This window comes from Aulonocara stuartgranti (genome assembly GCF_965226115.1).
Source record: "Aulonocara stuartgranti genome assembly, chromosome: 3".
In the NCBI taxonomy this organism is placed as follows: Eukaryota; Metazoa; Chordata; class Actinopteri; order Cichliformes; family Cichlidae; genus Aulonocara; species Aulonocara stuartgranti.
In genome coordinates, this window is record NC_138941.1 from 48,292,780 (window position 1) to 48,869,495 (window position 576,716).

The following is a 576,716-nucleotide window of genomic DNA, read 5'->3' on the forward strand; positions in this document are numbered from 1 at the left end:
TTTGGCCTCCCTTTGGGGGTCAGGAGGTTATTAAAGACAAGAGGACTTATCGTAATCCCGCTTGCTGACGTCACCGGTGCATTCTTTTAGACATAATCACAGAGGTTCTCAAAGAGGTTTTTATCAGACTCCAGAGTTATCAGGGAATTTCTCAACCTCGTGGCCTTTCAGAGTGCCCAGAGGAAGAAAGAAAAAATATTTCCTTCATCAGATGGTTGAAATGATTTAGCTCACACTTCATTGGCTCCTCCGGGTGGGTGTGTCGCAGCATATTTGAGAATCACGTGCATCAGTGTGCTGAGCAAACCCAGACAAAAACAGATACATTTATTTGGGTCTTTAGTGACGTCAAAGTCCTGTTTGTGTTTAGAAACTGAACTGTTGTGTAACGTAAGACAAACACAGATCTGCAAAGAAACACTCAACCGACGAAAAAAAATTTAAACAAAATAAAGAGAGGAAGGAAGACGGCCGAGACCAGGGCAGCTACATGAACACATTTTTATTGCAATAGCTCTATCGAAAGCAAAAAAGTTTTGATAAATATAAACACTATGCCGATGCTCAAATCGCCTCCGCGTACCCCCTCCGACCCCCCTTTTCTCTCCACAAGGAAACAAAAGAGACAAGGAGAAAAGGAAGTTAAAAAAAAATAATGGGCGAGGGGGCGGGGCACCTGCCAGGCGCCAATCATAACATGAAAAAAAAGCAACAACTCAAGTTTTCCTTATTTACACAAGGAGGATTCCCACCAGTTCTCTCTTTCTCTCTAAATTTTAAGCTCTCTTCACACACACACACACACACACACACACACACACACACACACACACACACGACGCTGAAAAATAATGCACGTACGAAGGATACACACCTCCACAGTATTGTTTTTGAACTCTTTCCTGTAAAGCTAATGAACAACAGCATTCAACTTGGAAAAAATAAAATAAGAACACAGGTAGCGGGGGTGAGAGTGGGATTTTTCCTGACCCACGCCTTTGTCTTCTTAGTTCGCCACTGACAGCATTTTCAGTTGTTATAACTGTACTACACAGCAGCAAAAAAACCCAAAAGAACTGTGATATAGTTACAAAAAAATAAACATTAGGCAGGTTGTAACCAATTTCTTTATACAAATAACTGCAAAAAATGCCTATGTACTCTTAACAAAAAACAAAAAACCCCTATCCTTGTGTCGCTTTGTATTCAGAGAAGCCTCTCCGATGAGACAAAACAACCAGGAATAAGATGAATTCTTCCCTCTGTAAACTAGAATATAAAATAAATCAAAGGATTAGAGGAAAAACAGAAGTTTGCATAATGATGCCGTACCCTAAGTCTTCTCTGTCAGGATTATATATATATAGATATATATGTATAATGTAGGCCTTATTTCTTTCTTAATTCTCCACCCTAAACATGAAAACAGGACAGTTTTGAGGTTGAATTGTTGCCAAAATAAACAGATTCTGTGTGAATGAATTCAGTTATAACAAAGAAATAAACAGAGGATCAAATCTGACGTGTACAATTTTCAAATAAATTATGTGGGGGAAAGAAAAAAACTAGCTCTACCATTTAGCATGAAAACCCCAAAAGCAACACATTGCTGTAGCAAAGTACACAAAAAAGAAAAATAAACAACCAAAAAAGGAAAAAAAAAATTTCTCATTTGTCTCAACGGGCCACTGATTTAACTCTTTGTTCACTCAAAAAGAGAAGATGGGGTGGGGAGGTCGGGGGTGCGAAAAAAAAAATCGCTTAAATTCACATAAGACACGTCACGTTTAAAAAAGAAAAACCGACCGTGCTCATTTTCAGGGGTCTGTCATCATCATTGCACGAGTCTGAAAACAGAGCCGGGGTGGTGGGAAAGCGTGGCCACGGTTTTTTAAATGTTTGTGCTAATCGAGACACGTTTGCTAATTGCAGGATGTTAGGAAGTTGAATCCTCCTGATTCTATGCTATGAAGGATCCTTGCAGACTGTGGAAGACTCGCTTCATCTTTGGCCACTTCTATCTGCGTGTAAATGGAAACGTAGCATAGCAGAAAGAGCGTGTTAAAGTGGCCCTCTGTCTCGTTTGTACTGAACACCGACAAACTTCCAAATATTGAGATCAGTGCCAGCTTCACACGGCTCGGAACGCTCCGTTGCAAACCAGCGTCTCTAGTCTTGGGTCTGTGTGATGTCACTGAGTAGAGAAACCCAATACAGCCATCTCAGACCAGAAGCCCTATCCAGTTGCTCACGATGGGCAGCCAATCACACAAAAGCTAGTTGTGTCAGACAGTGGATAAAATTAGGGGCTCCACCAAGGCTTGTTATTTTGATCTGTGAATCATGCTAAGCTACTCTAATAGACTAAAAGATATGCAGCTAGAAACTAGCAGAAACAGGCTTGAAGTAGGAGAGATGTAATGCTGCTTTACACCAGCTGTACCGACTGATCCAGGCCTATCGCCTAATAAGTTTACATTTAATGAAACACGTTTTTCTGTGTTTATCCCTGTTTGCAAAGAAATCATTTAAAATTCGTTGATATTTTCGCACACCCCTATTACCTTAAATTATTTTAAACACTGATCCATTCAGAATTTCACTGCATTTAAATAGACGAGAGGAAAAGTAAGTTTAACCACAACTCCTTCAGTGAAACAAGATCAACTAGAATGCATTAAAAAAAATGATATTAGTGACGACTACAACAAGGCTTAAGAAACAAAACCCTTCAGAACTTCAGTGAACAAAGCAAGCAGCTTTTTTATGGGACCTGCACCTGAGAAGAAGCTTCCACAGTCTGCATGGTCAAATGGCTACAAGTCAGCATCAGGTATCAGGACAATGAGAGCAAATTGGAGCAAAGATTATTCAGTTAAACTTGTCGAGGCTGCTTTCAAAACCAAAGTCAAACACGCCTTCCCTCGCTCCTGGCTCTGCTTGGATAACAGTGATGATGCATCGTTAAACAAGCAAATTCCAAAACATCAGGAAAGGTGGGATAACAAAAAACAAAAAAAAAAATCATAAGAAAAAAACAAAAAAAACAAAATCAGGATGATTGCATTAAATACTGAAAGAAATCACTGAAATTCTGTGGACCAGTCTAGCTGTCAGTCTTTGAGTTTAAGCACATCGTGGGAGAGCAGCGCGACTATAAATGCTAAATACGCGCGTATTAGTGTGTGAAGGTGCCAAAACAAAAAGAGGAGGCAATTTGTGCGCCACTATAAGTGTGTGTGGGTTGGGGTGTCACAGGGCAAGTATGTCCAGTGCGCTGCACCTGGGGCTGGAGCTCCGGTTACTGGAAACCTCTTTACGTCACGCGGAGCCGCTGACGAACACCCCGGCATTCATATGTGCGAGAAAAATCCCGCACGTCATCAAGAGCCGCTCACAAAGGGCCGAAACGGAGACGCGCAGGAGGTACCCTCGACTAAAAAGGGCTGCATGACTCCTCTGTGCCTGTATGCAATATGAGGGAATGTGTGTGGAGGGGGGCACATGACCGAGATATGCGTCTTATTGACGTACGGGTTTGCGTGTGTATGTACATGCCACTGCTCACAAAGTACAGTAAATGGTTCACTTGCATTTCGTGTGTGTGTGTGTGTGTGTGCATTATTCCTGTGTTTGCATCTCAGTGTGTCAATACTGTACTTTGTGCTTTTTACCTTTCACAGCGTTTGTCTGCGTTTGCTTTGGCGCCACTCTCCCTCGCTAATCTGAACTGTGCTACGGACCGCATGAGGTAAAACTGAATGAAACAAACAAACACGAACTACTTGGATCTACTCAACAGTTATTTGTGCAGAAAACTGAGGAAGATGAACCAAGTGAAACAGCAGGGCGGGGAAGAAAAAAAACAAACAAAAACAACAAATCCGTTTTTTTGTTGTTGCTTTGTTTTTTTTCAGCCGAGTTTTTGAACCACATAATCAGATTTTCTTGCTGAGAGTTCATTAACAACACCCAGATATCTGTGAAGGCAGCTGGTTAGCTTAGCTTAGCATAAAGACCCAAAAAGAGTAGCAGACCTATCCACATAGATAAAGCCTGTGTTTAAACCGATTATATATTCTTTAAGGAACAGTCATGACATAATGGCCTAAAGCTGCTTTTACAATTTGGTTTAATGTGTCAAAGTTGATCTGTTATGCTTTTTCTTATTTTCTGTCACATATGCACACAGTTATGAGGATGAATGCTTATTTTAAATGGAACAAGGTTTCTATCCTGTGTGTATGCAGCTCTTTGAAAGTCAAAAGCTCAGGCTTCAGACTGCTCCAAATGCCTGGTTTCAGACACTTTTTTCCTACTTTTGGCTCTCCATGATGCCATGGAAACCAGACAAAAGCCCCACTTAATTGCTTCTTAAACCTATTAGAGGGGCATCCAATCAGAAGTTACTTAAATCAAACTAAAATGGCTTTTTTCTACTTTTAGCTCTCTTTGATGTCACAGAGAGAAGACATCTCTTATACAGTCATTTCAGGCACAGGAGTCCCGTCTATCTGCTGAAGGGCATCCATCAGGAGAAAGTTGGTTTAAAGGGAGCTAAAATGGGTTGTTTCAAACAGGTGAATGTAATAAGGATTATTGCTAAGTGGCTCTAGTAGAATCCAATTAACCAAAACACTGAAACAGAAATTAGCATAACAGGCCCACTTTAACAAGATGGCATGTACTGTTGTATCTCTGTATCTTTATTTATGGCCTTGCTCATATTAACAATACTTTTATATTTTTAGGTGTATTTTTTTGCCTTTTAGTGATATACATTTTCATTTTTGTGCAAGTAAAACAAAAGAACTGCTATTTTAGTGACTTTCTGTGCTCTGTAGTGCAATATTTAAACACCTAGCCAGCATTAAATGGATATAAATTGGGTTTAAAATTTAAAGTTTGAGCAGAACACAATTTCTTTTAACTGGACTTTGTGTAAAATTACTTTTGAACACCTTTTGGCTCCTGTTCTGACTTTCTATGCTACTCCTTGCTAACCGACTGCTAGCTGTAGCTTCACTTTTAAGATTATCAGACTTCTAATGAGTGGATTGTAAATGACACCGAAAACATTGCAGTGTTCGACCAGTGGCCATAACAATTCCCCGCCCTGCTGAGTACCATCAGTCAGAAGAACAAACAAAGTGAAATGTACCGAAACATTTGTACCTGCATTAACATATAAATAATCAGCACTATATAACATGAGGAGTAATGCTTTAAGGTTGCATTGGTACTCTGACAAACCCACACTGGCGCAGTACTGCAGCTGATTTTAGCCCTTTAGAGCAGGCCCGCTCAGGCAATGGGTGCTAACGTGTCGCTGAGGCGCAAGCGCCCTGCTACATGATGATCCAAAGGGTGCCGGTACTGCGTCGTACCTGGGATCAAACGCGATACTCGTACAATGCCACTCTGAAACTGAAACGGGCCCAGCCGCGAGCTTGTACCATTAAAGGGGGTTAAGGAATTAAAAAAATAAACACTTTATCCAATATGTAATAACTATACGGCATTCAGGATGGATTACACAAGGGGTTAAAGAAATTAGAATAATAATAGTAATAGTAATAATAATAATAATAATAATAATAATAAATGATGACTATTTAAATTCAAATCAACATAAAAAAAAATCCAAGTCTGTGCCGTAATGCCTTTGAATTTCATTTTCCCTTTTTTCTTTTTTAATACTATATGGAGAAGCAGAACCATCTGATAAAAAGGCTCTGTGCAGATGCAAGGACGCCCCTCAGCCAAAGTTCACCCTCTGTTTGTTGAATAAGTACGAGCCCAACTGTCTCTGAGAGGGGGCGGGGAAGCAGCGCACGCTGGCAGCGTCGGTCAAGAGAGGGAGGATTATTTGTTAATTTAAAAAAAATAAAAAAGAAGAAGAAGAAGAAAGAAAAAAAAGGGACGATATGCATATAAAACAGAGGAAAAACAAAAAATGAAAAACACTTTTTTTAAAAACTGCAAGCGGTTTTTTGTGTTTGTTTTTGACATTTTGTCTGCGATCAGAAGGGAGCAGCTTCTCAGTCTCAGTGAAGGTCAGAGGGCAACGGCGTTGGAGGCCAAAGGTCACAGGCTGAGTCAAGTGCCGCGAGCAGAGAGATGAGGATGAAGAGGAGGGGGGGCTGCGGCGCGCGATGAACCTCCGTCGCTCAGTCTGAGACACAGAGAGAGGGGGGGGGGGGAAAAAGCATGTTAGTGAAAACATGAAGACAAACACAAAAACAACAAACTAGCGACAACATGACACTGACCACAGGCAGCCAAATACAAAAAAGAACAATCTGTTTGGGAGTTTGGGAAGAATGTATATTTTTTTTCTTTTCAAAAAATCAAGACAAAAACCAACAACTTCAAGAATTTACATGAAGCTATCATCAGCCTCCAAATGAACAAACAGGTTGAGATTACGCGTCGTTAAAGGCATAAACCTGTGAGGTGTGGAGTGTCAGTAAGACACAACAGCACAGGTTTACCAAGCATGGGCACCGGGGTAGCTAGTTAGGTCAGGAAAACATGACAGTATCAGTGCCAGATACTTGTAATTGGTATTAATTCATATATTTTTTACTTATTATTTGACTGACTTGTTCCTTCTTCTTATAGTAAAGGTTTTCTTGTGTGCGGGAGCAGCTGAACAACAAGAGGAACGACTTTCCTTTCTGTCTCTACACAACTGAAAGTAAGCTCCACCTAGAAGAGGCAAAAGGACGTTTGCTGTAATTATTAATTGTAACTTTCTCCTCTCCAAGTATCTAATATGCAAAATACTTTGTGACTTTTCAGCTGCCTCTCCATGGAGGACTGGATTGCAGGTTGGAGCCCTCAGCGAGTATGGGATAGCTCCACATAAACAAGTTCTAGACCTGCAGCTCACAGAGGATCCAGAGCAGAATGAGAAGCTGCTGTGCAGAAGAGGTACGTCCCGTGGACCGCCACAACAGCAGCCTGCCCGGCAAATCAGCCCATAAGAAAACACTAGACTTTCAAAACAAGAGCCAGGGTGGTTTTCCCTGCCATACTTTGGCAACTGTTAAATTCCCTGGCTATACTTCCTGAGTAAAAGTTTATTGTGTGAGGAAATGCTGTCATATATTGAAGTGAGTATCTCTGGATGTGGAACTTTTGTTTAACCTTGTAGTGTTGACACACGTGCTGCCGCGACCAAATCACATGACCGATTTAAGACGATGTAACCCGCAGAACGCTGGCTCGCGAATAAATTCCGTTTTTTAAATTGTGTTGACAGGCTGAGTAAAGACAAGTAAAACCAGAGTTATGATAAACAATTTTAAAATGCCAGCTGTAAGCCCTGTGATGTGTCCTGTGTGTACACTAGGTTTAGAAATTTGCATCTTGTATTTGCATTTTAAATGATAAAAGTAATTCGTTAAAAATGTTTGTGGTAAAATCAGCCAGTTGCACACTTGACTCCAGACGGTGAAGCAAAAGACAGGAAGCTAGGGCTGCTCGATTATGGCAAAAATGATAATCACGATTATTTTCACTGAAATTGAGATCACGATTATTTGACGATATTTATTTAACCCTTTAAGACCTACTATAGAACCAAGTCCACCAGAGCTTATATTATTTTTTTACATGTTGTAGTGCCATTTGTGGGAGCATTTCAAGTTGCTATACATCAATACAACTGTTATAGCCCATATTTTAATAATATGTATGCATTAAGTCCATAGTAATTACATAAATTGCAAAAAAGTGCAATAAACTACAAAAAAAAATTGAAAATCGCTTTTGTTTTGTTTACATATATTTCTACTTGGAGAAGTTTAAGAGGTTTATCCCTCAAAACTTTAAATACAATAAAGTTGCAAAAAATAGTTTCCCACCACAGGAAATTTATTTTGAGTGTCTTCATAGTTTTATTTCGGAGATACAGCAATTTTTATATACTGCAGGAAAAACGAAAAAACAATCCTATGATGCAAATTTGCAAAGAAAACAGCATGTGCATCATTTCACTGTGGGAAGTGTTACGAACAGCTGATGGATCGGCAAAGCCTGTTTCTGGAATATTATGTTTTTGTTCCTGCAAGCGCTTTTTATGCAATTTTTGCAAAGCTATATGTGGAACGAAACCGTGACCGAGGACAAGCTGATGGCATAAGATGTAAGTTTCATATGCAAAAAAAATTATTGCGCTAGCTTACACGGTTCAGGTTCTACAGGGATTTAAAAATAGTTATGCAAAACGGAGCGTGCGGCTCTGACCGGCTTTAAAGGGTTAACAATGACTTTAAAAAAATAATATAAAATAGTGTGCAACACCACTGAAGTTTTTTTTAACCTCTCTTTTCAACCAAAAGGCAGTCACTCTCTCCTCTCCAAATAACTTCTGCTTAGCTTTCCGAGCTTCCCTCGGGTCCTCTTAATCAGCGGTCTCCAACCTTTTTTGCGCCACGGACCGGTTTATGCCCGACAATATTTTCACGGACCGGCCTTTAAGGTGTCGCGGATAAATGAGGGAGGGGCTAATAATCGGCTCAGTCATTTTTAATGATCGTTGAAAGCCCAGATCGTAATCGTGATTAAAATTCAATTAATTGAGCAGCCCTACAGGAAGCACTTAAAAAAACAAAAAAAACAACTTTAAAGCGTCACAAGCATTTTCACTGCTGTTTGTACAAACAAAAAAAGCAAGCTGGAAAATGAGAACAATTATAATGAGACCAGGGGCTAATAGAAAAACTATTACACATTATCACAGCACACACACAGAAACAGGAATGTTTGTGGTTCACTGATTGGAAGGGGGGGGGGGGGGGGGGGGGCTGTCGATATGATCTTTTTGGACATTTTGAAGGCTAGCGGTGCCAATTTTGACTGGAACCAGACCCTGTCTGGCTTTGGGCTCGGCCCCCCAAACATTTCTCCAAATCCTGAAAAGGTGGGGGTTCTGGTGGCTTCTGAGGGGTCGTGCGTTGGAAGACACTGCAGGGGTTGCAAAAACACTCGACCCTCTTCTGCCAGCTCAGGAATGGTTATCACCACGCTTAGAGGTTGCCCAACAGTTTGGTAATCTTAAAAAGGGCACGATTAATGACACAAGCCGCAGGTTTACAATCACAGAAGAAGAAAGTAGAACTACAGCAGTTGCACGGTCACAGATCACCGCCTGAGAGAAGCAGCACAAATGTGAGACATCTCTGTCGGAGGAGGCTTGGCTTGAACTCCTCGTTGTATAATAAAATCTGTTTGTCTGGTAATAAGTATGTGTGGCCGGTGAACTTTGGATTCTGCTCGCTGCCAGCAAGCAAGCAAGCAAACACACACACACACACACACACACACACACACACACACACACGCTCACAAATAAAATGTTTGTTTCCTGCCCTGCTATCATTGCTGGGTCGGGCTGTCAGGTCGGTTGTTGTGGTGCGGCCCAGCAGCCCCGAATGACCCGTGGCGATGGCCGCCGTCCAGCTGGGTTATTCCGCTGAGAGCGAGCCTTTGTCTGACACAACAATGTGAGCAGCATGCCACAATACAGATGCTTTGACACTGCTGGAATGCTGCCCCTCTGTTTGCTAGCCATGGGGAGGGAGGGTGGGATGGACTGACGGAAAGGCAGGGATACACGGATAAGAGAAGAAACAACAACCTGATGCAACCAAATTACAACCAAAAAAAAACCAAAAGGTGTAGCACACCCTGGAATTCTGCTATGAACAAGGCCGTCTTTAAGCTCCCTGAAAAGCCTTCGGCTGATCTAAAACACTGCAGTGAGAGAACTGACAGGACTTTCTCTTAACTGGCGCCTGTTAGATCCAGAATCAAATTTAAAATCCTCCTCCTTACACACCAAGTCCTAAATGATCAGGCCCCTTCATATCTGATATATATTTTAGTATCAAATTACCCTAACAGAGCACTTTGCTCTCAGACTGCAGGCTTACTTACTCTCACGTTTCTAAACATACAATGTCAGGCAGAGCCAGCTTTCAACAGGAGTGGGTTGGGTTAAGAGGTAGGCAGGTTTGATACAGCATAGTATTGTGATATTTTGCTCTATCGTAGCAATACAGGGGCACTAAATTTTCATATTCTATTAAAAAAAAGTAAATATTCTGGGAATACTACGAACAAGAGGGCTTATCTCATGCACAAGTCGAGAGGACTCCACTTAACTGGCTGTATTCCTGGAGAACAGGAAGGTTTGCTGAGAACACATGTAATAGTCAAATGTGAATTTACTGCAACAACTGTGACAAATCATCAAAAATCACACTAATTCAAACAGACTGCATGCAACTGCCAGCTCGACCCTGTTGAGACTGAAGTTGTTGAAACTATCTGATGGTGGTATTTATGGCAGGTTTTAGTGATGGTGTAGGTATCCTCCACAATCTCACTCTGCGACTCTAACTTTGAAAAAAGGTGATAAATCAAAATATACAATATGTTATTACAATACTCAACATGTTGCAAAACATTCAAGGTCGCAAAAAATGGTATCGTGAGTTAAGCATTGTAATAACATCGTATGGTGAGGTGTCTGGTGATTCCTGCCTCTCTCCTATGGAACCAGCTCCTACATTAGACTGGGAGACCGTCTATTTTTAAGACTAAATTGAAAACTTGCCTTTTGATTAAGCGTATAGCTGTTCCTGTCTGAGCCTGGTTGTGCATGGGGTTGTCATGTATTTGCTCATAAGGGTGTCACCTGATTGTTGGGGTTATCGCTCTAATATCGGAGGGTTTTAAACATCTTTGCCAAATAACACCTTAGTCACAAAAGCCTAAAGAACAGCTGACAGCTGCCCGGCAGCCACTGGTTGTGTGTATATTATGCAACCAGTTGGTGTGTGGTTGCTGGAGGTTGCCAACATTAAACTCGTCACAAAGAGGTGCTGCCTGAAAACCTAGTTTATATGAAAGACTTTTGTGCAACATTTGCAAACTACTCTCCAAGCAGTGATAAACTACAGCTCAGAGTGTTAATATTTTTGCAGACAAGCTAGTGTCTGTAGTGTAAACCACAGGCGACTGTGGCAATCTGCTAGCGATCAAAGCAGTCAGAAAGAGTTTTTTTGTATAGCACCCGTCTGTGTGACTGATTTCGCCTAGTGACAGCAGCCTCCAAAAATATGTGTCACATTTTTAGTAATCATATAAGCACTGTGGGTCTGTCAAAATCCTTTGTCCGAATGAATAACACCAAGGCAACGAACAACACGTAGTGGATAGTTTAAAATAAAGATAAAACTGAATATTTAAACTAAGTTTGGTTATTTGGTGTTAGAAGTTGTACAGGTGAGATGCCGTTTCCAGTGTTTGCATAGGTACAAACCGTGTTCAAGAGTCCTACGGTAATTGATAGTATCCTGCCAGCACTCACGCTCACTTTGTTAAAGTGTTAAAAACAGCCTCACTACTCCTCCCGTGTACAGCAGAGGCAGGGCTGTTTATAGAGATCAGAGTGAGTACACTGACATAACCGCACTATTTTGTACATTTACAGAAAGAAACTGTTGCTGTAATCTATGACACCATGCTGTAAAAACAACAGCTTACTGCTGCCGAGGCCCGTTACTGGCACTTTACTGTCATTTAACAGTAAAAGCTTTCAGACTGTAGTTTTATAACTTATACACAGTAAAGTACAGAGTACACGCAGTATTATTTTCTCCATTGAATGACTAATACTCACAAATATTTCCTTTATTGAACTGCTGATTGTTTCATTCCTTCCTGAAATTCTTAACATTTTGAAACCTGTGAGTTCTGACTGCTTCTCATTTGTGTTTGTAGCAAATGTGCGTTCAAATTGTCCAGGAATTAGAGGAGTGTAATCAGACTAATATCTAAAGGGAGAAGATTTTATTTTTTTATTTTTTTTAAACAAAGAAAAAAAAATAGCATGCATGGAGAGATGAGGAAAACAAGCTTCAGCCACCATTGGTGAACAGCACAGTTATGTGGATTTGTATCTTTTCTTTTAACTTTCTGAATCATTATACTTAACACTACATACAACAAGCTTTGGCAATACTGTATTTAATTATGGTCAACGCAAGGCTGAATCTGAATGTGGGTGTGTGTGAGAGCAAGAGACAGACAGAGAGAGAAAGTCTGAGGTCTCTGGGTTTCTCTGCAGTCCAGGCGTGGACTTTGATCAAAACAACACTCTTAGGACACGAGCCCAACTGACCCAAGCTGACCTTGCTTAAACACACACATACACACACTTTCAGGGCAAAATCAGGTCATAAAAACACCTGCATTAGCTAACAGATTGTTGTGTTGTTGCAACACGCGCAGGTGCTCAGATCCGCCGCCCTCTGTCTCGTTCCCTCTGCCCTCGCTGACCCTCAGCTCGTGCCTCTCTCTGTCCCCAAACCCCATTCACCCAGCTGGGACAAGAGATGAAAGGCATCATGGGAGTGAACAGCCAGCGTAACGGGTTGACCTGACATGGGCTTGCGCGACAGCTGGACTGGCGGCCTTTCAAGTGCAGATCGAGGAACGAAAAGACGCACTTCACTTCACTTTTGTGTGTCCAGTTTGGTTCTTGTTCTGTTTTTTTCCCCCGTCTCTACCCCCACCCTTACCACAGCAGCTGCACGGAAGACAAAGAAGAGCTGTACTTGAGGCAAATATCAGCATCAACAATGCAAACGGTCAAACTGTAAGGGGTCATCCTGTTCTACAGTGTGCCCATCGATCAGACTTTACTAACCCTCGATGTCCGCAATTTGGTCCAAATGCGATAAAGGACATTTTCACATAAAAGTGCAACTGTGACACAGGGCCAACAATAGGAAGTACAAAAGGATATATCTTCTTAGTTTGAAAAGTCAAGCCAACGCAAAAGCGACTTAAAACTGTATTTTATTTTGGCCACTAGACTAAAAAGACTATAGAGGTCAACAGCTAGATTCCAGGTAGGGCTGGGCCCTATTATACCGTTCACGGTAATACCGGTATAATGTTGGGCAACTATAGGAAAATGAAATATCGCGATAGAATATGAGTAAAACGCGCATGCGCAGTGCCTTTGTTTTCATACGCACATGGCCGATTGTTGAGTGAAACAGATGAACCAGAATTGGTTTGTAAAAATGGTGCAACTTCCGTGATGTGGAACTGGTTTGGTGTTTGTCCGTCAGATACACGACAAAGCACATTTTTTTGCAGAACATGCAAGCGGCCGTCGTTATTGTCGTATTTGTCGGACTAAGATGCTCTTAAATCTGGAAGTAATCTGGGTCCTAAACTCTGTATGCTTCAGGTCAAACAACACTGCAGCATCACTGAGAGTTAAAAACTGTCTAAATTCTTTCATCTTTAATAAAACGATCAGCATTGCTGCTTTACCAGGTGTAACTATAAAGTTTAACTTCCAGGCATCCATGAAAACAAAATTTATTACATTTAACGGAGTTAGAAGTTAGCAGGAAGCTAGCGGAAGTTAGCTCGCTAGTTTCACTAGTTACCTAAGCATGATATAGCATGTTCTGACTGAGAGATTTCTGAAAAAAATCAAACGTACAGCTCTGCTATCACTTCCAACATAAATGAAGACAGGAAACTAAACAGCAGTGACGTTTGTAGGGTTACTGAAGTTGGGCTAGCTGGTATATAATGATGTGCTACGTGATCGCTAGCGACACAGCTATGTTAGCATAACATAAACAGTGAAGCTGGAGGACGAACACTAACACTTTTCCACTTATAAAAGTTAACGTGAAGGTTCTTCATGGTTAGAGACAAATGCAATCGCATGGCAGGATGCTGTAAACGGACCAAACTTCAGTCAGGAGAACAACTGAGATAATCCATCCACAATACGAGGTTAGTCATTAATATACTGCAACAACATGGGAATAGAGCCGCTGCCAGAGAATTCAACATTAATGAATCAATGGTACAGAAGTGGAGGAAGCAAGAAGAATGAGTTTAATAAAGTTTGATTTATCTGACTGCTTTGTTTCGCTTAATGTGCCTTATAATCCCGTGCACCTTATGGTCCGAAAAATACGTACTGCACACTGCAGTTTAATGTTGCAAAGCACCTCTTTTTAACTTCAGTGGATATTATACATGGTTATGCTCAGGATATGTCAGCCCATTTCTACTGGAAATGCCTTTTGGTTAAACTTTCAGCAAGGAATTTGCATTTGCACTGTTACATTTTTATAAAGCTTTTAATGTACATAAAAACCAGCTTCTTGTTTAAGTGAAAATAAATGGAAGGTTGTCTTTTTGCGCTAGTAATGTTGTGGAGTTGTATTTTGTCTCGCATCAATTATATCGTCAGTTATATCGTTATCGCAAATTTTCAAATATATATCGTGATAAATATTTTTGGCCATATCGCCCTGCTCTAATTCCAGGAGTAGAAACCACCTTCATATTTTCCATAGAGATGTGGATTATAAGCCATAATGCTGAAACCATCTAAAGCAGACTGGCTGTGAGCTACGACAGACTTTATGAACTTAACTTGTTCCTACTAGAACTACTAGTGAGACCTGCTCCGATGTTTTAGTTTGGAGAAAGGATGCAGAGCTGAAGGTGCTGAGATTTTCCTTGGGAGTCACCAGGATGGACGGGATTAGAAATGAGTACATCAGTGGGACAGCTGGAGAGGTGAGGTTGAGACAGTTTGGGCTTGTACAGAGGACGGATGGTAGACATATTGGCCAAAGGATGTTGAAGAAAGAGGAAGAGCTCAGATGAGGTAGTGAAGGAGGACGTGACACTGTGATGACCCCTAAAGGGAGCATCTGAAAGAAGAAAGACTCTACCCACAATCCCAACTTGAGAGTGTAACGCCTCTGGTTAAGGTCGCCGTTTCTGTGGAAATGTTTAAACCTGTGCTTATCAGGTCATTTCGTGAATGCAAAACTTCAGAAACCACAAGAGTGGCATCTGCAGTCAGAAAAAAAAAAAAAAGCACTGTAGCATTTCTACACTACAAAATGTATACAAATTTATTATTATACAGCGCTATCATTAACCATATAAACGCGAAGATGGCTGGAAGTTGTTAGCTGTGGTATTTGGGGTTTGCAGTACTTTGCCTGCCCGCCTCAGTGGTTCACCTCTCACTATTGAGATCTGTAAGCCTATGGGATAATAGCTCTCAATGGCCCTCACTCTGCGACCTCAGTAAATACTTCAGTGATGAGTTTATGGGCTTATTTGCTAGTTTAAGGTCATATTTAACAAAAATTGAAGCTCATTTTTTAAATTACCGTCAAAATTCAAAAAGAATCAGAAAGAAGAACAAACCGGGACATGCTCATCAGCACATGCCAATCACAAGTCATTACCGAATGAGTGTGTGGTTTTGCAGTCAGACCCGCCCCTCATTCAACACATCCAGTTTCCAAACACCAAGATGGCAATGTTGAAAACTAGAGGCTTCATAACAGGACATTACTAAACAGATGGATGATGTCACATCAGACAGACAAACCCATTCAAAGACAAACTAGAATGAAAATTGTTGTCCGTCTCACTCAATAATAAAACTTCACTAAAATTTCCTTCGCATTATCTAAAACTCTTAAAGTCGCTTTTAAGCTTTCAGTAAACTTTGAACTAAACAGAATGAATGTAAAACAAACTTTGACGCACTCGGGGTTCCTCTTAAATGCACGTTTGCGCACACATTCAGACTTTGACTAATAAAGCTATCTAACCTCACATTCCAGCCAGTCCAAGGGTATTCCAGTAAAATCATGCTTTATCACTACCGTGTGTCTGCAGGAGGCGGTGAAGTAGACGAAAACACTGCAAAGACAGAAGAGAAAACTGCAGCTTTTCTCTAAGTGCGAGAGCCTCAGGAACCCCGATGATTAAAGTCCGAGACCACCTACGAAATCTACGTGCAGGCCCAGTTAAAGACTCACGATGTTTAGGTCCATTTATTACTGACGAGACACAACATTTCCACTTGAGTAAGCACTGCAGCTCGTTGGTCTTGTGAAGCTTAATCACTGCCTGCGACTTTATTTATACTGCATGATTCACAACTTCATTAATAATCGCCACTTTATAAATAATTTTAACCCCCCCCCCCAAAAAAACCCCCCAAAAAACAAAACTGTTTCCAGCTTTGACGAGTTGCAACAGCTGCTTGCAGCATGCAAAACATAGGGACAAAACCGAAGTAGACAAGATGGAAATGACATTTGATTAGGCTTCTGTCAAGCTGTGCTGCAGCTTTCATTAAAAACCGATTTGAAAATGTTCTCAATTAACTGTTTCTCAGATGTGCAAAAATATTTTCTTGAAGCCAAATGTCGAAAAGATATTCTCCTTCATGTCACATAAGATAGAAGCATATTTCAGATGCTAATTCAAGAGCACATTTGGATTGTGTTTTGCTTAGAAAATGGCTAATAACCATTTTTCTCTGTAGGGACCAAACAAAGAGCTGCTCTAAACTGATATTTAAAGCTCCGAGAACCACATCTTTCAAATCTTCAATGTTGCGAAGTTAATTTATTAATTTCCACTCCCTATATTTATTCCTGGACTCTACTGGAGTAGCTTTTTGTGTTTACAAGTTCAAAATAATCCTTTTTTCTCTTTTATTGCAGGCTTTGGGTTTATCCACTGTTTGAAATGAGTAATTTTAGCTCACTTTCCCCTGATTGGTGTTCAGAGGTCTGACCAGCAGACAGGTGCTCTCATAATGTGTCTTTGTCTCTAGATGCCACAGTCACCTGTAGTTGCATGGAAAAAGCCAACTTATCTGCAAACACTCTGCAACTACTTGCTAAGTGGTAGGTAATCTGAGGAATGTGACACAAACCAGAAACTGAGGCCTTTTGCCTTCAAAGTAAAAGCTGCGGCTTTTGAAAGTTGTTGGCTTCAGCAGTAGCGCACAACTTTTACTGTGGAGATGAACGTCGTTCCCCGTTCTGCATGACACGTTGTCATGCTTCACTGCCGCTCGACAAGCTCGAGCTGGTAAGTGTTTGCAGACAAGTTAGCATCTTCCACAGTAACCTGCTAGTGACCAAAGTGTTCACAAGAAAATCTCAAAGTCTTTTCTTTGGGGGAAAAACCGTTCCGTCAATACTTGGAACAGAACAAACTTTCTGGGATTTTCTGACCTGGATGATTGAGGATGCATCCAGACATCTGCAGGGAGCTTTCTGGTGCAGGTCAGTTTCACCCAGCAACCATTCAGAGACCAGTCTCTTCACCTGTATTGCTCAGTCCTGAGATGACATCCTTGCTCTCACTGACATCATAAAGAGCCAAGATTTTGACTCATAGGGCTAACCTGAACTTGTACTGATAGAAAATTATAAGTAGGGCTGTGTGATTACTTGAAATTTTATTTAAATTACAACTTGGCTTTCAACAACTATTAAAACAGGCCAGCTGAGATAAGATAGTTCATAGTTTGCAAAAAATGATGACCTTGTTTTGTCTTTCATCCCCACCTCCATTAAAAGCCTAAATTCATCACACACCAGGTTCTCTAGCTCAGTTCACATATCTCTTTCTTTCTTGTTAACTTTCAGGTGATTTACTATTGAATTTCATTTTTACCTTCAGCAAATGCACTATTTTTTACCTAAACTCTCATAACATTTGCTAAAACCCCATATTTAAAGACTTTATTGATCAATGGGAGCTCTCCAAGCAGTCATTTGCCCAAAGTTTGAGGTCCACTTCCCTGTTTCTCAACAACACTGCCAGCTTTATGTTCCCAAGCCTCTTAATGCAGACCACCCATGCTCAAAGCACATCTATCATTTCAGTCCTGTGAATTACAGTGCTCATCAAACGGCACACGTTATTTTAAGGTTATTTATTTGCCGAATGTATACTAAAACAGGCATAAAGAGCAAAGAGTCCAGCCTCAGGGGGCTCTCAAAGAGCCACAAATACTTTCCTATGACAGTCACAATGGCAGCTTAAAATCAAAATTGCCTTGTGTGCACGCCTGATGCCTAATAATTCTAACATCTGTGGGAATACATGTCTGGCCATTTAGGATGCAGAGAGACCTCTGCCTGCAACACACAGTAAAAGAGAAGTTGGGGGGGTCCTGTTACGAGCAGAGCCTCATACCGGCCCATAAATTCATGTCAGTCTGGAAATAGACCTGTAAATATAGAAGGGCACAGACGTGGAGGTGGGAACGAGAGAGGAAAAGGGCATCTTACTCTCCCTTTCCGTCCGATAACTCTGCCTCGCACTCTGTCCAGCCCTTTACCACCTCATCGGCACTTGGCTGGGAGGCGAGAACAAGGAGAAGGAGAAAAGGGCAGCTTCCCACTGCTGTCACAGACATCTAAAAGTCACTTCTGACAGGTTTAAGGGCACATCTCTCTCTCGTGACCCAACTTTCACAGCATTTAAAGATTTGAATATGATGCATATCAGAAAAAAAAAAAGATATATATAAAAATTTTAAGAAATTTAAGACCGACTTAAACCCAATTTCCCTCGGGATGAATAAAGTATTATCAATCAATCAACTAAAACTTCCTCAGGGTTAGAGACAGCTTGGTTTAGTTTCTATCGTCTGTCTGAGGCTCTCGTTGCACAATAATAAATCAATGTTGGCTTTTAATGTAGGCTGGCATGTCTAAACTGCCCGAGGTGGAACTAAAGTGCAGGCAGGTGTACGTGAGTTTACACGTAAGGTTTTAGAGGGGTCGGTGGTTATGACATACCTACAGCTTAGAGTTAACACAGACGCATAAATCCCCAGTAATACTGCTGCTCAGTTTTGGCGGAAAAATCATAACCACAAAATCTTGATTATTTAACCCTCTTTTCAGTAACAAAAGCCTTGCTGTTACTGAACGCAGGTGCCTGTTTTTTTTTTTTTTACCTTTTCCCTTTGAAAACAAAGCAATGAAGCCACCAACCAGCTCATGTTTCCCACCAGAGGGAGGACCTGGGGCTGTACTACGAAGAAAACTGAACATATCCTTTTTTATACCCATACCATCTTTTTCCTGATCGGGCTAAAATAAAGCTGCATTCAAATTCAGAAAAGTGAATGCGACTTCGAGCAAGTACAGGAGAAACAACTGCTGGTGACAGGAAGTAGACAGGCGAGCCCAGGTGAGCAATTGAAGAATGAGAGTGCTGATGAGGGTGAAGAACACTGTTGACTGACATATGACTTCATAGTAAATACATTAGAGGGTTGCCAAAGCAACTGGAGCCTGGAAGAAAGCGAAACGCAGCTTTACCCCAACATCAGCAGTCAGCGTCAATAAATCAATCGAGGCTTCAATCTAGGCTAGCAGTTCGTTTACATGAAGCGGGGAGGTGCTGGTGATATATGACCGATCGGAAGCATTGAGGCAGGGCAGCTGATTTTACAAAGCAAGAAAAAAAAACTATTATGTTAGAAAAATGTGAATAGTGGCTAAAGTAAGAGGACTCTTATAGTGTATGCACTCCAATAGCTTTGGTCAGTAAAGCCCCAATCACCAAGGCCTAGAACCAGTCAGCAATCCCCAGGCAACCACCAGTTGCTAGGTACAGATGTGGACTCCCTAACACCAACACCAAGTAAATGAACATTTGAGTTTTAGATGTTCAGCAGTTGTTTGAGGGTGCAAGGGTTTGGGGCTTGAATTGATGAGGTCGTTGACCAATTAGTTGGCCTATGTGAGTGGGCTTTAGGCTGGAAGTTATAATAAAGTTTTGCCAAATTGAAGGAAGGAAGGAAAGCCAGTCAAAATGCACCTCTATCAATAAGACATAGGATGGATTACAGCTGTTATTTGATTACATTAACCTCTTAAGCCCCAACGGGGTTTCTGAGCTTCCTGCTCGAAAATGTAATGCCCAAATTTAATTGATTATTTCTCTGCAATTACAAACTCTGTCCTTACAATCTTGGTATCAAAATAAAGCTAACACTTGTGAGATTTCATCAGAGGTGTAAATATTGAAGCAGATATTACTGTGTCAAAGTTACTGAGACTGGAACACAGAAAAAGTAAGTCGATTTTATCCTTGCCTAATCTTTTTTTAATTTTTAGCATATAACCCTTTTAAAAATATGCCTTAGTTCACATTTGATTCCAGAAATTCAGTAACCAACATATAAACATCATCTGTGCAAAGATTTATGTTTCTAAAGTGAAACAGTGAAAAATTACAGCCCTGTCAATACATGAATATCCAGACGTTGTACAAAAATGTCAAATTTTGGCACACAGTTCTTCTGTGCATTTACATAACTGCTCGTTTAGTCATGGCTTGTTTTCGATGCGTTTGGTGGTTGTAGAAATGGTTTATATGACATTTTAGCCGAGATTCAGAGGTTTCTGTGGATACTACACATGTCTGGACTTATATTTCTCACCCCGTGTTATAACCGATTAAACGTGATCTCCTTTTTGCCCCCAGTACCGGGGGCGTGGGGCTTAAGTGGTTAACATTTAGATGTGCATTAGACGGTTTTAGTGAGAGCAACTAAAGATTAAATCACTACTTTTCTTTATTGATGTTCACAAAAGAAAGAGATAAACTTCCTACTGGTCTCTAAAGACCATCCCACTACCTTTTCCTATCAATGGAATAATTTTTTTTCAAAGATCTGATTGATTGGTGACTGTAGGTGATGAGCAGATTAGGTGTGCATCATTTGTTGCTATGGTGACGTGAGTATAAGGTTAACTACCTTCATTACCGAGAAGGCTCTGAGCTTCAGATCTTGCCTCACACCACAGGATTGTGACAGACAATGAAACCTATATGAAGTTGAGATGCTGCAGAGCCTCTGGTGAACCACTTTTTTTTTTTTTTTTTTTTTTTAAATCAAAAAAGCATATTTGAGTTCCAGCATCGAAAATGCGATGACTTTGGTGCTGCTAAATGTGAATTTGTGGACAAAACAATTAGAGGAAATTATCAACAGATTTCCCAACTTAAGCATTATTTCCTGCAGATTTTCCTTTACCCCAGCTGATCTAAACACGCCTAATTTGAAATATTTATAGCAACATTACACAGACGCATGCAAGACTTCCTCACCAGCTGGATGAGAACCCAGCCTGATTCTCCACCTCCTGCTCCTCCTCTGGGTCAAGGATCCAGGTGTGCCTCTAGCCGCGCAACACCACAACTGAGGGGAAGCGCATTCCTGAGTGATGATGATGCGCTTCCTCTCAGCCCTGCTGTGTGTCTTGACATGCCGCTGCTGCAATTACACCACCACATCAAAAGCTGCCTGCAATGACTCAGCGCTTACAAGCACACGCGCACCTACCTAGATGCCCGGCACAGACTGTAAACAAGCCAATACACAAGACTGTGTGTCAGGGATTAACATTTCCGATTGTTACCTTGAACTGCATGAACTAACACACACACACACTATTGATTAATGAACCTGCTGGCAGCAGCTGAAAACACAGCACACACAGACAGACGGACAAACTCAAATAGGACGGGTTTGAGTGTCAGTTGATCTCCCGTGTCGGCGAACACAGATTCAGCAGTGAATAACCACACACAACGACGATAAACAAATGAATCAGGCGGCGCTCTCATAGAGTCCTGACTCACGCTATTAGGGAAAAAAAAAAAAAAAAGAACGAAAAAAAGGAGGTGATTGTGGGAGGAAGTGGGTGCAAAAAACTGAATTAAAAGAGAAGAGGAAAGAAAAAGGGAGAAAAGGGAGATCCTCATTTACAGACATAGCCTAACTTTGTGCTCTAAGTGTCAAATGTTTTCTCACAAACTCAACCCATCATCCTGAAATCCCCTGCAATGCATTCTCATCTAAAACCTTTCTTCTGCGGATGTTCACCTACACCTACTGGAGCTGCTTCACAAAGAGCTGTAAATATGGAAAACATAAGGACTTAACGAATATGAGCTGAATCATTACTTAATATTACTGCCAATCAACTTTTAAACAGGATGTCTGAGGACTTCCTTGGTCTATGATGACCTGGATAACTGAGAACCTTCACAGACTTTTAACAGGAACCACAGCAGGAAACAAAGACATTCACAACTGATCTGATCTTGGCTGAAAAGCTGGATCAGGTATCAATGATAATGCAGTTTGATGTTCCACGTCTACTTCACCACACAGCACACCAGTCAACAGCAGCAGAGCTAAAGTAGGTAACAGCAGAGGGTCAGCAGTAATATACCCCAAGCAGCTTTTTAAAACTGTAAATCAGTGACCAAGCTTTGGCTTCTCCCTTTTCTGTTTACTACACCCTAACCCTTATTACTATTTATTATTAATATTTACAGGAGGTAATTTTTTTAAATTGACAAGAATAAAACTGTCAAATTTATGTTAAAAAATGAAATTTTATGTAATGAAACTTGCACAATTTCCAGAATGTACATAATAAGACGCAAACTGATTACAAACAGAGGCAAATATATTTACAAAAAGAATGGGAAATTAAAGACAAAAAAAAAACTTGTAACTATAAGGAAAAAGAAGCCAAATTTACTAAAAAATAAAATAAATAAATAAAATTAGAAAATACATTAAAAAAAATATCTGAATATCTGGAAAAAAAAAACTTGCAAAAGGTAAGAAAAAAAATTGAGGAAACAACTGATTGATTTGATGAGGAAAAAAACAGAACTTGAAAATGAACAAGAAAAAGACATTTCTAAAAAGAAATATGAGGAAAAAAAAGAAGATAAACTTACAGTTAAACTGACAAGAATAAAACCTTGACATTTATTACCAAAAATAGGCAAATTTTAGAGGATAACACTGGAAACCTTATACCAAAAAAGGGCAATTTTATGAGACAAAACTTTATCCAACGTTAATAAAATAATAACTAAATCAAAGCTACTACCAAAAAAAAAAACACAAAAAACCCCCAAAAAAAACCATTGTGTGATTTTGCAGACACTTTAAGTTACTTTGGAAAGAAAGTCAGTTACTCCCAGGGTCAATCACTTAAATTAGGGCTGCTCGATTATGGCAAAAATGATAATCACGATTATTTTCACTGAAATTGAGATCACGATTATTTGACGATATTTATTTAACCCTTTAAGACCTACTATGGAACCAAGTCCACCAGAGCTTATATTATTATTTTTTTTTTTTTTTTTTTTTTTTTACATGCTGTAGTGCCATTTGTGGGAGCATTTCAAGTTGCTATACATCAATACAACTGTTATAGCCCATATTTTAATAATATGTATGCATTAAGTCCATAGTAATTACATAAATTGCAAAAAAGTGCAATAAACTACAAAAAAAATTGAAAATCGCTTTTGTTTTGTTTACATATATTTCTACTTGGAGAAATTTAAGAGGTTTATCCCTCAAAACTTTAAATACAATAAAGTTGCAAAAAATAGTTTCCCACCACAGGAAATTTATTTTGAGTGTCTTCATAGTTTTATTTTGGAGATACACCAATTTTTATATACTGCAGGAAAAACAAAAAACAATCCTATGATGCAAATTTGCAAAGAAAACAGCATGTGCCTCATTTCACTGTGGGAAGTGTTACGAACAGCTGATAGGATCGGCAAAGCGTGTTTCTGGAATATTATGTTTTTGTTCCTGCAAGCGCTTTTTATGCAATTTTTGCAAAGCTATATGTGGAAGGAAACCGTGACGAGGACAAGCTGATGGCATCAGATGTAAGTACAACTCCTCCGGTTTCATATGCAAAACAAATTATTGCGCTAGCTTACACGGTTCAGGTTCTACAGGGATTTAAAAATAGTTACGCAAAACGGAGCGTGCTGCTCTGACCGGCTTTAAAGGGTTAACAATGACTTTTAAAAAATAATATAAAATAGTGTGCAACACCACTGAAGTTTTTTTTTTTTTTTTTTTTAAACTCTCTTTTCAACCAACGGCAGTCACTCTCCAAATAACTTCTGCTCAGCTTTCCGAGCTTCCCTCGGGTCCTCTTAATCAGCGGTCTCCAACCTTTTTTGCGCCACGGACGGTTTATGCCCGACAATCCGGTTGTTCAGTCTGACGTCACTAGCCGTGTCTGGGTCTAAACTCCGCTGCAGGTCCATATATCAAACGATCACTATGGCATTACTGAGAGTTGAAAAACTGTCTAAAGTCTTTCATCTTTAATAAAATGATCAGCGTTCTGCTCTACCAGGTGTAACAACTGAGTTCAACATCCAGGCATCCATGAAAACGGAATTTATGACATTTAACGGAGTTAGAAGTTAGCAGGGAGTTAGCTCGCTAGCTTCTATCTAAATACAATATAGCATGTCCTGACTGCGGGGTTTTGGAAACAAATTAAAACGTACAGCTCTGTTATCACTTCCAACATAAATGAAGACAGAAAACTAAACAGCAGTGACGTTTGTAGGGTTACTGAAGTTTGGCTAGCTGGTATATAATGATGTGCTACGTGACCGCTAGCGACACAGCTATGTTAGCATAATATAAACAAGCTAACTTTTTTTCCACTCGATAAAAGTTAACGTGAGTGTTCTCGGTGGTCAGGAACAAATGTAATCGCATGGCAGGATGCTGTAAAAGGACCAAACTTCAGCCAGGAGAACAACTGAGATAATCCATCCACAATACGAGGTTAGTCATTCATATACTGCTGCATGGGCTGGGCTGTAGTTACATCCTAAGGTTTTAAAAACTGAGCTTAAATAAATGATTAGCGGTAATAAAAGCCGAGGGAGGTCAACAGTGGTCGCTGACTGTTTTAGGAGCTTTTTGAGATCAAATAGAAGAAAATACATAACATTAAACATGTTAACAACACAAAAGCCATATTAAATGCAGACTACTTTAGACCCGGAAGTAGGATTCGTCGCGTCATCACTGAACAACCGGATATTTTCACGGACCGGCCTTTAAGGTGTCGCGGATAAATGAGGGAGGGGCTAATAATCGGCTCAGTCATTTTTAATGATCGTTGAAAGCCCAGATCGTAATCGTGATTAAAATTCGATTAATTGAGCAGCCCTAACTTAAATGAAATGCTAAAAGGTTCTTATAACAAACCCATCACTGAGGCAGACAAACTGCAAGCTGATTTTCATTTAAACAAGCTCTGACCTGAGCCAACACCACAGGTCTCTGTGCAGCTGGCTTTAAGACGACCGTGCAGGAACAGCCTATTTAAATAGAATATAAACAGAATGTTTTTACAATGTTTAACCTCAGCTATTAAATTCTACTCAATTTTTAGTGCTTTCTCACATCAAGTAATCTAGTGATTATTTTTCCTGTCATTTTAAACAATCATTTGCCAGGAACATCCCTAGTAAAAACATGTTTCACCGAGTGACTGCCAGCTTACTAGACTATAAAAAAAGGTATTAAGTGCATTGTGCTGCCACATTGAGTGTTCCTGTTGGCACTGGATTCCTTCGTGTTTAGTATAAATAAAAATAATTTTTCATAGATGTTGAAAAGCTTCTCATGTGACAGCCTTCCAGCAGACAAAAGAGTTTATACACCCACACATTAGTACACTCTGCATACATGCTGACACAAAGAAAACAGCGGCACGTGCACAGACAGGCAGAGAGAGACACACACACACACCACCACCACCAAGCTACAAAGACAGGAAGTCTGAGGCATTTTTGGGTGATTCAACCCACACTTGACCTCAGATAAACCCTCCCGTTCATTCAGCGAGCTAATCGTCTACCAGTGTGTTTGCACACAGCGTGCGCAGACCTCAAGATGAACTGCATATTGGTGCCACTTCCTGTACGAGCACTGTTATAGCCAAGGCTTCAGCTCCCTGGGCAGATGCCTTCAAAAGACGCGCGTGAACGCTGCCTTGTCAAGATCACAGAGACTTGATTCAAAATAGATTCACTGGAGGAGCTGCAAATTGATACAATGCAGCTAATAATAGCATCCAGCACTCAACGGTTATTTTGGATTTCAGTGAGAGGGGGGAAAAAAGAAGAGAAAAAAAAAATACACTTTTACTCACACATGAAAGATCTCACACACACACACACACACACACACACATAAACTTCAGGAAAGAAAGTGAGCATGTGCAGAACAGAAATTAGTATCTATAACACTAACACAAAATCATCACTTATGCTGACTCACCCTTGGTTGTTGCAGTGACGCCGTCTGATTTGGTGAAGTCTATACTGGCGTAGGCTCTGTTCTCTGGCAGAGGCACCATCCCCCCTGCAGCCGCCACCACCGATGCTGTGCTCCCACTGCTGCTACCTGCTCCCGACGTCACAGCTCCCGTATTACTCCCATCCTCCCTCAGCTCCAAGGCGATGTAGTTGAGGCCGTTTTGATAGCCAACTGACATGTTCCTGCACATTCTGCCGGCTCCGGGCTCCGTGGAAGAGGAGGAGGATGCTGCTGAAGTCCTGGAGGCCGTGCCTGTTTCTGTGGTTCTTGCCGGGGCGTGGTGAGCTGGAGAGTCACCCAGACCCTCCACAGACATCCACACACTGTCAAAAGACGCCGAGCTGGCCCATCTAGACGCCTGTCCCTCCGTTACATAAGATCCGTTGGGGGCCAAGGGGTTAGCAAGGGTGGGGTGTGTGGCCGAGGAGCCAAGACCTCCACTAGGAGGCGTTGAATTAGAGGAAGAGGTGGAGGAGAATGTCTCTGAGCTGTGTCTTCTTCTGCCCTGGGGATCAGCTCGAACCACCTTGGGCTCCATCGGCTGCGTTGGCGCCCTATCTGGGCTCGTCGGGGGCAGGGGGGGAGAAATGGATGAGGAGGTGGTGTGGGGAGGGTGGCCATAACGCCCCTCTATCACACAGAGATGCTGCAGCATGGCTGTAGGGCTCGTTTGTGTCCCGTCACCTCTGCTGAGGTTAAACGTCATGTCTGTGTAGTCGTCCCCAACTGGCCTCCAGTGACCTCCGACCTGCACTCCAGGGGAGGCCACCGCCCCGGGATTGCTAGCCAGTGGTCGGATATAGCTGGGTGGGTTCCATGGGGCAACTAGGCTCGGTCTGGGTGACTGGTTTTTGCCCAGGCAACAAGAACTATCCTGCTGGTCCGCTCCTACCTCCACACTCATGTAATCCTGAGGAGGGGAGCGACAGTGGTCACCGGATCCCAGGGAAGGCGCTTCGTCTTGGGCAGAGTGAGGGTAGGCGGGTGGCTCTTGCTGGAGAGGGTAGTGATCACCGAACTCTATATTAATATACTCTCCAGGACTGGAAGGCCCTTCAGAGGAGCTGCCAGTGGCAGGGACTGAAGTCAAGGTGCCTGCAGATGCTGTTGAAGGATCACTAATTCGCAGCGGTCCGTGGAAACTTCTTCGGCCTAAAGGGAGGCGGTTGGGCCTCACAATACGGCTGTCAGCCATTGCTGCAGTCGTATGGTGAGCGCCATAAGGCGGAGGTGGGTGAGAGGGAGTGGAGGTGCTACTACCTCCCCCACCCCTCTTTTCTGGTGTTGACACTGAAGATGTGGCGACTGATGAGTAGACTGGTTTAGCAGGAGAGCTCATAGGAACGTACTCCCCATACTCTTTATCTTTCTCTTCCCTTTCTCTGCTGGGGGCCTTATAGGAGCGAGGGAGAGAGAAATAAGGGCTGTAAGGCTTTGGGGTGTTCTCAGGTGTGCCAGTTGTATAATATCTGCTGCTCCCTTCATTTGTGACCTTGCGCCCCCCAGCACTACTGTACGACATGTCCATATATTCCCCATTCTCGGGTCTTTCTGCAATGCTGTCGCTTGCACACGCCCCAATGAGGCTGGAGCTGCTGTGAGGGCTGGGAGAGGCCTGCACTGGGGAAGGGGAGCTGCAACTCCCCCCCGGGAGCATCATCATGTAGCCGTGGGAATCGGTGGAGGATTGGGATTGGAGCTGGGGGTGATGATGGTGGGCTGAGCGTGTAGCTAAAGCTGGACTGTGAAACTGAGGAGAATGGGAGATGTGGTGGGAGTAAGAGCTGGGTTGCATAGGCATGTAGTCAGGGGGAGTGTCCCTCGGCGACACCGCCACGCCACACATCATAGGCATATAGCCGCTGTCTTCCTTGGCGGAGGAGGAGAGGGGAGGGCGTTCGGAACCGGCCTCCGTTCGGGAGAGTGTGGAGGGACGGCTCTGCTGGCTGTGTTCGGAGCAGGAGCTGTAGTCAGAGCGCAGTGAGGAAGAGGAGGACGACGGCCCCCCACGGAGCAGGCCGCTGCCAAATGGCAACACCACATCCGATCCCTCATCCAGTGAGAAGTTAGTCTGTGTCATTTTCTGATAGACTGCCACTCCGGTCGCGCCACCAGTCGGTCTGGTAAAAGAGTGCGTCCTCCTCCTCAGTGATGATGAAGAAAAGCGCTCATCCTCTGTTGTTGACGTGCTCTCATCCCGCGGCGTGTCAGCTCCACTGTTGTTTCCGGAGCCCGCATTGGTGCCAAAGACCTCCCGGTTCCAGCCCATGGCCATGTAATCATTTAAACAGTTCTCTTCTCTGATTGGTGGGGTGTTGCCAAGAGAGTCTGGTGTGTTGCTCCGCACCCGGAAGTAACGGAAGTCACCTGGGCTGGAGCCGTACTCATCTGACGAGTTGAAGCCACCGTCTGACGGGGAGCCGCATATTGAGGCGCTCGATGGGCGGGTGAGCGTGTCGGAGACGGAGCCGTGGCCGCTGCTGGAGGAGACGCTCACGGGGCTAGTGGTGGAGGGAAAATGGGAGACTGGCAACGAGGCAGAGCGGGCATGATAGGTGGATGTTGCCCCTGGGATAGCTCTGACATAGCGTCCGCTGCCGGTGCTTGTACCAGCGTTTCCTGTGGCGACGCCGCTCCCACTGCTGCCGCCACCACCGCTGCCCATATCCTGACGACCGTGATGGGCCCTCACAGTGTTTAGGTGAACCAAACTTCCAGTGGCAGAGCGGAACGGCCGGTTCATTGTGCCCTCGCCCTCACTGGATGTCCGAAAGCGATAGCCACTAGCCATGTTGCTTTTAGTCGACGGCGGCGTGCCAACCACGGACTCTGTCCTCGACCGTCGCTGCAGCCCAGTCTGACTCGGCGGAAGGTTGCCCAGGTGGCGCCGCGTCGTGATAAAAGGCATGTGATTGGAGCCCGACGACTGACTCTTACTCCTCGGCCGAAACTCCGCAAACGCTTTCAGCGCTTTCATCGTTTCCAGGATGGTCTCATGCATGTTCTGGGCCACAACAGAGTCGTCCACCTGCATCCATATCTCCCCAGGCCCGATGGAGGAGGAGCGGCCCACCTCGATGAAAAAGAAGCTTTCTGAATGTCCGCAGCGCCTGATGTTCATCAGCTGCAAGTTGACACAGGGCGTCTCAGAGTTCAACTTAACGAGGTGAATGGTTTTGGTAGAGAGGCATAGCCGGTAAACACCTGTGAGGTTTTTGGTTTGACCCAGTCCTTTGGGTTTTACATTCACCTGCCACACCTCTTTAAACACAGTACCAGGGGTGACCGTACCATATCCATCATCTAAATCATCAGAGTCTAAGTGTCCTTTTTTGCCCTCGCTCATCAGCTCACTGATAGCCACATACCAGTCCTCCTGCTCCTGCTCATTCTCAGCCACAATGGCAAAGTACTCATCCTTGGTGTAAAGGGCAATGAGGTGTTTGTTTTTGGAATCCGCCCTTTTGTTCACGGTGAAGCACTGGTAGAGGTAAATCACTCTTTTGGGAGGAGAAGGGAGGACGGCTCCACCACTGCTGGAGGCGGAGGCGGAGGAGGCTGCCGCGGCGGCAGCAGCAGAGCGCAGGCTGTTCCTGAATTTCTTCTCGCTGTCGTAGTACTCCAGGCGGCTGGGGCCGAGGTGGCTGGCAGCCCTCAGCACGAAAAACCTCTTGTGTCCATGCTTTTGCTTTCTTAAATAGCCACACTTTCGTATATCATCCACCACGTCTGGGGTGTTTACGACGTTCACAGCTGCGTATACATGGCTGTTGCCAGCGGCGGGGTCCTCGGCGGTGTGTACCTGGCTGAAAGGCGAGGAGGAGGAGGCGGCGGTGGCTTTCCTGCCCGGAGACTCTGCGATGTTTTCCCCAGAAAGATGCTGCTGCTGCTGACAGTGATGGTGCTGCTGTTGATCCTTTGGCGGCTGGTGGTGGCTAAGGTTGAAGTGGTTTGACGGAGGTAAATGGTGGAAACGAGAGCCTCCTCCTCCTCCACCTCCGGCTCCTCCGCCGACATTAATTAACGGGGAAGGGGGTTCCCCGACCAAGCCGTCTCCGTTTGCGGCTGCAGCGGTGGCGGCCGCAGGTTTCGTCCCCACGTCCCTCTGCTGTGTCTCCACCATCAACATCGCTGCCTTGCCTTCCTGATAGTTCGTGAAATTTGCCATCAGAGAACACAATCAAAGGTCACTTTACTAGCAAGCTAATCCGAGCGGACCTAGACCCCATTCTTGTTTTGGGAGACGAGCTCCTGAGTCCGGCTAGGCCAGCTAACTGACTCACAAACACACACACACACGGCTCAGATTTGCAGCACTCACAAACCGGCTTTGCTGTTCCGTCTGAAGAAAATAGTCCCTTTTGCCCTCTCAGCGGCGAGGCAGGTACTCCAGCGTGAGCTTTGCTTTTTATTTTTTTTCACGAAATAAAGCCCACCGCGTGCAACATCACCACGTTCAGCCGTGTTTCTATAATCGGGAGGATCCAGCTAGCTCGGTTAGCACTGCTTTCCCTTCTCCTCTTGTACACATCTCTACGGGCCACAGCACAAACAACACATGACCCCCTGCGTCACCGAGCGAACGGGAGGAACAAAGGGGCAGAGACGGGCTCTGATTGGTCCGTCACTTTGACTGTCAGCCGTTGACAGAAGTCGAAACCAATCGGTGCGAGATATTGGAGCTTTGCGTCAATAACTTTGGCAAATCGCGTAGCGTGGAGTTTACTGAAGTTTTCAAAATAGGCGGTGACTTTCTCGGGCTTATCTAGAACCTGCTGTTGAGCTTTCCAGCAACTGTTTAGGTGTAGGAAACTGTTCCCAGACCAGCAGACTCGGAGTCCCCCCACCCGCGCGCTGTGATCAGACGAAATCTTGGGTCAAGTTCCATTTTTTTGGCTATTTATGTTAGATCTTATTATCAAATATTATACAAACTCAAAAAACAAGCGTAAATGAGCCATTACTGAGTAATTCTTGTAATAATCTTAAATAAAGTAATCTTGAAATAAAATAAAATAAGAAACCGAGGTTTTTATCAGTGGTATTAAAGTATAATTCAAAAACACTTGTGCAAATCTGTGGTTGTGATTCACTGTATTGTAACTGGAAATACTATATTTTGCACACCACTGTATTTATTTATAGTGAATAGCATATCTGGTTCATATGTATTTGACAGAAAAAACGTCTGTTTTTAAAGAGAATACAGCATGTGGAATGATCTCCACCTTAATTGGTGGCAACACTGGCCAGCTACTTTTACAATAATGAATTCTTAATAGTGAAAATGCATTTCTAATGTCACTGTGTTCGCCTGTTTATAATCTTAGGAAATGTTATCATATAGCAAATTTCACGCAGACGTGCAAATTATTTTTGCTTTAGAGTTGTTTTAAAAAGACAGATGTTCAGAAAAGTGGAGGAGACATTTCAAAGCAATGTGAGAAACAAGAAATTAGGCATTTAGTGTGAGTAACGTGAATGCAAAGAACAAAATTCGCTGAACATACTACACCTGCTGGCACCACACTTGCATTCCCTCTGACCCGAGATTGATCCTAAGATTTTTGCCTAAAGGCAGCAACTTGTCACTAAACGCTTATTAAGAGAGCATGCATGTGTGACAGCAGAACTTTAAGCTCCTGCAACAAACTTAGATAGAGTAATCAAGGAGGACTTTCCCCCTACGTCCCAGGGGCGGTATCTGTGTTCTTACACACTGCGGAGAATGCCACGCTCGGCTTTCTTAGCCTCTACTACACTTTGCATGTGACAATTTGCTGGAACCTTTTATCCCAAACACCTTTCAGTGTCATGAGCGGGATCATGTTTAGTGCAGCTGGCCCTGGTGGGAATCATACCCTTAACTCTATGCGGGGACCACCTGTCGGCCTCTGAATGCATCCCTTTAAATGGCAAAGACCTAAAGAAAACTCATGCTGCAACTCTGCTTTTGATTTTACAATAAAAAAAAAAAACAGAAAATATTGGACCTGTGTATATCTACAACATGTTTACTGTCACACATATCTCTTTAAACATCTCAAAACGATGCAAACACATTTTGAATATTCACCTGTTGCATTTGGTCAAATCAAACCCTTACAAACGCACTGGTGTAATCTATCCCCACTGTATGCCAGGTGCCATAATATTAATTAAGTAAAGTCTGTTTTTATAGCACTTTTCGGGGCTAAGAAAAGTCTTCATAGCAGTCACAAGAAGCTCTAAAGAGCCGGCTTGAAGAGAAGATGACATGCTTCTGTCATTAAAAAAGTTTGATGTAATGAAGTAATCCTTGACAATGTAACTATTAAGCTTCTTTTTAAAAGTATTCTAAATTTTAAAATGATCACAATTACTCATAAGTTGTAATTTAAAGCTTGCAATCCTGATGAAATGCTATCAATTACTGCTCAGCTGGAGCATGTAAACAAAGAGAACTCTTCTTCTTGTTTAATGTAATTTTTATGTTTCATTTTTAATCAGGATCATCAAATTAAAATGTTTTTCTGCTATCCGGTGTGATTCCTGCATGTCTGCAATTTCATGCAAGGTAACATTACATGGTTAGCGGTCACCGAGCTGGAATTAAACCTGCCAAATCTTAATTCTCCCAAATGAAAGAAAACTTGAGTACAGCTTGGGTACCTGAGCAATAAATTATTCTTTAAGCTGTGTTGCTAAAGCACTGTGCTTTCACCCTCTTATACAATCTATATGTGGAGGCTTTGGTCTTTCATTCTTTCACCTCTTTAACTTTTGTTACAGGAAAGAAGCTGGACGGCATTATGACAGCCAAGATATCAACCTGCAGTCTCTCGCACAATGGGGGCTAGCTACCACTCGAGCCTACAGGCAACCTAACTCTTCCCTGGGGAAATATCAGCTGCTTTTCAAAGGAAGGCCGGTTCTGCTAACCTCTGTCTGGCATGAGACTAGTCAAACCTGTGAAAGCCTCTGAACCCTGTCAACCTGTTAACTCTGCAGCTGTGAGAACACATGAACTTATGTAGCTTTACACTTTTTGCCCTTTTTCTGACTCATATACAACACAGAGGGAGGAAAAATGTAGAAATTCTCCAGAATCTCAAACGTTGTTTATTTGCCTCTCAAACACACAAAGTTCTCTTTCAGTTAAGGGTAAGAACATGAACATTCATGCACTGTGGCTGAGTAATGTTCCAGATAAAAGGTGTGGTCCATGAGTTTTAAGTAAAACAAGCTGTTTTGCAATTTTTTTAAAAGTCGATTTGCATGCATCTATCTGCAGAAGGCAGATGTTGTGTGGGACAACAAAGAGACTTTTACAGGTATGCTTTTGCATGCGCACAAGTGTCAGTCAAACCAGAAGCCATTGTGTCACGTTAAAGATGCAAATATTGCCCGTGTGCTTGCATCAGGGAGTTTATTTAGTTCCTGCGCTGACGTCAGTTGTCTGGGTTTGCAAATACACGCAAAACGGAGATTAGAAACTACGGCAGGAGTTGATTATTTCACACACAAGCAACCTTCCCCTGAATAAGTTTAATAGGGATAAGAGGCACCAATCTAAGTGTTTTAATAGAAATAAATAATAGTAATAGTAATAAATATTTGGCTCAAATGTGGCTATCATCTGTTGTTTTTTATGGGCTACATAAAAATATGCGAGGTGAGTCTGGCTGTGTAGACTCAGCCACAGGTCCACCTTATGTGGACCAGATGTCAGATGTGCTGTGACTAAAGCTTTATTTATACTCCTTTGAATCGTTGCACAGCTTGTGTTTCAGATCATGACATACGTTTTAGCATTACACAGAGATAACCCAAGTATATACAAAATAGTTTTTAGATGTGGATTTCATTCATTAGTGGAAAAATGCTATTAAAACCTACCTGGCCCTGCATGGAAAAAATAGTTATCAGTCTCTGACAAAGTGAATTAGGCTAAAAGATCTTAAAAAGCATGCCGAAACTGGGGCACGAGGGCCAAAATTAGCCGCGATTTGTGGGTTTTGTTTTGTTTTTTAAAATTTAATCTCTATCTATACTAAATAGTTATACTCGAAACCGAAAGGTTATTTGCATTCAATTTTTACATGAAGAGACACAAAACCCATAGAGGGCATCAAGCATAAAAAATCTGCCAAATCTGCTGTGGTGACTCCTTGTGATTAAAGGAGGAGCAGAAAGTAGCTTTCTTTTTGTATTTAAGGGTATTTTTTTTGTTTTTGATTGTTTTTTAAATGATTGATTAGGTTTATTAAGTGTAATAACAAACGCGACAGTTGCTTCCTGTTCAAACTATCCTTTCTTGGGTCTTTTTGGGGCTGAAATGATCAATAAATGTGTCATGCACATCTAGTAGAGCAGTTTATTCATCCCTGCCAAGTACAAAGTGCTGTGTGGCAAGACGCTGAACTCCATGTGTTCCCGCTGACAGGTGAACAAACAAAGGAAAGAATAGGACGAGCACAAACAACTATTTGGCTTGTTATTAAATGTAGAAAACATCGAAGCATTCAGAATAACAGAACTGTGTTGAAAATGTCCTTCATCATAAATCTGTAGCTTAAATATTGGTGCCTGCTTTGTTTCTCCTGTTTCTACCCTCTTGATGACAGGCTGAAGTGCTTTGTCTTGATTGACAGTTACCGTGATGGAGCTCCCTCTGCTGGACAGGACTGCACCCTGCAGTAAATCCTCTGCCGCTATTGTGGTTGTAACAAAGGAGCAGAGCCAACAAAGCTGAAACACACACAGAGGAAACACAAAGGAAAGCATGCTTCCCTTTGTTATCATCTCAGGCTGTTATTTCAGAACAAGCACAGTTGCGACATTGCTGCTGCTGCTGCAATTTAAACAGACACAGAGTCGGTGTATTAACTGAACTGGGAGCAAATTGCTGATATTCAGTTCTGCTTGCTTTAATGCTGTTTTGTGATATAAACAGTTGTGTCAAAGTGGTGGCAACTTAGTGTGAAGATAATGCTGAAAGTATAACACATTGGACCTTTCATCTCTGTGGGGTCCTGTTCAATGGAGACATAAACGTTCTTGCTCTGGTGCCTTTTAAACAATCGAATAAGAAAAAAAAAGCAGCCAAGTTTGCTGATTAAATGTGCTTTTATTTTTATTGTACTGGCATTTCAACACTTTTCCTTCTTTCTTCTTTATCACTCCAACTTCCTGCACGTCGTCCTTCACCACATCCACAAACCTCCTTTGTTCCTCTTTTCCTCCTGTTTGACAGCTACACTTTCAACATCCTTTGTCCACAACCCCTCCTCTGCACATGTGCAAAACATCTCAGCCTTGTCTCCTTAATTTGGTCTCCAAACCGTACATCACAGCAAATTGTCAGTAAAGTGTCGGAAAATAAAGACAATGCGTAACAAAACTGCGGTTCCTCTACTGTCCACTAGAGGCTGGTTCCAGAAGTGCATCATGTCCACCGACTCTCATTCTAAAATGCCCAACTTTACAGCGGAAAGGAACATTACATTTACAGCCTGGTTTGTGCTCTACACTAAGTGTTTTTTTTTATATTATTTGTCCATTTGAATGCTGGAATAAGAAAAGATTCAATATCTGATTTTAAAAAAAGGACCTGGGCTAAACTAGCACGCCATTTATTTGGAGTTCGTACATCAAAAACTGCTCAAAAAACAAAAACAAAACATTTTTCAGACATTCTAAGAGATTTTTGCAGATGGGGAACTTCAGATAACAGACACTGGAAATATTACTGAGTCTGGTTGCACTTGATCTTCAGCAGCCTTTCCTGTGCTACATCACATATTATTCACAAAAGGCTCCTGCTAGTGCTAACAGACACTTTACAAACCAGTGTGTGTCTATGACTTTGACCATTCTCAACAGACAAATTGTTGCTTCTTTGGAATCACACTGTTGTCCAAACTGTTGTCTTTTTCCCCAAACATCCCTCTGTTCCACATTTCCATGCTTTTGCTCAATGTTTTGCAGGATTTTCACTGACCTGATGTCAGTTACCCTGTGAGATAAATTTCCCTGGGGGAAGTGAAGCTTCTTGGTGTTAATCAGAATCAGAATCAGAATACTTTATCGATCCCTGGGGGAAATTATTTTTTGTTACAGTGCTCCATTATAAACCAACATTAAGACAAGACAGACAATACATTAACTAAGAATAGTACAATATATACATATATATACATACATACATAAGTCACTCATAAATAAATAGCTGGAAAAGAAACGTGTAGTTGTAGCAGTAACCAGTGTGTTAAGTGGATGCGTTGTACAGGGAGATGGCCACAGGCAGGAAAGATTTCCTGTGTCGTTCAGTGGTGCTTTTCGGTAATCTCAGTCTCTCACTGAACGAGCTCCTGTGTCTGACCAGCATGTCATGGAGTGGGTGGGAGGTGTTATCCAACATTGTCTTTATCTTGGACAGCATCCGCCTCTCCGACACCACCTTGAGGGAGTCCAGCTCCATCCCCACAACATTGCTGGCCTTACGGATTAGTTTATTGAGTCTGTTGGCATCTGCGACCCTCAGCCTGCTCCCCCAGCATGCAACAGCATAGAGGATCGCACTGGCCACAACAGACTCATAGAAAATCCTCAGCATTTTCTGGCAGATGTTGAAGGACCTCAGTCGCCTCAAAAAATAGAGACGACTCTGGCCCTTCCTGTAAAGTGCTGTGGTGTTTTTAGCCCAGTCCAGTTTATTGTCAGTGTGTACTTCAAGGTATTTATAGTCCTCCACAATGTCCACACTGACCCCCTGGATTGAAACAGGGGTCAAGTGTTTCCTGGTCTTCCTGAAGTCCACGATCAGTTCCTTGGTCTTTGCCACGTTGAGCTGCAGATGATTAATGCGTGTTACTATCAAAGTGAGATCACACCGTTTCCGCAAAAGAGTTGTGGCACCTTTGAGCGCAGATAACGGATTAAGTTCAATCCTCAGTACTGTGAACACAAACAGGAGATTATGTGGATCCCTGAATTATTATTACACTAATTATTTTCTGACATATTATTTGAACTCTAGTTTTTATTTATATTTAAGGTTTCTGGGCGACTGTGGCTCAGGGGGTTGGGAATCGCATCTGTAACCGGAAGGTCGCCGGTTCGATCCCTGGGCTCTCTGTCCTGGTCGTTGTGTCCCTGGGCAAGACACTTTACCCTACTTGCCTACTGGTGTTGGCCAGAGGGGCCGATGGCGTGATATGGCAGCCTCGCCTCTGTCAGTCTGCCCCAGGGCAGCTGTGGCTACAACTGTAGCTGCCTCCACCAGTGTATGAATGTGAGAGTGAATCAATAGTGGTATTGTAAAGCGCTTTGGGTGCCTTGAAAAGCGCTATATAAATCCAATCCATTATTATTCTAAAAATATCCCTCTGGATTCAAGCATTTCATTGTATTCTATATATATATTTAAACTTAACATGACGTGGCTTCTACCAAATCATAGTTCTCAACAATCATAGCTTTCAGCAACCATCTACTGCATGATAGATGCAGTAGATGGGCCCATTACATGACTAATCCTGGTCTGGTCCTGGTAATCTGACCATCTCCCATTCCTCAGTGTCCTCTAATCTTTCCAATCCACATCTCTCCTCATTCTATATTACTATACCATAATCTATAAAAACGCCTCCGTCCCCCACAAACAAACTGAGGATTTACACAAACCGTGTAAGTCCTCTGATACGGCTGTAATCAGCAGCTCTATAGCCTGGTATATAACAGCAGCATGCCGGGTAGTCTTCGCTGTCTGATGGAGGAATCGAAAACACACATGCATACATGAACAATACAACATCAGACACCAAGAAAAACTTACATTAAACCGACTCAAACAAAAAAACTGCACTGGACACACTTAGGTTGACGAAGCTACTTTCGAATTCAGGTTACCCAGAGCTTGAGGGTGTTGCGCACTCACAACCACTTTTGACTGCAAGGTGATTGCAAAGGTCGCTTGACAGGAGGCAAGCTTTCTGCAAACAGTTGCAGTCTGACTCAGGCTGACTGCAGTCACAGATTCCAACATGATTTCATCAGCCTGAAAGAGCCTTATATTGATGAGAACAACTTGAAGCGACTCGCCTCAACTGGCTGCCAGCTGGTTTTATTCCTACAGAATGTATGAGCTATGAAGACCGCTACAGATTGGGATTTTTCAAGATTTGTCACCGTTACTGAAGTGAAATGAAGTCAGATAACGTAATCTTATTGGATAAAACAGACAAAGTTTACAGTTTAAAAAACAATGTGATAAATCACAATACATGTTATTTCAATGCTCAGCATGTTGCAAAATGTTAAGAATCACTATCTAATCACAGTGAAGTATTGTGATAATATACTGTGGGGTGTCTGGTGGTTCCCTCCTCTAATCTAAATCAATAAAATGAAGGGGTGACAGCAGCTCAGTCCAAAGGTTTTGAGCCACTGATACTCAAAAAGCCTGATGAGTACAAGAAACCAGCTGGAAGTGTAGGTCGGTAAAAGTACTCGAGATAAATTGAGATAAAATTATTACATTTTGTGCATTTGTTTTCTCATTTTGGATCCGTTGTAAGAACTGTGGTGATACACCGACTTTTCATTTACTGAAAAAATCATATTAGTACTTTTTGTGATTTTTTGTGATGTATTAGCAAAGCTAACCACTGCCTATGAAGTTTCAAAGAACTGCAGAGATTGGCTCACCAGATATCAAAAAAGTAAATGTAGGTGGAAGGGTGTGCTTGTGTGGGACAATCTGGGGCATGTTACCAACGCTGTGAAGTAATTCTGATACTGGTACTGCGCAAAAGTCTTCTGCCACACCTTATTTCTTTATATTTTTCTATCAAAATGTAAAATACATGCAGGAATATACGGAAAAATCACATGGAAAGTGTAGTATATAGGGTAAAAGCAGAGTTTACAATTGTAACCAGATTGAAAGTCAGTATTTGGTATGACCACCTTTATTTTTCAACACAGCCTGAACTCTCTTGGTGAAGATTTCTTCTATTTTTTTTAAGCAGCCTTGAGGAATAGTTCTCCAGGTTTCTTAAAGGACATTCAAAGCTCTTCTCTGGATGTTGGATGCCTTAGATCCCACACTGCTTCAATAATATTGAGGTCTGGGCTTCAATCCATGACTGATGCTGTTTCACTGTGTGTTTTTCTATCCAGGTATGCTGTCACTGCTCTGCCAGTGTATTTGGGATCATTGTCATGTCGAAAAATGAAGCCACAGCCAACTAGGCACTTTCCAGATCCATTTATAATTGAATCAAATTCAACAAGATCCTCAACACCACTGGCTGAGATGCAGCCCCAAACCATAACATACAGTCATACATCATATGACTGTATTCAAACCATGAATGTCAGGAACTCCTGCTGTAGAGTGATTATAGTGACGTGTGTGTGTGTGTGTGTGTGTGTGTGTGTGTGTGTGTGTGTGTGTGTGTGTAAAGAAGTGGGAGTGGCAAGCTGTCTAACAATTTATGGATTTTAGACCACACATGCACAGTGAGGATGAGCAAGGATAATCCTCCAAAGCCTCCAGGACACCATCTGTACTATCGCTTAAAAACCCTTTGAGTTTATGCTACAGTGGGCCACTAGAGGGCACTGTAGGCTTGTTTAAAAACACATATGTCACTGATTGACAGAGCGATTTCCTGTGTGGGCAGGATATACCAAAACTCACAGAGCAGTGTGAGTAGATGCTGAGGTGCATAGTGTGTAGAGGTTGGCAACTCACTATAGAGTTAAATGCTACAGACCTCCAAACTTCATGTGGCCTTTGGATTAGCTCAAGAACAGTGTGTAGAGAGCTTCATAGAATAGGTTTCCATGGCCAAGGAGCTTCATACAAGGCTTAGCATTACTGGAGGCCAAGGTAATGCCATCCAGAGTAAGAGTCTGGTTAGATACCATATTTCTAAGATTTTCAGGGCCGAGTACAATAACCTCAGTTTTATCTGAATTAAGAAGCAGAAAGTTAGCGGCCATCCAGGTCTTTATGGTTTCCAGGCCATTGTGCATTCAGGATAGTGACAGTTCTCCTCACAGACTTTACAGCTGACAGCTCCTGCATACCCAGCCAACAAGCACCACCACCCAACCTCGATATCGTCTCTAACTTTGTAGACCTCATCAATAAGTTGGATGCAGGGGTGTATGGCATGCATACACTGGACTCTAGAGCAGTGGAGATGTACTCATCTGACTGCATTGTGTCAAGTGCAAAGTTTGGCCGAAGGGGTATTATGGTGTGGGGTTGTTTTTCGGGAGTAGTTCCAGTAAAAGAAACTCTTAACACATAAGCACACTGAGACATTTTTCGTACTCCCAACTTTGTGGGAATAGTTTGGGGTGGGCCCTTTCTGTTCCACTGTGTTCCAGTGCTCAAAGCAAGGTCCATAAAGACATAGATGAGCGAGTTTGTGTGGAAGAACTTGACTGGCCTGCACAGAGTCCTGACCTCAACACCTTTAGGATGAATTAAAGTGGAGACTGTGAGCCAGGAAAACTTCCCATAAACACTCCAAAAACTTGTTTAAAGTCTTCCTAGAAGAGCTGAAGCTGTTACAGGTACAAAGGCTATGATCATAGTAAACCCTGTATTCAGGATGAGGTGTCCCTCGAATTCATATTCCTGTGAAGGCAGACAAATGAATACTTTTGGAAATATAGTGTATGTACCTATTTAGAAGCCATAAAAACTTTATTGGAGTCACTGGGTTATACAAATGTGATAGATAAAAGTCCAGTTAACACTGGTTTTAGATATGACCACAAATTAAACTGTAAACTGAACTTGAACAAACATATGTAACATTTATTTCAGGAAAACTCTGGTAAACAAAGGGAAACAGCTTCAAGATGGAAAATCTCAGAAGAAGAAGTAGTGCATGCCAACATAGTGAACCCTGCATAGATTAAAACTGATCGTAACAACTAAGGCAGTGCTCGACTTAACTAACGTAGACATTTACCTTTAAAAACTACATGCAGCATCATTGCAATCACCACACTCAAAACAATATTTATGCCCAAAATGTTGACTTTAAGCAATTTGAGTATATGTAATTTTTTATTAGAAATGTATAATGTAAAACATTCAATTTAAAATAATCTGGTCAAATGATGTTGGTTCAGTGGTTTACATTCAGTTTCTACCAAGCATATTGTCCATATTAGAAATTACTGTTTATGAGGGCCAATAATCTTTTCTGTGTGTGCTCTAGTAACCGAAGGTAAACCAGATGTTGGAGGTGGGCATTGGTACTGCAATAAGCATTAGTAAAGTTTTACCTCACATTATTTAAGACACCAGTAATTGGTGATTTGAAGGGTAAAATCAGCTAACATGGGCAATATCTTTTTGTAGTTAAGTAATAAAAGCTGCCTCTGAACTCTTTTGTAGGTTATTCTTTTTATAAGCTAATGGTGATAAACATTGGTTGGAGGGGCACCAACACACTACAGAATCACCATTGCTCCTTATCCAGACTTTTAATTTTAGGAGTGTTTCCTTTGTAACATAAGATTAAATTAATAATTTAAAATAATCCAAATCCAAGTGTTTCCTAGGTTTTTTTATTGTAACTTTAATATCTTTGGGTTTTATATTAGCAGTAAAACAAAAAAAGTGTTTTTAAGATTTAACCTTTAACTACCTTTATATGATTTTGGTGGAAAATTTTTTTGGAAAAAAATTGAAAAAAATCAAATAATCTGCCATTGCTGACAATGACTCACTTCCTTTCACTTTTCTAATTACAAGTAGGGACTGCAAGTACCTAAACATAAGTATTTATTCAAATACAAATGCAGGGTTCTCCTCATCTCTTCCTCCTTCAGACAGAAACCAAGGAATGGGATGTTTGGATTAGCTCTGCCCCTCAGCTGCTGACAGACAGCTTCTGCAGATCCCTGCTTTGCTGAGTCTAGACTTGCTGGCCTCTATTCATAGCTCCATATTGGACTACATCTCCTGGCTCAAGCCGCTAATGCACACAGACTTAAACACAATCTGAAATGATACTTTCACTAGCCACATCCTCCTCCTGTCAACTGCCCTCTGTGGAAAATCACCATCAAATTTTAGTGAGGACATAAAGAGTTTCATGTTTTATGTCCCTGGAGGTTCAAGATGGTAATCGTATCCATTTTCTCTATTGCTCTTCCCCACTGGAATAGCGCGGAGGCTGGAGATACTGTCCGGTGTCCAGTTGAGGCAAAGTCATGAGTTACAGGTCATTCAGTGATGCGTCATCATGACGTTGTCGTCGTCTTCTTGCATGTAGAGCTGCGTCACGACACGGACTTGCGAGATTTTTTTCACTGCCTTGTGAAACATTAGCTTCATGTCCTTCGACTGCTTCCTCGGAATGCAAATGCTGGTGCTGAGAGGAAGAGGAGAAGCAATCAAAGGGGGAAGAAAAAGGAAAGATGAACAGAACATTAACGCAAGATGGGAAAAGATTACTTCTTTTAATGTTGGAATTAGCTTCAGCTATGAGTAAATTATTACAAAAAAGATATAAAAGAAAAAATGAAACATTTTGGGGAATACGCTTCTTTAGTTTCTCGCTATGACGACGAAATCACTAACACTCGTATCCATATAAGACCTATAGTCAGGTAGTGATTAGCATAGCTTAGCTTTAGGTCTGGAACCAGAACAAAAACTGTTTTATTAATTAAAACAGCCAAATAGATGACTTTTCGAAAGTTAGGCAAAATTTTCATATCTTTTAATATCTGCATAGCCTAGCAAGTTGTTTAGCTCACTTTAGCTAACCAGATATTAGTTAGCTAAATTGCTAAAGTAGCATTAATCTGACTTTTTAACAGGATGTTGAACAATACCTTTAAAGGTACTTTATGCAATTACCATCTGCAAAATCTAATTACTGTTATGTGTTTAGATGTTTTTGGGTGTGTACTGCTGCTTTTTTTTAACTTTAACTAGCTACACCTATTTCCTTATTGAGGCTTTGTTATGCTGCCATTTTAAAAAGCAATGTGCTCCTAATGGCTTAGTTTGAATTCTAGAATTACAAACTGGTAATACGTGAAAGCATAGGCCAACCCCAGTTCAACCTGTATCTATATATCTTCAACACAGTAGAAACTTTGAGCATGAAGTTATAGTAACTGTTTCTTCACAGTCTCTTGATGGCTTTAGTTCATTTTGGAAGGTTTGAAACACAGGAATTAACAACAAGTACAATCATGCGAAACAGAAAGTTTTTACAGGACTCTCTGAAATCCTGCGACAAACTAAGTACACTGCTTCCAATGGGAAGTATCAGAGAGCGGAAGTTTCAGTAGTTTGGTGGTCTGGAGTATTCAGGTGCTTGTTAACACAATGTCATAGTCTTCCCAGGAGTCGACACCCCAGCTAATTCACCTCAAGGTCAGATCATGTTCAATGTTCAAAGAAACTGCAAAAAATCCAAGAGCTACATCTCAGACTCTACAGGGCTCGGTTAGTTCAAACTTAAAATTCACGACAGCACAATTAGCAAAAGACTCAACATGTATGGCTTGTTTGGAAGGGTTGCCAGAAGATACCTTTTCTCTAAAAAGAATAGCTTAAGTTTCCAAGTCGAGTAAACCACAAGACTTCTGGAACAATGTCCTTTGAACAGATGAGACCAAATGAGGAAATATTTGGCCATAATGTACAGTGCCATGTCTGGAGAAAACCAAACTCAGCACATCAGCATAAACAAGCTTATACCAACTGTCAAGCACGGTGGTGGAGGGGTGATGATTTGGGCTTGTTTTGCAGCCACAGGACCTGGACAGCTTGCAGTCATTGAGTTGACCATGAACTCCTCTGTATACCAAGGTATTTCAGAGGTGTCAGGAAATCTGTCTGACAAATAAAGTTTGGCCCTATATGGATAATGTAACAGGACAGTGACCACAAGCAAAACATAGATTTCACACAACTGCATAGACTCCTGTGAAAGCTTTCTTTTTCACATGACTGTACATTTAAGAAAAGAAAAAAAGGAAGTAAACATTGGAAATAACATCTATACAGACAAGGTCATAAATACAAACAATTATATAGACATTCGTGGTGTTTCCTCAGTACATAGTCAATTTAGAGGTGCACTAATGAAAATAAAACATCTGTACTGTAGACATGTATGAAGAAGCACCATGACATATCAGATTTCACATTTCAGCCCAGGTCAGTTGGTGTTGGTACATCACCACATTAAACGAAAAGCTTGCTTTGGGAATATTTCCCTCTGATGGGGTAAGAACCTTAAACAGATGAAATTTTAAAAAATTAAGTTTATGATTAGCTCAAACATTTCGAGTGACAACAGTGATGTGGTGAATGGTCCACATGTGACATTTTCATTTTAAAAACTTGTAAAGTAGAAGAACTGAGTTTTGTCAGTGATAAAAAAAGAGGACTTTCTACAGGGAGTGCAGAATTATTAGGCAAGTTGCATTTTTGAGGAATAATTTTATTATTGAACAACAACCATGTTCTCAATGAACCCAAAAAACTCATTAATATCAAAGCTGAATGTTTTTGGAAGTAGTTTTTAGTTTGTTTTTAGTTTTAGCTATTTTAGGGGGATATCTGTGTGCGCAGGTGACTATTACTGTGCATAATTATTAGGCAACTTAACAAAAAACAAATATATACCCATTTCAATTATTTATTTTTACCAGTGAAACCAATATAACATCTCCACATTCACAAATATACATTTCTGACATTCAAAAACAAAACAAAAACAAATCAGCGACCAATATAGCCACCTTTCTTTGCAAGGACACTCAAAAGCCTGCCATCCATGGATTCTGTCAGTGTTTTGATCTGTTCACCATCAACATTGCGTGCAGCAGCAACATTGCGTGCTGCTGCACGCAGCAACATTGCAGAGAGGTGTACTCTCTGCAATGTTGTACACCTCTCTGTTCAGAGAGGTGTACTGTTTTCCCTCCTTGTAAATCTCACATTTGATGATGGACCACAGGTTCTCAATGGGGTTCAGATCAGGTGAACAAGGAGGCCATGTCATTAGTTCTTCTTCTTTTATACCCTTTCTTGCCAGCCACGCTGTGGAGTACTTGGACGCGTGTGATGGAGCATTGTCCTGCATGAAAATCATGTTTTTCTTGAAGGATGCAGACTTCTTCCTGTACCACTGCTTGAAGAAGGTGTCTTCCAGAAACTGCCAGTAGGACTGGGAGTTGAGCTTGACTCCATCCTCAACCCGAAAAGGCCCCACAAGCTCATCTTTGATGATACCAGCCCAAACCAGTACTCCACCTCCACCTTGCTGGCGTCTGAGTCGGACTGGAGCTCTCTGCCCTTTACCAATCCAGCCACGGGCCCATCCATCTGGCCCATCAAGACTCACTCTCATTTCATCAGTCCATAAAACCTTAGAAAAATCAGTCTTGAGATATTTCTTGGCCCAGTCTTGACGTTTCAGCTTGTGTGTCTTGTTTAGTGGTAGTCGTCTTTCAGCCTTTCTTACCTTGGCCATGTCTCTGAGTATTGCACACCTTGTGCTTTTGGGCACTCCAGTGATGTTGCAGCTCTGAAATATGGCCAAACTGGCGGCAAGTGGCATCTTGGCAGCTGCACGCTTGACTTTTCTCAGTTCATGGGCAGTTATTTTGCGCCTTGGTTTTTCCACACGCTTCTTGCGACCCTGTTGACTATTTTGAATGAAACGCTTGATTGTTCGATGATCACGCTTCAGAAGCTTTGCAATTTTGAGACTGCTGCATCCCTCTGCAAGATATCTCACTATTTTTGACTTTCTGAGCCTGTCAAGTCAAAGGAAAGGAAGTTGCCTAATAAATATGCACACCTGATATAGGGTGTTGATGTCATTAGACCACACCCCTTCTCATTACAGAGTTGCACATCACCTAATATGCTTAATTGGTAGTAGGCTTTCGAGCCTATACAGCTTGGAGTAAGACAACATGCATGAAGAGGATGATGTGGACAAAATACTCATTTGCCTAATAATTCTGCACTCCCTGTATTTAATGGACAAAATCCCCACATCTCTCCCTTGAACTGTCTTTAGATATTGCCGTTTTTGTTTGCATTTACTTGTCTCTTGACCGACTTCAAAATCCCACAGGAAATCTTTTGTTTAGTTTAAGCTGCAAGAAACTTCACATCAGATATGAGTAACAGTGTAACGGTAAAATGAATGAACAGAAGAAATTTATTCAAACATTAGATTTCCTAACCACTTTTTCATGTCTGCAGGCTTTTTGTATGATCAATAATTCTCAAGTAATAATGATTGGCATAATAAATAGGCCCCAGTCAGGACTTGACAAATTAGAAATTGGGACCATAAGTTTCTCCTTTTGAAATATGCTGGTTTCAGTGCTAAGGCACAACTTATTTTTGAAAGTTTCATTACTGTTTGGTGGTTTGTTAAAAAGTGTTTGCAGTTACAAGTTGATGAGTTCCATGTAACTATGGGTTGCCAACCCAACTATGGGTAACCAAGGCAATCTGGTAGTGACCAAAGCAATTGCAAGGAGGTTATTGGCAGAACATCATCTTTAGGACCAGCAAGCAAGCTCCAGCAACCGCTCAACAGCTGGTTGGGAAACATATATGTTGGCTCAGGCCTTTTTTTGAAAAAGCTCAAAGAGCTATTGTACCAGATTCCCATTTATATGACAAGCTGCTTCATGCTGTGGCTAAGATTTCTTGTGTAACTTTGAAGGTGTCACATTTAAGACCCAATCAAATGCAAACAAACTGCACTGAGACAGTTCATTCCCCAACATATGTTTGCCCAATGATGAGTAACGTTGCCAACCAAGCCAGTAATGTTATACATTTTTTTTACAATGCATAACATTACCTCAGTTTTTCTTCTTTGCAAGTTGTTCTTGTTGTTGTTTCTCGGCTTTCTGTTTCTTGTACTGGGCTATCTCGGCCATCTGCAGCCCATGGGCCATTTGCCTGTTGAGATGAAGTGAACAGCGTGATGACAGCACACACATACGCACACAGTGTAGTCCTGCAATGGCTTGGCTTTCTCTCCAAAGAACAGATTAGCTGACAGGTGGATTTATAGTAATAGCCACTGCTTAGGTCCACAGCTTTATCCTGTAATGCTGTAAGGCTGAAATCTTGTGCTCAGTGTACAGTTTAAGTGAACAAGGCACACCAAGCCATTACCAACAAACTCACAGCTGTAAATGGGAATAAATGTGAATGTGTAAAAACTTCTATAAAACTACGTACTCCAAAAAGTAAGCGGTTTTTTTTTTCCAAATGTCTGAAATGACCTAAATGTGTTGTAAGTTATAAGTTGTGGTTTTGTTAGTAGCAGTAACACAGTTGCAATATTAATTCTGATGGATACCTGCAGTCAGTGTTTTCTCCTTTTAACTCAACCTTTCATCCAGTTTTTGCATCTAAACTTAACCACCATGGACAGAAAACATTAGTAATTATGTTTGACTTTTCAGATTTGATGAAATGACATTTAAGAGTATGTTTGGAGCAACTCAGTTCCCCTACCTGCTTTTTCAGCCAGAATCTAAACACTGTTCTCAGTTTTTCCTTTTTAAAGAGCTTATTTTGCTTTGTTCGGATGGTTCGGGTTCTCACATTCAAACTTTTAAGAAAGTTGAGGAAGGAATCACAAATAGAAGATGGGCCTGGAATCAAACTAGGAGCTGCTAACAATGAGCCTAAACACATTTTGACTGATCTCACATGATGATAGGACCCTTTAAAATATACGTTTTGAAGTTTTCTCCAGTGAATTATCAGAAATCCGATAAAGCATCCCAGGGTACCAGAAGTAATTTCTGTTCTTCCGCATCAGAGACATTAAATTGGTGCCGTTTTGCTGTCGAAATTATGAATTATCCCATGATGATACTCGGAAATGGTTAGAGAAAACAATCTTGGTGGAGTGGGTGCAACCTTTGTCATAATTTGTGTAAGGTTGAAGACATCTGCAAACACATGTAGGATAGGGAAGCCAACACATTTTATTCTTTGCTGTCCATTTTTAAAGAAAGCAGCTTTAAAAATAAATTTCAGCTTCATACTTTTGATAAGTCTGTGGAATTATTTATAATGTAGATGGGCAAGGTTTTTTTTGTTTGTTTGTTTTGGGTATTTTTTGTTTTTGTTTTGCTTTAGCTGTCATTAATAACTACTTGATGTCATTTATTTTGAAAATCTGATATATTTCTGTAAACTTTTCAGAACAAACTAGGAGCTGTTATTTTGAAAAATTCCCTCCAAATTAACTGGTTCCTGTTGTAGTCTTTAAATTAAAATAACAGTAGCTCAAAAGGTCAGGTAGGGTTTGACCTGCACTTCTTACTATTATGGTCATGGCGCATGTCTGTATATGTCTTTATGTAAACTATTTGCTCCCCAACAATTGGACCAATCTTAAAAAAGCTTTACACAAACGTCATCACACACACAGCAATTAATAACTGAAAGGGTTTTTTTAAAGTTTTATTATAAACCTGAATTATTTGGATTTTTCTATATGTTGTGTTTATTTCATCATCCCAAATGCAATGTTACATTCCCTATTTGTGTTTGTTTAATTTTTCACATTCAACAATAACCATCTGTACATAATTTAATGGTCACTAAAATTTCTATCTGTGAGAGAATTTGGCATGATGTGTTGCTGTTTTTACACTAAAACAAGCATGGGAATTGTTTTTAGTGGATGGACCAGTGCAGTACTCTTGAGGGTAAAAAGGAAGAGGCAGAGTAACACAGGAGAAGGAGAAAAGTCACTTATCCCTACCCAGACTTGAGGTCTGGAGGAACAGGCAGGGGTTTGGTAAACCCATCTCTCCCTACGAGCCAGTAGGTCTCCTCTATTCCTTTCCCCTGAGAAAGATATAGAAAGAAACTATAAGAGGCTGTATTTTCACTTCATCTGATCATAATGGTGAAACCCATATTTTGTGTTTAAGGGCTGTACCCGGACTTCTGTCCTTCCTCTCAACTCCAACTTGTAGCCAAGATTTAGTTCATGGAGGACCTTCACTGTACTCTGATGAACATGGATCCTGTAAGCTGTAACAGATAAATGTTTAAAAGATACCTTTCTTCACCTGGAAATGTGACTTCACAACAAGTCCACGTTCATGTCTGGCTATTTCATCCATCTACTGATTTTTCCGTTTATAGATTAGCAACTTACGCATCCCGCTGGACTCCATACGAGAGGCAGTGGTCACTGTGTCTCCAAACAGACAGTAGCGAGGCATGGTGAGACCCACAACACCTGCTACGCACGAACCTACAACACATACGTACACAGCAGGTCAACTTGACAATTTCTCCTTGTCTAAATGTGTTGAGTTGCTGCCACATGATTGGCTGATTAGATATTTAACCTAATAAACTTGCCAGTGAGTCAGTTAGTACATTTTTTGTGATGAGTTTATGACTTCAATTTGAAGTCTCACTGAAAATCATATAATTTATGGCTCAGTTTGGACTAAAATAATAATAAAGGAGGGTCCTCTTTTACATATGTCTACCTTGATGACAAGTTGGCAACAGCCAAGAGGTTCAAATTGAGGCTTCAGAGGGAAACTTGTGTGACAGCAAAGTAGCTGTATCCATATTCTAAATGGTTAAAAGTCAATGGCTTTGGGTTTCGGGTAGTTTATCGAATTTTGTGCCAATAAAAATGCTAAAAATCATTGACACATCATATATGCTTACATTTTAAATAACCATGAAGTGTACATTACTTCAAATTACTCTATACTGACAACTGTACAACTAAAAACCCTCCTTCACATATTGCACTAATGCTTTAATACCTGTGTGAAGTCCTATTCGTATCCTCACTGGAACATCAGGCATGTGTCTCATTTTAAAGGTCCCCACAGCACTCAGAATGTCAAGAGCCATGTTGGCTATTTCTGTGGCATGTCGGATGCCGTTAGGAACTGGAACACCTGACGCTACCATGTAAGCATCGCCTATTGTCTCCACCTGGAGGAGATCAGAAATGAATAAGCATCAGTGTCATGTGATGAGATTTAATACCAGAAGCCACAGTACGACTACATAAAAGATTATCACCTTGTAGACATCATGGTTTCCTATGATGGCGTCAAAGAGGGTGTAGAGGTCGTTGAGGAGATCGACCACTTCAATGGGTTCGCTGTTAGCTGAGATGGTGGTGAAGCCAACAATGTCACTGAAATACAGTGACACCTGGTCAAAATATTCTGGTTCAACTGTCCCGCCCACCTTCAAAGCCTCTGCCACAGACCTGGAAAAAAAAGTGAAAATAAGTGTGATTGTGGCCAGGTAAACAGGAGGAAAGAGCCAGGTATCAAATAACGTGTAAAGGTAACAGCATTACCCTCATCTTTATACCATTGAAAATAATTACTTACGGAGGCAGCATCTGAGTCAAAAGCTTCTCTGTCTTCTGTTTTTCTATCTCCAGCTCCTCTGTCCGCTCTCTGATTAGCTCCTCCAGGTTAGACGAGTACTGCTCCAGCATCCTCAGCATAGAGTCAATGATGTTGGTTTTCTTCCCCTTGTTGATGTTTTTGAACTGGAATGAGAACATCGACATCCTCAAAACCCACCAGAGTTCTCCAAGAAATTATTTCTAATATTATTTCAAACATATTTTCTCAAAATAAAAATGTATATTTTGTAATAGCCCTACCTGGTCAAAGATTTCATCAAAGACCGGCCGCTTGTCTGGCTGTTCATTCCAGCACTGTTTCATCAGCTGGATACATTCCATTGGAGCATAGTCCGGACTGACCACTGGACGGCACAGAGGAGGAGGCTTACACAGCTTCTCTATTATTTCTAAAACACAGAAACACCAGTTAAATGAGGATGCCAGTACTGGTAAGTAAACTGATCCAGAAGGAAACAACTTTGATCAACTTTACACCTCCCCCATTTGGCTAAGAACATATGTGCAGTGATGTATTGAAACATCTGCAAACATACATAGAAATACAGTATATAAGAAAGAAACAGAGCTTGTACAGTTCTAACCAGCCTAAAGGTCAGTATTTGGTATGAACACCTTTATTCTTCAACATAGCCTCAACTTTCTCAGGCAGCCTTCTTGTCATTTCTTTAAGTAGTTTTCAGGAATAGTTTTCCAGATCTCTTGAAGGACATATTAAGCTCTTCTTTTGGATGTTGGCTGCCTTTAGATGATCCCAAAATGCTTCAACAATGTTAAGGTCCAGGCCCTAATGACTAATGACTAAATCCATGACTAAGGGTGCTCCACTGTGCGTTTTTCTATCCAGGTATCATTTTTACTGCACTGACAGTGTGTTTGGGATCATTATCATGCCAGAAAATGAAAATGTTGCCATTTTAATGTTTTCCAGATAGTATTGCATTGTGGTCAAAATCTGAATGTACTTTTCTGCATTCATAATTCCATCAATTTTGACAAGATCTCCAAATCCACTGGCTGAAGTGCAGCAACAAAGAGCCCCTACTGTGTCTTATAGATGACTGTAAACACAATGTGCTCCTCTCTCCTGACCTCATGTCTTTTGAATTTTTTGTACATTCAACCAAAGAAATGGGAACAAACTAAGCTGCTAGTACCCAAGCACCCAAAGATACAATTTAAAACTGGTTCTTTGCTAAGTTGCATGTTATGTTCACAGGTTCACTCTAGATTTCTGCCTGCTGGAACCTTTAAATTGGAGGAATCTTTTCATAGAAGAATCTAATCTTGTCAAGAATTGAAGCTGTCTAATCTCTCTGAGTCTGGACTTGTGCGTTTCTACTAGCTTTGGGAGGTTTATTATTGTGAAGCTATTCTCTTGCCTTTATCAGACAGGTCCAGCATGCAGAATGGAGGCCCTCTCACCACCACCTCCTGCATGATGATGGCGAAGCTGTACACATCACCGGGTAGAGTCCCGTGTAGTCCTGCCTGGCCACTCCTCAGGATCTCTGGAGCAGTCCAAAGTAACTCTTGCACAAAGATGAGGGCATTATTTTAAAAACAGGTTGGTAGTGCTTTTTTCAAGTAACTGTTCCTGTTGCATAGTTTGTCTCACCATCTGCATGTGGCTCAATATAAGGGAACCTCTGAGCCTCTAGGACCTCATTGTAGCCATAATCTGTAACCTTCAGGACAAACCGTCCATCCACCACACAGTTGCGAGACTTTAGACGAGTGTGAGACACTCCACGGTGATGGAGATACTTCATACCCTTAAAAGTATAACATTTTAAAAATCTTTGATTAATCCTGACTGCAGACAAGGATATGTTCCTTGTCTAAAAAAAATACCAAAAAATACTCGTGTTCCTGCTATCTGCCTTTCACCTTAATTAGATCCAGCAACAGAGATGACTTGAACATCCAGTCGAGCTTGACGTCTTCGTTTAGGAGCAGGTCCTCGAGGCTGCCTCTGGAGCAGAACTCAGTCACAATGGCGAATACGCCACAGTCATGAAAAAAGCCAAGGAAAGGGTTGACGTTCTCATGACGCATGTCCTTCATCTGCAGACAGAAACATCTTGATTTTCACGTTTTTGGGCTTATAAGACCAAGGATTACAACAAGAAGAAGGTATAACTGAATCTGTCTCTGCAACAAAACACCATGTCATCAGCTGAGAACCTCATACTCATGTTCATGGTGGCAGTGAGTGCACTGACATTTTTTTCTGGTTCTCGGTAAAAATGTATGACATTATTTAAGTCTTTACTCCATGAAAGCCTACTAAGAGAAATCCCTGAAGCTGGAAACCCAGAAACTACTCTAATGGACGCCAAACCACGACTTTAATCATGTAAACTAAGGTTTTTTCAAAACATGTAATTAAGGATACATGGGAGGTTGTCAGATGTTGTCTTTATGAAAAAAGTAGTTAAACTAAAAAAATATCTACTTTGTCATGTAACAATATCACGTACCAGTTCAAACACATCACTTGTTTTGGGATTGATGCTGCTAAATGTCCCATAAGGAAGTCTCTTCAGCCACGCCCAGTCCCCCTAGTGGAGAAAAACACCAAACAGCGCAAATACTTAGACATCTTTTTAGGCTTTTAAGCCATGTAAATCAATTTAATTTTAGTATTTTTTGCACATCCATGCTGGACCAATGCTGCATGAGTTACATGGAGCAATCTGTAACTGTTTTATTTCTGTACAGTTTCGAAACTGTTGCACTGCAGCTCATAAATGGATGGCCTTGCCTCAAAAATTACAACGTTGGAGTTTTCGTAGGTGGCTGGCGATTGGGTGGAAATCGTTGAGGCAAGACTGCGTTCAGACATGCTCTTCATGCCGCTAGTCCTACTGTCATCCAGACTCAGCTTCTACAGAGAGGAAGAAAATTATTTGTCAGTCGGTTTCAACTTTACATCACGCAATATTATCAGTTTGGATAAATACAGGAAAATGTTAAATTAAGAATTCAGAATTCTAAGTAGACGGAGGCTGACCTTGTTGCTAAGCGATGGGTTTATGAATGTGACATCAGCCAGTGTAAGTAAAATCTTGTTGGGACCTCTGACCAGCCGGATCTGATTTATCCGTCGCCTGATGGAAATAAGGGAGGTTGATGAAAGTTAACGCTTGAGGCATGGAGATATCAGAAAAACAGCTACATGATGATAAGTTCTAAAGTTTTTACCTGGAAAGATTTTAATTTATACTAATATTCAATAACATCATGTTTTAAGACATCTTTGTACCTGATGCAGTAAATTAGTGGCACAGCAACAATAAAGGCAGCAATCACCCCAAGGAGCACACTTATGGTTGAGAACAAATCCACTCCTGGAACAGAGAAGAAGAAGTCGAAAAACAAATTTTATCTTAAAAAAATCTGTAATTAGATGCAAACATTTACTAGCTTATATTGTCAAAGCTTTAATTTTAATTGTTAGTTTAAATTCAATTTTGAAGTAGGTATGACACTTCCAACGGTACAAATACTTGTAATGAAATTTTTGAAACAAAACACAAACACTTTCTTGGAACTGCACATATATTTATATATTTGTTTGAAGTGTCATGTATCATTCTTAAATATATCAAATGTACACTGAAACATCCAGAGCACAGAGATCAACGTGACATACTGTGTATAGATGTGTGCTTGGTCCTTGCCAAGCAGCAACTTACAGTTCCTTAAATGGCCACAAAGGGCTGCCTTCATGAGTCAAGCCCCATAGACTCCTCTGTTAAAATGTCCAACCTTACCGCAGAAAAATACAGGTTTTTGCTTCTTTTAGCTAATTTCCTCAATAACTATTTTAAGGGTTAGGATTTTTTTGTGTAACTCAACCGTTTTATTGTTATTTCATTATTTTATAATGGCTTAAAATTATGCCTTTTTAGGAAAGTGTTGAGTTTTAATAGGCTAGTCATTTAAGTCATTGAAACACAGTCCAGTCTTGAATGTATTGTATTTGTGGTGTTGGCGCCTTTTCTAGCTTCACAGCAGTAACCCAATGGACGAAGTCAAAGTTGCTACATCCTCACCTCCTGAGCAGATGACTCCTGGAGTAAACCAGCATGAGGCGTCTTTCTTGGGTCCATAACCTCGAGGGAAATGGATGTCTTTACCCAGGAAGCGGACCATACCGATCTCCATGTCGACCCTGTCATTAGTCAGTTAGATCAGTTGTTAATTTTGAATGGTATCTGCACTAGTACAGCATTTCTCTTGACTTGCCTTTATTCCTTCATTTCCTAGTCAGACACAATAAAACACTAAACATGTAATCTCAGCTCTTAAATACCTGTGTGTTGGCTTCAGCTCCCAAGATATTCCATCTGTGTCCAGTATGAGGTATTCCAGCAGAGCTGCTCCAGACCCATTAGTTGTAATTGGGTGACTGAAGCCCTGCAAAAAAAAAAAGAAAAAAAAAAAAGGGGGTACGTCCGTTTATCCTTTGTATAGATCTTTCTCATCTTATCATATAGGCTATTCTATTTTATTAAATAATTTAATACAGAAATGCACTATATTACCTATTGAGAAAAGTAACTTTTTAGAGTTATATTGTACAGTAAACCAGGTTCAGAAACTGAAATAGATGGAAAGCCTACAACAGCAGCAAGGAATTAGGCATAAAAAAAGTAGACCCAGTGCTGTGTCTCATTACCTGGAAGGCCAAGTTTTGGCTCTGTCGTGCCAAATTTCCTCCAGACATCCACTCCCTGGACTCCCGAACCCGATGCACTGCATGAGCCATGAAGATGACAGAGTTGTAGATGGTACCAAACAGAGGCGATACCTACAGCACACACAGAGATGTCAACTTCATCCTTAGCTTCCTGTCTGACAGACGCCAGGTGGTCAGACTGGGCAGCATCACCTCATCCCCCATCACACTGAACACTGGTGCTCCACAGGGGTGTGTACTGAGCCCTCTCCTGTACTCACTCTACACCTACGACTGCACAGCCACTAACAGCTCCAACATCATTGTGAAGTTTGCGGACGACACTACAGTGGTGGGTCTTATCACCAACGGTGATGAGACGGCTTACAGGGAGGAGGTCAGCGCCCTGACCCACTGGTGTCAAGACAACCATCTCACCCTCAACGTCGCAAAGACAAAGGAGTTGATAGTGGACTTCCGGAGGTGCAGAGAAGTACACACCCCCATCACCATCAACGGCGCTGCTGTGGAGAGAGTGAGCAGCTTCCGGTTCCTTGGCGTACACCTGGCTGAGGATCTTACGTGGTCAGTACACACAAACAAAACAGTGAAGAAGGCGCAGCAGCGCCTCTTCTTTCTCAGGAGACTGAAAAGATTCGGCATGAGCCCCCGCATCCTCAGGACCTTCTATCGCTGTGCCATTGAGAGCATCCTCACTGGATGCATCACCACCTGGTACGGCAACAGCACCGCCTACAACTGCAAAGCTCTACAGAGAGTAGTGCGGTGCTCTGAACGGATAATTGGAGGTGAGCTTCCCTCCCTCCAAGACATCTACAGGAAGCGCTGCCTGAGGAAAGCGGGGAGGATCATCAAGGACTCCAGTCACCCCAGCCATAAACTGTTCAGACTACTTCCATCAGGAAGGAGGTTCTGCAGCATCCGGTCCCGTACCAGCAGACTGAGAGACAGCTTCTTCCACCAGGCCATCAGACTGCTGAACACTTCATAGACACCTCAGCTTCACTACTGGAACTTCAACATTATGCACTCCATACTGTACAGTAATGCCACTGTTTTGCACATGTCTCAACTCTGTATATTTTATATATTTTATTATTATTATTATTATTATTATTTTATTTTTTTACTATTTAATTTGTAAAAATGTGTATATACACACACACACACACACACACACACACACACACACACGTAGGAAAATATTTAGTATACACATCCAGAAATGCATACACTATTATATATTGTACATATATTTATTAGTTTCAGGTTGGCCATTCTTGTATTTTGCTCGTTTGTGTTGTTGTGTTTGCACATCTCTGTTGCTTGTGGGGCTCGCACACAAGAATTTCACTCGCATGTGCTGTGCCAGTGTGCCTGCACATGTGATGTGACAATAAAAAGTGATTTGATTTGATTTGTGATTTGATTTGACTTCAGCTGCTTTGCTTATGGCAATGTCTTCAATAGAAAGACAATGCTTAATGTATTAAAATCTCTTTCCGTGCATCACCTGCTGGGGTTTCAACGTACTCGCCACCTCTCCTCTTTCCATGGCCTCTCTATAAGCCTCGTAGAACGACACCCGGGGTGAGTCGATGGTGACGGTCAGCACGGCATCATAGGCCCGCAGCAGTTTGTTGTTTCTCTTCAGAGCTGGGTAGGTCACATTATGGTAGGGCAGACTGTAGAGCAGTGTGTCATAAGGAAGAAACACTAGAGAGCCATCAATCATCTGCATATCGTAGGCCGTCTCCAGTAGAAGCCTCTGGGCTGTGCCACCAATCAGAACCGAGTGCATGCAGAGGATCACAACTGGGACGAGAAATGAGACTGAACATCAAGATCTGACATGTTTCATCATTGACTGACATTGTCTTTATGTGAAAAAAAGTAAATGTTTTTCTACTGATTGACAAATTGTTAGCCAATATGCATTTCCTTCCTTTATAATCAAAATGAGCTCAATTATCAAAATTTCATATTGTACTCAGTCTGATATGACACTAGCAACTGAGTCCTTAAATAATCAGGAAAATGTTTACTAAGGTTGTAGCACAAGCAAGTTGAAAACTGTTTTCCTGCAGACCATAAAAAACTCGAAGTTTTTATGCAACCACAAGGGTTGCATAAGAAATTTAGGTTTAAGGTACTTCCTACTAACTCGATTGCGTAAACCCTCATTTAGATTTCGCTAATCCACTAGTTTGCAAATGTCTACTCAGGTGCAAGCAGAGGTGGGACCAAGTCATTGTTTTGCAAGTCTCAAGTAAGTCTTAAGTCTTTATCCTCAAGTCTCAAGTCAAGTCTCAAGTAATGTCAGGCAAGTCAGAGTCGAGTCTCAAGTCACTGGTGTAAAAGTCCGAGTCAAGTCACAAGTCTGAAACTTTGAATTTCAAGTCCTTTCGAGTCTTTAAAAAAAAACAAACGAAAAAATAATGTTGCAGTTATGCTAAATGTAAATATTAGACCATGTAATTTTAAAATCTGTGTTTTTCTCAACACATGACAAAATAGTGAACTTAGAAAATATACACAAATTGTGAAATTGCACCTCTTTAAAATGCAGCTCAATTAAACCTAGCTCCAAGAATAATTTTCACCGACAGTTCTGAGATAAGCTGCATGTTATTCTTGGATGCGGTTGTAGGACCAGCTTTAAAATCGCATGACAAAAATATCATACACATTAAAAAAAACTGTATCACCAACGTAGCCTGGACAACATTTGCTAGTTAGATGAAGTCAGCTATCTCATCTTAGCATATTTATATGCATATTTATAATCATACGGTTCTTGGAGTGAGTGCATACACTCATGAAGTTTAGTAACTTCAGGTCACTGCAACAAGCCCATGTACAGTTTACCGACGGATGGGTGCAGGACCTTGAAATGTACCGTGTAGAAAGTACAGACCATCGTACGTATCATAAGTTTACCAGTCTCACAAATCGTCGTCATAAATACACATTCGTTAACCGTTTATTAATAGGACCTTTGAGCTCAACGGTAATTAATTAGTAGTGGAAATAATTTCTGGTACGCATCACAGAAATGTAGCAGTGACAATAATACTGTATGCTGTAATCGTACTGGGCAATTAGTGATACAAAAAAACTGTTTTATCCTGTGAATAAAAGTATATGTTTTTGTCAATGTACCATAATAACAGAAGCGAAACGCAATATTGTGTCAGGACAATTCACTATTTATGCACAATAAATAAAGGAGCATAGCGCGACAATTTCTGTTCAGCGCCAGACTTGCTTGTAACCTATATCAACAATTATGTTATGAAAATGACGTATTAACTACTAAAAAACACTGACCTTCGTGTAAATGCTTGGAGCAGACTAACCTGTGAGCTGGAGTGTTCTGGGATGTTATATTTGATCTTTGAATGGCTGCAATCCAGGCCATCCGTCGCCTCTTTGTTACTTCGGAAACATGGCTCGAACAATTTCTCTTCAACGACGTAATCCGATAACAACCGATCTCTTTACCCGTCGGCTTCCCGTGGCTGTCATGCGACCGGTGTTCCAGATCAACTGGCGTTTAGATCAACTGGCGTTGGTCGAACAGATGTGTGGCAGTCTTGCGTTTCAGTAGCTGCTACCGACAAACCAGCAAAAAAAACGGCAAATGTGTCACCTGTGACACTTGTGAGGTTGTCTCAAACACACTCCGTCAGTCTTGATGCTGTTGAACAACAAAATGTTTAAAATGTGGCGAGTTTACCTGGTGATATCCTCATGCGCGACGCGATCGCGAAAACAGCAAACAATTAACACCACGCCGATGTTGTTCACAGGACAGCAAGAGTAAACGATCGGGAGACTCTTGTCGTCGTTATCGTTCCCCTCGCACGGTTTATTTCTCCGGTTTCAGCGTTTTTGCTTCACAACTAAAGCGAGCAGTTTACTTTGTGTGCACTAACATGGACTCGAGTCAACCAGCGCCACCTCTGGCCAAGTGCCACAGCCTACAGCCAGATCAACCTGTGACACACATCTGCACCACGTTTGATTTCGTTTCATGCACAACACATTTGTACCTTTCAGTTGTGTCTGTTTGTGCGTCATGCAAATGAACCTTTGAAAAGAATGAAATGACACCAATATTTCACTAGTGTTGTAACATCACATGTCGTTAGCGTAGTCTGTCTGTGTCTTTTCTCTGAGAAAAAACATTTTAGAGTTGGTTGTTATATACAGTCTGTATAAGTGTGGTTAATCTAATAAACATTTGTAAGGAGATGGCAGTTACTGTGAATGTACCGCAGGTGAATAGTAATAAACAGTCAGACAATGACTCTGACAATCTCATTCAATCTTGCAGACTGAATGCACCTTCTGTGGAAAGTGGTACCACACAGTGTGTGTGGACTTTCCCTGTGCAGAAGGCGACTACAAATGTTGTGGGTGCTAAATAAACAGTAAAAAGTGATCCCTGTTGTCTTTGCTTACTGATTGTTTTTAGTGTTGACAATCCACATTGCTGCCATTGCATCTTTCAACATGTTTGTGGGTAGATTTGAATGTACCCGGGGTAAGTGCAGCCACTCAGCCTCTACTCAATGTCATCATAGCAGCAGGTGAAGATGTGTCACAAGTTAATCTAGTAGTGGGCTATGGTATTTGGCCACAGATGGCAGCAGTGGACTGACCTCCATTTGAAACTGCTCTAGCTGCTGTGTGATAGTGGATCTGCTACAAATTGAAGATCATAGGCAAGTTTTGGACATTAACCCTTGTATTATGTTGAAGAACAAAAAAATGACATTGATTTTGTTGCGGGTCATTTAGATCCGTACTGTGTAAATCCACTCAGAATTGTTCAAAAACTGCAATGAAACAATAGCAACTTTATTTCCCATCAGATAAACATGTAGAACACAGACATACAACAGTTAGACTTTCCATAACTATTTTAGGAACAATTTGGTTTTTCGTTCTTACAAACACATTTCTTTTGAACTTGCCCAACGTTCTCAGTTTTTCAATGCTCAACATTTTCAATTTTGTCCACATGATGGACAGAATGTAACTGTGTGCTTTCTGCAGATGTACTTCTTGCATTTCTCACAATACGTGCTTGTTTTAAAACAGGAATCTTCCTAACTAAGATTTAAAACAAAGTATTTCTACGTCTCCTCCAGTCTCACAAACAGATGACAAACCAAGCGACACACCTGAGTCACTGACTTTATATATAACTACCAACTCTCCAGCCATGTTGATGGATTGCCTATATTGGCTGGAAATATTAATTTCCAGGGAAAGGACACAGGCAGATGATGCTTACAGGATGTGATGTGACGACACTAATGAAATATCGATGTGTCATATTTGTCCAAGGTGTATTTCATTGTTATGGGAAAAGAGAATATCAAAATCATGATGACCAATTGGAGTGGTGATGTCTATGACTTTGTGTATATAATTTGGAATTTTGTACAAATGTAGGCCAATAAGGAATATATGATATCATTTCATTCATTTCAAAGGTTTATTTGCATGATTCACAGACAGACACAATTGAAAGGTACAAATGTGTTGTGCAAGAAACGAAATCAAACGTGGTGCAGATGTGTGTCACAGGTTGATCTGGCTGTAGGCTGTGGCACTTGGCCAGAGGTGGCGCTGGTTGACTCGAGTCCATGTTAGTGCACAAAGTAAACTGCTCGCTTTAGTTGTGGAGCAAAAACGCTGAATTCGGTGAAATAAACCGTGCGAGTGGAACGATAACAACGACAAGGGTCTCCCGATCGTTTACTCTTGCTGTCCCGTGAACAACATCGGCGTGGTGTTAATTGTTTGCTGTTTTCGCGATCGCGTCGCGCATGAGGATATCACCAGGTAAACTCGCCACATTTTAAACATTTTGTTGTTCAACAGCATCAAGACTGACGGAGTGTGTTTGAGATAACCTCACAAGTGTCACAGGTGACACATTTGGCGTTTTTTTGCTGGTTTGTCGGTAGCAGCTACTGAAACGCAAGACTGCCACACATCTGTTCGACCAACGCCAGTTGATCTAAACGCCAGTTGATCTGGAACAGGCTATTGCAGTTAATAATACAACAGCTTCTTGACATTTTTGTGTTTCTTTTTATCGCTGTATAACTGATTTTAATTGAAAGCCTGCGTGCGCTAGTACCGCTTGCCACGAGTTCCCAGAATCCTTTGCGGTTCTACCCGTGAATGACGTCACATTTTCAATCTCTATATAATATGCATGTTAAATTTTATATTTGGGGTAAAATATCAAGTCTTTTCAAGTAAACCGGTTCAAGTCCAATTCAAGTCCCAAGTCATTGGTGTAAAAGTCCAAGTCAAGTCACAAGTCTTAGAACATTTTTTCAAGTCAAGTCTAAAGTCATAAAATTAATGACTCGAGTCTGACTCGAGTCCAAGTCATGTGACTCGAGTCCACACCTCTGGGTGCAAGTGACATAAATTTCATCATCAGATGGTCAGGGTCAATGAAGATGATAACAGAAATGACTACTTGACCATCGAATATCCAGTTGAGCGCAAGTGAGTTGAGACTTAAATGAATATAAATGAATACTGACCTCGTATTTCACTCATCTTGCGGACCTTGGTGAGAGCTCGTCTGATGCCGTGAGGTGTGTTCTCCATAAAAGTGACCAGTCTGACCGGCATGCCGTGGCTCCTCAAGGCGTCAGCCACCTGGACATGATAGAGAAACATGGCCTAGACAAAACTTCAAAGACTGATAGTCTTGGCTTTATGATCAGGTATTTGATGTTGTAACTCTTCTAGGTATCTAGGCAGCATTCAGAAACCTGTGGCTGTTTTTGGAGTCCAAATGTGAAAACAAAGGTTTTCAAACCTTGGTTGCTGTTTCCATCCAGATGTCCTCAGAGGAAGAGATGATGCCAATGTGAGCCCACCTGAAGTAGCTCATGACACTAAGTAGGACCCAGGTAGGTCTTGCCATCGAGCGAGCAAAAGTCGGATGGCTGCGAACATCATCCAACTCATAGCCAACACATCCCCAAGGAAACAGTGCCTGGAAGATTACAGTAGACAAGAAAAAGGGTTTGTAACGAGACCAAATCACAGCAAAATATGATTAGTTTTTCTTCCTGATGTGTTAAAGATGCGTAGTAGACACATTCCAGCTTACTTTATTCCAGCCTTTGCTCAGCATTGAAGCAGCATCACAGTAGCCTGGGTTGGCTGGGCCAATGTAGCCTGAAGCTTTGGTGTGGAAACCCACAAATGCCTCCAGTGCCCTGGATGTCTCACATGGCTCCTGAAAAAAATGTCCAATAATCCAAAAATTAATACTGAAACAAACCAGCCAGAAAAAAAACAAGGTAAATTAACTTGAAACAGCCATGCATCAATTTTCTTTCATGCAGTGTAGAGCAGCTAAATTATATTTGCAAGGATATAGGTTTGTTCAAGATTTCCAGTGTTAAAGCTACTCAACAGCATAGCACATGCAAAGTTAAATTATAGTGGCATACTGTTTAAATGATGAGCAATTTCTTTAATATAAGGTGTTCTTTGCCTCTGCATACTTTCTGAATGCTTGTTCCTGTTTTGGTTTTTTTTGTTTATTTGGCTTAATTTATAGATTAATGTTGCTAGCTAAATAAGCTAACTTTGGTTGTCTAACAAACAGTGTTGGGAAGGTTACTTTTAAAATATATTCCACCACAGATTACAGAGTAAATGCCCCAAAATGTATTTTGTAACATATTCCGTTACGTTACTCAATGACAGTAATGTATTCTGAATACTTTGGATTACTTAATATATTGTCATGCTTTTTTACAACTACATGAATGTACTATTGCTGTGTGATTTATTACGATTACTGAAGGTTACTCGCCATACTACATTTTTAAATATTAATATAAAATGAGCAACAGTTGGGTGGACATTAGGCTGCACTTTTTGCAGCGATCTTGTATAGAAAACTGTTCTGCGCGTATATAAAACAGGTCCGCGGCTCTGAACCGTAGTAAAGGGACCTCTGGCTAATACGTTGGTTCTGTGTCGGGCTCGTAGCCAAAACTAGCTTTACTTTGTTGTCTGGGTCAACTTTGCTAGCGAGAGACAGAGAGAGGCGTTGAAAGGCTGCTCCAACGAAAAGTATTGTTTCGGAGGAAAACACGAACACAGTGTACAGTCGAGTCTTAATAGCTTACTTACAACTGAGCTCGTCAGGCTCTCTTTTTGGCTGCAGTGGTTATTATTATATTTACATGCTTCCAGCTCCCGTTTCTTCTCAGTGACAGCTCGTACTTTTCCAATCTCCTTTTTCTCCCTCCTCGCGCTCACAGACACATAACAGGTATGGCAGTCCACTCTCCCTGCAGCACGGACTACACTGCCCATGAGGCTACATTCTTTACAGCGATACCTGTAACACTCTGCCTACTGCCTTCATATTAAACACTTCATATTCTTCACATCATTATGAGACGCAAGATTGAGACACAGGCATTAGAGCCTCTTAATGTGCGTTTTGTTTGGGTTTCCATCGGCGTGGAATTACCAAAAATAGAGAGACCATAGCCTAACATATGAAACAGGAAAAGACCGCCGTGTAATCCCTTTATTTCAAAAAAGTAACTGTATTCTGAATACCACCTTTTTAAACAGTAACTGTAACGGAATACAGTTACTCATATTTTGTATTTTAAATATGTAACAGCGGTACATGTATTCCGTTACTCCCCAACACTGCTAACAAAGCTTTCCTTGCTGAGTAGCCCATAATCTTAATGTACTTGGTTCATGTATATCAGCAAATATACTGCTAGTAGTGAATCATGTGTGGAGCTTCGGTCAGTTGTGTACCTGCAGCACTGCATACTCAAATGTTACAGCATAGGACAGTGAGGCATCCTTGTTGATGCGATTGACAGCGAGCTGTGCTGCCACACTGGGAAGGGCCTTGGCAAAGAGAGGGTCACATCCCCAGGGCCCCACCACTCCAACCCGAAACCAAGCTGCCTGGGTTGGACAGGGCAGTAAGCACAAGGAGGCCAGGAGGATGAAGAGGAACCTCAACAAGCCACAAAAGGAAAGGGGTGTGAGGGAAGGAGGAAGATTTGGAGCGCAGCAACATGGATTTAAGGAGGAAGGAGGATGAGCTGAGGGAGATGACTTAATTATAAAAGCAGAGTAGGAAAGGCAGAAATCAGGAGATGATTCTGGTGTCTTCTTCCATGTCTGAGGTAAGGAGGTGAAGGCACGGCGTTGCTGTCGCATCTCAAGGCTCACAGGAAGGTTGGTGAGGAAAGTCTGAAAGTGAAAGTGTTGCTTCCCTAAAATTTAGATGAGTGAAAGAAAGAAAAGCCTGTCATTTGAGCTCCTTTCCTCAAAAACATTCAGCAAGCACCAGGGAAATGTTATACAGTGTTTCCATCTAGATTGTCTTTTGTAGAGGTTTGAGGATATTTGACTCCAAGTCTCATCAAGTTTAGTTCTGACTTAGAGGAAATTGATGCTTTTGTGGGACAATAATGAGACTTTTTTTTTTACTCTTCTCCACTCAGCTGTAACCTAAATAATTTTGTCTTGCTTGAGAAATGGTGACATAACTTATAAATCTTTTAAATGTAAGTTAATTTAATAAATTTGAGAAAACATTAAAAATAAAGAAAAGTATTAGATTGAATTACCAAGAAAGCAACGGTTCAGTCACAAAGACAACGGTCTTTTTCTGAATATCACTTGAACCTAATGAGCTGAGGAAGTCTGAGCTTGTAGTTTTGTGTATAGTTTCACTTTAAATGATCCCATCCTCAGTGTTTTAAACTTGCGTGCCTGTTTTCCTCCCTGCAGACCACTAATTAGTTTCAATTGTTTATTGTTTCTGAGCTAGTTCTCTTCGTATTCCTGTTCAGTCCTTCTGGTTTCTTTGTGAAGCCCGTGTCCTTCTCTCTGCGCTTTGGTTTGTTTTTTCTTCTTGGATTATTCATTTCATCCATCCATCAAACCTTACATCTGCAGGTGTTTAATTCAGAACATTATATTAATTGTTTTCTTTTTCTTTCTTTTAAAGACGAATTAAATAGGGTAAGCAAACTCTTTGCATTATATCCTCAAATACTTGAGGGAAAAAAAGATGTCTAAAAACTGCTTAAAGCTAAGTTTAATTAATTTGTAATTAACAAGCCTTTGTAAAAAAAAATTGCCAGAGGGATTCCAGAGCCCGTGTTTTACAGTGTAACTACAAAAACTGAACATGCAATCAAGGATGTCCAGATGTTCACACATGTGGACATGGTTTGCAGGCGGTGGTAATGATCGTTTTGGGTACTTACAGCTACTGCATTTGTAAATTTACTGGATGCTACTTTATCCTTACAGATTTCTTCGGGGAGTTTATTCTGTACTATTTGTCCATGATATGCGATTTTATTGACTTTGTTTTCTACACACCAGTGACATCTTAAAATCTAATGCATTCTTACCGATTTTAAAGAAGAAGATACCTGCCAGCAAATTTCTCTTCAACCAGGTTAGTTAGTAAAAACTCCAGTAACAGATATTTGAGTTTTAATGTAACTATACCTGAAAGCATGTCAACAGTTTATCAGCTGGGTACAACAGGATTATCTGGTGTGACCTTGTACTGTTTCATAATCCTCGTGTAAAATTATTATCAGTGCTATGAACACAAAAAGATAAATCCAAGTGGCCTGGCTCTCAAATATCTCATATTTCATAGCGTTATAACAGGATTTTAGTACTCAGATTTTGCAGATTCTCGGTGTGTGAATTTTACACGTTTATACTTGTGCTTGAGACATTTTAAAGAAGTAGTGGATTTCTTCCGATTTTTGCAACTTTACTCTTACTCAGCTGCGGCTAATTCATTTTTCATGTCTATCTAATTTTATTTGCAGTATTTAACTATGACAAGGTGTTCCTTGTTATGCCTGTCATTGTTTTTATTTTCAGGTTACTTACCATGCTTTGGTGAGAGGGACGAGAGGCAAATCTTCTGCACCAAACTGCCACATTTACGACTTGTTCCATCTTCTCGTTTTGTTTACATCCTGGAATTTAGTCCGTAAAGTTGTCTAGTATTGCTGCATTATGAAGAGTCATACATTTAAGTCAGCTAGTGAGTCTGCAGAAGCTTGTGCATTTGTGTGTATCAGATGACCTGGAATAAGTGTGTGTGTGTGTGTGTGTGTGTGTGTGTGTGTGTGTGTGTGTGTGTGTGTGTGTGTGTGTGTGTGTGTGTGAGACCTGGCCGGCTTGTCAGATTATATCAAATCCAATCAGGACCTTTTGGAGCGGTAAGCAGCACTGACTGAGAAGGGGAAGTGAAAACCATGTCCATTATCATCGCTGGGCTTTAATCATATTTTCATATGTGTTAGTTGTAGAACAAGAACAAATTAAGCTCGTTGTATTGACAACATAATTTAATTTATCTCAGTGTAGTTTTTGTATCTTCACACACATGTGAGTTTTACTGACATCCTATACTCGATGCTGGCCCACCATTTGCAGTTTACACATTGATGTTTGAACGAGAGGGCCTCATCCGTATCTTTACAGACCCTGCTTTGCACTGGTGTGCAGCCATGTTGGAGTGTTGGAACAAGGGGTCTTCCCCGAACTGCATGAAATTGTCCAAATGTCTTGGTATGCTGAAGCGTTAAGAATTTCTTTCTCTGGAACTAAGGGGGCCGAGTCCAACTCCTGAACACAGCCCCACATCATAATCCGCCTTCCCTAAAACTTTACACTTGGCATAATAAATCAGAGAAGTACCGTCTCCTGGCAACCACCAAACTCAGTCTCATCAATCAGATTGCCAGATAGAGAAGCATGATTCGTCAGTCCAGAGAACATGTTTCCACTGCTCTAGTGGCTGGTGGAGGTGTGCTTTACTCCACTGCATCCAACATTTTGCATTGTTGCTGATGTAAGCCTGGTATACATGGAAACTAATTCCATGAAGGTTTCTACACACTGTTCTTGAGCTAATGTGAAGGCCACATGAAGTTTGGAGGTCTGTAGCAACTGACTCTGTAGAAATTTGGCGACCTCTGTGCACTATGCGCCTCAGCTCTGTTCTATTACCACTAACAGCTGACTGTGAAATGTTTAGTCATATTGCACAGGAATTCACTGGAACAGGAAGTCACTGAGCTCCTGAGAGCGACCCATTCTTCTTGTAGAAGCAGTCTGCATACCTAGGTGATGGATTTTATAGACATGTGAACATGGAAGTGATTGGAACACCTGAATTCAATGATTTGAATGAGTGAGTGAATACATTTGGCAGTATAGTGTATATATACACTCTCACTGATTAACTATGGTTAACTATTCCTTAGAAAGATACACCACAACTAGATGTTTTTAGTTTGTGGCATATTTCTGGCTAGATGTTTGACCGGTCATCTTGACAGAATTGGTAGAGGGCTGTAGAAACCACAATTTTGTAAGTAGGGGAACTCACATTTATTTGCACCCTTTCGCATACAAAACACATAATATTCTTTGAAACTGTCCCACTAACTGAGGTGAGTGTTTCCACAGATATTAAAGCCTGAATAAGTCCCTGGAGTCTTTTCAGGCATCTACACCTCTTGCTGCCACTTAAAGCTCTAAACGGAAGCAACAACAGGTTGGTAGCCTTGTTCTTTAAAACATGAGAACGTGATGTAGTAAAAATTCATAAACCCTGGTTGGACATGAGGGGAGGTCTGACACTTTTCTGCCATCATTAGAGGAGATAGCTGTGAGGAATGCAGCAGCATACAGTCAGTCATAAACTCCGAGGAATCCTTTAGTTTATACAATGTATGCACACATGATATTCAGCAGTGAGGCACTTTTACTGCTGACTACAGATGTGATACATTTAGCTCCTCTACTAATGCTTTTTGAACACCCACACTCTAAACTCTAAGCCTTCCCAATTATTTCTGAACCATAAACAACATGTTGTTAAACTTATTTTGAGTTTTTAGCTTTATATCCACAGCTTCTCTTGGAAGAAACCACAAAAAACTCTGTTTTTATTCCTTTTACTCCAGACTTTATATGCTGTACTTAGCTCCAGGGTAAGTTGCTCATATGGAAGCTAGGGGGCAGCACAGCACAGAAGCAACTGCAACATGCACTTCAACAAGTTCTGTGGTGGAGCCTTCAAGGGAACAGTGGTGCTAAGATGAAGCAGATTTTTAGCTTTCACTGAGTCCCCCTGCTTCAGGGGGTGTAACAAAATTTATTGCCCAACATGGCTGCACGCCTCTGCAGAGTAAATGTCATTGTTCAGAGGTTTTAATCTGATAATGAGCTGATTATCCCTGTTTTTCCATGATCACTCTTTCTTTGGAGCTTGCCAGATTTATATAAAATATTTTGAAAAGTTTCTCCTCAAAATGTCCAAAGCAAATTAAATCAACACAAAAAAAGACAAAGTAAAAATATGGTTGTATTTTGTTCCTGATTTGAGGCTTAAAAACACATATGTGTGCTTTAGGGTTCTGAACATTCAGCCAAAGACTATTGTAACAACTGTTTGCATAATAAAGTTACAGCACTCTGTCATAATCACTCGCTCTCTGAACCTGGAGACCAAGACAAGTCAGTCCAGATGTGAAGTTCCCATCAGCCAGATGAACCCTCTGACCCCAGCTCTCGTTTAAACAAGTGCTGCTGTAATGCCCCATAAAAACTTTTGTTATTTTTTTAAAATGCTGACAGAACAAAAACAATATCTGAGAAAACTCTTTCTGCTACTTGGCTCAGTCATCTTGGACATGGTTTAGTTGTCATTGCAAAACCCAAATATGGAAGGAATTGCTGCTGGATACGAAATGTTTCAGAGCTCCAGGGGAAATCTAGTGAAAAGGACATTGGGAGTTTTCATTTTTCTGCCATAGAGTTCTCATTTTCACGTTTAGTAACATTTAAAAACGAGAACACTACATAGGCCTGCCTACTGAGCACTAGCTCATGATAGCTCAGAATCCATCCATCCATCCATTCGCTTCCGTTTATCCTTTTCAGGGTCGCGGGGGGTGCTGGAGCCTATCCCAGCTGTCATAGGGCGAAAGGCAGGGTACACCCTGGACAGGTCGCCAGTCTGTCGCAGGGCCAACACATAGGGACAGACAACCATTCACACTCACATTCACTCGCACATTCACTCAGCTCAGAATATAAACCACAAACATGTTCAGCTTATAAGTTCCTTTTGATTTCGTGTGTTTTACCCCAAAGCAAAAATATTTACTTTCATATAATTTAACACTGAAATGTAAGTAATTCAACCTTACCTACACTCACTGGTCACTTTGTTAGGTACACCTGTTAGCACAAACGTCTATTCAATCACATGGCAAAAACTCAGTAGACATTCTGAAGATGACCTGTTGAAGTTCAAGCTGAACATCAGAATGAAGAATAAATTTGACAACTATACCATTTTGAAAGTGGCGTGGTAGTATGCGACAGATGGGCTGATCTCCTGTGAGTTTCCAATGCAACATCTCAAAAAGAGAAAATATCCAGTGAGTGTCAGTTCTCTGAGGAATATCCCTTGTTGATGCCGGAGGTCAGAGGAGAGCGCAGACTGCGCAGACATTAACACAAATAACCACTCATTACAACAAAGGTATGCAGAAGAGCATCTCTGACGAGAAGCAAATAGGCTACAGCAGCAGAAGACCACACAGGACCCCTCCTGTTAGCTAAGAACAGGAAACTGAGGCTACAATTCACATGGGCTCACTAAAATTGAACAATACTAGATATTGCCTGGCCTAATGAGTCTCGGTTTTTCTGCTGTGATGTTCAGATAGCAGAGTCAGAATTTGGTGTAAACAACTTGAAAGCATGGCTCCATCCTGCCTTATATAAACCATTCTAATAAAGTGTCCTGAGTGTAAATGTTTAGAATAATAAAAGTGCCTCATTTTAAGCCATTAACCATCTGTGATGCTCAGATGACAAGCTGTTAGTTAACAATTGTGCCAATAAACTAAATCAAAATGTGACTATTACACTTATGTAAAGAACTTGCAAAATAGCAAAAGTTTGTTTTTTCACTTTTTTTTTTCAATTTTAATTTCAAAATATCAGATCACAACCTCACTTTTGATTAACTTCCTTACAGAGCAACAATAAGTTATTTCCTTTCAAGAAGTCATTAGGTCATTGACCTAAAAATATAGAACTAGAATCTCTGTGAGATATAATACAGGCTTTCCAACTAGCTTAACTGTTTTCACTATAGGGGGCTGTGTCTCCCATAGAGTTCATTTTGCGTTTACTGATGCAAGTCTACAGCAGAGTTCAGCCACAGGTGACTCTACCTTCCAAGTAATCACCTTATGTGCAGGTGTTGACAGTCTCTCCCATAAGCAACTCTTTGAATTGATCATGAGCTCCTTTTGTGAATGGCACTTATCTTTATGAAATGACCACTTAGCATCCACTGATGGAGGGCCCCTTCATTCTCAAGACTGACCGGCACCACTGCGTGTAGGAGGCGGAGGGATTTGGTGGACAGGAGGGGGTTCAACGAGGCCTCAAGCGGGACAAAACAAGTCTTCACATTCCATCAGTGGTGACAGCAGCTGTATACAGGCCTCTCAGGTGACATAACTCTGCGTCTCAAGGCCATGTTGCATATAAGTGGCCATGATTAGACAGCTGAAGTAGATGGGATTTTAAAACAACTCTTGTGGACTCATTGTCACAGTTGGAGACTAATTGGTTAGTTTGAGGTACAAAGTCTTCCTAGCTAAGCTTAAACAAAACACACACAAAAATGTGGCATTGGCCCATTGACCCACACCAACACCCACCATATGAGTTTCTGTAATTAAACAAATGAGCAGATACTTCTTGGACACCTTGTTAGTACAATTAACTCCATCCATCTACCCACGAATCTGTCCATCCATCCTCTTAAACACTTATCATATCCCAACTATCATAAGCCAAAAGGCAGGGTGACCACATAGTAAGGCCCTAGTCACATAGGCCCAGAGATTGGTCAGTTTTTAAATCACAAATTATCTGTGATTAACCACATTTTTAAAAAGCCAAGTTTAGTTTCACTAATCACACCTGATTAATGCCACACCTGATGAATCAAGAAATCACCAAGGCAGAACCGGTCTGATAAAAATGAGACGACCTAAAAGGTCAATCACTCATTCAGGAGTGAAAAAAGAACCCAAAACACCACCTAAAGAACCGAAGTCCTCGCTTGCCTCAGTCAAGGTCAGAGTTTGTGATTTAGCAATAAGAAAGAGACTGGACAAAAATGGCATGGAGTAGGATAGATTCACAGTTTAAGTTGTCATAGAAAAGTATACAGGTAAGAAATAAACCACCTTGGGGTGGGGGTAACACCCAGGGTTATCCTCGATGTCCAACCTCAATAAGACAAAATCCACCTTCTTAGTTCAGGCCCACTGGACTCTTCCAACGCTGATGCCTAAAACATTGTGTTTCAACATCTCTGTTAACATCTAGCCAAATACAGTTGGATGTGTGTTAAATACAGTAGATATATCTTTCCAAGCAAACAGTTTTAAAGGATATTTACCCCAGGATAATAGGTCTATATTCCTTGGCAATATCACACCCTGTTAATGTTGCTGCAAGCTAGCATACTTTGTGAATACCTCCACACTGTTCCTCAACATTTCCTGCACTTGCAGGGCATAGCCTAACATGAAAAGTACTATCTGATGGCTTGAGTTAAAAACAATATCTTTTCCACCAGGCATTATTGGTATTCACCAACCAGTTGAAGAGTTGTTGCTAGAGGTTTCTGGAGGTTGCTGGCTGTTGCTAGGTTGCAAAAAAGATATACAAGGCTGCACCAAAAGCCACCTTTAGGCGTTAGCAGATTGGCACAATCACCCAAGTTTGCATGATGATTTGTTTACAAAGAGGGAGACCCTTCACCTTCAAAGTCAAAATCACACATTTGTGAAATATGTTGATTGCAGAGGGAAGTCACAGCTTTTACTCTGAAGGCAAATGGACGTTTGTCATGGATCGTCAATGACCACCCTGGAGTGCTGTACTCTCCACAATCACCAGGGCGGCGTCTGTGTTCCTGTGGTTCACCAGACCTCCACCCACACCACACCTGCGGCTCATCAGCAGCTGATGAAGCTAAACAGGATTTAAGGTCTTGTTGGAGTGCTGTTCCTCGCTGGAGTGTTATACTTACCTGTGTTAGTTACCCCCGCGCTTTCACTTGTGTATTTTCCCATGGTCCTTTGTGCTCTATTAACGCCTTTCTCCATCTCCTTGTTTACACCTCCCTGGACCTGACCTGAAAGAGTGTGAGTGAGTGTGGTCATGGTGTTGGATTGGACTGCCCCGGACCTTCCCCTGGACCCCCTTTTCCCTATCACTGTATATATGTACATAATATCACTGGTGTGTAAATAAACCTCTGTCTGAGTGCACAGTTGGAGTCCTGCTTTTGAGTCCAGCCTCAGCATCCTTGACAATGTTGTTGCTGGTTCCTGGCTCCTGAGGTGTAAGCAGAAGCTCCATGATCCTCCTGAGCAAGAAGTTTGAGAATCCAGGGCAGCAGTTCTTATGCATTCGAATAAATGTGGTTTGAATGGCTGGTACCTGCAGCAACTGGTTAAATAAGTGAACTTCAATGTGAAGCTTGAAATGTGCATACAGTCGACCACCGCCTATTCACAGCTTCACCTATTCACAGATTTTTTCAGAGCATATCTAACATTATTCACAAATTATTTGCATTTTATTTTCTCTACTAAATACACTGTTTATGATAAAAACTGATTTACTCATTTTGAAATATTAATTTAAATATAACAAAATATAAATACAATTTTTTTTTCTTGAAAATGTAAATCATCTGAAAGTCATATTTGTTTCATCTGTATTACAGGCAGTGAGTAAAACAGTCATTTTTAGCCACAGATGGACATTTGTACTGTGATTAAACTAAAAAGCAGATGTTCAAGAACAAGATTCATTACTGTTTCATTACTTTGGTTTAAAGGCACTCAGTCTTACATTAGCTTGTGTTGAAATACCATTCAGTGCTTTTCTTTTCTGCTTCTTCCTTTTTTTTTTTTGCTTGTCTGCCTTCAGTCAGTTGAAAAATGTGACTTATCTGATGCAGGCTGCAATTTGAACACACATCAAGGGAGGAATGATGACAGCAGGTCAGAAAAATCAGAGGGACTAAAGGAGGACTCTGCCACCCAGTAAAAAACGCACATCACAGCGTCACGCTCTGCGACACAGAACTTCAGAGACTCCCCTCTTTCTTGAAGGATGTGTTTGATAAGCCCATAAGCGGCATGATTCACCCTCCCACTCCTCTCTGTCTTCCACCTCAGCCTGTTTATCCTGAAGAGACAGCCAGAGGCCTAACAACTTAATTACCTTGCTGGAAGAGGTCACGTTTATTAGTGGTAAACTCCCCAAACTAGCAACCAACCACATGCTTAGGGATTAACCCAAATTTGAGTTGTTTTCCATAAAACAGGATCACTGCTTCTGTTGTAACACTCGACTTTCTCTGGCTTTTGAAGCCATATCACACCATCAGATAGTGTCCAGGAGGAGGTTAGCCCAAGTGGTCCTCGAGCTAAGACACACACAAAGTTGGAGTGGTTGCTGTTTATTTGTCATGGCAACGAGGGGATGTCCAAAAACTCTTTGTAATCTCACTCTTAGCTTGAAAACACAGACAGCGCACCAACATGAATCACCAGCTGATAGACCTTTGGGATAAGACATGTTGGAGCTTAGACTGTTCAGGCCAATATTTTACTCAATTACGTCAGGCCACATGTAAGTATTTGTTATGATCTTTGAGTTTCTAGTTATAATCTTGATCATTTTATGTTATAATGTAATATGCTGTGCTCCATAAGTTAATCCTGCGTTGTTAGCCTTTTGTGTTGTTGTAAAGTGTTGATAGATGTCGTAAAAGGGGTGTGTATTTTGCCCGCATGTGGGGGAGAGGAAAGGTTAGGCAAGTAAGCAGGATGTGGAGCAACAGTTTTTCTGACCGTGGCTGTTTAATGTTGTTTTCGTTGTAACATAAAGGGAATGTAAGTGGAGCTCCCACCAGAAGCATTTGTTTGTATTTTTCGGTTTGAATAGAGAATAAATGTTTTGCCCTTTTTATCTTCACCTCGTTTTTGCTACCGAAAGGCAGACAAGCAATTCAACAAGAGCACGAGTCAGAAATTTTACGTCCTGCACAAGCGGCAAAGAAGTACCGAAGGTTGCCGCTACAAGACTGAACCGACTTTAGCTAGAGAACTAAAGCTTTAACTGTCCCCTGCATGGTTTTGTTTTTTTATATAATAAAATTAAAGAAAAATCCAGACCAGGATGACGTAGAAGCAATATTGCATGGTCTTTGCAAATTTGATCCTAAATGAGCTCTCTCTGCATTATCGATATTTTACCATGTTTATCAAACATGTGCAACTAGGAGAAAGTAGACAACATATACTATAAAAGTGAGAAGCATTCACTTTAGCTGGACTGGAGTTCCAGAAGTGCTTTCACTATTTCTTTGTATTTACTCAGATTGTGTAAGGTAACTTTTCCTCCCAGTGTTTCATGCAGAAAACTGGTTAATACCAATTTAACAAGACTCTATAGTTTTGGGAGTTTTTATATCCAATTTTATCATATATATGTACAGTTGTTGTCAGAAATTTACATTCACTCATCCCCACTAATATTTGTTTAAATGTCCTTTAGCAAGTTGCTCCTCAACCAGTTGGTTTTTGGTAGCCATCACCAGGTGTACCAAACGCAGCTTTTTTTTTGGCCCATCATCCGTGTAATAGGTGTTATGGATCAATGAAGTTTTGAAGAACTCCATCCAGGGTGAAGATTTTGAAAGCTCAGTTTCTGCATTTACATGCGGACTAGAAAAACAGACTAGAACCCTTTTTCATCAGAGTATAGCCAGTTAGTTAGTTAAAGTTCTGGGATATTGATCTGGTAGCAGAGGGGGTTGTTAATTGGTTTCAGCTGCTTTGGTGGTTTTACAGGTGGAGGCCACTGACATATTTCTCTCTTCTCTCTCCTCTTGTTTTTTAACTACTTTTGCATTCGACTAGTGTCAGTGTCTCTACTGGTAGCATGAGGCGGGTGATACCTGGACCTTACAAAAGATCTTTCAAATCAGTAAGTGCAATTACCACAACGGTTGCTATATCTTTCAGCACCGTCTCAGGAGCATTGAGAAGACTCCAGAAGACAGGCAGGTACTCTAGCAGAGCTGGACAGGACCGTAAGAGGTCTTTAACCAATCAGAAGGACTGGCACCTGATTCTTTGTGCAAGGACGAACAAGAAAATAACATCGAGCAGGCCACTGGTGTGAATGTTTCTGAACACAATAATCAGAAACAACTTTATGAGGGTGACCTTAGGGCCTCTAGTGGGCCCTATGCTCAATGCCTGGTACTTGAAGACTGGTTGGTATTTACCACAGAACACCAGAATTGGCAGGTCCACTACTGGTGCCTTATGCTTTTCACAGATAAGAGCAGGTTCACCATGTGACAGATTTGAAAGGGTCTGGAGAAGCCGTGAAGAACTTTGTGCTGTCTGTAACATCATTCAACATGACTGGTTTGGCTTTGGGTCAGTGACGATCTGGGAGGCGTATCCATGGAGGGCCACACAGACCTGCATTTTATTAATTTCCTCTTACGTTGTATTTATTGTTTTATTGTTTTACATTGCTATTAAATGTTATATTGTTTTATATTTCCATTTCTTGTTTTGTAAAGCACTTTGTGATTTTTTTTATCTGTGAAATGCGCTATAATGTACTTTACTTTACTTTACTCTACAGGCTCGGCAACGGCACCCTGACTGCTATTAGATATCAAGATGAAATCCTTGGACCCATTGTCAGGACCCTACACTGTTGCAGTGGATCCTGGCTTCCTTGTGGTGCACAACAGTGCATGAGGTGAGAGTATGCAGGATAAAAGAATTCATACCATTTCTGATCTTGACTGCAAGCTCGCCTAAACTGAATTCAACAGAACACCTCTGAATGGTCCTGGGTGATGGTCACCTAGATCTGGACCAGGTTAATCCTCAGTAATGCCCTGGTCCAGATATAGGTGATCACCCCCCAGGACCATCCAACATTTCATTAGGAGCCTGCCCTGACATTGCCAAGCATGCATACAAACACATGGGCGCTAACCACTGAATGTCATTTTGAGTTGCCTCAGTGAAATTTCTACAAAATGGACCAATCTGCCGCATCACTTTATTCACTATGATTTTCAGGGTGTCTTTGAATTCAGCTCTCTGTAGTTTATCATTTTCACATCCACCATATGATGTAGCATCTGTTCATGCCTAACACTCCATGTCAATATAGCATGATGTAGCATGCGATCGTGGCTCAAGAGTTGGGTGTTTGCCTTGTAATCGGAAGGTTGCCGGTTCGAGCCCCGGCTTGGACAGTCTCGGTCGTTGTGTCCTTGGGCAAGACACTTCACCCGTTGCCTACTGGTGGTGGTCAGAGGGCCCGGTGGCGCCAGTGTCTGGCAGCCTTGCCTCTGTCAATGCGCCCCAGGATGGCTGTGGCTACAATGTAGCTTGCCATCACCAGTGTGTGAATGGGTGGATGACTGAATGTGTAAAGCGCTTTGGGGTCCTTAGGGACTAGTAAAGCGCTATATAAATACAGGCCATTTACCATTTTACACTGTTAAGATCTGACGTGCTTTCAAAGTGTTCCTTGAATTTTTTTGACCAGTGTATTTCTTCCTGTTTCAGTTTTCCATGTATGGACCATCTCTCTGCTCCTTGTCTGCCTTGTGTATGATCTCTATCTGGATTAAATTCTAGGTTTTAGATTGCACTTTGCCTCAGTGTGCTGTGTTTGGATCCTCTTCCACTATAACTGTTACACGGGCAGCCTAGCAGGAAACAGGGAAACAGAGATAAGAAAATCTCCCTACCACCGAGCCTGGTCTCATGCTAAAATGTGAGTCTGGAAATACATCCTTCAGAGCCCACGTTCTGAGCACATTCTAATTCTTAAACTTAACTCATCGTTTTCAGACATGAGCATTAGAAAAACTAAAAAAAAGAGCTAAAAATCTGAAGATTATACAGATACAGATATAATAATATTGTCAAGGTACCCTAATTTCCCCATTTAAATACATAGTTACCAACGTCTATTTTATGTGATTTAATTAACCAGCTTCCAACCTACACTGGATCGCTCTTGAGAGATTTTTTCTGATAAATTAGCCCTCTTAGCTTATCTTGAAAAATATGAAGGAGAGAGCTTTGGAAAACAAACTACTGATAAAGACACCATGTCACAGCTGGAATCCTTTTAAAAAGTTCAAAGGAAAGATGTGTATAGCCTCAACAAGCAGCGTTCTTCTGTTTACTAGCCTCTGTTGCTGCTGTTGGCCTTTAAATGTTCTGCTCAGTCTCCAGAAATGCTGCAGGAAGGGGGGACACGAGTGAGAAAAGTGGCAGGCTGGAAGAAGGGAAATGGGAGGCTAAATGGGTCACCCACTGGGAGCTCTGGCTAAAAATAGAGAACAGAGCTCAGATCCTGTTCGTGCATTAACTCTCTTTATTTTCCTTTAGCCAGAGAAGGAGGGAAGATGCCAAAACATTAGGGCTGGTGTGTAACACAAAAAGAGGCAGTGTATGACCTGTTTGTATATGAGTGTTCACATTTTAGTGTTGCAGAATCCAGTAGTTGCAGGATTCAATTATTTTTATGTTTCTATGATGTTAAAGTGGGTTTTCCTGCAGCCTAGTCCAGCAGGTGGTTATCAAGCATGCTGACTTCATCAGAAAAAGGATCATCGTTCTCAGGTTTCAGAGTATTATAGTTTAAACGCACTTCTTAACATTGGACTGAAAAGATTAACTATTCTCCTATCTCCTGTCTATGACTGATCCATATGTCGCAGTTTTCAAAAATCAGATTACATTTTGCTGATTTTGTTTGATATTCTCCACGTTCAGTTCGGCCTAATAGGGAGAGGCGGGAGAGGACGTGACTATGATACAATTTCATGGACTCAAGTCACAAATTATCAATAATTTTTTTTTTTAAAAACTGAAAAAAACCGAGATTTTAAGACTGGAAAAACAAGAGGTCGTACTGAGGATGGAGGCTATGTGACGACTCTGACAGAACCCTCTGAGTAAAACCCACTCGTAGATGGATCTGAGGTAGAGGTCTTCAGTCCTCATCATCACCTTCATGGTAGACTGAAGGCAAAGAGTTTGCCTCCTGAATACTATTCACTAATACGATTGACCATATACAATGAATCAATAAACATTTTTATGGAGGATTTTTATCCTCTAAAAACAGTGTAACCTTTTACAGCTAAATGACCTCAAAGGTCACTCATTCCTTCCTGTGATGTTGCTGTGCTGAATGTTTCCTATCTTGTCTTGTGATAAAAGCTGATTTATTTCATGTCTGGACAAACAAGCTGATTTTTGTGCTCTTGTCTCTTCTTTTATCTCTTGGACTTTGTCTTCTTTCAACAGCTGACGTGTTCCTCCCTGTTTTCCTGTCAGCCATTGCTGATATTTTTTTCTCTCTTCTCTAGTGCTCATTTTTATTGTGTTCCTCGTGTTTAGTTTTACTATCTACGCGCTGCTACTCTCTTTATAAATTGTCTACATTTTCTTTCTGGTTTCAGGATCTTGACTGTATCCCAGACATGACCTCAACCTCCTGCCGCCTCCTAAAGTTAACAGAAGGATGCAACATACACACACACTGATTAATGCATGGACAGCTGGTTTATGTCTTCGTAGCTCCTGTGGCTGATGGAGTGCTTTCCCACGGTGGTCAGCAGAACAAGAACCCCCAAATACATTTGGTTCTGTCGGGTGGGCGGATTAGATGTTGGTAAGCTGAGACTTTTTATCGTGGTCTGGTTGGTCTCTACATATTTGGGAAACAGTCACATTTGTGCAATTAGTCTGGATCCATTATTGTTTTTGATCATCTTATACTGAATGATTAAGGGGAGGAGGAAATATTTTAATGTGATGTAGGTAAATACACATGTGGTTGGTCTTTCACAGCTCTATGGAAAGCTGGGCAATTTTGAGTCAGCTCAGAATTTGAGTCTAATAACTTTGTCAGAAATTTCAGATATTAACCCCAAATTCAGACTTCTCAATAGCAGAACATGTTTTGTTTTCAGTGGCAGAAACAAGCTTCCATAGACATTGGATCCTCTCAAGAGGAAGTGGAAAGTGGAGGAAGTGGAGCCTGCTTTCACCACAACCTAACTGGGAGATTATGTATGGATGGAATGCATACATTATCCATCTATACATGCAACATGTGTATGTTGCATCCATCAGCTCAAAAGTTTAACTATTAGTCAAAATCGACAAATGCAGGACATGTGGAGAAGGGGGAGGACTTTATCATATACATTGACAACAGAATCACACAAGATAAGACTGGGTTCATTGACTGCAATGATTAGCATGGCTGGGATGACTCACCTTTGCCAAACTGAAATGTAGAAGCTGACATAAAGTAGTGTTCTCCCATAAACTGCATGTGCACATAGCCAGTGGCTGTTGACATCACTCATTAGCTTGTGGATGAAAGACTCAAGCGGATTGCTTTTACTCCTGCAATCTTATTTTTTGAAAACAGACATTATGAGCCAATGACAACATTCTCTCTTTCATTTTCTTGTCTCTAAATGGGACCATGAGGTGAAAAATTAACTTTATAGTGTATTTAATGAGAACTGACATTTGCGTTATCGTTCTCACGAAAGTGTTTACTGAGGTCATAGATCAAAAGAGCCAAGGGTTCAAAAACATGTGCCAGAGAAAAACAAACAAAAACGTTTAGTGGTCCACAAGTCAAAGTTTTTGGTTAAATTTGGATTTGCTAACTTGAACTCCTGAGAAAGTAACTTAAAATAAAGAACTTAAAATTTCAAGTTATTAAGTATTTTTGGATAATCTAAAATTTCTACTTAGGTCTGGCCAATCAGGAAATGCTTTTCCCTTTGGACTTCTACACAACCGGACTTCTGTTTGTAAGATCAGAAGTCAAACGATATTGGCCATTATGTAGTCTTCAGTTTACCTTTGTGGTTATTGCTATCTTGATTTTCTAACGGCAGGAGTGAGGATATGTAAACAAAAATGGCAGAAATAAACTGCAATAAACTAAAAATTCACACTCCTCAGAGTTGTTATGCGTTGTTAGCCTATAACCATGTTTTTCAGTGCTGTGAAGTCGGCCATTGTAGCATGGAAGACTGTTGATGTTGACTCACTTTCTGAGTCAGCCTCTAGTGGGCAGAAGAGGAACTGCAGTTCTTTGAGGTGGCTTTATTTGAGCAACTCCAGAAGCTTTGGAGAGTCATATTACATGTGTATCATATTGCCCCTTTATGCACAAAATATCACGAGCATTCAGCTACTTCCAAATATGCAGAGGAAATTATATATTTTATCAAAAAGCAAATATGGAATTTAAGCTCCAAGCAGCTTTTACTTGGTTCTAACCAGAGTGTTTGGTTTGCCATTGAGGTCAAATACAGAAGAATCTGTCAAGTTTGTCATCCTGAGTCACCAGACTAAACAGAGAGGTTGATGGGACATTTTGAACAAATCTTGCTTGTTTGTGTTCTTCAGGACATTTTCCTATTTAGGCCATAAAGGCTTATGCTGAACAGGCTCGAGGAGGATACTGAACATACAGTAACGGTTTTGGTTCTCATTTTTCAGCACATGCCCAGACTGATTCTACAACGTGTTCATGTGCCAGCAGCTGACAGTAAAGTGAAGGCCCTTTGAAAGAGCAATGTGGGAAACAGAAGGGGTAAAAGCAATGGGTACATATTGGAGAGGGGCAAAAAAAAAAACCATATGTGTGGTGCTCTTTTTTTGCACAAACACATGAGAACTGTAGGAGGTTCCAGGGTGCTCTATCTTACTTGGAAAGATGGATGAGTTCCATATGCTACTGTTTCACTGACTCTTTGCTTTCTATGGACTCCAGCAAAGAAGAAATATTTGTAACTTTGCCCTAAATTTCTCTTCTGGGTTTCCGTCTCGTGTTTCTTTGCCAGCAGCTCAGTCTGCCACCTCTAACCAATGCTGAACAAGACTGCACATCCACACACTTATGGTCAAACCCTGGAAATTGTGCAGTTATGGTTGCTGATGGATGGTTTGTTTTTTTTCCTTCACCCCAAGCAAAACCCAAATAACTGCTGCGATGAACATGTTTAGGCATTTTCTTGTTTGGTTAATTTGTCTGAATGTTTCTTTCTGCACGTTTTCTTGCTGCAATGAAACCAGTCAGAGGTTTATATGCGTTTATACATCGCTCAACAAAATCAGAGTAAGAAACTTCTGGTCAGTTAAGTAACAGAGGGAGTTGTTAATCATTTTCAGCTGCTTTGTTGTTAATGAAATTAACAACACTTCCACTTTTGCATTTGGTTGGGGTCATTGTCACCACTGGTAGCATGAGGTGATAGATAATGCACTCTGGTACAAAACTAGGCACACTTAAATTAATTTCTTTTTTTAAAACTCTGCTAACTATTACGAATTATGAGGTCAAATGAGCTAAATGCAGGACCAGGACAAATAAAAGGTGAGCTTGAGGTCAAAGCTCATAGTTCCAGTTAGAGTGACAAAACAAAGGAAACTCAAATCTATCAGAAATTAAAGTGCACAAAACTCATATAACATTAGCAGCAAATTTTAAGAAGTTTTATAATGTTATAGAAGAGCTCAAAAACCTTTGTGGTTTTAGTTTACATTGTTCTCACTTTTTCATTTTTTTCCAGGTTTTCCACAAACACATCTGGGTACTTAGAGATTCTAAATAGTCCATCACATAAATGGTTGTCTGCCTCCCTGAAACAGCAACCTTGAACACACCTAAACAAAAATGCTTTTTAGCAGCCACTTCAGGCTCACTCCTTACAAAATATGAAACCTTACAGAATCACAGAAATCTTTATTTTGTATTTGTTTTTTAAATAGAGTTATCAGGCCTGACCTAAGCTATTTAAACTCACTGCTTCAGGTTTGGTGAGTGAAATTCCCATATTTCATTCTTCCAGTACTTAACACAATTATTAGAAGCTATGTTGTGAGTATGTCAAGGCTTCACAATGAAGAATTCAGAAGCAGCTGGATAAATTATTATGAAAATAGGAGGATCTATTATGTTGGGACATTATTCTTTTTCATTTTACGTAATCCTTTTTCGCCGTTTTAAAGTTTTAGGTCAGAAATAAAAGTGCACCAGTGTTTTATTGGATTCTAAAGTTGAATTCAATTGTGCAATTCAGTTTCACTGATGTAGCACGAAATCAGCCGCTTTAGGGCACTTAAAGTAGTATGCAGTTTAGACTAGAAAATATGAGTTTTACTTTTTAGATCTCTGTCATGCATCAATATGAATCTCTTTTTTTATAAAAGAAAGGAAAGCAGCTTGGTCATTTCAGTGTTGTTTGGAGTAATAATGAAACTGTCTTGGAGGTTACAATGGGGGTCAACAGAGGCTAAAAAGCACATTTTTGTCCTGGGGGACTCCTCAGGAGGTTAATCCTGTTATGTCTTTGGCATCATCCTGTATGGCTGGTTGTATACTACATTTCCCACCCTCCATGATTCACTTTACCTTTTTTTTTTATCAGTGGGGATTGACTCACATGGCATGCTGTTAATATAGATTCATCTGCAGAACTCAACATTTAGTAACTGTGTGGATGTTATTAAGACTTTTTCAAAAGTCTACTTAATCTCTCTCTGTGTCCTTACCCTAAAAGGAAACGGTTAGTGTAGGTTTGTTTTCTAAATCTAGCCTCGTAAATGTCACATTAACTCTCCATCAATCAAATAAACTTACAGTTAAAGGCCATGTTAGAGCAGAATACTGGCTTTGAGAGGAAAAAGGGAGGAAAACATAGAAATAGTCCATCCAGTGTCTTTAAGACAGACAAGGTGTGTGCACATCTGTCTTTGTGAGGGCCTAGAAAGTGAGAACAGACCTGGTTTTTAGGTGGTTTTAGGGTCTAAGATAGAGTAGAGCCAGGTTTTGGTGGTTACTTATCATAATAAAGGGAAAAGGAGTCCATGGGTGTCCTCATAAAGACAGAATATATGTGTGTGTGTGTGTTCCTGTATATCTATCTTTGTGAGGACCGACATCTTCATTCTACTACACTTGTGAGAACCAGCAGTAACTTGTGAGGACACACAACCCGGTCCTCACATTTTTGAAGGCATTTAAAGGCATTTTTGAGGCTCAAAATGTGGTTTTAGTGTCAGGGTTACAATTAGGTTATGGTTAGGTTTAGGGTAAGGGGTTAGGCATTCATTTTTAATGGTTAGGGTTAGGGTAAGGGGCCAGGGAAAGCATTATGTCAATGAGGGTCCTCACTAAGATAGCTGAACGGGGTTGTGTGTGTGTGTGTGTGTGTGTGTGTGTGTGTGTGTGTGTGTGTGTGTGTGTGTGTGTGTGTGTGTGAGAGAGAGAGAGAGAGAGAGAGAGAGAGAGAGGTATGAAAGCTGACAATTCAAATGAAAACATGAGGAAATTAAACTTAAAGTATGAAATATGAGAAAGTCCCTTTGTTTTGTAAATGTTCCCATCACTTCAGAGGATGTTAATTTCCTGGATCATCCCAAACCTGAAACCTTAAAGTCTTCAAACTAAGGTTCACTGATTTATGTTATGGGAATTCTGTTTTGACCTCATAAAGGTCCTTGCAGTGTTACTGTGTAAACATGAGTCCCCACAGCATAAGGCATACAAACACACGCGAGCACACACACACATGCTTTTTGTCCCATCCATGGCTTCTCTGTAGCTTTCATAATCCATGAGCAACTCGGATTGATTCCGCTACTTTTAAAAAGGTCAAAGGGCAAAAAGTCACAAGTTGGGGTCAACAGACAATTTTTAAGCACATGAATGTGTGTGTGTAGTGCCGAAGGGCTGGGGTGGTGGTTCAGTGACCAACAAAGAAATTCCAGATGCTGAGGAATTTATCTTTACTGGGAATATGTTGTGTTTCAGCAAGGAGAGGTCATGAGAACAGCAGAAAGCACACACACACTCAAACACACACCACAAACAGCATCCCCACTTCCTTTTGGACCAATCCCTGAAAGCACAGACACTTTAAATCCATCAGTTCATTAACACTGTTGGGTTTTTAACCACAAACAGGATAATAAGATCAGGACTTGTGTTTCCCGCTGACTGTTATGCTCGGCGCAGTGTCTCTTGTTACCAAATAGCTGGGACTTGCCCAGAAATGCCTTCTCGTTGGGAAGGAAAAATCCTCTGGAGCAACATAAAACCCAAATAACACCTTAACCTTGTTGTTTAAAAGCAGCAGAGATGAAAAACTTTCCACACTTAGAGCCACTTAAGCATGAAGTCACACCTAGAGTTTGGATTGTGTGGACTGAGCTATAGTGGAAATGTTTACTCTGTCAAAATCACAGGCAAAGTACAGAGTCAGTGAGGTAGACTGAGTCATATTTCTTGTATTTTATATGGATATAAGTCATATGATATTTATGGCTTCACATATCTATATTAAATATCCATATAGATGATAATAAAGACAACCGTGATGACGATAATGGTGTTGGGAGTGATGGTGGTGCTGATAGTAATGCTTTAATTTATGAAAACGTTGAACTTTAGAGACGTTTACAGTTGCAGATATTAAAAAGTATCAAATTAAGTTTAATACATGTGATTTTAAGACAAATCTGAACTGGCAATTCATAAGGAACCCATCTCTAATTTCATTTTTTTGTGTTGTTCAAACTCTGGACGGGACGTTAAAATTCATACTTTTCAAAAGTACATAAACTTACATATGATGCAGAATTCTTTAGTCTCTCGGGTTTTATTTTTGGTATCCATATGTATTGTTGGGCCCTTTATAAATTTACCCCCTCGTGGAAAAGAGATTTATAAATCTTTATTTACTGATGATGGACAACCTCTGCTGTGCACCTGTCCTATGAAATAAGTGTATGTTTTCTGAAATATCATGTTTTAAGATCATTTTCAGTTAATGCTAAAATGAAAATGAACTAATTTACGCCATTTTTTTTTAAGTTAATAAAATGGAAAATACCCAGATTTCTTGTATATTTTAAATTTAAAAGGACAATTACAGTTTCAAGTTCAAGTAAATTAACTAAATAACAGATATTGCTTGAATACAAAACATGCTTGTGTGTTTTATTATTGACAGCATTGATCTTCCATAAATATCAGGAGTTTATTTTGTTACAAAAGGACTTCCTTCCTGTCATCAAATGCCAGCATTTGTCTCAGCTTATAGCCTTGAACGCCTGCCTCGTTGGGTCATTTCCTGTTTTAGTTCAGAACACCATGTCTCAGAGAGAAAGGAGACTCATATTTCATATATTTGGTTTCAGGAAACACTGAACTATGTCGTCATTCTCAACTGGATTGACCCCAGGATAGGAAAAAGAAACAAAACAATGTCTTTTGAGTAACATTTTATTCCCCAGTAAGTAAAAAACAAAACAAAACAATGAATATGTAACACAGTTGAGAGATGAAATAAGAGATGTTGAGTCATGTAAAACAAACCGGATAAATCTGATACGTCTTCGCTGTTTTTGGTATATTTAATTCACTTTGTTCACGATGTATTCATTGGCTTTTAACCGGAAAGAAATAAGACATAAACGTGTCAGAAAGTTCTGCTGCCTTTCATGACAAACATGCAAAGTTTCTGATACAACACAAGCTGTTTGTTTGGCCGTATCTGTCATTTCAGCTTTGGGCAGCGTCTTTGCTGTACTCGAGTCTGGAAAGAGGTCGTGTTGACCACAAGTTCCTTCCAGAAGAGCTCGCCTGCCAGAAAGGCTTTGTTTCATCCATCTGATCAGGACTCCTTGTGCTCTCGAGAAGCTTTGATCACCACACACACACACCACACATGTCTTTTCATGCCAGTAATGGCTCCATATCTCCAAACATAAAACTCTTCTTGTGATTTTTTTTTTCCCTTTGGCGTTTTAGCTTTTATTTCCGCCACGTGCCCGGCTGCAGGTTGTCATTTTTCAGCCCGTACTGCACTCAGATGGTCGTGGCTGATTTGACTTTGGAGGAGAGGACCTGCCTGAACCTCCTCTTCAGCTCCTGCATGTTGGGAGATTTGGGTCTGGCCAGGTGGAGTCCTCCTCTTCTCTTCTCCCCATTCCCTCCTCCCAGTGCCCGGATCACCTGCGGGACAGAAGACAGACAGACTTGTCAAAATGTAATCACATATGAGAACAAGTCAGTTTTGCTGCAATTTAAAACTGATGCCTGCTAAACTAATTCAAGTCAGTACTGGAAGAAAATTAAGTTTGAATGAATGTTTGAAATCAAATCTGGTTTATATTCCACTGGATTCAAACAAAGGCGTAGACTATGTTCAAATATGACAGAAGTTCAAACAGGTGTCCTGTTTTAAGATGACATTTAAGGGCTTATAATAATAAAATTGTTGTAAATATGTTTGCAGTTAACAGGAAACAAAAAAAAGGAATAAAGTTAAGTCTAAAAGTCTTTATTACTAAAGCTTATCAGGGAAACACAAAGATATTAGGCACTACAGAGAAGGTTTAGACTCTGTCGGCACACTTTCAGGAAAAGTGACACTTTTGTGGAGAACTGATTGGTCAGAAGGTTATATTTGCAGTTACCACGACGATATATTCCAGCAACAGGTGGGGTAAACCTGAAGTTACCTGGCTGAATTAATGACGTTCCTCCACAGTAAGTGTAGAGGAACAGCACGTTGGCCATATAAGCTTGATACAATGTTAGTATTGTGTTTACTGCTTATTTTCACTCCCTTCAAAGGACTATTGCTGCTCAAAACACTGAAATATTTTCATGCATTCCTCATGTGACAATTAGCAGCACCCATACAGATCTCATATCCTGCAATCTGACAACCACTCTCCCAGACTCCATCAAAATTAAGTGAGTGTGACTTATATCACCACTACCACTTCCTCCCTTGTCATGTGAAATCTCTCAAGCGTTGTCTGTATTAGGAAAAAAAAACCTCATCCAAAAAATACACCATTAAAACCAAACTTTAAACTTAATGAAAGCTGGAACTGAAAACCAAAACAATGACCTGAAAGACTCAAAAAGCTACAGAGAACCGCAGATTTACACAATGATTCAACAAGCCAGCGTTTGGGAACCTACTCTCTGCAGCGCCACAAAAGGAAGCAGAAAGTCTAAACATACCCAAAATGAAACAAACCACTTGGGCAAAAATTACTCCACTAGAAAAAACAAATATACAAACCAGTCTATTACGGGATTTTTGTGATCCTTTCTGTGATCCTTTCTGGACCAACACAGGGTTTTTCTGTGTTTTCTGTATTTATGGGCATCAAGGGGAAATGAAATCCATTTTCACAGAAAGCAGAAAGTCCCACATAGGTGGTTGGACTCGGAATACACCGATAGCTAAGTCAAATTCTAATATTTTGGACTAACAAATATCAGCAAAAACAAAGTCCCACCTCTTGACAGAGATGTAGGAAGGCAGCATGGACTCCTTCATGGTTTTCTCTGGCTGAGACCTCAAAGTAAACTCCTCCTGTGAGCAGAAGTAACATTCAGATTAGGGCCACTCTTATCTTTAGCACAGAAATGTAATTCATTAGATATCATGCAGTATATAGTTAAGATATATCACATACTGCATATACAGGATGGGCAACACTTACAGGTCTGAGAAGTTAAATCAATAAAGGGGTCAAGATTGTTATTCATGGTCATATTTTTATGACCATGAAATTATTTACATAAAACAAAACCTGTACTTAACAAGGTAAAGAACAGATTGGCTAAAAATAACTATAAAAAACTATAAACACTGAGTTTGTTTCTTAGTTTGTTAGCTTTTATTTACATTTATTCGACAGCATTTTGAGCCATTAGTTGTTATATTTCAGCTGTAGCTGCTACTTGTTTTTATAGTTTAATTAGTCCACTTTCTGTTGCCTCGTCCTGTAACCGGGTCATTGCAGCAGATTAGCAAGCAGTTTGCTAACTGTAGCATGGGAGATGGGTGGTCTCGTAGGGTGTCTTGCATTGAAATCTGCTGCAATGACCCGGTTACTGTGTTCACCAGATATCAACACAATTTCGATCCGCTCCTCACGTGTTAACCTCTTCGACATGTCAATGGCTGTGAACAAAGAGAAACTTGTAAATAACTCATGAAAGAATAAAGTTACGTTGAAACCAAGCACACCATTGTTTTTCTTGTGACATTACCAATAAGTTTGATGTGTCACATGGCCCTCTTCCTATTGAAAAAACAAAAGTTGTATCCAAGATGGCCGACTTCTAAATGGCCACCATGGTCACCACCCATCTTGAGGAGTTTGCCCCCTCACATATACTAATGTGCCACAAACAGGACTTTAATATCACCAACCATTCCCATGTTATTACGGTGTATCCATATAAATGGCCCACCCTGTAGATAGTGGAATGCAATGTTCTCGCAAAGTGATGGTGGCTGTAGCTCCAGAGGTAGAGCCGGACATTTACTAATCAGAAGGTTGGTGGTTTGATTCCGGCTGCTCCAGTCTGCATGCCAAAATATCATTGGGCAAGATATTAAACCCAGGCTGCTCTCTGATGCACTTGCGCATAGAAAAAGCATTTGTATGGATGGGTGAATAAAGCATGTTGTATGAAGTGTTCTGGTAGAGTAAAAGGAACCAGTCCATTTACCATTTAGTGGTAGGACATATTATGTGTTAAACATTTAGCCTTGTGATATATTTTATTGCTAGTAGAGGACATTTTTAAACACATTAATGCCCACAAACTGGAGTAGTCAGGCTTCTTTTTTGAAGAAATATCTCTTTTGATTAGTGGGCAAAGGTTTGGTGGTACAGAAGTAGAAGAAACTCCCACCTAATGAAGCTGCTAACGTCTCGCCTTCATCTGCAGGCACTTGTCGGGCTCGGAGCAGGTCACTTTTGTTGCCAACCTGCAGCAGATTACAGATGACACAACAGATTAGATTATAGGATTGGGGTTAGTAGGTGTCTGGTATTGTCTGGTCTGTCTTGCACTAAAGATTGAATGAACAGAAACAGAGACATTTTAAATAAAATAACTGAAAGAATATCACTAGGTTGTTGTTTTTTCCAGGTTGTTTCTAATGATCGCATAACTAACCAGTATAACCGGTATGTTTCCAGAGGGGTGTATACGTCTGACATGCTGGTACAGTGGCTGGATGGTTCTGTAGCTGTTGTGGTCTGTGATGGAGAAAACCAGCACATATCCATCTGCCCAGTAGATTGACCTGCAGGCCCAGTTATCATAGTGGAGGTTAGCATAGTGCACTGTGTTTAATTCAAATTCATATTCGTGTGTTTCCAGTCTTACCTGTTGATCTGCTCCTGACAGTACAGACCCTCGGCATCGTCCTGTAAAACACACAGTAACATTCTGTAGTTCTGCTAACAGGTACTAGAAAGGGGATCATATTCAAATCTAGAACTTAATTTGAAATTCTCCTTCACACGAAGTTCTGAATAATCAGGAACCATCGTATCTTGAAGAACTTGCAGTCCCACAACTTAGACATTCACATTACTCACTCTCTCATTACACATACATATAGGATCTTGGGGGTGGGCACGATACACGGAATCCAAGTTACCATCAGGGTGTACACCTCACCCCTGGCGTCGTTGCCCACCTCTCAATTTTAAATACACGTAGACATTGAGGGCCAGCAGGAGGGACTATGTGCTTACCTGCTGCTCTCTGGCAGGCAGCTCCATGTCCTCCTGGGTTTTAAATGCACCTTAGAACACACATGCATCAACACTACAATGAGCGGGTGGAGGGAGGTTTGGAGTCTTCTCTCACCCCCATTCTCTCCGACCTGCTGCTGCTAAGAGGAGGAGTTGGCCATCCGACTGCGGTCTGGAGTGTGGGGCCTCCCTGCTGCTGCGGAGTCGAGGCGGTCTGCCTCTCCCCACCGCAGGGAAAAGGGTAACACCACCTGGGTCTGGGTGCAGTTCCCCCCTCCAGGGACAAGGGTACCTAGACCCGGTTTGTAGAGTACGCTTGGGGAGTGTGATCATGTGTACAGCGTCTCTTCATGTTTGTCTCCACGTTGGTTGAGTGTGGAGTAAGTGCATATGAGAGCATGAGGGTGGGAATGGATGTTTGTATCTGTGTGTGCCTGTATTTCTGTGTCTATATGTCAGGTTGGGTGTCAGGCGCCACCTCTCTGGGGACATCTGAGGCCCTCCAAGGTTTGGAGGCCTATCTCCACCCACCACCACTTCCCCTGCCAGTGGCGGACTCCCTCAGACATCGGTGCGTTGGTGGTTCTTTGTGTCTGGGGATGGGCGTCCAGGTACACACCGGCTCACTCCTTGGCGGCCGCTTATCGGGGCCTGGAGCCTGGGGCTCGCTCGGGCCACTTCGGAGGTGGGGTGCCCCCGGCCTCTCGGCCTGGGGCTCGGTCACTCAGGCACAGCTGGCTGCCAGCGGAGCTCACGGGCGCGTCACTGCAACTCCCCCTGGTTCTGTTGATCTTATGTGCTGCACAATAATGTTTAACATTTAGTATTTACTGTCATATTCCCATATATCATTGTGATGTTGTTTATTCTATTACTCTTGTTCTCTTCTGCTTGTTTTCTTTTTTCTTTCTCAGCAGGTGATCCAGGTGATTGATATATGCATTTTTTTTTCTGCCCGTTCTGTTGGTTTTTGTTTTTTGCCCTTCTCCCCCGTCCCTCTTCTCAGCTGTTTCTCTTTCCCTCTTTCTTTCTCCCCTTCTTTCCCCCAGTCAAGTCTATCCCGTATTCAGTAAGTGAAAATAAAATAAACAATAAAAGGTGAATTAAATGGACCATTATGGCAAGGCTGGGATGGTCAGTTTGGTAAAGTAAATCCGTTGGGCATCTTTCTTTGCCTTTAGACAATAATTCTGATGGCAAAAGAGCCAAACGGGACAGGCAAAAAAATAAATAAATAAAGTAATGTGTTGTAACCCATGTGTATTTTTGATAGCTGAAAATGGTTGGAGTATTCCCCCATCACTAAATAAATAATTGGATAAATAAAATTGAAAAACCTAAAATCTCACAGTAAATTAAGTAGGAAAATCTCAGTTTTTTTAATTTAGATTTTTCTTTATTACATAATGGAACTACTATGAAGATGTTATAGAGCTAGTGAACAGTGACGTACGTGTGTGTGTGTGTGTGTGTGTGTGTGTGTGTGTGTGTGTGTGTGTGTGTGTGTGTGTGTGTGTAAATTAGACTAAAGTAGACTACATCAGATACAGACAGATGCATGTGACAAAAATTCCCTTATATTTTCCTTTTATGCTGGTCTGTTAAAAGAATAGAAATCTATTGACAGTACCAGTCTACCACATCTCCATCTCCTGAGAAATCCCAGGATGAGCTGAAGTAATCCCTTTCTCTGTTGGGGCTGTCCTTGGGTTGACTCCCAGTAGGATGGTCCCACAGTTCCTCTAAGGGGAGATATCTTAAAATCATCTTAATCAAAGGCTTTAATCATCCCTGCAGTTCCTTGAACACCCTTGAGTACCTCCATGTGACAACATTGGCCAGTCAGTGTCAGTAGTCAGATGTGCATGGTCACTTTGAAAAGCCTAGGCCAAAGGTTGGCAACTTTTGCTATCAAGAGACATATTTTTGAGGAATTGCTAGAAAGAAACAAATCTGTATGGAGCCACAAAACATATTTGATCCCTACAATGAAGGTGACATAGCCTATTAAGACAAAATTAGCCTATTAACATTAGTATTAGGTGTAAATTTAATTACATGTAATTTTAATATTTTACCACATGTGATTACTCTGCAAAACAGAACTACAATAATGAAAATGATGGCACAATTGCGAGTTGCAGGAAAAAGTACCTGCTTTAGCATGTTTAAGCCTGCTTTGAAATAGAGTGGCTGTAAAGCTAGGCAGGCCACTTTGAGTCATGGCTGTGATTGCGCAAGTTAATTAGATTAAAATGACCCTGCTTTGATTAAAGCAAATAAACATATAAACAGACAAAACATTTAGCTGCATAACAGCTTGAAAATGCAACAACAACAATAAAGGCTACTTTCAATGTTGTGCAGCTAAGAAAAGAAAAGAAAAGAAAGAGAAGAAAGAGAAGAAAAAAAAAAGAAAAAAAAGAAGAACTTGCAGTACCACGCAATCCTAGAGTAATAGAGAACTTCGCGCTCTAAGACTGCAGGCTTACTTCTCGTTGCTAGAGTTTCTATAAGTAGAATGGGAGGCAGTGGCTTTGTCTTTCAGTCTCCCCTACTGTGCATTTAGTTTTGCTGCTATAGATCCAGATTTCCCATCATAGACTGCTCCTTCAAGCCCCTTTTTTCCATTTGTCATTATTGCATGGCCTAAGTTTTGTATGTTTATGTTATCTCTCTTTTCTAATTTTATTCTTCAAATTCAAATTCAAATTCTATTTGTCACGTACACAGTCATACACAGTACGATATGCAGTGAAATGCTTACACAACTGCTCGTGACCTTAAAAAAAAAAACAAAATTTAAAAAAAAGAAAAAGGAAAAGGCTATGAATAAGATAGGAAATAAATATGAAAAATTAAAAAGGGTAAATTTTACTAGGAAGGAATAAAATATAAATTAAGGTTAAAAATGAAATAACTGTACAACACAAATTAGAATGAAGGGTAAATTTAACTGGGAAAGAATAAGATAAAATATATAAATTAAAGTTGAAAATAAAATAACTGTACAACAAAATACACAATATAGAACGATATAAGAATATATGAAGAAATATAAATAAATATATACACAATAACAGCAGCTGTACAAGTATTAACTGGAAATGAAGAATGTAGTGACCAGTGTTGTGCAATCCACATTATGTCTTGTGCAGTGCAAATATGCTTAAAGTGATTTAAGTAATGAAGTGAAAACAAAGTCCAGAAAGTCCAGTGTGTGTGTAAGAACCATATGTGTGGGTCAGTACTGTGTGGTGGTGTGATTGAGAGACCGTATCGCCTGCGGGAAGAAGCTCCTCCTCAGTCTCTCTGTGTTGGTCTTCAGGGAGCGGAATCGCTTTCCTGACCTCAACAGACAGAACAGTCTGTTGTTGGGATGGCTGAGGTCCTTCACCATCTTCCTGGCCTTGGTCCAGCACCGCCTGCTGTAGATTGAGTGCAGGTCAGGGAGCTCGGAGCGGATGGTGCGCTCAGCTGACCGCACAACCCTCTGTAGAGCTCGTCTGTCCTGCATGGTGCTGTTCCCGAACCAGGTTAAGATGTTTCCCGCCAGGATGCTCTCTATGGTGCACGAGTAAAAGTTCCTGAGCACCTTGGAGGGCAGTTGGAAGTCTCTCAAGCGTCTGAGGTGGTAGAGACGCTGACGGGCCTTTTTCACCACGGTGTTGATGTGACAGGACCATGACAGGTCCTGCGTGATGTGAACTCCGAGGTATTTGAAGCTGTCCACTCTCTCCACTGGGCACTCGTTGATGACGGGGGTCTGGTAGTTCCTCTCCTGCTTAGTGCTGAAGTCCACTATCAGCTCCTTTGTCTTACTGACGTTTAGAAGGAGGTTGTTCCTCTGGCACCAGTTCTCCAGATTCCTAATCTCCTTCAGGTAGGCCGTCTCGTTGTTATCAGAGATCAGGCCCACCACGACGGTGTCGTCAGCAAACTTGATGATGGTGGTGGAGCTGGTAGTGGCCACACAGTCATATGTGTACAAAGAGTACAGCAGGGGGCTCAGAACACACCCCTGGGGGGCTCCAGTGCTGAGAGTGGTGGAGGCTGAGACATGTCCGCCCATCCTTACTGCCTGTGGTCTGCCAGTTAGGAAGTTGGAGATCCACTGACACATAGATGAGCTGAGTCCCAGATGCTCCAGCTTGGTGGTGAGTGTGGAGGGAATTATGGTGTTAAATGCAGAGCTGTAGTCTATGAAGAGCATTTTAACATAATTCCCCCTTCTAGTGTCCAAGTGAGTGAGTGATGTGTGGAGGAGATGAGAGATGGCATCGTCTGTGGAACGATTTGGACGGTAAGCGAACTGTAGTGGGTCCAGTGTGTCTGGTAGTGAAGAAATGATGAAGTCTCTGACCAGGCGTTCAAAGCACTTCATCACTACTGAGGTGAGGGCTACAGGGCGATAGTCATTGAGAGAAGCAGGGTGGGGTTTCTTCGGGACAGGAACAATGATGGACTCTTTGAAGCATGTGGGGATCACCGACTGAGATAAAGAGATGTTGAATATCTCAGTGAACACAGGAGCTAGCTGGTATGCACAGTCTCTGAGGATACGACCTGGGATGCCGTCTGGTCCTGCTGCTTCTATACAGATACAGCCTCAAAAATATGCGCTCACCCCCATTAATACTTGGTTAAAGGTCTCTAGCAAGTTGTATGTCAACCAGACACTTTTTGTCATCATCAACAAATTTGTGGCATAACTCTCTGGATTTCTGACCAATCTTCTTGGTAGAATTCGTAGAGTTCAGTTAAATTGGTTGGTTTGATGGCACAGACGCGGCTTTTAAGCATAATCCACAAAAATTGGTTTAGGTTGAGCTGTTGCAAGGCTGTTCCAGAAGTTTAATGCTAGCCTGCTTCATCCATCAAAACAAATTTTGATGTCTGTTTGGAATCATTGTTCTGCTCAGAGAATGAATTATATCCAAGTTTCAACCATCCAGTTGTTGATTTGTAATGAAGTTGAAGAACTTGGCGGTAGTCCTCCTCCGTTGTTATTTAATTTACTTTGTACAATGTCTCAGTACCATTGGTATTTGGGCAGCTGCAAATTTGTCCATGGCGATGTAAAACTCACTTGACTAAGGAGAGTGATGTTTGTGTTCCAGCAGTTCATGCCAGCCTTCATGGTCCCTCGTTTTTTTTCTGAACATCTGAACTAGTTTCCTGTCATTTGAGGATGATTGTTTGGATCTTTTTCCAGACCCTGGCAAAGTGTTGACACATCCAAATAACTTGTACTTATGTACAGTTGTTTGAATTGATGATCCTGGAATCTACAGTTGTTTAGAAATGGCTCCAAGAGACCTTCCCAACCTGTGAAAATCTATAATTCTTCTTAGATCTTGCTTGAACTCTCTCGTTGTTCTGACTGTTGCTCAGTCCAATGAGTGCTGTCAAACAAATCCTTTTTATGCTGACAAAGGGAAACAACTAGTTGTAGTCAATCATCACTAACAACAAGTTAAAAGGCCTTTGTCTTGTGAAGTTAGTCACATGAATGTTTGTATATATTTGAGAATGTGTGGTTCAGAGAAAGTCTACAATAAATTCAGATTTGTACACCTAGTTCTTGTTGTTTAAAGTCATTAAAAGACCAAAGTTACAGTGACATTCTTGCGTATGCTCATGATGACTGGATTTCTGAACACAACTGTAGGTGCTGCAGAATTGCATGCAACACGTCAGACCAAAAACAAAAAAATCATGCCCAACACAAACGAATATAACTATTTCACACCTGTGATGTTATGATTGTTTAAAACCCATCCATGATGATTTTCCTGTTCAAAGTGGCCAAGCACATAGTAATTGTACTAGAACGTTCATTTCCATGACTAATGCCTCATTGTGGACATGTGCCAGCTGTTTCTGACTTTGAACTCAATACATCAGACCACCCAATTTATTTTCTTATCTGAACTTTACCTACAAATTTACCAAGCAAAGTGTGTTTCCATTATTTGCTTTTTAAACACCACATTTTAGAAAACACCCAATTAAAGGTTACGAAAAAGCCCTTAACTGCTTGACCTCGACACACACATTCAACACTCATGCTTCTCTCACACGTCAGTTATTTCTGTCTAATCTCTGAGAGGTGGTCCGACCTGCCAGGAGAGACCTCCTTGCCCTGTTATCTCCCCCCGTGTAGGAAATGAGCAGCTCTGAAGGTTGGTTTTGTAAACAGGCCGTTGAGCAGGATAAGCTGTGTGGCACGTTGCACTCATTAAACTCATCATGTGTGAGGAGATTGTATTTGAAGTACTTCCTCAAACTTCAATACTTTCCTAAAATGGCTTTGAGATAACTTTTTTTTTTTTTTTTTTTTAAATGGGAATATTTGGGGACTTTGGGGAGTACGAATTTTACTAGATTAGGCAATGATGCAAGAAAGAGATATCCCTTTGGAACTTTTTAACCCCACAAATTAAAGCTAGCACAGTATCAGATTTTCACATCCAAATTATCACAGTCAAGGAAGTTCACAACAGCATATTATTGTTATATCTACAGGATATTTAAAAAAAAAAACGAAGGAAAAGAACAAATGTCAGTCGTGTTATTGGCAAATGAATCTAGAACTATGTGCACAGAGGCGGGTAACTCTAATCGTAATGGTACAAAAGCTTAGAAATAAAACAACACACTTTTAGGATATAATTGTATGTGCATCATCATCATCAGCTTTTTTCTGATTTGTTCCCCTTTATAAAACATTTGAAGAGAAGGTAGGCGAGGCTTTTGTACCTGAGATAGCCAAACAGTGGCCTCGGTAGCACGTGGAAGAACGATACACAGCCACAGCAGCCTCCCACCTCATAATCATGATAAGTGACAATAATTACGAACTAATCAATAACAGGTCTCAGTTAAAGCCAGTGCCCTAATTTCCTGATGGTGGCTTACTTATCTCCTATATTTCTGACCCCATCAAGCTAACTCTAACTGATCTATGATCATTTATATTCTCAGTGCTTCCTTGTGGTGTGGTTAAAGGACATTTTGACACAAGATCTGAACAAAGATGTTTGCAGCAGTTTCCCAAAATATTCTTTTTTTTTTTCAATTTTAACATCTAGAAATAGTTTGAATAACTTTCTAAATCAAGTCTGAAACCTGTCATATCAGCCGTCTGTATGTTTCAGTTATATTTTGGTACTTTCATGCAGTTAGCATAATGCAAGCTAATCTCCAGGATGACGACATGGCTACAGCCCCCTGTTTACCTGGAGAGCGACACAGGGTGTATCCTGGATCTGAAGCGACACTTCCTCACCCTCCAGCGTGACCTTTCGGGAGTAGAGTGCCCCTGCAGACACAGAGATTGAGGCGGATTGATGAATGGATCAACTTTTTTTTCTATAACAGTGGACTTTTACAGAGGGAACTCAGTCAGTGAGTACAGTCAGATGTGCAGAAACTCACCTGTGTTTGCTTCATAATCACCAATGAACCTCTTGGTCAGAAACCTAACAATCAAAGCTAAAAAGAAACAAAAAGAAAAATTAGAGATGCAAAAGAAGAATAAAAAGTAACAAGAAGAATGAGCACAGAGTTTGTAGGGCAGAATCCAAACCTCTGTTACAGAAAAATCAAATGCCCTGCAGTAACCTTCTGATCTATTTAACACTTTCCCCGAGCACTGCTACATAAGTTTGATTTTCAAGACTTTAGTATCTAAACAAAAGAGTCCAAAAGTCTCAAGGGAGAAATGATTCACCAATACTCAGAATTTGAATCATCTTCTATTGGTAAATGATTGCCTCATCCACCTCTGGGTGTTTGGATTCTGAACACTGTTTTTCTAACTTTCAGTCTTTTGGGAATGGGAGTTTGGCTTAATATATCTATTTGGATACCACCCCATTCACTCCATCAAAGGAGAGGTTTATCTTTCTGTAGGCTACCAACAGATGATACCATGAATAATACATATAAAAAGGTCACTGGAGTGATTCAGTGACTGGATTTAAAACAATAAAGGACTCACAACAGATATAAGCAACATAATAATGGTCCACATGCCTCAAGAGATAACTTGTAGCTTCATATTAACAACTATTGTTCTTATTTCAGATAAAGGCATGAAATTAAAGGACCAATACTAATCAAAAGGTTCAAACTGAAAGCTTTATTAGTTTGTGTGTGCATTGATGCTTTGCTCAGAGAAACTGAAAAAAGAAAAAAAAAAGTGCAGAGGTCCATCTCAGAGTCCAACATTTATGCCAACTGAGGCATGTAAAGTATTGACAGTACAATTAGAAAAAGACTGAACGAGTACGGACGGTTTGGAAGGGTTAAAGGAAGAAAGTGTCTTCTCTCTAAAAAGAACGTGGCAGCACGGCTTTGGCTTGCAAAGTTTCTTCAGAAAACCAAAAACAAAGTCCTTTGGACAGGCGAGATCAAAGTTTAGGTGTTTGACCATAATGCACAGAACCACGTCTGGAGAAAGCCAAACACAGCATATCAGCACAAACATCCCATTACAGCTGTCAAGTGCGATGATTTGCGCTTGTTTTGCAGCCACAAGACCACTGAGTAAATCATGACTCCTCTGTATACCAAAGGGTCAAATGTGAGGACATCTGGTCCACAGCTAAAGCTTGGGCAAAATTAGGTCACGCAACAGCAAATCTACAACAGAATGGCTGAAAAAGAAAATAAAGCAAAGTCCAGACCTCAACCTGGCAGAAATGCTGTGATGAGACCTTAAGAGAGCTGTGCATGAACGAATCCTTGCAGAGAAGAGTCAGTCACAATTCTTCCAGTTGGAGAAATAAAGTCAACAAACAATAACTTTGTGTTATTGCTGCTAAATGCTACAAGCTATTAAATCATGCAGTCTACTTTTTTTTTCCACAGGCATGCAGAAACTCCTATGAAACTGTTTTTCACACGACTGCATTTGTATTAATGCATGTGTGAGTTTGTTCTTCTACACCCAGTGCTGCCATAACCATGTAAAAACTTCTTCGACTTCTAGAGCATCCATGTGCTGTCTGATAAAAGGTTAAATGAATAGGCTGCAGTATAAACTTTAACTACATTTTGATATTTTAAAAAACATTGAAAGTATTGAGCCATGAGCCATTGGAGCACCCACAAATCCTGGTTCCTATATTTCCCATAATGCAACCATTGCATCTTACATTACGCCTTTTGTGTCAGGTAAAATGTTTTTGTCTTTTAACACCACAACTGTGGTTCATGACACCGATGCATCATAAAAGTGCAAGTCATAAACTCAAGTTAAGGCTCCCTTGGTGATATCACAGCAGCATCATTAGGGTGCATCATGTGGGCCACAACTACTTTGAATGTTTACTACTAACTGATGAACTGATCATTTCTGTGGGAATCTTTTAGCTCTTCCTTTGCTTTCTGCAGCCTTCTCGCTCTCATGTTCCAATCTGAGCTTTATTATAACTGTAGCTCAGTCTCTTACCTCCAGTGAGATAAATGAGCCTCTTGTACTAAAGCTTACTCTCTGCTGCTCCCCTGGCTGATCTGTTTAGTCTGTTACTGAGAGCCAGTGCTGCACTTTCTGACTGCAGGGCATCAAATGTATTTTGAGAAGCCGCCGTATGCTTAAAGATTCCTGAAATCTAAAATAAAACAATCGAACAGAAGCTGCCATTTATAGTCTTTCCTTTCCTCTTGTTGGATACTTTTATTCTGAAGGGTCCCACTCAGGTAGTTACATTATAGCAATAAGTAGCTACATTTACTTATAAGACTATACTCAATGCCAATATTAAGCTGTTTTGATAGGTTACTTGGAGTGGATAAGATATCCAAATTACTCCCCATTTTTGACTTTTCAAAATAAGAGTTTGAACGCAGAACCAAGCACTACTTCCTAAAATATATTTTACATTTTTTTAAACTAATCTTAAAATAAATAGATAAACATGGCTTCATTAACTGATGCAAATGAATAAATACATCGATAGTGGTATATATATTTTCTATGTTTATTTTGATTACGCCCTCTGTTAATGCCATTAACATGCCAGGCAATGCAAATGAATATTAGAGTGTGTGCCTAAATCTGGCACACACATATTTCTCCATATAATGGGTTCTTATGTTAATTAGTACCTCATGCACTTTTAACATAAAAATAAAAATACATTTGCCTAGCATGCACTAAAATCTTTGCTGCTCATCAGTTGTTTTTGTCCAAAATGCTTGAGTAAAGTTATCAGTGCATGGCTTTTAATTGTCAATAAATACTTTTTGATTCGTATAGTTTCTGTGAAATTATTTAGATACTTCAACTACAACTTGATATACTCATTAAGAGCCGTTAAAGTGGACGGAAACGAGTTAAATTGATCATGTAAACAATGGGATTTGTCGCCCCCTGGCAATCATTACCGGTATGCATTTTCGGCAGGCATTTGCAAATATTTCTACCTTAATTAATCAGGATATTTTAATTAGAACGGACCATGCAGGATTGTTCATAGTCGTCATGTTAAAATCCAAGCCACAGTTTTCCCAGAGTAGTTCCCCACAACGCGTCAAATCAGCTTTAGTTCCCGTGCAAAACTTCCCGCATTCATTTGAATCCTAATTTCACAATTCAACCTGTATAACCCCCCCTCCCTCCATTCCTCCCCGTACCGGTTTTCCCGACGTTGCTCGCTCCCAGCACCACAATCTTCACCGTCTTGTTGGGCACGCAGTCCAGCAGGGGGTACTCCGGTATGGGGACCAGCAGAAAGTTGCCAGACCCGCTGCTGTTCATGGTTCCCGGTGCAGGGTCGCCAGTCAGCCGCATTTAGCTCCCCTCTGCCCTCTGCTCAGCCCTGCTCTCACTAGAAAAATAAAAAACAAATCCCTGGACCCAGAGAGGGGAAAAATTACTCCAGCGCGCACATAATATCTCTATAGAGAAGACACCGGACCTCCTGAGGTAGCCTGTGGATTATTCACGCTTCTAGCAGCTTTAAACGTGTTGTGAAATTATCATAGAAAAACTATTTTATCCGGGAAAAAAAATCCAAATTATCTTCCAAGTATCCCAGTTCAAAGTTTTCCTCCACTGAGTGAAAAGCTTCGTGGATCCTTTTCACTCACTTCACAAACAGGCATCCCTGCCCTCTTTTGACGCCTGAAACAAATAAAAAAGAGAAAAGGATTCCGATCCGCAGCGATTCCAGATGCCTCTGACTGAGAGCAGAAAGAGGCAGAGAGGGAGGGATGTAGACTTTGAACCGTCCCCTATAATATTCCCGTGAGACCGGTCTAAATCGAGCTCCACTTCCCGGTCTGGAATCAGACATCCTGAAGCTTCTGGGAGCTGATAAAACACGTGATTAGTAAGTAACGAAGCTGCAAAACAAACACGCAGAGCAAGACGAGGCCCTGTGAGCCAAATACTAATATTAATAATAAAAATGTCTCCTTAGCTCATTCACACGTTCTGTGCTTTCATTGTGTTGGAAGACCATTTCTGTATTAATCACGTGACCTTTCCAAGGAGATTTTATTTTTTAACATTTTTGATTTGCACAGATAGACAGATTCAGTTGTAGAACAAAGTTTTGATCGGCATTTTCTCCATTTTAAAAATGTTATGTATTCATTTATTCATGAGAATTTTTAAGCCCTCTACTGTTCACCTGTTTGTTCTTCCATCTTCCCAGAGACTTTATTTTTGCCATTGTTTGCCATATATTTTATCTTCATAGTTGAGTCCAAAATCAAAACCCACTTGCCACCAAGGTGTTACTAATAAACAAATAACCGAGTGAAATGTTTTCTAGGAACCCAAACAAAAAATGTAAAATGTAAAAGTTTTGTAAAAGACATTTTATCAGGTTTAAAACTCATGTAAATACAGCAAAAAGTCAAGAGTTTATCTTAAAATTATTGTAATTTCGGTTCACACCCCTGTCGTAGATTAAAAAAACCATTTTAATACATTTTTGATTGTTAAAGATAGTCGCCATCACATTGAACACTCATTCAGTTTCACACAAGACTTTCAGAAGCTTTTAAAAATGTAAAAATGTACTTTGCCCAACTTTACAATGGTTACACGTGTTTATTTTGTTTGTAATTTCAATATTTCTTTTTAAATCTTTGCGTAAATATACAATTGACGTGATTATTTAAGCTATTAAAAATGCAATAGCTAAGAAAAAGGCTTTTACGATTGTCTGTTTAAAATAGATGTAATACTTTTATTTATAGATTAAGACATAACTGTGACAAATAACTACTCAGAACCACAGAAATTTTTAATAATATTTTTGATTTTGAAAAGGGTTGAAAATAAGTGCTCGTATTAGATGCTAGCAGTGGAATGTAATGAAAGGCATTTTATTTCATTTTAAACAAAAAACAACCCACACGCTTTTTATTCCTCCAGCGGTTCTGACACAGGAAGCACCGCCCGCCAAATACAGCCTCATGCACAGAATCCAACTAACTTCAGTCCGTCTGAGTTGTGAGTAGGCGACCCTCCCTCTCAGCTTCCCCGAGTGGACGGCAGCGAAGTCAGACGGCGACACTAGAACCGGAAAACCACGGGTGTTTAACCTTCAAAATAAAATAAGAGTGTCAGTAGATTAACTCCTGACAGGATTTTAGTTTTCTTGAGTTGTGAGAAATAATTAGTGTAACTACAATATAAGTTAGTTAACTTGTCTAATTATGTGATTGCATCAAGTTTTGCAAATTTGTTATTCACACATCACTGTTTCAACAGTCGGGACCAAAATTTTAACAAAGAAACACAAACTAACTGGAAACCATAAAACAGCTCCACAACATGATTTTGTCTGCAAGCCTCTCCTTCGTCACTCTCCAAGCCCTCATCCAGATCACTCATTATAGTTCAGTATAGATTTTACAAGTCCACCCTTAAATCACTCTTTATCAAGCTCTTGGTGTAACTATAGTCTGTTTTACAACTTTCATTTTTGGTCTCATTTAAGTCTTCTCTTTCATATTCTAGTTTTTTTTTTTAATTATTATTCATTTAATAATCAGGATACCTGTGTGAGACAATGTGGGTCAGATGTTATATATTACCAAAACAAACACAAAGTATCCAGAAAATATGAAAAAGTCAAATGTGGCGTATTAGATTTTAGTGGAATTTTTTTCAACTTCTATAAAAAATATCTACTGATGTTGATGCCAGCGGTAAGAGGAGAACAGCCAGACTGCTTCGAGCTGATAATAATGCATAGTAACTCAAGTACCTGTTCATTACAGCCAAAGTATGCAGAAGAGCATCTCTGAACAGCAGCAGAAGACCACACCAGGTGTTACCTTGTCTGATAAATCTCGATGACTGTTGCCATATTTGGATGGTAGCGTCAGAATTTGGTGTAAAGAACATGAAAGCATGGATCCATCCTGCCTTGTGTTAACAGTTCAACCTGGTGATGTGGGTTTAATAGTGTAGCAGGATATTTTCTTGTCACACTTTAGCACCAACTAACAACCATTTAAACACCACAGCCTATCTGAGTGAATCCAACATAAATTTACATTTGTGCATGCAACTCTTGTTTTTAGAAGTCAGGGAAGCTGGAGTGCCCTGATATTATTATGAATGCAATTTGCACTAGTATCTAGCACAATCTCAGTCTTACTATTCTATTTGTTTTTATTATAAATACAATTTTCGCTCCCTCTCACAGCATAAAGCCCCTGCTATGTACCTGTGGCACTCTTACTTTTACTAACTATGGTGGTTATTTCTAGTAGACTGTACCATTTTTTTATCCTACTACTGTCCTCATTTTCCCTCAATAGAGTCTAGCAGCTAGCTAACTTGATAGCTAGCTAGTACTGTACAATGATAGGAAAAAGAACAGCTCTAAAATACATTATTTAAAGCTTTCAAATGGCCAGTGAAATTCATGCCCAAGAAAAAAAAACAACTTTTGACCACACCTGTAAACCTGCTTAACAGTAAAGGATACGTTAAGCCATTTTATTTTGAAAATCAACCCCCTCCCCGGAAGCTCCCTCTGTCGGTCCGTGTACTCTGACAGGTTTATCAAACAGGGGCAGAAAGCTCTTTCGGAACTCTGCAGCCGCAGCGGCTCTGATTATTTCACCATCGGGGTTCGGTCCAACATGGCGGCTTACGGATGGAAATACTGATGACAGTCCGAAAGATCGCCTCGATTTGTACGATGGTAAGAAGCCGAATCCGGTGCCTTTATCCGCGGGGCGTGAATACGCTGCGCCTCTGTCCGGTCCCCCCTCCCAGGGACGCTAGGCTAGTAGCTGCTCCGCTAGCCTGTTCGCTAACCTCACAGACAGGACAACATAATTAAAAGAAGAAAAAAACATCAGTCAGTCAGGGTTTCTCGGGAAAGTTGTGGAGCCTGCGAGGAGCATCAGTTTACCAGTACTTATCCTGCACCTCTGTGTGGAAAGAGGGAGAGGAGCTTCACGGGGAAACAAAGCGTGTTTTAACAGCCAGCCTCGGTTTGTTTACGCGGAGAAGGGCGAAAACTAGCTAGCCTAGCATGCTAGCTCTCACGGCAGCAGTCTCTGGACTCGGCTGGATAAAATTTACGGGCCTTCAAAATGACAAAGTTGTTGTTGTACCATTGCGTATGTAAGTCAAAGGTGTGATAGGCAGACAATGGGCGGATGTAAACAGCTCAGCCAGCTGACTGCTGCCTGTTCATGTGTAACTGGTGGAAAATTTCCAGCAGTTCCTGTCATGGGATACACCCTGGATGCCCCCCAACCCCCACCGTGAACCTGCTAATAGTTTGGCTTTACTTCTATAAAAAAAAATAAAGAAGCCTTCAACAAGGCAGAAGAGTCCGGACAGTTTAAAGGAAACCAAAGTTGTTGGGAGTGACTGTGCATTTTCTTTTTGCTTTTTTTATACCGCCCTCTTTATCAGATCTGGAGCCATGTTTACGTTTGCACATGTAATGCTTTGTAAGGAGTTAAATAAGATTTCCCCAGACACACTCCACTCGTTAAAGAGAAGCTGTAGGTGAAAACGTGAGACATTAACACTGCCTGGTTTCCTGTTAATGTGACCAGCTCTGCGTTTGCTTCAAGCTTAACCTCTGACTGTAACTTGTCCTGTTTGCATGTGCTGCACCTTTCAGAGGAGGACAGATGGTGATACAGATGCTTTGGAGAAGCCTGCTGCAGTCTTTGTCAGTCATTTGTTGTTCCCGTGTGTAAGCTCTTATCCAGTGTTTTGTAACAGCCCAGCATCTACGAGACAGGAAAAAAAAATAGTTTGATTCGTCTCTGCTACCTTTGCGGGCTACGAGGTGCTGGCCGGATGGTGCTTGTTTCCACAGAAAGTTGATTTGGTCGTATGGAAAGTGCGAAAGCCACAAACAAAAGCTGCACAAGCCACAGCGGGGCACGGCCGAATTCAAGCGTTCGTCTGCCTTTGACGTGTGAGGCGGAGGACCTTTGCAGGGTTCAGAGCGTTGGTGTTTCCACAACAGAGCAGTGAAGTGCATCTTTGAAACAAACTGCCTTTGCTTCCATCGAAGGTGGATTTGTATTTTTAAAAGTAGAAGCTTAAATTACTTATTATTTACACATTCACCTGACAAGCAAAAGATCCTCTGGTTTGATCCAAAGAGGGACCATAAATCCCCCTCTGTGGCTGTGCGTCCATTGGGGGGGGGAAAATCAGCCAAATTAACATGCAAGGCTACAGAGGCCTAATTGTGAATAAGGGAGCAGCTGAGAGTAGCACTATGTGGCCAGAGTATCGGGAAATTTCAAAAGAAAAATAATTATTTAATCTAACCTTAACTGAACCAGGATAATATGGTGTGAGATTTAAAAAAAAAAAAAATCCTGTCCAATCCATGGCAGTTGCGTAGACTAGTAACACGCATGAACATGCACACAGCTAAGCTCCACGCGATGAAGCCTAAAACCTCAACAAACAGGGTTAGTAATAACTGAACCAAACTGTAAAGTTTCAGTTTAGTTTACTGAGATTTCAATAAAAAAAAAAAAGTACCAGGGTTAACCCTGGGTTAGCCTACATCACTATGGTAACAGATAGTTCGAGATTAGAGATTAACAGATATGCCATGACCGCCTGCTGACTTGTCAATAGTAAGTAAATAACGTTACTCGGATTGTTGCACTGTTTGGTAGTACAGGACCCTGGTCCAACTTAAACCACCTTAAAAGTGTATTCAGGGAGAGCAGCTGCTTGAGGTCTAGTAAGTAGATATCGATATATTTGTAGTTCAGTGTGAACTTTGAGGAGAGACAGAAGAAATGAGTCTCGTTGTCACGCTTTATAAGAAAAGATGGGAGCAGATAAAACCCGTTATTACACACTCATTCCCAAAGTTACATTCCGATCAGTCATGCTTACATGCCTGGTCACCACTCAAACACTAATTTTGAGCTGGGAAGATTACAAAAAAAATCCGCAGAAATAAAGGAAAGAAGCTTCATTTTCTTTTAAAACGCAGCAGACGCGGCTCGTCTCGTGGACTCGAGTTATTTCGGAGCACGGGGGCAGGAAAGGGCAGACAGACTAATGCTTTCCTAGCATCCTCCCGACCGATCGTCATGATTAACAAACCCGATCGGTGTCTGACAAAACAGCCACTTAAGAGTTTCCACTCGCGCTGTTTTCTAACAGCCTTTCGTGCTGCCCCGACTTCACTTCAACTTTCATTTCCACCAGTGCAGGAAGTGCAGCTCGTTTCAGAATCGGCATAACCCAAAAAAAGAAAGCACGAGTTAATTAAAATGTGTGATTTCAGAGCACGCTTAGACCGTCTCACTCTGCACGCAGATGTTTGCTGTCGTCTTTGTTTGCCTTTCTGAGATCAGTGAGCTTGTTTTTGTTTACAGCCCCGTGCTGCTCGGGGGTCGTGTTTGTCTGTGACTTTAGAAAGCGTTAGCAGCATCATCATCATCATCATGCCCCTCGCCTCGCACTGTTTCTCCCCGCTGGTGTAATTTAATCCTTGGTTTCTAGCAGGACTGCAGGGTTATATGTCAGTGTTATTCAGAAGTGTTTTTATTGCACTGTCATGTAAACACAGCCCTGCTTTCACATCCACGCTGTGCTACGAATCTGTCAAAATGCACTTCACATAAATGCAGTGCTTCTTTTAAAAAACATTTATTCTACTGCAGCTCAAACACAAAACAAAATCAACAGGGCAGTGCTTTCACTTTATGTTATGTTACTTTAAGCTTCTTTGCAGGCTTGCCCTGAGTGGAAGTATAGAAGCAAAATGCACTGCAAAGAAAACAGCTCAGCTCTCAACGGGGGGGAAAAAGTCATGTTGAATATCTATAATATGATATGGACTGGGTAATGTGTGAGGAATGGAAGGATGCCACATCAGGATCGACCTACAGAAAACTGTGGGGTGGTAGAGTTGTGTAAGGACGTCAGGCTCTCAGGCCACCCTCATGAAGTCTGTTTCTGATTGTTTGGTGAGAGACATTCACATTCTGCTGGAGGTCATTTTGTAGCTCTGGAAGTGCTCATTCTCGCAATGGCCGACCTGGAGGAATAAGACTACCTGTGTGACCTCTGTAGGGTCCAGTTATGGCCTGATGACGATGGGGGTTCAAATTTGATTAATTGTGGGATTAATCAATGTGGGACTAATGTTTCAGTCACGTTAAAGCTATAAAAACAGGGCTACAGCCTCGTTGCAACAATAGAAATCGGTGGTTGCTCAGCAATTGAAAATAGTTCTAGCGACCAGAGGTGTGGAACACCCTCAGCTTGCGGGTCACCACAGTCACAGAGCAGTTGCACAGCAGGTCTCCTGGTTTTAGGCAACTTGTCTCCAAACAGTCAGATTCAGGCAGTCACTCTTGCTGTCTAATTGACAAACACAGCAGTCGGCCTGATTCAGCTGTGCCAGTGCAGTAGTGGGTTTGACTCGACCAGTTTGCAGCTGGTTTTGTTCTGGTTATGCTGCCATGAGCTTGTGTCATTTTTGTGGTCAAGTTGTCGTTGCAGAAGCTACGTCACAATTCGTGGAGGGATTTTTAAAAATGTTTTAAATTTCTGCCTTAAATCTGTGACGTTCCGATCAGACTCGTTTGCACTAGTTTGTTAACTGACGTTAAGTTTTGAGCAGCTGTGACACAATCAGTCCAAGGGTCAACTCGCCCCCGTTCAGTCACAAACTGATGGCAATAAAATAAGACTGCTATCTTGATGAATAAAAGTTGCTTTGACGACCTGGGCGGCCCAGTCTGTGTAACAAATACTTCAGAGGAAACGAGACTGCTAACTTTTTGCACACATTGGGAATAATTGTGGTCATGTGTCTGTGTCTTTGAGCCTAAAGTCCCGAGTTCTCGGTGTCAAGAAGGCATCTTCTCTTTTTACCTGGCTAGATCGCCATGGTAACTAATGCTGAACACATAAACTGGACCGCAGCAGGTTATGTTCAAGTCATGCAACACTATCCCTCTAGATTGACGGAATGTGTTGCCCTCACTTTAGTCAGCTTTCACATTTTGGGTATCAATAAAATTGCTTTTCAGCATGTTTTTAAACGGTTACATATATGTAGATGTGATTAATGGGGCTCGTCAGTGTGCAGAGGAAAATAAAATGCAGAAACCGAGGATGTGAAGTGAAAAACAAAGCTGCAGCAAGCAGATGGCTGAAAGTCCAACAGAGCAGAGAGAAAACAGAGCAGGAAAAACTGGAAACTTTGAGGAGGAAATTAGGACAAAGGAAGTTTTTAATGGATCATTTTTCATTAAAACAAAAACACTGACTGCAAGTTGTTACACATCCAAAATAATATGAAAATGTTCAGGAAAAAATAAATAAAACAGTCATTCTTTTCCTTGTTTTAATTCTTTGCTTGCAGGGCGCCAATGCCTCTGCCTTGGAAAAGGAGATTGGACCGGAACAGTTTCCCGTAAATGAACACTACTTTGGCTTGGTTAATGTAAGTATCTGGTGGTGGCCGTGCACCTGTTTACCTGCTGCAGACTGCAGAGCACAGCCAGCAGCTACTAATCATGTTCGTCTGTTTGAAGATTCACACCGGATGTTTAGTTGTCAGGCCACTTCTTTAGCACTGCTGTGGCTTATTTGGTGTAAACGAGCAGAAAATGTGCCTTCCTCTAAATCCCCTGGCCTTCTCTCTGTTCCTTTTTCTTTCTAGTTTGGAAACACCTGCTACTGTAACTCGGTGCTGCAGGCTCTGTACTTCTGTCGACCGTTCAGGGAGAAGGTGCTGGCGTACAAGGTAAGTAATGAGAGACGAACTGTTGAGATGAAACCTGGTGCCCTGACAGAATGCACACACAGCTAAATGCCATATTGATATGATAGAGAGTTACACGTTTAAGTTTTCATAAAAAGCAGATGTTTCAATTGAGCCAAATCTGGTGCTTGGTTTGTGGTGCAATGGTTCTCATAGGTTTTCATCTTGTATACCATTATAGCCATTTGATAGCCTCAACTTCCTCTTTGAATGTGTTAATTTGAGCTTATTTGAACTCATTTGTATTTGGATCTGGATTTCTTAGAAGCCTTCCTTTACAAATATTGACTTAGTTGCTGCAGGACGGCTATCAAACTGCAAAATTACACCGGGGCTCCACAGCCTTGATTTTATGTAGGACCATAACCAGAATTCAAACAGCTGAGTGAAGTCCTCTATTGCAAAAAGATGTGACGCAAGCAATGAGTGCCCTCATGAGTGCAGACTGACTAAATTGCACGTTGGCAGTTAATCCCATGAGAGTCTCATGGGCCTGTCCAGAGGTTGCAAGTGTTGTGTACTCCACATCTGGGCAACCAACTACTAAAATTCAGTGAAATCACGGAGCAAACTAGTTGCAAGGAAGTTGTCGTCCTCTTTTGACTCTGTTGTGATGGAGCCATAAGATTGCTTAGTTTGTCAACATTTAGAGAGAGTTGGGGAATGGCTGCAATCACAGTAATGTAAGATAGTGAAGGATGTACCCTCCTCGATTCAGAGATGGTCTATCTTGTAAATGGCCTCCTTGCCCCCCCCCCGCTCAAACCAGCGTTCCTCTCTGTCCAGAATGTGCACATCCTCATCATTGAAAGATTTAGGTTAACTGACGATTCATTCATTCTTTGCTATAGTTCACATAACCTGACTTCCATAGAGTAGATCAAGTATCAAGGTTCAGGCTAGTGTAGTACCATAAGATAATGTTAAACTATCTCTGAGTTGCTGAGGCTTTTACAGCGTAACGTTGACTATCTCCGTCTTCTTCTCTTCAGGTGCAGCCTCGCCGTAAAGAGTCCCTGCTCACCTGCTTGGCTGACCTGTTCAACAGCATCGCCACACAGAAGAAGAAAGTCGGCGTTATCCCGCCCAAGAAATTCATCTCACGGCTGAGAAAGGAAAATGGTGAGTGACTCTGCATGATGCTGAACTTTGTTTTTTCTTTTTTCAGAAAGAATATTCATTGAGGTCGAACGCTTCGACTCTGCAGCTCTGCCAGATTGTGCAGCTGCTGTTTGTGTACGAAATAAGAAAAAAAAGTCGAAGTAAAATCCGAGACTTTCCTCCGTCAGTCGCTTGTTTTAACCCCACTTCCTCTCACTATTGACGAGCACAGCTGAGGCTGGCGGGGGAGAAAGGGGATGAGGCAGATGGAGTGGGGAAAGGAAAAGAATGAGAGGAAGGGGAGGGTTATCGCAGCTGAAGAAATATAATTGTCAGCCAGATCCTGAAGGGGAAAGCAGATGTAGGAGAAGACGACAGGCTCCTGATTTGCTATATTTCTCATTGCCAGCATTCTGATTGCTCTTTATTCTTTGTTCTCTTTTCTTCTCACGTCTGTTATTTCCTATATTCCTCTTTCCACTTCTCTATTCTCACGCCTCTATATATCTTTATGTTTTCTGTTTATGTTTCGTTCTGCTTGCTATTTTTATTTTGTTCCTCTCAGAGCTGTTTGACAACTACATGCAGCAGGACGCCCACGAATTCCTCAACTACCTTCTCAACACCATCGCTGACCTTCTCCAGGAGGAGAAGAGCCAGGAGCGGCAGCAGAACGGAAAACTGGTTCAGAATGGAGGTGGAGGAGTGGGAGGAGGGGGAGTAGGAGGAGGCAGTAGCGAATCAGGAGGAGGAGGTGGAGAAGTGGAAGGAGGGAAGGAGACGCAGCAGACCTGGGTGCACGAGATCTTCCAAGGAACGCTGACCAACGAGACGCGCTGCCTCAACTGTGAAGCTGTGAGTGGCTCGAGTACTCGGAGTTTGAACTGCAGATCAGTATAAGAAGATGGGCGTGACTTTAAACCTGAATTCTTTTTAATGGTCAATTAAAGTAAAGTCTATGGAGGAACGGCCCTCTCATCCAAATCCTATAGTAGTTACGTTTTCCAGGAAGTCCAGACTGTTCCCTGATTGTTCCCTTGTCAAACACAGAGTGTGTATTCTGGAGTGTTTGTGAAGGCCCATGTCTTGTGTATCTGTGACTGCCTCCAGCACCAAAATCAGTCTCAGCAAATCATATTCTTAATTGTCCAAGTTCAAAGTCAGGCTTTCTTTGTGTTATCTGGTTCTCTAAAACCTGAAACCCCAGTCAGAGATGATGATGGTGTGAAGAAGTATGACGATGGGGGTTATCAAATTTCTGTGTTAAAGCAGGGCTTCCTGTGGGCTCATGTGAAAACCCTTCCCAGGTTATATGACTCTTCTTCTGCACAAAACAATCCCTCCGAGTGTCACGTCCTCCAGTCAGAGACATGATCAGATGACTATAAAATAGTGTCAAATCTCCAAAGAACACGAAACAGAAGAATGCAACAGCATTGCAAATGAGATTAGCACACAGAGGGGCAAAATAAACTTTTGAAGTTAAATATTTTATCACCAAGCTCAGTGCTGCTGTTTATTTGTGATGACTGCAAACTGTTGTGGTTCAATCAGTGGTTTCAGTAAGGTGCAGATTGACAGCTTGCCCATATTAAATAGAATCAATATGACACTTAGAATAAGCTGTAAATAAACAAATCGGTGAAAGCGTCACACTTCCAGATGATTTTAACCCAAAAGTCTGGACCTGCGTTCAGTCTATGTTAGCGCGGTGTTTTAAAAGAAGAGCCTGTTGTAACACAGGAAACTCGACCCAGCTCTCAGCAAGCCATTAATCTGGCTTCTAGACTTGACTACAGGTAAAATCTGTGTGAGACACTGAGTATTAATTTTTATCTTAATTTTCCACTTTGCTCGTTTAACCGATCAGGTCATTAATGCCGTTGTCATAACGACACACCATGTGACCTTGGGCGTTCGCCCTTTGCTTTTGTTTCAGGTGAGCAGCAAAGACGAGGACTTCCTGGATCTGTCTGTGGATGTGGAGCAGAACACGTCGATCACGCACTGTCTCAGGTACGCCGAATTTATTAGCGATCAATAAATAAATAAAAGAACGATTAAAGGATGCTGGCTGATCTCAGTGACGGCGTTTGTTTCTGCTCATCAGGGGCTTCAGTAACACAGAGACATTATGCAGTGAATACAAGTATTATTGCGAGCAGTGTCGCAGCAAACAGGAAGCCCAGAAAAGGTGAGTGACATCATCATCACGTGACTTTTCTGATTTTCTTTCATCACCTTTTGTTTTTGCTGCCTTTAAACCAGCTCTGTTACTTGACCTTCAGATAGCACACAGAGCTCTTACCAGGGAACTCTTTCACAAAGGCTTTTCCCCCTGATTGTTAAGTGCATACATTTCATGCTGTAGGATCTGCTGGTCTCAGCAGGTTTTCAGATGGTGCAGAGAAGCTAATGTAAACAATGAAATCCAGTATGAAAAGGTCTCTGACGGGCCCTAAATTAAAAACAAGTGCCAAAAATGTGTTTCTTTACTTTATTGTGAAGTAAATGAACATTGATGGCATTTCTGATGATGCAGGATGAAAATACTGAACGTTTCGTCAGCTATTGCTGCTCACAGGCAGCAGCATTTCCGAATGTAAGTAACTGCAGGGCCTTTTACATCCTTTATCAATGAGCCGCTGCCATAGACGACATGCTGCCGACGTCGAAGTCTGAACTGTTACCATCAGGTGCCAGCAGCAGCATTACAGTAAAATATTAGTGGCACAGCATTATTTCCAGTGACAAAAGCATAACTTTTAACCACCTGCTTTTCCACCTTATAACCGCGTCAGCTATTTCCAGCCACCGTTTGCGCTTCATGTCATGTGGAGCACGGCTAGCGAGCGTGTCAGCGATGCACTCAAGAGAGTGTGTGTGTGGGCTTGTGTCGTTGTCGTGCAAAAAATCCTACTTGCTTTTTTTTTTTTTTTTTTGGCAGATTATGAGTGTGACAGGCACTCTGGTCACTGCGAGCAGTCATTATGCAGTTCAGTGTGTCCTGAGTGTGTGTGCGTGTGTGTGTTAAGCATATCCAAGATTTCGCTGTAATTTTTTTTCCTTCTGTTTTTGTACACAACCTGTGGCGACTCAAGTACATAAAGCATTTTGTTGACATGGAAAACTCTCGCTGAGGTGGTCGAGTCGGACAGAAAATCATAATTGCAGCTTTTGAAACGCCACGCATTTGTTGAACTTTTAAGAAAAGCTACGTTTGTCACTCATTACTAGACTTTCCATCTTGGCTAAGCTCTGAAATAAACCCAGCACTGATGATAAAGCGGCCTCACAAGCTCACGTATCAAACATGGTGCAGTTAAAGAAGAGATAAAAGCACATCTCTAGAAACCACAAAACCAACTTGTTCAAAAGTAATTGATGTTGGGAGCCATAACTGCAGTTAAATTTACATTTTAATTAGTTATATTCTTAGTGGTGCTAGAAGCACCTTCAGGCATAATCGGAAGCTCTTGGGGGCATGCTTGAGGTTTTGTTACACGTAAAATTGAAACGTATCAGACAGTCTTTAACCCTCTCGAGGCAGGCGTTGCCAATTTGCAACAGTTAAAAACTAACAACCTGATTACCCCACATACATATTTTATGATTTTTTTTTTTTTTTTTTTTACTCAGAAGTACCACTGCAGGACTTGGTTGTGCATTAGCAACAAAAAGTTTAATTTGAGCCTGAGAGGGTTAAATAAACTGTAATTTGTTCAGTAAAAATCTAAGACAAGTCACTTTGTTTTTATTCCATCAGAGTTACATCAGTCTATCATCGCTGAAGCATGAGCTCGTGCATGTTATCAGCTGACTCTGTTCACTGCATGATGACCAAACACTGGTTTTCCATGAATACTGATGTTTGAGTTTTGATAAACCCGGCGCTGACGGTGCAGGGCTGTAGTGCTTTGCAGACTGTAGGAGCGGTTATCACAGCCTGTAACTGTCACACAGCTGTAAGTGCAGTACAACCACTTGAAAGTTTCTCTGAGTGGACAAATTTGTTCCATTAGACGGTACCCTACAAACCACATCTGATGTTGCTATAGCAACCATTGCCTTCCTGTTACATTCTGAGAAGTTCGTCATGGGCGTCAGTCTAATGCGAAGTCTATTATTAACTACTGAACAGCAGCTGGACGTCCCTCTGTCAGTGTTGCCCTTTGATATGAGTTTCTTTTTGTCTTCTTCTCTGCTCGCGATGGCGTCCGTCATACGGCGCCACGTTTTGTTTGTTTGTTTTGTTTTGTTTTTTTTAAATACGTACCATCAAATGTTTTTGAGAGCCCGCTAAGTGCACCAAGCACCATCCATTAGCTTGAAAGGCCCATGCTGACACCAGCGTCTGCAGCGTGCAGAGCAGCACAAACGAAAAAGGTTCTCCCAAATTAGGGGGAGGAACACAAAACGTGCTCCTCGTTCCTGACAGGAGGTCTGTGGACTGGCGTGGAAAGCTTTCAGCCTCTCGGTTTTTGTTGGGGAAAGATCGATCGTACTTTTTTGTGTTTCTGCTTTTTGTAATTTCGAAATGAAAAGGTTCTTTTTTCTTTTCTTTTTTTCATCCAACAATTCAGTCTTCAAAGATAAAGATTTTTCTGCTCTGAAATATATATATTTTAAATCAATATTTCTCTCATCTCTCTCACTCAGGATGAGGGTAAAGAAGCTACCCATGATCCTCGCCCTCCACCTAAAGCGCTTTAAATACATGGACCAGCTGCACCGCTACACCAAACTGTCCTATCGCGTTGTCTTCCCCCTGGAGCTCCGCCTCTTCAACACGTCCGGGGACGCAACCAACCCGGATCGTTTGTACGACCTGGTGGCTGTCGTCGTGCACTGTGGCAGGTAGAGTTTATTGTTTTATTTCACTTTAAATTTTTTGTCTTGAACTTGATGTGAATGTTTGCAGCTGCATGAGTGGAAGACGTGCAGTAGAGCACAAACTAGTCTAGTTTGTGTTGTATGTGGTTAAAAATGAGCAGATCAAGCTTGTAAACAGTCTTGTTGAAATGAGTCATTTAGTCTTCATAACAGTCCGAGGAGCAGACATTGTTCACATTATATGTGAGTAATTTGCTGAATGATTATAAAACCATTTAATACTTATCAGAGTTTTAAGTGTTTCTATATTGCATATAAATAGCACCCCTCCCCCAACCTTTTTTTTATTTTTATTTTTTTTTTAAATTTTGCTCCAACAAACTGCCGACATTTCAGTTTCCAGATCTTTCTTCTGATGTGAACTCTACTTATGAACCAGATGGAAATAAGGCTTCATTTCAGTTTTGTAACCTTTCGTAAGCCGACCTTTATCATCATCCCACTGTGTTTTTTGTGAGGGTGTGTCCAGTGAATAATGCGATTGGGCTTTTCCATGTAAAATAACAGAAAGGTTTTTTGTTTTTTTTCCCCTTGTCACTCATTAAATCCTCGCTGTTTTCTCAGTCTTTCAATGACCCAGACGTTATACTGATGGTATAAAAGAGAATGTTTAAACATTATTTTCAATTGCAGTTGAAGAAACTGCTCTCAGCCCTGACCTCTGTAAACACTCATTTTCAGGTCAGTGGATAAAATATGAAGGTTACTTTTTGATAATTTTGGCCATTTTAAATTTAAGAAAAATAGGATTATTAGTCATCATGCGTGCAATTAATCCACCCAATCGCTTCCATTTATCCTTTTCAAGGTCGCAGGGGGCGCTGGAGCCCCAGCTGTCATAGGGCGAGAGCTGGGGTACACCCTGGACAGGTTGCCAGTCTGTCACAGGGCTAACACATAGAGACAGACAACCATTCACACTCACATTCACACCTACGGGCAATTTAGATTGATCAATTAACTAACCAACTAACTGCATGTCTTTGGGAGTACCTGGGGAGAACCCACGCAAACATGGGGAGAACATGCAAAATCCACACAGAAAGACCTCAGCCTGAACTCAGGACCTTCCTGCTGTGCGGCAACGGTGTTAACCACCGTGCTGTTCATTACGCCAAATTTTAAAAGACCGAGATGTCGACCATGGAAACGGTCACCTCAAGGCTTCAAAACACGACTTCAAACACTGATGGATGTCATTATGGTAGCTGTGGTGTGGTCAATCACGTTAAATGCACTTGGTAGTATTACGGTAGTGTCAGATGTTACAATGTAAAACATTTATAATTTGTACTACCCACATCAGCTTTATCGACTGTATGTACCTGATCTAATGTGTTGAGGCTTGGGTTTTCTGTTAACAGCAAAATTTAATTAACACTTCACCTCCAGGGGGCAGCATATCAGTAGATGTTTTCACATAACGCACTGCTATTTAATTTGAGATATTCTTTCTCTCAAGAAGCTTTACTTTATGCTTTAAGCTGCCACTGTGCATAAAAATCAGCTACCTGGTTAAATAAAGGTAACTTTATTTAACCAAGTAACTCATTGCGCCATCTTGTGGTTGAAATTGGCGTTGCCCCAAAGTTCAGCCTAGTTGATCTTCAGTCGATATCTTTGCAACACAGTACACAGATATTTTTGTGTTGAGTCACAGCTGCTGTTTACTCACATTTTTATGATGGTTTTAATTGACTTTGGAGTTTTTTAACAGTTTTAAATTTTACAGAAAGTTCTTTTAAACCTGCAATTATGCACTAAATAAAAGGATATGGAAATATGTTTGGAAACATCTGGTTTTAAGTAATTTGTCTCTTGATTCTGTTTCAGAGGACAGAGGGAATATTCCTAAAGTTATTCGGGTTTTTTTAATTAGAAAATACTTTGCTCATTAACTCATTCATCAGATATTTATTGGATAAAGATATAAAGAGGAAATAAGTCCACGTGTCCCTGTAAACACTGCATTGCTGCGGTTCTCCTCGGGCCGCTCGTTGTTTGAATCGGTGTCCATTGGCTCGCTAAGTCCGGTCGGCCGATGAGTTGACGTCAGCTGATGTGTAAGCGAGCATGTGCGAGTCATTAGTCACTCGACTATGTTCCTCCTGCTGATGAGATGTAATCTAACACTGGAGCTTTCCTCAGGAGGACAGACGTCCTGGATAAACACAAAGACTGTCTCGTGCTGTGCTGCGTGTGGATGTGAACATCTTTCTAACAGCAGCGTCGGTTCATCACCAATGTTTTGGTCTCTTTTGACAACGTGAAACAACAAAAAACAGCAAAACATTTTCACAATAAATGATTTTTTTTTCCAGTTTTTAAAAAATAATCCATCTCTGACTTTGCGAAGAAGAAGAAGAATTTCTTTAAAATTTATAGTATTTATAGGATGAGGAGTTTATGTAGGAGTAGGTAATAATGTTCTTAGACTACACATTTTTCAAATCAGAGAGCTCATTCTCTTGACAATACTTAGTCAACAGGTAATACTATAGTTTTAAATAGATCTAATTTTCTGTTATTTCTTTATTATCAGTTTGATCTGAAGGTCAATCTATTGACCTTGAAGGAGAGGTCAGAGGTCAAATGTTGCATTTTGTTTTTTTTAAATGTTGACAAAAAAACAGCACACTTACAAGTTATCAGGCTTTTTGTCAGTTTGCCACCAATAAATCATTAAGAAGACCTTGAAGACTTTACTGGATGTAAGCCGAATTGTAATGGATTGTTAACATAACCCTGCTCGACACCCCCACAAAGTTTTATCAGAATTCATTCAAAACTTTTCCAGCTGTCGTGTTTAACACAGAATGACCCACAAACACTACCAAAAACAAAACCACGCTGGCAGTAAGGATGATGAGAATCATCACGACTCTGCTGTCTTATTTCTTAATGCATCTCTGTGTCTGTGCCCTGCAGCGGCCCAAACCGCGGACACTACATCACCATCGTCAAGAGCCACGGCTTCTGGCTGCTGTTTGACGACGACATCGTAGAGGTGAGAAGCGATCTTCTGCATTTTACAGGAAATCAGACGTCTATAAGTAGTTTTCTCTTTTTTTGTGCTGTTACAGTGGCAGATGCTCACATTAATCGTAGCCAATAAAACTGCAGAGCTGGAAATGATCATAATGAGTCTAACAGACCCCCTTAAAAAGACCAGATCGGTTTAAAGGTGGTAAAACAAGTGTGAACTGTTTAAATTGAGCATCAGCGTTTCAGCTCACATCAGACTGAGCACCCACTGAAAGATTAAAATTCCCATCTCCACATAAGCTTCCCATCTAATCCAATACCAGACAGGAATTCCAGGCTCACAGTCTATCCTGGCTCTCCCGAATGTTTTGTCTGGACTTCCTGCAGCGGGCCGACCTGCATACCTGAGCCTGATGAGGAGCTGAAATTGGGTTTAGCGATGGGGATAAATGATGACGGGTGGATAAAAGTGTCCATTAAGGAAAAAAGATGAGAGATGAGAACATACCTGCTTTTATTGGACATTTATCTTTCTCCTTTCTCGCTCATGGTCACGTGTACCTTCTCTTAATTGAATCATTACTCATCTCAGTCGTAGTATTATAAACTGAGATGACCTGCACTTTTTTTACATTACAAATATGAGAGACTGCTTCTCTGTGTGCTCCAGCCCTCATTCCTCCTTTAATTTTCACCGTCTCTGAGCAGGTGGTGCAGACATAGAGGCTGTTATTTTGAACTTTTACACAGCAGCTAATGATTTCACTCCCCCCCCCCCCCCCCCCCCCCCCTCCGATGAGTGTGGTTGTCATGAAATTGCCGTTCTGCTGATTACCCGTGTGCTTCTGCTGCAAAACCATCTGCTTTCCTCTCTGATGTGGCGACAGCGGAGGGAAAACATGGCTGTCTACATAGTAACAACAGTCTGACATCCTTGGAGCGTGATAGTGCTCAGCCCCCGTTAAACGGTTTCCCAGCTCCACTCAGCACGCTGTCATCTCAGTAGCTGACATGTCAGCAAGGAAAAGACGCAGCACTTTAAAAACATTAAATAACATGGTGACACTTTGATGAACCATCAATCCAAACAGGGAGATCTGCCAGCATCTATATCCCTGCCATACAGGGAGTGCAGCTCTGCTAAGTTTGCAGTGTGAGCCGATGGCCTGCTGTAGCTCTTTAGCCACTGGCGGCCCGCCACATCACGCGGCCTAAGCTTCGGCGTGCTGCTGTGTTTCAGCGAAGTAACCTTTCAGTCTGATGTTTTTCTTTCTTGATGCCAGAGGGAAAGGTATGGCACAGCAATCAAACTATCAGCAGCTCGCTGGCTGTGCAGTCGTCACGATGAGGCGTTCCAGAGCTTGCTGACGTTTAGTCTGTAGTTAGTGGTAAACGAGACACTGATCTGCAGATGTACAGTCTCAGCCAGTGTTAGCGTCCTTCATTAATTCTCAAATAACCTACGTCAGGAGTAGTTATTTTTATTAACAGTGTTATTTACAAGGAAAAGGCTTATTTTGCTGCGTCCCTAGATGGGATAGGCTTTCTGTCGTGTTCGGAGCCTGCTTATGGGGGGGAGAAAAAGAACTGTGTTTGCAGTAGAAGTTGGTGAGAATGGTCTCTGCATATGTACTGTATTTTGTTTTTGTATGTAACTGTATTCTGTTACAGTTAGCGTTTAAAGAGGTGGTATTTAGAATACAGTTACTTTGAAATAAAGGGATTACACAGCAGTCTTTTCCTGTTTCATATATTAGGCTATGCCCTTTCAGCAGAAATATTTCTGCTGAGAAATATTTTTAAAAATTATTGTTCAGAAAATGATTTAATATGAAGGCAGTAGGCAGAGTGTTATAGGCATCGCCCTAAAGAATGTAGCCTCATGGGCAGTGTAGTCCGGTTGTAAGTAAGCTATTAAGACTCGACTACACTATATTTGTGTTTTCCTCCGAATCAATAAGTTCCGTTGGAGCAGCCTTTCAACGCCTCTCTCTGTCTCTCGCTAGCAAAGTTGACCCAGACAACAAAGTAAAGCTAGTTTTTGGCTACGAGCCCGACACGAACCCGACGTATTAGCCAGAGGCCCCTTTGCTACGGTTCAGAGCTGCGGACCTGTTTTATATACGCGCAATAGTTTTCTATACGAGGTCGCTGCAAAAAGTGCAGCCTTACCTAATGTTAACCTACTGTTACTCATTAATATCTATTATCTATTAGTATTTAAAACTCTAGTTGGTATTGGTATGGCGATTAACCTTCAATCCAAAGTAATCCAAAGTATTCAGAATACGTTACTCTCATTGAGTAGCGTAACAGAATACGTTACAAAAAAGATTTTGGGGCATGTAATCTGTAGTGGAATAAGTTTTAAAAGTAACCTTCCCAACACTGTACATCAGTTCCAACTGGATGCTGAATGAATTGGTTCGCGTTAGCCGTTGCAAGACTTTTCTATACAGTTGGATAAGAATAACTGACACTATTGTACGGTGGCTCTGAGAGTTCACATGCACTGCAGCTTAACAAAACACCTACAAATGGAAAAATGCTGCAAAATTACACAAAACACAAGGAAAGTTGGATAAAACACAACAACATATATAAAAATATATATTTTATATAATATTTTTTTTAAACTGTTATGTTTGTTGGGTTGACCTACAGCGATGACTTAAAGCCACAAAACTAACTGCAGTTTGTCCTTATTTTTTTTAATTGTGTGTGTGTGTGTGTTTGTTTTTAACTTTACCATTTTACAGATTTGTGTAGTTTTCTGTAGCTTCAAGCAGCTTTTTGTGGATATACCCACATCCATGTTGTATCACAGTTAATTAGCATAATCGGAGGGAAAAAGTATAAAGTTCTAGTTGTATATAATCATCTGTTTTAAGCTGCTCAGCCTTACTGCCTTATACTAAAGGGGTGGTAGAAAAAGACAGAAAACGAGGCATGTAAAACACATCTACAGTCGGGGTGCACTTTATGAGGTGAAACAGTATACTTTAATGCAGTTCAGGACACCTGTGCCCCCAAAATATTCATTTTTATGACGCTTGTAATGTTTGGTTTTTCCTTATATAGTCACACAGGCGTTGATTTGGTTAAATTATAGCACGAGAGGTCACAGCTAGTGTTTTAGAAAATACTTTCAAGCATTTGGAGGTCATTTTAAACACACGTGCTCCTCTCTGTGCATTCGCAGTAGCAGTTCAGCCAAATCAAATATCTAACGTACACGTTATTTTCCCAGTTAGAATGGTTTATTTTGCTTTAAATCTCCTCGGCAGTAGGAGACATCACCCTGCTGTTTGCAGGAAAGAGCTCAGTCAGTCATCAGGGACTGATGGTTAAAACTGATATAAACTCCACAGTATTTTTCCACTACAGCGGGACTTCGGCCCGCTCAGACATCTGGTCTGGAAGATTCTGCTGAGTCTGCAGAGAAGAAAGATTAACTTATTTTTTATGGTTTGTGGAGATTTAATCTGCATGCCTCTCTCTGTTTTATATTTTAGCTTGAAGTCTTTTTCTGATAAGTTATTTTGATCCCTTTTTGGCTGCTTGTTTCTGCCATTTGCCTGTTTCCTCGTGGAACTCAAACTTATTTAGTTTTCTACAATTATGACGCCGATATCTTTCACTCCAAAAGTGCAGCTTTTGTTTTCTAGCTCCCATAACTTTACTTAACCCAGAAAACTGCTGGATTGAATAGGAGCCAGACAATATTCATCAATTATCAATATAAGCAAGACTAGATGTGCTTATAATAGGGTATGTTTCAACCACGGTGGAAAATGTAAAACGAATTTTCAGAGACGACATCCAATAACAAAAGATGTAAAAACCCCTAGAAAAGCTTAAGTGACATTCAGAAAACAAGATAAAATGAAGATAAATAAAACAGTACAATAAAATAAATAAATGGTAATTTATTTATTCATTTTGAGAATTGTGCACACAAAACCTTCCATATAAACATATTGTTTCTTCGTTCCTTATTTATGCACACATTTACTAAAATGGCGCAAGTAAATTGATCATTTTAAACTGCACTTTATTAATTCTCACATTTTATGACTGGATCCTCGTAGAAACTCTTCTTCCCACTTGTGCATCTTTGCAGATATTTGGATAGTTATTTTGAAGCCTCTGTCCAAATGAATGAGGAGAGGTGCCCTAAAAATCATGGTCAGAAAATGCAAGAAACTATCATTCAAATTATTATTATTATTTATTTATTTTTTTTTAAATGCCTAAAATTAGGTAACTTTGCAGAATAAGTTTCGTAAATATTTTTTTTCCTTTCTTTTTTGTAAGATATATATATTTTTAAAACTGTTATATGACATTGCATTTTCATTTTACGGGGCCGTCGGAATCATTGACGAAGACAAATTCTTGTGCTAAGTTTAATAGACTACAGCTGAGTTTGATTCAGTTTAATAAAATATAAAGTATCAAAGTTTTAACCGGTGAGAGTTACAGCGTCTCATTTGTCCATGTGTATACTCTTGTTTCATCATGGTTTCGGTCCTCTTGTATTAGTTTTTATTTAGTTATTGTCTTTTGTTTATTGGGGGTGTTGGAAACCTATTGGCCAGTGACGTTAACACTGCTTTGAAAGCAAAAACAAGGAGAACCAGATCCAGGTTATTACTGTATCCTGATACGGGTTCTAACCTCTGTTGTCGTTTTCTCTCGTAGAAAATTGACGCGCAGGCGATCGAAGAGTTCTACGGTCTGACCTCGGACATTTCCAAGAACTCTGAGTCAGGATACATCCTGTTCTACCAGTCGAGAGACTGAACCAAGGCGGTCGTAAGTCCCCAACAGACTGTCACTCAACAGAGGGGGGAGGGGCTTATGGCAGCCACCTGCTCCGCCCTCACTTAAGTATCCAGGCTTATTTCCTGTAGGCGGAGCTGCACTGGAGTGCCACTCGGGACGGGTTGAGACGTGTGCGGCAGGTCTTGTGACAGCCTTCTGGATTACCGTTCAAATCCTCTGTGTCCACACTGCTGCAGCAGAGCACCTTAAAAATATATTTAAAAAAAAACATCCACTAGAACCCCCCCACTCCCCCACCCCCTGGCAGATTCCACAACACTCGCTTTGCACTGTGGGCAGACTGACCAATCCAAGAGGCTGACATGTGGAGGACGAGCAGGAGAAGATGATGCGGCATAACCAGCTGTTTTGGGTGCAGCTGGTGTCGGGGGGTTAAGGTCCGAGTCGGCCTTTTTTGTGGCTTGTTGCACTGACACGCAACTCCCCCAAAGATTCCTTTAACGTCCCACCTGTCACAGCAAAACCACTGACACTACCTGTAGTGAGTGAACGGCTTGAATGTGAGCGCGGCGCTTGGATGATAGTTTGCGGTGTTTTGTATAGTGAAGTTTTGCCAATCGCGTCCTGCGCAGTGTTACAGGCGATGGTTGAAATGGAAACCAGCCACCAGGGAGGTGCTGATGGAGCTGAAATGTTCCCCACACTCATGAGTAAGGCTCTTTGTTTCAGGTTTAAAATTCTTAACTAAAAAAATAAAGAGAAAAAAGTGAAACCCGTTGACCAAAAGTACAATTTGCAGCTTATATAATTTTTTTAAACAACCCTGTTTAAAGAAAAGAATACTTTGCCACATGTTATATTTTTTAATCCAATCCTTTGGATCACCAACAGTCCTGTTCTAGATTCCAGAGCGTCTAGAGTGTCTAAAGCCACTCGTGGTGCCACAGTGGGGGAGGGAAAAGAGCTCAAAGGAAGTATTTCAACAGCATAAGCTAATTTTTAAAATGCCAGCTTCTCATGGTTTTGACAGCAAGCACACGCTCCTTTGCTCTCGAGGATGTGTTGTTGTAACATGTCTGACTTTTTTAAAGATGCCACAATATGCACATTTGTACTTTTTCTTTTTCTTTTTAAAGGGACGCACTATGAGACTAGTGCTTTTTTTTCCTTTAAGTCAGCTCTGATATCCACTTTACACACTACACGACACGCAGTGTCGAAGTTTGTCGAGTTTGTCTCATGTGCTTATGGATGCCTCTCTGCGCACACACGCCTTTACCCTTCTACAGCTGGTTCATCTCGCAGTTTCAGCCACGCCAATTTTGACTCTGGCTTAAGTGTTTTTCGTGCAGCTGCAGCTCTGGCAGGCAGTCAGGTTTTTACATAACACGTTTTCCACTCCAGAATCGTAAATTGCAGCCTTTGGTAACGCTGAGTGATGCTAAAGGTCTGCGGATGTGATCCGCTGATGCTCGGCTACACGGTTTATTTTATTGCAGTAAGACCGTCTCTTTCGCATGTTTGTCTCGGCCGCTTTTAAATGGCTTCCCCTCCTCAGCATCAACAGCAGCTTCAGCTTTAGGGGCGAAGCATCCTGTGAGATGAGCTGCATCGTGGTTATCTTACTGTTTCTGAAATGCTCATTAAATTGCAGCCTGGGCTAAATTGAGTTACTTGAATGTTAGCGCTACTCTGGGCAGCTGATTGAAGCTAATTAATCAGCTGAGCGTTTAGTGATTCCAGTAAGTAGTGCTTCAAGTGATCACATAACTGGATAATTTTGGGCAGGATTTCTTCTTCCTTAGTTAAAAAAAAGAAAAAAGTAAAACTTGCATATGTAGGTAGGTTAGACAAAAAATGATTAACTGCAGTCTTCCTTTAGAGGGGTAAAAGTGGGTTACATAGTAAAATTCATAAATATAACCACGATTTATGTTTACTTTCTCTCTTCTAATTTCAGATGATATTACAGATGAATGTGTTTGTGTAGATTCTCGGTGATGTTGGTCTTCTCAGCTTTAAGGAAGAAACTGCACTTATTCATGTCTAAAAACAACAACTACTTCCAAAGGGTCGACCCCCCCATTAGGGGTTAGAAACCTGAGAGACACCTTTTGCATTTAGAACTTTTTCAAGCTTTCTTTACTACAGATTCATCTTAAAACTGCTGACAGGCTCTGCTGCCGTCTTAGTGGTGCTGAATTCTGATTGGCAAGGCTTCAGTCACACAGGCCTACAGACAGGTCGGTGATTATCTGGTGACCAAAAGTTTATCCTCCAACCAGTTGGCAAGTGGTTGCTTGCTTTTGCCAGGGTACTGCATCCAAAACCTCCAACTTGTGGTCGCTTTATCGATATTTGACTTTAAAGGTCTCGGTTTTCCAGTTTGCGTCACACATTTTGCAGTTGCTGTCGAGTATTTTGAGTCCTTTAATGCAAACTACCGGTCACCATGGCAACCTGCTAGCAACCAAAGAAATCGCAAGGGGGCATTCGGTTCAGCGCCGTATACCTCTTTGGGACCAGTTCCATGCTAGCTACTGAGAGCAAACAACTTGCCAACCCATCTAGGAACATACAATTTTCCCTAGCAACCAGTGGTTGCCAAATGCCGCCAGCTGGTCTCTAGGGCTGTGTGTCCAGTACAGTCACAGAACACAGAAGTGGGGGTTTTTTTTCTTCTTCTTTTTTTTTTTTCTTTCTTGTCCTTAAAATGTCTGAAAGTCCAGCGTCACATCTTCCAGTTGCTTCCAAATAAAACTTTCGGAATATAAGATTTTAAGGGTCACAACATGTTTGACACATTTTCTTGCATACCTGACTGCGTGTTTGAACTCAGGTCTTCAAATTACTGCGTTTCTCTAGTATGATGAAGACCAAATATTTAAAGATCTTAAACTTGCCAACTTTGAGAAACAGAATTAAAACTTACAAACAGGGTTTGATTGAGTTGATCTGAGGAGAAGCAGAAGCCTTTTTAAAGCCTCGGTCTCGCTTTCCAGCTGTGGGTTAACCCTTTCCGCCTCCATTATTTTCTTAATAATTGCACAAACCAAATATAGTTACACTTTTTTTCTTTTTTTTTTTAACCCGAGTTTAGTTATTTTGTTGTATATTTTACACTCCTAAGCTGATAAGCCTCCATGCTATCACTCCTTCGTAACAGAGCTACAGCAGATGCAAAGCGGATTTGGAAAAAAAGCTCTATGCAGCCTTTAAGGTGTTTATATTATATAGCTGTTGAGTTTTGAATGTTAACATGTACAGTCAAATTTAAAAAAAAATAAAAAATAGGGCTGCTGCTTGACCTGTGACATGTGGATTTTGGGTGCATCGCAATACGGTGAAGTCGCTGTCTCCGCTTTTAAAACTGAAAAGCACTTTTAAATATTTGTCAGAAAACTTGTCATTTTGTCCTTCAATCGTGCAATTTAGTGAAAGTAACAGCATTCATGCTTGTGGCTGTACAGTGTTTTCACTTTACCACAACCTGGCACAAAGCCCTGACTCCCAGAGGTAAAAAGTAAACAAATGTAAGGGAATTCAGGTTGAGTCTTGAAGGCGTATCACATCCCCCAAAATACTGCAAAGTAATTTTCATTTCTTCAGAGAGTGATTTAAGTGCTCTGAAAAGTGACACTTTTTATCATCATTCAGGTTTTATGTCCGTAACACAGAGCAGCCAAAATATGTTACAAAATAATGTGAGCTTGTGGATTTCGCTCTCTTTGTTGCATAAGCCTTTCTCTTAGTTCTGCCAGCATGAGAAAGTTTAAAGTTGGACGTCGTGCAGCCAGAGCCCTGGCCTTAACCTGCTTTTTCCAACGCATTCTCATCCAGATGCATCCTTTACACACCAGGTGTCCTCTAGCTTTGGTGCTCTAATGCTATAATGGCCATGTTGAACACAAATACAGTGCGAAGGAGGAGACCCTGTTTTTCACCCAATATGGACCTTTGTTGCACACTGGTTAGGTTTAGGTGAGATTTAGCCTGTCTAGTTTGCATAAAGTTGCTTTCAGCAGCGCCTATATTATATTTCCTCAGTATAAAGCTGACGTGTGTCTGTTAGCTCCGGATGTTGCAGAATCCTGCAAAATATGGGTTATCCAACCGATCAAGTTATCTTGGTTTCAAGGTAATAGCAATATGACCAATCTAGATCGGGTGGGTAAAGTTAAATCACTGTCAGCCTCTTCCGAAGTCATTCTGTCCATTTATGTTACATAAAACTACAACTACAAACAGTTTAACTCAACAAATACCTCATTTGGCTCAAAGTTCTCAAATCTGTGTAAACGACTGGGAGGAGATCGAGCGACTTCCTTGACGATGCATCCGAAGCACTTCACTCAATGAGTCGAAGGTTCAAAGTCAACACTATATCTCTTTCACGTCTGTGCTGCTCTTTAACTAATCAACTTAAAGGAAGTAATCTACATTAAAGGAAAGTGTTGCGCAATTTTTATGTTTCGTTTTTTCTTGGGGGCTTAGTAGTTTTATAACTTTCGGACAGCTGAAGAAAGTCGTTTTTGGCTGCAAATGACTTGAAACACCAACAGAATCTGTGGACTCTTTAAGTTGCGTTCATACATACCAAATGATGTTTATATTGTTTTTATTCCTTTTCTTTTTTTTTTAAATAAACAAAGTGTAGGTGTACTCAAGATGTAAATAAACACAGACAAGCACAAAAGCACATTATTAGGGAGATGGAAGTCCACAGATTCAGCTGGAAGCCTTTCTTTTTATTTTAAATATGAGAACCAGAATTCATTGAAACAATGTGTTGGATGCTTATGTTGAAGCAAGGCTCTTTTTATTTAAATATTATTATTATTATTATTATGAATGTCCATGTTAACGTTTTTTCCTTTGATGTTCTGCATTGTTTTTATTTTTATGTATTTTACTAATTTTGATTGTCTGCTGAGGCAGCTCTGGAAATCTGAGGATTTATTTTGATCTAATTTGGGGAGTGTGAAGTGAGAGATGTGTACATAAATACAGATGTTATTATTGGAATATAAATAATTGCTTGCTTGGAATAATCAACAAATCTAGATCGAGAATATTAGTGTACGTTATCTCTCAAAGATACCTTTCTTATGGTTGATGTCTTCAATCTGCCTGGTGCTTTAAAAATTGCAAACCCCACCCATCTGGCACACCGGGCAGACCAAAACAAACAAACCCAAATATATGGAATGGTCACAATGGAGCTGTGAGTTTATTAACATACACTCACTTTATAGACATTCTCTTATTAGATGTTGGTGTGCAAAAAAATACATGACTGTCCAAAACCTGATATGCGATCACAGTGTTAAAGGAAAAATCCACTTTAGGTTACATAAAGGATTAAAATAAATCAGCAGCTGGTGTTGGTGTTTGTTTCATTTTGTGTTGTCCTGATTGTGTTTGAGTTCTAATGATGATCAATGTTTATAAGAAGACAGAAAAACGACTATACTGGATTGAGAGAAACTGAGGGAGATGGTATATATTAGTATTGAGCTTCAAGTAGTTCCACTGCAAAGGTTTCACTATATTTAACTTTCACATTTACATGCTTGACAGCAGAAATTTATAGATATTGCAGATGCCGTTATTATGTCTAATGCAAAAGTTCTCCACATCTTAGGTAATGTGGAGCTTTTTAGCTAAGATGTGGGAGTGGTTGCTGGAGTTTGCCGGCTGTCGATGGGTGAAATCGGTCACAAAGAGATTATTACACCAAAAACCACTTTGTTATTGCGTTGGGTTTGGCAGATTGCCGTGGTTGCACAAAATATGGCCGTCTATTTGCAATCACTAACTGGAAAAAGTGTGCAACCATTGTTCACCTTGAAAGTTAAAGCTGTGCCTTATGTCCTGAAACTGACATGTTTCCATAAGCAAATCCAGTCAACTTTGAAGATGACCATTCTCCGTTTCACTATCATTCTGCAAATAGTTGGCAAATGTTTGCAAACAAGTTGGCTTCTTCCATGCAAACCAAAACCAACCAAAGCATTTGCAAGAAGTAAAACACCTGTCAAAGTTTTGAAGAAATATCTTAAAAACTTGTATATTTATATTTAATAGGCAGAAAACAAACTGAATTCTTGTTTTTATACTCAAATTTACAGACACGTAAAAATACAGCAGCTGTGGCTTAACCCTTACATTCGGTGGTAGTCTAATAAATTTGTTAAGCACTGTAAAATAAAATGTCATCAGCAAAGAGTGGAAACCTTGGAGCTACACCTTCAATTCCAAGAGTATTAAAATATTGTCAGAAGAAAAGAAGTGGAGAGACAGAGGCCAGTTTTTGCACCCTAAAATATAAAAAGTTCCTTTTAGAGAAATATTTTCATCTGGTCATTTTTATTATTGCTTTTATTGTTTTATAGATTTTATTAATCTAAAATTAAGCATATACGTCAGCGAGTAACAGAAGGCAGCAGTCAAGCATCCCCTGTGTGCTTTTTGAACAGCATTATGGGAAATTGATGAAATGCAACAGCTTTTGTTGGTGTGGGGGAGGAGTCAGAAGCACCGACGGACAGCTACAGGTGGATTTTTCCTTTAACAGTTGTCTCTTCAGAGCGTTTGGTCGTCCACATCACTCCCCTTTTCAGTCTTGCCAAATAAATGTGTTTAACCCAGTATGTGACGGACATACAGTGACTGAATGCATCATTAACACTCCTCTAATGTATGTTTTTAGTGTGCAAAGTAGCAGCAGCCTCACCGAGACCAACACTGTTAAAATGAAGGTCAGGTAAACACAAGTAAGGGAATCTGCTTTTTAAATGGTTGCATATTTTTGTACCAGCTGAACACAGGAGGGTTTTTTGTTCATGCAGAGTCTGCGACTACAGACTGATCTGAAGGACCAGTAACCAGGTTGTCCTCTCGGTGTTTGTATTTGTGGGGCTGCTGCTGTCTGACGTTCATTCTGAATCCGTGGAGATGCAGTGAAGTTTGGGAATGACGGCTGGTTCTGATGGTGTCTAAACTGTTCGAAATAAAACACAAACTGGTTTTGATGATAACTCAACTCTGCTCTCAGTCTCTTTCATTGAGAATGTTTGACTATAGCGTCTCGTTTTTTTAAACATACATGCAGAAAATAGGAGGTAATGCAGCTGTGTGAAAAACATAATCGCATCTTTGCTGGTTGAACAGAAATTAAGAGGGTAAGTAGCAGCTAGATGCTCGTAATCTAATGAGTTGGATCTTTTCAGGATGAGTAACTAAAATTGGTTAAGATGGCTCTTTGCTAAGTTGACTGTAATGAGTAGACACAGCAGTGGTCCATTAGGAGACCTTTCATGCTTCGTAGATCAGTGTTTAAGAGATAAATAAATGTATTACTCTGAAAATGGTCAGGTACAAGGACTGGACTGGAAATGGGTAACAAAGCAGGTCCAAAGAGAACTCTTAACAGACCTTCAGAAAGCCTGCGAACTGATGCCCAAGACCACTTTAAAAAAATTACAAGACAGTCTGGCTCCTTGGAAGCAAAAAATGCAGAAATGAGAGGTTGCTCGAGTGCTCTACAAGCGCTGTCCATATTTAAAGTCGATATAAATGGAGGATTCTGATGATGTGGTTTTAAAAAAAAACTAAAAACGGATGCACAGTGAAAAACTTGAAAAATTAAAAAATAAATAAATTCCACTGAAGTATTTAAGAAAAAGATGCTTGAAAGGTTAAAGGGACTATTTATTTAAAAAAAAGAAGCTTTTGCTGTAGAAGCTCAGAAAACAACTATTTACCTGCAATCAGTTGTTTGTGCCAGTCTACCGTGACTGTCATCATTCCTGCCAAAATATTAGGCGCATTTTGATTGAACTGCAGTTTGTTTAATATTTGTACTTGTTGCTGTACAAAATTAACCTCCTGAGACTTGAGGTTGTTTGTTGCCTGCTTGAGAGGCATATTTGTCCTCTCTCTCTATTTGGACAGTTGGACCTGGTACTTGTAAAGAAAAAAAGTGTCCTAATATGAGGGGATTGGGTTTATTTTGCAGCGTAGCACAATAAAGTCAGTATTGTATAACACTGTTTTAGAAAAAGGTGCAGAAACCCTAAAACATCTGAAAACGGTGTGAATATAAATTATTTCACATTTTAAACCCTTCCCCCCCTTTTATAACTTAAAAAAACCCACAAAAACTTAAGCTTCCCTCTCTGGGTTAAAGCCCATAGCTCATCTTCACTCAGCTGCCACAACCAGCAATTTCTGCAACCTCAGTTTTCCTGAAAGTTTGCGTCAAGTTAAGGAGCCGTGAGCCAGAAAAGCAGAGAACCGCTACTTCAAGTTAACACAGCATCGGCAGACAGCTGGATGGTCCAGGATCCACAGTGACGCAGTTTACAAACCTGATATTTTGTGCTGAAAGTCAAGTTATGCAAACATATAAAACTGAGGATACTGGTTGACTGCAGGCATTTCGTAAAAAAAAAGAAGAGAGCTCTCCAGTTTTTAAATGGAAGCTGAAAAGCTTTCTGCCTGCCTATTCTGTGTGAGATCATCCACCCCTGGAGGCTTTTTTGTCTCCTGACATTATTGCACTTAAGATGCTTGTCCCGATGCCAAAAGCATGACCGCACATGCTTGTCGCTCCGAGAAGCCGCTGAAGCGGCGCACTGACTCAGTGCGTTTATCCCACTCCTCTAGCTGCACCGTGAGCAGTAAACAATGACACAGGAGGCAGTTTGACATTTAATTCTCTGCAGGTAGGTGGTACATTCTCAAACAGCAGGTTCACACAAACACTGATGGATTTTACAACAATACAGAAAAAGAAATGCCTCGTTTCTTTTACAGGGACAGAAAAAAAAAATGATACATTCACCTGCTGAGGGTGAAGGACGGAGTGCACAAGTCCAGAAATCAGAACCGGATACAAAAACGACAACAAAAATATATATCTTTGTACAACAAGTTGCTAGTTGTTTGGCACTATTCCCAAACCTATTTTGTTTGTCTGTACACTGAGTGTGCGCACAGACTGTAGGAAAAACCATGTATGTTGGCGATGTTAACGTTTGCAATGAATTGGCAAATATCGCCCTCTTGTGGTAAAAAGGGCAACAACACCTGTGAAATCTTGCTGAAGACGGATCTTTGTACTTTCCTGTTGGTTTAATGAATTTTGACACATCATAATAACCTTTAAAGCAGGCATGGATGCATTTATACACGGGTTTGATGCAAGTCAGAATGTTTGTGTCCGAAAGATGTAGCATATAAGGAAGCTTGTTTGTGACAGAAAAAAAAACCCCAACAAAAACATTTTTGTTAACCATATATCAACATTTTTAAACTTGATATCGAGTAAATGACTTGAAACACTGAAAACACTATTGTTTTAGATTATAGAGTTAGTAGGTAGGGTTTGTGATGATAACCCAAAATTGTGAGATGGACACCTGGTGCCTTAAAGGAAGAAGTTCCACAAATGAATAAAATGTAACAATTAGCAATATAGCAATTATTGGTAAGCGAGGGTTATACTTTATTGACATATGGATGGCATTTTCTTTTATAGTGGCACAAACAAGCTTCCACAGACAAGTTTGAAGGGCTGCTTCTCCTCTCTGATCGAAGAAATAAGAAAAGCAGCTTTTACTGGGCCGCTCAGTGCATCACATTATGTTGGTATTAAGAGGAGATGTTAGGACTTGGTTGGGAACACATCTCTGTACTGATATGATGTGACATATGGAGGTACAGTAATGTTAAATCTGGTTTACAAAAAATACAGTATACCAAAAGTTGGTGAATTCTGGATAGACTTCATTGCTATTTACAAGTGGGGAACTTAAAGTGACTCAATCTGTGAAAAGAACTGCTTACAACTCAAAGGCAACACAACTTGTAGTGATTACAAGTAAACTTTCATTATATAAAAGAAACTTCTGATCAGTCCACCAGCGTTGGCTCCATTTTCAATCTTTTGACTTCCATATTACCAAACTGGTGTGAGTGTGATGTGCTGCTGATAATAGCAGGAGTCCCTCTGAGCTGCTTTAAAATACAAAAAAGAAAACCTTCTTAGATTTTAGATGTCATACTGTTAAAGTAGCCAACGTTTCAGACACCAAGGCCAACGAATCAAATGTATAATTAGTATGTAAAAATAATCCCTGAAAAAACCCCAGCTAATCAGCCTTGGATCAGTATGACATCAGTGAGGGTTGATACTCACCTCAGGCACACCTGCCTTATGGTTCAGTCATACTAACAGGAATGGAAACCTCTCACTGGCTGCCAGACGATTGCATCTTTTTTTTTGCTGTCAATTGCAGGAAGTTGCAGCAACCAAATGGTCACCCAGAGGTTGGGCAATGAACATCCTCAACTTCAAATCAAACCCATTTGATTTCAAGGTCTGCACAAAAAATTGGAGGCAACCTTCCTGACTGACTGGAAGAGGTTTGCAAATAAGTGCAGTTTTATTTATAAATGCAGATGGATTACCACCTGGTTTCCAGCTGTATGTATTCTGGTTATATTCCTTTATAAAAGCCTGGTTGCTGAGCAACTATGTGATGTTGCAGTTAAATTGCCGTCCTGCAACAACTACGTCATTATTTGTGGAGGAATTTCTGCTTTAAATCTAAATCTTTGAGGTTCCGGCTGGACACTGAATGTAAGTAGTTAATGTCAATTAGAATTTCTGCTTATATAGACAGCAACAGGTTTGCAATGTTCATAGATTTATTATAATTAGTTGCCATCTTATCACAAATCTCAACCCTAAACTGACAGCAGGCTGACTCCGCCTTATTGCTGCCTAGATGAGCTAACATTGCTTTGAAGACGGCAACTGACTGTGAGTGGTTGCAGACCTGGTCTTCATCTTTAAAGCAACATTTCAAAGGAAACAGATCCCAAGTGCATTGGACACAGTCCGGATGACACAGTCATGCCACATTCTCAAGACGGGGACTGAAAATACTTGTTTCAGACAGAAGATGATCTGCACGATTTGTAAAGCTACTCAAGCAGAATCTAGAATTAAAATATGGATGTGAAGTCAGAGAATAATAGACAGAGTTTACTGTTTTAAACTAAAGAAGACAATCTTTGGCTGACTCCACTCACACTGACACATTTACCATTAAAGCTGAAGTAGGCAGAAATAAAGAACAGTCCTCTCAAAATCAGGGGCTCTTTGTTTTAAGTCCAACCCAACAGAGTTCTTCTTAGAGCATAAAACATAAACCTGTGCTGAGCTTTGGCTTCATATTGGGTTTGAACCCCACTATCCCAGGTTAAAGTCTTCGGCATAGATCTTAATTTGTAGTCTTAAGAGCTTGAACAGAAGGTGACTGGACCATCGTGAACTGGACGACTGGGAACCTACACAGGCTTCTTAATTTATACTTAGCCTTACATACCGTAAGTGAGCGACACCAATGCCACTATTTCTATTTATTTGTGCTTAGCTTGCCTGTGCTGCTTAAAACACCACTCCTAGCACGATTTGATGGCAATGATCAGGGTTTTTTTGTTGTTGTTTGGTTTTGCAAACACTCATGTTTGGCCAAAGTCCCGCACTTTACTTTCTAAAACCTGAAAACCCAGAGGGGGAACAGGCGTATGTAAGGGTTTTTTTGTCTCCATTGATGGGAGAAACAAAAGCCGCCTGCTGCAGCTTTAAGGGCTGATTTATAGGTGAAAACCTTCTCGAAATGCCTTTTTTATGTACATTTTTTAGCTATTTAACCATTTTCAGGGGCACAGATTCAATGTGAAACATCCTAATTACATATTCAGGTATAATAATCGACATTTTAACCAAATTTACTGCAGATGCAATCACACTGAGCTTTTTGCCCTGCAGTGCTCATTGGGGAAACACACTTTGCGGGTGTTTGAGATCATTACTGAATGTTAAGCAGCTACACCACATTTGCAAAAGCAGCTTAGTGCAGGTTGCAGGAAAAAACAAACAAACGGAGTATGCCTGGTATGGTTTCTGTACACTGAGTGTCAGAAGATGCAGTTGTAGAAACAGGGTTTAAAATATGAATCCATCCTGTACATGTTTTTATTAGTGGATCCACCTTCAGGTAATCTCACTGATTTATTCTTCCTTCGTTTTTTTGTGTCTGAGAAGTTTGTGTCCTTCATTTCTTCTAGTTTTCATTCATACCCATGCTGAGTTCAAGAGGGGCCAAAAAATGTGGGAAATTCCAACTTCCAGCTTGGAAAACCCACAGCAGGACGGTTATGAGGTCAAGTGGGAATGTCAGGGAGAGACCTGTATTATTTACACCAGTAAGCGTCTCTTTAAGTGAATCTGGAACTTGACCGGTTGTTTCTCTCCTCTCCCTTCATCATACCATCGTCTCTGAGCCCGAACCTTTCCCGGTGAAGAAGTCCCAGAAATTAGTGATCGGCGACGGCTTGCTCTCCTCCTGCGGCGTCTGCCTCACCCAGATGCTGTTCTCGGTCGAGCCGCTCAGACTCGAGCTCAGAGAGAAGCTCAGCGCGGAGCTCAGACCCGGGCCTCGACGGTCCTGGGCATCCGAGTCCTGAGCGTTGAGCCTGGGGGTGGAGGACAAGGACGAGGAAGAGAAGGAGGACTGGGATAGGCTGAGCAGGTTGTGGTGGGAGTGGAACTGACGCATGTGGCGGATGGATTTACCAGGAGGGACCTCACCTGCAGAGAACAGGACACGGTTTCAGAACTTGAAAGACAAAAACTATTTATTATCTTAAAGTTGTGTAACATGAGTCATAGAGTGCTGTGAAAAGTATTTGCCCCCTTCCTTCCGGATTTCTTACATGTTTCAGATTGCCAAGCAAATTTAAGATAGAACAGGTTAAAAACAACTTCTGTGTCAGCATCGCCCGCCGCCACTAGGGGGTGCTGTTGGCCCACTTATCGTTCCCACAAACGTCCACAACCTCCAGCAGCCAGAGTGTGGTCTGTGTTACATGACACTGCCTTCAGAGATGTTTTAACACATGGTGGTGAAACTGCAGAGCACTGTTTCAGGGTTTTCTAAAGACTCCTGTCTCAGGCAGGAAATTTACCTAAAAATCAACAACTGCTTGAAAAGACAAGTAAGCAGATGCTAAACTAACCAAGGATCACAGATGAAAACCTCAAAACCTTGCGTTGTGGTATCGTTCCTGCTCCTGTCATTAATCGAAATGTTTTAAATGTTGATTTTGTCTTTTGAAAGAAACAACTTTAAATGAGAAATTCCTTCAGGTCTTCAGAGCCTCACATTCACAAAAACTCAAGCAGACCATAGTACCGTATCTGGTGTCCTGCCGCTTCCTGTTCTGGTTCAGTTTGAGGACGTTCAGGAAGACCTCGCTGGTCAGGCTGCCATCACCGCCGCTCCCATCCGGGGGGAAAAGCGGTGACGGGGGCTCCAGTGGGGACAGGCTGCCGCTGGAGGCTCCCACTGAGTCCAGAGACGCCCCCGTGTCCCTGCGACCCGTGGACTCGCTGCCGCTCTCCACCGTCAGGTGACTGCCGCTGTGACAGAGCAGAAACACAAACGCGAAACTGAAGCTTTCTTAGTGCAGACGAACATAACCGACACCAGATCTGATGACGGCTGATCCACTGACTGTCACGGTTACCTGAGTTTCCTACGCAGCAGGTAGTCGATGATGTCCGGGTCGGTCTGGATCAGACTCATCAGGACCTCCTGCTGCAGCTCTGCAGAGACCTGCGGGAACACACATCAGATTCAAGCATCGCTGAAAATAATTAGCATCTCCAGGACCGATGGAACATCACAGCTGTCTGGTGAGGGGGAGTCACACTGGGGGAAACGGACAGAGTCAGTCGATCCTGGACAAACTTGGACGATAATAAGGGTGGCCAGGGTCGCCAGGGCATGAATATTTAGTCTGACACTTTGAAACCACGAGCACTAAGTATAAGCTCTCATTTCAGATTAACATAGTGTTAATGAGAGAGCCTCCTCTGCCCTGAGGGGCAGCCAATCAGAAGAAAGTGAACTTAGAGAAAGGGGAGGTCAGGTATAAGATAAATAAGGATTATTGTGAACTTTGCAAAGCTGCTCTAGTAGAGTCCAAGAATAAACACCCCAAGTTGGAAATGAGCGTAACATAATAAAAGATTTCTGAATCACTTCCACAAATGACTGAAAGAGCGCTGTGAGTTTCTAGTACCGTGAAGAGTCTCCTGTGGTTCTGTATGAGCATCAGTGTGACGCTGATGATCGCCGTGCTGTCCTCGATGCCCATCACCTGCGGGCTCACGTCTCCCCCACGCTCCTTCTGAAGCAGGTTCGGCCCGAAGATCACGGCCAGGTTAGCGGCCGTCATCTTGTTTCCGGGGATCTGGAGAGCAGAGGAAGAGGAGGCGGTGATGGAGGTCAAAGTGCAGATGGAATATGCTGTGGTAAATTAAGTTTGCGAAACGGGATCCTGTTGGATTTCTTTTTACATTACTGAGAACCAACAAGCAGCTGCAGCATAAATGTCAGGACAGCAATGAAGGAACACCAGAACATTCATGCAATGTATTTTTCTCCAGTATTTCACAAGAGCAAAACGGACAAAATGGACAGTTTTCCTGACTAAACATGCTTTTTCTGCATTTCATCTTGCTTGTCGACAGCTCCCAAAAGCATCTGGTAGAGGTGCAACTTACTGAGGGACTTACCTTAAAAACGCTGTGTTCACAAAGGCCAGTTAGTCAGAAATGTTTGCATTTGTAATGTGCTATCAGCCAAGACCCTAACCCTCAGGACGACCACTAAGACAACATTAATAACATCTGCCAACCAAAAAAGAAGCTGAGGAATTATTCTGGCAGAGTTCTGACTCTCTCTCCACTAATTTTATGTCCTGGACAGCCAACAAAATCATTAACATGATTTTTCTTTAATAATATTATGGAGAAAATGTGGTTCTGTGACAGCCAGAAACAACACAGCTAGCCTTCAAATTTAGCAATTGTTTGTGAGGAACCGTGCAACTGTGGAAGATTAGACTCTGAGACCCCGCCCACATCTAAACGATACCTTTAGGCAGTGGAAAATACTACGACTACTACTACTCATAATATTAAGGTAATACTTTATAATAATGCCACACTGGTAAGCATTAGTAAAGTATTAGCAAGTGCTTAATTCACTGTACATGATTAGACTTTAAGATGTCATTTATAAATACAGATATGTGTATCAATCTGTTACTGTTACACCATGTACAGCTATGACTGTTACTTCATCACTGCCAGTAATACACATAATCATAATCACGATAAAATATCTTAATTTATAAATAGCATATGTGGGAGGAGTAATGCTATGTAAATGATGAAGTAAGCACTTGCTAATACCTTAATAATGTTTAATAGTGTGGCAATATCATAAAGTGCTCCCAATAATAATAACAACATTTATGTGCATAATATTTATGAAACACACAAGAAATTTCAGTAGTTTAAAAATTAAAATCAGCTTTCCTCCAAAGAATAAATCACAAGCATAAAATCTGAATGTTAACATGGCGGTAAAATAAGAAGGTTAATGACACGGTCTAATATACAATGAGTTCCTCCACAACCAAGAACCCCCAACGACCACCTTCTGTCTTTGAACGTGGGAACAGTTACTGCACTGTGGTGCCAACTTTCTTTGTTTCTTTGCTCTGTTACGAGTGTTTTTTACTGGAAATGGATGGAATTCGATTAGGAAATGATATTATATTTATGTGCTTGAAGGACTGACACTGCCCTTCAGGGCGAATGCTTTCATTTTGTGTTTGTGTGGCTTCGACCTCGATGCCACTACTACGAGAGCTTCCAAAGGCTGAGGAAGACTTTATCAGTCATTGGTCCCACCTCCTCGTCGTTGGTTCTTATGCTGTCCTGTGCGAAGCTCTGCACGGTGTGTAACAAGGTGAGGAGGCGCAGCAGTGTGTCGCAGTTACAGGGAGGCAGCAGGTAGAGGAGGTGCTGGAGGTACTGCAGCTGGTCTGCTCCTCTCAGAACTGCAGGAGGCCCAGAGAGGAGGAAGAGGAGCAGGAAGTTAGTTACCCATCACATCACTAATTATACTGAGACAAAAACTGAACTCAATCATTAAAGCCGGTGTGTGTTTTTGTGTGTGTCTGTATGTGTGTATTGGGGGGTGCATGCATACAATTGGCATGCAGGAAGGCGGGGTAGAGCTCTCTGGGCAGCAGAGGATCCGGCATGTCCCTCAGAAACTCTTTGAGCAGTGCTGCCACATCGTGGACGCTGTGCTCCTCATCCAGCTGGACGTCAACGCCCACGTCAAAGTCCTCCCGTAGCTGAGGAGCGCGCACGCAAACACATATCAGTGTTTAAAAACAACAACGACAGTGCCTTCAAACTCATGTTCGGGTCACGACGGGGCCACGGTTCCCCGATGGACACATTTCTCAAAAACAGGATCTCACACATCATCAGCTTTTCGCTCAAAGATTATTTTTATATTCGTGCATCCAGCTTAGACCGACAGGAAACACACGATGGTGAATCAGGGGACATGCAGACCTACACCACTCCTCTACTGCTGGCAATAATCCACGTTTTTTTTTTTTCAGGGAAAATGTGAATGAACGAGTTTCTGTATATTTTTTCCAGCTTTTTTCCTCAGTTATCAGCACATCAGGAGGTGTTGGACCCCAAATAAACAACAACAAAATCTCAGAATATTAATGGTATATTATTAGTGGAAAATAAAAATTATTTAAATTAATTTATTATTTTAATTAAATTAATTGGAATAATTATCCTAACCTGTCTCACTCTCTTCTTGGAGCTGCCGACTCGGAAGATACCCACAGTCTGAAGACCTGGAATACAAAATGTTACCACACACCATCTTTTAAAAATTTACATATGGATGGACTCAAATAAACAACACTGAAAGGCTGAAAATTTGGGGGACTTAAAGCCTCACCATAGGTCTCGATGTGACTGCAGCACCTCTCCAGCACCCGAGGCACCTGTCTGTAGATGGGGTTGAGGCTGAGCTTGGTTTGGGTCCTCCCCTCCGACGAGCTGCCACCCGGAGACTTGATCAATTCCAGTTCAGCCGGGTGGGAAAGCTGCAGCGCTTCAAGCAGGCGAGACTGACTCTCTACAAGGTCAGAGATCGAGTCCACTGATAGACCACCCTGTGGAGCAAAAAATGTTTATATATGCCTATAATATGTTCATAATTTTAAAAAAAAGTACAATATTTATTCTCTTTTTAGCTCAGTTTTTGGTCTCCACCGGTCCCTAAAGATGATAACTTCCTTTATAGCGCTTAAATATCTCATCTATTCTCTAGCTGGTTGTGAAGTTTGACTGAGTGCTGTTTGGTGATAAGCTATGTAGCTCTTTGTGGGTTAGCTAGGGCTTTTTCCATTAAAACGACCGTGTGCTGCAATTGAAAGTGGTGTGAGTGAGTGTTGTTAGGTCACTAAAAATGAGCGAAAATGTTACGATCGGTGGTATTTCTTTGTCGATTTGTCACTATTAGCTATGACTTTCATCTCACATAGTCATTTGTACCACTGTTAACAGAACAAGGTCCAGATATGTAGGAAAATCCATAATTAATTACTAAACTCCAGTTTTACAAAGTAGCGTGTGAGGTCAAATGCTCCAGCACAGAAAACAACGAGGAAAGGCAGTGAAAAAAAGCAAGAGACGCTGAAAGCTGAGGCAAATATGTATGAGGTGATAATGGGATGGAAAAACGCTCACAACAGATGACAACGCAGGCTCGAGAGAGGAAAATGAGATGTGAGAAAGACAAAGGGACGCTGACGACAGAAAATGGAAAGTACATTCGAAGATGGATGGCAGGAGAAGAGGCCAGCAGAGGAGAAGAGTCAGCTCCTATCGCTTGTCTTGATGTTACCATGCAGTAAATGTCAGAGGAGCCGAATACCACAGAAATATAAATCACATGTCTATGGCCTGCAAATAGTTTCTGGAGGAACATCAAGAAATTCCTCACAGCTCAGTCCAGCAACATACTGCAGAAATGAGAAGATGTTTCCTCCATCTGAACATGACTCATTTGTGTTTTCTACAATAAATGTGCAGTTTGGCCTTATTTATGCAAAAATCAGTGAAAAGCCACCGTTATTTGCAAACTTACACTAGTTTATGCCATCATTTCCATGCTTTTTATTCATTATTTATGTAATCAACTGTGCAATACAATCTGATATGCACTGTTTCAACTTCCACTCCTAATTTTCTTCATTTCGGGGGTCTCAGCCAGTGTTTCCCAAATGGTGCGCTCTGGGGCAAATCCAGGTGTGCTATGGGATTTTGGGTGACCAACACATTAGCATCATAACTTCATAAAAAAGTAATGTGTTACCTTTATATTCACTATGTTCATACACATCGAATACTCTGACTGACAATTTGTGACAGGTGGAAACTGACAAGCCACAGCTGATAATGAGGGCAGACAACCACATATCCTGAGCAGGTGGGCAGGAGCCACCTGAGAAATTGGATCTGTTGTGGAGGGCCTTTATAAGTTAATTGGTGTGGCTCTCCACAACAGTCCCCCTGTCCTCCTAACTATCAGTCCTTGGAAATATTAATTGCCCAGCCCTGCTTATTGCTCCAGCCCTCAACAACAATCCCCATTATTCATGTGGCCCCTTAGAAATATTAAGTGCCCACCTTTTCACATTGATGTAGCCCTTCACAACAGTCCCAGCTTCTCATCCTTTGATAAAACAAATTATCCAGTCCTACTTATTGGTGCGGCCCTCCACAACAGGCCCACTTTTTCCTACTTTCTGCAAATCAGGATCATCCAGAAGACTTCATGCATTTAGAAACTCTTAAATATTACTTAAGCTGACCTTTGTTGATCTAATGATTTGCTTCTTTCTAATCTTAACCTTCATCAGAAACACATTTTGAATATTAGCGAAAGTCTGCAAATGACCTGCTATGCCATGTCATTCTGTTTGAAATCCAGGATAGTTATCCACTTCATGTGCAGCTCGGTGTTTTGCACAGCTGTAATACTTATGTGAGAGAGACCATCCCCGTCTATCATCCATCATAACACTGTCTAATGCTGTCATCGTTGCTCCGGTACAAAATCAAATAATATTTCAAGGTGTCCTTACAGCAGGTTCTCTTGCACTGGTGACAACACCATTGAGCTCCCGCTGCTTTATTATTCATGATAATATATTCATGATTCAAGATCTCCACATGTTTATTTCCTTAAACAAAGACCTGCAATGCTATAGACATTTCCATTCCACCAGTAATCTTATTGGAAAATCAATATCCTTAACAAAAAAAGCATTCTTAGTATTTATGGTATGGCATAAAGTGGCACATTTATGCAAGATTACAAGGCTCAGAGTTGCCTGTTACTTGTTCTTTGCCTGTAAAATGCACTTGTATGTAGGGATGTATGTAGCTGTTCTATATGCCCACAGTTGCTCCAAAAGCTGTATCAAAAGCCACTCAAAAACAGGCAATAAGAAGGAAATCAGCAGCTTGCTTCGCTGCAGAGAGATTTCCATACCAAGGCCTTTCCTGGTGACAAACACTGTGTTAGTAGATTTAGTGCCTGCTCCCACTGATCACTAATATATCTGACCTGAAGATGCAGCCTGTGATGACTGGAGGCAGATTTTCACAGAAATTATTCAAAACGTTTTATACAGAAATTGTTTTTTTTATGTTACAATACAATCCATTCCCAGATTAGCAATAAATAACCATTTATCATCATCATCATCATTGTTTATTTATATAGCACCTTAAAAAAAAACACCTGGTAGACCAAGAATATAACTATAAAGAGTAATATTAAAAGAACAATTTAACACAAAAAAATGCATGTTTCATAACGAGTAATGAAGATAATCATCAGAATCACATTAAAGTCTCATTTCTATCAAATGTTACCACTGAGGCAGCGCTGTGCCTGCTGTTTACCTCAATGACCGACTCTTATCGCCTGCACTCGATAGCTGGTTCAGGTTCAATTACAGTTATATGGCTGTAATCATACTCATTACAAGCTTTACATAACCACTGGTTCCAGATCAGCATGAAAAGAAATTACAGAGTGTAATGGCCTCTAGCAGAGACGGGTTCACACACACACACAAACACACAGAAATGTAGGTGCACACACCACTTTTACTACAAACGTACTGCTGTGGAAATATTTAAAAAAAGCTAGAAATGCACTCAGAGATTAGTGTGGAGGCCTTGAGTACAGCACATACATGTAATCCTCACGGTGAATGAGACTAAATCTGGCAGAAAGAAACACATGTCCACTGTTTTTGTGCGTGTGTTGTCACTCTAAGAAATCTTACCCTTCTCTGTCCTCGTCCGGTGTTATCCAGAAACGTGGGTGACAGCGGTTTGTTCTGAGGGTCAGAAATTGGCGCCGGTGCCACAGAGTTAGCAGACGGCGAGCCCGGACCTCCTCCTGTGATGGACGAGGAGCTGACCAGAGGTCTGCTCCCATTGAAGAACTGACGCTTCTCCGCCCTGAATCGCAGGACGCTCGCCTCCAGGTCGAGGCAGTCGCGCCTGCTCTCCTTCAGAGCATCCTGCTGCCGCTTGTAGGCCCGGTCGTTGGCGATGACCTGGGAGAGCGGGATACCAAAGGCCTTGGGAGCCGATTCTGAGGAAAGAGGAGAAAATTTTATTTTCTTGCCAGCAATGATGAACACATAAAAACAACAGAGAAAACAAGGATGAAGTAGAAAGAAGAAAACAAACATATTGCCCAGAATATCCAAATAGACGATATGGATGAAAAATAGGGAAATAATATTAGTGCTATTTATTTTATGCCTTATTTAAGTGTTAAATATTATTATATCACTCTTCCTCACTTGAACACATTCTTTTTGTACTAAATAAAGCTAAAACAAATTCTAAACTGTCTTGAAACGTGATTAAAATGTATAAGAACAGCATCTGTCTGATTTACTGTTTGTTCCCCTGTACAAACAGAACTGCAGAGAAATACATCTGAATGCGCTAACATTGTAACTCATATTTGGAGCAGAACTGGAGCCTCCAGCGAGTCGTATTTTATTTATAGTACACATTCTTGTCTGCTGATAGTATCTGAGATCCAAACAGGAAGATGATGTGACTTTTATCATTAGGGCGAACAACAGAAGCCTGGTTTCTGCAACATTTGCACCAGTGTTGTGCGATGCTGTGAAACAACAAATGAACACGAAAATGGATCTAAAATATGGGATGTTTTCAGATATTGAAACAAAAGCAAAATTCCTTGGTTAGGGGATAATAAATATCCCTAACCAATTGGCTGTTTTGGAAAGCTGAGCTGCATCTGAGGTTCTAGATTGCAAAGATAGGGTCGATATACACATTCAGGTATCTTAAAGTTTTCACAGAACTCTGTGCGCTTCTGTGAAAACCAAATATACCCTTGGTGTTACAGTGCCCCTATAAAAGCATTTACTTTGGTTAACACAACCTTCCCAGGAGTGTACGTTCCAGCAAACTCGCCCTGGGGTCGGAAGGTGCTCAAACAAACCCTCCAAAAATCCAAAAGCTACATCTCAAACTCTACAGGCCTCTGTTAGCATGTTAAATATGTAGGTTTATGGCAGTACACTTAGAAAAAGACTGAACAAGTGCAACTTGTTTGGTTTCCAGGAGAAAACTTCTCTCTAAAAATGTCTTTAAAGATTAGGTTTAAAACTTTCCTTTAGATAAAGTACATAGTTGGGACTGGATCAGGTGATCAGGCTCAGGGTGTTGGGGGCTTCCCATGATGCACTGAGTATTAGGGCTAGGGATGGGTACCGGTGTTCTGACATAAACGGTAGTAACCAGACCGAAAAGCAGCGCACATTTCGGTGCTTTATTTCGGTGCTTTTTTTTCCTGAGCTGTGATACACTTCTAGCCAATCATTTTACGTTTCCCAGGATAGTAGGCGGGGCCAGGTACGTACGTTCAGTTAGAGCAGAGCTACAGATTAAAAATGTCCAAGGCGAAGCGGTCAAAAGTCTGGTTGTACTTCACAGCAAAATATGCAAACTCAGCAGCCTGCAACAAGTGCTTTAAGCTGATACTGTGATACTGTCAAAGGAGGTAACACCTCAAATCCGATGAAACACCTGGCGACGCATAGCGGTTTTTTTTTAAAGCCGAGAAATGCGCCGTATTTGATAGCTTGCTGCGAGACCTCACACTGTGCACGTTGGGTGGGTTGCCAGTTATCGGACCCGGAGCAACATCCCCCAAAAACCCGAAGAATAGAGTCCTGGCCCCTAGCCCTGCCAGTGTAGCAGAAATGATGAGGATATTGATGCAGCAGCAGCCGTTCTTCTCTGCGTGAGTCGCTTAATGTTGTTCGAGTGTAATTTATGTTGAGTAGGCTAACCATGTTATTACATTAATGCATGTAAGGTGAGCTAGCAAACATCATCATAGCTACATGCGGCTGTCCTCTTGTTTGATGGCAGATACTCCCTTCACCCTGGCCAAAAAGGCTAAAATGACCAAAGAAAAAGTGGAAAACAGCTGAACATGAGAGGTTTTGGACAAAGTTTGTGTTTTTTTTCCATTGTTTAAGCACTGCTTCCAGCCAAGAGTGATACCATATATGCCCCATAGCTGCAGAAAAGGCTAACATTGTTATCTTTTTACAAAAAAAACAAACAAACAGCTGAACATGAGAGGTTTTTGGACAAAGTTTGTGTTCTCCATTCTTTAAGCACCGGTTCGAGCACCGTTTAAGCACCGGCACCGTTTCAAAAGTACCGATTTGGCACCGGTATCGGATAAAACCTAAACGATACCCATCCCTAATTAGGGCTGTTCGATATAACGATATATATCGGCTGACGATATAAAAACATCTATCGTTTCATTTTACGCTATCGTTTGTTTCGTGGTGTCGCAAAATAAACTGTTTACTGCAACATTTTTTCCATCGTTTTGATGGTCATTGTAGTGGCTATATTAATTTCTTAAAGTTCTCTCTTTCTCTTATATTTAATATAACCACACTATGAACGGACAAGCGTCTGTGTTTATGCGTTGTTGTTAGCAACAACAACGGTAAAACCACCGCGTATCTGCTTCTTTATTTTTCACACAAACCTTTCACAATAAAGTTCAAGATCCTGTTGAGACTTTTCAAAATAAACTGAATCACGTGAAAGATGCAGAGTATTTACGGATGAGAAGCAAAAAAGAGCCGTCAGGTGCTAAAAAATAAACCTTAGACTGAAACTTTAGAACAGGCAAACTGCAGCACGCCGTGTAATAAATACTCACAAAGAAAACGGCGGCTGTTACAACTTATGTCTAAAAATGTATTGTTTCATGGATCTGTTAAAACGCTCAACTCCAGCTACATGACGCGCAGCTGGAAACACTTCACGCAAGTTGAGCTGCCCGAGATTCACAGAATTTACAGAAAATGTTACATTTTTGTGATTTATATCGATATCGGACGATAGATGATTTAATATCGGGATATGAGATTTTGGTCATATTGCACAGCCCTACTAAGTATTTCTTCTTCACTCACTATGTGTTTACACAGCAGTCTGCCACAGGCTGCGGGCACCTTGTAATTGTTTATTCAGCCATGAACTTCTCAGCATACCAAAGTATTCTAGAGCCAAATATGAGCCCATCTGTCTGGCAGCTAAAAGTTGGCTGAAACTGAATCATACAACAGTACAATGATCCCAGGCACAACAGCCAATCTACAACAGAATGGCTGAAAAAGTAAAGAAAGACCTTAAATGCATGCATGTAAACTTCAATGAACCGAAGCAACGCTGTAAAGAAGAAAAAAAAATCCTCCACAACGACGTGAGAGACTCACAAACTGAAACGGAAATGATTCCTTCAAGTTATTGCTGTTAAAGGCGCCTCTACAAGCTGCTGAATCGCTGGGGTGTACTTTTCACAGGAGTGTATGTGTTACTTTAAAAGTTTGAGATGGGCCTGTCTAATGTATGGGAGAGCAAATATGTTTGCCGGTGCTGCAGTCATAGTAGCCAACGAATAAAAATAAAATTTGAATTTGAATTTGAATTTGAAATTTGAATCACAAGGCAAGCTGATAATATACAGCAGAGAGATGGACGTACATCCCAGGTCTGAAAAGTAAAGCCAGTTTACTTGCAGAAACACTTCTGGTTATCTAGAAGTCAGCGGGAAAATAAAAATACTGAAAGGAGGATGATCCAGCTCATTGGCTGATGAGTTGAACTAACTCACTAACTGATAAAGTGGTCAGCCAAAAACATCATCTCAGGGATATAATGGGATTTCGCAAACCTCGGTGATGTCATTGTGGCAATGTCCATCTATTATACTGTTAATGACGCTGACAAAGCTCTGATTAGCAAATAGCATGAACCAAGTTCCATGTTAGTGACTGATATTCATTCACACACAACAGGGTAAACAATCACTGTCATGATCAACTTCACTTTGATGTCAAATGAAACAACCTCACTCTCTCAGTATATTCCCATAACATGATGTGATGGGCTATCGGCACAAACAACACACGTAAATCGAAGCAACACTCATTACAATGGTCTGTGAATACACAACCAATGCAGATGTTCTTGTGTGCAGTCCTCCAAAAGACAAGACTTGTAGCCTCAGATCTAGTACTGCATTTGTGTAGGTACAATACTAGTTGATTGAAAAGTTAGACAAAAGTTGCTGCAGAAACATGAAAGAGAAGGACAGCATAGATGGCCTGAACTGAAATAATCAAACATTTTCTGTCTTCTCCAGTGCACAGGATAGGCTAAAGCCCCAACATCAGCACAAACACCAAGAAGGCCTGTTTCCCTCTTATTACACTACATAGGAGTGACATGTAGAGCAGGGGTGGGCAACTCCAGGCCTCAAGGACCGGTTTTAGTTGTGTCCTTGATCCAACACAGCTGATTTAAATGGCTAAATTAACTCACCAACATGTCTTGAAGTTCTCCAGAGGCCTGGTAATGAACTAGTCATTTGATTCAGGTGTGCTGACCCAGGGTGAGATCTAAAACCTGCAGGACACCGGCCCTCGAGGGCTGGAGTTCCCCACCCCTGATGCAGGTATTGTGTGTGCCATGCCTTTAGTGCTCGATGCAGATCTTTATTAAAATGCACAGTTGTTATTAACAAAACACTGAGGGAACTCAGGAGTGTGAGAACCTGGAGGAGCAGAGATTACAGGGATGCTTACAGCAGTGCAGAGATAATGACTGATAAATCGAATCAAGGCAACTAAAGGGTCTGTTTATAGGCGATGATGAAATGAACTTGTTAGCCTGTGAACGCCGTAATCGCACAGCTCCTCGCACAACGGATAAGAGGTTTAAGTAGACAAGCGGTGTAAGAATAGACAGAATGTTGGGAGCAGGATAATCCTGTTAGAGCAGCCACACAGCAGACATCAAACTCAGACTGATACGGGCTTACAGCAGACACGCTCACGCAGGTAAACACGGTACGAGTGAGGTCACTGTCGTCAGTTTCCTCCTCGACATATCAGCTCCAAATGTAAATGTCTCACTATGCTACCACTCCCGAGGTTAAGCATAGACTGTTTATCTGGCACCCACCTTAGTGAAGGCCCAGTTAGACATTCAGTCTGGTGACTCTTTGATCAGGATCAAAAAGTGATAAAGCCAAAATGTAGTTGTTATTTCATGATAAAAAGATGCATTGCCTAAAAAGAATCTGGATATTTTGTGCATGAGAAGAAAAAAACACCAAACGGTACAAAAAGTGCTTGTTGGCTCTCTGCCAGTAGTGCCCAGGAGTATACCAGATGTAGCCACACAAAAATGTGTAACTGCTCCAGGGTGTCCTGGATCTACCCTAGGACCTCCTCGTGATAGAACATGCAGGGAACACCTCGGCATTCTGGAGGCCTCCTAATCAGATGCCTGAACCACCTCAGCCGACTCCTTTCAGTGTGGAGGAGCAGCGGTCCACTGAGCTGACATGTGTTTCACACACATGAAACAGGAAGCAGATTATTTAGGTTCTATCTACTTAACACACTCACATTCAAGAATCGTGAACATGCACACGATTGTTTGAATGGAAACACATGGATGCACACGTGCACAGTCTCACCCGGAGAGTCCCGAGCAGGTCAGAGAGGCAAATCAGACTGGCAGGATGCCCTGTGAGGGCTTAAGGATGCAGGATGGACTCAGCCTGAAATAACTCAGGTTCTGTGGGGAGTTTATTCTGCAGAGCTGCATTGCTCAGATCAAAGGAGGAATTACTATTTACATTACTTTAATGAAACCAAAAGACAAAATTGGGAGTGAGCAAAACTTCTCCATTTAATTTATACTCACATTTTACTCAGCTCCAATGTTCCCTCTAAGCTGCGCGCATGTGCAATTGCGCACTGCTGGCACAGTCTCTGCGCACAGAAAATCTGTGCTGCGCACAAAAAAAAAATCTAACCTGAATTGAAATTAAAATTAAAACGTTAACAATTCTGTTTTGCAGTGTTAGTCAGTAAGTGACTGGCTGCTCCTGTATGTGTTTAGAACGATGCCGCCTTATCCCATAGTCCAGCCAATGATGCGATTCACATTCGTATATACGCAGCTAATCAACGTTGTTGACAGGCTATGACAGCGTCCTTATGTGGCTGATGTGGAGTGAAGCCACGTTAATGACAACATGTACAACCATTGGAGATGTGAGCAGGACAGACGGAACAATTGACGGAAAAAATGTGGATTTTACACCAGTTTTTAAATTGTGTTGATAGGCCACGTAAAACCAGAGTTATGATAAAATATATATATATATATGCAATGGGGTTTTTTTTCCAACGTTTATATTTACTGCGGGAAGAAACAGTAAAAACTGTGTTTTATAAGGAAAACGCTCAAAAGCACTCCCCGCCTGTGAGCAAAAACAAAAACCCCACCTTTTCCTATTGATGTAAAAATATACCATGTCGACCAATCAAAACATGGCATTTAGTTGTTTAGAAAGCGGGACGTTTTAGGAGTGACGGCGGTGTTTTGAGATGTGAGACATTTGCGACGTTTAGCGCAAATCTTGTGTCGTTAGTGTGTAGTGTAGTCAATAGTTTTGTTGTGTGTGTCAGAACATTGAGGCGACTGCTGAATGTTACAGGTGTTACAGCAGTGATACATCTCCTGTTGTCAGGCCTGCATCAGGCTGTTGTTCTCCTTTATCTCATAGTGGACAGAAATTGTTTTTTGGAGTGGCACAAATAATTTGTGTGGCATCAGATTTGATGCAGAACAGCTGATTGTTCTGTAAATGTTGTGTAAATTTTTCTGTTTGAAATGTTTTTTAAAAAAACGCTTTGGCTGCATTTTTAGGTAAACAGCTGCAGTCACTATACAGGGTGGGCCATTTATATGGATACACCGGAATAAAATGGGAATGGTTGGTGATATTAAGAGGATTGTCAATGCAACCCTCTTCTCCCACTCTTCACACACTGATAGCAACGCCGCAGGAGAAATGCCAGGGTAATCAATTGGGCAACATTGGTCATTATATACTGTATTTTGCAGACAGAGTTACAGGACTCTCTCCGAGACCACAGACTCATACTCATAATACGAGTCAGAGCTTTATAAAAAAAAAAAAGAAAAAAAAGAAAGAAAGAAAGTTGTGTTTTCAAAATTGGAGTTCAAGTGACTTTTACTTCCAATAGTGTTAACATACTACACAGATCATGAAGATTTGTTTAAATTTGTTTAGAGGGCTCTAAATAAAAGCTCTAAATAAAATAAAAAAAATAAATAAAACACCTGTTTTTAAGGTTTTGTAGTGAGCAGCCCTTTGATAAGTGCCTTGCTGACTAGCTGCCAGCTATTATTAGCTTGTGGCCACATGTGCAAGCTAGAGCAGAGCTACAAGGTAATTAGCGCAACAGATTGTGAAGTATTACACAGCTGTTTACACAGCAGGTCACCATTCACTTAAACTCTAACTTGTTTTTAGTTGCTAAACAGATATCAACCCATTCCAGCTAATAAACATGATAAAATTAGGCTGAAAAATCTTATCGGCTGTTTCTTGGCAACACTAGATGCTAGCTGTTTACTACGTGAAGGATTCACTCTGCAGTTTGTACAGCCTCTTCTCCTCCAGGCACTAAATAAAAAGGAGATCTTTACTCTTTAAAACTGGGTAAGTACGGTATAATTTAAAATAGTTTATTGTTGGTAAAGAACATGAAAAATCCAAATCATTCACTCATTCAAAGACTTTTCCTGGATCAGTCATACAAATATTTTTATAGTCAAACTAGTTAAGAGTCTAAAATCTCAATTAAGATTACACCAAAGTACTTATTTTTAAAGTGCTGATGGTAAACAGTTGCCCCCAAAAGAAGTAAAACATAAACCCCAACATATGGCAAGGTCTGACAGACAGTTCGACTCGGGAACTTTTTAAAATCTTCAGCGCTTTGTAAGCATGTATAATTTGATGATACAGCATGCAATGGTAACAGTAATGATCATATTTACCTCTAATTTTATGACACACTGAGTTGAAACTGATTTTCTCTGAAAACACACTACACAAAGAAACACAACATTGCGTGTCAACAGGAACGGGCTTTATCCACTGAAAAGATGTCACCTTTTGATGATGTGCCTTACGCTGTATTTGATCTGTAAGCCGGGGCTTACTCTTCGGTCCTGAGTCCTGACGTCTGCTTGGAGGTACAGTCACTCCTGACATTTGGCCATGTTTGCTGGCATCACAAGCCAACCGTGATGGGGTTAGCAGCTTGCACTGGAAGCGTTTGCTTGTTTAAAGTAAACACTTGATGATTTAATAGCTATCTGTGGCAGCAGGGAAGTGTTGCTTCTCACAGAAGGGCAGCCAGATTAGCAAGACGTTTAGAAGAGGTTCGAGCGTTTAGAAGAGGGTTGTGAAGTAGTGGGAAAAGTATCTACATGTTTTCTTTCATAAAGGCTCAAGGCTCATTAACTAGTAATGTTATATATTTGAAGTCACACAGATGTAAATAATATGAAATAAGAAATTTGAGTTTTCAAGTCTATAGTTCTCTAGCTATTTGCATTATAGTAATTCTGCTATGGTTTTCCAGACTGTTAACACTAGTGAGTAAAGATGAGTCCGATGCTGAGAGAAAGCAAGAAAAGAAGGGAGTAGACAGAAGCTCAGCAGATGTTCACTGAGTCCTTGATTTTACTGAGGAGGCAAATAAGAAACATATCAGTGATAAACCTACAAGATAGAGACTGAACTGTTGCTGAACTGGGCTGATCTTGTGCAAGAATCTTGGACTGACTACTGGCTCCACTCCATCCCTCCACAAATTTAAAAATATTAAATCTCAAGAGTCCCATCTCCTGGTTAAATAAACGTTAAGAGCTGAAAAACAAAATATGAATACAGAGGAATCTTCACCAAAAACAGAACTGTTAGAACAACTTAATTATAATTGTATTATGTCAACTAGAACACATGATTTAATTACGTTTTTTTTTTTTAATTAACTCTGTCAGATCAGCCCAGCAGATTTCAGTTACACACAATGCACAAGTGTGCTTTCACTTAAATAAAAACAGCAACAAAATTAGAGTAATTTCAAGTTATAGATAGAAACCCAGCAAATACACCACCATCACCAAAGCAGAAGACTGAATTAGAATCATTTAAAACACTGCACTAACTACAACCAAAATATCTCTTTTTATAATGTGTCTTAATATGTGCTGAATTGTTGATAAAAAAAAAATCTGCCAGGAAGGGAGATGCTTGTGTCAAAGTGTTACAGTTCAGGAATTTCTTTTCTTTTCTCCCTAAATACGTCTGGTACTCGGGTCAACATCTGTTACTTAAAAAAACAGAGTGGATATATTTAGCAGAGGAACAGCTGGGTGATAATATCCAACCTCCTGGAGCATTAGACTTTAAAAACACAGGCTGTCCTCTGTAAAGTATTTTCCTAGGAATCAACAGTTTAAACTATTGCTTGGGAAAATTACATAGAAACTACTGGTTCACTGCATTATGATCAACCATACACGAATGCCAAGCAGATCACAATTGTCACTCTGTAATCCGTTACTTGACGCAGTCCTGCCTTTAGTAGTAGAGGAGCAGAGCCAACAGGAAAGCTGCCAGGTCCCAATGTTCTGTGTTTTCATTAGCAGGGTTAACTAGAGCTAAGTCACTGTGTGTACAAGGCTGGAGGCAGGCTTTAAAGAGCTGCGTAGACAGCCAGTCAATGCATGTGCTGTGTAGTGTTGGGCATTTTGGCTCGTATCTCGCCCTGCTGCGATAATCACCTGAGAAAAGAGAACATCTTTTTCTGAGAGGTCACGCTAACATCTGATTTGTCACATGGGTTAGAGCAGGAAGATGAAAGAAGAAGTGGAGAAGGAAAAAAAACACAAGAAGAAGGGAAAAAAGGTCAGGAGCAAATCAAAGAAAGCCAAAGAGAAGATGAAATGAAAAAATCAATACAGAGAAGTACAAAAAGCCTCAAATTTGTTTTGTTCAACAAGCAAACTATCTGCTTCTCTAGTCTGATGTTATTGGTAATTTCAGGGTCTAAAAAGTTGCTTCAGTTTCCATAAACACAAACAGTGAAACACCATTAAGAGTTAAAAACAGTCCAAATTCTTTCAGCTCCAATAAAAAGATTAATGTGGCTCCCAGGTGTGACAATAAACTTTAACATCTAGTCATCCTTAAAAAAAGGATCTATGATGTTTAGAGGGGCTAGAAGTTTGGTCCCAGTAACACGGTCCAGGTCTAAGGACCAGTTGGTGAACATCTGGCAACCACTGGTCGTTAAGCAAAAAGTGTGTATTCCTCTGGGATTATGTATTCCCTGAGTGCTATTAACACAGGCCTTAATGCCAGTCACCATCCCCCCCAGCAACTGCTGGTTACCAGAGGAAATTATGTAGTGGTTGCTGGCAGTTGCTAGTGTGAAATTGATCGCAAACAGCAAAAAGCCGGCAATCACTTGCTAACTAGTTGGGGAATGCACACCTATTTATGCCACCTATTTGAGGTTATAAGATGATCGCTGATTGGTTTCTGGGTTTGTGTGACTGAGGCCTTGACAGGAAGCCAGCTAGCTAGCTAGAACTTTGCTATAAATTGCTATAAATCTGGAAGTAAATGAAGATGGAAAACCAAATATCAGTGATGTTTGGAGGGTTAGTGAAGTTGGGTTATAGTTGGTTAGTAGGAGAGCTTTGGTTAGACTAATATAAACTATTGCTAATATAAACTAACGCGGCAAACCGCCGTTAGCGAGTTATGGTGGATTGCCCCGTGCGTGGGTCGATCCGCCATAACTCGCTAACCGAGGTTTGCCAAGTTAATGCAGTTATGGCGTTAACGTCATTTTAACGAGATTAACACTGACAACACTAATATAAAAACATGAGCACTGGGTAGGATGAAGGTTAAATTGTCTTCAATAAACGTAAACGCTGAGGGTCCTTGATTGGCACATTCAAACGCCATCATATAACAGGGAGGAGACACCAAAAATGGACTTTTTCGTACATCTGAGATGAGCTCATCTGCAACATAAGGTTAGTCATTACCATGTTGATTGGTTTGGATTACTGGCTATGAAAAAGTCCTTAATGGTCTAAACCTTAGTAGGCCTCTGTGTGATTATTCCATAAGCTCTTCAATGTTTTGTTTCCAAGGCTGTAGTGTGCACTGTAATTTTTAAAATCTCAGTCGAATGATGTGCTACGCATGAATAGCGCCAATAAAAAGTAGAGGCAGAGAATGATGACCAAATACGGGGCTTGAGTCTACAAGAAAAACAACAGAGCAGCATGTTAAAAATACAAGCGTCTCATCCAACACAGCAAACGCTTTGACTTGGAGAAAGTGTTGTTATCGCATTGCTTAACAAAAAGATTGCCAGCACCATAGCCCCAGGAAATTAAAAGTATTATTTGATCTGCAGAGATGAGACTCTGTATATCTTTTACTCTTTTTAACCACAATGGCAAGGTGGCAGTTCAAAAGAAATGTGGAGGAAATCAAAGCAGAAAGTCACGGGTCCCCTCAGAAAATTCAAAGGCTTGAAGAAATATGAAACCTTCCTCCATTTCTGCTGAGAATGGAAATCACGTTTAGAACTGGATAATATCTGATCTGGCAAAAATAATCAGATTTCATACTACTTCACACCGAAGGCCAAGTGGACTCAGACTCAAAAGAGCAGGCTTTCATGGACTTAACTAAATACTCCAAAAGAGGGGTGTGAGGAAGCACACATGCCACAAATGTAGATCAAAGATCCAAAAACCAATTCATAATATCCAAAAGTTCCAGATTCAAATCCCTTTTCCACTTTGTTTGTACCCAGAAAAACACAATTATAAAAAATAATGTGTGCAAATGGGGTTCTTCATTTTGTTAGTCTAACTTTGTTAGTTTCTTTGTGTTTTTGGTTTAAATGTAATCATTTGTTGCAAAAAAAATCCCAAACATATTGTAGATGATACTTATAGCTCTACTAAAGAAGTTAAACTTGCAGTTTGTTCATTCATTATTCACTTGCGGTTATAAAAACAATGAAGCACCAGCTAAGTGAAACTTCCAGGATTTAGAGTTCATTCCTGATCCACTCGTTCTTTTTAAACAGTGTTTCAAGTATGTGTGGCTATTAGTGGTTAGTGGTGGTAAAAGCCACTGGACTCCAGTGGTGTATGTGGTTATGTAGCTTCAGCGGACAGAAGGGACATTGTGTTTGATGATAATATTTAGCGTAACAGCCTGTGGGGAAACACATTCACAGTTTATAGCCGCAGACGGGATCGTGTTTACCCAATTCTATGGTTTGGGGTTTCATGAACTCACCTCGCTCTTTTTTTTCCTTTGAAAAGGAGTCAAACTTCCTGCGCAGAGATTTTCTTCGCTTGTGAGTTTCTGTGGGAAGAAAGAAAAGGTCACAGTCAATACAGTTTGTGGTGCTCAAGTATGTGTTTGCTTTAGTTTGAACAATGAAGTCTGTGTCACAGTCGGTCTGGGATGTCTGTCTTTTGTTACTGTTGTACATCAATGAGATGTGCCCATCACCAGCTTTTATCTGTACATGAACCCAAATACTACCATCCATCCATCCATTGTGTACTCCTTACTATAGAGTGAATTAGTTTAGTTTTACTTCATTTCCACTGTAGATTAGCTTTTTGTTTCAGCAGTCTGTATTAAATAGAAAAAAGTCTTTATTTCTGAAAATTATTTAGTTTTTGTAATTTTTCTATTAGTTTTAGATTTTTTTCTCTTTTTATAATATGATGTGTGTTGATCAGGGAAAGAGTTACAAAGTTCAGAACAAGTTTCATGACCCACGGAGAGAACACTAAACCCCCAAAAAAACTGTGTATCTAAAACCCAGCATTTAAAATTTTTAACTAAATAAATTTCTAACAGTGTTACAGCATTATGTAAAATTGTCACAATTTTTAATGTACTAATTTCTGATTATGAATAATTATGAATTTTCCTTTTCTGGTGGGTTTTTTAAAACCTGATTGGTGTATTGACTGTCCTCGTCTGCTTCCCTGTATATAAAAGAAGTATTTCATTGGGACATTAAATTAGATTTAGGCTTTAAACAGCACTCGTTTGGATTTGTGTACATGAACACGAACTAATTAATTATATTTTAATGAGTCAAAGGAGCTTGCAAAGAAAAGCGTCTGGACTTCTTTAAGTTGCTTGAAGACGTTTCACCTCTCATCCGAGAAGCTTCTTCAGTTCTAAGGTCAAATGGTGGAGAGTCCCAGATATAAACCTAGTGGGAGTAACCCCCCACAGAGGGACAAAAGGACCCCTGATGATCCTCTAATCGCCTGAGCCAAGGTGTGAAACTGGGTGTGGGTCCCAATCAGCCAGAGTTTCAGGTGTGTTCATTGTGAAACCTGGCCCCACCTTATCATGCGAATTCCTGAGGTCAGATGGCCCAGGATGTGAGTGGGCGTTAAGGCATCTGGGAAGGGATCTCAAAACTGGATTATAGATGGCAGAGAGTTGGTGTCGTAAACCCCCGCCTCTGTTCAAAGATGGTCGCTCACAGTGGACATAGATGGCTTCTTTCACTCCTCTTTCAAACCATCTGTCCTCTCTGTCCAAAATGTGAACATTGGCATCCTCGAAAGAGTGTCCTTTATCCTTAAGATGCAGATGGACTGCTAAGTCTGTGTTTTGGAGTTTTGTCTTTCGGGTGAACCAGTTTTTGTCTGAGCGTGTTGCTGGGTCTGAAATGCACCGGGATGTCATGCTTGGAGAAAACTCTCCTGAGTTTCTCTGATACACCGGCTACATAGGGGATGACAATGTTGTTGCGTCTGTCCTTCTTATCCTCCCTCGCTGGTGTCTGGTCTTCTTTTCTGTGCCTCTTTGCTGACTTTAAGAACGCCCATTTAGGATAGCTGCACGTTTTGAGTGCTTCCTTTACATGTGTGTGTTCCTTCTTTTTCCTTCAGGCTTAGAGGGAACATGTTCTGCCCGGTGGTGTTGGGTCCTAATTACTCCAAGTTTGTGTTCCAAAGGGTGATGGGAGTCAAAGAGGAGGTACTGGTCCGTGTGTGTGGGCTTCCGGTAAACTTAGATGTTGAGTTTGCCATTCTCTTCAATGTGCACAGCGCAGTCCAGGAAAGGCAAACAGTTGTCCTTTGTGTCTTCCCTGGTGAACTTGATGTTTTTATCCACAGCATTAATGTACGCAGTGAAGGATTCCACTTCTTGTGTCTTGATTTTGACCCAGGTGTCGTCCACATATCTGTACCAGTGGCTGGGTACTCTTCCTTTGAAAGAGCCAAGAGCCTTCCTTTCCACTTCCTCCATGTAAAGGTTGGCTACAATAGGTGACACGGGGGAGCCCATGGCACAGCCATGTTTTTGTCTGTAAAAGCCTTCGTTGTACTTGAAATATGTAGTGGTGACGCAGAGGTCTAACAGTGTGCAGATCTGATCGGGTGTGAAGTTGGTCCTGTCCTCCAAGAAGCTGTCTTCTTGTAGTCGTTTTCTGACAGTCTCCACGGCCTCTGTGGTGGGTATGCAAGTGAAAAGAGAGACTTCACCGACAAGGTCCAGAAACTTACCCTGGATCCAGATGAAACCATGGTGTCCTTTGATGTAGTCTCTCTTTTCACTTGCATACCCACCACGGAGGCCGTGGAGACTGTCAAAAAACGACTACAAGAAGACAGCTCCTTGGAGGACAGGACCAACTTCACACCCGATCAGATCTGCACACTGTTAGACCTCTGCCTCACCACTACATATTTCAAATACAACGAAGGCTTCTACAGACAAAAACATGGCTGTGCCATGGGCTCCCCCGTGTCACCTATTGTAGCCAACCTTTACATGGAGGAAGTGGAAAGGAAGGCTCTTGGCTCTTTCAAAGGAAGAGTACCCAGCCACTGGTACAGATATGTAGACGACACCTGGGTCAAAATCAAGACACAAGAAGTGGAATCCTTCACTGCGCACATTAACGCTGTGGATAAAAACATCAAGTTCACCAGGGAAGACACAAAGGACAACTGTTTGCCTTTCCTGGACTGCGCTGTGCACTTTGAAGAGAACGGCAAACTCAACATCTAAGTTTACCGGAAGCCCACACACACGGACCAGTACCTCCTGTTCGACTCCCATCACCCTCTGGAACACAAACTTGGAGTAATTAGGACCCTACACCACCGGGCAGAACATGTTCCCTCTAAACCTGAAGGAAAAAGAAGGAACACACACATGTAAAGGAAGCACTCAAAACGTGCAGCTATCCTAAATGGGCGTTCTTAAAGTCAGCAAAGAGGTACAAAAAAGAAGATCAGACACCAGCGAGGGAGGATAAGAAGGACAGACGCAACAACATTGTCATCCCCTATGTAGCCGGTGTATCAGAGAAACTCAGGAGAGTTTTCTCCAAGCATGACATCCCGGTGCATTTCAGACCCAGCAACACGCTCAGACAGAAACTGGTTCACCCGAAAGACAAAACGCCAAAACACAAACTTAACAATGTGGCGTATGCTGTACAGTGCAGCGAGGAATGCTCAGACCTCTACATTGGAGAGACCAAACAGCCACTTCACAAGCGCATGGCACAACACAGAAGAGCCACCTCCACAGGACAAGACTCAGCAGTCCATATGCATCTTAAGGATAAAGGACACTCTTTCGAGGATGCCAATGTTCACATTTTGGACAGAGAGGACAGATGGTTTGAAAGAGGAGTGAAAGAAGCCATCTATGTCCACTGTGAGCGACCATCTTTGAACAGAGGCGGGGGTTTACGACACCAACTCTCTGCCATCTATAATCCAGTTTTGAGATCCCTTCCCAGACGCCTTAACGCCCACTCACATCCTGGGCCATCTGATCTCAGGAATTCGCATGATAAGGTGGGGCCAGGTTTCACAATGAACTCACCCGAAACTCTGGCTGATTGGGACCCACGCCCAGTTTCCCACCTTGGCTCAGGCGATTAGAGGATCATCAGGGGGTCCTTTTGTCCCTCTGTGGGGGGATACTCCCACTAGGTTTATATCTGGGACTCTCCACCATTTGACCTTAGAACTGAAGAAGCTTCTCGGATGAGAGGTGAAACGTCTTCAAGCAACTTAAAGAAGTCCAGACGCTTTTCTTTGCAAGCTCCTTTGACTACGATGACCTGGATGACTGAGAACCTTCACAGATATATTTTAATGAATATTTTATGAGACCAGGCTGGTATATCAAAGGTATGTGGTGGAGTAAGTATAAATGTATTAAATCCATACTTATAACCTTGATCATGGAAGTAATATGTCCTTTTAAACAGACACCACCAATCAGGCTCACCCTCAATACGACATTTACTTTTTCTTTTCCTCTTCATCTCACTTGTTATCTTCTGCTTTCACCTCTTCCTCAGTTCCAAGACAAGAGCAGAACCTTTTCAATAGACTGAGTCTGTTTAGTGTTTTGGAATAGCCCACTCTGTCTAATGGCCCTTGACATGCTGGATGAAGGGAGATTTGTTGTTGCATGTGTGTATCTATAAGTAAGATACAAAGAGAGGTAAATAAATCGAGGAAAAGTGTTTTGAAGATAATAAGTGATTGTAAAAAAATGCCAAAACACAAAATGAGCTCTGCCAAAAAAGATTTTAAGACTGAAATCTACTTTAGTATGAGAAAAAAGGATGGAGAAAAGATTTATGATGTTCCTTGAAAATTCAATTTAAGGCGACACAGTACGACTACGCGCCTGTTTTTTCATGCAATTTAAATTTTGACATTTTAAATATATTTTACATAAATGTATTTGTGACCAAAATACAGATATTGTTTAGTAAAGCTTCACGATCGTACCCCCCACCATGCCTCGTAATTTCATAAAAGAAATGAAATCATCGTATTATAGTCAAGATTACTGATTGTTTACCGATTTAAATTTTTACACCTAATACTTACACTGGCAAGCTAGCTTAATACATGATAGCTGATTGCTATACAGCTTTCTTTTTGGCTCCTGACAGTATTTCTTCAAAAAAACAAAAAAAACAACCTCTGTTTAAACTCTATGTCAACTAAAAGACAAAAACAACCATTTCAGTTACCTTAAGGTGCTTTATATTGTAATGCAAAGACTGTATAGACTCCTACACTTTCTATAAAGGTCTTGGCTCATATTTGGATAGATGTAAAACCTCATTTTCATAAATTTCATAAAACTGACAATGCAAACATTTGAGTGTACCTAATAATTTGGGGAAGATCTCTGATTAAATGTTTACCCTGCCTGGGTTTTTCCCCTTAACTTCAGTCAGAGCTGAAAAACAACCACTGCTGACATTTCTACTTCCTCTTCGCACTTTTTTAATAAAATACTGTGAACTACATCCCCAAAACAGAAAATCTGACGGTGTGTATGTTTTGTTACAAGTGGGATATTTTTTATTTTTAGGAACTCTACAGCCTCACACTCTGGCTTGTGTGGACGAAGCCTTTGTTTGCTTTAGCAAAGCTGCTGTTTAGAAATCACTAATTCAAAGTCAGACCTTTTCCCTATTAAGGAATCACTGCTGTTACCTTCATGGCAAGTAATGCTGCCCGGCCTGTTTGCGGCACTTTAAAGTACGGACATTCTTTTCCCTCTTTTTTCCTGCTTTAATCAAAAAAAATAAGAAAAAAAATGAAAGTAGCAGGGAGCAAATGAAGACTGCTGTGTGCTGCTGGGATAAAGAGGTCAAATTCTCATGACTGCAGGAAATTAAAGTTTATTTCCAAAGCACACAGCCCCTCCCATTGAACGCATGCCTCATCCAGCTGAGGCTGATCTGCTACTGATGAGTGTGTGCATGTACATGTGTATGATTACATAATGCACATTCACAGGGAGATAAGGTGACAGACAAGACAAAAACAAAGAGGGGATAAACAGCCCAGGCTTTGATGTTTAAAAGACTCTGCTACCTTCCTGCGCTCCGACTGAAGATGTTTGACGGAGGAAATCAAGGAAAATGATGCATTCAATGTCAATCACAGGTATCTAAAATCTCCTGCAGGCCTAATGAACAACCAGAAACATTTCATGCATGTTGCTACCTCTGCCAGATCTACTTTACAATCTATGACTGGCTGATTAAGAAGTTCAGAACCTCAACGTCACACTGTTTGTCTGAGCTGATTGTTAAACAGGCCACCTTTATTTATTACTGATGAACAGATGCATGGCTACTGTTTTGGATTTTATCTCCTAACCCCAGTTTACTATCCCATTTTGGTTGTTGTTTGTTTGTCTCTTCACCATTTTTGGCTGTGACTGATATTTGCAGCCCCTGAGATCAAGTGCACCGGATGCAGGGGGCCAAGGGACCACTGAATCCTTCCCATCTACTCCGAGACTTCTGGTAAAATAATTCTTTTAACTTCTTATTTGTGAGTAATACCACTGTGACTTTGAACTGAAACAATACTGGCAGGACAGATGCTGTTGCGTTAGCCGATTGTTAGGTTTGCTTAATTATGTTCTTAGAGCCTTAAAAATCATCAGATCATACATGCACAATGAACATGGCTGCAATAATATGCAATAATATGAGTCAATTGCCTCGAACAGCCCATACTTTAAGCAATGTTTTACTCTGTGGTATTCTTTTTTTCATGTGTTGCAGGCATAGGAACCAAATACAAAACTAACGTAAACATAAGCAGGAAACACAGAGGCAAGTAACTGACACTGGGGATGGGTTGATAGATGTTTCAAACAATGCTCCAAAGTGTGGTTAAAAACACCCATGTCACATGACCATGGCTACATGTCACCGTGGTCACCATGGTGACAGGTCTTTCTAATTACACTGACTGCCTGTATGCTCATTATATACTGCCACTTCATTAGGTATACCTATTCAACTGCTCCTTTACACAAATATCAGCTAATCAGCTCTGTGCATTTAGACATGGGTGGTGGCTGATGAGGCCAAAGGAGAATGGTCAGACTGCTTCAAGGTGATAAGAAGGTAGGCAACAGTAACTCAAATAACTACTTGTGCATACAAAGGTATGCAGAAGAGCATCTCTGAAAATGAAACAAGGTAAACTTTGAAAGGGATGTGCTGCAGCAGCAGAGACCACAAAGTGTGTAACTCCTGTCAACTAAGAAAAGAGAACTGAGGCTAGTGAGGCGATGTTTTATCAGGCAACAGAGCATCATTTAAACTCCAGCCTAAGTATTATTGCTGACCACATCCATCCCTTTATGACCACAGTGTCCCATCTTCTGATGGCTGCTTCCAGCAGGATAACAAACCATGTCACAAAACTCAAATCATCTCAGACTGCTTTCTTGAACACAACAATGAGTTCACTGTACTCAAATGGCCTCCACGGTCACTTGATCTCAAGCGAACAGAGCACTTTTGGGATGTGGTGGAACAGGAGATTCGCATCATGGATGTGCAGCCCATAAATCTGCAGCAACTGTGGGATTCTGTCATGTCAATGTTTCCATGTTTCCAGCATTTTGTTGAATTAAGACAGTTCTGAAGTCCAATGCGGACCAACCCAGTACTAACAATGAGTAACCAGTGAAGCAGCCCGTGCTCATATATTTCAGATTATCAAAGCATTGAAAGTTTTTACTCTTTTTAATGCATAACTTTTTATATCTTGCTGCTATACCTGACTAGAAAATCATCATCTCAAAGACGCTCACCTGGTTTAATAAATATTTAAGGATCGTAAGCACAAATCCAACTACAGGTAAAAAGCCAAGAGTTTTAAGACTGAAATGATCCAGGGAAGTAATAAAAGGACAAAAAAGAAAAAGAAGGAAAACGAGAGGAAGTGGAGAGAGAGTTAGTTTGCAGTCCCTGCAGAGCAGCGACTCATAAAACAGGGCATGAGAATGAACTCCAGACCACACCAAATAAGAGAAAAATCTGTCACTCAAGTACCAACACACTTCACAAAGAATTCCTTGGACCCTGCCAGCAAAACTAAAAACCACACTTGTGATGCATACAACATTCAAATACCTGCATACGGGGGCCACACACGAAAATAAATGGAGAGTGGAATATATACAAACTGTACAAGCACACTGGAGAAGGTTTATGGGAGCGATTTGTCCTTCAGTTCCAGCAGGATGAAGCACCCAGAGAATAAAGGGAGCGGGCACATAGAGAGAAAAGTGAGATGAAACGCGAGGAATGAAAACACGTACGGAGATGGGGAGGGAAAAAAAGCAACAAAAGACGGACTGGAGGGAGGGAGCGCAACGGGAGGTGATGCTGAGACTGTAATAGACTGGGTGGCCTGGAGAGATTACAGCCCAGGGGAGAAACCGAGGAGGAATATTCCCACACTTACTCAGAGAGCACTTTGTCTGTGAGACGGGCCGAGGAAACTGTCTCACAGGACACAAAAAATGACAGCCATTTTAACTTTTACTGATCCAATTTGGAGCTTAGAGAATCTTGGTGACTGAGATGTGTGAGAGCTGAAGGAGTCATTTTTAAGGCAAATAAAATGAGCTTTTCTAAGCTCGTCACAGTTTTTCATAGATGGCAGCAGCCGGTTTTCTTTTTCCAGATTAAGTGTATTAATAACTGTATTACATCACCTTTAGGCATATATACACTGTGAGCTTTTAGTTCATTTACACATGCACTTATATGGTCATTTACTACAAATAAAACAGTCTGTTAGGTTAAATAATCGATTTACGTTCTGCTTTTCTTACACAAACCTCTCCGGTTAATTAAGTTCTTCACATCTGCTGCTGCTCATTAACCAAAAAGTTGACTTCATAAAGAAACAAGGAAAGTATGAATGTGAGCTGTTTTACAAGCTGCACTCGCTCTCACTGGGTTTACGTATCTTGGAAGAAACTGTTTGGGTCAGTGAGTCTGCTGTTTACAACATCACTAAATCAAAGCCGGCTCTTTTTCAGGAACACAAGGCATTTAAAGCAGCCAAGTTTATTTCGTCCACGTGGGATATTTGTGAAGTTTATGTTGGAGCATTAAAATCACATATGCTAAGGACATCTACCATGATAGTAGTGATCACCACGGGGGGGTGGGGGGGACAAAAACAAGTAAGAAAACAGATGGTATAAAGTGAATTAGTCATCTTTCCCATTAACGTTACTGTTTAATTGAACCCTGACCTGATGGGACAAACACACATATGAACAAGAGAGAAGAACAAGATTTCCCAAAAGCACGGAGCACGGGGAGTCTCACAGGATGTGTGACACATTAGAAACATTGTCTGCTAAAAGTAGATTTTCTTGGAGCATTAATATCAAAACAAGTGTTCACTCTAAAGTGTATTTACATTGTAAGGGCATAAAACGTGACTCACAACATGGGTAACATATGCGTTACGAAGGTTCCTCTCTTGTGAGACTTTAAGTAATGCGAGAAGCCAATAAATTTGTAACAGAGCATTGGACAGACTAAACAAGATCCCACAGAGCAACAATGATACCATTAGATGAGCAAAAGTAGCGTTTTATGTCACAACATCATTAAAAGATTACTGGACAAATTTCCATTATATTAGTGCAAAACATTGACATAGAAGTTCACTTACAGATGCTTAATCTTGTGCTAAACATAGCTAAAAATGTCCTCTTTTTACAAGGGTAATCACAATATGTGTTGCCTGAAGCCAGAAGTTTCCAGGGCGTCTTCGCACTAAATTCCACCACACATACTTATTTTGGACATGTGTGAAAATCCGAAAGAGCTGCTGAAAGAAATAGACTTTGAGTTTGTTTTGGATGCCTCAGATGTTTGTCAGACATCCAGAGAGTGGACATCTAGCGAGCGACTAGACCTTCAAACAAAGCCTTGTATGTACAGATACCCAGATACTTCGGTGAACAACCAAAACACCCACACGTTCGAAACTTTTAAAGCTGATTTAAACATCTAAAGACCTCCAACAAAAGGTCCTGAACTTTGTAGATCAGTCAAATGCAGAAAGTTGAAACATCCACAGACGTCTTGAACGTTTCTGTCCAGTGCTGGGTTCCTCTCTCCTTATGTTGTCACCGCTACAAACAATGAGTGAGGAAAACAAAAAAAAAAATACAACTTAGAAGGCACACTTTGAATCTGTTGAGCTGCAGCACGGACCGGCAAATTTAATGAGAAAAGAGAACTGACACCTTGCAAACTTTAAGCATTCAATCCGATCCATTTAGAGAAAAGAAATCATACATCATATATTTGAGCATATTTATTTGTTAAGTGAATATTAAAAGATAGTGCAGCTGGTGTTACCAGTTCTCCAATGCAGTCAATAGACTTTAAAAGATTGCCACTTGATGTCTCCTGATGAATAAAGAGATCCTGACAGAAAATCTCATGCTGGGCATTTTTGAATCTGACCAACCAAGAGTTAGCCATTTGGTTATCGTTAGATGCACCTGTTTGCGTATCCTGTTTTTCCTCTATTTCATTCTAATAGTGACCACAATTTACTAAATGAACAAATATTTTATTAAATAAGACTAAATAACAACTGAGACAGTAAACTCATTGAGAAAGTTTACTGAGATGAAGGGCGAGGAGGCAGAGAGATGATTTTGTCTATATTTCTGTGCAGCTGGGTTTGTTTTGGCAACCACAGAATTTACGTTTATGGCGATTTTCAGGCAGCCACATCCATCGTTTATGTGAAGATTGAATCACAGCTAGAACATGAGGCCAGTGTAAAACCTGCAGGTAAAAAGGGCAATGCAGGTGTTTTATTTAAATATGCTCAAGTTAAAGCAGCTAATTCAGAAGGTCTCATGTAGTGGAACCTATAAAAACCTCATGGGACTTTAAACGACGCAGAAAATGGGAGAATTTTTTTCCCCATGTATTCATGTGTGGATTGTAAATAGTTAAATAGTCCTATTATGTTGTAAGAAACTGGGACTGTTGTGGAGGGCCGCTCAGATAAGTGCGGCTCTCTACAACAGTCCAAGCTTCTTATGTGGGCCATTGGAAAAATGAATTCCCCACTCGTGCTTTGGATAATTTTAGGCATGAAATTAAGGTGAATTAAATTACACTTCTTTTTTTTTCATTAACACAGGAATTTTGTTTACAAAAAATCTCCACAAGGGCCTGTAGGCCCATTTTGGTGCATGCATGCATTGTGAAAAGTTGCAGAAGTAAAGTGGTCGTATCCCAATTGTAAATTTTATACTCAAGGGGAATTGTAAAGCCCTTGATATAATTGAGCTCCACTGTTTATTTGAAAACTTAAGTATACCCAGCCTCAATCAGTGACGTAGTCAAAGTTGAGGAGGTTGAAGGGTTAATAACCCTGCAAGAGAACAGTAGTATGGAAGAGAGCTTCTGAGTCTGAGAAAAGAGGCTTACATACCAGCTGGTCTCACAGGCGAAAAGCCACCAACAGATCCTGATCATACAAAGACACCAGTTGAATATTTCCATATTTCCTCAGCATCAGCCCCAGTGATCCTCCTGACCTCACTGACCCTAGGCCTCAATAAACACAAGAGGAAACCTCCTGGTCTGCAATCTGTGAGGTGTGTGAGGAATTTGCAGTTTATTAGTGAATCTAGCCCACTTTATTAGATGGCTTGAGTCCTTCAGAGTTCAAAAGGGTACACAAGATTTGCATGTAGGTCTGATGTAAGACTAAGAAAACCAAGCACCACCAAAGCCTGAATTTGGGCAACTCAGTGTGGCAAGAATTAATTTAAACTACATGAAACACTGCTATATCACTTTGTCTCCTTCACCACCACCTTTACAATTCAGTTCAGATACAGTTTGTAAAATATCAACAGTATATGTCAGTGTACAGCAGATTGCACTGTAATTTGGTTTTCTTACTCCTCCCAATTCAAGTCCATAACCCTTGACACAGTGGGTACCTTCCTCTGTAAGTAAGTATAGCCTGTCAGTCTAATGTTTCCATTAGTCAACAATTTGTGTCCATGTCTTTTTTGTTCTGTCTGATGACAGCGATACTGACGTGAGTCGCTAACTTTTCTCTTGCTAAGAGCTGCTGTTAGCTGTTGTTTTTGTTACTGTTAGCTGCTTTTAGCCAGCACTGGTGAAACTTTCTTTGAAATAGATCAAACCTTATTGTATCCAGATACTCACTCAATAAACTGATGCAATGTGAGAATGTAACTTTTTATAAGAGGTAAAGTGTGATTTTTAAGCTACTCGAGCCTAACGTTAGCTGGCATAATTTTAGGTAATGTTAGCTAGCATTAGCTAATGTTAGCTTATAACCAGCTTTTATTGTTGGTTAGCTGGCTTCTTTTCAGCCGTCACATCTGCTGAAAAGAAGTAACTGCCACAATATTAGGAACAAATAAAAATATTTATGCGTGTTTATGTGTCAGTTCAGGAGAGGAAGTTTGAGTCAAGGAAGAGGATGAGGTATAAATGAGGGCGGGGAACGAAATCGTGAGAAAGTGAAAATGGAAATATATATGCACAAATATCAAATAGTCATGTATAGTTTGGAAGAACTAATTCATTAAATTACAAGTAACCCATAAGGTGTACTACATGTGTGCCAAGTCTCTAGCCACATACTTGGTGGAACGACAATGACCATCTCAACAACGCACAGGTTACAACCCCTGTTAATGTGCTGACATTTGAACCTATGCTTCATCAGTCACCATTTTTACATTGTTACACGAAAACTAAATAGCCATATCTGGAAAACCCACACCCCTGTAAAAGCAGTGTTTATGCAACACTACTGCATAAATCAATTGTATTAACATTCAACAATTCGTCCACAATTGTGGGAGTTCCTGCTGCAACAGGTGTCTCCCATAGCACATTTTGCCATAATGACTCACACCAGGACAGCTGCACAAGTTTAAAATCAGAAACAAAACAATACCAGCTAGACTATGACTTGGAAACAGCAGTACTGGTCGGTGGTTTAAGAAGTGAATATTACCCAGCTATCTCATATCATCACCCCTAGGGTGGGAAAAAAGACAAATCATGACCCTATCCAATGCTATTTGAGATAAAGAGTCAACTAACAGAAATCACGTTGCCTCCCTTTCCCCTTCCTTATCAATCTGACACCCTGGATTCCGCTCCAGATGATCCTTAATGTCTTCCTGCTTTATGCTCATTCCTCAGATTCACAGACAAGCTGTTATGGCTCCCCTGGCAGACTGAGTTGTTGTTTTTGCTTTAGGGCAGTTCAGTCTAAGTTTGGCTGAGTGTGGCTAACCAAACTGGCGCCATACTCACCAGGTCATCGTAGAGCTGGGCGATAGAACGATAACGATATGTATCGCGATATAACTTTTACTCGATAGAGAAATTAAGCTATCGCGATAGACCTCGCCGCTCTTGTTCTCTTAAAAAAAAAAAAAAAAAAAAAAAAAAAAAGGTCAGCCAATCCAAATTCAGTAGCGCAGAGCCGAACCAATCACAGCCGCAGCGTCACGTCGCGTGACTTGTTACGTACAGCACAAGTGCCAAGCCGCACGTGTGTTTGTTTGGGAAGCAGCCAGCGGGTAATGGAGCCAGCGCGTAATGGAGGAAATGAGTGTGCCGACTAGAAAAATCAACCGAGCGTGACCGAAGAGAAAACAGATGATGGTTCCAACGCCGGAGAGATTGTCGAACGGAAGAGCCATAGAAGTTCCGTAGTGGGAAGGTATTTCGGCTATTTCAAGTCTGACAAAAAACAGAGTAGCGTGCACTGTAAATTGTGCCGAAAGCAAGTCTGGAAATACAATAAACTGGTGCATGCGTCACACTGTGCGCCACGTTATTGTTTCGGTGAAATGAATTTCTACAATACTGTTACTGTTAATTCTACTCTCTGCAGTGTTTAAATGCTTACATACACACACAGTTACTGTCCCTCCACACATACGACTCGGTTCTGCTTCTATGCCGCAGCTTTGTTTACTTTTTCCCACCGAGGCTTCTAGACTTCTGATTGGCCAATATTTCTGCACGGTTAGGAATCTAGCGCCACCTGCTGCTTTGGCATGTTCATAGCAGCGTTTTCCTTCATTTCTGCCTTTATGTGTGGACGGGATTATTTTTTAAAACGAAAACGGAAAATCTCAGTTTTCAAAAATACCCGTGTACGTGTGGACGTAGCCTCAGTCTCTGACTGGAAGCGCTAATTCGTCATTCGGCTTTTGTCAGACTAAAGTAACTGTTAAAACTGTTTGAAAAGCTCAGCTATACAACAAGGAGAGATTGAGAATTTCCTTTTAGTTCTCAGTTTATTTGATATTGACAAAAGTTAGTCAGTTTTGTCTGTTCTTCTGTAAAACAAACTAAGATTTATTTTTAGAATTAATATTTTGTTTCTAAGTGGAATTGACAATTTAGTCTGTTTCATTTGTTCTATTTTGAAACTTAAACGCTTTAGCGGCTGCCTTTTGTGTAGTTTGCAATATTTGCCTTTATTTATCTGAAAAAGTCATGTTCCTTAAGTACATCTACCCTGTTGAACTTATTATGGGAAATAAATATTTAAAAACAAGCTGCTGATTATTTCACATTTTACTTGTGAGCAACGGCACATTTAAATCTTACAAATATAGTTATTTGGCTTATATCGTGATAGATATCGTTATCGCCTGAAATGAAAAAAACATATCGTGATATGAAAAAATCTCATATCGCCCAGCTCTAGGTCATCGTGAACTTTTATTCTCAAACCTCATGACGACCAATCCGCCTCACCACTAAGACTGACTAATGAAATTTAACTGCATTAAATTGGCAGCAATGGTGACAAAAACAAAGTTGTCCTTCATCAGTTTCACTATTCTGGGAAGCTATTGTAATGGAGTAACTATCATGCCCTGTCCCTATGAATTTAATGGTCGGACATAGCATTTTTTCATGTTTTTAAACCTTTGGTAAATGGCCTGTATTTATATAGCGCTTTACTAGTCCCTAAGGACCCCAAAGCGCTTTACATATCCAGTCATCCACCCATTCACACACACATTCACACACTGGTGATGGCAAGCTACATTGTAGCCACAGCCACCCTGGGGCGCACTGACAGAGGCGAGGCTGCCGGACACTGGCGCCACCAGGCCCTCTGACCACCACCAGTAGGCAACGGGTGAAGTGTCTTTACCTCCTTGCCTTCCCTACAGGGGATTGTGCCAAATTTAAAAACTGATTTGCAACTTAAATGCTATTTCAGAAATCAACAGAAACACAAAACATACTCTGGCAACACTTGAACTCTGGCTATCACATGTCTATGCAAGTTACACAAAGTTTAGGCCCATTTCCAAACAATTACTTTCGCATGTGACTTAACAGCATTCTCAATTATGTGTCAGAGGAAACTGATTTTCTCTCAGATTGGGGTTATTTGTTATGTTCCACAATTACTTAAGTAACTTATTTACTATTTATAGTTTAGCTTTTCTAAAGTTGCCCATTTTCAGTAAACCAATAAAACGTAAGCCGATGTAGGACTTGGCAGCCTGGAAACCCAGAAATTACAGGTTATCCTTCCATGATGGTCAATGTAACGAAGGGTGTCTTTTAACTCAAATAATGCTGCTTTTTTTTTATTAAAAAAATCAAACCAAATCCTTTGATGCCTCAAAACCAGTAAAACCTAATACTATGAAACCAAGGTAATAAGGAGGTAGATGTGACTAAGAAGGATAATCCTCAAGACTTTTATATCCTCCTGAGAACCAAGGACAAAAGAATATTCCTATTTAACTTTATTTATGATTTCCTGCCTCTTTGGAGCTAAAAGAAGCCACCCAAACACATGACATATTAATATAAAGCCCAGGATGTCCTCTGTTTAGTGCCTCAGGAGTTAGTAGGGTAGTTCAAACAAGTCAGAAGATACAGACTAAAAACAAATTCCCATTACAGAGGGCATAAATGAATAGGCCAGTACTCAGGATGATATGGCAGACAAAGGTTCAACTCCCATGACGCCCATTTTTGTTTAGTCCCAGATTCCATCAGTCCAAATTCTTTCGGGTAAAGATCAAATATGTATGCCTTAAACTAACATTTTTTTTTTTTAAATCTTGAATATTCGAGCCTCCAAATCAATAAAGGTAGTATATGAGTGCTAATAAAAAATGGAAGTACTTTGGAAAATATTGAGGAATCGAGTTAAGAAATCAGTTTACACTCAACCACCATCAGATCCTTTAGAAACACCATCTCTGTCCTTCCCCCTTACCTTTAGGGATGCTGATCTTGAAGTCCAGGTCCCTCTCCTCCAGGTGGTACAAAGCGACTTCCTGTAACCTGGCTCGCTCCAGCTCCGATAGGCTCTGGATGGGAACTGGCTGTAACCGCACGCTCTGTCCCAACATGGTGGCCCACGTGTGATCCCCCTGCAGAGAAAAGAGATGGTTAAAGGATACAGAGGACACAAAAATACCTATAGAAACACAAGCCATTAATCAACAGGTACCAGATGGTCTTCAAACTAAAAAAACAAAACAAAAATCTCCACTGACATGCAATCTCTGACCATTGCCAACCAACCATCAACTACTTAAAAGGCAAAAAAAATCTTCAAAAGCAAAAACAGAGAATTCAGCTGTGAGCTTTGCTTTTATCACTGTGTAACAAGATAAAGAAAGAGACCATGTTTCTTGTCAAAAAAGTCAGCGCGTTCATTTGTTTTCACTAGTCTTAAGCCTGTATTTATTTTTATTCTTAGCCTTTTATTACAAAAACCTATTGTGATGCCCTTTTTGTCTGTTGACCTTGAGATCTTTGCACAGTGAAAGCTCATTAAATCTCTGCAGACACAACCTGACCTTTTAAAAAAGGGGGAAATCCACAAGTTTAACACAGGAAGCCTGCATTTGTCATAACAACAAACCTAAATTACATTGCATATTTTATACTAAGTCTTCTGTGGCTCTAGATGAGCCTGTTTATAAGGTTTATTGGGGCCAATCTTGGTATAAAACTGCTTGATTAAAAAAAATAACTCAACTTTAGTAATTTCGAAGAATAACCCTTTCTAACTCATACAAAAAAGAAAAAACAAAACAGGAAATTAAAAACACTGTATCAAGGATTTCTACTGTTTTACTTAGTGAGGTTTAATCTACAAACATTTTCAGCTTTTTTCTGCTTGAAGGCAACATGATAATAATATTGGTGCATCAATAAATGGAAGTACTATAAGAAGTAACCATTACCAACTGCAACTCCAGATTAGCCTGCTTTACTGTATCTCATATTGATAAAATGTTATTAATCAAAAGGTATTCCGATTTCTTTAAATCTATCTTTGCTTAGAGCCTAGATACCCCCTTAATTCTCTAGCAGGCTGCCAAACATCTTCATAGCGAGCACTGGCTAAAGCTGGAAAATATTAAGATTATACAACAGTGTACAAACAGGACCTGATCTTGAATGGACAACAGGGAAATTAAATCTGCTTTTAAAAATGAGTTTTCACCATTCCTCATTTAAATATTTATCTTCTGAAACAATATTCAAAAACTCACCACACTATCAATGCCCTAGCAATTTCGAACTATTTCAAGGTGGGAATTTTACATTTTCAAGTAACTTGGAGGGAAACTTCTAAATCCATCCCAAAGCAAGTTTCGCAGTTTTCACATTTTTGTGATTTTTTTCCCTAAACTTAAGGGTTAGGGTTATTATTGTATTATTTAATGTAAGTAAGGCTTTTTTGTCCATTGTGGCAACAGTTTGAAGCCCAAAATATTAAAATGCTACTATCTCTGTAAGGTGGTAAGATTGTGTTTAAACTGTGCAGTTCAAAGTCATAGATGGTATACATTGTAACGTATCACTGTACACACACTATATATTCTCATGCTCCTTAGTTTACTTGAAGGCCCAAAGTGTTAAGAAGTACTTCTTTGCTGTGGTAAACATTTCAGTGGTTGAGACACAGTCACAGATCGAATAAGCTAAGAATTAGCTTAAAGTCTTTTGAAGGCATTGTAAGTGTTAGGGCTGATCCCAGTTTCTCTTTGGAAATGTGGAGAACATTCAATTTTAACCTCAACACGGTTTACCTTCTACTAGATTCTCACCGAGCAGCAAGTAGGAGGGCAAGGAGCTAAATCACAGAGCTAATAAATAAGGATGGAGATGAAGAGTAGAAGAAGAATGGTAGAATCAAGAGATTTTAAGAGATGCTAAGAAAACAGGAAAAACAATATCAGGTGAATATTGAGAGGAAGCGCGGAGGGGTAATGGGGGGAGTGTTTAATGGAGGGATGAAGCGGCCGCAGGTTAATAAGAAGCATACAATCTCATTCCAGATCTTAAGTCTGTGCTCCACAACCCGTTCACCCTGTCAGACAAGCATGTGTTTCTAATATATGCATGCTGTGCGACTTTTCAGAGAGCCCAAGCGTATAGGAACTGTGCAAATCAAGTAACCAATACGTCCAAACTGTCTTTAGCAACTCGTTGATTTACTTCTATGATCTGAGGTGACTTCAAACCACCTCTGTTTGCCACGATGCCAATGGTTGTTCTGGTTCACCACATTGGGGTTAGGTTCCCCACTCTTGTTGGAGGATTGTGCCAACTTCTGTAATCTTTTAGTTTGTAAAAATTACGTCCAGATGGGATAACTTTACATCTTTGTGCCTCAAATTCTTGTGGCGTGTGGTTAAATGAAACCGCATGGGAAGTTTGTAGGGAAACGTCTCTTTGTTAAAAACTAAAGGAGATCCGAAACATGAGAAGAAGGTCCTAAGCCAAAAAGATCTAAAGACCCCACTTTAGACTTTGACTATGCATTGTATTCAATAAACATTTAAAGTACTTTGGATGAAATAATATTCTCCACAGGTGTCAGATACAATTAGCAAGGAAAAAGTAAAATATGACAAAAAATGTAGAAGAGAAGAACTTTATACTGAAAAACTATTAACTAATAGGATCATATTTAGTGACAATATGTTTCTCTGCTGATTATTCTAAAAAAAAATTGACAAACTGTCAGTCAACTCCCAAACTAAAGCTGAACTTCATGAAACTTCGTGAAAAGCCGGAACATAGCATCAAAGTTGAGATGACCTAGTCGTCATCCACACCCTCCTCCTCCCTGACCTCCAAATTTGGATTGTTTTGTAGATAAGAATAGTTTTGTTCAGCAACACAAATCAAAAGATTAAAGGTTGTGATTACATCACCAACTGCTGTGAAATTTGTTTTGTACTAATAACTCCACAGCAGTCTAAAGAAACTGGCTGCAGTTCAGGGTGTAGCATATGGTGCTCATGAGCTAGCCCCAAATGAAATGGCTAGTAGACCCAACCCACTTTTTATTTTCCAGTCCAGAAAAAGACCACTAATATTATGTTTATGGATTTTAATTGTTCCCATAAAACACTAGCATGCTGCTGATGCATGCCAGTTGGTCTAGTAAGGTTTTACAAACAGTTATAAACAACAGCTAACATGAGAATTGTGGTTAAATCACAACAGACATTTGTACATGTGTCCAAAAAACAGCTGCTTGTGGTGGTCAAATGTTAACCGCTATCAGATATAGATAGCAGATTACAATTAAAGTGCCATAAAGTGGTTCTTTGTACCCGGAGGTCAAGTTCAAGGCTCGTATGATAGGTTGATATAAACATTTATGACAACCTTTTATACATAAAAATATTTAGTAAGTATGACTTCACACTTCTCACAGTTGTGTTATTTCTTGTGTCTTCTCGCTTTGTTCAGTCATGCTATCTTTTCATTTTTATTCTCTGAAGGTCTCGCTGTGCACTACGGGAGTGTGGAAACAGATCCACGTGTGCATGATTTTCTCATGACTAAATGCAGACTGCACAGCATGATTGGACAAAATTACTTTGCTCTTAATGCTAAACACAACCAGACAAATAGGCTGTGGTGAAAGTGAAATGATGAATGATGAAAGTTTCCCACAAAAGAGCGCTGAGGCCTCATCCACATTTTCTAAAACTGGTAACATGGACTCACTCAAAGCAGCAGGGTTCAGTGGAAAACAATACCACAGGGAATATGGTCTGCTGTATGAAATGCCAAACTTTAGACATGACATTTAAGTTAAATGTCATATCTCATGAGCAGTTTTTAAACCTATACCTTATGTGTATTTTCTCTCTTGGTGGATGTTTGAACGGTCTCACCACACATTCAGGATGGGTCAGCATATCTCAATCTCTGCTTTCATGAACAATTTCAGTTGTGCTCAGAAGTTTAAACACAAGCTGTTCTTTTCTCAGGGTGGAATGACTGTGCAGCATACATCTTTGATGATTTAAATCAATCAATCAATAAAATAAACAAGAATTGGTGAACAAGTTTGAATTTATTTTGGATTTTCTCTACACAGGTTCAAATGTATGCATGCAGGCCCAAATACATTCACATCCCGACTAATAATTGATTAAATGTCTCTTAGCAAGTTGCACCTCAGTATTGCACCTTTGGCCAAATCTTTGGTATTTTGGGCTTTTTGGTGGCCTTGGACCTTTCCATCGTCCCGAGTATTGGTCAATCCTATGAGTGTCAAACAAATTCTTTTTATGGTAGTAAAGAGAAGTTACCTGTTGTAGCAATCATGATCACTAATGAGAAGGTTATAGGCCTTGGCCTTGACAAGTTAAAAGACATTGTAGGTCCTTCAGCACCACTTATTAAAAGATTTAAGTGAGTGTGTGTATTTATTTGAGCCGGTATGTATTTTAAATCAATCTCCTATGACCTATTGTCCATAGAAAGAAAACAAATCTCATAAGAAGATGATAAAAAAGATAAAATACACCCAAATACTTTTGCACACCAATTCTTGTTTTTCTAAAGTCAGAAAGATGTATACTCTTTCCACCCTGGAAAAAGAACAGTTCAAAGAAGTCATTAAAAACCCCAAATTACCATGACATTCATGCCCGTGATGTAAACTGTAAGTACTGAGATTCGTTCACTGGGAAGAAACTCTAATGGTTGCAGAAGCAACCATTAGAGTTTCTCCTTTTTGTTTTTTTGGTTTGTTTGGTTTTTTTTTTTACTACGGTAGCACTTCCCATAGCTGTTAAGGTCAGTGGTTTGGAATACCATGCCAGTCTTTTTCTTCTCGACTGGACACTACTACCAAAAACTCTAGAAGTTCATGCAGAGTGCCTGATATTAACCCCTATTGGCAATCTCGCCTTGGAAACGTCTGACCCACTCTGTCATCCTGTGAGTCATTAAGAGTCACAGGGGAAAGCTATGAATCATTTGTGAGACATCAGAGACATCATGTGAGTTATTCAGCTCACGTGGGTCCAGGTGAAAGTTGAAAACCAAGACGAGCTGCCTTAAATTCAAGCCCTTAATGCTGCCAATATCTGGGTGATCATTGTGGCTAACATTACCAAAATATGCAAACTTTTGCAAGTTAATGTTTTGTAATCTTCGGAGGCTACATTTTGGCATCTACCCTGTTATTACCAGCTGTGATCCCAGTGTCTGCTTCCCCAGTGTTAAACAATCTCACTCTGCTTCAACCAAGTTTAAAACAATTATGTTCACCAACCACAATCCAGCGTTTCTACAATCAGTAAGTGAGCGCTGCTATTCACGATGTTCTGATTACATCAAATCGGCAATGAATGTTTCAAAAGTCCATCATTTATGGTAAAGATTGTCAGGAATGGTTTGGTAAATGTTGAGTCACTCGGCTACAGATACAATTTTATTTTCATTAATAATGTGTGGGAAATGTGTCATGTCTGGCTCTGTGCTCTTTTTCCTCTTGTGATACAAAAATTTCGCTGATGTAAAACTAACTAGAAATCACTGTATTCTAAACTCAAGACTATTTTACACAAAGTATTTGATCGTAGTAACTACTTTCCAATCTTTCCAATCCATTTCACCATGAAAACAAGGAGAAAAAAGATTTAAAAAGAGTATTGTTGACTTAGTTGACTATTAAAATAAGACCTTCCTTCACTCTGTAGGTTTTCTCTTTTTGTACAATCATGAGTTTTCAATACCAGGAACTAGGAAATGAGGCAGTGCAGCCACATGAAAGACAAACCACACAGGAAGGTAGCAGAAAGTGGAATACAATGACCTAAACCTCTCATTACTGATTTTAGACAGTAAAAGAAAAGCTTTTTCATTTTTTATAATAATAATAATAATGATAATAATAATTTCCCCAGATGTTTACCAAAATAAACTCTGACTTCTCACAGAACTTGGAAACGTGATGACAGATAAACACATAAGAGATGAGACCTTGCGGAGCTTGAAAGAAGCAAATCAGCAGATCAAACAGGACACTGATCACTGCAATGAAGGACGTGTTGTTCAAAGCAGCACCTGCTAAAACTGGGCCCGTTTTTGAGTTTGCATTTAAAAGCAGGTCATATAACCTTGTTCTGATGCTGTGCCCCCGTCTGATGACACAACACAGTAAGAAACATGGTGTGAGAGCTCTCGGATGCTTTTCACTCCCCCCCCCACGCTGCTGTTTTGTGTATAGTCATCTCTCCCTTGGGTGCTTCTCGCCGTGCACATCATTAACCTCAGCATTTTGTTCTGCCCCCTACCCACCTCCTACCTTCTTGGCCAAACTGTGCAAATGAGGCAAAGATAAATACTGCCTCTCGTTCTCATTCATTACCAGGAGGTGAGGAGGTGGTTCATTTTTCCTGAATTACAAGAACATTTTAATTGTTTCCATTAACATAATAACATTGCTTATTTATTTGCTGAGACAACTATTGATTTCCTGTTCAACCAAACATCTGGGAATACTTGAAAACTAGAGTGTATGTAACTGTAATGCAATGTGTATTAATAAAGCCACGAATAATATACTGCAATTGCCCACGATTTTAAACCCCTGCAGGGTCGAATTATCAGCCGGAAAAAGCAAGATTTATCCCTGAATCCCAAAAAACTTTTTGGCTGACATACAGCAGGGTTTTTGAAACTGTTCAGGTCCAAGGAAAAGTTACAAAGGAGAAAATGTTCAGGGTGGTCAATGATTCCTTAAAGACCCCCTTATGGAGCAACATTAATATTTTTCCTTACAGAGTACATAAAAGGAAATAATTGACACAAGATCCTATTCTATTCATGTAAAGTGCCCCAGTCTTTATGTATATGCTCTCTTTAATGATGACCCTGTGTAACACAGTTTTTCTTTTTGTGTATTTTGCATAATATCCTGATGCTTATACTGCCAAGGTTGAGAAAATATGTATTTTATCAGACAATTCATAATTTTGATTAAGCGACACAAAAGCAAAGACGCATGAGCAATCAGGTAAAAACATTTGGGTACATATGAAAAAAAGATTTTTCTCGTTCTTCTTCAACTATAGATTCTAAACAAGGGTGTACTTAAACCAGATGATCCATACTGTGCATGAGTGCTCTCACCCCAACCGGTCGCAGCAGATGGCCGCCCCTCCCTGAGCCTGGTTCTGTCGGAGGTTTCTTCCTGTTAAAAGGGAGTTTTTCCTTCCCACTGTCGCCAAAGTGCTTGCTCATAGGGGGTCATACGATTGTTGGGTTTTTCTCTGTATGTACTATTGTAGGGTCTACCTTACAATATAAAGCGCCTTGAGGCGACTGCTCTTGTGATTTGGCATTATATAAGTAAAAATTTAATTTAATTGAGTGTGCTTGACCTCCCCCTGTTGTCCTGTGTGATTGATCTATGGTATTACTGGGTACATTTCTCAGACCTGGTTCAGTTGTATTATTGTGGGGTCTTCATCTTACAAATTAAACCTGTCTGAGAAAACCTAAAGCTGTAGCTGATACCACATACTTAAGCTCAGTATGAAAAAAGGTGAACTGTAGAGGGGCTACAGGTATTCTCAGGCACAGTACAAGGCAACCAAGCTTGGTGTAAGTGCACCCTGGGAACCTCTTAGTATAATGCTATTACAGTATTTTTCTCTAAATCAGGGATATATCTTGTGGAGGGGCCCTGAGCAAGCCTGACACCATTTAGTTCATACTGTGCCTTTATGGATATACAAGTTTTAAATGACCATGGAAACTGACGAACCTCCCGGACAGGTCTAGGAGGGAGTAGAAAGGAAACTGAGCTGGACCCAGTTTTGAGAAGGTGTATTAGCACCGGAGAGATTTATGTAGGAGACATCTGGTGGTCATGCAAAGACATGCACGTAAGATCTCTGTTGTTAAATGTCCTGGCAAATGTAATCTTGCAACATTATAAAAACTATGAAGTTCCTTACATTTCGAAAGGGTAAATTTAAACCCAAGGGTGCGTTTTGCAATCCCCCAACCGAGTACATTTGATAAACCACAGCATCAAAAAGCAAAACTTTAGAGCATATCATAAAGAAAATGTTAAGTCAAAAAGATGAGGATGAAACTCATTGGTCACAGTTGAGTTTGACTGTATTTAACTGGGAAACAACACATGCTATACATCCATTCAGCGTCCTGTGGAGATATGTATGGCACTAACAACTAATAACAGCCATTCAATCCACTGCATATACATATCAAATACCATTACAAACTGACAGGTATGGATGTATGCGAATTGCGTGTGGCTGGTTGAACACACAAAGTTCTCTATAATAGCAAAAGCTATATTACTAATTTCACTCTCCTTCACGGCTGTTTGAAAATGTAGAATCTAATACAGCTTCCTTCTTCAAATTTAAAACATCCACAAGAAAAGAGTGTACAGAACATGTTCTTTGGATGCCCAGTTCTGTACTAAACACAGCATTTTATCTGTTCGTGCTGCAATAATGGCTTTGCCGCTTCACTGGTGAGGGACAATAAGAATCCCGTAGGCTCTCTGTAAAGCTTAAGTTATAAATAGGTCTAATATATAAACTGACCCTTTCCGTCCTAATACTGTTATATGGAGGTTTATGAAGTAAGTGCCACAAGGGACAAGTGGATAAAGCTGGTCCACAAAATAATGTACTGTATTTATTAATTAAAATACCAAAATCCTAGACAAAGTGACATGGTAAAGCAGATTTCCAGCTTGTTCAAAAACACTATCTCGTTTGAAAGAATGAAACAGTTCGTGATAACACAAATGACTTTTTTATTTCCTCCCTTCCTTTCAATATGTTAAACACACACACATGCAACTAATACGTGCATTACCTTCTGTGGTTCCTTGATCCTTTCTAATGAAGGAACATTATGTTCACATTATGCAGCTCCACGTCTTGTTTTTCTTAGAATAAATAAGGAACGGTGGCTGGTCTAATTAGGATGTTGTCAAAAACTACCTCACAGAGTGAGCTTAACATACATTAGTATGCAAAGATACTTGCTTGCTCACTGACAGGAAGAGACACACACACACACACACACATGTGCAAACATACACAGACACACGCATAAACAGACAGGCAGAGCTAATAGGCCCCTTGGCAGTGCTAAAGACTGACGGCCGAGCCACAAAGACGGATCCTGCGTCGTCACAGCAGTGGTATTGTGTCAGTCCTGACTGAACTGGCATGTTGCCACACACACACACACAGACACACAAAAGACTAAACTACACTCTAGTCTTCATCCTGAAATGTCTAATTTTTTACATCATAAATGTGCTTTTCATCTGCAAAGGTAAGTCAAGTCCCCAGTAAGCAGCTGTGTAAATACATTTGTCCCCACAATATGAGAAAAACAAGTACACACACACACACACACACACACACACAATTTAGAAGCGATTACACTCTAGTCTTCATCCTGTCACGTAATGTGAAATGTTGTAGATTATAAGGATGCGCTTTTCATCACCAAAAGTAGTCGAGTCCTCACTAAGTGGTCACATAAATCTGTATGTCCCCACTGTATGAGTAATGCAAGTATACAACCACGGATAATATGTTTTTATCCCTACAGAAGACATTACACTCTGTTCTTCACTCTAAAATGTTACATTTTGCATGCTTTATGTCCCCAACAATAAAGACAGGTCCCCACAGACTGAGCTTGTTATCACTTTTATGTCCCCACAACTCGAGTTATAAAAGCACAGAAAAACTCGGGGATTTTAAGGGGCTCACACAGACTCCTTGCTGTCTGAAACTCAAAGCTTAGCCAGCAGATGAATACAAATAGAAGTGGATTCATAGGATGATGCTGAAACTTTGCTTATGCATTATGCATGGACATATATGGTGTTATTTGCAGTATGAATATTTTTTTTAAAGTCACATTTTAACTGACTACATTTGAAGAAAAAAAAAAAAAGGTTGTATTTTTCCTTGTGTTTCTCAGGAGTGCCAGGTTATTTCACGGTTTTCCTTTCCCCCAAAGCGTGACCTAATTTGAGGTGATTAATTAAATAAGCTTATTTACAATTTTCAAATGACTGAATTAATGGTGTTTACAAAATAATGTTCCCACCTAATTATAGCTAATGGAGCTCCCACCACATTTGCTGTTTCTACGAACTGTTTAGGAAACATGAGAGTTTTGTTTTAGGCATAATATCAGACTTTTCCGGGGAAGCACAGGAGACGTTTTAGGTGTAACGAAACATCCTAATACTTGAGATTTTGTCTTTACATAAGCACACTGCCATGGTCTCAAAATTATGCGAATAAAATGATAAATTTAGAGAAAGTCATTAAGAAAAGACGTGCATCATCACTCAGGTCTCTGACAGGTAACAGAAGCACTGAAAATCACAACAGACAGGTAAAGCAGCAGATGGCAAAGTACACTTGCTTCAACCCTCAAACAAACACAAAGTCTGTACCTGTATTGGGGTGTCTTTCAATCAAAATGCAACAGGTGGTCCTCCAGATTTCTGAGCCTCCTTGTATACAGACTTTGATCAGAGAAACAGCCGCATATCAGCTCTGAGCTGAATGAAACTGACGACTAGGAGTTAATGCGGAAAGTGGCCGAATGGGATATACACAGTGTGAGAGAGAGGAGGGCACTGGGGAATGGGGAGGGCTGAGAATGAGTGTGATTACGAGAGCAGCAGGAGGAGTGGCGCATGCTGACTTGACTTTCAGGAACTGAAAACATAAACACAAGACAGAGGAGGAAACAAAAAAGGAGCAATATGGGTGAGGAAGAGGTGATGGAAAGAGGTAGGGAAGATGAAGAAGTGTCACGGAATAAGTAAGGAGAGGAAATGGAAAGAAAGATGGGGCATAATAGGAAACAAGTAGTTAGAAAATGAGCAAAGATAAGGGCGGGAGGAAGGTGCGGGAGGGGTAAATGGGGAAGAGGCTAAGGAGACCACAGGAGAGAATAAGTAGAAAAGCAGTATAAGGTTAGAAGAAGAATGAAGGAAACAAAATGCAGAGGACAAAAGGGAAAGTGTGAAGGGTCTAAAAAGGAGATGAAAATGAGATAGGGACACAGGAAAGAGGACAAGATATATGCGGGAAATTAGAAGTCAGACAAGTTAAACTGAGATATAAGAAAGAAAAACAGAAGTGATGAAAAACGGCGTATGAGATACAAGTGACCGGTCGTAGAAAAAGGCGAGAGAGTGTTAATTCAGGAGACAGGAAAGGAGGCAGATAAGAAGAAATAGTTACATAAAGAGAAGAAGGGAAAAAAATAAGGAGGTGGTAAGCTGATGGAAGTGGGTAAAAAGAGGCGAGGTTTTAGAGGATGACTTGAGGAAAGGAGGTAGAAAGGAGGGCCGAGGTAGAAAGAGAAGAAGCGCCTGAAGGAGGGAAGTAAGTAAATGGAGGGAGGGAGGGACTGAGTAGGAGGAGGATTAAAACGACAGGATAAAAGCTCTATAAAAAGGACAGACAGGACAGTGGAGCTCAGAAGAAAAATAGAAAAGGAGTAGTCGACCAGAGGAAGGATACTACAGCATAGTATATCTACTCAAGTGTGAGCGGATATTAAAAGCTGCCCGAGAACCAGTTCTGACCCAGTAAAGCCAAATCCAGGGAATAATAGTTACCATGTTTCAAGGATAGTGGTCTTCCTTTTTCCCTCTTGTCTAGCAGCTCCATCTTCTCTCCATTATTATTGCACCCGCTCTGTCCCTCTACCAGCCATAGTCCCTGCATCTAAAGACCTCTCTGTCACCTCCACCCTCCTGCCATTCCTTCTCTCTTACTGTACCCAGCAGTAGCTCAGTTTCTACCAGCAGCCTGTTGGCCAACAGCACAGGAGGCACCAAACATTTTGATGTTGAATAACCAGTGGCTGGCACTAATTTCTCAACTTCTAGTCATGGTTGAAAAATAGCAACAAAGCTGAACCAATGTTACAGGCGTTACCATGACGTTGGTTAGAGGGAGTTCTTACAGAGATTTCACTGTGTTTCCAAACACAACAAACCATGTGTTCAAGAAGAGTGTTCTACTAATAAAATAAAGTTTCTTAGTCGAAAGACTGAAAAGAGAGAATTCCTGACAGGCTCCGGTAATATTAGTCTGTGTACAAGTTGTAGACATTCAGTGAATATGTCACGGTCTGGCTGGGGCAGGCCGTATGTGTTGCAGAGGAGGACTCAAGCGCAGACCGAAACGTGGTGTGGATTAACAAAACAAGCCGTTTAATGAGACTAGTAATGAGGGTACAAAATAATAGGGCATCGTTGAAAACTAAACAATAACCTAAACTGGGTGAACTAATAACAAAACATGAAAAACCTTAACCATAGTGAACTGACATGGGTACCTGGAGATGAGACATGGATGAGCAGACGACCTGACAAAGAATGGCTGAGAGCACACAGACTAAATGGACACAGGAGGATAATGAGGGAAGTGGCAACACATGGGGAACCAGCTGACACACATGAACATAACGACGTGACAATGGGAGAGTAAAACTGAACACGATGAACACAGACACACCAGACCTCTTCACAATAAGACAGGAAACAGTGAGATATAAACATGACAACCTGGACTGACAACATACGCCACAGACATAAAATACATGAAAGCAGGGGAGACTTAACATAGTGGAAACACGAGGGGAAAATAACTAGTAACACCTAGGCATGATAATGATAAACTTAGGAAACTTGAAGGCTACATAAACTAAACACAAAACGCTGGGTCAGCAGACCCAGGATCATGACAGAATATCTGTTCACAGCCACGTACTAACCATATTAATTGTCTACAAAAAAACTCCAGATGCCACTCACAACCATTCAGGGAATAGTCAAACTTCCTCTTGTTACTTGTGGCTGCCATGTGGTCGCTAACTGGTCCCTAAGGTGCTAGCTGTCTGTTAGGGTTCACGACAGCTAATATTAACTCACTGAGCTTGACTTCTTAACCGGGTTTGTACTTTCTAGAGCATTTTAATACAGTTCCAGCTACGGTATATACAATTTATGAATACAGCTCGTGAACCACAATTACTAGCTTTAACTCTGTGTGCTGTGCTGTACCAATGTACCTGCACATGTGATGTGACAATAAAAGTGATTTGATTTGACCTTTTAAGACCTACCATAGAACCAAGTCCGCCAGAGCTTATAATAATAATAATAATGGATTGCATTTATAAAGCGCTTTTTGAGACCCTCAAAGCACTTTACAATTCTACTATTCCTTCACTCTCACATTCACACACTGGTGGAGGCAAGCTACAGTTGCAGCCACAGCTGCCCTGGGGCAGACTGACAGAAGCGAGGCTGCCATATCGCGCCATCGGCCCCTCTGGCCAACACCAGTAGGTGAAGTGTCTTGCCCAAGGACACAACGACCGAGACTGTCCGAGCCGGGGCTCGAACCGGCAACCTTCCGATCACAAGACGAACTGCCAACTCTTGAGCCACAATCTTTATACTTTTACATGCTGTAGTGCCATTTTTGGGAGCATTTCAAGTTGCTATACATTAATACAACCGTTATAGCCCAAATTTTAATTCCATAGTAACTACATAAATTGCAAAAAAGTGCAATTAAGTACAAAAAAATTGAAAATCGTTTTTGATTTTTTTCCATATATTTCTAGTTAGAGAAATTTAAGAGGCTTATCCCTCAAAACTGTAAATACATAAAAGTTGCACAAAATAGTCATAGGGCGAGAGGCGGGGTACACCCTGGACAGGTCGCCAGTCTGTCGCAGGGCTAACACACAGGGACAGACAACCATTCGCACTCACATTCACACCTAGTGGCAATTTGGATTATCCAGTTAACCTATCCCCACAAGCTGCATGTGTTTGGACGGTGGGAGGAAGCCGGAGTACCCGGAGGGAACCCACGCAAACACGGGGAGAACATGCAAACTCCACACAGAAAGACCCCGGCCTGATGGTGGAATTGAACTCAGGACCTTCTTGCTATGTGGCAACAGTGCTAACCACCGTGCCACCGTGCACCATTCAACAAAATAAATATTATAATGCAAATTTGCAAAAAAACAGCATATGCATCAAAATAAACCATTTCCAGCAGTGCAATATGAGTTCTAAGCATCCCAGAAACGATACAGAAAAGCATACAGTCAAACATGACTTTTAAAAATACCACTACAGGCTTTTAAGGCCCCGAAGGTAAAAATCTACATTTTCAGGGGAAATGACGTCACTTCTGGTTTCGGGCAGGTAATGGCGGACATGCGATAGTTTGCGCTGACGTCTAGTCCAATGTAGGAAGTGTTTTGAACAGCTGATTGGATCGGCAAAGCGTGTTTCTGGAATATTATGTTTTTGTTGCTGCAAGTGCTTTTTATGCAATTTTTGCAAAGCTATATGTGGAAGGAAACCATGACCTAGGGCAAACTGATGGCATAAGATGTAAGTACAACTCCTCCGGTTTCATATGCAAAAAAAATCATTGCGCTAGCTTACGTGGTTCCAGTTCTACAGGGATTTAAAAATAGTTATGCAAAACGGAGCGTGCCAACTCCGACCGGTTTCAAAGGATTTACTGATATCTTACCACTTACCACTCCCAGCCAACTATGCTAATTTCTGCCTCAAAATAGCTAACATAGCAGTGTCAAAAAAAAGCTAATGTCACCCTGTGAAGTTAAATAAGTAACAAACAAGAAATTCCCAGCATTTAATTTAAAATAAGAAAAACAAACAAAAAACTTGCCCTCCAGTGTCATACTAATTTGGCCAACAACACTAAACTCAAGGTTTCAAAATCCAAGTTCATAAACGGAGGACTTACTAGCCATGTGCTAGTTACATAGAACCTAGCTCACCAACAGCTGGAGGGACATGCTGTTCAACACGGATCTAGACCGATTAGATTTTAATGGAATTTTTTTCACTCTGCACAGGTTTTTTTCTATTATTTACAGTTATTTTAATGTGCACAGCTTTCTTCTTTGTCTTTTGCAGTAGTCACTGGAGGTACATAGATCAAAATGCATTGTAACCTATCATCCCTGATGCCACTCAGCCAATCAAGTGTCCAAAGACGTAGGTCAAAGAACAGAGGGGTTAAACCTGTTGTTATTTTTGTTGAGACTGTTTACTTGTGAAGTGTATTTTATGGACAAAAACCCCTCAAACTAGACTTCTATTTTTAATGAAGCACTTAGCATTTACTTTATAATCATTTTATTACTGAAGAGCTCTCTGGTTCATATTGAAAGTAAATAAACGCTGCTGAAATGCTACTGAATTATACTTTCTTCCATTTACTTGACTAAAGGTTACTTCTCTAACCGTACTTCCTTAACCTGATGTAGAAGCTTCTCCCTTATTTCCAGGTATAAGGCATGACTCATCCACCTGGAAATTTATACTCACCAGAAACATATTTGACGTTTAAACATTCCTAAGAATACAGTTTTGCTGTCTGGGAACACAACTTTTATATGACACGGATGATGTACCAGGCAGTGCTGGGCAAGTAGCAACTGAACCACAACATTCGAGTTGGGGCTTGTAATAAGGAGTCGACAACAAAATGCTTGGATACTTCTCAGAGATGCAGAACTTGTAGGCATTATCAGTTACCATCACTACTCCTTTAACCAAATATTTTTACTGACCTTCCACTAAACATAAGTCTTGTTTTAAGAGCAAGAGCAAAAAAGGAAGCATCTGGCTACATTATTCGCTCTATTATAGGTTAATCTGTACTCAAATTATCAGCAACTAAAGTTCAAAAGGTAGGTATTAAATGCTATGATAACCAATAAATTGACTTAATCCTGCAAGAAGATTCCATCACGCTGTCCAGATGCCTCCTAATAGCTGTGAAGAGGCCAGTGTGCGAACAGCTGTGTGAAAACACGTGTGGAAAATGACCACCGGGACTCCCATTTGTGAGGCCCAAGTAACAGCAGCTAAACCACTTGACACTTCTGACCCCTAAAGGTCAACAGTGGCAAGAGGTCAGATTTAATGAGCCTTATTACTTTGTGAGGGCGGACAAAAACATGAGATAAGGATGTCAAAGTATTACAAGCAAACTGCAGAGTCATAGCACAAGGGTGAAGACTAAACAAAAGCAAAGGAACATAGAACCGCACAAACAGTAATAAAATTAAAACATTGTGAAGTTTAACCTGATAAACCGTTCTTGAATGTTCTTGTGGCCAGTGTGTTTTGCTTTGAAGCTGCCAAAAAAAACTTCAAACCTCCCTACCAAGACGCGTAGGAGTGCCCCTGGAGTCTGTTAAGGTTGATGTAAGAAAAAAATGATCCAGACTTAGCCCTTTATCATTTTCATGGAGTGTTTTTTCATGCTGTACTTAATATTATTTTTTTCTTGAAATGTAACAACTGAATCCAGTTATTTAGAGATTGAGCATGCACCGCTCTCAACCTCCAGCCGACCAAAGTCACTTTGAAGACAACAGCTGACTGCAGACTTGGTCCTGGTCTTTGAAGCAACTATTTCAAACGCAACAAGATTGCGGTGAATGAAAATTACTTATATGGTTACATTAAAACGCTCAATCCAATATACAACACATAATTTATAACATATAATACCTAAAACATATACGACACACAAAGGATAAGTTACCTTAGTCACTGTTAAAATAAAGTGTGAAGTAGTGATGTTATACTTTTTACTGGTTTTGCTTTTGTGCTTACATTTGTCGTATGCTATCACTGTAAATAGTGCTGTCTCACTGCTATTGCACTGTTATGCTGCTGGTAGCTTATTTTAGTTGAGTCACACTTCAAATGAGTAAGTGTGTCATCAGCTGCACGTCAGTGGTCCCACATGATCAAAGCTTAACTTTTTATGGTTTAATGGTAGGGCAGCTATCATGGAAAAAAAATCAAACTATAATAAATGTTGCCAAGATCCAAACTACGCCTTTTTCTCCAGGTAACACAAAGTAGAGTCTGAATGCAGCTAAACGTTTGTTGCTGCTGAGAGGAGAAATGGCACATGGATATCATTTTTTTTCAGAGAAATTCTCTTGTTCAATTTGTATAGATTTACTGAAGGATCCGGTAGCTATTCCCTGTGGACACAGCTACTGCAGGAAAACCTTCACACCCAGACCTCTCCTGGAGAAAAACATCATGTTAACAGATCTAGTGGAGGAGCTGAAGCAGACTGGACTCCAAGAACTACCAAAAGCAGAAGCAAAAGGACATTGAGCTTAGGCGACTAAAAATCCAGGAGACAATCCAAGATCGAGAGAAAGATGTGAAGCTACTTCAACAAGAGGTGGAGGTCATCAATGGCTCTGCTGACAAAACAGTGGAGTACAGTCAAAAGATTTTGACAGAGCTCATCCGGTTCATCAAGAAAAGACGCAATGATGTGAAGCAGCAAATCAGATGCCAGCAGGAATCTGAACTGGGTCTAGTCAGAGAGACTCAGGAGAAGCTGGAGCAGGAGATCACTGAGCTGAAGAGGATGGATGAGGAGCTGGAGCAGCTCTCACACACAGAGGACCACGAGCAGTTTCTGCACAACTACCCCTCACTGTCAGCACTCAGTGAGTCTACACACTCATCCAGCATCAATATTTATCCTCAGATGTACTTTGAGGAGCTGAAAGCAGCTGTGTCAGAGACCAGAGATAAACTGCAGGACATCCTGTGCGAGACATGGACAGTGGGTGCTTTTATACCAAAGACCAGAGCAGATTTCTTAAAATATTCACGTGAAATCACACGTGGCAGATTTACTGAATATAAACAGGTGCTGAGCAAACAGAGTCTGACTGGACGTTGTTACTGGGAGGTGGAGTGGAGAGGGAGAGGAGTCGGGGTAGCAGTTGCATACAAGAGTATCAGCAGAGCAGGTGACTCAGAGCAACGTATATTTGGATTCAATGACAAATCTTGGTCACTGCGTTGTTACACAAACAGTTACATATTCTGGTACAACAAAGTCTGCACTGACGTCTGTGGCCCTCCGTCCTCCAGGATAGGAGTGTACATGAATCACAGAGCAGGTGTTCTGTCCTTCTACAGCGTCTCTGACACCATGACCCTCCTCCACACAGTCCAGACCACATTCACTGAGCCGCTCTATGCTGGGCTTTTGCTTTTTTACTCTAATGAAGACAGTGCTGAGTTCTGTAAACTGAATTAGAGAGGTGTCATTAAGGGGAAGTTGGTTAATAATATATGTTTTGTGCAGAGACTGGCCAACAATCCCACTTTATGGGTAGCAAACTCACTTATCAGTTGTTGCAGAGGGTATGATTGACTACTATAGCGGGTTTTACACTATCAGCAATCTTAAAATCAAAAGGAACACTCTTTTATTGTGTTTGGGAGAAGAATTAAAACATTTTGAGAAAATGGGTTCCAAAAAATAATCACGAAAGAAATTCCAATAAGCCAAATTGTTTGTTTGTATCCAGGAGGACACCTGAGAATAAAACATGCACAATCATTAATGATTTTAAATGCCAAAAATATAGCAAATCATCTGAACTTAGACAGGACTTTCTTTTTTCTATGCATGAAACCTTGTTTTTGAATGTGGTGGATTGGAGCACAGAGTGGCATTTGATTGATTGATTGATTGATTGATTGATTGATTGATTGATATTTTATTCATCCCGAGGGAAATTGGAAATTTAGGGCTGTGTGTAAATAAAATGTACTAATGACTGCTCACCGGTTCATGTCTTTTGATTTATGATTAATATTCTTTTCAGAATAAAATGATCCTACACAACATATTAAGAAGTCAACACAATGTTTCATATTTTACGTCTATTCCACCAACTCCGCGCTGGTGACCAATCTAGATTCCACTTGTTCCACACAAAACTTCTACTTCAGAGACAAGAGATAAACTAAACGACACTGTGCGTGTGAGAGACAAGTGGAGAAACATCTCACTGAAAGTCAGTGAAGTGGATATTTTGCTACTTCTGGAGCACCAAGTGGAAAATGTCTCAAAGGAAAGCTTCTAAAAACACTGGGAATCGTCACCTTTCTGTTGCGTAATGCATAAATATGCTTATTGCTGTAGGAATCATCTCGACCTTTACAGCTGACCCATCCTTTGTTCCAGTGAGCTCATGGATATCTTACACTGGTCAGCTTGTTTTCTGTCTCTTCTTCCGGTTTCTCCACATCATCTTTAATCCCTCTAACTTCCTGTAGCGCTGCCATACATTTCCAGGTCAAACATCATGAGTGGGATTGCATGTTTGCACATCTCACAGCCTCAAGCTTGTGTGCTGACTCCAACTGTCTGCTTCAAAACAGGATGGATGGTCAACGGTCAACTGGCAACGCACACACACACAAACACACATGCACACGACTGAAGCCAGATAGATGGTGAACTTTGTTGACAACACTGCCCCCTACGGACTATACTATGTACAACAAAATAAGAGTCTGTGCTTTGAAACAGCACATAGACGCACAGAAGGACCACAAACCCACATCGTAAATGCTTCAGTAATCATTCTTTGTTTTCCAGTCATCCTAAAATAGTTTCAGGAATGAAAAGTTCTTCTGAGCCTTTTCTCACGTATTCCTGAGCCAGAAAATAAACACTGATATGCATGTTTAACTGCCCTGAATATCAAAATACCAAATCTGAAAATAGTTTTAATCTACCTAAATCTGTATTACTCAGCGCAGCTGGTTTAAAACTCTGAGCACCGATTCTAGTCCAGACGTGTTAAAATAAAGATCAACAGATAAGAAACAGAGGAAGGTTGGCATTCACTGCTGATATGATGAGGGCTTCGCTCTTTTTACAATGAAAGAACTGGCTTTAAAATCTGCAGACATTTTTTTAATGGGCATTTATTTATTCTTCAAAAATATAATTTTTGTTTCATTGCAGTGAAAGTATAAAAAACGTAGCAGGCAGCAGTTGTGACCGACTCTCCTATGACATGATGGCTCCAGGGAACTTTATTACAGTTAGGTCCACGATTTCTTGGACAATGACACAGCTTTTGTAGTTTTGCCTCTGTACACCAACACCACAGTCGATTTCAAAGCAAAGAACTGAAATGTCAAGTGCTGAATTTGTATTTTATAGCTTTTCACTATAACTTTAAACATGAAGACCAAAGAGAAGTCAGTACAAATTCAGGAGGTCATCATCAGAGAGAGCAAAAACTTCAGGAGTGGCCAGATCAGTAATCCAGGATCTAACCAAGTCAAGAACACCCAGGAGGCATATCGTGGTCAAGGTCTAAAATGAAGAGAAGCCTTCATAAATGGATATAAAGAAGCTTTACAACAAGATGTAAACCACTAGTTACACTCAGAAACAAGAAGGTCAGATTAAACTTTCTAGAAAAAGTAAATAACAAAAGAGTCACTGGACAAATGAACCCAAAATGAACTCGTACCAGAATGATGGGAAGGAGAGGCAGAGAAATCATGACCTGAAGCATATCACATCATCTGTCAAACATGGTAGAGGCATTGTTATGGCATTGACTTTATCGTTACAGTTGCTGTATCTTATACACGGCTGCAACTTTGCAGCTTGCAGCCGAACACATCAGCAACAACAACAGACACTCAGGACCTAGTACAGACTTTAAGCCGGCATGGCATGATTGCAGATGCTACTCAGGTGCACCCAATTCCCCTGCAGCGGCACTGCAGACCACGCCCCGAGCCATCCGTCCGGACTCTGCCGCCCGCTGTCCACGGGCTGTGCAGCAGGTCCCTCTGGCGCCTCGACCTCTGTATCCAGCTGGGCAGGTGCGTGAGCTGGTGGTGGACACGGAGGTTGCTCTGCAGCCCTCCTCCGGGGAGCCAGGATGGGTGCAGGGACCTGCCAGGCATACTGCAAAAAATCCATGGCATACCGCACCACGTTTTCATGCTTTTCAGCATAAACTTTATCATTACAGTTTCTGTATCTCACACAGCAGCAGCTCGCAGCCGAACACATCATCAACAACAACAGAAACTCAGGACCCAGTACAGACTTTAAGCTGGCTAGGGGTGATTGTGGATGCCGCTCAGGTGCATCCACCTCCCCTGCAGCAGCACCGCAGACCACGCCCCACCACAAGAAAAATTAATGTAACTCCTAATGACTTTCCTACAAGATAAAGCTCAAATTAAGCTATAATTCAGCACTTGATTTAATTTTACTTTTTCCAACAAATTATAGACCCAACTGTTTGTTTTGGCTTATGATAAACACGGCACATCTTCGTTGCCTGATAGATGACAGATCCAGCAGTGACTCTCTCTCATGTTTCCTTTTGTTTTGTTACAAACTGCCTGCAGAATTGTTGAAGATACACAGATATAACTGGTGAGAGAGTGACTCAACAAAAACAATGACACGAAAGCTGTTTAAGTGCTTCATCAGTAAGGACTCAGACATTTCATCTGGCACGCCAACAAAAATATTCATCACAGCTGCATTACGTAGGAAAGACAATAAAATTTAGACTTGAGGAACTGAAGTTCAAGGTAAGGTAGCATCATTAAATGTGATGTAACTATAATAGTTACAAAGAACACAAAGGACAAAACTTCTAAAACTACCGACTTACAACCTACTGGACACAGTAATTACTTTCTCCTTTTCCACACACTCTTATATCTCATGTGCACAAGTATAAAAAAGTCATTGCGGTCACACACTTACGGACTTATAGTACAGCTGTGCATAGATGGAAACACACCTGGGGCACTAGTTAATGTTGCACTCTTCATTATAAAGTTAAGTGCATTAGTGGCTGCTACAGATCCCTTTATTCATGCTTCTACGTGACTGGACATCTGGCCAAGTCATGTAATGCATGAACAAGCAAAAAATAACACAGACTTAATGAGAACCGAAGAGCCAGTTGCAGCTCTCCGTTTACCTGCTTGTTCCATTAAAAAGTGCTGATTTTCATTACGCTGTAACGAGTAAATGCTTATTTGTCTAATAAACACATCCTGGGATATCAGACCGGCATTAAGTTTCTAATTCTGATCACTGTTTTCCTGTAATTTATCCCGCATTTTTTTCTTTTGCATACATGCATGGATACGTCACAGAGCACTTCATCATCAGTAGATACACAGTTACTAAGACTGTGAATGCATGCTTATAGAGTCAGAGGGTTTGTACAGATTTAAAAATAGTATAACTCACATATTTCTCAATTATTAAATTCTGTTTTTAATTGTTCTGATTTCATATTTATTTTCTGATATACTGACTTCATTCTTGGAAATGCCTGTTTCCTTATTTTTTGCTGGATTAAGATGCTCAGCCAACATGAGCAGGAAATGCCAACATCAACAGAAAAAAACTCAAGTGAGGTACGATAGCAACCTCTTTCTTCTCCAAACAGGACATTTGGGTCCGCACCCATCATCACAATCAACACTATCATCGCTGTCCGACAGGCCCCCGCCTCCCTCCCATATGTTCTGCTCCATTTGCTGCTCATGTTGGCGAGTATGCGGCGGGAAATCAATAACTTCCTGCTGAAGGAGGAAATTGTACTAAATTTAAGTCTGCCATGACGTAAGCTTCTGTGGTTAGACAATCCTATTTGTGTAAGGGTTTAAATCAAATAAAAATAAATAAATAAAGCTAGACTGAAAGGCATCTAATGAGCATCACACCAGTGTTTTTCAGGTATAGCAGTGTTTCATGCTAATTGCTAACCTCAAAATCTCATGCTAACGTACACGATGGTGATGTTAACATCGTCAGTGTGCTAAAGTAAACCATGGTTAATACACACTACCAGTCAAAAGCTTGGACACACCTTCTCATTTAATGTTTTTTCTTTATTTTTATGACTATTTATATTGTACATTCTCACTAAAAGCATCAAAACTATGAATGAACACATGTGGAATTTTGTAATAAACAAAAAAGTGTGAAATAAGTCAAAACATGTTTTATATTTTAGATTCTTCAATAACTGATAAGTGATAATAGTTAAAATCAAATTCAAAATCCTGCTCCTCACATACAAGGTCTTAAATAATCAGGCCCCATCTTATCTTAATGACCTTGTAGTACCATATCACCCTATTAGAGCACTTCGCTCTCTCTCTGCAGGCCTACTTGTTGTTCTTAGAGTATTTAAAAGTAGAATGGGAGGCAGAGCCTTCAGTTTTCAGGCCTCTCTTCTGTGGAACCAGCTTCCAGTTTGGATTCGGGAGACAGACACTATCTCTACTTTCAAGATTAGGCTAAAACTTTCCTTTTTGCTAAAGCATATAGTTAGGGCTGGACCAGGTGACCCTGAATCCTCCCTTAGTTATGCTGCAATAGACGTAGGCTGCCGGGGGATTCCCATGATGCATTGAGTTTTTCCTCTTCAGTCACTTTTCTCACTCACTATGTGTTAATAGACCTCTCTGCATTTATTATTAATCTCTGGCTCTTTTCCATGACTTAGCTTTTGTCCCCTCACCCCAACCAATCGTGGCAGATGGCCCCGCCCCTCCCTGAGCCTGGTTCTGCCAGAGGTTTCTTCCTGTTAAAAGGGAGTTTTTCCTTCCCACTGTTGCCAAAGTGCTTGCTCATATGATTATTATTGGATTTTTTCTCTGTATGTATTATTGCAGGGTCTACCTTACAATATAAAGTGCCTTGAGGCGGCTGTTGTTGTGATTTGGCGCTGTATAAATAAATGAAATTGAACTGAACTGAATTAAATATGTTTTAGATTATAACCCAAAGGCAACTGATTCGCCATTCTGTGGTTAAATGTCATTTATTATTAGATAATGTTCAGAAGTCTCCATGCTAATTTAAATGTCTGCGATTCCTCATTATGTATCCACTGTTTTTTTTTATTTTTATTTGAATCCATCTCTTCAAATCTGATTATTGGAAGCATGTTTGTCCAACAATTATAAGAAGATGCTGAAGAAGACTGAAAAAACAAGGACACACATCCTCTACTGTGCTTTGCATAATGTAACAGACCCTGACTGTTTTACATGTTAAGTTAGAAAAAATGGAAACAGCGATGTACAGCACCCAGGCTGAGCCATTAATCAGCAGCAGTCTTGTTTGTTCTCATCTCGTTAAACATGGTTTCACATCTTCTTTCACTCACAGCAGTGAGGCCTCCCCAGAGGGCAGAGGAAACAGGAATCTTTTTCTTTTTTTTCCCAGGAAATATGATGTAACTGCCATCTGTTTTTGGAGGCTGTATGACATACGTTTGCCGTTGTTGAAATGCACTGTAGCATGACAGCGTACAGCGAAACGTTTCATTTCTGTTCTTCATACGAGGCATTCAGTTGTAGCACCTTGATCCACTAATTTATTTACTGTGGCAGTGATACAGGAAGGAAAAGGAAGGCGAAATAAGAAGAGAACACGACAAAAAGCAATATTTTTGGACTTTTACACACTTTCGCATGTAAAGGATTCACTATATACAACCCAAAGTTACTAAAAATAGAGCAAATGATATATAGAACACAGACTTCCTGAAGGGGTTTAACACAGAGATTTGGTGTTTGTGACCACAGACTGTATATAAAGGATGGACATATCCTCTCCAAAGTTGTCCATTGGTTAGTGAAGTCCTGTTGTAGAGCTTCAGGCCGCTGAATAAACCATCATGCTTTATTCAGTAACACATGTAATTAGCATACACCCATCAGGAAAGTGTTTACTGTAGTCACGGAACAAAAGAGATAAAAGGCTTTGTTTCCACTATAGACTTCTGTACAATCACACTTAAGTCCCGCCCACACAGGAAGTGATTCAGCTGTCCAGGATCACTTTTAGTCACCGGTACACATTTCAGGCTCCTGGCAAACTAGGTAACCCTCTAAATGTATTTACCCTCTTATATGTCAGTCAACTGTATCCTGTGGTCTCAGTGATGAACGACCTGCTTTTAAAGTTGGCAAAATGTTTCCCAGCACTGATTGTCATTTAAATTTGCTGAATGTCTCTGAGTTTCTGTGGTCAGTGACTGCCACATTGCTGCAAACTGCTTCCTGTGCGAATAGTGCTTTATAGTTTTTGTCCATATTAAGGAATCATCCCCTGCTCGCTATTTGAAACTGTGTGTTTTTTTTATTGCTTTTAGTCTGATACAGCAACAAAGTCTACATTAGGAAGCAGGAGATAGGTGCGGTGGAATAATTTGTCCTTCATCCATACAAAACAGTTGATCAGTAGATGTTTTATTATACCTTTTTTTATGCATAGGTTGCATTTTCATAAAAATTTACTTTCATTTTTACCTGCTGTTTGTTTAAGTTAGGGCCCCAAAACAGCTTTCCTGGAGTACTTGTAAAGTACTGCTTTTGAATTTGCTCTTATAACTAAAGAGGAAAAAAAATAAAAGTTTTCCATGTACACCAATAAATATCCAATAAAAATCTTATTTTTCAAACTCGTTTTTTTGTTTAAAAAAAATCAGATTTTTTACTTTTAGCTGAATTAATAAACACACAACGCACCCAGACATTTATAAGAGCAGATATTGAAAAAAGAAATCTATGAAGGAAACATTAATCTGCAGATATGTCCTTGTAAAGCTCTGTTTAAAGTAGCACACAGCATAAGAAACACATGCTGGCCTCTAGACTTGAAGCAAACCACAACATTTCAGTCCTAATGAAATAATTGCAGATCGGACGATGAACACGAGATAAAATTAATTTTATTAAACCCAAGTGTGAAATCGTAGTTTGGTCCATTAATTCTCAATCTTAGTGGTGAATATAAAAAGACCTGCCAGCAGTTTTATATACTGTAATGCTACAAAACTGTAATATATTCAGAAGAAAAATGAAGGAAATCCTCCCAACCTGCTTTAAATTAAGAGCTAAGTTAAAATCATACTTAAGAAACGTGGCTGTAACATTTCTACATCTGATGGGTGGTTTAGACACTCATTACTATTCCCCTGTTGAGACACTTTATATAACAATGAGCCTATTATATAAAGCTCAGAGTTGCTTTTTCTGTATTTTTAGCCCACTGCAGATTTTTGCGGGACTGCAATCACTGCTGCTCTTGTAAGACTCAAAGGAAAGCTGACATGAGTCAGCCAGACTAAGAAAAATAATGGTAGCTGTGCTGAGTTTGGATTTAATGGGAACATTGAAAGGAAGATGAGAGTGTGCGATCTGTCTGAATTCACTGAGAGAAAAAGCCAAAAACCACCATCTGACAACCGAAACCCACAACATGAAAATAAATCTAACTAACCGTAGAGAAAGTGTGTCAGGTTATACCTGGAGCAGAGGCCACAGTTAAAACACAATTTCACGACAGTTTGCTCTTTTGCATGCAGATGAACAAAGGCTGCAACACACTCTGAGACAGTTTGTGAAACACTGACAACAGACACATTCACAGTATTTCTTCTGAGGAAGCTCAGCTTTGAAATATGGAGCAATGCAATTTTTAAAAATCCAGACTATGAGCTTCTTTTAAAACCTCACCAAAGCAGTTTTGGTACCTAAACCCAACTTGGGCGTCAAAATGAAAGAAAATACAAGGGTTCAAATAACAGCAAACTCAGCTGAATGACTGATCAATGACTTGTGCTGCCTCCTGCCTGTGGATGTGGATGCTTTATTTATGTGGATGCTTTGTTTTTCCTGTGAGGTTACTAAAGTACATTTTAAAATGAAACTGAAACAGTTTTTAAAGTGTAACCAGTTGTGCAGCCATGTATCGCCTGCTGTTTTTTGTTGTGGTATTTTATTATATTGCTGTCTGTGGCCTGTGGCGCTTTGCCTGTTTTTACTTTGTAGTGTCTGACAATGTGTTTCTAATGTGTGTTTGTATGTGTAGATTGCAGATGATGTTGATTTTCTTTGTGTGTTAAAGACCCGAGTAGAGACGGGCAATGCTAACTAGCTTAAAGCTACAAACGCCATGGTGTGCTGTGTGGTTCACGTGACATACTTGTCCTTATGTGAAAATAAACTAAACTGCTCTGTATAGTGTAAAAAGAGGAAAATCATTCTATGAATCCAACTTAAACTTTTGTAAGAATATCAAAATTTGCTGTGAAATTATTACATCCAACATGGGAGGCTCTTTTTTGTTTAAGCTAATCTAATAAACTCAGACTGCAATTCTAAAGTTAAAAAAAAATGTTTGGAAAGTTTGGCTATATTCTATTCAACACAGTGAAAATGGCCTAATATTAAAAAAACGCTGTGGATGAAAAATGGCTCCAGGACCTCCTGAGGGTTTAATATACTTTTATTTTAAATTGATAAAGTGATTGGATTCACTGTTTGGAGGTTTAGACACCAAAATTAGTTAGTGAAGACTCCCAGATTAACTTAATTTTAAAGTCATGGTGACTTTAGAGAACTGAATTCCTTTATTGTCACTATACCCAATAAAATGAGATTCAATTCCAACTTTTCCATAAATGCAAGCACAGTACACTAAAAACCCATGCTGACAGGGGCCAGTGATAGGGCCTAGGCCTCCTACTAGGTGATCCTATGGTATCAATTTCAAAATCCTACATCATTCTCAAGTTATCACATTCAGATTTTAGGGAAACTAACCTTGACGTCGAAGTCACCGAGATTCGAACTCATTTGAGATTTTTAGCAGATGCACCGATGGTATCAGTTTGAAACTCCGGTGTCACTTTGCTCTTGAGTTATCACATTCACAAACTTGGGTGTCCACACTGCCCAGCCAGCAGTTTGACAGAAATCACCCACATCAGCCTTTTACATGTGAGAGGTAAAAGGTGAAAAAGTAAATTAATAAAATCTCTCTGTAAGCAATGAAGAGATGCTAATATCCTAAAAGACAATACAAATATACAACATAGAAGAAAACAGGACGCAATATACAAATGCACACGGTGAAAGTTGCTCAAGATTTGTCTCTGATTGTGTGGTATGTCAGCAATTTGTGGGTCCAAACATTTCTACTAGGATGACTTGATGGAATAAAACTGTCTGCACCCTGAGGTTCGAGTATCAGAGACTCTTTAACATTTGCTGGATGAGAAAATTTTAAATAGAAAAGAGCACATGAAGAAAAACTAAATACAACAAAAAGTCAAATTTTATTGCTGTTTAACTTTTTTCCACAATGATCAATCCTTAGCAACGATCCCTTTCTCAGTTTTTTAGCATTATTTAGTTTCAGCTCATACAGCCGTCTACTGTTCAGCTAGAAAAATCATTATGTAGAAAAACTATTAGACACTATACTAGAACATCAAATCAACGATGGGGTAATGTATATAAAGTACCTGCAGTCAGAGCCTGGTCTTCTGTATTTACCTTCATATTAAGTAAATTAACACAGAGCATATGTAAGATCCCAACCGAGGGCATTACTACACTGCCTGAACCAAACTGCGTTGGTAAGTTCGTGATTTTAAAAAGTGATTAAGGAGCATTAAAGACTACAAATTACGTGCTTTTCACATAATTTCAATTTTTTACATTTTTCTTAAAAAAACCAAAACATATACAAGGATGTTTAGGGTTAAAACAGTGATACTGTAGTGATCTCACAAAATTATGTATCAAGTATGATTTGCCATTACAGGGTTAGTCTTTGTTGAAAAATGGTTCCAAAAGAAAGTTGTGCAGATGTTGTAGACTTCAGCACAACTGTCCATCTGCTTAAACATCACCTGGACATCTTTGTTGGATTTTCTAGTGACAGAGTTCAGGAATTTGTTTATAATAACCTTTCTCTGTTTCAAAGAAAATTTTATTAAAAAAGAAATCTTGTTTGAGAGGAATGTAAGAACACCAAGAATAAAATGCACTCTGCAATGGTGACTTGAACTTCTGACCTTCCAGTCTGTCTAATTCTTATCGTCTTGAGCTAGTTGAGTCTTAATGCTTTCTTTATTACAATAATCTGATCTTCAATGCTTCGTAAGACACAGTCTGCCTGAACTGCTGTTGTACATGGAAACAGCTTTAACATCTGTTGGTCTACAGTTCAGTTTTTTGCCATCATTCTTCAACCAGCTTTGATGGGTGAGTAACATCATCGGAGGGACAGGTTGTCGTCACTGACAAAGGTTAAAGGATGTGTCAAACTCTCTGACCCCACCAGCTCTGGACCCAGACATCTATCTTGGGATAAAAGCCATGTTGGGATGTGGGCACCATCTGGGGACGGGTGGGGAACGTCTGCAGGGAATAGACAGGAAAATGTGGAAAATACCAACTGGGGCTCTTTCATGATTTGAGCCTTGCTGTCTCTGACGTGAAACATCCTGCATCCTCTGACCTGATACTGCAGTGCCCCAACAGTCATGTGATATCAGCAGTTCTTTTCTGAACCTGGTTCACCTCCTATTAGCCCAGCACATAAAAGCAAATCCGGCACAGATTTTATCTGAATTCAATACTTCTTTATCCCCCTTCTCAGAATAAATTCCTGAAGAGTTTGACTCTCATCCCCTCCTCGTCTTTGACAAGTTGCCCGTTGCTTGTGTAACAACACTAAGTCACATTAAGAAGCGGATTTTTGAACAGATAATGCTCACTTGAAATGACTGGGGCCTGAGCAAAGCTCCTTAAAACCAAGAAAAGTGCTTGCAGCAGATTTCAATAAGCAAAGATTTAAATGCACTGGGTCATGCATTGGCTTCCAGTATTATCTATTTCAAAGGTTACCACATCCATATAAGAAATTTAAAAAAGGTGCTTTGCAAAGACTTGGTAGGGACTGAAATATTTTTCAGTGATTACAGGAACAAATGTAATGATAGTGATGACATAATGGGGATCTGGAGGAAAAAGCTCCTTGTTAGGATATTTATTGGTTTTAGCCTCATAAGGGTAACTGTTGAGACCATTCAAGGAATCAAGGAACCCACTCAAGGATATCTAACTAATGTCTTATATGTTATAGTGCAAAAAAATATACTGACAGCAAACATTACCAATACATTTATAACTTCTGAGAGAAATCTGGCAGGCAAGAGGAAATAATACATCTATGATTTAAATAATAACATAAGAGTTGTCCCAAGACCAAAGGATGAAACACTGCCCACACACGGTCTAGCTGAGCAGTGCCCAACCTTTTTTTGTGCCATGGACGTGTTTAATGTCAGACAATATTGTCACGGACGGCCTTTAAGGTGTCGCGGATGAATACAACAAAATAAAATGACACGACCAAGACAAAAACTGTATCATTTTGTAAATATAATAATAAACGCGAAATCACGGTGTAATTGTGAAACTTTATTAGCAGCGTCCTCCTGAAATGCGCCAACGACATTGAGAGTAACATCCTCCTCTCTGCCCCTTAATGCTCTCTGGTTGCTATGGTAACGCGTACATATTTCTTTCAAAATAAGACGCACAACTACAACACGGGAAAAGACCCAGGGAAACCTAGTTAACGGTAAAAACCCTGAAAAAGATCAATTTCACACCCGAGCCTCAACTCTCACAGACCGGTCTGTGGCCCGGGGGTTGGGGACCACTGTTCTTGATGTCAAAGACATTTAATGTCGTGGGCCACACACAGCCCACTTTGATCTTAAGTGGGGCGGACATTGAAACTATAAATTAAATAAGTTAAACTACAGAAGAAGTTCCGATAGTTCGTTGCTCAGACTGTCCGCTAAAATAAAGAAATATTGGATACAAACATTGGATCTATATTAAAGAAACACTGAAACATTAATTCACTGAAAACGCTTTTTAGTAGTGGAAAAACTTGCTTTTTAAATGGTTTATCTGTTACTTAGTAGTAATATTGGGTTGTTTTTATCAGTATGAAGAGCTGTAAAACATATGAAAACATAGTTTAGATCACACTTTGCCCCATGAGGTTGAATTGAGGAAGTATTTAGGGATAAATTGGATTTTTTTTTTTTAAAAATCTTTCTGGATGAGTGAATAAGGATCCATGAGAGCAAAACTATTTTTTTTTCAAATTTTCTTGATGTTCAGCTGACAACTTTCAAAAAAGTGACAAAAGGGGAACTTTCAAATCTTTCACGTCCACTTTAAAACCTTCTCATATTGAGATTACCATTATCTTTCCAGTTTTAGGTCTCTCTTCAAACTCAAACAAATAAATATTATCTAAATTTAATAAATTTAATACCATTTAAAATCCCACGCAGCAGCTCTGCTTATTCAGCGGTGTCTCTGAGTCACCGCTTCTCCTGGTTTACGAACCGAACAACCATCGAGCCTCCAGGCAGCACTTGAGCCCGCCCACTGTGTGAGCTGAGGTGCAAAGCGATCCTCCAGCCTCAGAAGTCAGTAAATCAGTGCAATGCTGGCATTCGTGGTCCACCAACAGAAAATCCATCATAAAGTTTAAACATCCAGAGAGAGCTGCCAGGGCCGACAGATGCACACGGGCGTATACGCGATGATGGATACACGTGGACAGTGCAAGGAGACTGAGGAGCCACTGAGAGATGCCAAGAGTGAAGTCATAGCTACAACTTGAAGGTGAATTCAAAACAAAGTGGACTTCTTTTTACAGACTGTATAAACAAAAAAAAGAGAGGGAGAGAAGGAGGAAAAAATATGGCGAGAGGTGTTTCCACTGATTTCTCTGCAGCTCCTCGCCTCAGATTTACACAAAGACAAAACCCTCGGAGGCTTAAGAAGTTGGGAATCCTACGGTTTTCCTGTCATAACTCAACCAAAGTCTTCCAAGGACAAGAGTAAGCTGTGGGCTTACTGAGTGCACAGGTTAAGTAACATGCACACGCAACACTGATGTTATCCATTGTTTCTTGGGAAGATGATGGCAACCTTTCTGTATGTGATTAAAAAGCCTCTGAACCAGTTCCCTAGCTCTGCGCTCTGGAAACACTTCTTATCACTCAACTCGAGTCGAGAAGAGTCACCCCCGAGGATCTGACGATACAGGCTGTGAATCCACTTGAATCAAACAGACTGAGCTGACACAAGATGACACTGATGCAGAAACTTCACAGGGTCATTTATCAGTCAGCGCATTATAAATGCTGCATTCGTGACTTTCAAAAATATATTCTTAGTATTTACAGATAAGAGTATGTTTGGAACGCCGTAAATGCAACATGCAGCTGATCCGAGCAGAGTCGCCCAGAGCGTAAATGATTAAATAATAATTACACAAAAGAAAGGTTAGGAAAATCTGGTTATGTTTCGTGTCTCTGAAAGAAAAAAATATCAGAATATCTGATTTTTAAATCACGGCCTTAAATGACCTATAATATTGGTTGGACTTTAATAGTTAATAGTTTACTTTTTAAGAGTTCTATACCCAAATCACTCTCTTTGCTCCATGTGACTGTAACATGGCAAGAAAACATCACTACTGTGAATCCTGAGGAAAACTAAATCATCTTACAACTCAATGTGGTGAGAGGCTGTGTTTGATAAACAAGCTGAAGAAGCAATACAAAAAAGGGAACAGAATATCCTTCATATGATGTAGGATTAACTTGTGAAATGCTAAAGGAAACCAGATTTTCACTATGGAGACACATCAACACATTCAATGCCTCAAATGTTTTGCAGGAAAAACAGGAATAGCTGCACACAAACACTGAATATTGGTGCCACGTTCAAAGTCATTTAAAACACATTTTCATCCCCGTTGTGATGCTCGGTGTGAACTTCAGCAGGTCATCCTGACCTAAACGCGCTGAGTTGGTATCATGTGATTGATCTGATACTTCAACTGCTTGCGCTATCAAGCAGTTGAACGGGAGTACCCAATAAAGTGACCAGTGAGTGCATGTTGACCACAAAAACAGTGTTGCAAAGAAATGCCAAATGCTGTTGATGTCATTTAGAAAACAGTCTTTTCATCACAGTTTGTCCATCAGAGAGTGCATCCATATGTTGCTTTGTTTAACCATAACGTCTCCCACAAAGCCTGCACACAACAGATACCCATTACCTCAAAATTATAGACACCATTTAAAACATTTCCTTTTGTCTCTGAAGTATCTAAGTGTTTAAACAGCACTAGAAGAATAACTATCGCAACAGCACCAAAATTATGAACAGACAGATTAATGACAACTGAACCTGCAGCTGGAAGTGGTCAGCGTCACTCCGGTTATATAACACAGACCACGGGTGATGAGAGATTGCAGACTGTTTATGAGGACAGCCTGTAGGCGCTGGCACTCACTCGTGCATCACTGCTGCAGCCATGCACATGCACACAGACGCTGGAAGCCATGCACGTGCAGGAAAACGCTGAAGGCATCACCAGAGTTGATTATGATATAAAGTTTAAAGAATACAGGCTATTTTTGTTTTTGCTCATCTGTACTGAATCATGGCAAAGTGGGTGATTGACCACGATGTTAAACATTTGAGCTTGAACTAAACTCTGTGGTCACTGTAAACTGTACGGGTGCAACACATACAAACACACGTATACCCACTAAGTAACAATTTCAAGAAAACTAAAGCACGCTCAGTGACCAGCTTCCTCCAAAACCTCTTTTTGCACAAGACTGAAAGGATGTTTTTTAATGACGCTTATATGAACTATATGAACTGACTTCCTGTTGAAGCCAGGTCCAATAGGCACCAAGAGAAATAGAGCTTTTGTTAGTTTTGCATTGCATTTTTCAGCTCCTGATGTTTCCCTATTGATTTTACCCTGAAACACAATCTTTTCCTGAACCTCACTTAGTAGTTTTCTGTGTCTAAGCCCAACTATAGAGACAGTAACAAAACAAAAGTTAAAAACAACTAAAGCAAATCTCTTTAACGTCTCCTACCTCCTGATTCAGACTTCGTCTCTAATGCTGGAGTCACATTATGAAAAACATCCTGTTGTTGTCCTCAAGTCAACTTTTGTGTATCAAGATGGTGATAAAACAACAATAAGACCGAGTGAGCCCGATATCAGTTTCTAATTGATTAAGGTCAAGCTGTCAATTACAGCTGGACAGCGTGATTAACTGTGAAAAACAGGTAAAAATTGCAAATCCACAAACACAGAAATCCCCATTCCTCATAGCAGTTGCTGCAAGCAAGTGATTTAACTGACAAATGACATAAGTACTCAACATTTACCAATTACACAGCAATTATTTGCAAAGCTTAGCCAGTCTGTCTGATTGTAGTTAGTCCCAGTTAAACCACGATTGCTTGGAGACAGGTTGCCTCCCATCAGCTGACTATGTAATTGGGTTGTGATTACAAGTGGTTGCCAAAGGGTGACAGCAAAAAAAAATTAAATACAGTCTCTTTTCTAGTCTGACTTTTTCTAGTTGCAAGGAAGTTCAATTCAATTTTATTTTGTTTGTATAGCATCAAATCACAACAACAGTCACCCTCAAGATGCTTTATACCAGATGACCCCCTATGAGCAAGTACTTGGTGACAGTGGGAAGGAAAAACTCCCCTTTAATAGGAAGAAACCTCCAGCAGAACCAGGCTCAGGGAGCCTGCCGCGAGGACAAAAGATAAACACTTGCAGTCATTTTTTACTGTAATGTGACTGAGCTGAAAAATGGGATTCTTGGCACAGTCATCGCTGACGACGTCTGCCAAAGAACAACTTGTGAATACAGGAGACGTGCAAGTAGCTTCTGACAAAATGGCATTGTTACAGCGACCCTTTGTAGTGATCAAAGACATATTTATGACCTACTTTTTGAGTCTTAATAGGCAGAAAGAGCCTTGCATCTGATAGGAAGTTAGCATTATTTATCATTAATGTGAAAATTTTAGAGGAGACTTCTCCTTTAATGTCATGGGTCCTGTTGGGAAGTCAGACAAGTGCAGACGAGACAACATTTTGCAAAAAGTTTTCCCTCCTCCAAAATTCATTTGGCAGTCTATTATAATTGTCTGGAGTATAACTTATGAGAACTTTCCAAAATTTTGTCTGAGTCTAAAGGAACAACAGAGAAACTGCTGAACTAATAAAGCAAGACCAAAAGACAGCTCTGAAATACAGCGATGAAGATGATTTAAAACTTTAGCCAAGACTTTCCAAAGCCTCTGGAGGAAATCAAAACTCCTGCTGTCATGCAGTGATTAAATTTATTGAAGTTATTTGAGGTTATTTAATAGTACTTCAGCTATTACACAAATTTTATCAGCCTTTTGCAGCTCAACAGCCAGACTGTATTTCATTATATTACAGCTTAAGGTGGTCAAATTTGTGAGTTGGCAGGTTGACTTTGGCTTTTAGATGTTGTCATACATTTTTCTGTCTGAGATAAACTCAGAAGGCCAGATTGGATAGACATGGAGATCACGGTGAAACTAACGCAGCAAAGAAACTGGTGGTTGGTGTTGAAAAGCCGTACACATCACACCCTCACATTTCTCCACAGTTATCAGAAATCACTTGCCCTCCAGTTATACTCATGCCCAGTTAAATCATTAGTGGTATCACAGTAGCATGGGGCAAGCAGAACTCACTACCCCAAGTTGGAGGAGGAGCCCTGACAAGTCTGGAATGAAAAGTTTGTTTTAGTTTGCTTTTTTTTTTTTCAAAGTAATTAGTCAGAATTAAATTGCCTGAATAAATTGGTTGGGGACTGAACTTTGATTGGAAAACACAGTAGAGACTCTCATTTATCCCTTAAAGATGAAGCAAAATTCACCCGGCATTCAGACTTGCCTATATGGTTGTTGCCAGTTTATGTTATCCAGGTGACAGCTAATGTGCACCTTATCAAAAGAGAAAAGAAACTAAGGAGATGAGGAGAGGCCAAACTGTTGGAAGCCAGATGTTAACATCTTTCTTTAAAGGTGATCAAAGGATGACCGATAGCTAAACCATTCGTAACCTCTCAGCAGTCGATAAAGACAGTGGGAAAATGTCAGATATGAGACTATATCTTACAATAATCTTCAATAATTCACAAAAATCTGTTTCTCTGCTAGTTTGTTTCTTTGTCCCCCAACTGCTCCACCACAATCAGGAACTGAACATACAAACTTGGTACACAGGTACATCTTAGGCTCCTGAAAGTTTTTAACTACATCACATATTATTACATCATCAGGTTTCCTAGAAATCCTGTGACAACCGGCTGAAATATCCTGTTTTTAACACCTATTGAAAGTATTGTAACATCCAGTTTATATCCACAAAATTTTGTTATACAAGACACCATGTTTCCTAGCAACTATCTAAAAATGACCCATTTTTTCCATTTATGCGTCTACAACACTTTATAAAAGTATTATATCATTTTTATTTTAGAACAACATTTATATCCACGAAACATCAATTATATGTGATCATTTCAGATGTCATCATGTTTTCTGACATCTACCTATAGCAACAGGCTAAAATCGCTTGTACTTTTAAATTTATATAAGCACCTTACAAACCCATCAAATTATTTTCATTTCACAACCAACAGCACTAACAGACCAAACAACACTCGCGCTTGTGTATTAAATTTACAGAGTACAGCGTAATACCATGAAACTCTTGGCTGTAAATGTCAAAAACAGCCAAAAACACACCTGGTATGCGTTGGTTAAAATGACATTTGGTAGGTGGGGGAACAGTAGGGGCAAGTTTAATGGTGCAGCATGAAAAAGTTGTCTCAACTTGTGAGTTCTAGTAGATTTGTTTTCAGTAGATTTGTGCAAAAAAGGCTTTGATCAGCTCACCTGCGCTGATGTTGGTGCTCTGAAGGTTCACTGATCTTTATGGATTTAGCCAGCTGCAGTATATAAGCAGATGTTACATGAGCTGTTATGGTTGCTTTCCATAATGTCTACCTTCAAAACACCAGCATTGCAGCTGCCAAGAGGCTAATGACCTCTGCATTACTGGGTTGCTACATCCATCTTTTCTATTGTTTGTCACTATTTGTCACTGCCCCCTTTATGCTTTCAATTTCATTTTCATGAGTTTACACTTATATCAAGTGGTGTCCATTAGTCAGCAGGAAGCGCAATGCAGTGCACACATAGGTCTGAGCAAATACAAACAACACATAAAAACTACAGCAGGATAGGAGGTAAGTTTTGGTGATATAGTGAGGATAGTGAAGACAGAGGAAAAGAGAGAGAGAAAGAAACAACAAAAAGGCCTAAAAGAGCCCAAACTGTTAAAATACTCCAGAAATCCTTAAATTCTTACTCTGTCTTTGAATCTGAATGTTTTGTTTATGTATAGATAAGATTTTTTTCCTTATTAATTCTTGTGTTCTCTTCTCTAACACTTTTTCTTATCAACTCTGTTTTTCTTTAAATCTCCGTGGGTGATGTGACTAAGGCTATTATCGTAATCGAAAAAACTAAAAGCCTTAATGTCAACAGAGTAAGTCTGACTGAAGCACACGCGCTTAATATTTAAAATTTAAAAAGCTTACTGGAGTCGTTCAGCTTGCAGGCCAAAAGTCAGACCGAGAATTGTCTTGTCAATTTTGCTTGATAAAGTCAGACAGGAAGCACGGCGAGATAGCCATCGTTTCTGAACAAGTAGGAACTAAGAAGCGATGATGGTTGCGTGTGGTTGTGGTTGAATGCTGGTGTCAGCAAGAAAAGCTAGAAACAGCCATCTGCAGCCTGAGGTTCTTGTGCAACTTGATTATGAAGGCGTGGCTGCGCGTGCACTTGATTGATTGCGGTAAATGAGGGAGGTGTTTCCTCTTGAAATTCAAAAATCATTAAACAAAAATGGGGGAGGCAGGAAAACATATGGAGGCACATCTGGGGCACATTCGCAACTGAAATAGGTGTTTGCTGTGTTTTTAATACCTATAAACTTCAACCAAGGCTCCAAGGGTCAACTTTCCAATCCATGAATGACTGAAAATTTCAACCCAATTTCAGTTTAACAAGTATTTCTCCTCTATAACTGAAAGAAGGGCCGCAAGCTTCATTTTTCCACGTTATATTTCGATAAAATGCTTCTCGGACTGAGACTGCTTCCTAAACTGGTGAGCCAAATCCCCCCTAAACTCAGATTTAAGGTGAGCTCTGAGCAGCTATCAACTCCCTGCAGATAAGCTTCAACCTCTGAATGCGTGTCACTCGCCACAGCAACGCTCAGGCGTTCAAGAGAAATATCTCAGGCCACAGACTCATGAGAGGTGTTCACATTTTCATCTTATTGCAAAAACAAACACAAAAGACCCGATTTATCATTCAAGTATGAAGACATTAAGAGCAAAAATAAGAATCTTTCATACTCCAGACCATTTTTTTCTTTTTTTGTCCAAGATAATCAATCAAAACGTGTTAAACACAAATAGTTTAGAACCTCAAAGGAAAACTCCAAATAGAATAAATGAAAGTTTTCTCTTTGCTTTTTAACCAAGTTAGCAACAGTTGCAAACCTTCACCAGCCTGATAACGAGCTTCTGCTTCTGATGAAGAAGTCAAAGCTCCAGTTGACACGTGGGGCCAAATCCCCAACGCTTTAAAGGGATTTGGCCACTTTGTGGAGCTAATAACACGCCAGAGTGGGATTCACAAATCAAGAAGACAAGCACAAAATATGATTGAGCCGTGCACGTATCCGTGACTGGTGCGGCGGTGAAGCGAGTCAGAGGCAGATGGGGTAACGACAGGCAGACAGGCTATGCTAGTAGGGAAACGAGAGATGGCAGATGGACAGATGCAGATATGCTAGTGTGAGAGGGAAGTGATGCAGCTGTCTGGTAATGTCTGAGAGGCAGGAAAAGCAGGCATGGAGAAATATATTTGGACTATTAACTTTTAAGATTTAGCTGGACCTGGTTTTTGCCTGCTGAAGCCAAGTGATGCTCCAAAGCAGATGGCAGAGGCCCTCGGTTTTCAAGTCGTAAAGAAATGATCAACGATCATTTCGCCCACGCTCTCGCAATTCACACATCTGCAGTTTCGTAATTGCCACTGAAATCAGTGCAGCTCAAACTCTCTTTTGCAGTCAGAGGCACTTTGGCAGGTTTGCGCTTCTGGTTTGCCAGTTAAATTTAAGGCAAGTCAAAACTCTGTGTAATCTGGAGTATTTCGCCAAACGCTGAAACCATCAACATTTTTTCTTGTGGGAGAAAAACAAGATATGAGTGTTTTTCCAGTCTTCGAGCTAAGAGGCATTGATGTGAAGCAACACTGATAAAAAACAAACAAACCCAAACATCTTAAACTACTGATTGTGAACCAGTGATCCAACCAGTGATCCCAATCTGAATATGATGCCAACTCCTCGGTTTGGTGTTAAAATACGTTATGGTAAATGGAGCAGGATAACAGAAATGAAAAGAGTCACCTGCACCATGTCTTCTTTCAGCTCAGCATGAGTCTGTACTGCAAAGCACTGCTACTTAACTACGTATGTTTCTCCCCCACCTGCTCCAGGTTCAGAGCCTGGGTCAATACCCTGTGCTCTTTTGGATGACCTTGAGTTATTCCCTGGCAGTTTTTGAGGGGTAAAAGTGTATGCCGCCTTGCTGGGGGAGGCTGCAAACACTGTGGAGTGACAATGCCATTCAGGATGGCTGAGCACGGTCTGCGCAATGGTTAAGGGATTGGTGCATGTTACAGTAACATCCGCATGACTGCAAAGACCTGAGGGTAACCCCAGCAAGTCGTCACATATTAATGAAATGATTGCTCGCGTCACCTGTTAAGTAGTTTTAATGTGTTATTTACAAAATACAAGCTGTGAGTCGGAGTCTCCATGGTGATGTTTGCAGATTACATTATGGTCTATAGTGAGAGAAGGTGGATGAGTTTAAATAGCTGGGGTCAACCACCCAAAGCAACAGACAGTGCACAAGAGAGAGGAAGGAGAGAGCAGGCAGGGTGGAGTGGGTGAAGACGAGTGTCGGGAGTGACTTGTAAGATAGTGGACATATTGGACAAAGGATGCAAAGTATCCAAAAGAAGAAGAAGAAGAAGAAGAAGAAGAAGAAGAAGAAGAAGAAGAAGAAGAAGGAGAAGAAGAAGAAGAAGAAGAAGAAGAAGAAAAATGACCTTCTGGGGAATATATGTAGCTCTTTATGTACTAAATACTTCACTTTGTAAAGCTGTTTGCGTACTTTTTCAAGTATCTATTTACTTCTGGTCAGGGAGCATACACATACACAGACTATTACATCATCATTATATTAAAGTTATGAGTCACAAAGACATATTAATGACCTGAAAGATACTAAAAAGTCCATAGTGCTGACCAACGGAGGATATTGATGCTGATTGTGCTTTGCTGCTATTAAGTTTCCTTAAACTAAAACACGCTGCTGTGCCATTAATTATCCTAATCTGAACCAAGTTGCACTGCATTACACAGAGTTGTAGCAGGCTGCAGGATGCCTGCAGTGACTAAAATGTTTGTGTTGCACTGTGTGAAAGAAAAATGTAACGACCGGGATGAATGAAATAAAGCACTTTGTACTTAAGCATGCGGGATTGCATAACTAATAGTAAATAATTAGGTGGACTATCAGGAAAAAGATAATCAACCACTTGATACATGCATGGAGGTCAAAGTAGACATTTAAACATTAAAGTAACGTCATAAAAATATTTTGCCTTTATTGTCTGCAGTGACATAACATGACATATTTTCCTTGTCATGCCACTGAGACTGTTTTTCTCTGCTTGTAGAACAGATAATGAAGGCTTATTTTAGTCGAAGAGCCAAGGAACAACTGATATAATTATTAATTTTTTGAAACCACAGCTATGAAACTGACAGAGGTGGAGACTTCATGCATTTCCAAAATTTTCAGGCCAAGAAAGAAACATTTCACAAATGAATAATTTTACAGGAATGATGGATTTGGGCGTTACTGCAAGGGAGAAATATTTGGGAATGCTGGAAGAACAAGTTCAGCCGAGTTTAATGATAGCGCAATAACAACACAGATGATAAAGAAGGAGCAGCAGCGGGGGGGGGCATGTGATCGATTAAAAAACAAAAACAACTAAAAGGCCTTCAACAATGCTCTCTAATCTCTGACTGCACATCTTGCTCCTTTACAGCTGCACCATGCAAAGAGGAGTTTAAAAGGTGAGTGCCTGCAGCAAACACACACACAGTTAGAGAGGTCCATGTGCGTTACCTACCACATAGTAGAAATGCATGTCTGCGCGCACAGGTCGGTCTCATAAGTGCTGGAAGCGTGCAGGTGAGCGGCGTCCATCCAGCAGCGGCATTAGCCAGCAGTGCGCGTCTGTCCCAGGTACAGATACTCCAAACTGGATGCTTCTGCTCCCCTTCCTCTTTCCCAATGTTGCTCCTGACCCCTCTCTCTTTCTCTCTTCCCTCCTGCACTTGACGTTTACTCCTCCCCCTCCTTGTTTTTCTCCTCCCCACATGACTTCAGTGCCTCCCCCTCTCTCTTTCTCTCTCTTTTTTTTTGGTTCCACTTCCTCTCTTTTCTTTTTTTCTTTCATCGCTTTTCCAGTGTAATTACTTCCCCGCCCCCAATCCACCACCTTTATTTTCTATCTTTCTTTTTTCCAGCATCATTATTTAATTTTCTTTTTCAGATCATGTGTCATTTTTTTTAACAGTTTTGTAAATGTTTTAGTCAGTAAAGCAGGGGGAGAAGTCGCTCTGTCTCTCTGGGCGTCTCTGTGCTGATTGCAGATTGGTGTCAGTTCTTCCTGTGTGTGTGTGTGTGTGTGTGTGTGTGTGTGTGTGTGTGTGTGTGTGTGTGTCATAGATAACACGGCGTGCTCTCCGCTGTCAGAAACAGGAAGAATGGAGCTCTGTAGTTTGGCCCTGATGAGAGAGCCTTCCCCTCCGTGTGTGTGCGCACTGGCGAGCCTATCCTTGTGAGGACCGCACTGAGTGTTTTTGACCATGGAGGTGAGGACAGTTTGTGGGACATCTTCAAAGGCCCACCTCCTACATCATTCCCTCTCTCACCTGAAGAACGCTGGGAGCACTGTGAGAAAGGATACTCCATGGATCTACCTCAACGACCGACCACAGTATGTGATAACTCAGGGCTGTGTGTCGGACAGGGTCGTCTGCAGTACGGTCATTCCTGTTGGAAAACAGAGAGTCCGCAGGTCTTTTCTTCCTACTGCTGTCAGACTCCACAAGAAAAAGTTTGCAGCTGAGCAAACACACACATCTACACATGTGCAATAAAACTAAGTGTATTTTTTTCTGACAGTGTAGTATTTTATTATATTGTATATAGTATGTTATTCTTTTTCCTATTCCACTGTTTTTCTTTAATTTTGCTGCTATAACTTTGCACTGTCTACTTTCTGCTGTGACAACAATTTTCCCACGTGTTTGACTAATAAAGGTTTATCTATCTATGTATCTATTTAAAAAACACATCTTTAGAAAGTAAAGAGAGTATTTCTCTGTATTTGAATTAAAAAGGGAAAATGTGCTAAAATCAAATCTAATTGAAGTAAAATTACATAAAGATTCTAGATTCTTTATGTCACGTGCATAGTCATACGAGTACAACACAAAGTGAAATGTGTCCTGAACTGCTCCTTTGACTGTGCAAAAAAAGACTAATACAATAAGTAAATTAAATTTTAAAAAATTGAAATTTTAAATTAAAAATCTGAAAATGTACATTGTGCGAGTGGAATGTTAAAGTGTCTTGTGCCATGTTAGCACAGCAATGTGTTGACAGCACCCTCTCCACTGGAGCTCTATTGATGATAAGAAGCTTGTACACTTGGTGCTTACTCCTTCTGAAGTCCACCACCAGCTCCTTGGTCTTGCAGACATTCAGCTGTTGTCCTGACACCACGATGCCAGGTTCTTCACCTCGTCCATGTAGGCCGCCTCACAACAATATGGCTCCCCTCGTGGCAGACATGTTTGCGACATGCTCCCGACACCAACTTTATTAATTTTTTATTCTAGTGTTAATGAGTGTGGCACGCAAGACCAAAGCACGGCACGAGAGGCAGGCTACATGCTTAAGTAAAGACTAGAGCCACATGACCACACCACACCACACCCTGGATCCACACCTGGAGCCAATGAAGCTGGCTGCATATAAGACCAGCACACACAGCTAACCTTCCCCAGACTGTTTGCTAACCAGTTGATTCCACAGATACTTTACTCCTCTGCTATTTAAAATATTTTGCACATAAGGATGCTGGCACCGTTTTTACTCACACCTGCCTGCCTACCCTACCTCCTCTGGATCTCTGGACCATTCTCACCTTCAAACTCACCTGGACCTCCACAGTCTTGCTTCCCCCCCTCCCGTGTGCCTCTGTCTGCAACCAATTCCACTGCCCACCAGCTTGCAAACTCCTATTTCCCCCGGTCCTCCATGCTCCTAGCTTCCAGACTCCAGAAGACCGAAGCCAGGATGTAGGACCCAAATGCAGGTCTAGGAGACTGAATGACAAACTAAAGGCAGCAGCTTTATTGCTGGAGAAAAACTTTAACATGAAATACAGGAAAGCTAAACTAGACACACAAACACCAAACTCAAACTAGAAAACTGGGAAACTAGAAACACGGAGGGAAAACGCAGCACGGTGAGGGTACAATGCGACAACAGTGATGAACCATGATGAACTCAAAGATGAATAATAATACAAAACACTGGGTGTTAGGATGCCTGGGTCGTTGACCCAGGGTATTTGAGTTTATTATATTATTTATACTTTTTAGTCTTTGGTTTCTTTGAGTTCTGTCTTATGGTTTATGTCTCTGTCTTCTTTAGTTGCTCTGTCTCCCCTATCACCTGTATCCCCTTGTCTAGTTCGCGTCTCTGTGTATCCTTAGTTCCTATATCCCCGTGTTCAGTCAGTGTTTGTGTCTGCCCTGGTCCCACGTCTCTGTTCCCTCTGTAGTGCCTGCATGTGAGTCTGTGTTATGTGTTTTACTTTGAAGGTCTCCGTCTTTTCTCAGTGTGTTCAGTTTACGCTTCCTTTTGTCTCGTCAGTTCTGATTTGCCCCAGCTGTGTTTCCCTCCTGTTACCCATTCCCTGATTGCTCCCTCTGTGTATTTAAGCCCTGTGTTTCTCTGTGTCCGTGTCGTGATCTACCATTTTCTTAGCTGTGTGTTCTGTCATTTCTCTAGTTTAAGTTTGTTTTGAGTTTTTTCAGTTTTGTTATATTTTGAGTATTAAATTAAAGCCTTTTTTGAGTTCACGTCTGTCTCCGGAGTCTGCACCTTGGGTCCTATTCCTGCCTGCACACAGCCACACCTAACAGAAGATCGCGACCGAAACAGGACCGTTACACAACTAGTTTGTTTTATTACAGCAGTTTGATTTTTAAACATGATTCATTATTTCAACAATATATTTATTGTTGTCATAAACAGACAAGAAGACAACAACAAACTGCTCCACCCAATCAACACATGTCAGTCCAAACTAAATTATCTCCATTTACACACATCAAATAGAAACTTGAATCACTTGTAATGATTAGCGATCTGATAGAATTTCAAATCGAGTTTGGGGAGTCATTCAGTGAGAAGCAGTGAAATGATTTCCCATGTGAAAAGGTGGACAGCAGAAACAGAAAGAAACAGTGAAACAAAGAGCTTTGGAACAACGAGGCAGCAGGAGGACAGCTGCAGTTTAACAGCTTCGAATCACTGACAGGAAACAACATTAGAAATCTCATCATCCTCAACTCATCTGCTCCACTGACACCTTCATCGGACCCACCTTCACTTTACCAGCCACAGTTTCAAAATATGGAAAAATCCTTTGACTGAAAGTGTGTGTGAAGGTGTGTATGTGTGTGCTAGTATCAGGATCAGAGAACGACAGCTTTCCTCTGCTCCAGTCCAGATTCACTCTGATCCTCTGGGGCTTCTTTTCTACTGAGAGAACCGTCTCTGCTGATGGAGACGATGCTGAGTATTCACCTCGATAGAACCAAATTATCCATAATCCAGAGTCTATGTCTCCCTTCCTCTCCACAGACTCTTCTGACACACCCAGTATCCACCCTGTACTCTCTCCAACCTCAACATCCCAGCTGTGAGTCCCTGAGTTAAAGCCCTCCGAGCCAAGGACAGAGCAGGAGTAATCAAACCTCTCTGGATTATCGGGAAGCTGCTGCCTCTCTCCTTCTCGTCTCACACTGGTCACATCTTCAGACAGGATGAGCTCTGGATGAGCAGTGTTTGGGTCCAGAATGATAGGAGTGTAGGAGACCACGTCCTTCATGTTGATCCAGATGTTGAAGGTCAGGTTGCCCAGGTGTTTGGCCTGGTCTATCAGAGCTCCTGAGGGTAGCTGTGGATCATCCAGCAGGGGGCAGCGCTGGACTCTTTCCACTGCAGTCTTGTAGCTGCACAGGAATGAGATGTCTTCAGCTCTCAGCTCCTCCTCTGTGGCTCTGATTGTGTCTGAAAGAGCTGCTATGTCTCTGCTCAGAGCCTCCATCTTCTCCTTCATCATCCCACTCTTCTGCTCCTCTTCCTCCCTCAGTGCATCCAGCCTGGCCTCCTCTTCCTCTGCTAGAAACAGGTGAAGCTTCTTAAACTTCTCCTTAATCTGCCTCTCTGTGTGTCGGGCCTGGACCTTAATGTGTTCTGCTGTTTGATCAAACTTCACTTGAACTTCTTCACAAACCTTTAATTTCTTCTTTAAGGGCTCCAAAGTTTCCTGAAGTTCTTTCTTGTGTTGTCGTGCAGCTTCATCAATGGGTCTGAATCTGTGGTTGGTGTGTTTTTCCGAGTCTCTGCAGACGACACACACTGGCTGCTGATGGTCCAGACAGAAGAGTTTGAGTTTCTCAGAGTGCAGAGTGCAGAGAGCCTCTGAAGCTCTCCGAACTCTCTCCTGTAAGAATGACTCACACAGGTTCTTTAAAGCTCGGTTTAAAGGAGGATCATACACTGATATTTTCTTACAAAATGGACACTCATGTATTGGTCTCTCTCTCCACCATCTCTTCAGACAGTCTTTACAGAAGCTGTGGCTGCATGACAGAAGAACAGGATCTCTGAAGACCTCCTGACAGACTGAACAGCAGAGATCCTCCTCTGATCTGGAAGCCATGAAGTCTGTGAGTGAAGCTGAAAACAGCAGACAGGAAGTACAGTCAGTCCCGGCTCCCTCCCTCCTCTGCGAACTTCACTGAAACTTCCTTTGAGTCGTGTTTTTGGTCAAACTCAAATTCAGTGTGTGGAGCGTCAGCAGTTCGAGGCAGCAGTGTTGGAGTTTTCCACTTTCCTCTCCTGTAGCTGGACTCACTCAGATCAGAGGAAGCTGCTAGTTCGGTCCATACTTAGTCCTCTGTGCGTCTCTTTTTGCTGAGGAAGAAGAACAATCGGTTTCCTAGTTTGCTTCACGCAAGTTAGATAAGGAGAAAAATGTTGCTTCACTTGTAATGCTTCATTCCAGATGTCAAATGTCATCCTGCCATTTGCTAAAAAGCTGTAAAACAGGTTTTCCTCCATTTCAGTTGGACAGGTCACAAAATGAAAACTTTTCTAAAACTTATAGCCGCTACATCACACATAAACGAGAACGTGTTTCATTCCAGAGATCAGTTGTTTACCTGCCAGCAACTGTAAAACAGGTCACAGTAGTCGCACAGGTCCCTCAGCGGTGCAGCTGTTTGACATGCTCTATTTTAGTCTTTGTTCTGGTTATTTGTTAGGTTCCCCAGCAGCGAGAGCGTAATGCATTCACACTGTCATGGGCCTGGGTCCCCAGACCAAGGGCTCATGTGTTTTTGTGGACTTGTTTATTTTTTTGAGCTGTCATGTTGATGTCCCTCTTTTCCCCTTTTACTGGTGTGTGTGTATGTGTGTGCAGAAAGTGGCCACACAAGGCAGAGCAGAGGGGGGATGCAATCAGGTTCGAGTACACTGTTATGAGTAATCACTTTACCATGCCAGCTTAACACACAGGACTTCCATTCATTTATTAGCCCAACCTTAAACCCAGTCTTCATCCTAAAAGAGATTTATGTTCTTGGTTGTTGCTGCTTGTCTCCAGATGTGATCACTTTCATGCAAAAGTTTTCATGCAAAGAACGTGAACCTAAAACGTATCATTAATGATTTCATTTAAAGAAAACAATAAATCAGTTACATAAAATGAATCTCAGTAACATTTCAACACAAAAAAATGTACAAATGTATGTTTGTAAATTGTATGTTTATGTATATACGATGTATATTTTTATGTATAAATGTACTGATATACAACTCCATTGATTTATTTTAAATACAATTAATAATAAATGTAATAATAAAATTTAATTACATTTACAAAGAAAGAATTACATTTTTGCTACTTTATTCTTTAAATCTGAGCTCGAAACACTGGGGCAGCTTAGAACTGTAGACTGCACTTATCTGGTTTAACCACTAGATGGCTCTAGACTACAACAAGTAAACAGCAGTGCTACGATGGGGAGTGTGTGCCTAAATTGGAAGGTTGCTGTGAAGTTTTCATCGGTATGAACCAGCCGTGACGGCCCATTTGAATCTGCACAGAAACTTGTACTTTTCTTAAGACAACTAATGTCAGCTACTGGTCTTAGTTTTAATCCTTTAAACGAGTCATAAAGCTCCTGGACCATAAAGGAAATGCCCATGCAATGTTTAGACTCTAATTGGTTCTTACAAAGATAGCAATATCAGCGGCAGAGGAAAGTAATTAGGCAAGATTGCCTTTGGAGTGAACACTGCCTCTCGTAGTGGAGCTAATTATGAAAACAACCTGCAGCTACAACTGCTTTCACATCCTCGATGGAAACTCAAGTTAAGACTCACCCCAGGCTACAAACCTTCGTGCTGAACCAAAAAGCATCCGAGGCGCTGATCGGGATTTACATGTCAAAGGAAGGAGTCAGTCAAAAATCCTCCAAATCAACTTCAAAGATTACAAATCTTTGATCAACATATTAAAGAGTGTTAAGGGTTTTTTCCTTTTCATCAACAGACAATTAATCACAATTAATTTGCTGTTGCTCTTTTTTCTCTAGGATCCAACAGGATTTATCAGTTTGATTTTAATCAGTTGTTATGAAACCAAAAGACGGAAAGCTCTGTCTGATGTTAACATGTAGACTTTTGTTATTGTCACTACTTTCTTACACGTGTTTTGTAAAGACTAATTAAATTCTGGCCTTCTTTTCTGGTCAGATCTACCCAAAGAGGCTGAAAATCAAAATGGCTTTACTAGATGATGAAAACTTTCATTTAATGCTTTCCTACACTTCAGTGGATTCGGTGTCTGTAACCTAAGCTAACCTAAATGTTAAAGGAAGACTTAGGCAGCAACAAGATGGCAGTTTTTTTTAATTTATTGAATACTTTAAATAGTTAGATACTTTTTCTCTATAAAATCATGATGCACTGTTAGCTGCATTCCTCCTGACAATAATCAATGTAGAAGTAACAAATCTATTGATTTCTTTTTTAGTATCACTCCAGGACAGGATGTTTTTAATTTTGTCAATATAAAAATTTTATAGAAGGCAAGCCTAGAGATGTAGTTGAGCATGACTATGAGGTTTTTCCTATTAGCACAGAGGACAAGGTAATGTCATCTGGGATAAGAAGTTGGAGTTTAGGTTTATTTTCCTTTGGTTTTATGACAGCCGGAGAGCAATTCTTTTTGGTGTCACATCAGGATGCGCAATCTGACAAACATGTGGAGCTACATGCTAGGTTGACAAAGGAGCAGTCAAATGTAGCTTTTAAAAAAGTAGCATTAATTAATTAGTATTTTGAGGCCTTTCACAGTATCATAAACCAACTGATTTTTGTCATCAGACTATGAAGTTGGAAATCATTTGCAAAGCCATAAATGTAGTATTTTTAGAATCCTGCCTCGTAACGTTTCGGCCTTAGCAAAGAACCCCGAGGAACTCCATACTTTTTTACCAGTTTACCATTTAATACTGTATTTTCATGATGTGCAGGTATATAGAGGTACTTCATGCCTTCCTTTTCCTTGGCCATCCATATTGTATTTGCCAATATATACACAATGAGCAGAATATGGGGAAAATAAAGGCACAACCAAGGCCTTAATGATAATGATTACCTATTAACATTTAGATATTTTTAAAGGTATAGAAGTCAAATCAAGTTTATGGGTTTCTAAATCAGTAAGAAGCAAAATCCAGTCTGTTTTAATATAATTAAAAGTGTCCTGTTATGTAAGAACGTTATTTTCTCCCTAAAACAGCTTCTGCTTCATAAACACACATAGTAATTAAATACCCTATATAAGTAGCTAATGATTAAACTTTGGATCAGAAGGCTCTATTTCCCGTGCGGTGCTTCTCTGTGTAGACAGAAACAACCAATTAACAGAAGAGCTGGTGCTCCAGCAGACACAGCTCAGAGATATGAGAGTGTAACCTTGAAAGCTACTACAGCAGGAGGGAAAGCATACAAACAACACAGTTTTTTTTTAAGCAAGAAAAATAATTTATTTATAATGATATAATAATAATTTCATCACATTGGCATTGCAGAGCTGCAGAAGGAAGCGTTTGTGTGAGACGCCACCTCGCAGCAACAGATTACACCATTGGATGGGGCAAGAAAACAGGGGTTATTCAATACATACATGGAATATTCCTTTAAATATGTATTTTTCAACGAGGAATAACAAAAATAGAATAATTCCAATATCTCTGTCTGTCTCTCTTTCTCTAGGTCTCTCTAATTATCATCTCTGTGTCTTTATAAGCTGCCTGTACAGCCCCCAGTACTGGGGTTTAAATTGGGTTTGAGGGGGTTGTTTATCTCACTTTGCTTGGGGAGTAAAGCGGATGGAGTTTATCAGTGATGGACTTTATGGGCTGTTTGTCCACTCCAAGTACTAAAACACAGTAAACTTCACCCATCTGTCACTCCTGAAGCAAACACAACAAAGTCTTTTGGCCCAAATCTGCAGCCACAGCATCTCTCTATTTCTTATTGTTACTCTCAATCGCTTGCTCATAAAGCCGAGACTGTTCAAAAATAGAACAAAGTCCTGATATTTTTATGTGATAATGTGATTTACTGAAGTAGCTTAATATATATCTCAAAGAGGTAGCAGCAAAGTGTTTTTATTTCTACCCACTGTAAACTATAAAGCATTTATTTATTAATTTGTTGACAATATTGGGATTGTAAACTCACACTGCTGTTGATTTTTTCTTAAAAAGATGTCTCTGTGTGTACAGCTGAGCTCTGATTGTATCTTTAAGACCTTGACCTCTCTGCTAAGCAATACTTTTGATCCATTTCCAGATGTTTACTTTGAAGGCTAGCAACCACACTGACTATTGACTAGGTATTTAAATGATGTGACTCAAACTCTTTACAAAACATGGACATTAATGTCAGAAAAATGAAGGTGATGCAGAAGTGCCTTAATCCTGCATTATATCTGAAGGCCACCAGAGGGCGATAGCTGCGATTGTTACAAAAAAAACTATTGGTCCTATAGAAATCTATGGGGAAACGGCTCAGTCTTCAGCTCTGTAAACACACTGAGTTTATGAGCTCAGTCACTCATTTTCAGTCAAGAGGTCTCACAATGACTATCCACATATTATCGGCAGTCATCTCAGTACGCCAGAGAGTTTATTAGGATATATTTTAAAATTTTAATTGTCTGGTTTATGTGGCAGATATCCGATGGTTTCCCATACAACGAATAAAAAATGGATGTAGCTGATGTAACATCACCCGTTGGATTTTGAAGGCTTTAAGCTAGCATTTGATCATTATCAGCTAAGATATCAGCTAGCTAGCCTGGTTAAGCTGTAATTGTTAACTAGAGGGCAATTTATATATTTGATAAATAGTGCAAATATAATAATATAATAATAGACAAATAAAATACTATCATTGCAGTTACGAAACGTGTTGAACTAACATCAAGCCTCAAGTGGCCGTTAGAGGAACTGCAGTTTTTATCACTTCTGCTTGGCTTCATTTTTCAGTGCTGGATTTTACTTGATAGGAGATGGGATTAAAGCATTAAACGGAGGAGGGGGAGAAACAGCAATGACAGAAATGGGTTTGGGTTTTCTTATAATTATTATACAAATTACATTTCTTAGTCCTGCAGATGAGCTGCGGTCAACTTTGTGCTGGTGGGGATTGTGTTATTTGTTTATTCTGGTCTTGCACTGGCTCTCACTGGTAGCAGCTGTACTCATAAAGTACTTAACAAATGAATGTCATCAAATTTTATTTTGTAGCTTATTTGGATAAAGTGTGATCTTTCCTTTTGCCTATGAGGAAATTATCCTTGCCTGAACTCCCGCTCTCTCAACTTAACTTCCAAATTTTCGGCGCTGCTTTTTATTTACGTTTCCTAGCAACTGGTTCCTGTTTGGCTGCTCGATATCTGCAGAGGCATGAAATGTAAAAATTACACCAAATTAATTAGCGAGCTATTGCAGCGCCTTCCTCCTTCCTTTGTTGCTTTCTCGTACCTTTTATCAACACGCAGGGAGGCAAAAAAAAAAAAACAGAGGTCGAGAGAAGAAAAAGCTTTTAGTGTGATTGCTTCTCTGAGTCACGGGACAGCTAAGAAGGAAGAGAGAGAGAGAGGAGGTGAAAGGAAAGATGATGGACTGCATTATGAATTTCAGCGTGGTAATCCCCACATTCAGCAGAGTCTAACCTCAGCTCTGCACAATCATTTTTCCTCCTTCCTATCTTCCTTATTCTCCTCCTGAAGGAGGGATAATGCTTTAGATATTCCATATATTCCTCCTGTCATCTGTCTTTCACACTTCATAAAAAATGTCATTTTCAAAACAGTATGTTGCCAATATATTTTAGAGAATGAAGCTTGTAGCGGTTTCTTCGAGGCGTAGCTGCTGTGTAGGCAGAATCACCACCATCATCTTGAACAGACAACTAATATATTGCACCCTTAGTAGCTTTTCAGAATCAATGAAAAGTTGGCTGTTCTGTCCCAGCAGGACCTTTTAGTCCCACACTTTGAAGATTAACTGAATTAACGAGATTATTTCAGCTTCTAAAGGAACTCCTGTTTCCAAGAAACATTTACAAAACCTGCAAAAAATCAGGTTCTTCTATTAAATGGCTAGATCCTCACATAAGGGATAACACTTTTTTTTAACCAGTGTGCCCATGTGTTCCTGCTTGTTTTTATCTCTCTTTCCTCCCCGATTAAAGAGAATCTGCTGTCTGCCTACATAAAAAGTCAAAAACACACTTTTTTTGATCCTCAACACACACCGTAAGTGAACACCCTGTTCGACAGCCTGGCGCTTTTTTAGATGAAAGTACGTCTCTCTTCACACCACATGTTACAGTGCTGGAACAACACATCCTTTTGCTCCTAACTCTGTACTTGTATCTTCGGTTCCCGTCCCGCTGGGTTTAGCACAGAAACAATCTTCGCAGGGGTTTTTTTGTTCGTTTTTATCCATCTATTGGCCCTCGCTTCTTCTTAACAACCCACTTCACTTATCCTATGTCTGCGACTTATCTGCTCTGAGGCAAATGAGTCTTCATGACCACACTCTGCCTGTATGTGAATGCAGATTTGGGCAATTGTTTGCCAGATTACATGGAAATGCTCCCTTTTACACATGCACTATAGTGCAATTTTGGCAAGATTTACCAAAAAAAGTTACATTGGGGTGTGTATGTACTACCAAGGCAGCTGAAATAAGAAATAAAATCAAAAGAAAATGTAAAAAAAAAAGAAGAAAAAACACAGTAGGCGCTGCAGCAACACGCCTATAATTCAGTATACAAGGCAAACAAACACAGAGTTTTATAGGTTTATCTTTTTTCATTCACTAAATATTTAAAACAAGCGTCACTTGACTAGTCATCATAAATGGTGATAATTTATGCTTTTTTTCTCAGGATGATGGAATACCTGAAGGACTGCTGTAGGGAAGAGAGATGTAGCTGAAGTTTTTTCTCTGTGGTTCCTCTTTTTCCATCCACCAGGGGGAGCTCTGACTCAATAGCACCGAGAAATAAGTTTGCCAACTGGGAGTCAGGAGATGAAAGGTTCCCCTCCTCCATTTTTCGCAGTCCATCCATGCAGCAGGTTAGTCAAGTGTCAGAGCTGAACCACCGCTGATCAGAGTCATCTAGGCTGTCCACACAGGCATGGACAGACTGATCGGCGGGTCCATGGATCAAAGACCGCAGGGCATTTTGTCCGGTCCCAAAAGTCAAGGTCCTTAATGAAAAAAAAAAACCCCAGAAAAAAAAACCACACTCAAACTTTTCCTGTTTCCGTGTCAGTACACAGATCCCAACCATTCATTCATTTGTTCATTCATCCATGGCAATTCCATATTTCATGGATACTAAAGGGAGCGAAAACAAATGATAAAAACTCGAGAGAAAGAAGGCAGAAGATAAGCGCTGATAGAAAATGCTTTTTGCACGCTCAAACTAAGAACAGCATCTATTTTCTTTAACAGTCATTCATTGACATTCATCCGGTGTCGCGTCTTCTGCTGAGCTCAGATGCATAGACTGAATGCAGAGAGAGGTGGAGAGGCGGAGGAGGGAGAGAGAGAAAAGAGATGGGAGAGGCAAAGAGGCGGGAAGGCGGCGACGGGAGAGGATGGAGAGAAGGGAAGGGAAGAAGGGCAGTGAAAGATGGAGGGAGGGCGAGAGAAAGGTGAAAGAGAGGCGCTGCTACTGCGAGTGAGAGAGGATGAACATGTAGGGGAAGAAAAAGAGAGAGTGTGTGCTATGTGCCAGAAAAAAGGTTAGAGCAGAGAAAAAGAGAGACAGATGGAGTGTGTGCTCCAGCAGTGATGAAAAAAGGAGGAGAACAGTGAGCGGTGAGGAGGAAGAGGAGGAGGAAGGTGGCGCAGACGTCACCTCCTCTCTGTGACCAAAGAGACGGCGGAGGAGGAGGTGGAGGAGGGTGAAAAAAAAAAAGGAAAGTCTTTCACGCCACGTCACTCCACATCACCACGGACGGACACACAGAGGGGAATTTGATTCTCATCCATCCTCCCGGTTCTCAGGCTAAAACCTGGGCATCCAAGAATTCCAAACTTGTACAGACGTTCTGGAATGTTTACGTTCTTATATCCATCCACTGATTTCTGAAACCCTCTTTGTTCTGGAATCTTAATGTAACAATGTTGAGGTCACTTCAATCATAATCCTTAATAAAAACGGAAGGAGGGGGACGGACGTGATAATTTGCGCACACACACACACACACACACACACACACACACACACACACACACACAAATGTGTGACATGTATTCAGAACAGACACGAAAATTGCAAATGCACACATACATGCACTCGCCCCGTCTGTCTTTTCCCTCCCCTTGCTTTGTTCTTGGCACTTTCCTCTTTCGCACACACACACAAACACACACACACGCACCTTTAGGTCCCCTCTGGTCTGTTTGTAGTGTTTAACAGTCCTTTGGTCCCAACACCAGAGACCAAAATGAATAAAAACCCTGTTTAATAAGCAGGCCTGCTTCATGCTCTCCGTACAGAAACTCCACAGGCATGATATCCTCCGCACACTCTTTGTATGAACACACACACACTTGTGTGTAGATTGGTCTTCTTTTTTTTCTCCATGTTTTGTTTGTTTGTCTTCAGTAACATTTTGCTTGGCAGTCTTTGTGTGTGTGTGTGTTTGAGTGTGTGTATTCCCCTCACTGCGTGGGCAGTTTGTAGTCCAATCTTCTTGCTGCTTTGTACACTATTTATAGTCTTTGTTTCTGCAGATGATAGTTGTTGATAGATGCGTTACATTTATCTTTGTACATGATACATTACAGTATGATCCAGTTTAACATGTACAGTATATGGCCACTGGGTATGTTTAAGAAAAAAATATATGCAAAAAAAAAAAAAAGAAAGAAAAAGAAACCAAAGAAAGAGTGAAAAGATAGTAACAGATGAGGAAAAAGGTAGCGGCGCAGTGTTTGCGCCGTGTAAACGACCTGCGACACCAGTAAGGGGGAAAAAAGTGCTTATGTTCCAAAAATGTGGTCCGTTTGCCGAGCGCCTTTGTGGAATGTTTTGTGAAGGTCCGTGTTCGTGTTCACAGCACGAGCGATAACACGTGTGGTATGCTCATGCCTCATCTTTGGTGGCAAAAAGCGTGCCCCCGCCTTGTGGTTTCTGTTTGTAAATCCTGCTCTTTTATGTAATCCTGTCTGTCTGGAGCTGAGAGGGCTGCTGTGGTGTCGCATTCACCGTGGAGAGAAGACGGAACCACAAGGTCCAAGGTTTGGGAATATTTCCTTTGTCAGTGGTCCACAGGTGATGGACCTGTAATGCTGCTAGCTCAAGGGGTTTGGTAGAATCGAGGGTAAATTGTGTTAAAGTCTTGTATTTTCAGTGTTTTTATTCCATTTGTTTTGTGGATTGATGGGATTCCTCTTTAGGGGGGATTAATATGGTCACAGGTTCAGATACACTCCCCCGTAGTCATCAGGGTTTTTTTTATTGTATTCACCTGGAAGAAGCCCAGGAGTAAAGATGCCTGCTGTGTATCTTTACATTCCCAGTGTCTGCTCCACCCAACTAGCCTCCACACTGAACAAATTCCCAATGAGGAAAAGATAGTGCAGTGCAGTTTAGAAGCATGACCTCAAAACCTCCACCTTCCATTAAATATATTGTGAGAACCTACTTTTCTCTCCGTTGATGTCTTGCTTTCCTAGAGGGGCTGGTTTGACTCGGACCAACAGTGCTCCAACCGTGGGAGGGACCATTTTGTCCAAAAGTGTGCTCCAATTTGATTGGACAGTGCAAATGGTCAACCAGTAGTTGGAGCGATCTGGTTGGACATGTTCGTCAGATGGCCCCGTCCCCCATAGGGTGGCAGACCATGGAAATGGTTGGTAGCTTTGTCGACAGCAAACAGACCTGGTTTACATCTGCGTAGACGCTTCCATTCACTGATCGCTGGGTTTGTCGTTCCCAGCCGTTGTCTCTCCTCCCTCGGCATTCGATGCCGTGTTGGCTGAAAACTCCGTGACACGTCGGGCCAGGGGGTTTGTGCTTTTTAGAAGCTCCATGGCAGAGACTCTGGTTCCTCCGCTGGAAGACTTGTTGCCTTTCTTCTGAAGGAGGGCCATGAAGTTCTCGTTGCGGGAGCTCGACCTCTGGCTGCTGCCCAAGGTTAGATTTCTGAGGTCGCTACCGCTGGTGCTGTGCTTCACCGGTGACACCAAACTCTGGCGACTGCCAAACGAGTCGGAAGGTTCTTTGCGACCCAGGACCTTTCGTTTGGACCTGGAGGAGAGAGAGAAGATTATCAGCCAAAACTGTGTGTGCAGCTGTTTTACTTCTCAGATTTACTACTCGTGTGTGATGAGTCACACTTTAGTTGACATTTGTTTCTCGAGAATAGAAAAACTAAAATTTGTAACTACAGAAGGGACTCCATTCTTTCTTGTAGGAGATGAAAACACTGATTACCGATCTTCCATTTCCCCATCCTCACTTATTCTTCAGAGCCTTTTAAGCTATTTTCAGCATCACGCAAGGTAAAAATCACGAACACTTGTTGCTTAGTGACTAGATTTCTTGTCAGTTTCTGTGTGTACTCATATCCACGTACGTGCATGTGTGAGAGAGAGAGGGACGCTGGAAGGAAAAAAAAGGACGAAATGAGAGCCAGCGGTCGTGCAGCAAACCCACTTTACATGTAACTGTTGCTAGGGAACCTTATACTCCATCTGTCTCACACCTTTTCAACAAGACAATGCGTATTTTGTCACATGCTCCAGGTTATAAAAAGCTGCCAGGCAGGTTTGGTGATGGCTCAAAGCATTTGTGCTGTCCTGTCAAAACAGACTAAACTGTGAAGCACTTCTTAACCTTTAACTGCCATCTGAGGAAACTATGTGCTCTAATATCAGAGTTTGTACCGATCTTGGTGTTTAAAATATGCCTTGGTTGTGTCTGTGTGCGTGCTCAAACCTGTGTATAATAGTGAAGAGGTCTTCGGTGGTGTGTGTTGTAGGTGTGCTGGCCAACAAGTCGTCATCTGTTTCCTCTTCGATGTGCAGTACAGTCTTTTCACTGGCTGCTGGTTCATCTAAGCAAGGCACACAAATCATGGTAAAACATATAAAGTAGAAATGCTAACCAGCCACTTTCTCATGCACCTTAGATGTTATAAATTTTAATGACCAAACAGCTAATCAGCCAATCACCAACTCATTGAGTTCAGGCAGAAATGTTCAAGACAACCTGCTGAAGATCAAACTCAGCATCACAATGGTGAAGAAATGTGATTTAAGCGACTCTGAGCATGGCCTAGTTGTTGGCACAAGGTGGGCTGGTCTGAGTATTTCAAAAACTGCTAATCTGCTGGGATTTAATCACATAACCATCTCTACAGTTTACAGAGAATAGACCAAAAAAGAGAAAATACCCAGTGAACAGCAGTTTCATGGATGAAAATGTCTTGTTGATGTCAAGCTACAATTTGCAAGGACTGATCAAGGTCCAAAATTGAACATGGGAAAAATGTTGTCTAGTCTAATGAGTTTCCATTTCTCATGCAAAATTCCGGTGCCAAGGGCAGAATCTGGGATAAACAACAGGACCTTCTTGCTGTGAGGGAACAGTGCTAACCACTGCACCACTGTATGATCTGTTCAGGATGTACCCTGGCTCCAGCCCCCCTGCAACCCTGATAAGGATAGGCAATGGAAGGATGGATGGAACATAAATGCATGAGTCCTTCCTTGAATTAATGTTTCTGGATGTTGGTGGTTTAATGATGTACAGGATAGTCACTAACTAAACATTGTTTAAATGCCACAGCCTGCCTGAGTACTGCTTGTTTCTTATGACCACAGTGTATCCATTTTCTAAAAGGCTTCTTCAGGCAGGATAACACACAACATCACAAAGTGCAAATCATCGCAAACTGGTTTCTTGAACATGAAAATGAGTTCACTATACTCAAATTGGTTTCCACTGTAAGCTACAGATCACCTTTGGGACATGGTGTAATGGGAGATTCACATCATGCATGTGTAGCTTACAAATCTGCAGCAAATCTGTGATGCTATAATATCAACAAGGACCAAAATCTCTGAGGAATGTTTTCAGCACCTTGTTAAATTAGGCAGCGCTGAAGGCAAAGGGCACTACTACATGTAGGTATACCTAATAAAGCAGCTGATAGGTGTATATCAGCTGGCTTTGTGCAAACGCATATGTAAATCTGATTTGGCTACAGAGAAAATTAGGTGATAATGAAATAATGATGATAAATGTCATCTTCACTGTTAAAAACAGTGTGAACCATTCTGTGTTTTGATTTGGGCTCATTTTAGAGCAATGGGCCTGTATCAAAACACAGCAGAATCAGGAGGGTATGTATCAAAATTAGCAGGTATGAGTCCTAATCAAATGTAGAAGCTCTGCTAGACGATTATCACCAACACAGGCACATAAAAAAATCACAAGAAACAATGTCTGCAGTGAAACAAGACTAAAAGCAAACTATTAGCTAATATATGTTAGAAAATGCAACATTTGTGTTGGGATGTTTTTAATTAGAAACGATTAGAAGGCCAGAAAACTCCAGTACAAGATTTATGGTATATTTTTGTATTTCATCATTGAATGAATGTACAACTACCCCTACCCTGAAGCGGTGATTCTGTAGGACAGGGACCACTGGTGGAGAATAGAGGGACTGCAGGAGGCGTGTGGACAACCAAGGGAAAATAACTACTTAACTTTGACATGTTTCCATCAAACTGTCCAAGTAAATTTTTTACACAAAGATATTTTCTTTTTCCATTTTTCTACAAATCAGGCTCTGGATGGTATATAAACAAATCCCTCTGTCAAACTATAGAAGGGAATCAAACTAGAACTTTTTGATGTAAGTAAGTATGTGTGTGTAATGTAAAATTTTACAATATTAAAAAATTATTAAAATGTAACCTATATCACAATGACACTTCCTCAGTCAGTTATTGAAAAAGAGACAATATTTTAAAAACGGTGCTTTTGTTTTAAAAGTTTTTAGACTATTGGATTAAAATGTGCAAATGATGTAAGTCTTGGATTAAACACGAACAGCTTTGTATAAATGTTAAGTAGAAAAACACAGTTTCGGTGGTTTCTTTCCAGTAGTCTGACAGAAGAAATGTCATTGAAGTAAAATAGGCCAAAAGTGTTTTTTGTTTCTAATGTCTCTGTAAAGCACTTTGAATCACCTTGTTGTTGAATTGTGCTACACAAATAAACTTGCCTTGCCTTACATGTAGTGTGTAGTGTCTCATCTTTAAAAAAATAAATTGATGCATAAAAGCCCTTTTATCTGGTCTTATGAGTCTTCTGAGACCACCATTCGGTGAAAACCAACTTTTAAAGCTTAATAAAGTGGACCCATCAAGGCATACCTGTCCCAATCCCAGTACCAGCCATCTTCCCTTCCAGCTCTGTGAGAGAGGAATCTTGAAGAGAGGATTGTAGTGATGACTCTTTGGAACTTTCTTCATCTGTTCCCAAGTGGTTCTCATCTTGCTCAGGCATGTCGGGAACACTGGGAGCATTGAGAATATCATCTGGTGGGAATGTTCCTACCGGAGACCGAAGGCCCACGGGGCTGTCAGTCTGTGGCGTCTGACGGTCTGTGCTGCCATTAGTGGAGGAGTGGACTGAGGTGGGAAGAAGCAGAACATTTGGCTTCTTGGGGACTGGAGGTGGAACCTGGAAAGGATTGAGAAGGTTTCAAAGAATGAGAAATAAGGAGAGCTGTGAACTGTGAATATGTTTTTTTTAAATTGTTTGCCTTTAGAAGATACTCGATGTTTAACCATGACTTGTGTAAAAGAACAATATATTTAATTTGGTTACCTTGGGTTTCTTTTTGTCTGACAGCTCTGCCAGACAGGAGACTGTCATCCTTGAGGGTAGCGTCTTGCTCTTGTCCTGAAGTTCTGGGGCCTCCTGATTGCTGCAAGGTGAAGGAAGTGAGCCTCCATCTTCGGGGCCAAGACGAATCTCTTGGTCAACATCAAATTCAGGCTCCAAAATTGGGTCTTCCAGGAGAGGCTGAGGGTCTGGGAGAGGAGGGAGATCAAACAGGGACTGGGATAGGGGGAGGAACGATTGATCATAGGCAGTTTGTGGAGCAGCCATAGAGTTTGAATCTGACAGAATAGTGGGATTTGTTGGAGCCTGTGGTGGAGGTTTTTTGGGTTTTGGCTTTTTCATGACTTTGTAGATGTTGCCTAGAGGCACAGGTCGGTCTACAGGTGAGGCAGGAGGCGAGTCAAGTGCCAGAGGGGAAGTGGAGGAAGGAGAAGGAGACTTGAGAAGAAGGTTCATGGGCCGTTTAGGTAAGGGAGGCTTGACTGCAACAGGTGGTTTAGGTTTTGGTAGAGTGGGTGGTGGGCTGGGATCCTCGCCTATATTGCGGCCATGCTGTTCCTCTTCGATGGTGTCAGAGGCTCCATCAGGGCAGTCTTCTAGGTCTCCACGAGAAACTGAACGAAGCCGAACAGTCTTTAGCTCATTCTGGGTAACCATAGGCAGTGCCTGTGAGGAACTCGGGCTGATCTTTCCTGGCTTTGCTGCTGTCGAAGTGTCAGAATGCCGCCGGCTGGCCTTTTGTTTTGGCTTGATGGACGAAAGCTCCAGATGTGCATTCCCAGGCATTTCAAAGGACAGTCTAGACCTAGCAGCTGGATCCTTGGGTGATGGTAGAGATGATTTCCTCTCTGGGATTTTGGGGCGCATCTTACAACCTATTGTACCTGTTGTACCCACAGTCCCCTGACCTGCCAGATGACTGAGTGGAACAGTTGGGGTGGGAGTCTCTGACTGGCTGGAATAGCCACTTGATGGGGACATAAGTCCTGGAGGTTTGAAGGGGGATGATGCCTTGATGTCAGTCTCCATGGAAAGCTGTGAGGGTGATGTGGCTCTCAAGGTGGAGGGAGAGTCAAGAAGGGACTCTGAGCTACCTCTGACTTTCATACATTCGATCACTGTAGTACCTGTTGCTGTGCTGGAGCCTGACAGAGACCTGAGGAAGAGCAAAGAAGAGATGTGAAGTTTTTTTGCTAAATCAAAGTTTGCCAAACACGTTTGACAACAAAACATCCAGGATACCTATGAAATGATGTGAGAAGACATAATAAAGATGACACAATAATAATAACTTTGTAGCACAAGTACTAAACATCCATGTGTAGTTTCCTACCTGTATGGATCATTGCTCTTCCACTCCCCTAGCTGCCAGTGCGTGGGAAAAGTAATTTCTGTCTCCCCCTCCCTCTCTGGTGCCTGGACCTCTAGACTTGGAGGTCTGTCATTCCCTCCTTGGCCTGGCTCTCGCTCACCAATACTGGTTTTAGACGAGTTGGGCAGAAGGAAATCTGGCTGAAAGTCAGGGAAGTGATCCCTGGGAATGTGCAGGCTCTTTGGTCGGCCATCTCTGTAAAGACCACCTTGATGGTGTATTCTGCCCTCAGCTTGTCCAAGGTTTTTCATAAGAGAGACACTCCTCACAGGGGGTGGTGGCTTTCGTTTGGATTTTTTAAGGGAGATGGAGCGGGAACGTAGGCGCAAACGACCTTCTGTGCTGTAGTCTGAAGCTGTGATGGAGATTGTGTCAGTTGTACTTGCGCTGTCTTCTGAGCTCCCTCTAGGGTAGAGAAGGGCGTAATTCTCACCTAAGCCGAGGAAGTTGTGATGCTCTTGTTGGTGGTCCATAGTATTCCCATTTCCTGTAGATGTTATATTACCATCCGGATGGCCTATAACACCCTCTGTGAAACAAAAAGATCCAGAATCTGTGGGTGTGGAAAGGGAACGCTCTCGAAACTTGAAAGCATTCTGTGCTGCTATGGAACGTGCCGACCTCTCCCGTCCTCTCACTGCTTCGCCTCCTCCCCCTCTTCCTCCATCAACTGCAGCCCCCTCTGTCTCACTCCGCTTCCCTATGTCCATGTTATTCAATGGTCTCCGAGAAGGGTCTGTCACAGTCTTGAATGAGCTTGAATGTCCTGAGCTCACCAGCATCACCCCCTCCTGGGTCCCTCCTCCGATGATACTGTGCTGTTTGGGTGGTACCGCTGGTCCTTTGCTCTTACTGTAATTGTAAGGCTCGTTCCACGCTCCAGGAGAAAAGGTGGAACCCTTGGGTCCGTTCCAGGAAGCGGTGGGTGTATTTGAGCAGAGCAGCCCAGAATGGTCCATAGTTTCTGGGTGAAGGTGATCTGGGGCAGGCAGCCCCAAACGGTTGTCTGTAGAGAAGAGAGGGAAAGAATCAATACTCCAAAACTAATCACACCAAATTCCACTGACTGTGGACACTCTAAAATAAAAGGTTATAATAAAAACTTCTAAACATCACATATCTATCTCTAGCTCTACCCATTCAGAAAACTATTCTGACCAGAAAAGGCACAACCTGCCTTGACATCTGTAGCCTCTGGCATTAGTGCCTACACAGTGTGTATCATTTGTTTACTGCCTGACGAGAATAGCCACCATCTTTGAACAGAAGGGATGACTTACAACACCAACTGTCTGCCATCTATAATCCAGTTTTGAGATCCGCTCCCAGACACTTGGGCCATTTGACCTCAGGATATCACGTGATAGAGTGGGGCTAGGTTTTGCAATGGGTTTACCCTAAACCTTGGCTGATTGTGACCCACACCTGTTTTTACACAGGCTCGTGTGATTAGGTAGAGGATCAATAGGGAGTCCATGACCCTCTTGGAGACACTCCCATAGGGCTTAAAATCTGGGATTCTCCACCAGTTTTCTTCTTTTAACGAAAGAAGTTTCAGACTTTCTTTGAAAGAAGTTCTTTCTTAGAACTTCTTTCTTTCAGACTCTTTTCTTTTTCATGCTCCTTACACTACAATGACCTAGATGACCAAGCACCTTCACAGACATACTTTCCTGCCTAACAAACCTCCATGCTTAAAAGATACATACAAGGCAACATATTAACAAGAAAAACATATATAAACTTCTCTGACCTTTCCTTCTAAGGAGGGAAAGCGGATCAAAAACATTCTTTTTTGCAAGTGAGATAGAATCACACCAGAACTTGGTCAGAATCCAATATTCCATGCTTTAAGCTATGTGCTGTGGTATAACCACAGAACAAATAAGCATCTATGGACATGTTTTAGCTGTTCCTCGAGATGAAATGCTAAATCATAACTTATAGAACTGAAAAGTTGAGAGCATTTCTTCACTGTCTGATGTGCAAAGATGTTTTTCATCTTCACTTGACTGGATTTGGCAAGAGTTTGATTTTTCAACTGACTGGCTGAAGTTAATAGACAGATGGTTCTTTCGAACGCGTGCCATTTTGCAAGTATGGCTTCACAGATGGTTCTGTAACAAGTTATCTGGTGTGACAGGTTACCATATCATGCCAACCAAATGCCCCTTCACAGCAACAAACCTACCACATTCACCCACTGTAAGGATTGAGGGGTCAGTTTTTTTCCCCTTAATTTGTTACATAGGCCTAATAGTACATTCTCAACAATGCATATTCGTCCTGCAACAAAGGATTAGTTCTTAATTCAAGAACAACTGAAACACATTTTTAAATGTCAGATGTGGCTTCTTCTGCTTTTGTCTTCTTCTCACCAAAATTATGGGCTTATTCAGATGAAGCTGATTAAATGAACCCTTGATGCCCTGTGTTTAAATGTCCTCATTGAAGTAAATAAACCAGCAAGGAATGAAAAGATAATGGCTAAAGGCATAGCTGTTCTTCACTAGGAAACACTGATTAGTGCAAATCCAGGGGAAATAAATTATTAATTCAGCATTAGTTTGTGTAATTTTCTTTGCTTAATTAAACCTTTGGTGGATAGATAGCTGACTACCTTTGTATATTGGCCGTACTGCAGAAAGCAGTCATTAGTCATACACCTTTGCTTTGGGGCATTACCGTAGTTTTCGGGTCATAAGCCGCCCTTTTTTCCCCACACTGTGAACACTGCGGCCTATAATGACGTGCGGCTAATGCATATATTTTTTTATGCGGCCAAAAACAATTTGCCTGGTAACAGTAGACCAATAAAATAGATAAGTAGTAAATATACGGTATATATTTTTACGTGTTGTTAAGAAACGTTGTAATGTTGTTTGTGCACCGTTCCGTAAAAAAACCATAAGCAACGTAATTTGTGTGTTACCGATACGTACGTATACTTAAAGGTAGCTGTGTTACAGGTGCTGTTCGAGGAAAAAAAAGCATTTGCAGTATGTATTTTTGTATGTTACCATAACGTTTATGTTACCATGGTTATGTTACCCTACGGAATAAATTAAACATTAAAAATCCTCACGTGTTATATTTCTGTGTAAATATCTCATATTACAAGTGAAACGCATATGGCTTAAAATCCGGTGCGGCCTGTACAAGTACAAAATTGATTTTCTTTCTAAAATTAGAGCATGCGGCTTTTAATCAGGTGCGCTCTGTAGTCCGGGATTTACAGTACATTATTTATTATAGCCTAAAATCTGCAACATTATACCAGATAGCCCAATAAAATTAGCTGGTGAAGTATTTGGCAAACAAGCTTAACTAATAGCCTACTTTTGCTATTAGTGTTAACAATCAAACAAGCAAGCTAATGCTAAATAACTCTTAGCTCTCTTTTGAGTTTAAATATTGTGTTTATGGTAGATTGTTTTTAATGTGGTAGCTAGCGTTACTCTGTGTTGGTGCTGTAGGCTAGTAACAACCATCAAAATCCCATGGTAATCATTTGAAAAAGGGTCTTTCTCCGACTGGTTGGCAAGCGGTTGCTGGGGAGTGCTAGCTGTCACTAGGGGAAACTGGTCGCAAAGAGGTATTGCAGTTTTGCAGATGTGTGACAACTAACAATGTGATGTTAACTTGTTAACATGTTAACTTCCATTTTGGATGTCACAATCTTGGTGACATTGTGGGAATAAGTGAAAAAGGCCCCACTCACACAGGCTAAAAGACTGGTTAGTCACCCCATGGCAACCACCCGTTACTACGGAAAAATGTGTATTCTGCCAACTGACTTGCAAAAAAACTCTTTCTGATTGCTTTGGTTGCTAGCTGGTGGAGGCGGTTTCACTTAGTTCTGCAAGTTGAAGTGAAACTGAAATGAAGACTGTCCAGCTTCATAGAAGAACCTTCTCCATTCACCGTTTACATCACAATTTTCAACTTTCACTACAGCTCAGGGAGCAAATCATTAACCCTTTAAGACCTACCATAGAACCAAGTCTGCCAGAGCTTATCTTTATATTTTTACATGCTGTAGTGCCATTTTTGGGAGCGTTTCAAGTTGCTATACATCAATACAACTGTTATAGCCCAAATTTTAATAATATGTATGCATTAAGTCCATAGTAACTACATAAATTGCAAAAAAGTGCAATAAACTACAAAAAAATTGAAAATCATTTTTGTTTTTTTTACATTTCTAGTTAGAGAAATTTAAGAGGTTTATCCCTCAAAACTGCAAATACAAAAAAGTTGCACAAAAAAGTTTCCAACAACAGGAAATTTATTTTGAGTGTCTTCATAATTTTATTTTTGAGATACACCAATTTTTATATACTACAGGAAAAACGAAAATAAATATTATAATGCAAATTTGCAAAGAAAACAGCATGTGCATCAAAATAAACTATTTCCAGCAGTGCAATATGAGTTTTAAGCATCCCAGAAACCATTCCAGAAAAGCATAAAGTCAACATGACTCTTAAAAATACCAGTATAGGCTTATAAGGCCCCGAAGGTAAAAAACTACATTTTCCGCAAAAATGACATCACTTCCGGTTTTGGGCAAGTAATGGGGAGCATGCGATAGTTCCCGCTGACGTCTATTCCAACGTAGGAAGTGTTTTGAACAGCTGATTGGATCGGCAAAGCCTGTTTCTGGAATATTATGTTTTTGTTGCTGCAAGTGCTTTTTATGCAATTTTTGCAAAGCTATATGTGGAAGGAAAACGTGTTCTAGGGCAAGCTGATGGCATAAGATGTAAGTACAACTCCGGTTTCATATGCAAAACAAATTATTGTGCCAGTTTACAGGGTTTCGGTTCTACAGGGATTTAAAAATAGTTACGCCCACTCTGACCAGTTTTAAAGGATTAATATCTGCAAACAAGTTTGTGTCTTCCATGTAAACTATGGGCAACAGTAGCAACTGCTAGCAACCGAAGCAATCACAAGGAGGTTTTTACAGCCAGTTTCACCTCAAAAAACCCAGCAACCACTCACTAACCAGTCGAGCAGTCCAGGTTTTTGCTTTTGCTGAGTTTGTCAAGGACCAGCCTGTCTCTAGGCCTGCGTGACTATGCCTTAACAAGAAAGGAGAACATTTTTCTTTTAAAACTGTATGTAAATCCATAATCAATGACAAAATAAACACACATTTGTCATGTTTGTTGAACAAAAAACATAATTCAAACAAAAGAAAATGTCCTGCTATTGCATACATTTCTTTTATTTAAAGAGTATTTAAAGTGGGCGGGGAAAAAAAATGATAGTCTTTCCACAGCCAAGAACTGTTCAGTGCTACTAACAGCAATACTAGAGTTTTATCTGAAATACGAGAAGTTCATGAGTATAGGAATTTCATTCTGACATTCCCAGATTCTTTTTTTTCTCTCTCTTTCTCTTGTCTTTGAAGGTTGCGGCACACTTTATGTGAGGAGTAATAAGATCTGCACCATGGAGGGAGGGTAAAGAGCTCCCTATTATGGTCTCACACAGACACCTGCAGGTAAGGTTGTGTCGAGGTCAGAGTGTGTCTTCCTCAGTGGGAGATTCTGGTGCGGTGTGTCAGTAACAGGCTCCAGGGAGTGGGGCTGGTGGGGGAAAGGGTCCCCGGGAGAGGGGGAAGGGGACGGAGAGTGCTGGAGAAGATCAACACCGTGGAATTTCAATCCTCTCCCTTCACCTGCAAGAGGAAGACAGCAGCAAGAAGGTCAGCAGGAGGGTGGGAAGACTAATTTTACCTGACACGCATTAAATTAAATAAAACAATAAATCCAATCATGTTGTTGACATGGCAATAAAGTATTAGATTATGGCTCTTGAGAGACAGCGATGTGAAGGCAGATCATTTGATATGATTTCAAGTCTCTCTTAAAAGGCTGCAGTGCTTTCCTCTCACAACTCTCGTTAACACAAACATGATTTACTGCTTCTATTAAACATTCACTCAGGTCACTTTAGTGAGACACAGTGTCAACCATAACTCTGTATTTGCATCAGGAGGCAACTTTTGGAGGTGAAAAAGGAAGAAAATGTGGGAACTGCCATTTCTCTAGTGGCCACTTCCCTGGTGAAGATGACCTGCTGAAGTTCAAAGTGAGCATTAGGAAGGGGAAGAAAGATGATTTAAGTGATTTTCCATGTTGTTGGTGCCAGATGGGTTGATCTATTTCAGAAATCTTGATCTGCGGAGATTTTTCCAATGACCATCTCTAGGGTTTACAGAGGATGGTGTGCAAATAAGCAAATATCCACTGAGCAGCAGTCCTCTGGGGGAAAATGCTTTGTTGATACCCAGAGGTCAGAGGAGAAAAGACTGCTTTGAACAGACAGGAACTCAAATAACCGATCGTTACAGCCAAGATATGGAGAAGAGCATCTCTGAATTTGTAACACATCAAAGTTCGAAGGAGATGGGCTACAGCAGGAGAAGACCAGACTGGGTGACAGGTAAGAAGAGGACACACAGGCTCCCCAAAACTGGACAGTAGAAGACTGGAAAAATGCTGCCTGGTTTGATGAGTCATGATCTCTGCTGCAACATTTGGATGGTAGGTTTTGGGCATCTTCTGATGGCTGCAGCAGGATAACACACTGCATCTCAAAGCTCAAATCATGTGCGGTCGACAAATCTGCAGCAGCTGCGTGATGCCGTCATGTGAACGTGGACCCAAATCTGTGAGCAATGCTTCCAGCACCTTGTTGAATCTTTGCCACAATGAATTAAGGCAGCTCTAAAGAAAAAAGGGAGTACACCCAGTACTAGAAAGATGTATTTCTACATTTCTTTTTCTAAATTTCTATATTATCTGTCTAATTCTCTCAGCTTACAAAACTCTCATACAATTGCTAGAGGCATTGACAACACTTCAGGTGATAAGACTAAGAAAAGAATTCAAAACTCAGGTAGCAGTTTAGGCAAATTTGCGAGTAAAACAAAGTCAAGTGGAAGTCCAATTCTCCCAACAATGCTTTTTGGTTGATACCGCCTGAATATTTTTCACTATAAAGAGATTTCAAATCAAGACTGTTTACATAAATAGTGTCTAATTAAAGATGCATTAAGAACTCTGTTGATTTGCCCTTTTAATATTAACGTTTACTCTAAAATAGGATACAATTAATGTCACAGAGTTGCCTGAAGTTGGTAGTTGTTTCCACTCTTCTTTATTTCCTGTCGCACAATTGCTGATACTTCAAGTGTCCACTGTTTAAAGTTGCCTCTGACTCAGCAAGTGTTTGAGAAGTGGCATAAGCAACACTCGATGAGTTCATCTCAGCTGAACAAGTGGAGAAGACTTTGCAGCTTTCAGTTTCATCATCACCATAATGACTCCTGTACATGCATTACATTTTAATCCAGACGGGCTCAAGGCAGACACGACGGAGAAACCTGCTGCTCTGTTCTAGCGCACTTCCCGTCTCCCTAATGTGTTTTGTGTGAGAACATGAATCCAGTGAGTCACTGGTGGCAGCAGGCACCTAGCTGGTTACCTTAATGACATACAGCGCCGTTTCTCACCCATCCCATTAAGCTATCAGCCTCGTTTTAGAGCAACAGTCATATCGGGCTCAGCCTGCTGCTAAAATTTATGTCCAACAATGAAATTGTGCCACTTGATGAAGCTCTTTTAAGAGGACTGCGGTACTAAAAATCAATAAGTCAAGAAAGCAAATAAACAAACTGGAGCCAAATCAGCCCACTATTACCCACCCTGTGCCAAAGCAAACTTAAGGAACATGGCCGTACCGCTGACACTGACAGCTGTCACCAAGCACTCAAAACAGATCTCCTTCACATTTGGAAGTCAGATGAGTCCAGCTCACCCTCCTTCCATTTTTCTTCCCCCAGCTGTGTCCCTCTTGCAGCAGCCTGTACGAATTATGCCTCCAGGCACTTAACAACACAGAATTACAAACCTTTGATCTGTTTGAGAGAGCAAACAGAAAACTAATGGCAGATATTTGATGCCCAAACTAAACATTATCTGTTGATTTTTCTGTAAAAGATGAATTATGCAAAGCTCAAAGGTGCAGAACAACAAAGGAAATGCGACTGAACCTAACATGATTAAGACTTGATGGCATGGCTCTGTTTTAGACATCAGTGACAACAGAGCTGATTAAAATCCCAGCATGAATAGTGCTACTGGTTTGTGAAGCCTCAAGATGAGCGTCTCTGCCAGAATCATCTTGGTTGCAAAAACACCGATGTGACAACAAGGGTAGGGTCTAACAGCGAACTGGCTAATAACCTCTGATCGACAGATCTTTGGCCAATGAGCATGCGGTTTCATATCACAGCTAATCCTACATTTTGAAACACTTTATGACCAAGATTTACTAAACAGACTTGTTTATTTTATTCAGTGTGATCCAAAATGAGTGACTGAGCTCATGCATCCAGCAGAAAAATGTCCAACAAGGTCGAATCAGAACCACATCTATCACCATCTTGTGGCCTGGAGATAGAATGCAGGATTAATGTGCTTCCTCACTGGCTTCATTTTTCTGACCCAGAAGCTGTGCCCATGTGTTTTACTGTCTGTGGTTGCAAAGCAGCTTGCAGATGCACAGCAAATTCAATACTGAATGAGATTTGTCAGTAGGTTGAGCAAAGTCATCTCATATAGCAACTGTGGTAGAGCGGTTTCTTTCAGCTGGAAGATGAGTGGGTCGAGCCCTGGTTTGATCCCCTGCTCCTGCATGTTGAAGCATCATTGGGCAAGATACCGAACCCTAAGTTGCCTCCGATGTGTCTGTCAGTCCACGAGTGCCCGTGAATGTCAGATAAGATGCCTGAGCGTAACTTTTTTTTTGTATGAATGTGTGTGAGGTCGGTTGAATGAGTTTTTTTTCTTAATTACTTTTTTTTTTTTTTATAAATAAACACATCTTCTTACATATTGTTCAATGAAATCCCTGATATGTGACACTTGCATAAACCAATCCTGCAGCTTCTGAACTATAAGACATGCTCCATGTGACAATGTTTTTTTTTTTCCAGTGAGCTGATTTATTGACTTTCCTTTATAAGAAACCAGGTTTCCATAACTAGGTAGAGTATTAGGGAAACCTGGTTTCTCCAGGATAAGTTCACCTGGGAAAATTGACCGCTGATTCCTTTGTTCCATTAGCAGGTAGAAAGTTTTGTAATTATTTTTTACAAGCATGTTCCTGCTTAATTGCCCTAACGGTCTACAGCACACAGTGTATTAAATTATGTGGCCATAAACATCTTGACGCTGCTTAAAAACTATTTAAAAATAAAGAAAACAGTAACAAACTGCTGCTGCAGTTGCTTAGAAGAAACTTTACAGCAGGTATCTCTAACTTTTGCAACTGCTAATGTGAGCTAGTGTGACTTTTGTGAATGCTAAACCAGCATTAAAATGCTCTAAAACTCGAGGTTTAGTGAGCAACTTTGTCTGGAGCTTTCAGCTGTGTCCCATGACCAGCTAATCATTTTAACAAAGACGCTCAAAACTTGAACCCAGAAATTTAAATCCAACCTTTTCCAAAGCGCTGATCAACAGTCATTGGCTGTCCCATTAAAATAATTTTTAAAAGGGACACTTGAACTCTCTTTAATGGCACAACTGTATTTGGATGTGTAATAATGATTCCTGCTGTTACTTAGATGTCTGAAATAAACATGCTTTTATCACCATCTTAACATTTGGAAACCTTTTGCTTGGCAAATCATCAAACTAATAACTCTAATCATCAAAACCTCCTGACACTTTCTGCTTCTAAATCTTTGGGCACTCTAAATCTTTTTCCCCCCTAACAACAGCAAACCTGGATTCATGATTTAAGAAAAAGTCCTGACTCCTTCCGCTCTTCTGCTTTACTCATTGACTAACCTGCCCGTTTTTCCACCTGTCCTTTTATCTCTCCATCTTTCCAAGAGCCTATTCCCTTCAGTTATTCATCCTCTGTTTATTTTTGCAACAGTCTCCCTATTTAGCTCATTCACTGACTGCCACTCAATCTGCGTTCCCCTCTGTGCATGAATAAGCACGAGTGTTTGAGTCGGAGCATCTCCAGCTTTCCAGCAGAGAGGCTAAAGCTGTGACTCAGCCGTGGAGTGGAGCTAAATACGACTTCCTGTCTGACTGTCATGCATTCACCCACTTCCTGCTGGTGTGGGTCCCTCTGTAACGCCGACACCATAGTGACAATTTTGCATCCTCCAGTCTTGGCTAGCTAACTTTCCTACTTGAATATTCAGAGCAGTTCCCACTTTCAAGATCGGTCTCACCAAGCTGTTATTAGCAGGCTGTAAGTCTTCTTGTTGCTTCTGTGGGCATCACTAACAGACTCTGTTTAAACTATCAGCCTTCCACCAGTTACAAATCCTAATGTCTCCTCAGTATAAGCCTTGTTAAACTGCTCAGCTGCCTGCATGCAGTGAGTCTTAAGGACACAGAGGTTAGAATAGCTTTGGGCAAGAGAGAGAAACATGACAATCACAAAATACCACGTAACCTTACAGTATATTACAAGTTTCTAACAATTCTCATGACATAAAATAACATATAAGAGTGTTTTCAGTTTAAAAGTAGGACAACGTTGGGATCTAAGCAGAGTGATGGAGGCAAAAACGCACCAGACTGTTGCCTTAACAGCACACATCATTCAGACTTTATCTTTTGGACTTAAAACCTTTAAGAAATCAACATTAACATTCCAGCTAATGCCATAATGGTTTCTGGAGTGATAAGTGACCATATATTTGTAAAGAAGGGTGGATTCCTAAGTTATCGGCTAATGCTAGCAAGCTTGGCTAGCAAGCTACATGTATAACCTGCATGAGGGAAACATGCACAAAAACACCAGCCAATCACTGCTAGCGAACAGGCTAATGGAATACTAGGTGAGGACTGGCAGAAAAGCTATGACCCTAATTTTAAGCTAACAAATGTCAAATGGATGGATTTGAAATTGGGTTTTTTTTTTCAATCATAACTTGTGAAGTTGTTATGAAGGAAGAAATTATCCATAGAGAGACTCAGAGAAAAACAGTTTTTCCTGTCACACTATAAACACGTTTTAAGTCAGGTTTCCTTGGCCCGTCACTGTACAATTGACTGCTAAGCCCCATCCACACAGACCTAGAAACCAGTCAGTATACTGTGAACAGCTGCAGTCGCAAGTGTGAAAAGTGCAAGTGTGAAACTTGTTGCAAAGAGGTATTTGGGTGCTTCACTATGAATCTTTTACTAATTGCTTTTATCACTAGCAGGTTGCCACCATCAGCAAAAGTTTGCATGCGTCCCAGATTGTAGTGAAAGCATGAAAAGTACAACACAAACTAAAAAACCAAACTTACATGTGTAGCCCACTGTTCCTGCCTAGTTGCCCTAACGGTCTACAGCACACAGTGTTTTAAATTATGTGATCATAAACATCTTGACGCTGCTTAAAAACTATTTAAAAATAAAGAAAACAGTAACAAACTGCTGCTGCAGTTGCTTAGAGGAAACATTACAGCAACTGCTAATGTGACTTTTTTGACAGGAAATGCTAAACCAGCATTAAAATGCTCTAAAACTCGAGGTTTAGTGAGCAACTTTGTCTGGAGCTTTCAGCTGTGTCCCATGACCAGCTAATCATTTTAACAAAGACGCTCAAAACTTCAACCCAGAGATTTAAATCCAACCTTCTCCAAAGTGCTGATCAGCAGTCATTGGCTGTCCCATTAAAACAAAAGACACTTTGCTTTAAAATCAAAGCTGCACCTTTGAAACTAGGTGGTTGTGGTGATAAGGGACAACTTTAACTTTGGAGAGGAATATTCTCCACCTCTTGTTTGCATTCCAGCACAACTCGGCGAGTAAATCTCGAGTGTCTGTAGGTAAGTCGGCCTCTTCCAGGCAAAATGCAGGTGACAGCAGAAATCTGCTAGGACAAAACAATCACAAGGAGATTTTTGGTGCAGCACTTTCTTTATGAATGTTTTTTCCCAGAAACAGCCAGCAACTTCCAGCCACTCGCCAACCAGTCGAGCATAAAGCGGTTAGCGAGTGCCAAACAGTTATCGACTCAACAGACTATGTCTGTTAAACCAAGTCTTAATTCAACATCATAAGTTGTTACTTGGTTTAGGGTTTAGGAAGAGAATGCTTTGTGGTATAGCACAGCCTTTTGCAATGTTAAACAGCACTTCACCACAGTTCAGTGCTACATATCTAACTTTATGACATCAATATGAGCAATCTTACAGCTTGAACAAACAACCTGTAGGGGTGCGTTGGTTTAAATGACAATCCCATCTTTGCATTGAAGTTTCGGCTCTGTAAACAGTAACCGACAAAAGATGAATTATCACAATGAAGACTTCTAAAGCTCAAACAGAACCACTGAAGGTGAAGCAGTGCCATATGTTTATACTAGAAAAAAACTGTAAAATTAAGTGTTTCAGAAATTCATAATTTCCTCTTATTAACATCAGCACCTTCCCCCTCAGTTTATAAGTGTTACACAGCATCTAACCCTCTACGGTGTTGGAATAAATAACAAATAACTTCCTGTGTTATTCAGCTACTGCTGACCCTGGCTTATCATCTATCTTACTGTTTGCACTGAATGCCATCAAGGGATGCATCTAAATTGCAGCTCACTAAATGGATTCATCTTGTGACAAAGGGCACAGCGTGGAGCTGAGAGGATTTTCAGAAGTTTTTCAAAAGTTCCACCCCCTGTCAGATTCCTTGTAGTTGGAGGGGCTCCAGGTAAGCCAAGAGGATTAGACCGTCGGCAGCTCAGCAGCAAGAATGCCTGTCTCTCACTCTCTGTCTCTCTCCACTAAAGCTCTCAGACTTTCTGCATTCTTCATTCATAAGTGCATTCAGAAACCATCTGATTCGGGGTCTGGGACTGTTTTGCTCTTTTTATAGGAAACAGCAGCATTTGCACTAAACTCCTCGCTTATGTCCAAGCCTCATTAGCTGTTATTTTTGTAGGATTATTGACAGATTTACAAAATAAACAACTGCTAAATTATTTGAATTGTGAGGTTAAAAAAAATGTTACTTTGACTAGATAAAAACTGAAGAGTCCATCTTCAGATAAGCGTTCTGTGTCATTATCCACAAATTAAGACAACTGTGGAACAATGGTGAACATTCCCAGGAGTGGCCATCCTACCACAAAAAGCACTGTAGGCCTCCTTTGCCTCACGACTCAGCAATAACTCAAATGTGACAGGTTACATGGGAAAACCACTGCTGACCAAAAAGAACAGGACAGCTTGTCTCACATTTGCTAAAAAAACCCATCTCTGTGATTCCCCAAACCTTTGGGAAAATATTCTGTGGACAGAAGTTGAAATCCCGTTACATGTGGCATAAAACTAACGCTCAAAACATCTTCATATAACGGTCAAGCATGGTGGTGGTGGTGCGATAGTTGGGGGCTGCTTTGATGCTTCAGAAGCTGGATAATTTGCTGTAATTGATGGAAACGTGAAATATGCTCTCAACCAGAAAATCCTGAAGGACAATGACCGACCATCAGTATATGCCCCGATCCTAAATACACCAGCTCTTTTCCCTTAAAACTGCACTTTGCTAACCATCCCACCACTACGTAGTGGATAGCGTAGTGGTTAAACTACACGCCTTTGGAACAGAGGATCGCAAGTTCGATTCCTGCCTGGGGCGTCTGTATCCAGTAAGGGTCCTAAGGCTAGACCCCCTATGCTAAGCAAGCCTACCGCAGACATGAGCGAGACAGATAAATATGAAGGCATGCTGGCTCGGACGTCGCCCGGATCAACAAGGTCCGCGTCAGGTGTTGAGGAACCAGGGCACCCTGACGAAAAGTGGGCTACTGGAACAAGAAGGCATCGGTGGGCAAGGGACGAAAACAGGGCGTTGTTGGAATGCTACTACGCAAGTAACCCCGGCGGAAGGGGCTACATGAATAGGATGAGGGACCTATGGATTCTTCGATACCCAACATCCACAATGACGGCGAAACAACTAGTAGCTCAGTGTTCCAACATTCGAAAGAAGGGACTGCTCTCACAGCTAGAGATTGACGAGGTACAACACAAATGCTACGGCAAGGAGGAGTCAGGACGCCAGGTCAGGGGGGAGATATCATCACCCCCACCCGAGATTGGGTACATAGCCCCAAGTGTGATAGGAGAAGGATCGTTGAGTGCGAGAGGAACTGACCTGAAAAATAGGATCATGGCCAAGCTTGAAACCTGGATCCCCCGTAGCCGGTTACCAAGATTACGTGAAGTACCCTCAGAAGGTCTGCTAGATGATGTTAATGCAGCACTACGGGCAATACCTACAACCACGATTACCGACACTAACAAGCTGATCTACAATACGGCAGCAGTGATCAGTGAGATGCTTGGCTACAAGTTGAACAGCCACAAGGGGCAGTACCCTCCATGGAGAAGGAGGCTAGAGGGCAAGATCAAAGTAGCACGGAGGGAGGTTAGCCAACTAACGGAGTTGCAGAAAGGTGCGACGAATAAGGTGCCTAAGAAATACAGCAAGCTGTCCATACCTGAGGCCTTGGAAACTGCCAAGCAAAGACTCACAGCCTTGGCCAGCCGCTTGAGGAGGTACACCAGAGAGATAGAAGACAGGAGAATAAACCAGCTGTTCTCCACAGAACCAGCAAAGGTGTACTCTCAGTGGCAAGGGAACAATAAGAGAACAGCACCACCAAGGCTGGAGACGGAGCAATACTGGAAGAGCATATGGGAGAAGGATGCAACCCATAACGGCAATGCTCAGTGGCTAGAGGATCTGAGGGCAGACCACAGCGACCTCCCTGAACAGGGTCCAGTAACCATCACAGTGGCAGATATCCAAGAAAGGGTCTCCAGTATGAAGAGTTGGACAGCACCAGGGCCCGACATGGTTCACGCCTACTGGCTGAAGAAGCTAACTGCACTCCACGAGCGTCTGGCAGCACAAATGAACCAGCTGCTAGTTAACGAGATACACCCGGAATGGCTAACTGAAGGCCGGACGGTCCTGATCCCCAAGGACCCCAAGAAGGGACCGGTCCCCTCCAACTACCGACCAATAACCTGCCTCAGTACTACATGGAAGCTCCTGTCAGGCATCATATCGGCTAAGATGAACAGGCACATGGGTCAATACATGAGCGGGACACAGAAAGGAATTGGCAAGAATACCAGAGGCGCAAAACACCAGCTACTGGTAGACAGAACAATCAGCCGAGACTGCAAGACCAGACTGACCAACCTGTGCACTGCCTGGATTGATTACAAGAAGGCCTATGACTCAATGCCCCACAGCTGGATACTGGAATGCCTAGAATTGTACAAGATCAATGGGACCCTAAGAGCCTTCATCAGGAACTCAATGGGGATGTGGCGTACAACACTAGAGGCCAACTCCAAGCCCATAGCACAAGTCACCATCAAGTGCGGGATCTACCAAGGAGATGCTCTGTCCCCACTGCTGTTCTGCATAGGCCTGAACCCCCTCAGTGAGATCATTAACAAGACTGGCTACGGATACCGACTACGGAATGGAGCAGTTGTCAGCCACCTCCTGTACATGGATGACATCAAGCTGTATGCCAAGAGTGAACGAGACATCGATTCACTGATCCACACTACCAGGCTATACAGCAATGACATTGGAATGTCGTTCGGACTGGAGAAGTGTAGTCGGATGGTAACAAAGAGAGGGAAGGTAGTCAGAACTGAGGGGATTGAACTACCAGAAGGCAACATTGCAGACATAGAGGACAGTTACAAGTACTTGGGGATCCCGCAGGCGAATGGGAACCATGAAGAGGCCGCTAGAAAAGCTGCAACCACCAAGTACCTGCAGAGGGTCAGGCAAGTCCTGAGGAGTCAGCTGAATGGTAAGAACAAGATCCGGGCCATCAACACGTACGCCCTGCCCGTGATCAGGTACCCTGCTGGGGTAATAGGCTGGCCAAAGGAGGAGATAGAAGCCACTGACATAAAGACAAGAAAGCTCCTTACCATGCATGGAGGGTTTCACCCCAAGTCCAGCACCCTGAGGCTGTACGCTAAGCGGAAGGAAGGGGGCCGGGGACTGGTGAGTGTCAGCACCACAGTCCAGGATGAGACAACGAACATCCAAGAATACATTGGGAAGATGGCCCCAACTGACCGAGTGCTCAGTGAATACCTCAGGCAGCAGAAACCCAAGAAAGAGGAGGGAGACGAGGAACCATCATGGAAGGACAGGCCCCTGCACGGTATGTACCACCGGCAGATAGAGGAGGTGGCTGATATCCAGAAATCCTACCAGTGGCTGGACAAAGCTGGACTGAAAGACAGCACAGAGGCACTAATCATGGCAGCACAAGAACAAGCTCTGAGCACAAGATCCATAGAGGCTGGGGTCTATCACACCAGGCAAGACCCCAGGTGCAGGCTGTGTAAAGATGCCCCAGAGACAATCCAGCACATAACAGCAGGGTGCAAGATGCTAGCAGGCAAGGCATACATGGAACGCCATAACCAAGTGGCCGGCATAGTGTACAGGAACATCTGTGCCGAGTATAACCTGGAAGTCCCGAGGTCAAAATGGGAGATGCCCCCAAGGGTGGTGGAGAATGACCGAGCTAAGATCCTGTGGGACTTCCAGATACAGACGGACAAAATGGTGGTGGCTAACCAACCGGACATAGTGGTGGTAGACAAACAGAAGAAGACGGCCGTAGTGATCGATGTAGCGGTTCCGAATGACAGCAATATCAGGAAGAAGGAACACGAGAAGCTGGAGAAATACCAAGGGCTCAGAGAAGAGCTCGAGAGGATGTGGAGGGTGAAGGTAACGGTGGTCCCCGTGGTAATCGGAGCACTAGGTGCGGTGACTCCCAAGATAGGCGAGTGGCTCCAGCAGATCCCGGGAACAACATCGGAGATCTCTGTCCAGAAGAGCGCAGTCCTGGGAACAGCTAAGATACTGCGCAGGACCCTCAAGCTCCCAGGCCTCTGGTAGAGGACCCGAGCTTGAAGGATAAACCGCCCGCAGGGGCGTGCTGGGTGTTTTTTTATATATATATATATATATATATATATATATATATATATTTGAAGTATGTTAATATCAATTAAGCCATTCATTTTCCGCTGCTTATCCAATCACAGTGGCTGCTAGAGCCTAAAAGATCTAAACATACATGTTCACTTTTCCTTTGTTCAACCTCAAATCAATTTAGATTATTCTGTGAGTAAATGTGAAACTGAATGGAAATGCCTGAAAATGCAAAATTACACCAGCAACGTCTTTTTCACTGTCTGATCACATTTAGCTCAGAAATCGATAACCGTGGACGTCTGGTGTTTGGTAGGGCTGCTCACAGACACAATAATGTCCGCCTTTCTGCAATTCAAAAACCCTCCAAATCACCGAGGACTCTCGAATATGTGATTACATTAAAATTTTACCGATGAACTCTGTCGAGAAAAAATAAGCACAGACCGATGGCGTCTGCCCGCTGCTTGTCTCTCAGCCTCTGTTGCATTCACATCTTTCACAGGCTAAAGTGCTTCAGTCATTCATGAAAATTGCTGGAGCGAGATGTGAGGGAGAGGAAGGAAAGTGGGAGGTGGGAGCTGCGACCAAAAAAAAAAAAGAAGCTTTCTCACTACCCTCCATTCATTATTCTTCCATTGTGTATCTCACTGTATGCATTTTCTGTCCTCTGTCATCCTCATCACTTCTCCACCTTTCCCTCCATCTTTTTGTCACTGCTGCTTGTAATTCTTCTTTTTTTTGGGGGGGGGGACTAGGGAGGAGGAAGAGTGGTGAGTTACCATGGCAACAGCAAGCTGGCTGAGAGCTACCTGTTCTCTGGCATAGGAGGAGGAGGAGGAGGGAAAAAAGCAAGAGACGGAGTGTAAAAGAGACAGAGGGATGGTGACAAGTTGGATAAGTCTGACGATATCTTATTTTTTTCTCATTTTATCCAAATCTGATAACAAGACCAAAACAAATCAGTGAGAAGCCCTGAGAACAGCTGTTTTACATGCATCCAAATGGCCTTTTCTGACTTATTCTGTTGTGTAGTTGAGCTTCATTTGCGTCTAAAACAAATAACTGGGCCGCACCTTTGCACAGGGTGACACCATAATTCATTACTGCTAATGAGAGCACAGCAGTTTATATGGCTCAACCCGAAATACACTACAAAAAATGTGTATGCATACTCTGCAAAAAATAGTACCCGAGAAGCATGCTATTTACCCCTGTTGGGGCACTGCTTGCTAAACCTGATCCTGTTCATTTAATGAAACCACAGACAGGCTTGATGGAAGGAAAAGAAGGAAAACAGAAGGAGAAACGTCAGTCTTATACTCAAAGTTCTTTGCTCTTCCTCTCGGTGTGAAGGAAGTGAATACCCACCAAGTACAACGCCACAGGCATGCATCATTATACCTGACCTTCTCCTCCTCTACACAGTGGGTGAGGTGAGGTGGGTGAGGAGAAATGGAGAAAGAGATATTTAACTATAGATGGATATGCGCAAGAAGGAGGAGAGAGGCATCCAGTGACGAAGCAGTTGCTATGCCAAAAAACCAAGAGGACCACACATGCATGCAAAGACACATACACACACACAAACGTAGGGAAAGTAAACAAGGAGGAGGCTGAGTGGAAGCAGGAGTGTCAGAACGATGTTGCTGAGGGTGACCACAGCATACTAACAGCTCTGACAGCACACACACACACACACACAGGCAATGCACACAAGCAGAGCTGACTGCCAGAGATGGGCGAGCGCGATAGAGAATGTGATCATAGGAAGAAATTGTCCTCGATGTCAAGTCTTGTTTCTGCAGCATTTTCTCCCTCAAAGCTACAGGGAATCTGTCCACATCGTGCAGCGTCACCTGAGTTGTGGCTTCTGGCATTAACATGCGAGCTGATGCTGAAGCTTTCCCACTGTTTTTAATAACACTCTGCATCTGTTCTCTTCTCAAATCACTCCCAATTATTTCTTCATGACCTAAAGAGAATTTAATAAGGGGCTGGGGGTGAAACGTCTTCACCCGGTGATCTTATGCCATGGATTCTCTCGGCGCTTCACCGGAAGACTTCACCTGAAAATGTTTCCTTACACCTGTGTTATGAAATGGCTTTGTCTATGCCAATCTCATGAGTCAAGGAATCAAGTTTAATGTGTGGACTGGATGTGGTGCAATTACATTTCCAAAAGGTGACTGATGTTTCCCATGCTGAGTACCTTACATCAGCTGTAGGAACACAACAAGCTTTTAACTCTGAATTATCGAAAGAGCAAGCCCGGCATGAGGCACACACACGGTGCTGTGCAAAACTCTCAAACCACTCCTGATTTCTTGAAAATCTTTTGTTCCCAAGCAGCCAGAGTGTCAAGATCCTGGGTCACTGAGTTTTTAGACTTTACAGTTTGGTTTTATTTTTAACATCTTCCAGTGATTCTTAGTTTGTGCTGTTATTTGCCTTGAGTTTTCCTTTTCCTTATTTCTCACTAATATTTTTGGTATATTGCTCTTTATGTATTTTCTCAGTTAGTTAATTCATGTCTGTGTTTTCATGTTTAGTCATCTCATTTCACTTCCTGTCTTATTTTGGCCATTATTTGTCCTCTGTGCCTGATGTTCAGTTTTACTTCCCCTCGTCTTGTTTCCTTGATTGTCTGCACCTGTGTTGTTCCCCTCAGGTGTGATCACATACTTGTGTAGCTTCAGTTTTCCCTTTTTCTTTGTTGGTGGGTTATTTAATTCTGTTTCCCATCAGTTTGTTTTCCTGCTTTTCCCTGGACTCCCAGGGTTGCCATTATCACCTGTTGGACTCTTTTGGACTGTAGCACATGACTGGTCTGTATTTGGGAGTCCACTGCCACACTCTTCAACATCACAAAGACTGTCTTGTAAATTTTTTTAAAGTGGTCCTGAGCAATAGTTTTCCAGGACTAAAACGATCTATAGCAGATAAACAGTATCTGGAAGTTTTGTCCTTAAGAAATGGGAAAAAGATCCAGTAAAGACCTGCCACGGGAGCTGGGAGATTTATCTAGTCTTTCAGCTGATCACTGGACCCTCATCAGAAATGGTCTCAGTTGAAGGGTGGCTGTCAAGAAACCATTTTTAAGGAAGGGAAACATGGAGAAAAGACTGAGGTAAGAAAATTACACAAGAACTGGACTTGTGTAATTTCATTGACAACAAATCTTATGGAGTGATGCAATCCATATTTAAAACTTTTACTTCCAATTATCGTCTGTATGCATGGAGCAGGTCAGGAGAGAGGTGCAACAGCGAGAGTCTGCAGCCATGTATAAAACATGGTGGAGGCTCTGTCATGGTTGCATTTCAGCCAGTCGTGTTGGAGAGGTTGTCATAACTAATTGAATTATGAATGCTGTCATGGACTCGCCTCCCCTTTTTAGATGGTTTGGACATGTGCAAAGGAGAGATAGTGGGTATCCTGGACAAAGCATTTTGAGTATGGAGTTGCCATTTGGAAAAATACAGATGACCAGAGAGGAGGGGTAGGGTGAGATGGAGGAATATGATCCACTGTGGCAAGACAAGACACTATGAGGACTGTCAAAGACGACCATGCACCATGTGGAAGAGGTATCTGCCAAATTTGTTGAGCAAGATTAATATTAGCACTGTTTTTCAGCCTGGAGCTTCTTCTTTGGAGGAAGACAAGATTGTGTTGCTTTTCCAGCACGCATTTAATACACAACCACAAAGAAGCTAAAGCCAAATTGGACTGATGTGACCTCCAAAGGGATAAAAATTCAGATTTACCGCATGTTGTAGCTTTCCTTGAGTCTGATTTGCCATGACTCTCACTTTTACAGCTGTCACACAACTCCTTCGAGAACAGCACAGGTGACAGTGAAGGCCCTCACAAAGCCAGGACTCTAAAACCAACAGTGTTGCTGTTTTACTGCTCACAGAAACCATCTTTATTTGGAGATAAAATCATTTCTATTCTCAACATGACAGGAGCCATCTGAAAGCTGCCAAATGATCATTCATTTCCAATAGAATCTCATATTCAGGCTTAATCTATTTAATTTTGAATTATTTTTCAGTGAAATTTCATATTGAAGTCATAAATTCTAATAAATGCGAAAAAGGCTCAAAGGCACCTGGCTGCACCAATCAACAAGCATCTCGGCACATCTCTCATCAGCCCAGATAATTAACCTCAGTCTAACCCCTCTACTCAATAAGCATCTGACATCTTCGACAAGGCTCCAACTAATGGCATTTTCCATTATTATATGATTATTTAACTAACAGGTATGCTTAGGGGTGTCTATCTTCCATCTATGGCTCAAAGTTGAGTTTTCGAGTTGGCTAAATGACAACCAGAACCCCAAAGATGCTCAATGCTCACATTTGAGAAGTTGAAACTAAAGTATGTTTGCCTTTTTTTTTTTTTTAAATGAATGACCCAAACTCTGCTGATTATGAATCACGAATCACTTGAGCGCTTCTTTAAAATGAGCACAACTTGAGCTGTTGACCATCTCACAGCTGGACTGGAAACATTACCACTCATTCACAGACTGGATGCCAATCGTCTCTGTGTTTACACGTACCCATTAAAACACAGCAAACTCTTTTTACTTTGATGGCTCGGGATCACTCTGGTCCAGCCAATGAAACATTCATGTGTTCCCTCAGAGGTACTGTAGCTGTGCCAGTCCAAAAACTTCTAAGAAAGATCAAGGAAGTATCACACTTTCTATGCTGACTTTGTCCGCAATTTTCATGCAGCACTACCTCTGTAATGCTGTCGCCATGAAAACATCCTGGAGGCTCAGCTGACTCAGATGCATGTGTCAGAGTAATGACTTTCAATCAGTTGCATACACTCACCTTTCCTGTCAGTTCAACACAGTGTTGTTGAGAAACACAGCAAGAAATAGACTTCAGAAATACTCCCATTGCCTTATAAGTGCACCTTCACATTGCAGTTTCAACAAAATTCTTAATTTGTAAATTTATTTGGTCATTTAAGACTGCATCAAATATACTGACAGCATTAGCAATTGTAACCACACCTGATCTTAGACTATTTTGGGCATTTCACTTTTGTACCTGTGACGTCGAGTGGTAAGAAGTGTGCCGGTGTGCGTCTTCCCAGGTGCCAGCGAGGTTTTTCGGCGACTGGCGGTCCAGTAGTGGCCGACGTGGCAGTACTGCTGCTACTGTTGTTACTGCTCCAGCCTAGAGGGGGCCGGTCTGAGCTGCAGGGGGATGGAGACGGGGATGGAGATAGGTCGGTAACAGACCTCAGACCAAACACAGAGGAGGTGGTTTCATCTTCGTAGAGCTGCTTTGATGCTGGCTGCAAGAAGAAGCAGAAAGGGAAAACCGCTATGTCATCAAATAGTGATGCACAGTTTGATATACTGAAGTCGAGAATGGTTGAAAGGGTCTGATTTCCCCAGGAAGATATATATAACCTTTTAGAAAGTACTGTCGAAAGTATTTTTACGTCTTGATTTCTTAGTTTTTTACATATTTGACACTTTAAAAAGCCCTTTTACCCACTCTCTTTCTTATTTTTGAATCATGAACTTCTTTAGATGTTGTTCTGGGTTCATTTGTGACCTCCTGGATGAGTCGTCCATGTTCTTTTGGATTGATTTTGGCAGAATTATCACTTATTTTTAGTTGGGTTATGTTTGTTTAGCATTAAAACATGCCATATAGGTGTTAAACCTTGGTTATTTGGATGGACGTGCAGATGAAAGATCAGTATTTGATCAAAATTGTTCTGACAGCTGGAAAGAAAGCGATTGCAAGAACTGGTGTTCTATTATTTAGCTTCATGTTCAAACTAAATAATAAAAAAGCTATTTAAAAAATAAAACATGCCACATAACATGGAAAAAACAAAGAAATCAGAAAGGGGGCAAATACTCTTTTTTAGTACTGTAAATATAAATATGGAGCCGGCATATTTATTTATTCATCCATTTATTAACCACTTGTTACTGGTTCTCATAATCACCTTTATGAACAGTAGGGCTGTATCTACTGTGGAATTATGGGCTGAAAAAAATCGTATATTATATTACATACAGTACCAGTCAAAATGCTGGACATGTTCAAATTACATCACACTACCTTCGAACAGTTAGTCGCTATAAGCTGATGTAATGAAATAGATAAATGCAACTGTGAGTAGATGTCACATCATTTGGCAATAAGCTTACATCAGTCAACAATGCCAATATGTTCAGACACTATATTTGTGCATCCTTCATAAATGACTGCTAGCTTTTACATTTACACGTCCAGGAGTTAAAGTGAAATAGATATGTATTCATTTGGAGGTGTGAAATTAAAGTCTCATAAACTTGTTTTTACTCTGTTTGGTCGAGCAACCTGACAACATGTTACTAGGCAGGTAGTGTAAAGTTGACCTGTTCATTACATGATGAACTTTGTATGAATCCCAGCTCAAAATAATCCTTATTTGTCACGAGGTGTGACTGGGTGTAGCTCTTCAGCTCATCCATTGTTTTAGGCCAACTTTATTCTGATTGGTTGCCTCTGTTTAATGGAAGGCTTGAATACATGGCTAAATAATGGTTACTCATTTTCATACAAATTGAATGTTGGAGGCTAAAGGCTTTACTTTTTAATAAAAACAAAACAAAACGTGAGTGTTTCTCATGTAGAAAAAAAAAAATCATAGATTCTGCACTCAGTGAGATTATTTGAAAAATGTTTCAGGCTACCTACAGAGTTTCTTTAGTGAAATCCAAAATATTGTCTTCCCCTTCAGTCATGGTAATGCATCCTGAGATCCAATGGTTCAAATCTAATTTCCTCACTACAAGATCTCCATTTCTCTCATATTGTACTACACTCTCAAACTCTTTAAAAGTTATTGTTCTCATTTTCTGCCCAAGCTGTTTTGAAAATTAGCCAATAAAGCCCTTTTCCCCTTTAAACTGCTGTTACTGGCTCAAACACACAAGAAAAACAAAATAACCTCAGAATTCAATTTGCAGTAAAAATCAATAGAACCAAAATCCTATAGGAGTCCAGACAGCCGGCGGAGGTCATCTACTCATCAACCTCCTCCAAAATTAAATGTTTTGTCCCCTTTAAGCAACTTCAATGCCTGTAAGAGGAAGGATCAGTAGGGTAGATAAGCAGACAGCAGGGTTACAAAACAGAGAACGAGAGAAAATGCTGTCTCATTTTCACCTGTCTCATAAAACTGAGAGAGCTAATGCAGAGGAGCGACAGAAGTGAATCTGAAGTGAGTTAGAAACATAAAAAAGAAAAACATTGATTTGACGTGATTAGCTGACAGGGACGGAAACTGACAGAGCAGCAGAGACACTGTTCGTTCTGTCCCTGATGGCAACAGGAAGGTGCAATCCCAGCTGTGAGGGAACGGGCATCTGTCAACTGTCTGCCATTAGATCTACAGTATCAGGCATCTCTGCCCTTAAGCAAGGCAATGAAACTGTCGAGGCTGCTGCAATGCAGGAAACACTCCAGTCTATCCTCCGCCTCGTGAGAGACGTAAAGCTATCTCGTGGGAATCTGCCATTCTCTAATTGAAATTAACCCAAACAGAGAGAAAGGCATTAGGTTAAGAGAGCTCTTTAGCAGCTCGCTGAAGGAATATTGCGTCAGTCGGTGTGCAGGAAATGTGCAGCCATCTTGCAGTAAAATCACGGTGGGAGTTCAATGAGCTGGGGAAATAGACTGAGAAGTACTAATGGAAAAGGGAAAGAGTGAAAAGAGAGAGGCTCTATGTATAGCTGTAGCCTGTTTGACAAATTGTGATCATAGATTATCATTGAGACACCCTGAAGCAATTTAACATCTATGTTTGCATTCCCTTTCTCGCCTTCAAAAATCAGTCAGTAAGTCCTCAATGTGCAGGCGCCGGCTGACAAGAAAGCACTTACGTCACATGCTATTTTGATTTCTTAGCGAGTGCTAATGATACTTCCATCTGGAAGACACTAAATGGTTTGGCATTTGTTTGTAGAAACCTGCTGAGAGTGTGAAAAGGACAATGACTAATCCTGAGAAATCTGAATGAGGGGGCGGGATATACTGTGCAACAGTTCTCGGATAATTCGGCTTCATGGGAAAAAAATAAAGGGATGATGACAACAGCAGTGAAGCATTTTGTCACAACACAACTTTTAGCTGTAAAACCGTCTGATATGCCGAAGCAGTAATTTGTTGGAATAGTGCATTGTGTCGCCGATTTGCTGAATTAAGCTGTCCAACGGCCAATTAGAAGACATGCTCATTCCGAACTTCAAGTTACAATCATTAATAGAAAAGGATGGAGTCTTTATTATCAGTCCTCATTGAGCGGAGCAAATCTGCATCAGTGATCAGTCAAGTACAAACAACGCGCAGAAGTTCAAATAATACAGACGCAATACACACACAAGCACAGACATGTAAATGTGAACAGAGACACAGCAATTAGAAGATGCCAAACGCAGACTGAGTTTCCATTTGGCATGTCATACTATAACAAAAAGAGAAATTAAAGACTTTTAGGAGCCTTAATGCCACTAATGGCTAAAACATAAAAACGGGATGGCAACCTATGTTCAACTAGGAAAAACTAGTAGTTGTTCAGGAACTGCATTGAATTTTTTGATGCCAGTGATTGATTGCAAGCATTTGCGACAGTGGCTGTCAGCCCGTGGGCGCACCCTGATTCCAATCAGTCACAACCTTGGAAAGAGTTTCATCCCGTCCAAAGGTGACGATACAACCAATCATTTGCCAGATATTTAGGAGACCTGTTGTATACAGTATACTGTATACAACAGGTCGAAATATCAGCTACCAAGTTGCGTCAATAACTTGTGTGGACATTCAGGACAACTGTGTAGATCCATAAGAGAAATTTGGTCAACGTGACAAATTTTGTTGGACAAATCTATTCTATAAGTACGTCTTGCTGATACTATGTCTACTATGTCTTCTCTACAGCAAAGCTTCTGTATGAAGCTCAGTACAGGACTGGCCTATTGCTTCTTTAGCTAATAACGTTAATCATTTTATTACGCTACCATGTATCTTCCATCTAAGGCCCGCAGACTGTATAAAAGATGGATATAGCTGCTGTGAACTTTTAGTTTTTGAGGTCCTACTATGAAGAAGTTGTTATTTTTCTGTTTGAATGTTGAGGGTTCGGGATCATTTACCCACAAGTCTCTAAAAAACCAGGAGCTTTTTACAAGCAAAGGTATCACCCCTGCTGGTGAGAAGAAGACTGCATTGGCTTCCCATTTCACATTCAGAAACTACAATATTTATACTGCCTTTGCTTGGGTCATTGGCCTTATTATGGATCTTACTCAGATAGGAACTGTCAAAATTTGACACTCCCTTAGCAGGACAATACTACAGAAGAACATGACAAAAAGGCTCCCAGTCTGATCAAGCATGCACAGATGTGCTGTCTGATGAATGGAGGCTCTATCCTGCAACCCAAAGGACATAAAGACTCCACTGCCAAAGTACTGGTGCAGGCTCAGAACACCACCAGAGGTGCCACGTCCATACCCCAGCAGCTAGCTGTTTTGGCAGCATGAAGAAAAACCTACACACACTTATGTAGGTGGTTTTAACGTTGTGGCTAATCTGCACATCTCAGATCTTGCACCACAAAGCTAACTCCCAGAGCAACAACAAAAGGTCCTGCATAAAAAGCACAACCCCAGAAAGAAAAAACAAACTAAATAAAAAGCTGTTGCTAGAAAAACGCTCACCATTTTCATATTTTGAAAAAATCTTGAGGATTACAATTTTATTTATAGCCGCACTCTCAAGGTCGATAAATCAAATTAAAATGATGATTCCAGTGAGCATGAAATGGCAAGATACACAAGATTTAATCAAAGGAATGGGCTTTTGTGGGATATTGTATCGAGGATGATCGAAAAATAATGAAATGGAGAAAAGAGATAGATTTATACTGCCTATAATTTTATTGTAAAGGGGGAAGAGCCTTTAAAATGAGGCAGGTAACATAAAATGAATATCAAGCACTGATTGGAAACAATAAAGAAATAATAAAGAGTGCAAACAGGACCACAAAAGGGCAGATGGAGTCGGGTGGAGTAGGTTAGCAGGAGTTTAGCGGGAATGTGAAGTCTGGTGTCTTGCTGTTCTGAGAGAAAAACGAAGATGATAAGTGAAGTGGACACAGTGTATGTGTGTGTGTGTCTGTGTGTGTGCATTTAGCAGAAGCAGGATGAAGTCAGGTTTCACAGGTTTAAGAGGTGGAAAAAAGAGTGAGTTTAAAATAGGAAAGGTGGAGATTATTTATTGCGTTTGCTTGTTAAAGATGTGCAGCTTCAAATAGCTGCATATAAAATCTGAGCTTGGGTGTTTGTTCAGCAGAGAGGTGACATTTTGGTGTGACGGAGCCTCCTGATCAAATAAGATGGGTGTAAACATGAGCCTGCATGCGTGCGTCTGTGTGTGTTTACCAGAAAGATGAAGTCGGGCCTCTTGTTGTTGAGGGAGATGGGCGATCGGCTGAGGGAGGTGGACGTGTCGTCGGAGCTCTGTGAGGACGGATGCCGGAAAGTCTGACCGGTCAGCTTGGTGTCGTACAACTGCTCCTCAAACTCTGAAAACACAGAAGAGCAAAAATAACAAAAAGATATAAATGCATGCATAAACTTGCTTTCTGCTGCATGCATGCATGCATGCAACTAAACTAAATCTTATTTGCATGGTTGAAAGTGGAGATCAGGAAAGGCTGCTGCTTTGCATCAACCTGCAATCTCCCTCCTGTGACTCCTGGTTCAACTTGTGCCTTAAATGACTCCTTCAGTTTGTATTTAATCCTCCCAAGGGCTCCATCCCTTCCTCTTCTTTCATTTATTCCTTCTCCAAAACTCTCTTTCTTTGTGTTACACGCACTCTCTCGCAGTCTACCTCCAAATATCAGACTGATTCTCCCTCTCCGGCAGCTCCCTCAGGCCATTGTAAACAGATTCCTAACCCCCACCTCCCCCCTTTTTCTCTTGGTGCACACACACACACACACACACAGACACGCTCCCCCTTTCAGCTATTCCTTTACCCCAAAACACACTCCCCATGTTTCACTCAGCTCTCTAACACACACACAGACACACACCCCCACAGACACTGAGCAGCTTTAGAGAGACAGCAGTGTCAGTGAGGTGAAAAAAGCTTGGAGTTGAACTTCCCGGAACAATATGGATTCCTTCCTGGTGATGTATGGTTGCCTAGCAATATAAGGAAGCAGATGACAACAAGCTAGAAAGAATAAATGGTGAAATATTTGTCTCAAGAATGAATGTTGTGTATAAGATAAATAAACTAAGGTTTAAATTGGGAGAAACAAAGTTGTTTTCAGGATTTCAGGCTCTTTATGAAAGATGTTAGCCTCAGTTACGAAGATCAAAAGACCGGTCATTCATCTCTGATCGCGAGGGCAAAGTGTGTATCCCCGGTTGATGACTTCTCCAAAACGTCACCTTTAAAGCAATAGCTGTGCATTACCAGCATATTTCAAAAGTCTGAAGTTTTGCACTGTGGTGAATGATCACTTCTTCCAGTTTACATTGTGCATTTCACAACTATTTTGCAATCTTTTACAGGCAAGTGATCAAAACAATTGCTAGAAGGTTTTGGGTGCAGCACTCTATACCTGTTTGTTCTACCAGTTTCACCTAGCAGTTGCCATCAACCGCAAGCAACCACTTCACAACTGGTCATGGAATACACACTTTTCCCCAGAGGCCTATGGTGGCCAGCTCGCCGACCAGTCTCTACACCTGTGCGACCACATTTAGACATATGGCGAGCTAGCTGGGTGAGCAAGATGAATTGATAGACCGATCCAGATCTGTACGTTATATGGACAAACTCAGATCAGTCATAAGTGGCATTATTGTAAAGTCGACGTGTTTAGAAACCACAGCAACTGCTGGGGCGCATAGTGTGTAAAAGTCACCAACACTCTCCTCACTCTGTAACTGCAGAGCTCCTCTGCCATCTGCACAAAATCTGCACCAGGAGCTTGATGGCATTGATTTCCATGGCCAAGTAGCTCCAGTAGGTGCAACATGTAGGAAGATCAGTCTACTCATTTGTGCTGAGTAATAACAAAAACTAAGCACAAACTTCTTGTATATTTTGTACGATTCAATACAAATTAGTCAGTAAAATGTACAGTTGTAATCAAAGAACAATAAAAGCTATGAAGGCCTGAACTATTGTTTGTTTCAGCCTATAAATGTTAATTTCTACTGTAAAGTTGGACATTTTTTCTTCTAAGAAGCACAAATTATGTCTTGGCTCAACCCCTAAAGTCTAAACTTTCATCCGTCAGCTCAGTGTCTTGAATTTGAAGGCTCACAACTTTTAGTTTCTGTTCCACTCTCATCAGCACTTCCAATTGCAAAAGGCAGCTGTTTCCCAGCACCAAACAGCAGACAAATTAGCATCTAATTAGCAAAGTATTTAACAAGACTAATACCACTGTATAAGAAAATAGAAGGAATTGAGGCTTTTTAAATTATCATTGTTTGTGTGGAATATCCTGAGTGTCCTCAGGCTGCTTATCTACCTCCATCTAAATAGTCTTCCATATGGTAAAGTAGTAGACCTTGCAGGGTGATGGGATCTGTTTTTATGACTTTCTAATGGCTGCTGCACAACTTTCATGCCTGGTAAACTCATTTAAACACGCGAGCGGTTCACCGTAAAGTTTATACAGCAGCACAACCACAAAACACAAGAAAGATAATGATGTGTTTTTGTGCGAGGGTAGGCAGTCCACCCACAGATTTAGTGCAGTTTTTTAATGGCATTTGGGATCATTGATGTTGACATCTTCCTTCTGCTGGAATAAAAAGTGCCAGCAGCAGAAAACTGTGTATGATCTCACTTATTCTAAGTGCAATTATGGCTCTAAACATCAGAGGAAACGGGACACACACACACACACACACACACACACAGCAAACATTTATAACCTTCAGCGTGGATTAAGATGATGCAGTAATGTATGTCAGCTGTCATTTTAAGCTCAGATAAAGGAGTACTTTGAAAGTTACTCTGATGAGTTTGAAGGGCTTTATAAACTCAAAGATAGTAGATATTATTTCAACTGAAGTGAAACCATCACAATGAAAAACTGCAGAAACAAGGCTTCTACGAGATCAGACTCATGAGTGTGACACTGAACACATTTTCCAACATATGCTGTCAATTATTCTCTTTTATCGTACGCGGGAAATCTTTCAAAAGGGAAGCAATTGGGAAAAATGAGAGACTGGAGAACTAAGAAGAGAGAAAAGAGAACAGGAAAATGCTCAGGAATGATAAAAGCTGCTTAGGTGGCTGAGAAGCTGGAGAGTTTAAGATGTATGAGGTTGCAAATTCTTTTCTGTTTAAGTAAAGTTGAAAAAAAACACGGGATCCGATTAAACAACCTGCCTTCTCTCAGCCCGAGGCTAGCATTCCTGCCCAGACTGACCAACTTAATCTGGTTGGTATTAATGCTCCTATGTGGTCTGTCTCATTAATCCCAATAAGCATCATGCGCTAACTCAAAAGCAATTTGAGAAACATTACTACTACATGACTCCTATTAATTTCTGTGCTGCTGTTGCAAAAATGTCCCATTTTTTTTAAACAGGTGCACTTAAATGTCCCTGTCTCTGCTACATACATGTTTTTTTTTTAATCCAGCTCTCTCATTTTTAGCATTATAGCGTCTATTGAGACAATAATAAACATAGGAAACAACAATAAACACAGAAACTGACTATCACTATCAGCACTTGTGATCCCACTGGTGATGTCACTGCACATATCCCAGATTGCCACCATTACATTACTACTGTTATGTATGTAATATAACGTTGTATTGGTTTTATTGCCTGTGGCATCCTGCAGTTAGAGACTAGTTAAAGAGGGACCTCTGAAAAATGTCACACACAGTTTGTTACCTTTGCCAAAGATCTTGTAGCTGCTGTGATGAACCGATAGAGAGGAACAGACAAAACCTGACTTTTGCTCATTGCATCATTCACAGAACCTGCGGCTCATGGCGCTGTAATAAAAAAATAATGAGCCAAGTCATTTTCACACAGTTTTTCATTTTTTTATCGACTCCTGGTGATCCTAGAAATAGGACAGGATTCCTCTACAGAGATTTACAGATGTGGGTAAAAGGGGAGACGATGTGCTGCAGATGATGCTCAACAGGAAAGCAGACAAAGTCATCAAAGCAGACCTTTTTCTTAAGAATCTGCTGTAGTGGAATATTTATTCATTCTTTCTCTAAACTGAAAGCATTTTGAAATTATTTGATATTATTATATTGAAATATGAGGGAGACTCCTGCTGGCAGATGCATGCATCCCAGCAATGGTGAAACTCGTCACATAGAGAGGATTTATCAGAACCTCTTGACAGCAAATATAGGGAATTGTAACATTCATAATATACATATCAGAACTTTTTGTTTGACATAAATGCTAATGATGTCTTGATAAATTGGCCTGTTCGCTGGATTTGCTAATTCCTCTGAAAGCTATTAGACGCTTCACTTTGTAAGTGCTTGCTTTTGCAGTTTGTTTTCATATAGAGGCCTATTACAAACCCCGGCGCTCATGATAGAAAACTGTCGATTTTGCAGTGTTAAAAATAATTGATTCAAAATCGCCCGGCTGCTGCATGCAAAAACAGCAGGATCAGCTGGTTAGTAAACAGCGAGCAGAAGCCAAAACTTATCCAGCTGCAGTGGCCCAACGAAGTGAGGTGTCAGCAAGAGTCCGAAGATACAGAGTGATAAAGCAGAGTAAAAGGGAGAGAAGGAAGAGCTGCAGGGAAGGAGAAGCAGATAACAGAGGAAGAAAAGGATACGAGATAAGATAGGCAAGGAAGCAGGGAAGGAAAATGAGGGGAAAAGAAGCAGAGGTAACTTTTTAAGAGATAGAACAAAAAAGGGGGGAAGTGAAGGTGAAAAGAACTGAGAAGAGAAAGTATAGATATGAGAGAATAAAATGAGAAAGCATTGAGAAGGAGGACAATGCAGGAAGCAGTAAATAGTTCAGGAAGAACTATATGTCAAACAACAGAGGAGGAGAAGCAGTGAAAATGCAGAAAAAGATGTAGGGGGTGGCAGAAAAAGAAGGTAAAAGGTGTGTAGTCGAGACAGTGGAAGGAGACGTGATCGAGAAATGGCACAATGCTGAAAATCAGAGACCGAAAAAGACGAAGTAGGTGGAGAAAAAGAACAGAGTGGAAGAAGAGGAGGAAGGGAATTCACACCAATGAGGCCCAATCTGTCAAAACTAACAGCCTTAACAGGGAGGGAGAAAGATGCTGGCAGAGTTGAGCCAGTACCGAAGGGTGGGAGATTGAAAGATAAAAATAGGATCCGGCATCCTTCTGATTTATCTAACATCCAAATCCATTTAGGTTTAACTTGTTCCTGCAGAACAAATAGACGATATGGCTTCCTGACCTTTTAACTTAGTGTAATTTATATACTGACTGGGCACTTTGTTATGTGCATCTGTTCAACTGTTCATTAATGCAAACATAATCAGCCAATCACATGTCAGAAACTTGATGCAGTTGGACATGTAGACAAACTGAGCATCAGAATGGAGAACTGTGGCATGGAGACAGGCAGGTCTGAGTATTTCAAAAACTGATGTTCTACTGGGATTTTTCTCCACAACCATCTCTAGTTTCAGAGAATTTAAAGAGAGTTTAGGGAGAATGGAAATAACAACTCATTACAATCAAGGTATGCAGAAGAGCATCTCTGAATCTGACGCAGACGGGCTACAGCAGCAGAAGACCACACATAGTGCCTTTCTTGTCAGCTAAGAACAGGCGACTGAAGCTACAATTCACACAAGCGCCACAAAAACTGGACAAGAGATGGCCCAGTCTAATGAGTTTCAATTTCTGCTGCAACTTTCAGATGGCAGGGTCAGAATTTGTGACAAGCAACTTGAAAACATGGATCCATCCTGCCTTGTTTCAGGTTTTCAGGATGTTGGTGGTTCAATGGTGTGGAGGATAACTACTCACACTTGGGCCCCTTAGTATCAATAGTGCATTATTTAAAACTCACAGCCTACCTAAGTATTGCTGCTGACCATGCCTTTCGTTTATGACTACAGCGTACCCATCTTCCAATTGTAGATGTATGTTTTAGTTTTACTTTGGTCTTTGCTTTATTTTCCAAACTTAGAGGTGTGTTTCCAACCAATCTGCCCAACTGGCACCAGTTTCTGGCCATTGTGGAGAGCTTATGACAATATCCTCAAAATCTCTGCAAGCTAACTTGGTAAATCACAGATTAAATAAGTGAAATCCTAGTATTTTATCTCAGTGTTATTTATTAGCACTAATTAGCAGGTATCAATCGGTAGGATGCATTTATATATTTCGTAGCTTCCTAACTAAGCTCGCTGACATTAACATTACCATTTAACAGTTTACTCCTCTTCACCAAACCGTCTGGTTCCAAAAAACCCAAGATACATCAAAGAAATATGATCACAAAGATAAAATAAAAATAAACTAAACTACATTTCTTTGACTATCACCAAGAGTTTACATGCAGAATAAGATTGATTACCTTGCAAACTTCCTTAAACCTACACCATCACTTTCATTTGTGTAACGCTTGAATGGAAAACCTTTGCTTCTAACAATATTCTCCCAAGCAGCATTGCAACTTTTACTCACTTTAAGGCTGACACTTTCTCCAGCACTTTCCACTGTACATTTTAAATGACCTCACTAGTAGCAACATAGAAATCAAGTAAACATTAAGAGTTTGAAAACTGACCGAGAGAGGTCAAATCCAAAAGGCAGAAGCACTAAAACAGAAGAGGAGGGAAGTTAAACAGCTGCTGTATATCCATGCTTCAGATAGCAGCCGGGCTCCGCTGCAACGACTGCAGCTCGGATACATGACTGCAGGGAACTGTGGTGGGAAAACGAGGGAGGGGGAGGAGGGATGCTATTGGCGTTTGGGGTGCAAAGGTATGCCGGTCACTCCCACTCTTGCATACACACACAGAGAGTGGTTAAGAGCATCTTACCCCACCCCCTTCCTCTGTCCAGACAAGCAGGCCATGCACTCATGCATCACTAACTTGTACATTGTGTGTGTTTGCATGTGTGTGTGTGTGTGTGTGTGTGTGAGAGAAAGAGTATCTTTCAGGCAGGTGCCTATAAGTATCTTCTACGAGCGTACAAATGAATCCTCCTCTTGTATGTGTTAACCTGGGGATTATTCGCACAAATCACCATTTAAGCTTTATTGATCATATTAAAACGCCTACATGCACAAATCTGCATCTTTGTGTGTTTGCGTACAGTGCACCCATTCACAGATAAACCCAACCATCCTCGACAATATGCACCCTGGTCGTGTCAAATTTGGGTCACCCTTTCTTCTCCCCTCTAGGAAGATGAAGGGGTGGTGGGGCGGGGGACAGAAATGAACAATACGCCTCTTTGAGCATAGCCCGAGTACATGTTTGTCTGTGTACACAGACAAATATGTGTACGTGTGTGTGTGTGTGTGTGTGTGTGTGTGTGTGTGTGTGTGTGGTTGCATGTACACATATTCATGTCATGTCTCTGTCCTTGTGATTTAGCATGGAGAATTGATCAGTCCATTACAGAGAAAGGTCTGCTGCCCCGACAATGAAAGAGGACGGTGGTGACCTAGAAGGACACACTTGGCGGTTAGCGGCCTGGTTTACTTTGATCACGAGAAACCGCAACTAGGGTCCTGATCCAATTATCAGGCCCCTCTTTATCCAGGGAAACATTTTGGCTTCATTTCCTGTCATGTATGTTTATATAAGTGAAATAAATGGACGACTAGCTGATGCTTTTTTTTTAAATAGGAAAAGAGTGCCCACCAGGAAGGCAAGTCCTAACTGGTAAAACGCTCCCATCTTGAAATTGTTGGTTAGGTCGGTCTTTTCATTACCTTCAGTTTAAGACAACATTACAAGGGTATTAAACAAACCATCTACCCGGTCTGAGAAGTTTAATAGGTGGCTGAGGCTGTGCAATCCACTCTCGGATCTACTCTTTTCCACTGAGCTCTCCAAGCTCGGGCAACTGCAGATATCTCTCAGGAACCACTAAACACTATGTCTTGATGTTGCCTCCTAATTATGTTAGATAAGAGGGTGACACAAAGCTATTTTATCCATCCTTTTATCCACTCTTGATTTATTTTTCCATTCTTATCTGTTATAAACGTGCCAATGAGAAAACCTGCATGTTACCATGTAGTGCAACAAGGCCGATTCACATTCCTATTATCTTTCAATGTGTTTGGCTTTTTTAGGCCTCCTCTTTCTGCGTTCCCTCGTCTCTATCTGTCAAAGTTAATTTTCTAAATTAATTTTCAGAACACTGCGGATTTCTGTTGTAATTTTTAAAAAGACATTTTTATAACAGATGACTGAGCTGTTAAGGCTCCTCTTTCTTCTTCTCGTTTTTTGTAACTGAAATTCAGGAAAGAGAAAAGACTTCAGAACTGATTGAGTCTATATATAAACTGACAGTGCTGTTAAAAACTATGTTAGAAGAATACTACTGCAATAGCACGGTGGACAGTTATAGCCTTTATATGCATTATTCTTGTGCTAATAATATTCTGAGCTTACAGTGAATGTTACTACCGAGCAGACCAATCACAGTTGTGTTGGTCTGGATTGCTGTAACATGTAGTTATTTTTTAAATCAAGCTTTACAGAAAGGCCTTAACTGTTTTGAGTTGCACAACTGTTAATTTAGTCCCAGTCTTTTCTTCCTCTGAAGCAGTGATTTAAAATTTTAAGTTCATTAACATAAGTGTAATTGGCAACAGTTATTAGTGATGTAGACTCTGAAGACACCACTTGCACTGATTAGATGATGTTCTGGAGTTGTCTGGAATAAATTCTCCTCATTATTAGCCTCTATGGAAATTAGGTTTGCCCACTCTGGGTTGGGAGGAGTTGTTGCCCCAAGTGGAGGGGTATCTATGTCATGAGTAAGGGAAGGAAAGAGCAAGAGTAGGTTGGTTGTGACAGAAAGAATGAGACTGTGAATGTAAGGTTCCTGGAAAGGGGCTCAGAGTAGAGCTGAGGCTCTTGAGGCGTTTTGAGCGAGACAAACAGGTAAAACTACAGGGATGCATTGATGTCCCACCAGAACAGTGAAAGGGGGTGATTGGCTAGATAAAAGTGTGGGTGCCTCTGTTTAGACTGCTGTGCACATCAGTATCACAAAATGTATGGATGGAAAGTAAAACAACTTTTTGTTGAATGGTACTTTGAAACAAACACCCTGTTACCCTGCTGCCTTACCAGAATAGTAAATCCTACACTACAATCTGATATAAGCTGCTTGTTTAGAATTGATCTCTGGTCTAAAGGGGTCCTAAATCCAATGAGTCTGTCTGCAAACTTCATGCCAGAAGCTTGAATCAGCAAAGCCCAAGGATAGTGTGTCTGTTTAATGCAACTTGGAGAGAAGCCCTGAAGAATGGCAGGCCAGACTGCATAGAGTACCACCTGAGCTTAAACTGTTCAGCAGCTGTCAAGTCTAGCCAAACTGACAACCTTGAGATTCAGCCGAGTTTTCAGTATAATATAGATTAAAATCAACTTCTCCAAGCGTGCTGAGAATAAGCATCCATATTTACAGCACTCTGGGAAATTAGCTGTTCCATGCCATATTATATTCTTCTCTGGCCAAAGGGCAGCTGTGTGCTAAGTGCTTTCTTCAAGGACACTCTGACCCTCTCACAGCAATTATCAGGATTCGGAGGCCTCTAGAAATGTAAAACTTTTCAGTCACAAGTCTGTTCCTCTTACTTCCTACCTGCTGCCACATAGGCCCGGTGCTTGATCACAAACAGGTTTATTTACGGTTTGGGCAGGTTGGCTTGAATATAAATGCCACCAAATCGCAGCATTTAAGCGCGTCACGCTTCAGCCTGTATTTGGAAAAATTCTCTGAGAAGCCCTGAGGAAAGAAACAAGACGGGTGAGTTTGTCTTGCCTGATTCACAGCGATGTCACTCTAAAGAAACGCTTTATGGAAAGAGGATTGAAAAAGACAAAAAAAAAAATGGACCAAAATGACTCTTTTACTGAAGAGGAAGGCAATACTTTGTGGTTCAGAAGCAAACAGAGCACCCGATTATAAAGGTCATTCAGTAATAAAAGTTCAAACAATCTATAAATCCCCTAAAAACTATTCTTTTCACTGTCAAAGGTACAGCTGCAGGCTGGATTTCACAAGAACTCGTTTGAGCTCTCCATTCAAGAGCCAATTCTGGCCTAAATGCTAAATGCCCGCTTTAATCTCATGGTACATTAACAAAGCATTTGCATAATAGCACAAAAGGCATTTACGTTGACAAGTACAGTATGTAAAATTAACTGGGACTCAGAGTCTCTGTCAATTTGAAAAAAATAAAGCCTAGCAAGTTGGTTTAGTTCATAATCTTCCCTAGGCTATAACAAGTAGCTCAAACTTTATTGGACTTGGTGTCACTTTTTAAAAATAGTCACATCTGAAAATAAGAAAAGCTGGAGTGTTTCTCCTCCATCAGGACTTGATCGATGCTGCACCTGTCCAGTAATGTGTATTGACTGGAGTGAAACCTTATCAGCTCGTGTAGATCACAGCTAGCATTGACCAGGGCCTTCTCTGACACAGTTAAAGGGCATCTGCGACATTTTACAGTCAGGTTAGCATGGACAAAAAAACTTTATCTACTTTTTTGAATCCCAGCCTGCATTCACACTGACAGAAAGAGGCTACGATGACATTTTGAAGTTCAGTTTTGTTGTTTCACGTCACTTAGTATTGTCCCTATTGTTGGGATCTGGAGGCCTCTACAGAGTTCAAGCTTTTCAGGGAAAGGTTGTAACAATGGCACTTTAAGCACAAAGCTGAAGAGATATGGTAAGAAAGAAATGTGTGTTTGCCGATTTGGAGATAAACGTAAAAAAAGGCACTAAAAAATAAAATTAATAAGTGAACAATAAGGATAGTCTTTTTACGGCCTTGAGTTTTAAATAATAGTAGCAAAAAAAGAGCAGAAAGTTATGTTGTAATGCTACCATCACCACAGCTGCTTTTAAAAACCTGAATGGAAGCATATTTTGGGAGAACTTAAACTTATTCTTCTTAGAAAGTCTGCTTCTAGTGTTTGTGTCCACAGTTTGTGGACGGATTTATCCTGTCTTAACAAGACAGAGGTTTATAATGAGAAGGCTTTAGTGTGGAAGAAATTGCTGGGCGAAGGCATGATCATAGCCATCTAGCACTTTTGGGATGAGCTGAAATGCTGATGAACCCAACAACCAGTGAGGCTACATTCACTGAAAACCTTGGTGGTCAATTCAGATTTACTGTTTAGGGGCCAGTTGCACCAACAGGACACACACCCAGTTTTCATCTAACTGACTTGGCATTCTATGTCCACCCTTATAGTTACAGCCTTTGCACCATCCAAGCGTAAGCTGTTGCCTCATGTGACTCGGACTTTGTATACACCCACAGACAGTATCAAAAGAGGAACATAGCTACTGTGATGTCACCTGCTGGTTTTGGACTCTTCCAAGTTAGCATTTTGGGCACCATATGTTAGTGTTTTTGGAGCTAATGTATCAGCTAACGAGCTGCACCAATAAACTGAACAGGTGCAGGGTACAAACACAGATGTTAGCTTATTAGACTTTCCATAGGGAAGTACAAACGTCTTGGACAGTCTGTACCATACATCAAGTCAATGGATTAAAAGTGTTCTAAAAGACCCGATTGGGAAACACACAGATAGTAGAGGTTCAGTTTAATGACTCTAATTAGCAAAGCTGAAGCTTAGCAAACTGTTACCAGTTGTGTCAATCAATGAAGCCATGCCCTTAATTTTCTAAACATGATAATCTGTGGCTACTGACTCCCTTCTGGAGCTAGCCCTCACGTGGCCACTAGAACAACTGCAGTTGCCACTTTCACACTAGCAATATTTTTTAAGCTGCCCCTTTGCCCGACCACACAATCCATCAGTTGGTCAACACTGTTATCTTTATGTCAACCAGCAGGAGAAGCAGCATGGCACAACCCTGTATAGTGATTTTTATTTATGTACTTTGTGGGTAAAAGGATACTGCCAGAATTTTAAAGAAATGTATTTATTTATTTTTGGCACAGGAAACATTTTCTTTGTCTCACTCAGGTCCTCAACCTTTTTTTTTAAACATAGATTTCTGATTTAAGGATGCCCAAGTGAGAACCAATATATATCTTTGTTTTAGCTGGCTGCTTGTTCTCCTCTTTTTCTTTTATCAAGTTAGACTGCCGAGCAGTCGGAGTTTGTGTGCCGACAGCGAACCAATCTAGTAACACTGTGCCCACCAGTGATAAGATATTCAAGCTATCAGTGTTTCCACAATCATGCAATAGTGTGAAAAATAGAAGTCTTGAATGATTACTGATTTATGAGTCACTGTTAAGTTCAAAACATAACTCTGGTGGCTAAAGTGTTAATTTTCTATTCATTTTCTAATTTCAGGGTTTGGCATATTGCCTGTGCTGCTTAGTCACAACACGGGCAGTTTATCAAGTTTACATCCACTCATCATGAATGTCATGGTAATTTTGGGGCTTTTAATGCTTCCGGACTGAAAATGAATTCAAACCACTGCATCCAACTCTTGTGTTTTTACGCAAGAGTTGTCCAGAGTTGTTATCTACACAGGATCAAAAGTATACATATAGACTCAAATACATAGACCCCCACTAATATTTGGTTAACTATCCCTTTAGAAAGTTGCATGTCAACAAGATGCTTTTGGTAGCCATCAGCAAGCCTCTGGGATATATCTTGCTGGATATCTTCTCACTCTGCTTGACAGAGTTGCCAGACTTCATTTAAATTAGTTGTTTACCTGGTACACACCTAGCTTTTAAGCATAGTCCACAATTTTTAAATTAAGGTCAGGGCTTTAGGAAGCTTAATGTTTGCCTGCTTTATCCATTCCAAATACATTTTTAATGCGTTTGGGACCATTGTGCTGTTTAGGCAACCAGCTTTATCCAAAAGAGCGTCCACTGAAGGACACAGGAAATCACTCCTGCCCGTGGCCATCTCCCTGTACACCTCCTCCATCTAACACACTGTAAACACTGCAATAGTTACACCCTTTTTGCACACACTCTACAGTAAAATAGCAAATGACAGAGTTCACGGGTTAGAGTCAAATTTCGATCATATATATTCCACCTCTGTAATATTCTTTCTCCATATTCTTGATATTTATAATTGAGCAATTTGCATATTAGTGCTATTTCTTAAATTTGTAAATTCTGTAATTCAGGTGATGTTCAGGGCAAGAAATCAAATCTCTGAATAGATAAAAGCCAACTTTTAAGTTACGTGCCTGTTCTGGTGCAATGTCTGCTACTTCGTATGTAAGTGGGTGTGGATATAAAGCCTGGAGTGATCACAACATGAATGGCTTCACTGAAACAAACTTTTCAAACATTTCAGGATTTCAAAGGCTACTTCTCGCTACATCTGCCACTGCCTCCCCACAAGACTTGCATCATAAGACACAGATCAGCTGACTAACTTTGGATTTTGACTGTTAGAATTAAGGTAAAACAAGGAAGGTCTTTACATCTTTCAGATCACATATGAAAATGGCCCAAATCAAAAGGGAAAAGATCAGATTTCACATGACTGCAACATGTTAAAATAGAAAAAGACTGTAAAAGAAAAAAAGAAAACCTCAACAATAGTTTTAAAGTGACAGATTGAGAGCAAATCCCTGCAGCCAATCTTGCATTTGGTCCAAAGCCTAAAACCGGAAGACTAGAAACTGCATCTGATGAGTTCCAAATGTATCCTGCAGCATGACAAAGAGCCTGAAATTCAGCCATCTTTAGCAACAAAAACAAGGTGCCCTGCAACAGATGGCTATGCCCCCACAGTCTCCTGATCTCAACATCAAGGAGTCAGTCAGGGATTACATGAAGAGACAGAAACACCTGAGACAGCCTAAATCCTGTAGACAAAATTCTCCCGCTATGTATACAGTATATACAAGTAAATGCTTTCTAAACACAGCCCTGAGTCATAGATAATACACATTCACATTCTCTTATCACTGGCCCTCTGGCCATAAGAGTGACCAACAGCATTTAGATGACAGTTTAGAGCTGTTGGCCAACACAGCGTCAAAGTATGTGTCACCATCTCTGACCCCTTCAGCCATTAGCTATCCTCTTTAATACAAAGGGTTATCTACTATGAGGGAATCTATTTGGAGAGATTCCTGCAGGTCATATTATGTCGAGAATACTCCAGCCTGAGTGTTGTGAGAGTCATGCATACAAGAGGATTAATAACAAACTTTCTCGTGTTCCACCCAAGCACCAAATGCCAAATAAGTCACAAAGCTGCCACATTAATGTGCACATTTCTCCTCAGTCTGCTGTTTACTAATATGCTTCTTCAGACTGGATCCATTAAAGTCACATTGTGCAGCTTTGAATTAGTGGATGACTAATGCGTGCCACCTCAACGGAAGAACTACAGCATAAGTGATTTTTAAAAAAACCCCTCTTTTTCTTCATCTTTCCAGAAACTCTCCTCTAGTCTTGCAAAAAACTGCTTCCCCAACGATTCTCAAGCCTTGTGATCAGCAAGTGAGGAGGAAAATAAAACTTAGCTCCTCAAAAATCAGCTGTCCAACACTGAGAAATCAGGAGCTGGATGTGCCTGATGTATCCATTTTAATTTATGAAAGCCGTAGACTATTTGCCTGCAATTTATCAACAAGGCCTTCAATTCACTCTTGATTACCTGTCATTAGTAGGAGAGTCAAAGTGCCCTCACTGTTTAGTTGCTTATGATGTGTGTTCAAAGAACTCAGCAGACAGCTGACGGCTGTCTGCTGAGTTCACCTCAGCTAATATGAGTCACTGAACTCAACCTTTCAGATGCCCTTTGGAGCATTTTTAATAGAATAATAATACGGCTTGGTCCACAGTTATCTAACAGTTTACCAAGAAAATCTTCAATCCAGGTTTGGCGAGTGAAAATTTCATTTGTATGCGTATCTGTGTCCATGCAATGGGTGATGTATACTCCAACTGTTCATCTGAATCAAGCAGCAACCTCTGGCTCCAGAAGTGAGTGAGTTCCCATAGACTCTCATGGTAAAATGCACAACTCTACAGACAAAATAAAAGAGGCTGTTTAAGGACATTTTCAGCTGTATGATGAGTGAGTTTTCCTATAACTTTTCTTATGCTGTTAACACCTAAATTTAGGGATGTGGCTGCTTTGGTTAACAGGTGTCCTGTTGTTCGGAGCTGAAGTTGATCTCTATCTGCTCTATGTCACATGCTAACTTATGTCGGTGACCTTTAGTTTAGTAAATCTGACCCTAAGTCTATGTTCAAATACGGTAGACTATTAGGCAGATCCATCCTGGTTAAAAAAAGCCTTGCAACACAGCAACAGTGAAAATGCTAAGCTTGAGGCTTAAATTAGTGGATTACATCATAGTACCCACATCAATCTTGCCTTTTATGGATGCAGCTAGCTAACCAAGGTTGCTAGCATTAGCTGATAACTTTGCACACCATTTTCTTATTAAAATAGATCAACTTCTGGCGCCAAAACATAAATAAAGATCAAAGTACAATGTCACGCCTGTCTTTTGTGTGTAGTCTGTGCGACTAATGAGGCCACTTCTGATTAAAAAAAAGAAAGAAAAGAAAAGAAAAGGGAAAATTCATAAAGCTAAATTCCAGACTAAAAAAACCCCAATGAAACGCAATGAATATGTAAGGTGTTTATATCCATCCTTACATATACAATCCACATCTGTCTTTTGTGACAACTACGCTAACACCCGTGCAGCTGTGGATGCAGCTTTGCTAACTGAGGTTACTAGCATTAGCTTCAAACTTAACAAGTATGTAAAATTAATTCAGGGTTCAAAATAAAAACCTACAGTCTGTGGTGCTAATGAGGGCACTTCTGACTCCCCCCCATAACGGAATAACAGAAAAACAAGCTGTTATAAACTTAAAGCTATGCTACATACCAAAAAACACAAAAAAATAGATCCACAGAATAGAACTGAATGCTTGTTAAATTGAAGCAATGTCGTACAACAACATCTGGCGCCCTGTACAAGAGATCAAGCCTCATGCTGCTAAATCAAACTAAAATAAAAACTTCACTATAAACTCTGATAAAGACTGTCAACAACTCCAGTTAAGGTCTCCAAGTGGCCCTCTTAAAGGAGGGAACTTCATCAGTGTAATGTTAGTGGGAGAACAAAACACTCAAAAATAACAGACAGCACTTAACAGCAGAATTATGCAGATTATAACTGCTGCATTAAATCAGACCGAGGGCTGAAGTCATGCACAGTGTTTTACACATCTGCATAATTCAAACTGCTGTAAAATCATTCTGCAAATGTGTGAATTAATACAAAGCGGTTACGCACACTGAAGAAACTGTTAGTGCTGAGCGTTAAGGAGGTGGTAAAGTATGTATGAATGCTTGAGTCCGTCTGGCTGACATAAGTTAAACTTCAAATACAAAGTTCACCATTAATGTGAAGGAATAAATATGAAAATCTGGCTGCTGATTAGAGAAGTGCAGAAAAAATACATACAGAAAACAAACGTGGCTTCTGCACATCTCAAGAAGAAAACAATAAATCTGTCTGCAGAGGAAGAAAACAGGCAGGTGGGAGAGCAAAGGACAAACAGTCAGTTAAGTGCAGATGGAGGGAAAACAGTGTTGTCAAAGTTTTTATATTAACAAACTGTACAGAATATAATACGTCTGCTCTCAGTGGAGTGTAACGCCAGGCTTTAAATATAATATATCACTGCTAAGGAGCAGCACATGAATATTTCAACACAGCAAGCAAAAAAGCAAACTTTGATCTTCTCTTTTAAAAAATTAGAAACAGTAGAATTTTTTTTTCATGATACTGCACCCGCAATATTTCAGTCGACAGAAAAACACAGCACTACTCAATTCACTAAATGTGTAATATTGGAGCTCAGGCTTAAAACATGACATGATTTTTCTCTTGTTCATTTTGATAAGTTTCGCTAATCAAATCAAAACTGCACTTATGACTCATGCTGTGGAGTGTGAGGGAGCCCTACGGGACTTAAAATTGGTGGAGAACAGGCACTTGTAAAACACGAGCCCTGCTCTCAGTTGCAATCTGCAATGAGCTCACGTTTATTCCGCAACTATGGATTTATAAGATCCTGCTTATAATAACAGGCTCATTTTCTTACTGGTGTTTACTGAAGGGTAAACCCACGGTCCAGTTATCAGTTAAACAGTTATCACTTGTTTAAATGCCTAAGTATAACATGTACTATAACACATCATAGACAGGTCTGCTGTTTTCCACCTAATTGAGACTTCTGTGTGAAATCCACATCATAACATAAGACGTAACCTGAAACCCCTTTTTTAATCCTACGCCACAACCTTCCATACAACCTGACCTACACCTCCTAAGAAATGCAACTACACATTGCGTCGACGCAGCCCACAACTTGGAAGGTCACGGCGTAGGGTTAAAGAGGGTTTCTGTATACATCGTATGTTACCATGCAGATTTCAGGCAATTGGGGAAAAAACTGATATCTGAGCAAAGCTTTCCTTTCATGTCTGTAGGTCATTATGTATATATGTATAAATGCTAATGCACTGTAAAAAGTTAGTAATTGAAATAAAAAAGAGGAAATGAGATTCCTACTTTGCTCAAAAGATCTCTAGAATCAGATATACCAAAAACCTGCTGGTACCTTAAATCTTGCCCTTTGCCTGCAGATTCTGCATACTCTTATGCAAATTTATAGAGATTACTGTGCCAGAGAACCTCTTTCAGACTCCCCCCGCTGGCCTACACACACCAGTGTTACAGCCCTGAATATTCTCAGGTTTTTTAGTTAATTTTCTCCTTGAGAGTCACAGCGTGTTTTTAGTCCACTGCCCTTGTGGCTGTCTGACTTCTACCCTGGACTGAAAAGAGCATCTCTAGTCCTCCCTCAGTGTTAAAATGGGAATCTCCAAAAGTTGATTCTGTTCATCTGGACGTAACGTTTTGTGGGAGAAACGTTTCGTCACTCATCCAAGTGACTTCTTCAGTCTCAGCTGACTGCAAGACGTTAAAATAGGAATGTTTGTGCTGCAGATGCTGTTGGACAGTACGGTGGAGTTCACAAGTCTCTTCACGTCTTGGTTTATTTTGGAGTCTTTTCTGGCGCAGTGACATGCAATGTTCTCACACGCCTTATGCATTTATTTACTCAGTGATTTTCAGTCATTTTGCACCAACGCAGCTGTCAATGAAGAAGCGGTTGAATTCGGGAAGTCATGGGCTTCTCTGCTGAGTCAAACTGAATCGTGCCAGTAAAAGGCAATGAGTTCAGACTCAAAGGATGACAAGCCTTGCATTATTCGAGGCTGGATTTAACAGTGGACCTGCTCCATCTTAGATTTTGTACTGAATGCAGGATAAACTGAGAATAGCTTCTCTCGATTTACACACGGAAATCCAAGAAAACCAACCAACTGTTGCAACTCTCAGCTAAACTGACTGAGGTTGAGTGGGCATGTCTGCTGAATGGAGCTTGGTAGCTTGCAAAGCACTTGCTGCTGGATACAAGTGTCATCATGACACACCTAAGAAGCAGTGGAAAGTCAGCTTTTTAACAGTCTTGCGATCCATCCTGTCGCTCTACAACTGAGCAGATGCTCATCGTGCCCTACGCCGTCACAGACAGTTGAAGAAGCCTGTGAAACGTCACAGGCTTCCAGGTTGAGATCCTATATCAAGGATGTTACAGCAATAATGAATGAGTGACTGGTGCCAGAGAAGACCCACACTGTCCCCTCTTTTCTAGTGGGCGAGGTACACAATGGTCACACAAGACAATCAAACTGAACTTTTGGGGTCAAACATGGTTCAGATAGCAAAGTGTGACCTTTAAAGATCACCTATTACATTCATACCAGTTCTATATCTCTATTCTAACTCTAATAGAGTATCTCTGCAGGATTTACAGTTCAAAATAATCTTGATTTTTCTCATGCTGAGCTTCAGTGCAGCACGTAGTTTAACCCACAAAGGATCCTGTTCCTTTAGCTCCTTCCTCCTTGGTGGACTACTAGAGTAAGCTTTGTTTCTCGTTTCTGAACTGAGCAGTTTCTGTCATATTTTAGGCGTACTTCCAGGACAAAATGACTGGGTGTGCATCAAATCTTAGTGAGGATGGTCACTGCCAGTACAGTTTGCCATGGCTACCCTTGGAAAAACCCAGAAACTATTCCAGTGGTCGTCAAAGCACATACAAAGCACATGTCAAAACATGTTATTACAGGTGCTGTTGAGCTTGTCAGATGTCATCTTTATGGAGGAGAGAATTACCCTCTTCTGATTGGCTGCCCCTCAAAAACAGAAGGCATAGAGGTTAGCATATCAGGGATATCCCCTTTCTCTGACATCATACAGACCCAGAAGTAGAAAGAGTATGAAACCCGAGTCTCACAGGGAATACTTATATGTGCACTGACCTCATTGTTTCAAACCTCTGGCCATGTTTAAAATGAGCTTCCACTGTAAGTGACTATAGCAGCTCCCCTTTACTCTCCCCGTTGTTTTGAAACTCTATCCTAACTGAGTATTTGCCCATCGTGTGTGGCTAAACCTAAGTAAACCTTCACCACGAGAGCAGTGGATTAGACTATGTGCATCATTTTGATAACAGCAAAGCTGCGTTTGGCTTTAGAGCCAATGAGAAACAACATATTTTCCCATTTAGTTAAGAGGACATTCTGAACGTGGGAGTCACAATGAGGATGAAACTGAAGACCTATCTAATTATACTGGACTTGCATATTGAATGAAATTTGCTCATTCACTGTGGCAAATCTACACACATGACAAATCCAATCAGGAAAAAAAAGAAGAGGTACAAGTCTGTGAAAACACAGTGTGCTAATCATGCTGTGGTTGTGCGCTGATGACGAGCTGGGGGAGGAGGGGATTGTTGTTGCCCACTTAGCAGCAACAGTGAAATAAATCTCACATAAATCTTGGTGCCGTGGGGAGCTGAAGCTCGGCAGAAGACGCAGCAGACCTGTCTAACACCGGACGACAGCCGGCTTCATAAATATGGAGGGCAGAGCGTGGAGGAGCGAGAAGGAGAATGAATATTTTACTGAGCTAAGGCCAGTGGGAAACAGAGGGCGAGGATGGCCAGAGAGAGGGAGAAGGTACAGCTGGACGCTTTGGTGTTATATAACACACACCCGCACACACAAACTGAAGGACACACACGCACAGAGATAGAGGCATAAACACAAAGCAGCATAAATGAGCACAGACGACAGAAAAAGATGAATGGCCACACACACACACACACAGTCTGTTTCCATCTCTCTCAAACACACACAAACACCGGTGTCTGTTGTCCACCCACGACTGTGTTCATCCATCTTATTTTCATCATACACAAGATGCCAGCCCATCTGAGACAATAACCGGCTTAACAAACACATAAACACACATGCAGTAGGAAAGAGACTCGGAGAAGCAACACAAACCGCCTCCTGTGTCGTCAGCTGTTCTGTTATGCTGCCTTTTCGACGTTTCCTTTTGATCAACAAGTGATGTCAATAAAGTAATCTGTAGGAATTAAAGGATGAGTCTCATGATGTTTTATATTTTCTCAACAAATCCCGTGCAAAGATCGAAACCAGCAGCACACTGATCCGAGTACCTGAGTAGCCAAAACCTCTGCGGCCCTCAAGCTTCTCCTTCTTCTTCTTTTTTTCTTCTCCAAAATCTATTACATGAAGGGCTGGACAACGCAGCCAAAAATAAGAAATTACCTCTGTTTTCTGGCTTTAGGATGACTCAGAATTATATAACTGATTCAAACGTCACTGAACACTTGCAGGAACTAGTTTTTGTTATGGGCTAAACATACAAGATAGCATCCATTAGCATCAGTTATCCACCTTCTGCTTTACATGAAGAAACTTTCTGGTTTGTCTGAGCAGAGTTTGCATTTTCTCCTGCATGACTTCGTCACACATGTTAGGGTAAATGTAAATTGTCTGTAGGCGTACATGTGATCTGCCCAGGGTGGACTTCGTCTTTCCATCCATCCATTTATCCATCTATTTTCTACTGCTTATCTGAGTTCGGGCCATAGGGGCAGCAGTCTTAGCACAGAAGCTCAGATTTCCCTCACCCCGGCCACCTCTTCCAGCTCTAAGTCATTCCCAAACCAAACCAGAGATATAATCTCTCCAGCGAGTCCTGGGTCTGCCCTGGGACCTCCTAGGACATGCACAGAATACCTCACCTAGCAGGTGTCCAGAAGGAATCCAAGTCAGATGCCCTAAGAACCTCAACTGACTCCTTTTGATGTGGAGGAGTAGTGGCTCTACACCGAGTCCCTCTTGAAATGTCCAAGCTCCTTACTGCCCACCCACCACATGAATCGATACCTTATCTCGATGGAGGGGTTTATGTGTATTGGTGATCCCAGGAGTTATGTTGTCAGGGCCAATTAAACTTTGGTAGGATCTTCCAATGCAAATTAGTCCAGAAAGGACCAGAAAAAGTGACTCAAAGACCCCCTGTGTTAAGGGAAAAAAAACAAGCATCCAGTGTAACCTGGCTGAGACAGGGTTACGGGGTCCTACCATGCAGCCAGGACTGGGGTGGAGGCCGTAGCCCATGGGGCCCAGCCTGGCTTAGGCCAAAGAAGTTAATTGGGTCCGTCCTCCAGTGGAGGACTTTGCACAAAAAAGCTGACCCATATGAGGGACCACAGGGGGGTCAGTGGATCAAGCAGTGGTCAAACAAACAAATAGAAATAGTACAGTGAAGAGGTGAGTTGTTTGTAAGACTCACGATGGGCAGTCTTTATGTTATTTTCGCTTGTTTTTGTTCCAAATACATGAAGTAAATTTTTCTAAATTTGCATGATCTGTTGGAAAATCGAGCTACTGATTTATTGATGATTTTGTTCTCTATTTCCAGTTAATAAAATTGTTCTTTCTGGTGATGGTTAAAGCTATTGAGATCTAAGTTTGAAGGTCTCTGGGTATGGTGAATGAGGATAAGTTACCTACAGGTCAAACAGAGGGGATTGTGGGATGCTGAGGCTAAGGACTCTGGACAGGTCTCACACGACTCCGACCAGAACTGTTCAAATAGAGTAAAAAGCCAGAATGCATGAAAATACATGCTTACATGTATACACTATAGATCTTAGTATTGTCCTTTAGTTTCTTTCAATGGTATATAGTGGTGGTACACATCTTTGTCTCACTGTATGACAGCCAGGCTAGGCTCCAGCCCTCTTGACCTTAAGTTAGACAGGCTGTTAAGGAAATAGATGACAGCAGGACAAGCCATTAGCTAGATGGCCACAGATGGCTGGGAATGACATAAGACTAATAGATAAAACCTGAACTCTACAGTAAAGGGATTTGGTGGTTCTCTTAAACTACAGGAGACGTTTTGTTGCTGAAGTCTGGGAGGACTTGTCACTTACAGCGGGGGTGTCGAACATGCTGTCTGTGGAGCCAGAAACTCACTGTAGACTCACAAAAGTGTGAAAATTACAGAGTAAACGTAAGTTTAGCACATTCACTGTGTTTTGTTCCAGTTTGTGTTGCAAATTAAGAATCGCTCACATTGTGAGAGCTGTGGTCCGAACTGCTACCACATGAAAGCACGGCTAGGTTTTTTCGCCTCGCTAAAGTATCATTTCGTTGTAATGGCAGCAGTCGCACTAGCAGACAGCAGGAGAGACAAAAAGTGGAAAAACTGTGGCTTAATTGATAATGAATGACTCATTATGTTTAACGTTTAACGTAAATGTGTACCATAACTTTTTTTATGTATTAAGAACTTTAACCAGATAGTAAAATGAGAACTTGCCAGAATTTCGCGGATGCCTTTAACAAACTGAGTGATTTCTATGTGCTTTCTGACTAGCCTCAAAGTCACAAGGCGGAATATTTGGGTTTAATGTGTATCTTGCATGTTTATTTAGATCCTATAGTTGTCTAATTACACCATGCCAGACTAAATAAAGGATAACTGATCTGAGTGAGCAATGTGACAAAAGGTTTGGAAAGCCAAACCTAAACCAAGGAGCATGATGCTGTGGGCCTTTTAGCAGCTGCATGGTGGAACTATGGGTGGGACAGCTGATTATGGAAACTATATGGAGAAACACGAGGAAGGGAAACTTGGAGGAGACACTAGACCAGGAGCTTCTATTACCTCCTTGCCTCTACAGTCTGTTGGACAATCCTACCTTAAAAGAAGAAGCTCACACTATGACCAAGTCTGACGGTTACCGGGGTAACCAGTTCCTTTTCTTGCGATGCAGCTATTCTAATGTCAGGTTGTAGCAGCTGGGTCAGCTTTAGAGTTGTCTGCAGTGAGGTTTATGTAAAGTAAAGGTAAGACCCCGTCTTGTTTTCTGCCTAGAGTTGCTAGTGGATTGGATCAGTGGAGATGTTGTGCTGAGGAAGAGGGTGTGCTTGCCCTATCATCACTGTCAAAGGGCAAAAGAGTACATCCTGGGCAGTACACATTGGCCATCTCAGTGGGAGTACTTAGACCAGATAATGGTAAATTATCAGATTTAAATATAAGAAATGGACATATATAAATATGTTAATTATATGCAGTGCAGTTATGAGACCTCAACCCACTGGAAAACTGTGGGATCTTCAAAAGCGATTAGGTTTCAGGTTAATGGTCTTCCATTTATTCAGACCTTTAGAATCATTGCCAATGCTGTTCTGGAAGCAAGTGTTGCACCAACGTGTGGTTCAAAAGCAGAAGCAGAGGCGACAGGACTTTTTCAATGGCGTCTCCTAATCTTTGGGCATTTTCATGTAAGCTCCCAGTCTCTGTCATTTTAAAACAGTGTTAAAAAACCTACTTATTCTCTGTAATCTGGGTTTTATTATGCAAACACAGTCTTATTTATAGTACAGTACTACTTTATCTGATTATTCTTAATGTGGATTTAGTGGCTGCTATGCATAGGATATTTTGTATAATACAGAGAACATTGGCCAACTGAGATTATTTCTATAGCATATTTATAACAAACTTTGACTTGAGTTATGCTTACTTGTTTCTTTTAATTTCTCCGTGGTCAGTAACTTTATGTTTAGGGAATGTGCAAAACACAGAATCCATCAGTATACATTTGCCTCGGTTTTTAACAGAATGCACCACTGTGACAGTAAATTTTCTTTCAATATGAAGCTTTTGTTTGAGTTATTCTTGTGTGTTATACAAAGCTTTTGATTTCTAAAACATATATACCAAATGCCTGTACCAGGGCTCCAGTCTATTCCAACAGAGATCAGTAACAGTGGAATTTAGCTTAACTACATATGGCATGGTACCCTGCAATCACTGGAGTGCCAAATGTGTATTAATCCACAATGAAAAATAGTTCTGAACACATTGTATGTACTACTTACTCTTCATAAAGTTAAATCTGCAACAACTGACATAGAGCGTAACGACCAAAGTACTGCAAGAGCTGCTGAGCCATGATAGTCCATTACCACGAAGCTCCCTGTGTACAGTTTTTGTGCTGATGCTAATGCCAGAGAAGGTTTGGAGATCTGGAGTTACTGAGTCAGCAGAACACTGGTGTCTTTTACACACTATGCACCTCAGCGCCCAGCAGCCATGCTCTGTACCTTTATGTGGTCAGAGCTGCTGAAGTTCCTAAAACCTTCCTCTATGTAATAATATCTCTTAGAGAGAGAAGACATTTCACATCCTGTCACATCCTGTTACAACACCATGATTTTATAGATCTGTGACAACGAAAGTGAAATCACCTGAACTCAAAGATTAAGAGGCCTGGCCCAAAATATTTATCTCTATAATGTATAACAGTGGTATATCTTTCTGTCTTCAGTGGTCTTAAGCGCGTGAGCTGAAAGCAGTTGGACTTCTTCTCTCATCCGAAAAGTTTCCTTGGAAAAGTAAAGAGTATTTAAACCCTGATGGAGATTATTCCAAGGATGATTATGAGATGTCTAGTGAAAGGCCCACTAAATGTTAAACAGGATTTCCCATCAGCTTTAGAAGAAGCAGCCTCTCCACTGCAAAGTAAAACATTTTCAAGAACCCAAAAAGAAGTCCTTTGCCTTCGACTCAAGTGCAAATTGACCAAAAATGGGTAGAAAAGCAAGCGTACCGAGAGATGGATTTCAAATGTAGTTACTTTTCTTGCTTTGGTTATAGATTTGTTGCCAAATCTGGAAATTTTTAGACAACTAACTAAGAACAAATGCAACAAAAAAAATCAGTACAATGAAAAGACATGAAATGTGCTGTAAGATCCCACTTGTTCATTCATTCCTTCTCTCAGGTGTTCAAGGTTGTCTCGCTGCCATTCAGCCCCCCCCCTCGTTCATTCAGCTAACAACCCACTTTGATTGTTTTAATGGAAGGGCCGGGCAAAGGGCGAGACAGTATGAGTCACAGAGCGAGAACAAGAGGGAGAGAGAGAAAGAGAGAGTGATGGAGAAGCAACTGGCAGGAGGGGACAGAAGAGAAACAGTACCTGAGAACAAATGGAGAACCTTGTTCCCCTGAGGGCTAATTTGCATACACACACACACGCGCGCACACACAGAGGTTGCACAGTGTATACAACCAGAGCAGTTTCTTCAGTAAACAAGAGATTAATATTAAGATGGCAGCATTCACCTTAAAAAAATAACACCATGGCAGAGTTACAAACATGGACTGCCAACTATAATGTAAACATGCCCGTTTCTGCAGTAGTGATCATTCCTTCAACACACACACACACACACACACACACACACACACACACACACACTGAATGATAAAATACTACTCTTAAGAACAACCCTGCAAGGTGAATCCAACACGTATGAGCAGTGCTACTCTAAGCCAGCGCGCGCACACACACACACACACACACACACACACACACACACACACTCTACAGCACAACATAAGCACCACATATGAGGGGGAATCTAACTCGCACACCCTTCCGCACGGCATATCTGCATGCAAACACACACATGCATGTTTAAAGTGTCCGACACACACCCATATCAGTGCAGTCCAACACCACACATACACACACGCGCGTGTAAACAGTCTCCCACCCACCTCCGCTTCTTCCTCCATGCCTCTCCCACCCACTCAAAACACAACACACACACGCACACATTCCCTCGATCCATCCAATCCCTCCTCTCCTCCTCCTCTCCATGCATCCTTACCTTGCAGTAGGCTCTGGAGGTTGAGCTGCGCCTGCTGGTGCAGCTCCTCGACACACTCCGGCCTGCTCCACGAGCCGAACACGTTCACGCTCTGTTGCCATGGAGACCTGAAGTGGGCCGTGCCGCCGCTGCTGCTGCTGCCTCCGCCGCCACCGCTGCTGCTGCTGTGGTTTCCATCGCCGTGGCTGCTGCTGCTGCCACCGCGCCTGCCGCTCTCTGCCTCTAGTCCGCTGGTGGCTGGAGGAGAAGAGGGAGGGGAAAAAAGGATGGGAGGGAGGGATGTGGAGAGGAAGTGATGGATGGACGGGAGAGAGCAGTGGCGGGTAAGAGAGGGGAGAGGGAGGGAAACAAGATTATTTTAGAGTAAAGTGGGAAGGGGAAAGGGAAAAACAGAGGAATGGTTGGGAAAGAAGAGAAGAGAAGCAAAGAGAATTGGAGGGAAAAAGGGAGGATGGCAAGGAAGAGAGATTGATGGGGAAAAGAAAAGATAAAAAGATAAAGAAGGGGCAGAGAAGAAGGGAGGTGTAGGAAGTGAAGGAAGCAAGGTAGGGGAGGATAAAAGAAGGGGATGGAGGGAGGAGAGAAAAAATATACATAAATAAAAATGTATGAATTTGCATAACTAATACCCAGAGACGTAGATTACATAACGCAGTATGTGTTGTCAGGGAGAACAAGGACCGAGGTAGGAAGGAAGAAAGGAAGGAAGGCGGGATATAGGGTAAAAAAAGAAAAAAAAAGATAAATGAGGGATTAGAGTGGAAACCATGGAGGAGAGGTTGAGAGTTAGAGGGGAAACAGAGAGGAGAGCTTAATTAGGAAGGAAAAGGAAGGAGACAGTGGACGGAGAAGACAGAAGAGAAGGATTAGGGCAGGGAGGTATGAGAGAAAAGAAGCAAAAAGGGATTGTGGCATTAGGAAAAAAAGAAGAACATGAGTGGGAGGAGGAAGGAAGGAGGGATGACATTTAGAGGCAGAAATGTAGAAAAGAGGGAGGTGTGTTCGTGTAAAGAGGGGGGAGAAATAAAAAGCAAAAGGAGGGAAAAACCAAAAAAAAAGTGGGAAGGAAACGTCGGTCCCTGTCACCATCAACCCTCCCAACACAAACAGACAATCAAAACAAATCATCCACAGCGATCACAAATGGCCATTCAGTGCCGACATAAATGAGACGTCACCTTGAATCAGCATCGAGGAAGTAATTTGACACATCCAGTGGCTGATAAAACACGAGTAACAAACACGGGAAATGTGACAGCAGATGATATCCAAGTGAAAGGCCAGGCTCTTAAAGGAAATGCAGGCGAGGGGTCACAGACTCAGCAGGAGAAGGCAATTACAGCCAGCATTTGTCTTGTTGCTGAGTCTGTGGTAACAATTACTTAACAAACTGGTTAAACTTTGTCAAGCTTCTGGAAGCTAACTTGGCAAAAGAGGACACTAAAGGTGTAGGTTGTCACGCTGCTTCCCCCCTAAAGAACCATTTAAGAGGGTGAACAAGGAAATATCTGAGCCAGTAATGTTGTCACACATGGATGTGGACAACAGAGGTTCACATCGCTATCAGTAGGAGGCATATCCACTCGCTAAAGATCAGTAAAGATTTATGTGTAGCCTACATATGTTGCATCTTCGTTCTCTGTATCCATAATGTGAATTTCACTTGGCCTTTGCCTTTGTGGGATGAGCCACAATGACCACGTGACCTCTTTATATTAAAGTGTAATGAAGCCACAGTGTTGTTAAACTAGTAGAGGCACAACGTGGGGAAACAAGCCCAAATTCTGGACGAAAGTGGGTAAACTTTTAAAGTGTTTCTTATCCGATCTGAGTGGAGACCTAATGCTTTTAGTGTGTCTGTGACCACTGAAGTTTGTTTTGGCTCTCTCTGTTCATTTAGATACGGGCTTTACAATAACTGCTGTCACCAAGCTGGCTGCTAAGTGTCAAGACTTTTATAGACTCACATTAGCTATGTTTTGGTCTGCCTTACTGAGGACAAATCACAGTTCTCATTTTGAGCAACGCGAGTATCTTTCAGGTACAGGATGTGCTCCACCGAAAACAGAAGGAACTCGCCTATCAGTACGCATCGCACAGTGGACATTTACAGCATTTCTTTCAGTATTTCTTCTGAGACTTTGTTGCTCTTTTTTTTTTTTTCCATTTTCTCCAATGCAATTTCAGCAAAGGCTATAAAAACACAAAACACAACACAGTTACAAACTCCCCTGTTAAATTACTTGCAGCTATGTTGCCGTTTAGTCTAACTACATTCAAAATTACACGCTGAGACATTTCCTTCAGAGAACCAGATATACAGACAGCTTGTAGAAAGCTAAGAAATCAGCTATGATCCTAGCAATGTTTTCTCCATCCATTAATATTTTTAATCACCTATGAATTTCAGGGTCGAGTGGAGGGTGAAGCCTAATACAGTTATTGTAGAGTAAGGCATTTAGCCTTCACCGTATCTTTGTAACTACAACTTCATGGTCAAATATTCAAAGAAAATGTAGTATAATTATATTATGCAATTTTTATGGTTAAATTAGATTATTCTTAGGATAATATTTTGTTTCTCGGTACACTGCTGTGAAATTACAGTCCAAGTCCAAGATGCATACAGTACATACATGAAACCCAATACTAGATCAAAACATTACACTTTCACCATTAATCATAAGGGAAAAAATTCAAAATGTGATTAAGTAAACTGTAGCACGAACAAATTTCAGTCTGAATCTATCTGCAAGTCACAGAGGGCCCAAAATGATGATCGTCATCGAGAGGACCTTCATCTACAAAGGCTGGAGGTTGTTACGAGTGGCTCCGGTAATCGCACGGCACACCACAACAATTTTCTCCAGTTCTTTCCTGCTTTTTAGACCAAACCACAAAATCACAGAAAATGAAAGCACTGACTCAGTAAAAGAATAAAAGCTTTCCATCACCGTCATCCCAACATCAAAACTTTGCAACATTCTCAAAAAGAGCAGATGACTTGACCCGTTACGTAAAGCATCTGACTATAAATTATCTCATGATCAACAAGCTGACGCAAAGAAAAGTCTGAGCTAAGAAGGAAATGAATTAATAACTGGAATGGTAAGAAATCAAAAGGCCCACATGCAGAGGTGACTCCAAGCAATATCCAAATCCAGAAATCCGGAAGAAATACTTCAAAGAATAAATTTAAATTATTTAGGTGCATTGACATGAGAGTTGTTTCTTATAAAACAATATACCCAGGTTTGATATACAGCTTCATTCACCACCGAACCTACTGCCTTTACATAAGGCATCTAAAGCATCAAGCTTCCAAAAGAGTGAGAGACCAAAACAGAGCTCCGTCTCTCAGGCTTCAGTTCAGTTCACTTTGTTCTTTTGACAGTAAATGACAGTGATTCACACAAGACTTTTAGTGTCAAGGTGATCTGCAGTTTCTTGGAGACAGACTGTCCTCTAACAGAAATGTCAAATCCTGCTGCAGCTACTCCCACTCGCTGCCAAGCTTCAGCTCGGGAAAATCAACAGCAGCTAAACATCCAGAATTCAAAGTATAAATATCAGCACCAACATGTGTGGGTTTGGATGCGTTTCTGAGGGGACTGTGCAGGAACTACGTCTTGATTTGAGAAAGACTGGTTAAAATTTAAAGTGCGCTCAGTTCCCGGTAGACAGACGCTATTCTGCCGAGAATCCAGCGGCACTATCGTGTCTTGTTTGCTCTGAAGCAGACGTCTCTCCTCACAAAACCCGCCGCGCTGTATGGAATCACAATTTCACCCTCCCAGCTACCGGCTTCATCTTCCTAAGCTGCTTTCACACAATCAGCTCCCACCAGAGAGAGCTACTGTTTATGATACAGAAGTGCACGTCAGTTAGCATCAGTCTCAGAGCGGGGAAGAAAGGCGATCATGCATGATTTATAACCTGCTCTATAACAGACATACACTCTCACCATGGAGCCCTTGGTATTTTAATTTTTATTTGGATCCTTGTGAACACGGTGAGAAAGTCTTCTGCGCTCCGTTGTGGATTGCCTGCTCTTGAAGTTGTTCTGTTTACTGGCTAAATCTGTCTTGCTGCGAGCTAAATATCCCATTAAAGAGTTTGACTTTGTCCCCCTCAGTTGTTTGGAGAATAGGTAGCAGGCAGACCTATCTACACTACTGCATATGTTTTGACTCGTCTGTGCAAAATATATCCGAACTATGTTCACAATTCATTTTTAGCTGTTGTTGCCACTTGAAAAGATGCACACAAAGCCTTTGTAACCAAAGTCTAAGCCTGTATGTGTGTAACAAGGGTCTGTGACAGGAAGTAAAACCATATCTGCAGGGTGCAAGAGGATCTTTAGTGGACTCGAAATGTTCCCAGAGGTTGACGGCACACAAAACTGCTTCATTTTGTGAAGCTTGTTGTGTCGCAGGTGTACATCACTTTTAAATTATCCGAAGAATTCAGACTAGTTGTTTGTGGCACCGTATACCTTTTGGAAGTTTTGGTCATTAGACAGAATTTGCACAACAAAGCTCGCAGACGTCGACAGAGGTCGAACGCCATGTAAACTTGAAGTTGATTTCAAAAAGTAGCGCTGCTGAAATATGCATAAAGAAAATGAGAAAACTTTATCCAGTGAGAGATACTCTATCCTTGTCACAGAGAGAAAACCAGCACAGGGATGAGTGCTCTCTAAGAACATCTTTTCAAAGTGCTCGGTTCCTTTGCTCATTGTTTACAATAGAAAAGGATGCACTTTTAAGATTGCTCAGAGCAGAGAAAGTACCTAAACAAGGAGTGGAAAAAAAAAAAAGATCCTCCAGCCTTGTAAAAGCAAAGAGCTTCAGGTTTTGTACAGCTACATAAAACAGTAGCAGCTGACAGTCTGTTCACGTCTGCACAAAACTGTTTTTAAAAATGTTGTCAGATAGATGTTGAAACACTTACTGTCAGTTATTCATGTTCGGGTGTCACCACACCTTCCTCAAAGATAAAGAAAAACAGTGACATAGTTCGATAGAAAAGCTTTACTCTAAATGCTAGTAATACTTTTTTTAAACTATCTGGACTGTCGTGATTTGAAAATTAGTATTAAACTGGCTTAATGAGCTGTATTTAACTGCAGAAGAACAAGGAAATCACTGATAAAAGCAGGCAAGAAGTTCTCCACTACCGTGTAAATAGTTTTTGTCTTCATTTTGAGTTTTGAACCCTCTGTTGACATATGTGAGTTTCTGCTCATTAGTCTAGTAATGTTGAGCTTTACTTTTATTGTTCTATTTGAGTTTAATTTTCTCTGAACTTTTGAATTTTTTAAGCAGTTGTAGAGTTAGTTTTGAATTCTGAGCATTTCAGTGCAGTGCACTTCAGATATGGTGGACAAATCTTGCAATGTGCACATGTTCCCATATGCCAAACCTAAAAAATATAGCCCTGAGATCCCTTCCCGGACAATTTAACCGCCATTCAAACCTGAACTCATTTGACCTTAACAACTCACAGGTTGGGGCAGTGACTCACAAACAGGAGTGATGGAGCCACTTCAGGTCAAATACCCGAGACTCTCCATCAGCTTTTGAAAGAGAGCCCAGAAAGTGGATTCTGTTAATCTGGATGTGCCGTTTTCTGTGGGGCGAAACGTTTTGTCACTTGGAAAAACAACCAGAAGACTTAGGCTCACTTGGATTTTCCCACAGAAAATACTACATCCAGATGAATGAAATCAACTTTGTGGGATTTCCTTACCTGGATGATTGAGCATCCATCAAGACACTTTTGGGGGAGATGGTACAGGTTTTCAAGAACTTAAATGAAGTTGTATTAAACTCAAAAACGTTAGACCATCATAACTGGGATGAGTGAGAACCTACAGACTCTCTTTCCAAGTATTTTTCTCGTTATTACGTCCTGCTTCACTGTCAAGGTTAGTCTCCCTGTGCTAGTTTTACTTCTCTGGACTTCCCCTGATCTATTTGTATTCATCTGTATCTCATTCCCCCTCCTGGTTGTCATCCCCCAGTCAGTCAAAGTGTATAAATAGTCATGCTCCCCTTTGTTCTTTTTGAGTCAGCTGTAGTTCAGCTCCATGTTTCTCCCTGTTTTCCAGGCTCGTGTCCTGCCTTTTCCCTGTTCTTTCATTAGGCCTCAGTCAGTTCTGTCCTTGGCTTGAATTACAAGGTTTACTCTGCCAGCTCTCCCTCAGTGCCTTGTGTTCAAGCCTATTAGTCAATAAAGCTCCTCACCATCCTGAGGTTCTGTGTCCTGGATTTGGACGTTTTTCTCACTACATCCTTTAAGTCTGTGTCATCAATCAAAATCATGCATCATATACCTACTGAGTGACACATACAGCTCTAGCTTCACAGATGCTACATCAAACATTGACTTTTTGGAGATGTGTGTGAGTCAAATCTGTGAGCCTGTGTTTGCGAGCGTATGTGTGCACTTGTGAGGATTAGGTAATATGTGCCAAAGTCACAGAAGCCTTGGGAGTTTCTAAAAATGTGGCACACATTACTGTAAATAGAAAATCCAAAGAGAGAAACAGAGGGGGGCGTTTTAACTACCTTACTTGCTGTCATACCTTTGAGACATTACTGTTACTGTGACTGTGTGCAAACGAATTCACACTGCTCTCACTGCACATCAGCACAGGAAGGAGTCATCATCAATCCAACAAGGTTTTTCACAGGCTTGAAGCCTCGCAGGAGTTAAGCTAGTAACCAAACCAGACCACTGCCACTACAACAAAATTTGCTGAAGAGCCATTAAAAATTATAGAAACCACACTGAATGTTGCAAAACACTGACTGCAAAAAGGAACACGGAGCAGCTGAGTTTATAAAAAGGCCAGATTCCGGTCGGTAATACTCTACCATTACAGAGGTCGTCTATCTGCTGTGACAGGTACGCCACATTAGAAGAGTACAACCTGTCACCTGTTTCAAGACCATAAAAAACGGAGACCTGTCACTTCCAAGAGAAAAAAAAATCAAAGCAACATGGTCGTGATGTGCCAATCAGGGAGCAAGTTCTGAAGAAATGCAGCTTTTGAGGTGTGCTGATGCTAGGAAACAGGACGATGGTATGAGCTTCTAACACCTGAAACAAAAATCATGCAAGGTTGCTTGTTTGGCTCTTAGAAGACAGACTAATAAAGAAAGTAGTGTTACCTTAATGCTTTTTTAATAATCTATGGATTTTAATTCATATATTACTGACATCAGATTAATAAAATGCTTTTAAGCTCTTTCATAAAAATGATAAATGAATGGAGATCTGAGTGGTGTTAATGGAAACCAGCAAATGAGCTAACTTGGCTACACTGCTGGCAAATTTGACAGATTTACTGCAACTTTACTTACTCTTAACAAAAAAGCGAGTCAGTGCACATCCACACGTCTCTCTGTGTTCTCTCTATTCAGTGGACTCAGTGGCAGATCACATAGACAGAGGATCTGTGCTTTTGCAAACACTAAAAGTCATCACTAACTAAGCTACTTTTGCCTCCTCTGTTACCATAACCATACATTGTATTTTCCTCTCATCTGTGATGACATTAACTGTTTGACAGTAAATGTCGCACACAAGATGATCCTCCTTTTGTTTACTAGATTAACTTAATCCCTTGTTTCAGTGCCTACTGAGCCCATAGCTTCAGTTATTTTCACCTAGTTATTTAGACCTGGAATCATGTCCATGTTCTAAACAGTCTATGGCTAAAACCTGTGAGTGTGAGTGCTAGCTAAAACCAGTTTTAGCTAGCACTTAAAGCTAGATTTAGCAGGCAGAGTTGAAATGAGCCTGCTCCTGTCATATTGCGCAATTCAAATTAAAAAGTATGAATTTTCATCTGAAATGCCCCCTCAACTCGGAGTTGAGTTAAAAATCCAAGATGACAGGAGTAAACTTAAAAGGTAGTAAAACTGTAAAACTTTAAATTTTTACTGCCATTGTTGGGTATTTGTGCCTCACTAAATAATCCATGCACAGCACTGAGGAGGCTTTATCCATGAATACGCTGCAGCAGTGGTTTTAATTGGAAGAGAAACAGGTGACACGACAAATGACAAATGCTTCATTAGATGAAAAAACGCTGAAAACAACTGCCTGCAAATAAGAATTACCTGAAGAAGCTTAAAAATCGTCCACCATACCAGCCTACAATGACTAAATCACACATTGTCTGTGCAGGCAGAGCTAACTACTATTACAATTAGAATCCACCCACATTTAAATGCTTATAGATGTAGAAAAACACTAGAAATATAAGAAGAGCTGAATCATAGTCTCAAAGGAATTTACAAAACCTATAAAATAGCTAGCTGAATTGCCAATCTTGTAAATAGTACTAACTTTTATTGGAAAGCTATAATTCATTCTGTGGAGTTAACCTATTGTATTATAGAAACTTTTCTTGACATTATTTTTCTTGTCTGGACTGCTTATCTCTTATTTACCTGGCAAATACTATAGACGCCTCCTTTGTATGTGAGAAATTAGCAAAATATGGTCTCACTGTCAGAATAAGTTTGTATTTTTTACTAAGGGAAGTGTGCTACAGGGATATTTTATGAGTGTTTATATTTTTATAAGTTTCTCAGGGGTAATCGGAGCCTCTAACCTGCACTGCTGGTAGCGTCATTTAAAGGAGGAGCATTTGGGAATACTTTCAGAGGTTTAAAAAAATATACAGAAATATGTTTTAAAAAGTGTTTGGATCCTAAATGAGAATTATTTTTTTTAAATACCAGTAACATATAAAATAATATGTAAAATAGATGGTCACCTTAAACTTTTTTTTGTATTGAGTGACGGAGGACAAAGTCTGGGTAATCATCCCTGTTTTGCAAAGAGAAATAACTGTGATTTGGCTTTGTTTTCACAGTCATGGCATCTGACCTCAAAAGACTTTCAGACCTGCAGCTGATGACAGAGTCTGCTCTGGCGGATACGAGAGACGCACCAGTCCTCGGGGAGACTTGTTTCCTCTCAGGTTAACAACTAATTCTTGATTAAAAGTTGAACAGCAGCCAAATACACACATATACACAGAGCACACCCGCAGTCATCCTCAGTGGAGATGTCACTATTTCCCTTCCTCCCTTATGTAACCACGGTGACATGAAAAGGAGGGAAGATGGAGGGATTGGATAGAGGAGAGACAAGCCTCTGGGCATCACTGGGCAGATTTAGAAAAAAAAAAGCCAATCTCCTCAGTGCTCTTAGGAAAAGAAAAAAGATTGTTCTGGAAATAAATGCAGTGCAACGTCAAGCCAGCTCCGTGTTTGAGCTTTAATTCCCATGAAATGCAAATAACGATCACAGACCTACCCTACTCAACTTATTTTACACTCTTTGTGATAATCTCCATCTTCCTAAAACTAATTTCGGCTGGCTCTAGCTCTCGGAGCTGTGAAAAAGTGCTTGTCTCCTTCCTGATTTCTCAGTCTTTTGGATTTTTCCATAAACTTAAATGTTTCAGATCATGAAACAAACTCTAATATTAGTCACAGATAACCTGACTAAATACAGCATGCAGTTTATCTATTAAGGGAAAAAGTTATACAAACCTACCTGTGAAAATGTAACTGTCCCTGGTAACTGATAACTGGCTGTTACACCCTTGGAAACGAGAACTGCCATCAAGCATTTGTGATAACTGGCAATGACTCTTTTAGATCACTGTGGAGGATATTTGGCCCACTCTTCCTTGCAGAATTGTTTTATTTCACAGTTATTGCAGGGTTTAAACCTGTTTAAGGTCGTGCCGAAGCATTTCAACTGGATCCAAGTAAAGACTTTGACTAGGCCAGAACTTCAGGCCCTATTGGTCCACAGTTCTTTAGTCGTTGTTCTGGGTTCTTTTTTGACCTCCTGGATGAGTCGTCGATCCGTTCTTGGAGTAATTTTGGTAGGTCAGCCACCCCTGGGAAGGTTCGCCACTGATCCCGTTTTTCTCTATTTGTGAATAAAAGCTCTCCTTGTGGTTCGCTGAAATCCCAAAGCCTTAGAAATTGATTTTAACCCTTTCCAGACTGATAGATATCAGTGGCTTTACTTCTCTTTAGATCGTGGCTCGACGTATTGCTTTTTGAGATCTGCCAGCCTGTTTCACTTTGTCAGACAGGTTCTATTTCAAGGGTTTCGTGATTCAGGAGGTTTCAGCTTTCCAAAAAATGTGGTTAATAACAACTACTTTATGATTTAACAGGGTTTACTTCTTCACATAGACCATAGGTTTGAATAGATTCTTTTATCCTAAGAAATAAAGTGAGTCAGAATCGGTCTGATATCCAAATATCTGATCAGAGCGTGCCTACTTTCAACACAACATGAGTCTAAACACACAACTGTTTGGAAGAATGACCTAAAGAGCAATAAAATGAAAACCCACTTAGAGTCTCCCTCACACCAAATAAGGGGAAGCCTCTCTGCTTCTCTGTGGAATCATCAGTCACATCTAAGATAAGGTTTAGAATCAGGGGAGCCTTGTAGCATTTCAGTGTTAGACAATTACCATCAAGAAGAAGAACAAGACAGACTAAAACAAACAGGGCAGTGGGTGGTGGGAAACGCCCTCCCTCATTTCTAGCTGATGCAGAGAAAACACCAGAGTGATAACTTTCACCGAGGAAAGAGAGAGAAATGACACACACATCCTTACAAAGACAAAACAGTCCAGCACCAAAAAAACACAACTCTGCATTCACACACTTGCACAAAATAGAGAGGAACTTTCACAATACACCTACTGACACACTCACACACGCCCGCGTGCATTAGCGAGGTGTTGGGTGAAGTTATTTTCCTCTGATGCCTTTTTACTAATTAATTCCCCTCTGTGTGTGTGTGTGTGTGTGTGTGTGTGTGTGTGTGTGTGTGTGTTGGAGTGTCAGCAGGGAGGATGCAGGTTTAGACAAGCTGTTATCACCGGACACACACTCTCTGTCGCACACACATTCACAGATGGACGGTTAAAACACAACTTATCCATTCCTCATATTTAACATTTTATCGCTCAAGTGCTTGCAGAGATTTCACGCATGCGTAACAAAAATACATCAGTGTGTCCTTCGCACACTTGTGAGGAAGTGTAATGTGGTTGTTAGCTGAAGAGCTTCCGCAGTGCTGCACACCAAATATTGGCTCGCTTGTTTGTGTGCGTGTGTTTATATTTGTGAATGACAGGCTTATGAGCGGCTGTTAGCATTAGCCTGGTCCTCAGCAGACTCATTTATGGGAGTCCTAAATAACATTGTCACCACCAAGCAAAAGCTTGGCTAAAACTAGATGTTTGTGTGTGTGTGTGTGTGTGTGTGTGTGTGTGTGTGTGTGTGTGTGTGTGTGTGTGTGTGTGTGTGTTCCTTGTGTTTCCTCCCTGTTAATAAAAGGTGTGCAGTAAATCAGATTTAGCGAGTACTCTGAGACCCAGATGGAGGATTTGCCGTCCGCCTGGGTATTGTTATCCAATAGCAGCAGGCTTCCTGAGCCGCAACATTATCCATACCGACCTTTGTTGTTATGACCAAACAATAAAGGTCAGGAAAGTGACCTCTAAGTCTCTGTGCTATTAAGGTAATAGAACCCCAGAGTGTGAAAACACAAAACTACCTGCTGAAAAGTAAAGGCAGGTAATGAGGCCTGAGTATTTTACGTCTTGGTCGTGCTGTCCAAGGTACTGAAAACTGTTAGGTACCACATGCTTGCTCTTCTCTGTCCTCTGTGACTCATTAGTTTAGCTAAACATCCCAATCAGCTTGATGAACGTCAATTAAGAAAACCTGGTGACAGAATGAGCAACACTAAAATAGCGATCCCAATCTGAGTCACACCGGCAGCCGTGTGAAGTTCTACCACTGGGACTTTTCATGGCTACGCTCATGCAAAGCAGCCCATTCAACCTGGTGGCCAAATGAGCAATTAACTAAAGCAGGAGGTTATTTTCTGCTATCGCAGCTCTACGATGAAGCACAATGAGCAGAAATTAGGTAACTGCGGTTAGTTAGATTTAGAGAACACATGTAAAACCTTGTTATACACATCTGGATATACATTATTCATATAATGACCTATGATAATGAGCCTTAGTGTTTACTAATCATCAGTTACTAATGAATAAAATATATTCACACATTTAAGTACAATATACAATACAATATTTACTAAGTTAAGCTATTTAATCCAATATTTACTTGTGATTTAATCCACATTTGTTTTTTATCTTTTAGCCCAAGTTGTGTCCAGTATTTGCTTGTGTTTAAGTCCATGCTGCACATTTTATTTTATAGACGGGTCATCTGCCATCTTTGCCGTTTCAAAAACCTGGCTGGTTATAAGCGCCACAAATCACCTAGAGCAGCCTGCGTGGGACACTCACATTCATGCATCACTGTGACAACTCAAAGTACAACCCTGAATAGAATGAAATGAAAAATTGGATTCTGCTGATTATCGAGGCCACGTTTGCCTGATAACTTTTAATTTCATCGACATTCTATTAACTCGAAAGTACATTTTCCTCCTGAGTGCCCATTAACTTTCATCCGTGCAGGAAGTCTGGGACATTTCTCAGTGAAATATGGAGGAAAGGGTGTAAACATATTTCTTGAAGACATTGATGAGGATGTAATGAAATTCTCGTGAAGAGGATTGTCAAGACTCCTCTTTAAAGCAGATGTCGACTGGTAATGTGGATCTCATTCGTGTGCAAGGAGTAGTGTTGAGCAGGCATCTAAATACATGCTCTGACTGCTGCAACCTGTCATGTTTTTACATAGCTCAGTGCTGCCCCCTGCAGGAAATTTAGCCTTAAAACACAGACAGCAGTGAGGAAACTATTACCTATCTATCCTGCATTTGACCAGACACCATCCATTATTGAATCCTGATTTACTAAAGAGAATTCAGCTGCTTATTATATTGTAATTGTTAATATAGTGGAGCTTTCTTACAAACCTGATTTTAAAGGATGGAAGAACTGAAGAAAGGACGAAAAGGAAAACCAAAGAAGGAAGAAGTCAATGAAGGAAATGAAGAGAGTAAAGATGAAATGCTGGGAGTAAAGAAGGAAGGAAGGAAGGAGGAAAGGAGGAAAGGAGCACACAAGGAAGGAAGACTGAGAGAAGGAAGAGATAAAGGAAGGTAAAGAAGGAAGGAAAGAAAAGAGTTACAGTAATGAAAAACTGAGAAAGGAAAAGTAAAATAAAGGAAGGAAGAAAAGAAAAGAATCAAAGAAATAAATTACAGGAAGTAAAGCACGAAGCAGAAAATTGTCAGTCAGCTTTTTGAGAGCAGAGCTCAGATCACAGATTTGTTCCTTGAGTAGTAAACACCGGGTTCAGGACTCGGAGCCACAGACAGGACAGGAAAAACATTGTGCTGCTGTTCCAACGGGATCTGACAAAACAGAAAAGATGTTGTGGAGGCCGAATCATACTCCAGATTTAAACAGCAAGTTAAAAAAACTCCAAAACAAAGCAAAACAATCTATGAACATAATTTAAATTTCACAGCTGTGTCACCACGAAGGAAACACCACTCGACACTTGTAAATACTTGAAATTCTTTTTCCTGTGAAAGGACTTCCTGCCATTTTGCAGACTTCTTACCCCGATAAGCATTTGAGAGGCAGTTTATTAAAAGGCCGCTGTGTCTCGGCTAATTTAGGCAATCAAAGACAAATGCAATCACACAAATACAGTTAGTAAATCAATACACACACACACACACGCTTAGTACAAGAGTGTGTGTTCCTGTGTGCTCTACAGTGAGACCTGGCTGTCTGCAGTAATTACACCCTGAAAGTAATTTACAGTGATATGAGCCACAATTCATCCTCGCCCTCCCTCCTCTCACTCATCGCTCTTCCTCCTTCTCTCTTTCCACGTCTCGCCTGGTTTCATCCTTTATTCCCTCGTTTAACTTGCTTCTTTAAACTCGCCCCTACTCTTCTCTCCGGCTCATCCCTCCCTCCAAGCTTTCCGCCCTCTCCGTCGTCTATCATATCTCCTTCATTACACACACAAAAAAAAAATGGGGGATAAGTGAGAGGGTGGAGTAATGGAATTGAGTGGAAAAGGAGAGGTGTATGTGTGTATGCCTAATGCACTTGGGTCTGCCATGATGGCAAAACCTAACAATCGAGTAGCCTAAAGGTCATATTCTCTCATTCTGACAAAGCGATGGAGCCACATCCCGATTCCATCCACATGTATGTGCGTGCACCTCAGCCGGAGTTTAATTGAAGAGCCGGATGCGTTCATCCGCGTTTGCTAACAAGAACAAAGATCCAATTTTATGCTAATTACTGACGCATAGATTTGAGTCACTTTGATTGCGATGGTTAGCGAGACAGGGAGGTAGCTATCATGAGTCACAAGAGACAAAACACACACACGTTGGTTGGCTTCGGCTCCCAAACCCGCCACACGGAGACCCCCGTCTGTATTTTTAAAATTAATAGCCATTATTTTCTATGCAGGCTCTTATTATTCAGCCAATTCAGCCTGGCTGGAAACTGTGGAGACACATGATTTACACACACAAGCAGGTGGACACACACACACACACACGTAATGACAGCCTCTCAGTCACTGTGCTGCACACCTGTGTGTGATGCTGTATGTTAATATGTAGGACTTAGAATTCTATGGATCTCTAGGTTCATGCTAATAAGGAAGAAGTGTGCCTCCTTTTTGTTTGTACGTTGATTGAATGCCTCTGATCCCCACTGAACGACGCAGGGAAGACCTGTCCTGTCTGCAGTGTAGATGGAACTAAAGAGGGCTGTAGAGAGCTGTAGCACATGTTTGGAACCCACTAGAACTTCCTGTGATTTGTTAATGTTGTTAATGTGTAAATACTGTAATCCATCCATCCTTGCATCCACTTTCTACTACTTATCTGGGTCAAAGTTGCAGCGGCATCCCTAGCGAGTTGAAGGATATGATCTCTCCAACCAGTCCAGGATCTTTCCAGGTGATCACATGGAAAGATCAGGAAGCCAGCTCCTTTTTATGCAGAGGAGTGACTCTACTTTCAGCTTTTTAAGGGAGGTCCCAGTAACCCTGCCTCTTGTATGCACCATCATTGCCTAGAAACATTGCCATTCTGCCCCCACTCTCAGAAAACTTATGGTTCTTCAGATGTCTTCATGGTTCTTTAAAGAACCATCATACATCAAATAACCTTTTTATTTTGTAGATGGTTCTTCATCTATTGCAAATGGTTCTTTAAAGAACAAAAGGTTCTTCATCAGCTATCTAAGTTTGATGGTGTAAAATGGCATAAATATTTATTCACTATAATTAGAGTGTGAATTATACTGCGTGTTTTCTTTGTGTGCATGTGTGTGCGAAGGGGGAGGGCGGGTTACCTGGCAATTACCCTTTAAGAGCAGATGGTAGGAAACTGAATATTCAAATAAAAATTAGAAATACTTGCTTAAAAATATACTGGTGGCAGGGGTGGGGGCCAAAGTTATAATCTTTAAATCTTTAAAATGTTTTTTTAAAGAACCACTTAAAGGAAGTTTTTAAAAAGGTTCTTTGAAAAACCATTAAAGGTGCCCCAAAGAACCATTTCTTGATGGTTCTTTGGGGCACCTTTAATGGTTCTTCAATGAACCACTGAAATTGTTTGAAAGGTTCTTTGTGGCCCAAAAAAGGTTCTTCTATGGCATCAGTCTAAAGAACCACTTTTGGTTCCAGTTGGCACCTTTATTTTTCTGAGTGCAGCTTTATAGGCCTGCGTTGTCCTACAAGTGTCTTGATTGTTTAGGCGATTAGTCACTTTGTCAAACAGAAATGGACGTGAAAGTGAGAAGTCACTGCTTTAAATCTCCTTTGTGAAACTTTCAATAATACTCTGATGCAGACACAGACAACAAGCAAGCCGATGGCCTAGTAGTCATTTCCGCTGTACTCCTTTGAACTCCATTTGAGATCTGCCACCTGGAGCGCGTCTGTCGTTGATGCATCATCAATTTTCTTCCACTTATCCCATTCACAGTCACGAGGGGGCAAGAGCTTATCCCAGCTACTATAGGACGAGATGCAGAGTCCACCTTGGACGGGTCGCCACTCTGTCACAGGGCTAAGAGGGAGAGACAGACAACTATTCACACCCATGGACAATTAACAATCACCAGCTAAGCCTGTCTTTAGGCTGTGGGAGGAAGACAGAGTACCTGAAAAGGACCCATGCAGACAAGGAGAGAACATGCCAACTCCACACAAAAAGGCCCCATGCTGTTGGTGGACTAACCACCATGCCACTGTGCTGCTATAGTTGGTACATTGTAATGTAAATTCTCCTCAGACAAGTCTGTGCAGTCACAAAATACGGGCAAGCACATGGCCGTATGTACAGACCTCACACTCATCATCTGAGATCTGAGTGGAGCCTAGTGGACACATAAAAAATTCAACCACACAAACTTCTCCATAGAAAGTCAGTCAACCTTATCCAGCAGATGGCGCAGTAACATGACACAGCTTCTGTTGTCAGTCAATCGCAGGGCTGGCAAATAAAGTTGACGTAACAATCAATCACACCTACAGCCAATGTAAAGTCACCAGTTAACGAATAGGCGTACCTTTGGAAATTCTCAGTGCTGTGAACTTCAAAAGCAGCTGATTAAATTTGTAATTCTTGAACATTTTTACATCCACTCCATTAAGACACATGAAACTCACACATGTTGCATTATACGGTAAAAGCAACAAACAGAAATGTGTCCCAGTGCTGTAGATGGCACAAAAATGTAAGATCTTCAGTGTGTATGCACTCTTTTTAAAACGTCATTGCTTCTGTGGTATGCCAAAATGCTTTGCGCCGTTTGACTCGTGAGGCTTTGAGCTTTTCTTAAAGTATAATTTCATTCACGACATGCTATTCAAAACACAGTGACAGATTAGAGTGCAAGAGGGCTAAATGGAAACTGAATTGTTATGGAAATGAAGTGAAACAGTCAACAGATTTAAAACTGAGAGAAATTTAAATTCATTTGTGCCTTCTGACATTGCCTGTGGATGATGATGGTCCCTGATAACGGGTAACATTTAACATTTTCTAAACCTAAACAGTTAAAACGAATCTTCCAGTCATCACCTGCCAGTAAAGGACCGTTTGTAGATGTTTAGGATTAGAAATGAACTCACGATGTGTCACACACAGCCTGTTACAAAGGGACACTGAATCTGGACTTTGTGGCTGCTGGTCTTTAACAACTTGATCAATTACTGTTCCTTTCTTTAGAATAAAGACCAAACTCAGTGTGCTAAGGACACATGTAGCTGCACGAGTAAGTAGATGTGCATGTGGCAAGTTTTTGTGTTCACAATCCCAATAATCCAGCAATGGTTACTGATGATGATCTCACCTAGCATCCTCCTCTGTCACACAGGTGAGGCAACAACATATAGCACACAATTCTAGTGACATTCACAACAATGCAAGTGATAAATGGGTGATAGTCTACACAACGTAAAGCTCTCATAAAAACCACTAATATAAATGTGAATATCGTATAACCAGTGTTTGCCAAAGACATCAGTGCTATTTTGTGAATTCTGTGGATATAAACAAAAACAAAACAGCGAGGTCTTATTTAATAAACACAGCTGCTCCCGGCAGATGAAAAGCGTAACTTCTATAAATACAAAGCAGTCTGCTGTGTATGCCACACATGCATAATGTCTCTGCATATATTAAAAAGAATGTCAAACAAATGCAGATTTGTTTCACATTCGCTGGTATGGCAGTAATATGGTGTGGACTATTTAATACCCACAGTGATCTAACATTGGCGGTGCTGCCAACGAGTGAGTCCCATTCATTAGAGCTCCTGCTGAGCTGTAATCAGCCGTGAGTGCCACCTTAAAAAGGAAAGGAGATGATTTCTGACAGTCAAATGTTTGAGTTAAAAGGCTGATTTCCCAAAGCAAGATTCCTAATCTTTCATGTCATTCATCTTCTGCAGCCACACCACGGGCTGTGTACCAGCAACTCACTTGAGCGTATTTGAGCGTCCCGACCCAAATATGAGCTTTATCTCATTTCTGCTCCTCTCTCAACTACAAAATCCCTTCAGATCCCCTTAAAACTCTCCTTCGGCGCTAATCTTGCATAGTTAAGTGAAAATAAGGTCAGGAGCTGCCCGACTAACACACACTTTGCAGGCATGTAAAGTGTTTGAAGGTGCGAGCGGAGGATTTGAAAACAACAAATTAGCAACACGTCATGCTGAGGCACAACGATGATTTCCATAAAGAAATTAGATTAGACCAAATATGACCAACAGCCAATTTGAACTGCCTTCAGTTTACAGAGGAACTTTCTGGATCACCTCACAGCGCAAAAGCAGGGCAGGTGTCTGCTCTGTAAAGGAGAGACTAGAGCCTGACTGGCTTATTGGCGGATCGATATTATCAGTTAGTATTGGCTATTTGCACATCTATCTGTGTCTAGTGTCTAAAAGAAAAAAACATTCATTCATCAGATTTTTAAATAATTAAATATTGGTATTGGTCTATAAAACTCTATATTAGTTGAGATCTAGAAGGTACTACTTCTCAAGAGTAACTTTGTGTGCCTGAAAGTTCAAAATAATTCTCATTTATCTCATACTGGGCATTTATGTTGTTCATACAGAGACAAAAGTAGAAACACTAGGAAGTGTATGCTTTGCTAATAAAAGCTAGGTAACTTTAACAAGCACTAGACACAAAGAAGGTAAGAAGTCTTTTAAACTGCAAGCAAGCTGTGATTTTTAAAACACTTTTTATTAATCAGAGACTGATTGACGTTTAGAGGTACTCGTGAGGGCAAGCAGGCATCCAGTATCTTTGCCCGGGAACAGCTGGACAGCTGTGGATTGGAAAAGCTGAGGATCAAACCTCTGACCCTCCAACTAGTAGACAGATGGAAATGCTTTGTTATGAGGGGGAAGGTTTTTCTTGGCACACTTTTGCCTCTATCCCTACGATAAACCCGGGGTGTAACCCTCCTCTTGCTCCATGACAGCTGGGGTAGGCTCCAGCCATCCTACGACCCTGATTAGATAAGCGGAAGGAAAATGGACTGTTGGCATGTTACAACCATGGCAACCATCATCTTTGAATACCGTTGCCTCATTTGATGGCCACCTCTGCTCCCTTAATGACAAGTTTTCTCAGGAAATATCAAATAAGGCAAAGTTTGACCACCTTTAGAATAGTTTCCGAGTTTTTCCAAGCGTAGCTGCATAGGCAGAGACCACCTTCACTAACTTCTGATGCAAATCCACTTAGGTTGTTGTGGAAGCAGGCCAAAACACACGAAAGAACAACTCAGTTTGGAAAACAGCTCAGTGTTTACTCCAGTAAGCTTAGATATATATAGGTGTCCCTTTCTCTAAGCAACTATGGGCCTCTAAAAATAAAAGGTGCCCACTGATACTGGCTATAAATGCAATTGTTGAGAAAGAAAAACATCAGCCCTTAAAACAGTCCACGCCCTGATCCACTCTCTGCTTACTCATATCCATATTGTTATAATGGACTGGGTGTCACCTTTACACTCATGGCTATAAATTCAGAATCAACAGAGTCACAAATCATCTATCAGGTTGATTGATAACACACGCACACACACACACACACACACACACACACACACACACACACACACACACACTGCAGATATCATTGCGCAGGACAAACACGGGCTGACTCAGCGTTGTCTGGCAGAGGTCAGGAAGTATGTGCATGTTTATGTGTGAACACGAGAGACAGACGGAGAGTCCGTATATCTGTCGATGTGTCCCTCCTCTCGCCCCTGAGGACAGGACTGCGGCGAAATGACAGGAAGTGATGTCACAGGTCTTCCAAGGTCAGTGGCTTCACCCATTCCTGTCCAATAAGCTTTCATGCTACACTTTTGCTCTCGCCAGTTCACAAGCATGCACACAGACACGCACACACAGACACACACACACTTTCCTCTGCCAAGGTCCCTCCCTGCGACCTTTTAACCCTATCACCTGAGGTGAATGCACACTCGTCCTGCTGTAAACCATCAATCTTCCTTTATCACTTTACCTCACACACACACACACACACACACACACACACACACCCTGTAGCAGATACACATGTCCTACTGCCGTATACACTAGGACACAGATGGTCCGAGGTATACTGTGCACACACACCAACACCCAAAACAGCTGTTAATTCATATCCAAGGGGGAAAAAAGAAAAAAAAATCTCCCAGAGCAACACAAAATTTCAAAATAAAAGTTTAATAAGCCAGAAAGTGATAGTGTTGGCAACACGCAGCAGTTGGTCTGCAGCAGCCAGAAGGAAATCCTGTTTCACTGCCGAGACTGTTTCCTCTAAATGTAAGAAGACGCTACAAGGAAACACTTACTTTCTATTACTGCATCACAGCCACAGTACACGATGTCGCTTTAACATTTTATACCGAGTAACACTCGCTCGTGAATTTAATATTTCATGTTGCAAAGCGTCAGAGCTGCTGCTTTAAAACGACGGTATATCCCAGCGCTTTTATTTTGGCCTCCTGTCGCAGAGAAAGCCGTCATCCTCCAGCTGATACCACGCTGCTTGACTTGAGCAGTACAAACATGAGGCAGTTGGAGGTGTGATCAGAGCTACACCGTCTTTTCTTTATATAACAATGGTGGAATTACTTAGTGTTTAGTCTGGATTCGGATAAACTTCCCACCAGGTCTACGATGCAGTGGCTGCTTTTCTTGTACTCTAGTGGGAGCAAACAGCCGGATGACAGATGTGGACATTTACTGCGTAAAAGAGAGTGGGCAACAGATGAAGCTTTGGAGATTTCCAGTCTTAATTTTAAATGAAATCAAAGGAGCAAGGTTGATGTTTTCTGCATGCTTGTCAAAGAAGCTTGCAGCTTTTAGCTACCTCTAATCCACCACAGCCCACACTGCAAGCATAATACCATTTCAAATCCAACTTTCAGTGCAATACATCTACTGTGAATCAAATTAAGTTAAAGTAGACATAGTGTTGTTGTCATATGCACATGTAGATAAACACAGGAAGTTTATGCTGTACAATTAAATTCTTATTTTGACGGACTTCTGCCACGCAGCAGTCATAGAGACATTCTAATATAGTAAATAACGTATGATAAAAATTCAAATGAGATAAAAATAAACAGATTAAGTATCAAAAACAATGAATCAAACAATAAAATACAGTTAGGCTGGTAGAAACCATGAAGCATTTGTAGCTAAAGAGCGCTTTGCATTGGAGATGGTGGAGACCAAAACAGAGCAAAAAGCAACTCTGGGGTAAAATTCCCAAGAAGACGGATTTTTAAAAATTCAAAACATATATTTCAAGTCTGAAACTGTTTCTTTATTGTTACCCCCAAATTTAATGTTTTGGTTTGTGCTTGTATTCCTTGCACTGTTCCTTTGTGTATCATCTCAGGGCAGGTGAATTAAAGTAGTGAGCACAGAATTATTTCCGGCCACGCAATCAAGCTCAGCCGCCATTTATCAGCTGACAATAACTGGTCTCCAGTCAGCCCATATCCACTTGGCTGATACTGCCACACTGCCTACCTAATACTTTCCTGTCCCTTCAAGCTGCTTTGCAACCCAACTCCACCTCAGCTCCCTCTTTTCAAGCTGTGTCTGCCTTAATTGGTGCCATGTTTCTCATCCTATCTGCTTCCTCTGCTCTGTTTTGGGACTCAAGTCAAAATTACTGTAAATGGACTGGACTATATGTTTTATTAAATCACTGCAGTCGCCAGTTAAATTAATTGTCAGAATAAAACCATCCAAGGCTGTGCTGTGCTTCCTGTCTGGCACTTTGACAGTTGGTCTCATCTGTCAGAGCAGACTACAGTCCCCAGAGTCTCCTTATCGCCGGTTGCCAGGCCCTCACATTTGTTTTGGCACACATCCTCTACTTTCAGCCCACTCTAATAGAGTTAACCTTGTCTGACAGCAGACTACAAGCCCCATTAGGACCAGGTGACCGATAACCAGCTCCCACTGAGACTTACATCCACAGCTCTCCCCATAAAGAATGTGTTTACTTTTCCTTTTGCCCCTCTTTAAAGCTTATCTCCACGTTGTGTCAGCACGTATGGCGCTCTCATTGGGTTGACAGTGCACAGGACACCTTCGCCATACACCAGCCAACACATGCGCATATTAACCCTGGAGGGCTGTGGCTTGGTCAGATTACTTCCACCAGCTATTGTCTCAGATGCAAGCTTGACAGGAAACAGCACTCCATTTATTTCCTGTTCTCTTCCTGTTCCCCAGACAGCTCTAATAAACGTAAGCAACACAGATGAGACCCTGTGCTGCGCCATGATCCGATGAGCCTGAAGATGAACAATAAATAACCACAAATTTGACTTCATTGGACATTTTAAAAAATGGATTTGTTTCAATTCAAAGCAAAAGATAAATGTTAGGTCACTACAAAAGTTTATAGTTAGCTCAGCAGACAGCACTGAATCTTTGTTGCAAAATATCCCACACGACTTAAAAAGCAACAAAGGTACAATATTCAGAGATTATATTTAAACAGAGGTAGGGCAGGAGCAAATAGCCCTTCATGCTGTATACTAACACAGTTAATGCATTAGCTTGGTGGGTAAAAGGATTCTGATTTGATTCCAGCTGGAGACAAGTCACCAAACAGAAACTTGGCCAAATCAAACATGTGGAGCCACCTGGCATGTTGACTCCTTGAGACGAAGGGATCAGCCTTTTAAGGGTAAAATGTGACAAGAAGACTTTTGCACACAGAATCTTTAGCTGATAGACGTGAACAGCTTATATGGATCGGTGCAAATGGAAAGTATTACTGCGGCAAAACGGTTCATTATAGGAGCAGAATGTAGTTTGAGTTTGGTGTCTGCTAAAGGCTCGAAACTCAGCATGACTTCCCTTTACCGAGAGAAACTAGGGGATCGACAAGCAAACATCCCCAGGATCCTACAGGTGGATGCTAGGGGGTGGAGGGGTTACACTTAAAGATAGGACTGCTGCAGAGGGAGAGTAATGGGAAATAATGAAAGAGAACAAGCTGTCTACCTGAAACTGCTCGCAGGCTTCGCTCGAGTTAGCACAATGTCTATTTTGGACAGAAAATTGAACATGTAGAATGATTCCTGTTTTAGTGTGGTTTATGGTCCCTGCTTTTCTCCCTCATCATTTCACATAACTCCTCATTTTCCAGAATTCCTATATTAGAGGTGGAGAGTGGAAATTTAGCATGAACCACTGAGCCACAGCAAACTTATTTCTTACTGGGGAACAACAATACAGTAGCAGCAGGCTGGAATAAACCATAATTTTCTATCAAATGAGAAGCAAAGACAGCCACTGTGTAGCCTGTGAATCGTTAGTGAAGTCCCATCATGAAGCCATACTGGGGTTTTGAAATTAAATAATAATAAAAAAGAGGACAGCAATCACTGGTTGGCTAAAACTTTATAGTCAAAATGTTGTAGCCAGTCAGCACCTGTTTTATCCAATGATGATGACCAGGTTCTATTAAATATGTCTTGAAAATAGTGACTGAGCGCGTAAAGTTGTAAAGAAACTGTTTGTCACAGAGAGCACCAAGAGTCTCTATCTTATAATATAAACCACCTTGAAGTGTTCGTTGTTGTGATTTAGCCCTTTATTTTCTCCAGTCTTTAACAATACACCAAACATTTCCTCACTAACTTACTCATCTCAGAAAGAAATGTAGAAAATGCTTTGCTAACAAAGGGAACTGGATAAACTCCTGTTGTTACGTTAAGCTAAACTAATCAGTTATACACACGTCACCTCAAAAAGGTTCTGTAGCCTGAAAGCTGACAGCTGTTGGTTAATTGATGTCAAAGTTGACTGAAAAACTGAAGGAAAAACTGCTGGACTGAGAAGTGAGAAGGAACACAGACACAAACACCAAGGCTGAAATGGAGCCAAAATACTTCAGGGAAAGTCACTTATGGGTCAAAGCCATCATTTACACAGCCATTTAATTCAGATTTGCACAAACACACACACACACAAGCACGCAGTACAATCATCAGGCTCATGTGCTGCAGTGAGATCTGAACACAGAGACGATGCCACTGCTGTTAGCACTTTCCACCTGCATCAGAAAATTTATTGCAGCTGCCCGCTGTCCACTGATATCACTGCACAAATCACCTGCCCTGTGTTTCTGCTGCCTCTTCTGTAACCTTAATCTGAAGTTGAGTTTCAGTTCTTCTCTCCCTTTTCTTTTGCTTTGCTTCATCACTCATTACTTGGCCGCCTCAGGGGGGATGTGCAGCAAGAGACCAAACCTCCATCTCACTCGGTTTTGCAGTATGGGCCAAAAAGTACATCACCAAAGTATGACCTTGGAGTTCAGCCGGCCAGCCAAACCCTGACATTTTTCATTATGTTGTAAAAATGAGGCTAATGTGAATTTAATTTCACATTATTACCAACAATCAATCAATCAAATAGATTTTCAGTTAAAACATTAAATGTAATGTTTTCAATCTACTTAAATTTATTTTAAAGTTAAGTTATAAATGCACTGTGTTTTAAACAAACATAGAATCTGAAACAAAAAGAAACATAAAGTTTCCTTTCTTATGTTAATTAATTTTGTCACTGATTTAGGCCTCGGTCACAAAGCACTAGAGATCAGTTGGTAACTTCCTTGGTTCACTGTCACTGGTTGCTGGGTGAAAATAATTGCAATCATGGTGCTGCACTAAAAGACTCTGTTCAGGAATAAAATCAACTTTTGGCTTTACATTTACTGGTTAATGCTAGCATATTTTAGCCTTTGGCAAACTTATTATTTCCATCGACACGCTTCCAAAACTCCAACTTTAATTTAAATTAATAGAGTTTGAGTTTCTTTACTGCTCTTCTAACATCACTGCAAATGTTATTTCTGTAAATCGCACTGGAGCAAAGTATATTATCGGTATGTAGAGTATATTTCAATACATTTCAATTTCACACCAGCAGCTCCATCAATTTATGGTTGAATGAGAGAGATGATTGAACTGTGTGTTCAGACTGCGGTTAAGCAGCTAGAGGACAGCGAATCAGACCAACATTCAAAAGCAGCTTTGTGAATTGTAAAGCTGAAATTTTCAGTAAAACTCTTTTGCGAATTGATATCAATGCTTATATAATTGTTGAGAAATGAAACAAGATTAAGACTTAATTATATGTTTGTTTTGTTTTCCTAATCTATGTCACAGTGAAGTAGGTAGACCTAAAAAAAACCTCTGAAATTTAGACTGACCATCATATGGAGGATTTACAGTACTGTGTTTGGGTCCATTTCTGTAGGCCTGTTGAGAGAGTATGCAACAGCGCTTGCATGCAGTCCTGCAAAAACCAACCGTACGTAGCTCAGCGTAGGTGATGCTGATTTGAAACCTTGATCTACTAACAAACCAATAAAACTCCATCATTTGTGGAAAAGGAAAAGAAAGAAAGAAAAAGAAAATAATCTTTGATGTCTACCTAGATACTCACAGAACTGTAGTTACATCAATAACCATGTTCTAGCAGGTTTTTGCTCACACCTAGACAGATTTTAACTGCCCCATCAGCCATTAGCTGGTGTAATAATCTTATAATCCATCCATCCATCCATCAATCTTCCCCATATCTGCTTTACTGTTATCAGAGATGTTCCTATTCAAGTTATCATGGGGTATTAGATGGGGTACACCCTGTACAGCTTGGCAGACTGTCGCAGGGCTAACACAGAGAAAAAGACAGCTATTCAAATTCACACCAATGGCTAATTTTGAATCACCAGGTAACCTAACCGTACATTGGACTGTGGGAGGAAGTTGGAGTGGAGCGCCAGGCAGGCGCAAGGAAACTGTGTAAACATCAGTCATGCCTGCTTAAGTAAATGACCAAAACAAATGAGCAGTGCAGGAGAAACTCCATTACTTACTCCAGTGTAATGTGATGGTCTCACCTCAAGAAACCTTAAAAAAATTGCCAAGCTCCCCCACTGACTTTAACACCTGGAAACTGTTCATTTTACTAAGTAAAAAATGTTTTTTCTGTGTCTTAGCAGCTGTTACGCTGTCTCATTATAATTCTGATATTATTTGGATGCGATTCAGACTTTTTATGTATCTGCATCAGACCATTACTTCACACAAAGCTGCCACTGCTGCCTCCAGCAGCACCCGTAATCTGTCACACTGAAGAAATCCATCAGTCGCTCGCTTGCCGCCAAAAATATAAAACTCTACTGAGTTTAAATTAACACTGCACAAACATGCCCCCGCTCCTCTGCCTTCCTCCTCCCTTCATGGCCATCACTGAGTCCATCGAAGCCACGGCCCATCCCACAATCGGGGCGCCACATTTAGCAACTCATCTGCATAAAAATTCAATGATTTCTTTCTCCTTTCATTTTCATATTAAATTGGGCAGAAGAGGGAAAAGATCGAGAGTGTAAGAGAGAGAATGAAGAGGGAGAAAAGAGAGAGATAATGAGTGTGGTGTGTATGCACGTGACTATGCCTTCGTTCATTTTTCCACACTGGAGTGTAAAATGGTGCAAAAGAGAACCACAACTGTGTGTGTGTGTGTGTGTGTGTGTGTGTGTGTGTGTGTGTGTGTGTGTGTGTGTGTGTTGGATATTGTAATGGCTATTGGAAACTACAGTAGCTTAGTACCAAACCACAAGCCAAAGTAAAAATGCACTTTCAGCAACGCACTCAAGCCAATATATTTGTGTGTGTGTGTGTGTGTGTGTGTGTGTGTGTGAGCCAGACACACACACAGACACACACACACACACCCTCAGATGACCTCGGCTGACCTTGTGGGTCTGCAACAGCCATGTGCGGAGGTTTTCTGAGGGTGAAAAAGACACGCAAAGTGCAAAGTGTGAACTCCTCGACACACAAAGAGCCTTTCAGTGGCGATGAGACGCTTGCAAACCAGTCTGCCTCCTCAAGTCACACCAACAGTTCTTACAGCAAAACCAAAGTCTGCTTAAATTCGACTAATGTCATGTGCATTGCACTCTAGTAGTTATTTTTTCTTGCTGTTTTTGAGTTAAGTGATTATTAATTTTGTGTGAAATATGAGAAAAAGGTGAAAAACTTCATGTCATACAGACCAAGTTGATATATTAAAATTAGGGTTGAAGGAAATGGTACTAACTGCCTGACCTGGGAAGCCATCAGCTAGCCTGCTAATTTGGCTTCTGCTGGCGGAAACTTCCAACTTCCAGTGGATATCCAGAACAGTTTATGATGGATATCCTGGCCAAGACTTCCTGCTCTGTTCTCCAGTTATTGCCGTTAATATGTTTTTAAGGGTAATGAAAGCCTAATGGGGGAATAATGGCTCAGCAGTGGTAGCTACGGACTGCCCGTCTACCTGCAGAAAGCGTCTGCTGTCAGGTGTTGGCAGTGTCATGTGGTACAAATGGTCTGATTGTGATGTTGCTGGTCCCTCTGCCAGCTGTGGAGAAGAATAAATGTTCTGACATACAAACAGCTGAAGTGACACCAGAGTGTTACAAAGAGTCAAGTGTCCACTTGAGCCGTCTGTGCTCTTACTGCTGGATGTTTTGATTGTTACGTTTTCGTTTTTCACACTTTTCACACTTCTTCGTTGTCACTACCAGCCGTTTGTCAACTAATCAGCATTCAACTGACACACAGCGTCATCCACAGCAAACACCATGCAGTTGGGATTTTAGAGGGAGCATATTTGTGATGGTTGGAAACGCCTCTCCAGAGTGAATACCTCTGCAAACAGACACAATCACGGCGCTGTAAATTAAGTAACAGTTGCTATTAGTTTGGAGATTGCTCTTTTGCTTGTCACACAGTCTGTTTACATGCAATGCAACCAAAGTTGGTTTGAATTTGATTGGCCATTAGAACTCAAACAACAAATGGAAACCAGTTTCTGGGACCTAAAATCTTGTACCTTGCCTACAACAATGAATAAATAAATTTTCCAGCTTCTCCCTTGCCAAAAGGGGTCACTACAGGTAGCCCTGCATGCTTTTTCTAAAACTATAACTAAATCTGAGTCCCAGTGCAAAGTTAAAGTCAATTAAAGCTAGCATGTCATAAGTCTACCATATCATTATCACACAGTCAAAGTTGAGAGTGGGTGCTTTGTGCGTGAGAAACTTCAAATAGTTCCTGATGAACACCGAGTAGTGCATTTGCTTGAAATGTCCACTCCAAATAAAAAAACACTTGCTTCAAAATTAGCACTGTTGCCACACAGCAAGAAGGTCCTGAGTTCAATTCCTCCATCAGGCCGGGGTCTTTCTGTGTGGAGTTTGCATGTTCTCCTCGTGTTTGCGTGGGTTCCCTCCGGGTACTCCGGCTTCCTCCCACAGTCCAAAGACATGCAGTTAGTGGGGATAGGTTAATTGATTAATCCAAATTGCCCATAGGTGTGAATGTGAGCGCAAATGGTTGTCTGTCTTTGTGTGTTGGCCCTGCGACAGACTGGCGACCTGTCCAGGGTGTACCCCGCCTCTCGCCCTATGACAGCTAAGATAGGCTCCAGCGCCCCCCGCGACCCTGAAAAGGATAAGCGGAAGCGAATGGATGGATGTACACCGAGTAGTGCATTTGCTTGAAATGTCCACTCCAAATAAAAAAAAACACTTGCTTCAAAATTACAAAAATATTTATTTACGATAATATATGAAACTCATAGCTGATAAAAAGGACCCTCAAAGATCTGTTCCCCACAGAAACAGACTCAGTGCAGCAGCAGCCAAAATCAAACCTGAATAAAATTCAATGTGAAATAACTGCCTGTGACTTAAAGTGGGCGGGTCCTGAGTTAAACGTATTTCCGCTCTGAGATGAGCGACTGAAGCGACTACTGATGGGCGGGAAGCACACCTTTAATTGCTGGTGGTAAATACATTGGTAGGTTTTCTGCACTACTGGATGCCCTAGTGTTTATTTTAGGGACGACATGAGAGCTACAAAGTGACGATGCATGGTGAGCACCGTCTCTTTGTAGCTTATGATCAAAATCGATGACACTTTACATATAAATGTGTGTGTAGATCCAATACTTTGTACACTATCAGAGCAGATAAGAAAACTAAGAACTTAAATTTTTAAATGAAGCACATAAAAAAACCCATTTAATTTCTTTCCAAAGCAAACAATGTGTTTTTGTCTAAAATGGAAAGTTTTTTATTGTTTATGACTCATTTTTATTTTTCTTGTGTATTTTATCAAATAATTACTCTTTTCAAATGTGAACAATTAGTATTTTCTATTTGTTATCTTAACTTTTCGTTCGCTTTAACCTGTTTTGTTTTTGGCCCTAATTGCTGGCTTCCTGTTTGAATTTAGCAATTTGACTTTGAAAGCAGTTTACAAAGCAGTTTGTTAGACAAGCAAAGAGGCTTCAAAAACAAAGTTATCATCAGTATTAATGTGGTTAAATACTAACATTCCCAGCTCTGATGCTTCTGACCAAAAACTGGGGGGAAATGTGAGTAAAATTATGCAAAACACATGGAGAATATTTCCATTTGATAAGTGGATGCAGATCCTGGAACAAGCTCAGAACACGATTTCAACACTTGAAAAATAATCAAGGTGAAAAATGAAGAAATTAAATTATTTATTGATCTTTAAAGTGATTTAATTCAGCTTTCATCCCAAAGCCTGAATGGAAAACATTACCTCAGTTTGCTCTGTGCTGCTTTTCATTGTTTTCTCTTTTCTAACATCCTGTGAAATTCAAAGTGGCAATGACAAACACCAGACACCACGGTGCCGCTGCCCCTCACAGCACACAAGTGTTCACTTCCATGCAGGATAAAAAATTTTGCCTCCTAATGCCAGAAAAGCATCCCAGCTACAAAGAAACGCACCCAAAGCTAAGTTAAACACCCCGAAATGAGGCACACATGCTACACGGCAATCACGCCATCCTCACCAACGTCAAGTGTGACATTCCTGAGAATTTATAATCATCACAAGTAGCTGTGCTCCTCGTTTCAGTACCACTCCGCTCCCTGCTCCAACTTTTTCTGCACTTTTCATCCCTCCACAAAAAAAAGAAACCATTTTAAACGTCTCTTACCCAGTCTGGCCCAGAAAACTTCCATGTCCGAGCTTCTAAAGTCTATCCGGCACACCAACTTTCACACCCATGTAGCCTCAGAGGAGGAAAAAGAGGTGAGGGAGAGAGGGCAAAAAGACGAAGAAGAAGAAGAAGAAGAGAAGGAGGAGGAGGAAGAGAGGCCAGCTGCCTGTTGAGGTAAACCCAGTGACTCATTCAGGCTGTGGCTCCGAGCGTGTCAGCAGGCAAATATGAGCGAGAGAGGGGGGAATAAGATCCAGCAGGACCGGAGGGGAGAAGACAGAATAGTGTGCAGGGGGAAAAGGACGCTTTCTGTCAGAGGGTGAGAGAGGAGAAAGGGAGGAAACTGATGGTGCCCGGTGTTGTGCCTTCCCACTCCTTTTTTTTCCCACCCTCACTCTTCCTCCCCCACTTCCAGCCACTTCCCCTCCTCCTTTCTCCCTCGCTGCTCTCAGCATAAAGGAATCTTAAGTGTTTAAGAGGTGATCAGCAGCCCTAAGAAGTGGAAGAAAATAAAAACACTAACACGTTTCCTGCAGCCCTGCATGCATTCCTGGGGACTACATTCATATGGTCTTTACAACTGATGACTAGCACTATTATTAATGAGCTAAGCATGCATGTGAAGAATAAAATCAATAAATATCAGCATGCCAGGGTATTTTCAGATATTTCATGCTTTAAACTGCACAAACTACAAGAAGTGCAGGGTGGGAAACATTTACTGTTGCAGGAAGGAAACCTCCCCATTATCTAAGAGTCCTCGCAGTTTATCTCTCTCTCTCTCTCTGCCTGTAGACCAAATTTGTGTTGTCTGTGTCACCTACTGAAGCCTGACCTTTCAAACAAGAGCCGAGGCGGACGTATGTGATCAGCGTCTCTTGTTTATCAGCCAGACTAAGGAGGACAGGGTGAAGGAGACAGTGAGATGGAAGCAAATGATCCAAAAGGGATCAGTCGAAAGAAAACCACGTTAAAAGGTTGTGTTCAGATATAGATCTGATGTGGTTATGTGTCATTAAGCCCTTTTGCATCTGGATGGTAAAAGTCTTAAAAGTACGCTAAGGTAGTATGATGGTGTAGTGCTGCTAGCTCATAGCAAGAAAGGTCTGGGTTTCAGAGTGCTACTCGTGTGTGGAGGTGGCAGTGATGTTGAGGAGGAAGAGCGTCCTTTCGCTTGTCGATCCATTTTAGGAACGTCTTTTTATAGTCATCTTTTCAACATCTTGCCAATGAGTGTGTCCTTGTAGAGCCCGAGGTCTCTGATACCAGCAGCATATTTGTTTCCGGTCATAATAGCTGGTTATATTTAAAGCTGTGCACACGGCGAGCTAATGCACCACATTCCCATGGCTATAGAAACTGCACAGCAGGTTAATGCAGTCATTTAGAACAGGCTGCAGAACACTTGCAGTGCAGCTTTATCAGCCTGTTGAACATATTTAGGATCAGAACATTATTATTAAGCTCATTTTACTTCTGCTGCTACACATTTTCAGATGCCAAACAATCACAACATGTCAGAGCTGAAAGATGTTTTCCTGGCTGGATTGTCACTTTCACAACAACACACCTCATTCACACGTATGCATTCAGGCAATGACAAAGTGTGCGAGCGCTGCAGGTCACCTATGCCGCCACCTCCGGTGTTTTCAGGAAGTAAGAGAGGAAGGAAAGCACCCTGGCCAAACCAACAGAGGAAAAGGAAAAGGGGGGAAAGGTATAAACAATTAGATGTTTGTTCCATTTAAAAATGTAACCAACGTGATACTGATAAGAATAATATGGATTTGATAATTAAATATATAAGAAAAAGCTACAGAATTGCTGAATTGGTGGATTTAGATAATCTGCTGTGTTTTGTTAGTGGCTGAGGCAAAGCACCATTTTTGGTTTGTTCCTAAAAAAAGGCTGAAGACAAGACAATCAAGTCTAGAGTTTGAATGACCAACGTTGAGTCAGTCAACACTGTAGTTGGAGATTTTTTCACTCTCATCAAAGAATTTTGTTGACGTACTGTAAGGTAAGAAATCTTGAAAACATAAATAAATACTGATCACCTACAGCAGCTGCAGCAGAGTGTTGGTGATGTTTATGCACTCAACGACCTCGCTCTGTAGCTTTATGCCGTCTGACACTTTGTGGTTGAGTTACTGCGATTCTTAGATTTGTCAGTGTCACTGTCACCAAACCATACATTCTTCTCTCACCCTATCACACGCTTTCTGTAGATCGACAAAGACACAGTAAAGCTCCTTCTATACTTTTTCATCAACACAAAGCAAACATCACATCTGTTGTGCTCCGTCTGAACATGAAGCCATACTGCTGCTCACTGATCCTCATCTCTCTTCTTAACGTAGCTTCAACATGGCATAAAAAGAGAAACAAAATATGCTGATGCTGTGTTTCGTTGTGATTTATATGATTATTAAACTATTACTTTTGTAACAGGATGTGGACTTAAAGGACTAAGCTGGGTTAAATCTATCACAGCTAAAAAAAACAAGCTAACTGTGGAATAAAGTGGCGCTTACGTCTCTATCCACAGCAAAATGAGCTAAACTCACCATCAGCAGAACTGTAGATCTCAAAATAATCACTGCAGGAGGAAAATTATGGACAAAGCCCTCAGCAAGATACCACCACACAATGGAGAGAAAACATACAATGGATGCACAGCAAAGGAAGAATTAGTGCAACCAATTCAAGGACAGGTGTTGTTAGTACGGGACATTTGCTGGCCTGGGCGCTGGCCCGGATGCTGAGTATGCAGATCTGCCACCCAGGGAGCACATATGATTAATCCTCCCTCCACCTTTAAATACAACAGCACCGGTTCCTCTCAGCAAGGCACTAAACCCCCGACAGAGAAGCTGCTGCTCAGTAACCAGTGAGTAAGTCTGAGGCTTTGCTCAGCGGCTCAAAGGAAACTGGGAGTTCAGGAGGAGCTCTGCTGCAAATATCACTCAGATAACTGAAGGTTAAAGACTCCTCAGCAGGTTTGATATATTCTTGAGACACCAGAGCATCAGTGAAGCTCCGCAAAGTCCTTAATTACATGTTTTAAGTATGCAGGAACGTGATCTCACCCACACACATACAAGCAGGTGCTCAACCGCTGCGTGTGTAACCCTCAGAGCTTCATATACGATGACTCAGCAGCAATGTTTCCTCTTCATCACAGGCACAAACTGCTCTCCGAACAAAGACGGGCTCCGTGTCAAGAAACAACAAGAAAACTGCAGGGGTGCGGAGCTGGCGTCTGTAATGCTCAGATTGAAGTCTTAGCGGTTTAGCACGCCGTCGTGAGTGTTTCAGTGGCTGCACAAACACAAAATAAATAACTTCTATGATAAAACACATTCAATCCGGGTTTAATGCAGCTGTCCTTATCTCAGCGTCTCAGTTTAGGACAAAACCTGCAAAAAGAGTAATGGTAAATGGCCTGCATTTGTATAGCGCTTTTCTAGTCCCTAAGGACCCCAAAGCGCTTCACACTACATTCAGTCATTCACACATTCACACACAGGCGATGGCAAGCTACATTGTAGCCACAGTTGCCCTGGGGCGCACTGACAGAGGCGAGGCTGCCGGACACTGGCGCCACCGGGCCCTCTGACCACCACCAGTAGGCAAACATGGGGTTAGTATCTTGCCCAAGGATATTTGGCATGCAGCCAGGAGGCAGCCTGGGATCAAACCACCGACCTTCTGATTAGGCAGAGCTGACCTGCTCTGCCACCTGAGCTACAGCCACCCCAAGAGCATCTAACTCCTGAGGGTTCTTCTCAAGCCCTCCATAAAGTAAAAAGATAATAATCAGTTTAAAAAAAAAAGTGTTTTTCTTGAACCTTTTGTTAGCACTTCACTGCGGTTTAAAAACTATTGGAAAGTGTTTTTTGTCTACTAATGGTGTGAAAAGCGACCTGCAGACCAAACCACAAAGCTCAAGCTGGTTCCGAGGGATGAAGGCGCAGAAGAAAATGAGACTTTCTTGCTGTTTTTTCTCTTTTAGTGCTAGTTTAATCCGCAGATTTGGCTGCTTTGTTGATAAGGTCAGTTGGAGTTGTAACAGAGGATGTGACTCACAGCTAATAGGAGCACTAAAGGTGCTCTAAAACTCTCGACTCCTGATTGCTGCAATTTGCATCAAAACTCGTACGCCTTCTCTCAGCTGTAACTCGGTCAAATGCAAATGTGCAGAAAGTATCTTTATACTAGTGCTGGACATTTAAAGATTAATATATCTTATTAATATATCCACTTTAAAATGTTTGTCAGAGAACGGCAAAGTTGAGGGTTTGGTAGCTGTCCAACCGCTTAAATACACTTGAAGACATATTCACACGTGTTTCTAAGAAGAAAAGCTTTGATTTTTATTTTACATTTTGCAGGTATGAAGATTTTAAACCAAACTAAATTGAAATATTGTTGATATTCTCTCTCTTTTCTTGCATAAAACCTGATGAAAGCTGATGTGAAGGCTACATGCACCTGATTGTGTCTATTTCCAAATGGGTGACTAAATCAGACTTCACTTTTATTATCTGCTGCTGATTCTTTGACATGTGAAATCATGGTTAAAGTTGCCTGTAGTGTAATATTAACCCTGAAAACATGACTTTAAGGACTTTGTTTAGAGCCCTGCTTACAAAACTATCTGCCAAGCTTTTTGGTAAAATATATAAATACTCATATGGTAACCACAGTCACCATATCTCAGTCTAATACACAGTTGCTGCACCTTTAGGGCGCAGCAACTGCATGATGCTGTCATGGAAACATGGACCAACAGCTCTGAGGAATGCTTCCAGCGCCTTGTTGGATATGTGTCAGGAAGAACTGCAGCAGTTCTAAAGGCAAAAGAGAGCCCAGGACGGTACTCGCAAGGTTTAACTAATCCCTCATATATATGTATTTGACAATGAAGGCCATGCATAATAAAGCATATTTTCAGTGATCTTTATATCATAAGGTCCTTACTTTGCAGCAGCGAGGCTGTTATCTGTTCTTGCCTCCCTGAAGTCAGACATTCTTTCTGACTTCAGCTGAAGATTTCAGTCCCGTTTTGAAGCTCCTATTCATCCCCATCCTCGTGAGTAGCAGCAAAATTCTCATGAGCAAGGAGAGGGATAAAAGCCAATGCCATCCTGTAATACCACAGTGGATGCATTTTAGAGGCAACTTAGAGGCCCAATTTCAGTCAGGACCAGCACTTCCTGTTCAATAGTCTTTATTCTGTTGTTCAGAGTATAACAGTTGGGTTTATTGAAATGCGATGGAGGCTGAGCAGATATTGAACTATTAAACTCAGACGGGGGAAATGTTTATGAGTTTATGTGCGCTTGCCTAAATGATGCAGTACTGAGTACAACTGTCAGAAGAAGAAGAGTTACAAAGGATGAAGATGCGCTGTTCTAACCGATCAGCAGGCGACGCACACTCGGCTGCTAATGAATGGACAAACCAGCGAGTGCATCCAGAGGCACCCACGTGCTCACTGGCCACTGGCAGAGGGCCGACCGGCATTCGATTGACCTGCTTTAACACCTGTACAATTGCCATAGCAACACTATCCCCCCACCACTCCACCCTCCCCTCCAAACACAAGTTCCCAGGCTCTGTTTCCTGTCTTCTCACATTCATCTGCCTCGTCTTCATCTTCCTCATCTTCTCTTTTTTGCTTCCCTTGTCGATCTTCCAGAAACTCTTGTTCCCTCCTCTTCCTCCCCGTGTCTTTATCCTCCCTGCATCTCTTGCCTCTCTCTGTCTCTCTCTCTGACATCAAGTATCTAACCTCAGATCTCTCAATCGTTCTCTCAGAACCCTCCCTCCTCACCTCCATCTAATTATCTCCACACACCCCTCTTTCCCCATCCCTCACACTCTTCCTCTCCTTCTCCCTCTCCTGCTGCAGGTTGCCTGCCAGCGCTGGGAATGACATCACCGCTTTGAAAATGTATGAATGAACACGTCCGCCATGCGTCTGCATGGTCGGTCACATCTCTCGACGCGAAGAAGCAAGTGAGAAGAGCAAACAAAGGCAGTGCAAGAGGTGGGAAAAATGAATGTTTTGGATGTTTTGGAGCACGGAGACAGGAACAAAGGAAACGTGTCATCATGTGATCGGTTGCATAGCAGCTGAGGTGCGATGGGCCAGAGTGATCACAGAGAAAATCTACAACCACTCTGTTCATTCATGCGTTTGCAACAGCGAGATGTGTGTGCGAGTGAAGAGCCAGGGGGTAAAAAAGTTGGAGAATCAGGAGACAGCTGATGGGTGAAAGAGGGAGAGGTAAAAGCAGGGACAGGGAAAAGGCGATGAGATGGGATCGAGGCAGAAATCCCGGCTCAGACTAGATGATCTCTCTGTCAAAACCACCATCATCCCTTACGCCGGTGCCACGATTTGGCCAAGAGATTCCCATCTATGCAGTTAAAGTCTGAATAATCACAGCTTGTGGATTTTTACAGCCTTCATTACGTGTAAGTGTGATACAGCAAAACAAACAAAGACAAACTCTGGTGATTAGGACTGTCATAAGCCCTGAAGTCAGAGCCATTTCATTTCAGCGATTACAAATAACAAAGAGACCTGCATTCACTGCATCGATCCCATACCAATGCCAGCGCAGGTAACGATATATGAATATATGAATTGATCCACATCCCTCTAATTGATACCACCAAAAGAAAAAGAAACAGAGAGCAAACATAAAGGGATAAAAGAAGGTTAAAAACTGGAAAAGGCTTCATTTACTCAAAGAAAGAATGAAAACTACACAGAGGTTGTCCACTGAGGGTTTCCCACGTGAAGAAAATCTGTGTTGGATATGATGCGATTCGAGTTTTAATTGGCTTGAAGTAAACAGGGGAAGGCATTTAAAAAACATCAGAAGGAGGAGAAATTGGAAGTTAATGTGAGAAATTAGCAGCTAAATAGTCTAACAACATTAAAACTCCCCTCATCGGAACATCCAAAGGCAGAAATTACTGATGTGCCTACACCGTCTGACTAACAGGTATTCACTGAGATTTGCGGTGCACCAAAATAAAAATGTCATAGGCCATGTATGCACAGACTTCACATGATAATGCTGCTGGGGTCAGCTTACCCGCTCGACAACAAAAATCCAAGCTGAGGTAAATGGATATATATAGTGCTTTTCTACTCACTTTGAGGACTCAAAGTGTTTTTACTACAAGCTTTAATCAAACAAATGCTTTTCCAATGGATCTATTTTATCCAAGGATCCTTTGTTGGAGGACCAGGGATTGAAACACCAACCATCCAATTAGCAAATGACACACTCTACCCGCTGAACTTGAATGAACTCCTAAGCAGCCATCGTGGTAAAACCTCCGGACAGATATTTAACCTGTCAGGTCCAAGTACCCCTAACCCTGTCCATTCATAGTTTACAATATTTGGCTTTTGAATAATGTCTCCAAAAATCTTTGGTGGTTTAATCCCAGCAGAGGTGGCGATAAAAATCAATCTCAAAGTCCTCTATCTAAATGAATACAGAGACAAAGATCCAGCCTTATATGTTTTCTGTTTCTGCAAAAGATTTCTTTGACTAAATAGGTTTAGACATTTGTTCTGAGGATTGTTTGAGTGTCACTCCTCCTCCTTATACATGTTTCTCCTGTAACTGGCATCTCTTCATTATAAATAGTGTTGAATTCCAAAACCTCACATACAAAGTCATAAATAATCAGGTTCTGTCGTATGTTAAAGATCTTGTAGTATAGTACAATCCCAGTCCATCCCAGCTGTTACGGGGAAACATGTGGGGTACATCATGGGCAGGTCTGTGACTTCATAGCACCAGGTGTTTATGTACACCACTACATCATTCATTTTTGCCTTCCCTTGCCCATACTTGGTGTTTTGTCCCATTTTCCTGTGCTTTTCTTTGTCTCTTCTCTTTTCAACTCATAAGATGGTCACCCTGAACCTGGAAGTTTCTTCCTGTTGAAAGGGAGGTTTTCCTTTCCACAGTCGTGCTTGCTTGTAGGGGATTGTCTGATTGTTTGGGTTTTCTCTCTCACACTGCCTTCACAAAGCTTCAATAAACATTAAAAGAAAAGAAAAAATACTATATAGGTAAATAGAAAAAACATAAAGAAAAAGTAGTTTATCTATAATTGTAAGCATAATCCACTCAACTTGTTAGCAGCAACCATTCATCACTCTACCCACATTGCACTGATAACTATATAAATTGACTCCTCTATGTCCAGGTTAAAAACACTTCTAAAAAGATCAGTCAGTCAAATTGAGCTTTGACCCACTGCGTACCAGTTTTCCCTGAAATTAAAGTTATAATTAGCCACCCAAATAAGTTCCTGGAGGCATTTCAAGACAGCGAGACTTGCTTCTAAGACCTTTAACGAAACATCCAATCTGACCTCATCAGTCTGAGGACTTCCTGCAATACAACAACATTTTAGGTTTCATTTTTCAAAGCCAAGAACTGCTAAAGAAATCCTCACGAGGAATTTCGCACATTCCTCCTCGCCAAACGACCAGCTGTCCTGACCAAAGCTTCTTTCATTTCACTGTGAAAAAAATACGGTTCCTCCTTTTTGCCCGTTAAGCAGCAATTACACCTCTTGTGTCTGACTGTGTCGTCATCACACCAGTAATCTCAGAAAATGAACCAGTAGTGTATGTGATGCAGCACCTGGTGACCGTCACTGTGGTGTGAAAGATGATGAATGTGCTCTGGATGCCGATTAAAGTCAAGGTCAAACATATCAGGAAACGTCTTGTGCTGATTATTGCACCACTGCAGGTGCACGGAGGTGCACAGTTGGCTGTCGGCTTCTGTTAAAACGTACACACATGCTGCACACGCACACACACACACACACACACACGCACACACACACACACATACACTGTTCTCCAGAAGGAGACTGAGCATATGGGTGTGTTTACTCTCTCAGCTCGGCTCTATGCAGCTCTGCAAAGCGACATAAACACTTTGCATGTGTGTTTTGCAGCGCAACATCCTTCTCTTCCTCCCCTTCAAGCACTTCATCATCAATTTTTTTTCACCTCCTCTAATTTTGCTCCCTTATCTTTCTCCTCTTCATCGTTTCTGCCCCAGCCAATCTTCCTCTTGTTCTGCTTCATCATCTTCCTCCCACTGCCCCCTCTCTTGTATCCCTCTCTTTCTCCATCCTTTCCTATCCAATTCCTCTTCCCCTTCTCCCCCTTAATCATTCGATGAGGAAGCGAGTAAGAGCTTCAGATTTACAAGGGCTGTCATCTCCGCTTCTCTCCATCTCCCATTTCTCTCGCTCTCTCTCTTTCCTGCACACTATCTCTACCTCGTTCGCCCCCAGAGATAATTAAAGAGACCACTAGTAATCCCATCCAACCGTGCAGGACTGGGCAGTGCACCCGAGCAGTTGCACACACAGACACACACACACTTGTGCATGTACAACACTGCAGCATGTGGCAAGTTGTACTCAAAATGTGTAAAACATGAAACATTAGAATTTGCACAAGAACACACTTTGGATTTAAAGTGTATAGGGTACACACACACACACACACACACACACACACACACACACAGTTTATCAGCAAAGAGTTATACGACAAATTGACCTAGTTCATTCAAACCTGAGAGCCAAGATGAAGGAAACTGGAAGGAGAGATGGATGTTTGGGTAAATGAACGTGAGCTAAATGATAAATGAATCGAAGCACAAATGATATAAATGGGGGTGTGAATGGGTTGGAGCCTTTGCTGATGGAGAGATGGGGAAAGTTAGAGATAAATGGATGGAACAATGGCCCAAATGGCACTACTATACAGGATAAATAGATAGAAAAACGAATGAAGGCTTTCCAGGATGGATGGAGAGATTGAAAAGAGGACTGAGGGCCAGTTTAAAAAGATGTGGATGGGAAGGAAATGATGAATGAGTTGCTGGAGGGATTAAAATGAAGGAAGAAGAGCATAATATCAATACTATTTAGATGCGAGAGATGTGGCTATGAAACGGTTTGGAGAGATGGACGGTAAAATTGGACGACAAATGGATTGAAAAAGCGATATTAGATGGACCAGTGCAGGACTATATGAATGGATGGAAGGATTTTTTGGGCGATGTGATTTGCCTGGACTATAACGAATTTGGTGGCAGAAATCGGAAGATGAAAGGACGGCAAAAAAAAAATAAAAAATCAAAGGTGGACAGACCGAGAAGAGATCAGGTGAATAAATGGAAGGAAGTCAGCAAAGGTTTGGACAGAGAAGGGGAAAGATGGATGGATGGCTAGTGCAAAATGCAAGGATTTATGATAAGACGCTCTGAATATGACAAATTTGGTGGCAGAAATCCAAAAAGCAAATGAATGGAAATCATACAACGTAGACGGACTGAAAGGTTGGATCCATAAAGGGGCAAATAGAGGGTTGCATGTGCATTAAATAATTAATTTAGGATGAATGGGTGCATAAATCAGCAGAAAAATAAACAGAATTACATGACAACAGCATATAGGCAGATGGGTAAATGCACGTAGGCTGGGGAAGCGTGGAGGATGAATGGACGAGAAAGATGCATGAATACACGAGTGAAAAGAGTCCAGTCAGGTGAGGTTCGACTGGGGGGGACAAATGAGTGCATGCATGGACTGATGGAGAAGGGGAACAGAGTGAGAGGCAGACGGGAATCATAAAAATGCACCAGAGAGATACAGGGATAAAGTACCTGTTGCCGATTTGGGTCTGTGTCTTCCTTTGGGCCGTCGCTGGGAATTGCCCATACTATTCTTCCTGTCCCAAAACATCACCGCTTCATGCCACCGACACACACACACACACACACACTGACTGACTGACAGAGAGAGAGAGAGAGAGTGACGGTCGAGGTGTGAGCTCGTCTCCCAGATTAAAGCATGTGCAAGACGAGTGACAGTCGATAAGTGTGTGAGTGAGAGGGAGGACTGAGCGTCACAGCATCACCGAAGCCGCCTGCGTCCCGAAGTGTGTGACTGCATGTCTGTGGTGTGTGAGGGGAGCTCGGCGTGTGATTGCAGATGAGTGTGTGTGTCCTACTCTACGTATATATGTGTGAGTGTGAGAGAGAGCTTGGGTGAGTGCACAGCGCTACGTGAGCTGGTGACAAAGCAGCCTGGGTACCGGCGTGTTTGTGTGTGAGAGAAACAAAGTGTGCGTAAGCAGCTGTGCATATTTTAGTGTAAGGTTTCAGTGCAGCCAGTGAGCATGTGCGTTACGCATGTGTGTGTTTGTGTGTCTTGAGAGAGAGAGAGAGACAGAGAGAGCATCCATTGCGTTGATTAGCTCCCAGCCAGTTGAATCCAGCCGCTGCTGTTCAATTCAGAAAGAATGCAGGCAATCACAGACGAGAGATCGAGGAAGAGGAACACAAGTGAGAGAGAGAGGAGAGGGAGTGAAAGAGGCAGAGCGAGAAATCAGGGAGAAAAGAAAAGAAAAGAGAGAGGAGGGGTCGGTGCAGAGAAGGAGAAAGTGATAGATTGGTCCACTATCAGCTATGTGACCAGAAAACTGAGGAGACACTGGCTACACAGCCAAAAGTATTTGGACAACCTTGCTTCCTCCCTTTTTGCTGTTGTCCACATACTTTTGCATACTTGGCTGACAACAACCTTTACTCTCATTTTATTGCCGTTTAGGACAAAATAAAAGCTTTTTAGTGAGCTGAGGAACTCGAAAAGCTGTAGGAGAGATAGATACCCGGTAAGGCGACAGCATTGAGGCTTGAAAGGAGAATGTGAGCCAATTCAGTGTGAGGATTAGATGTCAGTCTGATAATGAGTCAGAAAGCTGGACTGGTATCAGTGACAAGAGATGAGATGTCGTGCAAGTGTGACCGACAGCTTTTATTTGTATGTTGGTAGAGAAGTTTTGGACTTGACTGCAAACTGTTATCACGCAAGCTGACATAGAGCGAAAAGGTCAGTCCTCTTTGTCGTTGCACTTTCAGTATCATCGTATAGTATTTCACTAATAAACAGTCTGTTAAATTTACTACACTTGTACCGTCTGTCAATTTTCTTCAGTTTATTGCCTTAATTTGTCGATGCTTGCATAATGACGAGGAAGCGTTTTGAATCTTAACCTGGGTCACAGAGACAGCAACCTAAGCAATTCAGTTCAATTTTAGTTATATAGTGCCAAATCACAACAACAGTTGCCTTGGCAACTTGTTACATGAAGGTATGTAAATAGATTAGCTGGACCTTGCTTTTCTACTTAATCTGGACGCATTTTCGTACTACAAGCCTCATTCAAACACATTTATAGAAGTCGATTGTTTTATGTCTAACCACTTTGTGAGCCAGAGGTCGACCAAAACCTCTGATTAGTAGACAACCCGCTCTGTCTCCCGAGCTTCTGGGACTGGGGTGCGGAGGCTTCAAAACTTCCCCTTTTCCCTATCACAGTAATCCAGTGACTGCTGTCAGCACTTTCACTGCAACACAGCTAAAGTAAGTGTGCAAAGTTAATCCAGCAGACTTCATTTCCCAAATTGTAAACCAGCAAGTACATTGCTGCTGGGGTGAAACATGATAACTTTAACCTGTGACTAATCCCATTCTTCCTTTGGGCTCCACCTCCACCTCGAAAAGTCCCAGGCAGAATTCTGCTGAAAGTGAATTGAATTGGCTGAGTTGTGTCACATGAGATGAGTTACAGTGCCTGAGATTGGTCTCTGACTTCTTGTACACGAGCACTGACTATTGTAAATATAAGATAAGTTGCACATTTTAAAACAGAAATGGTTCACTGAATTCTAAAAACACGTCTGGACCAGATCCAGACAACATTCCAACTAATAGTCACATAAGCATTAGAGGGTTGCTTAGGCAACAGGAATGTCAGGTCCCTGTGTGGGCGTGGCTTTGAAGAAATCATTTTAATAAATCCATCCATCCATTCGCTTCCGCTTATCCTTTTCAGGGTCGCGGGGGGCGCTGGAGCCTATCCCAGCTGTCATAGGGCGAGAGGCAGGGTACACCCTGGACAGGTCGCCAGTCTGTCGCAGGGCTAACACACAAGGACAGACAACCATTCACACTCACATATTCACACCTAGTGGCAATTTGGATTATCCAATTAACCTATCCCCACAAGCTGCATGTCTTTGGACAGTGGGAGGAAGCCGGAGTACCCGGAGAGAACCCACGCAAACACGGGGAGAACATGCAAACTCCACACAGAAAGACCCCGGCCTGATGGTGGAATTGAACTCAGAACCTTCTTGCTGTGCGGCAACAGTGCTAACCACCGTGCCACCGTGCTGCCCCATTTTAATAAATCTATTTTAAAATGCTCAAGTATGTTACAGACATTCATGTCTCTTTGTGTGGCTTAACCTATGTAATGGAAATGAATCAGCTCTGAGTTTATTCTTGCAGAAAAAAAAAAAAGGTTGGTATCATTGTGAAATTTTCAATCATAATCTTTCAATTTTTCTTGATGCACTGAATTATTGATGCACTAACAGCCTCATGTGTTGCAGCCTTTTGCACCGGAATAAAGATGTCATTGTTTCATGCTGTGAATAAAACATCTGATACGATCCACGAATCGTACAAAACATCTGAAGTAAGGTGGCCAAACCATAAAGTGGAAGGACAGAGAAAAATATGGGGGTAGACGTGTGGAGAAGGACTCCAGGAGAAGGAGAAGGACAGAAAGAGATGGAAAAAAAAGAAAGCAAGATGACTAAATAAGGATGGGGAAACTGGGTGGGCTCAGACCGAGGGAGAAAAATTGAAAGTGAAGTGAGCGGCAAAGGGAATGAGACTGAGCGGGTGAAGGAGTGAAAGAGGGAAGCGGGGAGAATACAAAATGAGGAGAGGATTTCTCTTCTCATTCCTCGCTCCCTTCATTTTCCTTCACATCTTCCCTTCCCTTTATCAAGTCTGCACACTCGATCTCGTAAAGCACAGGTCTCACACACACCCACACCCACACACAAATACACACACAGATGTAGAGGTTGGACAAGGTCACCCAGACACAGTTATGAAGGGACTAAGTGGAAATTCATTTTCTACTCAAGATTGAAAAAGGCGTATCACGGCTATCTCGCAGCACAACATCACGTAACCCTTTAAATAACTAAAAATTAGAGCTAAACTTACATTTGTTCCACGTTTGACTTACTTTTTTCAAAACCTTTAATTTCTGTGTTTACTAAGCATGACATTGATGATTACTTTGAGCCAAAAACTGAAAGCAGCTACAATCAGTATTTTAATTATAAGAATGTATCAGAGTGTTAAAGGAGGAAGTTAGAGAGGATGAGCTGGATGTGCAGCTCCGCTTGGCTTTACTGAGCTCTCAGCACATTGCTGAGCTGTCCAGTTCATAACTATTGCACCGGTTCCTCCTCACTGCTCTCAGGGGTCACAGTGGGCAGTGCTGTCAGGTGAATAAGCTCACCAACAAAATAAAAGGGAAAGAAAACACACCAAGCAAATATCTGCTGAACACAGTGTCACATTTAACAGTTATCGCACATGCAGCTACTTATATAGTCATGTGCTCTTGGTACTCCTTTGGTGTCATCTGGCAGTATGCAAGTTGGTCCAGTAGAGTCACTTTGCATGCCAACGGTGACTTCACCACAGCTCCGCACCATTTTACAGCGCTAACATGCTGCAGTATGCTCCTGTACGACAGGGATCGCCACTCTGACAAAAATCCCCACATCAGCTCTGCTATAAGAGAAGAAAACTCCAAATTGGAAGTTTTTTTATTGTTTGGTTTGTTTGTTTGTTTTTCAAAAAAGTCTCATCTTTCAAACCTTGGTATAAATTATGAATTTCTGAGTTCCTGTAATGATGCTATTGAGCATAATGAACCTAAAAGGTGTGGGTGGGATAAAGTGGATGGCAGCAAATAGCTTATTAAAAATAATAAAAATGATACAAATTACCTAAAAAAAAAAAAATGCCATCAGTCCATCTTTTATATACAGTCTGTGGTCCCAAATAGGAAAAGTCCCGCCCGAGCGTCACTCGGTGAAGAGTTGAACTGAGAACGTGATGGATTCAGTCAGCAGTACATGGACACCAAAGCAAACAAAAAAACTAAAGGAAACTTTGGACTTAATAAGAAAGACAGAAACACTACTCCAAATGAAAAATAACGTTGCCCCACAGCTGCTGGATGTGTCGATAAGTAACAAAATCAAAGAATGATGGACCCTTCATCCATCATATTTGCTCACTGTTGCATCATTGTTGGGTTAGATCTAAAACTAATAATAACTCATAAAACCGCAGTGGAACGATGGCACTCTACCTCTGGAGGTAAAGGAGACAGATGGTGCAGTGTTACATCTCTGTTGACTACGGAATAAAAGGGAAAAGCAAACTGACCACCACACACACACACACACACACACACACACACACACACACACACGGAGCCTGCAGGTCGTTTCCATTTGTCAGGAGCGGAGAGTAAAGAGCACTGGAGGCCATTCTTGTTCTTTTATATTCCAAAACTAAGTACTCCTATCTCTCCATTATATTTCATGACCACGTGGCCGTACCACTGATTTTTTTTTCTTTCTGTCTTTTGTCTTTTACATCTTTTAACCTTATTTGCCCGTCCAGCTCAATTAAATTCAATATATTATACTTAATTTACATCAGAAGAACAGCTGCGTGCTCGTCAAACAGAGCAGAAGTCTGACTGGAGACTGCAGTCTGTCTCTCTTGGTCCGTCAGAACGAGCGTACAGCCTGATAAACCCACCCGATCCTTCCTCGTCTTCTTCTTGTCCTGCTCTCCTCTGTCATCTCTCTTCCTCTTCCTCTCTGCTGCATTGCACATCCTGATAAAATCCTGATAGAGAACGGCGATGAAGAGCTCTTCTCCAAATTATCAAGACTTGAGAAAAACTATCTTTAGTGCTGCTGTGAGATTCTACACTGTAGTAATAAAGGGGGATGTTTGATTGTTGAGGTTTTCTCTCAATTGGTGTCTTTTTCTTACAATATAAAAGTTCTTTGAGGGGGATTTTATTGCAATTTGGTGCTATATAAATAAAACTGAATTGAAATAAATTTCCATACAAAGCACAACAGAGCCATGTTTTGATGGTGCTTACTGCAAATTCTGACCATACCATGTGAATGTAGCAGCAGAAATTGAGACTCACACCAGATAATGTTTTTCCAGTCTTCTATTGTCAAGGTTTAGTGAGTCTGAGTCTCAGTTTCCCATTCTTTAGCTCATGACACAAGAATATTTAAATAAACTCTCGACTGACTGCATTTATGTGAGCATGTCACTCGGATCCAGGTCACATTTATTTCTCTGCAAGCTGATACACAGCTAAGAGCAGCAATGAGGAAATGAAGATGAGATTCCAGCACAATAACTTCCGTCTGTTTACTTCTAGAGAAACGGGAGCGGACTCTCTGTGGCTTCATGGGAATGTTTACTTGTACGCTTCTTCTGCCAGAAGCCATCACAGCATTAACAGCCCGAGCAGTAAAACTGAGAAAAATGACTTCACAGCTCATCTCCTTTCCCTAAAGGCACATTTTAGTAGATTATTTTCCACTTTATTAGCATCATTATTGCTGTTTCTTTAATGAAGAGCATTGTGTTTCAAGGGTGTGCTGGAGAATAGACGATGCTGGCTCGCACTCGCAAACAAAGTCGAGGACTGACAATGAGATATTACCACATAAATTTATAGACACGAGGGAAAACATCCATCAAGCTTTTGTAAATCTAAAGTTTACTTATTTAATGAGAGAAAAATATCATATCATAGACTCTTTATAAAAATTGGACACAACCTCTGGTACTGAATAAAGAGAACATGTTTTTTAATGGCCGGCAGGGGGCGACTCATGTTGTTTATAGAGAAAACTCCCTCAGCTCACTCACTGGGTGAACCCTCTTTAATTTCATTGTCTAGCTTTAAACCAGAATAAAACATGATGCTAATTTTGTAAGCTAGTAGCGCCCAGGAAGACCAAAAAGCATGCTATGCTTAACAACGTGAATGACAACTACAATTCAATTTAGCTTTATTTGTATGGCACCAACTCACAACAGTTGCCTCATAGCGCTTTATATTGTATGGTGAATTGTTAGCCTTGCAGTGTGGAGTACGACCTGTTGTGTCAGTTAGATACGCCCTCACTCGTCCCATTTGGTGTCAAAACACCAAGATGGCAATGTCAACTCGAAGCTCCACAGCAGGATTTTGGTAACCACTGGGGGATGTCACAGTTACTAAATTAATCTTTTATATGCAGTCTATTGCAAAAGGCAAGGCATGCACTTTATGTCAGATCGCCCCCTGGTGGCCAGAGATAATAGCCAGCAGGAGGCGCCTCCAGTGGTTTCAAAAGGACCTTCAGTTGGATAATTTGTGGGAGAATGGCCCGCGTCCCTCTCACTTAATGACATCAACAAACACTTGCCTGATGAGGGTTCTGATTTTTCCAGTGGGTTATGTGGCTACTGGCCATCTTTGCATATAGTCTATAATCTATACTTTTGTATAGTCTCATTTAACCCAGAGCTGGAGCTAGGGAAAGGGTTTTCCTTAGAATATTGCCTCTAATAGTCACTAAAATTCGAGATGCAGATCCAGTCAGATAGTTATGAAAAGTTAAGTTATGAAAAGCGTGCAGTTAAACTAAAAAATGTATTTTTTCCTCTGTTGAGGGTGTGAGCTGTTTGTAACATCTGCCTTTATTAGAAATTATCTTAAATATCACAATCCTTCATCCAAGCATGCAAAAACTGGTGAAGCATAAAAGATATGACACAGGTATTTGTAAATGCAGACACGACCACAGCACTGAAGCTGGATTCACAGCCTTCTCACAGACACTTAAAGCAGGTGGATGGATGCTGTCAGCAGAGCTGAACTCCTGTCTTTTTTCTCTCCCTCCCTTTTGCTGGCATTTAGTACTCTCTGGCATATTTGCTCAATGAAATCTGCTGGGATTCCCTATTACCAATATCCCTAAACCATCACTAATCCAGGTTCATCCCCGGACCTACCACAAAGATTGCTTTTAGCCTCCCCCCACCTCAAATCTTGATACCACCAGTTATGTAACAGCTGTGAGGCCCGGAGGGTGAAACAGAGAGTGGCGTTAGAGAGTGAACCATTCAATTTCTTGCTGATACTGCCTGTTTTTTTTGTTTGTTTGTTTGTTTGTTTGGGGGTTTTTTGGCCTCAATTTCACACAGGTGGCCACATCTTGTCAGCTACGGCTCTGAGTTACAGGCACACTCTCTTTCTTCTCTCTGTTTCAGGCTCAGTCTTACACTGAAAGATCATTTTTATCAGACTCATCTCTTTGAACCACTCCGTCTTTTCACTGCTTCAGCCTCTCACTCTCCATCCCTCCCCTTTATCACTGTCTCTGTCCCAGAAAAGTCAGGCAAGGTGAGAAAATTCCACCTCCCTGCCCGCCGCTGATTTCTCTCTCGTCTCTCGCCTTCTTTCTCAAGTCGTATTCACACGAGGACGACCACAAGACCTGACTTCGCCTTCTACATCCCTGCAGCTCTCACATGAGCTGACCAAAACGTGATAGAAAGTGTGGTTTCTTTTCTCCTTCGCTGTTCAAATCTCACCACAGCATCCATAATATTTACCCTTCTCTCAACTTGGCCCAGCCTTGAACTAGCTATCAGAGCATGCCAAGCCGAACCTTCTCATAATAAGAGAGAGGCCGCTTTCAGAGAAACGAAGGATCAAAACAAGGCAAACAGAAGTTCTTTTTCAGCAGTCAAGCATTTGTTTACCTCCTCCGTGCTCTGCTCAGCACATATTTCCCCCTTTGCCACGAGCCAGGAAGCGATTTTACCTGTTTGTCCTGTTCCAGCAAATGAGAGACAGGTGCAACTCCGATTTGTTTTCTGTTTCAACCTGCGAAACCTCTGTTGAGAAAGAAAATTAAATCTGATATTATGTCTGTGGGTTTTATTTGCTGCGGGCCACAGAGCTCGTTCCGATCAGAGCAGCTCCATTTTCCAGCTGAGTCGCCCCAAGTTAGGAAACCTCACCGAGGTGTTGAGGGGGATTTTTTCAAACGAGGCTGAAAAAGTGTCGAGAAACCTTTGATTTGTATTTCATGATGTTGATGTCAGAGCCCTAGAAGTTGTACAGAGACGCTGGCCGTCTTTAGCTGCCTGAGTTTTGGTGACTTCATCCTGCCAGTGGTGGTTTCCACCAAACGTGACAGCCATGAACTGCCGTCTTCCTCTTAGCTGCTCCTGATTCAGTCAAACGACTTTAATCAACATCTGGCTGGATCTGAATTTTGGCTTTAACAGAAATAAATCTTCGCTGTCACTCTTGATAAAAGGTTGGTTGTATTTTATCCACTGAGATTATTTCATCACAGAAAGCAGAGCAACAACTTTAAAGTTTAAGTGATCGTCCAACTCGCTGGTTGGTTTATGGCGGTGATTTTGGGTTTCTTTTTTTGCCGGGTTGAGAAATCATATCAGCAAAAATTTAACTGAAGCACAGTTAAAAGTCAGGTTACTGGGTTTTCAGTCATGCCATCATATGTTTCAGGTTGTGCACTGTTATTTAATAAGTGCCATTATTGGATTGCTTCATTTATTTAACCGTCTGTTACCCTCCATAATGGCAGTGTTGTGCCAGAAAAAGGATTTCCTGGTATTTAAACTGTTCTAAATGACTTGTTAGCCTAAAATCTGTCTAAAATATCTCTTATGTATGATATTAAGCCATATTTTAGCTTCAGTTTTTGGGTAAAAAGTCTCATTGACATTAAAAATGTACTTTTAAAGACACCGTTGTTAGTGTTTCTGAAGCTTCCTTGGAAGTGGAGCTACAGACTCCTGCACAAAAACTCTCACATGATGTAAGAATGTAACCAAACTGTTTATTAGACAGAAAGTGGGATTTTTAGGCTACTTGAGCCTAACATTAGCTGGCATATTATTGGCTTATAAAAGGCTGTTGATATTATGGCTAGCTACAGACAGCAGGATCACATGTCTAATCTGCAACAATATCAGGAATAAATGAGCCTGTTTATGCAGATTTTCTTATGTGTGAGCCCTCACTTCAGCTCAGGAGGTGTTTCGGGAGAGGAGGAAGAGGATTAGGTGGAGATGAGGAGGAAAAGGTGGATGAAGAAGAAGGAGAAGATGAAAGCATGAAAGATTTCTCCAAAGTGAAACCACAGACAAACAAAAGGGAGATCATATTGCTTTTTACAACAACCGACTGCAAACCACCCACTCACACATGCACACAAACTTCCACAATACTGACAATAGCTGCTAATTGGACTGAAGGAGGATGTTGATCACATTTTTTAAACATGGATTCCAAACCCAGGCCCTGGTGCCAGCTGCTAAAAACTACGGCTAACGAGGATGAGCTGACACACAGATTCTAGAAAGCTCAGTCAGCTCTCCTCACTCATTAACACACTTTTCTTCTCAAAGACGTCCCCACAAGCTTGATGGCAGGACCGTGATAGTGGATTGAAATTCACCTATTGTGTCTAAAACTCATTTTAAATTGTAATCTGGGTTTAAAATTGAATATAAAAGCCAAAAAATTAGAGAACAACTAATGAATGAAACCGTCAAACATGACTTTAAAACAAAAAAGGATCAAATTGTGCCACAGTTATTATATTTAGGGACTTCTTCACTTTGAGATGAAAATCAGTTACTGGCTTTCGTCAGATGATGTTTCCAAAGTCACAAAAGGGACAAATGAAGGTTTATTTAATTACACCGAAGTTGGATTTCTTAAAAAAAAAAAAGCAAAGTAAAAATCATCTTTGAGTGTCACTCGGCTGTCAGCTTACAGTGAGAGTAATTTATCACTTCAAAGCCTCTTTGGAAACAGAGATAATTGGAAGATTTTTCCCCTGAGACCAAATAAGCTGATGCAGATTTAAATCAGTTAAAAAACAAAACACGTGTGACAGTAAAAGCCTCACAAATCCAGCAGTCACCACAGACTCAAAGTGTTTCACCTTTGCACGCTGTGCACACACTCACTGCTACAAACTAATTAAAGGCAATAAATGCATGAAGTCACGCACACACACATACACACTGGCTCCGATTGCTACAGTACCTTATAGTGGCTCAAACAGCAGGCTGTGGGACTAAAGTTTGTTTTGGGGTGGCTGCAACAAGTCAACAACACTCGAGTGCCTCTGGATCCGAGCGAGTGTGCACAGAAAAGAGAGGCAAGGAGGAGGCGGGAGGCGAGAGGAGGGGGGAGGATTTGTGGGCAGAGAAACCAGCAGAAAGAAAGAGAGAGACAGAAACACCGAGAGTACAAATCAAGTGTACAAACTCCCAACAGAGGATCAAAGACAGCAGGTATGAAAGAGGCTTTAAAGTGGGAGGAGCAACGCAAACGCAAAGGAGGAAACGACGGATTAGAAAAAAAAACAACAAAGCACATGCACGATTGTTGGAGCTGAAAATATGAGGAAACGGGAGGCTCACAAATTCAGATCATTCCAACAGAGCAGACATCTGGCCTAGAGAGGATTATGGGTAATTAACTGCTTTTTAATGATCCCCGCTGAGCGAGGACTCTGACAGGACGAGTGCAGATTATACTCGGATACGTAAAAATGTGTGTTTGTAGCTCTGTGTGTGTCCGTGTGTGGTCATTCCCTCAGAGGGCAAGTCAGGGCAATAACTCAGACTACACTGTAATCCACCACAAGGACCACACACACACACACAAAGTGGCATAAATGTCAACAGAAATTTATTCATTTGCAACTGAACACACAGCAAACGCCCTGGTTAGCCTCCGGTGCTGCTTTTCAGAGATTTTCATCCTTCATCCTGCAGGTATTAAAGTTGTTATTTGACCTGTTGTTTCAGTTGCTCATGTGAAAATGTTTTTATTTCTCCTTTAAATCAACCCTGTATCAGGATGAAAGGCACACAAGTCCACATTCATTCATTCACAATCTCAAGGCCGTTTGTTCACGCAGCCAAACACTAACGATGGTATCGACCGCAACCAGCGAGTCAACAGGTGCTGGGATGATAACAGAGAGACGGACACACCTGAGGAAATCTGAGTGTGGGACAATGAGAGGCAGCAAATGAGGGAAAAGATGAAGGCGGGGCATGGATATGGTTACCTATCTGGCAATGCACAGGAAGAAGCGAGCAAAGAAAGAAAGAAAGAAAAGTGACGTCATCTATTAAATGCAAAAGCTTAATTAAACACAGGGTGCACAGGGTCATAGTTTAATAAAAGCAGAATAATGCAGCTCATATCCTACTGCAAGCTTTGCTCACCTTCATGTCTTTCATTTAGTCATTATTAAAAAAATAAACGATCTGATAGAAAAGAAATCTCTTTATCTAGTTTTTAAAAAATGGCATGAAAAAGTCATGTGATACTAAACTGAATAAACAACCTTAACAAAGGTCACAATAGTTTTTCAGCTGCTTGATGCAACAAGTTCACTGATTGATTGATTACAGTCAGACTGAAATACTTCAACCAGCAAAAATGTGACTTTTGGCTTTCAAAGAAAACTCACCAGCTGCTCCAAATTAAAAAGGTTTGGCAGCTCTCAGCTCAGTACAGCTTTGAAATCATCAACAAATCCTTACAACAACTTCTAGTTGCATCTGTGTAGGTTCTCCAGTCATCCAGGTCATGGTAAATGGTGAACAGTCTGGTGCTTACATAACACTTTCCTACTTCAATTTAGCACTCAAAGTACTTTTTTACTACAATCAATGATGAGGATCAATGATTAGGACACACAGGAGGTTAAATACATGGGAATCTCCAGGTTGTAGAACTGAAGAAGCCTCCTGAGTGACAAAAAAGTCTTTGTGAATCAAAAAGAAGCTGCCTTCTTTACAAGCACTCGAGGATGACTTCTTATTTTATTATCTTTTGATGACAGTTGCACCTGTTGTCAAAAGAAATGATTAAAACGGATGTTAAATGAATCTTTTATGCTATTAGGCTTTTTTCTCTGTAAAGTATCAGTGAGATCAGTGAATGTGCAAGAAATTCCTGTGAACCGAAAGCTTAAGTTTCAGACTGCTGTTATGTATCTGCGGTGGTTATTCAATGCTTGGCTTTACCTCAGCAGTTGGGTCTTGTAGCTGAGAGTGCCATCACACTGAGTCAAGATCACAGACTTCTTTTTGCTCCCAGCAAGGTACAGAGATTCAATAGCAATACCAGGTATTGCTATTGAATCTCTGGGTATTGTGTTCACAGATAGCACATTATCAGTGGTCTTTCTATAGCTTATTCAGAAAGTCACAAAAGCACAACAGTGGTAACACAGATTACAGCTTCTACAGCTTTACTGCTGTTTATGCTTGATGTTACCACAGTAAATTGCAAAGTCAGAGTTGGTAGGACTTCTCCAACTTTCAGGTTTGAGGTCAAGAGAAGATTGGATCGTCAAGCACAAGCTGGGAAGCCCAAATGTTTCCCAAATCATTTGTTTGTGAGGGAAAGCCAATTAAGAAGAAAGTTGGCTTAAAGGGAAGGTGGCTTTAGATAGAGAGGAGCTACAACTCTTGTTTCAGACAGAGGATGAACTGGGGGGCAGTACCAAAGCCCGGAATAAGATAAACAAGGGCTTCTTTGAACTGTGAGTTATGCAAAGCTACAAAGCAGCTAAGGGCATAAACTACACCATGCCCAAGTGCAACTGACCACTGAAATACATAATAATATAATAAGCAGTGTGATCATTGCTTGCCAAGAACAAATAAGCAAACCGTGCCCTGACCTATTTAAAAGTATGGACCCTGTTGCAGTACGTATGTAATGCAGTCACTATCCACAGCCCAGCATAGATCTCCAACGACAACGGCCTCTGTAAAAATCACTTTGCTAAATATTTTAGAGGAAAGAGTTTTACCACTCCCCCAATTAAACCTGTACTCCACAACAAGAGAACATTTCAAAAGCACTTGTGGGTGTGAAAGAGATGGGTAGAGAGCATGTAACAGAGGAGCTGACACAAACTGGAGGCCACTTGGCCCCTGCCTGTTAAGCACAGCATAAGTGCAGACCAGCAGGAGGGGAGGTGGAGGAGGGGGGCACTTGTGCTTGAGAGCTGTGTAAGGCACCTGCGCTTTGTTTCAGTATGTGTTAAATATAAAAATATGTAGCTGCAAATTATCTTGGTTCTCTGCTTTTTTTAACAGGAAGGTAGCATAAAAATGTATAATACAGATATGTCATAATATGAAGATCGTGGCCCCAAATGAAGACTTCATAGGCAGACTTCTTAAATGCAACAAATCTTCATTGTAGTGAAAGAAATTATTACAAAAGACAGGAAAGAACATAAATCTAATGAGTGCACACACGACTGAGGGAAAGGAAGCACAGGGTGACTCACCAACAAGCTAATGCAAACTTTAGACAGACACATGAGGGAAATCGGGGAAATCGGAAACATCAGCTGAAACTGTTCAAGACAACAAAGGAAGTAAAATGGTAAATGGCCTGTATAGCGCTTTACTAGTCCCTAAGGACCCCAAAGCACTTTACACATTTAGTGATTCACCCATAGGTGATGGCAAGCTACATTGTAGCCACAGCCACCCTGGGGCGCACTGGCGCCACTGGGCCCTCTGACCACCACCAGTAGGCAACAGGTGAAGTGTCTTGCCCAAGGACAAAATGACCGAGACTGTCCAAACCGGCGCTTGAACCAGCAACCTTCCGATTACAAGGCGAACTCCCAACTCTTGAGCCATGATAGCCCACAAAACACAGGAAAACTATAAAAGAGCACATGAGACAGAGGATATTTAAAAAAAAAAAACAGAGGTGAAGTCTCAATAAGATGCAGGAACACACTTCTAAACACTCAAGACAGGTAACAAAAATTAAAAATGAAACATAGAGTGATTAAACAGAAAAAACTAGATACTAAGAATAAGAAGTACATCTGGTCTTGTGCCTGGAATCTACTGGAGCTGCTTCCAATGTCTGGGTTACAGTTCCTGATCCTCCTATTACCACTGAAACCACTCTTGACTTCATCTTAAACATTTACTCTAGTTGTTCCTTCAGTCCCCGGTACTTCTGTTTTCTCGTGGTCTTTCTTCCTGATGCTGCTATCTGCTGGGATTGCCAGATCTATCACAACTGTGGATACTCCATATTCATTCCAGCACTCTGTCCTCTTTGGTTTGGCATGGAGCCTATCCCAGCTGTTACAGGTTGAAAAGGCAAGGTGCAACCCAGACAGGGTCACCAATTTATCACAGTATTAACACATATGTGTATCTGACTTCCATTCGGATACAGATACAGCCAATTCACAATTAACCAACCAAACCAACTAACCAAATCCCAACAAGTCCTTGGAATGAGAGAGGAAGCCAGGCTCCCCGGAGAGAACCCATGCAGGCACAGGGGGAACATTCAAACGCCATATAAATAATTTGTCTTCACATTTGTAACATCCTCGTGTTTTTCCATTGTGACATCACAATGTGTCATCACAGAACAGCTCCAAGACAGCACATTGCCACAACGTGTTCCTCTTTATCTTCGTTCGTTGACAGGGACCTGGATTGACCACTGTCACCTGCAGCCTTAATTAATCCCACAGCAGATGTGCACTAATTTGCAAGCAGATATGTGTGTCATTGTGTGTGTATGTTGTGTGTGTATGAGTGCTATACGGGGCTGTTAATCTGCTAATCCACCACCCACAGAGCCAGATTACTGCTAGTTTAATAATGAAATGTGCCGGACATTAAAATATACCAGTGATCATGAGCTCACCACAGAAGGAACAACACAACACATCCTTTACCTCGTAAGACAACACACCTTCTCATCGTTGGAAGCTTTATTACCACTGAGTTACATGACATGAACTTTAACCCCACTCATAACATGTCAATTTGCTTAACAGACTATATAGTAGAACAGATGTCCACAAGTACCGGCTCAACTGATTTGTGGGAAAGAACCAAAAGGGAGGCGTGGCTTTCAGTTGCTATTAATGGATATTCAACCTCCACAAGAAAATCACCAGAAGGTCGAAATTAATGCACAAAAACACACACAAAAAGGAAATACTTTAGTTTTGACTTGTTTGAGCCTCAGAGTTGCAATGAAAGATTTTCAGATGTCCGAAAGGAGTGCAGCTGTCTTAAGCTTGGGAACAGCTGGACACCAGGTCATGTTTATAATTTGACTCATTATGCAACTCTTTAGCACCAGTTGTTAAATGTGCAGCATAGTGCCCTCGAATGACCAGATGAGGAGGTGTAAACCTGGTAAAAGTTCTTTGGAAACACTCACCCAAAAGACAGAAGTTCGGAAAAAAATATCGAACTGCCTAAATTTGCACATGGCAAAACTGCAAATATCATACTGCAAATGTAGTTGTTGTCAAGAACTGAGGAAGACTCCATCAGACATGCCTCAAATCTGTAATGTAAATTATTCCCAGCTGGTCATGTTTACATTTGTCTCCATGGTTCAACATAAATGCGGCATCACTCAGGACTTGCTGCTCGGAGTTAATTGCCTCTATTGGTTGATTTGGTCTGACTAAAGAGCAACATAAATACTAAAAACTGTCAAAGAAAAATCATTTTAAGAGATTTAAAGACTTCGATTTCATTAAAACTGTAATAAAATCCTTCAATTACTACCAGAACTAAATATTTCCAGTGTTGCTACAGTGCAGTGTGAGAGAGTGGGGGGTTATGTAAGGACATTTCTGGCTCCGAACCCCAATCTGGTTACGTAACTTTGGTTTGGGAGAGATAAATGTGGTCGTGGTGATGGTGGAGGGTGGGGGGACCGTGGAGAAAAAATTTCCACAGGGTTGGGGGGGTTCATGGGGCACGGGAACATTTCAGATATTCTAGATCTCTGACCCTTTCTTTCTTTTCTTTTTTTTTTTACATCTCCATCCAACCCTCTTGTATCCCCCCGAAATTCATCCCTCAAGCTCAGCAAACTGTTTCCTACTTCTTTCTTTCCATCTTCCTTTCTTTCCTTCTCACAGAAGTGTTTATTCATCCCACCCTACATCTGTCAAACTCGCATAACTATCCATATATAGACAGAAACCAGAAGAAAAGGGTATAAAATCAGAGAATGAAAGCATTGAGAATGAACAAAAAAGGAGAAAAGGACTGTGGCAGTTTGGGAACAAACAACCAAGAAGGTTTGATGATGTAGAATCCTAAAAGTTCAAAATTAAATCACCCAGTTCACAGTGTTCCCACGTCTGCCTAAAGCTGTAACAGTCCCAAAGGCAACCCTGATGCAACAACTGCACACAACATCTAAATACTGTGAAACACTTTGTTCGCCTGCACACTGTTACCCTCGATTCAGATAGACCACTCTCCTAAACTCAAACTACATCACAAAGTACATCTGATTATTGGCTTGTAGTACCAAGCTCCCAAATCTCCACATCCCACACTCCACCTAATGCATCAGACCCTCCTCAGCCCACTCTGTACAGCTATTACAAAACTGCACTTCCCCAACACGTGCCAGAATAACCCTAATGACATCACTGTGGCATCATCAGGGTGGGATAGATTTACTGTGACTTCCCAAAGCTCCTCCAGATCCCCACGAAGTGTTACATAACTGTTTTCATAGGCTCAGTACACACAAAAGGATCTTCTCTGTTTTGTTTTTTTGGGGGGTTTGAAATCTTAGAGCGTCAAGAGGTTAATCTCAAACGTCTATAAATTTGCGTTTTTGACAGGTCCCTACACACTCTAATGAAGATGACATATTTTAATCAAAACAGATTTAATAATACACATGCTAATCTTTGTTACTGTAGACAGCACACTTGGATTTGGCCAAAGTGTCTTAAACCTGCACAAGGTGACTCCTCTGGTTGGATGGAGGGCTAATTAACCCTACCTTCCTTTTCTCTGGTGGCTTCATGGGGTCACTAGTTTGAAGTCAAACTGAAGAACTGAAGCTTCCCTTCAGTTTTACAATTTTAATTTATACTGATCACTAGTTGCTACTGTGTTTTGCCAATAAAACCCTGGATTATGTCAAGAAAAAGCTTGTGGTTGGGATTAAATTATAATGGCTTTTGGTTTCTAACATTTCCTTGTATATAGCTCACATCTGCAGCAGATCTGTTTCTTCTGGAGCTGAGGTCTCACAGAGAAAACAGATCAATTGTATTATTATCTTTCAGTCTATAACACAGATTGTTATGCAACGGCAGATCCCACTTTGGTACTGCTGTCATCCTGTTTTTGGTAAAGCCGGGCAGTCCAGATTGTTACTAATATGCTCAAAGACTGCGAGCCAGACGCTGGACTTGGGATTTCATTCTGCTTTTGTAGAAACAAAGCTGACTTCAGCTGGGAGTATCAAATCTCTCACATGTTTTATTTGGCTGAGAGCAGCTTTTGTAATTTATTATTCAGTTTATGGCCCTCAGGTTAAACTAACAGGCAGCAGAACATCTTCCTTCCTCAGTTTAAACTGTTAGACAAGATGGGCCTCACATTGCAGCTAGCCAGAAAACGCAATCTGCTTGAGCTGTTAGATGATGCATGTGTTTGCCTGACTCAGAAATGAACTGTGACCAACAATAACATGTACATAACTCGCTCAACCGCAAGTCCACTTCTGTTAAACATGAATAAATAGGCCTTTAGGAATTTGAGCAAACAGCTGATGGTGTTCTTTTCTCTCTGGGTGGGTCTCCTGTAAGCCAATAAGGGGGAAGAATGCACTAGGATTACTTCATAGCTGGTGCACCTAGCAGATTACAAAGAACCAAAAAAAAACATGTGTGTTTAGCTGGAGAGTTTTCCAAAAGATAAAAGATTTGTACTTAAGCCTGACACACGCACAGACACCAACAGCACCCTCTAGAGCTGAAGCCAATGTAAATAACTGGTAAGAAATAGACCTAAAAAGACATTTGGGGTCAACATTTGTGCTGCTGGTGCTATTTGGAGCATTTTTAATGGCGCTATCTAACCAGTATTACAGCTTCCTGTACAGTGCAGACCATCCAGGAAGCTACAGGTTAGCAAGCCGGCTAGTCTGAGCTGATATGTTGACGCTCCACCCTCTCACCCGATTATCATCGCCTCTGGTTTAAAAAAAACAAACCAAAAAACAAACAAACACACGGCAGTTGTTGAGTCTTCAAAACCCAGAGTCCAAAAGCAATCCAGTCTGACGCCATTAGCCGTGTCTGGACCCCAAACTCCAATTTCTAACAGAGTTAGAAGTTAGCAGGGAGTTAGCTCACTATTTTCCTTCTAAACATAATATAGCATGTTCTGACTGAGAGATTTCTGAAACAAATTAAGATGTACAGCTCTGCTATCACTTCCAACATAAATGTAGACAGGAAATTAAACAGCAGTGATGTTTGTAGAGTTGCTGAAGTTAGGCTAGCTGGTATATACTGATGTGCTACATGATCACTAGCGTAACATAAACACAGTGAAGCTGGGGGATGAATGCTAACATTTTTCCACTGGATAGAAGTTAATGTGAGGGTTCCCAATGCTTAGGGACAAATACAGTCACATGGCAGGATGCTGTAAACGGAAACTTCAAACTTCAGGAGAACAACTGAGATAATCCATCCATAATACGAGGTTAGTCATTATTATACTGCTGCATGGGCTGGGCTGTAGTTACATTATATGTATCAAACTGAGCTTTGAAATGAATATTGGTAATAAAAACTGAGAGAGGCCGACAGTGAGTGATAATAAAGCCTGGGAATATAATCTGCTCTAAAAACACACAAAAACTCAAAACTGACCTGACGCAGGAATGCATTAACACAAGCAGCGAGAAAAGACGGACTGTTTTACAAAGTGGTTGTTTATATTCACATTGACCCCTGTTTAAAATAAAAATGGAGGGAATAAGAAATTAATTCACCACATTTATCACTTTAAGTACCCCCGGCAACACTTTGGATCACAGGGATGTGAGATAATAAAGGGTATTTAAACAAAGCTTTCAAAGTCAGCTCAACCCCTGTTGTTCAATAATAGTCCCATTAGGGAAAGGCCACCTGTGAAGCTAATTCTACCCCTGGACCAAGTCCTTAACCTTTAATCATCTCTTTGATAACGCAAAGAAGGGCAGAAGATATTCTGCTGTAAATTCCTGGCAGACGTTTTTTACCCTTACATACATATAAAGCAGCACAGCGACACAAGCTAAACTCGGCATTGTTTTGCTGATTAGGCCTACCCAGTGTGTTGGTGTTTAGTTCTGCTCTATTATGCTGTTTAATTTCATTTGCCTCCTGCTGTCTTACCCTGTAGTCCCTTAATCAAATAATAATCAGTGCTGTTAGCTGGTGGTTAGAACATTTAACTCCCCTCAAAGCCAAAGAACAATGCAAATACACGAAGAAGAGAAACCGCCATCAATTCGTTCCGAAGAACAGGGACGCCGAGTCTGCAGCGATGTCTGCACTGGGCTCACTTTTGTTTAGATTTAGTTACAGAAAAGAACAGCTAGCTCTCACAGAAAACGAGTTATGAATCTGGAACAATGTTGAAAGTACGAACTTCGGGAGGGAGTTCGGAACCAAGTCTTTCTCGTGGTTTACTCAAACAGTGGCATGAAGAGATAATTTAAGGCTTAAAGCCACTGGGGACACTGTAATACCAAAGCAAGGTTAGGAATGGAAGGCGCCATTTAAAGGTCATTTATCAACAGTAAATGTTGTTTACTGTATAAAAGTAAACAACATTTAATTCCTAAACCTAGAGAGGGGAATAGGAAGCATACAAATGAGTGTTTTGGATGATCGGGACATGGATTTGATGATGTTTGGGAAGCACATTAATTTTTCTGTTTCTGGCGGCTGAAAACTTCAACACTAACGTCACTGATCCCAGCCGAGCTTTCACCAGCTATGTCACAACATTGGAAAGTGCACGTAATCTCTCCCCGGGTGCTGGTCGCCTGTAAAGTGCACCCTGAAGACTTGCCCTCAGGGAGCCCCCGAAGCTACAACAACAACAACAACATGATGTCATTACTCTGAGATGCAGCGCTGCTGCTTCATGACATCATAACAAGCGCAGATGAGAAGCGTGGGAAACCACATCGCACGGTGTAATTTGATAAAAGCTTTTAGCTGAGATGAGTAATCCTGTCCAGCTGCAGGAGACTGAGGCCAAATCTGCACCCATTACTGAGGGAAACAAGACATTCTGTGAACACTATTTTCTTTTTTTTAGTTTGGTAAATAAATACTGGAAAAAAGGCAGGAAAAGGTTATCTCACAACAACAACAGTCCTATGGGGACATTAGGCTATGTGAGGGGTCGCAAACCTGCAGGTCTGGAGCCACATGAGCGTCTTCTGCACATTTCCAGTGGGTCCATGTGGCTCTGATCTAGAAAAAACTCTGGAAATTAGTTAGGAGGGATCTATTTTTAAATGTATTTATTCAGTGCTTCATTTCTTTAATACTAAAAAACCTGAACTGTGAAGTAAAGAATTCAATTTTTTTAAACCAGAGTTTCTTACTGAAAAAACAAACAAGCAAGAATTTAAATATCAGTTTGCAAATGAGTTTTAATCTGTATCATCTTACTACAGCAATATTATTGCTGTATTCTAAACAAACAGAAATGCATAAGAAAAAAATCACACTGTTGGTGTAGACGTTTGAAATCCTGTAGCGTCGATGCTACAGGATTAAGTGATTCTTTATATTTTCTGGCTGTAAGAATGTGCAGCAATTAAAACAAATGTTTTAATATATGCATCATATGTTATTTCTGTAACCTGGTGCCTTATCCTCTTAGTGTTGCTGGACCTCAAGAGTGGTGGCGAGTACTTGTATACATATAAATAGCTAGTCTTGAGTCCCCTGGTACTCAAATTCCACATCCAAAAAAGGAAAAATCAGCAACAAATAGACATTTTTGCTGGATTAATAGCATGCTTGATCTGTGTTAAGCAGTCAGCAAAGAAAAATAAGTAATATGGAAATGCACTTCATATAAAGGCATATTGCATTTGCTGAAAAGTATCAGGGGAAAACAGTCAAGCCAGTTCCCATGGTGTTATCATGTGGGCAGAACTCATACCTGCATGACTTTACAGCAACTCTTCAAAGTAATTCTTTATCAAGTCAAAAACGACTCCTTTAATAGTAACGTCTGCCGACCCCTCGGCTACGAACAGCAGTGCACGCCAAAAGTGATATCACAGATGGTGGAACGAGGTGTGGTTTAGTGTCGTTCCTCCTGGCTGTGCAGCTGGACTGAAGACAGTGTATAAGCAGTTTGGCTATTTCAGATAAGTACGCTTTACTAAAGCCAGGATCAGCTAATTTCTTGCTCCAGTCTTCCGACCCTTATGTTGGAGCCGCCATAAAGAGTGAGGGTTGTTTTAATGCAATTCTTTTGTGAGACTAAACTTTCTAAAATACTTATAAAAATATTTTTTATGAAGCTCATAAATGTCCTTCATTCAGCTGAGAGATGTGGTGATCGACACCTATTTGAGTAACGTTATTTCAAAAGTTAACTGTATCAATCAGAGCTAATTAAGAGACAGGTCCAGATTCATCGCTCTTATATCTTTTATGTGTATCTGGAATCTGAACCTGCAGATAACAGAACAACCAATATTTATGCAGACTTGATCCAAACTCTTCTGCTCAACCACCAAAATCATAATCTCCAAATTACAGGAATACAAGAAGGTGACTAAACATAGATCATTGTTTCATACTCTGAAAAACACCATTATTCCTGCAGAGAGAGAGAGAATAAAGTGAACTCAGATGTTTACTTTGAGAGAGTAAACATCTGCATTCACTGTTTCCAGAGAGTGTAATGGGACCATTAGACCACTCCAGGATCCACTACAAGAACTATTAATCGTCAGGTTTTATTCAGATGCAGAAAACATGCTGATTGTTTAAAAATCACATAAAAATATGTTACTTCAGTGCTGCACTGTGCATCTGTTATCTCCTAATAAGACAGTCCTAAACTTCTGATGCCTCTGCAGGGTGGAGACATCACTGCTGAATATTTATGTCCATTAATGTAAACTTGATCACAGTTTCCTCAGGCGGGCCAAGCACAGCCTGTTCTGCTCTACCAGAGCAGCTCGACTCTCACGCATTCCTCCAGCCCAGGGAAAATCGACTAATCCAACGAGAGCTGATAACCTAATACTGCTGGACACGCTACGGTCCGACGCCGGGGACAAGACGTTCTGGGCTGAACTCTGGAACTAAAGAAGACTTCCACAGCAGTGCAGATTTGCTTCAGGAAACAGTGCCACAGCATATGTTAGCCCTCCATGTGCATGCTGGCTTTTAATATTATTGCTTATTATTACTGTAAATAATAATAATAATAATAGCAGTCATATGTATACTTTCTTACATTAAAATTTCGAGGTAGACTTCTCATTTTGCAAGCAGTTATGAACACTTTTAAAACTTTCTTAAATTAAGTCTGCTGCGGGAAAAGCTGAAGGATGATTAGTCATTGTCAAACTTATGAAGAAAAGAGTGTGTCTATGTGTACGGCTGTTAGGAGGTATCGCGGACAAATGCTAAGGAGTAATTTTCTGTCTCAATGGGGCTTTCCATTGGGGGGAAAAATGAGTTTAGTCAGGGATGAAGCCTAATCCTTGGCTGTGAAATTGTCCCTGATCTCTTTGGGAGGTGCTGAGACACGCTGATGGGACGCAAATCTACACTTAAATAACAAAATACCTTCAAGAACCCCCCCCCCCCCCCCCCCCCCCCAAAAAAAAATAAAAATGAAAGAGCGGAGTTTCTTTGAGAAGCAGCAGGATAAAAGTGACATCATAATTATGAGCTCAGCTCAACATGTAACTTTTATCACAAGCTAGCCCACCGTAGAAAGAATAATTACAGGAGTGCCAGCGGGATCCCGAAATAACGCTTAATGTGACACAAAAACCAGAAAGCCTGAGGAATTATACACGGAGGAACGGTGCACAACTTTCTATAGAAGCAGTTATTAAGTCACATATTGTCCATGCATATCATGCATCGAGTGAACAAACTGCAAAGAGGCTATTTCCCTGTAAATGAACTTGTCACAATGCCCGTCTGTTCCCAGGGCTGTCAAACAGTACTCTGACTGATTGATTTGGGGTTTCTTTATTCCAGATTATTATGTGCTGTTTAGCTGTTGTTATAATATTAGTTAGAGTTTGTCTTTGCAGCAAGACTTTAGCAACATTTACATGCTGTGCACCTTGGCACTCACTGACCCCGCTCTATAACTCTCTGCCTCTTCATGGTTCTTCTTAAAAGCTTCATCTTTGCAATACTACCACATACAGATGATCGTGGAAAATCAAAGAGGGAATAAATTCCACAATCTGAATTGTTTAACGGTGGCATCCTAATACAGTACAGCACGTTTGTAAAGGCAAACATAATGAGGTGGTTGGTGTTTGTTACTATATTAAAAATACTCAAGATTCAAAGTGTTTATTGTCATGTGTACAGAAGAAATAGCATTTCTCTGTGCAATGAAATTCTTCCTTTGCTGTCCATACACAAATGCCAAGTTAGGTTGAAAGGACACGATATATAAAGATAAAAATAATGAAAGATAAATAAATAAGTGCAAAAATAAGTAAGTGAAGACAAGTGAGGTGTGCAGATGTAGATGGATGTACAAAGGAGCTGAATGTGCAAAATGAACTTAGTGTGCAAAGTGTCCTGATGTGCAAATTGCAGTTGTTCAGGAGTCTGATAACAGTGGGGAAGAAGGAGTTGCTAAGTCGGGACATTCTGGATTTCATCCTTCTAATATCTTCTTCAAATTAAATAATGTGTAATTAAAATACATAACTGTGACTACTTTTTAAACTGTAGTTTTCTAGCTTTCATATTTTTCAGATCAGAAAGTGTTTGCTTATACATATGACCCAACGTAGCAGACCTACACACACACACACACACACACACAGTAGCATTTTAAAAGTGGCTACAGCATGAGCACACTGCGGAGCATCAAAAACATAATTAAGCCGTTAGACCTCTGCTTTCGACGCTGACATTCCCAGTGCTTGCTCTAAGTTCTCATTTAGCTCAACAGTTTTTCTGCTGATGTTGAAAGGGTGTTAGACAGAAAACTGATAACATATATTCATCAAAGTGAACTCTGGCTCAGACTGTATCTTTGCCTGTCTTAAACACTCTTGAGCTCTGCTTCATTTTAAACAACGCTAGCTCTGATCCTGATGCATCTAACAGGCTGTGTGAGAGTCAGTGTGTGCAACTGTAAGCGTTGCTCATCGATACATCTCTGCAGCTCTCTGTCTGAACTTATCCTGCTCGATGAATAAAGCGGTTCAGATTTGACTGCTCGCTCTAGCGTAAAGAGTTTCAGGCTAGTTGGGGAAACACGAGGCAGTCTTGTGAACTTTGAATCTTACCGAGACAGAGAGCTCTGACACAGTTCTCCTCTGGGATTCCCATTTTAGCTCCAAATAGAAGCCTGTTCGCATAAATGCATTGTTAAACACGCACGCACAAATTCAATACTACACATAGGCACTGTGGACTGTGGAGGCCTGCAGATGCACTGAGAACAATCAGAGACATTTTTTACCCTACGTATAAAATACAAATCTGTACGTTTGAAGGGTAAAGTGAAGATTTGCGTGTGTGTGTATGTAACTGTGCCTTGGAGTTAAGAAATGCAAAGTGACACATTTATGTCACCGCAGTGAACGGCAGAGATCTGCGGTGACATACACGGATATCTGCTGAAATGCCTGCATGCGTGTGAAAAGGAGACAGAAATGCTGAAATAAATGTACTTGATTAATTCTTTTTGTATCAAGAATCAGGATATTTCAGTGCCGTTGGCACCGACTACAATTATTATGTGACGTCCCTGCAGATAAACATGTGATCTAGCTCTCGGGTAACATCTACAACTTGACATTAAGTGAATAAGTGATACTGTTGACTACATATATAACAATATATAACATATAACAATGCTTCTGTCTGGAGATTGCCAAAAATTGTGTACATCTTATGTACACTTGACAAAGAGAGTGCAGGTTCAAGTCACCCGTGGGCTATAACTTCCTAGCCCGACTGAAGTACAATCCAGTCCTCCTTCAAGCTTCACTAGGCAGCTTCCTAAAAATCAACAAGATTATAACCACAGATGAGAATACTGCTTTGACAAGTCAGACCACTGTAAGGACACAGTAGAGAACACCCATGTCCTCGCTTTACTGAGACAGATTAGTGGAACATTAGTCACTGATATAAAGCCGAGTATCTTTTAAACATCCTTCCACTGACATTTTTAACTGTATTTGACCGTCTTCCAGCTCACAGGAGTCAGTAAAGTTTCGAAAAATGCAAAGATTCATGTTAATGTCTTCTCAGAGACAGATGGGTACGAACACAAGCAGAAGGAGGAAGGCTTTAAAAAAACATTCCTCCTCCACCTGCCTCCTCTCCTACTTTAACCTCCCACATACCTGAGTGCGGTTCAACTCGACTGTGCTGCAGACAAGCACAAACAAACAAAACAAAAGCAGCAGGATAGACCGAAAAGAAGGAGAGGAGCTGTAATTGCACCGTCTTTCCCTGCAGGTACCAAACAGAAGGAGAAGGACGGAGAGGGGTGCTGGGGTGGGAGGGGACGAGAGTGATGGATTGACTTTGTGTGTGTCCCTCTTCTTCTTCTTTTTCTTCTGCATGGCTAACTCAGGCCAGATTTTCATGCTCCCCTGGGGGAAAAGGAGGGCTCTCTCTGTCTGTCTCACTCCCTGTCCTCATTCCCCCCCCATGTCACTCTGCAATCGCTTCACTCTCCCTCCCTTTGTCCCTCTATCCTAAACTCTGCTTTCTCTCCCACTTTCTGCCGCTATCCTCGCGTCACTCCTTCTGTGACATTATTAAATAACAGCTTCTGTCATTCCGGCCTCTTCCATCTTTCTTCATCTGCCTCGCTCGTTCCCCTTTCCCAGACGCACTCAGTCTTTTCAAGTCAGAATAAATCAAGTGACATTTTACCAGCAAATGTTAAAGAGTCTTACAGAGTGTGCTATTCCAAACACTGCAGCATCAAAGCAGCCCAGTTTTTATGGTTTCACGTTTGAATTCGAGGCACTTTTAATCCAAATCGTATTTGTTACATCTTTTTTCTAAGTTCCAGTTTGGTACATATTTATCTATCAATGTATATTAGGCTGTTGCACCTGGACCCTTAACAGCACTTTAGCCATATTATCTCATTTCTGACTACATGTAACCATAAGAAGATAAGAAGCCTAAACAGTGATAATAGCAGTTAACAGTGATCTCAATCAACAAGACTTTAAGACAGAGGCAGCAGGAACGAGGTGGTGCATAAGGTTGTGGTGGATAAGGTAGTATCTCAGATAACTGAGAGGAAGTCCACAATATGTCAACAGGACAAACAAAATGTAGTCATTAAAGATGAGCTGTTGTACTCATTTTCAACTCTATATTTTTATTTTTGGAGTAGCTTTGCAGTTTCACAATTCAAAATGATCCTTATTTATCATAAAATAAGGAACTGCAGCCCTTCAGATCACCCTCCAAACAAGCAGTTTCAGGTCGCCTCTGTCAGTGTGCCCCAGGGTGGCTGTGGCTACAATGTAGCTTGCCATCACCAGTGTGTGAATGTGTGTGTGAATGGGTGGATGACTGGATATGTAAAGCGCTTTGGGGTCCTTAGGGACTAGTAAAGCGCTATATAAATACAGGCCATTTACCATTTTTACCATTTGCCTCTCTTTAATGCTAACCTTTTTCCAATTGGCTGTAAACAAAACAAGTGGGAGGAGCTTATGTGCACACAGTTAGAGCTGTATCCCTGAGATGTCTCTTTGACATCATACAGATCCAGAGTAGGAAAAAAATGAAACAAAGTTGGTTGGTTTTGTTCTCCCATTGAACTGATTTTAGATTTACTCACAGTGGCAATACTAGAACTCAATAAAGGGATTAAAACCTTGTTAGAAACGAAAGCACAAACTAAAGAAAATGTTTATCCTTTAAACAAGCTGAATATCTTTATCGTCTCAGAGTCACAAACATCAGCACAGACGAAAGATTAATTCCATCAATCTTCTCTTTCCCTCAGCTCGTCTTCTGTCATTTCTCTTTCCACATTTCCCTCACAGTGTACAGCAAATGACTTTTCAGCCACAGTAGGTAAACTCAAACTGCCACACAGAAACACAGTGTATTCACTTTTTCCTCGTCTCTCTACCCAGTTTACACATTTCCAATTTGTCTCTTTCTAAAGCTTAATGAGGTGAATATTTGCATTTCTCATTACTGGGATGTTTTGGAGGCCTTAAGTGTAATTTTTGAGCACTTAAACGATACACTTCATATGGCTGTTAAGTTGCTATAATTATCTCTTAAATATATTAAATCTCCCTGACCTTTTTATATCAATCTTGATATAATACACTGCCTGTTTAAGTCACATTGATTCATTTAAATTTTGTGGGTTTTTGTTCCACCTACAAGACCGCACACATTAAATACATATTTACTTACTTCACAACTAAATGCCTCAAACCCAGATGTGAATATTACCATAACTGCTCTCCACCTGAGTGAGCTTTAGTGTGTGCAGGTAAACGTCAAGCGAAACACAACAAAAATATCTTACAACAATTTGTCAGTTTTTTCATAAACACTGTCCTGTGGACAAAAGATGCTAAATAAGAAGCAGAAGCAGAGGTTTCATACTTTTCAGGACAAAGACACCATTTCCATTAGCTATACACGCCCGTACCATAACACTGCCTCCAAGATGTTGGACAGATGATGTGATACTCTTTATTTTGTTCATTTCAGCCTGATAACTTCCTTCACTTGCACTGACATCTCTTTGGGACTCGCACGTAGAAGCACAGTGCAAACCTGTAATTACAACGATAGTTTGGACACCTTGAATGAACTTCAGATTTTATGTCTGCTTCATTCATTGCTCAATAAGGGAACGGGCCTCACCTGCTCATGAAACTACTCATCAGTTCACTTTTGATGGGGGACTATGTATAAAAATCTCCCACCCCAACCGGTCGCAGCAGATGGCCCCGCCCCTTCCTGAGCCTGGTTCTGCCAGAGGTTTCTTCCTGTTAAAAGGGAGTTTTTCCTTCCCACTGTCGCCAAAGTGCTTGCTCATAGGGGGTCATATGTAGGGTCTACCTTACAATATAAAGCGTCTTCAGGCGACTGCTGTTGTGATTTGGCGTTATATAAATATATAAATAAACTGAATAAAAATGGCAATAAACTGTTAAATCAGTACTTGAGTTGAACTCCTTGAAGTAAAGCTGGAAGTCTGCACTTTAGACATTTGTTGATTGACTGCTCTAATTTGTCCCATATTAGCTGTGAAATATCTGAAAAATGCATGTGTCAATATAAATGCCATTTTAAACATTTTTTATGTGAACCTTTTCCTTTAAAAGGGTTTTGCACATGTGATAAGCCCATACACTCACAGATATTGTTTATTTTTCATTTTTAAGGGTTTGTTGAGATGTTTTTTCCAACTAGACCTTTGATATTTGACTTAAGTGGCTGTTTAAATGAACTTCTTTTTACTATAGAAACACATCACACAATGGAATTTCTACTACTTCTTTTATTTTGTGTCAACTATTTGACTTTCATTTTTCAGTTTCCTCTCAGTTATCTGCCTCTGTCCTCTTGGTATTTATCCTTATCTTCCCTTTGTAGTGCAAGTGACTAGTTCTCAAATAATGTCACATGATGCCACACCTGGTTTAATAAGACACCAGTGTAAGAAAATTACACGGGGTCTCTGCGTCACCTTCCTGTTGCAGGAGCTGCTTCCTGACAATAGTGAGTGGATTAAGGAGGTTGAAGGTGACAGACGAAGGAGGGGTGGTGAAAGAAGAGAGGTTTTCAAATCTTCCTCTTGTTATTAGAGCTGCATTCCTCTGTGCCTTAAAGACTTACATGCATGTGTGCACACAAATAAAACCCTCACTTCATACACCTCATTTCACAGCCTGTTTGTATGAAACCTGGAATAGGAGACATGAATAAAGAAAAATGCAGATATGATAGGCAGTCGAATTTTTTCATGTGTTGGATGATGAAAAGCAGCTGTCCAATCCAATCCGCCAGCAAATTTGCAATTCAAACCGCAGTTGCTGCTGTCTTTCTATTTGGTTTCTCCACAGTGTGACAATAACAATCCCAGTCCTCCCTCCTTCCCACTGCAGCACGAGGGGTGGGCACGAGAAAATGAGATCTGACACGTTTAAGTAAAAACAGATGAGAGTTGGAAGACAAAAAAAGAAAGGGTGGATGGAGGGGAAACGAGAGTGGAAGATACACGTTAGCAAGCCATTATAGCAGCTTCTGTATGTACATGTTTGGTTCAGATGTGACTCGAGAGTCAAGGAAAACAGAGTGATGGAGATGGATTGAGAGAAGGGGCACTGGTTGTTTTCCTCAGAAGAAGACGGGGAGTAAGTCGAATAAATCAAGCAGACTTACACATCTGTGCATTATATTTGAACATGATTATGGCTCCATTGTAAAATCCAGTTTCAGTCACTGTTTATTTTACACACAAATATAGTGAAAACATAATAAACTTCCATCACAGGTTATCAGCCCATCCTATTCCAAACGGATTTATCAAAAGCATGGACTCCCTAAAGTTGTGTTTTTTTGGTTCGGTAACAAAAGGCCACAGATAGCTGTGGTGCTTAAGTTGAATTGGCCAGTGCTCAACATACATAAATGACAGCAGAAGCCCTGAAATTTATTTTGAAAACACAGGATTGCATCTTTAATTTCTTCAATGGGAACTTTGTGGGTCTTAAAATGTGGTGGGGTTTTAAATTTGTCATGGTTGAATGTGGGGAGGACCCTAATCCAGGACAATGCTGGCAAAATCTACAAATAAAGACAAGTATTACTTAGGGCAAAACAAAGTAACAGAAACCATAACACCCCAACCATAGGACTCTGGAAGAAAGACTAACAGCACAATAGTAATTGACGAAGACTATTTATACACGTAGGGTAACAAGACACAGGTGATGACACAAGTAATGACTATCAGGGCAATCAGGGGAGACGAACAGGAAGTAAAACTAACACAGGACACAACGAATATCACATTTAAAATAAAAAGGGGAGTAAACAAAGCAAACCAACACTGAACGCTAACTGTGAAATATTAGAGGTATTTATTCTTCATTTGAAGACATATTGTAAGTTTTTAAAGTGTTTCTAAAACCACCTCTAAATATAATTTAATGAACATAATGAAACATTAAAATCATGTTTAATTTTTATTTTCAGCAACATTTTCAGCGACATCTACTAGCCTAGACAAGAAGCATACGACTCCAGTGTACAAAGAAAAGCAGGAAAGCCTGAAGCGCTGATATTCCACACATATCCTAAAGTATAAGATCAGCTCCAAAGCTCAGCTATAAAGATTTCCTTCATCTTTTTTCCCTCCACATGGCCACTAAAACAACCACCTGGACAAACATGGACACACACCAAAACACATAGGTGTATATGGTTTCTACACTGACTTTAGCAAGGAACAGTTTAGTAGTATGTCTAAATGCAGAGGTACAACTTGCCATCAGGCTAGGTGGGTCACTACTTGGGGCCTCCCAGGCCAGTGGGTCAGGGGACAAGGGCTTACAAACTTTAAACCACGACAGTGGCAATGTGCAGTGATAGCAGGAGAAAATTCATGTTGGCAATGAAAGAGGAAAAATAAGGAAGGAAAAAACAAGACAGCGGTGACTGGAGAAGGCAGCAGTTAAATATAATGTAGCAGAGAGACACATGTACTACATAACTCCAATTAGCATCACATTATTTCTTTATCTGCTTTAACTGTGTAGGTTCTCAGTCATCCAGGTCATGGTAGTGTAAGGAACTTGGGAAAAAGCAACTAGACTTCTTTTTCTCCAGCAGACGGTTTTATAACTGAAGAAGCCTCTCAGACGAGAGGTGAAATGTCTTGAAGAAACTTGATGAAGTCCGGTGGCTTTGTTCCCAAACTCCTTAGACTATCTCCTTAAATGGCCTATATAAATACAGGCCATTTACCATTTACCATCTGCTTTGACATTAACATTAGTCGACTTAGCTAGCAGAGCAGCTCAGAGTGTAGCATAGCAAACGCTCAACCTGGTCATATGTATTGTTACTGAAATAATCAGTCTCGCCCATTTCTACAGTAAACTTTTACTTGTTTTTCGAAAGGTTCTTGGCTGTTGTTGGTAGCCGATAATTTAAAACATAATGGTGATAAATTGCAGTTGCAGTGGCCCCTTGTGAAGTTTTTGCCTAGGGCCCTAATAGACTCTAGGAACGCCACTGTCTAAAAGGCATTTCATTTACAGCTGACAGTCTACTTTCCTTCTTTATTTAAATTCAACAAGTCAATAATGGCTGTTTTCTTTAAGTTATCAACTGGGGTTACCGGTAAGTATAACTCAGTAATGTCGGAGTAGAAAAAACAGTGCCAAGGTCGGAGCTTGGCATGGATCGGAACTATTTCCACAATTATTAGGTATAAAGTTTTATTTTGGCTTGGAAGGTTTGTCTCACTAGTTTCATTTTCCACCTGCTGTCTTTAATATTTTATGCAATCAATCATTTTTACCCAGTTTTGTTTCCTTTCCTCACTCTCCACGTGCCTCGCCTCTCTCTTCTTTCTTTTTTGGATTTCTCCTGTTAATACTTGCCTTTTCCCTTCATTTCACCATTTTTATATTTCTTTTCCCTCGCTTCTTCTTCTGGTCTTGTCTCATTCCCATCTTCGTTCATCCCACCTTCTCCCTTCCTTACTGTCTCTTTTTCGTTTACCTTTTTAACTCCACATAGCTCTTATTTTACTCCTTTTTGTTGTTATTTCACTCCATGGTTTCCTCTTCTGCAGGGAGCCTCTAATAGCGCCTGTCTCTCTGTCTCTCTCTCTCCTTCTCTAAGCCGCAGCCCACTCCCTCCTTCATCATTATCCTCTTCTCCCTGTAAACACTTTAGCTGCCTGGAGGACTCACACACACACACACACACACACACACACACACACACACACACACACACACACATAAGAAAACTGCATATAAACACACACAGCACGCATAAAACTATTAGCGGCACCGCCGACCAACACACACACGCACACATTACATACACATTTTCCCACACTTTTGCACACACACTCCTGACTCTGTGAGTGTGTTATGGCTTTGCAAAGCTTCATCCCGGAGTAGATAATGAAGGCAGAGAGCAGCCACACTGCCATCCCTAAAAGGAGTGGAAAGAAGGAAGGGAGGAAGAGACCAGCTCCTTTTCTTTCTGTTAGTACCAATTTATCTCCTTTTGTCCCTCAGGCTGCTTGAAGTTGCTGATTTTTTCTTGAAATCTAAAGACTGACAGTAAAAATCTAAAAATCTTGTGTTAATTTAAGCTTTTCAGACTTTTTAGTCTTTTTTCACTCCCTGAGAAAATTCCAGTTTGACTGTGAGTCAGGGAGGAAATTGAACCTCTCACCCTGATGCAGTATTCAACAAAGCAATCATCAAAGTCATTTCCTTGAGCTGAGAGATTGAGAGAAACTCAGCCAGAGCGCATTTGGCTGAGAGAAGCCAGACACTGCTGAATTATTTGCAGTCAGTGCCCATCAATGGTTCAAATCAAATTAAAAGTACGGCTGATCCGGCTCGCTGAGGCTGCTTTTGTGAGGAGCTCCGTTCAGTAACAGTCAACAGGTGGCACAGCATTCATCTTATTCACGCTGCACTCGCTCTGCGGTCTTTGGCGGAGATTTAAAGGAATGCATGTGCAAAATCTCCATCTTCAAGGTAGAAAGACGCCATTCAGTGGAGAAAGTGTTTTTTCTGTCGCCTGTAGTCTAATGTCCAAGACAAAAACTTTGTGTTTTTATTGTGCATTCATGAGCAACAACTGGAAAATTTATTTATAACTGAAAAAATTCCAGGGAACACGCCACCTCCTCTTGAAGCTGGAGGAATAGTTTAAAAGGCAGAGAAAGTTTAGATGTGGGTGTAACCTTTGACCTAGGTTAGTCAGGAAAAACATTTATTTGCAATATATTGAGCAACAGAGAACAGCATTGAGTTGAAGGAATAAAATACAGCACATTATCTAAAAATCATTCAATATATTCCAACTTTAAATCACGTATAACAAGAGGAACGATTTCCACATTGGGGAATGTGACCATAAGCGAGCATGTGATCGCAAAAGAAGGCTAAAACAAGACATTATGCTACCAGGTTTTCACATTTTTAAACATAATACGGATGTGCTTTATATTAGGTCCTTATAATAAGTATAATAGGCACCACTACTACATATATAATATTTTAATGTAATAGAGGCATTGTTTGGTTAAAGGGCCTTATAACACGCTGTCTGCAGACTTCAAACAGGCAGTTAAAGGATGACACGTGCCAAAAACAGAGACTTGATCTTGCAGCTCTCACCCACTGAGACGCAAGAGCCACACTCAAAGCGCAAAGCAGGGGGTGAGAAACACTGAGAGGCAGGAAGATGTGACGTAAAACGTGTAACATATTCTGCCTCTATCAAACACTCAAACTCAAGTGAGGAAGCAGTGGCAGCTTCATAATAATATCTGAGCTCTAGCGACCCCGTGTGGCTATAACAAGTACTGACAGCTTTATTTTGCACTGGATAATTTGACTTTTTTACAGATGAGACAAAAATGAAATTAAGGGCCAAGATATGGGCTTGCTGTGATAAACACAAGATAGGTGTGTGAAAAGCAAGATTACACTTATTGTACTAGAAGAAATACAGAATACTGTGACTGAATTATTACCACGAGGCAAAAAGCAGGTATTAAAAGTGAGATTTTATTCTGAAATAACGGAGACTATACAAAACTTCTCCGTTTAAGAGGGAATAAGTTGAAAAAATAGGGGATGAAAATCAAAAGTTGACATATCTGCTTAGCAAGGTAAGCACATTGCACTGCATACACTGTACACACACTGCATGACCATTTAGATATATGACCTGTGGGAAGCTCCAGAACAGCTGTGCTGTACGTGTCACAGTAACAGAAACATGCAGTAAATGAAGTTACACTTCAGAGCCTCCTCGCTGCAGAAGAGAACACCTGTGAGGATGAATATGCATGGATAAATCGCCAAATCCAGAGTTTCCTTGACAGAGGACGTGAGCAGAGGCAGCAGCAGAACGTAAAGAGAGGCGAGGAAGACGTTCTCTGCAGCCAGAACACATTTCAGCTCTGCCTGTCTGAGCTAAATTTAACCGAACTGTAAACTCAGAGCTCCGCTTCAAACTGTCAGCCAACATTGTTCCTTCACCTATTTTGAATTTATACTCAGCTGCTTAATGAGAACAAATGAGGCCTAACTTGACTGCTGGTAAACACGCAGAGCATCTTTAGTCCAGACAAATATAACTCTGTTTATGCATAGTACAGACCAAGATTTCGTTTTGTATTTCTAATCGTTTGAAATGAAATGTTTAAAAATTTATTCATGGCTTTGGTGAAAAAAGGTGCAGAATTATGTTTGAATTTACATGGAAGCAGGCTTATTTCTACAGTTTTCTGCTGCTGTGTGTGTAAACACTGAAACAATTTAGTGACAAACACAAACGATTTGCTTGTTTTATGGGTACATGTAGTCTTTCTCCTGTGGGCTCCTCCTGGCAGCTTTACACCTTGATGAGCAGACACATTACGAGTCAGATTTATAGCTGAAGTTGAGTTAATAAAAGGATACCAAGCTGACACAATGTAACACAGAAAACAGCAGCAAACATTCAGCGAAATGAGCTTAAAGTGCATCATTTGAGTGATGAAATTACAGTAAAAACTTTAGGAATACAAAGTTCTCTTCTGAGCTGGGTATGACTTTTATTTCTAATAATTCTTATTAGTTTGTAAATTATGGATGTTCACAAGTTGCTGGAAACATTCTTCAAGGATTTTGGTCCATGTTGACATGACAGCATCACGCAGTTGCTGCCGATTTGTTGGCTGCACATCTATGATGTGAATCTCTCGTTCCTCCACATCCCAAAGCTGCTCTAATGGATTGAGATCTTGTAACTGTGGAGGCTTTCTCTGACCAGCCTGTCTGACACCAACAACCACGCCACATTCAAAGTCACTTAAATCACCTTTCTTGACCATTTCTACATTTCTAAATACACTGAGTAGCTGCCATATGATTGGCTAAACAGATATTTGCAACAGATGAGTCGGAGATTTGACTAATAGACCTTTATAGTGTTACTTTGAAGGTCTTAATTTCATTCAAAATAATATCCAAGCAGTGCAGGAGCTGGATAAGCTGCACATAAAAGCTCATTTCCTGGATCCAAAGCAAGACTTCCTGAACTAATCTGACCGCAGCTTCAACTTAAGATCTGCACACGCACACACATAGTCCAGTACTGTAAATTCACTGGCATCTTTTTCTGATTTCACGCCAACACCACTCTGCTCACAGATTCATGAGTTGCACTAAAAATGTATTTTGAGGCCCACTTTTTAACAAAGGATACATTTTAAATCCCACACTTTAAGAATGTTAATTATTTATGGAGAAATTATGGGAAATTAAAATAACTACTTGCAGGCAAGAAAACACTCTATAGCCTGGAGTCAAGTTCCAGCTTTTTTATACTTTTTTAAAAATTCTACCAGAATGTTTCTTTTGAAAGGTATTGAAAGGTATTATTGTTAATGGTCCTAAAGAGAGAAAACAGAAGGAGAGGGGAAATTCTGAGGAGAGTACTGGGGGAAAAAAACAACCTGTTTTGTTTCTTGTTTTGATGGCTAGCTTACTAAATGGATGTTATCAGCTATCTGTCCCATGGTTATCACTACAAGACTTCTTCCTTTGCCTATTGGGAGGTCCTTATCACCTCAGTGCATGGTGGTTTTTCCTGCTAAACAGAAGCAGTAATGTGTGGTATGCTTCCACATTAAACTCGCAGCAAAAATAGCAACTTTACATTTGGAAGCAGGAGGGTTAGCTAACAGTGGACGGGACTTTGACAGCCAGCATTTGGACTCAACTTTTTTTAGGGGAAAAGTTTAATATTTTTTCATTTGTTTTTTTCTATTTAATGTTTGCTATTGTTTTCCTTGTTGTTTGGTTAGGATTAGGAACCAACATGTTTACATTTATTTCTCCTTCACAAGACTATACATTAAAAAGTCATGTATGCTAGCTTACTACGTTTACCATCAAGTTGAAGATTCGTATTCTCCGCTCAGTGGTTGTTGATCAGTGGTTGTTGATCAGTGGTCATGAGAATTTGCATAATCATGATGAAGGAACTGACCTGCAGCCCATTGTTCCTTCAGTGGGCTGGTTTATAAGATTGGGGAAACCTGCAGTCAACTGAGACTGAAGAAGTCACTTGGATGAGTGACGAAACGTTTCTCCCACTGAAAACGTTACGTCCAGATGAACAGAATCAACCTTTGGAGATGTGCTGCTCTCTGTTTAACACTGATCACAGTGGATGATAACAACCCATTGAGCTGAGTTAGCAGGTAGAGGAGGGCTTCTACTGGTGATTGGGCTGATAAGAGCCAGTGAATGGGTTGATAACATCAGAATCAGGAGGACACGGAAAGTAAGATAAGATGATTAAAAATGAGGGCCCGAAAGTGAGATAAGATGAAAAATGGGGAGGCACAGGCAAAAGCATTGAGATTTAAATCCTGATATGAGCCACCAGAAAGAATCCTCAATCCACTATATTGATTTTGTGTCTCTGACAATTCAGTAGATTTATTGTTTCTGTCCCAACAAAGATTCAAATCGCTATGCGTTTAAATACAAATTCAATGGCTTTGTCCTTTCCCAGTTTAATTTACTGTATTATGGTCATTTCTGGCTGACTTATAACTGCAAATGCCAAATGTCAATTTTGAATATTTACAGCTACAGTGTGTAAAATCTCACCACTAGATGTCAATAGTTGCAAACTGCAGTCAGCTGTGTTCTGTTTTCTTATTCATTCTAGTTCAAGTGCACAATAGTAGCTATGGTGGGAGCTGTAGTAGAACAACTCTGCCTGCTTTTAAGTGACTGTAGCCTCTCAGTCAGCTGTTTACCTCAGCTGTCAATATGTATCCATTACTCTGGAGGAGACTGTAAAACTTTTTAAAAGAAGTGTGATACAAATCATCAGTGAAGCTAACTTCTGTCTCATGACAGCAATGAGGTGAGTTGCTGAGAATATTCAGAACTTTTCTCTTGGTTAGCAGCTGCTGTTAGCGGCTGCTGGCCTCTCTTAGCTGTTATTAGCTGGCGTAAATAAAAGTTTCTTATCTAACAATTTTGGACAGGGACACTTAGTAAATAAACTCTTATACAATATGAGACTGTAATAATCCTTTTTCAGATTGAAAGTAGGATTTTTAGAAAACTTGTCCCTAACATTATCTGGCATAACATTAGCTTATTACGAGCAACAATGAAAAACACAGAGTGGCCATCTCTTGTGTACTTAACATAATTGCCTCATGATTTAAAGTTAAGTGTTAATTTAACTCAATTGTTTAAGTTGCTGCGAAAGCAAAACATCTGTGTGCAACCAATGTCCACTACCTAATTAAGTAAATCTAACATGGCCCTTTTTCAGTGTATTACTGTTGTTGAATTGCCTGGTTGTTGTCAGCTCTTCAGAGATGGGAGGTTTCATGCGTGATTTGAACGAGTTATTTGTGTTGTGATCTTTAAATGAAAGTAACTTATAAGGCATATTACATATGTAGTCAGTTTCTGGCCACAACACCTTTTTTTGTAAATTATATAACCTCAAAAAATGACTAACTGTACCTTTATGGGTGTATCACCCTAGACTCATTTATGGACACCAGACAGCTGTGAGAAACATAAAGGGTGGAGATAAAATTAGGGAGTGACAGTGTTATTTACGATTGGAAAAATTAAAAGAGAAAACAGAAGAAGAGGCACAGCTGCCAGAGTGAACTGGGAAAGCAGAGAGGCGGAGAGCATGAGGAATGAAGAGAGAAAAATTAGAGTGGGGGCCTGCACTGCTCTGGTTTTGTTTTTCCGGGTGCTGCGCCAACTTTGCTAAAAGAGTTGTAGAGTAAAATTCCCCTTGAGGCTCAGTGGCTTCCTACTCCTTCCTGAGAAAAAAGTGTTGTCAGGCAAAAGTGTCTAGGCTCAGCCAATCAGAAAGCTGCATTTTGGTTGGAACTGCTTGGCAACAGAATTTTGTCCCAGTTAGTTTAAAAATAAAAAGTCACCAGAGACTGAAATCAACTTTAAAACCAAACATAATTACCTGTGAATGCGCGCACACAGACTGTGCTGTAATAATGTGATTCTGAGGACTGATTTCAGCCTCTGAGGTTGTAGCTGCGAAATGTGTTTGTGCTCCACCTAACTGCTTCACAAGTATTTTGTGAAAAGATCCAGCAACAAACCTATTTTGCAAATATTTTGTAGCAAATGGCTTCATGCCGTGATTATATTTTTCACCATCACAATAGAAAATATCTGTCCTGTTATAGTGTTTGCCTCAAGACTGCCAATGGTTACCATCAATAATTTTCCTCAGTTGTCACTGATTAAAATGATATATTTTTGCATGGCCTGGTTTAATAAGTGGTGTTATGTATGCTCTAATCCTGCTTTTATGGACTGGAAATATATTTCTAGATTCTTTTAATGACTTTTTATAGATACATTTATTAGGATGGGGCTGGTTAGTTAGGAACTTCTTGCATCTTTCTCTGGGTAATGGAAACAAGACTTTAGTGTGACAGTCTGATTTCTAAGTGTTTTTCTGTTCTGGAACATTTAAGCAACAAATACCAAACAATTGTGATACGCAAATTAGCATCATGACCGTGAAGCAGTTTCTGATGTTATAACTGCTGCTAAAGTCTCACTAAGACATAAGACTAGAAGCCACTCAGTCCAATTTGGCAACAGCTCTGGACAGTTACTGCGGGTTAATAATATAACTGAATAAGAAGAAACATTCTGTGGACTGATGAGGCCAAAACGGGACTTTTTGGAAGGTTTGAGTCCTGTTACATCTGGCGTACAACCAACACAGCATTTCATTAGTGAACATCAGACCAACAGTTGACCATAAACAGGTCATTCATGGTAGAAAACCCTCCAACGTGGCTGAATTAAGAGAATTTCTCAAAGAAGAGTGGGCCAAAACTCCTCCACAGCGCTGTAAAAGACTCATTGCCTGTTATCACAAACAGTTGTTGCTGCCATATCAGTTATTAGGTTTAGTTGACAGCACTATACATCAAAGATCCTGCCATGACTGGGCACAGTTGGATACCTTTGTGCTTAGTTAACATAACTCTACCAAGGCAAGTTTCAAAACACGCGTGGTTCAAACACAAATTCACCTGAACCTTCAAAACACGTGATTTGTATGCTCAGCAGCATCCACCCAAACAACCTCCCTGTGACCTCACTATGAGGATGTCACACTTCACGAACTGCTAAGAAGCACACACAATTATTTCTAGAGATATTTGACCTGACACAGAGCAGAAAATCTTGTGGCCCAATTTCTGGGGTGACAGCCTTTCCAAACATAAAGGCATCCTCTCTCTGCCTCACGCTGCAGCTGGACGAAGGGAGGGATGACAGAAGAGAGGAAAAGAGAGAGAGATACACTTTAAATCATTTGCATGTGAAATAGACTGGCACTTAGATCAAAAAGTAGGTCTGGAAGGAGGTGCGCACACACATATATACGCGGGTCCAGTCAGTTTGTGTGGGGACAGCAGCAGCCCTGTGTGAGCTGAGGAACATGTGAGGCTGATTACAGAATATCTACTGCTGAGTCTGTCTAGACAGAAAGAAGGAAGGAGGCCGAAGGAAAGGAGAGCAAACGGGGAAGGAAACAAATGTTTAGGACAAGTGAACAAGTTTAGTAGGAAAGGAAATAAATGAATTAGAAATGAATGCATCCTATAACAGGAATCAACAGGTGATAAAAGGTACTTGACAAAGAAAGGAAAGGAGGTTTTAAGGAGAGAGTAAGAAAAATACTGAAAGGGGTAATCAGGGGGGAAAAGAGAAATTTGTGATTGAAGTAATGTAGGAAGGACGAGGGGCTCACGCTCAGCCACCATAAAGGGACTAAAGATCAAAACCTAATCCAACACAAAGCTGGACAGCTCAGCAGAGCCTTTTCATGTTACAACGAGGAGCCCCAACATAAAGCACCGTTTGAAGAGCCCGATACAAATGTCACTGCAGATTCTCCTACAGAGGGGCCGACAAACTGATGGTGGAGCAGACAAAAAACATAAAGAAGTGTCATGTTCCAAAAGTGTGCTTCAGGCCAATTAAATTAACATTTTTTAGGATGTAAGCAGGTCATCCAATGGACAAAAGCAAAGACCATAAAGTTCAAAAAACTGAAACCTCTGAACTACACAGAGAGTTGTTAAATTACTAGAATTACACACTGGGGGACGGTGGACAGACGCTCTGACAGCTCAGCAGACTGGGTGGCATGTTTTCATTTTTCAGTTCAATTTCTGTCAGCCTGTGTGAACTGTGGCCTCAGCTTCCTGTTCTTAGCTGATACGGGTGTGGTCTTCTGCTGCTGTGGCCGAGCTGCTTCAAGGTGTAATGTGTTCTGCGTTCAGAGATTCTTTGCGACACAGTTTGATTGCAACAACTGATTATTCGAGTAATTACTCAGCCATTCTCCTCTGACCTCTGGCATCAAACGTGACATTTTCTCCCAGAGAACTGCCGCTCGCTGGATATTTTCTCTTTTTCAGACCATTCTCTGTAAACCATAGAGATGGTTGTGTGTGAAAATGTCAGCAGGAGAGCAGTTTCTGAAATACTCAGACGAGCCCGTCTGGCAGCAACACGGATGCCACATTCAAAGTCACTTAAATCTCCTTTCTTCTACATTTTGATGCTCTTTTTGAACTTCAGCACCTTGTCTTGACCATGTGTATAGGCACTGAGCTTATTAAATAAGTGTTCAACAAACAGGTGTACCTAATTAAGTGACCAAGAACTGAATATACACACACAGTCTCGTTTTCATATCTTAGTGAGGACATCTAATTGACAAAATGCTTTCTCTAGCTGCTTATCCTAACCATCAAAGATGAATGCCTAACCCTCAGCCTAAATCAGCCCTAAATCTAACCACAAACTAATTGTAACCCTGTCACTAAAACCACATTTTGAGCTTCAAAAATGCCTTCAAACTTGTGGTGATGGGCATTTAGTCCCAATAAGGCCTGTTGGTATAGTACGTATAGTGGCATGTCAATTTTCTGTCTTCACAAAGATGTCTAACCATGGTATACACACACACATATCATGTTATATATGTCTTAATATAAAAGGACATGTAGCATGATATGACAACATGCAGTAGTCAGGGTTTGACTTTCAGCTCTAGAGCTTTTCAACAGAAAATCCAAATATCAAACCTCGAATGACCTTCAGCAGAGAGAAAACTGCACCGTCAGAGTGAGCACATAAACAACAGACAAGCACATCATTGTCAACCAGGCTGGTAATAACAGTCACACACACACACACACTCACACACTCACGCACACACACACACACACACACACACACACACACACACACACACACATAGAAGAAGGAACCTCCGGATAAGCAGCACTCTCCAAACCTGTCTGGTGAGTTACAGTTTCTAATACTCTATTGATCTTGGTGTAAACACAAAGTGAATGTCATATGTAACGTACATATGACATGAAAAAGTATCCAGTAGTGTTTGCACAAACACATATGCATTCTTGAAACTGGAACGCCTGCTGGAATTCAGCACTACTAAAACACACCCACACACACAAATAGACTAATAGAGAAGCTGATGAATGACGCTCTCCTTCTCAGAGGGCAAAACACTGTAACGATCTTTCGTTTTCAACCACACACCCACCAATCCATCTTTCCTTCTTTCCTCCTTCTCTTCAATTTTTGTTTTTACCCAGAATCCCTTAGTCAACTTTCACTTTGTCACCTCTCACTTTCTTTTTTTCAACCTCATCCTAAATTTATCTTTTTGTTCTGTCCTTGTTACTTTGCTCCTTTCCTTCCGTGCATCGCTCCTTTTTCGTTATTATATTGTTAAAGTTTTAATTTACTCTGCTCTTTTAAGTCCCTTATTTTTCCTGCATGTTTAGTTGTTCCAATTCAGTTACAATTAAGTGCCAAAGCACACATTACAGTAAAGTAATGAGATTGACAGCGTGGAAAAGCGCTTGCCTCATTTGGGGATTGAATGGGGTCAAGTTGGAAACTACATGCAATCTTTTGTAACAATATGGAGATTAATTTCGATGAATTGGCAATACTCAAAAATCTGATGCCGGCTGCTGCAAATGATTGCAATGTGTTTGTAACCTGTCTGTTTATAAATTACGGCTATTTAGATGGACAATCTGTCTGATTGCAGTCAGAACGAGTAGGACAAAACAACTGCTACCATCAGGCAACTTGTGTAATCACATTACAATTGAAAGTGGTCACCCAGAGGTCGCTCAAATCTCTGGGTGATGTTTGTCGACACAACTACTTGAAACATTTCTCAGACCACAAAAAAGTTATTGCAATCACTGGGAAACCACCGATTTTTTCCACGTTGCTGTCTTATTTTTACTTTGGTGTGATAGGGCTACAGGTTTTTCCTTCATTTCTGAAATTCATGGTGACAGGAGAATCCCTGATGATCATGCATAACCATGGATTAAACTAGAAGTCTGCTATCGCACATTATGCAATTTTCAGTTAATATCTCCAATCTTCATGCTCTCCTTTTTATATCTCTCTGTCCTCCCAGTTTCCTTCCTCACAAATTCACTGTTCGTTCTTGTCTTTCGCCTGCCCTCTGTCATCTGCCATCACCTGACAATCTGCAGAATGAGACTGAGACTGAAATGAGAAAAAAAAGGCACCTGAAACACAACACTGCCAAGAAAAAGATGGAAAAAGACAGCAGCAATGGGAGACACAAGACGAGTGACAGTTTGACCAATGCGATTGAGCTGACACGTGAAAACGTGGAGATGCACCACAGTGAAAGATGTGAGGAGCGAATGGGGAAATCTGAAGAGTGCAACCCAGGCGACAGTAACTCATCGGTAGGATGTCAAGAGGTAGATTTATTTGTCTCTTGGAGTCTAAAACATGCTTTCAAAAAAGCTAATGAAACAAAATCAGCATTTCAAAACCCTTTCGGCTTGCTACAGAACAAGTTTCTTTAATAATACTTCCAGCCTACTTTTTGAGATCACGATTTATGCTGCCAAAAAAACAAGAAAGCTACTGTGTTATGTGTGTATTGGGCCTGTTCTGTAAAACCTAGATGTAATCCTAACAGGACCATAATGAAAATACAGACATAAAAAACAGAAAATGGAAAAACAAAACGAAACAGGGAGAATGTTATTTCCTCTGAGTATGTGAGACAAATACATACAAGTACAGCTGCCTGGGGTGAATTAGAGGCCGATGGAAATCACTCTTATACAAACGAAATTCGCTGACTCAAGTGAAACCCAGCTGAGGGAGATACTTTAATTAGCACAGAGCATGTTTCTCCCACTGCTGAGCAACAGACTGAAGATGAGTCTGTTGGTATCTGGGCCAGGAGCTTCCTGCAGGCTGGAGAGGTTCTCAGTTTCAGGCTGAGTCCAGCTGGGAAATCACAGACAGGGAATTTGAACAGAGAAAGATTCCTATCAGAACTGGTCAGCGAGGTTTCTGGGAGCAAGGAACTTTAACTTCTGTTTCACCTGACAGCACATAGACAGTAAAAAAGATGGATGTAGCCACTGTGATGTCACCCAGGGAACACAGACTTTGGATGTTTTGCAGAAATATGACCATTAACCATAAGATGTTAAGGATCAAGTTCATACAGGCCTAGAGACAAGTCCATGACCAGGTCATAAGAAAAAACATGCATTCCCTGAACATTGGCGAGGAGTTGCTGGACGTTAAAGTCACTTGCTGTGAAAGTTGGTCACGAAAGCCCCACTCACACAGACCTAGACACCAGCTGGCAACAACTTGCTAATCACAGGGCACTTGTACTTCCCAAGTGGCTGGCGAATGGTTGACGGAGGTTCCTGACAGTCACATTGTGAAATTGTTCACAAAGAGGGTCTTGCACCAAAACCCTCCTTCTGAGACACAGCAGGTTGTTGCCGCAGGTGCCACTAGTTTGCATGGTAAACGCCAACTTGACCACAAACACTTGCCAACTGTAAAAAGTGCAATTAAATTCAGTAACTGTTTGCCTTCAAAGGCCACCTTTCGAAAACTGTTTGCCACAATGGTATGGTGCTTGCTGCTTTCCCAACTGGTCTAAGATTAAGGCTCCAGTCACTTTGGGGATATGGGTTCAAATACTGCTAGTCCTAGAAGTATTTAAGGAGACCACAAGCCAGCGTACTTCTAGTGTTACTACACGGACTTGATAAATGAGAAGGGCTGCATCTGGCACAAGGTCTTTACCAAATCAAACATGCAAACCATCAAAAATAGGGTTGTTTGGACTCACTAAAATCACTTATTCAACTCACAAAATTAAAAAATATGTATTTTGTTTTATTTGTGATCCCACTCCTAACTCACTCTTTGGACCCCCAGTGAAGTTTATCAACAGCATTCGAGACCTACATAAAAAGGCCCTGGATTATTTTTCAGGTTTATGGATTTATTTATTTTCAGCTTGCAAAGTTCCCATATGGTCTAGCGGTTAGGGTTCCTGGTTTTCACCCAGGTGACCTGAGCTCGATTCTCGGTATGCAAACATACCTTTAAGCTTTTCAAATCGGTTGGTGGATTTTAGGTGACAATTCAGCTTTTGGTACAGCAGATGGATGTTGCTGCCAATTTACTGCCAGCAACATGCAACAGTTGGAACAGATGGTCACGAGAGAGAAGTAAGTGTTCCCCAACCACTGGTTTCAACCTCCAAAAACTGTTGAAGGCACTTGAATGGAAAGTCATTGCTAAAGTCCCAATCACACAGGTCTAGTGATCACCAAGCAACCACCTTATAACCACTGGTTTGCCAACCAGTTCTTCAGAACTGGTTGGCAAATACGTCCTTGTGATTGCTTTGGTTGCTAAAATATTTGTGGAGTTGTAATTAAATATAAATTATGGACTTTTAAAACAGGTTGACTTCACTTTGGCCTTCTCCATTTCCAGTTTGTGTGGCGCTTCATCAAGTTTTACTACTATTTGACTAGTCAGCAAGTATTTGTAGACAGATGTGAAAAACTACCGGCAACCATTGGAACTTGCTAGCAGCCAAAGCAATCACTAACAGGTTACTAGCGTGGTGCCTTCTTTCGACAAGTGACAGGCAGCAAACTCCAGGAACCACTAGCCAACTATTAAGGCAATGAAAATGGTTCCCTAACAACCAGTGGTTGTGTAATATCCAATATATTCAACAGAATTTAACATCCAGGCATTTATGAAAGAAAGTTAGAAGTTAGCAGTATGTTAGCTAGCTAGTCGATATTTGAATAGATGATATATTCCTGACACATTACTCAAGAAAAACAGCTTTGCAAAATATTTGGAAGGAAAGCTCAATCCCAGCCACACTTGGCATTACTGAAGCTTGTTGACAAATGATAATCTGCTACCTTTACATCTTCTGCTGTAAACACATTAACACCTATGAGAAGGGGTTAAGATAAGATAACCTTTACTAGTCCCACAAGTGGGAAATTTGTTTTGTTACAGCAGAAAGTGGACAGTGCAAAATTACATAGCAAAAACGAGAAAAACACTGAATAAGAAAAACACTTGTAAAAAAACACTTGGTAAGTCCTGATACCAGGCTTCATGACCACAGTGAAACCTTAGTCATGATTTGAATCAATGAAATGTCACATTTATGAACTGCATCAGAGGCGGCAGGAGGAGGTTTGGGCCTACAGTCCAAACTAGAGCCCACATTCAGACTTCTGTCAGATTTAAGCACTTGGTATAAAGTTACAAGAAGACTTTGGTTTTAATTAAATTAAAAAAAAATACTTATCTTCCACAGACTGATTTCTTGCGATCAGACTCTAAGATCAAAAGACACCTATCTCCCTTCTCTCCCCCAGGCAGGGTACAGACAAAAGCTTAATAGAATACGACTTAATGACTGTGTGGTGAATATATGGGACAGTTTAGCTAATTGTCTTTGTCTTTATCTTTCTACTCTTCCTATTTCAGATTGTAAATGATCCAGAAATGTTTCATTTCCAAGCCGGATGTTATCCCAACCCTTGGAACACGACATTATAACTGCTTTACTTTGTCAAACCACTCCTGTACTTACTCAGAGCTACTCATGTAACTAGTTTCCTTCCATGTCTCTGTTATTTCCATTTGATCCCACTACCCCCCTCTTTCTTCCCATATGTTGAGTAGGTTTCATAATTTCGTGGCTCAATATACTTTTATGTTCGCATCAGAACCAGAGAAGTTTATAAATTATGTCTAAATCCGGGCTAATTGGTGGTTATGTAAAAGTGTCCCACGCGATGCAGCCACTGCTCTACCAGCACCCCCACTGCTGTAGCCTTACGTATGAAGTTAATAAGTCTGGTATACTTAGCCACAAATAATCAACCGTCAAAAACCTACTCCCCTCCCAGCTCATATTTCTGTTTGGCCCTATTAGAGGAGTAAAATGTGACTCTTTGATACCACAATACTCTGCCAGCAGTCTAAATGTCAGGCCTGTTTCTTTCTAGTCCACTGCCTCCAGCTTCAGACCCCCCAGGCTCAGTGTGTGTTTGTATGTGCGTCTGTGTAGTCCCAGAAAGGGATGGGGGCTGGAGCCAATACCAGCTGCCATAGGGTGTGAGGCAGGGTATGCCCTGGGCAAGTTCAAATTCAACTCAAAAAGGCTTTAGGAATCCACATACTTATGGATCAACAAAGGTACCAGTGGAAGCTATTCATGTGCAATGGAGGAATGGCTTCAATGCAAATTTGTGGCAGCTAAAACAGAGTCTTAGCAAGTTTCTTTGATGGAGCACCTTCTTTGCAACCAGTTTCAAGGGGGTTTCAAGACTGCACTATGGCAATATCCTTAATTTCATAAGAGTGGAGGTAGCCTTGCACACTCTCCCATGTGGGAGTCAAGCAGTTAGGAACCTGGTTTTCACTCAGGTGTCCTGGGTTTGACTTCTGGGAAAATAGCTTTAATGTCACCACAAGCTAAAGCACACCTGACTGCACTACCTGGCTTGATTCACGTTTAATTCACAGACTCATTAAGTTTTCAGAACTCATAGATGTGAATAAAACATCTCCCAGAACCTAAAAAGAAGAAGTCCAGTTGCTCAACCACTTAACAACTGGATGATTGAGAATGAAGACAGAGGCATTTTTCAATGTGCCTGTCTATTGGACCTGCACAGTTTGTGGATACAGCTTCCTAACATTAACAGTCATGTCTGGCTCCCCCCAAAAAATGACATGGCAGTGATCTGTTAACTCTGAGCACTCCAAAAGTGGGTCTAAGGTCTCTGCAAAGAGCATGTATATCACATGACCCATCCCCTTCCTCTTCTTCTACCTGGCAGGTGCATCTTCCTTTTCCCAGTATATCCACTATCCATCCTCTGCACATGACCAAACCATCCCAGCCTTGCCTTTGTAACTTTGCTAAGAACTTCAATGGACATGTGGAAGCAAAAACATCCAAAGGAAAAAGGTCCGTAATGTAGACAGTAATGTGCTACTAAATTCCAATTTAAAAAAAACACACCAAAAAAAACTAGCTTAGTCTAAAAACACCCAAACCATACAGTTTGCATTTTTATTTCATGAAACCAGGACATTAGTGATATCTTGGTAACTTATTTGGCTGAAATATCTGTTCCAACACAACAGTAAATTAACTTTAACCTAATAAAAATCACTGCATTTGGCAACAGCTTGGCATCAAGCTGAGCTTCACAAAAGCACAATTGCTTAAAGTCCTGTGAGAACGAGATGTTTCCTCCTTCATTCAGGCTCTCTAACAACAGGACTTTTAGGAGACACAGACAAATGAACTCATTTAAAAGTGTCAGGCACACTGAAATGTCAGACAGCTCTTTGGGAGCTGCTCCAGTCACACACACAAAAGATCCAACAGAGAGACAGATGGAGAGCTGATGAGTTAGGCTCATCTTCTTTCTTTTTATTCCTTCTTTGAAATCCACTGGGAAATTTCCTTCGGGACAACAAACATTTCAAGGTACATTCTAATCCCAGTGGCACTTTGAGCCCTGTCATGTGAGCTGGGTCAAACAGCAGACCGGCCTTCAGCCTGAAGCTGCTTGGCATGAACAAACGCTAGTTTGTTGTTTGTACATGTGACATAACTCTTATAGTCAGATAACAAAATGTTCTTCCTCAAGCGGGGGTAAAAACATATCCGGTAACTAACTAATGGTTTTTTTAAAGCCTCAGTAGTAATAAACAAATTAAATGAAAAAGGGAAAAACATCTTTATGTAGTTCTGCTCTCCTTATTCCAAGTCCCTACCACCTGTGCATATACTGTACACATGTTTCAGTGGACCCATTACTTGCAAGCAGGTCGGAAAATATATATTTTTCCCTAGCGACTAAGTTTGCCAACTGGTCTCTAGGCCTTCATCTCAGTGGCTAAGCTACTCACTGAATTTTGCACTAGTTTTCAAGTTATATTGCTAGTTTGTATTACTATATAACCACTGACTAGTTGCTGGACCCCAATTTCAAAAGTCCTGGGAACAACCCTGTGTATGTCCTCTAACTTGTGGACATGCACAAGGATAGCTGGAGACCTGACACTGAGTCGTCATCCCTGTAATACTTTACTTGGATGCAGGTGTATTTGCTCCAGCGGACTAGTCTGTGCGGACCCTTATGCTCATTGCCTGATGATCCACCTTATATAAGAGGGATCTAGGCAGACCCTAGAGGATGCGCAGCTGCAGAAAGTATAAAATCCCAGTTGGTTCCCATATGGTCTAGCGGCTAGATTTCCTGGTTTTTACCCAGGTGGCCTGGGTTCAACTCCTGGTATGGGAATAATCTTCTCCCAGTGTCAGAAACGAGCTCAACTATGGAGTTACGGCTGTCTCTTTCAATTTAAAAGTTCTAGCATCACTAACCAATACATATTTAGCAGAAAGGAAAATATGTTCAACATACACAGCATTTATGTTAAACATAAAATTCACCTTAAAGGGAAAAACAACTGCTGTCAATTTCAGAAACTCGATATGTTAATATGAGTGCATTTCTTCCAGTGACGAAAACATGATGAAGTTATAGAAGTGAAACACACTTGCATAATGTATGTCAGAATACATTTACCAACCACAACAACAACAAAGCGCTCGCACACACAGCAGACTCACAGCATGATTTTAAATAGGAAACAGCAGATGTTTGATAGCAAAATGACTCAAATCAGCATTTGTGAGTTTCTTTGAGTTTGTGTTTTGTGTAATGCATCCACACAGATTTCCTGAACACGAGTTCCTCCTTGGCCTCTGCATGCCAAGTGTACAGCGTAACCAGTTTTTTTTGTAAAATTTTATCGATTCATCATTGACTTTTTTGTTTCACAAAGTTTCTTAAAGTCAGCCTCCAGTTCTGCAGAAATCAAATGATCTGCCTCGCCTGATCAACATGCATTTATTTCCTGAAACTACTCGCAGGGGTGCATCAAACCAGCGTCTTCATATCTCCGTCAGTGTTTATCTGACACACAAATCCTTATCACTAACTTCCTCCTCCTCTTCCTACTTATCCACATATCTGACTGTCTCTGGCACGGCCTGGCATATTTGACATGAAAAGCTTCATCAGGAAGAAACCAGAGTGAGCTCGAACACGTCTGCGAATAATTTCCGTATCATCTGGTAGTGAACACACAAAACGAACATGAATTATTTAGCCAGACATTACATAACCAACGAGCAGCTCCGGGTGTGAGAGTGTGTAAATATTTAAATGTGCAGCAACAACTTTTCTATGAGTGAAGGTCCAACATGTAGGAGTTATATTATTTCCAATGCTCTGTGGCACAAAACAATAAAGAAGTGCTGAATTAGCACAAAAGTTGGCGATCCAGGATGCAATTATACATCGCAGGTCATCGTCGTTAAAGGAGTTCTAGATGCAAGGTGTAAACAGCTAAACAACAGCTAAAGCATAAACACTTAAATCTCAGGTGCTTTGGTCTCTATAGTGGAAATTTTTTTGATTGCCACCATTTATAATCCAGTTTTTTAAGAAACTGTAGGAGTTCTAGAGAAACTTTAATTAGTAACATTAATAGATTTTTTCCTGCCTGTCTGCATAGCTCACGTTAGTCAGCTCGTTTAACCACGCCTGTGGCACGCTCCAGCAAATCAACAAATTCTCACCTCAGGGCAATCTGTGATTGGCTGAAAGTTTATCTCAAACTGTAAATGGAAGAACCAGCAGAGTTCATCACAAAGAGGGCAAAGTGCAAAAAAACAAGGGAAGAAACAGAAGCAGATTTTACTTGGTTCACTACACCACAAAAAGTGTTTTAAGAACAATGGAGGGGCAAAAGGAAGGGGCAAAGCAAAGACACCAGCACTAGTCCAAACATGAATGAGAGCATATGTATTTCCAATTCTTCTCCCCCAAAAGAGAGAGGGGAGTATGTAATCCATTCCCTTTGTTTGTCTGTCTGTTTGTCTAGTGTCCAAAGTTTTCATGATATCATGTTCAATTCTGTGTGATGGTAGATACCAATAACAGCTTGAGCTGATTTAATTTTGGTGAAAATCTAATCAAGGTTGCACCAAATGTGAAAATCAATAAAAGCTTTATATTACCCACAATTTTCGATGGATCATCTTCAAAATCCACAGCAGTATACTAGCAATTGGGGGACATGAATATATAGGATGGCTACGCACTTGAACTTGACCTTCAAGTCGATCCTCAAAATAATTTGAAGAAACAGAAATATCCAGTAATAAATTACATGAAAGAGCATGGCGAGAGCTGTACGACACACTATTTTCTAATATGTTGCCCTACAACATCACATTGTCGCCCTAGCAGGCTAAAGTCACGATATTGTAATAAAACCATCATAAAACACCAGTTTTAGTCTAGCCCTTTGCCTTAGAGGGGAGCTGTGCTCTGTGAGTGCTGTTTTCACATGTTTTTCACACTGCCCCACGTGGCAGCGTGTACAGCTACGACATAAAGACATGGAAATGAAAATGAAGTATTTTTCCTTGCAAATTATAAACAAAACACTACTGATGCTTTTTGCCATGTTTAGACAGTAAAGGCAAACTCCAGGGATACAAAATTAAACCAATCTAAAAGCCACTACAGCTCCTCTAGTGGCCGCTAGAGGCTACAGCGATTTCACAGCACATTTGCTGCCTGCTATTAAAACAAAACTGTGTTTGTCTCCTTGGAAAGTTTCCCCCTTTGTAACAACTGTAGAGCGGTTGTTCTACTGTATAACTCCAGGTAAGCGTAACCATTAGGGGAGTGGCTGCTTTTTTTGGCAGGTGAGCTGTCAATCAAAGCAGCTGCAGGAAGCTGCTGTCTGCTAGTCTTTACCTCCATTCCTCAAGTCCCTGAACGAGACTTCTCCACTGTGCTTGAGCTGTTGGTGCCTTTTGAAGAATATTTTATTAAAATATCTGACAAACAGTAAGACCCATGATACACACCACTCAAGAAATGTGTGTTAACATTTTAGTGAAGAAAGGTCTAGATTTTAATTAGTTTGTTGACTGCACTGATGATCAGGAGTGTGTGTGTGTGTGTGTGTGTGTGTGTGTGTGTGTGTGTGTGTGTGTGTGTGTGTGTACTGCACCTAATTAGTAGTTACAGGAAAACCTAGCAGCTCTATTGTTCCAGTAGCAGAGGAATGTTTTCAGGAAACAAAAGCAAAAACTGTGCAGACACTCTGCTAACAGTAAGAATCAGTAAGACACAGGAAATGATCCTTTGGTTTCATTAACCAGGGGCAGAATGTGTAGACAGTAACAGTAACTGTGGTCATTTTAATATCGTACAACACAGTGAAATGTATAAAACTAGGCCTTTGTCATAGTATTTTTTACATATACATATAGATGTTTTCAAAAAACAGCCTGACCAAACTTTTATGAAAGACCGGAGGAAAATTAGAGTATAATGCAAATACACTGTATTTTAGGCAGCACGTAGCAGTTTCCCTTCATGTGACTTTATCACGAAGAGACCAACAGAGGGCATTACTACCCTGCCTGGTTTTATTTGTTGGCTTAATTAAGATGAATTAAGTGAAATTTCTGAATTCAAGTAAATGTCAGTTCACTGTTGTAGCTAGCTGTGGTGACACATACTTTACATACATGCTTTATGTATGTCAACAGTCACCAGACAAAGAGGACTCAAATGCAGGACACACATGGAAGCAGAGAACAAAAAAAGAACAATATCCAGGTGTATTATTAACAAATGATAGGGCAGCATGGCGAAGAATGCATGTAAGGGGCAGTCATGAAAGCAAAAGTGAAACACAAGGAACACTGTAAGGATGAGATCATGGAAAGCTTGAGTAAACAAAAAAGACCATCTGACAATTGATCAAGAGTCGGAGAACTTAGAAGTATACGTGCAGGTGTGTCACAAACAGAAAGTGAACGGAACAAAAACTCGAGAAAGATTTCAAAATAAAACAGAAAGTGGTGAAAAAGAAACCCCAATGGCAGCAGTAAGAAGTGTCCAACAGAGGCGAAAGACACTAAATTGTCAGTCAGGAGATTCCCCTGATGCACACTGCAGGGCTGCTCCCAAAGGTGTGAGCCAGAGTGTATCTTCTCTACACCTTCCTCTTCATCACATCCTCATCGTCCCACAAACACAGCTCGTTTCACAAACCAACTCTGTAGGTTTGCCACACACGAACACACACACACACATCAGCCCTACAACACAACACTTATGTGTTGACTGGGCACTTGAAGACACACTTGACATGACAAGACAATAAGACAATAAGAAAATAGCTCCACCTTTAAAGAAATGCACTCTAAAGGATGTGATCGCCTTCTCCTCATCTTCATTGTCCCCCGTCCTCGCCTGTGCTGGTGATCGCCTCCTTTTCCAACGCATCTATCTATCTATCTATCTATCTATCTATCTATCTATCTATCTATCCTCTCACTTCACTCCTTTTCCCTTCTCTCTCCCTCTTATTTCCCTGTCCTCACCCCTTTGATTACACTTACCTCTCTCCCTCGCTGCCCCTCTCCTCGCTCTCTCTCTCTCTTTCACGTGGTCTCTTTCCAGCAATAAAAGCAGCAACAGTGACAGTTCACATGATAAACCAATCCCATGGTGTGTTCGTGTGTGTGTCCACGAGCGCATGTTTGTCCTTCCACATATCTGCACATGCTCAACGTGTTGTTTCAAATGTCACTTTAATATCCGAGCGTCACATTTGTGAGCAGTTTGTGCAGCTGTAGTATATACAAAGTTGTGCTCATGTGTATAAAGTGTGTGTACACGAGTGTGTGTACCCGCCTCTATTGCACGCCAAGCTGCAGTTGGTTCTGCTGCGTCAACCTGCCCCCCCATAAACAATCACACACAAACACACTCACGGTGAAGCAGAAATAAACACGCACACGCAAATAAACACAGAAAGCAACAGATGTTATACAAAAACAAATGCACCTACGCGAACAAGCTAAAAAACATGCACGTATTCAATTACGCTTTCCTGTTTTATCCTGCGGTCGCTTGTTTGTCTTACTTCATGAGTTCTAACAGCAGCTATTATTATAATTAGGTTACCATTACCATTACCATTAGATTGTAGTATCTGATACCAGGTACTTTTTTGGCAACTGGCTCAGCCGGGAATCCAAGACATCTGAAGCAATCTGAAAATGTGACATCAACTGACTGCATGCAGCCAATTGGCCATACAGTGCATTCACTCAATGAGTCATGAGTGACTCCTTCACAAAAATCTAAACTGTCAATTTTTAAAAGCTGGAAACAGCTGCAGAAAAACCGACTTCATGGTCGTCAATGTTGATCTCTGTCAGACAAAAAGCCTGTAAACAAAGGATCTGTAAGACACTGTGTTTTTCTTCTAATAACCGCTTATAATCTCATTACATAATTTTCTTAAAACAGTTAAGCTGCATTCAGGCTGCTGATGGTAGTGCAGGGTGTCTACCATTTAGAAGCTTAGTGGCTCTATCCACTGGTTCCTCTCATCCTCATGTTCAAGTATCCTTTGGCGAGCACACGAGTCACATGCGTGTGAATGCTAGGATACATGCTTAGGCAGGCAGAGAAACATTCAACAAAGTGTTTGTGTGGGACTATAGCTGTGATCCTTTTTGCAGTAAGAGTTAGAATGTAACACTGTACAATAATTGGGTGGACTTGCCTATTGTTTTTATTGTTTTGGCTCTTGTTTCTATGAGTACTACAGTAACAACACTTTTCTCACTACTTAAACATCCAGGAATGCAAAAAAAGCACAAAACCCCCTCACACACACAGAATCAGACAAGGTTTGTTTAACCAAAAGATGAAAACGCAATGTCCAGATAAACAGAATCCACTTTCTGCAAAAAAGTAAAAAGCGACTGTCCATCTCACATTCACTCTAATACACTTCTAATAAAAACTGCTCTTTTTTATAACCCTAATCCTTTACAAACACACGAACAAGCCTAAAAAAGTTTGTAAGTTAAACATGGAGTGTGTTATTTGAACATGTGAACATGAGAAGGGACCATGAACTATGAAGAGGAACTAAAGGACAGGCAGGCGTGTTCTTTGTTTCTGCACTGACTCTCCATGCTGTGTGGCTGAAATAAGGTTAGTTCCTCATTTTGCCCCGCAGACCAGAACAGACCCTCATGAGGCCTCAAAAATAAATCTCAGTGCTGAAAGACACACCCAACTGTTATATAATCTCATGGCCCCATGTTATAGAGAACATCTTTATTAACAACTGACAACTGAAATTCTTAGTCTTTATAACTCATCAGATCTTGTGCATTTCTAAATAAACTCATTTTCACCACATGCCAAAAGTTTAATGCAGCTCTAGTTAGATAAGACACAAAGCAACAATCTATTGTGGACGAGTCATGTGTTTATAGAGGTTTCAGTAAACAAAAAAGAAGCAGCAACACGTGTGAGAGGTTTGAATTGATGCAAAAATATAAGCACTGGAAGCAGAACTGCACTGCAAAATGCATTTAATTTGAGAAAGTTAGTAATAAATGTGCATTTATCACAATCTCATAATGTTCATGTTGCTTTGTTTGTGTGCAGTTTGCAGCATAGCTATTCTTTCTTTCCTTCTTTCCTTGGAGTTGAAATTAGTGTCTGGCTAACTTACAACATTTAAAAGAATAACACATTTTATTGCATCTCCATTAAAGGTGAGTGGGTGAAATGCTGAAAGCTGAAAAACAGCTTCAACTTTAGAAGATATTTAAATGAAGAGTTTGCACTGCAATCGGATCTAGTAGAGTCTGAACTGTCTACAGCTTTGTGAGGCAAAGTAAATAAGCTGTGTGAGAGTGCAACGGGGCAGCGTGCCTGTTTCACACAGGGCACTAATGACTACAGAGGGCGGATAGAGGGCATGGAGCAACACACAGGCGCACATATGAAGCCAGGACAGCTGAAAAACATGAGCTACACTGGAGACCAAAGATGGTTTCTTTACGCCAAAACTGAGCTCATGATGCACACATACAAATAAAAGCTCTGAACGTACAAGTACACAAAGGCAGTTTGGAAAAAATTTGCAAATAGCCCTTGAAAGGCATTCTGAGAACACACGTGGAGCAGGGACAGCAGATGCTGACTCGAACATATATTTTTTTTCACCGTTTAAAATAATCCTTTGGGGTTTTTTTTAAATGAAGTTTATGTTTGATTGGTTTCTTTTAGGTCTCCTTTGGTTTTCTTTTTGAAAAGGGTCCAGGCGTTGCTTCAAGTACAAATATTTCTGATGTTTTATTGGATGAGGATGCAGGACTTTTTTTTCCAACAAAAAATGTCCCTCTAATCACGGACATGCAAGAAAAGCCTGAAAGGAAATCATACATTGCACCTATGAGAAAAAAGAGAATCTTGATAACTAAATGAGAGTTTAATGGATGCTTCAGGTTAATGTTACCCTCTTGTGCTATCTTTAAACTCTCCACGGCTATTACAGCGATTTAAGAGAATATATGCTGAGAATATAATGCTTTTCACATTGCTGCAGTGATGTAGAAGTACACAAATTGGTCTGTATGTCTGTGGATGTGTTTTCTGTGTTGTTTAGGAAAAAGAAACAAAAATAAAATGAGATAAATAGCCAAGCATTGTGAAGTCTTTCTACAGACTGGATTTCGACTGTTAATTTGGTTGGAGAAAGGAAGAGCCAGAAATGAGATTCTTTGCATCTCTATGTTGCATTTTCAGTGGTTAAAATGTTTTATTACACATCAAAGTCACATCATAAGAAATCTTACATTAAGTATATCTGCAAAAAAAAAAAACTAGTCGAACTAAAACTACTTGAAAAAAAACTGATTGACAATGTTAGTAAGTTTGCACTTAGCCAGGGGTTGGCTGTCTTTCCTTATGTTTCCCTCTGCAATCACAGCACTGAAAGATGGTGAAACATGTACCCTTAGTCCTGCTCCCTCCGTTCAAAGATGGCCATTTGCTTTTCACATAAATGGCCTCCTTGACTCCCCGCTCACACTATCCTACCTCCCCGCCCAGAATGTGTACATCCTCATCAGTAGAAGAGCGGCCACTGAACTGTAGGTCTAAACAGACTGCTGAGAACTGGCCTGACCAGCTAGCTGTTTTGTGTCGTGACATGCGCTTAGCCAGGTTTTGGCTGGTTTTCCTGTTTCCTTCATGGCAATCCTAAGGGGAAGAGGGAAAAGTCTGTATTCTGCTCCTGCTTGGAGAGTATTGACTGGAGGTTGCAAATGGGTATGCAGTGCTGCACTAAGAAGCTCCTTGTGATTGCTTTGTTCACTAGCACATTGTCAAAAGTCAACAGGTACCTGCCAATAACCATCGCCATTTATCCCAGTAGAGGAATAGCACACGGTACACCTTGGCTTAGGGAAACATTAAAGACATGTTCCCATACCGGGAGTTGAACCCGGGCCACCTGGGTGAAAACCAGGAATCCTAACCGCTAGACCATATGGGAGTGAGGTGCTTGCACACCACTGTAGTGAAATCAAGGACACTTTTGTAACTCTGCAGTCATGGTGAGTGCAACACAGCACCACCTTAACCACTCCCCCACTGGCTGCAGGTTCTGGTTAAAAGCAGTAACTAGTCAGGGATGACACCATGAGTGAAAACCAACAAATTAACTTGAAAACTGGTGGGAAAATTCTGCAAGTTGTTAAGACTTCAAAGCCCTCCATCAAAAGAATTACTCTTGAGGTGATTCCTGCAAGTTGGACTTGGCATACGTGTGGCAACAGAATTTAATCTCCATGCCATGTAGGACTTTCCATTTATTGGCAAGACATGAAACCCAACACCAAGGGAACTTTGCAGCTACATCTGCGTGGCAGCAGTGGGATTCGAACCCACGCCCCCGAAGAGACTGGAGCCTTAATCCAGCACCTTAGACCGCTCGGTCATGCTACCACTACAACTAGCAGCCTCCTACCCAAGTACTAGACGGTAAAACTTGAAAAGGTGCAGCACAAACTAGAAGCCCAGAACATTCAGCAATGCTCTTAATGTTGTAGGAAAGAAATGGTCTCCTACTTCACTGAGTGTTTTTGGACAGGATGGCATCTGCCTGCCCTGGGTAAGATCCTATTGCAGCAATGAGATTTCAACCCACACGTGTGAAGAGCCCAAAGCCTTAACCCAGGTCCTTAGACCTCACAACCTAACACCTTACAATGCGGTGGACTTGAAGCACACTTGAGTGGCATGTAGTTACAGCAGGGAAACAGCAAAGCTTGCAAAGGTGTAACACAAACTGGAACGAGTTTCTTCAACTTCATAAACAGTACCTTTGCATAATACCCAAAACTGATTAACAATGGTGATCAGTTTGTTTGCACTGATTAACAATGGGCTGTTGGCTCACTTTCATCATCATTCACATGCAAATTGCCACAACCATTGATCAATGGACAGGATTACCATTCACAGAGAGTTGGGGAATGGCTGCAATCACAGCACTGAAAGATGGTGAAACATGTACCCTTAGTCCTGCTCCCTCCGTTCAAAGATGGCCATTTGCTTTTCACATAAATGGCCTCCTTGACTCCCCGCTCACACTATCCTACCTCCCCGCCCAGAATGTGTACATCCTCATCAGTAGAAGAGCGGCCACTGAACTGTAGGTCTAAACAGACTGCTGAGAACTGGCCTGACCAGCTAGCTGTTTTGTGTCGTGACATGCGCTTAGCCAGGTTTTGGCTGGTTTTCCTGTTTCCTTCATGGCAATCCTAAGGGGAAGAGGGAAAAGTCTGTATTCTGCTCCTGCTTGGAGAGTATTGACTGGAGGTTGCAAATGGGTATGCAGTGGTGCACTAAGAAGCTCCTTGTGATTGCTTTGTTCACTAGCACATTGTCAAAAGGCAACAGGTACCTGCCAATAACCATCCCCATTTATCCCAGTAGAGGAATAGCACACGGTACACCTTGGCTTAGGGAAACATTAAAGACATGTTCCCATACCGGGAGTTGAACCCGGGCCACCTGGGTGAAAACCAGGAATCCTAACCGCTAGCCCATATGGGAGTGAGGTGCTTTCACACCACTGTAGTGAAATCAAGGACACTTTTGTAACTCTGCAGTCATGGTGAGTGCAACACAGCACCACCTTAACCACTCCCCCACTGGCTGCAGGTTCTGGTTAAAAGCAGTAACTAGTCAGGGATGACACCATGAGTGAAAACCAACAAATTAACTTGAAAACTGGTGGGAAAATTCTGCAAGTTGTTAAGACTTCAAAGCCCTCCATCAAAAGATTTACTCTTGAGGTGATTCCTGCAAGTTGGACTTGGCATACGTGTGGCAACAGAATTTAATCTCCATGCCATGTAGGACTTTCCATTTATTGGCAAGACATGAATCCCAACACCAAGGGAACTTTGCAGCTACATCTGCGTGGCAGCAGTGGGATTCGAACCCACGCCCCCGAAGAGACTGGCGCCTTAATCCAGCACCTTAGACCGCTCGGTCATGCTACCACTACAACTAGCAGCCTCCTACCCAAGTACTAGACGGTAAAACTTGAAAAGGTGCAGCACAAACTAGAAGCCCAGAACATTCAGCAATGCTCTTAATGTTGTAGGAAAGAAATGGTCTCCTACTTCACTGAGTGTTTTTGGACAGGATGGCATCTGCCTGCCCTGGGTAAGATCCTATTGCAGCAATGAGATTTCAACCCACACGTGTGAAGAGCCCAAAGCCTTAACCCAGGTCCTTAGACCTCACAACCTAACACCTTACAATGCGGTGGACTTGAAGCACACTTGAGTGGCATGTAGTTACAGCAGGGAAACAGCAAAGCTTGCAAAGGTGTAACACAAACTGGAACGAGTTTCTTCAACTTCATAAACAGTACCTTTGCATAATACCCAAAACTGATTAACAATGGTGATCAGTTTGTTTGCACTGATTAACAATGGGCTGTTGGCTCACTTTCATCATCATTCACATGCAAATTGCCACAACCATTGATCAATGGACAGGATTACCATTCACAGAGAGTTGGGGAATGGCTGCAATCACAGCACTGAAAGATGGTGAAACATGTACCCTTAGTCCTGCTCCCTCCGTTCAAAGATGGCCATTTGCTTTTCACATAAATGGCCTCCTTGACTCCCCGCTCACACTATCCTACCTCCCCGCCCAGAATGTGTACATCCTCATCAGTAGAAGAGCGGCCACTGAACTGTAGGTCTAAACAGACTGCTGAGAACTGGCCTGACCAGCTAGCTGTTTTGTGTCGTGACATGCGCTTAGCCAGGTTTTGGCTGGTTTTCCTGTTTCCTTCATGGCAATCCTAAGGGGAAGAGGGAAAAGTCTGTATTCTGCTCCTGCTTGGAGAGTATTGACTGGAGGTTGCAAATGGGTATGCAGTGGTGCACTAAGAAGCTCCTTGTGATTGCTTTGTTCACTAGCACATTGTCAAAAGGCAACAGGTACCTGCCAATAACCATCCCCATTTATCCCAGTAGAGGAATAGCACACGGTACACCTTGGCTTAGGGAAACATTAAAGACATGTTCCCATACCGGGAGTTGAACCCGGGCCACCTGGGTGAAAACCAGGAATCCTAACCGCTAGCCCATATGGGAGTGAGGTGCTTTCACACCACTGTAGTGAAATCAAGGACACTTTTGTAACTCTGCAGTCATGGTGAGTGCAACACAGCACCACCTTAACCACTCCCCCACTGGCTGCAGGTTCTGGTTAAAAGCAGTAACTAGTCAGGGATGACACCATGAGTGAAAACCAACAAATTAACTTGAAAACTGGTGGGAAAATTCTGCAAGTTGTTAAGACTTCAAAGCCCTCCATCAAAAGATTTACTCTTGAGGTGATTCCTGCAAGTTGGACTTGGCATACGTGTGGCAACAGAATTTAATCTCCATGCCATGTAGGACTTTCCATTTATTGGCAAGACATGAATCCCAACACCAAGGGAACTTTGCAGCTACATCTGCGTGGCAGCAGTGGGATTCGAACCCACGCCCCCGAAGAGACTGGCGCCTTAATCCAGCACCTTAGACCGCTCGGTCATGCTACCACTACAACTAGCAGCCTCCTACCCAAGTACTAGACGGTAAAACTTGAAAAGGTGCAGCACAAACTAGAAGCCCAGAACATTCAGCAATGCTCTTAATGTTGTAGGAAAGAAATGGTCTCCTACTTCACTGAGTGTTTTTGGACAGGATGGCATCTGCCTGCCCTGGGTAAGATCCTATTGCAGCAATGAGATTTCAACCCACACGTGTGAAGAGCCCAAAGCCTTAACCCAGGTCCTTAGACCTCACAACCTAACACCTTACAATGCGGTGGACTTGAAGCACACTTGAGTGGCATGTAGTTACAGCAGGGAAACAGCAAAGCTTGCAAAGGTGTAACACAAACTGGAACGAGTTTCTTCAACTTCATAAACAGTACCTTTGCATAATACCCAAAACTGATTAACAATGGTGATCAGTTTGTTTGCACTGATTAACAATGGGCTGTTGGCTCACTTTCATCATCATTCACATGCAAATTGCCACAACCATTGATCAATGGACAGGATTACCATTCACAGAGAGTTGGGGAATGGCTGCAATCACAGCACTGAAAGATGGTGAAACATGTACCCTTAGTCCTGCTCCCTCCGTTCAAAGATGGCCATTTGCTTTTCACATAAATGGCCTCCTTGACTCCCCGCTCACACTATCCTACCTCCCCGCCCAGAATGTGTACATCCTCATCAGTAGAAGAGCGGCCACTGAACTGTAGGTCTAAACAGACTGCTGAGAACTGGCCTGACCAGCTAGCTGTTTTGTGTCGTGACATGCGCTTAGCCAGGTTTTGGCTGGTTTTCCTGTTTCCTTCATGGCAATCCTAAGGGGAAGAGGGAAAAGTCTGTATTCTGCTCCTGCTTGGAGAGTATTGACTGGAGGTTGCAAATGGGTATGCAGTGGTGCACTAAGAAGCTCCTTGTGATTGCTTTGTTCACTAGCACATTGTCAAAAGTCAACAGGTACCTGCCAATAACCATCCCCATTTATCCCAGTAGAGGAATAGCACACGGTACACCTTGGCTTAGGGAAACATTAAAGACATGTTCCCATACCGGGAGTTGAACCCGGGCCACCTGGGTGAAAACCAGGAATCCTAACCGCTAGACCATATGGGAGTGAGGTGCTTGCACACCACTGTAGTGAAATCAAGGACACTTTTGTAACTCTGCAGTCATGGTGAGTGCAACACAGCACCACCTTAACCACTCCCCCACTGGCTGCAGGTTCTGGTTAAAAGCAGTAACTAGTCAGGGATGACACCATGAGTGAAAACCAACAAATTAACTTGAAAACTGGTGGGAAAATTCTGCAAGTTGTTAAGACTTCAAAGCCCTCCATCAAAAGATTTACTCTTGAGGTGATTCCTGCAAGTTGGACTTGGCATACGTGTGGCAACAGAATTTAATCTCCATGCCATGTAGGACTTTCCATTTATTGGCAAGACATGAAACCCAACACCAAGGGAACTTTGCAGCTACATCTGCGTGGCAGCAGTGGGATTCGAACCCACGCCCCCGAAGAGACTGGAGCCTTAGTCCAGCACCTTAGACCGCTCGGTCATGCTACCACTACAACTAGCAGCCTCCTAGCCAAGTACTAGACGGTAAAACTTGAAAAGGTGCAGCACAAACTAGAAGCCCAGAACATTCAGCAATGCTCTTAATGTTGTAGGAAAGAAATGGTCTCCTACTTCACTGAGTGTTTTTGGACAGGATGGCATCTGCCTGCCCTGGGTAAGATCCTATTGCAGCAATGAGATTTCAACCCACACGTGTGAAGAGCCCAAAGCCTTAACCCAGGTCCTTAGACCTCACAACCTAACACCTTACAATGCGGTGGACTTGAAGCACACTTGAGTGGCATGTAGTTACAGCAGGGAAACAGCAAAGCTTGCAAAGGTGTAACACAAACTGGAACGAGTTTCTTCAACTTCATAAACAGTACCTTTGCATAATACCCAAAACTGATTAACAATGGTGATCAGTTTGTTTGCACTGATTAACAATGGGCTGTTGGCTCACTTTCATCATCATTCACATGCAAATTGCCACAACCATTGATCAATGGACAGGATTACCATTCACAGAGAGTTGGGGAATGGCTGCAATCACAGCACTGAAAGATGGTGAAACATGTACCCTTAGTCCTGCTCCCTCCGTTCAAAGATGGCCATTTGCTTTTCACATAAATGGCCTCCTTGACTCCCCGCTCACACTATCCTACCTCCCCGCCCAGAATGTGTACATCCTCATCAGTAGAAGAGCGGCCACTGAACTGTAGGTCTAAACAGACTGCTGAGAACTGGCCTGACCAGCTAGCTGTTTTGTGTCGTGACATGCGCTTAGCCAGGTTTTGGCTGGTTTTCCTGTTTCCTTCATGGCAATCCTAAGGGGAAGAGGGAAAAGTCTGTATTCTGCTCCTGCTTGGAGAGTATTGACTGGAGGTTGCAAATGGGTATGCAGTGGTGCACTAAGAAGCTCCTTGTGATTGCTTTGTTCACTAGCACATTGTCAAAAGGCAACAGGTACCTGCCAATAACCATCCCCATTTATCCCAGTAGAGGAATAGCACACGGTACACCTTGGCTTAGGGAAACATTAAAGACATGCTCCCATACCGGGAGTTGAACCCGGGCCACCTGGGTGAAAACCAGGAATCCTAACCGCTAGCCCATATGGGAGTGAGGTGCTTTCACACCACTGTAGTGAAATCAAGGACACTTTTGTAACTCTGCAGTCATGGTGAGTGCAACACAGCACCACCTTAACCACTCCCCCACTGGCTGCAGGTTCTGGTTAAAAGCAGTAACTAGTCAGGGATGACACCATGAGTGAAAACCAACAAATTAACTTGAAAACTGGTGGGAAAATTCTGCAAGTTGTTAAGACTTCAAAGCCCTCCATCAAAAGATTTACTCTTGAGGTGATTCCTGCAAGTTGGACTTGGCATACGTGTGGCAACAGAATTTAATCTCCATGCCATGTAGGACTTTCCATTTATTGGCAAGACATGAATCCCAACACCAAGGGAACTTTGCAGCTACATCTGCGTGGCAGCAGTGGGATTCGAACCCACGCCCCCGAAGAGACTGGAGCCTTAATCCAGCACCTTAGACCGCTCGGTCATGCTACCACTACAACTAGCAGCCTCCTACCCAAGTACTAGACGGTAAAACTTGAAAAGGTGCAGCACAAACTAGAAGCCCAGAACATTCAGCAATGCTCTTAATGTTGTAGGAAAGAAATGGTCTCCTACTTCACTGAGTGTTTTTGGACAGGATGGCATCTGCCTGCCCTGGGTAAGATCCTATTGCAGCAATGAGATTTCAACCCACACGTGTGAAGAGCCCAAAGCCTTAACCCAGGTCCTTAGACCTCACAACCTAACACCTTACAATGCGGTGGACTTGAAGCACACTTGAGTGGCATGTAGTTACAGCAGGGAAACAGCAAAGCTTGCAAAGGTGTAACACAAACTGGAACGAGTTTCTTCAACTTCATAAACAGTACCTTTGCATAATACCCAAAACTGATTAACAATGGTGATCAGTTTGTTTGCACTGATTAACAATGGGCTGTTGGCTCACTTTCATCATCATTCACATGCAAATTGCCACAACCATTGATCAATGGACAGGATTACCATTCACAGAGAGTTGGGGAATGGCTGCAATCACAGCACTGAAAGATGGTGAAACATGTACCCTTAGTCCTGCTCCCTCCGTTCAAAGATGGCCATTTGCTTTTCACATAAATGGCCTCCTTGACTCCCCGCTCACACTATCCTACCTCCCCGCCCAGAATGTGTACATCCTCATCAGTAGAAGAGCGGCCACTGAACTGTAGGTCTAAACAGACTGCTGAGAACTGGCCTGACCAGCTAGCTGTTTTGTGTCGTGACATGCGCTTAGCCAGGTTTTGGCTGGTTTTCCTGTTTCCTTCATGGCAATCCTAAGGGGAAGAGGGAAAAGTCTGTATTCTGCTCCTGCTTGGAGAGTATTGACTGGAGGTTGCAAATGGGTATGCAGTGCTGCACTAAGAAGCTCCTTGTGATTGCTTTGTTCACTAGCACATTGTCAAAAGTCAACAGGTACCTGCCAATAACCATCGCCATTTATCCCAGTAGAGGAATAGCACACGGTACACCTTGGCTTAGGGAAACATTAAAGACATGTTCCCATACCGGGAGTTGAACCCGGGCCACCTGGGTGAAAACCAGGAATCCTAACCGCTAGACCATATGGGAGTGAGGTGCTTGCACACCACTGTAGTGAAATCAAGGACACTTTTGTAACTCTGCAGTCATGGTGAGTGCAACACAGCACCACCTTAACCACTCCCCCACTGGCTGCAGGTTCTGGTTAAAAGCAGTAACTAGTCAGGGATGACACCATGAGTGAAAACCAACAAATTAACTTGAAAACTGGTGGGAAAATTCTGCAAGTTGTTAAGACTTCAAAGCCCTCCATCAAAAGAATTACTCTTGAGGTGATTCCTGCAAGTTGGACTTGGCATACGTGTGGCAACAGAATTTAATCTCCATGCCATGTAGGACTTTCCATTTATTGGCAAGACATGAAACCCAACACCAAGGGAACTTTGCAGCTACATCTGCGTGGCAGCAGTGGGATTCGAACCCACGCCCCCGAAGAGACTGGAGCCTTAATCCAGCACCTTAGACCGCTCGGTCATGCTACCACTACAACTAGCAGCCTCCTACCCAAGTACTAGACGGTAAAACTTGAAAAGGTGCAGCACAAACTAGAAGCCCAGAACATTCAGCAATGCTCTTAATGTTGTAGGAAAGAAATGGTCTCCTACTTCACTGAGTGTTTTTGGACAGGATGGCATCTGCCTGCCCTGGGTAAGATCCTATTGCAGCAATGAGATTTCAACCCACACGTGTGAAGAGCCCAAAGCCTTAACCCAGGTCCTTAGACCTCACAACCTAACACCTTACAATGCGGTGGACTTGAAGCACACTTGAGTGGCATGTAGTTACAGCAGGGAAACAGCAAAGCTTGCAAAGGTGTAACACAAACTGGAACGAGTTTCTTCAACTTCATAAACAGTACCTTTGCATAATACCCAAAACTGATTAACAATGGTGATCAGTTTGTTTGCACTGATTAACAATGGGCTGTTGGCTCACTTTCATCATCATTCACATGCAAATTGCCACAACCATTGATCAATGGACAGGATTACCATTCACAGAGAGTTGGGGAATGGCTGCAATCACAGCACTGAAAGATGGTGAAACATGTACCCTTAGTCCTGCTCCCTCCGTTCAAAGATGGCCATTTGCTTTTCACATAAATGGCCTCCTTGACTCCCCGCTCACACTATCCTACCTCCCCGCCCAGAATGTGTACATCCTCATCAGTAGAAGAGCGGCCACTGAACTGTAGGTCTAAACAGACTGCTGAGAACTGGCCTGACCAGCTAGCTGTTTTGTGTCGTGACATGCGCTTAGCCAGGTTTTGGCTGGTTTTCCTGTTTCCTTCATGGCAATCCTAAGGGGAAGAGGGAAAAGTCTGTATTCTGCTCCTGCTTGGAGAGTATTGACTGGAGGTTGCAAATGGGTATGCAGTGGTGCACTAAGAAGCTCCTTGTGATTGCTTTGTTCACTAGCACATTGTCAAAAGGCAACAGGTACCTGCCAATAACCATCCCCATTTATCCCAGTAGAGGAATAGCACACGGTACACCTTGGCTTAGGGAAACATTAAAGACATGTTCCCATACCGGGAGTTGAACCCGGGCCACCTGGGTGAAAACCAGGAATCCTAACCGCTAGCCCATATGGGAGTGAGGTGCTTTCACACCACTGTAGTGAAATCAAGGACACTTTTGTAACTCTGCAGTCATGGTGAGTGCAACACAGCACCACCTTAACCACTCCCCCACTGGCTGCAGGTTCTGGTTAAAAGCAGTAACTAGTCAGGGATGACACCATGAGTGAAAACCAACAAATTAACTTGAAAACTGGTGGGAAAATTCTGCAAGTTGTTAAGACTTCAAAGCCCTCCATCAAAAGATTTACTCTTGAGGTGATTCCTGCAAGTTGGACTTGGCATACGTGTGGCAACAGAATTTAATCTCCATGCAGGACTTTCCATTTATTGGCAAGACATGAATCCCAACACCAAGGGAACTTTGCAGCTACATCTGCGTGGCAGCAGTGGGATTCGAACCCACGCCCCCGAAGAGACTGGAGCCTTAATCCAGCACCTTAGACCGCTCGGTCATGCTACCACTACAACTAGCATCCTCCTAGCCAAGTACTAGACGGTAAAACTTGAAAAGGTGCAGCACAAACTAGAAGCCCAGAACATTCAGCAATGCTCTTAATGTTGTAGGAAAGAAATGGTCTCCTACTTCACTGAGTGTTTTTGGACAGGATGGCATCTGCCTGCCCTGGGTAAGATCCTATTGCAGCAATGAGATTTCAACCCACACGTGTGAAGAGCCCAAAGCCTTAACCCAGGTCCTTAGACCTCACAACCTAACACCTTACAATGCGGTGGACTTGAAGCACACTTGAGTGGCATGTAGTTACAGCAGGGAAACAGCAAAGCTTGCAAAGGTGTAACACAAACTGGAACGAGTTTCTTCAACTTCATAAACAGTACCTTTGCATAATACCCAAAACTGATTAACAATGGTGATCAGTTTGTTTGCACTGATTAACAATGGGCTGTTGGCTCACTTTCATCATCATTCACATGCAAATTGCCACAACCATTGATCAATGGACAGGATTACCATTCACAGAGAGTTGGGGAATGGCTGCAATCACAGCACTGAAAGATGGTGAAACATGTACCCTTAGTCCTGCTCCCTCCGTTCAAAGATGGCCATTTGCTTTTCACATAAATGGCCTCCTTGACTCCCCGCTCACACTATCCTACCTCCCCGCCCAGAATGTGTACATCCTCATCAGTAGAAGAGCGGCCACTGAACTGTAGGTCTAAACAGACTGCTGAGAACTGGCCTGACCAGCTAGCTGTTTTGTGTCGTGACATGCGCTTAGCCAGGTTTTGGCTGGTTTTCCTGTTTCCTTCATGGCAATCCTAAGGGGAAGAGGGAAAAGTCTGTATTCTGCTCCTGCTTGGAGAGTATTGACTGGAGGTTGCAAATGGGTATGCAGTGGTGCACTAAGAAGCTCCTTGTGATTGCTTTGTTCACTAGCACATTGTCAAAAGTCAACAGGTACCTGCCAATAACCATCCCCATTTATCCCAGTAGAGGAATAGCACACGGTACACCTTGGCTTAGGGAAACATTAAAGACATGTTCCCATACCGGGAGTTGAACCCGGGCCACCTGGGTGAAAACCAGGAATCCTAACCGCTAGACCATATGGGAGTGAGGTGCTTGCACACCACTGTAGTGAAATCAAGGACACTTTTGTAACTCTGCAGTCATGGTGAGTGCAACACAGCACCACCTTAACCACTCCCCCACTGGCTGCAGGTTCTGGTTAAAAGCAGTAACTAGTCAGGGATGACACCATGAGTGAAAACCAACAAATTAACTTGAAAACTGGTGGGAAAATTCTGCAAGTTGTTAAGACTTCAAAGCCCTCCATCAAAAGATTTACTCTTGAGGTGATTCCTGCAAGTTGGACTTGGCATACGTGTGGCAACAGAATTTAATCTCCATGCCATGTAGGACTTTCCATTTATTGGCAAGACATGAAACCCAACACCAAGGGAACTTTGCAGCTACATCTGCGTGGCAGCAGTGGGATTCGAACCCACGCCCCCGAAGAGACTGGAGCCTTAATCCAGCACCTTAGACCGCTCGGTCATGCTACCACTACAACTAGCAGCCTCCTAGCCAAGTACTAGACGGTAAAACTTGAAAAGGTGCAGCACAAACTAGAAGCCCAGAACATTCAGCAATGCTCTTAATGTTGTAGGAAAGAAATGGTCTCCTACTTCACTGAGTGTTTTTGGACAGGATGGCATCTGCCTGCCCTGGGTAAGATCCTATTGCAGCAATGAGATTTCAACCCACACGTGTGAAGAGCCCAAAGCCTTAACCCAGGTCCTTAGACCTCACAACCTAACACCTTACAATGCGGTGGACTTGAAGCACACTTGAGTGGCATGTAGTTACAGCAGGGAAACAGCAAAGCTTGCAAAGGTGTAACACAAACTGGAACGAGTTTCTTCAACTTCATAAACAGTACCTTTGCATAATACCCAAAACTGATTAACAATGGTGATCAGTTTGTTTGCACTGATTAACAATGGGCTGTTGGCTCACTTTCATCATCATTCACATGCAAATTGCCACAACCATTGATCAATGGACAGGATTACCATTCACAGAGAGTTGGGGAATGGCTGCAATCACAGCACTGAAAGATGGTGAAACATGTACCCTTAGTCCTGCTCCCTCCGTTCAAAGATGGCCATTTGCTTTTCACATAAATGGCCTCCTTGACTCCCCGCTCACACTATCCTACCTCCCCGCCCAGAATGTGTACATCCTCATCAGTAGAAGAGCGGCCACTGAACTGTAGGTCTAAACAGACTGCTGAGAACTGGCCTGACCAGCTAGCTGTTTTGTGTCGTGACATGCGCTTAGCCAGGTTTTGGCTGGTTTTCCTGTTTCCTTCATGGCAATCCTAAGGGGAAGAGGGAAAAGTCTGTATTCTGCTCCTGCTTGGAGAGTATTGACTGGAGGTTGCAAATGGGTATGCAGTGGTGCACTAAGAAGCTCCTTGTGATTGCTTTGTTCACTAGCACATTGTCAAAAGGCAACAGGTACCTGCCAATAACCATCCCCATTTATCCCAGTAGAGGAATAGCACACGGTACACCTTGGCTTAGGGAAACATTAAAGACATGTTCCCATACCGGGAGTTGAACCCGGGCCACCTGGGTGAAAACCAGGAATCCTAACCGCTAGCCCATATGGGAGTGAGGTGCTTTCACACCACTGTAGTGAAATCAAGGACACTTTTGTAACTCTGCAGTCATGGTGAGTGCAACACAGCACCACCTTAACCACTCCCCCACTGGCTGCAGGTTCTGGTTAAAAGCAGTAACTAGTCAGGGATGACACCATGAGTGAAAACCAACAAATTAACTTGAAAACTGGTGGGAAAATTCTGCAAGTTGTTAAGACTTCAAAGCCCTCCATCAAAAGATTTACTCTTGAGGTGATTCCTGCAAGTTGGACTTGGCATACGTGTGGCAACAGAATTTAATCTCCATGCCATGTAGGACTTTCCATTTATTGGCAAGACATGAATCCCAACACCAAGGGAACTTTGCAGCTACATCTGCGTGGCAGCAGTGGGATTCGAACCCACGCCCCCGAAGAGACTGGCGCCTTAATCCAGCACCTTAGACCGCTCGGTCATGCTACCACTACAACTAGCAGCCTCCTACCCAAGTACTAGACGGTAAAACTTGAAAAGGTGCAGCACAAACTAGAAGCCCAGAACATTCAGCAATGCTCTTAATGTTGTAGGAAAGAAATGGTCTCCTACTTCACTGAGTGTTTTTGGACAGGATGGCATCTGCCTGCCCTGGGTAAGATCCTATTGCAGCAATGAGATTTCAACCCACACGTGTGAAGAGCCCAAAGCCTTAACCCAGGTCCTTAGACCTCACAACCTAACACCTTACAATGCGGTGGACTTGAAGCACACTTGAGTGGCATGTAGTTACAGCAGGGAAACAGCAAAGCTTGCAAAGGTGTAACACAAACTGGAACGAGTTTCTTCAACTTCATAAACAGTACCTTTGCATAATACCCAAAACTGATTAACAATGGTGATCAGTTTGTTTGCACTGATTAACAATGGGCTGTTGGCTCACTTTCATCATCATTCACATGCAAATTGCCACAACCATTGATCAATGGACAGGATTACCATTCACAGAGAGTTGGGGAATGGCTGCAATCACAGCACTGAAAGATGGTGAAACATGTACCCTTAGTCCTGCTCCCTCCGTTCAAAGATGGCCATTTGCTTTTCACATAAATGGCCTCCTTGACTCCCCGCTCACACTATCCTACCTCCCCGCCCAGAATGTGTACATCCTCATCAGTAGAAGAGCGGCCACTGAACTGTAGGTCTAAACAGACTGCTGAGAACTGGCCTGACCAGCTAGCTGTTTTGTGTCGTGACATGCGCTTAGCCAGGTTTTGGCTGGTTTTCCTGTTTCCTTCATGGCAATCCTAAGGGGAAGAGGGAAAAGTCTGTATTCTGCTCCTGCTTGGAGAGTATTGACTGGAGGTTGCAAATGGGTATGCAGTGGTGCACTAAGAAGCTCCTTGTGATTGCTTTGTTCACTAGCACATTGTCAAAAGGCAACAGGTACCTGCCAATAACCATCCCCATTTATCCCAGTAGAGGAATAGCACACGGTACACCTTGGCTTAGGGAAACATTAAAGACATGTTCCCATACCGGGAGTTGAACCCGGGCCACCTGGGTGAAAACCAGGAATCCTAACCGCTAGCCCATATGGGAGTGAGGTGCTTTCACACCACTGTAGTGAAATCAAGGACACTTTTGTAACTCTGCAGTCATGGTGAGTGCAACACAGCACCACCTTAACCACTCCCCCACTGGCTGCAGGTTCTGGTTAAAAGCAGTAACTAGTCAGGGATGACACCATGAGTGAAAACCAACAAATTAACTTGAAAACTGGTGGGAAAATTCTGCAAGTTGTTAAGACTTCAAAGCCCTCCATCAAAAGATTTACTCTTGAGGTGATTCCTGCAAGTTGGACTTGGCATACGTGTGGCAACAGAATTTAATCTCCATGCCATGTAGGACTTTCCATTTATTGGCAAGACATGAATCCCAACACCAAGGGAACTTTGCAGCTACATCTGCGTGGCAGCAGTGGGATTCGAACCCACGCCCCCGAAGAGACTGGAGCCTTAATCCAGCACCTTAGACCGCTCGGTCATGCTACCACTACAACTAGCAGCCTCCTACCCAAGTACTAGACGGTAAAACTTGAAAAGGTGCAGCACAAACTAGAAGCCCAGAACATTCAGCAATGCTCTTAATGTTGTAGGAAAGAAATGGTCTCCTACTTCACTGAGTGTTTTTGGACAGGATGGCATCTGCCTGCCCTGGGTAAGATCCTATTGCAGCAATGAGATTTCAACCCACACGTGTGAAGAGCCCAAAGCCTTAACCCAGGTCCTTAGACCTCACAACCTAACACCTTACAATGCGGTGGACTTGAAGCACACTTGAGTGGCATGTAGTTACAGCAGGGAAACAGCAAAGCTTGCAAAGGTGTAACACAAACTGGAACGAGTTTCTTCAACTTCATAAACAGTACCTTTGCATAATACCCAAAACTGATTAACAATGGTGATCAGTTTGTTTGCACTGATTAACAATGGGCTGTTGGCTCACTTTCATCATCATTCACATGCAAATTGCCACAACCATTGATCAATGGACAGGATTACCATTCACAGAGAGTTGGGGAATGGCTGCAATCACAGCACTGAAAGATGGTGAAACATGTACCCTTAGTCCTGCTCCCTCCGTTCAAAGATGGCCATTTGCTTTTCACATAAATGGCCTCCTTGACTCCCCGCTCACACTATCCTACCTCCCCGCCCAGAATGTGTACATCCTCATCAGTAGAAGAGCGGCCACTGAACTGTAGGTCTAAACAGACTGCTGAGAACTGGCCTGACCAGCTAGCTGTTTTGTGTCGTGACATGCGCTTAGCCAGGTTTTGGCTGGTTTTCCTGTTTCCTTCATGGCAATCCTAAGGGGAAGAGGGAAAAGTCTGTATTCTGCTCCTGCTTGGAGAGTATTGACTGGAGGTTGCAAATGGGTATGCAGTGCTGCACTAAGAAGCTCCTTGTGATTGCTTTGTTCACTAGCACATTGTCAAAAGTCAACAGGTACCTGCCAATAACCATCGCCATTTATCCCAGTAGAGGAATAGCACACGGTACACCTTGGCTTAGGGAAACATTAAAGACATGCTCCCATACCGGGAGTTGAACCCGGGCCACCTGGGTGAAAACCAGGAATCCTAACCGCTAGACCATATGGGAGTGAGGTGCTTGCACACCACTGTAGTGAAATCAAGGACACTTTTGTAACTCTGCAGTCATGGTGAGTGCAACACAGCACCACCTTAACCACTCCCCCACTGGCTGCAGGTTCTGGTTAAAAGCAGTAACTAGTCAGGGATGACACCATGAGTGAAAACCAACAAATTAACTTGAAAACTGGTGGGAAAATTCTGCAAGTTGTTAAGACTTCAAAGCCCTCCATCAAAAGAATTACTCTTGAGGTGATTCCTGCAAGTTGGACTTGGCATACGTGTGGCAACAGAATTTAATCTCCATGCCATGTAGGACTTTCCATTTATTGGCAAGACATGAAACCCAACACCAAGGGAACTTTGCAGCTACATCTGCGTGGCAGCAGTGGGATTCGAACCCACGCCCCCGAAGAGACTGGAGCCTTAATCCAGCACCTTAGACCGCTCGGTCATGCTACCACTACAACTAGCAGTCTCCTAGCCAAGTACTAGACGGTAAAACTTGAAAAGGTGCAGCACAAACTAGAAGCCCAGAACATTCAGCAATGCTCTTAATGTTGTAGGAAAGAAATGGTCTCCTACTTCACTGAGTGTTTTTGGACAGGATGGCATCTGCCTGCCCTGGGTAAGATCCTATTGCAGCAATGAGATTTCAACCCACACGTGTGAAGAGCCCAAAGCCTTAACCCAGGTCCTTAGACCTCACAACCTAACACCTTACAATGCGGTGGACTTGAAGCACACTTGAGTGGCATGTAGTTACAGCAGGGAAACAGCAAAGCTTGCAAAGGTGTAACACAAACTGGAACGAGTTTCTTCAACTTCATAAACAGTACCTTTGCATAATACCCAAAACTGATTAACAATGGTGATCAGTTTGTTTGCACTGATTAACAATGGGCTGTTGGCTCACTTTCATCATCATTCACATGCAAATTGCCACAACCATTGATCAATGGACAGGATTACCATTCACAGAGAGTTGGGGAATGGCTGCAATCACAGCACTGAAAGATGGTGAAACATGTACCCTTAGTCCTGCTCCCTCCGTTCAAAGATGGCCATTTGCTTTTCACATAAATGGCCTCCTTGACTCCCCGCTCACACTATCCTACCTCCCCGCCCAGAATGTGTACATCCTCATCAGTAGAAGAGCGGCCACTGAACTGTAGGTCTAAACAGACTGCTGAGAACTGGCCTGACCAGCTAGCTGTTTTGTGTCGTGACATGCGCTTAGCCAGGTTTTGGCTGGTTTTCCTGTTTCCTTCATGGCAATCCTAAGGGGAAGAGGGAAAAGTCTGTATTCTGCTCCTGCTTGGAGAGTATTGACTGGAGGTTGCAAATGGGTATGCAGTGGTGCACTAAGAAGCTCCTTGTGATTGCTTTGTTCACTAGCACATTGTCAAAAGGCAACAGGTACCTGCCAATAACCATCCCCATTTATCCCAGTAGAGGAATAGCACACGGTACACCTTGGCTTAGGGAAACATTAAAGACATGCTCCCATACCGGGAGTTGAACCCGGGCCACCTGGGTGAAAACCAGGAATCCTAACCGCTAGCCCATATGGGAGTGAGGTGCTTTCACACCACTGTAGTGAAATCAAGGACACTTTTGTAACTCTGCAGTCATGGTGAGTGCAACACAGCACCACCTTAACCACTCCCCCACTGGCTGCAGGTTCTGGTTAAAAGCAGTAACTAGTCAGGGATGACACCATGAGTGAAAACCAACAAATTAACTTGAAAACTGGTGGGAAAATTCTGCAAGTTGTTAAGACTTCAAAGCCCTCCATCAAAAGATTTACTCTTGAGGTGATTCCTGCAAGTTGGACTTGGCATACGTGTGGCAACAGAATTTAATCTCCATGCCATGTAGGACTTTCCATTTATTGGCAAGACATGAAACCCAACACCAAGGGAACTTTGCAGCTACATCTGCGTGGCAGCAGTGGGATTCGAACCCACGCCCCCGAAGAGACTGGAGCCTTAATCCAGCACCTTAGACCGCTCGGTCATGCTACCACTACAACTAGCAGCCTCCTAGCCAAGTACTAGACGGTAAAACTTGAAAAGGTGCAGCACAAACTAGAAGCCCAGAACATTCAGCAATGCTCTTAATGTTGTAGGAAAGAAATGGTCTCCTACTTCACTGAGTGTTTTTGGACAGGATGGCATCTGCCTGCCCTGGGTAAGATCCTATTGCAGCAATGAGATTTCAACCCACACGTGTGAAGAGCCCAAAGCCTTAACCCAGGTCCTTAGACCTCACAACCTAACACCTTACAATGCGGTGGACTTGAAGCACACTTGAGTGGCATGTAGTTACAGCAGGGAAACAGCAAAGCTTGCAAAGGTGTAACACAAACTGGAACGAGTTTCTTCAACTTCATAAACAGTACCTTTGCATAATACCCAAAACTGATTAACAATGGTGATCAGTTTGTTTGCACTGATTAACAATGGGCTGTTGGCTCACTTTCATCATCATTCACATGCAAATTGCCACAACCATTGATCAATGGACAGGATTACCATTCACAGAGAGTTGGGGAATGGCTGCAATCACAGCACTGAAAGATGGTGAAACATGTACCCTTAGTCCTGCTCCCTCCGTTCAAAGATGGCCATTTGCTTTTCACATAAATGGCCTCCTTGACTCCCCGCTCACACTATCCTACCTCCCCGCCCAGAATGTGTACATCCTCATCAGTAGAAGAGCGGCCACTGAACTGTAGGTCTAAACAGACTGCTGAGAACTGGCCTGACCAGCTAGCTGTTTTGTGTCGTGACATGCGCTTAGCCAGGTTTTGGCTGGTTTTCCTGTTTCCTTCATGGCAATCCTAAGGAGAAGAGGGAAAAGTCTGTATTCTGCTCCTGCTTGGAGAGTATTGACTGGAGGTTGCAAATGGGTATGCAGTGGTGCACTAAGAAGCTCCTTGTGATTGCTTTGTTCACTAGCACATTGTCAAAAGGCAACAGGTACCTGCCAATAACCATCCCCATTTATCCCAGTAGAGGAATAGCACACGGTACACCTTGGCTTAGGGAAACATTAAAGACATGTTCCCATACCGGGAGTTGAACCCGGGCCACCTGGGTGAAAACCAGGAATCCTAACCGCTAGACCATATGGGAGTGAGGTGCTTGCACACCACTGTAGTGAAATCAAGGACACTTTTGTAACTCTGCAGTCATGGTGAGTGCAACACAGCACCACCTTAACCACTCCCCCACTGGCTGCAGGTTCTGGTTAAAAGCAGTAACTAGTCAGGGATGACACCATGAGTGAAAACCAACAAATTAACTTGAAAACTGGTGGGAAAATTCTGCAAGTTGTTAAGACTTCAAAGCCCTCCATCAAAAGATTTACTCTTGAGGTGATTCCTGCAAGTTGGACTTGGCATACGTGTGGCAACAGAATTTAATCTCCATGCCATGTAGGACTTTCCATTTATTGGCAAGACATGAATCCCAACACCAAGGGAACTTTGCAGCTACATCTGCGTGGCAGCAGTGGGATTCGAACCCACGCCCCCGAAGAGACTGGAGCCTTAATCCAGCACCTTAGACCGCTCGGTCATGCTACCACTACAACTAGCATCCTCCTAGCCAAGTACTAGACGGTAAAACTTGAAAAGGTGCAGCACAAACTAGAAGCCCAGAACATTCAGCAATGCTCTTAATGTTGTAGGAAAGAAATGGTCTCCTACTTCACTGAGTGTTTTTGGACAGGATGGCATCTGCCTGCCCTGGGTAAGATCCTATTGCAGCAATGAGATTTCAACCCACACGTGTGAAGAGCCCAAAGCCTTAACCCAGGTCCTTAGACCTCACAACCTAACACCTTACAATGCGGTGGACTTGAAGCACACTTGAGTGGCATGTAGTTACAGCAGGGAAACAGCAAAGCTTGCAAAGGTGTAACACAAACTGGAACGAGTTTCTTCAACTTCATAAACAGTACCTTTGCATAATACCCAAAACTGATTAACAATGGTGATCAGTTTGTTTGCACTGATTAACAATGGGCTGTTGGCTCACTTTCATCATCATTCACATGCAAATTGCCACAACCATTGATCAATGGACAGGATTACCATTCACAGAGAGTTGGGGAATGGCTGCAATCACAGCACTGAAAGATGGTGAAACATGTACCCTTAGTCCTGCTCCCTCCGTTCAAAGATGGCCATTTGCTTTTCACATAAATGGCCTCCTTGACTCCCCGCTCACACTATCCTACCTCCCCGCCCAGAATGTGTACATCCTCATCACTGAACTGTAGGTCTAAACAGACTGCTGAGAACTGGCCTGACCAGCTAGCTGTTTTGTGTCGTGACATGCGCTTAGCCAGGTTTTGGCTGGTTTTCCTGTTTCCTTCATGGCAATCCTAAGGGGAAGAGGGAAAAGTCTGTATTCTGCTCCTGCTTGGAGAGTATTGACTGGAGGTTGCAAATGGGTATGCAGTGGTGCACTAAGAAGCTCCTTGTGATTGCTTTGTTCACTAGCACATTGTCAAAAGGCACCTGCCAATAACCATCCCCATTTATCCCAGTAGAGGAATAGCACACGGTACACCTTGGCTTAGGGAAACATTAAAGACATGTTCCCATACCGGGAGTTGAACCCGGGCCACCTGGGTGAAAACCAGGAATCCTAACCGCTAGACCATATGGGAGTGAGGTGCTTGCACACCACTGTAGTGAAATCAAGGACACTTTTGTAACTCTGCAGTCATGGTGAGTGCAACACAGCACCACCTTAACCACTCCCCCACTGGCTGCAGGTTCTGGTTAAAAGCAGTAACTAGTCAGGGATGACACCATGAGTGAAAACCAACAAATTAACTTGAAAACTGGTGGGAAAATTCTGCAAGTTGTTAAGACTTCAAAGCCCTCCATCAAAAGATTTACTCTTGAGGTGATTCCTGCAAGTTGGACTTGGCATACGTGTGGCAACAGAATTTAATCTCCATGCCATGTAGGACTTTCCATTTATTGGCAAGACATGAAACCCAACACCAAGGGAACTTTGCAGCTACATCTGCGTGGCAGCAGTGGGATTCGAACCCACGCCCCCGAAGAGACTGGAGCCTTAATCCAGCACCTTAGACCGCTCGGTCATGCTACCACTACAACTAGCATCCTCCTAGCCAAGTACTAGACGGTAAAACTTGAAAAGGTGCAGCACAAACTAGAAGCCCAGAACATTCAGCAATGCTCTTAATGTTGTAGGAAAGAAATGGTCTCCTACTTCACTGAGTGTTTTTGGACAGGATGGCATCTGCCTGCCCTGGGTAAGATCCTATTGCAGCAATGAGATTTCAACCCACACGTGTGAAGAGCCCAAAGCCTTAACCCAGGTCCTTAGACCTCACAACCTAACACCTTACAATGCGGTGGACTTGAAGCACACTTGAGTGGCATGTAGTTACAGCAGGGAAACAGCAAAGCTTGCAAAGGTGTAACACAAACTGGAACGAGTTTCTTCAACTTCATAAACAGTACCTTTGCATAATACCCAAAACTGATTAACAATGGTGATCAGTTTGTTTGCACTGATTAACAATGGGCTGTTGGCTCACTTTCATCATCATTCACATGCAAATTGCCACAACCATTGATCAATGGACAGGATTACCATTCACAGAGAGTTGGGGAATGGCTGCAATCACAGCACTGAAAGATGGTGAAACATGTACCCTTAGTCCTGCTCCCTCCGTTCAAAGATGGCCATTTGCTTTTCACATAAATGGCCTCCTTGACTCCCCGCTCACACTATCCTACCTCCCCGCCCAGAATGTGTACATCCTCATCAGTAGAAGAGCGGCCACTGAACTGTAGGTCTAAACAGACTGCTGAGAACTGGCCTGACCAGCTAGCTGTTTTGTGTCGTGACATGCGCTTAGCCAGGTTTTGGCTGGTTTTCCTGTTTCCTTCATGGCAATCCTAAGGGGAAGAGGGAAAAGTCTGTATTCTGCTCCTGCTTGGAGAGTATTGACTGGAGGTTGCAAATGGGTATGCAGTGGTGCACTAAGAAGCTCCTTGTGATTGCTTTGTTCACTAGCACATTGTCAAAAGGCAACAGGTACCTGCCAATAACCATCCCCATTTATCCCAGTAGAGGAATAGCACACGGTACACCTTGGCTTAGGGAAACATTAAAGACATGTTCCCATACCGGGAGTTGAACCCGGGCCACCTGGGTGAAAACCAGGAATCCTAACCGCTAGACCATATGGGAGTGAGGTGCTTGCACACCACTGTAGTGAAATCAAGGACACTTTTGTAACTCTGCAGTCATGGTGAGTGCAACACAGCACCACCTTAACCACTCCCCCACTGGCTGCAGGTTCTGGTTAAAAGCAGTAACTAGTCAGGGATGACACCATGAGTGAAAACCAACAAATTAACTTGAAAACTGGTGGGAAAATTCTGCAAGTTGTTAAGACTTCAAAGCCCTCCATCAAAAGATTTACTCTTGAGGTGATTCCTGCAAGTTGGACTTGGCATACGTGTGGCAACAGAATTTAATCTCCATGCCATGTAGGACTTTCCATTTATTGGCAAGACATGAAACCCAACACCAAGGGAACTTTGCAGCTACATCTGCGTGGCAGCAGTGGGATTCGAACCCACGCCCCCGAAGAGACTGGAGCCTTAATCCAGCACCTTAGACCGCTCGGTCATGCTACCACTACAACTAGCATCCTCCTAGCCAAGTACTAGACGGTAAAACTTGAAAAGGTGCAGCACAAACTAGAAGCCCAGAACATTCAGCAATGCTCTTAATGTTGTAGGAAAGAAATGGTCTCCTACTTCACTGAGTGTTTTTGGACAGGGTGGCATCTGCCTGCCCTGGGTAAGATCCTATTGCAGCAATGAGATTTCAACCCACACGTGTGAAGAGCCCAAAGCCTTAACCCAGGTCCTTAGACCTCACAACCTAACACCTTACAATGCGGTGGACTTGAAGCACACTTGAGTGGCATGTAGTTACAGCAGGGAAACAGCAAAGCTTGCAAAGGTGTAACACAAACTGGAACGAGTTTCTTCAACTTCATAAACAGTACCTTTGCATAATACCCAAAACTGATTAACAATGGTGATCAGTTTGTTTGCACTGATTAACAATGGGCTGTTGGCTCACTTTCATCATCATTCACATGCAAATTGCCACAACCATTGATCAATGGACAGGATTACCATTCACAGAGAGTTGGGGAATGGCTGCAATCACAGCACTGAAAGATGGTGAAACATGTACCCTTAGTCCTGCTCCCTCCGTTCAAAGATGGCCATTTGCTTTTCACATAAATGGCCTCCTTGACTCCCCGCTCACACTATCCTACCTCCCCGCCCAGAATGTGTACATCCTCATCAGTAGAAGAGCGGCCACTGAACTGTAGGTCTAAACAGACTGCTGAGAACTGGCCTGACCAGCTAGCTGTTTTGTGTCGTGACATGCGCTTAGCCAGGTTTTGGCTGGTTTTCCTGTTTCCTTCATGGCAATCCTAAGGGGAAGAGGGAAAAGTCTGTATTCTGCTCCTGCTTGGAGAGTATTGACTGGAGGTTGCAAATGGGTATGCAGTGGTGCACTAAGAAGCTCCTTGTGATTGCTTTGTTCACTAGCACATTGTCAAAAGTCAACAGGTACCTGCCAATAACCATCCCCATTTATCCCAGTAGAGGAATAGCACACGGTACACCTTGGCTTAGGGAAACATTAAAGACATGTTCCCATACCGGGAGTTGAACCCGGGCCACCTGGGTGAAAACCAGGAATCCTAACCGCTAGACCATATGGGAGTGAGGTGCTTGCACACCACTGTAGTGAAATCAAGGACACTTTTGTAACTCTGCAGTCATGGTGAGTGCAACACAGCACCACCTTAACCACTCCCCCACTGGCTGCAGGTTCTGGTTAAAAGCAGTAACTAGTCAGGGATGACACCATGAGTGAAAACCAACAAATTAACTTGAAAACTGGTGGGAAAATTCTGCAAGTTGTTAAGACTTCAAAGCCCTCCATCAAAAGATTTACTCTTGAGGTGATTCCTGCAAGTTGGACTTGGCATACGTGTGGCAACAGAATTTAATCTCCATGCCATGTAGGACTTTCCATTTATTGGCAAGACATGAATCCCAACACCAAGGGAACTTTGCAGCTACATCTGCGTGGCAGCAGTGGGATTCGAACCCACGCCCCCGAAGAGACTGGAGCCTTAATCCAGCACCTTAGACCGCTCGGTCATGCTACCACTACAACTAGCATCCTCCTAGCCAAGTACTAGACGGTAAAACTTGAAAAGGTGCAGCACAAACTAGAAGCCCAGAACATTCAGCAATGCTCTTAATGTTGTAGGAAAGAAATGGTCTCCTACTTCACTGAGTGTTTTTGGACAGGGTGGCATCTGCCTGCCCTGGGTAAGATCCTATTGCAGCAATGAGATTTCAACCCACACGTGTGAAGAGCCCAAAGCCTTAACCCAGGTCCTTAGACCTCACAACCTAACACCTTACAATGCGGTGGACTTGAAGCACACTTGAGTGGCATGTAGTTACAGCAGGGAAACAGCAAAGCTTGCAAAGGTGTAACACAAACTGGAACGAGTTTCTTCAACTTCATAAACAGTACCTTTGCATAATACCCAAAACTGATTAACAATGGTGATCAGTTTGTTTGCACTGATTAACAATGGGCTGTTGGCTCACTTTCATCATCATTCACATGCAAATTGCCACAACCATTGATCAATGGACAGGATTACCATTCACAGAGAGTTGGGGAATGGCTGCAATCACAGCACTGAAAGATGGTGAAACATGTACCCTTAGTCCTGCTCCCTCCGTTCAAAGATGGCCATTTGCTTTTCACATAAATGGCCTCCTTGACTCCCCGCTCACACTATCCTACCTCCCCGCCCAGAATGTGTACATCCTCATCAGTAGAAGAGCGGCCACTGAACTGTAGGTCTAAACAGACTGCTGAGAACTGGCCTGACCAGCTAGCTGTTTTGTGTCGTGACATGCGCTTAGCCAGGTTTTGGCTGGTTTTCCTGTTTCCTTCATGGCAATCCTAAGGGGAAGAGGGAAAAGTCTGTATTCTGCTCCTGCTTGGAGAGTATTGACTGGAGGTTGCAAATGGGTATGCAGTGGTGCACTAAGAAGCTCCTTGTGATTGCTTTGTTCACTAGCACATTGTCAAAAGGCAACAGGTACCTGCCAATAACCATCCCCATTTATCCCAGTAGAGGAATAGCACACGGTACACCTTGGCTTAGGGAAACATTAAAGACATGTTCCCATACCGGGAGTTGAACCCGGGCCACCTGGGTGAAAACCAGGAATCCTAACCGCTAGCCCATATGGGAGTGAGGTGCTTGCACACCACTGTAGTGAAATCAAGGACACTTTTGTAACTCTGCAGTCATGGTGAGTGCAACACAGCACCACCTTAACCACTCCCCCACTGGCTGCAGGTTCTGGTTAAAAGCAGTAACTAGTCAGGGATGACACCATGAGTGAAAACCAACAAATTAACTTGAAAACTGGTGGGAAAATTCTGCAAGTTGTTAAGACTTCAAAGCCCTCCATCAAAAGATTTACTCTTGAGGTGATTCCTGCAAGTTGGACTTGGCATACGTGTGGCAACAGAATTTAATCTCCATGCCATGTAGGACTTTCCATTTATTGGCAAGACATGAAAGCCAACACCAAGGGAACTTTGCAGCTACATCTGCGTGGCAGCAGTGGGATTCGAACCCACGCCCCCGAAGAGACTGGAGCCTTAATCCAGCACCTTAGACCGCTCGGTCATGCTACCACTACAACTAGCATCCTCCTAGCCAAGTACTAGACGGTAAAACTTGAAAAGGTGCAGCACAAACTAGAAGCCCAGAACATTCAGCAATGCTCTTAATGTTGTAGGAAAGAAATGGTCTCCTACTTCACTGAGTGTTTTTGGACAGGGTGGCATCTGCCTGCCCTGGGTAAGATCCTATTGCAGCAATGAGATTTCAACCCACACGTGTGAAGAGCCCAAAGCCTTAACCCAGGTCCTTAGACCTCACAACCTAACACCTTACAATGCGGTGGACTTGAAGCACACTTGAGTGGCATGTAGTTACAGCAGGGAAACAGCAAAGCTTGCAAAGGTGTAACACAAACTGGAACGAGTTTCTTCAACTTCATAAACAGTACCTTTGCATAATACCCAAAACTGATTAACAATGGTGATCAGTTTGTTTGCACTGATTAACAATGGGCTGTTGGCTCACTTTCATCATCATTCACATGCAAATTGCCACAACCATTGATCAATGGACAGGATTACCATTCACAGAGAGTTGGGGAATGGCTGCAATCACAGCACTGAAAGATGGTGAAACATGTACCCTTAGTCCTGCTCCCTCCGTTCAAAGATGGCCATTTGCTTTTCACATAAATGGCCTCCTTGACTCCCCGCTCACACTATCCTACCTCCCCGCCCAGAATGTGTACATCCTCATCAGTAGAAGAGCGGCCACTGAACTGTAGGTCTAAACAGACTGCTGAGAACTGGCCTGACCAGCTAGCTGTTTTGTGTCGTGACATGCGCTTAGCCAGGTTTTGGCTGGTTTTCCTGTTTCCTTCATGGCAATCCTAAGGGGAAGAGGGAAAAGTCTGTATTCTGCTCCTGCTTGGAGAGTATTGACTGGAGGTTGCAAATGGGTATGCAGTGGTGCACTAAGAAGCTCCTTGTGATTGCTTTGTTCACTAGCACATTGTCAAAAGTCAACAGGTACCTGCCAATAACCATCCCCATTTATCCCAGTAGAGGAATAGCACACGGTACACCTTGGCTTAGGGAAACATTAAAGACATGTTCCCATACCGGGAGTTGAACCCGGGCCACCTGGGTGAAAACCAGGAATCCTAACCGCTAGACCATATGGGAGTGAGGTGCTTGCACACCACTGTAGTGAAATCAAGGACACTTTTGTAACTCTGCAGTCATGGTGAGTGCAACACAGCACCACCTTAACCACTCCCCCACTGGCTGCAGGTTCTGGTTAAAAGCAGTAACTAGTCAGGGATGACACCATGAGTGAAAACCAACAAATTAACTTGAAAACTGGTGGGAAAATTCTGCAAGTTGTTAAGACTTCAAAGACCTCCATCAAAAGATTTACTCTTGAGGTGATTCCTGCAAGTTGGACTTGGCATACGTGTGGCAACAGAATTTAATCTCCATGCCATGTAGGACTTTCCATTTATTGGCAAGACATGAAACCCAACACCAAGGGAACTTTGCAGCTACATCTGCGTGGCAGCAGTGGGATTCGAACCCACGCCCCCGAAGAGACTGGAGCCTTAATCCAGCACCTTAGACCGCTCGGTCATGCTACCACTACAACTAGCATCCTCCTAGCCAAGTACTAGACGGTAAAACTTGAAAAGGTGCAGCACAAACTAGAAGCCCAGAACATTCAGCAATGCTCTTAATGTTGTAGGAAAGAAATGGTCTCCTACTTCACTGAGTGTTTTTGGACAGGGTGGCATCTGCCTGCCCTGGGTAAGATCCTATTGCAGCAATGAGATTTCAACCCACACGTGTGAAGAGCCCAAAGCCTTAACCCAGGTCCTTAGACCTCACAACCTAACACCTTACAATGCGGTGGACTTGAAGCACACTTGAGTGGCATGTAGTTACAGCAGGGAAACAGCAAAGCTTGCAAAGGTGTAACACAAACTGGAACGAGTTTCTTCAACTTCATAAACAGTACCTTTGCATAATACCCAAAACTGATTAACAATGGTGATCAGTTTGTTTGCACTGATTAACAATGGGCTGTTGGCTCACTTTCATCATCATTCACATGCAAATTGCCACAACCATTGATCAATGGACAGGATTACCATTCACAGAGAGTTGGGGAATGGCTGCAATCACAGCACTGAAAGATGGTGAAACATGTACCCTTAGTCCTGCTCCCTCCGTTCAAAGATGGCCATTTGCTTTTCACATAAATGGCCTCCTTGACTCCCCGCTCACACTATCCTACCTCCCCGCCCAGAATGTGTACATCCTCATCAGTAGAAGAGCGGCCACTGAACTGTAGGTCTAAACAGACTGCTGAGAACTGGCCTGACCAGCTAGCTGTTTTGTGTCGTGACATGCGCTTAGCCAGGTTTTGGCTGGTTTTCCTGTTTCCTTCATGGCAATCCTAAGGGGAAGAGGGAAAAGTCTGTATTCTGCTCCTGCTTGGAGAGTATTGACTGGAGGTTGCAAATGGGTATGCAGTGGTGCACTAAGAAGCTCCTTGTGATTGCTTTGTTCACTAGCACATTGTCAAAAGTCAACAGGTACCTGCCAATAACCATCCCCATTTATCCCAGTAGAGGAATAGCACACGGTACACCTTGGCTTAGGGAAACATTAAAGACATGTTCCCATACCGGGAGTTGAACCCGGGCCACCTGGGTGAAAACCAGGAATCCTAACCGCTAGACCATATGGGAGTGAGGTGCTTGCACACCACTGTAGTGAAATCAAGGACACTTTTGTAACTCTGCAGTCATGGTGAGTGCAACACAGCACCACCTTAACCACTCCCCCACTGGCTGCAGGTTCTGGTTAAAAGCAGTAACTAGTCAGGGATGACACCATGAGTGAAAACCAACAAATTAACTTGAAAACTGGTGGGAAAATTCTGCAAGTTGTTAAGACTTCAAAGCCCTCCATCAAAAGATTTACTCTTGAGGTGATTCCTGCAAGTTGGACTTGGCATACGTGTGGCAACAGAATTTAATCTCCATGCCATGTAGGACTTTCCATTTATTGGCAAGACATGAAAGCCAACACCAAGGGAACTTTGCAGCTACATCTGCGTGGCAGCAGTGGGATTCGAACCCACGCCCCCGAAGAGACTGGAGCCTTAATCCAGCACCTTAGACCGCTCGGTCATGCTACCACTACAACTAGCATCCTCCTAGCCAAGTACTAGACGGTAAAACTTGAAAAGGTGCAGCACAAACTAGAAGCCCAGAACATTCAGCAATGCTCTTAATGTTGTAGGAAAGAAATGGTCTCCTACTTCACTGAGTGTTTTTGGACAGGGTGGCATCTGCCTGCCCTGGGTAAGATCCTATTGCAGCAATGAGATTTCAACCCACACGTGTGAAGAGCCCAAAGCCTTAACCCAGGTCCTTAGACCTCACAACCTAACACCTTACAATGCGGTGGACTTGAAGCACACTTGAGTGGCATGTAGTTACAGCAGGGAAACAGCAAAGCTTGCAAAGGTGTAACACAAACTGGAACGAGTTTCTTCAACTTCATAAACAGTACCTTTGCATAATACCCAAAACTGATTAACAATGGTGATCAGTTTGTTTGCACTGATTAACAATGGGCTGTTGGCTCACTTTCATCATCATTCACATGCAAATTGCCACAACCATTGATCAATGGACAGGATTACCATTCACAGAGAGTTGGGGAATGGCTGCAATCACAGCACTGAAAGATGGTGAAACATGTACCCTTAGTCCTGCTCCCTCCGTTCAAAGATGGCCATTTGCTTTTCACATAAATGGCCTCCTTGACTCCCCGCTCACACTATCCTACCTCCCCGCCCAGAATGTGTACATCCTCATCAGTAGAAGAGCGGCCACTGAACTGTAGGTCTAAACAGACTGCTGAGAACTGGCCTGACCAGCTAGCTGTTTTGTGTCGTGACATGCGCTTAGCCAGGTTTTGGCTGGTTTTCCTGTTTCCTTCATGGCAATCCTAAGGGGAAGAGGGAAAAGTCTGTATTCTGCTCCTGCTTGGAGAGTATTGACTGGAGGTTGCAAATGGGTATGCAGTGGTGCACTAAGAAGCTCCTTGTGATTGCTTTGTTCACTAGCACATTGTCAAAAGGCAACAGGTACCTGCCAATAACCATCCCCATTTATCCCAGTAGAGGAATAGCACACGGTACACCTTGGCTTAGGGAAACATTAAAGACATGTTCCCATACTGGGAGTTGAACCCGGGCCACCTGGGTGAAAACCAGGAATCCTAACCGCTAGCCCATATGGGAGTGAGGTGCTTGCACACCACTGTAGTGAAATCAAGGACACTTTTGTAACTCTGCAGTCATGGTGAGTGCAACACAGCACCACCTTAACCACTCCCCCACTGGCTGCAGGTTCTGGTTAAAAGCAGTAACTAGTCAGGGATGACACCATGAGTGAAAACCAACAAATTAACTTGAAAACTGGTGGGAAAATTCTGCAAGTTGTTAAGACTTCAAAGCCCTCCATCAAAAGATTTACTCTTGAGGTGATTCCTGCAAGTTGGACTTGGCATACGTGTGGCAACAGAATTTAATCTCCATGCCATGTAGGACTTTCCATTTATTGGCAAGACATGAAAGCCAACACCAAGGGAACTTTGCAGCTACATCTGCGTGGAAGCAGTGGGATTCGAACCCACGCCCCCGAAGAGACTGGAGCCTTAATCCAGCACCTTAGACCGCTCGGTCATGCTACCACTACAACTAGCATCCTCCTAGCCAAGTACTAGACGGTAAAACTTGAAAAGGTGCAGCACAAACTAGAAGCCCAGAACATTCAGCAATGCTCTTAATGTTGTAGGAAAGAAATGGTCTCCTACTTCACTGAGTGTTTTTGGACAGGGTGGCATCTGCCTGCCCTGGGTAAGATCCTATTGCAGCAATGAGATTTCAACCCACACGTGTGAAGAGCCCAAAGCCTTAACCCAGGTCCTTAGACCTCACAACCTAACACCTTACAATGCGGTGGACTTGAAGCACACTTGAGTGGCATGTAGTTACAGCAGGGAAACAGCAAAGCTTGCAAAGGTGTAACACAAACTGGAACGAGTTTCTTCAACTTCATAAACAGTACCTTTGCATAATACCCAAAACTGATTAACAATGGTGATCAGTTTGTTTGCACTGATTAACAATGGGCTGTTGGCTCACTTTCATCATCATTCACATGCAAATTGCCACAACCATTGATCAATGGACAGGATTACCATTCACAGAGAGTTGGGGAATGGCTGCAATCACAGCACTGAAAGATGGTGAAACATGTACCCTTAGTCCTGCTCCCTCCGTTCAAAGATGGCCATTTGCTTTTCACATAAATGGCCTCCTTGACTCCCCGCTCACACTATCCTACCTCCCCGCCCAGAATGTGTACATCCTCATCACTGAACTGTAGGTCTAAACAGACTGCTGAGAACTGGCCTGACCAGCTAGCTGTTTTGTGTCGTGACATGCGCTTAGCCAGGTTTTGGCTGGTTTTCCTGTTTCCTTCATGGCAATCCTAAGGGGAAGAGGGAAAAGTCTGTATTCTGCTCCTGCTTGGAGAGTATTGACTGGAGGTTGCAAATGGGTATGCAGTGGTGCACTAAGAAGCTCCTTGTGATTGCTTTGTTCACTAGCACATTGTCAAAAGTCAACAGGTACCTGCCAATAACCATCCCCATTTATCCCAGTAGAGGAATAGCACACGGTACACCTTGGCTTAGGGAAACATTAAAGACATGTTCCCATACCGGGAGTTGAACCCGGGCCACCTGGGTGAAAACCAGGAATCCTAACCGCTAGACCATATGGGAGTGAGGTGCTTGCACACCACTGTAGTGAAATCAAGGACACTTTTGTAACTCTGCAGTCATGGTGAGTGCAACACAGCACCACCTTAACCACTCCCCCACTGGCTGCAGGTTCTGGTTAAAAGCAGTAACTAGTCAGGGATGACACCATGAGTGAAAACCAACAAATTAACTTGAAAACTGGTGGGAAAATTCTGCAAGTTGTTAAGACTTCAAAGCCCTCCATCAAAAGATTTACTCTTGAGGTGATTCCTGCAAGTTGGACTTGGCATACGTGTGGCAACAGAATTTAATCTCCATGCCATGTAGGACTTTCCATTTATTGGCAAGACATGAAAGCCAACACCAAGGGAACTTTGCAGCTACATCTGCGTGGCAGCAGTGGGATTCGAACCCATGCCCCCGAAGAGACAGGAGCCTTAATCCAGCACCTTAGACCGCTCGGTCATGCTACCACTACAACTAGCATCCTCCTAGCCAAGTACTAGACGGTAAAACTTGAAAAGGTGCAGCACAAACTAGAAGCCCAGAACATTCAGCAATGCTCTTAATGTTGTAGGAAAGAAATGGTCTCCTACTTCACTGAGTGTTTTTGGACAGGATGGCATCTGCCTGCCCTGGGTAAGATCCTATTGCAGCAATGAGATTTCAACCCACACGTGTGAAGAGCCCAAAGCCTTAACCCAGGTCCTTAGACCTCACAACCTAACACCTTACAATGCGGTGGACTTGAAGCACACTTGAGTGGCATGTAGTTACAGCAGGGAAACAGCAAAGCTTGCAAAGGTGTAACACAAACTGGAACGAGTTTCTTCAACTTCATAAACAGTACCTTTGCATAATACCCAAAACTGATTAACAATGGTGATCAGTTTGTTTGCACTGATTAACAATGGGCTGTTGGCTCACTTTCATCATCATTCACATGCAAATTGCCACAACCATTGATCAATGGACAGGATTACCATTCACAGAGAGTTGGGGAATGGCTGCAATCACAGCACTGAAAGATGGTGAAACATGTACCCTTAGTCCTGCTCCCTCCGTTCAAAGATGGCCATTTGCTTTTCACATAAATGGCCTCCTTGACTCCCCGCTCACACTATCCTACCTCCCCGCCCAGAATGTGTACATCCTCATCAGTAGAAGAGCGGCCACTGAACTGTAGGTCTAAACAGACTGCTGAGAACTGGCCTGACCAGCTAGCTGTTTTGTGTCGTGACATGCGCTTAGCCAGGTTTTGGCTGGTTTTCCTGTTTCCTTCATGGCAATCCTAAGGGGAAGAGGGAAAAGTCTGTATTCTGCTCCTGCTTGGAGAGTATTGACTGGAGGTTGCAAATGGGTATGCAGTGGTGCACTAAGAAGCTCCTTGTGATTGCTTTGTTCACTAGCACATTGTCAAAAGGCAACAGGTACCTGCCAATAACCATCCCCATTTATCCCAGTAGAGGAATAGCACACGGTACACCTTGGCTTAGGGAAACATTAAAGACATGTTCCCATACCGGGAGTTGAACCCGGGCCACCTGGGTGAAAACCAGGAATCCTAACCGCTAGCCCATATGGGAGTGAGGTGCTTGCACACCACTGTAGTGAAATCAAGGACACTTTTGTAACTCTGCAGTCATGGTGAGTGCAACACAGCACCACCTTAACCACTCCCCCACTGGCTGCAGGTTCTGGTTAAAAGCAGTAACTAGTCAGGGATGACACCATGAGTGAAAACCAACAAATTAACTTGAAAACTGGTGGGAAAATTCTGCAAGTTGTTAAGACTTCAAAGCCCTCCATCAAAAGATTTACTCTTGAGGTGATTCCTGCAAGTTGGACTTGGCATACGTGTGGCAACAGAATTTAATCTCCATGCCATGTAGGACTTTCCATTTATTGGCAAGACATGAAAGCCAACACCAAGGGAACTTTGCAGCTACATCTGCGTGGCAGCAGTGGGATTCGAACCCACGCCCCCGAAGAGACTGGAGCCTTAATCCAGCACCTTAGACCGCTCGGTCATGCTACCACTACAACTAGCATCCTCCTAGTGTTAAGATTCAGTATTGAGGAAGGGTACAAGAGGTGATCGAAGAATAACCACACCGATCCGGCCGGGTGAAGTCAAACGAAGATTTTAATGAACACACGTGTGGGAAGACAACTCTGTACGCAGACAGGAAGTAGTCTTCGACTTAATCAAAGCATGAACAGATATTTTATAGCATCAGGGTTTGTTTACTGACGCCCCTTCATGCGTCACCAGTACATTTTATACATAGATCAGATCAACATCATCATGACTTTTCACCTAGAAAATCATCTTCTATTTTCATGGCTAGCCCTTCCTGTCTACCTTTCAGTTCTTGTCTTGTTCCTCTTTCTTGCCGAGACACCAAGAAACGGTTCCTCTTTTACCAAGACAATTTTGCAGTTACAGCCAAACATAACTAACCTCTTCCTCTAAATAAATCTAATTTAAAGTGTGTGTGTGTGTGTGTGTGTTGACCTCACATGCTCTTTGTGTCACCTCTTCACCTACTGTCTGTGTCTCGTCCTCAAATGCTCTTTCTCAATTCACCTGTTGCACTTCTGACCTTTTACCAGACCAGAAGCTCACTGAGACTATGTGTATGTCTTTTACTAAATAAATGTTTTAATCAAGAACCTCTACTAAAACCTTAATATAAAATGATCTGATATATAAGTGTTTTGTAAGCATGTATTGCAATTCCTTCTATGGCTCCAAGTCACTTGCACAATAGATTGTCCGAACATCGCGCCGAACAAAGCTTCCGACCCCCAATTAATTGACCGAGCTCCAACTCTTTAATAAGCACAGATATGCATTGTGTATAAAATAGTCATAGCTGCTTAAGGCCTTCTTAAAGCTATCTGTTACATTGTTAAAGCCTCGTCTTAGCCTGCGGCTCAAAATAACTTCCTGCTTTCACTTCTGCATACAACTTCCTGTCAGCCTGCAACTCAGTCTTTCTGAAAGAGACACTGTTTAAACCTTGGAATGCAATATCCATGCTGCAGATTATATTATTAATGCAATGACAATTATTTAACAATAGCAGTAAAATAATTTCCCTCCTCGACACTCCCTCTTTTGACCTCTGGAACACCAGAGGTCACAATACATTGTGTCCTCACGCAGACCCTTCTCTGGTGGTCTCGAACCTCGAGATCTCCAGGATCCTCGCCCCTCCTGTGGTCGCCGAGATCTTCTGCAAAGGAAACAAAACACCTTTTCTTGCATCTCCCTAACTTATCCTATCTGGGACTCTTTAATCAAAAGCCTGATCCTAATTATGCTCTTAACTTATTGACTTGTATTTATGTATATTCTTCAACGTTCCTCATCACTTTAAACTCTTTAAGCCCTGCTTTCACGTCCAGTTGCTCGCTCTATTTTCCCTTATCTGATCATCAACATCCTGTGCACAAGTTGTCGCTGCTGCAAGTTAATCTACTCCAAAAGAAAACAACCACTTTAATCAATTAAGTTCAAGCATATAAGCAATTACTCCTGTATACATTTCATCATAGCTAAATGCTGCCTTGAAACAACTCCTATGTGTTAACACTAACTTCATTTTAAAACCTCACATTTCCTATGTTATCACCTGTTTTGGTATAGCCTTTTTATTTCATTTTGCTCCTTTTAATGTAACAATACCTTCTAATTCTAATGTATCAGACTTAACCAAAACATATGCTTTCCTTCCTCTTTGGTCCTTCTTTAAGTTCAGTTAAAAGCTAAATGAATTTAAGGCCTTTTGCCTGGAATCAATACTGTCATGTGTGTTTCTTAACTCTGTGTCTGTAAGCGTGTGCAATCCTTCATGAACTCATATTATCCTCACAGTAGATTGGCTAATCATAGCGCTAGCCAAAGGCTCGTGACCCTCCAGAGACAAATTTGAGCCACAACTCCTTTAAAAGCACAAAATGCAATATGTATAAAAATCATTTCTATTTATAAGCTCCCCCTTTTATCCTAAAAATACCTCCTATGTAATATCTGTATGTGTAAGCCTACATTATAACCACTTCTTCTAAAGATCAAAAATCAAAGCTGTTCTACCCCTTCAACCCTCACTAATTTTCCCTCTAAGAATTATTCACAGCTTTGAAAAACCGGCATTGTATCTTCTAAACAGGATTCAGTTCTGTCATAGTCCTGGGCCATGTTGGCCCAGCATTCTTGGTTCCTTGTATTTTCGCTCCTTATTTAGGCCAGGTTTTCTGAGGTGTCCTGTTGTGGTGTTCCCTAAGTGTTTTTTCCCTTTGTGACTCTTACCCCCTTGTGCCCCTCTGTGTATTTATGAGCTCTCGTCTCTCTTTGTGTTTATTCCATGTTTCCCCCAGCCTGTTATGTCTGTGTTCTCCCCGTGCTTTCTCTCCTCCTGTCTGAACCTCTGTGTACTTCCTGTTTTACTTTGACAGTCTCTCGTCAGTATGCGTAATGTTGTGTTCACTCCTGCCCTGTCTCGTTATGTTTATCAGTGTCACCTGTGTTCCCCACCTGTGTGTAATCTCCCTGTGTTCTCTGGGTGTATTTAAGTTGTGTCTTCTGTTATTCTAGTTGCTGGTTCGTCTGTGTTGTTTCCCCTCGGTCTCCCTGCGTCTCTTGTGTATTTCCCCAGACCTCCCTGCATCCTCGTTTCTGGTTTGTGTTATTAGCTTACCCAGTTTAGGTTTCCGGTTTCTTGTTTTTCCACCAGTGCTGTTTTGTGCCCACCGTTGTAAATAAATATTCACCTGCACCAGAGCTGCCGCCTTTTGGGTCCTTTTCTACAACTCCACACGGCTTGCCTCGCAAACCGTGACAAGTTCACTTTTAATCCTTTAACCTTAACTTAAAAATAACAGTTTCAGTTTTACCATATCCAAATGATCAAAAACCCAAAAGGTCCTGAAATGATCCTAAATTATTAAACAATTAAATTATTAAACCCTAAACCCCCCTTTATCTTGATACATTTCATGTGTCAAGATACTATACAAAACTTAAAAATGCTCAGTTTTCCCCACTCATGATCCAATCTATGTCATAAAAATAAACTTAAAACAGAACAGTTATCAGTCATGTGTTTCTTCAAACAATGATAACTGAGTTACATCAAAAAATATTTCCCCTTTAGCATTTGGCATTCTCCCAACAATATACTATAATCTCATAATCTAACCCCACCTAATAAAACAAAAATTTTTCTGGTAAAAGCAAATTGTTTATCCACATTAATTCATCCTCACTCACATACAGTCTCACATTCACTCACATGCAGTCACACCATGTATTTGCTGATAGTGGAGCCTCCCGCACGATCAAATACTCCACCCTCAGCAAAATGAGCTCCGTCATTTTTTATTTTCCATAGGAAAATATTTCTTTATGCTTTTGGACTGGATTGACTCGCATAAAATCCTTTTTACAGGGACTTACGACCTTGATCAGTCCCCACAGGTAGCTTTCTCCTCAGCCAATTGTAATCTGGAAAGCCCCCTTATATTTGCTCTTCCCGAGAATTTTCAGCGCTGTTGCAGGCCTGCTTAAAACAAAAATGGAAACAATAGAGCTGATTGTTAGCTCATAAACACAAAACAAAATCACCTGACAGGTTTTCTTTAAGTGCACTGTTACAAAATAATGGGCCCAATTTTAGACATGTCCATGTTTCCTAAAACTCCCTCTATTTAAAACAAAAACACCAACAACAACCTACCTGACAGAATCAACCCATCACCACAACAACCTTAAACACACAAATCTTGCCACCACATAATTTCACCTCCTCAATACACCAAAAGTCTCATTAAAACCACACAATTTGCAAACAAAAATCACCCCCTTATACTCTTAAATTCAGCATAAGACCCCTTACGACATCATATAATCACTAAACTATAAATTCCCTACCCCAATCTGCACTTCTCGTCTCTGCTATGCTTCCTCTTCCTGAAAGTCACAGTCACACACACACTCCAGCTAATTTGCATACTGAGTCATCTCTCAAGAAGCTGTAACAACAGAAACATATGTTTAAACATTCCCAACTCATTAAATCATTTTATTTCTTCCAACAGTGATCACTAGTGTTGATCACTCAGTTTCTGAAAGAGACACTGTTTAAACCTTGGAATGCAATATCCATGCTGCAGATTATATTATTAATGCAATGACAATTATTTAACAATAGCAGTAAAATAATTTCCCTCCTCGACACTAGCCAAGTACTAGACGGTAAAACTTGAAAAGGTGCAGCACAAACTAGAAGCCCAGAACATTCAGCAATGCTCTTAATGTTGTAGGAAAGAAATGGTCTCCTACTTCACTGAGTGTTTTTGGACAGGGTGGCATCTGCCTGCCCTGGGTAAGATCCTATTGCAGCAATGAGATTTCAACCCACACGTGTGAAGAGCCCAAAGCCTTAACCCAGGTCCTTAGACCTCACAACCTAACACCTTACAATGCGGTGGACTTGAAGCACACTTGAGTGGCATGTAGTTACAGCAGGGAAACAGCAAAGCTTGCAAAGGTGTAACACAAACTGGAACGAGTTTCTTCAACTTCATAAACAGTACCTTTGCATAATACCCAAAACTGATTAACAATGGTGATCAGTTTGTTTGCACTGATTAACAATGGGCTGTTGGCTCACTTTCATCATCATTCACATGCAAATTGCCACAACCATTGATCAATGGACAGGATTACCATTCACAGAGAGTTGGGGAATGGCTGCAATCACAGCACTGAAAGATGGTGAAACATGTACCCTTAGTCCTGCTCCCTCCGTTCAAAGATGGCCATTTGCTTTTCACATAAATGGCCTCCTTGACTCCCCGCTCACACTATCCTACCTCCCCGCCCAGAATGTGTACATCCTCATCAGTAGAAGAGCGGCCACTGAACTGTAGGTCTAAACAGACTGCTGAGAACTGGCCTGACCAGCTAGCTGTTTTGTGTCGTGACATGCGCTTAGCCAGGTTTTGGCTGGTTTTCCTGTTTCCTTCATGGCAATCCTAAGGGGAAGAGGGAAAAGTCTGTATTCTGCTCCTGCTTGGAGAGTATTGACTGGAGGTTGCAAATGGGTATGCAGTGGTGCACTAAGAAGCTCCTTGTGATTGCTTTGTTCACTAGCACATTGTCAAAAGTCAACAGGTACCTGCCAATAACCATCCCCATTTATCCCAGTAGAGGAATAGCACACGGTACACCTTGGCTTAGGGAAACATTAAAGACATGTTCCCATACCGGGAGTTGAACCCGGGCCACCTGGGTGAAAACCAGGAATCCTAACCGCTAGACCATATGGGAGTGAGGTGCTTGCACACCACTGTAGTGAAATCAAGGACACTTTTGTAACTCTGCAGTCATGGTGAGTGCAACACAGCACCACCTTAACCACTCCCCCACTGGCTGCAGGTTCTGGTTAAAAGCAGTAACTAGTCAGGGATGACACCATGAGTGAAAACCAACAAATTAACTTGAAAACTGGTGGGAAAATTCTGCAAGTTGTTAAGACTTCAAAGCCCTCCATCAAAAGATTTACTCTTGAGGTGATTCCTGCAAGTTGGACTTGGCATACGTGTGGCAACAGAATTTAATCTCCATGCCATGTAGGACTTTCCATTTATTGGCAAGACATGAAACCCAACACCAAGGGAACTTTGCAGCTACATCTGCGTGGCAGCAGTGGGATTCGAACCCACGCCCCCGAAGAGACTGGAGCCTTAATCCAGCACCTTAGACCGCTCGGTCATGCTACCACTACAACTAGCATCCTCCTAGCCAAGTACTAGACGGTAAAACTTGAAAAGGTGCAGCACAAACTAGAAGCCCAGAACATTCAGCAATGCTCTTAATGTTGTAGGAAAGAAATGGTCTCCTACTTCACTGAGTGTTTTTGGACAGGGTGGCATCTGCCTGCCCTGGGTAAGATCCTATTGCAGCAATGAGATTTCAACCCACACGTGTGAAGAGCCCAAAGCCTTAACCCAGGTCCTTAGACCTCACAACCTAACACCTTACAATGCGGTGGACTTGAAGCACACTTGAGTGGCATGTAGTTACAGCAGGGAAACAGCAAAGCTTGCAAAGGTGTAACACAAACTGGAACGAGTTTCTTCAACTTCATAAACAGTACCTTTGCATAATACCCAAAACTGATTAACAATGGTGATCAGTTTGTTTGCACTGATTAACAATGGGCTGTTGGCTCACTTTCATCATCATTCACATGCAAATTGCCACAACCATTGATCAATGGACAGGATTACCATTCACAGAGAGTTGGGGAATGGCTGCAATCACAGCACTGAAAGATGGTGAAACATGTACCCTTAGTCCTGCTCCCTCCGTTCAAAGATGGCCATTTGCTTTTCACATAAATGGCCTCCTTGACTCCCCGCTCACACTATCCTACCTCCCCGCCCAGAATGTGTACATCCTCATCAGTAGAAGAGCGGCCACTGAACTGTAGGTCTAAACAGACTGCTGAGAACTGGCCTGACCAGCTAGCTGTTTTGTGTCGTGACATGCGCTTAGCCAGGTTTTGGCTGGTTTTCCTGTTTCCTTCATGGCAATCCTAAGGGGAAGAGGGAAAAGTCTGTATTCTGCTCCTGCTTGGAGAGTATTGACTGGAGGTTGCAAATGGGTATGCAGTGGTGCACTAAGAAGCTCCTTGTGATTGCTTTGTTCACTAGCACATTGTCAAAAGTCAACAGGTACCTGCCAATAACCATCCCCATTTATCCCAGTAGAGGAATAGCACACGGTACACCTTGGCTTAGGGAAACATTAAAGACATGTTCCCATACCGGGAGTTGAACCCGGGCCACCTGGGTGAAAACCAGGAATCCTAACCGCTAGACCATATGGGAGTGAGGTGCTTGCACACCACTGTAGTGAAATCAAGGACACTTTTGTAACTCTGCAGTCATGGTGAGTGCAACACAGCACCACCTTAACCACTCCCCCACTGGCTGCAGGTTCTGGTTAAAAGCAGTAACTAGTCAGGGATGACACCATGAGTGAAAACCAACAAATTAACTTGAAAACTGGTGGGAAAATTCTGCAAGTTGTTAAGACTTCAAAGCCCTCCATCAAAAGATTTACTCTTGAGGTGATTCCTGCAAGTTGGACTTGGCATACGTGTGGCAACAGAATTTAATCTCCATGCCATGTAGGACTTTCCATTTATTGGCAAGACATGAAAGCCAACACCAAGGGAACTTTGCAGCTACATCTGCGTGGCAGCAGTGGGATTCGAACCCACGCCCCCGAAGAGACTGGAGCCTTAATCCAGCACCTTAGACCGCTCGGTCATGCTACCACTACAACTAGCATCCTCCTAGCCAAGTACTAGACGGTAAAACTTGAAAAGGTGCAGCACAAACTAGAAGCCCAGAACATTCAGCAATGCTCTTAATGTTGTAGGAAAGAAATGGTCTCCTACTTCACTGAGTGTTTTTGGACAGGGTGGCATCTGCCTGCCCTGGGTAAGATCCTATTGCAGCAATGAGATTTCAACCCACACGTGTGAAGAGCCCAAAGCCTTAACCCAGGTCCTTAGACCTCACAACCTAACACCTTACAATGCGGTGGACTTGAAGCACACTTGAGTGGCATGTAGTTACAGCAGGGAAACAGCAAAGCTTGCAAAGGTGTAACACAAACTGGAACGAGTTTCTTCAACTTCATAAACAGTACCTTTGCATAATACCCAAAACTGATTAACAATGGTGATCAGTTTGTTTGCACTGATTAACAATGGGCTGTTGGCTCACTTTCATCATCATTCACATGCAAATTGCCACAACCATTGATCAATGGACAGGATTACCATTCACAGAGAGTTGGGGAATGGCTGCAATCACAGCACTGAAAGATGGTGAAACATGTACCCTTAGTCCTGCTCCCTCCGTTCAAAGATGGCCATTTGCTTTTCACATAAATGGCCTCCTTGACTCCCCGCTCACACTATCCTACCTCCCCGCCCAGAATGTGTACATCCTCATCAGTAGAAGAGCGGCCACTGAACTGTAGGTCTAAACAGACTGCTGAGAACTGGCCTGACCAGCTAGCTGTTTTGTGTCGTGACATGCGCTTAGCCAGGTTTTGGCTGGTTTTCCTGTTTCCTTCATGGCAATCCTAAGGGGAAGAGGGAAAAGTCTGTATTCTGCTCCTGCTTGGAGAGTATTGACTGGAGGTTGCAAATGGGTATGCAGTGGTGCACTAAGAAGCTCCTTGTGATTGCTTTGTTCACTAGCACATTGTCAAAAGGCAACAGGTACCTGCCAATAACCATCCCCATTTATCCCAGTAGAGGAATAGCACACGGTACACCTTGGCTTAGGGAAACATTAAAGACATGTTCCCATACCGGGAGTTGAACCCGGGCCACCTGGGTGAAAACCAGGAATCCTAACCGCTAGCCCATATGGGAGTGAGGTGCTTGCACACCACTGTAGTGAAATCAAGGACACTTTTGTAACTCTGCAGTCATGGTGAGTGCAACACAGCACCACCTTAACCACTCCCCCACTGGCTGCAGGTTCTGGTTAAAAGCAGTAACTAGTCAGGGATGACACCATGAGTGAAAACCAACAAATTAACTTGAAAACTGGTGGGAAAATTCTGCAAGTTGTTAAGACTTCAAAGCCCTCCATCAAAAGATTTACTCTTGAGGTGATTCCTGCAAGTTGGACTTGGCATACGTGTGGCAACAGAATTTAATCTCCATGCCATGTAGGACTTTCCATTTATTGGCAAGACATGAAAGCCAACACCAAGGGAACTTTGCAGCTACATCTGCGTGGAAGCAGTGGGATTCGAACCCACGCCCCCGAAGAGACTGGAGCCTTAATCCAGCAACTTAGACCGCTCGGTCATGCTACCACTACAACTAGCATCCTCCTAGCCAAGTACTAGACGGTAAAACTTGAAAAGGTGCAGCACAAACTAGAAGCCCAGAACATTCAGCAATGCTCTTAATGTTGTAGGAAAGAAATGGTCTCCTACTTCACTGAGTGTTTTTGGACAGGGTGGCATCTGCCTGCCCTGGGTAAGATCCTATTGCAGCAATGAGATTTCAACCCACACGTGTGAAGAGCCCAAAGCCTTAACCCAGGTCCTTAGACCTCACAACCTAACACCTTACAATGCGGTGGACTTGAAGCACACTTGAGTGGCATGTAGTTACAGCAGGGAAACAGCAAAGCTTGCAAAGGTGTAACACAAACTGGAACGAGTTTCTTCAACTTCATAAACAGTACCTTTGCATAATACCCAAAACTGATTAACAATGGTGATCAGTTTGTTTGCACTGATTAACAATGGGCTGTTGGCTCACTTTCATCATCATTCACATGCAAATTGCCACAACCATTGATCAATGGACAGGATTACCATTCACAGAGAGTTGGGGAATGGCTGCAATCACAGCACTGAAAGATGGTGAAACATGTACCCTTAGTCCTGCTCCCTCCGTTCAAAGATGGCCATTTGCTTTTCACATAAATGGCCTCCTTGACTCCCCGCTCACACTATCCTACCTCCCCGCCCAGAATGTGTACATCCTCATCACTGAACTGTAGGTCTAAACAGACTGCTGAGAACTGGCCTGACCAGCTAGCTGTTTTGTGTCGTGACATGCGCTTAGCCAGGTTTTGGCTGGTTTTCCTGTTTCCTTCATGGCAATCCTAAGGGGAAGAGGGAAAAGTCTGTATTCTGCTCCTGCTTGGAGAGTATTGACTGGAGGTTGCAAATGGGTATGCAGTGGTGCACTAAGAAGCTCCTTGTGATTGCTTTGTTCACTAGCACATTGTCAAAAGGCAACAGGTACCTGCCAATAACCATCCCCATTTATCCCAGTAGAGGAATAGCACACGGTACACCTTGGCTTAGGGAAACATTAAAGACATGTTCCCATACCGGGAGTTGAACCCGGGCCACCTGGGTGAAAACCAGGAATCCTAACCGCTAGACCATATGGGAGTGAGGTGCTTGCACACCACTGTAGTGAAATCAAGGACACTTTTGTAACTCTGCAGTCATGGTGAGTGCAACACAGCACCACCTTAACCACTCCCCCACTGGCTGCAGGTTCTGGTTAAAAGCAGTAACTAGTCAGGGATGACACCATGAGTGAAAACCAACAAATTAACTTGAAAACTGGTGGGAAAATTCTGCAAGTTGTTAAGACTTCAAAGCCCTCCATCAAAAGATTTACTCTTGAGGTGATTCCTGCAAGTTGGACTTGGCATACGTGTGGCAACAGAATTTAATCTCCATGCCATGTAGGACTTTCCATTTATTGGCAAGACATGAAAGCCAACACCAAGGGAACTTTGCAGCTACATCTGCGTGGCAGCAGTGGGATTCGAACCCATGCCCCCGAAGAGACTGGAGCCTTAATCCAGCACCTTAGACCGCTCGGTCATGCTACCACTACAACTAGCATCCTCCTAGCCAAGTACTAGACGGTAAAACTTGAAAAGGTGCAGCACAAACTAGAAGCCCAGAACATTCAGCAATGCTCTTAATGTTGTAGGAAAGAAATGGTCTCCTACTTCACTGAGTGTTTTTGGACAGGATGGCATCTGCCTGCCCTGGGTAAGATCCTATTGCAGCAATGAGATTTCAACCCACACGTGTGAAGAGCCCAAAGCCTTAACCCAGGTCCTTAGACCTCACAACCTAACACCTTACAATGCGGTGGACTTGAAGCACACTTGAGTGGCATGTAGTTACAGCAGGGAAACAGCAAAGCTTGCAAAGGTGTAACACAAACTGGAACGAGTTTCTTCAACTTCATAAACAGTACCTTTGCATAATACCCAAAACTGATTAACAATGGTGATCAGTTTGTTTGCACTGATTAACAATGGGCTGTTGGCTCACTTTCATCATCATTCACATGCAAATTGCCACAACCATTGATCAATGGACAGGATTACCATTCACAGAGAGTTGGGGAATGGCTGCAATCACAGCACTGAAAGATGGTGAAACATGTACCCTTAGTCCTGCTCCCTCCGTTCAAAGATGGCCATTTGCTTTTCACATAAATGGCCTCCTTGACTCCCCGCTCACACTATCCTACCTCCCCGCCCAGAATGTGTACATCCTCATCAGTAGAAGAGCGGCCACTGAACTGTAGGTCTAAACAGACTGCTGAGAACTGGCCTGACCAGCTAGCTGTTTTGTGTCGTGACATGCGCTTAGCCAGGTTTTGGCTGGTTTTCCTGTTTCCTTCATGGCAATCCTAAGGGGAAGAGGGAAAAGTCTGTATTCTGCTCCTGCTTGGAGAGTATTGACTGGAGGTTGCAAATGGGTATGCAGTGGTGCACTAAGAAGCTCCTTGTGATTGCTTTGTTCACTAGCACATTGTCAAAAGGCAACAGGTACCTGCCAATAACCATCCCCATTTATCCCAGTAGAGGAATAGCACACGGTACACCTTGGCTTAGGGAAACATTAAAGACATGTTCCCATACCGGGAGTTGAACCCGGGACACCTGGGTGAAAACCAGGAATCCTAACCGCTAGCCCATATGGGAGTGAGGTGCTTTCACACCACTGTAGTGAAATCAAGGACACTTTTGTAACTCTGCAGTCATGGTGAGTGCAACACAGCACCACCTTAACCACTCCCCCACTGGCTGCAGGTTCTGGTTAAAAGCAGTAACTAGTCAGGGATGACACCATGAGTGAAAACCAACAAATTAACTTGAAAACTGGTGGGAAAATTCTGCAAGTTGTTAAGACTTCAAAGCCCTCCATCAAAAGATTTACTCTTGAGGTGATTCCTGCAAGTTGGACTTGGCATACGTGTGGCAACAGAATTTAATCTCCATGCCATGTAGGACTTTCCATTTATTGGCAAGACATGAATCCCAACACCAAGGGAACTTTGCAGCTACATCTGCGTGGCAGCAGTGGGATTCGAACCCACGCCCCCGAAGAGACTGGCGCCTTAATCCAGCACCTTAGACCGCTCGGTCATGCTACCACTACAACTAGCAGCCTCCTACCCAAGTACTAGACGGTAAAACTTGAAAAGGTGCAGCACAAACTAGAAGCCCAGAACATTCAGCAATGCTCTTAATGTTGTAGGAAAGAAATGGTCTCCTACTTCACTGAGTGTTTTTGGACAGGATGGCATCTGCCTGCCCTGGGTAAGATCCTATTGCAGCAATGAGATTTCAACCCACACGTGTGAAGAGCCCAAAGCCTTAACCCAGGTCCTTAGACCTCACAACCTAACACCTTACAATGCGGTGGACTTGAAGCACACTTGAGTGGCATGTAGTTACAGCAGGGAAACAGCAAAGCTTGCAAAGGTGTAACACAAACTGGAACGAGTTTCTTCAACTTCATAAACAGTACCTTTGCATAATACCCAAAACTGATTAACAATGGTGATCAGTTTGTTTGCACTGATTAACAATGGGCTGTTGGCTCACTTTCATCATCATTCACATGCAAATTGCCACAACCATTGATCAATGGACAGGATTACCATTCACAGAGAGTTGGGGAATGGCTGCAATCACAGCACTGAAAGATGGTGAAACATGTACCCTTAGTCCTGCTCCCTCCGTTCAAAGATGGCCATTTGCTTTTCACATAAATGGCCTCCTTGACTCCCCGCTCACACTATCCTACCTCCCCGCCCAGAATGTGTACATCCTCATCAGTAGAAGAGCGGCCACTGAACTGTAGGTCTAAACAGACTGCTGAGAACTGGCCTGACCAGCTAGCTGTTTTGTGTCGTGACATGCGCTTAGCCAGGTTTTGGCTGGTTTTCCTGTTTCCTTCATGGCAATCCTAAGGGGAAGAGGGAAAAGTCTGTATTCTGCTCCTGCTTGGAGAGTATTGACTGGAGGTTGCAAATGGGTATGCAGTGGTGCACTAAGAAGCTCCTTGTGATTGCTTTGTTCACTAGCACATTGTCAAAAGTCAACAGGTACCTGCCAATAACCATCCCCATTTATCCCAGTAGAGGAATAGCACACGGTACACCTTGGCTTAGGGAAACATTAAAGACATGTTCCCATACCGGGAGTTGAACCCGGGCCACCTGGGTGAAAACCAGGAATCCTAACCGCTAGACCATATGGGAGTGAGGTGCTTGCACACCACTGTAGTGAAATCAAGGACACTTTTGTAACTCTGCAGTCATGGTGAGTGCAACACAGCACCACCTTAACCACTCCCCCACTGGCTGCAGGTTCTGGTTAAAAGCAGTAACTAGTCAGGGATGACACCATGAGTGAAAACCAACAAATTAACTTGAAAACTGGTGGGAAAATTCTGCAAGTTGTTAAGACTTCAAAGCCCTCCATCAAAAGATTTACTCTTGAGGTGATTCCTGCAAGTTGGACTTGGCATACGTGTGGCAACAGAATTTAATCTCCATGCCATGTAGGACTTTCCATTTATTGGCAAGACATGAAACCCAACACCAAGGGAACTTTGCAGCTACATCTGCGTGGCAGCAGTGGGATTCGAACCCACGCCCCCGAAGAGACTGGAGCCTTAATCCAGCACCTTAGACCGCTCGGTCATGCTACCACTACAACTAGCATCCTCCTACCCAAGTACTAGACGGTAAAACTTGAAAAGGTGCAGCACAAACTAGAAGCTGTTAAGATTCAAGAATTGAGAAAGGGTACAAGAGGTGATCGAAAAATAACCACACTGGTCCGGCCGGGTGAAGTCAAACGAAGATTTTAATTCACATGTGGGAAGATCACTGAACACAGCAATTGATCTTCGACTTACTAAAGCACAAACAATTATTTTATAACATCAGGGTTTATTTACTGACGCCCCCCTCATGCGTCACAGATACATTTTATACATAGATCAGATCAATATCATCATGACTTTTCACCTAGAAAATCATCTTCTATTTTCATGGCTAGCCCTTCCTGTCTACCTTTCAGTTCTTGTCTTGTTCCTCTTTCTTGCCGAGACACCAAGAAACGGTTCCTCTTTTACCAAGACAATTTTGCAGTTACAGCCAAACATAACTAACCTCTTCCTCTAAATAAATCTAATTTAAAGTGTGTGTGTGTGTGTGTGTGTTGACCTCACATGCTCTTTGTGTCACCTCTTCACCTACTGTCTGTGTCTCGTCCTCAAATGCTCTTTCTCCATTCACCTGTTGCACTTCTGACCTTTTACCAGACCAGAAGCTCACTAAGACTATGTGTATGTCTTCTACTAAATAAATGTTTTAACCAAGAACCTCTACTAAAACCTTAATACAAGAATATGAACATATAAAAGATAATAAAATAAACTGATATAAGTGTTTTGTAAGCATGTATTGCAATTCCTTCTATGTTCTAGTTTTCCCTCAGCATGTATCACCTGAACAGTCACGTCAGTGAAGCTTACGACCTTTAAAGAACCTGAACATCAACTCAAATAAGCACAGATATGCAATATGTATAAAATAATTATAACTGCCCCTGAAATACAAAGTTAACATCATCATAAACATCTTAAGGCCATCTTAAAGCTATCTGTTATATTGTTAAAGCAATGCTCATACTGCGAATTATATTATGCTGGTAAAATACTTTTTGTTTATCCCCACAATCCCCCTTTCGACCTCTGACACCCCAGAGGTCGATACATAGGTTGTTGTTCACTCCTCAGTCCACTCGGCTACCTCCAGATCCATCATCGGCATCATGGACATAGGGGCCACCGCCCCAGGGTCCACTGCCTTTACAATCACTTTCTCTACCAACCTTCGGGCACAAGGAATGAGACAACAACCACAGGTCACCAAAATACCCACCAATACAGATAGAGACGACATAACTGACAGAGCAAGCCCCTTCCACTTTCCCTTTTTTTTTTCTACTCTTTTTATTTAAACCACCCCTTTTCAAACTCTCAATTTGTTACCACTCCTTTCTGTAGGCGCGGCGATCTCCTCCTAGGCTGCTCTTCTTTCTTCGGCCTTCCAGGTAGACTACTGGTCGGCCCGTTGCACAGGTGAAGAGGTTTATTCTGCCTCTGTTTCTTGACACCTGCGTTCTTTGAAGACGAATTTTCCTCCACCAAGCTCTCGTGTGCGGGTGCACACTGCGACCAATGGTACCAGGTGTCGCCTTTCCCTTTCAGCTGGACTGCTGTAGCCGTCCGGGCGGTCACCTCATACGGACCAGTCCAGCGGGGCTCCTTCCACTTTCGCTTAATGACCTTCAGCCACACTGCCTTTGCGTCCGGGACCTCTCCGTTCCCCGTGGGTCTCTCACAAGTGACCTGTTTTGTAAAGCTGGACACAAGAGCTTTCAACTCATTAAAATATTCTGCATGAGACCTGTTGCTTGTCCTGGGCTGCTCCACCGGGACCACTGTCCAGGGTGCTGGAAACTGTCTCCCAGTCAGCAGCTCATAAGGAGTGAAACCTGTGGATTGGTTAACAGAACATCTTATGGTCATCAAAGCAATGGGCAGGGCTGCGACCCAATTTAGCCCTGTCTGCGCACAAATTTTAGCCAACTTGTTTTTCAAATTTAGGTTCATCCTCTCTACCTTTCCTTGAGATTGAGGATGATAGACCGTCCCGAACTTATGTTGCACTCCCAACATCCTCTCTACCTCTTGCAAATCTTTATTCTTGAAGTGAGTACCATTGTCTGATCTAATTCTCTTGGGAAACCCATGCCTTGGAATGTAATGATTGATTAAGCACTTAATCACACTTTTCGCATCTTCACATTTGGTCGCCCATGCTTCGGGCCATCCAGTCAGAACATCCACACACACCAACAAATACCTCACCCCACCTGGGCCTGTATCAATCATGTCGGTATAATCAATCACGACCTCTTCTCCTGGCCTTTCTGGCATGAGAAACTTACCAGCTTCAGGTTTTACTGCTGGCTTTGGGTTGTGTGCCCCACAAATTAGGCACGTTCTGGCCTTTTCCAGTATCATCCTTCTCAAATCAGGATGCCACCATCGGCACAAATTTCTCTCCATCTGTTTCACTCCCACGTGACCAAGCCCGTGAGCCTCATTCACCTTTTGTTCCGCCATTTTGGCCGTTAAAGCGGGACGCCCATCTGGCCCCCTCCACAAACCGCCATCTTGCCAGGCTCCTTTGTTTTCCCACACCCCCTTTTCCTCTGGGGATGTCTCCTCCTGAGCCTTTCTAACTTCTTCCATGCTGTTAGTGCTAACCTCCTCTTCTGGGGTTACCTGCACCAGTTGTCTCTGTCCTTTGTAGCCCGCTGCTTCCTTTGCGGCTTCGTCAGCTTTCTGATTTCCTCTTGCCACCATACTGTCTGCTTGTGAGTGGCCTTTGCATTTTATAATACTTACCTCGTCTGGGTCCTCCAGGGCCTTTTCCAGTTCCTCCATTTCCTTTTTGTGACAGATGGGTGCATTAGTGGCCGTCCTGAACCCGGCTCTCTTCCACTGAGCCAGTTCCACATGAGCTGCTCCAAACGCATATGCTGAGTCAGTGTAGATGTTCACTCTCATGTTTTTAGCCAACCTCAGGGCTCGAGTTAGGGCTATCACTTCAGCTCTCTGGGCCGACTGTTGTCCCTCAATTTTTCCTGCTTCTTTCACCTGAAACTCAGTTCCTACTCTACAGACTACTGCATAGCCCGCTTTCAATCCTTCTTCATCTCTGTGGCAGCATCCATCTGTGAACCAATCCTCAGCTCCGTATATGGGCTCTGCCTTCAGGTCTTCCCTGATTTTTCCTTCAACCTGGGCTTTCTTACTACAGTCATGTGGTTCTCCTGACCCCATTAGGTCTGCCATATTTATTCCTTCATGTGTGAATATCAAATTTGGCGCCTCTAAAATTTTGCTCAACCTTTGTTGCGTCAGTGGAGTCATTGTGAATGCCTGTGAGTTCACATAGGCCACTACACTGTGTGTAGTAAGCACTTTCAGTGGGTGTTCCCTCACTATATGTGCTGTTTTCTGAATTATCTTTGCTACTCCTGCTGCGTGTTGTGTGCATGTGGGATGCCTTGCTTCTGTTGAATTTAATCTTATGCTGACATACATAAGTACATCCCTACCTCCCCCTTTTTTCTGAAACAACACACCATTCACAACTCCCTTTGTTTCTGAAACATCAAGATAAAATGCCTCATCATAGTTAGGTGTGGCCAGATCTGTGGCTCTTGACAAATCCTGTTTTAGTGAAATGAACGCTGTCTCTGTGTCCGGCGTCCAAGGCAATTCAGCCTTCAGATTTCGAACACCAACTTTCTTGATCATGTCCCTTAAAGGGGCCGTTTTACCCGCATAGTTCGGAATGAACTGCCTGCTGTAACCTGTCAAGCCAAGAAAGGAAAGCAACTCCTTCACAGTTCTTGGTTTTGGATGTGTCAGAATTTGGTCTCTGTGTGTGTTCATTAGCCCCACTGATCTGTGTGCGATCACCCGGCCCAGGAATGTTACCTCTGGCCGGACCAACTGCAGTTTTTCTTTGCTCACTTTGAAGCCACACTCCGCCAATCTGTTCAACACCACGAGCGATGCTGCCGTACAGGCCGCTGCTGACGGGGCTGCAATAAGAAGATCATCAACATACTGTATTAATGTACAGCCCCCTGGCAGTTGACATGGGGACAATGCCTCTTTCAACACCTGATTAAAAATTCCTGGTGAGAGTGCAAAGCCTTGTGGTAGGCGTGTGTACCTAAATTTGCGGCCTCTGTATGTGAATGAGAAAATGTCTCTGAGTGACTCGTGCAGTGGGAGACAAAAGAATGCATTCGCTAGGTCAATACATGTGAACCACTTTTGGTCCCCAGTAATTTCGGTCAGAGCCGTGTAGGGATTTGGTACAGGCACAGTGTCAGTCCTCAGCATGGCATTTATTGCTCTCAAATCATGTGCCATACGGTACTTCCCTGTCCCATGTTTTTCCACTGGCAAAATAGGTGTGTTCCAAAATGACCATGAGGGCTCAAGCACTCCTGCCTTCCACAGTCCTTCAATGGTTTCAGCTATACCTTCTTCTGCTTCAATTTTGTGCTTATATTGTGGTCTGTTAATTGGTATGTCAGACTTCAGCTGGAACAGGACAGGCGAACAGTTAGCTAGACCCACATCTGTGGGCCCTGCGGACCACAAAGTACCAGGCAATTTTGAGAGCTCAGCTACTGCATCAGGATGATCCATTCTTTCCCTGCCATGTATTCTGGAGATTTCTTTATGTTCTAAGATCACTGCATCGTTGGACAAACAAGTTATGCGATATATTTTACATTTTGGTGCATACCAGACATTTGGAATTTGGGTGCTTTGCCAGCATGCGTCGTCCAGCGCCCGCTTAACCATTGGTCCCAGATCTCTTGGCCCATGACCCTCGTGGACCGCCAATGTAATGTGAGGGGTTGAATCCTCTCCCACATTGTACCAAGGCAGTTGTTCATCAGTAAATTTCACAGCCGCGGCCACACCTTCTGGTCCAACATAAATGTTATGTGTTTGCACATTCCACGTCTGTCCCTCAAGATCAGACTGGAACTGTTCCCAATAGATATCGTTATCTTCCCTATCATAAAAGAGTGTAACGTGGAAAGGATCTCGCGGTGGGGAATAGACGGCCAGGCTCATTATCCAGGGTTTCCACAGCTGATAATGTCTCAGAATGCCTTCTTCCACTAGCCTCCCCCAGTAGATTTCGGCAGTGGGTTGTTCAGAGTTCTGGACTAAATATTGAGTCTTTGAAGGTGATCCCAGACACGGGAATTCTTTTCCTCCAGGCAGAGTAACAATCAGTCCATCTGGTGAGCACATGATTGTGGCTCCCAGTTTCACAAGCAGGTCCCTGCCCATGAGATTTGCAGGCACCTGTGAGGACACCACATATTGGTGTTTCAAAGTCTGTTTTCCCAGCTGTGTCAATGCTGGATCTGTCAATGGCAGTGTCATTGGAATCCCGGAAAAGCCTACCACATTAACTGTGTGACAGGAGAGTGTTGCACTGTCTGGTGTGTCTTTCAATGTTGAGTATGTTGCTCCAGTATCCACCAGGAAGGGCAATTCAGTGCCTTCCACGGTCATTGACAGCATGGGTTCTGCCGCCCCCACGCTGTTCAGTTTCTCCGGGCTCCGTCAGTATTGCTCCCTCTCCCAGCCCCAGTCAGCTACTGGGTACTGGGCGGCTGGTGCTGCATTCGGGTTTGGAGCTTGATATGCTCCCCTGTAAGCAGCTCTTTGTCTTGGGCCTCCTCGTGCCTGGGATTGATAGCCTCGCCTCTGATAATTTCGCTGCGATTCAGGGCATTCTCGGGACCAGTGTCCTTCTGCTCCACAGCTGTAACAGGCAGTCCAAGACACATTGTTAGGATTCCCTGGATTCCGAGCCCTTTGTCCTCCCCTCACGGATCCACCACGCCCTCTCTGCGGTCCACCGGTCCCCCAATTCCCTACGGGTTGACGCTGCCTTGGTGCATTGGCGGGCCAACGGTCATCAGGGTAGAGACCCGGATCCTGATCTGGCCAGTCAGGCACAGGATCGGGCTGAGACCTTGCCACCAATATTTTCCTTGCGCTCTCTTTATCCTCTTTCTTTCTGTCACCTGCCTTGTTTCTCGCCTCCGTCAGCTGTATCTTTACCAGCTGCGCCTGTGCCTCCTCCAACTCTTTCTTTTGTTTGTTTGCCAAATCCTGTTCCTGCTGAAGTCTGTGGGTCACATGTCTCTCCCACTGCACCGAGTCTGCAACGGCAAAATCTGGGTTCTTTTCCAAATCAACTGCAACCTGATTGGGCAGCCCTGCCAGCACCGCCGAACGAAACCACGCTCTACTTTCACCCTCCTTCCCCGGATGTATTCCTGTTTCTAACAACCATTGTTCCTTTGCTTTAGCTAAAAACTCTCTGGGTGTGTTTTTGGGATCCCAAATAATTTTTGGAATGGCTCCAGAGTTAGGAGTTGGGTACTTCTCCCGGACTGCATCTGCTAAGTCATTCTGCACCTCATGGTATTGTAGGTCATTTGCATATCTGGTTGTTTGAGCTATCTGCTCTACATCTGCTAACCCACCACCCAGCATACAACGTCCGGCCAAAGCGCGAAAATCGCCCAGCGCTAATTCTTCTCCTTCGGTCAGCGCGCCCAGCCTTCTCAACCAGCTAGCTCCTCCCTCAGTTATTGGTGGAAGTTGTTTAACCAATGCTTCCAAATCTCTCACCTTATAGGCGCGATAAACTGGTTCGTTCTTTGGACCTGCTATTAGAGGCAGATTTAAACCAGGGTCAGGAGCACCTTGTTCAAAACTCACTTTTCTACTCTTCCTCGACTTTCCTTTTCCCTTTGAGCTCCTAAATATGGGCTGTCTCTGTGCTTGGTCTCTCTTCACACTTCTTTTCCTCAAAATTAGGCTTGTACTTGGTTGGGGCTCAGGTCCTCCATCTTCGTCCTCCTTATCGTCCTCTTCTTCTGATGACGTCGCACGGTCTTCATTCTCCTCTTCTGGCCCTCCCTGCATTACTCTCTGCTTTATAACCTCCAATGCTGTTAATGCCTCTATTAACGCACGTGGGGGCTCATGCATTTGTCCATACACTTCTCCTTCCCAATGTTCTCCCTTGGTTATCACTCCTTGTGGTATTTTGTCCTTCATTCTAGGGGTCCTTTTGGCCTCCCCGTCCTGCTTTGGCTGTTCCACTGTAGACACTTCGGCCCGTATGATGTTTCCACTATCCACCGAACTGGGAGGCGAGGTCGAGCCTTCATCTGCAGCTGAGGCTATCATTCTCCCTCCCATATCTTGGGACTGACATTCCACTGCCCTTATCCCTTCTTCGGGGATATTCAGGGGAGTAGTAGTATATTCAACATCTGCTATTCCGCCAAGGACAACTCCAGTCTGTCCATCAGGACCACGAACTTGTCCCCCTCCAAGGGTCATTACAGGCATGACATATGGTGGTGGTGGTGCACAACGTGCCAATTCAGCCCAAGGATATAATTTCGGTGTGTAATACCTGTTAGCCTCTTCTACCTTCGGAGTCAAGTCCTTCACTTGGTCCTCTAGCTTTTTATTTTCCTCCTTCAGATGTTTCAAAGACTCCATTATACTCACCATGTCTCCTGATTTTCCTGTGTCATCCTCCTCCTCAGTCATCCAGGAAGAGGCTGCCCTCCACAGGAGCAGCCACTTACAGCACCTGGCATGAGTTTCTTTTAGATCCTTAATTTCTCCTCTGGCTTTCCTGTTCACTGAATGTCCCTTGGACTCCTCTTCAAATTGTTTCAATTTCTGTTCACATCTCTCTCCCTCAGTTTTTAACACCAGGCTCAGAGCTATTTTATCACCCAGCCCTTTCTGTTGAGATGTAATAAGTTTGCTTACCTCAACCTCCATCGCTTGGCACTCTTTCTCTGCTGCTTTTAATGCTCCAGGTGAAGCCAAACGAATAGCTTTCTTAAGCTGTTCAAGCTGATCCTTCAGAGGTTTGCATCCCCTTTTCCCACTAGGTGTCGCACCCGAGCTGTCAGCCATTCTCTGAAACACAGACTTACCTCTTCCAATGGCGTTGGTCGACTCCACCTTCTTGGTCTAGGTCACCCAGACACGCTTGACTTTCGGTTTCAGTCTTCGTCTCGCTGTTCTCGCAACCACTGGCTCCTCTTCTCCTGCTCGGTGATACACAAAGTTTAACCCAGCACTTTAGACGCTGTCCTCGCGTTCTCAAGCGTTGACACTCAATCAAAATTATTCGCCCTCAAAGTGTTAATATATGACACCAGCAACCCTTATGCGCAACGCGCTCACCTCCGTATACTTACCTCTCCAATAGTTCCTCGGATTAGTGTTTTTTCATTTATTTTAAACCCATTAACGGCGCTGCGCGTCCCTTATATACTTTACAGCAACACACCCTCAAGGGTCCCTCAACTTGTCCCGTACTAATAAGTCTAAAACCAAGAAATCACCTCCAAATGATCCCCTACAATTGAAATTTCAGTGTGGAATGACGCAGAGATTAACATTTCCTTATTTATTCACTATATGTAACCTGAATTTTCTCTCTCTCTTCAAATAACAAAGGTTATCTTTACAATTTGTTATTGAACTACTAATTAAGTTGCTTTTTATGGTGTCAGTGATAAACTGCCCCTAAAAAGTCCACTTTATTGCGTGCTCATTGAGTTACTCCTATCAAAACTATTTAACAAGTTCAATTTACACATACTCATTAATTTGTCACGCTTATTAGTGGCTCATGGTTGCTTAAAGCCTATGTCTGACTTGACCACAGAGTTAGAGCATCATTCAATCCTCTCCGGATGACCACTCCACTTACTCTGCATCCAGTCAGCTCATGAATTAACAACCCTTGCAGACTGTAACCCTTTTATTTTTTGTTTATGCCTTCAAATCCACCTTAACTCTTCTTTACCTAAACGTTGGTTTTAAACACAAACAATTCTTATATTCTATTTTGAAACGCTGTCACCATTCATATAATCACAATGTTGTTATTTACTAAGCCAGCATTTTAATTGCAGACATTTATCCACATTTGCAAACAATAGTTATAGAGCTGAATAACACACAAAACCGAAAGCATAGTCCTCTCATGCGCTCTGCATCAGCTGCCTCATTTGCATGCACACACACTCTTCATCTAAGAATAGCAGCAGGCAGTCAGTGCATTGCTGACTCGACCCACAGAGATCTTTTTTAATACAGAGACGTCTTATATTTACAACTGCACAGATTTTAAACCTTTTAACACCTATCGAATTTCGACAAATTTAACATAACCGTTTTTTGCGATCAATTAACCAGTATCAAGACTTTAACTGTTTCTGGCCTCATTTCTAAAATCCCTAACTCAATTTAAAAGCGTCAACCAACCCAAACTTTTTAAAGTTTTAGGTTAAAGTTACACGCCCGAAGCCCACTTCTGCTGGCCAAAAAAGCGCAGATACCGTTGCAAACGGTAAGGAGACTCTAACTCCTAGCTTAATTCCGGGATGCCCTGTACCCCACAGCTAAACCACACTGAACTAACCCTCTTCGCCGAGAGGTCAATGTCGCGCGTCCACGACAAGGAGGGAGCGTAACCTCCGGGCTCTGCGCTTCCTAGCAGACTCGAACTGCCGTTCTAGAATAATTTATAATATTTTAAAACAACAATCAACACCCGAAACAAGTGTATAACTGAAGTAGGTGCAACCTAGTGGTCAAATGGAGACTCCAACTCACAAAATGACCGCTCAGGTCCACTCTTATGACCAAATTTGGACTCTAACCAACACAATAACCAATTCCCTACCAAACTACTTGAGACTCTAACTCAATTTCTTTGGGACTTCAACCCAATATTTAAACTTTTTCCTGGCAGACTCAAACTGCTTTAGCAGACTTTATTGCTTTCATTTCTTCTTAGCAGAACTCTAACTGTTTCAACTCATGAAATTTTCATCAAAATCAAAACAGACATCCACCAGTAATTTCAGTGAGTAGACTTAAATTTTATCATGTCCAATTTGGCACACTTTGGAAATAATTCAACAGGTAGTGCCTTACCTTTTGGATAAGCCGGCTTATGCCCACTCACTTCGGCCACTGGACTTCATGTCTGCCCGTCTGACCACCTCGGACCACCGCTCACACCTCCACTTTTTTCCCTTACTCAACCACCGGACGAAGCCCCCAGATGTTAAGATTCAAGAATTGAGAAAGGGTACAAGAGGTGATCGAAAAATAACCACACTGGTCCGGCCGGGTGAAGTCAAACGAAGATTTTAATTCACATGTGGGAAGATCACTGAACACAGCAATTGATCTTCGACTTACTAAAGCACAAACAATTATTTTATAACATCAGGGTTTATTTACTGACGCCCCCCTCATGCGTCACAGATACATTTTATACATAGATCAGATCAATATCATCATGACTTTTCACCTAGAAAATCATCTTCTATTTTCATGGCTAGCCCTTCCTGTCTACCTTTCAGTTCTTGTCTTGTTCCTCTTTCTTGCCGAGACACCAAGAAACGGTTCCTCTTTTACCAAGACAATTTTGCAGTTACAGCCAAACATAACTAACCTCTTCCTCTAAATAAATCTAATTTAAAGTGTGTGTGTGTGTGTGTGTGTTGACCTCACATGCTCTTTGTGTCACCTCTTCACCTACTGTCTGTGTCTCGTCCTCAAATGCTCTTTCTCCATTCACCTGTTGCACTTCTGACCTTTTACCAGACCAGAAGCTCACTAAGACTATGTGTATGTCTTCTACTAAATAAATGTTTTAACCAAGAACCTCTACTAAAACCTTAATACAAGAATATGAACATATAAAAGATAATAAAATAAACTGATATAAGTGTTTTGTAAGCATGTATTGCAATTCCTTCTATGTTCTAGTTTTCCCTCAGCATGTATCACCTGAACAGTCACGTCAGTGAAGCTTACGACCTTTAAAGAACCTGAACATCAACTCAAATAAGCACAGATATGCAATATGTATAAAATAATTATAACTGCCCCTGAAATACAAAGTTAACATCATCATAAACATCTTAAGGCCATCTTAAAGCTATCTGTTATATTGTTAAAGCAATGCTCATACTGCGAATTATATTATGCTGGTAAAATACTTTTTGTTTATCCCCACAAAGCCCAGAACATTCAGCAATGCTCTTAATGTTGTAGGAAAGAAATGGTCTCCTACTTCACTGAGTGTTTTTGGACAGGGTGGCATCTGCCTGCCCTGGGTAAGATCCTATTGCAGCAATGAGATTTCAACCCACACGTGTGAAGAGCCCAAAGCCTTAACCCAGGTCCTTAGACCTCACAACCTAACACCTTACAATGCGGTGGACTTGAAGCACACTTGAGTGGCATGTAGTTACAGCAGGGAAACAGCAAAGCTTGCAAAGGTGTAACACAAACTGGAACGAGTTTCTTCAACTTCATAAACAGTACCTTTGCATAATACCCAAAACTGATTAACAATGGTGATCAGTTTGTTTGCACTGATTAACAATGGGCTGTTGGCTCACTTTCATCATCATTCACATGCAAATTGCCACAACCATTGATCAATGGACAGGATTACCATTCACAGAGAGTTGGGGAATGGCTGCAATCACAGCACTGAAAGATGGTGAAACATGTACCCTTAGTCCTGCTCCCTCCGTTCAAAGATGGCCATTTGCTTTTCACATAAATGGCCTCCTTGACTCCCCGCTCACACTATCCTACCTCCCCGCCCAGAATGTGTACATCCTCATCAGTAGAAGAGCGGCCACTGAACTGTAGGTCTAAACAGACTGCTGAGAACTGGCCTGACCAGCTAGCTGTTTTGTGTCGTGACATGCGCTTAGCCAGGTTTTGGCTGGTTTTCCTGTTTCCTTCATGGCAATCCTAAGGGGAAGAGGGAAAAGTCTGTATTCTGCTCCTGCTTGGAGAGTATTGACTGGAGGTTGCAAATGGGTATGCAGTGGTGCACTAAGAAGCTCCTTGTGATTGCTTTGTTCACTAGCACATTGTCAAAAGTCAACAGGTACCTGCCAATAACCATCCCCATTTATCCCAGTAGAGGAATAGCACACGGTACACCTTGGCTTAGGGAAACATTAAAGACATGTTCCCATACCGGGAGTTGAACCCGGGCCACCTGGGTGAAAACCAGGAATCCTAACCGCTAGACCATATGGGAGTGAGGTGCTTGCACACCACTGTAGTGAAATCAAGGACACTTTTGTAACTCTGCAGTCATGGTGAGTGCAACACAGCACCACCTTAACCACTCCCCCACTGGCTGCAGGTTCTGGTTAAAAGCAGTAACTAGTCAGGGATGACACCATGAGTGAAAACCAACAAATTAACTTGAAAACTGGTGGGAAAATTCTGCAAGTTGTTAAGACTTCAAAGCCCTCCATCAAAAGATTTACTCTTGAGGTGATTCCTGCAAGTTGGACTTGGCATACGTGTGGCAACAGAATTTAATCTCCATGCCATGTAGGACTTTCCATTTATTGGCAAGACATGAAACCCAACACCAAGGGAACTTTGCAGCTACATCTGCGTGGCAGCAGTGGGATTCGAACCCACGCCCCCGAAGAGACTGGAGCCTTAATCCAGCACCTTAGACCGCTCGGTCATGCTACCACTACAACTAGCATCCTCCTAGCCAAGTACTAGACGGTAAAACTTGAAAAGGTGCAGCACAAACTAGAAGCCCAGAACATTCAGCAATGCTCTTAATGTTGTAGGAAAGAAATGGTCTCCTACTTCACTGAGTGTTTTTGGACAGGGTGGCATCTGCCTGCCCTGGGTAAGATCCTATTGCAGCAATGAGATTTCAACCCACACGTGTGAAGAGCCCAAAGCCTTAACCCAGGTCCTTAGACCTCACAACCTAACACCTTACAATGCGGTGGACTTGAAGCACACTTGAGTGGCATGTAGTTACAGCAGGGAAACAGCAAAGCTTGCAAAGGTGTAACACAAACTGGAACGAGTTTCTTCAACTTCATAAACAGTACCTTTGCATAATACCCAAAACTGATTAACAATGGTGATCAGTTTGTTTGCACTGATTAACAATGGGCTGTTGGCTCACTTTCATCATCATTCACATGCAAATTGCCACAACCATTGATCAATGGACAGGATTACCATTCACAGAGAGTTGGGGAATGGCTGCAATCACAGCACTGAAAGATGGTGAAACATGTACCCTTAGTCCTGCTCCCTCCGTTCAAAGATGGCCATTTGCTTTTCACATAAATGGCCTCCTTGACTCCCCGCTCACACTATCCTACCTCCCCGCCCAGAATGTGTACATCCTCATCACTGAACTGTAGGTCTAAACAGACTGCTGAGAACTGGCCTGACCAGCTAGCTGTTTTGTGTCGTGACATGCGCTTAGCCAGGTTTTGGCTGGTTTTCCTGTTTCCTTCATGGCAATCCTAAGGGGAAGAGGGAAAAGTCTGTATTCTGCTCCTGCTTGGAGAGTATTGACTGGAGGTTGCAAATGGGTATGCAGTGGTGCACTAAGAAGCTCCTTGTGATTGCTTTGTTCACTAGCACATTGTCAAAAGGCAACAGGTACCTGCCAATAACCATCCCCATTTATCCCAGTAGAGGAATAGCACACGGTACACCTTGGCTTAGGGAAACATTAAAGACATGTTCCCATACCGGGAGTTGAACCCGGGCCACCTGGGTGAAAACCAGGAATCCTAACCGCTAGACCATATGGGAGTGAGGTGCTTGCACACCACTGTAGTGAAATCAAGGACACTTTTGTAACTCTGCAGTCATGGTGAGTGCAACACAGCACCACCTTAACCACTCCCCCACTGGCTGCAGGTTCTGGTTAAAAGCAGTAACTAGTCAGGGATGACACCATGAGTGAAAACCAACAAATTAACTTGAAAACTGGTGGGAAAATTCTGCAAGTTGTTAAGACTTCAAAGCCCTCCATCAAAAGATTTACTCTTGAGGTGATTCCTGCAAGTTGGACTTGGCATATGTGTGGCAACAGAATTTAATCTCCATGCCATGTAGGACTTTCCATTTATTGGCAAGACATGAAACCCAACACCAAGGGAACTTTGCAGCTACATCTGCGTGGCAGCAGTGGGATTCGAACCCACGCCCCCGAAGAGACTGGAGCCTTAATCCAGCACCTTAGACCGCTCGGTCATGCTACCACTACAACTAGCAGCCTCCTACCCAAGTACTAGACGGTAAAACTTGAAAAGGTGCAGCACAAACTAGAAGCCCAGAACATTCAGCAATGCTCTTAATGTTGTAGGAAAGAAATGGTCTCCTACTTCACTGAGTGTTTTTGGACAGGGTGGCATCTGCCTACCCTGGGTAGGATCCTATTGCAGCAATGAGATTTCAACCCACACGTGTGAAGAGCCCAAAGCCTTAACCCAGGTCCTTAGACCTCACAACCTAACACCTTACAATGCGGTGGACTTGAAGCACACTTGAGTGGCATGTAGTTACAGCAGGGAAACAGCAAAGCTTGCAAAGGTGTAACACAAACTGGAACGAGTTTCTTCAACTTCATAAACAGTACCTTTGCATAATACCCAAAACTGATTAACAATGGTGATCAGTTTGTTTGCACTGATTAACAATGGGCTGTTGGCTCACTTTCATCATCATTCACATGCAAATTGCCACAACCATTGATCAATGGACAGGATTACCATTCACAGAGAGTTGGGGAATGGCTGCAATCACAGCACTGAAAGATGGTGAAACATGTACCCTTAGTCCTGCTCCCTCCGTTCAAAGATGGCCATTTGCTTTTCACATAAATGGCCTCCTTGACTCCCCGCTCACACTATCCTACCTCCCCGCCCAGAATGTGTACATCCTCATCAGTAGAAGAGCGGCCACTGAACTGTAGGTCTAAACAGACTGCTGAGAACTGGCCTGACCAGCTAGCTGTTTTGTGTCGTGACATGCGCTTAGCCAGGTTTTGGCTGGTTTTCCTGTTTCCTTCATGGCAATCCTAAGGGGAAGAGGGAAAAGTCTGTATTCTGCTCCTGCTTGGAGAGTATTGACTGGAGGTTGCAAATGGGTATGCAGTGGTGCACTAAGAAGCTCCTTGTGATTGCTTTGTTCACTAGCACATTGTCAAAAGGCAACAGGTACCTGCCAATAACCATCCCCATTTATCCCAGTAGAGGAATAGCACACGGTACACCTTGGCTTAGGGAAACATTAAAGACATGTTCCCATACCGGGAGTTGAACCCGGGCCACCTGGGTGAAAACCAGGAATCCTAACCGCTAGACCATATGGGAGTGAGGTGCTTGCACACCACTGTAGTGAAATCAAGGACACTTTTGTAACTCTGCAGTCATGGTGAGTGCAACACAGCACCACCTTAACCACTCCCCCACTGGCTGCAGGTTCTGGTTAAAAGCAATAACTAGTCAGGGATGACACCATGAGTGAAAACCAACAAATTAACTTGAAAACTGGTGGGAAAATTCTGCAAGTTGTTAAGACTTCAAAGCCCTCCATCAAAAGATTTACTCTTGAGGTGATTCCTGCAAGTTGGACTTGGCATACGTGTGGCAACAGAATTTAATCTCCATGCCATGTAGGACTTTCCATTTATTGGCAAGACATGAAACCCAACACCAAGGGAACTTTGCAGCTACATCTGCGTGGCAGCAGTGGGATTCGAACCCACGCCCCCGAAGAGACTGGAGCCTTAATCCAGCACCTTAGACCGCTCGGTCATGCTACCACTACAACTAGCAGCCTCCTACCCAAGTACTAGACGGTAAAACTTGAAAAGGTGCAGCACAAACTAGAAGCCCAGAACATTCAGCAATGCTCTTAATGTTGTAGGAAAGAAATGGTCTCCTACTTCACTGAGTGTTTTTGGACAGGATGGCATCTGCCTGCCCTGGGTAAGATCCTATTGCAGCAATGAGATTTCAACCCACACGTGTGAAGAGCCCAAAGCCTTAACCCAGGTCCTTAGACCTCACAACCTAACACCTTACAATGCGGTGGACTTGAAGCACACTTGAGTGGCATGTAGTTACAGCAGGGAAACAGCAAAGCTTGCAAAGGTGTAACACAAACTGGAACGAGTTTCTTCAACTTCATAAACAGTACCTTTGCATAATACCCAAAACTGATTAACAATGGTGATCAGTTTGCTTGCACTGATTAACAATGGGCTGTTGGCTCACTTTCATCATCATTCACATGCAAATTGCCACAACCATTGATCAATGGACAGGATTACCATTCACAGAGAGTTGGGGAATGGCTGCAATCACAGCACTGAAAGATGGTGAAACATGTACCCTTAGTCCTGCTCCCTCCGTTCAAAGATGGCCATTTGCTTTTCACATAAATGGCCTCCTTGACTCCCCGCTCACACTATCCTACCTCCCCGCCCAGAATGTGTACATCCTCATCACTGAACTGTAGGTCTAAACAGACTGCTGAGAACTGGCCTGACCAGCTAGCTGTTTTGTGTCGTGACATGCGCTTAGCCAGGTTTTGGCTGGTTTTCCTGTTTCCTTCATGGCAATCCTAAGGAGAAGAGGGAAAAGTCTGTATTCTGCTCCTGCTTGGAGAGTATTGACTGGAGGTTGCAAATGGGTATGCAGTGGTGCACTAAGAAGCTCCTTGTGATTGCTTTGTTCACTAGCACATTGTCAAAAGTCAACAGGTACCTGCCAATAACCATCCCCATTTATCCCAGTAGAGGAATAGCACACGGTACACCTTGGCTTAGGGAAACATTAAAGACATGTTCCCATACCGGGAGTTGAACCCGGGCCACCTGGGTGAAAACCAGGAATCCTAACCGCTAGACCATATGGGAGTGAGGTGCTTGCACACCACTGTAGTGAAATCAAGGACACTTTTGTAACTCTGCAGTCATGGTGAGTGCAACACAGCACCACCTTAACCACTCCCCCACTGGCTGCAGGTTCTGGTTAAAAGCAGTAACTAGTCAGGGATGACACCATGAGTGAAAACCAACAAATTAACTTGAAAACTGGTGGGAAAATTCTGCAAGTTGTTAAGACTTCAAAGCCCTCCATCAAAAGATTTACTCTTGAGGTGATTCCTGCAAGTTGGACTTGGCATACGTGTGGCAACAGAATTTAATCTCCATGCCATGTAGGACTTTCCATTTATTGGCAAGACATGAAACCCAACACCAAGGGAACTTTGCAGCTACATCTGCGTGGCAGCAGTGGGATTCGAACCCACGCCCCCGAAGAGACTGGAGCCTTAATCCAGCACCTTAGACCGCTCGGTCATGCTACCACTACAACTAGCAGCCTCCTAGCCAAGTACTAGACGGTAAAACTTGAAAAGGTGCAGCACAAACTAGAAGCCCAGAACATTCAGCAATGCTCTTAATGTTGTAGGAAAGAAATGGCCTAGAAATACTTCACTTAGTGTTTTTGAGTGACAACCAACAAATTTACTTGAAAACTGGTGGAAAATCCTGCAAGTTGTTAAGAATTCAAAGCCCACCATCAGAAGATTTACCCTTGATGAGATTCCTGCAAGAATCTTTGAGCAGGATGGCATCTGCCTGCCCATATACGTCCATTTTCCCAAAAAACTACACAGGCTGCCTTCTGTGGTCAATGTAAATGTCACAGTAACCTTTTGTTGGTCTACAGCTAACCAAGCTTTGGTTTCTTTACAGTGCGTGAAAATTAAACATTAAAAAAGCAAAAGCAAAAATAGAAGGCTACATCTATGACAGGTCTCAAACTTCCAGTTAATATTCATGCCAGATTGACCAGTACTGAATGAGGTAACTACTGCCTGCATGTAGGCGGAGAAGAACATCTACTGGTAATATAGACTGATGACCCCTATGTAACAGACTGATTGAAAAACAGCGTTAATGCCACCCATATGCAACACCAAACTGAAAACAAAGCAAAAGCAGGCTCGGTATGACTCATGAATGACACCAAACACAAATGTGGAGACCATAAAGAATGAGGTGCTAACAGAGGAAATAGCAGGTCTGTGTGATGTTTACACACACACACACACACACACACACACAGAGCATCATGGTTGCCAGGCAGTGGGCTGGTAGCAGGAGGCAGGAGGCATGGGCACACACACACACACACACACACACACACACACACACACACTTGTTAGGGTGTCCGGGTCCATGTGTTCAGATTCGGAACTGTGTGTTCTGCTGCTTTATCCCGTCTAAAGCTCAGCATCCTCTCCACAACACCCTGCCAATAAAAACGCCCCTGACAGCGCCGAAAGCAGCCAGGTTTCATCTCCTCTCTCCTCCTCGACTCTTTAATCAGACAACCAAAAACTAAACTACCAAAGTTTTTAACTAAGTTTGAGGACCTTTGAGAACTGACTTCTGCTTTCAAATAAATAAAGCTCCCTGTCACTCATTGTTCGAGCAAATTCCTGATCATGATTGATATCCAATCCAATCCAATTTTATTTATAAAGTACTTTTAAAATACCCAGCACAGGACTAAAGTGCTGTACAGAAAATAAGTTAAAAGAACAATAGAATAACAGAAAACAGCAAAAAATAAATAAATAAAACACATAATGCATAAAATTAAAACAGCCCTATATTAAAAGAAAAACAAGATAAAACAGCATTGAATCAGCTAAAAACAACTAAAATTAAAGCTGCAAGCAGCGTTATGAGGGCCCTCGCACCCCCAGCGCGTCGAGCCACGCCCAACACCTAAAACAAGCACCTCCGATCTCATGTCACATTGATGGAATTCATGCATTTAACCACCAGCTAACATTTCATCTCATTCAATCATGATTATAGTCCTCCCACTAGGTGGCGCTCAAACCATTACTGACAAATGGTATTACAAACATTTCCGAGCTCGAGTCTCATCACGCCTGCGAACTTTGGGAGAGATTGGACATTGTGTTTTTGAGTGACAGCAGATTACTGCTTTTTGGCGAGTGATTGAAACTCCACGTGCCGTTATGACCACCCCGTTTCCCTGAATGTAAAAAGCTTCGCAATTTAACATCACAAAGGTCTTTAGATTCCACACACTGGAGATCGCGTCAGTTAGATGAAATCCCTTGGAGGAGTTCGTCAAAGTACGGTGCCTGAAAAGAGGGGAAAATGTCGCCAAAATTACACATTAATTTTAAAATGGCTGACTTCCTGTTGGATTTGGGATATTGGTCCAAGACACTTTTTTGTACATCTTGATATCTCCTATAAGTTTACCAGGTTTCAGACTCATAAATGAAACACATAGCAGGGGCTGATGTTTTGAAATTTTGTAGGGGGCGCTGTGGAGCCATTTTGCGCTATTCAATGAAAATGATCACATGACAAGATAGCCCTCGTCACATTGGAGGTGTGGGCCAAATTTCAAGACCTTTTAAACTTTCCAAGCCCCTCTAAAGCCACTTCATCTTTCATGGTGAACCGCCTTCCCACCAGGGTGCGCCATTCAGTTTAAAGTCACAATTTTCTCACTGAAGCAGCATGAGGGACAGACGGTGATATTCACCGCTTTTGAGGTGGACATGTGAAAATCAGTACAGCAAAATGAAAGACATGACATTTCCTCTTGCCACTAGGTGGCGCTGTCCGTATTCCCGACAATGGGCACATCAATCTGTTCAGGGCGGGTCTGACATCATGCCTGTAAAGTCTGGTACTAATCAGACTGGATTTCATTGAGTTATACTAATTTGTTTCTTCATGGAGAGACATGAAAGTTCGCCATGCTGCTGGGGTCACACCCTTTCGCGAAAACTCACAGTTTTCACTGTAACCCAAGACCAACTCCTTAAGGCTTTCCTGGAGAAATTTGAGGCTTCAGATGTCACCCATCACAATACTGTATCCCAAAGTGTAAAACATGGCATTTCCTGTTCCCACTAGGTGGCGCTGGCCCTTATGTCAAATATGGCAGTTGAAATATGTTCAGGGGTGGAGCCTTATCATATGTGTGCTCTTTGGTCCAGATCGGACAATGTATGACAGAATGAGAGGCAATAACATTTTCATGGCGAGTCATCAAAATTCGCCATGGCGCCACGCGTCACCGTATTGTGAAAACTCAAAAGCTCCGCAATTTAACATGGCCCAGGTGTGTAGTTGGCACTGACCAAATATGAAGGTTATACAACCAAATCCCAAGGAGGAGTTCAAAAAAGTTCGAGGCATGGAAATGGCAAAATTAGAGCCAAAATGTCACATTCACTTCTAAATTGCGGACTTCCTGTTGGGTTTGCGTCAATGGGCCCACAGACTTTTTTGTTCGTCTTGGCATGGTACAGATGTGTGCCAAATTTCATACATGTAGCTCAAACGATGTGGTCGTAGGGCTGCATTTAACAAGGCATAGGTGGCACTCTAGAGCCATTTCCCAGTGCTCATATGTAAAACCATTAAAATACAAAATTTTTCACCAGACCTGGCATGTGTGCAAAATTTCACGAGTTTTTGAGCATGTTTAGGCCCTCAAAAAGGCCCTTGTTTTGCCTGAATAATAATAATAAGAAGAAACAGAGCAGATACAATACTCTCGGTGCTCGGGCCCTAATAAAAATGAAAAATAAAACCAACATCTCACGTGGTGTCAAAGGCCAGGGTAAAGAGGTGGGCTTTCAAGAGTGACTTAAAAACAGGTAAAGAAGTGGCTTGTCTAATCTCTAAAGGAGCTCGTTCCACGTTCCACAGATATAGCATATCAAATAATCCTCCACGACCAAGAAGTGTTAAAAGTAATCACCATTTGTTGTGCCTACTGGGATTTTTTTTTTCAGTTCAATTCAATTTTAATTATATAGCAAAAAAAGAAAAGACCCTACAATATAGTACAAAGAAAACAGAGAATGACATTTCAAGTTTGTTTTTTTTCAAGTGACTCTTCAAAGATTGTACTTTTTTAATCCGTCTGTAAGAACTGAGGCCTAAAGGCTGCCTATGAGCTAAAAAATAACAAAATAACAAATGACAAATTGCAAAGTAAAATTCTCCACCCGGATGTCTACGTGCATGCCAGTCCTCAACTGTTCAAACAAATCTGTTCATGGAGTTGAACAGATTTGCTTGTGTTAGATTACAACATTTAAGTGCAATATCATTAAGCTACTTAAAAGAACGTCTCATCTACATTACAGAAAATTGCCTTTTTCAGGTTTACTGTGTAGCACCAGACAGTGGACACGACAATAAAACTCGCCTTACCGCCTCACCTGAATCTGTCATGTCAACAGTCATGACTGTGTCATTTTTCCTGAGAAACTAACTAATAATATGGTAGAGACAAGCACGCTGAAGAGTCAACTGGAAAACAAACAGTGTTTCCCATGGCTCAGGTAGAGTAAAATTAGGATGGCAGCTTTCTTTCAACAAGGAAAAATTACTGGTTGCCCAGTGGCTACATTGGATTTTTTTGTTTTGTTTTGTTTTTTTTCTGTTGGAGACATATTGCTAATAGTTATGGCTACCAACAACATCTGATCACCCAAATGTTGAGCATACAACACCCTGGTGAGAGGCTACCTTTCTCTGGTGGTTATATTCTTATGTATATACAAGGTTGCCAAACACCTACATCATTTTGCAGTTAAATTGCTGTCATGCAGCAACCATGTCACCGTTTGTGGAGGATTTTCTGTTTCAAATCTGAGGTTCCGGCTAGACTTTGCGACTGTAGCATTAGTGAAACATCAAAGGACCCTCTGTTAAACTTTGTGATAAGGTGATGAAGGCAAGCCATAAGCTAACGGGGCTCTATTCAAATCAGAAAAACCAAAGAAGAAGAATCAAAACAATAGAGGCAAAAAAGTGCAAGCGTCATGCTAGAACCACAAAATACTGATAATACTATCCAAAAATCAAGCACATATCTTTTGGTGTGTCACAATGTGTTTAAATCGCGGGGTCTAAAGAGAATCTTTCAGTCATCCTGAAGTTCTCCCTTCATGAAGGATATAATGTTCACTTTTTGGTCTCTTATGGGACTTGTTGAATCATACTACCTCATCTGTTTCTATCTGTCCATTACATTTATATCCGATGAAGAGAGGCCAAATATAGGAACCATTCTTCTCAGAAAAAAATCAGTTTGACTTCTCTTCCTTTCCTGTATATGGTTTGGATATCTCCCTCCTCAACAGTGAAGTAATTTCTTCTGATTTTTTTCTTTCTCTCTCTTTCTCTCTCCCATTCTCAAATACACACACACACACACGCACACACACACACACACACACACACACACACACACACACACATCTGGAAGTGATTGTATCCACCATTACAGCATGCCTTGGCTGACTTTACACGTGTTGGTGTTGACAGCCAGCCCTTTGTCCATGATAGAGAGACAAGCTCTGGAGAGACACGCACTGATAAAAAAAAACACCTCGTACTGCAAACACATGAAGCCTCTGTCAGCTATCCTATACGCAGGACTGCATTAGAAAAAATACTCCGAACATGCAGAAACACTGATGGATTGAGGTTTGGGGTTTTTTCTCGTTTTTTTATAGACGTGCCTGTGCATGTTTCAGGGAATTCAATGATTTAATGCATGGAGTCATGTCTGAATCGCTTCCACAACAAACCACAGGATCAATGTAAGTATTATAAAAGCTCAACTATCTAAACCAATTCCTTCCATGTTATCAAATAATTTGTCCTTTAAAGTAAAGCGTCTACTTAAGGGAGAACCTTCAAAGAAATATATACAATGACAGAAGGTCTTACAAAGGTATAAACCTGCAGGAAAACTCCAGTTCTTCTCAGTTGAAAGACATCTCTGATGAGTTTCACATGACTGTCTGCCAGTCCAGCCCATGGTTTTATTGTTTTGCTCACCCTAACTAGCTTAACAAAGCTACTCCTAAGACTACTGCACAAAATGCTAAATGGGTAAAGAGTTACTTAATTGTAGATGTTATAAAAGACACATTCTGAAGAATCCTGAGCACAAATCTGTGAGAATCTTGACATGACAAATAAGATGCATATATAGTCATTTCACAGGGCCCCCTGACTGCTTCAATAGGAATTAAGATGGTAACTCACACCCAGAACCTGAAATGCACTTGACTTATTATTCGTCATTAAGTGCAACCAACTCTGTAAAAGCAGAAGTATTGGCATTTTTAGGCCTGGAGCATTCAGGTGTGTGTTAACACAATGCCACAATCTTCCCAGAAGTGGACATCAGAGCAAAACATCTCCCCAAAATCAGACCTGCAAGAGAAACTGTAAAAAATCCAAGAGCTACATCTCAGACACAACAGGTTTCAGTTAGCATCTTAAATGTTAAAGTTCATGACCACAAAATTAAAAACACACTGAACAAGTGAGGTGTGTTTGGAAGGGTTGCCAGAAGAAAGTCTGTTCTCTCTAAAAAAATAACATCTCAGCACAGCTTAAGTTTACAAAGCTGCATTCGAACTTCTGGAATAATGTGCTTTGAAAAGAGGAGACCAAAGCGGACCAAAGTATTGTAGAGTCAAATGTGAGGCCATCTGCCTGACAGCTTAATCGGCCATGCAACAGAACAATGACCCCAAGCAGAGCAGCAAATCTACAAATGAATGGCTGCAAAATCGAAGTGTCAATGTGCTGCAGTGGCCCAGTCAAAGTCCAGAATGTCTGCAAACCTCAAAGAACTGCAGCAATGTTTTAAAAAAGAAGAGTTGGCCAAAATTCCTCTACAACGATGTGAGAGACTGATAAAGTCAACAGGAAACCATTACTTCAAGCTTTTGCTGATAAAGATGCCTCTACGAGCTAATGACTCATGGACTGCACTTAGTCTTACACGATTATATCTACTCTAGCCGAAAGAAGCAAATCATTATTTTTTATAAGATTGAAACTCTGTAAAATATCTATCCAATCAAGTTGTTGCAGTAATGAATCCACAGTGGCATAAATTGTGCCCCAAGATGACTAGTGAGTGCAATGTTGTGCCTGGAAGGACTTTAAGCAACCCAAGCAGAACTTTAAGTTTCTACTTCTGGTAGAGAGGTCTCAAAGAAAAACATTTAGGTATTAATCATTTAGTCCTGTAATTATTAGTTAGTAATGGAAGCAATGCTTACTAGGATTGGTTAATTAGATAAATACATTGGCTGTTTCCATCATTTGTGGGGGTAGTTTTTGAATCTTCTTTTCATTTGGTAATCACATGGTTTGCTTCCTTCAGAATTCAACCCTGTGCAAAATTAAATGCAATCTAGCAGACACTGACAATTGGATTGGGGCCATATTACGAACCTTGTGACAGCAATGATGTACTTCTTTATAAGAAAAGCTGAGGCTACATAGCAATCAACCAGCTTTTAGCAGTTGTTGTCTGGTTAATTGGTGCTGAAAACTGTCATTTCACAAACTATATCTAGCAACTAGATATAATAGAAACAGAATAATCCAAAATAGCATTTGAAGTCATCCATGAGTTTCTCCATGACTGCATTCAGTGAAAAGGAGTGTGTAGGAAATACCAAACCTGACCTGGCAAACCTCTGCAACTACCTTGTTAATCATCAGCTGCTGGAGTCACACTGGTCAGCTGAAACGTTTTAATATAAAACCAACCCTCATGCCTCATTCTGGATGCATCATCATGCAATGTTACAGTCACATCCCCTCGCCTGGACTTACATTTTACTAGCAGTGCATCATCCGTGGTGTATTCAGTTTAGCTTACTGTGCTTACATACCGCTGCCATCATGCAGCCTACATCTGCTCTTTGAACAATATGCCTCCACTGAGGCACACTCTGTAAACAAACACTGCCTGATAGGAATCTGCCGTATAGGAGACAGAGTAAACACCGTCCCGAGGCTTCGTCCTCAGGTCATACCGAGGAAACAGAGGAGAGAGGAGTAGAGGTGATTGGAAAGAAGAAATGTGGAAAATCTCACTGGACTCAGAGTGCTGTTCTGCACATGTACAGTATTTCATCACAGGGCCTCTTCCTGCATTATATCACTGCTGTTACCCAATCTCCTGCACTCCAGTGGCGTTTGTTATTTCTTACAGTGTGGGGAAATTTGGGGATCACTGGGACAATTCCTCTCTGGTTCTCTTTTTCTGCAGGAAAATTTACACTTTTACCATTTAATTACAGGAGAATAAACTCCAAACCAAATCATGAAAGTTAGGAAAAGCTCTGATTAATAAAATACTATCTTAGGGAAACTGTACTTTGACTATTGGGTCAGAAGACAGATTACAAGCCCTAACCGTTGAGTGGTAAGATTAGAACAGCAGTATATGACTACCACTTCATTTAACAAACATGGATGGAAAGCAGTAAAATGCTCATGTGAGAACTTTATCTAAGCTGATATCCACGTGGATAAAGTTGTTAGTGAAACTTGTCTGATGATGTCACTAACAACTCATGAGAGATTTGAATATATATACAGTTCTTAATCCAAATGTATTATTTTATCTTTTGTGATGACAAAGCTATTCCTCAGGATGCTGAACTACTCACTTTATGTACATTTTTACTTTGCATATATTATGTCATTGTTTTACAGCTATAACATATGCGCTGATATGATGCAGAATTCAGAAAGCAGAACTGCAGAATCTGTGTCCATCTTACAGATACAGTGTGTGCTTTTGGCACAAATAAAGCTCTTAAAACATTCTCAACGCAATAAAGAAATGATACATAAAATGAAATAACTTTGGTTTGCATTTTTAAAAAGTGCTAAAAACTTGTTTTCTTAGCCACTTGGGGGCAAAGGAAAAAATAGTGAACCCAGTTTTAAAACCAATAATTTTTTAAACAAGTAGCCACTGCGTAACATTTAGATGTTAATTTCTTTTCACGCTACACAAGGAAATATATGCTGTAACTCTGTAGCTGCCAGCCAGTCTCTAACTGTGCCATTAAATGCTGAGCAGATACCGCAAAGTGGGTTTTTAGGGCTTTAATTTTGAAAAGCAAAGCTACCTGATGGAGCTAAAAACAATGCTAGTTCAGGTTTAACATTGTCAGTTAGTTAATGCTTTGCTGCTATAAAAATACAGATCAATTTTTTTTCTGGCACAACCCACCTAAGAAGCCAAAAAAGGATCAACATTTTCTTTTATCAGTTATTAACAATAAAAGAGTCAAAATGAATTTTACTTGTTTTCCTTTAACAGTCCTTCGTACACATTAGTTTCACTTCATATTTTCACCTGGTTGTCCACACCACACCTGCAGTTGCTCCATATCCCACCAGAGGGGAATACCCACTGGTAAAGGAGAACTTTCCTTGAGCATTCTCCACTAAAAGTGCTTCAAGTTCTGGCAAATACGAGGCTGAAAATACATGCAAAACATTTAGGCACTAATATCAGGGCCAATTTAAATGAGCTGCAGGGTGTTTACAACAAAATCAGACTCAAACATTACTCAGTTTTCTGAGTAAGTGACACATATTTGTTTTTACAAAATTAGATGTTTGACTGCAGGGCATAGTTTCAAAGACTTTTCTTCACAAAAACAGTGACAAATGAAATATCAAATGAAGAAAAATGACAGAAATGTCTGTGTTTTTCCTTGTCTTGATCCTCCCATCCTTCCTGGATTTCCCTCCTCCTTTCTTTCTTTTCCTCTCTCTTCACTTTGTGCCTTTTCCTCGACCCATTTAATCTTTTTTTCTACTTTGCCTGTGATTTTTATCCATTTCTCTCATGCCTGTTCAAGCTGTTCACCTCTGTGTGTGTCTGTGTGTCTACACATTGACAAATTGCTGCTGATATTAGAGAAAGACACACTACATGTAGTTCACAGCATGAGGTATCAGCACAAAAGACTACAGCACACACACACACATGCACACAGGATACACTGGCTGTTTGAAGCCTATACGAGCTCTAGCAGAGGGCGCAAAATGTAAAAGTTTTGTTCCTTTTGGCTATGCATTTGTTTGTTTTATTGGTAGAACATTAAGTTCCTTTATTTAACAATAAATGTGTGTGTTTGTTTTGCTGTTGTTGTGGGGACATTATCAGGAAATGTCGATATAAATCATTAAAGTTTACACTGGGGAAGGTTTAAGATGCATAATTATAAGACAATGTCCTCTGAAGTGTCTGATGTGTGTGTGTGCGGGCGTGTGTGTGTGTGTTCCTGTCGAGCTATCTTCGTGAGGACCGAAATCTGCATTCTACTATACTTGTGAGAACCAACAGTCACTTGTGAGGACACACTCACCGGTCCTCACAAATTTGAAGGCATTTTTGAGGCTCAAAATGTGGTTTTAGTGTCAGGGTTACAATTAGGTTATGGTTAGGTTTAGGGTAAGGGTTAGGGGTAGGGGTAGGCATTCATTTTTAATGGTTAGGGTTAGGGTAAGGGGCTAGGGAAAGCATTATGTCAATGAAGGTCCTCACTAAGATAGCTGAATGGGGTCGTGTGTGTGTGTGTGTGTGTGTGTGTGTGTGTGTGTGTGTGTGTGTGTGTGTGCGTGTGTGAAAGAGAGAGAGAGAGAGAGAGAGAAAGGGCCGGGCTCTCAGCCAAGACAGGAAGTTGTTAATAGGCTTTCTTCTCTGACTCCGTACCTGAAACCACAGCTCGCTTTCATAAACTGAGGTCACAACAGCACTTTCACTCTCTCTCTCCCACACACACACACACACACAGACACACACACACACACACACACTGTGTGTAATTAACAGCCACTCTTCCCACAAAGTCTACTATCCGATTATTAAGTGATGACATGACGAATCCTACTTCCGGGTCTAAAGTAGTCTGCGTTTAATATGGCTTTTGTGTTGTTAACATGTTTAATGTTATGTATTTTCTTCTATTTGATCTCAAAAAGCTCCTAAAACAGTCAGTGATCACTGTTGACCTCCCTCGGCTTTTATTACCGCTAATCATTTATTTAAGCTCAGTTTTTAAAACCTTAGGATGTAACTACAGCCCAGCCCATGCAGCAGTATATGAATGACTAACCTCGTATTGTGGATGGATTATCTCAGTTGTTCTCCTGGCTGAAGTTTGGTCCTTTTACAGCATCCTGCCATGCGATTACATTTGTTCCTGACCACCGAGAACACTCACGTTAACTTTTATCGAGTGGAAAAAAAGTTAGCTTGTTTATATTATGCTAACATAGCTGTGTCGCTAGCGGTCACGTAGCACATCATTATATACCAGCTAGCCCAACTTCAGTAACCCTACAAACGTCACTGCTGTTTAGCTTTCTGTCTTCATTTATGTTGGAAGTGATAACAGAGCTGTACGTTTTAATTTGTTTCCAAAACCCCGCAGTCAGGACATGCTATATTGTATTTAGATGGAAGCTAGCGAGCTAACTTCCTGCTAACTTCTAACTCCGTTAAATGTCATAAATTCCGTTTTCATGGATGCCTGGATGTTGAACTCAGTTGTTACACCTGGTAGAGCAGAACGCTGATCATTTTATTAAAGATGAAAGACTTAAGACAGTGTTTTAACTCTCAGTAATGCCACAGTGATCATTTGATATATGGACCTGCAGCAGAGTTTAGGCCCAGACACGGCTAGTGACGTCAGACTGAACGATCGGATAGGGGCTTGTGCCCCACCTCCAAATAATCCTAACTTTATAAACCAATGGCTCTCTCTCACACATTAAAACTGAGCAGTCACATAAAGCCTTGCAAGAAAACACCCATACTCATGCTTTCAGAGTGAGTCAAAAACACAAAAATCATCTACTAGGATGACAGTAGTGTAACTGAGTAGGGCTGCACGATTAATCGTTAGAAAATCGCGATCTCGATTCATACTTATGTGCGATCTCATTTCCAAATGACAACGATTAAAAAAAAAAAAAAAAAAGGCGACGACGATTGTACCGCATTTTTATCCGGGACGTAATCTGCATAAAAACAAGCGCTCACTCTTCCTGCTCAACAAATGACAAGGGCGGAGCCTTATACCACGTGATACAGAAGCTGTGCCGTGTGATGCTAAAATTAGCAGGGAAAAAACAACGGAGAGCACGTCAGGGATGACGAGAAAGTGACAGGAGAAAGTCCGTCCCGGTCAACCACCCAAACATCAATAACGGGAACCTTATACAGCGCTTCACTATACACGTCGAACTCCCGCAGGCACAAAGAAATTACGGAGGCTATCACTTATCACCTGACCAAAGATATGGCTCCCATCAACCCTGTGCAAAACGAGGGATTTAGGAAAATGATCAACACCCTAGACAAACGTTACACAGTGCCGTCCCGCAACTATTTTTCTATTGTTGCACTACCTGCTCTATACACGCAGTGTCGAGCAATGGTGGAGACGGAATTTCAAGCAGTACAACATTTTGCGGCAACAACAAAACGTGAGACATTTGTTGTTTTTATGTTTATTTATTGTTTTTATGTTCAGTCTCAACTGTTACGAAGTTGATGTGCAGTTAATAAGTGCAATAAATATTTATACTGGAAAAGAAAATCGTGAGAGAATCGTGATCTCAATTCTAAGCCAAAAAAATCGTGATTCTCATTTTATGCAAAATCGTGCAGCCCTATAACTGAGGCTGTCTGCTGAAATACATACAAACTTAACTTCTTAACATTTGAAATGTTTCACATTTTTGGGATAAAAATTTTACCCAGAAAGATAAGTTTATGAAAGTATTTATGAAAATATGTGAGGACTTAGAAGGCTTCCCTGCAGAACACCAAGTTCAACAACACTAGCTGAACGATTCTTCCTTCAAGTATGAAACTCGTCAAACACAAAACAGAAACACAGTCTATTGATTAACACGTTGTGATCACAAAACACTCAAGTCTTTTTTAAATCTGCTATCAATTTTAGGAAAACTCATTCAGACATATATTCTTACTTTTTTTGGGGAACACTTTAAGTATTCTTATTTAACTTTTATAACATTTATAGGCTGTTGGTGCAAGAAAAATCAACACTGCAGTACCAAATAGTGGCAAAATTCAGGAAATGTGATGATACTTTAGGTATTTCTTTGGTCCGAGAGGTTGTAGGTGTTAGATATACTGGTAACAATAATCTGTGGCTGTAACAGATGCATGACAGCTTGTGAAATAAAAAGATATATACCAACAGTTGCGCATGAAACACGAACAGCACTAAAAATGCACATAGCCCTCGTGCCATTGGACATGGGTTTGTTAGGTTGCTGAGCGGGTCTGGAATGAGACCAAACTGTCTTCATATAAAGAAATTGGTTAGAGTGTTCAGGAACAACCCAAGAAGCACCATGGCTAAAGCCACACCAGCACCACTGTCCACGGTAAAGGAAGTTTGTCCATCACCATGAAAGAAGCCGGAAAATCGAAAGACCAAAGAATTTACCCTAAGACAGTTTACGTCTGTGTTTGGTTAATGTCTACATGTTTCTTCAACCTTAATTTAACCAGGAACTGAAAATCCTGAGATTAAGAATGACGTTTTTGCTTGGGTGTCCTGGGAAGAACAGTCAATTTCCAAGCAGAATAGTCTTACCCAGGTTTGAACCCAGGACCCGTCTGCAGTGAGGCAGCAATGTCAAACACTGATCCACCATGCTGTTTATACATGAAAACATCTCATTAAAAGTATATACATGTCGACATTTTGAAGTTATTGTTTGTGAATTCCAAAAAATTAAACTTTTAAATTATGCACTCCCAAAAAAAAACATGATCAGCTTTGGTTTAAAGTTTGTTTATGTTTGCAGCTCTGAAACTGCTAGTTTTCTGTGACATTATATAATACACCATTTTGATGAATAATTCCACCTAGTGTATGAGAATGTGCAAATGAGATTTGCCTCTGGAAATTTGGCAGATCCAAATACTGATTTCAACTAAAAACAAAAATAAGATTTTTTTTTTTTTAAATAAAAATTTGGAGTGGTGGCGGGAAGTTTTTCAGTCCTGCTACCGCTGCCCTCTGAATCACCAGCTGTAGGAAGAGAGATGGTGGGGGAGGATGAGGAGAAGTGAATGTTTTGGCTCAAGGAAAGAGTTCACGGACTGTAGATATGATTAAAAAAACTGTGGGATTACAAAACACCTCCATATCCAAAGCCGCGAAGTCTAAAATCAAACGTTGACCATAGCTAAAAACAGGTTTTAGGATTATTTTTGTCTCCTGTCACAGAGGAGAGTTGGAAGATGGAAAAAGAAGAGAAAAATGTGAGAAAGGAGGGGAAGGGGATGAGATGCAGGGATACTAAGTCATGAGGGCGACATCCACCCATGGGAACGAGATAGAAGGGGGGAGGGAAAGTCTTTTAAATCATTTCCTTCCCATTGGCTCTTTGATTAAGATGATTTAGGTTCAAATAGAGGAGCAAAACAATTTCTGTGTTCTCTACATGCTGAATGATATGAACAAAATTAAAATGTCCCCTTTGTTCAGATAAGCCATCGTTTACTTGATGTTAGTATTTTCCCTGTATAATTGTCTCTACCTTAAATATAAAGCATCTTGAGGCATAGTTTCTGGTGTAATGTTGCTTTCGTTAAAGTATTTTCTAATAAATTTCTACACTTTTATGTGCTTTAGATAATAAAAACCTGCAAAAGTGGATGAATCTTTCACATATTGGTGCAGCAATTAGCAAGAACAAAAGAAAGCACCACAGTGATCTCCTGAGGCCACACCCCTATTCAGTGATGTCACAGCAGGTGCTTTGCCTTTAGCACCTCAGGGATAACACCTGCTGTGAGCTCAGGAACTAGGAATTGTCCACAAGCGGATTAAAATGTGCTTTTCATGCAAACGTCTAACACGACTGGGACTGTGAGGCAGAGCAGGGAACATTTTGTTACAAGAAACTCAAAAAAAAAAAAAATCAGTGCGAGGTCAAAGAAGGAATGTGGTTTCCCACATAGTATAAAGCTGGAAACAGGCACAAAAAGAAAACACCAAACTTTGGTTCCCATTCACATACTTGGGATACTCCTGCCCCACTTTGGGTCAACAGCAGCCAACAAAAAATGGCAGGAAATGAGCCCAGTATGAAAAAGGCTGAAGAGGAGGTGTTTCAGAGGGCAAACTCCTCAAGTTTAGGCCCTTCTGAGTGACAACTTCCAGTGGAAAGTGGACACACACACATGCACACACACATTCCTTCCGCTATCACGCTTTCCAAAGCGACGACTGACATCTTCTTCCTCTCTGTATCAGTGCGACTCCTCCCCTCCTCTCCGGGCGCAGGAAGCCAGCTCCGATTCCCTCCAGTGTTTCACAGTGCAGAGATCTTGGAAGCGGCTCAGGAGATCCGACTCCTGTACAAAGTCTACACTGGGTGGAAAAAATCCCCTCATCCAGGCTGGAAACATGTGTTTTACTGTGTGTGCAACTCCACTTTTTTTGGCAGGTGGAGAGGGGGGATTGTCAGTGGTTGTTATTGGAGAAAAAGCACAGATCCAAGATTTTTTTCTTCAAATGAATAAGGGAAAATAATGTGAGTGTTTCTCATCCCTACAAATTGGAAAACCCTCAACTATCTTAACCTAACCAAACACTAACCACAGGTGGCGCTCATTGAGCAGTGTGCTCAAACATGGGGCTGTAGTAGGAGATAAGTCTTCCATAAAGACCTCCGATGGTGGGCTCTGTTTTAAGCCTTTCCAAAACCAAACTCATGAGAGCAAGTGCAAGAAATGGATTATACTTATAAGCTGCAAATTACCTAGCTTACTTCATACAGTCAAAGCTCCAAAGCCCAGGGCGTTTTATTAGAGCCTCCCGCAGTTTTTAAAAGTCCCACTCAGCATTGTGTGGTATTCATCCCAAGTTTACTTGATCATTGTGATCTAAAAACTGACTGTAGATTCAGAGTTAGAGTAAACAAACACACCACTTAGTCCTTCAAAAGTTAAAAAATACACAAAGGAATATATATTTAAAAAACTACATTCACAAATTAAATAATGCCAAATACTAATATTGCTATTAAACAATTAACCTCATCCCCAGGACCTGAGTTGGCAGTGTGGCCCATTTATTGAAGATTCTTTTTCTGCTGTTACTCAGTGAGCTATAGCTTAAGTGCAAGTGATCAGTAAATGTTATTTGTGAACAAGCAGTGTTACTGTTGTTATAGGGCTGTTTTAACCCAACGCCTGATCTTCCCCTTTCCTTAACCAAGTAATTTTTACTAGCTAAACCTAACCAGTGATAGGAAGTGAAAGTAAAAAGTCAGGTAGGCAGAGTGGGGGTGCAAATCATGAAGGTCCCAATGAACATGAACAAAGTCTCCTGGCTGGTAACGACTGACAGAGTAGAGATGCACCGACTGCAGTGTTCTTGGTTGATTCTGATTTTTTGACCTGCCAATTTCCCCCCCCTAAGACCTGTAACTCCCACATATACAAACAAAAATAAACTTTTCATATTTTCAAAGCAGATATTAAACTTTGTCTCCCCCACCCCCCACCCCCAAACGATGAGTTGCAAGAATGAGTTGCTGTAAACCTACCATTACCTGACATATTTAAGCTTACAAAGCAAAAGCAGGTGCAGCTGAGTCACATAACAAAACAAATATCGGGTACCTACACTAATTTCCAGAATGTTTATAACTTCACGCTATACCAGGAGATCAACATTAACGCTTTTCTGTATCCCCATAATTGTCCCCCTAACTGCTTTGACCTTTTGCTTATACTGAGGCTCCTTCCTTTAGCTTTAGCTTGAGCCACTAACCCTTTGTTAGCTTCTTAAAAATGTCCATGTTCAGCTGAGTGGGGGTGATTTAGCTGGCATAGATTCGGTTTGTTGTTACAAACACTTTTGAAATTTGTGACTTCCTCATTCACAGTATGAATGTAACTACTACGTGTCTGGTTGATAACTTACGTGAGACTGACTGAAAATCAGCCGAGTCTATATCTAATCTTATAACATGACTTTACACTGTAGCTAATATTGGCACAGCTGCTCTGGAAATCTCCCAGTGTTTACTGCAACAGCTTTACTGCATTTATACTTAAAGTAGGGGAGTGTAACTGATGAGTTTAATCTTTATCTTATAACTTCAGTCGAAGCATGTACAATTAGGCCACTGCTGATTCCACTGATGTCATGAGAGATACTATTTTAGCATTAGTCACGAGCCTCTAACAGAAAGCTAAACAGAACATTTGCCAGAAAAATCAAAGGAAAGTATCAAAAATGACATAAAATGTCTGTTTCACCTTGTGTAGTTTTTTAAAGCAAAATAGTCACAAAGAATAAAATCAGCATCAACTAAGCAGTTACTACTGATGCAAGTCTAACGTTAGCAAGAGGCTAAAGTAGTTAATAAAACAGACAACTCAAAGGAAAATGAAACAGATGGAAAATAATTATGTTTCTATTTCTTTAAATATTCAAAAAAAGTAGCCAGAATCTAGCTTCTATACAGTAGAGCCGCCAACATTACAAACCCACTACAACTGCTGAGGGGTGGGGGCTTTGATTCTTTACAAAGTTATGAGTCTTATTAATAAAAGTAAAAGCGTCTCTTTGTGTTCATTGCAGAAAAGTTTTTTTCTTTTAAAGGATTTAGCGCTTTAAGCATCACTCAGGCTCTGAGCCTGGTTCTGCAGGAGGTTTCTACCTGTTATAAGGGAGTTTTTTCTCCCCGCTGTCGCCAAGTGCTTGCTCAAAGTTTGTTGGATTGTTGGAGTTACTCTTAGTAATGTAGGGTTCTTATCTTACAATACAAAGTGCTTTAAGGAGACTTAGTCCTCATTTTTCTGTTGGTGAAATTCAAATCAGTGTTTTCCATCCTTGCTGAGACAGTAGGAGGTAAGAGAGAGGGAGAAAGAGGCGGTGAAGTTCAGATGACGATGGAAGATGAAGGCCCAGGCGGGCTTGTATTGATTATTAAGCCGTGCGCTTCGGCCCACGTGTTAGCGATACAGTAAGAGCCCACACAGGATTTTAGAAAGGAGAGCGAAGAGTGAGGAGCATCAAACACCGATGAGCTCATGTATTAAAACACACGCACACACACTGGCCAACACATGCGTGAGTTTGTCTCTGTAAAGTAAACCAGAGGATGAACTGCATTTGTTTTATCTCCCATCCTCTCCTCCTTCCAGCTCTACATCTGGTCTGTTTTAAGAGGGACTTTCTCTTTCTGTCTTATCGTGCTGTACGTGTTCACAAACACACACACACACACACACACACACACACACACACGGCCTGCTGACAGCCTCGTAAACTCATGTTCACAGTCAGCTTGCTTTATTCATCGGCTCGCGCTCGAGCTGCAGTGCAAACACAGTCAAAGCTGCCTTCGATAAGTTTGTGCAAAGTTTGCAGAGCGAAACAGGCTCGCGACCACAGTGCAAATTTCCCATCATGCATCTGGCAATCTCTGTACCATCAGATGAAAGCATCCACAAACGTGTTAGATATTACAGAACAGTTTTTTTTATTGCGTCATTGGACCGATTTCCAGCCTTTTGTTTTTCACAGAATGTGTTTGATTCCACTGCCACGTGTAAAATCAAAACCAAACCCTCTTTATGCTAACTCTGACCGACGTCCTCACGTGGTTGTCTCTTTTCAAGTGTCGCTCCCTAATCCGTCGTAACTGGTAGGCACACGCAGCACAGTCTCACAGCAGAAGTAATAATGACTTTTAATCTGCTGATGTGTGCTCTAGGAAATTAATTTTCCCTTATTTGTTTCGTGTCTCTGAAGATAATTTTTCATCAGACCAGTCTCATGTGTGCACAGCCCAGCCCTTGTAAACAAAATGAATATTTTTTACTTTTAAATGGTGGGAAAACTCAGCTGCAAACTTTTGCAGCTTGTACCAGAGACCAGAGTTAAATCATATACATGCCAGATGTTTACACTTCTTTTCTGTTATTCTGCTTGAGCAGGAAAAACTGTATTGTTATTCAAATGACTCTAATTTGGTTTTACAGCTTTTCCTACTGATAAAGTCGTCTTTTTCATATGTTTAGATATCTCTGTAGTTAAATGTGCAGTTAAACTTCTCACACCCACAGAAAGACGAGTTTCAGTGGTCTGGTATGTATTTATGTATGTGGCCCACAGTGTAAAATGGGTTTGACGTCCCTGCCATACACAGGACAGAAGATGAATTACACTTCCAGGTCTGAAAAGAGAAGCCAACAAGAGAATCCCTTAAAGCTGCATTCTATTTTAACGACCACCAGGGGGCGAAAGCCGTGGCTGTAAAGGTCTTCCTGTCCAGTTCACTATGTTGCCCAAGGACACTTTGACACATGGAGTGGAAAAGCCAGAGATGACTATTGGTAGGCAACCTGCTCTATAACCTCAGCCACAAGTGCTACAGCACCAACATGCTTGGTATGTGTCGTATGTGGGGTTGGGGGAGCCAGGGATTGAGGCACAGACCTTCCAATTGGTAAACGACCCACTCTACCACATGAGCCACCCCAAAGAAACCAGTGGGAAAACGGCCACTCAATTTGTGTTACACTGAATCGTCCACTTTGTACATTTTGTTATTTTAATGACAAATCCTTAATTACCAACAACAGAAAGAACATACTCCATAATACACATTGGAGGTTATGAACTGATATGCATCTTTCTTTGGGTTTTTCTTATTTGGTCTTTTACCGATGCCATCCACATGTCTATCTTATAAGGGCCAGATACCAAGTGTCATGACATTTGGGCCACATCTGGCCCACCCAGGCATCTGCCATACCTCATGTCAAGCCTGGTTCGTTGATTCTTAAACCACATCTGGACCACAAGACATCTGCCAGAGTCATAACCAATCCACAACTGCCAGAATAGGTTCAAATGTGTCTGCTACACAGACCAAGCACGACACTCAAAGTTAGAAGAAAGGATGCTTCAAAACATGCCCAACGCCAGTGGATGATCATACTGACAGCACCCTTGGTAAGATGTCACTCAGTACATTTAATCAACTACTTTAGTAAAGTACCCTTAATATACATCTATTAAGGGTACAAGTGTGGATGGTACATGAGATCTTCAAGAAACTAAAGAAGTCCAGCTGTCTTCTTTCTAGGCACCCAGATACCTACACAGCGATACATTGAGTGTAACAATAAGTACTCTGAGAGCACAAACCTCTGCCAAGGCAGCTCACTCTGTGGGCCATATTTACTTTTAAGGGAACTCTATTGTATTTTGTATATATATTCATGAATGTACTTTAAGTTTGCAGCCTGCACTTTGCACGTGTAAAAAACAACTTTGTGTTATTTACCTTTAATATACCTGACATAATTATCAGTATGATAATTTATTATTACCTTTTTCTCTCTCTTAGCAATATTTTCCTTCAAGACATGACATATTTTAGAGGTCAACCTGAAAGAAGGGTACATGTGAAACCCAAAGGTGAGGTCAGAGGTCAAACGTGACATGATGTTTTACATCTTTATATGGTACTTTCTATAATTTGGACAACACACGCCACACTATCATACTGCAAGGCCTTGAAGTTGACCTTGAAGACCTTTTAATGTTAGATGACGTCACTCTACACCCCTGCAAAGATTTATCAGAATTCATTCAAAACTTTCTGAGCTACTGTGTTTGACACGATGACCATGTAAGCACGTGGTCAAAAGCACTGAATCCCCTTACTCATTCTTTACTTTTCCTTTAGCAAAGTCTTTAATCCTAACCCTCATTTCAGCACTTTGCAAAACACATATTAATACAAACTGATGTTTAAACTTCAAGCAGCACATCTGTATTTGTGCCCAGGGCTGCAGGTGAGCCTGAAACATGTGCCTGCAACAGATTTCCAGAACATCTTGGTTTCTCTGATAACTAAACACCAAATATCTAAATCTTCTGCTAATCTCTCACTTATAAAAATCCACAATCTAGAGTAACCTGTTAATGAGACTCCAGCTTTCACAGCTCACATCTTGGCTCACCTGATGACGCACATGATTAATAGTGGGTCAACAACCACCTCCTGAGGGGAAACCCCCACTAGGGTTTAGATACTTGAGCCTCTCCGCTTTTTGGTTTTAGAACTGAAGAAACATCTTCAACAAACTTATGTATGTCGCTTTTTCCAAGCTCTTAGGATCAGAGTAGAGTTTCCCCTCCCCGGGAAACAGTTACACGCCTCTGCTCACACATCGTTCACGCAAGCAGAGGAGCCGGCAGCTGAGGTCAAACTGTGTTTACAGATAAACAAGAGGGAAGACCACAGCGACAAAACTCTAAAACACTCATGACATCCACGCATTTTCACCCACTTCACATTCCACTCTCCACACCCACAACGTGCTGCTTTCAGGGGCATCTGGTAAACTTGCACACCCCTGAGCCAAAGTCGCATGCCGTCCCGAACAGCTATGAAGCCTCGGTCACTGCCGAGCGGACATGAACTCCACCTCCTCAACCGTCACGTGTCAGCAAATTAAATCAAACATGTAGTTTCATCTTCCCAAAGTGACCTGCGGTGTGTCCCGCAGTAACTGAAGGCAGAGCGCTCTGCTGACAGCTGACAATAACAAACCTCACACTCGCTCACGCGCACGTGCAGGGCTGGCCCTCTGTCACTGTGGAGACTGTCACAGTGAAACCCCAGAGTGTCAGAGCGCGCGCTGACTCCACAAAACTTTCACTCAAGTCACCACACACAAGACTAAAAACAAACCAACAAACAGCTGAGCCCTTCTGCAGGAGTGAGCGCAGGTGTGAGCTCCGTCAGCTCAACTTAAGCGTCTTCTTTTTTTCTTTTTTCTTTTTTTTTTATCTCTCTTACTTCTCGGTGGAGGTTTGCTGACCAGCTCTGCGACGTGCCTCTGCAGTCGGACCACTCTGCCCTCCAGCGCGCAGGACCGGTGGCAGATGGACACAAGGTCTCCCTCCAGCTCCTCCAGGATGCTCACCGAGTGCCGGGACAAATCCGAGAGCTGTCGGAGCACCGAGCACAGGGTGAAGCTGCACACGTCCGCCAAGTCCCCGAAAATCTCCCCTTGCTCCTGCTGGTGCTGCTGCTGCAGCCTCTTGCCGTCGGGCTTGCACACATCTTTCGGAAATATCGTGCGTTTACAAAAAGGCATGATTTCTCTCTCCCGCCTCCTCTGATTCCAAAAATATCAAACTCCTCAGACAGTCAAGTTATATCCCCGTTGATCTTCTCCCTCCGGGTGGCGCACAGCCACACGCCACGGATCCTCCGGGAGGTAAAAGTGCGCTGCTGGCTGAGCGGCTCGGAGCGAGTTGCGCGTCGTGCGCCCTCATTGTTTTTGACTGCAAGCGAATTTTTTTTTCTATTTTTTTCAGTGGAGAGGAGAGAGTCGGCTGCTGCGAGGACTGTAGTCAAGATCGGAAGAGTGTGACAGACGAGATTTCCTGTTAAAGCTTCAAAATTAAAGCCCGAATTTACTGCGTTTCTTATCGGGGACTCGCACATATAAAACCCCTGAACCGAATAGTTTTATGCAGCTTCAGCTTCACGTATAGAAACATGGTTCTGTTTTATGAGACCTTTTTGCGCTGTTATCGCCACTTTGTTAGCATTTCTTTTACTCTTTACACCCTTTTAATATTTTCAAACATGCTTTTATTATGAAAAGATTCACCCCGCGTCAGATCTTTTTATGTCGGGCTTGACGCAGCGACACAGTGCGCAACAGTCTGGTGTTTCCCTTGGAGGAAACCTGTCTGATGGAGGGAGAGATGAAGAGAGGAGGAGTAGGAGAAGAAGATGGAGGAGGACAGAGAAGGGGATGGATCAGCTCCTTCATGCAGCATCACCGCAACCACCACCACAATGCGCGTGACTGCCTTGTCTGTGCCCACGCGTGCATGTGCAAAATCGAAATAATCGAAGCGAGTGGGAGCTCGTGTCCGAAAACTTTTGCGTTCTTCCTTTCCTCACTTTATGTTTGGGGGAGCTTGCGTGGAGAGGTGTTAAGCTCAGCCACATGCAGCACCTTGCAGACTGTGAGCCAGAACACACCCAGGGTAGTCTTCACTGACTGCAGCCAGGTTTTTAACATGTGGAGCAGAGGTGCCAAACATGAGGCCCGAGGGGACCAGAATTGGCCTGGCAAAGACTCCAATCCGGCCCACTGAAAGGCTTTTGAAAACGTGAAGGAGAGCGTAGATTTTAAACTTTAAATTGTATTATCATAAGTTTTAAGCTTTTCCTGCTGATATCCCCCTGCTGATATACAAAATAATTAAGATAAATCATTAAATAACAGAGACGTTTTAGGTGAATTAACCAAAACATTGTGTTTCATAAAAAACAGGAGAAAGTCTGGGCAGTGAGCTACTAGAACTGTTTCTGTAACTCTACATATTTATTGTGTAGAAAAACTGAGACAAAATGCTTAAAATGCACTTTTTTTCTCTCTTATATTAAGATATCCCAGGGATTAAATGTTTGGTTTAACCTCTGTAAGCAGACTGAGAGGGGAGTTTCAGTGGTAGGAGGCGCTGACTTTGTTTACCTATTAAAATGGCAGCTGAGTGTAGGCATGAAATGTTTTTGGATTGTCCAGTAGCAGTTTTGACATCAATTGGCCCAAAAATGAAGATCAAAATAAGAAGCAAGATTTCTAAACAGAGCCAAACGTGTCAGCGGAGGCTGTGCGGAGTGAAAAACGAGGTCGCTTTAAAGAACTGGGTCTCAAAATGAGGAGGATACAAAAAACTGAGGAACAGAAATTCCCAAGTCAGACCGTCTCACACCCCCCACATCCCCAAATCTTTCTTCTCCATAAGCTGAATACATGTGCAGACCTCCGCTCCAGACCCAGATTTCCAGATGGGGACACAGCAGTGCTCAAACACATTACACATGCCTAACGTCATTTTATCTGAGCCAGCAGGTCGTTACAGTGACAGCTCAGATCACGAGTCCTTTGTTTCAGTCGTCTAGTCTCACAGATGTGAGGACTGATTTTTTAGAGTACCTGGTTTGACACAAACAGTACTTTCTGCGAGGGTCCATTTGTGCCAAAACTATGTTCGTGTGTCAGGATTTTTGGCCGAACTTTAAGAGTTTTTAAATCCACTGAATTTTTTTAATTTTGGAGGCAGGCTGCTTCAGAGAGAGAATCGACCATATATTTTACAGTCTGCAATTCACACTTACCACCATGTCGACTGCTGTAGCATTAAAATCATTTTAACTGACTAGCTCTGATTTGGTGACAAATTGCTAGGAAAAGGCTGCCCAACTTGGAGGAGTTTAGGTGTCTTGCGGTCTTATTGATGAGTGAGGAGAGAGGGCAGCGGGGGACTGACAGCCGCTCCTGCAGTGATGTGGATGCTGAACTGGACCAGCGTGGTGAAGAGAGAGCTGAGTGGAGCTGTGGATTTACCATTTGATCTTTGGCCCTACCCTCACCTTTGGTCACAAGCACTGGGTAGATGGACGGATGGGAAGAGATAAAGGCATGAATAATCATCTCAACTTCAGCCTTTGACACCAGACTTCTGAGTTTTTAAATATCCCCATAATGATAAAACTGTTCTGAACCAGCTGTTTGCAGTGATGATCAAACTGTCAAAAACGACACCCAAGTTTCTGAAATCACACATTCAGGGGCAAAAAACAAAATGTGTTCAGTCAAAACTGAAGTGCAGTTCAAAGTCGAAAAGAAAGTCAGTCGACACAGAGTGTAGCTATGGAAACATAATTTTGGCACAAATGGACCTCCATACTAAACTCCATCTGATGCCCACTGGAGGAGGATGGAGAAGAAAGCTCAGATATTTTCACAGATTTTTCTTTCTGCAGTTCTTTGACATTAATATGAGTCAGTGTAAGCGCCGCCCTGTTACCCATCTAACAAAAACAAGATAAATTCAAATAACCGAGCTGCTGCTGCTGTGCCGTGTGATTAAAAAGTTAAAGATAATTCAACACAGAAACGATGTAGGTGTGTTGGGTTTCTTCTAAAGCGTAGCCCGAGGCCTCATATAGCAAACACAAATATCAGTGGGTGTAGTATTTTAACCCCAGTGGGATCTTAATATTACACCTGCACATCGCCATTTTAACATCAGCAAACAGAACTAAATATACTCCACTTAGGTGGGTGAGTACACCGCCCTGGAATTCCCTAGGAGATTTATATATATATTTGGAGATTTAGCAAAATCTCTGTGACACCCTCAGAGTCTATCAACAGTCCAGCATATCCACCTCACAATCAGACATGTACTATTAAAAGCTTTTTTATAATTAGTGCACATTGGAGCCATTCTTTACAGAAGGCAAATTAAAAAGTACACAGGGGTGTACTTTTTAATTTGCCTTCTGTTTTCCAGCATTTCCGAGCCCTTATACCACCTTAAGTTCTTGTGAAATTCTCAGGGCTGAAAAAGAAGCTCTGTAACCACAACCAAATTCATTTTACACCCACTCCGAGCGTCGCGCTCTGAAGACAAAATCTGATTTCTGTTCAGTATGATTTTCCTGTAACCCACTTTTGAGCATCAGTATCATGGGATGCATCATAGTTTCAGCAGCAGTTTAATAGTCATGATGTAGAAACAAGGTCTAGAAACAAGCATTGGTTCCCTGCATGTTTGTTCTGTTTTCTGATCATTTACTGGAGAAATATAAAAAACAAACGAGGGGGAAAAAAGCATTTTGCAAGTTTTGCGGATTTCACCGCAGCACACAGCGGGGCTTCCTTTTAACCTTAACTTCAGGCATATCAGTCTGTCCGCTTAGGAAGCAGAAACCACTGCGAGTGAGTCCATTTCAGCTGGTTTGGTGCAAATGAAAGCAAGAACAGGTTCTGCTTTGCACTCTTGCCTCACAGTAAGAAGGGTCGGGGTTTAAACGTGTGTGTTCTTCACACACTCTCTCCGGGTAGTCTGACTTCCTGCCAAAGACATGCATTTGGGTGAAATGGTGATTCTAAATGGCACATAGCTATGAACGGTTTTTATCATTTTGTATTAGCTTTTCAACAGTCTAGGGTGTCGCTTTATGGCAGCTGGGATATGCTCCAGCTCCTTTATGACCCTGAATTGGATAAAAGGAAGAAAATGGATGGGTTGGAAATGAGAGGCAACAACAGCGCATTGCTCTCTCTGATCTCAGGTTGCACGAGTAGTCCTCTTTCTCCAGGATGGCACATCCCCTCATAAGTACTGGTATGAGAAAGTTAGCTGCGTCTCGAGAGTGTGGAGGAGATACCAGGAGACAGGCTGTTAGTGGAGGAGAGCATAGAAGGGTTTTAAGTATCAGCCTCCTTGAGTGAGCCTTGAAAAGCCATACAAAATGACCTCCAGCAGGTTGCTTTGTATGATTAAACAGACTCAACAAGGGTGGCACGAGGTCCTGACGTCCTTTAGTGGGACCCGCTGCTCACAGCCCACCCAAACACCATGCGGTTAGACGGGGATTCCCAGACAACACTACAACTGCAAATCCACCACCCACTCTCAGGTTCATTTTAAAGACACATGACAGACACGAAACAGTCTGGAGATTGTGCTGCCTGTGACATCATCAACCAAAACTTCTCTTGGATATAATAAAACTGGAGTAATAAAGTGGCACGGAGCTCCAGGAAAACACACGCGGCATGGAAAGAAGCTGACTTCCCCTCACGCTGTCATGGGCGTGAGCCTCTCCTTGGGGCTAGATGGACACTTTCCACTGCAGGGTGATACTTTTAGCAGTTGTAGCTCAGTGGAAACAAAACCCGTCGCCCACAAAACTGTTCATGAGGAGGTTTGTAGTGACCGAATCATGATTTTTGGAGCAAGACAGCGCCATTATATTCAAGAGAAGGCAAACATCTCTGCAGCTCAGATCTCCAAAACATGATGGTGTAGATAGTGTGAAAAGCCAGAAGACTTATTCATTTGCGTGATCTGACGCTTCAGCTATGGCCCCGTTTTCACCAGTTTCCCACGAGTGTGACCCGAGGTCAGAACTTCCACATAGGAAAAGGAGTAGGTTACTCATCAGATGGCTTTACACAACACAGGCATGAGATCCTGATCTGAAAGAGGGGGGCGTGTCTTTTCCTGCCCTTTTTCATCGCCTCTGAACACAACCCGAGCGCGAGCCAAGCCTCTCTGGTCAGCCAACATCATCATCTTCACAAAGCGGATTCCTCTACCCCGCCGCAGAGTGACAAGAGGAGTGCAGAGAGAAGAAAAAAACAAACAAAAGTGGTCAGAGTATCCCTTTAAGAAATCGCATCTTTGCAGGAGCCTCTCGGGCACATGATGTGGCCCCCTGGACTCTGAGGGAGAAGGGCGGAGGGGACTTTCAGCTCCATCTCTGCCTCTCTGGAGCCGTTTTCTTTTCTTTTTTCTTCTTCTTCTTCCTTTTTGCTTCGCAGTTGTTTTCCCCCAGCCAGCTGCTCGCATCCTCTGCCGTAAATCTTGCAGTTTATAATTTGCAAGTTGAGGGTTTATTTCCAAAATGAGATTTGCAGAATTCAATACTCACTGTGATTAATTTGAGAATTGCTTTAATGTGTCTTCTCCCAGTGTTCTGGAGACCTTTTATCCACAATCTGATGCTTCTGCGTCCGTGCATAAGCCAGCCGTAATTATGAAGCGTGAGGGGCATGGCTATGGCTGCGCTCTGATTTCCTGTTTGTTTGTCAGTATAATGTGATAATTGCCCTTGACTGCAAAGAAAAGTGATGTTTTTCAGCCACTGCATGACAGATGGAAATAACCGCTGTTGCCCATTGGATTGTGGCTGCTGTTGAGAAGCTTCAAGCTTGGAATTTTGTATTAAAGTGGACCTATTATGATTTTCCTTTTTTCTGTCACACATGTGCTGTTACACATGGGTAAAGTTTCAAATAAAGAGTTAAACAAGGGTGCGATCCACAAAGCTCAGGCTTCACACTGCTCTAAACTCTCGGTTTGAGACACATTATCCTACACTTGGCTCTTTACTATGTGATACCCGTGAGTGCAGAAGCCCCGCCCACCTGCTATTTGAACCTTCCGTTTGTGAGGGTCAGCCAATCAGAAGAAAGCTGGTTTAACGTGTACTGGAACTGAAAGGCGGCCCAAAGGCTCTATATGAGATAAACAAGGATTATTTTGAACTGTGAATCATGCAAAGCTACTCTTGGAGAGTCCAGAAAGGAAAAATAAAGACAGAGAGACTGAAATTATCATGATGTGAATTTACAGAAGAAACCAAGCAGCCGGCTCGTTAAAGTGTTTTTTCCGTCACAAAGCTGATCACAAACTCGCAGCTTTCACTCCAAGTTGCCATGCCTGTAGTTATCCCTAACTTTTAGCTATATTAACAATTAAATGTAATTATAAACAATAATAATAACAAAATAACAATAATAACATTATTGATTTAGCTCTACAGACAAAAACAGTTTAAACTGGCTGTGAAGATTCATTTCACTGCTGAATTCAGGCTTTTTATTATGGGCGTCTATGAGGATTGACTCGCTTTTGAAGTTGGCCTCAAGTGGCCACTAGAGGAACTGCAGATTTTTTAGCATTCACATATTTGCTTCACTTGTCAGTCTAAATTCTACTTCTTCTTCTTCTTCTTCTTCTTGTTTTGGCGCCTCCCCTTAGGAATCGCCGAAGTGGATCATTTCCTTCCGCCTCACTCTCCCTAACCTTGTCATCCTTCACTACATCCATGAGTCTTCTCTGAGGTCTTCCCCTTTCCCTTGTGTCAGTCCGCTCCATCATCAGCATATATCCACTATCCCTCCTCTGCACATATCCAAACCATCTCAGCCTTTCATCTCTGACCTTGTCTCCAAATTGCTCATTTCTAATCCGGTCCATTCTGGTCACCAGTGGAAATCTCAGCAGCTCCTCCTCTTGTGCCACCCTCTCCAAATCATACATCACAGCAGGCCTCACTACCATCCTGTAATCCTTTCCTTTCACTCTTGCTGATGTCCTTCAGTCACAAGTTACTCCCAACTCTCATTTCCACCCACTCCACCCTGCCTGCACTCTTTTCCTCACCTGTCTGTTGCTATGGATGGTTTACCCCGGGTATACTCATCCACCCTTACTACGTCTGCTCCTTGCAGCTTCACTGTGACACCTGTCACTCTCAGATATTTATTCTGTCTTGCTTCTACTGACTTTCATTCCTCTTCTTTGCAGAGAATAACTCCACCTCTCCAGGCTCTCTTTCACCTCCCCTCTACTCTCACTACACACCACACCATCATCTGCAAACATCATAGTCCACATGCCAGTCTGTCCATCACATGCAGACAAGGAGCTCAGAGTGGCTCCCTAATGTAATCCCACCCCCACCTTGAACCCATCTGTCACTCCTACCACACATCTCACCGCTGTCTCACTGTCCTCATGCATGTCCTGCACCGCCCTCACATACTTCTCTGCCACTCCTCAAATGCTTTTTCTCTTCAAACATTAAAAGTGAAACATGTGATTTGAAGGCAGTACACTAGCATGTAGCTTAGCAGCCAAACTGCATCATTTAGCAGGAAATAACCATCTGATCTTTTCCAATTCATAATCTAATTTCCTAATCTCTATAATTGTGAGGCTAATTGCCTCTGTTTCTTCTAAATGAACCATTAGCATTTGAGATCACACACAGCTTTGGCATCATTCTTTGTCTGTATCATGAAACTGTGTTTAAAACCCCCTAAACAAGTGTTAATATGCTGTGTAAACCTCAAATACATGTTTACAACCTGAGTTGCTCATTAACAAGACATCATTAATAATTAATGCCTTAAAAGATGTTTTATGAGCATGAAAGGTTTAACTAAAACCAGCTAAAATGACAGATGTCAGCAGTTTTTTGTGGCTTTTCCAGAATGCAAATATTACTCCAAGATTGACACAGACATCAAAATAAGGTAAATGAATGACAGTGAGGTGGACTCCATCCTTTTTAAGGGCAGCATGTTTCCGAATCTCATTGAACAGCTCCCATCAGGTCGAACATTCCTGCCAGGGGCTCTACCTCTTAGGTAATCCGACTTTTACTCGTCTTATAGTTGCTTGTTTTTTAGAGCTTACAGTCTGTACTGGAACTGTTTTGGTTTGGTGGTCTCATTTTCACTTTCTGTCTCTTTTTTAATGTCAGAAGAGGAAAACTGTTCAGTATTTCACAGTAAAACCAAAGAACTGAGTAAAATAAATACATTCTATGTGTCATTTCTCTTTCTGATCCATGCTATTTATTTTTGCAATCCACCGTGGGACAGAGAGAAAGAGATCAGGTGGTTGGCTTTGGGGTGCAGACTATTGCAAAGTATGTCTGAAATGATCTGTTGCTGAAGCATTTACATTTGGATCCAGGCTGATTTGCTGAAGGAGGTACTTTGCTTTCGTTCTCAGCTGTGTCTCAGCGCTCTTCTCTGCTTTCTCTGGAGCCCAGCGAAAACTCCACCAATGCTCCACCCGAGGTTCAAGAACGCACCCCTCCTCCGCCCTGAAAAAGCACATCTGGTGCTCAGAGCAGCCCCCAGGCCCCTTTTAGCAACCCCTCCCAGACGTGAACTTGGCCTACCTAAATGTTTTTGTTCCTGCAGTCTGAGCTGGTCTTATGGAGAGGGGGATGGAGAGAGGGAAGGAGGAGGAATTTCAACATAAACTGCTTTTTATTGACACAATTGAATACATCAACATGAGAAGCTTATGAGAGACGAGGGATAGTGTGTGTGTGTGTGTGTGTGTGTGTGTGTGTGTAGGAAGCGAGGCGGAGCAGGAGGGAGTGGCCATCCATATCACTGATCTGTGACCATATCATCTAACCACTTAGTTGCCATTACAAGCAACCTGTCACTTGGTCAATCAGCCAGCTGACTGTTAACTTATTAAACCAGTCAGGGTAAACTAGTCATCAAAAAACCCGCCTTCAGCCCCCGACCTCTACCGTCAACGAGTCATTTGCCCAATCAGCAGACAGCCATTCAGGCAGTCAATCACATGGAAGCAATTGATTAGAAACAGCTGTCTTCACCCACTCCCTCCGCCTCCACTCTCTTCTTCCTCCACCTCCCGCAGAAGACTGAGTTCATTGTTTTAGCAGCTCAGCCCACTTCTGTACTCGCACAAGAAGCACGCTCCGAGGCAGTACCTCCATTACTTTGTCCACGTCTTCTCTGTTTCACGCTGCACATGCTGTACGTTTAACCACAGCGACAGGCTAGTGCTCCAATAGCTGTTGAGAAACGAATCTCAGTGGTTTACAACCTGTAGGTAAAGAAGCCCTGAGATTAATCTGCGAGGGTCACGAGACCATTACATTAATGAGGTTTTTGGACTCTGATTATCTCTAAAAATCACTGAAAAACATTGGTTGAACTACATCCACTGACACTCCAAACAGAATCGTGAAGAAGGGTTTCCTGTAGTATTTACTTTTAAGAGGTCAAAGAATGAAAAGGTTAGACGATTCATGGAAGTAATCAGAAATCCTCTGGTTAAGGACTCAGGCAATGATGATAGACACGCAACTAACTGCTTTCTTTCATGCAGTGAAGGCCACAAACACAGAGGCAAACAAACTGTTCGATGATCTCTCAGTAACTGCTGGTCCCAAAGACACAGAGACTTTAAAACAATGCACCAACTATGCATGCGTCCTATAGGTGGCCTCATAGACGGTATGAAGGACGGATGTATCTACCATGACGTTGATTATTGGTTTCTATAGCCTTGAGTTGAGCGTATCTGCCATCTTGGTGTTCTGAAACCTGGTGCGATGAGCAAGTGGCAGATCTGATAGTAAAACCACACTTTCATTGGCTAAGAACTTGTCTATCACAAGTCCTCAAAATCCATTTAAGGCAGTCATGTGTTGGCTTCAATTTTTAGATCCATTTGGCTTTAGATCCATTTTAATGTGTCGGTACCTTTTGTAAATGTTTGCCACCCTGTTTTAAACCCTTAAAGGACCAGTCTAGTGCAATGCTAGCATGAGTTAGCAGAAGGCTAGCATTTTATATACTGTTTTGTTTCACTTGGAATATATCGCCAATTCTTTATTTGTGAGACATGAAAATAAAATGTACATTTTTATATCTAAAATCAGGTGTAAATCATCAAAATTATTTTGCTCCATTCACTTTTCTTCATCGAGGACTATCTCACAAGCGCCCTCTGCTGCACCCTTTGCTGAACTGCAGCCAATTTCTGTTCAACTGAATTAATAAAAAGTTGAATGGCAAAAACACGTACTTTCATGGATTTTACTTATTTTCTCACACTCGTATCTAGGGTCCATATAAAGAAGCGTTTACTGCAATAAGACCTATTGCCCTGGAGTAGCACTACCTTTCATAAAAATCTTGTCGTTCACAGCTCAGCTACGGTGGTACCCGGGCGATTACCGCCTCTCAAGGCCAAAAATCTAGTGATTCTCAAAGTGTCTTTCCAGCAGAGCCTGGCCGAAGCTTTTTGTGGCTGGTTAGCTCAGACTTCCAGATCGACTCCCCAAAGTCTGCTGACCCTCAGCCCATCACACGCTTTGTAGCCTCTGTTGTTTCTCCCTCTGTTGAATTCTTAAAATATGCTGGGAGAGAGGCTTAGAGCAGACTTTGAGTTCCCATTTAAACATTTAAGAAATGCCCAGTGCTCATAAAGGTTTTGGAAATGGGTAAATTAGTTGCTAGGAAACATCTTTAGCTGCAGGATGTTGAAATACACACCAACTGTGAGCTGTAGCATAATAAATAGCCCAAGTACGACATATGAGACTGTGTTGTTTATTTTAATATACCCATATAAAAGTGAAACTTTGAGGCCTCGTTTTTGTCATTATTTCAAAAACATGTTAAATATTTTGGGTTGAGGCTGCAGGAGTCCCGCTGGTGTCCAAAGTCTTCCCCTTAATGTGCGTGATAGTTAAAGAACAAATAAATACGTTAGAGAAAAGGTCTGCCCAGTGTATTATTTAAGGTAAGAGCAGCTGGATGAGCTGTAAAAGCTGATAATATTAGTAAATGCGTTGTGTGTCAATATCTTTATAGTGGATGCATCCCTGCTGTGTTTCTGTGCAGCTTGTTAGATAATTCAACATGTTGGTTTTCCAGGTGGATGTTTTTCCTCTGCATTTGCTCCACAGCTCACATTCCTTTTCCATTTCCTACCAAATGCACTTCAAAGCCGCTGTGTGACTGTATGTGTGAATCAAATGCGATTGTTGCTCTGCTCTGCAAGGGGATTCAGAACAGGACCGGAGCAAACCATGCGTCTGGCGAGTCTCATGTTTCAAATGTTCAAAGACTGTGTTTGTGCATGCATGTGTGTGTGTGTGTGTGTTTGTGCATGCACTTGTTTTTTTTATGAAATCTGGTCCCAGGCATATAAAAATGGGGACAACACTGACACTTTTGATTTGTTGCTAAAGCACAAACCTCAGAAGGTGTTTTAAGTCTGCTGTTTTCTTTCATAGCAATACATTTAAAAAAAAAAAAAAAAAAAGCACCACTTCAAGTCATGTTAAGGTGAAAGTTGAATTTAAACAAGCTGCAATATGAACCCCAGATACTCTCAAGATCATTCAGGTTGGGCCTTATTTTTACAGCTTTGGCCATGTTTTTATGAGTTATGAATATACTCCATACACCTAATGAATGGCTCTATTGAGAACTCAGTACTTCTGAAATAGGCAGATATATATAATGTTACAAAGTTACACACCGTTCAGCCAAATGATCTAAAACACATTATTTGAAAGGAGAAAAAAAATTGTAACCATATCCAACTACAAATATGTTAAATTACACCAAGTACAGTGTTTACAATAGACACTATTTGCTTTCCAAATCTTTTTGGCTAATAAACTTAATTTAAAGAGTGATCACATCAAAGTACAGTAACTCATTGATGTAAACAATTGCTAAAATGTCTAATTATTACCTCAAGGATAAGCGGAAGCCAATGGATGGATGGATGGATGGATATATATAGATATAAATATATCTGGAGGCGGAGTATATGACGGCAAGGTTGAGGACGGGGTAAATCCTCGGTTTACCCCAGCTGGCTGGGGTTGTGACATGCCCTGTGTTGTTCTGTGAATCCAGGAGGAGGTAGGGGTGGATCGCCTTTTCAGTTGGGCACATTTTTCTCATGTTTTGTTAGTCAGGGAGGTAAGTGATTGTCGTTTGGTTATGTGTCTTTGGGGCTAGGCAAGCAGCTTAACGCAGCTCAGGTCATACAAGCTTTGGTTAGTTTAGTTTTAGTTTATATTAAAATATATTACATATATTAAAATTATAACACGCTAATTTTTTTATGTAACATAAGCTAGCATTAAGTTCATTAAGAGCTCCTTTCTGTTTTTTTTAGCAACATTTGCAGAAGCATTAGCATTTAGCTCAAAGCTCAGAGTAAATGTTTCTAGGTTAGAAAATGATGTTAACATAAACATGCTAACCTAACAAATTCTAGTGAGTATGATAATAGCATTGATTAATAGCGTTCAGTTCAAGACACAGATTGAAAACATTAATCACAATTAGCAGAAAATATAGTTTCCTTCTACAAAATTTCATATTTAATGACCGCTCAGGAAAAACAATTCAGAATTTTGTTCTAAACAACTAGCTGAGTTGTTGACAGAAAATAGGGTAAAACCATAGCAATTTATAATAATTTGGGATTATTAATGTAAAACTACAGCTTATGTGTCAACTTTTTGCTAACATTTAAAATTATATGGGATATATTTTTGGCTTGTTAAAATGTCAAAAATGGTCAAAGTTTGATTATAAACTTCATTTAAAAAGCCAGATGTCACAACAAACGGGTAGACGGGGGGAAAAGGACACCACAAACTTGTTGATAACTATAAAGTATAGCCTGCTTATTGGTGACTTATTTTCCTGATGGGACCTTACTTTATAAAGTAAACATCATATTGCATTGCATAAGAGTCAAAACTAATAACTGATGTTATAAATTCATCAAAAAAAGATTTCCTGAGCTCAAAAATAAAGATAATTTTAGAGGGATCCAAAGGGATCGCCCCCTGCTGGGAAAGGATTTGAATCACTTTTCACGTCCATTTTTTACAGGCTCTGATTTAGGTAAATGCTCAGCTTTACCTAAATCAATGGTATTTTTTAATAGTATACCAATGAAATAAGTCCACTTTAAGTATAAACTGGGTGTAAAGCAGTGAAAAATGTCCATTAACAGTGACATGAAAGCATTGCTGGCTGTCTAAATTCTGTCATTTACAGATAATGAAGCGACCAGGCTGTTCGTAGTTGCATTTTACAGATATTAGATGTTGAGCAGACCCACTGTCCTCACACACTGTCCTTACTTATGGCTGCCAGCAATGATGGATTACTGTACTGTTCTGTGTGTCAGAGAGCAGACGGTCATGGGAGTGAGCCGTGGCCCTCCGAACACTCTGACACACACGGACACACACATTCCTGCTGTGCGTGTTGTTGTGTGTCGTGTGCTGAAGGGGGCGGGGTTGGAAATCAAAGTCACGGAGGGACGAGGGCAGCAGGGTTGATCTTGTGCTCTTTTACTGCACAAACATACACACACTCGTAGGTGGAATGTGAGGGCCTGAGCAGGTTACATCACACACCAGCACATACACAGTGAGGTGGTGTTTGTCAGGCCAGGTTTCTGCAGTGCGTGAGCAGGCTGCATCCCAGCAGTCACCATATGGACGGGTACTGAAGTCAGAACACAAAGAGAGCGGCGGATGGGATAGGAGAGAAGGGGGTTGGAGCAAAGGACACAGCAATGAAGGGAGGAGGCAAAGTAGGGATTACTGTAAGCGAGGAAATAAGGAAGGAAAGAATGTAAAGGAAGCAGGCTTTTGCTTACAATGAGGAGGAAAGGCAAAGAAGGTTACACGGGATCGAGGAATGATGACACTTGGAAGTTATTTTGGACAAAAGATGGAGGCTGGAAGGATGACAGCAAAGTGGGAAATGAGAAAAGGGACAAGTCAGAAAAGACAGAGGAATATAGAATTAAAGCTGAAGTGAGGAGGGGAAAAGTGGTACTGGGAGCAGATAAGGGAGAAAGAAGGAGGAGAGGGATTGGGAGTATATAAACAGATGGATGAGTGTGAAGGAGAGATCATAGAGGGATTGACAGACGAATACAACATAGAGACTCACATGATCCACAGGGCTTCTTGCAATAAGCCTGTTTGCTCTCACTTTTTTCATGTTTTTAAAAGTAAATGGCATATAATATTCATATATGTGTAAAACCATTCACACACAGTCAGTTTAGAACCACCAATGAATCTAACCTCACACGTGTTTTTGGAGTGTGGGAGGAAACCGACGGACCCTGTGGCAACCCACGCAGACACATGGATAACATGCAAACTCCAGACAGCCTGGATTCAAACCCAGGATCTTTTTGCTGTGAGGTGTTGTTGCAAGCCCAAGGCTGCTGGGTACACTGCGGCCAGAAAAGGACGGACATCGTCAGCAGCAATACTCAGGCAGGCTGTCGGGTTTGAATAATGCTCAGTTGGTATGAAGGACCCCAAAGTGTGCCAAGAAAATATCCCTCACACTATTAAACCACCAGCAAGCTGAACTGTTGATGGAAGTCAGGATGGATCCATGCTTTAATCTCATTTACACCAAATTCTGACTCTAACATTTGAATTTTTACAGCATTTTTCCAATCCTCTGTTGTCCATTTTTGGTGAGCCTGCATCAACTGGCTCAGCAAAATTGCAGGTGTGGCACTTATTGTGGTCTTCTGATGCTGTAGCCCATCTGCTTCAACGTTCAACATGCTGCGTGCATTAACCTCCTAGGACCTGGCGTCCACATATGTGGACGTCACATTTTGGGTTATTTAGACCAAAATACTCAATTTTGATCTACAAGGGCCTGATATCCACTTACGAGGACATTATACTGCTACTGTTCTATCGAAATTTTAAACGAATATCCTCATATGTGGCTCTCATTTTTCTTAGAAACAAAAATCAGGTAAAAAAAAAATAAATCTGGTAATTCTTTGTTTTTACATTCATCAAGTCTCAATATGCCTGAATATCAAAGAGAAATAAAAAATGCATGCCATGAAAGAGTTCAGGTCTTAGGTTAAAAGATGCTCTTCTGCAAACCTTGGCTGGAACAACTGTTGCCTTCCTGTCAGCTCATTTTATTGTGACCTGACTTTAACAGAAGACTGCGGCTCACTGAGATCAACCCATCTGTCATCATCAGTCACTTAAAACTCGCCTTTTTCCTCCCACTCATGCGCATTAACAAGCTGTTTGAGAGGTAATATTATTAGCCAAGTGTCTACTGAGTGTACGCAATGGATCAACATTTCCATCAGGTGAATGTTAAACGTGTATCTAATGTAATTCTGCAAACAATAATTTGCCCCCCGCCCAGCCAATCGCCATGTGGTGCAGCAATCTTAACACGATTAATCTAATATGCTCAATGTTTTCTTACAGTTCTAATTGTCGTCATTTTGAAACATTCTGATCCCACATCTTTGCTCTTTCATGCCAGTTAATTGTTGTAATCATCACGCCCCCTCCCCTGTGGTTAATATTTCAGCCAAAAGAGCTTTCATAGTGAGTCAGTAACAAATGGTAGTGTTTAAACAGTTTAAACTACCCGTTAGATTTACACACTGTGGCCAGAAAACCCACAAATTTAGGATTAAACTCATATTAAACCTGCTTCCTTCTTCAGGATCCTGCATGTTTAACAAACAAAATGTCACAGTATTCAATTTTTCCAAGTAAAATTTAAAACACCCTGGTTTTTACTTATCTGATTGTTTTCAGTGCATATTTATTGGTGATTTTAGTGACTGTTGTATATACAGTTGTTTTTGCATAACTTGCACTTTGGAGGTTCTTCAAAATGTGCCATATAAATAAAGTTTGACTTGAATCTAACTGCTGACTTTTTCTGGTTTGACCATTTTCACTCAAAAGCACCATTTAAGGAGTCATTTTTTAACCGTCTGAGACGCTTCGAGGTACTTTTAGGACATAAAGCATTAAACAGCACATTTCCAATGTAATAAAACACAAGACCAATCTGATTGTTTTGTAAATAACAGTTTATTTGAAAACCAGGGATCAGGCTGCTTTTGGGCCAGTTTAGCTGCTGCTCTGTTTGGCGGCCAGCCTCTTGTCTCTCTCCTCGGCGATGGTCAGACGGATTCCCTTTCCTCTGGGCAGGGACACCCACGGCTTGTTGCCCTGCGATCAGACAGGAGATTAGAGCAGTTAGTGCAGGTCAGAAGATAAAATGCATCTGAACAGGAAAAATATAAAGCCGGACAAATAAATTTCAACTCAAAAAGTGAATACAGACATATTCAAGATGGCCACAGTTCCACAGATTTATTTAGAACAAACGTCTTTTTAAGTGCTCAGTGTGAGAAACACAGTCTGTAACAGTAAACAAAGATCCTCAATTGTGTTAATATTTATCTGCACGCCAACACTTCTACAAGGAGCTGTCACTGAGGTGAAGAAAAGAGCAGCTCCGAGGCCGCCACATAAATGTCACGCAGCAAAGAGACGGCCGTGCCGGCGACAGATCCGATCACACCGGCCGCCAAATAAATGTCAGGCAGCAGAGAGAAGCGTTTTATTAACCACGCACCCACCGCAGGGCCAGGTCCTCGTAATCATTAATGTGCGATTCAGTGGGACAGAGAGGAGTTCATAAAGCTTTTCACACCGCTCGGCTCCTCGCTGTGAGCCAAAATCAGCAGGAACACAAACGCAGTGTGTGTGTTTGCTTCGTGGCACTTCACTCCCTCTTGTGGACTCTGCCAGATCCAGTTTGCTTCAATGGCCCAGCTATTAAACATGATGGCTTTCAGTAGTGCGTTTCCTGGTATAAAGCACACAAATTTATGACTTTTCCAACATTTTCCTGTCCTTGATTTTGATTTCAGACAAAGACTTTTTAACGACATGCAGGAACCCGAGTTATGCACCCTGTCTGCATTTTGTTTCCTCCCGGAGGACGTAATCAAACGCAGCGCACAGTGCTCGGCGTTAATGAGTCCAATATTAAACCATCACTGCTGTTTGTTGCTGCACAGAGCCACAGTCATGTTCCCACGCTCAGTTCACTTAAGCTGAAGTTTCCAGTGTTTGGTGATGGAGCTCAGAACTTCTTAGAGGAATTGGTAGTTTATTTTCATCACTAATCAAAACCACAAATCGTCATCATTGCTCCAAAAATCACCCGACTCATGATATAAACTCAGCTTTAATTCTCCTGTCCAGAGTAACAAATGATAGAAAACATCAACGGTCACCCAGAAGACCGTCTTTAAAGACTTATTAATAGATTCTGATGGACTACTTCTATTTTAATCTGCACAAATGTCTTTACAAGTTAATCGACTCAGCAAGAAGGTGAGAGTCAGAAGTAGCAAGTTAGGGAAACAGAAAAGAGGGAAAAGTCAGTTTGTTTACATGTAGTTAGTAAAAAAACTCAAACTACACCTTTCTGAAAGCTCTACTTTTAAATCTATGAATGAAAACCTTGTTTTACTTGAGAGGGGAAAAGATTTAATTATTAGAGAACCCTCCTGGTCATTGTAAAATTAAACACTGCTGTGCTTTTACTTGACAGTCAGCTGTTGACTATGATACTGACTGATACACCGTTAGGATACTTCAAAATACTCTGCATAATAGTAGCACTTTGAGGACATTTCTTCTCACTGGACCTAAAATTTTACATCCCCCTGGTCTGGATGCTGTGTGCTGCAGACAGCGGTGGCGTATTTCTCACCTTGCCAATGACAAAGATGTTGGAGAGCCTGGTAGCAAAGCTGTTGCCTGTGCTGTCCTTGACGTGCACCACGTCGAAGGAGCCAGGGTGACGCTCCCTGTTGGTGATCACACCGATACGCCCCAAGTTAGCACCACCGGTCACCATGCACAGGTTACCTGGAAGAGGAGGAAGATCAGCGGTCAGAGATGTTCTTCATTAACAGGAAACAAGCCTGCAGGTTGTGCAGAGAGTTGAACGTACCAGTATCAAACTTGATGAAGTCTGTGATCTTGCTGCTCTCCAGGTCGATGCGGACTGTGTCGTTGACCTTGATGAGTGGGTCGGGGTAACGGATGGTGCGGGCGTCGTGGGTCACCAGGTGAGGGATACCCTTGGTGCCGATGAGGATCTTCTTCACCTTGCACAGCTTGTACTGTAAGAGGAAGAGGAGGTGTTTTAGGAAATGCGGACAAACATGTGACATTTCCTGTAAAAACGAAATCCCCAAACCTCATCATCCACGACTGACTGAAACACTGAGAATTTGGTGATAGCGCCACCAGCTCATGAACACCAACTCTGGCATAAACAGACTTGTGATTTTTTTTTAACCTTACAGTAACTGAGTGAGGTAACTATGCGTTTGATTTGTTGGTACAAAGAGAGAGAAAAAAACATAACTGACAAAAGAAACTCAAAAATTAAACAGTGTGGGTATGACAAACACAAAAGTGCAGATAAAAAGAGCACTATAGTAACAAATGACCTGCCTGTACTTTGAGGGTTGAGGATGAATTAAAGCTCTCACCTTGGCCTCCTCGGCGGTGATGCGGTGGACGGTGAAGCGTCCCTTCACGTCGTAGATCAGACGGAAGTGCTCGCCGGTCTTCTCGATGCTGATCACATCTGGGTACCCAAAAAAAGCAGGCGTCAGTTAAATGAATCCTGTGGTGTTTCCAACCAACAGCTCATCATCAAACTTTGTTAAAAAGCAGAAAACTTAGACTCTACCTTCAAACATTTAAGAGCTGATGTTTGGATGGTATTTAGCACCAAATTAAGGCCTCTGATGCCGAAGTTGGCAATTAAACACAGAATGAATGCCAGGATCAACTTCTTCAGGTATTTAAAATCCGGCATCTATTTTAGGGCACACTTGACTTTTTAAAATTTTTTATTTTCTTTATAAATCTGGCCCCTGTAATGGACTTCCACTACCAGAAGGGGGCAGTAATGCACACAAAGCGTTTGCCAGCCAGCCAAAAACAAGCCCAGAGCAGAGAGCGCCAATAAAGAAATGCTGTGAGAGTAAGATGTGAAAAGGCAAAGGTGATGACTGCTCAGTGTGGAAATGGTAAATGGCCTGTATTTGTATAGCGCTTTACTAGTCCCTAAGGACCCCAAAGCGCTTTACGCATCCAGTCATCCATTCACACACTGGTGATGGCAAGCTACATTGTAGCCACAGCCACCCTGGGGCGCACTGACAGAGGCGAGGCTGCCGGACACTGGCGCCACCAGGCCCTCTGACCACCACCAGTAGGCAACGGGTGAAGTGTCTTGCCCAAGGACACAACGACCTTGTAACAACGACCTTGGAGCCCCAAGCCGGGGCTCGAACTGGCAACCTTCTGATTACAAGGCAAACTCCCAACTCTTGAGCCCAGTTGCCCTAAGACTAAGAAAGACTAAGGTCCACTCAGATCAAAGCTAAAACTGGTCTTCAGAGCGCTGTTCGGTGATGGGGACATCCTCAGAAGAATATGCAACAGGTTTTAATGAACGTTTTTGCTTTAAATGACACAGAAGTCAAAAAGGTAACCCAACATCAACACCTAAAAACAAGCTCATTCAAACTGACCTATAAGGTACCGAGTACATATCCAATGACACAAAACACCAGAGTCATCAATATTACAGCTGCAGTGACCAAGTGTTTAGCGTGCATGTACAGTATATAAATAGGCCATGAACATCCTGCAGTGGAGGCTTCCCTTGGATTTGGAAATTAAAAAGCCACACCTCCACGTGAGGCTGTTGGCTGGTGTTGAGGTGGAGAGAGAACTGATGGCGGCGCGACTGTCACCGCTGTCCAAACGCCTGCTCCAAATTACTGGCTTGGCTGCAGTCACTGACAAGCAAAGAGACAAAGCCGGCGTTCTGAGATTTACTTCCCTGGAATAGTTACTGAAGCAGTAACTCAGGTTATTTTGGAAACTTGCTTTTCCCAGTCTCTCCACATCTCTGATAAAGCTACAGCTGTGAGTACATGCTGCTCGTTATTCCCACAGACTGATATCAACACAGTCCTGTAAGCATTTACACTGGAGGCTCAGGCACACACTTAACGTTACAAGTCTTCTTGGAGCTCAGAACTTCTTAGAGGAATTGGTTGTGTAATTTCAGCTCATTGCTGATCAAACCAACAAATTCATCACTGCTCCTTCTGCCCTAAACATCCAAAGACTATTTACAGAGCCACTCATTCTGAGAATCTGTCAGCAGCAAAGTTATCACAGTCAACTAAAACTAGATGTGAAAAAACTAAAAAAAGAACTACTTAAACTTTAAGACTGAAACTTTGAATCCTAAAAGAAAAAGCTATAGGGGAAGCTAACACTGAAGCTGATCTAAAACTAAACCAATTACAAAACACTCAACAGCCCTGGTCAGCAGGAGAGCCAATGTAACATCACACACAGTTTACAAACTGGGATCTCACATGATTTAAGAATAAATTCAAAGTGGGGAACTTTAAACACATTTTTTATATTCAGGCTTTTCTGAACGAGCAGTAAGTGTAACTGGAGATTTCAGCTCTTGAACAGGTAGTCATCTCACTATAGGCAGCATTTGATGTTTTATTGGCAAACAAATTTGACATCATTACTTTGATTTGTGGTATTCCCACCTGTGTAGCACACACTCAGGAGTGTGTTTGGTCTAAAATAACCCTCTGCTTTGGAGAATTTTTAGTTTTATAATTTTTTCTCTCCATACAAATACAGCCTTAACTTAGCCAGTAAAATTACAAAGCTGCTGCTTTTAATTTCCTCCAGGATCTAATTTAATTTCTGGAGCCGAATATTTGGTTGTCATTTTATATTTAATAAGCAGTGCATTAAAACAGCAACTACATTAACATTTCTCTCTCTCTCTCTCTCTCTCTCTCTCTCACACACAAGCCAATTCACCGGAAAAATGAGATGATTGATGATGGAGCTCATTTTTCATAATTTAATGAAGTTGGAACATTTTGAACCCTTCAGCTGATCTGAGCTGTGGAGAAGTCTCTAAAACTCACCCATGAATCCAGCAGGGTAGGTGACATCAGTGCGGACCTTGCCGTCGATCTTGATGAACCTCTGCATGCAGATCTTCTTTACCTCGTCCCCAGTCAGGGCGTACTTGAGGCGGTTCCTCAGGAAGATGATGAGGGGCAGGCACTCCCTCAGCTTGTGGGGACCGGTGGAAGGACGAGGAGCCTGAGGAGGAGAAGGAAGCAGGCGTTATGGTCTGTAAACAAGAAGCTTTTTCATGATTTCTGTGCGTGCTCCACTTCATGATCATTAGTCAAGTATTCCCCACAAATACAATCAACTTTGTAGCAGATTCACATGTCCGCTTCATGCACTTTTATTCAAAGTTCATGCACTCGTGTTTTTGACCCTGGCTGCCCAGTTCACTCTCCTTCCTTCTAAGACACCACAGTGTTGGACCGCAATACTGCTCCTCGATCTGCACAGGAGCTCCAGTATGAGCTGAAGGTCACCAGGACACAGCATTGTTCTTATGCCACTACGCCAAGCATACCACAGGCTGCAGTGCAGAAGCAGGAGTACCAGCTACAGTCCAACATCGTAGAGCAAGAGGTCAAGTCCAGCATGAAAGACTCACTGAAGACAGCTCAGCTATTAAGCAGCTAGGAAATCCCTTTGTTGTTTCAGCTCAGTAAAACGCAATATGACCAAAAAACATTTTTGGTATAATAAAGTAAAAACATGATAGTTCTGTGGACTTTTGTCACATAACACCTGCATAGAGGGCATATCCAATTACTATTATTTGATCATTCACAGCACTCACATAAATACACACATATCAATCACAAACACACTGGGTAACCTGGCAATGTTAACAGACCATCTTACATGACTCAAAATATGTAAACACCAATTCCAGCAGAACAAACATTATCGTCTACAAAAACAGATTTAAAATGACAAAAGCGATACAGTCTCTATGCCGCCATCATTTCTCACCCAGTACCAGCAGATGAAATTTTTTACTGCAGTCACAGACCCACATTTTCCACTTTAAGCAAGTGCTACACTTTCTCCATCCTTCAGAGCGTCCTGAGTGTGTACAACTGGGAGTGAATCATATGAGCATAATCTGTGTGTTATAATGAAATATTAGCCCTCGTTTGTCGATCTCATGTAACACCATTACTTGAGCTACATGGCATGGCATCACAGTCTATTTGTTCTTTTCTACCAGACAAGAAGCTGCCACGATTTAAATAATTTCAAGCTACGGTATTCAGTCTGCTGCAAGAGTGAAAGAAAAGCAAGAAGACGGCTGATGTGACAGAAAAGGACGCTAGGGATAGGGCAGGTGACTTGCTGTGGCTAACCCTAAATGGAGCATGTTAGCATTACAGTCTGTTTCACAATAATTAACATCTTAATTAAAAACGCATAACCTGTCTTTTAAGTGTTGCTGTGATGCGTGACCATCTCAAATAACGGACTAAAACACATGCAGGATTAAAGACGTACACTTCAATGTTTTTTTAAACAGGCATATTCACCCTGCTCCAATCAAACTGCCTGTGATGTTACACTAGCTTTCATCTGACAGTGTTAACCACTGCGTTAATAAACAAAATCCACGGTTTCACACTGAGATACAGAAGTGAACATCCAAGGGTCTTCAGTATGTACGTGGAAACATTACTTACAAACACTCCGGTGAGCTTGTCCAGCATCCAGTGCTTCGGCGCTGCAACGCGCTTCAGGTGCTTCTTCGGTCCTCTGGCCTGCGGAATAGGCGACAAAGCCGGTTAGCAAAATGAAATACAACCGGCCTTGATTCTCCTGAGGCACGAACAAATACAGCGAGTTTATAGCAGAACCCAAACCACGTTGGGAAGGCCGGCGAGTGTGGGCCATGTTAGCATGCGGCGCTAACTGAACCCATGCTAGCACAGACTTCGGCCCAGCCGGGACACACACCGGAAACATTTGTGGCATATTTTAGGATTTAAATTGTATCTAGATTTAAAATAAATGCATAAAAATACTGCACAGCTCGGCTTCCTGGCAGTAATACTCTTTTGTTTCCTTTTTAAGCGGGCTAACAGTGATAGCCCCTACCGAGCTAGCAAGCCGCGGCTGACAAATCCGCACAGAAGGATCAGGTCGTCTTAAAATATCAATTAAGAGCAAGAATCAACGCTTTCAGCTACAATTTAAACTTCCTCCGTTTAATAAGACGCTAGAAATTAAAGTAGGACACATAAAGGTTTCGTAGTATAAAACATAAAAGTGATGTTTAGGGATTATTTCAGAGAGGAACACTGAGGGGAAACTGCTCACCATGTTGGAGTCTGCGGGGGAAAGGACCTCCAAGCTTCCGGTAACGCGTGTTAAGCCCTGCTACGGCACAGTGCGAGGGACACACCTACTGAAAGTCGCTGCTAACGTTCTTTCTTGGCTTTTATTGCTTGTGTTGTAAACTTTTTAATATCCTATTAGTAGTACCAGTGGCTACTACACCACAGCCATCTTTAAACGCTTATTTGAGCAGCCATTTTAAAATTACATTTAACTGATCACCAGGACATAATGTCATGCCAGTTTTTGTTTTGGGCTCCTGCAAACCTACCAGTTCCTTGGGTGTCCTGCCAGTCCCTGCGCCTACACCTGCTCTCAGGAGTACACTGGCCAGGCTTAAATATCAGCCACAGTCACCAGAGCCTGCTGTGTGCCCTGCACACCCACAGTTAGAGGCATCTCCACCAGAGGCCATGGCCGTCTGGTCTTTTTCTACTAGGGGTCGTCCGCTGTCTGGTCCTATTCTGTCTCCACCAGAGGTTGCCTGCGTACAGCTGTCTTCGTACAGCTGTCTGTTCCTGCTCCAACCCCAGCCAGTGGTCTGTGCTCCGCCCGAGCCAGCACTTGCCAAGCCACATCCAGCCATGCCTTCCACACCTGGTCTGGCATCAATGGCGCCGCCCATGCCTGGTCTGGCACTGCTGGCTCCTGCTAAGTCTGCCAAAGCTGGTGTGGCACCACCTGCCACAGCTGGTCTGGTACTGTCGGTATCGCCAGCGACTGCCACGCCTAGTCTGGCACTGCCATCACCTGCCAAGCCTCCCCTGCCCAGTTGGGAAATGCCAGTATTCCAAGCCTGCCACACCTGGTCTGGCACCGCCTGCCAGGCCTGGCACGCCTACTCCAGCACCACCGGCACCTGCCACGCCTGGTCCGGCCCTGCCGGCACCTGCCAAGGCTCCCAAGGGTTTTGGTCTCTACAGTTGCCACCTGCCTGCCAAGCTGCTGGAGAAGTTTCATCACCTCCGTCAGTCCTTAGAGAGGTGCCACTGGCCACGTGGTTGGCCTCCAGAACTGCTCCTGCTTTGTTTGCTGGACTCACTGCTCCTAGTTTTTGTTTTGGACTCTGTAATCTCAAACTGACTCTGAGAAATTGCTTTATCTGTTCATAACAAACATGCTAGATTACTAAAGATCAATCTGCAGGATTATCAAACATGTAGCAGGGTAACATAATCATAATGCAGGAGCCTTACAGGAAATTTGACCATATTACCCCAGCAGTGAAGACACTTCATTGACTCCCAGTTCAACACAGAACTCTTAGAACCCCTCTGTTAGTTCATAAAGCTCCCAGTGCCCCCAGCACACCTCTGACTATAACCCAGTCAGACCTCTTAGGTCATCAGGTGCAGATCTGTGAACTGTTCACAGAAGATCTAAGTCTGCTGAAGATGCTTTCAGCAGCTGTGGGCTGTGTCTACACTAAAAAACAGATGAAACCTTTTTCATTCTCACAAGCTTAAATTAATAACCCTGTGTGTCGGCGTTAGCTTGTCTTTTACTTCTTTGTAAAGTTTTGTTTTATTGATTTTGTTGTTTCGTGATGTGCATAGTTCTTTAAAAAAAACTTTTTTTTTTCAAGTTTACGTGCTGTGAAATGTGTTATAAAAACAAAACTGACCAGTGTGATAATGATGTCAGTATCTCCAGTTTTTCAAACCTAAAACAAAGAAAACTGTATTAAACTAAGCACAGGAGTCATTATTGCTCATAGACATCAACTCAGCAGAGGCTCTTCTGGGTTATCTGGATCATTCAGGAAAAACAGAACAGATTTTTATCGTTTTATGAACAGTTTTTGCAGAATTTCACAAATAATTATCTCATTAACTCAGGAAACCAGAAAAAATACACTAATGGTTTAATGGTTTGCCAACTGTCCCAAAAAACAAAGTTTTAGAAGTCTTTAAACACCCTAACTTAAACCTATCAGTCTTCAAGCCCCCAGCTCTACATTAATAGAGTTGGGGTTATTCACAATGTGACGATGCCTGCCGTGACCAACAGGTCCAGGTCTGTGCACTGATTTCTCCCACAGAGTAATAACAGGACCATGTTTAAAACCTCCATCTCTGGGTGGTTCAGAGCACCCTAGTCAGGAAATCCCAGGTTTGCAGGCAGCTTGCAGTCTTGTTTATACTCACTGAGATAAAACTCCTCCTTGCTTAGTGTCTTCCTTTGCCAAATGCTTCCAACTAATGCAGATATGCCATCTCCCTTTGGAGGAACAGATCCCAAAGACAAACCTGGACTCCATTCACGCCCAATGCAAACACTCCCGTGTGCATATTGGCATATTTATTCTAGTGACTGACTTTCATTTCTTATGATCCTTCCTTTTATTCACAGGTGTATATTTCAGGACAGGGGTTTCCAACAGGATCTCAAACCTACATGTCAATTACAGCATTTAGAGAGATCTGCAACATGGCCTGCAGCCAGAAGGAGCGGGGATCCATCGAGTTCAGATCTTACACGGTATAGCAGACGTCTGGGGAAGTAGTAGAAGCACTTTTTTAAAGAGTGGTATCGATTTCTGTAAGATTAAACACACTGAAGGTATAAAGTAAGGACACGTGTGTTTGATTGAAATCTCTAAAGGATTAGTAAAGGATACAGTACTGCTTAACGTGGATGGAGAGTGTAATAAAGTCCTTCATTTTTTCTTTTTACATTTAAAGTTTCTTTTAAGTAGTTGAAAAATGATGAAAAAAATCAGGTAGTTTGAATTTTTGTCTGCAGCAAATGGAAATGAAAAAGTCTTAGACAGGTTTAGTATTATTTCCTTTTTGATTTAAAATGTCAGCGTATGCACTTACCATCACAGACCAGCAGGTGGAAGCACTGGACTGCAACGTTACAGTCAGGGAGACGTGTAAGTTTTTACATTAGTTTCAGTGGAGCCTCACTTTATGTCCCAGTAATCATACATAAATTAACTGTTTATAAATGACCTTCAGATTAATTTATTTGCTTAAACATACGCACCATTATTGTTGTAGATGCTGGACCTTTATTAGCAGGTGTGTTGTTCTATATACATCAGATCAAAAGTGTTTGCAGATTTCTTTATTTCCCTCCCTCAAACTTCAGAACTGTCCCAAAAATTGAAATAATTTAAAATTGTTTGCATAACCTCCTTGATATAAAATCAACTTTGTACAGCAATCAGTCAACATATATCTGGTTTTATAATTAGGAGGTAGGGATGAGCAGGAAGGAGTTAAACTAGTGCAGACCTGGCAGGAGAGCAGTGAACCTCCTAAAAAGTGTCCTTTAAACAGAGTTATCCCTTATCTCTATCGTGTCAATGATTTTTACAGTCCTTGATGTGCTGGGACATTTTTTCATGACCCTGGAGCCCAGAGGCAGCAGTCAAGCGTGTTACAGATCCTTCCTGTCACATGAAAATTGTGAGGCTGCTTGATTAGTTGTAGAGCGTTTTCAAATATCAGTGTTGCTTTAATAAGATGCCTTTTATAGAGGGTTTCTAAGCTGTAATGATGCTATTTGTTATTCTATTAATGCTAGTTTTAACAAGGGGTTGCCAGGTTTTGGAAAATCCTCCTTTGTTTTGTCGCTTTAAAATGTTTTTTGTTTGTTTTAATGATTTGGGGGAGACCTCTGACATCATCAGTTAAGTCTTCCATCAATCAACAGAAGTGTAACAAACTGCACTTCCTTTACTGGAAGTTTCAAAGCATGAGTTAGTCATAGATTTCCATTTTAAAATTCCAAACTTTACAGCATTTAAAAGCTTTTTTGGATAGTTTTTCCTCTTTATAACAGCTGTAGAGGGGTGATCTTTGGGTCACCACTTTGATTGACTGCTGTCCAGACCTACACAGCTGGAGGGTTTGGTACCTACTTCACCTGCACTAATTCTGAACCGGACCTCTTTGTTGAGCTTGTGTTATTGGTGCATTTCAGAGCATTTTCAATGGAATAACCTGCTACACACTATCCAAGAACTTTGTGCTTCAGTTTTTGTGAATGACAGTGACAGATTTTAACAGGTCAATTAGTTATCAGTAATTAGCAGATAGGTGTGTTACACCTGTAAAGTTTATGAATGCCCTTCATAACCAAGCTTGCTACCATTACCTGATAACTAATTTCTCTCTGCCGGTCTTATTTTTACCTAAGCCTCGACAGATGAATTCAGACGCAACTCTCCCAGGAATTTCCCAGGGATTTCCAGGCTTGAACCAGGGATCTTCCACTTGCTAGGTTTAGCCACTACTCGACTGTCTCATACAAATATGGTAAAGCTAGCCCTAAAGAACAAACAAACAAGCAAACAAATTTTTGGGAGGGGTGGACAATTAATTTAACCACGTTGTCCCACAATTTGAGATACATGGAAAGCTGGGACCAATGTGGAGGATCTTAACAATAAGTTTGTATAAACGTATCTACATTTAATAGCAGAACCAAATTCAGCTTATTGACGGGCCCTTCACAATAGTCCCGGTTTCTAATGTGGTCCCTTAGGAACATTTACTGCCCACCCCTGAATAATATGGCCCTATTGATCAACTGAGGAGCTCCAACAATGGCTGCAGACCCAGAAGAACCAGAACTGGGATCAAGATGGGTGATAGGAGCATGTGAGGCTGGCATGTACTGCAAAACAAACTAATCATACCCAACCAGTAGACTAAGATTCAAAACCTTCAAATGTAGCCTGGGCTGGTGTACATGTCAGTCTGGCAGCCAACAGTGATAACTTTCTGTTGGAACAATAGAAGAGAATTAAATATGCTAAGATCAGCATATGCAAAGTTTGACAGCAGTCCACTTCTATGATACTGTAAAACTACGTTAGACACAAAAAGTCACCACAACCACGACTTTTCTTAAACTTTTCCAGGCCTGCCCTGTAACTTTCTATCAGCCCTTTATCACAAAATGAATTTTAATGAAGTAAAGGGCAGAGTGATAGCATCAGCAAACTTATTAATCTTCCCCACAAAATCTTATTAGTGAAACACAGCTTCACTTCATGTTTTTCTCCCAGAACTCCACGTTTCTCCTGCAGCGGCTCTACTCCCAACATTTTGAAAAACTCTCATGGAAACAAGCTCTTAATCGCCTAAAAGCCACAAGGTGGCTGACTGAGCACTCATCTGAACTCATATTCCACTTTAGAGAGAATTTCAGGTTGTTTTGTGAGTTTTGTGAAGAATAGTTTAGTTCAAAAGGTTAATTTGCAGTAGTTGAGGATCAAGAAAAAGAGGAAATGAAAGGCTCTGTACAAATCATCTCAATCATGAACTTTTTCAAGGGAGGAGAGAGTGGACCGTGTTCACACAGCAAAAAAAACAAACAAAACAAAACAAAAAAAACCCATCCTCTCAGCTGGGATTAAACTGGACTGCAAAACAACATACATACACAGACACACACACAGGGACAGTGTGAGGCAGATGGAACAAACCCTGGACTGTCTTCGATCTAAAGAATGTTATTCTGACCCACTTAGACAAAGAGACAGAGGAAGCGGAGAATCAGTGCGTCTGTCTGCTGGATTTGGAGGCGATGAGTAGCATCTTTATTTCTCTCGCCGTGTCAGTGAAGTGATTGTTAAGAAGGAAATACCCAGAAAATCCCTTTTTGAAGAGCGAATAAGGCCTCTGTCAAATTAGTCCTTCAACAGGTTCTCATTAATAGCTGGTGCTCGTGTTTCATTAAAGAAAGTCTGGGCTCATTGACTGAAACTGAGAGCCATATTCACATCGAAAAGTGGCAATGTGCAGCATGCTTGTGCGGGAAAGGGCGAAAGGACTGGATAAGTGTGTGCGTGTGTGTGAAGGCTCAGCTGCTGATAACTAAATAAATCAACAAGGATCCGCATGTTTCTTTTTCCTCCAGCAGCTTTCATCTGGGCAGATTTCCAAACTTGCAGCTTGTTTTTGAACTCTAAAACCCTGTGCGGCCTGTATAACTGAACAAGCACCTGCTTCATGCCTGCTACTCGCCTTACCTTTGTTGTAATGCCATCCCTGCGCTTCTGTGTGTGTGATGGCTTTATTTCCAAGCTTTTCTATGCCTGCAAGGATGCAAACACAGGCAGGCAGGTGTGTTGTTTTGTGTGGTCCAGGATGAAACCCACAATGCTCAGATGACAGACACACCAGGTCGAGGGTGAAAGGCCTTTGTTCCTCCCTTCTCAACTTACCACAAAAGATATACTGTAGGTCGGAGCCTCCATCCTGACACAACACAGCAAAGCCCCTATAGGTGGGTGAGGGATGGGTGAGGAGGGTCAGGTGTCAGCTTGAAGCCTTTTGAGTCAAAAGCATGTGACCATTTGTGAACTAACCCAGTAACCACATCTGTCAGGATCACAAAGGTCCTATAGTTTAGTGATGTATGTACAGCATATCGATATTCTCTTTGCATTTGCACAAACATGTCCGTGTGAATGAATCACCTGTGATGCACATCAGGGCTGTAAGACCACTAACAACCCTCTGAGATGCAGCCCTAGCTCTGAACACCAATCCTAAAAAAGAACTTTTTCTGGAAAAAAAATGGAAAACAGTTTGAAGTTTTAATCAACAACTTTTAAAAAGAACAAAAATTATATATACAGTACATGGAAGAAAGTATTGGGCAACGTGTTAATCTTTAAATTTAGGTATTTTTAGTCCCATTGCCACAGATGCAGGAAATCAGGCACCGAGCTTTTATATTGAAGAATGGATCTTTCCTATGAACTCACAGAATTCAAGTGGGATACTGTAATTGGATGCCACAGCTGCAACAAGACTGTTTGTGAAATTTCCTCCTTCCTAGATATTCCACCATCATCTGTGGTGGGATCAAAGTGGAAGCATTTCAGAACCACAGCAACTCAGCCACGATGTGGCAGACCAGGATTGTGTAGATGTCACCAATGCTCTGTTCTCAGTGACTGCAGAGCTCCAGGGCTGGAGTTTCCATGGCTAAGCTGCTCCTGTAGGTGTAAAATGTAGGTGGCCCAGTATTTTGGCCCATATTGTGGGGTTAGCATCATCTGCCAAGGATTAGTTAGACCTCACAGAGTTAAAGACACTTAGGTTTTGCAGAAATGTGACTGCTAACCATGTGACATTAACTTCCATTTTGGTTGTGTAACAGTCATGATGATCATGTAGGATCAAGAGAATAAGGCCCCAGTCATAGTGCCCTGGACACCGGTCCATGACCATCTGGCAACAACCAGTTGTTCAGGAAAAGACTGCTGAAGTCCCAGACACAGGCCCACAGACTGGCCAGTGACCACCAATTTTCCCTAGTGACCAACGTGTTGCTGTGTATTCCCCAACTGGTTGGCTGCTAGCATATTACTGCAGATGACCAAAGTTTGAATGGCAAATTTGTCTACTGTAGTTAAACTGGAAATACTGTGACGTGAACTGGAGATGGAGACTGTTTGCCTTCAAAGTAAAACTTTTGTAACATGCTGGCTACAACTCTGAATACAACTTTTACTTTGGAGGCAAAGCATCTCCATTCCTGGTTTGAATTAAATGTTTACAATTTGTACAGCCCCTGTTAGTTTGTGTGCATTTGCAGACAAACATGGAACAGGAAACCTTAGCAACGTGCTAGCAACCAAAGCAACGACTAGGGCGTTTTTGGTCAACCACCTTCTGTGCAACTGATTTTATCCAGCGGCATCCAGGAACGACTGCCAACCAGTTGGGGAACATAGTTTCTCTACAAACCAGTGGTTGTATCATGCCCAGTGTCAAAATCTTGAGAAATCTGCACTTTAATATTCTCTGAAGAGCAACTAGTGTTTTGTTGTTTTTTTTTTTTTTTGCACTACTTGCCACAGCGCAACTTTTCGTATCGATACGAGACCAAGTAAATACAGGGTCAGTATTGCTGATAGCATTAACCTATAAACCTCAGCTTATGTGCAGCAATGTGTCATGATTTATAAGATGAAACCTACATTTTTAAATTCTCATCATTTGAACCACTGCGATTTTTTTTAACAAAAACAAACCTTTCAGCTTTTTATGCATTTTGAAACTGGGTTTTTTTGTTTGTTTTGAAAACCTAGAATGTAAATATGCCCGTCTCTGAAGCACTTTGTGCCAACTATAAATAAAATAGGCATGAATTAATGCAAAAGGGTTCAGACATGCTTCAAAGAGTGCATTTGAGTGTATTTTTCCATTTCCAGAAAAAAATAATTTAAAGCATTCATTGGTCTACATACTGAACTTGGATAAAAATAAAGTAGCTAGTACCTATCCGATACCAGTACCATATAATATTGACATTTGAATCAATCCGCCCACGTCTAATGTTTGGTTTGGCTGAGAACCTGGCCAATCAAAGCTGACCTGACCATTTCATAGGTGGTCTTTAAAGAGACGGGAGTTCATTTAAGGCAGAACAACAAAAGAGGCGGCGCAGCGAAGTACCATCTGAGAACATTTATTTATTTTTTGAAAATTAAGGCGTATAAACACATTCTCAGATTAAAAAACAAAATAGTGGGTTTTGGCTTCTCAGAAATGTTTCAAACCTCAATATTATCCTCCATGTCACAAACCCTCACCCTGCTTTACATGTGATAATGCTTTTCAGCTGTTACAATGTCACATGATAGGCACACATGATTCTCATATATTCACATGTTAGATTTATGTTGTGAAACTTTTCATGTAACTGGGAAGAGAAAACAAAACAAAACTGTTGCACATGTAAAATATAATTCCCTCAGAGCTTTCAACCATATCACATGGCATAGACATGGATTTGACATGCTAAGTTGGTAGTAGTTTACAGTGTAATCCAACACTTTGAGGACTGCTTCGGGGTGAACAGTACAGTTCATTTTCAGGTCACAGCTAATAGCATCAGAGAGGTCAAGAGGTCATGAGGGATTCTTGCATAAATTTCAACCAAAAACAAAGATTTGTTTAATTCTTCATTTGCAATAAGAGATGAACAAAAGACCTCAATGAGACAGTGACAGAGGAGCTGTTTCTGTAACATGGACAGATCAAATGTGCAGCTTAGCTTGGTCTCATCCCTGCTTCACTACAATAGTCCAAATTGTAACTAAAATTGGACTAACACCAGCCTCCAGGCCTAATCACACTTCCTCATCAGGAACACGGAAGTGCAGCGACAACGGTCATGACATAAACGGACCGTTTTAAAGCGGGAGAGCAGGAAAAATAGGAATTTGACTTTGTTTGCTGCTCCGTGTAGCACAGGATCCTTGCCACTAGCTATCCCACCCTTCCTCATCAACTTTCAGGCCGGACAACAAAACACACCCATTCCACATTTCTGGATCTAACTCGCTGAGGTGACTTTAGGTTCGCTACAGAAGTGCTCCTTGTCTGCTTGTCTCCTGATGGGGGATCAGCCACCGTCTTAAATAACGTGTTGTATGACTACGGCTGTTTGAACGAAATTCAAACAAGAAAATAAAGAAGTGCACAGAGATAACCAAGTCTAAGACAATCATTTCCTTTGTGAAGCCGAGAGACAGGAGTTCCTTTCCCATGAGACCAGAGCTTAATATTGTGTATAAGAAAACAGGAAGCGTAGTGTTTGCCATCCTTTGCAATTCTCCCACAAAGTCGTGCCTCTCATTTTCCTTAATCGTCCACTTGATCAATTCAGGGCGGTACTAAGAAAAGAGGGGGGATCGAGTCCAACAGGTGTACCTTACTCCTCTCTAAAGAGGGTGGCTCGGATGTCTTTGTCAGCTCTTCTCGTGTCAGTCAACTTGTTTTCATTAAGGCCGAATGATGGAGCGATGGAGGAAACAGGATAGGAGCAGGAGTGAGTCTTAGACTCCTCGTTTCTGCTCATACTCTGCTGATGTTTCTGCTCTTTTACATGAAAGGGAAGTACAGTTCAGAGTGGGAGCACCTCTGGTTTCATCTCGGTGAAGAAAAGCAGCACTGATTCCTTTACAGAAACAAGAAAATCAAAAGCAAGCTTGTCTTTTCTTTTGTCTGCCCGTAGGAGGGTATGAAAGCAAAACAGAAACAGAGAGCGAGCCTCTAATCGCTTTTCTCCATCGGTCAGCGTCTCTTCTGTTTCCTCGTTTTATTAGCCAACAAAGGGAGGAAAGAAAAACCAAACATTGAGAGAAGTCCTCTCTCTCTCTCTCGTTGTCAATCAATTCCACTTTATCCATGTGCTTCCCCCACCCTCATAGGTCAGCATCCAGCTGGCACGTCCGACATGAAGTCGAACTCGTTCTGTCCCAGCCAGAGCTCGGGCAGCTCGTTGGCCCGGTCCAAACCTAGCTCCACCACCAGAGACATGAGGACCTCCTCGTCCACAGGGTCAAAGTCGATAATCCCACCAGCGCTGGAACTTTGGTTGGCCATGCCAATCCCGACACCCATCCCGCCTCCTCCAAGGCCTCCAGACGGTGCCAACAGCTGATTACCCGCTCCCAGCTGCGGGGGTCCAAAGCCTCTTTGAGGCCCTCCAGGCCCAGAGTGTCCGCCAGAGGCACTGGCAAGGTTTTGGTAGTGTGAGTTGAGCTTCTGCAGCTGCATGCTGGCGATGAGGTGCGGCCCCGTTTGCAGGCAGAAGGGCTGCGGCTTGGAGAGAGGCGTCGAGGACAGGGCCGATCCACGAGAGGACGCGGGGCCGGTGGATGGGGAAAAGGGCGCCACGGAGGTTTTGGAGGACGGGTAGTGGAGGAGGGAGTTGAGAGGAGAGGTGGAAGAGGAAGAGGAGGAGGAGAGGTCCTTCATTGCAGCGTGGGCGTGGCCAGGAAACAGCAGTGAGGTCATCACAGGGAAAACCCAGAACCTGCAGGAGGGGGGAAAGAAGGAAGAGAGAAGAGGTGTTACGTAATGTCATCAAACTGGGACACGAGGAGGAAGAGATAAGATTGTTAGCTGAGTAGAGGCTCTGATAACCAGTTACATCATAGAGGGAAGATATCAATAATGATAAGACCTCAGTAAGATGGCTGAGACAATTCACGGTAAAACATAGAAAAAAAAATATGAAAAGATGTTCATGAAGAAGCTCTTTATTTGCTAGAAAACATTTAATTTACACTTTAAATTATTCAATTCTTTCATTTAACCTATGAAGTTGCATGAAGCAGGTATAACCAGTGTTTAGATAACAAGCAGAAAGTCTGAAGGTTCTCAGTCATCCAGGTCATTGGAGTCTCTTAGTCTCTTAGAACTAAAGATGCTTCTCGGATGAGAGATGAAACGTCTTCAAGAAACTTAAGTCCAGATGCTTTAGACAACAAACAAAAACGTGACTCCTCAACTTCACACACTGGACACACAAAACTATGAAAACTGTTTTCTGAAAACAGTTACAGCACATTAGCAATGCAACCTCGGAGAATATGTACAATACGTTAAACCTACGCACACGCTGCACATCATGCCTCAGTGGGACATTTAGAGCCAGAGTTGCTGCTGCTTTAAAGAGGCCCACTCCTTGGCTGTCTCTTTGTGTGATGGAGAGCAGCACGCAGGTGTCTATCGCTTCATTTTTAGCCCTTTCTCGCTCACGTCCGTCCTTCGCTCTTGTGTAAAAGCAATGCGTCATTACGGCAGCAACAATGGTAAGTTATTAAAGTAAAAGGCAGGAGCTCCTTTTTGTTTGCATTTGGCTGCTGGGTTACTCGCGTCACCACAAATTTTAGTGCAAGGCTCGAAGGGCTGTTGACGCCATGTATGCAGTGAGGCTCCAGGAGTAAATATCCCATTCATATCTTCCATCCTGCATCAGAAAGACAACCTGTCCGGGGTGTACCCCGCCTCTCGCCTGTTGGCAGCCGAGACAGGCTCCAGGCCCCCCGCATCCCTGATAAGGATAAGTGGAAGAGAATGGATGGATCCATAGGGATTTGGAAATGGAGAATGTTCACCTTCAGAGTAAAAGCTGTGAACAGCACTGCAGTCAACATGTTTCAAATGGTGCAACTTCTAATGTGAGAAGGTGGAGAAGTTCAGCCTTCTCCACTTGTGCTGTTACACTTTTTCACAGTTTCACTGCAGCTCGGAGTGTATCTGTGGTCCGTCACTTCCAATCTTATAACAACTACAGCACCAACTAAAGCAACAAGTTGGGGAATACTGGTTTGTGGAATACGTGGACCAGTCTGCAGGCCTGCACGACTAGGGCCTTACTCACGTTATACTACTGGGATCAAACCCTCACAACCACTAACAATCCTACTTTATCATCATGACTGTCACAGTTACACATTAAACGTCATGTGGGTAGTGGTCACGTGTCTGCAAAACCTTACTGTAAAGATTTTCTGAATAGAGAAAACGAATGGGGAAATTCCCTTCCTGAACTAATAATAGCACAGCTAACTTCTGTCTTGAAGAAATGGTTTGGGATGTAGAACCCAGGAAGAACCTACAGACAGCCCTTTCACACCTGTGGTGTTTAGTCAGTTGTCCTCCTTGGTGCGGCTCGTTTGTGCAGATGTGAACACAGTAATCACACTCTGGCACAAAGACCTCGATGCAGTTCCAAATGAAGTCAGCACGGTTCGTTTATTGAATTTGTCAATTTAATCCAATCTTAATCAGACACAACTAAAAGGTGTACCTTGCAAGTTTAAGCTAAACACTTTGCATTCTGGGATGTGTCCCATAGATGTTTAGCACGAGTTAGCAACTAGCCATGAAAGGAAGGTAAATTCTCCAGGTTCTCCAATAGTCTCCAACATCATCGTCTTGTATTTAACTCTGTTGCACCCGCCCCAAACACATCTGGCCAATGAGACTGAACATTCTCACATAGTTTGTAATGATGCATTATGGGTCGTTTTGAGTTTGCTTGTAGCTTTTTCCTGTAGCTTGGTTTGACAGATCAAATCAGATCAACTGATCTGGACCCGAGTAAACAAACTACAGCTTTGTGATACACATCACATACAAAAGTAACTTTGGCGTATTTCCATAAATTTTGACTTAGTCCTTCACCTTTTGGTTTTCATTCATAAATGTCAGACAAACAGCCGCTCTATTAGCCTTCCTTTGTGATGAGTTTTTAAAAGTAAAAGACTGTAGAAGTTCCAGATACCTAAAAACATTTCTTCTCACAATGAGAAATGGATTACTGGGGACACGAGTAACACATGTGACAAATGAGGAAAGGATCACAAACATCCTAAACGGTCAATTAAAAGCGTTTCCTGACAAACATGCAGCCGCTTCAGACCGCAACAACAAAGGCATTGTTGACCCAACAGGCGCGGTAAATCACTGAAGTCACATCTGTCTGGGGAACGCACCATGAGGTGAGGCATGACTGTGTGTGTGTGTGTGTGTGTGTGTGTGTGTGTGTGTGTGTGTGTGAGTGAGTGAGTGAGTGAGAGAGAGACTGATGCCTGCCTTTCCCTCTTGACCTATTGAGCAGCAAATTAACCATGAAAAAGCCTGCAAGGAGAAGGCCTGTGGGTACCTATGGGGTTAGTGAGTGTTTATAGGTGTAGGTGTAGGTGTGTGTGTGTGTGTGTGTGAGAGAGAGAGCCTTTGAGGATCTCAAAGAGTGATTGGCTCATGTGGGAGGATAAATACATATGGGCCCTGAGAAGAGGCCATATGTGCCTGTGACTGTGTGTATGTGCATGAGTGTGAGCAGCAAGAAAAAATTGCCGAGTTGTGTGGGTAGAGATAAAAAGGGTGAGTGAAATGCAACGTGTGTGTGCAGAGAGACTCCTAAAGGCTCATGTTGTCCCTCAGCTGGTTTATATTACACACAGTTCAAACTGCATGTGTGTCCGCATACACACAATCATGCGGCTATCCTTTGAGTAAGTTAATCGCCTAATGATATGTGCTGATCCACACACACACACACACACACACACCTCTCAGCACTGGCTCTTATTTAGCGAGAACATAATTGCTACAGGCAGGCATGCAGCTGCACTCAACTGATAGAGTTAGCACACACACACACACACACACACACACACACACACACACACACACACACACACACACAGAAACCTGCCATTGACAGCTGTTTGGTATCTTTGTGTGTGTGCGTGCATGTGTGTTCATTATTCATTGACTGATTACTGTCAGGGCCAGACTGCACATGGTGTCTCTGCTCAACAGCTTTCCAGCACACGAGTCCAAAACACACAGACACACACACACATACATAAAGGTCTTGCAAAGCTTCTATGTATGGGCTCAAAATGTGGTCATAAATATTTTGTACTTGTAAATTGGTTTTGTACTTGTAAATCAGGATTTGTATGTGTAAAAAAAAAATAAATAAATAAAATTGTGTGTGCGTAAAAAAGATTTGTGTGTGGACTTAGCCAAAAAAAAAAAAAACCCCTGCGAGTTACAAGTACGAATTTTGACCCCATTTTTCTTCCTTTCATCTGATTGGTCAATGTCGTGTCAATCACAAATGTAACAATCCAATCAGAGAACAGATGGGTTTGGCTGTCAGAGGGGCGCTTTTTTGAACATGCCAACCCAGCGTTTTCCTTAATCACCACGAAGGAAAACAGTCTGTGGTCGTCCGAGTTTGGTGATTTTTGTGTCACAGGTCTACGTGTTTAATACGGGGACTTCCACAGCCTTTTCAACAGCGCTGCGGGGTGGGGGCGGGCAGTGTTTTGGAAATGACAGTCTTCATTACAAAGCTGTCTTCGTTATGAATTAGCATAGATGTTTTTAACATTTGAAGAACTAGCAAAAAAAAACAGAAACTCTTGTAGAGGACATAAAGTCAGAGATAGAAACGACAAGGAGCAGGTGCTTCTAGTACAGGTAGAGCTGCTGCAAAAACCCACAGAGCCCAGCAGCCAGCGCAACAAATTCTGGATCTTTTGCTTTTAGTTAGCAGTTAGCATTAGCAGCACATCCTGCATCCGATGTGAAAGGACTTTTATGCTGCGCACATTTATGCTGCGCACTGTGACTCACAGTAACTTTGTGTTAAACTAATCCTAAAGTAATAATGGTATTTCTAACCACTGATATACCACAACTTTATCCTTTCAACAGCTACTGAAAGTTAGGGGACCTAGCTGCTATCAGATATTTATATAGAGACCCTCCAGCTTCAAACTGTATTACCCTTCAAGGACCAGTTCAAAAAAGCGCCCCTCCGACAGCCAAACCCATCTGTTCTCTGATTGGATTGTTACATTTGTGATTGACATGACATTGGTCAATCAGATAAAAGGAAGAAAAATAGTGTCAAAATTCGTACTTGTAACTTGCAGGGTTTTTTTTTTTGGCTAAGTCCACACACAAATCTTTGTTACGCACACACAAATTATTTTTACATATACGAAACTGATTTACAAGTACAAAATATTTATGACCACATTGAGCCCATTTCTATAATACATACATTTTAAACTTTATATGGTAAAACCAGCCTTAACCTGTGTGGCCCTGGGACCATAAATGGTCCCTTTAGGTTTTCAGTTACAAGCCATTTGCACTGTGTTGAATGGAATATAGCCAAATTCTCTAAAAAAAAGTTTGGCATAATTTCATTTCAAAATTCAAGTCTGACTTCCGGAAATTAGCTTCAGTGGCTAAGCTAGCGATAAACTTACACTATCGGTCCTAGTGGTCGATTTGTGCCCCATTGAAACCCATTATAAACGCTATTTTTCACGGCAAAAAAATTACGGTCAAATCGATCGTGATCGGTTATGTTTCCGCTTCCGCTTGCAGTACTGGCCTTAGAGTTGTAATTTTTTTATTTGTCCACCGGGTGGCGCCCTTGCTCCACATTTGATCCCTGCTGGAAAACAGCGGGCTGCTTGGATAGACCTGCGGGAAACGAAGCCTCATTTCCGGCGTGCAGCAGCGGCTTCGCCCGCTGATCGGGCGGGACCATTTTTCGGTCCCTAGGACCGTTAGAGGGTGCTTTTTTTTTTTTAGTCAACAGGAAATGACGTATTTGTTGTCACGTGGTATCGGACGTGCGGGCTGGAAAAAGCAGTCCCCGGTGATCGTGCCCCGGTGATCGTCGCGACTTACCCCGGCAACATGCACTTATTTCGGCCTAGAGGAGGAGCATTTGCCGCCTGGAGACCATTTTCTGGTCCTGAAAAAAAAAAAAAAAAAAAGGCGATCGAAATGACTGTTGGTGCCAATCTTTAGTCCATCTAAAGGCCTAATTATAATAACAAAGAAATATTACTTCAAATGTTTTTTTTGGAAAATATTTAGTTTTTTGTTTTTTGGGGCTAAAAAAACGGCGCTCATGTAATAAAACTGGGATTTAAAGGGTTAAAACAACGAAAATATAATTAAAACTTTATATGAATATTTCAGGGAGAAGTAGTTTTAAAAGACTGACCAATTTAAAGTGGAAAAAAATATGAATATATAATCTTTTTATTGCACTTTTGGGGCGGGACCATTTATGGTCCCCAGGGCTCGGAAGGGGTGCATTTTTAAAGGGCCACACAGGGGTTACAATTTTTGGCTTTGATATATTCAGATTAAATACAGCAACCAAAAAGTCCAAACAGCCTCCTCCTGCAGTTCCTTGAGACTGCCTCTAAAAGTTAATCAATCTCCATAGACTCCAGTGTTAAAGTGCTCCACTTTAGAGCATTAAAAAACAAACAAACAAAAAAACAACAACAAAATTTAGCAGTCTGTACCTGTGCTAGTACAACTACATGATCCTTGATGACAAAACAAAATGATGGTTGTACAGTAGCCACCTAATGCTACGTAAGCATTAGCGTTTAAAATTACATTTAATCAGTGAACAGTCTGGAGTGTTCTCTCCTCCAGAAGGAGTACGGCTCAGACTAACTTGCATTCTTTTTAAATTGCCAGCAAGGGGCGGTGCCTCTAGTTGCGACTTCAGGTTTACTTGCTGCATGTAAGGATGTACTGTGTGAGTCTTTATTCAGTCCAAGTGACATCATTGAGAAGCAATATAGATTAAAACATGCTTTTATACCACTGTTAACAACTGCAACAGCATCAATAATTACAATAATAGCACTACTACCACCATTATTAACTTTCACCACTAATACCACCACTACACTTTATTTTTTATTCATACCCCCACCACTACTATTTATACCACTATCACCATGACTACCTGCTACTACTGATACCACAACTACTGCTACTCCTACTGCCAACAACCACCCTTCTCCCCCATCACCATTACGAATAACCAAACCACTACCACCAACACCAAACATTATTATTATTATTGATCATAATGTTACAAAGAAGAAAATTATAATAAAGGCAAACCAATAAACAGAATAGCCCTATCTGCTCCCTTCTTTTATCAAATGCATCACTTTCTCCACGAGCTTCTCTATAAACACTTTCCTGATGATTTTATGGGCTTGATTGCTTCTTTCAGGTCATCTTGAATAAAACATGGAGGTAACTTTGCAATTTACAGTCATTATTAGAGTCAGAAAGGAGGATTATCCAGGGCTGAGGACCTGTCAGTCACTAGTTGTTAGCCGATAAGTGCCATTAGTTTCCTCACTCATCATGTACGGTTTTACAAAAGGACCTTACAGAAGGGCAAACTGTGACGTCACGTCCTACGTCTATGATCAAAAACCAATGAAACAAGTCAAACCACCATTGCAGCACAAGTTGCTTCTCTGAGACACATAAGTCAGATATAATAAACCTCAGAAAAATCACAAATTAAAACACATGGAAGAATCTTAACAGCAAACAGAGTGTTAGAAGCATTAAAGTCTTATTCTGAGGTACAATCAGCAGATCTGTTCCATGCTTTTTAAATCAGATTTTACCAGTGATGCTATTTCTGACTTTTTTTCTTTTACATTTTGGTAACCACAGAGATTGAAATGAATAAATTCAAATAACACTTCAAAAATAACTTCCCAGGTAAGCGCCTGGAGATTATGGCCACCGTGTGGAGAGACTTCTCCGGTGTCCATTAAGCTCCGACTACATCTGGAGTGGCCATCCTTGCCTTTTGTTGCCAGCACAGTTATCGTCTCGTTCCCCTCGATCAGCTTCAGTCTTAATTGACGTTGAAGGGGCTTAATCACATCTTAAACGTTGCTCCCCAAGCAAGGAGCAGAGAACACACACAAAAAAAAAAAAATTACAGATGCTGCCACATGTGCAGAAACCCAACATGTTTTATGCAGGTCGACTTCTGCTGACCTGATGTGCCAAATTGTTTGTTACATGGAGCCATCTGGGAAGTGCTCCATGGAAGCTGGCGCATATGAGATACTTTGTAGGTCATTAAATGAACCTCTGTGTACTGAGGACTGAACTGAACCAATCAGATGAATGAACAACACTTTGAAGAGAGCAACAACAAGGAAAAGCTAGCTAAAAAAGAAGAAAACAAACCAAAAGAAAATCACAGCACAGTTGTTATGATGATGGGAGCTATCCAGAAAAGCCACAATCAGGCTGTAAATGTGGTTTTAAATGCTATAACGTTACAATCGGAGTCTATGGGGATTGACTCATTTTTTTGGAAGCAGGCTCAAGTGGCCACTAGAGGAAGTGCAGGTTTGGGTTTTTTTTGCTTCATTTTTTATTAATGAGGAAATAAAGTGAATGTATTCTTCAACAACCTCCTTCAACATTGATTATCAAAGCTGCCTGCTGGATAACTTTTCAGTTTGCAGTCAGTTGTATTGAACTTGACACTCGTTCCTCACTACATTTTCTAAATTCAACATCCCAGAGCTCTGTTATTGTTTTTTTTCTCTTTTTAGATATTTTTAAAAAGCTGGTTTCTGGTATCTGTTTGGGAAAATCTGTGTATTTAATTTCTGGGCTGAGCTTCTTTGGGTGTAAAACAGAAACTTCCTTCCTTAACGGCTTGTTTCGGTTTAAATCATCACAGACCTCGTGGTTTACACGTGCCACATATCAGAAATTGTGGGTATTTAAGCTGCCAGATGCAGTCAGAGATGAGAGGGGGAGGCATAAAAGCCAAATAAAAGAAGATGAAGCTTCTTTGTTCTTGGTTTTAAAAGCAAAAATAAGGATTTTACATTGAGTTGGGAGACTTCTGCTAAAAGTGATGAATATGACTTGTTTGTCCTCTGCTAGTGCCTTCTGTTTCAGTCAGATGCGAGGATGAAGCGGGAGGGCCGGGGTTAGGAAGGATGCAGTGTGTGAAACGGCTGGACGAGGGCCAGTATTTTTTTTTCCTGTTCACAGCTGACCGGGGCTCATTGTGTTCTCCCACAGCTTTTTATGAGATTGGTGAAATCAGCCCTGGCTTCTTGTTTCCCTGTAAATTCTTTCATTAGCAATCCAGGCTCCTGTGTTGGCTTGCAGAGTGGCTCCTGTTTGTTTTAATTAGAAGCAAGGAAAGTCTGCTCTCCCTCGAAACTGACAACAACACAGTTTTCAAGCACAAAAACATCAAGAAATTATGAGAACTGAGCATTCTGATATCTTTGCGTGGCACCTTTTGTTTTCCTGGAAAGTTGAATTTTAAATTAAATGAGCAAATCCTCTGAAAGGGGTCCATTTTTGGAAGCTTTTATTTTGAAATTGACTGTCCAGCAAGTAATCAATTAAAAAATTAGCTTCCAGCACTAGTTAAAGTTAGAGTTGGATGTCTCGAGACCGGTCTTGGTCTTGACAGACTTTGGTCTTGGTCTTGTCTTAGTCTCGGATCCCTCGATCTTGTCTTGTCCTGGTGTCTCGGTCTTGCTTTCTCAGATCAACATAGTGGTCGGGAGATTTGGAATCAACAGTATCCATGACACACAACGTAACGTTCGATAATGTGTCATGCGCAAAAGCATCAGCTCTAAGAGCGTGCTTAGAGAGTGCTTTGTAGTGAATCAGAAGAGTCGACTCCCATTGAGCGAGAGCCGGCTCCTCACTTGATTTCCTTTCGCTGCTCAGCTCTCACACAGTGGCTCAGCTATACTCCAATCCCTCCATATTGTGGCCAATCACATGCGAGGATATAGGATAATATCATTGTGTAAAAAACAGAGAGGGTGAGAGACGCAACAGTCAAGTGGAGTGTGCGTCTGTCCTCTCAGTAAGTGAGTGAGACAGCAGACAGCGGTGAGGAGGGCTGTGCGAGTGCATCACAAAAACACATAAATATGCCTGACACCTGTAAACGAATCAGCAAAAAAGTCTTTAAACTGCAGGTTTAAAGACTTTTTTTGTCTCGGTCTCGACTTTGTCTTGACTCGGTCTGTCTTGGTTTCGTCTTGGTCTCGATACCCTCTGGTCTTGGTATTGTCTTAGTCTTGGTTTAGGTGGTCTTGACTACAAGTCTAGTTAAAGTACCAATAAAGTGACTAGTTGACTACATTTACTCCCCATAACCTTTACATAGGTCTTAATTTCTCATTTGTATCCTAACATATGTACGTGTGCATTCATATTGTGAGTATTTATATAGATGTACATAATCTACATACTGTAAATACCATATACTCCATTTCTGTACCAGTATGTTTTCTCCACTATGGCAATAAGACAAATTTGACAATGAACATAATTCGGATTTTGATCCACTGTTTATGAGGAAGACTGTAAACACTTCCCACAATTTAAGTGATTTTGTCCAAGTTGGAATGACAGGATAAGCTTTTCCAAATAATTTCCTGCCACTGATTTAAACTGACAGCTAAAGTGGAGAGCAGGGGCAGAGCTGCAGTTGGGAAGCTTGCAACTTCATTAAAAGTACTCTGGTTCCACAGACCTGACACCCCGTTGATCTGAAGCTTTCCCTCCAAAAACAAAAAGTCAGGGAGTGTAAAGTCCACATGTGATCAGAATATTGCAGCAGTGCTGTGATGTATCACCAAACCACCAACTCACAAGGGTTTCAATTACACAATTAAGCCCTGAAGAGCAAAACTGAAACGTCTGTCTCCGTCTCACACACACCATATGGTGCCCACTTCCCTCCGTCCCCAGCCTGACTGGTCACTCCTTTTAATTACCTTCACACTGAGGGTAGTTAATGAGAAGCCAATTAAAAAGACCGACTTAAAAAGGAGAGAGCAGCAGCTCAAAGTCGCCCAAGTTATCCATTAAAATAAATGTAAAAAAACAACAAAAAACTTCACTGCACTTGTGCCTGAAAAGGCTCCAGCTGCGGGCAGAAACCGCTTGACCTCATTTTAAAAGTGTTAAGCAAACACCGGAGAAGAGAGAAGGAAACTTTCCGCAGGATTTAGCGCACACTGACGGCTGCGGTCACAGCGCAAAACAGCGCAACGGAGTAGATGATGGACCCACCTGTGAGGAAAAGCCGCCGTCCCGTGCAGGCTGGAGAGCAAAAAGCAGACTTAAATGAAAGTGGGAGAGAAAAGTAGACTTAAAGAGCCGAGTCCGTACAGTCCGTAGCGCTGGGAATAAAAGCCGGTTGGTACCGATTTCAGAGAGAAGCTGAGAGCTGCTCAGGTCCGCTGATACGCGCACAGAGACGTCGGAGGGTTTGTCCGCTCCTCAGCGAGCGCGCTGCTGAATAAAAAGCATTTTGTGCTTCTCTTCTCACCGACCAGCCCCGGTGTGTGTGTGTGTGTGTGTGTGATATCTGCAAACCACGGACTGGATTCATACTGGATCCGGATCATGGAGCCGCTGAAGAGGCTTTAAATCTCAGTATAACCACGGGTCACATCACAGGGGCCATATGTTAGTCACACACTGACCGAGATTATTAGCTACTTTATACAGGAATTTCTTTATTTATTATGTCAACATATAAGTATTTCTTCCTTTAATATTTTTATAAACATATATTTATGATATATATAATTTCTTTTATAGTATTTTAAAAATCTATTATTAAAATCTGAGGCCCTGTTAATGTTCTTGTAATTCTTCCAATATCTATAACAGTTTAAATCTAAATATTCTGAGATGATGTTAATTTCATGCAAACTACAGTGCACAGATTAATGGTCTTTCTGCATATGTGTCTCACTGAGATATGTTTCTGATCACCAGAGTAAACATAAAACACGGTTTTAAAATTATATTTCATTTATTAAGGGGAAAAACCTACTTGTGAAAAAGTAATTGCCCCGCTGAGTCCCATTAGATCTGGCATAAAACTAACATAAATAAAAACAGACTTAAAAAAAATCGAACAACCTTATTTTACAATACAAAACACAATTTTAAAAGATGTCCCCCTCTCTCTGTACCGTCCTTCACTACATCCATGGATCTCCTCTATGGTCTTCTTCTTGCTTCGACACCCTTTCTGCAGTATATCCACCATCCCTAATCTGCGGATGTCCAAACCACCTCAGCCTCGCCTCTCTAACTTTGTCTCCAACTGAGACAAACTACTCGTTTCCTGTCCATTCTGGTTGCTCCCAATTAAAATCTGAGCATCCTCAGCTTGTCTTTTTGTCAGAGCCAAACCACATGTATCGCTCCAGGTCTCACTGCCATCTTATGAACCTTTCCTTTCACTCTTGTTGTCACAAATCACCTCTGACACTTGCCTCCTGTCATTATTAGGATCCCGGTCCGGCTGAGTCAGGCCTCCAGAGTTTGGGAGCTGCTGCTGTGCTGGGCAGATGTTGCTCATTCTGAAGCAAACACCATCAAGAATCAAATGGACCATTTCAGGGCCCTCTGTCTTTGTCTGTGTCACTCAGCCACAATCAGAGAGGGAGAGAGGGGTTGGTGGTCTGTGGATGATTTGCATAACTCCATGTTCTCACTGGAGATGTCTTCATGTCATTGAAGATTGGGTAGCTGCAGGTTGGAGCAGCAGAAACACTTGAGTTTAAGAGTTTGAGGCTCATAAATGGGGTTTTATGTAAGAGCTTTTAAAGTGGAAGGACATGTGTGAGAGTCCCAGTATGAGCCCACTGAAACCAGTCATAAAAATCATGGCATTTGTTGTTTTATTGCCCTCTTATACTTGAGGAGCTGAAATTTTGATATATCAAGTTATCTTTGGTTAACTACTTTTTAAATATTTAACAGTTCTTCCAGCTTCTATCTTCATCCATTCCAATTAGAAATCAATCAGATTCATGCATCCTTTACACTCAGACCACCCTGCTGAACATCAGGCATCAGCACTGACTGATTGATTCAAAAGTTTGTCTCCAAGCGGAGTTTGAATTTAACACCAAAAATCAGGTTTTCTTCGTCTCCGAACTACTTCAGCTTCCCTTATTCACAGAGGGACAAACAAAGGCTGTTTTGGGAAAAGAAAAGCCTCTCTCCCTCCTCCAACGTCAGCTAAAAAGAAAAGAGAAAGCCGGGCCTGTCACCACAACAGTCTGCTGGGAGGGAGGACGTCATTACACGCCAACAACGCACGACGACGGCGGCGGTCAAGTGCCACGCGCTCGGCCTCTCTTCCGTTAAGCAGATAAAAGGTGGCATCTGTCTTTATTGTGCGAGTAAATCCCCTCCGCCATTGACCGCAGACACTTCACATGTTGATGAGGAGGAGGACGTATAGATAGGAGGCCCCCCGTCCGCTTTGTTCACCTCCCTCTTTGGGGAGACGTTATGCAAATCCAACAAACCGTTTGTGATTTCCATCTTAGCTGACAAATAATTGAGGTGCTTTGGTTAGATGGGGTTATTTTTCTACTCCAGGGTTTTTGGATCTTACCTAAAAGCTGATAAAAACTTTTTTCTCATCAGGAAGAAACTGGAATGTTTTGGAGACCTTCCAAAGGTCAACAAGGCTCTGTAGAACTTATGCAAATATTTAATGCAACTGACGAGCCTCTTACTCAACAAGCGAAAGAAAGAAACAAAGGAGGAAGAGGAAGGCTGAGCCTTTGTCTTATCATAACTAATCAGCAGCCGGGGGTGAAATGATACTCTATTCAAAGCACTGAGGAGGGGCCCGCCTGCTGATTTGCATGAAATTCGTTGGGAGAGTTTTAAAGGTGTGTTCACTGCAGGCCATAACAGGAAGCAATCCCATAAATCAATCACCAAGGTTTACTCAGCATTACACAGTGTACACAGAGGGAATAAAAACACTTTTTGAGGTTTAATAGAAACTCCGATTGAGCGTAACTAAATGCAAAAACCTGAGTCCACTTATTCCACTTCCATGTTGGAAAAAAATACATCTGCATGGGTCTGGAGGAAGACAAGTTTCATCCAAGAGCAAATTACAGATGAATCCTGGAAATAAAGCCTCTGTTTTTGCCATAATGCAGAGGATAAGTTTTCCTTCACAGATGCACGTTGTATCACATGGATACGGGATTTTAAAATGACGGGGAATCTCCATCATTTAGTGCCAAGGCGGTTTAGATTCCATTCTGCATGCGGGCAAAAGTTACGTAACGTTTCCTGTTCAGTGACTCCGGCCTGCTTGCTTCCATAAAACTCTTCGATACTGATATTTAATGTCTCCTGGTTTGACCACTTACATTGGAGGAAGAAGGTTCATCGGCCCAATTAACTGTGTCGCCATACTGTGACTTGGACTTTGTTCCCAGCTGGGGTCTTTCTGTATTGAGTTCAGATGTTCTACTCCCACAGTCCAAAGGCATGCATGTTAGGTGGGTGTGGGTGTGTTGTCAGACGCATAAGCCAAACTCCGCACCAGGAACTTGGTTGATGATTAAGAGACTAAAGGGTTAGGTTAGGGTGGTTGTGGCTCAGGAGGTCGAACAAGTCATCTATTAATTGGATGGTTGGTGGTTTGATCCCTTGCTGCTCGCCAAAGTATCCTTGGGAAAGATACTGAACGCTGAGTTGCTCTCTGATGTGTTCATCAGAGTATGAATATTAGATAGAAGGCACACAGACAAGGGAAAAAGTGCTTGAATGAATAGGTGAGTTTTTCCTGGGAATGCATGCCATGCTGCCATGAGTTTTTTAGACAGCAGACGGAGTGTTTAGTTATCAGCCAATACTGGCAGTGCACCAACACACATATCTGCTAATTAGTGCAAAGCAACATACTAAAAAAAATTCATATTTTACTCACCACTCAGATAATCTACTAAAATGCTCCATCAGGCCATCACGTGGCCACTAGAGAAACTGCAGTTTTTGGCAGCTCCAACATGGCTCCATTCACCAAACCCAAAAGCGGCAGGTTAGACGATGTATTCGATATCCCCGTGTTGGTGTTGTTCCTGCATCCTCATCATAATGTCGGTCCATGATCAACATTTCAAATGATCAATTACGTTGCTGTGATGTCATAGCTTTGGAATGTGGATGGAAAACACCCAACATTGTCATGATGATGCAGGGAAGCCAACATGAGGATATCCGATCGTGGTGCTTAGACAGTCCCAACTATTTTATCCAGTGACTGGTCACATGTTTTAATGTGAGGAAAGCTCATTTTGTGAAGGGTGGTGACTCTTTGTAAGAACAAGGGCTTTGCTGATCAGCCCCCAAAGAGCCAATCACCAGAGGAAAAATCAAACATATACAACATATGAGAAAAATCCTAAAATCCACCACACTGCACATCCAATGACCTTGAGCACAGTCTGAGTGAAGACCCGGTATGTGCACCAGTTTGATTCAGTTCTAACCAACACTCGTGGAGGGGTAGCTGTTCTTGTGAGTTGTGGACAGAGGGACGAGGAACACTTTAGCATGAGTTTGTTGGTCCTTCGCCTGGATGAACCAAAAATGTTCCAATACAACTGTGGCATTAAACACACGTGACGCCTGTGTCTCCACATTGAACTCCAACTGGACAACTTCACAGATATGTAGAGAAAATATCTGGCTCTCCAATCGTTCTGTTGGAATGTCTTTTGAGGTTTTTAGATGCAAAATTTGCATCTCGGGATAAAATGATCAGCTGTCATGCTCAGGATCCTATATTGTTTAGGATAAGAGGACACTGAGATAGGACATGTAGGTTAACTCTTAAACTCAACTTCCAAAAGCCTCATTTCTTACCTCCCTTCAACACACAATCCAATATTTTTAAAACCTTTCTTTTCCCATCACCTTGAAACCAGTTGCGGCAGATGGCTGCCCCTCCCTGAACCTGGTAATGCATGACGTTTCCTTTCCACTGTCACTAAGTGCTTGCTCATAGATGGTTACATGATTGTTGGGGGTCCTTTCTAATATTGCAGGGTCTTTACAATATAAAGCACCATGGGGTGACTGTTGTTGTGATTTGGTGCTATATATGGTAAATGGACTGGTTCTTATATAACGCTTTTCTACTTTACCTGAGTATAACTAATATTTACACATGTTCACACTCCGATGGATGCTTTGGAGAGCAACATGAGGTTAGTATTTGGCATAAAGACAAGAGCAGTCAGGAAACCACCAACCTTTCAATAGCTGCTCTACAGCCACCCCCTAAATAAAATTGAATTGAGTTGAATTGAATTTTGGTACTTTACAAAAGCCTGGCTGTGCAGAATAAACAATAAAACTGAAAACATAAAATCAAGTGTTTGTTCAGAATGAGGACATGGGAAAGTTTGGGTTTCTAATACTCAGATTTAAAAACAACAAAACACTGGAGTCCAGGATGTTCATCACTTTAAAAGGTTTTTGGAGTTTTTCCATTTTTTTTGGCTGCAAACCTCAACAATAAACAAGCAGAAGGTCCAGCTTTCTCCTAAAATAAGAACTCCAGAAGAAGTCCAGGAATTCTAGCGGTGCCACGAATCCTCCCGAGGGCCTCCGAGCTTTTCTAATTTGACTTTGTGGAGCAGAAAAAACACACAAGTCTCTCATGTCCCTCATGTTTACAGCCAGAGCCTGGTATCGCGTAAACCCCTCTCCCCTCTGCCTTTATGAGATAGAATTTCAATCGTCTCTGCTTTTCCGAACTCGTAAACGGTGTAATGAGTTTCATTTGCTTCGGCTACGTGGGGCTCAAACCGCCACGGTGACCGCAGCAGTGTTCATAAAGATCACAGGGAATCCTCTCACACACACTCGGTGCTCACTTCTGCTCAGCACATGCCAGCTCTGCCTGGTGACTCCTACATTTGGTGTGAATTTCCAGGCCATTAATTTAGGGAACATCACTTCTAAAGGAAACTGCCCCGACATTTGTGGTTCCTCTTTCAAACGCTCTCCATTAAAGCCTCTATTAACCAGCCCGCACTGCATAAATCACTGCTTAAAACGGCGCAGCGACACATGACAACAACATGCGCTCCCGGCTTTTATTTCTACAAACGTCTGCGGTGAGCATGGCAAAACACAGGAGAACAGGGGTGGAAAAAACAAAACAAATTTGTTTCAATTCTTGACTTTTCAAAACAGTTATTGCTGATTCTTTAAAAGTAAATGAAGGAACAATTAAAAACACTGCTTTAAATAAGAGCATTAAACACATTATGTTAGAAAGTGGCTAATGAGGGATTTGAAGGCCTATGTGTTGATGTTGCCATTGTTACACTAGTTTGACAAACCTTTTTTTTTTAAATAAAGCTCCATTTGTGAGGCTTTTTTTGGAACTTTCAGTCACATCCTGCAGCAGGAAAACACAACATGCAGTTAACAAGCAAGTTGGTGTGCTGTGAGCAAGTATTTACATGTAAAAATATGATTTCTGTGGTTAAGAACCAGCTTGTCAAATGTGAGTTTAATGAGCTCCAGAATAAACTGGTGAAATTTGCCAACGTTATCCCAGAAGTTACATCCTGTTTACCTTTGGTTACTCAACACTAGTTTAGCACCCCAGATGAGGATCGTAGGAAGGCTCCATTTAACTGATGTAAATAAACTCACTCTGGTCTAATCTTCCAAGCTTTTCATCAAGCTTGTGCCTCGGTTTCAGTAGGTGGATTTAAGGATTTTGGTCATCGTGTAGTTTGACGTGCAGTGGTTAAACTGTGCAGTATAACTCTGCCACATCACTAATAGCACGTTACACATGGAAACACTCAGGCTTGTATTTTTGGAAGTGTTTTGGCATCTTAAAGAAGTCTATACATTTACTTTGTGAAGTATGTGTGTCTGTTAAAACTATGGCTGATTTAAAGGGAGGAGCAGGTAAGATCATTCATCATGTTGTTTGTTTGTTTTTTTTGTTTTTTTTAAATACAGGAACAGTTATTGTGTAACTCTAGGCACAATTATTGTACATGGTGGTTTTCATGTTTGTTTAGCAAAGACCAGCAGAGAATACAGTTTTGATGAATATTTATGTACTCTTCTAATCATTGCAGAATAAATCTATTGTGACTTTTAAGAGGGTGTGGGAGAGGATAAAAAAAACCTAAGATATGTGGACTCCTAAACGTCAGCGAGTGGGTCGAGTATTTGGATCACAGTTAGGTGTTAATCTCTGAAGCTTAAAAATGAAGCCAAATCCAAATTCTGCAGTTCCCCTAATGGCCACTAAAGGCTGGCTCCAAAAGGGAGGCAATCTCCACAGATGTCCATGTTAAAAACTTTACAGCAGAAATAAATATTAGTCTAGTTCAAGTCTAGTTGTTTTAGGTCTCTTTATTCAATTGCTCTGTGCAGAAACAGTTTTTTTCTTCACTGCAATCTCGGCGTGACCGCAGCAATATGATAGCGACCAAATAAAAGAGGTTTTTGGTACAGCAACCAGCTAGCAACCACTTGCCAACCAGTTGGAGAAAACCAATTTTCCATCATGTCGCAGGAGGAAGCTCTCATATCACTTAATCCAGGTAAGACAGGTAGATGAAGGTATTTCAGGTGTTTTGTTAGTTGGACAAAAGGCACACATTTTAAACACAATTTTGATTTTAAAAGTGTTAAATCAACAGGAGCTTGATTTAGGCTTTTGGGTCCTTTTTTATCAGGTTGCCAACTGGTCTCCGATGATCACAATGATTCCTAGTGGTCATTTCCGCTTCTATTTAGTTCTGTCACTATACAAATACAGACCATTTACCATCTGTCAACTTGTTTCTAACACATTTTTTAAGCGGAGTTATCATGCCACAAAGGGTTGAACTTATTAGATGTGGCTGCCAGTATGAAACCATTTTCACAAAAGACGCCAATTCTTTAAAATGTTTAATATGAAAAAGACAGCAACAATAAAAACAGTTTAAAACGGGCGATGCTTGAATTAAATGAACATTTGATCAACAGAAAGACAACAACAAACTTGACCGGAATCTCACTCCAAACCTTTGTTAGTCTGGGATGCATTTCAGTTGGTACCAGCATAACTACAAAGGATCATTCAGTACAGTTTCTTCTTCAGTCCTACTGTGGAACCCAGTTTCTGAGTAGACCAAACCAGTTCAGGGTTTGCTGTGTCTATCTAAATTCTCCTTAAGGGTCATGTAATCTTTGTTGTTGCCTGTCCAAAGACTAACCCTTTTTAACTTTCTCTGCATATTTTCCATGTAAAATTCCAAACGCCGTCCAGATGTTTGACTTTGCCCAGGGCTCCAAACAATGTGGCTACAATGTGCAACCGGCTATTTTCCAGCTTTTTTTTTCTCTCTCCAGACATCTCAAATACTTTTCAGGCCTCTCGGACCGAGAACGAGGTTTTAACGGTGCTTTTGGGGAAACACGGCCGCTCGTCTGCTTTAACGCTTATCGTCGTCGAGGGGTAGAAATCGCAGCAGGAGCGGGGTGACCGTGAAACCGTACTCCTGAAAAATCTGCTTTTTCCATTTGGTTTAATACGTCTGACCGATGCACTCCCCCCCTCCTCTGGATACCAGAACGCTCAGCTGTAACCCAGCTTTACATAACCGCACTGAACATACCATAAACTCTCTCATTCACGCAAACACGTGAACCGTTTCCAAAAAACAAAGAATTAAAAACAGCGAACACTGGCACACCAACCACATCCATCCCTCCCCATCCCCAACCCTTATTAAAACTGTTTTCCCCTGGAAACACTCAGCTAATGTTTTCCAAAACTCCTTCTCTTTCCCCCTCCCTCGTTTGCTCCGTGCCTCGGGGCCGAAGGGGTCCGCTCCATATTGTCTTCATTAAAGTCGCAGAGTGTCGACCTGGTTTGGAAACATGGTGTGTGTTCTCCTGTGTGTGTGTGTGTGTGTGTGTGGGGGGGGGGGGGGGGGGTGGAGGAGGTTGAGGCTCCTGAGTCCTAAACCACATTCTTTAAATTCCCTGTAAGAAGAAAAAAGAAAGAGAGCGAGAGAAAAATGAGACAACTACAAAGAAAAACACAAAAAAAAGGGGTGGGGGTCAACTTTATCAAATTAAGTAAGGCTAAACACACATATTAGACACCAAAGATGGAGGCAGTCTGGAGGACAGACACACAAGCACACACTCGTGCCAATAAAAATGCTAAATAACATCTGGCTGAGGTAAATTCTGTCACTCCCATGGAAACAAAAGCAAAAAGGGGAATCGATATGGAAATGACAACGGTAAGCAACACTTGGAGCTCATTTGCATGAGGGCACAGATTGGTTTCACACGCAGACAAAGCAAGTGTTTTGACACAATGGCTGCATTATGAAGTCTAGTCGACGGTTTACTTTGCAAATAGTGCCGCCTTGTTTGTCCTTTGTCATGTTAAACGGCCCGTCGGAGGCAAAACAAACACGCTGCACGCGCACACACACACACGCATACACACACACACGCATGTACGCATGGATTGCAGATGAGTAATTGCCCTGACGCACTGAGGGAGGATGTCCTGTTTGTTGGCCATTGTGGAGCTGTCACTGTGGGCCTGTCATGTTCTCTCCCTGCAGTGACAACAACAGTTTGGAAAAAATGAGCCGTTTACAACATTTGGCGTGGACATTTTTTTAAATTTGTTTTTGGGGTTTTATTTTTTCCCCATCCCCGTCTGGATGCTGAGACTCCACTGGTGGTTTAAATAAACGCTACAATGTCAACAGATTAAAAAGTATCCCGCTTATGAGGCTTTTGGACGTGCTTACACCAACGGAGGCTGGGATGAAAATCAGCCTCCTGATTTACTCCGATGAGGTCACCGATTCGAGAAAGAAAACACAAACACGGGGTCATCTGGCCTAAAAAAAACATTCCCAGAGCCACAATGTGGTCATCCAGCAGTTTCTAACATAACCCCACAATAACAGAGCGACTTGGTTACCGTGGCATTGCCAGTGTTTAAGCCTAATGTTTTTATTTCCCCTTTCTCAGCAATAAAAGGGGCCAATTATCCATTTCCTCATTTTGTATATGCTTATATTACATAAAACACATTTAATGACCAGTTGACTAAACATTTAAACACCCATTTTCACCTGTGGGCTCTAAGACGTTGCGACGCCACCCGCCACTTAGTGGGGCTGCGTCCTCTCCGTTTTATTCTTCGCCTCGCTATTTTACGACACGCAGACATGAATGATGGGGGCACAAATCTGTAGACAACGACTGGCCGTGAGAGTAATCCAACCCATCACTACTCAGCCACAGTGATGTGCAACCACATCTTTCACAGGCGTGTGGATGCAAAGGAGGAGGACTGTTTGTGCCAGCGGTGCTGATGCTGGCCAGACTCCACAAGGAAAAGCAACACATACTAATGCATACTTAGCACAAAAAGCAAGGAAATTTGCATTTGGTGGATTATATCCTGGTTGTAGCAACCCTTTGTCACTTTAAATGGTACCACATTTGTAAGGAAAATGCATTTATGGGTTGAGCAGCAGAGTTGAGTACGCGCCCCTTTGTGGGATGTGAACCCCAAGCCACCCTCGATGTGTTCATCCGACTGAATGTTACATAGAAGCATGTAAGCTTAGATATGGATTGCTTTTCAGTTAAATTCAAAGACATTCAAAAAGCACGTTGGCCATCAGTCAGCTTACTTTGGTCATTGACGTGTTTTTTTCCTTCGCCCCTTTAATTCCTCTGTGAAAGAAACTGACAAAATCTGCACCCCCGCTAATGAAAAGCGTTATGCTACATTGCTCTGGATAGGGTTGGAACTGTATAATCCGATTAAATAAGAAAGTCTGATCTATTTGCTGGTGTGGAACTGTATTACACTTTAATAATGTGTGAGGTGTTCAGCTGATGCCTGTCCAATCCTGTTAATAACTACTGTGGCTAAATAATTCATTGTTGTGTGTGAACGAGGCTCTGCTTGCTGTGTGTGTGTGTGTGTGTGTGTGTGTGTGTGTGTGTGTGTGTGTGTGTGTGTGTGTGTGTCCTGGGGCCACACAGTTTGCATTATGGAGGCTGGACAGCACTAACCTCACTGGAGCACCTTAACCACCTCCTCTTCCTCCCGTCTCTGCCTTGGCGGCAATGGTATTGATTATTGGCAATCGTGGCGAGACTACAGGGCGGACAGAGCACGGAGCAGATCACACGCACCTAAATCTGATGACGTCAGCACAGTTGGTCTAATTTTAGGTGTTTGTTGCCCTCACACAGGAAAGTGTCTCTGTCGCATGTTTTTATTTTAAGGAACTTTCCCTTTATCTAACTAAAGCCAGGTGGCATTTAAAGGAAATTACAGGTACAAAAGGAGGTGTGGCTACATGTGAGTCATGTTGCTACTATCTCGACTTTAAAAAACAAAAAATAAGACCCCGATTGAGAAGCTGCTGACTTATTTTACGGGAAATTGTTGCTCACAATGCAGTTTTTTTCCTCTCCTCCTGCTGTGACGAGGGGAAACTCAAAAATCATGATGTGTGCTAAAAACAGGAAAAGTCCATCAAAAAGAGGAACAGCAGGCACAAGCGGACTTTCAACAACAGGACATCTGTGGTTAGAAATATTGATTAGATTCGGACTGTAATTAATGTGCCCTCTTCCTTTATTCTGGCTCCGCTGTTTGGCTGGTTTAGACTTGATAAAAGTGCCTGTCCCTCTTTTCCAGATGTAGATATTTAAATCTGGTAAAGTTACCAGAGTCCACCGTGGGCTCTGATGTTTACTCCATATCACAGCGTCCGTGGAAGCATCTATACTGTGCATGTTTGTGTGTATTTTACAGGCGTGTTCGTACAATCTCTCTTTCCCGCAACGCATGCATCTTATTTTGCGTCAACAGAGTGGAGAATTAACGACTGAAGGCGTAATCGTAATCAAAATGTAAAGGTGCTGCAATATTTCCCTGCAGAAGTGTGCAGATAAGGCACTGTTACACGGGGAGGCTGGCAGTTTACACACAAACAAGCACTCTCTGGGGAAATCACACTACTGGCCTTGTAAACCCAGAACCGTGAATGCACAAACAGCCTGACAGCTGCCGCAGCCTTGGACACTCACCTCATAAAAATCACATTTTAATTAATAAAGCCTCCGAGTGCGTGACGGGAGGGAAGCCACAGGAAAAGCTGAGTAACATCTGAATGTTTTCAATTGTTGCTTCTACTGCAGCACATGTACGCACGCAAACGGACTGGGTTGCAAAGACGGTAAGAAACGCTGACATCTCACATTTTTAGTTTTTGCAAGTTTTCATTAAGTGGCATGGAGATACTTTACTTTCATGACAGTCTGGGTCTGAAAAATGACACCAACGTCGTAGCGCCTTAAACCTGGACTCTATTTATTGGCCACAAGAGCCGGAGGAGCTGGATGAGGGAGAGGCAGGTCAGGCCATCTCTGCTTAGTCTGCTGCCCCCTCGACCCCAAGACTTGGCCGAAAATTAGGAGACATTTGTGGGATAGTTCTCACTGAACAGGACTCAGTGGAGCTAAAAGTGTAAAAATCATTATTTAGAACTGCTTCTGGACAAAAAGCTCAAATAGTATTTTAGTTTTTGCTAAAAACCTGACCTAGCTTGACCCCTCATGCTGATTTGGGGAATATGTGCTGGTATGAATTAGGTTGTGTTGCTACAAATCCTCTGATGTGACAACACCAGTAAGTGAAGGGTGACAATAGTACAAAGGTTTTCCAGACATGTGAAACATGTGAGACATGAGAAACTACAGGCAACCGTGGCAACCTGCTGGTAACCAAAGCAACTGCTAGGATGATTTTTGCTGCAACAACATTTTGTAATCGGTTTCACCCAATGAGAGCTGGAAACCTCCAGGAAAGTGTGTCAACATGTTGGGGAATACCTGTTTCACATCATGCTGAAGTTTCAAGGTGGACAACTACTGAGATTGTACGCATGACATCATGTCAGAAACCCCCCAAAATAATAATAATAATTTTAAAAAAAGATGGTTCTTCCTGTGCCAGCTACTCCAGCTTCCTCCCAGAGTCCAAAGACATTATTGTTAAACTAATTGGTGAGTTTAAGCTGGGCGTAGGTGTGAATGTCTCTCTATATTAGTGTTAGAATAGACTGGCGAGCTATTTTAGGGTGTACCCACATCTGGGCCTATGACTGCTGGGATTCACCCCTCTATCCATCCATTCTCTTTGCTTGTCCTTATCAGAGTAGCAGGGGGGCTACTCCAGCTAACATAGGCCGAGAGGTGGGGTACATCCTGGGCCGAGCTAACACAGAAAGACAGACAACCATTCATACTTATGGGCAATTTACAGTGACCAGTTAACCTAACTGTAGGAGGAACCCGGAGTACCCGGTGAGAACAAGCACAAACACAGGGAGAACATGCAAACGCCACACAGATGGTGAAGTCAGACTCGGGACCTTCCTGCTGTGAGACAACAGTGCTAACAACCACCAGCTGGGATATCATGCTGAAAACAGCATCCTTACTTGTAAAAACATTCATAATGTGAAGGAGAGATTTTGCAGATGAGACACACTGTCTTATTTTTCATGAAATGAGCCATATGTACGCCTCGCATCTCTGTAAATACCTGCCAACATGACAGTGTTCTGTGGGCTCAAACTGGCCACGATGCATGACGTACATGACTGTACGTCATGCATACGTACAGTCATGGTTTAACATATGGGATCAGAAGCTGACACATGGCGAGTGAAAAACGGAGCGACGGTGGCTTTTGGAGATTACCACTTTAACATTTGTATCCATTCGTGCGAGCTGAAAGAGCAGATGTGGGCACACAAACATACGTACACTCCCACTCTGCCCAGTTTCTCAGAGAAACCGATGTTTATAAGCAGCAGTTTGTTCCAAACCCAAGAAACACTTATCCAGCCCGATGATGTCATGCAGACATGTTTGCTTTGAGGTGTGTGTGTGTTGTAGGCTATCCTTTATTCAGCGCTCGTGTGTGTGCATAAGTTAAGTTAGCAAACACGCTGGGCTTTCTTTTTGGGAAACAGACAACATCCAGTGTTTAAAATTGTAACACGCAGACTGCCCACTGGGATTATGGTGCTGTGTGGTAACAATAAATGTGACAGAGAGCAGAAGCGACAGACAGAGGAGGAGGAGAAAAAAAGAAAACAAAAAAAGCGACATAAAACAGATTTGACAATTTGAAACCAGGAGAGAGATCAGAGAAAGGAGGGAAAAAGGGATAGGAAATTCTCTGGATTTATAAAAAATGAAACATAATTAGCTCAACTGCAAAATGTATGCAGAAGTTTTTAAAATAAATTTAAGAAGTAGAAACGTCAGAATTCAGCCGAAAGTATAAACTTGACAGAGTTAACCGTTTCATTTTCTGTCCTCAGCGGGAGCTAACGGTGAATGAGGGATCTGATCAAACACAGAGGAGGCACATGGGATGCAGGAGCCAAACATAAACTTCACTTGCTTCTCTCATCTTTGGCTCGTCTGCATTCATTTATTCTCCCTTTTATTCCCTCCATCCGTCCACTCACCGGTTCCCTCTGTTGGCTCTAATAAAAGCCGTATGACTGGAAAAGAGCGATACTTTCAGCCCCTCCAGTTGTGATGATTTAATGCGAGCCAACAGACCAACTGGATTTCGGCAAACAGACTCCCGATCCCCCCTCGCCTCCCCTGATTTGATGTGACCTGAAGTTTTTCAAAGCTGAGGATTTAATGCTGTTTGGATAAACCTATTCCACGTCCAGAAGGCTTTTTGTCATTTGCTACAGTCAGATGACTTGTTTAGATGTATGAAGGTTTAGATACTAATTGATACCATGTCCAGTCGACTGAGGGTAAAAATTTGAGAACGCACAATTTTCTCTCTGTTCTGGATTTCCATTCACACTGATCCGCAGATTTCCATAAACAAACTTCCTTTCCAGCGAGTGGATTTGAGTTTGGACTTAACTGGGCAGATGATTGCCGAGAGCATTAACAGGTAGAAACCAAGTAGGACTGAAAACGAAGCCAATGCATTAATATAAAAAAGAGCTGTTCCTCTAGACTTAAAAGAAGAAGACATATTCCCTGTATGTCTGTGAAGGTTCTCAGTAATCCAGGTCATCGTAGTCAAAGGAGCTTGCAAAGAAAAGCGTCTGGACTTCTTTAAGTTGGTTTAAGACGTTTCACCTCTCATCTGAGAAGCTTCTTCACCGTCTTCCCTGTAGACTTCTATGTTAAAAAGTTCAGCCTTAGAGCTGAAATAAACAAACATGGTGGAAAAAAAAACAATAAAAAAAACTGTTGCGGTCTCTATAGCCAATTTACCCATTATAAAACTGCACAGGTGGGTGGATTTTATGTAACTCACTCCACTGAATTCTGAAAGAATTACAATTTTTGGGGGCTTAGCTGCAGTGAATGACAAATGGGAAACGACTTGGTTGCTAGCTGCCTGCTATTTTTCACTTTCACTGATTTACATCACAGAACCTCCACTTAAAATGAGATTAGGATGAGACTAATTAGATTAATTGGCAAGAGGTCGGTAACATGATAGGGTATAAAAAGAGTTTCTCAGAGCCACAGATGGGTAGAGGATCATGGTAAAAAATACTGGCGGCTGCCAGTAATACTCCTGCCTTCTGGTAGATGCAGGTGTGGTATTCCTAGGTGACTTCCTTCTTTCTTCACAAGACTTTCAGAAAACTTGACCTCTGAAGTTGACCTTCAGGCCGAGGTCTCTGAAATTAAATTGTCAGAGATTTTTAATAGCTGCACCTATTGCATGAATTTAAAAATCCCATATTACTTAATCCTCAAGTTCTCACATTTGCAAACTTGGGTGTCCATGCCACCTGCCCGCCCTGCGGGGCGACGATAAAACCTCATCAGCCCTTTATGACTGAGCCTTGGTCTCTTTGGTTTGGTCTTTTTTTTTCCAAGGACAAACATATTTGTACCTTGAGTTTTTCCACCTTATTGTACATTCCCTTATGTCAGTCCGAAAACAAACTGGTATAAAAATCCACCAAACAACTATAGAGACCACAACAGGCTGTAAGCATGCTTATTTCTCCTCTAACGCAGGGCATCTTAACACTGGAGTCAATGAGGATCAATGCCTACAGGAATTGCAGTTTAAGCATTTAAACATTGCCACCTGATGCTGACTGAATGAACGAATGCCGTGTGGACAGACGTTTTTTGCTAATGAAATAAATATCTTCTTTCTCTTTTCTATTGTAAAGATAACTGTGAGCAAACGCTGGTAATACTGAAGAAGAGTGCAGACAATGACTTTCAAAGCTTTTACTTTTTGTGGTGTGTCCTACTATAAATCCATTTCCATCACACTGAAACTATGATAATTATTAGTCTGTTTTATACTTTCCGACATGGATCACTGTGACGTGACCTGATCTTGGTAGGATTTTACTATTCCCACAATATTGTGAGTGCCTTTTATTTGGTCGGTAACTCACCTCACCATAACTTACCAGAATGGATAACCGCTGTTTAAAATATAAGATTTCACTGAGGAAAAGGAAGGAAAGGAGGATTTCCTGTCACTCTACGGTTCACACTTTTATACCCCGGAGACGCCGAATGATCAAACTCAGATTTTGTTTTCCTTTTCGGATGTGTGGCTGTGTGCGGCGAAACGTCTGACATGGTTGCCGACGTGTCGTTTCCTGACCTCACCTCCTTACAATAATTCTCCCTTCGCTCAACTTTTCGCCTAAATTTCACCCTGCTGGACGATTTCTCCTGAGAGCTGTGGGCTGTCAGCACTGAGACCAAAGACCCGACTTCAGGCTTAACCACAAGGCTGCACGCACACACGGGAACACGAACATACAAACATAAAGGCACATATAGAGAGGAAGATGCAGAAAAAGGAAAAAAAATACCACATGTATCAAGAGCCAGACTCGAGCAGGGGTCATAGACATATTGTGCATATTCACACACACACATACAAAAGGACGTTAAAAAGCCACAGAGAGGACACAAAGAGAGAAGATGACATACTTTCATCCCACACAGAGACGTATAGAAACAAGAGCAGACACATGAAACTGCACTTTAAAAGAGCCGTGGAGAGACCAAAGGGCCTCAGATGAGCCAGGGTTCAGTGCAACACAAACACACACCTGTTTACGCTCCACACCCTCACAAACAGGCACACCTGTGCATCCAACCCAAACACATACACATGACATGCACACCTTTGATGGTGCTGATGACCTGGTCCAGGTGTTTGGTGTCGTTGCGGTCTGGTCTACAGCTCGGACTGATCTCCAGCGAGTAGTCTGGTCCGTATTCTGTAAAAAACTAAACACACACACATACACACACAGATCACATCGTAAGGTTTTGCATTTTCCGATTTTGAAATAATACTTCATTTTTCTTATTCACAGTCATGTGTTCATCACATTTGCCCAGAGTCACTGCAGCAGAGTGCCAAAATACACTCTGTCTTCTTTGTCTTTGTTTTTTTCCTCTTTTTTTGGAGAATGCAGCTGCTTTCCTGGAAAGTTTCAGGGTCTGTTTGGACTTTGAAGAACTGAACTGACTGGTGACGAATATTTACACAGGCTTTCAGGGATCTTTTTTTTAAACATAACAGTGAAATCAATTCAAAACAGTGGTTAAAAAAGGACACACTTCCTTCCAGTTTTTGACCATCATTTCTGTTTTTCTCAACCATATCAAGATATCTCTTTCCATTCTTTCTGGCTTTGTTCCTGTAAAGCCAGCCACACAGTTCTGGGTTTGAAACTCAGGCCACGGCTGGACACTTATGAGGAGCTTGCATAACTTGCTTCCACAAATTTCCTCTAACAGCTTAGAGATTAACTCAGCAGTTTAGTGTTGGGGGCAGGGGCAAATTCACTTCTAACGCTCACATGCTACATTTTCAGGAATTTACAAATCCTGTACCAGGAGACCAAAATGCAGGAAAGTTCATTTGAAAGGCTTCTAGTTTCTTAATAGAAAAGCGCAAAGCCTAAATAGTATTTAAGTTTTGCAAAATTATTATTGCTCTGGGTTTCTGTCTGACTGCAGCTGTTACAAGTTAGCAAAGACCCATTATCAAGTCTTGAGTGAAGGTCTGTGTCACCACCTAGAGGTCTTGAAACTGGATGAGGCAAGTGAGGGGTGGACCTGACTGTGAAGCTTACTGGCCAAAAAAACCAACAAAAAACAAAAGAAACTTGTGATTGACAAGTCATTAGCCAATATCTTGGAGAATCCTCCTACGTGACTCTTAGAATGACCATAATAAGTAAAACATGCACTGTATTTTCCACATTATAAGGCACACTTAAAATCCTTAACAGTGCGTCTTATAATCTGCTGCGCCTTATGTATGAATTCTAGTTGTGCTTACTGACCTCGAACTGATTTGGTACACGGCGCTCAAAAATCTGTGGAAAATGTTTTAGCACCACTTTGGTAAGCTACCGAGCCGCACCGCTTGGTGGATTGTCGGAGCCTTACAGCTACCATAATCAGGAGCCTCGTGGAATAATCTGGGTCCAAAACTCCGTTGGCTTCAGGTCCCAAAGTCAAACGAACACTGCAGCATCACTGAAAGTTAAAAACTGTCTAAATTCTTTCATCTTTAATAAAATGATCAGCGTTGCTGCTTTATCGGGTGTAAAAATTAAGTTTAACATCCAGGCATTCATGAAAACAGAATGTATAAAATTCAACGGAGTTAGAAGTTAGCAGGAAGTTAGCTCGCTAGTTTCCACCTAAACATGATATATCATGTTCTTACTGAGAGATTTCTGAAACAATTAAAACATACAGCTCTGCTATCATTCCCAACATAAATGAAGAGAGAAAACTAAACAGCAGTTAGTCATTAATATACTGCAACAACATGGGAACAGAGCAGCGGCGAGAGAATTCAACATTAATGAATCAATGGTACGGAAGTGGAGGAAGCAAGGAGAATGAGTTGAGTAAAGTTTGACTTATCTGACTGTTTTGTTTTGCTTAATGCGCCTTATAATACGGTGCCTTATGGTCCGAACAATATGGTATTTAATACTCTAGTTTGATCTGAAATTTGGAATTTCGGCCATGAAGTCATCAGGAAAGTGTTCACTGTGGTCAAAGAGCAAGGAAGCATAACATGGTTCCATCCATCACTGCATATGAAAGAGGAAGCTCAAAGATTAGTACTTCCCCATGAAGAAGGGCCAATGAGTCTGGGGATATTTTTAATGATGTTAGTTAAAAGGTCTATACGGCACTTATTTCATGACACTCCATCCAATTGCCCATTGAGCACCAAAAGCCAGTAGGATTCAATTATTTAGACACTGTGCAAAATTTCATGGTAATCCGTCCAGTATTTGTTGAGATATTTCCATCTGGACCAAAGCAGTGCACTGATTAACAGACTGATCCCTCAAGCAAAGAAACACATTTTTCAGATAGACACATGTTGTTTATATTCTCGGATTCTTTTTTCCCTCCTGTGTTGTCTGGGAGCTGGATCAACACAAACAAAAAAATATACGAGATTCTGAAGCCTGTACAGAAGGAAAATGTAATGCATAACACAGAAGAGGAACCACAAATCAGTCAAGCCTCTGCTAAGACAGCCTGGGCTTTGCCAACTTGAATAAAAAAAAACAAAAAAAACAACTCAGAGTATTTCAGCAAATACCAAAGGCTCCTGGCATTTCAGGCAGAACCGGGTGTCAGCCAATTGAAAAAAAGAAACAGGTGGAAACCCAGAGAGTGGGTTCAACCAGAAGTTAAAACCAGAGCACGTCAGTTTGGGGCCATGACTCAGTGCCATGAGAGCCAAGCAAACTCTGAGGCCAGGTCTGACCACAAGTGCGTCAGTCCGTTTGCAGTGACTGTTGTGAAAGCCTTGGACTCTGAGGACTCAGCAGAAACACGCTGAGCGAGCCAAGCTGAGGTCTAATGCAGAGGAGTGGGACATGTAGCAAAACGACGGAGATTAAGTGAAGATGGGGGTTAAAATGGTAAGAAAAGATTATTAAGTTAATAAGATATCAGGAAACAGTGAATTGGGGCTTAGATTTGTTTGATCAACAGTCAAAAACCTTGTAGTATCATAGAGCCTCAATTTGTCAGATAATCACGTAAAAGAAAAGAAAAACAGGGTTGAGTGATCCTGTTCAAGGACTCAAGTACTGCAGCTTTTGGCACTTCGGCGTTGAACTGACGCACAAAGGTTTGCTGCTCAGCCTGTCCGGGGTGTAACGCGTCTATCCTGACAGCTTGGATGGGCAAAGGCTCAGGCGCTCTGCAAAAGCGTCCGAGTACTCAAGTAAAATCAAACCAACCAACAACTGTAATAGTCTTCGGTGCAGGGATGCTAGGTTCAGCGTGGCTCACCAATCTGCCTGTGAGACCATTTAATGATTTGATTTAATGAGTTTCTGCAGTTTTACAGATACATATCTGAAAAAAGACAAAATAGACTAGATTAAAAGGACAATAAAATGAAATTGTCTTAGTTTTATCAGTGTGGAAATAGGAACGTTTCCTGAAATGCAACAAAGCTGGTCCCCTTAGAAATCTTCAAAGTTCAGTTTTGACTTTTTAAGAGTTTGAAATGTCCATTCTGAACTTGCTAAACCTCACTTCTGACTAGGGGTGGGTTTTGATAATTGATTTATTCTGGCTTGGATAACGTGATATCGATTCATTAAAATCCTGAATCGATTAATTTTTAATATTAATTTATTTTGCCCGAAACGCCAGAATCTCAGGTTAAACCTCACCAAATTTCAACAACCACCAAACAGCTATAACAGTAAATGAGAGCAGGTACACAGATTCTGCACAAAGATGTAAACACAAAGCGCGGACCCGCTGACGGATCAGAATCAGTGAGATGTCGCCTTTCTCATCCAAAGGCATGGACACGGTCGGGGCTGAAAGCCGACAGCTCGCTGATTCTGATGTTTCGGCGGGTCCGTGCTTTGTGTTTACGCCCTTTTTGCGGTGATTCTAAAGTTGTTAGTTTGACAGTGGGAAGGGAGTTTTTCCTTCCCACTGTCGCCAAAGTGCTTGCTCATAGGGGGTCATATGATTGTTGGGTTTTTCTCTGTATCTATGAAGCGCCTTGAGGCGACTTTTGTTGTGATTTGGCGCTATATAAATAAAATTGAATTGAATTGAATCTCTCTCCAAACAAAATTGACTGAACCAGCAGCAAAAGAAGAGTCAAACTACACTTCACAAAAACATCATCATGAATTCACTTTTACTTTTGCTATTTTGTTTCCACCACGATAAAATCACACTTCATGCACAGCTCGCTGTCTCTGTCTCTCTCTCTCTCTCTGTACTTCAAGAACAGTTTCCCGTCTGAAAATCTGTTTTCTGCATTATTCGCTTGCTTGTTACGCACAAGTCTACCGTTGTTTACAGGCTGTCGGCCGCTGTTTTTTTCCCTTTTACTTACTTCCGAAAAGAAAACCTCATTTCTGCTGTTCAATACTGAACAAATGTAAACTTTTTAAAATGATGCAAAATGCAAAACGCTTAGCCGTGTCTCTAATAAAACTGCTGTAACTTCAGAGGTAATGTTCATATGTTGATTAATGGTTTTCTTTCGTTTTTGATGTACTGCAGAATAATTTTATAAAATTCCAGGGCAGGAAAACCACCTTCATGTTTTTCTGTGTTTTATCTTCAGCTACTTTGACACAAAGGCATCTGCTGTGATGTCAAATCAAATCAAATCACTTTTATTGTCACATCACATGTGCAGGTACATTGGTACAGCACATGTGAGTGAAATTCTTGTGTGTGAGCTTCACAAGCAACAGAGTTGTGCAAAATGATGTTCACATAAAGTCTTGCGAGTATCAGCTTCCTTTTTATAGATACAAAATATGTAAATGTACTGATCTGAATTATAATATTTCTGACTGTCTGAGGCAAAATTTCCCAGATTTAAATCGAATCAAATCGAATTGAATCGTGGATCGAATTGATTCGGGTCCTTGTGAATCGGAATCAAATCGATTCTAGAAATCAGTGACGATACCCAGCCCTACTTCTGACCACTACCGTCCATATTATAATAATTAAAAATCTTTAGTAGAGCAGGACAAGGTTGCTGGGGAGAAGGAGGTGTTGATGCCTACTACTGCCCTAGAGCCTTGAATGAGTTTTAGATGGACGGATAAACAAAGACAACACTAAAACAACGACTAAACCTAAAACTCAACTTCATTTCACAGTCCCATGGTTACAGCTTTAGAAGGATTCAGTTTACATTTACATACAATGAGAAAAAGTAGAAAACTTTATAAGCAGACTGCAGTCAGTGAATATCTGGCTTCTTCTTTTGTTTGTTTTGGACTTCCTAAACCTTCATTATCAGACTTTCTACTGTCACATTTGCTCCTTTGGCTTAAATTACCCCCCCGAAAAAAAAAAAATGTCAGCTTGGCCCCCTCGAGTTGGCGTTCAGTTAGCATCCCCTAATGATTCCTGCGTTGATGTTGCAGTCACTTAGAAGTCTTGTTTTGAATGGAGCCTCTTTAGTGGCTTAGATGTACATTAGTAGACAAGACTTCACAAAGTCTGCTGGCAACAAACAAAACACACATACACGAACTGAGCCAATGTGCAGTAGGAGTATACTTTTGTTTATATGAAGACAAAGGCTACTCTGTCTTTGATTAATGGTCCTGTGTGAGTCAGATAGAGAGAATGCACTCCTGTGTATATGTGCTAGATTTATTAATGTGTCCCTATATGTGTGTTTTGTGTGATTATCCACGTATATTTGCTTGTGGCAGTTCATGCACACAGAGGTAAGGCCCTGTTTTAGTGTGTGTGTGTCTGTTTCCAATTACTTCAGATGAGTTTCTGTGTCTTACCTCCGGCCTAAACAGAGCCCAACGTGAGACACACACACACACACACACACACACACACACACACACACACACACACACTGTATTCCCATGAACCCAGTGCTCTGTCTCCTGCTGTCCAGCAAAACACACACACACACAGACTCCCACTGACTGCTTGTTTGGCTTGGATGACCATAGAGAGAAGAGAAAGAGGGGAAGTGAGGAAAGTGAAGCCCATCCTGACACACTTCTTCAACATTGTCTTCATAGTAGAGGCAAATAAAATGATAGCCAGCAATTCTGTGCTGTTTTTGTGTGTGTGTTTGTAAGAGAAAACGCCACATGACAACAGATAGAGGCACAGCTACGTCACCTGGCCAAGGTCAGGAGACAGAAAATACCCGGTGACTGGCTCCAGTGTCTCCGGCAGAGACGCCCAGGGAGATAAATAGGGAAAGGTCTCTGCCTATTTACCATGGTCCTATACATGGAAACTTCTGTCCATCACTCACTGAGCCTGTTTGTACTGTGAAGGGAACACTGTGTGTTCTCATCAGAATGTCTTTATAACACCCCCCCAAAACAAATAATGTAAGGTTTTAGAACTATTCATTAAGTTAAAATGCTTAATCCTCGTTTAGTTTCATTTTCAGCTCCTGCAACAAAGCTCTGTTCTTTTAAAGTGCACTAAATTTAACAGCTTGTGTCTATGGATTAGTCTGTTAATAATATTTGGAGCTGTAACTATGTAACACTGCTCAAAAAAAGGAAACACTTGTTTTACGACCAAGTGTAACACAATGGGCCAGGTCACAACAGCTCATTAGCTGCAACCCAACATGGCTCTCTGGCACTAGAGCTCACCTTTCTCTGGCCTTAAGCATTCTTAATTGCTGATGGGAGTCAGCTGTACAAAAAAGGTAGCATCTAAGGCAGGAGATATGGCAAGACACACACACACACAAGGTCAATTTCAGGGGGAGACCGTGCTAGGGCTGTACCACATGATAATCAGTGCACCAGTTAGGAATCAGAAACTAGTTTGAGTCCATTTCAGCTGCTTTGGTGCAAATCAAAGTGACAACATGTACAATGAAAACATGACAACAGGCAAACACATAAAGGGAAGTCTTTCTTCTGGCGTCTCCATATTTTAGCTTTTTATTTGGGTCCTTATCAATGCTGGATGTCCCAAAATAAAGGAGCACTGGGAAGCAAAACCGCGACATATTTGGAATATTGAAGAAAATGATCCAAATCGGCATCTAAAGTTGAGGTTTAATACCTGTTCCATGCACACTGAAAACGTTCACCAGCTTCAACTCCCACCTTACAGAGATATATCAGGAAAGGACCAAAGCTACACTGGCTTTTTTTTTTTTTTTTAAAGGTGCATACCAATCAGGTATGCACCTTTAAAATTCATCAACAATGAACATCACACAAAACGCAAAAGATTGCCGGCCACAGCAGCCATGTGCTGTTAGCAGTTGCAGCTTCAGCCCTAAGTTGACCAGTCAACTCATATTTTGCCAAGACAAAGCTGCCAAACCAGAAACCCCAATTCACTCTCCCTATGACAGATGGATGGGTAGATGTAAATATAACAACGCTGTAATGTGTATCACTCAACACTGGCGAAACAATTCACTCCACCACCATTTCGAACCTCCAATCGTAGATTTTTTCACCTTTTGAGTGCAGGAACATGAATGGGAACACAAATCAATCCAAGTGCTTTCTATCTAACATTCATACTCGCCAATAAAGACATGGAAAGAAACTTGGGTTCCAGTATCGTGCCCGAGCATACTTTGCCAAGCAGACAGAAGCAGTAGATGACCTAGCTTTACCTTCTGAGCCTCAGCCATTCCCAGTAATAAATTTCATTAATATTAGCATATAACTCTGCAAAGATTAAGTAAATTTTAAAACATTGCAACATCTTCTAAAGTATCTTTTAAAAGTAAAAGCTGGTCTAATTGATTTCATCCCTCCTCCTTTAAAAGGTGCTCAGGACTCCTGGGGACTCCATCGGCCTGAACAGCTAAACAGCTTTAATAATCATAAACTTCTTTTTTAAATTAATTATTTTTTTATACGTACATTACCTCAGCGACGTTACAATTAAATTAATTTGCAACTGGCAAAACTAAACATGCCATCATCCATATTTTCCTGCCAACAAGGAAACGCACCAATCAACAAAATATCCTCCATATGTGCGTGTGTTTATCTTTACACTGTCTATAAATTACTAATCTGTAAATCTGTGCCGCTCTGAGTAAATAAGAGGACCTTCACTAACCCCTGCCCCCAATCAGAGCATTATAATAAACTCTGTTATGGCTCATACGTGTGACCAGTTCACATCAAGGTGACGGTTCCTACATCTGAACATGCAAACAACAAACTGGCTGCAAAAAACCCAAAAACAAAACCCAAAGAAACGCTGTTTACAGCGCTGTTTGACGAAAGCACGAGAAAACATCAGTTCATATTTGTGTTTGTGCAACGAGTACATGCCCTGTGAGAAAGCTGGAGTGTGTGACAGTACGCACCAGGCTATGTGTGTATGTGTGTGCACGTGTGCGCATGTGTGTGTGTGAGAGTGAAAGAGAGTGAGTGAGAGAGAGTGAGGGAGGGTTGTTTGTTTTTACAGCGATCAGCAGGATCTCCAGCTATGAAGGACACTGAGCAGCGCAGCAGGGAGGAAAACATCTCCGAAAACAAATGGAGTCTGACTCATATCAAGCTGCTATCTAATAAATGTTTTCAACAAGGAAAAAAACAACAACAAAAAACCCCAAAAAACAGTGCAATGCCCCAATCACGGTCACATTGCGCACGTACTCCTCTCCCTCGCTCTGCATCTGGACTCTCTCTCACCCTTCCCACTTTTCATCAGTCCATGTTTTTTTCCTTGGTTCATATGATAGTTTTCCTTTTAAGGAAACCTCTCCCGCAAATACCATTTGGACTTCAAAAAAGAAAGAAAGAAAAAAAAAAACACTTCTATTCTTGAACTGCTGCTGTAACAGTGTAATTGCTCCATTGTGGCAAGAATAAAGGATTATTTTATACTTTGAAGGGCTTTTATACTATGAACCCCTGGTATAGTTTCAGTGTATCACACATCAAATGTAAAACAGTGAAACTAATACACTGCAGAAAAACACCAGTGGATTACCGTGTGTTGCTGTGTGATACATATATTATACTGTAATACACTTCTATACACTAATATCTGGTAACACAATTGTTGCCTATCATACCTATACTGTTACTGTATATCAGTGACAGAGCTTCCTAAATGTTCTAATGTTAATTGTGTATTCTATGAATATTATGAGTTATATAAAATGCATTCACATTTATAAAATCTTCATCTGCTGCTTCTTAGAAAACCAATATTGTTTGCTTCAATAACAGCGGGGGGGAAAACGGTAGAACTTTCTACAGCTTGGTAATAAATAGGTAATAGTAGGGGAACAGGGTAATAATTTGGTGATTTCAAAGTTATTACTATGCAATTACGAAAGTAATAATTATGTAATATTTAAGTAACATAATGTAGCAACAGTGGTTATAGCTGAGTAATATTACCCTGAAACTTATGTAATAGCATAATAAGGGCCCCAAAACTGGGGGTAATAACATGGAAATAGAGCTCCGCAATAATAGTGTAATAAGGAAGAAAAATAATGCAATAATGTGGTCATTTTGACCGAGCTATAATAAAAAGTGCTACCAAAAAAGCACTTTAAAACTTAAGATATGTTTTGAGAGAATTGTGTATAACAGTAGGCAAGTAACATTTTTTTTGTAAAATATCTTTCTGTACCCCACCACCTGTTTAACTTTGCAGGATTAGTTGCCACGTATCTGCAAAACCTCAGCAGATGAACTGGTGACTCCGTAAAACTCTGATGAACTGATGCAAATTCCCTTCATAGTTTGTTGTGAAAATGCTCAGATCCTCCAGATGCCACAGATGATTGGAAATTAAAGGCGAGCTTATCAATGCCATTGGAGCACAGCTGGACGTGTGTGCTTCAACTTCACTTTTATAGAGACAGGAATAAAAGGAGAGTGCTTGGAGAAAAGTGAGTGAAATCATAGTTACTAGAGATTTCCTGTACTTTTTATTGATCATACTGTCTGTTTGGAGCAAATATTCTGTGTGGCTGCATCAGTACAAAAGGTAGACTTTATCCATTGGTTTCTGAAGCCTTAAGATTAGGATTTTTATTGTTGCCACCTTGGCTGCAAAAACTGGATGGGATGAGGAAAAGTTGATCTGACTATAAAACTGCATGTTCACTGGTAAATTAACATATTAAGGATAATATTTGAAAGAAAAAAAGATATGACTATGATTTAGAAAACAATGTGAGCAGCTGAGCCGATAAGCTCATCAGCAAAGCGAAAGTGAAAGAAGCAGTTTTCCTTTAGACTTCTACAGGACCAGAAGTCTTTTTGCAACCACCGCTGTTGTCATTTGGTGGCCTGCTGTACACTTAGTGTAGAGAAAAGGTTTGCTGATAAGAAGCTGATGAAAATATTGGATGGATTTGATAGATTCTAGGATTAAAAATAAAACCATATTTCTGCTTTTACTATGGGTGGCATTCTTAGAAATCACGGCTAAAGTTCACGTCATGTTTGGTGTGAATGGACCATTACCCAAGATTCACTGCAAAACTTTAAAATGCCATTAGGGGCCTAGAATAAAAACAAACCCTATGATAAGAAAAAAAGAGAATTCACAAAGCTTTTACCAGACTGATGAATTCATGGTAGGATAAGCTTTTACAATAATGCTGTAATGTACAGTGATGTGGTTTTACGATCTCCTATAATGAACCCAAAAGAACTGAAAGCCTCCAAAATTCAAAACTGATGTCTTCTGGCCTATAAAACATCTCACCTGAGAGGAACATAAAGTATTCAGGATCAATTATAGTCCAAGCAGCTTGAAATAAAGGTGAAGGGACTTCAAGTTTTTTTTAAAGATGTTTCACCTCTTATCCAAGAGCCTTCTTCAGATGAAAAACCAAAAGGTGGAGAGTCCCGGGTACTTGACCCGCTATTAACATGTGAGACATCAAGTCAAGTTGCTTTTGATGCAAGCTCCTTAGACTATGACCTGGATGACTGAGAACCTACACAGACAGGATCAGTGGTGATGCCATCTTCTGGGATGGAGTCATTTACTGTATGAACATGAGATGAAGACAATCACTCAACTACAACAGAGCCGTGGCTCCATAAAGGGTAGACAGAAAGGAAACAGTCTTTCAGTTCATTGCTCACCAATAATGTGTCGCAGGATCTCCAGCTGCAGCATTTTGAACTTAATCAATCATAATATTGTAATAATGACCTTCTTCAGTCAGTCTTTGTAAACAGATACATATCCCTGTGCCCACACACGCTATTGCTTGGTGATATTTCCTGTGATTGAGCCTGTGAATCTGGGAGCCAGCACATCCCTGACGGCACCGAGGGGCAGGACAGGAAGTGGCTGCAGACAGGAAAAAGGGGAAGTAGGAAGTAAAGAGGCGGGACGCTTCCCCGCTGCCAATCTGGAACCAGAGATGTCCTCCCTTCCTGTGCGGCTTTGAGACGGACACACGTTTGTATCTACTTCTGTTCCTCTCACCAGAGAAGAATCTGATCGAAGCGGGTTGTTGGGCAATCCAAAGGAAAAAAAAATCTGGCTGACTTTTATCCGTTTGTATTCTCTGCTAGTAATTTAATACCCACGTGTTACCATTATCTGCACAGAGATGACGGGATAACTTGTTTCCAGACTTCTGTAGCTCTTAAGGAGCATGTTGCTTAGAAGGAGCAAAATGAACTTGAAGAAAAAAAAAACCCTTTCCAGTTGGTCTCAGTTTAGCAGCTTGCTGCCCAGACAAATAAAATATCCTTTAAATAATATAAATATGCTTATTTGACCAGTAGGGTCAAAAGAGAGAGAGGGAGAGAGAAAAGGCCTTGCTTTTGGACTGCAGATCTGGTTTAGCCTTCTAAAAACATACAATAATTCTTTGGCCAGTTTTCAACTTCCTTCAGCACAATGATGACATTTTTCTACACAGAAATATTGAACGAGTTAAAAGTCAAGGTTTTGCTTCAAAATACCGATGTAATAATAATAATAATGGATTGGATTTATATAGCGCTTTTCAAGGCACCCAAAGCGCTTTACAATGCCACTATTCATTCACTCTCACATTCACACACTGGTGGAGGCAGCTACAGTTGTAGCCACAGCTGCCCTGGGGCAGACTGACAGAAGCGAGGCTGCCATATCGCGCCATCGGCCCCTCTGGCCAACACCAGTAGGCAAGTAGGGTAAAGTGTCTTGCCCAAGGACACAACGACCAGGACAGAGAGCCTGGGGATCGAACCGGCGACCTTCCGGTTACAGATACGCTTCCCAACCCCCTGAGCCACAGTCGCAGTAAGGCAGTGTAAGGCAGTGCACCCTCCCACACTGGGTGCTGATCCAGCCAAGCCCAGTTGTTGTTACACTATGAGCTTAATGGGAGCATGGCAGAGACAGGAAAAAGAGATGAGCAACGGAGACGTGAAGGTACAGCGTGTGACAAAGGATATGAGCTGGATTCACATCAACAACCTTGCGAGGACATGGCATACGTGTTTGCCCACTGACTCAGCAGTTTGGAAGTTACTAAGAACAGAAATAAAGGTGGTGGTGGCAGGGTGGGGGGTCTCTTCTCTGTTTCTGTCCTTGAATGGTACACACTGAGTTTTTAGAGAACGATCTGATCCAAATCTGTGCAACTTCATGTTGTTGTCACCGTCACCAAAACTAGTCTCAAATCAATAGCAGCACTGGAGCAGTACACTCCTCTATGATATGTGAATATATCCAAGGGTTAAAAACAACCATAAATATTGGTTTATGTGCAGCATTTTAAGCACACACACAAAAAAGACTATTTTACTCAGAACTATTCATTGATTACTCTAAAATGAATGTGCATAGTTCTTAGTCCTTTGACTTAAACTGATACCTTCTAACACAAAGGTACTCCAATTTAAAGATCAAACAAAGATCCAAAATGTCATGAAGTTATACATTCATTATAATTCAATGCAATGCATTTTGAAGAGGCCTAACAGTCGGATCAGTGTCTGTATGCAGTCAACAACTGGAAGTTGAAGTACTAAAGTACAATTCAACAGTATTATATTTTATTATTATAAAATATTAATAAAATGTTCTTTTACTCATTACAAGTAAAATAAGGTTTGATTTTTGTAATTATTTTTTTCTTGATTTACTTCTTTGGACTTTCTCCGTTTTCATCCGCACTCTGAATAAATAATTTGATTGACAGATCAATGCGGGATGAGTTATTGGTCAGTGCTAAAAAGACAAAAAACAAATGCATCAATTGAAATAACCATAAATAAAAGAAAAGTTGTGCAAAGTGAAATAGAAAGGTCCATTAAAATCTAATCATAGGTCCGGGTACAGATCTGGATGCTGGTTCACCTGCTGTTGCCCTGCAATCTACATGGATCACAATATTGGACCACCTACCCCCACAGCAGCTGCTCGGCCAAATAAAACCATGCCATGAAGCTCCCAGCACAGAGTTTGAGTGCAGATGTTAATGCCAGAGGATGTTAAGGAACCACTTCTAAGAGGCAGAAAATTTGACTTGTTGCAACGGTACCACGCTCTCGGGAACGACCCATTCTCTCACATAAGTCTGTGAAGGCTAGGTGCTTGATTTCATACAGCTATGGCAAGGGGACTGAAAATACCCGAATTCAAATATTAACAGGTGTAGACCAACACTTATGTCTATGTATTACTTGTGATCGTTGGATCGTCGAACACCCTTTTGGACTCTTATAGCTGACCCAGGTTTTTAAGGTTCCCCAACACTATTTGTGGAGTGTCTTGTGGTGACTGTTGTTGAATTTAATTGAAAAAGATTTAACTGAAACACTTGAGAGATGAGATGACGAGAGATGAGAGTTTCCATTAAACCACTTCCATTGGAGTGGATGTGACCACTTGAAAAAAGGTATTTTATTATTAACTAAAAATGGAGAGTGGCCTTCAGGTCTGAGATGTTTAAGTTCATATGGTTTTAAAAACGTGGTGTACGTGCCAGTGACAGAAGTTACTTTAAGGGGATTCAGAGAAGTATTAAAGACCCTACTGTGGTTTTTGCCCTTCTTCATGACATAACACATGTTTAGATAAGATGATACTCCACCCCGCCTTAAATTAAAGATAATAAATCTAGGCTAACAGGCAAAGCAAAACCATGTGAACATCACATGTGACAAATAAAAAGTTCCTGTAACCATAAGAACAATTGTTTCCACCCTCAAAATAAAGTTCGTTATAAAGACAAACTGTTCCTGTCAAATGAGAGACACCAACTAACCTTTGACCCGTGCGGCTATACTTAGCACGCCCAACACCGCGGCTCCTTCGATTCACACGCAGATAGGAGCCGCCGCTATCGCACAATGGGGGGGAGAGGGGGGGTCAATCGGGATCAGCTCAGCACTGGCAGACAATACGAGTCAGCAGCGAAGGTTAACAACTTTCCACCCGGTGGCTGGAATCCTGGCGTGTTTGCATTAGATACTGAAATATAATGAGTGTGACACAAGCAGAGGCATTGTGTGCGTTATCTGTAGTGTAATATTTTGTCTAGTAATCAGCGAGTATTACAGCACTTATTGTTGACGTGACTGGCCAACTCTGACTGATGTTTGTGTTCTTTAGACTGCTATTTTTAATTATTTCATTTGAAGCTTGTGTGCTGCAAGAACAGAGCACCGCGAATCCTCTCGGGCACTGAAAATAAACCTTTCCATATAAATATTTAAAAGCAACAAATATGTTCGGACTGGTTTTAGTGAGATTTCTGCAGATAAAACAAACAGAGTGTTTGAATTTGTAGTTTTTGCATTTTCCTTCGACTTTGAGCCACTTTTGCCAGTTTGCCTGTTTGAGTTTCCTCCACACTGGTGTCCATTTATCATACAATGAAGCACATGAGAAGCGTTATAAAACAGGCCAGTGCATTATCTGACAGTAATGAATGTGTGTATTCATGGGGTTTTGTCTACAGCGGAGCAGGAGGAGTAAGACGCACTCACACAAACGGGCACAAAGGTAGTTTTTGTTCCCCGTGTCACTGGAACTGGAACAGCTCTGCTTGGTCATCGTGGATAAATGCCCCTCTTATCGCACACAGAGTGAGCTTCAAACACACACACATATGCATTCACATACATACATGCATACACACATATATGTGAAGTTTAGCAGAGGTTGCAGTTTACCTTGAAAATAGGTTGCTTCATAAATCAGAAAAAACCAAGACATAAACACAATAAAATTTTAACTGTTTCAGGTGGAAAACCGTGTGTGTGTGTGTGTGTGTGTGTGTCACCTCATCTTTATCAACTGTGGCAGCTGGCCGCACTGATAGTTGCTTTGTTTTCAGTGAGTGCTCCTTAATGAGGTCAAAGGCCATTTGGGGCCATTGGACGCCCGACGAGGAGAAACAAGAGGTACCTTCTTCTCGACCAGGACGCACACACGCGTGCACACGCACGCACACACACACTGAGGCGCTCACAGCTATTCATTACATCTGACCAAGACAAGGTCCAAAAAATCAGCTGCTGGAGAAAGAGGCTCTTTGTGCGTGTGAGAGCATAGGAGCGGGACAGACAGATGGGCGCGCCGATTTCTATTTGGAGAGAGGATGGCTCTGTTTGATTTACCGAAAAGCAACTGGTCACATGTCCCGTGTTTCACAAACAAGTCAACAAATAAGATACACAGTTCCTTCCTCGCTAAATTAAATCAACAGCATATGTGTTCTCGCTATTTTAAGAATCCTCGCTGACGTCCACCCTTTTGAACTAACTGGACAGGTAAAGCTGCGGTTTAAGTCCTTCCAGTCCGACTTCTATAACTCCTCTAATAACGTTCACCCAGACGACGCATAAAAGATGAGAGTGAGAGGAGTCTGTGTTCATCGCAGCAGACAGAGAGGAATTGTCAGCACTGCTACCTGTCCCGCTCACCTGTACACAAACCCCTTTATTGAGATCGGGCAGCCATCTTTGATTAGATGGAGTGACTCAGCAGACAGAGGACACAAGAGGGTGTGTTTGCGTTTCCATGCATGTGTGTGCGTGTGATGGTACAATGAAGGGGCACATTTGTCCTCATGTGGGAATATGTAAATGTGTGGCTGTAACAGGCAGGGAAAGGGAGGATGTGTGTGAGTGTGTGTGTCCGTGTACCTCATGGTCAGGTATTTCAGAGGAGAGAGTCTTTCCCAGCACTTCTGCTGTCAGGTAGGTCCAACACCGAGCTGTGTTAGCCAGGTTATAACCTCCTGAGTAGAGAGAAGGAACGCAGACACATATGAGAAGAAACACAAATGATATCATCTTTATGGAGTACCTGGAACCCACATGAAGACACGTTTGGAGCCCTGAAGACTATTAAATATGAATTTGAAACTTTTAAACATTTACAGCTGCTCAAACCTTGCGTTTTTGATGAGTAGCCAATCAGAGTAAAGTTGGTTTACAGTTAGAGGAGCAAAAATTGCTCCTTTTACAAAGACAAAGTAGTCAGGAGGTACATCAAGACATCAACTGAACAACATCACTTAAGTTTCACGGCACGTGTGGCTGAATAGAAATAACACAAATCCTGTATTGGCTATATCTTTAGATGCACAGAAAACTTTTGATAGGGTGGAGTGGAACTTTCTGTTCACAGCCCTGGAAAAGTTTGGAATAGGTGACAACTTTTGCAGATGGATTAGAACCATGTACTCTGGTCCAGAAGCAGCTGTATTTACAAATGGGGTACTTTCTCCTTTTTTTTAGTATTTCCAGATCAACACGTCAAGGATGCAATTTAAGCCCATTGCTATTTATAATATTTTTAGAGCCATTAGCTATTCAAATCAGAGAAAATGCAGAGATTAAAGGTGTATTTGGGGGAGGCAGAGAACACAAATTATTCCTGTATGCAGATGATGTGCTGAAATTAAACCAAGACCCAACTAATTCTATCACAAAACTATTAGAGGTGATTAATACATACTCAGTGTTTTCAGGGTACAAAATTAACTGGCATAAATCAGAGGCGATGCCAGTTTCCCAGGCTTGCAGTCATAACTTAATATCGGGCTTTAACTTTAAGTGGGTGGACAAGGGAATGAAATATCTTGGAATTGAATTGAACCCCAATATTGAGGATATTATGGCTAACAGTATGGGAAAATTATTAAACAAGATCAATAAAAACTTGGGTAAATGGAGTAAACTAAATTTGACATTGTGGGGAAAAGTGAACACAGTTAAAATGGTTGTGGCACCGCTCATCAACTATTATACAGGAATGCTGCCTATGTGTATCCCGCGACGGATGTTGCAAAGCTACAATAATACGATAAAAGATTTTCTTTGGAAGGGTGGTAAATATAGAGTATTATAGTATCTCTTTTGAAATGGCTAGATTAGGCAAACATTGGGCAGGGAAAAACAATATAGACTGGATGTTAATAGAACAAGAGCTTGCATCTCCATTCACACCAAATGATATTTTATCACAAAAAGTGAATAATCACGGTAAGACGCAAAGCCCTATTTTGAAATTTTCGAAAATGGTATGGTTGGAGGTGCATAAGAAATATAAACTTGTGCCATATGTACAGAAGTATGCCCCCTTGTGGTATAATCCTAAAATTAAAATTGGTAAGCAGACTGTTTACTGGACACAATAGCTGAGAAGAGGTATCAGAACTGTTAGTGACCTATTTGAAGGGGGTGTTTTCATGTCGTATGAGGATATTAAAAATAAGTTTTGTTTAGAGGGTAACAGTCATTTCTGGAAGTATTTGCAAATAAGAAACTGTTTAAAAGGAGGAGTTACAATAACATGTGAAAGTAACCCGATAGAGAATTTTATGCTACTACCCCCATCTCTGTGCACAGCTGCGAAATGGTATAATATTTGCCCATGGATTAAAAACAATATAAATAAGAGCCTGAAAAAAGCATGGGAAAGGGATCTAGCGGGTACAATGGATGAAGGTACATGGGATTCTATATTGTCGAACAATGGATTATACATTAGGGAAGCCAGGGGGAAATTTATTCAATACAAAATTCTTAACAGATACTATTATACTCCTTCAAGGCTGTATAGAATGGGGATTGGTAGAGATGACTTGTGTTGGAAATGCCAACAAGCCAAAGGTACTCTGATACATGCCCTCTGGGAATGCCTGCTGGTTTTTCCAGTTTGGAACACTGTACTGAATTATTTGCAGGGGTGGACACTTTGTAACCTACCCAGATCACCTAAATTATGTTTACTAGGAGACAAAGGAGAGGTGCTGCAATTAAGTAAACACCAGTTTAGAGTGTTAAGTACTGCCTTGGTAACATGTGCCCGTGTCATTTTGGAACACTGGAAGGACTCTCATATTCCAACGCTTAAAATGCGGAAAGACAGAATGGTTGGGAATGTTGCATGCGAAAAGATGCTGGGAAAAATACATCATGTGACGGAAGCTGCGCTGGAACAGTGGGACAATTTTTGCACCTACATGTCTACCTGACTTGGACATTTGAGCTTAATACAACATATGTTAAAACCTCACTTGTTTTGTTTCGTTGTGGTTTTTTATTTATTTTTTATTTATTTATTTATTTATTTATTTTGTTTGTTTGTTTTTGTTTGTTTGCTTCTTGCTTTTGGTTGTTGCATCTCTGTATTTGCTGCTATAAAATGCGAAATCTAATAAATACTTGAATTATAAAAAAAAAAAAAGTTTCACGGCACGTGTGACAGACACCTGTAACACAGATGTGTCCGGGCATGCCCAATTCATGCCCGGACATCTGCATGCTTTGAAGCTGATGTACGTGTGTATGCATGGCTACACTGCTCCATCTTTGTCATTTAAATGAGAGAAAACAGGAGCAGGACGATATTCCTGACAGCTGGACTGATCCTTAAATCGTAGCATGATATAACTGCATCTGCAGGAATGCTAGTTTATCTTGCACCCCTACTGTTTTTCCACATTTGTTTTTGTCAGTGAAAAACTGGTGAAGACTGCATAGACAGGTGAAAAATCGTAAACAGAAAGAGAAGGCCTAACATCACATCTGGCCAGGCTGACTGTCACACTGGAGCTCCCCAGGGTTCATTATAGGGTCATTTGCTCTTTTTCTTCTGTGTTTTGCACATATCTAAAATATGCTTGTATTGTGCGCTTTTTTACATTTTTATCTGCTAATATGGAGCTCTGCAACACAAGGTTTTTCACCCTACTCTTTGTAAATTTGTGATGTGACAATGAAGCTGAATCTGAAGTTAAAATAAAGCAGAGCCAGCAAGTGTTTGACTTGATACAACTTTACCTGTTTAGCAGGAATCTACAACTTATTGCTCATTAATTAAATCTAAACCAATCAGTTTTGTCAGAAATAAAACTTCCAGTCTACACATTTCTCTTCCATCAAACTGAATTTTATGTTTTTCTTGCTTAATCAAGGATCATCTTGTCATGTTTCAGTGTGTAGAGCAATCCAGAAGCTTCCCCTCCAAACTGAATGCACCAGCTTTAAACTACTGCCCGTCACATTTGTGACAACACAGTTTGCCCAGGGAAATGATGGTTGTGCCTCAGCATGTGTGTGCTGCTAAACTGTTGTTTAATCCTCCACTTAAACCTTCAAACACTTTCTTAAAGCAGTTTGAATCTCAAACTACAGGGCGGGCCTGACTGGTGGGAAAGAGACCCACACTGCAGGATGGGATGACCAGAGGAAAAAAACATATGGGGTCAAACGAAGTTGAAGAACATGATTCCTGTAGAGAAAATATACAAAGACTTTACTGACCCTACTGTGTTGGCTGTTCTTTCACTGGAATAAAACTTAAATCCTTTGTATTGTTAATAATTTGTCTGTCCAGACTGGACATTTTCCATATAAAATAAAATCACTTCATTACTTTACACAGGATACAGCACAACATCTGTTTATCTGTAAAAAAATAAATAAAATAATATAAAATATATATACTCTATTAAGTTAAACGAGTGGGGAAATCCATTTTGAGCAACTGTTAGTTTCCTTTGCTATATTGATGTTTGGGGGCTGTATGTAGATATCACAAGAGTTATTGTTTTTTGAGTGATGTATCATGTAAAGTCGCTGTGAGCTTTACCATTTAGCATCCGAAATCTAATCAGTTCATCCCCGAACTTATTTGTATTTGTGAACGAGTTTGGTTGTGGCCAAAAATGTGTTTTTTCCTGAGGCCACAGTAAGCTTTTAAAAGAAAAAAGAAAAATAAGTTTGCATGCTGCAGAACTCCAATTTCATGACATATGACATTTTGAGCACACCTGCTCCTCGTCACACAACGAAACACAGGGCGACGCCATCTTAAATCACCTGTGATAGGTCACATGACTACGACCAATGACAATGATATCCAAACAGAACCATGTCTTACATAATTCAAAACATAAATCATCTGTGAAGCAACATGTTTCCTTGGCAGGAGTCAGAAAAGATCTCCACTAACCCAGCAACAAACAGACGGGAAAATATAACATGGTGTCTCAGGCATTACCTAACAGTAAAATATTTGACACAATTAAGAACAGCTATTAAACCTACTGATTCAATTAACCACAATGTGTCACATACAGTACCTACTATATTAAAAGTACCGGCGTCCATCAGTGTTACAGCTCAGCCTCCTAGTAGATGTACCTGTGGTTATAATTTGAAAATCCTAGCTGATTTCCCTCTTGAGTTATCACGAGATATTCACAAGATTTTCAGAAAACCTAACCTCTGACCTCGACCTTGAAGCAAAGGTAATTGGGATTCTAACTTATCTGAGATTTTTAGTGGTTCCACGTATGGGATGAATTTGAAAATCATGCGTCGCTTTGTTCTCAGCCACCTATCTAGTTATTTTAATCACAAACTTGGGTGTCTACGCTGAAGATACCCGATCAGCATTTAACGGCTAAGGGGTAAAAACTGAATATAGAATGTGAAAATGCCCCCAATAAGAGGTCGTACACTGTCATCAGGTTACTAAGCAGGGGCACATCTAGAGGGGTGGCATGTGCCACCCTAAAATGATCTCTTGCCACCCCTAGTGCCAAACTAGTTTTGCATATGACTGTGTTGTTTATTAAGATAAGATAGCATTAACACTTTGAAGGTGGAATGAAGGTGAGTGTTATTAACACTCTGTGTGATGACGGGCATGTGATTAAGCTGACATAGCAACAAGCTGCAGCCACGCTGAGTCTCTATTTCAGCTTGTGTTGAAAGTTTGGACTTCAAAGTATATACCAGCTTTTAAATTTTAATGACAGGCCACTAAATGCTTTTATATGTATTTATTTATTATACAGGCTATACAGTACATTAAAAAATCACATGTATTATGTAACTGAAAAGGTTCATTATGTGGGCTACAGAAATTAATTAAGCTGCAGACTATTTTTATATGAAATGCATGTATACTTGCATTTGAATCATTTTTACCATACGTAACACATGCACATGTGTTTAAAAAAAGGCTTTGATTTTGTCCTGCCATTTGATTTCCATGCCAGCCTAAGAAAATTTCTCTACATCTGCCCCTGTTACCAAGTCATGAAGTGTGAGAAAATGCCAGTAACCTTCAACTTCAAAGCAGTGAAAAATTAAGCCAACTCTCACAAGTGCCAAAAAGTGCAGTTCCTCCCATGGCCACTTGAGGTGTAAATAACCATAGATTCCCATGTCAAATCACAGAGGATAAAAAAACATGTCTGGGAGAAAATTTTAGATTAAAAAACTAAACTAACCTATCAAATACCCTGTTTCTAATTATGTGTCCAAACTGCAGTTTCTCTAATGGCCACTTGAGGCCGACTAACCATCTCTGAAGACGCCTATGTTAACTACCGGTATACATATAAAACTATAATACTACTAATATTATACTATATGTTAACTTTACATATAAAAGCTGACATAAACATGTTTACAGTGTGCCACAGAACAAATGTATGGAGGGTGTTTTTTTTCTTGTTAAAGTTGCACTGTTTGTGCTGCTGTTTTGAAGTATTTCGATTTCTAATTTTTTTATCTGTCAAAGTGCATGAAATCTGAGTACTTATTTATTCTTTTATTTAGCATTGATTAGCAGTTATGTTTGTCCATGTGGGTATGAGCAGCTTTTGTACACAGTCTATTCTTTTGTTGACCTGAACCAGCTCATTCTTGTGGTCAGTTGAATGTGTGTGCAATAAGAGCTCATTTGTACTTTCACATTTATACAGCTTTGTGTGGCTCTTCAGACCAAAAAAAAGGAAGCTAACATGACAAAATCCTCTGGAAGAAAAACTATAAAGCCTCCCACATACAGAAGACACAGAGAAAGTTTAAAGATGGAGGGAATGGACTGAGGAGAAAGTATGTAGGGCAGAGCGGGAGGGGAGAGAAAGGAAGAGAGGTGGGATTGTAGTTGAGTAAAATGGATTCATTGTGTTGTATAATTAGTAGCTATCATCTGGCCAAGGGCTGAGGAGTCTGGGACAGGGCAGTGTGTGTAAATGTGCTTAAGTAACGGACTCAGAAATTCAACGCAAACACGCACAAACAGAAGGCGCACTACACCGTTACATCTGGACTACCTCAGCACTCCGAGAAACATGCGCATACAGCCATACGTGGAGATATACCAACACACACACATCAACATCAGTCAGAATAATAAACACATACGTGAAGCGTACCTCCGCCCAGCAGGAGTGTAGGTAGCTGCCACTGCAGGACATACTGCAGACACTTGCCCACCCCAACAGGGGTCATGTTGAAGGAGCACATAGGGTCACCCGCCATTGTGTCGGCACCCAGCTGCATCACTATCGCCTCCGGGTTGAACTGTGTCCGCACCTCCTGCAGGACGCTGTAAAAAGAAGAAAGAATTCTGTTACTCGCAGAGGATGCATATCATTTGGTTATCAAGCATCCAAAAAAGAAAACAATTCAGGAAAATGTATAGACTTCTGTGACTAATTGAGCTTATGTGCATAGTCACTACCATAGGGGCCTTTTGAGCCAACAAAAACCTTCCTGGCACTCAAGCAGTGATGGCTAACGTGACTTACCTGTACATTCCGTTCTGAACAATAATAACTTTATAGTAAGTGTAGAACACTAAAACAAAACACTTACACCCAATTTGTTCAGTTGCTTCCACCAATTAGAGGTGCTAAAGCAGTAGCCTGTGATTATACCAATAAAAGTAAGGAAGTATTAGTCTACATGCAGCTTACTCATTATTTCACAGAGCTGGAGCACTACGCTGTCTTTTTTGTGGAGTTTGCACAGTCTCCCCAGCTCTCTCCGGGTACTCCAGCTTTCTTTCACAGTCTAAACCCATGCATTTGTTAGGTTAGGTATCAAGTGTTTGTCTCCCTGTGTTAAACCTATGAAAGACCAGCAACCTGTCCAGGATGTACACCACCTTTTGCCCTATGACCCCTGCACCCACACATGACCTTGAACTTGAGAAGTGGAAGTGGATGGATGGGATAAGTTTTCAGTCACTTGCATTAGTTACTTTACAAGAAAAGACTTTAGTTTCACCCATTAGAAGTCGACGCTGTGTAATAGAGCAATTTTAATTTCCATCACCATCAGCTCACAGATGCCGGCTGATCCGCAACCATGAAATTACAACAAGGATAAAAAGCAGTTTTCAGGAACAGTTCTCCAGGTTTTGTCAGGTCTTGTTTTGTTAAGGACATGACTTGCACTGTTACTGTTCATCTATTGTATGTACTACATGCTTTTTTAGGTTTCCTCAGTTTGTTTTTGAGGAAACTGCACACAATGCACAAATATGGTAAGATTCTTTAATCTAATAGCTCTCTGGGAATCACTTTGTTATATTTGACATTTTTCATAGGCGAAGGAACAAATGATGTGCTTTATCGTGGCTCAAGAGTTGTTAGTTCGTCCTGTAATCGGAAGGTTGCCGGTTTGAGCCCCGGCTCGCACAGTCTTGGTCGTTGTGTCCTTGGGCAAGACACTTCACCCGTTGCCTACTGGTGGTGGTCAGAGGGCCCGGTGGCACCAGTGTCCGGCAGCCTCGCCTCTTTCAGTGCACTCCAGGGTGGCTGTGGGACTAAGGGACTAAGTAAAGCGCTATACAAATACAGGCCATTTACCATTTTTTATGCCTGAATGATGCGTAGTACAGTGTTAAACTGACTTAACCAACAAAAAACAATCTTCTGAAAATGGACTAGACTGAAAATAACTGAAAAAGCAGCCGATAAAAGAAAAACATTGAAAGACTTTCAGAAAGCCTGACAAGAAATGCTCCTTAGAAGTAAACTATGAAGAAATGAGGGGTGACTCAAGACTTTTGCACAATAACAGTGATGCTGCATTACTAAAGCTAACCCAACAAAGCAGCACATAGTCAAATAAAATGATCTCTCACCATTAAACTGACATAAACATTATAGAATGAATAATTATAACCCAATAACCTTGTGTATTCAATTGTTTATAATGACTATTTGTAAGTTTATTTTGATGCTGTAACTTTAGTGTTATTAGACTAATTAAGTGTTTTTATGAGTTGTACTAAAGAAAGCCTAAATTCCTGTTTCGTAACTGTAGCATTACGTGTGTGAGGGCACATGGGCCTGAAAATCACATCCAGTGTTTTCTATGCTAATTTTCTACACTCTGTTTATGTCTGATTTCCACTGAGACCCCTCTGTCTTACTCTTGTGCCACTCCATTAAAAAAACAAAACAAAAAAAACCTCCTGGAATGATCCCAGCAGTCACACACAGAGCTGAGATGATTGCTGCTTGGTGCTTGCCAAAAAAACCCAGAAAAAAAACACCGCCTACACTTTTTTTGCTCTTTTGCTCAAATACAGATTTTAAGGATTTATAAGCAGCTGAGAGGAAACAAACTCAGCTCCTCCTGTTCAAGATCACAGAATCTGCGATATACAGATGCTGAGATAGAGAGAACAAACAAGGGGTTTTAGCCCTTTATTTCCTTTTAGAGGCGACACATTTGCATTGAGTGCTCAGCACAGAGAAACTCCTTCAACTAGAAAATCCCCAGTTTAAGCCTCACAATGGAAGGATTTCCCTGCTAAAGTGTCCCTGATAAAATGCTGAACTTGCACATGCTCCATAGCACTCATCAATGGATGACACTGACCTCTGATCTGTTGGAGTTATATAGGAGGACAGCGCTACAGTTTCTCTGTGTGTGTACCTGGTAAAAACCTGGTAGTATCTGTCGTCCTTGATGCCGTCCTCCAGCGGGACGTTCACAGCGTACCAGCGGCCTTTACCCAGCCCGGTGTCACACAGGTCACCCGTACCTAAGCAAGCACAAACTTATCCAACACGGTCTCATGATTCAAATTGGCATATTAAAGCATGCCGTGGTTAAGCTCACTGTATTGCCTGACCTGGGAAGAACCCGGGCGAGAACTTGTGCAGTGAAACGGTCATAACTTTGGATGTGAAGCTGAAGGCATCTTCAACACCTGCAGAGACCAAAGGGGAGGAAAGAGCTTTTAAAACCTGGAACCAAAAAAACTGCTGTGAGGATGACAAAATGTAAAAGACGCTTATTTTAAATTGTGCAAAAGTCACGGTTTGGTGTGCACCGTCTCCATGATGCAGGTCAACGTCCACATAAAGGACTCTTTCGTATTTCTCTCTCAGTCTGAGGATTCCCAGCACGGCATCGTTCACGTAACAGAAGCCTGAAGCCTCATCCCTGGACGATAAGAGAGATGAAGATGAAGCGCCACGTTTGAAATGTACTGCTTTGTCAAGAGCACCCTCTTCAGGCTATTTGATGTAACTGATGGAAATTGATGGTTTAACAAATTCTGAGTCTAGCCCTGAAACACCGGATCACAGCTGGATCAGTTAAGCCAGAGTGACTGACATAAGCACAACAACGACTGTTCGGTGACCAGTGTGTAATGTCTCTAAAGGTTTATGCAGATATAGTTTATCTAAACAGTGATTCCTACAGTAGATCTTTGAGTGGAGAGGGGAAACTGGCTGCTTGGGGCTCTATTTATGCTCGCCGTTCTCACCCTCATGAGTGACAAATAATCCAACTGCAAGTCTGCCTTCACGGGCATTTATGTGACTGTCACGGGGGGAGACAACAGTGCGATTACATCACATCGGCACACATTAATGGGCTATTACTGTCTACAGATACGATTAAAAGGACATAGCCAAAAGATTTTGTTCTGAGTGGATAAATAAAGTCACATTATCCACCAAACACTGTCTCTGTTCTTAAACTGACAAGTACTGACTGAACAAGTGCTCGTCTAAAGCTGGTTTAGGTGCAGAAGGAGGGCATGGGTCAGGAGGACAGCCTGCTGGGAGACACTATATGCACATGTAATGCAGCACACAGGAAGGTCACAGCACACTAAAGTGTGTTAGCCTACTTCTTGGCGTGGTGCCACCCTCCTGCCCAGTTGATGGCCACGTCACACTTTTGGTCCAACAGAGTCTGAGCTGCCGTCAGCGTAGCACCCCCCACTCCTGCTGCATAGTCAAATATGCCCTCGACCACTGGACAGTCATAGCCTGGAGGGACAAAATACAGCAGGCGAGAGGAAGATGAGGGATTTAAAAAATAAATACTTTTTTTTAAAAAAAAGGCAAAACCAATTCGCAGTACGCATGTTAATTTGTCAGGGATCTGACAGCTAGGATAAACTTAAAGCTTTCCTTTTTGATAAAGGTTATAGTTAGAGCTGGATCAGGTGAATCCTCTCTTAGTTACCCTGCAATAGGCCAAGGCTGCTGGGGTATTCCCACAATGCACTGTGTTTCTTCTTTACTCACTATGTATTTATACACCACTCTGTATTTAATCATTAATTATTATCTACCAGTGGCTCTCTTCCACAGTGTGTCTTTTTCCCCCCATCTTCCTCCCCTCACCGTACAGCTGGTTGGGGGAAGTGTCTGCTCCTGTCAAAAGTCACATGCAGATGGTTATCAACTCGATAAGTTAATCGAGGGCTTATCAGTCTCATATGACCAGCTTTTCCAGGAATCGTAACACTATTTTCCAAGGAACTGATTGGTCACTTTGCGGTGTCTTAACTGGATGTGGTTAGGTCTGCAGCACATGTTACCCTAGTGATGCATGCCAGTAAGAGGTGACACTGAAACGCCACTAATAAACACCGAGTTACTTCAACAGGCACCTAATATAATGCTTCGCGGTACATGCATGCATGCAGTGGATTTTACGACGACACACAAAAGCACAAAACTTTGCCTGATATTTGCGCCTTAAACCGCACTGAAGTCTGAAGGGTAACTCAAGTCCTTGAATGAGAACTTTACTGAGTTAAAAAAGAGAGGGTGAGAGAAAGATAAAGGATAAGGGAATGTCATGGAACAAAAACAAGCAGAGTGAACTTGAAGCTTAGTCTAAAGTTAGAAATGTAAACTTCGGAAAAGGATGGACTAACATACAACCCATCCAAGAACAACAAACAACAGTGGGATCCTAGGAGTGGGACAAGATCAACAAACATACCCTTAGATTTTTTTTAAGCACTTGTGTCTCAAACAAAAGAAAAAAAATGTTATTTGAGGAGAACATTTATGATCGCTGTCAGTGTTATTAAGTGCAGTGTTACATCGCCATCTACTGGTGAAATCATTTTAACCCCTTTATTTCCATTTTTGTACTACAGCTGCTTTAATATTGCAGGTAATGATCAATTAACCCCTTCATCACTTTAGTCATACAGGAAAAAGGCAGCTGTGCTTTAAACCAGAAACCCAATGACACCATACTGCACTGAAAGTGTGTGCGTTTAACACATTAAAGATTAAATAATAAAAAGGTAGCAATGTGTTTTGCTCACCCAGGCCGTAGTCAGCCGACTGGGGGTCATCGTTGTCTCCGTCCTGGCTGATCTTGTGGAGATGCTCCAGGTAGGAATCAGTGTGGAATTTGGCCATTTCCTCTATAGTGGCCACGTGGGGTTTGACAATGCTGGAGAGAGTAGAGAGAAAGAGTGATTTAACAACAGAGACACTGCAGTGACAAACAGACATAAGAAATTGAGTTAAAAATAACAGTTATCAAGGTAAAAAGAGAAACTTTATATAATTATATTAAATATAAGTGTTTACCTGAAAAAGTGGAATTTAGGGGATTTTTCAGCTTTATTTGATAGACACAGTGGACAGGAAAGCAGGAGCAGACAGAGAAGGGGTAAAACAGGCAGGGCCACGGGTTGGACTCGAACTCGGACTAGCCACTCTTAGCTGTACGGCATGTGTTCGCCCACTTAATGCACTGAGCTAAACCGGTAACATCATTTGTAAATGACTATAAATGAAAGAACACAAGTTTTATTTGTACTTCACACGTACATTGTTTTTAGGGCTGTCCACCATAGTAGATGTGACACAACCAGTGGTTACTACGGAGGTTGTTGGCTCTCGCTGGGTGAAAGAAGATGCTGCACCAGAAACCTCCTAGTGATTTCTTTTGTTGCTAGCAGACTGTCACTATCTCTGCCACCTACCAGCCGAGCAATAGTAAAACTTTTGTCTCAGGAGGTTTTTGTTATCATCCCTTTCTCACAGTGAGCAAGTCAGGAATTTTGGCATCATTTTGGACAGTGTTCCCAGTTTTGACCAACATCTTAATAATTCCCTGAATCCTGCTTTAGTTATGCTGCAATAGGCCAAGGGTGATTGGGGCTTCTCCTGACAGACTAAATGTTTCTTCTTTACTCACCTGTTTTCACTCTCAGTGTGTTTATACAGCACTCTGCTGCTTTAATCATTAGTTATAAATCGCTGATCCTCTCCCACTACTCCTGTGCAACAATGCAAATGTTTATATAGATCCGATACAAATACTAGCTTTGGTAGCGATACTATTGATATTTGGATTGATCCACCCACCTTCATCTTGCACAGTGTGTCTTTTGTACATCCTCTCCTGCTCACTGACAAAAACAATACCAACTGTGTTCTCTCTCGGTGCAAACACCAGCAGCTCACCTCATGTGTTGAAGCAGTCCATAGGCTTCTATCAGTGAGTGGACCATACTCGCCTGGTAACAGAGGTAAAGACAAGGATATCGTTTTCCAGATTAGGAAAAGGCTGCTACCTAACTAGCTCTGTAACGCCTCTCATTCAGTTCAACTCACCCGGTTTGGCACTTTGGATAAAGTGTCGCAGGTCTGGATGTACTCCGGACCGTAAACATACGCGACTCTTCGTTTACTGCAGCTGTCGTCATCATCGCTGTCACCCCTGAAACTCATTTAGGTTGGCTGAAATCCAAATGTTTAGATGGAGCTGAAATATAAGACAAATTCTGAACACAGAGAGCGGCTTCTACTGCCCGAGTCTGGCGTCACACTGTCAACATTCCGTGTTACCCACCCGGTAAAGCTGGCTTCAACCGTGAGATTAACAGACATACAGGTTTTGAAAATTATAACTTTGTGTTTTATATTATGTCTTAATGCTATTTTATCTCCATGAAAAAAAGTCAATTCGATAATTCTGTAACGAGAGATAGAAGATTTTAAGAACTCGTCTAAAGTTCCGCACGAGGACACTTTGTCTCCATTTCAGCGGACGCACGTGAGGTGCATTCTGGGATTCCTTGTAGTCTTTTCACGGACTCTTCAACCGCTACATTGATAGCCAACCGATAAACTCGTCGAGACAGACGAGTCTGCTGAATATAATACGTGTTCACCCTAACTTTGTCCTTCCACCAACCCAGACATGTATTTCACAAACAACCTTCAGTAGGAGAGGGGAAAACAGGGCTGTAAACTGAAATAGAACCTGGTTAAACTCCAATAAACGTGTAGTTAACTAAAGGGGGCAGTGTTCTCCATTGTGACATCACCCTAAGATATATGCATTGTTTGTTTTATCATAGCTATAAAAGCCTAACCCCTATCCCCCTTACCCCATAACTACCCATAATTTAAAGTTATTAAGTCAAAATTCCAACTTATAGATGCCTTCTAGCGCTGCTGTTTTCAGATTTTCAGAGTGTTTAACTGGACACATTTTGAAGTTTGGTGAGTCTGTATAATTGTTAAGTTTGAAAAGCAGGGAGTAGCTGAGTAGAAATTCCATGTTGCTGCTTTAGCTCCTTGTCCGTCTTCTTCAGCTCAGAGACCTCCTACTCCAGCTTCTTCTGAAGCATTATAACTCGACACCTTTCATTTTTCTGCTGGGATTTGATTTGCAGAGTTTCTCTTGATCCATTTTGTAGCCTGGGTGTCAATTTTTGTCTGCAAAATGCATGCCAAACATTATCACTGTGAGAGGAGAAGGTGATATGTACTGGGTTACACTGTGTTTAAGGAAATCATGGGATTTCAGAAGGTCACCTCCTCTCAGTTGAGAAATAATGGTAAATGGTAAATGGCCTGTATTTATATAGCGCTTTACTTGTCCCTAAGGACCCCAAAGCACTTTACATATCCAGTCATCCATGCACACATTCACACACTGGTGATGGCAAGCTACATTGTAGCCACAGCCACCCTGGGGCACACTGATAGAGGCGAGGCTGCCAGACACTGGCGCCACCGGGCCCTCTGACCACCACCAGTAGGCAACGGGTGAAGAGTCTTGCCCAAGGACACAACGACCGAGACTGTCCAAGCCGGAGCTCGAGCCGGGCTTGGAAAAATCATACATGTGATTTTTTCAGTCTCACCTGACTGCAGGTTTCCCCAACTTTATAAACAGTACCTTTGCACAATGACTGAAACTAGCACCACTGGTGAACAATGGCCTGTGAGGTCAGTTTCTTGTTAATATTCAAATTGTCATGACCATTGATCAACAACCACAGATCAAAGACTTTTAATCAGTGACCACTGATCATCGATCGGTGACCACTGACACACTCCCCGGATTTCGTCTCGCAATTTATGTTCTCCCTGCCATTCCTGTTCTGACTAATTTTTTCCCCCTCCTTCTTTACAAACAATCCCTATTTGCTTGTTAAATATGTTATGACTGCCCTGATCCTGGCTCTACATGCCTCTTTCCTTTTGTTGAAAAATAAACACACTTACTTATGATCTGTTGTGTAACATTGCTTTCTGGGTCCTGCCAAAATCCGTGGTCTTTTGGAGCTTTTTCTACAGCAGCAGTCACCAAATTCATGAAGTGAACACACAATAAATATAGTACTCTATGTATTATGCATAATTAGTCATCTTTATTATTTCGATTTCTTTACATAGGTAGCAAAGTGTTTATGTTTTTGTATTTGTTTATATATACAGTATTTATTCAGTAAGTGATTAAGTAGATGACAGGAAAAGACATTAATCATACGAGTAACCAACTGAGTTCAGGAAGTTGCTATCACGTCGCCACTGCCCTGTTCCCCAGAGCAGAATAGGACAGTCACTTAAAATTCTAAATTCGCACAACTATTAGGTCATTACACTCTGACAGGGGTCATTTACATTAAAAACAGGGGAAAATCAAAATCGACAGAGCCCATCGGTCCATTGGATTATCAAGACCTAATCACCCTCGTGCAATGATTATTAAGGTGCATAATCCGGTAGACAAGATTAGGATCCTCACTGCAGCTAAAGATAATGGCCCCCTGACTTATGATGGACAGATCATTCATATTCGACAAGATTTGGCAACAGGAGTAAAAGAGATGCGACGTGCGTTTAACGGAGTGTGCCAAAAACTAATCCAGAAAAATATGCGCTTTTATATGCGCTATCCTGCTACACTTAACTTTTCTCACGGAGGGGAAAATTACTCCTTCCGTAAATCTGAAGATGCTCTTGCTTTTTTGAACAATTTGAGTTAAATTGAACACCGACAGCAATTGATTGAATATGATCAGTTCTATTACGGCACTTAAATATTAGACATACTCTTAATTTAAGGATACCCAGTCCATGTTAAGGTATATTGTAACTGGAAGTTGTACTCTTATTAAGGAATGATTTAACTGTCCCGTCCCTTCTTATTTGTTTTTTCTTACAAACTTTATAAAGTAAAACATGTTTAACTCAGAAATATAAATGAGATTGGCTGGTTCTCTCGGTGGCATGCGGGAGTTTGGAGAGGAAGTTTTGTTTCTTTTTTTTCCCTTTTTGCCTCCCTGTCAGTGACTTTTGCTCGGTTTCATGAGACCAAGTTTTCTTTTTTGATGGACTGTAGGATCGTTTTTTGGGGGGAGGGAAGGGGGGTTTTAGGGGTTGTCTTTTTCCTTTTTTTTTTTTATCATTAATATGCGTGGCTATTGTTTCTGTTGTTTATTTATTCATTTATTTTTTCATGTTTGTGTCTATATAATGTATCTAAAATTACCTTTCCCTTTTATGGAAACATCTGTTTGCTTATTTGCAGTTGCGCATTCCGAGAAATGGTTTCCCACACATCATGTTTTAATAGAGGGGGGAAAGAAACTATAACAAAAGAGACTGAGCTGATATGACTGACCTTAAAATAATTTCTTTAAATGTTAAAGGGCTGAATAATGTTGTTAAAAGACAAAAACTTCTTTCATTCTTGAAAAAGGAAAAAATACAAATTGCCTTACTTTCAGAAACTCATTTAAATGATTTGGAACACTCAAAACTAAAAAGAAATTGGGTTGGCCAAGTTTTTTACTCATCATATAACACAAAAAGCAGAGGAGTAGCCATCCTTATCCATAGCAATTTGCCTCTAACCACAGAAAAAGTCATAAAAGATAAGGAAGGACGCTACATTCTTATATCTGGTTTCTTATTTAGAGAATCTGTTTTTATAGGATGTGTTTATGGTCCAAATTCAGAAGATGTCTCTTTTTTCCCCAATCTCTTAACCCATGTTTCAGCCATAGCTTCCCCATATTTGGTGTTGGGAGGTGATTTTAATTGTGTTCCTGATCCTAGGGCTGATAAATCTCCACCAGGGAGTGAATTGTCGCCAAGAAGCATTAGATTGAGCCTTTCTTTTTAATGAAACTCACCAGCTCATTGATGATTGTCTCAATGTCCTTCTCAGCGCTATCAGAAGATTGCAGAATGTCCTCGATTTCCTTCCCAAGCACGTTCACTTCTGTTTCTTTGGTCTGAATTCTCCGGTGAACAATTTGCAAAATCACCTCAAATTCTTTTTGCATTTCAATTGTGTTGTGGCGTTTATGTTCATTCACACAGCAGAGATAGCAGATACATTTTTGATCAGTACGGCAGAACATCTTCATCATCTCATTATGAGTTGAACAGATGTTCCCTTTGAGCCTGTTCGATGGTTTGACCAGCTTGTGTTTGTCAAAGGCAGAGTTATAGTGAGGCTGGAGGTGTTGCTCACAGTAAGAAACCAAACATACCAGACAGGACTTCACTGCTTTCAGCTTCTTTTCAGTGCAGACATCACAGGAAACATCTTCAGGTCCAGCATAGCAGAGATCAGCTGAAACAGGTTGGATTCCAGGTATCTTAGAGTCCTCTACTAACTCTGCTAACATGCTGTTTTCACAAGAGCAGGCCTCGGGATGAAGATTTTTCTGCACTGAGGACAGCTGTAGATTCCTTTTGGATCCTCATTATTCCAGTGGACTTTAATACAGCTCATACAGTAGTTGTGTCCACAAGAAATAGTCACTGGATCCTTCAGTAGATCCAGACAGACTGAACAGCAGAGTTTTTCGTGATTCATTGTTTGTCCTTGGAGTGTTTTTGTATGTCAAGGTAATTGAAAAACTGTTTCACTGTGAGAGGAGAAATGGAGTGTATCAGGTTACGCTTTGTTTTGGGCAACCAAGAGGCTTGACAAAGTGAGCCCTCCCAGGAGGCTTTTTTCCTCATGTGGGCTTTAGTTGAGTATTGCTTTATTTTCCTATGTTGATTTTTGTTTTCTGTTTATGTTGGTCAAATTTATTTGCAGTAATAATGGTACAGACTAAAGAAAAGATGGCCAATTCTCCAATCCTGACTTCTCTTAATTGGCTCACTGAAAATTTATTCTCTTCACATCTTCAATAATCAGACTCCATCTCATCTAAAGACATTACAGTACCATATCATCAATATCTCAGACTACTGGTTCCCAAAATAGATGGAATCAGTAGAGTCAAGGTGGCTGTTTATGTGAAAATCAAATGAGCTTCTTTGAAACAAGGGTGGGTGCATTAAGGGTACGTCTTTTGCCATCTTACAATGCTGTGATTGCAACCGTTCCTTGACTCTCTGTGAATGGTGATCCTGCCTGTTGATCAGTGCTTATGACAAGTTGCATATGGACAATGATGAAACTGAGCCAAGAGCCCATTGTTAATCAGGGTTGATGAACAGGTTTTAACCAGGACAGGCAGATGTTTTGTGTCCAAAAAGTATTAAACATGTTTTTCTACAACAGTAAGAGCATCACTGAATGTTCTGAGCTCCTATTTTGTGCTGCTCTTTTTCAAGTTTTACTGTCTAGATTTTTGCGATGAGGTCCTCACTCGCAATGGTAGCATGACCGAGCGGTCTAAGGTGCTGGATTTAGGCTCCAGTCTCTTCGGAGGCGTGGGTTCGAATCCCACTGTTGCCATAGTCTTCAGGTTCTTTTCGTGTTTCTTCCATCCCCTACCAATAAATTGTAAGGGCTGCAGTGGAACTCAAATCTGTTACAGAATGTCTGTCAAGTACAGTCAAGCAGGAATCTCATCAAGAGCAATTCTTCCAAACCAGAGTGATGTTAGGTGTTGTGCAAGTTTTCCATTCAATAAAGCCTCCAGACAAGCGGTCAGTGGTAGCTAACATTCTTTAATAATAACAAGAACAGAATCCAAGCTTGGTGAAGGAATGCATCATTGCGGGGCAGACGATGGGCAGAGTCCCTAACTGAGTCTAGCATGGCCTTCAGTTACATACCTCTTACAGGAACTAAAGGCAGTACACAGCTGTTTTCACACCTTTGGTACCCCCACCCCCAAAGAAAGTTTCACACTCCCTTGCCACCTCTTACAGTGGAGAAGGAGACAAAAGACTCCTCCCCCCACTCTGGGTCCTTTGTGTGTGAATGCTTCCCTCAAACATCCTGAGATACCATCTGTTACCAGTATGAGTGTGAGAGACATGCTGAAATCCAGTGGCACCAAGGTATTATACAACCACAAAGGGACCATGAGTATGTTAAGCTATTTTCAGATGTGCGCTGCTATTTAACCCTCCGCACCCCATGACAGCAACGGACAGCCAGGAGTTTTTGTAGGTGAATAACATCAACATTTGACAATAATATTGCTCGGTTATGATAGTGAGGTGAGCTGTTGAGGATATCTGTTGGTAGGTGCTGTTCCTGACAATGTAGCTGCTGTTAGCAGAAACTTCTATAAGCTTCGGAGGTAATGCCACCAGACTTGGTCAATTACCCAGAAAACTCTATTGCAATGTGTGACTATAATAAAACTTGGTGTTGCAATGTGTCATTGAGAATTATTTGGAGGAATTTGGAACATCCTAAAAGGATTCTCAGGAATCTGGAACATTCTAATAGAACTCTCAAAAATCCTAAAATAGCTCTTGTGAATTCGAAACATTCTAAAAGAATTCTCAGGAATACAGGGTTAACTTTTGATACTTCTTTTTAAATACTCTCATTTCTACCTTTCCCTAGCCCATCGTTGTAAATAGGAATATCTTTGTAATAACTTACTTGGTTACCTTGTGGTACAAATGTAACACGAGTGTGTGTTACATGAGACTATGCTCTTGCCCTAGTTCCATTTCAGTTAATATCTGTTGAATACAATTTACAGATGTTCAAGAAATAAAACTCTCAAGTCCAATCCACTTCAAGTCCAACTTCAATAGAAGAATCAGAGCCTTCCAGAGACGGTCTCACATCTCTCATGGTCAGTCATTTTGACCTTTCACTAATGATGTTGAAGTACAGATAGGCAACAATAGCTTCGGCTTTTGTAAGGCATCAGTGGAGAAGAAGATTAACAGAAGAGTGAGCAGGATATTGTTTGTTTTTATAATAATGCGATTAATACATGAATAAAAGAAATTCTTTTGCAAAAGTCCTTTACAATGTGCAGGTATTTCATATATTTTTATTCACAGTGTCAACACTGACTGGTTACTGGCTACTCAAGTGTGCTTCAAGTCCACCGCATTGTAAGGTGTTAGATTGTGTGGTCTAAGGATCTGGGTTAAGACTCCAGGCTCCTCACACATGTGGGTTGAAATCCTATTGCTGCAATAAGAGTTTAACCAGGGCAGGCACATGCTATTGTATCCAAAAACATTCAGGCAAGTATTAAACATGTTTTTCTACAACAGCAAGAGCATCACTGAATGTTCTGGGCTTCTATTTTGTGCTGCACTTTTCAAGTTTTACTGTCTAGATTTTTGCGATGAGGTCCTCACTCGCAATGGTAGCATGACCGAGCGGTCTAAGGTGCTGGATTTAGGCTCCAGTCTCTTCGGAGGCGTGGGTTCGAATCCCACTGCTGCCATAGTGTTCTAGCGGCAAAGCTTTGTTTCTTCCATGCCTTACCAATAAATTGTAAGGGCTCTAGTGGAAATCAAATCTGTTATAGAATGTCTGTCAAGTCCAAACATGCAGGAAACCCATCAGGAGCAATTCTTCCAAACCACATTAGGCACGTGCTGTAAAGTCATTTACAACTTGCATGTTTTTCATGTCTTTTTGTTCATGGTCTCATCACTGACTGGTTAGTGGACTTTCCCACATGCCACTCAAGTGTGCTTCAAGTCCAGTCCACTCCCTTGTAATGTGCTTTTGAGCAGAACCTGCAACTGCTGGAGAATTGATTAAGGTGCTGCTATGTTGGTCTCACCAAGGCTGCAGAGTGACAAGAGTATCCTTGATTTCATGACAGTGGAGCAGTCCCATATGGTCTAGCGGCTAGAATGGCAGGTTCTAACCCAGCAGCACGAGCACGACAGTGGCGCATTACCAAACCAATCCCATATGGTCTAGCGGTTAGGATTCCTGGTTTTCACCCAGGCGACCCGGGTTCAACTCCCGGTATGGGAACATGTCTTTAATGTGCCCACAAGCCAATGTGTTCTTTGTGTTAATCCCACGATGGATTAAATGGGGCAAAGTTGTTGGCTGAAGGCAAACATCAGGTAAGGCTAAGCACATGGCATAACGGTTCAGATCAGGACTGTACAGTCTTCAGTGATGAGGATGTACACAAGCAGGCCTGCAATTATGAGCGGCGAGTCAAGGTGGCTGTTTATGTGAAAATCAAATGAGCTTCTTTGAAACAAGGGTGGGTGCATTAAGGGTACGTCTTTTGCCATCTTACAATGCTGTGATTGCAACCGTTCCTTGACTCTCTGTGAATGGTGATCCTGCCTGTTGATCAGTGCTTATGACAAGTTGCATATGGACAATGATGAAACTGAGCCAAGAGCCCATTGTTAATCAGGGTTGATGAACAGGTTTTAACCAGGACAGGCAGATGTTTTGTGTCCAAAAAGTATTAAACATGTTTTTCTACAACAGTAAGAGCATCACTGAATGTTCTGAGCTCCTATTTTGTGCTGCTCTTTTTCAAGTTTTACTGTCTAGATTTTTGCGATGAGGTCCTCACTCGCAATGGTAGCATGACCGAGCGGTCTAAGGTGCTGGATTTAGGCTCCAGTCTCTTCGGAGGCGTGGGTTCGAATCCCACTGCTGCCATAGTGTTCTAACGGCAAAGTTTTGTTTCTTCCATGCCTTACCAATAAATTGTAAGGGCTGCAGTGGAAATCAAATCTGTTATAGAATATCTGTCAAGTCCAAACATGCAGGAAACCCATCAGGAGCAATTCTTCCAAACCACATTAGGCACGTGCTGTAAAGTCATTTACAACTTGCATGTTTTTCATGTCTTTTTGTTCATGGTCTCATCACTGACTGGTTAGTGGACTTTCCCACATGCCACTCAAGTGTGCTTCAAGTCCAGTCCACTCCCTTGTAATGTGCTTTTGAGCAGAACCTGCAACTGCTGGAGAATTGATTAAGGTGCTGCTATGTTGGTCTCACCAAGGCTGCAGAGTGACAAGAGTATCCTTGATTTCATGACAGTGGAGCAGTCCCATATGGTCTAGCGGCTAGAATGGCAGGTTCTAACCCAGCAGCACGAGCACGACAGTGGCGCATTACCAAACCAATCCCATATGGTCTAGCGGTTAGGATTCCTGGTTTTCACCCAGGCGACCCGGGTTCAACTCCCGGTATGGGAACATGTCTTTAATGTGCCCACAAGCCAATGTGTTCTTTGTGTTAATCCCACGATGGATTACATAGGGCAAAGTTGTTGGCTGAAGGCAAACATCAGGTAAGGCTAAGCACATGGCATAACGGTTCAGATCAGGACTGTACAGTCTTCAGTGATGAGGATGTACACAAGCAGGCCTGCAATTATGAGCGGCGAGTCAAGGTGGCTGTTTATGTGAAAATCAAATGAGCTTCTTTGAAACAAGGGTGGGTGCATTAAGGGTACGTCTTTTGCCATCTTACAATGCTGTGATTGCAACCGTTCCTTGACTCTCTGTGAATGGTGATCCTGCCTGTTGATCAGTGCTTATGACAAGTTGCATATGGACAATGATGAAACTGAGCCAAGAGCCCATTGTTAATCAGGGTTGATGAACAGGTTTTAACCAGGACAGGCAGATGTTTTGTGTCCAAAAAGTATTAAACATGTTTTTCTACAACAGTAAGAGCATCACTGAATGTTCTGAGCTCCTATTTTGTGCTGCTCTTTTTCAAGTTTTACTGTCTAGATTTTTGCGATGAGGTCCTCACTCGCAATGGTAGCATGACCGAGCGGTCTAAGGTGCTGCATTTAGGCTCCAGTCTCTTCGGAGGCGTGGGTTCGAATCCCACTGCTGCCATAGTCTTCAGGTTCTTTTCGTGTTTCTTCCATCCCCTACCAATAAATTGTAAGGGCTGCAGTGGAACTCAAATCTGTTACAGAATGTCTGTCAAGTACAATCAAGCAGGAATCTCATCAAGAGCAATTCTTCCAAACCAGGGTGATGTTAGGTGTTGTGCAAGTTTTCCATTCAATAAAGCCTCCAGACAAGCGGTCAGTGGTAGCTAACATTCTTTAATAATAACAAGAACAGAATCCAAGCTTGGTGAAGGAATGCATCATTGCGGGGCAGACGATGGGCAGAGTCCCTAACTGAGTCTAGCATGGCCTTCAGTTACATACCTCTTACAGGAACTAAAGGCAGTACACAGCTGTTTTCACACCTTTGGTACCCCCACCCCCAAAGAAAGTTTCACACTCCCTTGCCACCTCTTACAGTGGAGAAGGAGACAAAAGACTCCTCCCCCCACTCTGGGTCCTTTGTGTGTGAATGCTTCCCTCAAACATCCTGAGATACCATCTGTTACCAGTATGAGTGTGAGAGACATGCTGAAATCCAGTGGCACCAAGGTATTATACAACCACAAAGGGACCATGAGTATGTTAAGCTATTTTCAGATGTGCGCTGCTATTTAACCCTCCGCACCCCATGACAGCAACGGACAGCCAGGAGTTTTTGTAGGTGAATAACATCAACATTTGACAATAATATTGCTCGGTTATGATAGTGAGGTGAGCTGTTGAGGATATCTGTTGGTAGGTGCTGTTCCTGACAATGTAGCTGCTGTTAGCAGAAACTTCTATAAGCTTTGGAGGTAATGCCACCAGACTTGGTCAATTACCCAGAAAACTCTATTGCAATGTGTGACTATAATAAAACTTGGTGTTGCAATGTGTCATTGAGAATTATTTGGAGGAATTTGGAACATCCTAAAAGGATTCTCAGGAATCTGGAACATTCTAATAGAACTCTCAAAAATCCTAAAATAGCTCTTGTGAATTCGAAACATTCTAAAAGAATTCTCAGGAATACAGGGTTAACTTTTGATACTTCTTTTTAAATACTCTCATTTCTACCTTTCCCTAGCCCATCGTTGTAAATAGGAATATCTTTGTAATAACTTACTTGGTTACCTTGTGGTACAAATGTAACACGAGTGTGTGTTACATGAGACTATGCTCTTGCCCTAGTTCCATTTCAGTTAATATCTGTTGAATACAATTTACAGATGTTCAAGAAATAAAACTCTCAAGTCCAATCCACTTCAAGTCCAACTTCAATAGAAGAATCAGAGCCTTCCAGAGACGGTCTCACATCTCTCATGGTCAGTCATTTTGACCTTTCACTAATGATGTTGAAGTACAGATAGGCAACAATAGCTTCGGCTTTTGTAAGGCATCAGTGGAGAAGAAGATTAACAGAAGAGTGAGCAGGATATTGTTTGTTTTTATAATAATGCGATTAATACATGGATAAAAGAAATTCTTTTGCAAAAGTCATTTACAATGTGCAGGTGTTTCATATATTTTTATTCACAGTGTCAACACTGACTGGTTAGTGGCTACTCAAGTGTGCTTCAAGTCCACCGCATTGTAAGGTGTTAGATTGTGTGGTCTAAGGATCTGGGTTAAGACTCCAGGCTCCTCACACATGTGGGTTGAAATCCTATTGCTGCAATAAGAGTTTAACCAGGGCAGGCACATGCTATTGTATCCAAAAACATTCAGGCAAGTATTAAACATGTTTTTCTACAACAGCAAGAGCATCACTGAATGTTCTGGGCTTCTATTTTGTGCTGCACTTTTCAAGTTTTACTATCTAGATTTTTGCGATGAGGTCCTCACTCGCGTTGGTAGCATGACCGAGCGGTCTAAGGTGCTGGATTAAGGCTCCAGTCTCTTCGGAGGCGTGGGTTCGAATCCCACTGCTGCCATAGTGTTCTAACGGCAAAGTTTTGTTTCTTCCATGCCTTACCAATAAATTGTAAGGGCTGCAGTGGAAATCAAATCTGTTATAGAATATCTGTCAAGTCCAAACATGCAGGAAACCCATCAGGAGCAATTCTTCCAAACCACATTAGGCACGTGCTGTAAAGTCATTTACAACTTGCATGTTTTTCATGTCTTTTTGTTCATGGTCTCATCACTGACTGGTTAGTGGACTTTCCCACATGCCACTCAAGTGTGCTTCAAGTCCAGTCCACTCCCTTGTAATGTGCTTTTGAGCAGAACCTGCAACTGCTGGAGAATTGATTAAGGTGCTGCTATGTTGGTCTCACCAAGGCTGCAGAGTGACAAGAGTATCCTTGATTTCATGACAGTGGAGCAGTCCCATATGGTCTAGCGGCTAGAATGGCAGGTTCTAACCCAGCAGCACGAGCACGACAGTGGCGCATTACCAAACCAATCCCATATGGTCTAGCGGTTAGGATTCCTGGTTTTCACCCAGGCGACCCGGGTTCAACTCCCGGTATGGGAACATGTCTTTAATGTGCCCACAAGCCAATGTGTTCTTTGTGTTAATCCCACGATGGATTACATAGGGCAAAGTTGTTGGCTGAAGGCAAACATCAGGTAAGGCTAAGCACATGGCATAACGGTTCAGATCAGGACTGTACAGTCTTCAGTGATGAGGATGTACACAAGCAGGCCTGCAATTATGAGCGGCGAGTCAAGGTGGCTGTTTATGTGAAAATCAAATGAGCTTCTTTGAAACAAGGGTGGGTGCATTAAGGGTACGTCTTTTGCCATCTTACAATGCTGTGATTGCAACGGTTCCTTGACTCTCTGTGAATGGTGATCCTGCCTGTTGATCAGTGCTTATGACAAGTTGCATATGGACAATGATGAAACTGAGCCAAGAGCCCATTGTTAATCAGGGTTGATGAACAGGTTTTAACCAGGACAGGCAGATGTTTTTGTGTCCAAAAAGTATTAAACATGTTTTTCTACAACAGTAAGAGCATCACTGAATGTTCTGAGCTCCTATTTTGTGCTGCTCTTTTTCAAGTTTTACTGTCTAGATTTTTGCGATGAGGTCCTCACTCGCAATGGTAGCATGACCGAGCGGTCTAAGGTGCTGGATTTAGGCTCCAGTCTCTTCGGAGGCGTGGGTTCGAATCCCACTGCTGCCATAGTCTTCAGGTTCTTTTCGTGTTTCTTCCATCCCCTACCAATAAATTGTAAGGGCTGCAGTGGAACTCAAATCTGTTACAGAATGTCTGTCAAGTACAATCAAGCAGGAATCTCATCAAGAGCAATTCTTCCAAACCAGGGTGATGTTAGGTGTTGTGCAAGTTTTCCATTCAATAAAGCCTCCAGACAAGCGGTCAGTGGTAGCTAACATTCTTTAATAATAACAAGAACAGAATCCAAGCTTGGTGAAGGAATGCATCATTGCGGGGCAGACGATGGGCAGAGTCCCTAACTGAGTCTAGCATGGCCTTCAGTTACATACCTCTTACAGGAACTAAAGGCAGTACACAGCTGTTTTCACACCTTTGGTACCCCCACCCCCAAAGAAAGTTTCACACTCCCTTGCCACCTCTTACAGTGGAGAAGGAGACAAAAGACTCCTCCCCCCACTCTGGGTCCTTTGTGTGTGAATGCTTCCCTCAAACATCCTGAGATACCATCTGTTACCAGTATGAGTGTGAGAGACATGCTGAAATCCAGTGGCACCAAGGTATTATACAACCACAAAGGGACCATGAGTATGTTAAGCTATTTTCAGATGTGCGCTGCTATTTAACCCTCCGCACCCCATGACAGCAACGGACAGCCAGGAGTTTTTGTAGGTGAATAACATCAACATTTGACAATAATATTGCTCGGTTATGATAGTGAGGTGAGCTGTTGAGGATATCTGTTGGTAGGTGCTGTTCCTGACAATGTAGCTGCTGTTAGCAGAAACTTCTATAAGCTTTGGAGGTAATGCCACCAGACTTGGTCAATTACCCAGAAAACTCTATTGCAATGTGTGACTATAATAAAACTTGGTGTTGCAATGTGTCATTGAGAATTATTTGGAGGAATTTGGAACATCCTAAAAGGATTCTCAGGAATCTGGAACATTCTAATAGAACTCTCAAAAATCCTAAAATAGCTCTTGTGAATTCGAAACATTCTAAAAGAATTCTCAGGAATACAGGGTTAACTTTTGATACTTCTTTTTAAATACTCTCATTTCTACCTTTCCCTAGCCCATCGTTGTAAATAGGAATATCTTTGTAATAACTTACTTGGTTACCTTGTGGTACAAATGTAACACGAGTGTGTGTTACATGAGACTATGCTCTTGCCCTAGTTCCATTTCAGTTAATATCTGTTGAATACAATTTACAGATGTTCAAGAAATAAAACTCTCAAGTCCAATCCACTTCAAGTCCAACTTCAATAGAAGAATCAGAGCCTTCCAGAGACGGTCTCACATCTCTCATGGTCAGTCATTTTGACCTTTCACTAATGATGTTGAAGTACAGATAGGCAACAATAGCTTCGGCTTTTGTAAGGCATCAGTGGAGAAGAAGATTAACAGAAGAGTGAGCAGGATATTGTTTGTTTTTATAATAATGCGATTAATACATGGATAAAAGAAATTCTTTTGCAAAAGTCATTTACAATGTGCAGGTGTTTCATATATTTTTATTCACAGTGTCAACACTGACTGGTTAGTGGCTACTCAAGTGTGCTTCAAGTCCACCGCATTGTAAGGTGTTAGATTGTGTGGTCTAAGGATCTGGGTTAAGACTCCAGGCTCCTCACACATGTGGGTTGAAATCCTATTGCTGCAATAAGAGTTTAACCAGGGCAGGCACATGCTATTGTATCCAAAAACATTCAGGCAAGTATTAAACATGTTTTTCTACAACAGCAAGAGCATCACTGAATGTTCTGGGCTTCTATTTTGTGCTGCACTTTTCAAGTTTTACTATCTAGATTTTTGCGATGAGGTCCTCACTCGCGTTGGTAGCATGACCGAGCGGTCTAAGGTGCTGGATTAAGGCTCCAGTCTCTTCGGAGGCGTGGGTTCGAATCCCACTGCTGCCATAGTGTTCTAACGGCAAAGTTTTGTTTCTTCCATGCCTTACCAATAAATTGTAAGGGCTGCAGTGGAAATCAAATCTGTTATAGAATATCTGTCAAGTCCAAACATGCAGGAAACCCATCAGGAGCAATTCTTCCAAACCACATTAGGCACGTGCTGTAAAGTCATTTACAACTTGCATGTTTTTCATGTCTTTTTGTTCATGGTCTCATCACTGACTGGTTAGTGGACTTTCCCACATGCCACTCAAGTGTGCTTCAAGTCCAGTCCACTCCCTTGTAATGTGCTTTTGAGCAGAACCTGCAACTGCTGGAGAATTGATTAAGGTGCTGCTATGTTGGTCTCACCAAGGCTGCAGAGTGACAAGAGTATCCTTGATTTCATGACAGTGGAGCAGTCCCATATGGTCTAGCGGCTAGAATGGCAGGTTCTAACCCAGCAGCACGAGCACGACAGTGGCGCATTACCAAACCAATCCCATATGGTCTAGCGGTTAGGATTCCTGGTTTTCACCCAGGCGACCCGGGTTCAACTCCCGGTATGGGAACATGTCTTTAATGTGCCCACAAGCCAATGTGTTCTTTGTGTTAATCCCACGATG

At 41.7% G+C, this 576,716-nt stretch overlaps 11 protein-coding genes and 1 long non-coding RNA gene across 17 annotated transcripts; 2 read left to right on the plus strand and 10 right to left on the minus strand.

The window, feature by feature from the left end:
* Nucleotides 1-487: 487 nt before the first annotated feature.
* On the minus strand, nucleotides 488-30,992 carry irs4b (insulin receptor substrate 4b). Its single transcript, XM_082528140.1, has 2 exons — nucleotides 26,060-30,992; nucleotides 488-6,175 (listed from the first exon to the last, which is right to left on the minus strand). Exons 1-2 carry the CDS (start codon nucleotides 30,264-30,266, stop codon nucleotides 6,171-6,173), a joined length of 4,212 nt encoding a protein of 1,403 aa, XP_082384266.1. The 5' UTR covers nucleotides 30,267-30,992; the 3' UTR covers nucleotides 488-6,170.
* Nucleotides 30,993-40,898: 9,906 nt separating this feature from the next.
* On the minus strand, nucleotides 40,899-66,490 carry gc2 (guanylyl cyclase 2). 2 transcript variants are annotated; one of them, XM_082528152.1, is made up of 25 exons: nucleotides 66,233-66,489; nucleotides 64,112-64,581; nucleotides 62,424-62,552; nucleotides 62,127-62,306; nucleotides 61,846-61,963; nucleotides 56,781-57,082; nucleotides 55,247-55,378; nucleotides 54,881-54,984; nucleotides 54,621-54,739; nucleotides 53,828-53,912; nucleotides 53,576-53,672; nucleotides 53,327-53,449; nucleotides 53,043-53,123; nucleotides 52,450-52,626; nucleotides 52,178-52,334; nucleotides 51,942-52,091; nucleotides 50,800-50,948; nucleotides 50,519-50,682; nucleotides 50,199-50,391; nucleotides 49,934-50,108; nucleotides 49,303-49,401; nucleotides 49,081-49,175; nucleotides 48,901-48,986; nucleotides 46,972-47,072; nucleotides 42,402-42,489 (listed from the first exon to the last, which is right to left on the minus strand). In XM_082528152.1, exons 2-24 carry the CDS (start codon nucleotides 64,523-64,525, stop codon nucleotides 46,973-46,975), a joined length of 3,429 nt encoding a protein of 1,142 aa, XP_082384278.1. In that variant the 5' UTR covers nucleotides 64,526-64,581; nucleotides 66,233-66,489; the 3' UTR covers nucleotides 42,402-42,489; nucleotide 46,972. The 2 variants fall into 2 exon arrangements, with proteins under 2 accessions (XP_082384277.1, XP_082384278.1); XM_082528151.1 differs by lacking the exon at nucleotides 46,972-47,072 and having other exon boundaries at nucleotides 40,899-42,489; nucleotides 66,233-66,490.
* Nucleotides 66,491-76,176: 9,686 nt separating this feature from the next.
* On the plus strand, nucleotides 76,177-79,755 carry LOC309704068. Its single transcript, XR_014276141.1, has 3 exons — nucleotides 76,177-76,258; nucleotides 78,996-79,207; nucleotides 79,509-79,755. It is a non-coding gene; the product is annotated as an uncharacterized lncRNA (long non-coding RNA).
* A 6,084-nt stretch (nucleotides 79,756-85,839) lies between these two features.
* Nucleotides 85,840-101,550, minus strand: rasl11a (RAS-like, family 11, member A). The gene is made up of 8 exons (XM_082528202.1): nucleotides 100,801-101,550; nucleotides 97,597-97,653; nucleotides 97,398-97,480; nucleotides 89,783-89,823; nucleotides 89,570-89,699; nucleotides 89,303-89,378; nucleotides 87,892-87,968; nucleotides 85,840-86,587 (listed from the first exon to the last, which is right to left on the minus strand). Exons 1-8 carry the CDS (start codon nucleotides 100,955-100,957, stop codon nucleotides 86,441-86,443), a joined length of 768 nt encoding a protein of 255 aa, XP_082384328.1. The 5' UTR covers nucleotides 100,958-101,550; the 3' UTR covers nucleotides 85,840-86,440.
* A 2,606-nt stretch (nucleotides 101,551-104,156) lies between these two features.
* On the plus strand, nucleotides 104,157-130,230 carry usp12b (ubiquitin specific peptidase 12b). The gene is made up of 10 exons (XM_082528061.1): nucleotides 104,157-104,339; nucleotides 109,017-109,097; nucleotides 109,317-109,400; nucleotides 110,411-110,540; nucleotides 111,085-111,374; nucleotides 112,459-112,535; nucleotides 112,630-112,713; nucleotides 115,179-115,376; nucleotides 118,341-118,419; nucleotides 123,102-130,230. Exons 1-10 carry the CDS (start codon nucleotides 104,292-104,294, stop codon nucleotides 123,201-123,203), a joined length of 1,173 nt encoding a protein of 390 aa, XP_082384187.1. The 5' UTR covers nucleotides 104,157-104,291; the 3' UTR covers nucleotides 123,204-130,230.
* A 1,657-nt stretch (nucleotides 130,231-131,887) lies between these two features.
* On the minus strand, nucleotides 131,888-213,248 carry arhgap36 (Rho GTPase activating protein 36). 3 transcript variants are annotated; one of them, XM_082528261.1, is made up of 12 exons: nucleotides 213,001-213,248; nucleotides 171,928-172,084; nucleotides 156,065-156,133; nucleotides 143,526-143,839; nucleotides 140,117-140,333; nucleotides 139,954-140,009; nucleotides 139,331-139,481; nucleotides 139,030-139,178; nucleotides 137,349-137,519; nucleotides 136,791-136,879; nucleotides 136,457-136,683; nucleotides 131,888-135,852 (listed from the first exon to the last, which is right to left on the minus strand). In XM_082528261.1, the coding sequence occupies exons 1-12, from the start codon at nucleotides 213,016-213,018 to the stop codon at nucleotides 135,527-135,529; spliced, it is 1,944 nt and encodes a 647-aa protein (XP_082384387.1). In that variant the 5' UTR covers nucleotides 213,019-213,248; the 3' UTR covers nucleotides 131,888-135,526. The 3 variants fall into 3 exon arrangements, with proteins under 3 accessions (XP_082384387.1, XP_082384389.1, XP_082384388.1); XM_082528263.1 differs by lacking the exon at nucleotides 213,001-213,248 and adding an exon at nucleotides 209,316-209,394; XM_082528262.1 differs by lacking the exon at nucleotides 213,001-213,248 and adding an exon at nucleotides 182,458-182,647.
* A 2,939-nt stretch (nucleotides 213,249-216,187) lies between these two features.
* Nucleotides 216,188-218,241, minus strand: LOC309703456 (nuclear factor 7, ovary-like). The gene has a single exon (XM_082528265.1). The coding sequence runs from the start codon at nucleotides 217,900-217,902 to the stop codon at nucleotides 216,520-216,522; it is 1,383 nt and encodes a 460-aa protein (XP_082384391.1). The 5' UTR covers nucleotides 217,903-218,241; the 3' UTR covers nucleotides 216,188-216,519.
* Nucleotides 218,242-223,288: 5,047 nt separating this feature from the next.
* nhsl2 (NHS-like 2) lies at nucleotides 223,289-471,146 on the minus strand. 3 transcript variants are annotated; one of them, XM_082528141.1, is made up of 10 exons: nucleotides 470,588-471,146; nucleotides 286,533-286,769; nucleotides 260,593-260,735; nucleotides 255,191-255,440; nucleotides 238,595-238,777; nucleotides 233,050-234,094; nucleotides 231,699-232,872; nucleotides 231,242-231,551; nucleotides 228,792-228,909; nucleotides 223,289-228,101 (listed from the first exon to the last, which is right to left on the minus strand). In XM_082528141.1, exons 1-10 carry the CDS (start codon nucleotides 470,886-470,888, stop codon nucleotides 227,762-227,764), a joined length of 4,101 nt encoding a protein of 1,366 aa, XP_082384267.1. In that variant the 5' UTR covers nucleotides 470,889-471,146; the 3' UTR covers nucleotides 223,289-227,761. The 3 variants fall into 3 exon arrangements, with proteins under 3 accessions (XP_082384267.1, XP_082384268.1, XP_082384269.1); XM_082528142.1 differs by lacking the exon at nucleotides 470,588-471,146 and adding an exon at nucleotides 380,886-381,086; XM_082528143.1 differs by lacking the exon at nucleotides 470,588-471,146 and adding an exon at nucleotides 316,669-317,005.
* Nucleotides 433,154-436,340, minus strand: LOC309703373 (protein NYNRIN-like). Its single transcript, XM_082528153.1, has 2 exons — nucleotides 433,960-436,340; nucleotides 433,154-433,893 (listed from the first exon to the last, which is right to left on the minus strand). Exons 1-2 carry the CDS (start codon nucleotides 436,228-436,230, stop codon nucleotides 433,249-433,251), a joined length of 2,916 nt encoding a protein of 971 aa, XP_082384279.1. The 5' UTR covers nucleotides 436,231-436,340; the 3' UTR covers nucleotides 433,154-433,248.
* A 15,676-nt stretch (nucleotides 471,147-486,822) lies between the features above and the next one.
* On the minus strand, nucleotides 486,823-494,187 carry rps4x (ribosomal protein S4 X-linked). Its single transcript, XM_082528155.1, has 7 exons — nucleotides 494,123-494,187; nucleotides 493,486-493,563; nucleotides 491,827-492,007; nucleotides 489,331-489,428; nucleotides 488,784-488,955; nucleotides 488,541-488,698; nucleotides 486,823-486,982 (listed from the first exon to the last, which is right to left on the minus strand). The coding sequence occupies exons 1-7, from the start codon at nucleotides 494,123-494,125 to the stop codon at nucleotides 486,881-486,883; spliced, it is 792 nt and encodes a 263-aa protein (XP_082384281.1). The 5' UTR covers nucleotides 494,126-494,187; the 3' UTR covers nucleotides 486,823-486,880.
* Nucleotides 494,188-502,566: 8,379 nt separating this feature from the next.
* Nucleotides 502,567-515,652, minus strand: cited1 (Cbp/p300-interacting transactivator, with Glu/Asp-rich carboxy-terminal domain, 1). Its single transcript, XM_082511943.1, has 2 exons — nucleotides 515,371-515,652; nucleotides 502,567-504,937 (listed from the first exon to the last, which is right to left on the minus strand). Exon 2 carries the CDS (start codon nucleotides 504,916-504,918, stop codon nucleotides 504,331-504,333), a length of 588 nt encoding a protein of 195 aa, XP_082368069.1. The 5' UTR covers nucleotides 504,919-504,937; nucleotides 515,371-515,652; the 3' UTR covers nucleotides 502,567-504,330.
* Nucleotides 515,653-523,057: 7,405 nt separating this feature from the next.
* Nucleotides 523,058-561,823, minus strand: hdac8 (histone deacetylase 8). The gene is made up of 11 exons (XM_082528154.1): nucleotides 561,386-561,823; nucleotides 561,236-561,288; nucleotides 560,083-560,213; nucleotides 558,640-558,781; nucleotides 557,830-557,942; nucleotides 557,629-557,706; nucleotides 557,430-557,538; nucleotides 554,912-555,084; nucleotides 548,370-548,464; nucleotides 532,395-532,500; nucleotides 523,058-524,151 (listed from the first exon to the last, which is right to left on the minus strand). Exons 1-11 carry the CDS (start codon nucleotides 561,500-561,502, stop codon nucleotides 524,129-524,131), a joined length of 1,140 nt encoding a protein of 379 aa, XP_082384280.1. The 5' UTR covers nucleotides 561,503-561,823; the 3' UTR covers nucleotides 523,058-524,128.
* Nucleotides 561,824-576,716: the final 14,893 nt, after the last annotated feature.

Bases quoted from the DNA above. Each gene is read 5' to 3' on its own strand.
- irs4b (XM_082528140.1), bottom strand. From the start codon at position 30,266: ATGGCAAATTTCACGAACTATCAGGAAGGCAAGGCAGCGATGTTGATG.
- gc2 (XM_082528151.1), bottom strand. From the start codon at position 64,525: ATGCGACAGCAACGCCGTGCCTTCACCTCCTTACCTCAGACATGGAAG. The intron at 49,402-49,933 runs GTATTAAAGCAT...TATGTGTTGTAG, and splicing joins ACGAATAGGACTTCACACAG to GTTCGTGCGTAGCAGGTGTT. The intron at 42,490-48,900 runs GTAGGGATAAGT...TCTTCCTCTCAG, and splicing joins CCTCCAGACCTCAAGTCTGG to CACCAGCATTTGCATTCCGA.
- rasl11a (XM_082528202.1), bottom strand. From the start codon at position 100,957: ATGCGGCTGACTGGCGACCCTGCACCGGGAACCATGAACAGCAGCGGG. The intron at 97,654-100,800 runs GTACGGGGAGGA...GTTTCTTTTTAG, and splicing joins GAGCAACGTCGGGAAAACCG to CTTTGATTGTTAGGTTTCTG. The intron at 97,481-97,596 runs GTGAGTTTCTGC...CTGTGTCTGCAG, and splicing joins TGATTATGAAGCAAACACAG to GGGCACTCTACTCCCGAAAG.
- usp12b (XM_082528061.1), top strand. From the start codon at position 104,292: ATGGAAATACTGATGACAGTCCGAAAGATCGCCTCGATTTGTACGATG. The intron at 110,541-111,084 runs GTGAGTGACTCT...TGTTCCTCTCAG, and splicing joins ACGGCTGAGAAAGGAAAATG to AGCTGTTTGACAACTACATG. The intron at 112,536-112,629 runs GTACGCCGAATT...TCTGCTCATCAG, and splicing joins TCGATCACGCACTGTCTCAG to GGGCTTCAGTAACACAGAGA.
- arhgap36 (XM_082528261.1), bottom strand. The intron at 143,840-156,064 runs GTGAGTTCATGA...CTCTTTCCTCAG, and splicing joins AAAGGAAAAAAAAGAGCGAG to AATCGGCTCCCAAGGCCTTT. The intron at 139,179-139,330 runs GTATGCATGCAC...GGCCTCCTGCAG, and splicing joins CGCCTTCCTGCATGCCAATT to TTCTGAGAGGAGCAGACCAG.
- LOC309703456 (XM_082528265.1), bottom strand. From the start codon at position 217,902: ATGGCTTCCAGATCAGAGGAGGATCTCTGCTGTTCAGTCTGTCAGGAG.
- LOC309703373 (XM_082528153.1), bottom strand. From the start codon at position 436,230: ATGGCACATGATTTGAGAGCAATAAATGCCATGCTGAGGACTGACACT. The intron at 433,894-433,959 runs GTAGAGAGGATG...TCTCAAGGAAAG, and splicing joins AGAATAAAGATTTGCAAGAG to GTAGAGAGGATGAACCTAAA.
- nhsl2 (XM_082528141.1), bottom strand. From the start codon at position 470,888: ATGCCTTTTTGTAAACGCACGATATTTCCGAAAGATGTGTGCAAGCCC. The intron at 260,736-286,532 runs GTAAGGATGCAT...CTGTGTTTTCAG, and splicing joins CCTCCAGAGCCTACTGCAAG to AGTTTGAGGAGCAGTTGTAC. The intron at 228,910-231,241 runs GTATGCCTTGAT...TGCCTTGCTTAG, and splicing joins TGGTACTGGGATTGGGACAG to ATGAACCAGCAGCCAGTGAA.
- rps4x (XM_082528155.1), bottom strand. The intron at 492,008-493,485 runs GTAAGTAATGTT...TCTCCTCCTCAG, and splicing joins ACAAGCTCACCGGAGTGTTT to GCTCCTCGTCCTTCCACCGG. The intron at 488,699-488,783 runs GTACGTTCAACT...CTCCTCTTCCAG, and splicing joins CTTCATCAAGTTTGATACTG to GTAACCTGTGCATGGTGACC.
- cited1 (XM_082511943.1), bottom strand. From the start codon at position 504,918: ATGACCTCACTGCTGTTTCCTGGCCACGCCCACGCTGCAATGAAGGAC.
- hdac8 (XM_082528154.1), bottom strand. From the start codon at position 561,502: ATGAGTTTCAGGGGTGACAGCGATGATGACGACAGCTGCAGTAAACGA. The intron at 561,289-561,385 runs GTGAGTTGAACT...CTCTGTTACCAG, and splicing joins TATCCAAAGTGCCAAACCGG to GCGAGTATGGTCCACTCACT. The intron at 557,943-558,639 runs GTAGGCTAACAC...CTTATCGTCCAG, and splicing joins GGGTGGCACCACGCCAAGAA to GGATGAGGCTTCAGGCTTCT.